Below are 576,716 nucleotides of genomic sequence, written 5' to 3'. Positions count from 1 at the left end.
ATTTTCACTGGCCAAATTGAATTAATTCCTCTGTTTTCAGAGGGACACAGTTGTCCCTCTAAGGGGCTTCTCTTCTCGAAGGGATAAAAATGCACAAACACAGCAACTAAAAGAATGACATTCAATTCATCTGAGATTTGTTTTGCTTTTCTGTTTTATTGTAAGCCTATCTACTAATGTGCTGACCGTGTTCTAGGCATTGAGAGGGATTAAAAGCTGTCACTGTGCTCATGGATCTTGTTGAGGGAGAAATGACTCTCATCTAAAAACTACTCAAGGCAGTGTCCATAAGTCCCCAATTAAATTGAATCAGCCACTAATATGATGACAGAGATCAACAAGGCTGTGTATGGTTAACAGCAGGTATGCTGGTGTGGCAGAGAAGTGGAATTTAGTAAAGGTAGATGAGGGTGGCTATTATGGGCTGAATTATGTGCCCCCCAATTCATATGTTGAAGTTCTAACCCTTATACCTCAGAATGTGGCTGTATTTGTATATAGGGTCTTTAAAGAAGTAATTAAGTTTAAATGAGGTCATTAGGATGGGCCCTAATCCAATATGACTGGTATCCTTCTAAGAGGAGATTAGGACACAGACACACACAGAGGAGAGATCACGTGAAGACACAGGGAGAAGATGGTAATCTGCAAGCCCTGAGGAGAGGTCTCCAAATAAACCAACTCTGCTGACACCTTGATCTCGGACTTCTAGCATCCAGAATTGCAAGAAAATAAGTTTCTACTGTGTGAGCCACCCAGTCTGTGGTACTCTGTTATGGGAGCCCGTGTAGACTAATACAGTGGTCTTGAAGGATGAATGAGATTTATTTAGGTCGAGAAAAGAGGGAAAGTGGGTGCTACACTTCTGTCTCTCCTGTTATTCAATATTTGCATTTTATTTTCCTTGTTCATGTCCTTGTCCTACTATTAGGTGTAGAAGTTAGAAGATAGTGGGGAGAAGGGAGATGGGAAAGGAATTCGGGAAGGGAGAAGTGAAAGCAGAGAAAAGAGACTCTTTGGTACCAGACTTGTGTTTTACTAGAGACCATCAGGTATGGAAAAGCAACAAAAAGCAGCAACTATAAAAGCAGTGAGCAGTTTTAAAACTAAGGGATGGCGTTAAGAATAAGGAACTGTAGAGTGTTTAACAAGGTTATCAAAAGTCTGAAATTTATCTGCACTCAATAAGGAGGTCTTTATTGCTCACTTGTGGCATCTTGATAAGTTCAACCTCTATATTCTAATGATAAATTCCAATATTATCATTACAGTTATGACTTCTTTGATATTTATAACACCCCAGGGTTGCCTTCTTGCCACATTATTTTTGCACTGTTGAGATACATTTTTTTTACAATGGATATAAATGATGTAAATGTAATATGGAAGCATTTATATCAATAGTAAAGACATGGCTGGGCTACTTAGTCAAATAGGACTTGTCACTCAAGCAATTCTCATTACCCATTAAATATTTCCCGGTGATTGAAGGGTTTTCAGTTGGTTGAGAAACATAATAGAGACAAATGCCAGTTTGTGAAGATAAAATGCTGCCTCAAATCTAAGCTGTTAATGTAGGAAGACCCTGAAACTTACCTAATATATTCTACCACCTGGACACAATTTGTTTTCAGTGATGATGTAAAGAAATTTGTGTTTAAATGGCCATGTGCACATCGTTGTTTCTTAAGGAAAGAGCTTATGTTTGGCCTAAGCTCCTGTGAGTACTTTAGTCTCAGTAGTAAATTTAGAGAAATGTTTCTTTCTTTACAATTTTGCAAGTTGTGTTGGGGGGTGGGCAGGAAATAGAATTACTGAGGAAGGGTTTTATACTCTGATCTAAACTATGAGGCAAATATTTGGTATGGTGAACATTTCTCCCTTCAGAACTCTCTTTTCGTTCTCCTAAGGATCAAAAGGCCTGGGCGCTTTCAGAGGTCCCTTTCTGGCCAAGGCCTGTGGGCTTCCCATAAGAAGTTCTTGCCGTGGGCGATTGCAGCCTCTGGGGGTCACGCGAGGCCCTGCCCCAACCTGCTAACTCTGCCTTGCATGCCCACTGTTGTCCTCCCTTTGGTCCAGATTCATGCTCTCCACTCATGGAGAGCTTTGGTCTGGATACTTTGACCTTCTTCAGTTTCTGGGCTGAAGCGCCACTTCAATCAGCTTCCTATAATCAGGGACAGTATTCTTTACTCTCGTGCCCAGCTGCAGTTCCAGAAATTCCTGGCTGAGCCGCTGCTTTCCCAGGAGAAAGAGGTGATCATATAAAGCATTTGAGTGCTTTTCTTTGTGTCTCTGTTAATAGTAAAACCCTCAGTAAACATTTGCTGCATGAAAGAAAAAAAAAAAAAGATAAGAAGGAAGGAAGAGAAAGGAAGGTAGAAAGGAAGAAAGACGGAAGGAATAAATGTTGCCTTTTTGCACAATTGCCACACTTGGGAATGTGGTCTGCAGCAGTAGGAAAAAGCCGGCTAAGCTTCTGTAGCAATTCTGTTCTTAATATTCTCTTTGCCCACTAGCCTCAACCGTTACCTCCTAACCCACCCACTTCTGTAGGGAGTACTTTTCTCCATAGAAGGATTGTTCCTGTCATCATATCACCAGATACAAGGGATTTTCCAAGGGTAGAAAGAAACATTTCAGAGAACACAGCAAGAAGTCAAATTTAGGAAGAGAAGGAAGGTCTAAAAAGTACACGGCCTGCCTTACTTATCTTAGTGGTATTATTATTGCCAGATCCTGTGTTAATCCTAATGATTTCATTTCAGTTATCAAAGGGCCCTATATGCCACAGAATATCTGAGTAATTTTCCCCAACTCTTCTCTTAGATTCATCATATCTGATATGAGAGGAAGGAAAAAGAAAAATAATACCCCCATTATGTGGCAGATACTGAGCTAGGTACCTGTGGAAAACACATTTTGGAATGTCTACACAGTCCACAAGGATCCCCTCAGTACACTGCTCACCACGGGGTCAGCCCCTTCAGCCCTGTTTATGCTGAGTCTACACTCCACGGTCCCAGCCACCGTCCACTCATGCCACAGGGAACTCTTGTCATAAGGTAAAGGATCAGATTCCCTTGTGAGACTTTAGAATTGGAATTATGGATTCCCACTACCTCTGTGTTGGTGTCTTGGAAAGGGATACATAAACTCAAAAGCTCTGGGTCTGTCAGTTCTGTTGGCTTAGTGGAGAGAAAGCCAATCCTCACAAAAGGAGAAAAAAAATCAAATATACGAAGAGAAGCTACAGTGGTTCCTGATGATTTTTTATGTCTCGCCTACAGCCTCATTATAAGGCTTAGCTGAATTCTTGACTTTAAGAACGAGGGGATATCAGTATAACCTTATAATTAATTTTCTCTCTGTCTCAATCTCTCTCACTTTTTTCCTTAAACCAGCTCAGGTTGGTTTCTGTTGCCTGGAATGAAAGGAATCCTAACTAATAAAGCGATGCACATGCTTTACCTTATTTAACATGATTTTCACAACAGATCTGTGAGGTATTTTCTTTCTCTATTTTACTGATGAGGGAACAGGAATTAATAACTAAGTTGCCTAGGCTTTATGCCTCATAAATTTCAGGGATGACATTCAAACCCAAAGTTTGTGGACTCCAAAACCTGAACTTTTTCCACTGGGCCCTTATTCCTTTGGAGGTGCTCTGGCGGCTGGGAAGATCTTCCGCCATGACCTCAGAAAGACACTAAAGTTTTGTAAACCTTGAGGTAACAAAGATTCCAAGGATCACAGTTGCCCCCTGGCTCCTGAGTCCCTGGCAGGACACCAGTTTCTGCCTGTTCTGCCTGCCCCTCCGTGGCAGGAACACAGACTGTGCATTCTTCTAGGGCTGGAGGAGAAGCTCCTAGGCTCCACGGGGAGCAGGATACCCCACTCCTGACCCCACAAAAGAAAAAAAATCAAGTCTGCAAGGTTGTCTGTCCTTTGGATATGTCTTCTGACCTCTGATAGCCAGCAGGGTGCTACAGCACCAGGCGTGTGCCCTGCAAGGCGTCTCCCCTTGTATAAAGCTCAGAACACTCCTTCCACTGGAAAATGTGGCCAGGATGCGTCAGTCTATTCTTTCCCAGGAACATAGGGTCCTTTTTCCTTCCACTGAAAGCTGTTTTCTGATTCATTTGGTGATTAATTGTTTGGAATTCATCATTCAGATCCTGTTGGGGAGGTGAGGATGCTGCCCATCTGGGCCCTGGGGCCTGTGTCTGGCCAGGGAAGTGCTCTGGGGCTCCTGTCTTGACTAGGGCCTTTGATACCTTGCTGTTGGCTTAAGAACCTGTTAAAGACATGGACATAGTTCCCTGGTCTTCCTAATGACTTGAGTGGTCATTAAATGACTATTTTGTGCTCAGAGTGGAAATAGAAATTATGATTCTCTTTCCATGGACCATAAGCCCATGTATCAGGGCCAAGTTCTTGGTGTTGGAATTCTCTCCTTTCTGAGGCAGATCGAGTGTAGCTCCATGGAGTTGGTAATTGATTTTTTTTTTCCCTCTGTGATGATTCACATGGCCATTTGATGATTGCTGGAACCACAGTAGCCTGGCTGAGGTTTACAAAAGGGGAATAATAATTAAAATTTGGAGATCACTCTCCACTCCCATCTTCATTTTCAATTCCCTCTATCTGACAAAAGTTTGTTGGCAAAGTGGTGGCCAGTTCAAGAATTTGGATTAGTTGTTAATGTTCCACTGATAGTTTTCTTAAGTACTTACAGAGAAAGGTAAGGCAGACTAAGATTAATGTTAGGTTAATCTCACTTTAGTACCTGGCAGAGAGTAGTCTCTGAATAAATGTTAGAAGGATGAATTACATAATAGATTATAAAACATTGAATAAAAAAAGAATCTATGGCACATCGTGATGCTCAATGAGAGACAGAGATAGGGGAAGTGATAGAGAGAAGGAGAAAGAGGAAGAGAAAATTCTTATCTATAGAAGAATAACTGTTAATAAAAAAGAAGGGATTGGATTAGAAAAAATCACTATTTTGCAATCCCAGTGTAATATTTGGTCCAGGCAAGGATCATCAACAAATGCTAAAGGCACTGGGTGAAGGGTTGTTAGGAAAGAAGTTATTCACAAATCTCAAAATATCAACTACCAGATCACTTATTAATTACCAAGGGGAAAGCATATCTTTGTAACAGAAATATAGCAAATAACATTTTAACCATGCTGTTTCTCAAAACATCACCAATAATGGGACAAAGTGACATTATGTCTCTCCTGACATGATGTAGTCTGAAATATGCAACCATATCACCTGTTAATTTTTTTTCAAAAATATTTCAACTGAAGCTAATTATGAGGAAACTATCACACAAATTTAAAATGTTAGACTTTCTACAAAATAAGCGACCTGGACTTTTCCAGAAAGGTTGATCTCATGAGAAGGGAACAAATTAGGGAGCTAGTTCTAGATTAAAGAAGCCAAGGAGACATAACCAAATCTAATGTGTGAACCCTGAATGGATCCTAGAGTTTAAAAAAAATTGTAAAGAACATTTTGGGGTCGATTAGGGAAATTTAAATACAGAGTATACTTTCATGATATTAATCAATGTTAAACTGCTTATGTGTAATAATGGTTCTGAGGTTGTGTAGAAGAATGCTCTTGTCTTATAAGATACATCTTTTTTCTTTTTTTTAATAAATTTTTCTTTTTATTTATTTATTTTTGGCTGCATTGGGTCTCTGTTGCTGCGCGTGGGCTTTCTCTAGTTGTGGCGAGTGGGGGCTACTCTTCGTTGCGGTGCGCAGGCTTCTCATTGCAGGGGCTTCTCTTGTTGCGGAGCACGGGCTCTAGGCACGTGGGCTTCAGTAGTTGCAGCACACGGGCTCAGTAGTTGTGGCTCGTGGGCTCTAGAACACAGGCTCAGTAGTTGTGGCCCATGGGCTTAGTTGCTTCGCGGCATGTGGGATCTTCCCCGACCAGAGATTGAACCTGTGTCCTCTGCATTGGCAGGCGAATTCTTAACCACTGCACCACCAGGGAAGTCAAAGATACATCTTAAAGTATTTAGGGATAAAGTGTCATGATGTCTGCAATTTATTTTCAAATGGTTCAGCAGTAAAATTATACATATGGTACGTATAGTGTGTGTGTGTGTGTGAGAGAGAGAAAGAGACAGAGAGAGAGAAAGTAATTGGAGCAAAATGTTAACAGTTGTTGAATCTAAGTGAAGAGTATATATTGATTGTACTATTCTTTCAACTTTTCTGTGGGTTTGAAAATTTTCAAATAAATTACAGGGGAAAAAGGAGTAAAGAACAGACTGACTTTCGCCTTATGAAGGAGTTAGAAAACCCAGGTAGTTCTTTTCCTGAAATAGGTGAGAGAAATTGGAAAGTTAGGCAGAATAAATAGGAAATAGAATCATATTGGTTGAAGGATCTTTGAAGTCTAATGTTCAGACTGATTCTGAGAAATAATTTGCAAGAAAAAAATTTTCTGGCTAAATAAATTGGGGAAATAAGGCATTACTCTATCTCTCTCTTTGGAGAATCACAATGAATATTATTAGGACACTAAAGTTCTGAGTAAGGAAATGTGTTTAATATTGTTTAATGTCACAATTCCAAAACTTATTTGACCACAGAACCTCTTTTTAAAAACGTAACCCCCACTAATTTCCTTAGAAACAATGTTTCCCAGAATAGACCTAGAGAAATCCTGATCCAGATCAACACCCTAATTTAACAAGGAAAGAAACAGAGACTCGGAATAGTTGATTTTCTCAAGGTCACAGTGGAAGAGCTGGACCAAGAACTCAGGTTAGGAGAAAGGTGATACAAAGACACAAATGCTTGGTGGCATTCACAGAGAAGGGAAAAATGTTTCTTATAAAAATCTTGCTGACAGAAATAGTTAACGTCATTTCAACCAATGAAAACCCCATATTTTATCCCATTTATAGAAATTCTACATATAGGATCTGTTTTGCAAACATGACACCTTTGTTTATAACCGTGGAGACACATGTTGTTTGCTCCTAATATCTTACCAGACGTGAGAAAAAGAATGATACAAATATAAGTTTCATTCTAGTATATGGACTAAATATTACAGGGAATTGTGATAGAATCGCCCTGTCTTAAGTTACACTGTTTAACAGTAGTGATGGGCTAAGCGGGGAAAAACTCCATGTTTTATCGCTTTACAAGCCAACCACGTTAAGAACATACATCTGCTTTAAGACTACACCATTTCTTTTCTAGTGCCCAAGCAGATTTGCTCTGGGCTCAAGCAGTTATCAAACCCGGCTCTGTCTCTGATAGCTGCAGTTTGCATTCGGATCATGAGCGCAGCCCTGCTGCAGGACGGCAGGCCCAGTCAACAGATGTCAGCTCCCCTTGGAAAGGCGCTACTCTGTCTCACAACCAGCAAAGAGAACTGAAGGAGTTCCCTTCCCTTTATGGCTTTTATGTCTCTAGTTAATAGGGGATGATGCTTAGAGCAGGCAATTCTTGAGCAATAAATCCAGACAGCAAATAAAGCAAGGGGAGAGGGAAGAAAATTACAGTGTAAGAAGTTTTCCTTTGTTTACTATGTTTAATTGGGATTCCACACGTGAATGAAGAAGAGAAGAGGTTCTCTCCCAGGGTGACTGGGAAGGAGAAGAAGGTGGGTTTCCTCTGCCTGTGTGCTTTTTAATGTGCAAATTAGTCAGAGCCTTTCTCAGCCTGGGAGAGTTTGTAGCTCTGAGTACAGGGCCAGTGTCTCAGTGGGTGCTCAGTAAATATTAACTGAAGAGGAGGATGGCTTTGAGGAGTGGGCTTAATTGTATTCTCTCAGGCGCAGCCCTCTAGATGCACACAAATGACCCCTTCAGTTAATGAGAAAGGTCTCTGTTCTCTCATTCATCTTCCACCTCATCTGCAGACTCCCTCCCAACCCACCCTGCCATCTGTACTCAGAGACTGATGAGAACAAAAAGGGAAGCGTGGAAACAACAGCTGCTGCAGCCTCACTGCGTGTGTGGTCTCCTCCACACGACTCACCACTGTACCCTCCTTGAGCTGGCAGCAAGTGGAAGGGGCTGAAGGAATCAGCTGGAGAACTGGGTGGGGACTGCAAAAGGGAGCATGGTGTAGAGGATTGCGTTACCATTCCCAGAAACTTACACTCCTTCTAACAGGATCACACAACTTGCAGTGCCTCCTATGGGGGAGTAGACAGTTTCCGCACCTTTGATGTCAGGCTTGGGCGTGTGAGTACTTTGGCTAATGGTATGTGGGTAACCTTGACTATGCCTCATCCAAGTGAAAGCTCTAAAAGCCTGCTATGAACTGAATGTTTGTTCTTCTCCCCCCAAATTCATATGTTGAAGCCCTAACCCCCAACGCAATGGTTTTAGGAAGTGATTAGGTCATGAGGGTGGAGGCTTCATGAATGGGATTAGTGCCCTTAGAAGAAGAGACATGAGAGAGATGATCTCTTTCTCTCAGCCATGTGAGGATACAATGAGAAGACAGGTGTCTATAAGCCAGGAAGCAGACCCTCACCAGACTCTGAATCTGCTGGTACCTTGATCTTGAACTTCCCCACCTCCAGAACTGGGAGAAATAAATGTTTGTGGTTTAAGCCATTCACTCTATGGTATTTTTGTAATAGCAGCCTTAATTGACATAGACAGACTCATTGTATATTTCCATCAGCTCTCTTGCTATTTTCTCTTTGTCATAGAGTGGCATGTCCAAAAATGGACTACTTTTCAGCCTGGATCTAGAATGAAGAAAACACAAAGACAGTTTTGATGCACATGTCTTCTTCATTACAGATCCCAGAAAAAGCCTTTGCAGTTTTAACTAAAATTTGGGGTGGGGGGTGGATTGTTTGTATAGCAGCAGAGCTGACTGATTCATGCTATTTGAGTGGAATAGAAAGACGAAGTTAGTGACTTGAATATTCCATCAGTACTGGTCTTTACGTGTCAGGCTGCCAATCTGTGATGAATAATAAAAGCTCCTTCAGCCCTTGTACCTGCTCTATTGACACTGCCGCCACAGCCTCCTTGAACTAAATAAAGTTGTATGATATTGCATTCCAACTGCCAACAGATCAAGCAAGGGGCTTCTGTATTAGAGTGTGCTTCTCCAAGGTTAGAGAAACCTTAGCTTTCTCCAGAGACCTGCGTGAAAGGCGTTGTATCTTTCACTTTTCTGAACCGCAATCCAGATTAGCCTCAGTACCCTCCTCCAACACTAGGGGTACCAACAACCTTCCAGGAGAAGCAAAGGGGCCTATGGTAGAGTAGCGTGATGACATGGATAACTTTGACTCATTTGTGCTTTGCCTTAGTATATATGTTCTTTCCCCAAAGCATTTGCCTAGTGTAAATTATAACTAAATACTGACTTAGGCTAAGGTCCTAAACAGAGAACAGCTACCTAAAAATAAAACGTTTATGAATTTGAATTCAATTATAGCTTTGTGTTAATTTTATTAGGGATCATTATTTGTTGGTTTACGTTAGCACTATGCCTTTATAAAGATGGTTGGATGAAAATATTGAATCATACAGCCTCTTTCAGGAACTCTTTGACTATAAAATTCTCATGCTCTTGCTAAATTTAATCAGATTACATATTACCAATAGGTTTTGATAGCTATCATAAAATAAGGAGTTCAAACCAACAGATGATTGTAACTGACAACAGAAATGTAACTGGGAACTTTAAAAATATGCTAATGCTTATCCCTGTATAGAAATATTAGTCTAAGTTCTTTCTGTGACATATGTGTATGTGTTTATAATCTATTTTTGTAATAGGGTAAAAAAAAAAATCAGCTCCAAAAATATCACTCTCCCCTTTGACATTTATCATGATAGCAATAATGTCAGGGAACATTAGTATACTGAAGAAGTACAGATATAATGCCTAAAGCATACCTCTGGGTTTTACTTTAAAAGCATTTGATACATATCCTGAACACTGGCCTAATTTTAATGATGTTTTAGATCAAATTCCTACATACTGGATGGTGACTATATGTTGAGGTCTTGAATCTGGTCCTATTCATCTTTGCAGACTCAGGAACTAGCATAAAGCCACTAAATAAGAGGGCCTTAAAACATAATTTGGATAGACAGACAGATGCATGGATGGGTGGGTGGGTGGATGGAAGAATGAGTAGAAGAATAGATAGATGGGTCACCATTCCTCCCCCCCCCAAAAAAAGTAATAGTTTCTATGTTGATATTAATTTAATCAATTTCAGAAAGAAGGCCATGTATTCTTTTAATATAGTAAGGTAAATCCAAATTAATATAAATTAAATTGTGATAATCGTTATCATAGTAATAAATGCTTACCTGAAGGCATCTTTTGCTTTTAAGTGCTCCTCTTTGTTACTCCTGGAGGCTCAATGGTGATGGGTAATTTTCTTCATGCCCTCAGAGGTTCTCCTTGAGAACCCTTCCACAGTGACCCCACAACAAGAAAGGACTTCATCATGTAAGGGCATGTGTTTTGGAGCTCTTCAGTTACTCTAATGTAGCCACAGCGTGTAGACAAAAGTTTCTAACTTATTCCTGCAATCCCTCTTATAAGGAAGAACAAGGAACTTCAGATTGGAATATGATTTTCCTGGTGAGATTTGATGAGATCTAATTGTCTTAATGAGAGGTTGGTTTTCATAGCCCCTAGACCGTTTAGGTTTTATTCATAACTATTTGTCTCATCCTTGTTAAAAACTTCTAACTTCTTGCTCTGTGTATCCATTCTCCTCCCGAGTTCTTTGATCATCTTTACAATCATTACTCTGAACTCTTTCTCAGGTAGATTACCTATCTCCACTTCACTTAGTTCTTCTTCTGGGGTTTTATCTTTTTCCTTCATCTGGAACAGATTCCCCTGCTGCCTCATTTTGTCTAAGTTGCTATTTGTATTTTTATGTATGTGGTGGGTTAGTTATGTTTCTTGACCTTGGAGAAATGGCCTTCTTTAGGACATGTCCTATGTGTCCCAGCAGTGCACTCCCCTCTCATCACCCAAGCTATATGCTCTAGCGGTTCCCCCTAAGAGGGCTGCGTGTGTCCTTCTGTTGTGGCAGGCTGACTATGTGGGCAGTCTAATAGGCTTGGTTGGCCCCTAGTCTGGTTGGTTGCCAGGCCCTGCCTTGTACAGATGCTGCTGGCTGCTGTTCAGTGGGGCCTGGTCATGAGGCAGCTGGTTGCAGAACCCTAGGGGGCCGCGGGGCTAGTGCTGGCTCACTGATGGGCAGAGTTAGAGTCCTGAAGACTCTGGGGCTCTTGCCCAACCACCGGCAGGTGAAGCCAGATACTGGGGTTAGTGCCAGACTACTGGCAGGCAGATCTGGTTCCTGGAGTCTGGCTGCAGGCCCAGGGAACCCAGAGCTCGTTTCAGATCACTGTTTGTGCAGGGATGGAGGGCTCCTTACACAGTTGGGTATGGGGTCCAAGGTGTCCTGAAGGTTACATTGGCCTGCTAGTGGGCAGGGCCAGGGCCCAGCTGGTCCCAGGGTAGGGTCAGGCCTGCTGTTGGCCGACTTGGAATGCAGGCTGTGGGATCATAGTTTTCTTGTGTTTGGTGTCTGCTCCCTGGTGGGTGAGGCTGGTCTAGAGGCTTGTGCAGGCTTCCTGGTGGGAAGAGCTGGTGCCTACCCACTGGTGGGTGGAGCTGGGTCTTGGCCCTCTGATGGGCAGGGCCATGTCTAGGAGCATTTTTAGAGATGGCTGTGGGCTCAGGAAGTCTTTATGAAACCTGTCTGATGATGGGTGGGGCTGTGTCCCTGCCCAGTTAGTTATTTGTCCTGAGGCATCCTAACACTGGCTCCAACAGGCTGTTGGGTGGGGCTAGGTCTTGGAGCTAGTGAGCCAAGATGGCAGCCACCAGCAGATGTTCACATGGTTGAAAGTTCCCATATATATCTGCCACCAGTGTCTATGTCCCCAGGGTGAGCCACAGCCACCCTCTCCCATCCCCTCCCCACCTCTCCAGCAGACTCTCCAAGACCCGCAGGTAAGTCTGACCCAGGCTCTTATCAAATTACTGCTTTTGCCCTGGGTCCCAGTGCGCATGAGATTTTTGTGTCCACCCTTTAAGAGTGAAGTCTATTTCCTCCAGTCCTGTGGGGCTCCTGCAGTTAATCCCTGCTGGCCTTCGAAGACAAATGCTCTGTGGGCTCATCTTCCTGGTGCCAGATCCCTGGGCTCAGAACTCTCACTCCTGTGGGAGAACCTCTGCAATATAATCATTCTCCAGTTTGTGGGTTGCCCACCCAGGGGGTGTGGGATTTGATTATATCACGAGTCCACCCCTCCTACCTGTCTCGTTGGGGTTCCTTCTTTATGTCTTTAGTTGTAGAAGATCTTTTTGTGTATGATCCAGTCTTTTTCATCAATGGTTGTTTTGTAGATAGTTGTGATCTTGGTGTGCTCGTGAGAGGAGGTGAGCTCTGGGTCTTTCTACTCTGCCATCTTGGCCACTCTCTCATCCTTGAAAGTAAGAACCTATCAAAGAAAATTATCACTTCCCTCCTTTGCAAATTCTATATTGGCCTTGTACTTCTCTCTACGTGTTGCCCTAGTTCTGTAGCATCTGACCCCAGTCACCACTCTACCCTTCTTGAGCTTGAATCCTCCCTTAGCTTCCATGACCTTCCCCCCTTCTTGTTCACCACCTGTTTCCAAATCATTGCTTCTCAGCGTCCTGTTCATCATTCTGCATCCTGTTCATCATTCATTCTTTTTTTTTTTTTTTTTAAAGCAAACTTTTTTTTTTTGGCCACACCATGCGTACTGTGGGATCTTAGTTCCCTGACCAGGGATCGAACCCGGGCCCCAGCAGTGAAAGCACGGAGTCCCAACCACTGGACCACCAGGAAATTCCCCCATCATTCATTCTATTTTTTTTTAGATTTATTTTATTTATTTATTTATTTTTGGCTGCATTGGGTCTTCGTCGCTACTCACGGGCTTCCTCTAGTTGCGGCGAGCAGGGACCACTCTTCGTTGTGGTGCACGGGCTTCTCATTGTGATGGCTTCTCTTGTTGTGGAGCATGGGCTCTAGAAGTGCAGGCTCAGTAGTTATGGCTCATGGGCTTAGTTGCTCCGTGGCATGTGGAATCTTCCCAGACCAGGGATCAAACCCATGTCCCCTGTATTGGCAGGTGGATTCTTAACCACTGTGCCACCAGGGAAGCCCCCCATCATTCATTCTTAAATGTTGGCTTTCCTTAAGGTTTGTCCTCAGTGCTCCTCATCAGGGCTCTCACCCACTCCCATGGTTTTAATTCTCACCTCTATACTGATAACTCCCAACTCTATGTATCTAGTCTTGATCTCTCCTCAGCTCCAGACCTATAGATTCAAGTGACTACCAGATATCTACACAAGGATATACATTCACCTTAAACTCCTGCTCTACATCCTGTATCCTGGTTGGTGGACACTCTCTGTCTGTCCCCCATGCCTGGAATTTGAAATTCATTATCCCAGAGCTTAACAAACAGTAAACTAAAACATTAAACATATCAGTGCTTATATTATGGCAACTATTATGCTAGATTTGGGGGATACAGAAATGAAAAAGACATGCCTTACCATGAGGAACTTGCATTGTAAGGGGAGAGGAAGACAAGCAAATGAAAAACAGCAAACAGAGGCAAAGTGAGTGTAACATTTAAGAAGTAAAACACTGTGAATGTAAGGAGGAGGGAGACAGTGATAATGAGTGAAGACTTCAAGCAGAGGCAGCAGCAAGCTGGGCCTTGAAAAATGAGTAGAAATTTCCTCACTAAAAATGGGATAGTGGGAAGGGTGGTATTCCAGAAACAGGGAAAGTATGAGCAAAAACACGGGGTGTAATTGCACAGCTTATTTCATTCATTTATTCACCTAGTTGGAGTTCATAAATTGTTCTAAGCTCAGAGAAGAGGGAGTAATATGGTGTACTAATAGCATTGTATGAGGGAGGGGGGTAGGGGAGGTTGGGGGGAGGGGGAAGTGAAGGAGTAGGGTAGAAGAAGAAACTAGAAAAGTAAAGTTGGGGCCAGCCCATGAAAGCAGATGTTTCATTTATTCAAATGAAATGTACTTTGTACTTCCTGTGAAAAGGGTAAACTGCTAAATTTTAGGGCTGACATTCACCTATATAGTTACAAAATAATACAAGTTGACATTAAGTTGAAAAAGTACAGTCATGTGACTTCCTGCCATACACCAGAGAAATTCATAGCAATAAAATTAAGTATTTCGTGAGCCAATATATTTTAGATCCTTTTCCAAGCCTCATTGCTTCCCTGGGCAGCTTTGGACAAAAATGGAAAAAAAAAAAAAAAAAAAAGAAGAAGAGAGAGGAAGAGGATAAGGGGAAAAGAGAGCTGGGGGGGGGCGGGGAGTGGAAGAGGAGGGAGAGGAGAAAGAGAAGAAGAAGGGGAAGAAGAAAAAGAGGACCAACAACTCTATTGTTCATGTAGAATGTTCTCATAGTGAGACAATCTTAACAGGAGAGAGAATGCAGATTGATCACACTGGTTTTAATGAGCTTCCATACCTGCAGGCTTCACCAGAAAAGTAAAATCTGGGATCTCCAATCAGAGGTGGATTTTTCTTTTTTTTTTAAGAGATGGATACTTTTACTCTGCTAGCCTTAAAGGGACATGAAACATGGTCACCATTCTCCAAGATAGGATGTACCTGAGACTGTATAGAAAATGTCTCTGTATGGAATTCATCTCTTCTTCATTCCTTGGAGAAGGAAACCAAGAGAATTTTCTGTAAAGAACAGCACCAACAACAGCTTATAAAGAGACAGTGTGGAAATTTGAAAATGTTTTTAGAGCTAGATTATGCATAGTATTGAATCAAAAGCTATGTTTTACAAAGAGAGATAATATGTATTGTCTGAAAGGATCAGAGTTCAAGAAAGGGACAGGCTAATGTAGATTGCAGTTGGCTGCCATGATGGACGTGAAAACCAAGGTGATAGAGGGAGAGTTCTGTGTTGGGTTAAGGTCATTCGAAGAGGACATCTAAAGAGGAAAATTAGTCAGAGGTTGGGCTTCCATGGGTTGCTGCCCAAAAGAATGTGCATAACGTTTGTATGAAATGCCTGCTGGTGAGCAAAGCAAAGTTATTTCTCCTTTTTGTGACAAGTGGTTGTGTGACACATAGGAGAGTACACCTTTTATTCATAGTATGAGGATTGGTTTATCTGAAGAAACTGTTAATGTGTTTGAATTGAAAAAGAAATTGCCCTTATAGACTTTAAATGAAGAAACCTGCACCTCAAAGGGTTTATGGAGATTTAGAAGTAAGGCTTGAGAATCGAGAAAGAAACAGTGACATTAATGTGGTGTATTTAAAAGAGACGAAATCCAAAGGAATTTGCCAGATCCAAGAGGAACTCTTCTGTGTTCTATCCAAGCTGAACATTCCATTTTTACAAGGGCTCCTTTGTTGTCATGTTTATACACAGACTAATAAATGCTTGACCTTTTTTAGTGATGAAGGAATGGTCTGTGCCTCAGGAGCATATTATTTCAAGAAGCACAAATGAAGAGAAAGTCCAAACCCCTCTGGGACAGATGGACTAAATATTTTGATATTGGGACCACATGGGGAAGGGCAGGGATTGGGAAACAGAAATGGAGGCCTGATAAGGGAATCTGGAAACAGCATTGGTCTTCTCAGATGTTTCCAGGGACTCCAGGCACGTACAGAACTGGACACCAACCTCACGTGAGGAGGGGATCAAAGTGAGCTAGACATTTATCTTGTTGTGTAGTAAAAATGGACAATAAATGAGAAAAATATTTGTGGTCTGGCAAAAGTGTTGATTTCTCCACTTTTGGGTTCTGTAGAAAAATCACTAGTATTCATCAAGCATTTACTGCCTAGCTAGAACTAAGTGCTTTATATGAATTAACTTATTTAATCATCACATTGACCTTATGATACAGGCACTATTATTTCCATCCCCACCTTTTTTCTTATGTAGACATAGAGGTACAGAGAGGGTAAGTAACCTCTGAGAGTCACAGAGTGTTAGAGTGACTTTGAACCTATTTAGATGATGCCCAGATCCCCTGCCCTTATCCCGCCTCCCCGTGACTTTAGCAATCATTAGATTCTCATCTCCCTCCCTCCTCTGATGCTGCTTTATTTCCCACTCCCTATTCTAAACAAGAACTGCTGCTAAGTTAAGGGTGAACTTCAGCGCATCCACGGTGCCTATGTAGTTGCCCTTAAAGTACCCCACGTATTTGTGTGTCTTTGAAACAATAAATCCACGGAAATCATTACAGTGGTGTGGGGCATGCTTAGAATGTGGTATTTCATTATTACTTACTCAGTGTTGTTTCTAATATCATACTGTTAGAATCGTTTTGAGAACAAAGAATACTAATCAATGGTGATGGTGACAGAAAGTTTACTTTAAAAATTAAAAATAACTTAACTTTTGATTCAAAAACTCTTTACTTTGGAGGGTCAGAGACCGGTGATGAAATGTGGGACTCCAATCACAGAGCTGAAACTACAGGTATCTAAAACGCAGCGGAAAGAAGCAAGAAAGATGTGAAAGCCCTAAATAATGTGAAGCGATTGGTCTCGCTGTTGGGCATAATGAACTCCTACCTGCACTTGGTACCACACGATGCAGAGTTTATGGCACCGCTGGGACCGTTCGTAAAGAGCGACGTCTGGTAACAGTTCTGCTCAAGGACAGCAATTTGTTCAGGGGGTGCCTGCCACACCCTTGAGTCAGGACAAGCCTGGCCTCCTCACCAATTCCCCCTCCCAGGAATCTAGGTGCTCAAGCCTTGACTTTACTTCCTCCATTCTCTCCTTACCCAACTCCTGTTTTCAGGAGAAGCAATCAGATAAACTCATTCCTTTTGAAAAGTTTAATGTGTGACTCTTCCAAGGGGAGTTGGTTTTAACAGAAAATCAAGCCTCAGAACAAGAGGTGCAACAAGGTCTCAAATTTAACTCACTCTACTCAGGAGTGTGAAAAACAAAAGGTAGCTTTTTTGGTTTCCAGAAATGATCTAATCTTACTTCTCTAGCCTTCCCCACACTGTGTGCTGTGGGAAAAAAAGCTTAAAATTGCCATTTAATGCCATTTTAGTCTCTTCCAGTTTCAGATAGTCTTATCTTGAATAATTATTCAATCACTACAACTTGCCACCTACATTAGTTTTCTGTTACTCCTGAAAAAATTAACGCAAATTAAGTGGCTTAAAACAACACAAATTTATTATCTTACCGCTCAGAAGTGTGAAATGGGTCTCATTAAGCTAAAATCAAGGTGTCGGCAGGGCTGGTTCCTTTCTGGAGGCTCTAGGGGAGAATCCATTCCCTTGCACCTTCCATATTCCTTGGAGTGTGACCCTTTTCTTCCATCTTCAAAGGCAGCAACAGCAGGTGGTGTTCTTGTATCTCTTCCCTCTGCCCTGACTCTTCTGTCTCTTTCTTCCACCTTTCAGGACTCTTGTATTACATGAGCCCACGCAGATAATCCAGGATAATCTCCCTACATTAGGGTCAATTGATTAGCAGCCTTAATTCCATCTGCATTCTTAATTCCCCTTCACCATATAAAGTAAATTTTCGCAGGTTCCACGGATTAGAAAAAGGACTTATTTGGGGGGGGGGGGGGCGGGATTATCCTGTCTACCACACCACCCTTTCCGACTTGTTTCCCTCTCTCTTGCTGTTCCTTCCTAAAATGGCACCTGCACGTGCACCCATGGGGATAGGGGATAGAGGGCCTCAGACCCAAGGGTTGTCTCTCCTCTGGATCCTTGCTGGTTTCTATTACAAAGTGCTGGACTAGGCTTGTTTCTGGCTGAGCTGGACCTCACTGATTATATCCGTGACTTGTGAATTTGTGTTTGTTACAATTATCTCATGCTGTGTAACAAACCACCTCAAAATTTAGTGACTTAAATCAACAATGTTTTAATCATCAAAACAATAATTTATCACGATTCTGTGGCTTGACTGGGCTCAGCTGGGCAATTTTTCTGTTCCACACAGGGCATCTGTCACTCGTAGCTGTATTCAGCTGAGAGCCTGTCGGGGACTGGAACATCCTAGATGGCCTTTTATCCTCCATGGTCTTCTACCTCGTGTCCTCTCATCATTCAGGAGTGTAGCCTGAGTTTCTTTAAAGCGCAGCACTGGCTTCCAAGAGAACAAAAGCACAAAAGCTTCCAGGCTAGGGCCTCATACTGACACAGCATCACTTCAGCTGCAATCAGTTGGTCAAGACAGTGCAGGGTCAGCCAGATTCAAGAGGAAGGAAAACAGACTCCATGTCTTTGTAGATACAGGTGAGAGAAGAAATGATAGCAGCTAAATTTGCAGGCCAAGTGCCACATAATCAGTTCTTCTAGCTTGATCAGGGCCTGAGGCACTGGCTCAGTGAATCCTGAGTCAGTCAGCACTTTCATCATTCTAGAGGGCTCTAAATTTATGACCGATCTGGGTGGTGTGCCCTGCAGCCCTTTGCCCCAGGGTCACTGAACTTCCAGCCCCATTCTCTACATCCTGTAGCCTCAGGGCTGGTGGGAACTCCTGGGCACTTTTGGTGCCACAGGCTGCTGATGAGAACTGAAGCTTGGGATACTAACTTAGCCCTCTCCAACAAACTGTACTGGGCCACTATTATTACCCTGCTGAGGCTTCTTGGCCACAGTGGAGCACCTTGCCTGGTGGTATCCTCTGGGAGCTGGAGTTGGAGATACAATGCGCCTGCTAATGGATTATACAATTAATGCATTTTCTGATCTGAGGAGACAGGCACAAACTCTCTCTACTTTTGGATTTGTCTTGAAATCTACCTCATTGCTCCTTCCTCTAGGATTTTACCACAGAAGGTCAAATCAGAGCACAGATGGCTAACTGCTTGATTCTCATCATCTCTAGGACAAAAGGATTTTTCCCCTTCCCCATGCTATTTGGTAGTGGCTTTTCTAAGTTCATAACTCCTTTACAAAAGGTAGCTTTTGCCTGGTCCTCTACTTAAGCTGCTGGGAATGATAATGGGTGAAAAGGGAGATTACAAATAAAGTGGATGAATATTTTCAAAAAACACCATCCCCATTAAGAAATTAATCTCTTATTAGGACATTTATAGCATCAGCCATTCAGGCTGGTAGATTCGAGGTTCTGCCCTGGAGTTTCCCTGCACTGTGATTGCAGTAGCCTGTTCTCTTTGGGAGGTGGCTACTGCTAGTTAAGAGCTTCCAGAAAGCCAGGGCATAAGCAGAAGTTCAGAGCACCCATTCATGCCCTACTACCGTGTTACCCATTCTCCCCTGCTACCAGACACACACAGGCTCGTACGTACACTCTGAGAGTCCGCATTGCCTGGGCCTTCCAGAGACCAGTCACTCATCCTACTCAGTCCACGGGGCTTCCCTCCCCTTTAGACAGCGAGGGCCCCAGTGCTATTGATGCTGCCCAATAAGCTGGCATCAAGCACCAGTTGTCACGAGATGGAAGTGGAGATACAACTGTAATTTGTACAGGCAATGCATTTCCCAAGGACTCTATCCCCTCTGCCTTTGTTGGAATGGTTGGAAAATGCGTGCTTGTGGACCTGTAATATATAGCTGGGAAATTCACTGACAGTTATACCCAATGCCCTGTGTATATGTGCTATATGTATTTCTCATAAGAATTCTGCCTAATTTTGTCATCAGACAAAATTATATACTGCTGTGGAATATCATTGCCATAGTACTTTCATCATTCTAGGGGGCTCTAAGCTTATGACATTAAATATTGAAAAAAAGGAAGAATGAGACATCTCCACAGAGCTTAGCCATGGAAAAAGCATTGATACTATAAAGTTCCTGGAATGTTAGAAAGGACCCTACATGCCTTACACAAAAGCTACCCAGCCTCACTTCCAAATTAGGTGGTTTTGATTTAGAAGACTCAGGAATTGTACCTTGTGACTCTTCAGTTCTCCTGAGGCCTAGAGATGTGTTGAGGATACCCAGATTTAGGATGTACGCAGTCCTTCATAACCAGGTGGGTAAGAGGACCAGAAGCTAGCAATAATTGGATCCAAGCTGAACATAGGATGGAAACCTACGAGATGAGAGTCAGAACTTAATGTGAGAGTTCAGAGAATTTTGCCCACCAGCTGAGATCTGCTTTGAATTATACTTTGCTAGGAAGAGGAACAGGGTACCCTGGTAAAAGCACTGGGCCAGGAGTCAGGACAGCTGGGTTCCAAGCCACTGTGTACACATGTGAGCTTGGGTGACTCAGTCTCTCTGAGCCTCATTTTCTTTGTCTATAAAATGAAAAACATTGGACTGCTGGTGTTTCGTGGTGTAAGGTTTTTCATGGTGTAAGGTTCTCCTCTTACAATATTCCCATAATAACTGTGTACTAGTGAGAAGAAATAGAAGGCATGAAGTTATACTAAATCCGGTTCCCACTAGTAGGTTGCTGTTGAGATCTCTGATATACCAAATGACAAATAGTCACAGAGTCCATTAAGATCCAAGTACCTGCTTTCTTGCTGAAAAAAGCTGGACTAGAGAATAGGGCTGCAACTGAAATCAAGCCTTCTACTCCTTTGCCTCAAGTCTAAACGTTGGGACTTATGGAAGGAGCATATTGGATGTATAGAGCACACACCCAGGCAGTTGAATGGAGGGTGGCTGTCTTCCTTCTCACTCTGTGGTCCTTGAGACCACGTGGAATACCATGTGGATGCTGGAGCAGAGGGCCAGCTTGTTTTGTAGGCAGGCAGCTCTGAAGAGAAAGCCCACACAGAGAAACTGAGTAACACTCTGAGATGGCCCAAGCTTCCAGTTTACATACCATCTTCCCCTAAAGACAAAAGAAAGATTGGGAAGGGTGGGGAGACCAGTTATAGGAGGTTACCAGGAAAAGCACAGTAAACAAGGGTAAGGTTTGCTATGCAGATTTAAGGCAGTGCTGTCTCCATTGACAAGAGTTTCTTCTGATTTAGAGTTACCCTCTTCTTTCTGGTCCAGAGAGGGAGATGCTTACCAATAGAGACTTCCTTTATAAATGTAAATGTCCTTATAAAAGGGTAACTTCTGCTCTGTCTCAGAGCTTCTCCTGTGTCTGCAGTTTCTCAAAAATAATCGCTCAAAATAATCTTATGCTAGAACTAGAACTAGAACTCAAGTCTTACACCAAAGTCTGAGCTTTTTAAAAATACTGCATTTTTAAACATTTTTAAACTGCATTTTAAAAAACATTGCATTTAGAAACACTTGTATCCAAGGCAAAAACCAGTACAGCTGGTTTTGGAGAGTATTAGACCACATTAGATAATTGAGAAGTTTGAGAACATAATAAAAGCACTAAGAGCATATTATAAAGCCTATGGCTTATGTCAAAGACCCTTGGATTGGATGGACTTCCCTGGTGGTGCAGTGGTTAAGAATCCGCCTGCCAACGCAGGGGACACGGGTTCGAGCCCTGGTCTGGGAAAATCCCACATGCCGCGGAGCAACTAAGCCCGTGCGCCACAACTACTGAGCCAGCACGCCACAACTACTGAGCCAGCACTCCACAACTACTGAAGCCCGCATGCCCTAGAGCCCGCATGCTGCCACGACTGAAGCCTGCACGCCTAGAGCCTGTGCTCCGCAACAAGAGAAGCCACCGTGATGAGAAGCCCGTGCACTGTAACAAAGAGTAGCCCCTGCTCGCCACAACTAGAGAAAGCCTGCCTTCAGCAAGGAAGACCCAACGCAGCCAAAAAAAACAAAAAACAAACAAACAAAATAAACCTAACACACCACTGGATTAAAATGACAATTAATTGCTTCCTTCAGTTAATACCGCCCCCCCCAAAAAAAGACCCTTGGATTGGAGAACAAAATGATGGGTGCCTTTAGCCTGGGATGTGGCAATTTGGCTCCAAAATTAGACCTTCTGGATGATGTAATAGACAAGGTGGGACAAAGGACTGTGGAACCACTAATTGTTTTCCACATGGAAACTGGTATGTTGGTCCTCAGTGAATGTTTTTTGTTTTTAATTTTTATTTATTTATTTATTTATTTATTTATTTATTTATTTTTGGCTGTGTTGGGTCTTCGTTTCTGTGCGAGGGCTTTCTCTAGTTGCGGCAAGCGGGGGCCACTCTTCATCGCGGTGCACGGGCCTCTCACTATTGTGGCCTCTCTTGTTGCGGAGCACAGGCTCCAGACGCGCAGGCTCAGTAATTGTGGCTCACGGGCCCAGTTGCTCTGCGGCATGTGGGATCTTCCCAGACCAGGGCTCGAACCCGTGTCCCCTGCATTGGCAGGCAGATTCTCAACCACTGCGCCACCAGGGAAGCCCTCAGTGAATGTTTTTTAATCATGAGAACTGTGATGACAATAATTATGCCATATCCAGGAAACAACAGTAAAGATGGAGAAGGACTGGGAGTCTAAAATGTAGGCCTGCTAAAGAGAGACTCTTCATGGAGGCTGATCTAAAGCCTGAAATTGTGAACAAAGACCGAGGGTCACTCTAGTACCTGCTGAGTGGAGAGGCAAGGTGGTTAATGGTAGTATCTATCCCCAGAGAAATGTGAATTAAAAACAATGGAGGCCACAGAATACTGACAAATACTTTTTTAAAAAAGAAATCATGAAAAAACACATCAACATGTATTTCCTCATTTTAACAAAGTGCTGTTCTACTCTCCACTTGCTGGACAATGCTTCCTTTCTGTCTCTGGAAATAATTGTTGTGTTACAGTCTTAGAATTCCTTATAATGCCAAATGAATATGTCTAAATTAATACCTCACCAATCTGTATTGTCAGAAAATGGGACGTCACAAAGAAGTGAGTTTTTCATTGAACTGAAGCTTAGATCCTTTAAGCAGCAAACTTTTTAAAAAATTTAGCTATTTTTATGGAAATGGTAATAACATAGATTCCATTCTTCTTGGCCTCATTAAACCCGGTATATTGAACATCATTTAACGTTTTCTTGATGGCTCTGAGTCCTTGCTATGAACATCAACTATACTACAACTATACTACTGGACAGTGGTACAAGATGTCCTCAGGGGTTGGTGAAATATACGGGGTCCCACTGCAGTCTTTCCTGGGCCCAGAGATGAGGCTTGTCTTTCCTGCCTATGACCACTATGGTGGCTTCCACTCTTAGAAATCAAATCACCAATCTTTTAAAAACTGCCACCATATTTTTATAGAATTCTCTATCAGCAGGCTATGATATAAAGGCTTAGAAATGACCTGGGCTTCTGCCATAAATAAATTACATAGACTTGATGGCAGGGAGTTTCCTTGATGTTTGGACATCTTTTACATTGGTGCTTACCTAAATTCACAGCCGTATTTTGGATGCTTTTGATTTTTGCCGTCTTATCACCAGATAGAACATTATTGGTATTTGTAAGTTTTATTTTCCTTTGTTTTCGAAGATGACATTACTCAACACTCTGGTCTCATACTGTTAGTGCAGAGAATAGGTACAAAAGGAAAATATCTCAGGAATTCCCCAGTGGTCCAGTGGTTAGGACTTTGTACTTTCAGTGCTGAGGGCCCAAGTTCAATCCCTAGTCAGGGAACTAAGATCCCACAAGCCACGTGGTGCGGCAAAAAAAAAAGGAAAATATCTCATTGTATCAGGTAGCTTTTGCTGTGTAACAAGCCATCCCAAAGTGTAGTGGTTTGCAACAACAAACATTTCTTATCTCTCTCCATTCTGTGGCTCACTGGACAATTTTCCTAGTCTGGGCAGATTCAACTAGGGCTGGAACAACTGGGACCTTTCTCCATGTCATCTCTCATCCTCCAGCAGACAAGCTAGGCTTGTTTACATGGTGGACAAGAGAAAGTGAACCCCATTATGCAAGCACTTTTTAAGCTTCTACTTGTGTCATGTTTGCTAATGACCCAGAGGCCAAAGCAAGTCACATGGCCAAATCCAGATTTCAGGGAGAAATAGATTATATCTTGAAGGGAGAGGCTACAAAGTCATAGTGCAAAGCATCATACATACAAGGATATATTTTGTGCTCATTTTGCAATCTACCACATTCACAGTACTTATGCTATGACTCAGCATGTACACCTTATGGAAACTTCAGCTCTGCTACCTCTTTGATATACTAAGCTAGTGCTCTTCTTCCTATTACCATCAGATCTCCTGGAAGAGTAACTTTTCTTATCCCCTCCACTTCCTTCTCCTGGATTCAATTCTTAATTCTTGAAAGCTGGTTTCTGCAGCAAGTAAGTAGGTTAACTAGCTACTGCCCAATCATCAATGACATCTTCTCAGACTCTATCTTCCTTGACTGTTCTGTAGTTTTTAACACAGTTAACCTCCTTTTTTGGAATTCATTTCTTATAGCTTCTGTTATAAGCAAATATTCATTTTCTTCCTAGTTCATTGACTGCTTTTTCTATTTTCTTTTCAGAGCTCTGTTTCTCCTGCCATGATTAAATGTGTGGTTCTGTCTTCATCCACCTTCTCTTTCTTACATCCTCTCAGTAAACTCACTCACGTTCACAGCTTCGTTACAAACCTCTAGGTACTTGATTTCACCAGTTTATACAGCCAGTTCCTAAATTTTTCTTAAATTTGTCTCCATTTTTCAAATAGCCCACTGACTAGTTCCACCCAGATGTTTGACCTATAGTTCCTCTGAAATCTGTTTTGGCTGCAAACTAAGGAGATAGTGCTGGGAGCTGTACAATGCCTTAATAGCCTGTGAGTCACTGGATTCTAGATTTTCCTTCAGATAAGAGGGACTGGGAGTGGTGGAAGGGGGCAGTGCGGGGTTAACCGACATTTGCTGAATGCCTACTGTACGCAGGGTGCTGTGGTCTCTCCTAATTGACCAAGGTGAGCATCATCTAGGGTTGCTTTCAAACAGGAAAAAAGAGGCAGACATGGAATCCACACAGGTAGCATTGAGGACAGCCACTGATACCTGGGTAAAGGTTGCAATGAGGCCAAAGGAAATGAGGCTCTAGAGATCTCTGTTAGTCATAATAAATAAGAGGCATCTGACAGCCTCAAACAGCTTCCAAAGAGTTTCTGCTAAAGGTATCTTAAGGTTTATCAGAGAAAACCATAATTCAAAAAGAGTCATGTACCACAATGTTCATTGCAGCTCTATTTACAATAGCCAGGACGTGGAAGCAACCTAAGTGTCCATCAACAGATGAATGGATAAAGAAGATGTGGCACAATGGAATATTACTCAGCCATAAAAAGGAATGAAACTGAGTTATTTGTGGTGAGGTGGATGGACCTAGTGTCTGTCATACAGAGTGAAGTAAGTCAGAAAGAGAAAAACAAATACTGTATGCTAACACATATATATGGAATCTAAAAAGAAAAAAAAAAAGAGGTTCTGAAGAACCTAGGGGCAGGACAGGAATAAAGACACAGATGTAGAGAATGGACTTGAGGACATGGGGAGGGGGAAGGGTAAGCCGGGATGAAGTGAGAGAGTGGCATGGATATATATATACACTATCTAATGTGAAATAGATAGCTAGTGGGAAGCAGCTGCATAGCACCGGGAGATCAGTTCGGTGCTTTGTGTCCACCTAGAGGGGTGGGATTGGGAGGGTGGGAGGGAGATGCAAGAGGGAGGGGATATGGGGATATATGTATACGTATAACTGATTCACTTTGTGATACAGCAGAAACTAATACACCATTGTAAAGCTATTATACTCCAATAAAAATGTTTTTAAAAAAAAGTTAAAAAAAGGTATCTTAGGGTTTGCAAAAAAGAAACATTGTTCTCTTAAGAAAGATCTGGTTTCTGGGGAAATGGATTATAAAATGAAATTGCGGGCCTTTTTTCCCCCTGATAAAAGGGCTTAGAGACTTCTGGGGCCCAAATTAAGCTCCTGGTAAAGTTTCTTCTGTTCTGAGTAGATTTCATTCAATGAAAGTGAAATTTCTGATGGTCATAAGATGGACATACTTCCAGGTATTTCCTGTGCCGGATTCCTTGATGGAGCTCTCATAGATAGGTCAGTTACAGAAGTATATATGTTTGCAGCCATTCTACTATGTATGCTGGCATCACTCTTCTGAGGGAATGCTAAGTATAATTAATCAAGTCATCGGGCTTGATGTAGAACAGATTCTGAAGATGATATGAGAGGACACTGATGGCCCAATAATAGGTTCTGAACCTATGTTTTCCAGGATAATTTTTTAAAATGTAGTTGTGTCTTTCCTTAAAAATGTAAAATAAAATTACCTTTGTTCTGTTTTATTTTCATATCAATAGTGCACATAGAATTTCCCAGTGCCAAAAAAGAACACGGTGCGATAGAATGCACGCAGGCTGGTAGAATGAATGAAACACTATTCTCCAAGAAGAAGCAACCTACTAGGGTTGCCATATGGCTTGAATTATATTAGTGTATCCCTCTTTAAAAAAAAAAAAATGGATTGGGTAAGAATTTGTGAGTGTTACTGAATTTTTCTTTTTTTTTTTTTTTGCTCCTTTTTGGTTTGTTTATGTTGCTGTAAATATTCTTGCAGAGCAATTGCAACTCTTCTCATTGACCATATTCTCTGAGGGCTCATTCTAGGAAACTGCTATTTAAGTATTGTATATTGGGTATGAATTATCCTGTATTGTTCGTGTCTCTTAGTGCATTGTCTTTCTTATTGTCAATGGCTGTAAGTACCATGGTTTGTGAATTTGGCTAACAGTGTTTGAAGCAGATGAGATTTTAGCTCACTCCTTGATAGCTGCATTGGCTCAGTCTAAGCTTAAGTCTTATTTTCATTAAAGGAGCAGACATGCTGAGGAAGAAGGTGCTATTTTTACATGGGGACTTTTTCTACTGAAACCACATGATAACACTCTGCTGTTAAAATGATCTCAAGCCTGCTGAGTTAGCTGAAGAAACAATATGCTTGTTGCCAAAATCAAGGCAGTACTATTCTGAGCCTCCTCTAAGGTCCTCTAGCTCTCCTTGGTGGTCATGAAGAGGACACTAGGAGAGGAGCTGGTGGAATATGCAAATTACAGGTGAAGTGGAGGTAACTTACGGTTACCTACAAGAGATTATTCAAATTCTTGGTTATTGCCACCAATCATTGAGATATGAAAAGTTTGGTTACTCAGATATTTGCATATCACTATTTGTCGAGCACTGCTTTTATTCTAGATACACACACACACACACACACACATATGTGTATTTTAAGCAAAACTAGCACAAAACAATACTAAGACTAACTTTAGAACATTAGAAACAGAAGAAGTTTAGGCAGAGGCCCTCCAAATCCAGTCAAAAAATAATGCCTTTATTCTTATTATAGATAACTATGACTCAATATCTATTATATGACAGGTACTGTATAAGCATTTTACAAACATTATTTCATTTAGTCCTCACAATATTCTTACAAAGCAGCTGCATTTTCAGAAGACAATGCTTCCCTTTCTTTTCTTCCTTCCTTTTCCGATAATAACTGTCACATTACAAGTTATACTCAGTCGGAAAGTGACTGAACTGGGATTCAGGCGTCAGTATAAATATCTAGCTCTGAAGTCTGTGCTCTTTCACCAGGCCATGCTGCATGTCTGAGGATGGCATGTAGAGTTAATAAGGAAACTGGCCCTCTATCAACAGTATTTTTATTCTTCACTTTTCCTCCCCCATTTTCAAAAAAATATTAATGAGAATAAGTTATAGCACATCAAAACGGAAAAATAAAAATCTCCCTTCCTGTTAGTCTTCAATTGCTAAATGTAAATGGCTTCCCTTGTCTTCAATTACTGGAAGATTCTCTCTTCAGCCACACCAGAATTTGAATCAACTACTTGGTCACAGACAGGTTTTATCCTTGACAGAGAAAATCTTTGGGGAAGCTCCTGAATAGATAAAGATGCTATCATATAGGAATTCACATCACTTCTTCCCTTCTGTCTGCACAGCAGAATTTCTTTTGTGGCCAACATATTGCCCATAACTTTGTGCAGATTTGGGGTTTTGGATAATGAGAGCACTGTAGCTGCTTAACTGAGAAAGCCAGAGTTTATAGCCACACAGAAGTAAATAGCTCTGGAATATGACAGAGGAAGGGAAGGTGAGACCGAAGTTAGCAGCCTTGGACTTGGGAAGAAAGTGGGGGAGTTTGCAGAAAGAGGATATAAAGATTTGGGGAGTAGCTTCCACATATAAGAAATGAAGAGAGAATTATAGAGAGAAATATTTAAGACATTTACTGAATTGTATTAATAAAATCCCAACTCCAGAGCCATTTTCCTAAAAATATCTACAAAAAGATATTAACTGATGTTCAATTATTTTTGGAGACTGGACTAAAGTTTCCTTGCTAAGACTGGACCACAAGGTAGATGGACTTTATATGGACTTTATATACTCTCATAGAACCATGAGATGTTGAACATGTTTGTGAAGATACCAGTAAAAAAAAAAAAAAAGTTATGGATTTAATATGAAAGCCTGGAGTCAGATGTAAGGAATTCTGGCCTTTTAGGAAAGAGGGAACCCACTGGCATTTTGCAGGCTCTATGACTATGCAGAAAAGATTGAATTGACCTACTAGATGCGTATACATGTCCCCTCAAAGACTCCTTGTGACAGTGAGAAGTAGGGAAGAATGAAAGAAGGTGGGTGAAAGCCTTCTGCTTTCTAGAAGGAACTTCTCTCTGGGACTTCTTTTTTAGCAAAAGAAGGGACCTTTACAATTGTTATTAACATTGGCCCAGGACATACACCTGGGATAAAAACATGATAACATGATAACATTAACAAAACAGTATTTCTCTGACCCCATTCCTCAAACACTTTAGAAAACCCATCCCCTCTCAAATTCCTCCATAGATTAGCCAAGTGTCTTTAAAGTGTTGTCTTCTAGAGGTCTTAATGAATCCTTTTTCGCCTCCATCATTTTACTCCTCTCTAGCTCTGGCACCCTGTGGTGGTTTTTACTGCAAAAGTCATCGATGTGTCAAAGATTTTTATGAAAATTGATCTTCTTCGCACACTTATGTTTAACAAGCATTTTAACAAATGTCCCAGTCTATCTTCGTTCATAGTTAATCAAAGAACAGTTTTGATTTATTTTAATTTCACATGAAGCAACAGGCATACAAGTAGTTAGGGAAAGTCTTAAACATAGAGTTAAGTTTAAGAGATTTATAAAAATCTCATTTGGCAATAAATTCCAAAAAATTGCAATAACTTTGAGGTCTTAGTTTCTTTAGGATCATTTCTAATGGTTTTAAAATGTCTCCACAGTCACATATTTCCCACTAAAATATCTTCTCCAGAAAAATTCATCATAGATTTCATTTACATTTGGTAAAAATTTCTAAAGTTTTTCTTCTTAGCAAATATCATAGAAAATGGTTAAATGATAGTAAATGTCCAGTCCTTGGTGAAAATGACAGAAAATTCAAGGAAAATTCAAACATTTCCCTTTTGATATTTGAGATTTCTTTTGATATCTTCTGGCAATATCAGAGCAGCACCTTTGGATATCTTGATAGCTTATATCTAACAGTTTGAACTTTCATCTGTTGGTTATAATCTAATAATATTTTATGTTAAAAATATTTAATAACTGAGTAAATTTTAACAAAACCACAACTTCACAAAAGTTACTTATTTAGGTAACTACTAAATTATATCACTGATGTAATATTTTATTTTCTTGATTTATTAGTTCAAAAACAATTAACAATTTAAAAAGAATACATTTCTATATTTAAAATAGCAAAGTAAAAATATTTCATGTATGAACTAAAATCTGCATTTAACAAAATTATTGCACAAATAAAAGCAAGTGGTCACACAGAATGGCAGAATTGAAGTAACAAGTTCTGTTTCTTCATCTTTAAAGTTGTTGGACTATCATCATTTATTACACATCAAAATTTTAAATACAGGCATATGAAGTACCACAGAACTTACTATCAAAGCAAACGTGTGGAGCTGAGTCCACGTGTCGAAGGCTAAGTGGGTAATTGGGAGATCTCTGAATTCATTCCTATACGGACTACAATGTTTATTAAAGAAAATGTAACAAAAATGTGCTAATCTGAAGCTTACTTACATATTAACAGTAACTGCAGCAATTGTTTAGAATTTAGGCCAAAAATTTTTTTTTCAGAGAGGGCAATTTCATCACGGATATTGTTTAGAATTGCTGAGAATAATGCTAATAAAAAGCAGATCAACTCTTAGTTGGTTTTATTATAGTTTTTAAATTCTCTAGGCAAGGCTTGCCCTGACTGCCCGCCCAGGGAGGCCTGCTCCATGGCTCTGCCCTTGATAAGCACGCCTGAAGGATTTCTGCAAGGAGGAAACCGCAACGAGCAAAGTGCCGATAATTTTGAAATTAGCAACTATAATAAATATTTAAGTGTACATACAACTTTTTATTTAAAGTTTGGGGCTGAGATAGTAATTTAATGATTTAAAAAATCAAAAGAATATTGTTTTCTGATTTTAGGTTATAAGCTAAGTTTTTGTGAGAAGAGTCATTTAAATAGGTATTATAAACACCCTGTGTAGGATTGCAGCAAATGCTCCCTTTGATTTCCGTAAGCATCATTCTCAGTGTAAACTGAAGGAGTGGGTCTAGAATTATCTTTCAGTTTCAGGCCCTTTCAAGTCTAACAATCTGTGATATCTATTTTGTTTTTTTGTGAATGAAAGAACAAGCTATCACCCCACCCCTTCACCTCCTACAGTTCTCCTCCTTACTCCAGACCTCAGGGGTTTGCTTGGAGAGGAGATTAAACTCGCACATCTTTCTGCATTTCTATAATCTCCACACCAGAAAGACATAAGACCTGAGCTAAATAGTAAGGAAAAAAAGCCATAAATACTAAAGCTTTTTCCGGGTCTTTGTGAGCCTAAGGGTGTCCATGGAGAGGTCAATTGCTCTGGAATGGATCCCGTTTCTTATGCAGTGGTAGGTCTCAGGGTACAGTTTGAGGAAAAACAAAGGGAACTGACATTGCTCTGCATTAAAATATCAATGAAAGCTATCTTCTTCATGGGAAGAAGCAGTTCTGAAATTATGTTGCAGATGAAAAAATAGATCTTGACTCTATTGTTTCTGAAAATTAGTTTTTGTCCTTGGAAAATGTAGTGCATGCATGTGTGTGTGTGTGTGTGTGATGCAACAGACACCCAGTAGACTACTGGAGGGGATGTGAAAGTGTATTTTCACCTCACACGTCATACTGGAGGGAAAACTTGAGGTGGTTCAAATTTGGAGTGAGTGCCAAAGCCCTTCTTCAACTCTCCTGCTGAAGGCGCTTCCATACTGCTCTTGACACAGTAACTCACACTTTAGAAAATATACTGCTGGAGATTGCTAGCTCCTCCTGATTGTCTGGAGGTCAGGAGAAGAGAGGTGAATCCTAGGGTAAGACCGGATCCTAGAGGTGTAACTGTCTTCTTTCTCCTCCTCCTCCTTATTTTTCAATTAATGTACACAAAAAAAGATGGAATGGATTAATGAAGCTCCATGTTCCCATCACCTGTTCACAACCTTTGCTAATCTTACCTCATCCTCCCACCTCACAGATACAACCTTAAAGCAAATCCCAGGCACATATGATTTCAATCTCAACTTAATGATTCCCCTTTTTTTTACATGACCGTAATACTCTTATCTTACCTTAAAAAAATTCATAATTCCTCAAACCATCAAATATCTATTCAGTGTTCACAATGTTCACATTTTCAATTGTCCCATGACTGTTTTTTTTAATTTTTAATGTGTTTGTTTGAATCAGTTTATATAATGTGAATAGTTGATCTTTCTTATCTTATTTTCTAGGCTACCCTCTCATCTTTTCTTCCCTGTTGGGGTGGAGTTTTCTTAAAGGAAGGTAGAGGTTTGCATTGAGGAAGTATACATAAAAATAATGATGTCTAATAATTATGGATGTAGTAAGAATAATTACTTGACAACAACATGTATTTGTATCCATGCTATATGAAGTACTTAATACATATTAACTCATTTAATCCTCACAACAGCTCAGTGGGTTAGGAACTACCATTTACCAATTTTGCAGTTGAGGAACTGGGGCAGAGAGGTTCAGTAACTTGCCATAGGACACATACCTTGTAAGTAGTGGAGTCAGGATTTGAATCCAGCTTTTAATCACATGCTGCTTATTTTTCTTAAAATTAGCAATTATCGTCCTAGAGGGGCATTTAAATGATTTTGAATTTTTACAATGATAAATAACATACTTTACATAATATTTGTCCATAATTCTGATTCTTTCTCTTTTTTTTTGAGTTTCATTTTATTTTTTTTATACAGCCGGTTCTTATTAGTTATCTATTTTATACACATCAGTGTATACATGTCAATCCCAATCGCCCAATTCATCGCACCACCACCACCACCACCACCCCCCTCCCGCCGCTGTCCCCCCTTGGTGTCCATATGTTTGTTCTCTACATCTGTGTCTCAATTTCTGCCCTGCAAACCGGTTCATCTGTGCCATTTTTCTAGGTTCCACATAAATGCATTAATATACGATATTCGTTTTTCTCTTTCTGACTTCACTCTGTATGACAGTCTCTAGATCCATCCATGTCTCTACAAATGACCTAATTTCATTCCTTTTTATGGCTGAGTAATATTCCACTGTATATATGTACCACATCTTCTTTATCCATTCGTCTGTCGATGGGCATTTAGGTTGCTTCCATGACCTGGCTATTGTAAATAGTACTGCAGTGAACATTGGGGTGCATGTGTCTTTTTGAATAACGGTTTTCTCTGGGTATATGCTCAGTAGTGGGATTGCTGGGTCATATGGTAATTCTATTTTTAGTTTTTTAAGGAACATCCATACTGTTCTCTGTAGTGGCTGTATCAATTTACAGTCCCATCAACAGTGCAAGAGGGTCCCCTTTCTCCACACCCTCTCCAGCATTTGTTGTTTGTAGATTTTCTGTTGATGACCATTCTAACTGGTATGAGGTGATACCTCATTGTAGTTTTGATTTGCATTTCTCTAATAATTAGTGATGTTGAGCAGCTTTTCATGTGCCTCTTGGCCATCTGTATGTCTTCATTGGAGAAATGTCTATTTAGTCTTCTGCCCATTTGTTGATTGGGTTGTTTGTTTTTTTAATATTGAGCTGCATGAGCTGTTTGTATATTTTGGAGATTAATCCAAATATATTTTGTCCCTTGATTCGTTTGCAAATATTTTCTCCCATTCTGAAGGTTGTCTTTTCATCTTGTTTCTAGTTTCCTTTGCTGTGCAAAAGCTTTTAAGTTTCATTAGATCGCATTTGTTAATTTTTGTTTTTATTTCCATAACTCTAGGAGGTGGTCAAAAAAGATCTTGCTGTGATTTATGTCAAGGAGTGTTCTTCCTATGTTTTCCTCTAAGAGTTTTATAGTGTCCAGTCTTACATTTAAGTCTTTGATCCATTTTGAGTTTATTTTTGTGTATGGTGTTAGGGAGTGTTCTAATTTCATTCTTTTACATGTAGCTGTCCAGTTTTCCCAGCACCACTTATTGAACTAGCTGTATTTTCTCCATTGTATATCCTTCCCTCCTTTATCATAGATTAGTTGACCATGGGTGCATGGGTTTACCTCTGGCCTTTCTATCCTGTTCCATTGATCTATATTTCTGTTTTTGTGCCAGTACCGTATTTTCTTGATTACTGTAGCTTTGTAGTATAGTCTAAAGTCAGGGAGTCTGATTCCTCCAGCTCCGTTTTTTCCCCTCAATATTGCTTTGGCTATCCGGGGTCTTTTGTGTCTCCATACAAATTTTAAGATTTTTTTGTTCTAGTTCTGTAAAAAATGCCATTGGTACTTTGATAGGGATTGCATTGAATCTGTAGACTGCTATGGGTAGTAGAGTAATTTTCACAATGTTGATTCTTCCAATCCAAGAACATGGTATATCTCTCCATTTGTTTGTAACGTCTTTAATTTCTTTCATAAGTGTCTTATAGTTTTCTGCATACAGGTCTTTTGTCTCCTTAGGTAGGTTTATTCCTAGGTATTTTATTCTTTTTGTTGCAGTGGTAAATGGGAGTGCTTCCTTAATTTCTCTTTCAGATTTTTCATCATTAGTGTATAGGAATGCAAGAGACTTCGCTGCATTAATTTTGTATCCTGCTACTTTACCAAGTTCATTGATTAGCTCTAGTGGTTTTCTGGTAGCATCTGTAGGATTCTGTATGTATAGTATCATGTCATCTGAAAACAGTGACAGTTTTACCTCTTCTCCAATTTGTATTCCTTTTATTTCTTTTTCTTCTCTGTATTCCTTTTATTTCTTTTTCTTCTCTTCTCAACATAGTTTCTCCAAAACTATGTTGAATAATAGTGGTGAGAGTGGATATCCTTTTCTTGTTCCTGGTCTTAGAGGAAATGCTTTCAGTTTTTCACCATTGAGAACGATGTTGGCTCTGGGTGTATCGTATATGGCCTTTATTATGTTGAGATGCGTTCCCTCTATGCCCACTTTCTGGAGAGTTTTTATCATAAATGGGTGTTGAATTTTGTCAAAAGCTTTTTCTGCATCTATTGAGATGATCATATGGTTTTTATTCTTCCATTTGTTAATATGGTTTATCACATTGATTGATGTGCGTATATTGAAGAATCCTTGTATCCCTGGGATAAGTCCCACTTGATCATTGTGTGTGATCCTTTTAATGTGTTGTTGGATTCTGTTTGCTAGTATTTTGTTGAGGATTTTTGCATCTATATTCATCAGTGTTACTAGTCTGTAATTTTCTTTTTTTGTACTATCTTCGTCTGGTTTTAGTATCAGGGTGATGGTGGCCTCATAGAATGAGTTTGGGAGTGTTCCTTTCTCTGTAATGTTTTTGGAAGAGTTTGAGAAGGATAGGTGTTAGCTCTTCTCTAAATGTTTGATAGAATTCGCCTGTGAAGCCATCTTGTCCTGGGCTTTTGTTTTTTGGAAGATTTTAAGTCACAGTTTCAATTTCATTACTTGTGATTTTCTGTTCATATTTTCTATTTCTTCCTGGTTCAGTCTTAGAAGATTATACCTTTGTAAGAATTTGTCCATTTCTTCCAGGTTGTCCATTTTGTTGGCATGATTTTCTTATAGTAGTCTCTTATAATGCTTTCTATTTCTGTGGTGTCTGTTGTAACTTCTCCTTTTTCATTTCTAATTTTATTGATTTGAGTCCTCTCCCTCTTTTTCTTGATGAGTCTGGCTAACGGTTTATCAATTTTGTTTATCTTCTCAAAGAACCAGCTTTTAGGACTTGAGGATATGGGGAGGGGGAGGGGTGAGATGTGACAGGGTGAGAGAGTGTCATGGACATATATACACTACCAAATGTAAAATAGATAGCTAGTGGGAAGCAGCTGCATAGCACAGGGAGATCAGCTCGGTGCTTTGTGACCACCTAGAGGGGTGGGATAAGGAGGGTGGGAGGGAGGGAGATGCAAGAGGGAAGAGATATGGGAACATATGTATATGTATAACTGATTCACTTTGTTATAAAGCAGAAGCTAACACACCATTGTAAAGCAATTATACTTCAATAAAGATGTTTAAAAAAAAAAAAAAAAAAAAAGAACCAGCTTTTAGTTTTATTGATCTTTGCTATTGTTTTCTTTGTTTCTATTTCATTTATTTCTGCTCTGATCTTTATGATTTCTTTCCTTCTGCTAAGGAAAGAAATTTGTTTGTAGTTCCTTTAGGTGTAAAGTTAGATTGTTTATTTGAGATTTTTCTTGTTTCTTGAGGTTAGCTTGTATAGCTATAAACTTCCCTCTTAGAACTGCTTTTGCAGCATCCCATAGGTTTTGGGTCATCGTGTTTTCATTGTCATTTGTCTCTAGGTATTTTTTGATTTCCTCTTTGATTTCTTCAGTGATCTCTTGGTTATTCAGTAATGTATTGTTTAGCCTCCATGTGTTTGTGTTTCTTACATTTTCCCCCCTGTAATTGATTTCTAATCTCATAGCATTGTGGTGAGAAAAGATGCTTGATATGCTTTCAATTTTCTTAAATTTACCGAGGCTTGATTTCTGACCCAAGATGTGATCTATCCTGGAGAATGTTCCATGTACACTTGAGAAGAAAGTGTAATCTGCTGTTTCTGGATGGAATGTCCTATAAATATCAATTAAATCTATGTGGTCTATTGTGTCATTTAAAGCTTGTGTTTCCTTATTAATTTTCTGTCTGGATGATCTGTCTATTGGTGTAAGTGAGGTGTTAAAGTCCCCCACTATTATTGTGTTACTGTAGATTTCCTCTTTTACAGATGTTAGCATTTGCCTTATGTATTGAGGTGCTCCTATGCTGGGTGCATATATATTTATAATTGTTATGTCTTCTTCTTGGATTGATCCCTTGATCATTATGTAGTGTCCTTCCTTGTGTCTTGTAACATTCTTTATTTTAAAGTCTATTTTATCTGATATGGGTATTGCTACTCCAGCTTTCTTTTGATTTCCATTTGCATGGAATATCTTTTTCCATCCCCTCACTTTCAGTCTGTATGTGTCCCTAGGTCTGAAGTGGGTCTCTTGTAGACAGCATGTATGTGGGTCTTGTTTTTGTATCCATTCAGCGAGCCTGTGTCTTTTGGTTGGAGCATTTAATCCATTCACGTTTAAGGTAATTATCGGTATGTATGTTCTTATTACTATTTTCTTAATTGTTTTGGGTTTGTTTTTGTAGTTCCTTTTCTTCTCCTGTGTTTCCCACTTGGAGACGTTCCTGTAGCATTTGTTGTAGAGATGGTTTGGTGGTGCTGAATTCTCTTAGTTTTTGCTTGTCTGTAAATCTTTTGATTTCTCCATCGAATCTTAATGAGGTCCTTGCTGGGTAGAGTAATCTTGGTTGTAGGTTCTTCCCTTTCATCACTTTAAATATATCGTGCCACTCCCTTCTGGCTTGTAGAGTTCCTGCTGAGAAATCAGCTGTTAACCTTCTGGGAGTTCCCTTGTATGTTATTTGTTTTTTTTCCCTTGTTGCTTTTAATACTTTTTCTTTGTATTTAATTTTTGTCAATTTGATTACTCTGTGTCTCAGCATGTTTCTCCTTGGGTTTATCCTGCCTGGGACTCTCTGCGCTTCCTTGACTTGGGTGCTATTTCCTTTCCCATGTTAGGGAAGTTTTTGACTATAATCTCTTCAAATATTTTCTCGGGTCCTTACTCCCTTCTTCTGGAACCCCTATAATGCGAATGTTGGTGCATTTGATGTTGTCCCAGAGGTCTCTTAAGCTGTCTTCATTTCTTTTCATTCTTTTTTCTTTATTCTGTTCTGCATCAGTGAATTCCACCATTCTGTCTCCCAGGTCACTTATCTATTCTTCTCCCTCAGTTATTCTGCTATTGATTCCTTCTAGTGTGTTTTTCATTTCAGTTATTGTATTGTTCATCTCTGTTTGTTTGTTCTTTAATTCTTCTAGGTGTTTGTTTTTTAATTCTTCCAGGTCTTTGTTAAACATTTCCTGCATCTTCTCGATCTTTGCCTCTATTCTTTTTCCGAGATCCTGGATCATCTTCACTATCATTATTCTGAATTCTTTTTCTGGAAGGTTGCCTATCTCCACTTCATTTAATTGTTTTTTTCTGGGGTTTTATCTTGTTCCTTCATCTGGTACATAGCCCTCTGCCTTTTCATTTTGTCTATCTTTCTGTGAATGTGGTTTTCGTTCCTCAGGCTGCAGGATTGTAGTTCTTCTTGCTTCTGCTGTCTGCCCTCTGGTGGATGAGGCTATCTAAGAGGCTTGTCCACATGCTGCTTCTTAACAGCTAATGATTATTTAGCACTTACTAGTGTCAGGCACTTTTCTAAGTGCTTTACTTGATTTAATGCATTTCAACCTCACAACATCCCTGTGAGGGCAGTATGATCATGGTCCCCATTTCATAGATGGCTAAGTCAAGACACAGAGAGTTTAGACATAAGAAGTGTCTAAGGAAAAGCAGCTCCCAGATGGACAACTCAGGGGCAGACTCAGGAGACTACTCACCCTTGCTCCAAAATCCTAAAGGAGGAGGCCCTTGAAGGGGGGTGGTGGAGGCTGATATGTGTGTTACGTCCTTTGTTGCCCTCTCAGTTCACCTTTGTAAATACTTGGTCTCTTCCTCCTGCAGACACTACACCATTCACACACTTAAGGGAAACTTTAAAAACCATGCCATCACTCTTAATAATATTCTCTTCTTAAGTCTATTCTAAACATGAGTTCAAGACATTTGGAAATGACTTTACACTCTTTAGCCCTGGAGGCCAGTTACTGCCCAGCTACGAGACGCTTCAAAGAATAACACTGCTTCCACAGAGCCCACCTCAAAAGCCCATCACTGTTCCATACACTGTACTTTCTTCCATCCTTTCTCTCCACTTTTCTTTTGCATTTTCGGTACTTGTAAAGACTTCTGTGGGCATGCAGTGGCTGCTCTTAAGTACTTAGAAGTTCTGCAAATTCAGGTATAGTCCAAGCAAACCTCAGACATTGAATTACATTATAGGCAGAATAGCTGAGAGAGAGAGAGAGAGCCCTACCCACTATAGAGACAGAGATTTGTTTCACTTCTGGGAATGTGTCTCCTTTAACAGATGCTGGAAAAAAAATCTGGGGCCTCCTAGGGAAAAAACATTATTAATGGCTGCTGGAAAGAATTAATACATATTTAATTGAGGTTGGAGTTGTTAAAAGATTTTTTTTTTTATTTAAAATCAAGATTCTCATACAAATATGAAGTGAGCAATGGCAAAGATTTTATTGAAATTTTTCATTTATGAGGAAACCAGTAAGATGTTACAACCAGTTTAAAGAAAAAAATCTGAAGAACAAACACTTATATACAGGCAATGGGGAATGAGAAAATGAAACTGCTAATAGATGTGAAAACTTTATAGGCCAATAAACGGTAGTTGTTGGAATCTTCTTTTCTGCAAGGGAAAATAAAATGTATCTCTATAAGACAAAATTCATTTGCATCTCTGTGGATAAGAATCACTTGTATTACTATCAGCTTTCTACAATTTACAGAGTTGTAAAGTAGCCTAGTCAAAGGCAGTAAAAGGAACAGATCCCTATAAAATCAGATAAGCTCCGAAGGTCTTCTATATAATGCACTGGAAGGACATCCAGTAATCTTTTGCCCATTTCAAAGTCTTTCACAAATTTTCCTAACAGATCCATAAATAAAAACTTATTTATCAAGTAGAGCAACCAGGCAAGGTGATTTTTTGAATAGACTCCTTAAAACAGAAATGATATTCATAGAGGATCTCTGTTAGATTGTTACCACTCTCCTGCTCTATCTCCCTTTTCTGCTAAGTTGTCTCTTTCTTTCTTTCTTTCTTTTTTTTGTAATAAATTTATTTGTTTATTTTGGGCTGCACTGGGTCTTCATTGCTGCATGCAGGCTTTCTCTAGTTGCGGCGAGCAGCGGCTGCTCTTTGTTGCGGTGCATAGACTTCTCATTGCAGTGGCTTCTCTTGTTGCAGAGCATGGGCTCTAGGCATGTGGGCTTTAGTAGTTGTGGCTCGCGGGCTCTAGAGCACAGGCTCACTAGTTGTGATGCACAGGCTTAGTTGCTCTGTGGTATGTGGGATCTTCCCGGACCAGGGCTCAAACCCATGTCCCCTGCATTGGCAAGCGGATTCTTAACCACTGCACCACCAGGGAAACCCCTGTCTCTTTCTTTTAAGCTGACATAGTGGAAGATTTGGTACTGCAGTAAGGTAGAAAACTTTAACACTGTATCCAAAAAGTTTGACTTAAGAAAAGTGAGTAACTTTCACATCCTTGTTGGCAGGTGGTTTACTCCTAACACTTTCAAACCGTCTATGGAAAGCTGATTACGTACCCACCTGTTGCCTGCAATGTAGTCTCAAAATCAGGTAAACTAAGGGCAGTTTCTCAGCATACTTTATGTTCATTAAATTGCTCTGACATTTGCTATACCCAACTTTAAGATAAAAATATTGGCCAGTGGACAGTTTACTGGTCTAGAAAGCTCACTCTCTCTTCCTTCCTGTTTTAATGGCAGAGGCCATAATTGGGATGTAAAATGTAACCCCTAAAGTAAGTTTCACATGTTAACGCTTCCCAGGCTTCAGGATCTAGATATGCTTGGCACATTGTTCTGTCCTGCTGGCTCAGCCCTTCAGTTGTGCCAGTCATTACCTGTCCTCTCCCACTCATCTGGATCTTCTTTTCATATCTGGAGCCAGAAATTTTCAGGATCACACTGTTAGAGCCTCCAGGAATTTCCCTTGGCTCAGGGGCAAGAGATCATGACCACCAGCAGCCAAATATCAAAGGCCAAGTAGGGATAATTATCCAAACAAAAGTGAGCATAAGATATTGAAACTTCAAATAGCAGCATAGGAACAGCCTACTGGAAATAATTCTCAAGTGAGAGTTCAATGACATACTATCCCTCTCACAAAATTGGAAAATACTAAAACATAGTAAAATATCCAGTGGCAATGAAGGTATGGTCAGTGGGTGTGTATCTTGGTAAAGACAATTGGGAAATTGAATGGCTCCATGACCAAGAGCCTTAGAACTTCGTTACCTCTTGATCCACCAAGTCCTCTTCTGGGGATAATTCAAAATATAGTGAAAAGTTTATGCACAAAAAGGTGTATTTCAGTATTATTTATAATAATAAAAAGTGAAAAGCAACCTAAATTTAACAATAAAGATTGATAATAGTTTTTTTGTGTATATTTTGAACTAAGATGAAGGTATTTAAATAATGAAGAGCTTAAAACACAGGAAAATGTGTGATAATGGAATTTTTAAAACAGTTTTTACTGTGGAAAAATATCAAACAGACAAAAAAGTAGAGAAACTAGCATGATGAACCCACACGTACCCATCACACTGCTTAACGATTATCAATACAAAGCAAATTCATTTCATCTACCCTATTCACTTTCCTGCCCATATTGTTTGAAACCAATCTGAGACATCAATCATTTCATATGAAAATGTTTCAGCATGTAGCTCTAAGAGAATAGAATTCATTAAAAAAGCACACTTGCCATCTAAAAATAATATACCCATCAGAAAATAGAGCATTAAAAAATCCAACATTCCAAGCAAATAACCACGATTATTATTTGTTCCTGTTCTTGTCCCACTGGGTCTTAGGTTAGCAATCTGAGTTCATGAAGTTATCAGCTTCAGGACCAAAAAACAAGTCCTGGAAATCCTCAGAACCTTGGTACAGTCTGAAAGTTGTCTAAGGGCTGTCAGCTCAGAAGTCTGTATTCTGAATCCATTCCTTGAAGTATCAATAGTTAGGAGTACCCAGTACAGTCCTTTCCTTGAGGCTCTAAGACTTTTTTGTTAAAGATCCAATCCAATATCTGGCTTGTAACTTATAGCAGAGCCTTCAGGCAAGCATGAAAGAAAAGCAGAAGTGACCTCTAAGACTGAATGGCTGTGGTTAATTTATTACAGTTACCAGCAGTATCAGAATGGAGGAGAACAAAGTTGTCTAATATGTGCATGTTTCATAAGGGTTTGATCAATGTTTCCCCTGAGGATAAGAACATATTGTGGACAGCAAGGGCAGTGCCAGATCTTAATGACCTCCCTGTGAATTGTACTATCTCTGAAATATTTATATTAATAACATTTTACCTCTATAAACTTAACTTGGGGAAGGCTGAGCACCCCTTCTGATTGGGCAACTCTTCCAGTGGTACTCTTACAGTAGTACTGAACTTATTAAAAAAATCGTGCTACCCAACAAACCTAATTACTTCTAACATTCTGTTTTCATAAGGTAAGAGAACAAATCTTTGTGATTTTCCAGAGGTTCTTTGGGAATCTCCAAGATAGTTTTCTGAGAATTTTATTTTTTTCTGAATTTAGAGTCTGATTTTGGGAAGGCAAAAGCAACAGATTTAATAGAGGAGACTTGGTCCATGATTAAAATAGGATCATGGACGTTTGAGAAAGAAAGATTACTTACCTAATCATTAAAGCAACAATATAATATTTAAAATAGACATAGAAGTAGGTAAAACAATTTTAAGCAATGTTGGCTCTTTCATATGTGAAGAGACTTTGTTCTTTGTTCTTAAAAACAATAATCACAGACATGATAAAATCAACACAAAGTACAGAAAATTATTCTGGTGCAATATAAATCTCTGCTATCTGAATGAATTATACAAAAGGTAAATAATAACTGATTATTACCCCTTGTTAGGAGCTCTAGTATAAATTTAACATTTTAATAGTGAGAAAGCCAAATTCTATTTTTGCATTAATTCAATATTTGGCAATAAAGAATTCCAAGTTCTTTTTCAAAAAATTATCTTTTGAATAAACCCATCAAAACAGAGAGAACTTTGCCAAAATTTGAACATATTTCATTGCTTCTTTTTAGAAAAACCACAACAAATATGGTTTACTTTCAGTAAACATTTTACTGTTTTCTGTCTCCGTTCAGGTGTTGTCTTTCCCTATCCTGTTTCATGTTCTGGAACAGATATTTTCCTTTAGAATAAATCTACTTGCTTTTCCTTTGAAAAACCAAACAAATTCCTTTACAAACATTATTGTTCTTGTCTTCATTATTGTTTATACCATTGTCGCTATTGTTCTTAGTACGGTCTTACTACCTATATTAACTATAACTTTTAAACAAACTAACCTCCATTTCACAGAGAAAACTGGGCGATGGGTAATTGATAATTGAGTGTTATATACAAGCACAAATGAACATATTCATTAACATGATCCAAAGTATGCTACTCCGTAACATGGTAATAATAAACAAAGATATATATATTTATTTATTTAAACTGTGTTTAGTAATCAGTGTTTTAGCAGTCTTAGAGATTATCTAGGTATCCAGAGATTATTCATTAATTGATTTAATATTTTAAGGTTAAGAATCTTAAAAATTATATTTTATCTAACATACTATAGATCATAATGATTGGTGATATCAAAAAGATTGTCAAAATTACAATTCAATTTGGTTAGACACATAATTTTACATTTTTCATAATTCTTAACATTATTAAATAGTAATACTAACTTATTTCTTCAATAAACCAGTAGAGGGAGATTGGGATTGACACATATACACTATTGTACTATGTATAACATAGACAACTGAGGGGAACATACTGTATAACACAGGGAACTCTAATTAAAGCACTGTGGTGTCCTAAATGGGAGGGAAATCTGAAAGGGAGGGGATATATGTATATGCAAGGCTGATTCATTTTGCTGTGCCGTAGAAGCTAACACAACATTGTAAAGCAACTATACTCCAATAAAAATTAATTAAAAAAATAAAATAAATCAGTAGAGGAAGTTGAGGACACTCAGAAAACAAACTTAGATCTTCTAAAAAATAAAATGTACAAATATATTATATTTACTACTAATATCAGAGGAAAAAGATATAGATTTTTTTCTTGAACCAAAATTATAAGCTAGTGTGATTTATCTAAAGAGTCACCTTAATTGTGTGAATTTAGATTATTATACATTTTATATTATGCATATATATTTAGATTATCATATAAAATGCTTCTCAGCACTTTATGAAATACTTTTTTTGCTAAAAGGCTAGAACATTTAGAGTATACTAATACTTCAATTATTTTCTAGGAATTCTGGAGATACTAGATTTATGTAAACATACTATAAGTATAAATAATTGCCTTACTCTATAAGTCAATCAGAACAGAGTTCCTTTAATTTAAAAGACCTTGGAGACCTTCAAGATGGCAGAGGAGTAAGACGTGGAAATCACCATCCTCCCCACAAATACATCAGAAATACATCTACATGTGGAACAACTCCTACAGAACACCTACTGAATGCTGGCAGAAGACCTCAGACTTCCCAAAAGGCAAGAAACCCCCCACATACCAGGGTAGGGCAAAAGAAAAAATAAAAAACAGAGACAAAAGAATAGTGACAGGACCTACACGTCTGGGAGGGAGCTACGAAGGAGGAAAAGTTTCCACACACTAGGAAGCCCCTTCACTGGCAGAGATCGGGGGTGGCGGGGGTGGGGGGGGAGCTTCAGAGCCATGGAGGAGAGCGCAGCAATAGAGGTGCAGAGGGCAAAGCCAAGAGATTCCCGCACAGAGGATCGGTGCCGGCCAGCACTCACCAGCCCGAGAGGCTTGTCTGCTCACCCGCCAGGACTGGGTGGGGGCTGGGAGCCAAGGCTCGGGCTTTGGAGGTCAGATCCCAGGGAGAGGACTGGGGTTGGCTGCATGAACACAGCCTGAAGGGGGCTAGTGCGCCACGGCTAGCCAGGAGGGAGTCTGGGAAAAAGTCTGGAACTCCCTAAGAGGCAAGAGACCATTGTTTTGGGGTGTGCAAGGAGAGGGGATTCAGAGCACTGCCTAAATGAGCTCCAGAGACGGGCGTGGGCCGTGGCTGTCAGCGTGGACACCAGAGACGGGCATGAAATGCTAAGGCTGCTGCTGCAGCCACCAAGAAGCCTGTGTGCAAGCACAGGTCACTATCCACACCTCCCCTCATGGGAGCCTGTGCACCCGCCACTGCCAGGGTCCCGTGATCCAGGGACAACTACCCCAGGAGAACACACGGCACGCCTCAGGCTGGTGCAACCGTCACGCTGGCCTCTGCCGCTGCAGGCTCACGCCGCATTCCATACCCCTCCCTCCCCGCTGCCTGAGTGAGCCAGAGCCCCCTAATCAGCTGCTACTTTAACCAACTCCTGTCTGAGAGAAGAACAGATGCCCTCAGGTGACCTACACGAAGAGGCAGGGCCAAATCCAAAGCTGAACCCCAGGAGCTGTGCAAACAAAGAAGAGAAAGGGAAATTTCACCCAGCAGCCTCAGGAGCAGTGGATTAAATCTCCACAATGAATTTGATGTACCCTGCATCTTTGGAATACCTGAATAGACAATGAATTATCCCAAAATTGAGGTGGTGGACTTTGGGAGTAACTGTAGTCTTGGGGTTTGCTTTCTGCATCTGATTTATTTCTAGATTTATGTTTATTTTAGTTTAGTATTTAGCATTTATTATGATTGGTAGATTAGTTTATTGATTTGGTTGCTCTCTTCCTCCTTTTTTTTTTATATATACATATATATATTTTTTTCCTTTTTCTCTTTCTGTGAGTGTGTAGGTGTGTGCTTCTTTGTGTCATATTGTCTGTATAGCTTTCCTTTTACCGTTTGTCTTAGGGTTCTGTCAGTACATTTTTTTTTAGTATAGTTCTTAGCATTTGTTATGGATTTGTTTTTTGGTTTGGTTGCTCTCTTCTTTCTTTCTTTTTTTATTACTTTTTTTTTTATTTTTAATAATTTTTTATTTTAATAACTTTATTTTATTTTATTTTATTTTTCTTTCTTTCTGTCTTATTTTCTCCCTTTTCTTCAGAGCCGTGTGGCTGACAGGGTCTTGGTGCTCCGGCCGGGTGTCAGGCCTGTGCTCTGAGGTGGGAGACCCGAGTTCAGGACATTGGTCCGCCAGAGACCTCCCGGCTCCATGTAATATAAAATGGTGACAGCTCTCCCAGAGACCTCCATCTCAACACTAAGACCCAGCTCCACTCAACGACCAGCAAGCTACAGTGCTGGACACTCTATGCCAAAAAAATTAGCAAGACAGGAACACAATCCCAACCATTAGCAGAGAGGCTGCCTAAAATCATAATAAGGTCACAGACACCCCAAAACACTCTACCAGATGCGGTCCTGCCCACCAGAAAGACAAGATCCAGCCTCATCCACCAGAACACAGGCACCAGTCCCCTCCACCAGGAAGCCTACACAACCCACTGAACCAATCTTACCCACTGGGGGCAGACACCAAAAACAACAGGAACTACGAACCTGCAGCCTGCAAAAAGGAGACCCCAAACACAGTAAGATAAGCAAAATGAGAAGACAGAGAAACACACAGCAGATGAAGGAGCAAGGTAAAAACACACCAGACAAAACAAATGAAGAGGAAATAGGCAGTCTACCTGAAAAAGAATTCAGAGTAATGATAGCAAATATTATCCAAAATCTTGGAAATAGAATGGAGAAAATACAAGAAACTTTTAACAAGGACCTAGAAGAACTAAAGAGCAAACAAACAATGATGAACAACACAATAAATGAAATTAAAAATTCTCTAGAAGGAATCAGTAGCGGAATAACTGAGGCAGAAGAACGGATAAGTGACTCGGAAGATAAAATAGTGGACATAACTACCACAGAGCAGAATAAAGAAAAAAGAATGAAAAGGATGGAGGACAGTCTCAGAGCCCTCTGGGATAACATTAAATGCACCAACATTCGAATTACAGGAGTCCAAGAAGAAGAAGAGAAAAATAAAGGGACTGAGAAAATATTTGAAGAGATTATAGTTGAAAACTTCCCAGTATGGGAAAGGAAATAGTCAATCAAGTCCAGGAAGTGCAGAGAGACCAATACAGGATAAATCCAAAGAGAAACATGCTAAGACACATATTAATCACACTATCAAAAATTAAATACAAAGAAAAAATATTAAAAGCAGCAAGGGAAAAACAACAAATAACATACAAGGGAATCCCCATAAGGTTAACAGCTGATCTTTCAGCAGAAACTCTGCAAGCCAGAAGGGAGTGGCAGGACATATTTAAAGTGATGAAAGGGAAAAACCTACAACCAAGATTACTGTACCCAGCAAGGATCTCATTCAGATTCGATGGAGAAATTAAAATCTTTACAGACAAGCAAAAGCTAATAGAATTCAGCACCACCAAACCAGCATTACAACAAATGCTAAAGGAACTTCTCTAGGCAGGAAACACAAGAGAAGAAAAAGACCTACAATAACAAACCCAAAACAATTAAGGAAATGGTAATAGGAACATACATATCGATAACTACCTTAAATGTAAATGGATTAAATCCTCCAACCAAAAGACAGACTGGCTGAATGGATACAAAAAAAGACCTGTATATATGCTGTCTACAAGAGACCCACTTCAGATGGAGGGACACATACAGACTGAAAGTGAGGGGATGGAAAAAGATATTCCATGCAAATGGAAATCAAAAGAAAGCTGGAGTAGTAATTCTCATATCAGACAAAATAGACTTTAAAATAAAGACTATTTCAAGAGACAAAGAAGGACACTACAGAACGATAAAGGGATCAATCCAAGAAGAAGATATAACAACTGTAAATATTTATGCACCCAACATAGGAGTACCTCAATACATAAGACAAAAGCTAACAGCCATAAAAGGGGAAATCGACAGTATCACAGTCATAGTAGGGGAATTTAACACCCCACTTTCACCAATGGACAGATCAACCAAAATGAAAATAAATAAGGAAACACAAGCTTTAAATGATACATGAAACAAGATGGACTTAATTGATATTTATAGGACATTCCATCCAAAAACAACAGAATACACTTTCTTCTCAAGTGCTCATGGAACATTCTCCAGGATATATCCTATCTTGGGTGACAAAACAAGCCTTGGTAAATTGAAGAAAATTGAAATCGTATCAAGTATTTTCCTGACCACAACGCTATGAGGCTACATATCAATTACAGGAAAAAATCTGTGAAAAATACAAACACATGGAGGCTAAACAATACACTACTAAATAACCAAGAGATCACTGAAGAAATCAAAGAGGAAATCAGAAAATACCTAGAAACAAATGACAATGAAAACACGACGACTCAAAACCTATGGGAGGCAGCAAAAGCAGTTCTAAGAGTGAAGTTTATAGCAATGCAATCCTACCTCAAGAAACAAGAAACACCTCAAATAAACAACCTAACTTTACACCTAAAGCAATTAGAGAAAGAAGAACAAAAAACCCCAAAGTTAGCAGAAGGAAAGAAATCATAAAGATCAGATCAGAAATAAATGAAAAAGAAATTAAGGAACAATAGCACAGATCAGTAAAACTAAAAGCTGGCTCTTTGAGAAGATAAACAAAATTGATAAACCATTACCCAGACTCATCAAGAAAAAAAGGGAGAAGACTCAAATCAATAGAATTAGAAATGAAAAAGGAGAAGTAACAACTGACACTGCAGAAATACAAAGGATCATGAGAGATTACTACAAGCAACTCTATGCCAATAAAATGGACAACCTGGAAGAAATGGACAAATTCTTAGAAAAGCACAACCTTCCAATACTGAACCAGGAAGAAATAGAAAATATAAACAGAACAATCACAAGCACTGAAATTGAGACTGTGATTAAAAATCTTCCAACAAACAAAAGCCCAGGACCAGAGGGCTTCACAGGTGAATTCTATCAAACATTTAGAGAAGAGCAAACACCTATCCTCAAACTCTTCCGAAATATAGAAGAGGGAGGAACACTCCCAAACTCATTCTATGAGGCCACCATCACGCTGATGCCAAAACTAGACAAAGATGTCACAAAGAAAGAAAACTACAGGCCAATATCACTGATGAACATAGAGGCAAGAATCCTCAACAAAATACTAGCAAAGAGAATTCAGCAGCACATTAAAAGGATCATACACCATGTTCAAGTGGGGTTTAGCCCAGGAATGCAAGGATTCTTCAATATACGCAAATCAATCAATGTGATAAACCATATTAACAAATTGAAGGAGAAAAACCATATAATCATCCCAATAGATGCAGAAAAATCTTTTGAAAAAATTCAACACCGATTTATGATAAAAACACTCCAGAAAGTAGGCATAGAGGGAATTTACCTCAACATAATAAAGGCCATATATGAGAAACCACCACCAACATCGTTCTCAATGGTGAAAAGCTGAAACCATTTGCACTAAGTTCAGGAACAAGACAAGGTTGTCCACTCTCACCACTGTTATTCAACATAGTTTTGGAAGTTTTAGCCACAGCAATCAGAGAAGAAAAAGAAATAAAAGGAATCCAAATTGGAAAAGAAGAAGTAAAGCTGTCACTGTTTGCAGATGACATGATACTATACATGGAGAATCCTAAACAGATTTCTAAATCCTAAAGAGAAATTAAGGAAACACTTCCATGTACCATTGCAACAAAAACAATAAAATACCTAGGAATAAACCTACCTAAGGAGACAAAAGACCTGTATGTGGAAAACTATAAGACACTGATGAAAGAAATTATAGATGATACAAACAGTTAGAGAGATATACCATGTTCTTGGATTGGAAGAATCAACACTGTGAAAATGACTCTACTACCCAAAGCAATCTACAAATTCAATGCAATCCCTATCAAAGTACCAATAGCATTTTTCACAGAACTAGAACAAAAAATTTCACAATTTGTATGGAAACACAAAAGACCTCAAATAGCCAAAGCGATCTTGAGAGAGAAAAACGGAGCTGGAGGAATCAGGCTCCCTGACTTCAGACTATACTATAAAGCTACAGTAATCAAGACAGTATGGTACTGGCACAAAAACAGAAATATAGATCAATGGAACAGGATAGAAAGCCCAGAGATAAACCCACGCACATATGGTCACCTTATTTTTGATAAAGGAGGCAAGAATATACAATGGAGAAAGGACAGCCTCTTCAATAAATGGTGCTGGGAAAACTGGACAGCTACATGCAAAAGAATGAAATTAGAGCACTCCCTAACACCATACACAAAAATAAACTCAAAATGGATTAAAGACCTAAATGTAAGCCAGATACTATAAAACTCTTAGAGGAAAACATAGGCAGAAAATGGAAATAAAAACAAAAATAAACAAATGGGACCTAATGAAACTTAAAAGCTTTTGCACAGCAAACAAACCATAAACAAGATGAAAAGACAACCCTCAGAATGGGAGAAAATATTTGCAAATGAAGCAACTGACAAAGGATTAATCTCCAAAATATATAAGCAGCTCATGCAGCTCAATATCAAAAACACAAAAAACCCAATCCAAAAATGGGCAGAAGACCTAAATTGACATTTCTCCAAAGAAGGTATACAGTTTGCCAACAAACACATGAAAGGATGCTCAACATCACTAATCATTAGAGAAATGCAAATCAAAACAGCAATGGGGTTTCACCTCACAGCAGTCAGAATGTCCATCATCAAAAAATCTACAAACAATAAATGCTGGAGAGGGTGTGGAGAAAAGGGAACCCTCTTGCACTGTTAGTGAGAATGTAAATTTATACAGCCACTCTGGAGAATAGTATGGAGGTTCCTTAAAAAACTAAAAATAGAACTACCATACAACCCAGCAATCCTGCTACTGGGCATATACCCTGAGAAAACCATAATTCAAAAAGAGTCATGTTCCACAATGTTCACTGCAGCTCTATTTACAATAGCCAGGACATAGAAGCAACCTATGTGTCCATCAGCAGATGAATAGATAAAGAAGATGTGGCACATATATACAATGGAATATTACTCAGCCATAAAAAGAAATGAAATTGAGTTATTTGTAGTGAGGTGGATGGACCTAGTATCTGTCATACAGAGTGAAGTAAGTCAGAAAGAGAAAAACAAATACCATATGCTAACACATATATATGGAATCTAAAAAAAAAAAAAAAAAATGGTTCTGAAGGACCTAGGGACGGTACAGGAATAAGACGCAGATGTAGAGAATGGACTTGAGGACATGGGGAGGGGGAGGGGTGTGCTGGGAGGAAGTGAGAGAGTGGCATGGACATATATGCATTACCAAATGTAAAATGGATGGCTGGTGGGAGGCGGCTGCATAGCACAGGGATATCGGCTTGGTGCTTTGTGACCACCTGGAGGGGTGGGATGGGGAGGGTGGAAGGGAGACGCAGGAGGGAGGGAATGTGGGGATGTGTGTATACATATAGCTGATTCAGTTTGTTATACAGCGGAAACTAACACAACATTGTGAAGCAATTATACTCCAATAAAGATGTTTAAAAAAAAATAAAGTAACAATGTTAAACCCATTTCATGCTGAATAAAAAGCATACACTTTTTGAAAAATAACTAGTTTGAAAAATAAAAAATAAAAGACCTTATAATCTAATTTATTAATACCATCCAGAATTAAGAAAATATTTCACACATACAATGAGAGAGAAAAACTTTTCTCAATTATAGAGAATTGGCTGGCTTCAACTCTATAACCTCAGCTATAGGTCAGGAGTAAACTCAGAAACAAAACTTCAGTGGTCTGGTTCTCGAAGGGCTGTTGTCCTTCCTAGTGGGCACAAAATAGTTTCTTAATTAATTTGAGGTCACAGTAGATAAATAGCCAAAGAAAAAGACTGACAAACTGGATTAGATGTCATCTCTCACCTGATAGAAAATAGATCCACATTATCCACCTGACAGAGATTATCAAATGGTCAGATGGTAAAACCAAATTTCCCATAATAATCAGCCATGTGCATATTAGAACTATATATATACACACAGGGTCAACTCTAAACTATGGAGTTGAGACCTGCCTAGCAGTCTTGGCTCCGGCTCTAGAAAAAGACATGGCGCAACCCGCAGGTTTTACAAGGATGCTCTCTAGATTATGCAGTTGAGACCTGTCTAGTGGTTAGAGACAAGACATGGACTTAACTATTGCCTGGGTCTAGTTCTGAAAAGACACACATAGGTTCATATACACCAGCTCTCCCCCAAAACAAGCCCTAATGTGTGCCTACTTCTGTGGTGTAGATTTTCCTATAATTTCTGTTTTTAATTGTGTTACCAACACAATGTCATAAATGCAGAATTGGGAAGGGATACATGTATTTGATTCTCACAAACCAGTATAATCTGCTCCAGGACACAACTGTGCTTGACCATAAGTTAATTAAAACAGACAGACTAGCAGACTTGGCTAAGAACAGAAACAAAAACAAAAACACAAAATCAGAAAAAAGAAAGAAAATCTTTAGAAATGTAGAGTTAGTCATTTGGCATTCACTCTGGGAAACAAGAAAAGATGTGCCTGGGTTTAATCACTTCTTGGGCCATGCAGTTTAATAGCACCAGCAGGTAAAGTTCACTTGAATATCTCAATAGATCTTCCAAAATGGCCCTGGTACTCAGCATTTCACAAGATAGCTTGTTCTATTTGTGAACAATTCTCATAGTTAGAAAACTTTTATTTATACTCAGCCAAAAGTCTATTTTCCTATAACTTTTTTTTTTAATTTATTTATTTATTTATTTATTTGGCTGTGTTGGGTCTTTGTTGCTGTGCACGGACTTTCTCTAGTTGCGGCGAGCGGGGGCTACTCTTTGTTGCGGTGCGCGGGCTTCTCATGGCGGTGGCTCTTGTTGCAGAGCATGGGCTCTAGGCGCGCAGGCTTCAGTAGTTGTGGCTCACGGGCTCTAGAGCGCAGGCTCAGTAGTTGTGGCTCACGGGCTTAGTTGCCCCGCGGCATGTGTGATCTTCGCGGGCCAGGGCTCGAACCCAGGTCCCCTGCATTGGCAGGCGGAGTCTTAACCACAGAGCCACCAGGGAAGCCCTATTTTCCTATAACTTTTAACCAGAGAGTTTAGTCATACTCTTGGGAAATGCACGGAATAAATCTAATTCTTCCTTTATTCAATAAAAGTTCAATATTGATTATAGTTATCTTAGGATTTTAGTGCTAGTCCAACTCACTCACTTTACAAATAAGGAAACTGAGACCTAGAAAGGTTAATGACTTTCCTCAATTCATAAAGCACTGAGCTTTGTCACATTTGATGCAATCAGAGATTAAACTTAAAAACCGTCACAACATATCCCTCTTAAGTCTTTGTTCCTTTGTTGTATTAATATTTCATCTATTGTGTTTTCCAGACTTCTCATCACATAAGCTGGCTTCTTCTTGTTCAGACAGTGTCATTCTAAAAGTGGGGTACCCAGAACCCAATCAAATGCCACAGGTGTCAGCTGATTAGTTCAGTGAACAGTGTGTTCTGAATTCTGGAGTTATTGATATTTCCTTCATCATTTGGACTGCCACTTCACTTTTTAACTTATGTACTTGTCAAATATAATTTTCAAAAGTTAAAAACTTGGCTTTCATAGAAATATAGAATAAACACAGGTCAAAAAATGTATTCAATTCATTCATAAAGGAAACATAAGATAATAAAACTGGTTTAAAAACTATTTGAGAAACTAAGAAATATATAGTCCACCAAGAAGTGCACACTGAAATAAGATTTTTTAAGTTAGAAAAAAGTCTATTTAATACCCTATCAGTCAATAAATCGTAACTTTTGAGATTATCTTTTCCACCAAAGACAAATCATTTGCATCTCTATCAGGTAAAAACCTACAAGGTAACATCTACCTTCATAGTTCCTGGGCTCTAACTGATAGTAAATAACAAAGCCAAACAAAGTCACTCTTAGAAAATTAAAAAGTCCTTAAGTGGGCCTGTTAAACAATGTCCCAGGATGACATGAAAAGGACGTATAGCCTTCTCTTTTGCTTTATCTTCAAGTATCATAGAATATTTCTTAACATATTTTTATATGAACTATTGTTTTGCCAGTCTCCCACAACTTGTTAAAGCATAACAAGACAGGAGTTTACATTTATTTATGTGAAGTTATTTCTGTCTATTATTCCAGTTTGTCTTCCTTCCCAATGCAGGATTCTTTTCTGTACTATCCATGACTAGTGATGGTCAATGCTGAGGAGCTCTGTGCATTGCAAGGTAGCTCAATTTATTGTTAGAAACTCTAGTTCTTAGTGAGGTCTTGTGTATACCGGCAGAAATATACTCCCCTGTAATTTTTACCCACTAGAGATTTGGATTAAGGGGTAGAAAAAACAGGCAGCTCCTGAGCATTAATTTAAAAAGGAGTGCTAAAATATCCCTAAGCTCAACTGTAAAATGGTGCTAGTTAACACATATCACTCCTCACATAACTGAGGTCATGTAAACTGGTTCTGCTAAATGGAACTAAACAGTGCTTTCAAGGGGAAATTTAAAAATGTATATTCCTCATCTACACTAAGCCATCTCTGTTGAGTATTTTTTAGAGGCAAATGCATGAGTAGCACAAGGCAGATAGATAAGGGCTAGTCCCCCAACTCCAGAACTTTCCCACTAGCGTCTAACAATTTGGTCATCTGAAATTCCAAAACCCAATATTGCCATAATATTTACTAGGAATGGGTGTTTATTTTATTATTACAAATTACAAACCCTTTATTAGGCCATAATTTTCCCACTGAGGTAATTATAAAATAACCTAAGATTATAATACAGTACGTATTTGGATAAAAGAAGGAAATGTGTGCAAACATGAAAATCAGATAAAGGAACTCAAATATATTTGGACAGGATATTTAATGTAAATCACCTCTATTCTTACTTAAGAGAGCATACGTGACTTAGGCTATCCAGTTGAGAGTGACATAAAACCTGGAAAAAAATTTCAAAAAGTTAAAAGTGTATTGTTATAGTACCACGTTAATAAATCTTTTGCTTTGAGCATAAAGAACTACACATTTTTATCGGCCGAAAAAAAGGTTTCTCCCACTTTTGCCAGATATATGTTTAACAAATATTAAAGGAATACAGGTTTGCATTGCTACCAAGTTATGAGCCCACATGTCTTATTCTAGCTCTGTTGACTGGTTCCAGTTCTAACATCGGGAGGCATGCAAAATAAGCTTAATCCAGCTTCCATATGACTGATCTTCAGATACCTGAGAACAGTTACCCCATTCTCCTGCAGTCTGTCTTCTTCAGATTAAATAAGTATGCCCCTCCTTAGAATGGCTTCAAGATTGGTTATTTTCATGATTACTTTCCTGCAGAGGCTTTCTAGTTTTCAGTGTGTCCAAATGTGACTCCCAATATCAAACACAACATAACAAATGTCTGATGCCACATTTATATCACGCAGTCATCTCACTCAACCTGCTTTGCCAACTCTGCGTTAAATAACAAGGGAAATTAAAGGAAAATAAACATCCCACATCCCTTTAATGGAGTGGCTTAGCCTTTTAAACTTCCTGGAGCAATTCAGAGTTCTCACTAAACTCAGGGGTACTCAGTCAGGGTCGGGTCAAGAGACAGAAACCACATCAATTATTTGAAGAGAGAAGATTTAATACAAAGAACTGTTAGCAAGGTAGTAAGTTGTTTACTAGGCAATTGAAAGGGTAAAGAGGAATTCTAAAGCATTACAAGTAGTAACTGTATGAAGCTGTTATTACCCTGTGTTAGCCTACCTCAGGGTAGATACTAAGACAGGATTGAACCTGCAAGGATTTTATTAGGGGAAATTCCTGTATAAAGAAAACCCAGAGGGAGCAGGGAAGGCTGAGATGCAGGTATATCCTGGGTGACAAAGAAAAGGCCATAAAATCTGAGGAAGTTCCTGCAAAGCCATAGGACAGTTATTGAGCCAAAGAGGCTGGTCAGAGGAGTCCTAAGTCTCCCAGGAATCTGCTCCAGTGTTCTGGCATCCTCAGTTAGTATGGTCAATTAAGTTTAGGTTTGCCAGATAAAATATAGGACATTCAGTTATATTTGAATTTCAGATAAACAATGAATAAAATTTTAGTGTAAGTATATCCCAAATATTGCATTGGACATACTTACATTAAAAAATTATTTGTTCAAATTTAACTGGCATCCATCCTATATTTTTATTTGTGAAATCTCTCAATCCTGATTATACTCCCTATAGCTGAAGGTCTGTGAGGGGCATTCTCATGGCTGCCACACACTGCTGGGGCTAGGAGAAGAAAGGTTGGAATTATTAAAACTTCAAAACTTGAAAGAAGATCTTGAGAAGGTGAAACTCAGACATCTAAGGAAAGGGTCCCCGCTATCCGGGTGGGGATAAAACTGGTTCTACAGCTGTTAGAAAACTACAAAGTGGATTCAACTGCTACTGTGGGAAGGAACTGCTGCTTTGGGGTTGAAGAAGTGTTGCTGGACAGGACCCCAAGCTGACTGGAAGCCAACCAGAAGCAAAGAGAAAACAGGAAGAAGCAAGTCCCATCTTCCTCCTCCAGGCTTGCAGTCTCCCTCCACACCCACCCGTCCCTTGCAGAGCCTCACGTGGAGCCACTGGCAAAGCAGAAATGCAGAGCAGAGTATCAAAGACTGGGTTTGGAATTTAAAGTAAAAATTTAGTAACTGGCACAAATGCAGATTACCAAAGATCACACCCAGTTAATGAAATGCTGGGAAATGATTGGCTATTGACCCTACATGATTTCAGCATGACTTCCGACTTTACAAATTTCATGGATTAATGGTGATGAGGTTTGGGACATGCTATTCCAAAGTATGGCACCTTGGCATATTGAATATTTTAAGCTGAAGGAATTTGAAAAACAGGGGTGTTGGAAGGATTCTCTGACCTTCTACTTGAAGGTCACGTCATAAGACCCTCATGTGAGAGGTGCCCTCTCCATACCCAGAGGAAAAGAGCATCCTTATCTCCAAAGACGGAGGGACACTGGGAGGAATCTGAGCAAACAGGCTTTGCTAAGTGTCCCTCAGTTTACCACCCATAGCTTATACCCTTTGTCCTATCACATTTTTCCATTACTTTCCACTCTTTATCAAACCTAGTATAAAAATGTTCAGGTTTAACCTGTTCTCGGGTCTTCATTTCCTTATGAAGGCTCCTGTGTCATGTAAGACTTATATTAAGTAAATTTGTATACTCTTTTCTTATTAATCTGTCTTTTGTTGCCAAGTCCCAGCCAAGAACCTAGAAGGGTAGAAGGAAAAAGATATTATTCCTCCCCTGTGTTGTCCAGCAGAAAGATGCTGGTCACCAATTCCCATCCACCATTTCAGGCAGATTACATTAATAGCCAACGTGACTAGAGATGGATTTGCCTTTGCTTTTGAAATTCTCTTCTTGAAAAAACAAATGAGTTAGGATCTCAAGTCCATAATGAAGATTGGCAGAGGGATACGAGAGGATCCACAGTCTTGTGTTATGTACAAAATAGCAACAAATCCAAAAGACTCCAGTAAACCTAATCACCAAGGAAAACAGGTTTACTATCCCCAGGTTGCCAGTGAACTCTAATCCCTTAGAAAATGGAAGACCTTATGAAGTATTATATAACAATAACGAAGAGGGTATGTCATACTTGTATATGCCCTATGGTTTATAAAACATTCTCCCAGACATTATCTTGTTTTGAGCCCTGTATATAACCACACATGGGGTTGGGGAGCTGATGACTGACCTCAATCCAGAATATAATGAATAATCTTTGAAAGTTTTTAAGTGAAAATGTGATATAGTCAGGTCTGTGCCTTAGAAGAGAATCTTGCCAGAGGGCAAAAGATGAGGATTTATCAGCAGTTCACTCAAGCGGTAATGAACCCCTAAAATAAGGTAGTACCTTGGAGCTATCACCAATCCAAAACTAAAGTATTTTCCTCCAAGACAAAAAAGGATTTTAAAGGAGATAAAAGATGTAAAATATTTAATGAGTAATAGGGGAGTCGTATCTAGTTTTTAGTTTTCTTAACTTTTTGACATTTCTGCTCCATTCACATCCACACATTCACATGCAAATAATGCATATCAACCTTTCAAATGTTAACAGATGGAAAGAAAAGTAGGAGCATTATGGGTGGGATTTATGTGATCCAAATGAATGAGAATAAAATGTAAATAGCTGGAAAAAAGAATTCTCTGATTGTACAATAATTGTTATTTTCATTTCAAGGGTTTCAAAAATAGAACAGTATCCTCTGCTAATCGCTTCCTTTATTAGTTATCTTTTATTGCATAACAAATTTCCCCAAAACTTAGTAGCTTAAAACAACAATAAACATTTATTATCTCTGGCAGTTTCTGTGGGTCAGGAATTCTGGAGCAGCTTAGCTGGGTGGTTCTGGCTTGGGGTCTCTCAGGAGGCTAGAGTCAAGATATTATTGTAGCTGAGGCTGCAGTTGTTTGAAGCCTTGTTGGGGCTAGAGGATGCCCTTTTAAGATGGCTCACAAATGTCACTTGGTTGTGGGGGGCGGTCTTCTCCTCATAAACTTCTCCAAGGGATGCTCCAGTGTTCTCATGACATGGCAGCTGGCTTCCCCCCAAGCAAGTGATCCAAGAGAGTGACAGCTAGGCAGAAGCAATCGTTTTTAATGTCCTAGCCTTGGACGCCACATAGCATCACTTCTGCCACATTCTATTCATCAGAAGCAGTTCACTAAGTCTTGCTCACATTCAAGGGGAGGGGAAGTTTCCACCTTTTGAAAGGAGGTGTGTTAAAGATTTTGTGAACATATTTTAAAAACACCACACTTCTTTAACTTAAAACAGGTTTTGGTATTTTGTGCTCCAAATAAAATTCCCAACTCATTGAACAGCTTCACAAAAGCAAGTGACCTGGGGATTGATGTCTCAGTTCTTCGGTCAGCAACAGCTTGTCAGTTTGCTCTGAGATGTCTAAGAGTTGTGTGGTGACAGATGAGAAAAGTGTAACTTTGTAATCCAAAGAGGGGGAAGAAAAGAACCCTAAAAGACCAAACCATTGTAGTTTCATCATTTGAATTATTTTCCTTGAAATTCTATTGAAAGGACAATTTTTGAAATTCAAGCTTCAATGTCAGAGGGATGAAATAGCCCTAAATTGTTCCTAGGAATATAAGCTGTAAGTGATGGAATTCCAACAATTTGATACTTATTAGGAGTCAGGAAGAATGTTCCTACCTGGAAAACCAAAATATCACTACAGCCAAACAAGAAACATTTCTGCATTTATTTATGTCTTAGTCTATTTGGGCCACTATAAAAAAAATAGCATAGATTGGCTGGCTTAAAAACAACAAACGTTTATTTCTCACAGTCTGGAGGCTGGGAAATCTAAGATCAAGGGGTTGTCGGATTCTGTGTCTGGTGAGAGCCTACATCCTAGACAGCTGTCTTTTTACTGTGACCTCACAAGGTGGGAGGGGTGAGAGATCTCTCTGGGGTCCCTTTTATAAGGGCACAAATCTCATTCATGTACGTACCACCCTCATGACCTAATCACCCTTCAAAGTCCCCACCTCCTAATACTGTCCCCTTGGAGGTTAGGATTTCAACATATGAATTTGGGGGGAAGTAAACATTCAGTCCATTGCAATTTAACTAACCGGAAAAGAAAAGAACCCTCAAGATTTTGAGAATGCTGTCTGGGAGAAGAATCAAAAATCAATACCCTAATGACTTTGGTTGCTTCTTATCTTCATTGATGTGGCAGTTAAACTTGGAGCCTTGACTTGCTTTGCTACTGCTACTCCTTTCCCTTTTGGAAGGTCTGCAACTGTAGCTATTAGACCTAGAAGATAAGTAACCCTTGTCTTCTGCCCCCTGGTTTGATTCTTGGCTTGTCAGAATTTCTTTGCACCTGAGCTGAAATCAGGAGTTAACTTCAGAAAACAAATCCCAGGAAGTAAGGCACATCCAGCTAAAAAGTAATACTTTGCCTAGAGCAGCAGTATTAACAAGGACCTTTTCAAACTGGTATCGCTTCCTTCCCTCAGGAGCAAGGGGAAACATAAAATCTAATGGCTATTCCTTTCTTAAGAGAAAGAAGAGAAATTGTGCCCTGTGATTATGGTGTTGGGAGAGGGGGGAATTAGAGTCTTTGAGATCATAAAAGGAAGAATAAAATGAATTTACAGAGACTGAAAGGCAATCAAGAAAACTGAATGTCTACTTGTAAATCATGGGACCGGATGGCAAAAGCACTATGGTGTTTGGTGTAAAATTGTAGGAGTGAGGCACGCAATTGGGAAACTGAATACTAAGAGTTTAAGAGCTAGTGAGTGTTAGGGGATCCCAGAGGCATCCTTTTCTACTTGGCCCCTACACCTGAGTTTGTTCTAGAAGATAAAGAGTATTGCTCTAAGTCCAATTAATCTTCTACCTCCCCAAACCAGACTGATTTATAACTTTACACCATGTGCTTGTGTTAGTGGTGTGATTCTCTCCTGTACTAATTAATGGCTCATAAAGGGCTTTGTATACAGCAAGCAAACAATAACTTCAAGGACCTAATCATGAATTTTTGCCAGTTTCCACTATGAGGAAATTAAGGTTTCATCTTGATTTAAACCAATGTCCTTCTGCTTGTCCCCAAGCCCTCAGGGATCTGCCTTCTCACTTGTAGGAAGTTCAGTTCTCTCCCTTTTTCATTGAATCCCTACCCCTACTACTGCATATCTATTGGATACTTCAAGAGAAACTTTAAAGTCTAGGCCTCTAAGCACAACTTTTAGAAAAGGTCCTTTTACCTGTAACTTCAGTTAAGAAAGCCTTTCCTTTGTCAGGTCCTTTCACACTAGAAGGGAAGTTTGACAACATTGTAAAAGAGTGAGAAATCCAGTGTGGAAAGAAGAGAACCTTTAAAAAAAAAAGAAAAGAAAAAAGAAATGTTAGCTTTTGGAATCACTGTTTCACTGTGCAGTGCAATAACCACAAAAATAGAGAGTCTTGCCTTACACACCTAGATTTATTGCTGAATTATGTATGACCTTGTGAAAGTCACTTAACTTTCTGTGTCTTAGTTTCCTTATCTCTCAAATGAGAAACCTGGACCAATTACTATAAAGTATAATTCTAAAGTGACATGATTGTGTATCAACATCCCTCAAAAATTACTGACCACGTGATATTTGCCACTATCCTTAGGGCCTAACACACTATGTCTATGCCTGGACATGACCGCTTCTAAAAGCAGTGTGAAAACCGTTCCAAAGGATACTTGAGAAGTAAGCAGACAATTGCCGGGCCAGCTGCATCATGGTTGGTTGCCTAGCTTCATAATGCATTTGGTTCTGCATCCGCGGGTTCCTCCTCTGCATAAGGAGGGCCAACTGTACTGCACCATTTTGTATAAGAGACTCATGCATTCTCGGATTTTGGTATCTGCGGGGGGCGGGGGAGGGGGGGTAGTCCTGGAACCAGTCCCCTGTGGTTATAACCACTCTTCCCCTCCTAGACCTATCACTTCTTTCCCTTTCTACTTCCCTCAATGTTTCTCCACCCCAGATTCCTAATACCCTTCCAGGGCTTGAAGTCACAGAGAGAATCACCAGTATCTTCAGAGCCATCCCAGGTAGTGTCACCTGTGGGCTCTGCCTATTATTAGATGCTGGGGGTAGCAAAATACCTTATATTTTAAAAGTAAGAATCATCTGGTGGGAGAGGTAGAGATTGTTTTTGGACTTAGTCCCTTTTGCTTCTCAAAATAAACATCTTTGTGCTCAGTTAAAAAGCTTTCCAAGATGTTCACAAGAGAAGGGGAAATTCTCGCCAAAAACTTAAGCCCAGCCAGACAGGGATACTGAAATTTTGCTGTCTGTGGGAGCACGTGGCCAGGCAAGACTGGCGTAAAAACAGTAATCTGTGCTTAAATGATGGCAGTGTAGACTTCTGGTGCTCGGAGGCTATGTTCAGGGGACCCAGGCAGAGTGTATGGGGTCCAGCAACTCCATCAGCGGTTCCCCTTGTTACGGTTCACAGCACACTCTTGTCTATTTACAGAACTTACAACTCGGCAAACCTTGGTCCTTATGGATGGAGGGGTAAAGGGAAACACTTCTCTCACTCTTCTCACAGTTTTAGTTCTGCTTCCAATTCTGAGCAGTTGCAAAATGCTTCAGAAGATTTAGGCCCAAGAGCCCCATCTGCAATTTTACAGTGTTGTGACCTTGGACAAGACGCTTTAACCATCTCTGAGCTGCAACTTTCTCATCCATAAAATGGTGATAATGCCTATTCTACTTTCTTTACAAGAATGTTGTGAAGATCAAATAAAATAACAAATGAAAACACTTTGTGCATGAAAAGGCGCTGTGTAAACACAAGCTATTTTTAATTATCAGGTGTCTCCTCTTCTCTGCGCTTTCCTTTACCTCATCTGTTTCTGTGTCCTTTAAGCGTCTTCATAGTCTTTTCTTAGTCCAAGATTCTCACTATGGTTAGTGCTCAGCTTCTTAAACATGGATGGCCTCATTACCAACCAGGCAAACCTGCATCTACAGGTCTATCTAGCTCCCCTTTCAGAGACAAATCTACAACATTTAGTAGAACCTCATTCATTTCAGCAGTCATGTGTGGAGCACTTAATCACTCAATATCCCACATTAGGGATAGCAAATTGAATGGGCAGGGCAGGTCCAGCCCCCAAGGAACACACCATCAGATCCACGCATCTCAGACCAGTCAAATAGATTAATCAGATCTATATAAGCTTCAGCTGAATCTTCTCTCTCTGGCCTCTACTCTTTTTTTTTTTTTTTTTAATACTTCTATATTGGAGTATAATTGCTTTGGTGAGGGAGGGGGAAGCTGGCCTCTACTCCTTGAAGTTCAGATATATCTGGACCATTTGGGCCAAAATTTGAACTCTGAAGTCCTTCAAACCTGTTCTTTTAGAGAAAGCAGGTAACTTTATTCAAGTCTCCTTGGAATTATTTTGCACATCCCTTTGTTGACTGACCCCCTATCTCCCTCTTTTATTCCTCATTCAATATCCAATTCAATGCTGAGGTTCTGCCCAGTGTGGGGTTCCATATTGGACAATGAGAACTGATTCCACTTGTATCCACATAGCTTAACTACTAGGACTGACAACTAAGACCACCTGTGGCAACATGACTTACTATTTGTTCTAGGAAATTCTTGCTCAGGAAGATAAACTTGTAGAGCAATAAATAATTTCACTGTTTGCATCGGGAAATTCCCCAAAACCAATTTTTTTGAACAATAATTACTCATTGGAGCAAACGACACTATTCTCAGGACAATAATTACCCGGGCAAATGGTTCTCTTACCAAATGACTTTATTTATCCAGACTTGCCTTAAGACCCTCTCTTAGCTGTGTCCATCAATCCCAAACTACCATTTCATAAACTTTTCTCAGTCTTAACTTGAGCCCCGCTTTAAAAGACACACACCCCATCCCTATACACTTCTGCCTCTGACCTCTCCCTCTGGGGTATTCCTAAGACTCTGTCCAACTGGTCCTTTCCCTCCTTGCAACAGGTTTAACAAACTTAGCCATGCTTGATCAACAGATCATTCTGGTGGCTTGTTGGGGAGTTTGCAGTTGACAACTTCATGCATCAATCAGCAAAGCAAGAGAAACAGAGGGAAAAAAAATTTTTTTTAATCTTACATCTGCCATTTCTTTAAAAAAAAGACTTCTATAGTCATCATCATGTGAAAACTCAGAATTTTGTTGGAGCTTCTTATTGTTATTATATGATTTGGAATAGTTTTTATTTTGAATTACCCTTGAGGTAGTACACCATGATTGTTTTATTGCTTGGAGCTTCTAGAGGGTTCCATTCAGTCTTGGATACCTCTAAAGATCTTTCTGTCACAAAACACTCTCTATTCTATCCATTGTATTTCCACTATATGTTGGAAAATGATTAGTTAGTTGTGTTCATACTAAAGTAATTGACTAATATTTGAGGAACTTAACTGAAAATCTTGAGAGGGGCTATATTAAAGCTAGTTCATCGTTCACACTAAGTAAAATGGCTTGTAATCTGGCTGTCTTAACCAGTTTGAGACCTGGAAGCTTATCAATAACGTCACACATGGAAATGAGCACTTGTGGCACTTGTTTAAATTCATGAAATAGCAGTCACATCGAGAGAGGAGCTTGGTGAGTCAGAAGCCAATCTTACAGTTCAGTTTGATGCCTGCCAAATGTAGCCTATTCTGAGTTTATAAACTGAGAAAGTTGAAACCAATATAGTAATCATAATAGTTATCATGATCCATGATGCCATGGATCCTGATATCATGATAATACAGTCTACATATTTTTGTAAAACATTTTAGGTTTCAAAAGGAAGTATTTAAATTCAGTAGCTGTCTTTTGTTGACTTCAAAAGGCTTATAATCCTCCTTATAACTATGCATCCCATGGTAAATTGAGTCTTATTTTTTCCCTTGTGGATACCTTTTATTTAGGATTATTTCAGAAAATCTAAATGTTGTAATATTTTAAATTAGAGTATTTTGCATGTAGAAATTTAACATAGCCTCATTTCCTAAGCAGGTGAGCTGAGAAAACTAACATTTATTGAGTACTTGTGTACCTAGCAGAGACCAAGATGCTTTCAAATACATTACATTGATTTTGACAAGACCTCTGTGAGGTAGGTAATAATCTCCCTATTTTAAAGCTGGTGAAGCAAAAGCTCAGTTTTTCAGTAGTTTATTAAAGATCTTGTGAGTAAGTGGTAGAGTCAGGTTGATTTCAAAGCCTAATCTTGTTTTAATATCTCATTGTGGTACCTTACCACAGTATCATAGACGTTAAGTTCTAACCATTTTGAGTTGTCTTTGTCTTCCAGTTCTATCATTAATAAGCACTAGTGACTGATATCATTTTCAAAGAATATATAAGGGTTTTTTAAAAGCAAGAACCAAAGCTCAAATAATACCTTTATATACTGACGTGCTAATCAAGATCCAGAATCTTACTTAAGTGAACAAATTGTTATCCTAAGATGAAACTGAACCAAACTCTATTCATGAATTTGCTAATTTGTCTTCTCTATTTGAAATCTCTCTGTTGCTGTTATATACATATCCATCTTAATGTATTTTTAAATATTTCATCTATGGACATATTATATGTGTTCTTTATCTTACCAAAAAGTTACTTTTCTAATCTTGAAATTCTATTACATTTTATAAAATGATCAAATGGCAAAACATTATTTTTCAAAAATCCACTTGATTAACAACAGTTCATATAATAGGAAACTGTAGCATCTTTATTTAAAAGAAGAAACATCTTCACTACTATATTCAGTACATCTGCTTTTTTTTAAACTAAAGAGTCAAGATACTTAAGAGATGAAGTTGCATTGGACTATTTCTCTTTTTTAAATGTTATTTAACAAGTTCTCTGAGTAATCAGAAGGGATTCTCTTCTACTGCTTATTTTCTTCTTATGCTTTTTTACTCTTGGTCTGTTTTCTATCCCATTTCATTTTTACGCCTTCTTAGTTTTAAGGACACATATCGCACCCTGAAAATGCTGCTTGCGCATCTCTATTCTGTTTATGACTAGGGTAATGTCAATGGCATTTTAATATTTCACAGCACCAGTCATGACCAGACCTTCCCCTCCTTATTTTTTCTTTTTCCTTTCTACCTCTTACTCTTTATTTCTCTTAAGCCTGAATAATAGAGCACCTATATGAAATTGAAAGAAAGCTGATTTTTAAAAAGGGATGGCCATAGCTTTGAGGAACAAACCAAATACATACTCTGACTGCTTCACAAGTAGCAAGCTGGCAGGAATCCTGGAATGTGAAGCCAGTGAGAGGAGTTTCTGACGGGCCTGACTACTTGAGAGAGGTTATAGGGAGTGTGGAAAACCTGACCTTTCTTGAAATGAGGAATACCTTTTGGGGATTCTGCACACAAAACAAATAAAGGCTCACCAATCACCTGTGAGCTTGCATTCTACGTTCAGAGTAAGGCAGCAATCTCTTGGTTATTCTTTGGTAGATTTCTTCTACTGTGGCAAAAAGCCTGAACTGATGACCTTTCAGATGTGTATTTAAAATGCTGTTTCTGAAAGAGTAAAATAATGTAACTGCTGTCTTCAACTCAGGCATATCATAAAAACAAAGAAATAACCCACTGGCTTCTTCGTTTACACACTAGCACTTCAGCCTTTCTTTTGTCTTTCACTTCCGTATTCTTACCCTCTAAACTTTAAAAGTCTCAATAGTAAAAGTGATAAGTGGCTTAAAGGAAAGTCAAGCTCTCAATGAAAGAAATATATGAATTATCAAAGCCCTGAATTACTACTGGTAATAGTACTTTGTGGAATTTTTAGAAAATTTTTACAGTACTATCAAAATTATCCATTCATTTGTCAACCAGTATTTATTGAAAACCTACTATGTGCCAGGAACTCTTGGATGATACAGCAATGTACAAGACAGGCAAGGCTCCTGATCTCGTGTAGCTCATATTCTAGAACAGTGGGGGATGGGAGGGAGGCAGACGATAAACAAGTAAATAATAAATGAACAGAATATTTTCAGATGATGTAGACAATAAAGCAAGGTGATGTAATAGAGAATGACTCTGGAGTGTGACTATTCTAGATTGGGTCACATAGGTTGCAGCGTCTCTGTAAAGAGAAAATAGGGCAGAATTTCTTAAGACTTTGTGGAGAACTTTAAAACCTATCTATTCTTCCTTACCTTCCAGGTAAGGTATTTTCCTTACCTCATAGAGGAGAAAACATAGATCCTGGAAATGTATCTACATTTATGGATGATAAAACTAAGATTAATAGAGGTTAAAGTCTTGTTGTCACAAACGGGTGGTGCACAGCTATCTCACATAGTGCCTGAGCAGGTATAGTCCTGCAGGCAATGGCTTGGCCATCACATCACACAGCTCCTTTGTGCTTATTAGCATACAGTGCCCTTTTCTCAGGGCAAATGTCCTTATGCAATGCACAACCTCCACAAATGTACATGACACTCCTGTTCATGAAGCTGGTATATCTGGGAACCAGAAGGTGACCCCCTTGTTTCTCTCACTGCGTAGAAGAACAAGTCATCTAGGAGTAGACAGGGTTTCCTTATGGAGCATGCAGGTGACTGATATCCCTTAGTTTTGTAAGTTAGGATGCATAAGTACTCATTTTCTGGGTGCAGGATATGACAAAAATTGGGGGGACCTGTCAAAGACAGGCAGGTCTTAACCCTTGGTGAGCAGAGCTTTTTGCTGAAAGGGATAAGGAAATCAGCCTTAAAGAATTTTCCTAGGGAAGGAACTGACCTTGCTTAACTAAAATTTTAAATCAAAGAAACCTATTAGTATGGACCAGAGTGTCCTAGCTAAGGCTCAGCATCAGACAGAAGCAATAGCATACCTGGTATAATGTTGGCTTGAGTGGTAAGAAAAGTGGAACCAGAGAGTACTGAAGTAGAAGAGAGAAAAGAAGTCAGTGGTATGGATCCATAAGGCGGCATATCTACATTATATCTGATAAGATTAGGTTCATGTGCAAGTAAGAGAGACTCCAAACACAGGCATACCTTGTTTTGTTGTGCTTTGCCTTATTTCGCTTCACAGATAATTGTGTTTTTGTTGTTGTTGTTTGTTTGCTTTTTGACAAATTGAAGTTTTGTGGCAACCCTGCATTGTGAGGTGATGGTTAGCATTTTTCAGCAATAAAGTATTTTTAAATTAAGGTATGTACGTTGTTTATTTTAGACATAATGCTATTGCACATTTAATAGACTACAGTATAAACAACATTTATGTGCACTGGCAAACCAAAAAATTCTTGTGACTTGCTTTATTGCTATACTCACTTCATGGCAGTGGTCTAGAACTGAACCTGCAATATCTCCGGGGTATGCTTGTAGTGGTTTAAACCAGATAGCTTATTTCTCTCATAAAAAAGGAAGTCTGAAGGTGGATAGTCCGGGACCCAGGCTGCTTCTAGCTTTTTGGTCTGCCATATTTAAAACTTTTATTCCCAAAGTAACAACATGGCTCAAGATTATATCCATATTCTCGGTAGCACTAAGGGGAAAGAGACAAAGAAGCTGCATGGCCTCCAGGAAGTTCTACTTGGCACTTCTACTTACATCGCATTGGCCAGAATGCAGTCATGTGATCAATGTGCAAGGGAGGCTGGGAAATGTAGTCTGTTAGCTGAGTGGCCACGTGCTCAGCTAAAATCAGTTCTGCTTTTAAAAAAGAAGTGGAGAATTGTTTTTGGAAGGCAGCCATTAGTCTCTGCCATGCCATTCAGACCAAGTCTCCTGTGTCAGATCTGGGGATAGGCGGTGTCAACATATGAGAATTGAAAGAGCTGGTCCTTAAGAGTTGTAATATTTGGGGGCTGAGTCTAGCACTTACTAGCCATGGGACCTTGAGCAACTGACTCTTTTAGCCCGAGATTCTTTACCTATTGGGAGAAAGAAGGCAATATCTAAGATACAGGGTTTCTTGATGATTAAGATGTAATACTGATAAAAAATAAAGCATCTAACAGTACCTGGCATGTGAGAGGCACTTAGTAAATATGATTTTCCTTTCTTTTATCTGCTGTTAATAGTTTCCCCATCTCTGCCTACTGCAGCTCCTTTTTTTATTTTGACTTTTTTTTTTTTAAAAGAGGGTCTTGAGATGAGCTTGTTTATCCCAAGCTCTCCCTGTCCCCTTCTCCACCAACCCTAAACTATGTGCTCAGGGAGAGCTGCTTATGCCTCAAAATTCCTACACCTATGGGGCTGGCTGAAAGGTCATTGCTGACATGACCCGGAAAAATGCCCCTTTTAGGGTGGGACAGCCAAAGGACTGGTAAATTGCAAGGCTGCCATGCAGTGATGGTCACAACCTTGATTGTACAAGTTGTGTCCAGCACAGAGCACTTGGCCCAGGGCTCTGGGAGGATCTGACATCTGACCTGATATCCTCTTGCCTCAGCTGGGAAAAGGAGGCTCTTTCCTAAAGGGTCTACTCTGAAGGAGCAATTCAGAGAGCCCTATTTTCTGAATCCCACCAAGGAATCGTCCTTGCAGTCATCGTCTCCTACCATTCCCCCACTCCCACTCCCCGTTAGAGCAGGTATAAACTTCAGCCATTCCCCTTGCTTCAGTGCCCTGGCCGCCTTCCCTACTGCATACACCATCAAAAAGCATAGGCTTCTATCTTCTTGTTTAATGTGGACCTTTCCCTGCTGCCTCCATTACCTATGAGTCATGAGTATGCATAGTAGTCACTTGGCTCCAACTTTTTTTCTTTGAAAAAGGAAAAGGCAAAAACTTTGTGGCTTAAAAGTAGAAGTGTCAAGATGGTGTTACAATTATAGCACCAAAGTCTGGAGAAATGCCTCAGACATGGAAAGCATTAAAATATAGAAAGCTGGTTTTCTAAAATAGTTTTATGGCACGGATTTAAATGGTTTGGATTTTTCCCATTTTCTTTTTAGGTTTATTTTAAAGTTTATTTTATTTTTTTCTCCTCCTTTGATTGTAATCAGTCATCGAAAAGACAACTAGGGGAGAACCCTTGGGAACAGTAGTTTTTAAATGATGATGAGATATCAAAGTGACTTTAGGAGGGGAAAAAAAAAAAAAAAAGAAATTACAAGTACACTGACCCAGAAAGTAGCTACATGCATGCCAGGAGGTATAAAACTCCAGAGCTTAGGTTCAAGGCCATTTCCCGTTGCTTACGGGCTTGAAAACAACAAAGAATAAAACTCCACAACCCCAAACAACAGCAATATAAAAAACTGTCACCCAAAGTCTTTCTTCCCAGAGGGAAAAGGTGAAGGATATTTCTTAGTTAATTGGGTAAGCAAAAGTGACTGTTCTTTGTAGGTATCTCCTGCCTTTGAAAGACTTGTGGGTTGATATATCTCTAAACCAGTCTCTTCATGAAGATATTTTGTCTTCAGCAAAAATGTGTAGGAAGTCATATATTATTTCTAGTTTTTAATGTTTTTAGAGCTAATTCTTTTGAGCTACCAGTGATGTTGGGTCTCCTGCTCTAGATGATGCTAATGTTAAGAGTCACATAACCCTGAGTCCTGCAACACTTGGAAGTCTACCTGGGTGGGCACTTTGTCAGTGTCTGTAGCTTCATGAAGAGCCTGTGATATTTTACTCTCTTGTTCGATCATCTTCTCGTTATATTAATGAATGCCACCCAACAATGAAAAAGTAACATTTTCTGAACTAGAGAAAGGAAAAATAAGGTAAGATTCTAATATTGCTAGCCATTTCTTTTGGCTACATATCAGCACCTGCAACATATGCCATAGCATTCCCCATTTCATATAAATACAGCCTCAGAAAGTGCTCTTTTTTGTCCCACACCTACGCTGCAAAAAGATAAAAGTCAAAATTTTAGTTTAAAGTTCATTTTTTTAAGTTTATGTAACCAACTTGTGAGAGTTAGTATCATAACCAGAGATAATTCAAGTAAAAAAGTCTAGTTACAGTATACTGGAAAAAAGAATAGCAGACAGATTAATGTAGAATGCAGCCTCAGTGACAAATGACTCTTTGAGCAGAAGTGTCAGGCAGTTCACAAAGCATAAAGCAAGCTGTAAAGAGCACCAGGCAGAGGGCAGTCTTAATATGCATGTTGTTGTTTGAAAGGCCTGCAGGGCATCAATCATTTCAGTTACAACACTGATACATAATATAGAAAACCTCTGTGATAACACCTAACAGAAAAGAAAACTGACATATGTGTATAAACAGAAAGATGTCAAAGACACCCAAAAATCTACTAGTTGGGTGGTATGGTATTAGGTCTAAAAGGAAAGATCATAGGCCACAGATATCATCTATTCATTCATTCATTTAGCAAAGATCTATTGAGTATCTAGTAAGTACCAGGCACTAGTATGTCCTGGGACCACAAAGATAAAGAAAATATGGTCCCCGCACTATAAATCTCAGTTTTTATTAAAACAAATGCCATCTACATATACTCAACAGATATGCATTCATATGTGCACCAAAAGATAGCATGAGAATTTCATAACAGCTCAATTTGTAATTCCCCAAACTGGAAATAACCCAAATGCCCATCCACAAGAGAATGGGTAAACTATGGGGTATTCATACAACGAAAAACTACTCAGTGATGATAATAACAGCACCTGCAACAATATGGATGAATTTACAAAGAATGTTGAGCAAAAGAAGGTAGATACAAAAAAAGCCATGCTGCATGATTCCATTTATATAAACTTTAAAGCAGACAAAAAATAAAATGTGGCAAAAGAGCACAGAATAGGTCTTACAGTAGGGTTAAAGCAGTTGAAACTGGTGGTGAACAAGGGGGGCTACTGGGTAATGTTTCATTTTCCGATCTGGGTGGTGGGTGCAGAGTTGCAATCACTTTGTGAAAATGTTTTGCTCCATACACTTACGTGCATATCCACACTTTTTTATTAAAACGTACAGTGAAAAATATATGTCAGATGTTTTAAGGGCTATATCTTAATATATGTCAATTGTTGGTAGGGTTTTGATTCTAGAATCTATTCTTGGCATCTCTATGACTTGCCTCAGTTTTCCCATGCTGGTCCTCTGTTCAAAAGAGAATGAGCATTTGGAGATATATTACTGGAGATGTCATTAAAGACCTTTAAAAAATTACTGCTTTTCTTCCAGTTTTGAAAAAAATTAACCACTTTTTGGTTCACTCATAGTTTAACAGCTACTCTAAAATGTTTAGAATTCTGCTGAAAATTTACCCTAAAAGCAATTTAGTGTACAAAAACTTGGCTAATATTTCTTTAAATCAAGTTCAGATCTTAAATAGTTATTTGATATCTTCCTTCTGAATATTAAAAACCTATGAAGAGGCCTTTGTCAGGATTTTAGATTCTGAACTAGATCTGTTTTGGGCATAAGAAAGCCACACCCTGCCAACTACTGGCTAGCAGCTTTTGCTTATATGGGCAGAGGCCCTAGATGAAACCAAAATTTGTCATTGAACAAGGTTAAATTCTCATATGGTGTTGGGGAGAGCACCATAATTCATATTTTCCCAGGGCTAGGACCTTGAGTTGACAAGTTTTGTTCACTTTAACTAGTAAAGCTCAAAATTTCCACAGTGCCTTTTCACCTAAGTCCATGAGTGTGTTCTCAGAATGGAATGTACTTTCCTGGGCATTCTGGAGGTATAAGAACTCCTTCCATTTCATCCAAGTGGCCCAGCTTGGGGACTCACACAGTGTTTAATTTATAAATGGTATTTCATAAACCACAGAATTCAAGAGCTAGAAAATGTTGTGTTACAGAAACAGCGAATAAGCAGGAAATAATCCTTCAAAAATAGTTGAATTATGACACAAAAACAATGCTGAAATAAGCCTAACCTAAACCTAACAGGCTGCACCTGTCCTTTAAGTGCTACTGCACTGTTTGCTTTAAAATAGGATGAAAAATTCTCAGCTGTAAATCCCAAGGAGCAGGTAGACTGACAACAACATCATATCCCCCTGCAAGTGCCCCAAAGATCCATTAAAAATATGGTTAATTATGGAAATTTTCAAACATACACAAAAGTAGACAGAAGAGCATAGTGAACCCCCATGTATTAATTACACAGTTTCAACAAAAATTAAGTTTATCAATCCTGTTTCATCTATCCCCTCCCGACAAACTTTTCTTCTTTCCCTCCTTTCTTTCTTTCCTTCTTTTTGTTGAAAAGTTTTAAATAAAGTCTCAGATATCATGTCATTTCCCTTGTAAATACTTTAATAAACATCTCTAACAAAACGTAAAAAAAAAAAATAACTACCATACCATTATCACACCTAACAAAATTATGAACAATTTCTTAATATCTAATGCTCAGGCCATCTTCAGATTTCCCCAGCTGTCTTAAAGATGTATTTTCCAGTTGGTTGGTTTGAATTAGGATCCCAAAATTGTCCACACAATGCGTTTGTTTGTTATGGTTCTTAAGTCTCTTTTATTCTACAAGGCCCTCCCCCCTTCCCATTTCCCTCACCTTTTTCTTCTTATGCATCAATTTTTTATAGAAGCTGGCTCATTTTTTCTGTAGGATGTCCCCCATTCTGTTTTTGGCTGTTTCCTTGTGGTTGTTTAACTTGTTCTTCTACCCCCTATAATTGGTAGTTAAGCCTAGAGGTTAACCTGATTAGATTCAGGTTCAATTTTTTTCCTTTTTCTCTTTGGCAAGATACCCATTTTAAATCCTAATCTGCTATACTTTATTTAATATACTCTTGGACTCTGTATAATTTCCTTCTACATCTTTTTTTTTTTATTTTTTTAATTTTGGGCTGTGTTGGGTCTTCGTTTCTGTGCGAGGGCTTTCTCTAGCTGCGGCGAGCGGGGCCACTCTTCATCGCAGTGCGCGGGCCTCTCACTATCACGGCCTCTCTTGTTGCGGAGCACAGGCTCCAGACGCGCAGGCTCAGTAGTTGTGGCTCACGGGACCAGTTGCTCCGCGGCATGTGGGATCTTCCCAGACCAGGGCTCGAACCCGTGTCCCCTCCTTTAGCAGGCAGACTCTCAACCACTGCGCCACCAGGGAAGCCCCTTTTTTTGTTTGTTTTTAACTCAGATTTTATATGGTACTTTATTCTGTTAGTGGTCACTCAGCCACCTATCGGCAGAGCTGAGGATAGAACCTAAATCTTTGCAGTCTTCATCCTGGGCCCTTTCCATCACAGAATGCCCCTGGAAAGAGAAGAGCTCCCTCTCCCCATTTCTCACATCTGCCATCATCTTTCGAAACTAGAACCCTGCAGCAGTCCTGGAAGAAGTACAGTGCCACTCTTTCCAGTCAGGGTCTCACAGAACCCACAGTAAAAACAATGCTTATGTTATTGTTTCGGCTGAAAATTTTCTTTACCATTCAGCAATTTCTTTTACAGTATTAAATAAAACTGAATGCTGGGCCAGAGGAAAGCAAATTTCTAGTAATTAACTACCATTCTTTTCTTTTTCCTCCTGTAAAATTTTCCAGATCAGCTTGTCTTTTCATTGTGACTGTCTTAATTATTGTAGCTCTCTCCCTAGTATTAAATTTTTTTTTTCAAAGCTGGCAAAATGTTGATAATTGCTGAAGTCACAAAATAAGTAATGGGGTTCACTATAACAATCTCTCTTTTAAAATAAAATAAGACTGAAAGGCTTCCCTGGTGGCGCAGTGGTTAAGAATCCACCTGCCAATGCAGGGGACATGAGTTCGATCCCTGGTCTGGGAAGATCCCACATGCCGCGGAGCAACTAAGCCTGTGCACCACAACTACTGAGCCTGCACTCTAGAGCCCGCAAACCACAACTACTGAGCCTGTGTGCCACAACTACTGAAGCCCACGTGCCTAGAGCCTGTGCTCTGCAACAAGAGAAGCCACCACAATGAGAAGCCCGCATGCAGCCACGAAGACCCAATGCAGCCAAAAGTAAATAAATTCAAAAAAAAAAAAAAAGGAGACTGAAAAATTATTATTTTTTTCTCTTCTCATCATGCCTAAACCAGGTGTCCAGTAGAGAGCAAAACATTAAGCCAGGTTATTTGTCATATTGACTCAAAGGTTTTGTAAGTTGTCTTTTGACTTGATCACTAAAACAAGCTTGGGATTTTTCTGGTATAGAAAGGCCACTGCATTTGGTGCTATTTATTTCAACTGAAGTCAGTTACTGTGATTTTAGCCTTGCCTCTGTGGAAGCCTATCTGTTATCAAAAGCTGCACTTTATGTTCAAAGACACCCAGTAATGGATATGAAGTCAGTGTTGTTCTAGATCAGGGGATTACTGCGTTGCTGCAGGGCCGAGGGAAGGAGATTACAAGACACCTGTCTGGGCCCTGCATGGTTCTCCTGAAGTGAAGCCATAAAACTCATCAGGTGCAGTTTTTCAAATGAAAAGGATGGCATTTTGCATGCAATTATGAACCTTTAAAGGCAAATAAATGAGCATTAGAGAAACGTTATAACTTCTTTACTGAAACTAAAGATCCTTAAGACCACTGTAAGAAACTCTCCAACACCAGAGGTTTGGAAGAGAAAAAAAGCGAGGAAATTTGTTTATATTTCAATAAACAACAGATATTTTAAGAATTAACTAAATTTTTCACAATATTTACAATTTCTGCAATATATGTTTTATTATTTCATTTGTTGCATTAAAAAAAAAACACTTTAAATGAAAGGGACTCTGCAGGAGAGGAATCAAGAGAAATGGAAATATTTATTGTGTCCTGTCCTGCCTCAAAGGAGGAACTATAAGAGGAAAGAAAAGTGGTTACAGCTGCAGAAAGAGGTCCTCTAGCCAAATCCCAAGGTGCTTTGGGAAGAGCAAAAGATATTAGCCTGGGATGAAAAAAGCAATGGAGAAGTGGGTAGGAAGCTTTAACCAGCCTGAGATCTAACTGTTTCCTCAATAGGTGATGGATTTAGGTGGTGGTCCTCAATTCTGGCTGCACATTAGAACCACCTGGGGACTTTTTTCCAACATACCCGTGCTATGCGGGTATAACTAGGTTGAGCTGGGGCCTGGCATTTTAAATGCTCCCAGGTGTTTCTTGTGTGCTATCAGGGTTTAGAACCACTGAGTTAAGGTCTTTCTCACTTAGTATGTTTATTTTTGCAAGTTCAGCATCTGAAGATGTTTCTTTCTAGTTTATCATGTGCAATTACTATATCCTGCTGTTACATGAGTAATGATCCCTTAGTTCTGTGGGTCACGGTCTAGCTAGGCTTCAAGTATAAGAAACTAAGAAAAAATATTAGCACACTCAAATGTTTAAAAGAAAAGATAAAGTGTACTTTTGAAAAATAGGTAAATACAATTAGAACTACTATACCCCATTTTAAGATAATATCTAAAATAAGCTTTAAAGAAATAAATACCCAGAACTAAACTAATCCCTAATTGTAACCAATTGATGTTTATCCTCAGCTTGGTTATTTATAATCAGGCTTTAAAATGTTTCCTCCACTCTCTGAATCCTTATCTTAGAGATAGACCACCTTATATTGAACACTAGTGTAGTCTTGAATGACTGCTTTCATCCAAAAGAAGTTTCTACTTTTTGCAGAGAAAACTAAAATACTTGTCCTTTTCCCCATACATTTTTATTTATTTATTTTAAAATTTATTTATTTATTTATTTAATTTTTGGCTGTGTTGGGTCTTTGTTGCTGCACACGGGCTTTCTAGTTGCGGCGAGCAGGGGCTACTCTTCTTCGCGGTGCACGACTTCTCATTGTTGTGGCTTCTTTTGTTGCGGAGCATGGGCTCTAGGCACGCAGGCTTCAGTAGTTGTGGCACACAGCTCAGTAGTTGTGGCTTGCGGGCTCTAGAGCACAGGCTCAGTAATTGTGGTGCACGGGCTTAGTTGCTCCGCGGCATGTGGGATCTTCCCGGACCAGGGATCGAACCCGTGTGCCCTGCACTGGCAGGCGGATTCTCAACCACTGCGCCACCAGGGAAGCCCTCCCATACCTTTTTAATTTCCTTTTTTATGTCTTCTGAGAGTTAAAAACGTACTGCATTTTTTCCACCTTAACAGCCATAACACAAATTTATTTCTGATATATCTGCCATATAAAAGATTGCATTTATTTGCTATGAAACATAACATTTTAAAACAACGTTTAGTAAAAGAAATGGTAGAGTTTAAAAATTACCATTTTGCAACCATTATAGAAATAATTGATTCAGTCCAGAATCGTTAACGGATGCTAAAACCATTGAATTCAACTTTGGCAGGACATTTACTTAGTCTCAAAAGTACTTCCCCACAAATTACAATAACAAAGGGAACAATGGTAACCTTGTAGTGAAGAAACATGGTGGACACTACCTTAACCAAGAGAATGCAGAAGAATGGACAAACTGATGTCACGTGTTGCCTAATGTGATGCACTGAGAAGGACACAACATCACTGTGTAGTATTCCTGCCAAAAATGTGTTGCCTGAAACTAATCATAAAAACGCATCAGACCAACTCCAATTGAGAGACATACTATAATTGGCCTATACTCTTCAAAATTGTTCATGTCATGAAAGGCTGAACTGTCCCAGATTAAAAGTGACTACAGAACACAATATTTGAACTAAAAGCATATCCTAGATTAGATTCTGGATAGAAAAGGGAATTATTCTTTTCTATAAATGACAATAAGGAGACAGCTGGAGAAATTCTTTTATGCATTCTATAGAACTGCATCAATGCTAAATTTTCTGAATATGATCATTGTACTGTAGCTATGAAATACAAAGTCATTGTTTTTATGAAATACATGCTAAAAATAGGGGTAGAGAATCATGATATCTGGAGTATACTCTCTAATCTTTAATAGCTCATCAAAAGTAATAAAATTATAATAATTATATTTTTTTTTTAAGGGGGAGGGGAGAAAGACAATGTGGCAAACTTAACAGTTGATGAACCCAGATGACGGATATACAGAAGCTCATTGAACCATATCTGTAAGTTTTTCATTTTTTTCAAAACGAAACATTTGGAAAGCCCATATAAACAGAATACTCTATAGCCTTGTAAAGAGTCAGACACAGGGCTTCCCTGGTGGCACAGTGGTTGGGAGTCCACCTGCCAATGCAGGGGACATGGGTTCGAAAGGTTCGAGCCCTGGTCTGGGGGGATCCCACATGCCGCGGAGCAGCTAAGCCCGTGTACCCCAACTGCTGAGCCTGCGCTCTAGAGCCGGCGAGCCACAACTACTGAGCCCGCGTGCCACAACTACTGAGGCCCACACACCTAGAGCCCGTGCTCTGCAATGAGAGAAGCCACCGCAATGAGGGGCCCGCGCACCATGATGAAGAGTGGCCCCTGCTCGCCACAGCTAGAGAGAGCCCGCATGCAGCAGCAAAGACCCAACGCAGCCAAAATTAAATAAATTAAATTAAAAAAAAAAAAGAGACAGACAGTTTTGCAAAGATCTCTAGTATATTTTCTTTTTTTCTTCACCTTTTCCTTTTACCCACTTTTGACTGCTGTAACGAATGCTTAATGGTTTGTGAAAAGACAGTAAAGCTCTAGGTAAGAGTCTTTCTTAAAGGAAATCATTTGAAAATTGACAAATCCTTTTATACTCCAATAACCATCTCCTAATTTATTGGTTTAATAAATTCAGGTTTTTTGGTAGTTAGGTTATTCTGTGTTTTTTATTGTAATAAAATATACATAAAATTTATCATTTTACCCATTTTTAAGAATATTCACATTGTTGTACAACCATCATCATTATCCATCTCCAGAACTTTTTCATCATCCCATACTGATACACCCATTAAACAATAACTGCTATTCACACATTTACATACCTTTATATACCTTATATACCTTTATATATTCTGGATATTAATCCCTTATCAGATAATGATTTGTAAATGTTTTTTCCCATTCTGTGGGCTTCCCTTTTATACTCTTTGATGCACAAAAGTTTTTAATTTTGATGAAGTCCAATTTGTCTATCTTTCCTTTTGTTACCTGTGTGTTTGGTGTTATATCCAAGAAATCATTTCTATTCTGCTTCTTAGAGTGGTGAATAGCATAGATTTTTTTCTTTGCATTTTAGAACGGGAATGATCATCATAGTGGTTTTAATTTCTGGAATGTGAAACCCATACATTTTTGCCTCGGCAGTGTGTAACTTCAAAATGAAGTTACAGTTCCTTTTTGTAACAAAATTATCACTGATCCGTTTGCTGAAATGTAGTCCTTTTAAGTCTTCCCACTGTTCTTTCTGGAAATTTCTCAGGGTGTTCCCTCATCTACTCTAGAACAGTTGCTCAGTTTTGTTTTGTTTGTTTCTGTTCAAGACACTTCCTTTTGCCTGTGTTGCTAGTGACCCTTGTGAGATGGCCATTCTTCTCAGCACAGTTGTCCTCCAAGTGTATCCGCCACTGAGCTCTCCAACTTGCCCTCTGATCCAGAGAAACGAGGAACTTTTGCTTTCCCCTTTCCTTGATCCAGGTACCTTGAGCTTCTTGGCACAGATGCCTGTTTTGACTTCCCTGCCCCCAGGTGGGCGTGGCATGTGGTCCTGCAGGTGGCAGAAAGGTAATGTGGTGGCCACGTGCTGAGTCTCAGGGTGGGAACCTGGAGTACCATTATGGGAAAAATTATTCAGACACCTACGAAAACAATAAGGAAGAGTTTAATCAGGACTGTTGCAATGGGTGTCAAGACTATGGCGAAAGGGGAGAAATATCAGGCTCGACTCTGAATACAGCAAGGACAGATTTATAGCCAAGTAGGAGGATGAGAGGGGTCGATGGATGGAAAATCACTAAAAGATAGGAAAATTACCATCAAAGTTAGGGGGATTTTGTTGAACTGACTTAACAGCCTTCTTACTGAAGGCAGGGCAATCAGGTGTTAAGGGTGGAGGTGGAGGAATCTGATCAGATATCAAGAGTGGGAGATTCTCTCTAAACTGACGTAGCAGGATTTTCCCTACAAATGAGCTATGCAGGCCCAGGAAGGACAGGGGCCAAGGCCAAGGCGTAGTCAGAAAGAGGGCTCAGAGGAGCCTATCTAAAGTTTGGTCAGAGAGAGTTTTTGTCAGTTCCTCTTCTCATTCAAGGAAAGAAGACACATTCTTTTGTCCCTTAGACAATATAAGTCTATTGCTTATCAGTCACTTTTTGTTCATTAAGGACTCATCTGTGGAGACTTGGTAGTAGGGCAGCCAGTTGAGAAGATCTCTAGATGTTGGGCTTGAAACCTCCTAAGATGGTGGAATGAGGACAGAAGTGGTAATGATGCATTTCCTGGTTTGTAGTTTGAATGTCTCTGATAGATGTCAGTGTCACAGTTGTGATTATTTCCTGAAGCAGAGCATGCAAGATGCAGGTTTTCCAGTGAAACTCCTGAGTGGCCCACACAGCAGCAGCTCCAGGCACAAAGGTTGCCCAATGTCCAACTTGAGCTTGCAGGGCTTCTTTAGGTACAAGACAACCTAGAATCCTGATAAGGATTAGGGCAGTCAGGTTCTAGTTCTTGGTGACTCTAAGGCAGGAGAGTGGGAGAAAAGTTGGAAACATTAATTTGGAGAGTTGTAGCCAGATATTTGAGGAAACTAGAAAATTTTGTAAGGACTGACAGAACGTGGTGCAATACAGCAGGACCCAATTTAACTTACAGATAGAGAGCAAAACCTCACACAGTGAATAGGATCAGAATCTGATAACCCACAAGAATCTGATAACCCACACGTGTATAGTTTTCCTACAGTTTATGAAGCATAACTATTTCCTATAATTTATGAAACATGAAATTTCTCTATAAAGTCACCCTCCTTTTTGATTCTTGTTTACAAAATAAATCTGGTCTCATTAGATTTGGCCTGGTTATTTACATAAGTTTAGCAACAATGTAATTGACCACATAGGCTTTTTTAAAGTCTATTTTGCTGGAACTTTTAATAAGGAATCTCAGAAGACTTTGAAAAAGCCTCTTGAAACTAGGAAGCCTAGCCAAAAACACACTGCCATATTTTACCTGCAATACCTATAGATTTGGGTGATTTCCTCTCTTCTCGAGGTCCCCAAAATATCCTAGGGTTCCTGGGCCTGCAGGAAGTGACCTTCTTTACTTACCTGTAAGACCAGGAATCCTGTAAATCAGATACCAGGCTGTTTTTTTCAAGAAGGCTTTGTAAGCGTTGGCTCCATAAAGCCAATCTTAGTTTTTTAAAACTATCTGGTCATCTGATTCTAGGCATATCATTCTTAAATATGACATTCTAGTCAAAGCTTGGTTATATAACCAATTTTTCCAATTATGTTCTGTTACAAAAAGGACAGATTCTTATTGAATTTATGCAAATAATTATTTTGCCATGGAAATACTCAATAAGAATCTCTTAATTCTGGAGGAATCAGGCAGGGAGAAAAATATAAGTGTTCAATTTCTGTTTATAAACATATAATTATTAAATTGTTGTGGGTTATGCATAGCTTAAGAGAAAAGGGAAGGGGGTACATTTTATCAGAGCATAGAACATTAAAGCAGAGTTCCAAAGAAAAAGCCATAATTATCCTTAATCAGATCATTCAATCCCATGTAATTAATTTTTCTTCTGCTTGATCTTGGGTTAGCAGTTTTATGAACCTGTCAGCTTCTCAACTAGAGTTCTGGAAATTGTTACTCACTTCAGTGGTATGGTCTCAAAGTTATTTAAGCAATGCCACCAAAAGCCTGTATCCCAGTGTACCCGTCATATTCTTTTTCATGAGTCTCTGAGTCCATATCTTTTTGTTGAAAATGAAGCACTCTGGCCCGAAGTTGATTGCAAACACTTTCAAGAAAGTGTCAGAGTAAAACAATAACTACTTGTGGATGACAAAAGACTTAAAATGACCATGGTTAAAGATCTGATGTGAGTTCATTTGACTGGGGGAATTTGGTTATTTCTGTGGCATACAAATTTAAAAATAATAACTGAAATTATGACATTATACTGGACATATCATGGACAGCAAGAGTACTGACAAATTTCTATAAACTTCACACAATTTCTAAAATATTTATATTAATGACATTTACCCATACAAATATAATCTAGGGAAGGTTAAGCATCCCTTCTTACTTGACAATGATTTTCATGCCATTCAACATACAAATAAATCTAATTTTTTTTTTTTTTTGGCCACGCAGTGCAGCATGCGGGATCTTCCCCGAACCTGCACCCCCTGCAGTGGAAGCACAGAATCTTAACCACTGGACCATCAGGGAAGACCCTAATTATTTTTTAAATATCTCTCTTTTTACAAGGTAAAAACCAAAACCTTTGAGGTTTTCCAGAAACTCTCTGGGAAATCTCAAAGTCAGTTCAATATCAAGATTTCATCTAGAATTTGATTTGGGGAAGGCAAAATTGTCAAAAATGTCAAAAGGTTTGAATACTTGATTAAATAAGATCATAAGTCACTGTGAAACAATACTGAGCTACCTATTTAACCAAAGTGACAAAAGAATTCAAAAGTAACTATAGGAAGTAACATGATTGTAAAAAACAACTTTACCTCTTTTAAAAAGTGAGAAGACTTGCCCCCTTAAATAACCAGGGATGTGATAAAGGTTAGCATAAAGCACAGGAAATTATTCTGATAAGATACAAAATCTTGTTTTCCTAAGCATATTAAGCAAAAGGTAAAGAAAAACATTTTACAATCTCTTAGTAAGAGCAGATCAATAATCCAAGAAAATCTTATCATTTTTAACAGAGAGAAAACCAAATTCTAGTTTTGTATCAGTATCCTTTTGATATCAAAGTTCATTAAAAAAGAAACTTATGAATAAAGACATCCAATCTGAGCCAGCTTTGACCATACGAGATAAGATTTCTTTTCCAAGATTCCTTTTCTTTTCTTCTTTTTTTTTTTTTTTTGCAGGCAGGAAAACCTTTTATTTTAAACCACAAATAGTCAGCAGGTGGCCACAACTATCTTTTTCTGCAACTTTCTACAGCATTTTATATTCATTCAGTTTTTGTCCTGTACTTTTCCTTTTCTCATATTGGAAAAACCAGTCATTTAATTTAGGACAAAATTACTCTTCTTCTCTTAACAAGACTACATCCTACATTTCTTGTGTTCTTTTCAGGTAAAGTTGTTTCTCTTCACCTTTATTATTTGTAATAGTTTTATTTACATATACTTATTATAATTCTTAGCCATTAGTAACCTTTTTTTAACAGAGAAAATTAGGAAGTAGACAATTATGATTGTCTGTCACATACCACCATTCTGTAGACTAGCAAATTTTATGCATATGCAATCTGTATTAGGGCTCTCCCAAGAAACAGAACCAATAGGATATATATGGACATGTATAAGAGATTTGTTATAGGAATTGGCTCACACAATTATGGAGGCCAAGAAGTCCCACAATCTGCTGTCTGCAAACTGGAGAACCCAGGAAAGGTACTGGTGAAATTCAGTCCAAGTCTGAAGGCCTGAGAATCGAGGGCCTGATGTTGTAAGTCCCAGTCTGCGCCCCAAAGTACAAGAACCAGGAGCTTTGATGTCCGAGAGCAGGAGAAGATGGATGTTTCAGCTCAAGTAAAGAGAGAGAATTCATTTTTCCTCCACCTTTTCGTTCTCCTCAGGCCCTTGTTGGACTGGAAGATGCCCACCAGCATTAGTTAGGGTCATCTTCTTTGCTCAGTCTACTGATTCAATGGCTAGTCTCTTCCAGAGACACCCTCACAGACACACCAGGATATAATGTTTTACCAGCTATCTGGATAACCCTTAGCCCAGTCAAGTTGACACATAAAATTAACCATCACTCCATCTCAAAATTTTTATAGGTATGTGCTTCCTCATAGTACAACTTTTTGAGGTGGCAAAAAGAATTGTTTATTAACAAATCCAAATACATTTAGCTTCTCTGTACCATATAAAATAAGAAGCCAAAAGTATGTAAACTTAAACTATGCTTAGTAATGAATGTTTCGGTAGTTTATCTGACTTAGAAATGATTTAGATATTTAACACACATCTGTTACTTAACTTAGCATAACTCAAAGGTTACAAGTTACCAAAAAGACTTTGGAAACTATTTTCAGGCAGACATATTATTAAACAAAGTTAATCATTATCTCAAGTTATTTCCCCGTTAACTATTTTTATAGCATATGCATGTTAGGCAAGTATCACAAAAGCAAAACCTGTAAAGGTTAAATACATGGATTTTTTGTTTTACTGCTGTGCTTGATATGTATGAAGTAATGGGTAATGGATATCAAAAAAATTTATTTATACTAGATCTTTACTTGTTCATTTGTTCTTATAATTTTTATAGTCTTAAACATCTAGTAGGTATAATATTACCTTATTTGACTAGTAAACCCAAGTAAAATAAAAAGTATACTTAATGCTGAAACTGTGAAGACATAGTCATTTTTATTGAACTAATGATACCAGACTAGTCAAAGATTTACTCAAGTCACATGAACTTCAAAAACATTTGGGTTAGTTTCTATATTTCTGAGAGTTTTAAGAATGTTTTGTTTATATAAGGTCTTATCTCTAAACCAATTTGAGAGCTACTTTATGAGATTTTGTAAGTTAATTTGGTAATACATCTGGAGGTAGAAAAATATCACATATACATGACATATATACATACATAAACATACACAAATATACAGACACCTGTGGAGACCAAATAACTTCCATTCTAAAATTTTAGCTATGAGTCTGATAAACACAATAATGTAAACTCACTGGTTTACATGAAATAGTTGCTCCACTTTATATTTTTATATGAATTGTGTTTCTGGCGAATGGGACAAGTTGAGATTACTTACTCGATAGAGAGCTAAAGGATTTTACCAGTATTTGTTGAGGAAACGTTAAGATTTTCTTTTGCCATGATGTGTAATAGGAGGTAACATGATTGTAAAAAAAAACTTAAGGAGGCTGTGGAATGAATTTTAGGTGAGAGACTGAGGGGATATTCAATCAGTTGTCTAAATGTTTCCAAAGCTCATCTGAGTGGATGAAATATCCGGTCTGTTTACAACGATAGGCTTTTTCTTTCCATTTCAGCCTCAGGTAGTTGCTTCCCAAGTTCCTGAGTCCCTTGAGAGCCCCCCATAGGGGCAAGGGGCTTAAAGTTCTAGTGACTGTAGGGAGATGAGGGCCTAGACGGGAAAGAGAAGGTCTAACAAGCGTGGACAGAGGGATGGAGGAGGCAGGTACTTTTTTTTTTTTTGGATTTTTTTTTTTTAACATCTTTATTGGAGTATAATTGCTTTACAATGGTGTGTCAGTTTCTGCTTTATAACAAAGTGAATCAGTTATACACATACATATGTTCCCATATCTCCTCCCTCTTGCATCTCCGTCCCTCCCACCCTCCCTATCCCACCCCTCTAGGTGGTCACAAAGCACCGAGCTGATCTCCCTGTGCTATGCAGCTGCTTCCCACTAGCTATCTATTTCACGTTAGGTAGTGTATATATGTCCATGCCACTCTCTCACTTTGTCACAGCTTACCCTTCCCCCTCCCCATATCCTCAAGTCCATTCTCTAGTAGGTCTGTGTCTTTATTCCCATCTTGCCCCTAGGTTCTTCATGACCTTTTTTTTTTTTTCTTAGATTCCATATATATGTGTTAGCATATGGTATTTGTTGTTCTCTTTCTGACTTACTTCACTCTGTATAACAGACTCTAACTCCATCCACCTCACTACAAATAACTCCATTTCATTTCTTTTTATGGCTGAGTAATATTCCATTGTATATATGTGCCACATCTTCTTTATCCATTCATCTGTTGATGGACACTTAGGTTGCTTCCATGTCCTGGCTATTGCAAATAGAGCTGCAATGAACATTTTGGTGCATGACTCTTTTTGAATTATGATTTTCTCAGGGTATATGCCCAGCAGTGGGATTGCTGGGTCGTATGGTAGTTCTATTTTTAGTTTTTTAAGGAACCTCCATACTGTTCTCCATAGTGGCTGTATCAATTTACATTCCCACCAACAGTGCAAGAGGGTTCCCTTTTCTCCACACCCTCTCCAGGATTTATTGTTTCTAGATTTTTTGATGATGGCCATCTGACCGGTGTGAGATGATATTTCATTGTAGTTTTGATTTGCATTTCTCTAATGATTAATGATGTTGAGCATTCTTTCATGTGTTTGTTGGCAATCTGTATATCTTCTTTGGAGAAATGTCTATTTAGGTCTTCTGCCCATTTTTGGAATGGGTTGTTTGTTTTTTTGATATTGAGCTGCATGAGCTGCTTGTAAATTTTGGAGATTAATCCTTTGTCACTTGCTTCATTTGCAAATATTTTCTCCCATTCTGAGGGTTGTCTTTTGGTCTTGTTTATGGTTTCCTTTGCTGTGCAAAAGCTTTTAAGTTTCATTAGGTCCCATTTGTTTATTTTTGTTTTTATTTCCATTTCTCTAGGAGGTGGGTCAAAAAGGATCTTGTTGTGATTTATGTCATAGAGTGTTCTGCCTGTGTTTTCCTCTAAGAGTTTTATAGTGTCTGGTCTTACATTTAGGTCTTTAATCCATTTTGAGTTTATTTTTGTGTATGGTGTTAGGGAGTGTTCTAATTTCATACTTTTACATGTAGCTGTCCAGTTTTCCCAGCACCACTTATTGAAGAGGCTGTCTTTTCTCCACTGTATATTCTTGGAGGAGGCAGGTACTTGAACGTGGTTGCATCAGAAGATTCAAGGAATGAAGAGAACAGTGAAGGTGGTAAAAGGAAGAGAAGTGATGGAAAGGCAGAGGTCTTAAGATGAGCCAGTTCACAGAGATCCTTAGTTCCAAATTATCCTTTGTAAAATCATGCCAACAAGAAAAGAAGTGGACTTTTAGTGCAGTAATGGTGGAGCGTGTAGTTAGCAAGAGTTTGAGAAGGGGGTTTCAGTCGACTGAGAAGTTCTTATGGGAGAAGTAGGAGCAAATAGAGAGAACAAAGAGGCTTCACCAGGAGCCAGCAAAGAAATTTCCAGCCCAGTGGTCTGATGATGAATCTGATCCTATCTAAGTTGTAGCCCCACGACTATTAAGGAAAAAGTTATTCCAACGCTTGTTAAAACAGTAAGGAAGACTTTATTCAGGACTATTTTGATAGGTATCAAGACTATGGCAATAGGGGAGAGAGACTGGGCTCAACTCTAAATGCAGCAAGGACGAGTGGAGATTTGTAGCCAAGGAGCAGTGGGGCAGGGGTAGGGGTCCGTGGGTAGAAAATTACTGAGAGGAGACATCAAGAGTAGGGGGATTCTTGCTGAATTGACTTAACAGGATTCTTGCTAAAGGCAGGCCAAGGTGATCAGTTAGCAAAGGTGGGGGATCCTCTCTAAAATGACTTAGCAGAATTCTTGCTACAATTGAACTGTGCAGCAAGGCTGGGGGCCATAGTTGAGGCCAAGTCCAGAAGAGGTTCAGAGGAGTCTAAAGTTTGGTCAAGGAGAGAGTCTTTGTTAGTCCCTGTGAGAATCTGCTGTTGCCAGTGAGTATCCCGGTGCCAGAGAGAGTGTGACATTAAATAGCAAATAAAAAACACTGTGATGGACTTCCCTGGTGGTGCAGTGGTTAAGAATTCGCCTGCCAATGCAGGGGACATGGGTTCAATCCCTGGTCTGGGAAGATCCCACATGCTGCGGAGCAACTAAGCCCGTGCGCCACAGCTACTGAGCCTGTATGCCACAACTACTGAAGCCCTTGAGCCCAGAGCCCATGCTCTGCAACAAGAGAAGCCACCGCAGTGAGAAGCCCATGCACCACAACAAAGAGTGGCCTCCACTTGCCACAACTAGAGAAAGCCCGCGTACAGTAATGAAGACCCAACGCAGCCAAAAAAAAATCACAGGACTAGTGTGGTCTGTTTGCCTAAAGAATTTAAAAAAAACAAAAACAAAAACAAAAAAACACTGTGAGAGGTAGAGAAAGAGACAATGGAAGAAAGGGAAAAGCTTTATATGTTAGTACCTTTAATGGCATTTTTTTCTTGCTTTTTGAACAAGGGGCTCCACATTTTCATTTTGCACTGGGTGCACAGATTGTGTAGCGAGCCCTGTATACAGCCCAGGTCACATGAATACGTTCTCATCCATTTCCTTGGGATTCTATTTCCTCAGGCACAAACATTATGTCTGCCACAATCTGCTTTCTTGATCTCCTTATGAACAAATGCTTGGACAAGGCCAACCACATATCTCCCAAGAAAGAACTGATTTTTAGGCATGAGGTGGTTGAAATTCAGATTATGGGGGAAAATACTTTCTATCTCTGAAGAGGCATTATCTATCTCTGATAATGAATTAATTTAAATGGTTAAGAAGAACGTTATCATCAGGTTTTACATGTGTGTAACTTACTGGTTCAGGGTTTCCCTTGAGGGGTGATGCTATGGTCTGAACGTGTTCCCCCCCAAATTCATATGTGAAAATCCTAACCCAGATGCGATGGTATTGGTAGGTGGGGTTTGGGGGAGGTGCTTAAATCATGAGAGTGGAGCCCTTATGAATGGGATTAGTGCCTTTATAAAAGAGGCTCCAGAGAGATCCTTAACCTCTTCCACCACTTGAGGACACCGCAAGAAGGCACCAGCTGCGAACAAGGACGTGACCAGGACATGACAAATTGCAGACTTCCAACTTCAAACACTTGAAGATCCAGCCCCCACCAGTTCCCTGGTAGCGAAAGCTTTTGCTGCTATAATTATTATACTAAGATTCTTTGATTTTATCTTCACCAGGCTTTATATATGCACCTTATGCCACACTTTTCTGCCTTCTGAACTTGCCATTCAACAGTTTTCTTCACTTTCTCACTTGTAGAACGGGACAAACTTGACAGGAAAGGTGAGAATGGGGTAATTATTATTGAAAATAAAATTATTTATTGATCTCTTCATTCTGTCTACATTTTAAATATTTATAAAAATACATTATATCTTAGTCTCTGATTAGTAAAACTGGGTAAAAAGTGGATTGAAATTCTAATGTTTTCATTCTGAAAAACTACTGCTTTATGAAAACTTCATCTGCACCAGAAGACAGCAGAGGGAATGATTATTCATACTGCAGTCTAATCTTCCCCTTTTCGGGATATTTTACAGAGAACTTCTCCTTGCCACCAATTCATATCCCAACCTTTCCTTTCTTTCTTCTCTACCAAACACTTTCCCATTTTTTCAGGTCTTATAATCTGTTAATATAAACATTTGAGATTTAGAGTTCTTATGTTCGAGAATGACATTTTGTCTGACATTTCATTTAGTTTTTAAGACTTCAAAGCCTTAATCTCAGAATGGCAAACAATTTCTTCTAGAGGGCTAACACCAGCAGGTGAGAGTGGCTCTCTGAGTGGCACATCTGAGTTTAGCAAAACAAAATCATGGTAGACTAGTGCTGTCTACCCTGAGTGTGAAATGGGGAGTGATGGCATGGGTGCCACATATTTTCTAACCTTCTTTAGCCCAAAGGGAGGGTAATATGACCTTTTTCAAACACCATGGTGGAAACATCCTGTGGTAGGAATCAATAAATGAAGACCATTTGGATTGAGAAGGCCTTTCAGTGCCTCTAAGATCTCACTGTGCCGACTCCTCAGCTTCTAACTATGTACCCTCATGGTTCTGCCTCCTTCTCGTTGGTCACCTTTTGATAATTCTCCTGTTATTATGTATAACCCATGACGGAATGGGTAATAGAACATGTTATATAAAATGTCATACAAATCTGTCAAATGTGACATTTTTTTAAAATTGGAGTATAGTTGCTTTACAATATTGTGTTAGTTTATACTGTACAGAAAAGTGCATCAGCTATACATATATATATATATATCTCCCCTCTTTTTTGGATTTCCTTCTCATTTAGGTAAATGTGACATTTTAATTGAGTCCATTTGATACATTTAATTAACCCAAATGCCTCTTCAGGGTTATGTATTTCTCTAGAATTTTGTAGGGGAGGAGAAAGCATAAACAGAGATCAAGACTGGAGGGTCGACTTAACACATGTGTTTGAATATCCTAGACTACTGATCCTTCTCAAGCTGGTGGTGGGTGACATGGTTAAAGTGGAAGGAAGCAGGGCAAGTCAGAAGACCACGATAACCGTAACTTTCATGAAGAAACTGATAGAGGATGGGCTTGACAGTTTGGGCAAATGAAGCTTGTATTTTGTCTTGCTATACCTATCTCTGACTACCGATAATGAGCTTCATTATATATAAAATGAAGTTACATATCAGTCTTCTCAAATGTCTTGGCTTATCCTTTAGTTGTTAGTTTAATCTGTCATGATAGTGATGTTTATCTGACATGAGTTTTCCTAAAATCTGGCATGAATTCTTTTGATTTGGAGACCACATGAGTGCTTACCAGTCTTTAGGTGGCACAGCTGCAATACAGAGACTGAGTTCTTCAGCAGATTTCTGCTGAGTTTAAAGATTTAAGAGGAATGGAGGAAGAAGAGGTCTAGTTTTGCTTAAAGAGACCCCAGGAATAAAAACCTAGGTTAGATTCTCTGTAAGCTGCTTTTGAATTAAAGTTCAGTTTCAAGAATTAAACTGGGTCAGATTAACTCTAGAGGACCTCAGGGTTTCTGGGATACCTCAGAATCCCAGAAAGCTACTCATCTTCAGAAGACTCAAACCAGGATAAGCCTGGAAGCTGACCAACCAAATACTATGGAGAATCCTGACTGTAGAAATAAACCCTAAAATAGCTTTTCACTCTCGAGGCGACCTCAGTCTCCTCCAGGACTAGCACAGGAGCCAAGAAGTTATTAGATATCCAATTTTGTGTTTTGAGCAACAGATGAGAGTGTATGTTAAGTTAATGGGCATAGGAAATCCTTTTGGTCATATTGTGATGGCGCTTCATTTTATATTCTTTGAGTAGGGAAGACTCCAGAAGGAAACTCCTCATAACAAATCACAATGGCTTCCATGATGACAGTGATTCTTGAGAAATGTCATGTTGCTTGACACACAGGCTTTTTTAACTGTGTATCAGAGTATTTGTGTAAAACAGTGCTGTGAGAATCCTTCCTGCAAAGATGTCTATAAACATTTTCACTTTCTTGTAAATAATTACTGTGGCAAAAAAAAAAAAAAAAAAAAAAGACCAACTAGAAAGTACAAGTTCAATGTCCTAAGTTCCTGTGCCCCATCCAAATTTGCTTTACAAAGTCTCTTTGGAAATACCAGGGATATGAATTTAATGGCCTGGGTGGGTTCTTGCATTGTAAGTTTACAAAGTAGTATGTTGAGAAAGCTTAGTGCTTGGAATCACCCAAGGTACTTTATACATTTATTTAGAGAAGAATAGTTTTGTTTTAATTATTTATGATAATGGCTCTCAGTATACTAGTAAATGTCCTTGGGTGCATATTTTGTAAAAGTAATGAAGTCTTTGTAATGTGAGCTTTCTCTGCAGCTCTAAGCTGCCCTGTCTTTGCTAAAGAACCAGGGCAAAAGAGTGGGTCTGTGTTTTTGTGTAAAAGTGTGTATAAATTACCAGGCTTGAGATTTAGCAAGGTGCTATTGAACTTGATCAAGGATTTCTAAGAACTATTCCCGGGTATCCTCACTACCCTCACCCCCATCACCCTCCCTCACAATCATAACATTAGCAACTTGACCAGAAAACATCACCATGAGGGGGATGAGCAGCCCGTCAGAATATTGCTGTTATTGTGTTTCAGTGTTTTTCTTGTTCTTCCTTTGTTGGTACTATCTTATGGTATTGCAATAAAACACATAGCAAGAAAGAATACAAATCTACTATATTTCCTTCTGGCCTAAGTTATATATGCTGTGGTTTATGGATAAGTCTTATTATGTCAAGGAACCTTCTTTCTTCTTTGGCTTCTTTCTTCTGCTCCTCTCACCCCAGCTTCTCTGCCTGGGATTAGCTTTTTTTTTTTCTTTACCTCTGGGGACTTCTACACACCAAAAGTGTGGGAGTGTCCACAGAGCAATCAACATGCATATGTCATCCATTTAGCTAACAATGTGAAGGGCTAAGACCACCAAAATTACAGGTTCTGTTTTATACTTTTTTAGTAGCCCCCATAGTGCCTAGTTAGGGGTTCAACAAACCTTGATGATGATAATGATCCATACTCACATTAGAGTCAATGCAGCAAACCCCTGGCATGCTTTGATTTAACATTTACAGCTTTGCTATATGCAGGTGACCTAAAAGGTGCTGGTGTATTGTTGTCTGCAATCAGAAATCCTATCTCATAGGCGTTTTGTGAGAGTTAGATGAGATGATGCCTTTAAAGTACTTTGCAGGAAAGAATCAGCCAACCTCGAAAGCTGGTGGGTGAGATTCACTTAGCTAGTGAACAAACCTAGATGTGTCTTAATTACTGAATATTGGAGATCTGGAGACGCAAGAAGTCTGTAGATATAGCCCTTAAAATTTTACTGTAAAAATATTGTTCCATTTAGCCTCACCATCAGTCCATAGGCTCCCAGACAGAGACTGATTATTAAGAAAGCTGTATGTAAGTGCCTCATACTCAAATGAGATTCCAAGCGAATCATCGTCATTCAGACAGGAAAACAGTTCTAGTAATATCAAAAGTATCCTACAAATTAGACATGGCTTCTGTGTGAGTCAAAGAGACTGATCAATTTTGCTTAAAGTTCTGTCTTCAGAAAAAGAGCCTCCTGGACATTGGATTTGTAATAAATGGGTCACCAGTGAATTAGAAGCAATGGCAGAAATCAGATAACCTGGCCATGGGCAAGGGGTTGGTTGACTCTTGAGAGGCAAATGTAGTACACGATCCATGAGGCAATAAAGCCAAACCAGACATGAGGGGAACACGGACTGATCAGGCAACCTGCTACACATGGATGGGCACAAAATAGGGAGCAATTTCTAAAACTAATGGCAAAGCCACCTGCCCATCAAGAATGGAATGCTAGCTCATGGATGCAGCAGACAGGACAATGCAAAATGCTTTAATTAACACCTCTGGGCTTCCCTGGTGGCCCAGTGGTTAAGAATCCCCTTGCCAATGCAGGGGTCACAGGTTCGAGCCCTGGTCTGGGATGATCCCACATGCCGTGGAGCAACTAAGCCCGTGTGCCACAAGTACTGAGCCTGCACTCTAGAACCCACGAGCCACAGCTACTGAGCCCACGTGCTACAAGTACTGAAGCCTGTGCGCCTAGAGCCTGTGCTCCGCAACAAGAGAAGCCACAGCAACAAAGAGTAGCCTCCACTCGCCGCAACTAGAGAAAGCCCTCACGCAGCAACGAAGACCCAACACAACCAAAACTAAATAAATTAAATAAATTAATTTAAAAAAAAAAACACCTCTATTCACAAAGTTTTCTCTCTCTCTTTTTTTTTTTTCTACAAAGTTTTCTCTTTAAATGAAAGGGGACTGTTGCAGTTATGTACTGCCATGTAACAAACTACTCCAAAATTATTGGCTTAAACCACACCATTTTATTTATTTGCTTACAACTTATGTTTAAATCCATTAGTTCGTGATGAGATTCCCCCCCTTCTTGCCCCAAAATACAGACTCCCAATCTTATTAATCACCTTTGGAAGAAGCTGGGAACCAATTAGCTAATTTAAAATCTGATTAATAGAGAGACAGAATTAAGAACTTATCTTGTCCTTCCCATATGATCTGCATTTCAGTATAACTAAATATTTGATAGAGGAAATGTTTTTTCTACAAAAATTTTCCAGCTAATAAACAAAGAAGCAAAAAAGAAAATATATCATCATTTGTAGCCCCTACTTAACTACTGATTGTGGGCAATGACCATCAGTGTCTGATAATGTCGTAAGAAGAGACAATCGGACATTACGTGTCTCCTGATACATGTGTGCAACACCATCCATGAAGCCATCTTGCCAACAAAACCACACACATAAACAAACAAAGCCCTGAATCTGCTCAAGACTTTAGATCTAACTAAAATTTCACAGGAAGCATAAAAGAGAGTGGAACATATTTTCTTAAAAAACATTATGAGGATGCAATCAGCAAAATCTAGACTGTGGGAAACTTAGTAGGTAAAACAAGTTTCTTCATTTAAAAAACAAATTACAAGATAAAGCAGAGAGAGAAGGAAGGGAAACAGAGAGACAGAGGGGGGAGAGAGACTTAAAATACTTATCAAAGAATTGCAATGTATGGACCTTATTTGGATACTGACCCAAACAAATAAATTGCAAAAAAAGAAAAAAAATTATAAGATAAGTGAAGACAATCAGGGAAGTGTGAACACTGACTGGATATTTGATAATATTAAGGGATTATTTTTAATGTTTTTAGGTGTGATAATAGTATTGTAATTTTATATATATTTATATATATATATATATATATATATATATATATATATATATATATATATATATTAGAAAGAGTCCTTATCTTTTAGAGATACATAGTAACATATGTGCAGGTAAATTGATGTACTGTCTAGGATTTCTTCAAAATAATCAGAGGTGGAACAAGATTGGCAATTTATACCTTATGAAGCTAAGCAATAGATACATTGGGAAATTTATACTATTCACTCTATTTGTATGTGTTTGAGAAATCCCACTGTATTTTTTTTAATTAATAGAAACCACTAAAAGAAATGAAACATCATAGCTTCCAAACCAGTATAGGGTGAGGGGAGGACACAGAGGACCAGGGGGAAAAAAAAAAACAGAAAATATTATCCATCTAATAGAGGTAGGAAAGAGGCAAGGAACAAAGCAGTTGCCCAAACAGTAGTCTCCCAGTAAATGAAGGCTCTTTACTAAGCCTTACACAGCCATGCTTAGACTCCACAAATCTTGCCTCTGTAGTGAAAGTACATTTTGAGCTAGGACACTGGGTTCTAATCCTGACCCTCCCTGCAGTAAGCTGTTAAGCTCTCCAGGCTAAATTGTGCATGAATGCTCAGGCTATAAGAACCCAGACATCATTTGGCCATTGGCAGCTTTGTGACGGCTGGGGCTAGAGATTCAGTTTGCGCCACAAAGAAAGCAAAGCCACTGAGTCGCCTGAGGAAGTAACCTGAGCCCTTAGCTCTAACCTGGTGAGCTAACTTTCAACCTACCCCCTGCTGCTGTGGCTATTCAGGCAGAGCCTAAAACTGTGTGACCTAACAGCCAACCCTTAAGACACTATTCCAAGAGCTCATCTCTTACAGACTTTTGAAATATGATTTGGCAAGTTTCTAGTAAGAGTGATTTTCAGCCTATTTGAAAGAAAATAAATGTCAAAAGAGGGGGAATTGGGGTTGGAGGCATGAATACCACAAAGACTGCTGCTGGTGAATACCACAAAGATAGTCTATATATCTTAGAGACTGTATTTTCAGAAGGCATGGGAATCTTGAAAAGGAAGAAAACCTTTCTTCACTCTCTCAAATGTTGTTGTGAATTTAAGCTCTTTTCTTCTTTCCAGGTTCATCCTTTCAGGTGCTTTCTATTTATTTCCCCACATGTTCTCTGATTTTTTTTTTTTTTCCTTTTGATTTCACTTTAGAGTAGAATGGCGCTTATTGCCATCTCCTAATCACTGCATTTATTCCCAGATTTCTCCCTGGATGTGTGGCTTTCTTATGGCATTTCTCATCTCCATTCCTGTTCCCATTACCTCTTTGTCAAAACTTGCTCTTAAAAAAAAAACCAAAAATTCTCCTTTTCTTTTTCCTCTGAATCTCTGTACCTTATTCTCTCTGAAACTCTATGGCTTATTCTGTTCTTGCTCTTGTCCCCTCTAGTGCATAAGGCATCCATGAAAGGATTAAGTAGCAAAAAGCTCTCAGCGTAAGGTCAGGATGTGTTGTGATGTGGAAGAGCTTCTGTAGTGACTGTGCTTTATTGGTTGAGGTTGTTGTCCTTTTTATCCTCCTGGGGCATTCACTAGGTATAATGTCTGGATCCTTTGTTCATTTTGCTCATAAACGCTCGTAGGGCTCTAAAAGTCAGATTGCCTTTTCCTTCCTAACTCGCTTCTCAATTTGAATATCACCTTAAGTGGTATCTGGTTGTGGATGAGAAGAAAGGATTCAGAGAAAGAAATAGAATGAGAAGAAAAATGACCTATGTTACCTACCAAAACTGACCTCGAACTTTGATAAAGTCATAGCTAACTTTTTCTGTAGGAAATTAGGTATACCAGCACAGGTACTGAATAATATATTTTGATGATGGTGGGGATCTAGAGCTGTTCTAAAAAGGGAAAGCTATATGAAAGAAAGTAAAGAAAAAGAAATTGTAAAAAAAAAAAGAAAAAAAAAAAAAAAGGAAGTAAAACAGTCCCAGATAGTAGACCCACAAATTACTTGTTTGGGCAGAACTAATAAACTTACTACGTCAACACTGTTCTAAGTACTTTATGTATATTTGCTTATACTCTTCTTCACAAACTTATGGGGTAGGTACCATTACTAGTCCAACTCTGCATATGAGGAAACTGAGGCACAGAGAGGTTAAATGTCTTATCTATGGTTATACAACTAGTAAGTGGTAGCTCTGGAATTTGACCCCAAGCAGCCTGGCTGCATTGTCCATATAATAAACTGCAGTTGCATTTTGATTTTTTTTAATAGAATTTGTACTTGCCTTCATTAATAAAGATTTAAATGAAGTTTATTTCTCCAATATTTCAGTAGAAAATGAGTCTCAAGATACGGGCAACTTAAAAATTTTGTGTGGATCTGATCAGATTCCAAATCTTTGTTCATATCCATGAGTCCAGTTAAGTTATAATAAGAGTGTTTAAAAATAAGGCACAAAATTTTCAACAGTAGCATTACGGGACATAAGACAATTGTTAAATGATAGTTTTCAGAGAAAAATATTTTATGTGAAAAATTCTAAGTAGAACCATAACAGAATATGTTAACATAACAGGAGAGAATCTGTTAAGGTTAAACTCTAAAAGATCAGAATGTATATACTGGATGAAAATAAGTGATTTTAAAAATCAATATGCAAAATTTAATTTAGGGGAATTTTAACACAGAAATATACAGCTGTGACACGGATGTGCTATTTATATATATATCATAGGTAAGTTGTCAAGATGATGTAAATCTACCAATGCTAGTGGTAGCAAGGATAAAACTCAGATATATAAACCAAATTAGGAATTATCTATCACTCAGAGAAAGAATTACCTGCAAAATATAAGATTTTGACTATGAGCTAGAAAAAGGCTTTTGAGTCTTACTGTTAGCTCTTGCCCCTGTGAGGCTACAGAAATCTGTCTCTCTTGTGTTGTTTACAGTGAATTATCTGTAACCTTTTAATGGTTGGCAATGAACTTGCTGGCATAGCTGAGTGATTATCAATTCTTTTTTTTTTTTAATTTATTTATTTTTGACTGCATTTGGGTCTTCGTTGCTGCACGTGGGCTTTCTCTAGTTGCAGCGAGCAGGGGCTACTCTCCTTGCGGTGTGCAGGCTTCTTACTGAGGTGGCTTCTCTTGTTGTGGAGCACTGGCTCTAGGTGCGTGGGCTCAGTTGTTGTGGCTCGCAGGCTCTAGAGCGCAGGCTCAGTAGTTGTGGCGCACAGGCTTAGTTGCTCCGCGACATGTGGGATCTTCCTGGACCAGGGCTCGAACCTGTGTCCCCGGCATTGGCAGGCGGATTCTTAACCACTGCGCCACCAGGGAAGTCCGATTATCAATTCTTATATTACACAGATCAATACTCCATCATTAAACTTAGGACATAAGTTTCAGCTGTCTGGGAGGAGGAAGAAACTGACCAAGTTGCTTTCCCAACATCCTGGTGGCAGGTGGCATAGGAGAGTAAACTGAGATTGTAGCTCATAGTTAAATATCATTTAGACTCGAAATTCAGAAGATCGCCAGGACACGGAGGGTGACTTAGACCCACCTCTTCTGTACCTGGTTCCTTGTTCTGCTCTATTCACATCGGTGGGTGTTCTGTGTGGCTTACAGGCCTTGATAACAGACTTGGATCTTCTACCGTGGTCTCTTCCTTTCTTTTCTTACTAATATAAGGTTGAATTAGTGGCACCGTGGGACAAAATTCTTTTGATGTATGTGTACAAGCGTGTATGTATGCATGCCTGCTATTCCTATTCCATATTATAAATATTCAGAAAATTTTCTTTTCTGACCCAACAACTTTTTAAGTTTAACTTTAAAAAATTTTAAATAGGTAATTTACATAATTCAATTTTAAATTATATAAAAGTGTATACAGTAAGAAATCTTTCTCACCTCTCTGTTCTCATTCCAACCAACCCATTCCCATTCCTGCAAACAACCAATGCTATTAGATTTTTTGTACCCTTCCAGAGATATTTTATGTATATACAAGAAAAATTGTATAGATACACTTTTTTCCTTTCCTTTTTCACACAAATGGCAGTCTATTTTATACACTTTTTAGCTTACTTTTTTCAGGCAACAATAAATCTTGATATCTTCTAACATTTTCTCTGGCCTGGCTATCTCTCCTTTCTTTTCCCACTCTCCCATTTGTCTCCCCTAATATGCATTTACTCTGCACTTTTGTATGCTAGAGACACATTGGTCCGTTCACTAATTAGTTGACTTCTTATTGTGCTAAATCTTGTACTTTTATGCACTTGATGTTGTCCATTTAAATGTAACCCCCCAAATGATATAATATGCACACTTATGTCCTTTTTTGGTACATAGCACCAAGAATAATTATGAGTTTAATGAATATCTTTTCCTGACTTCGACTTCTGATATTTTTGCCACCCACGTAGTGTTTTGAAACCAATTCTACTTTTACTGCTATTCAGTTAAATGCTAGCTTGTTAATAGACAGCATGGATTGGCCAGGTTTTGATAGAAGAGATATAGGACCATTCCTTCATTATGTCAGTATGACAGGAAAACAGATGTGAAATAATTATAAACCTGTCAATTCTTTCAAATTGTATCTATAAACTCAGTACAACCTTAATCAAACTATTAAAATTTTTAAAAGAACTTGATAACCATACCTAAAATTTATATGGACATGGCATATGAATAGCTAACTTAACTTTTAAAAACAAGAGTTTTTAAACAAGAGTTTTTTAACTTTTAAAAACAAGAGTTTAATTTAATATTAAATTAAACTAAAAAGCCTTAGTAATAAAAACAGAGTAGTACTGGCAAAAGAACAAATTAATGAATGGAACAGAATAGAATAGACAGAGATACACCAATGTGCATATGATAATTATTGCTAATTTTGAGTTACCATAAAACAGTGAAGAGAAGATAATTTAGTAGATGGTTTTGGGAAAATTTACTCATTATATAAGAAAAAAATATAACTGGATACCTGCCTAAAGCCACACCTGGATTAAAGACCTAAACATGAAAGTTGAAATTATAAAATTAATAAAAGAAAATATAGAAAACTATTTGTGACTTAGGGGGAGGAAAGAACTTGGTTTTCATTTTTTCATTCTGAAAAATTTCATATATGTCAAAAGTAGAGAGAATAGAACAAAGAGCTTCCATATAGCCATCACCCAGATTTTAAAAGTAGTAAGATTTTGTCATGTTTGCTTCTTCTATCCATTATTTCATTAATTTTTTTTTACTTTGTCAAAATATCTTAAAGCAAATCCAAGATTTCATATAATTTCATCCTACATAGTACACAGTATACTCTTAAAAATATGGACACATTTTCTATATGTATCCACAATGCCATCATTGCACCTGTAAAAGATAACTATATATATATATATATATATATATATATTTTTTTTTTTTTTTTTTTTTTTTTTTTTTGGCCATGCCGCGAGGCTTGTCCGATCTTAGTTCCCTGACCAGGGATTGAATCCAGGCCCCGACAGTGAAAGTGCCAAGTCCTAACCACTGGACCTCCAGGGAATTCTCAAGATAACAATAATTAAGTAAGGGCTTTTTAAACAATCAAAATTATTCACATTAAGTACATTAGAATAGTTTCCTGGGGTGGGGGAGGAAAGGAAAAATGGGAATGGAGTGTGGAGACAAAAGAGAATAAATAAGTAGAATAAGTGCAAAAACTTGCCTATACTACTGATGATAATATATCATGGGCTGAGGATTATAGCTAACTCTCTTCTATGCCCAGGCAGGGGCAGGGGTGGGAGGTAAAGAGCTGAGACAGTTTATATCCTTGGATGAGCCTAAAATAACAGGCACTTTCATCACAGGATTTGAGAAACTAGACACAAATATCTGAACAAATATCTCTCCCACTGCCTGAATCTCAATATTAGAGACTGACTATAAAAGGTTCTTTCTTAGACTGAAAAGGGGTCAATGAAGTTCTCAAAAACCAAACCAAGCCAAAACACCATATTGAGGGGGAATGTCAAAGGGTCACAGGAGCCAACTAAAGAGCTCCCAGTAGCCAAAGTTGGAACAATTCAAGTAACTAAATAATAAGGTACAGTACCTTGGATTATAACCCGACATATAAATATCCATGAGTTCATACTAATATAAATAAATTATTGAATAAATTAATAAAAGGGGAAGAAGAGAAAAATGTCTCGTGCTCTCGTGCAGAAGAATTCCCAATAATTTATGTACATGTTCCACCCACAATAAAGGGTGCATTCCTTAAGTGTGGGCTTCACATAATGACTTCCTTCCAAAGAGGGCAGTATGGGAAAGGGAGAAAGGAGAAAAGAGTAACTTCACAGTGGAGGAACCTGATAGATGCTATCTCAGCCAGGTAACCAAGGGCAACATCAAGAGTCATAAATCATGTTGATAGTATGTACTCTGGATATGATGTGATGAAAACATCACTATACCCCAATGAACTTCTTCCCAACACCCCATAACCCCAGGCTAATCATGAGAAAAACATCACACAAATTCCAGTAGAAGAGCATCCTGCAATATACCTGACCAGTACTCCCTGAAACTGTTAAGATCATCACAAAGAAAGTCTGAGAAACTCTTACGGCCAAGAGGTGGCTAAGGAGACATGACAAATAATATAATGTGGTATCCTGGAACCAAAGAAAGGCCATTAGGTAAAAACTAAGGATATCTAAATAAAATGGGCTTCAGATATTAATAATGTATTAATATCGGTTCATTAATTGTAACATGTACCATACTAACGTAAGATGTCAATAACTGGGGAAACTTGGGGGTTGGGTGGAGTGAGGATGGAATATAGAAACCCTCTGTCTCCATTCTTCTGTAAATCTAAAACTGTTCTTTAAAAAAGGGTCATGAAGTCAGTGGTTAATGGAATACATGGTAAAATTTTCCTTTTCTCCATTCCAGCTGGGAAAGATTTGTCTGTTTGTTTTATTTTTTTTGTTTGTTTGTTTTTTGCTAAACACAGAAGAGATCTTTGCTCAGAGACACAGGAAGTGTTTTTCTTCTCCCACTTCTGGGGTTATGAGTGAGCTCGCCAAAGTTGAAGGCAGATACCTTAGAGCCCTTGAGTAGATAATATAACTATATAATTAGTTGAAACTTGGAGAGATTCCCAAGACAGCTGAGAAATGGCCAGTAGTGTACACTGATGACCAGGAGCTTCTTAACGTTAGAACAAGGGACTCATTCCCTTGCAATCCTCGAAGTTCAACCACATGCAGTTAGAATGATAGTTTCAATCAATCTGAAGTAACATAAGTGATTCTAGTCGTAGGATCTCTGAGCAAAGTGTTCAGACAGGATTACCTGTTGAGGCTTTCATCTCCTACTCCTAGCATGGTGCCTGGCACTCAGTAGGTACTTAGCAAATGTTCATGAAATAAATGGTAATGTGCTCCTAGAGTTCAGTGCAGTATTACAATATTTTACATTCGATTCTAATAAAGTAAAGAGCTGTATAGCCTGGCTGGCAAAATGTTATAATTATCACCTGAAAAAACATTTATTAAATATCTTCTAATTCATGGAATTTATCTTTTATTAGTTCATCTACTATCAGTTTCAAATCTCTGAATAGCAGAACTGTGTCTTTTATTATGGGAAATGTTGGACCATATGTCACTTGAAGGGTATTTTTCCCTAAATATTTATTAATGTGCTAGCTTGAACTCAGAACTGGCCTATCAGGAATGGTTAATGTTTTCCTCATGAGGAATCTTGACGCAGTTGAACGTTATAATTTTTGTGTGTATTTTTATTAGCTCAGAACCTTGCCAGTTCACTCATGCTAATCTGCAATTCCTGTAATTATCACAAAAAAAAAAGTTAATGGGGCAAATTAACCCCATTTCTCAATGCAGGCTTAATAGGAAAAAGTTATTTTGAAAGCTCAGTGGCTTATAAGCGCTGCTTTACAAAACACACTGTAACACGCTTCTACTTCGAGATACAGCCTTAAGTAGTTAAACAAGTTCATGGTATTAAGTGGGTATATTTCCATCCTTTATTTTTCCCTATTGACTTCATTACTTAAGATATATCTGACTAGATGCTGGCAAAGGACCTTCTGGAAGCATGCAGCCATGGTGGAGGAGAGTGGACGTCATTGGAGATAAGTGTGATTGAACAATTAGCTCTCATGGAATATCGTTGAGAGTGTAATAATTGATTTTAATCAGGGATTATGCAGTGAATCTGTGGATTGAAAGTGACTAATAACTGCTTAATATAATCTAAGACTCAGAAAGATCCACGATAAAATAACTACAAAGAAGTAGAATCAAAACACATTCCTAGATGTTTTAATCATTGAAGTTGGAACAAAAGGGATAACCATGAAACCTTATTTCTAAAATAAATCCTTCCAGGAGTCAGTGAGTGGAGACCAAAGCAGACTTTAGAAGAACTAACTTCAAAAGAGATTCTCTATATTATAAGGGTGCAATTGTTAAACTAAAATGATCAAGACCTCCCGGAGATTCGAGGTCATGACTAAACCATCACCATCGACTCGGACATTTCTAGAGACCTAGCACACTCACTCTTCCACCCTCGGTTCCACTCACGGCCCAGGCTGGGCACTGAAGTTCCCCATCATTCGGTTGGACAGTGCTACAGGACAGGCCTCCAAACACAGAGCTTCCTGGGCACTGCAGTACACTGGAAAAGCTCTAGTGAGAGCGGGTAAGTGCAGCCTGAGTGTCTGGTGAGATCAAACCTGAAGAGAGAGTGAGATAAGGAGAGAGTTGAGTCATTAGTCAATTCTTTTAACTAACTCTCTGAAGTTGGCTGGCTTCACACTAGACCTGGTGATTAATGGTAGAGAGATAGCTCTTACAATTCAACTTCTGTAAGTAGAAAGAAATTTAAAGCTTCCCCTGAGCATTCGCTTCCTCTTTAACTGCTTCAAAACAAATCTCAGTGTCTCAGTTCTCATCTTGCACACAGCCCTTGATGGGGAAGAGGGAGCAGGCCGGCCGTCCCCTATTGGACGGTGACCCATGGTTCTCTGCCTTTTCACAGCGATCTCCCAAAGGGAGAAACAGAGTCAAGACATCAAGGGACAAAATGGCAACCCTGAGAGGTCATTCCACTGTCAGAAAGGACACACAAGCTATTATTCTGAAGAGGGGAAAACTACTTGCAGTTTTCCAAGTGGACAGTCTGGAGTTTGCTATAGCAGTGCTTTTTAGTTCAATTATCCCTTGCAGAAAAGTATGTATATAAAAGTTAAGAAGATTCAATACGGAGAATAATTTTTTTCTGGCTTTGAAAATTTTTCTAATACATAAGCACGATTCTTAGTTGCAGAGACTCAATTACTCAGTTATCAAAGATGATATGGATAAGGTGACCAGACCCACCATCTACCCGGCTGCACAGAAATCTAGGATTCATGCTGTTTCCTCTCTTCTCATACCCAATCTGTTAGTTTCATTAATTCTCCTTTCAAAATATTTTAATTCATCCAATTTTCTCCATTCTCATGACACCATTTTAGTTTAAATCACAGTCGTGTCTCACCTGAACTATTACAATAACCTCTTTAATAGAACTCACTCTTGCTTCTCTGTAATCTATCTCATGGCAGCCAGAGAGATCTTTTTTAAACATTTGTGAGATCATACCATTCATGAAGTCATGTCATCTTCAATGGCTTCCTTCCAGGGCTATAGATGATCTAGCCCTTCCCTACCTACCAACTTCATTTCCTATTACATTCTGCCCTAATACCACTGGCCTGTTTGGGGTTCCTTGACTAAGCCAACCTCTTATATGCCTCAGAGACTTTGCCTTCATTTCCTCTGGCTGTAATGCTGACGTCCTCATGACTGGTTCTTTCCTGTCTTCTAGGTCTTAGCATAAATGTAAATATTTTAGCATTTGTCATTTACAGTCTCTGTTGCCTATTCTTCTTCATGTAAAGACCATTCTTCACTCTTACAAAAGCAGACCACAAGCTGGATGTGGCCCAAGGGCTATGGTTGCCAAGCCCTGATCTAGATCAAAAGAGAAGTTTATCCATGACCCTAGTTACCTCTAATGTCTAACTTTTGTATACTTGTCTGAGTTCTAGGGTGTAGTAGATAAACTGGAGTAGTTATGTCAGCTGTTACCTCCTTGTCCATGACCCCTTCTTAGTGAACCTGTTCCACCCACAGTTCCTGGAGAGGAATAGCTTTATATGCTACCTGATTTCCTTTACACCTCCTACTTCCTACTCATGGCTGATTGTACTAGAGCTGAACTCTACCCTAATCAGATGATGATGTCTCTATGGAATTTGGAATTGGGCCACTAAAATTGAACTAATTAGATGCCAGTGGGCTCTTGACATAAAATAGTAGGGTAGATCCGTGACAAACCAAAGCCAAATGTAAGCTCATATTTTCAGGGAATAGAGATACCACAATAAAAAGGAGGTCAGACTACTAAAGACACTGAAGGAGATATACAGGTAGAAGCACAGACCTGAAGCCCCAGGGTCCTGAGAAGAAAGGAGTAGCCTTGGGTCCTGAACATCCAGTTCCATGTCCCATGTGGTCTAGGCGTGCTTTGCTTATGTCCTTGGATATCTGTGAAGTGGTCTGTTGTTATCTCTCCTTAACTGACCTAATTTAAGAGAGCTTCTATTCCTGACAATCAGGCTGGGTGTTTCAAGTTACTATCAAAGCTATCGATCAATACACACATATTTAACAGATGTCTGCTATGTTTAGGATATCTGATAGACATCATGAGAGCAAACACATATGTACAAGAAATTGTTATTGCCTTCAGGGAGGGTAAATCTAGTTGAGGGATAAGACAGAGATATTATGAAATAATAATTAACAGCGTAAGGCCGTGTGCAGTTAAACACCTCATGACAGGATTCTATCTATGTGTCTAAGACTTTTTAAAAATCAATTTTAATGGTATTTAAAGCAAAATGAAAATGGATGCTGAGGAAATAATACTGTTTCAAAAGAATTACACAGCAGTGCATACTGACAAATAAAATTGCTTTTTATCAAGAACTGTACTTTTGTCTAAGTATTTAAGGCGCATTTTAGCAGAATTTTGAAACTGCTAACCCTGAGTCAAATCTATCCAGATTAACTGAGAATAAACCACTCCTGTGCTCTTTCTGAAAGAGATAACGACTATCCCCAGACTATCTAAAAAGTGTTTGGTCTTAACAACAAAGGTTAGGTAAAGTCCTGGGTGTGTTCAAAGCGAACTCTTGGGTATTTTATCAATACAGGTATCAGGTTACCAATTGCTTTAAAAATGCGCTCCCTGATATTGTCTCTATGCTAACAAAATATTCACTCAGAAAAACAACCTCTAGAGACCTGTGTCTGATATGAGTGCATATAGGAATTATTTTTTCCTGAACCAAGATTTGTAGAAGTACCATCTTCTAGGGATGCTACCTACAAGATCTACTCAGTCTGCAGTGGAAATAAACTCTATAAAGGCAACAAGTTTATCAGGATTTTTTTTTTTAACATCTTTATTCGAGTATAATTGCTTTACAATGGTGTGTTAGTTTCTGCTTTATAACAAAGTGAATCAGCTATACATATACATATATCCCCATATCTCTTCCCTCTTGTGTCTCCCTCCCTCCCACCCTCCCTATCCCATCCCTCTAGGTGGTCACAAAGCACCGAGCTGATCTCCCTGTGCTATGCGGCTGCTTCCCACCAGCTATCTATTTTACAGTTGGTAGTATACATAAGTCCATGCCACTCTCTCACTTCATCCCAGCTTACCCTTCCCCCTCCCCGTGTCCACAAGTCCCTTCTCTAGTAGGTCTATCAGGATTTTTTTAAAGTAAGTTTTTATCAAAGCATTGTTTTAAAAGGAAATAAAGATGGGAAATGGGGAGTAATAAAATAAGTTTTCTGTCATATCAATGCATAGAAATTCAGCATAGGTACCATAATCTACTACTTAGACCCCAACGGTTTTTCTTCATCCATGGAGTATATACACTTGATACAAAACAGGGTATGAGTCAGTAATTGATTTGTGTTCGTGCGCCAGTGCTGATAGTACTATACCAGTTAACTAACCAGTGGTTGTCCAACTTGAGTGTGGATCAGAATCACTTGGGGGCTTGTTGAAACAGATTTCCTGGGCCCCACTCTCAGAGTTTCTGATTTAGTAGGTGGGCCTGAGAATCTGCATTTCTAACAAGTTCCTAGGTGATACTGATGCTGCTGGTCTGGGGGACCACACTGAGAACCAATGAACTGACAACATTCACGTAGGCTTTGGCCCTATCACTAGCCTGGACTTCCCTGCTGGACACACCTAGAGAGTCCACTAGGACTGTATGAAGAAACAGTCCGAGGTGGTTTCCATATGAATTCTATTGCCCAAAAGTCATACAGTGCTTTGGCGGATTCTGTCTGTAATTCTGATTAATTTTTTTTTTTTTTTAATTTAGTGGGAGATTTTTGAATGAAATTGATATGGGCTGAAGTCTTTTTTTTTTTTAAATTATTAGCACCTTTAATTATTATTTATTTATTTATTTTTTGGGGCTGTGTTGGGTCTTCGTTTCTGTGCGAGGGCTTCCTCTAGTTGCGGCAAGTGGGGACCACTCTTCATCGCGGTGCACGGGCCTCTCACTGTCGTGGCCTCTCTTGTTGCGGAGCACAGGCTCCAGACGCGCAGGCTCAGTAGTTGTGGCTCACGGGCCCAGTTGCTCCGCGGCATGTGGGATCTTCCCAGACCAGGGCTCGAACCCGTGTCCCCTGCATTAGCAGGCAGGTTCTCAACCACTGCGCCACCAGGGAAGCCCTCTGATTAATTTTTAATTCCCTCATTTTCATATAAGGCCCAATGCCAGCTGATAGTGGTGACTTAGGTAAAGAGGCACACGTAGCAGGCTCCAATGAGATTCACCAGCAAGGAACCACAGCAGAAAATCTTCTCACCAAAGAAGTTCACACTGATGGCTCCAGTGACAGTGCTGGGCCAGGCCAGTTTTGGTGTTTGGAAAGGACTGTCCAGAGAAATGGAGTACTGACACATGCTGCAACATGGATGAACCTTGAAAACATTATGCTAAGAGAAAGAGACCAGTCCTCAAAGACCACGAATTGTATCATTCTATTCACATGAAAGTCCAGAACAGGGAAGTCTACAGAGACAGAAAGTAGATTAGTAGTTTTAGGGCTGATGGGGAAAGGGACAAGTGTGGGTGTCGGGGAGGAGATTAGCTCAAGGGTACAAGGTGTCTTTTTGAGGTGACGCAAATGTTCTAAAATTGTGGTGATAGCTGTACACGTCTGCGCATATACTAAAATCCATTGAATTGTACACTTTAAATGGGTGAATTGTATGGTATGTGATTTATATCTCAATGAAGCTGTTAAGAAAAAAAAAAGGACTGTCCGTTGGCAGTTTGTCCATCCTCATACCATGCTCACCGTCCTCCTACTATCCAAAAAGCTTTCCTTGGTACTTGTGCATGCACAGACCGTCTCAAAAAAACGGCAAGACGCTAATATTAGTGGCCATTTCTAAAAGGAAAGAAGGGATTCCCAAAATATAATTAAGTCTTTGTTACCTATTATTTTTATCCAAAGTGGAAGAAATAAGGTTATGAAAAAGAACAAAAGAGGACTTGCCTGACGGTCCAGTGGTTAAGACACCACACTTCCATTGCAGGGGGCACGGGTTCGATCCCTGGTCAGAGAACTAAGATCCCACATGCCAGATGGCGCAGCCAAAAAAAAAAAGAAAAAAGAAAAAGCGCAAAATGTATAAGACTGACAGAACAGTTTTCTGGTTTCTTTGGAAGGTGGTTTGTAAAATTAAAATTAAGTGTTCCAAGTGTGAGAATTAGGAAGAAACCACTGAGGCCTCCACTCCAGGAAACACAGTTTGAAGGGGACTATGAGACTTGGGCTCCAGAAAGCATCTTTATACATCCCACAGTATAGAGATGGTATTAAGAAATGAAATAACATTTCCTCTCAAGGGCTATATGAAGAAGCTTGTGTGTGAAGGAAAATGCCCTGAATAGTCCAGGCCTTGGACACACACACACACACACACAAAGCAAATGGTTCAGAAAATGAAACTCATCCCAGAAGCAAATTACCTAGAGTTAATTCATTAATATGTTTGCAAAACATTTTCTGAGCACATATAATAGCCCCCAACACTGTAGTCAGACATTGCCCTGCGCTCAAATGATACAAAGAAAAGAGAGGCTGCCCCACTCCTCAAGGAGCTTATTGTCTAGGGGGAAACTCAATAAACCAGTGGTCCCAGTACTTTCTGGTAACCACTTTGATAAATGGTGCTTTGGAAGCACAAAGAGGGACAGGTAAATTACACTGTGGGCTTAGAGACAGCTTCCTGTAGAAAATGACCCTTGATCTGAGTTTTAAAGGAAAAGTAGAAGTTAGCTAGCTAGAGAATGAGGGGATAGGTTGTGACAGTGTGGACTTAAGAGCAGATTAGGAAGCTCAGCTTTGGAAGGCACTGTTGGCAGTGGCTTGGCTCCTTCATGGTCCCAGAACATGCAGAACAGGTCTACCGTAGTTCTAGCTTTCCCTGGGTAACCTTGACCCTTGGGGGTCTGGTGACATCACTTCATCCTTTTATTCCTCCACGCCCAGAACTTGCCATTGGTGGTGGCTTGCCGTTGTTGCACACTTCTGCTTGCCTCACCATCCTGATTGACTTAGCTCTTCCATCATCTGTGTAACCAATTCACTGTAATAAATGTCTTCTGCTCCAAAGACCAAAAAAAAAAAAAGGTGGGAAGGGATGGAAACAACAGACAGTATCATTTCTGATAGGAAACTGCAATTACCTGTGAATGGCTGGGGTGAACGGATGCGTGAGAGGAGAGGAACAAATGAAACAAGAGAAGTAGGGTGTTAGGTGCTAAACTGAAAGCAACAGGGAGCCATTGATGGATTAAGTAGGAGTCTGATTAGCATTTAGTAAGATCACCTTGGTAGCAATGCAGAGAATGGGTTTATTGGGGTTGGCCATGCTCAGCTTAGCAGTAGAAAAACTATTTAGGAAACCGTTTCAATAACCTAGTGAAAGATAATACTGGCACAGACTAGGCAGCAGTTCTCAAACATTTTGTTCTCAGGAGCCCTTTATACTCTTGAAAATTATTAAAGGCTCCAAGATAGCTGACTTAGTTCTCCACAGCACATGCAGACACAACAAGGTGATAGAAAAGAGATTACCTGCTGATGAATATTTCTGTTTAAGAGCCAGGATAACTTCTCAAAAATCTCTCAGCTGACTCTCTTCCAGTACTTAAACTAGTCACTGAAAAGAGGGGGCAGGGGAAGCATCATGCCTGGTTTAAACTAATCATGATTCTGTCTCTGGGGGCAGGGTTGGGGCTGGATCCAGCCTCCTCTGAAGCTTATAGAGGCACCTACTAGCAAGGAAGGCAGTGGAAAGGGTGCCATTAGGGCGGCAACTATTAGTGGCAGTCATAGGATTCACCAATGTAGAAGTTGTCAGTTAAAAGTCCCATGTCTAGTGATGATTAACCAGAGAGATAATGAAGTAAGATGAGCTGAGACCTGAGGACTGGACTCTAAGGAACACTGACACTTAAGGGACGAGCAAAGGAAAAGGAAGCTCTGAAAGAAACCCTGGGGCAGAAGGGACAGCGGTTAGAAGCGTGTGGCTCTAAGTCAGACTGCTGGAGTTGAGCGCTACGAACGCTATTAGCTGTCTGATCTTGAGAAAATCACTTAGATGTTCTAAACCTAAGTTTTCTCATCTATAAGATGATGGAAATAATTATGCTATTTCATTAGTGCTATTAAGAGGGAGGATTAAATACAGTAATTGTGTAGTTGGCACAGAACCTTAATAAATGAGGGCTATTGTCTTATTAGTGTTAGTATTAATGAGGATCTGCTTCAGAGATGGAAAGATAATCAGATGTAACAGAAGCCAGGAGAGAAGAGAATTTTAAAAATATCTCCAGTGGTAAATACTGAAAAGAAGTCGTTTAAGGTAAGGACTGTCAAGAGATACTTAGGGGTTGTCCTATTCACATTTTTAGCATCTACTATTGGCTTATATTAAACTAGCAGTCAACTAAATAAGATCTTTTTAGACAAACTCCAGCCAAACTAGGGCTCCTTTTTTCTGTACCTGTATAGCTGACCGCAAGATTTAGTTTATCCACTACATTGTATCTAACCCTTGGTTTTACTCCAGTGTTCAAGCCTGACAAGACTAATTTGAATCTTTGATCTATTTGCTTACATCAGATGGCATTTCTAATGTTAATGTCATCTGCATATTTGCTGTGTATATCTTGTATATTTTTATCTATTTTAACAGTTAAGTGGTAAGAATATTTAAAAGGGAAGTTACTTTTCTCTAAGCTTCATTCAGTTTCCTCATCAGTAAAATGAGTATAATTATATTTATTTCACATAGGGTTGCGATAAATAAGTAAATGCCTGAACGTGCCTAGTACTGTATATAGCACAAAGAAGATGTTCCTACGTTCTTCCTGGTTCCCTCCTCTCTTCTTCCCTGTATCACTTTTTCCTTTTTCTCTCCTTTCTTTTAAAATTTCTTTAAAACTTTGTTTTAACATACTGCCTTGCTTACAAAGAGAAACTATGTGTAGAATAGGACAGTGTTTTGAAATCCAATTGGCTAGAATAGATTAAACTGAATTTCATGCCTTGAATTGGTGACAGCTCCCTTAAGTAAATATAAAGGCATAAATATACTTCTGTCTCCTTTTCTCATGATCCCCTAATCCCTACTTACACACTCTACCTCCCATGACCTGCTCCCACATCCCCTCTAGCCCCTCCAAGCAGATCATAGTCACTTCACTGCTAATAGAAATATAGTCACTGAGTATCTACAACATGAATAGCCTCAGGTTAGGACTGAAGTTAAGATACTAGAAGCCGAAAACAATCTTTCTGCCTTTTAGGACCTAATGAACTCTGAGTATCTGGGTTTAATCCCCTTAGAGTCTCTCCATTCTCCTGTAAATCAACTACCTCATGGTAACACCTGGGGGAAAGAAAGAAAGAAGACCCCTTGTGGACTTTTGCTCTCTCTCCCAGGTAATATGTACATTTTATACATGTATTATTTCATGCTTCCAACAAATATTTCTGAAACTTCTATTATGTGCCAGGCATGATTATAAATACTAAGGATATGTGGAGAACAAGGCAGGCAATGTCCCTGTTCTCATGGGATTTACAGTCTAGAGGGGGGAGACAGACAATAAACACAAAGAAAAATGCTTGAACAGGACAGTATTGGACATAAATGTGATATAGAACATTTGAACAAGTGACGTGCTCCAGAGTGGCTCGTTTAGGTTGGGTGGGCAGGAAAAGTCCCTCTAAACAGGTGACATTTCAGCTGAGACCTGAATCACAAGAACCAGTTACACTAAGATCTAAAGAACATTCCAGACAGAAGAAACACTAGTACAAAGCCCCTGAGGTAGGGATAAAATCGCTGGGTTCACAGGGCTGAAAGGAGGCCAGTGTGGCTGGATTACAGCACCCGACGGGGAGAGTGGCATGAGATAAAGTGGGAGAGCCACAGGCCAGGTCACCGGGCAAGGCCTTGCAAACCTGGAGGTCTGTTAGAATGTCCTGGGGAGCTTTAAAAACTATGTGGACCCTCCTCCAGAGATTCTGATTCACTTGATCTGAAGTGGAGCCCAAGCAACAAAAGTTCCCAGGGGATTCCTCTGTGCAGCCAGGGTTGAGAATCAGTGATGTCTGTGCTTCACAAGCTGTGGTAGGGAGTTTGTATTTTCTCCTAAGTGGAATGGGAAGTCACTGAAGGGTATTAAGCGGAGGAGAGATGGGATTTGAGTAATTTATTTAAAAGATCCCTCTAGCTTCTATATGGAGAATGGATTTAGTGGATCAAGAGAGGAAGCAGGTGATTGTTGTCTTTTTGTGCACATATGCTTTCATTTCTCCTGGGTAAATACCTAGGAATGGAATTGCTGGAAATAACCCAAATGTCAATCAAAAGTTGAATGGATAAACAAACTGATATGTTCATACAAATAAAATACTACTCAGCAATAAAAACAACTACTGATACATGCAATAACATAGATGAATCTCAAAACCATTATGTTGAGCAAAATCAGGCAGACACAAAAGCATATATACTATACTAATCCTCTTATGAGGAATAACAATCAGAAATGGTTGCCTCTAGGGGGTAGAGACTGACTGGAAGGGGGTTAGTAGGGAATTTATTAGGGTAATGGAAATGTGCTACATCTTGATTACATGAGTATACACGTTTATCAAAACTCATTTGAACTGTACACTTAGAATCTGTACATTTCATCGTATGTGGATTTTACCTCAATTCAAAAAATGAAAAAGGACTACTACACACCTACTAGAATGATTTAAAAAAAATTCCAAGTGCTGGAGAGGATGCGGAACAACTGGAACTCTTAGATGTTCCTGGCGGGAGTGCAAGATGGAAAATAGTTTGGCAGTTTCTGATAAAATTAAACAGGCACTTACCATATGATTCAACAATCTCACATCTAATTATTTACCCAAGAGAAATAAAATATATCACACAAAGACCTGTATGTGAATGTGTATATAGAAAAGCAACAGGGGTTACAGTTAGGAGGATCTTTGCAGTGTCCTGGTGAAAGATGATGGCATAGTCTAGGCTAAGGAGATGGAGATGAAAAGATTGGAGATGGTGTGGATATAGGATATGGAGATGAAGAGAAGTCAACAAATTAAGGATATATTCTGGAGGTAGAAGCTGAGGGAACCCCATTGTTGATTGTGTGAGAAGAAGAGAGGAATCAAGAATGACTTTTGGGTTTTTCGTGTAAGCATCTGGATGGGTGATGCTGTCATTTACGGAGCTGTGGAAGACGGGGGTGAGTAGGCTAGGGGAGAGGAAAATCAAGAGCTCTTTTTTTACCATGTTAAGTCTGAGATGTTTATTAGACTTCTTGGGTATTTTAGCAGCAGATTTCCGGAAAAGATGCTTCCATCTTTTATTGTTAAAATATAACTTTCAATCTGGTCCAGTGGACGATGCTGTGATGATCGGTGGCAGTAGAATGTAGTTCCTTGAATTTGTGATAGAGTCAGGAACAGGCTTATGAGAAGCAGAATTAGATATACTTTAATGTTTCTGTATGATTGTGGACCCAACAGATAGAGAGAATAAAAAAAAATGTTGAGGAGGAGATGAAACAATAAATAGTTTAATCCAAGCAGTGGTGTAGTCACCTGACTGGAGGTTTCTAAGAACTAATCAGGCTTGAAAATTAGATAATGATATGATTTGGATTTAGGGATGTTAGTTATCTGCTGCTACATAACAAATTACCCCCAAATTTATATTAATAACAATATAAATGTTTATTATCTTACACAGTTTCTGTGGATCGGGAATTTGGGAACAGCTTAGTGAGTTTTGTTTTTTAGCAGGAAGGGCTTAATTTGTTGTTGTTTTAATATTTTTCAGGTTTAAAAAGTGTTTATAAAGCTTTTAATTTCCAGTAGGAAAATGTTATCTGAATGATTGTTCTAATAGCAAACCACTGTAAATTGTTTCAACTGCATTTGGGACAGAGGGAGAGAGATTATTTTCAAAGCACCATAGCTTTCTTCATGAGAAGGTCAGAGGTACACTGCTTTGTATTATTGCGACATCCATTAGGTGATCTTTCCTTCAGCATGGGCTTTATTTGTCAGAAGGGCCTTGGGCTTGACCTCCCAATTTGGCTGAAGATTTACTGATGAGATTCACAACCTTTGGGTTGCTCTGATATTTCAACGTATTTGCCAAGTTCTGGGGTACATCCTGGAAGGCCGTCATAACTTCTGGATCCTGCATGGCCGCAAGAACCTCTGGATCACTAATAATTTTATTGAGCCCAAGCATTCCTGCCATTCCAGGCATACCCCCTGCCATTCCAGGCATTCCTCCAGGAAAATTACCAGGTGTTGGCCCAGAAAAGCCACCGGAAAAATAGCCATATTGAGTTCCTGATTGTCTTCTGACTTATTCCTCCCTCTGGGCTCTCTTTTGTTCTTCCCGAGCCTTCTTAACCCTTTCTATTTTTTCTTTGATCTCTCTTCATGTTTTCACTCATACTTTCTCTGATGTTCAGCAATTTTCTGGGCCCTTGGTTGAACTTCTTTCAGCTTTGCACTAGCATCTTCATCGTAATCCAGTTTAAAGGCAAGGGCAAGATCATGGACTGCTTCTACACAATGGCCCAGAGGTATGTGCGCTTTCCCTGCCCACTTGTAAGACTGAGCTGAATCAGGATTTATTTCAATATCTCTGTCACAGTCTCAGATGACAGCATTTGGCTTCTGTAATTTGATGAAGACACTGGCTCTCTTGGCATATGGAATGGCCAAGCAAGGATTCAGCTTGATGGTATCTGTGAACGAGTCAATGGCTTTCTGTAGTTCACCATCATTCAGGGCCTCAGTGGCAGCCACACTTTTATCCTTTGCCTCATCCATCATCCCCTCAGTTATCTCACCATTTTCATCTCCCATTTCTTGAGGGGGCATCCGTGTCTGGTTTAATCGCACCTTCAATTTCTAGATCACTTTCCTCACTTGATGTTTCATCTGTCTTTATGTTTTCCTCTGCTTTCTCACTTTCTGGTTTTTCTTCCTTGGTATGTGCTGATTTAGTTTTATGAGTAGCAGGTGGTATTTTACCTCCAGTGACCTCCACCCACTCCCTCAGGAAGTGCATTTCTTCAGTGTTCAGGACACTGGCATCCTGCTTACACATTTTCATGAAGGTTCAAAGCTCGTTCACTTTGGGAAGGTCCATGGTCCGGCAAGGCCGAGGCTGAGGTCGGACTCCAGCCCAGGGCGCTAGCTGAGCGTGACTACGTAGAAGGGTGAAGCCGCTTAGTTTTGAGTCCAGGTCCCTCTTAAAGTCGCAGTCAATATGTTGGCCAGGGCTACAGTTTTTGAAGGCTTGACTGGGGCTAGAGAATCTGTTTCCCAGATGGGTGATTCATACACATGGCAAGTTAATGCTGGCTGTTGGTAGGAGGACTCAGTTCCTTACTACGTAGACGGCTCCCTGGGCTGCATGAGTAGCTGGCTTCCTCCACAACAAAAAATCCGAGAGTGTGCAAGGTAGAAGAAGCAATGTCTTTTATGTCCTAGCTTCAGAAGTCACTCTCCATCATTTCCACAACATCCTATTGATTACAGGTCAGCCTCATTCAGAGTAGAAGTGTCTACACAGGGAAGTGACTAACAGGCGGAGAGCATCTTTGGAGGCCATTTTGGAGGCTGGTGTCAACTCCCTTTTTAAGTTTTGTAGTTTATGATATATTAGTAGTATAAAGGGACTCATCTTCGTAGTGGTGTATGAGAAAAATTCCCCTAGATACTCGTGGCTCCAGACCTCATATGCAATTCAACCAGCTTTAGAAGATATCATCAAAAGAATTTCAGAAGATAAACTTTTTTTAAAGCAATCAGCATTTTTTAAAACATTGAGAAGGCTTACAATTAAATACAGTAGTGTTCTAAAAATCAAACACATGGTATTAGTATTTTTGTGTAAAGGAATCTGTATATTTAGTGTTTCAAGTTTTTATAATGTTGAGGAGAATATGACCTATTGGAATGACACATTGTATGTGTAATGCTTATTTAAAATGTGTAACTAAGTAATTGATTTACATTTGTGATTTTAAGTGGAAATCTTTCAAATGTAAATACACTATTAGACATTTAAAAAACTTAAAATTAACATATTTATAAGATTAATTTATTAGATATATGTGAATTACTTAAGCACTTGGAAAGTGTTTTTTGGTTTTGGTTTTGGTTTGGTTTTTGGTCAGACAACTGAAGAACTTAAAAAAAATAAATTGAATATATTAAATTTATAAATGTAGTTAAAATATTTAAAGTAGGTTAATTAACTGTGACCAAACATTCATCAAAAGTCCCCTTAGAGGGACTTCCCTGCTGGTCCAGTGGTTAAGACTCTGCGTTCTCAATGCAGGGGGCCCTGGTTCGATCCCTGGCCAGGGAACTAGATCCTGCATGCCACAACCAAAAGAGCCCGCATGCTGCAACTAAAGATCCCGCACGTCTCAGTGAAGATCCTGCATGCAGCAATTAAGACCCGGCGCAGCCAAGTCAAATACAAAAATAAATATATATTTTTTAAAAAGCCCCTTTAGAAGGGGTTGTTTAAATTTAGCTATATCTGTAAAATTTTATAAATTTATAAGCTTACAGGAAAATCTCCTTGGGTTTTGATTTTGTAAAGTCAAGCATTAATTTTTCAAAACCAAAGTAACTTTTGAATACTTTTCCTTGAATGCACAAAAGTTAACCTTAAGTAAATAGATCCACTTGGATGGCAGTGGGGGAAGGGGGAGAAGAGAGATTTTGGCTGATGGGCCAAGTCTTGCCTGACTAAGCTTGGGCCTGACTCTTGCTCCTGCCTGATGGCTGAGCTGGTCCACCAATATGAGCTCTTCCCTGCTAGGGCCAGGGCGGGAGGGGAGGAGGGCAGGGAGCCAGGCCTCCACCTGGATTGTCTGTTCCCCCCTCCCACCTCCTTGATCTTACTGTGCTCTGTGCATGTGAGAAGTGCTGCACTAGCCTTAATACCGATTCACAGCATGATTCTCGCTCTCTCCAAAGAAGCTGAGCACATGGTAAAATGGTCTTTATTAACTTCCTCTCTGATTGTCCAGGGGACTTCTAATGGACCTGCAGGACGAATTGTGGCTGTATTAAGCAGAGAGTACAATAAAAAACATCAGAGGGTCCTGGCTGTAAAAGCTGCAAATTCACCACATTGTAGTGATATGACTTATTGATATAAAACAAAAAAATAGCCAAACATTGATTAGTATGGGGTAGCACAGTCTCACATTTAGCTTTGGGTTGTAATATTGAAGTTTTTAATTTACTATAACTGAACTATGCCTGAACACCCTACCCAGCTGGGTTGTGGGCAGGAATGCTCTTAAATTTCCTATTACCTGTATTTTTGTGTCTTCCATGAAAGTTCAACTCCCAGTTCATGCTTTTTGCTGGGGATGGCATCTAGGTGCCTGAGGAGAGCCTCAGCAGTCCTGAGCGCCAGAACAGGGGCTGCTTTTTGTCACAGGATGCCCTGCTCTTCAAAATGGCACCTGTCTAGTGCCTGACCCTGCTGCCCTTCCCATGGGTTTTAGCGTAGTTTCCTATTGCTGCTGTAACAAGTTATCACAGACTTGGTGGCTTAAAACAACGCTTTATTCTCTCATAGTTCTGGAAGGTGTAAGTCCACTATCAAGGTATCATCACCTCCTGCTGAAGTTTCCAGGAAACACTTGCTTGACTGACTCTTCCTAGCTTCTGGTGGCTCCTGGCAATCCCTGGTATTCCCTGGATTGTAGCTGCATCATTCTCATTTCTACCTCCATCTTCACATGGCCATCTTCCCTCTGTATGTCCCTCTGTGTCTTCATGTGGCCTTCTCATTAGTATGAGAAGTCAGTCATTGGGTTTAGGGCCCACACTAATCCAGCAAGATCTCATCTAAACTAATGACATCTGCAAAGACCCCGTTTCCTAATAAGAAAGGTCACATTCTGAGGGTCCAGGTGGACATGAATTTGGGGAGATACTATTCAACACAATATACCATTCAACACACAAAGGTAGTGGGGCTGCAAGTTCAGGCCATGTTTAGAGCCAGGTGCTTGAGGACGTGGAGTGTTGTGATGAGGAGGACGCTGGGGTTTGCTCTCCATCCAAAGGGGAGGCATCAAGTGCTCTGTGCAGGGGAGTATCATGGTCAGAGTTGCATGAAGGATTGCTTTGGTCACAGTGTGTAAAATAAATTGGGGCAGGGAGGGCTAAGGAGGAAAGAAAACCAGTTTTACCATTGGATAATCAAGTGATAGGTAATACAGTCTTGAGTCAGGATAGATGGTATAGGAAGAAGAGGAAGGGACAAGTGGGAGACGTATCGTAAATTCAGAGTTAACCAGACTTGGCAACTAACATGTGGTGGGTGGAAGGAAGTGAGTGAAGAAAGGGAAGCGTGTAGGGGGCTGAACAATATGGGTGGTCCCTGAACATCGTTGACTGGTTGCCAAATGAGAGATAGTATTACCCAGAAGGCTGGGATTAAAGAGAAAAGCAAGGCTTGAGGATCCCACAGTGGTGGACCCCAGAGACATTATGAGTGGTTAGGGAGTTGGAAGTAGGCTCTTTCAGTTGGGATTACTTCCATGAAAGGTATTCTACGTTTGTATAAGAGGATTCCATGGCATAGTCCTTACCTGCTTTTGCTTTTGTTTTTTTTTTAAATTTTTTTTAAACAAACCCAATTTTTATTTTATTTATTTATTTATTTACTTTTGGCTGCATTGGGTCTTTGTTGCTGTGCATGGGCTTTCTCTAGTTGTGGCGAGCAGGGGCTACTCTTAGTTTTGGTGCGTGGGCTTCTCATTGTGGTGGCTTGTCTTGTTGTGGAGCACGGGCTCTAGGCACGTGGGCTTCAGTAGTTGTGGCTCTAGAGCGCAGGCTCAGTAGTTGTGGCGCACGGGCTTAGTTGCTCCGCGGCATGTGGGATCTTCCCAGACCAGGGCTTGAACCCATGTCCCCTGCATTGGCAGGCAGGTTCTTAACCACTGCACCACCAGGGAAGTCCTGCTTTTGTTTTTTTTAATACCCTTTACCTACATCAGGTTCTTTGTCTGGATAATATATCTTTAATTTTAATAGATATTGCCAGGTTACTTTCCTAAAAGGCTGTAACAATTCACTTTTTTACTGGCATTGTATGAGAGTTCCCTTTCCTCCTTATTCCCACGATTAGTAGGTATTTCACTCTTTAATTTTTGCTATTTGAAAATATGACTTCTTTAAATGGCTGCAAAACATTCCACCATATCAACATACCGTAAAATACTTAAACATTTCCCTATTTTTGGACATTAGATTGTTTCCCATTTTTTGCTGTAATAAAATTACAGCAAAATAAATAATATTTATTTTGCTGTAATATTTATTTATTTTATTACAGAAAATAATTAATAAAAATATTAATTTAATTTTTAAAAATAAAAATATTTATTTTTCTGTAATAAAATTAATAACCCAGAAATGGGCATTATGGACATAAATCTTTGTCCATACAATGATACTTACAATGAAACTTATAATTTGAAAGAGGATGACATAGGTATAATTTCCTCAGGCTCTTGCTTTGCTGTTTTTCTTCCTGTGTGCCTTTCTTTCTTTTCACTGATAATATTTTAGGTGGACTGAGAGAGTTAAAAGAAAGGGAAAGGGTTAAAACAAATAGATTTTTATTCCTTATTCACTACCAAAGTGATCTGGAATTGTATTAAGCTACTATTAATTCCCTAATTTTACTATATGCATAAATGAAGTTTCTCATTTTATGGAGGGAAGAACAAATGCATCCTAGTATCCTAGCACTGTCTGTAACCTACAAAAGCAGCTTAACTTTTTATTTTCTTAGACATCGAACTTCTGAAAAGCATCAAACTTTTGTTGCCATGATGATGAAAAAAAAGATGAGATTAAATCTTGATACCATGAATGGTATATATTATAATATATGACTGGAAAAATAAACAGCCGTTCTGTATTCTTCTCCCTTAAATTTTAGCTATTAGAGTCAGAATGCTTCAATTGCAGAATTCTCACTTGAGCAAGGTTTTGATATAACGTTATTCATATTCTTGGCCTTGGATGCCAGTTAAGTCTCTCAAGTCTAAAATTGCTTTGTTTGCTTTTTAAAGAAATCTGCCCACCTTACAGACCTACAAGTTAACTAACCAGCCTGCTTTCTTTCCCCCCCAGAGGACTTTGCTCTGTTGGTTTTCTGCCAGCTCTTCCTTTCAAACTGAAATAGTTCAGTTTCTCTGTTTCTAGAACATAGAATTCATTACTCCTGGATTTTTGCCAACGATGTCCCTCTCATGTTTTTAAAACTAAGATGAATGTTACAGAGTGACCTAGTGGGCTCGACCCATGATTAGAAGTCAGTCAGTGATATATTAGATGTCTCCATGGATGCTCTGTTCTGCGTAGTGGGGCTGCTAGGGGAATGGGCCTCTGGGAGGGCGGGGAGGGCGTCCAGGGCGAAGCCTCGGGACTGGAGGGGAGAAATATGTGTGAGAGATTAGGTAAGATTTGGCTGATGTGAGGCAAGACTCAGATTCTTCCCCTGCCCTCAGGGCCCTGGTGAGTCTCTACCATAGAAAGGGCATAGTCATTAATTCCTTCTGGCCATTTAGATGGAAAACAGAAAGCCAGGTGACAGAGAATATTTATAAAGGGCTCTAGGAAGAACCGCTCCTTTTTTTTTTTTTTTTTTTTAATCTTTCAGTTCTCCTTTTCTCTTCCTACCTCTGCAACCCTCCTTAGCCTCTTGTTTCTACTAGTACTGAAAAGGTGGGCCTTCCTGCAACAGAGCGGAAGTCTTAGGAATGTATACATCTGCACCACCTTAGGCCAGGTGAATTTTTCATTCATGTGGCTCTGCTGAATAACATAGGGAGATTTCTTTACCTTTTAGGTTACTTTCTAAGAATATGTTAGTGTTTAAATTCTTTTCCAGTTGGCTATGTATTTTAAAATTAAGCTTTTCATGTTGGGATAATTGTAGATTCACATACAGTTATAAGAAATAATGCTGGGACATCCTGTGTGCCCTTTATCCAGTATCCCACAATAGTAACATTTTGTAAAACTATAGTTCAATATTATTGTAGGATACATTCATGTATAATATCACTGGCATTGATACAATCAAGATATATAAAATTTCCATCACCAAGAATCCCTTATGTTGCCCTTTTACAGTCACATACACTTCCGTGCTTCCCTAACCCCCTCATTATCCCTTGGTAATCACTAATCTATTCTCCATTTCTATAATTTTGTCATTTCAAGAATGTTATGTAAATTGAATCATACAGTATATAACCTTTCAGTATCAGCTTTTTAAACTCAGCATAAATTCTTGGAGATTTGTGTATGTATCAATAGTTTTTTTTAACTGCTGAGTAATATTTCATGGTATGGATGTAGTGCAGTTTGTTTACTATTCACTCATTGAAAGACATCTGGGTTGTTTCCAGTTCTTGGCTACTATGAGTAAAGCCGCTATGAACATTTGTGTACAGGCTTTCATGTGAACATAAGTTTTCATTTCTCTAGGCTAAATGCCCAAGAGTGCAATTGCTGGGCCTTGTGGTAGTTGCATGTTTAGTCTTATAAGAAACTGCCAAACAGTTTTCAAGAGTGGCTGGACCATTTTACATTCCCACAAGCAATGTATGAGCAATCCAGTTTCTCCACATCCTTGCCAGCATTTGGTGTTGCCACTATTTTTTTTTTTTTTTTTAGCTATTCTGATAGTAGTGTAGTGATATCTCATTGTGGTTTAAATCTGCATTATTTTCCTGATGGCTAATGATATTGAACATTTTTTCATGTGCTTATTTGCCATCTGTATTTCCTCTTTGGGAAATGTGTTCATGGTTTTTGCCCATTTTCTAATTGAATTGTTTGATTTTTTTAAATTGTTGAGTTTTGAGTGTTCTCCATATAGTCTAGATATTAGTTCTTTGTTGAATATGTGGTTTGCAAATATTTTCTCCCAGTCTGTAGATTGATTTTTCATCCTCTTAACAGAGTATTTTGGAGAAAAAAAATTTTAATTTTGAGAGACCCAATCTACCAATTTTTCCTTTTATGGATTCTGCTGTTGGTGTCAAGTGTAAGAACTCTTTGTCTACCCCTAGATCCTGAAGATTTCTCCTATATATTTTTCTCTAGGCTTTATAATTTTACATTTTACATTTAAGTCCATGCCACATATTTTAAAGTAAGTTTTTAGTTCTCTGCTGTCTGAAATAAGCCTGAGCATGTGGAATCCTTTTTGCCCTCATTTTCTTTCTCAAGCATCTACTGAGTGCCAACAGACTCAAGTCACTGATACAATTCCTGACTGGGTACATGATCCTGACTTTGTAATGAGTTAGCTGAGTGATGTACTTAAAAGCATGAACTATGCAGGTAGACTGTTTGAGTTCAAATCCTGGTGCCACCTCTCAAAAGCTTTATGATCTTTGGCAAGTTACTTAATCCCTCTGAACATCAGTTTTTCACGTCATTCAGATCTGGGTAAAAATGATAATACCTACTTCTCAGGTTTGCTGCGAGAAAAAAATGAGATATTAGGTATAAAATGCTTAGTGCAGGTGCCTGGCACGTGCACAGAAAACATTCAATAATTGTTAGTTGCTCTCCTTCCTGCTCCCTGTGCAGATTCTCTAGGCACCTTCCCCAACTCAGTCTTCCCCACAGTCTCCATTTCTTTCTTTCTACCTCTCCTGGTCTTAATCATTATACTTCTTTTATGAAACCTGCTTAACCTATTTTAGCATTTAGTAGAATTTCCTGTCTCCAAATTATTGTGGTATTTATATATGTGGTCAGGTTACCTTTATTGTTTCATGTACATATTATGTATCTTTCCAAATATGTATCTCTTTGAGGGCATGTTGCTAGCCCTCCGTAGAGTCTAGCTCTATGCTGGGTAACTGTCAAACACTCAGCAAGTCCCCAATACAATGGTAGTGGTGAATCTAAATCACAACATGTTTGGGACTTCCCTGGTGGTCCAGTGGTTAAGACTCCGTGCTCCCAATTCAGGGGGCACGGGTTTGATCCCTGGTCTTGGGGACCAAGATCCCGCATGCCAGTGCAATGCGGCCAAAAAAATAAATAAATTGCAACGTGTTTCATTGAAAGCAATTTGGCAAAATTAATCCAAAGTCTTAAAATCTTTGACCTAGTAACTTACTTTTTCAAAATCTATCCTAAGAATGGTCAAATAGTTAAAAATTTATGCATAGGAATATTTCTTACAGCCTTATTTGTAAAAGTATGGCTTAGAGAAAAACATATATGTGTAACAATAAAGAATCAGGAATCATGCAAATTCCATTTATATGGTGGATTATTACACTGTCAATAAAATTCCATTTTCCTAATCATGGATTATAGAACTATAAGGATATAAGGATATTCACTAAAGCACTCTATATTAGTAAAAGCATAGAAATAACCTAAACCCCCAACTATAAGGATAAGTTAAATAAAATATTGTCAGAAAACAGAAATACAGTATGATCCCATTTGTCTAAAAAATGTATGTGTATTTAGATACACATAAATATACAAAAGACAGGAAAAATATACTCCAAAATTTTAGTGGTAATTGTCTTTGAGTAATAGCCTTTTGGTGATTTTAATTTTAATTTTGGCTTCTCTAAAATATAGTATTTAATACTTTTAGCATAAGAAAATAAGAATCAAAGTTATCTGTTTTTTAAATGGTGTTTTGGAGACTATTTAATCACACAAATATATTGATCATTCATCCATTGCATTAAAAACATTTATTAACTGCCTACCAACAGTTAGACCTAGTACTAGAAACATAACAGAGAAAACAATGGACAAAGTCCTTGAATCACAGTCTAGTGAGGGGTACAAAAAATTACAACAGTGAGGGAATATAGTGATAATACTGAGTGTCATAGAAGCCTAGAAAAAGGTGGGGTTAGGGAGGTAGGATAAGCCTATTTGGTAGAACTTGAGTGAATTAGAGCCAAAAGCAGGGGTGTAGATAGGGAAGAATGATCCAAGTTTAGGGTTACGCATTTTCAAAGGTTCTGAATGGAAACCGCTGAAGAAATGTGAAAAGCCATGGAGCAGGGGGAGGGTTTGGAAGGGGAACTAGCAAAAGTTAAGTAACTATGTTGATCACACATTCTATCCTTAAGAGTAAACACAGAAGAAAGGGCAATTAATGGTGTTAAGTGAGAATGCTAAGATCATATTTTTGCTTTAAAAGATCACACTGACTATTGAGTAGGGAATAAATTAGAGGGGGACAGGACTGGAGGCAGGGAGACAAGTTAGATGGTGGTTTAAGTCAGTGAGAAGTTGGTAGTGGCTGTAGGGATGGAGAGGTGAAGCCTGATGTAGATGTGACCTGGTGATAGATTGGATTGGTGGTGGTGGTGATGATGGTGGAGGAGATGTCAAAGGAAAAGCAAGAGTCAAGGATGATATTTTGACTCCTGGGTTTGCAAATTGTGGATGGTGGTACCACTAATTGAGATATGGAACAGATGCGGAAGCACCAGGTGGGAGGGAAAATGAGTTCACTTTGGCTACACCGAGTTTGGACTGCCTGTGGGAAGTCCAATGGGGTGTTCAGAAAGTTATTGGAGATACAAGTATAAATGTATGTTTTGGGGGGCAGTCATGAGAGTAGATGAGAACACCAAGACATACATGTAGAATGAGAAGAGAATAGGGCTTAGGACAGAACCCTAAGGAAAACCAACATTTAAGAGACTGAAAGTGAGAAAGCAAATTGACTCAAAGCTCGTCTGGGACAGAAATTTTTTGTGTGATGTAATTTACAACGCCTTCTGGGAAGCAATTAGCATTCCTGATAAAGTGCGTGAACAGTTTTCTGACAGACTTTAATAAGACTGAGAACTCCTTCTGGGAAGCTAGGGTTACCCATCCAGCTGATTGACTAGCCTAATAATCTTTAACCAGATGTTCTTTTTTTTTTGTATCCATTTCTAAACATGGCTGGTGAACCATTCCTTTTTTCTTATAAAATGTCTCAACCAAAATTACTCCTGCAGTTGAATTTTCTAAAAAGCTTCTCATTTACTCAAAAACAATTTGTCTGAGGCATTGCTGTAACAAAAGAGACAGAGGAGCCTGCAAGAGAATCAGAAGAGGCCAGAGAGAGAGGAGAGAAACCAGAAGGGTGTTGACGTTATGTGAAAGAAGACTTTCACCAGGTGAAAGTATTTCAAGAAACAGGGCATGAACAGACAACAGTGTTAAATGTGAGTGAAAGGTCAAGTAAAACAAGGATGAGAAATTGCCCCTGATTTTAGCAGTAAGAATGTCAATGGTGATCTTGGCAAGGGCAGTTTCTCTGGGGTGATTGGGGGGCATAAGTCAGATTTCAGTAGGTTTGAGTGAGTACAGACCATTCTTTCAAAAAGTGTGACTATAAAGGGGAAGGCAGGGGAAGGGAGATTTGAGGCTGTTTCATTTTAGAGGGAGGCAGAAGTATATGAAATATGTTTAGGAAGGAGTTAGTAGCCAGAGAAGTAGAAGGTACCTGAAAGAGAAGGGCTAATCTTGAGTCAGAGACCAGAAAAAGGTGAAGCCAGTCTCAGGAGACTGAGCCCAGGTGAAGGGAAGGTCACATGCCTCCCATTGTGATAGAAAAGGGGGAAGGTGAGCCTGCAGGGAAGGCAAGTTTGGTGGTAGAAGGTCAGAGGCATTCCTCTCCAGTGGCTTCTGTTACATCTGTGATGTAGAAGGCTAGGAGCTCTGCTGAAAATGCCTAGGTAAGTGGCAGGATGGCAGACTGAGGACAGGGAGAAAGTTCTGAGTAAGATCCCAGTAAGAATGGGAGATTGAGCTGTCTGGGGAAATAGTGAGTGATTTCAGGACATGGTGGAGGTGAGGATAATGAATACTTCGTGGAAACAACCAGCACAGGTCTGTGATTTTTTTCCTATGGTGCTTTGAAGTCCTGATTTAGGCATGAGGACAAGTAAACTGGACTGTTCTCAATGAAACCACTGAAACTTTGCAGCTCCCTCTGGCCATCCTTTGAATATGACTCCTTAGTTTGGAGCCTAGGCTCTGTTTTCTTCTTACTTTATAGACACTTCCAGTTGATCTCATCCACTCCCATGGCCTCAGTTAACCTCTCTATGCTGATGAATCCTTAACCAATATTTGCAACCCAGCCTTCCTCTAGAGTAGCAGAATCTCAACCCCATCTGCCTTGCGGGCATCTTCAGTTGGTTGTCTCCTCAAGCTGAACTCATCATATTTCCACTCTCGCATTTCCTTTCCTCAGCAATTTCCTTCCTTTCCTTTGCTCCGGGAGCCAGGGGTTTGTCGTTTTCACCACGCAAGCCTCTCAGCGCTTAGTGAATGTCTGGTGGAATTTCAAATGAAGAAGCCACGCAGTTCTCTAAGCCAGAGGCCTGGGAGTCATCTTTTAATCCCACTTCTTCACCTCTGACATCCAATCCATCACACACAAGTCGTGTCCACAACTAAATGTGCCTCATGGCAGGAAAAAGAAAAAAGTGAATTATCGAACAATTTTAAGAAAGAAGCTTAAGTGTTGGCTTTAACTCCTTTTCTTTGCTTCCTTAAAATTGGAACTAAACCAGTGTGTGTGGGGTGCCTCCCTCCCTGCTTTCTCTCCCCCTCTGCACCCTGCAGCCCTAGAGAAAGTGGGAGCGAGTTTTTCATTTGCTAATGATTTGGGCTCAGGTTATAATGGACCATTAAGGTGTTTTGTGGAAGAAAAGAGGAAAATGGAGCTTTCCGGTGAGGGATAAAAAGACTGTGGAGAGGCACCCCGGGACTCGAGGGAGGAAGGGCCTGGGATCTGACCCAGACTTTTCCGAGAAGGGGGGCCGAGAAGGACCCTGCGAGGGGCCCGAGTTCTCCTGACCGTGGCCGGCTCTTTGTCCGCCCCGGCTTTGCGTGCAGGGACAGGGCTTGGACAGCTCAACCCGTTCACTACCCAACAGGACCTTCCTTTGAATGCCTAGACGTTGCTCCCTCCCGGGACGTCACAGGGACCCCGTAAGCCCCAGAGACACCCCTTGGGCACCTAGATGGCTGGGGGAAGCTCTCACACCCCTGCCCCGAGCAGGCGCTGAACCGGGCGCGCTAGAGACCTCCGGAGGACCGGGACAGCCTTCAGCATGCCTCCGTCACAGGCTGCTTTGCCCACTTGTCTCCCCTCCGTGATCAGTGGCTGTCCTCCACGCCTCCGTCTCTCACCTGGCAACTGCAGAAAGCCTCCTGCCTCGTGTCTCACCTTCACCATCCGTTCCTCACACAGAAGCCAGAGGTTTTGTTTAAAAACAAAACTCCAAACAACACCACCCCACTAGACCCCCATCCTCACCCCAACCCCAACCTGGCTAACACCTGTAATCTTTCAGGTGTATGCTTCCCCCGCACCCTGTAGTTAATTGTCATCACCTGTTTATGTTTTTAACTACCCTACGGGCAGAGAATAGACCTATTTGCCTCTTTACTTGCAACCTTGTCTCCCGTGCTTCGAATGTGGTGGATGGAAGCAAGATCTACTCAGGTGGTTCTCAAACTTTAGCGTGAATCCGAATTACCTGGAAGGCTAGTTAAAACACACATTGCTGGATCCCCCTTTCCAGTTCAGTAGGTCTGGGGCGGGGATGGAAATAATGGATCTCTGACAGGTTCTCAGGACCAGTTGCTGCTGCTGGTTGGAGATCACATTTTGAGTTACCACCGCTCTGCATCTAGTTAGAGAAGACTGGAGGGGTCGATTGGAGCGACTTTTCAGAGAAGAAGAAAGGTGGGTGGGAAACAAGCTTTGGAAGTCTTGGAGGTAGTGGCTAAAATAGAGCTATTTGAATTTGATATTAAATTTGGCAAAACTTCCCAATAGTTGACAAGTTTGAGGGAGTAACTATGAGAATACATGGTTGAAGTGGCCAGTAAATGAAGTTATGATATGCAGGCTGGCAAAGACCTGGAAAAAAATTACTTTAAAAAGTAAAATACTGAAATGATAAAGATGAAAGAAGTGAAAAGGAAGATTGTAAAATGAAATATGTACCATTATTCCAATTTTATTAAAAATGCCTAGGAAAAAACCTGAAAAGATATGGCAATGTTTATAATAGTTATCCCGATGGGTGAGTTTTATCACCTTTCTTCGCCTTTCTAAATTTCGAAAATTCTCTCCATCATCTTGTTTTCCCTTCATGACTGAGAAAAGCTTCTCCTGTTTTGAACCTCCACAGTCTTGGGCATTTCCATCTGGCTGAATTAAATTATTTCCTCTTCTGTCCCTCTGTCAGACTTATTTCTCTTTGACATCTTAAATTGTGCCAGAAGTATGAAAATCAACAAAATTAATCAAATCAAAGACAAGCAAAAGAAAACAAAGAAAAGGAAGAAAGAACCTCAAGAAGAGAAATAATTTAGTAAGTCCTGACACCAGCAAGAAAGTATCTTGGTCATTGGCCTTCCAATCATTCTATATATTAGAAGGTTGTAACCACCTGCCTGCCAGGCTGTTCATGACTGGTGACCTCATCGACTGGTCAGTCAGGGAGCTCTATTCCTAATCTCTTACCCATCACCTCCTGTTTCTTCTCATGGGGTCAGGCATGTGCTGAGGATGGTTCCCAACTTTACTCTTCCTGTACACAGTTCTACCTACTTATCCCTCTTTGAATTAGATCCCCTCCCAGCCAAATAATATCACTCAAAAAAGTTATTCTTTTCTGCAATTTATTTATTAAAATTATTTTTAAAAAAAACTGCTTGACAACTTAAGCTCTCTTAATAACAAGGTTTATTTGGGGCATAAATTCAAAGTTCCAAACAGTTAAAGTACATTTAAACTTTTAGAACACAACCCGTTTTATCCATGAGAGCACTTGTGCAATAAAAATTGTGTATACATTATTTGTTGTAACATATACCAGTTGGCAATGGTATTTGCCAGGAAGAATTTCTTGCTCATTTCTTTAAAGGAATGAGATATATAGGACTTTGGCATATGTGTCTACTTCATTTCAAAGATGAACAATTCTGAATTTTGTGTCTAGGCCTTATAATTCTTTACGTACAGAGTAGAAACAAATGAAATAACTAAACATTTACAGGTTTAATCATGTATGGTTTCAAAATCAGGAATATGAATATATATTCAAATTTTTTCTATAAAAATCTATTATTATGGAAGAAAATAATTAAACTGTATGCCTACAGCAAAATGAAAGGGAAATATAAAATTTTAATTATCACCATGCACACTGATCCGACCAGGAAAGACTAGAATCTTGATATTTCAACTACACTGACTACTCTGTACCTATTTTCTTGAATGTCCTTTTATCTCTGATAATAAAGTGTGAATTAACAGGACCATTCTAGAGACCAGGAAATGGTGATCATGAGTGATTTGGTAAGTTAAGACAATAAGTGACAGAGTAGAACCAGAAACTCATTTTCCTAATTGCCAGCTTAGTACTTCTTATTCTAGACTGTATTAAATGTGCTGCCACAAGGCAAACCATGTCATTGCTGGTCCCATTTTAGAAATAGGTTGTATAAAAGTTTCCTTTGTGGTCAGGCAAAAGACACCTATTATTTAAAAAATGTCAATGGCTGATCATTAATGACGAAACGTTTTTACACGTTGTTTATTGATTCAAGTTGTCCTCCATTTCTACAAATAATCATTACCTTCTAAGTTTGGTAAGAACAATCAGAAATTACTGAGAAAAGGGATGTTGGATATCATCTTGTCTATCATCTCAGTGGGGAAACTAAGATCCAAAGAAATTTTCCGGCGTTATAGTGTGAGTTGATGGGAGTCTCCAGACTTTTAGTCCAGGGCTATTTATGGCACATGGCACTACCTCAGCAGATCAGTATTCTGAAACTGTGGCGTAACTGAGAGGATGTTCCTGGGACCATCAGTCTTGATCAACGTTATCAGTGTTGGGAGTTTGTGTGCCATTTTACCTCTTTATTTTTCTCATCCATTTATTCAATACACTTTCATTTTGTTGCCTGATGTTTCGGGAGTGGGGATAGTCAGAAAAAAACAAGTTAAAAGCTAAGTGGCGAACGTGATTTAATTTAATTTATTTTTGATTTTTATTTATTTTTTTTGCAGGGGAATGAGTGAAGTAAGGTTGGCTGGAATGTAGAAAAGTTGCAATTTTCAATGGAGAGAAGGCCAAGAAAGAGAGATGGGAGGGATGGCCTTCCTACTGCCAGGGCCTCTGCTGGGCACTTTTATGGAGTTATCTCATTCCCCTTAACACCCCTTTAGGTATAGGGCCTGTTAACCTCATTTTATAACTCATGAAGAAATTGAGGATCAGAGCAGTTTTGTAATTTACCCCACAGTCACACAGCTGATAACCTGTAGAGTCAGATTCAACGCAGGGTCTGTATGGCCGCGAAGCCTGTGTCCTTTTACTTTTGCAGTAGAGTATGTGAAAGGTGAACCAATGAAAATAACAGTAACTGCAGTGCAATATCAGTAACAGTAATAATGATAGCATAGTGCTTTACATATGTGCTCTCTTTGAACGGGATTAAGTGAGCACATGAACAGGACTGATAGGGTGTCTTCATTAGTGAAGCAGGCAAGGGAGAAAGAGGACATATACTTAAGATTTCCTTTGGTTTACTTTGCTTTCTGAAAAATAATTGGAAGGCTCAATTAGTTTTGTTTTGCCACGTTTATCAGATTATTATGTTCTTGATGTGGGTGGATGGGTTGGTGTGTGATTGTGTGAAATCAAACCTGATATATTCAGAAGAATTCTCCCAGTGGATAAATATGCCTTTGGGTTTGATATTGAATTTTGTAATTAGTGATCTCTGTTCCTGTTTACTGAATGGGATTTTTAATCTGTACCCAGGTCTTTTCCCTTCTGAAGCTGAATGTCATATATACTCTTATTTCTTTTGGGGACCCACAAAAGACGTATGTTAAACTCCAATGAAAAAGTAAGTTATACCCCTAAATTAATCTCTGGTAACTAATTTTATATTAGTCTGCAGCTCCAGTTTTAGAATTAAGCCCAATTCTCATATTTGGAAGGCCATGTCCAGTTCTGTAACACTGTGTAACATAAAGGTGGTGTCAATTTATAAATAATTACTGTCTTCTAATGAATTAGTGCTCATTTACAACTATCATTTCGATACAAACTTCGGTAAAGATGGGTTCCGGCTCCAAAACTGGATTTTCTGTATTTAAAAATGTCATTCTAATTCGCAACTCCCCAAAACTGTTACTACGAAAGAACTATGCCATTCAGCCTAAAAATAAAACCTCTCACCCAAACTACACTCCTTAATAGCCACATTTTAATCTACATAATTTTAAGCTAAGTTGAAAGAATCCATTTCTAGCGCAGTGATGTCAGACAAGAGTTGGAACTGGGACAGTGTGAAGGGGATAATTTAAAAGCCGCCCTCCCCCCCCCCCCCCCCGCTTGGAGACACCTCAAGAATTTCTAGGCTCACAAGGGAGACGAAGGAAGAGATTTTAAAAGCTCAAGAGTGCTGCTCTCGGCAAGCCCCTGCGGACACAGGCCGAGCCGGCTGCGGCGAGGGCCGCGAAGAGTTAACAAGGGACCGAGCCCCCCTCTCCTCGGGCTCTCCGCGCGCTCCCCCCGCCCTCCTGTCCCCACCCTCTCGTTTTGGCAAGGGATTAAAGTGCTCCCCCCTGTGGCAGCAGTGACCCAGAAATGAGTTTGATTCACACAGTCCTTCCTCCATAACCAGCCAAACGCCCGTCCGAGAGTGCCTCCCTGCGCGAGCGCCGGGTGTGTGCGCGCGGGCGAGAACAGGGGCCCGCCCGGCTCCCCGCCCGCCAGTCAGTCCGCCCGCCCGCCCGCCGCGGCCCGAACTCATGCGGCGCGGAGCGAGCGGCGAGGAGCCCAGCGCCGCGGCCGAAGCCCTCCGCAGCAGGTACGCGCGCGGGCCGCGGGGGGCGCGCGGGGAGGGCGCGCCGGGCGAGAGTCCGCGCGTGTCCGCGTGTGGGTCTGTGTGCGCGTCCCGATCCGGCGGCGGCGGCGGCGGCGGCGGCGGCGGCGGCGGCGGCGGCGGCGGCGGCGGCGGCGGCGGCGGCGGCGGCGGCGGCGGCGGCGGCGGCGGCGGCGGCGGCGGCGGCAGGACGAGCAGAGAGGCTCAGCCATATTTGATGGTTTTGTTGCTTTGCTCGGGAGTTCTCGGGAGTAATTTAATGCCGAAGGTCGCTGCCTAGTGGAAATAATATAGTACGTCATTAATATGGCGCCAAAAGATTGGGTTCTCGATATGTAGCGAGGAGGGAGGGCACGCAGCCGCCGAGTGCAGCGTTACTATCCCACCAGTAACTTGGGCATTGCCGGGGCGGGGGCCAGAGGAGGAGGAGGAGGAGGAGGAGGAGGAGAGGATGATTTTTGGATCCTGAGAATTGATCTATGTTGGATCAGTAAGTTTTATTATGATTATTTTTCAATTTTGGGGAACTGAAGACTTAGAGCTTTTTCTTCTTTTGGGTTTGTGAAGAACATGCGGTTTTCAGGCGAATCATCAATTAAAACGCGTTCAGGAGCAGAAGCCCAGTTTAGTTGGCTTTAGTTTATTAGAATTTTTAAAAAAGCCGAAGTGCATTAGGTTGCATGGAAAGTGGAAAGCATAGTAGCAACTTGGTAGACAGATGGCAATGGCAGAACACAGGTCCGTGTACATATATGAATCCAGAGTGTGTGTGACCGTGGTGGTGATGGTGGTGGTGCGGGGGGAAGGGACGACGACTGTATTTGTCCAAACATAGGTGTGTGTGTATAGGTACATCTATGTAGGGTGGCCGCAGCCTTAGCTCTTGTCACCGCGTCACCACATGTCCAAAATATTCATTGCATCAATTCAAGGGCAGTGAGGGAGGGGTGGGGGGGGTGGAGGGACAGTTTAGCAATTAGATTCTTCCAAATTGGGTTTCCAATGGTCAGACCTTTTACTTATAGCGAGACTGCCTGTGAAGTGTAAAACCCTTTATCGGTGAAATTAGGAAGGAGTTGCACTGGTAGAGCAAACTACCGATTAACCATGAACTTAAAACGGATTGCAACTTGCAACCTTTGGCACCATCTGCAAATTGTGGAGGTGGTATCGCTAGGTCTTCGCTGCCTGAAATGAACGTGCAGTGTGCACCCCGGGACTGCAAGTTGGAAAGCCCTTCAGTGCACGTGTCTTGTGCCTGCGAGTGTGTATTTGTGAGTTGGGGGCTGTTGTTCGATAGCTAGCAGGCTTTCCGGGTTGTTGGCGCTGGCTTGCAAATGCGGGAGAGGGATGGAATGTGGAATGTTGACCGGGGAACCGAATCCTGTCGGAACGGTCCCATTTGCTGGAGAAATTCGATCCCTTCCACCTCCTTCCCGCTCCCCCCGCCCGCCTGCGGGCTGGAGGCGGGGCCGAGGACGCGGCTGCTGCTCAAAGTGGTGGAGCGCGGCGGCGGGAGGCAGGTGCACGGCACCCGCCAGTGGGGGTGCCTCAACTTCCGCGGGCGTTTAAATACCAGCCTCTCTCCCCTCCCACCGGTAATAGGTGACCTGGCGGCCGAGGGCGGCGGGGGGAAAGGGACGGGGGATACCCGGGAGCGAGCCTCCGCGGCACGTGGGCAGGTGCTGGGTGGCCCTGGGGCCAACTTTTGTGGCCCGCCTTTGGCGTTGGAGGAGAGGTGGCTCCATGTGGAAATGGGGGCGGGCGGCGGCTGAGGCGCTGCTTTCTCGGCCGCGGCTGGAGCGTCACCTAACGGTCCCAGCAGAGCTGCCGGGCCCGGGGTGGGGGGCTTCGGGGGCGGGGACGCCCGGCCCACCGCGCCCGCGCCGCGGGAACCCCGCACAAAGCCCGAGGCGCGGGGGCGGCCACCGCGCTCCCGCCTGGGGAACTGCCCGAAGCCCGTCGCCGTCCCCGCGCTGATTCCGGCGGGCGGCCGCAGGCGTTTGTTTGTTGGTTCCGCGCCGCCTTCCTCGTCGGATGGCTTCCTGTGACAGAGGTGATACACAGTTTCCAGAACTGTCTGGGGGCGGGAGCGGGAGCCGAACCCTCTCCGAGCTGCTCGCGGTTGCCGCTGCTCCCGCTCCCATCTCACAACCGTTTCTCGCCGGCGCGCCCGCCCCAGCCCGAAGGTGCCGCCCGGGAGGGACTCGGGGAGGGGGACGGCGCGGCCGTTTCCAGCGGCTCAAGTGGCTTCTACACGCGAGGGAGCGTTTGATTTGCAACTGGGGCCGAGCGGATTGGTGCAGCTGGCGGCGGCGGGGCGGGAGGAGCGGCGGCGGCGGCGGCGGCGGGGGGTGGCCACTTTCAAATGGAGAGGGCGGCGGCGGGGACGCCGCTGCGGAGGGAGCGGGGCTTGGTTGCGCCACGAGAAGGTGTCATCACTGCACCGGGGCTAATTCCGGCGGAGGTGCCGGGAGTTACTTTCCCCTCCTCCCGCGCTGTTGTTTCTGTCGCCTTGGGAGGAGGAGGAGAGAGAGAGAGAGGGAGGGGGCAGCGTCGCCGCGCGAAGCCGCGGCCTTGCGCACACCCCGGCGGGCCGCGGGAGCCGCGCGGTGCGTTCTCCGGAGCGGGGCGGCGGCCCAGTTCTCCCCTCCCCGGGATCCCCCCTCCCCCTTCCTGGGGTCCTCAGTTTTCTCTCAGCCCACCCGCACCCTCCCCCCTCCCACACGGGTTCCGCATCCACGGGTCCTTCGCCCCGGGTGCTCCCTCCCCTGTCGTACACCCCCGCCCCGGCTTCCCCACCCTGGGCTCCCCCTCCCCGGCGCGCGGGGGCGGCCGTAGTCCCGGCACCCGGTGAATGCAGCGTGCAAACAAAAAAGCGGGCGATTTAAACGTGCCTTCGAAACCCGTTAGGAATGCGTCGTCACCCGGAGACCGTTTAAAAGCAGCTTGGGCTGGGTTTTCTAGTAACGAGGAGGGAGGCGCCCACCTCGCTTCGGCGGCGGCGAGGGTCTGCCGCCCTCTGTTTACCACAGCCTAGGGGGAATTTAAATTTTCTTTTTGTAAAGTGATAGCTGCAGTTGAATGACTTCAGACGGCTACATTTTTAGGAAATTGCGAGAGAATCTGAAGTTTCCATTAATGGGAATGCTTAGGGGCTTCTTTCCCAAAGGTTTTTATTAGGGAACTATTTTTCCTTTTTAGAAAACCCGCTGTGAAAGGCTAGCTCTCTAGTTACCTGTAGCTCGAGGCTAATATCTTTCGAAGTTAATGAACTAGTTTTAAGATCCAGAGAAATTATTTCCCTGAAAGCTGATTTAGGTAGTGATCCACCAATGGTTGGAGATTACTTTAGTAAGTGGTATTTGACCAAATCACAGCTAATCAAGATTTAATCGCTTTTAGGTGGAGGAAGGAAGCGTTCGGTGTAACTGGACCGTACTTCCACAGACAACACTCTTGATACAATAATGTGTGGTAGTAGAGTGGGCAACACACTGGAGAGCTAACAGGATGTTCTGTGTGTGACACTCTAGCAGATACCTGGAACTGAGAATTCTTAGTGTTCTTTTGTCCCAAAGGTTTCAGTCTCATCTAATGTCACTTTTAAATCAGATGACTTTCGGATTGTTTGGTTATTTTGCTTTCTTCCTTAAGTTTGTGTATTTTTTATGTGTATTTGATGACCTGGCATTTTCAGCTAAAGTGTTACACATCTCCTTTCCTCCTTACACCAGCCAGAGATAAAGGCAGTAGAACTTGAACTTGATTCCATCTTAAGGTCATAGGCTGCTTTCCAAGAAGAAAAGTTGAGTGGGTTGTCACAGAGATTTTTAACTTTTGACAAAGGTTAGATATATGTTCATTTAGAAAGAAAAAGATCAGCCCCCCGCCCAAGTTCCTCCTCCATCACTTGACCGATTTTCAGCCTATAAATTAGTATTTTAGTTTTATATTCGTTACGGAGGTTGAAAGAGTAGCTATAAAGGGAAAATAGTGAGAAATGATGAGTGTGCTGGAGAGACCAGGGAGAGAAACCTTTTTGGAATTTAAGAAAATGTTGTATTTTAGAAATGAACAATTGCTTAGCCCAGACACTTTGGGCAGACGGATTAACTAAAAACAGAAACAGAACTTGGAGGACTTGGTGAGAATACAAGCAGATCTCCATGTGTTTCACCTTCATAAATACTCATTTTTGACTTCAAGGAGCCCTTAGTGGCTTAAAGTATTATTACAGAAGTGGTGTTACGTGTACATTGTTGAAAATTAGAGAAGCAAATATAAAAACACATTCCTACCACCTAGAAGTCAGCATTGTATCGTTTTCCAGATAATTGTGTACACGTATGTATGTATGTTTTAATCAGAATGAGTCATACTGTCTATACAGTTGTGTAAGGAGTTTTTGCTTTTTGTTTTTTGTTTTTTTTTTTTCCCTGTTAGCTAGCTTGTCTCTTATTGGGAGATATTCAGATTTCCTCACTCGGCCCCAGAATATAACAGAGCAGCTTTGTCTAAAACACTGTCCAGTCAGAGATCATTTATTGCATCTGGTTATTTCCCGTAAGTAGGTTTTAGTCTGTGTAGTAACTTTTTGACAGAACCTCTGACATTGAGGAGGCATGCCTTTGGAATTAATCATGACTGGATTTGAAAGAGTTGGAATTAAAGTAGCATTTTATTGTGATTTGGAAGTCTTCAATTTGGAGATTATTTGTTTGAAAACTACTTTAAAGACATTTGCGTGATGTTTTTATCCACAGACTTGCTGGAAAAAGAATTATCAACTGTTTGTGTTCCAGTACTGAGGTGGTTAGAACAGCAAACATCAAGACATCAGGCACTGACCAAACGCTTTATCTTTAGGGTTTGTCAGGAGTGAGGAGGAGGCATATGAATGTCACAGTTTGGTTTGCTGCCTTACTTTCTGTTGGGGAAGCTCTTTCCTCGTTTAGTAATACGGGGCATCTGTTACACTATTAATGGTCAGTCAGAATTTGCATTATAAACCCAGTTTTCCCACATGGTTAATAACAGTAAGACTTATCCTCTGGAGGAAAATATGACATCTTAGCCAATATCTTGCTTTTTATTTGGATTGGCATTAAAAATTGTTCAAACAGTGGGAGTTACACCAGTTAAAGTTTTTCCTCCCCTCCTTGTCCAAGCCTGTGATAGCTAGAACTGTCACCATGTTTAACAATACCTTAAAAAAAAATTTTTTTTTTTCAAATAAAGGCTGGCTTTGTTTGGAATTTGTTAGTTTCTTAGGCGGTGTCAGAAGCCTGGTAGGAACCTTAACTGGGAAAGTTTTAGTTCCTGAGACAGTAAGTTGTTTCCTTGAACGTTTTAGTGTTCAGTCTATTTTGTCTCTTTTCAAGACCTGGCAGCACTTTATTTGGTTATGAATTAAAATTTGGACAATTAATATGTTTATTTTTGTAGTATATAATATTTCAAAAAGTTGAGACTTAATTGAAAGAGTTGCCATTTGCCTGGTGTACTTATACGAAAATATTGTTCTGTGATTGTGAGGGGTATATATTTTGATGTTTTCACAGTTGGTGGGCTCTGAGGGAATAAGTTAACTCTGCATTCCTAATAAATGGAAGAGTGGCCCTGGAGGGCCTTTTTACCTTTGAGTGGAAGTGGCATCTTGTCTTTAAGTTTAGCTAGGGTTAACTGTCATGGAACAGAGAAAATCTAGTCTAAGGATATTATTGATCCTGACTCTGGCCATGTTATTGTGGCCTGGCCTTATCTAGCCTAGACCTTGAATGATTATTAAGGATGTCTTCCTCACCTGAAAGCAACAAAAATAGATTGCCAGAAATGGAATGGAAAGCCTAGTCTCTGGGGAAGAGACTGGGTATTTCCATTTTTGAGTCTTTTATTTAACTCTAGAGCAGTGGTATATTATGTGCGCCTAACAAATGTTCAAGGAACAAGCTTTTGATGAATATTCTAAAACAAGTCAGATATTAACTTTTTGCTTTTGGTTCTTCAAGTAGAGTTAAGACATAATAAGGTGACTGAGGACAGTTGAAGTAAGTTCATTTTTAAAACTTCAGGTTCTTTTGGGCTTATTTGCTGAAGGAATTAATCCACAGTTTTCTCTTGGTTTGAAAGCTCTTCCAATTGGCAATAATATATACTTTTTAATATTGAGCATTTAATGTTTGCACAGGAGATTTTAATTTGAGAATTCGTGACAGCTGCTAAGACAGTTTCTAAGCAGTTAAGTGAAGGTTTCATGGTTGAGGGTCCAAACTGAAGAATAAAAGAGCATTTTTTTTTTTTCTTTTACTCCTTACTCCAGGGTAAGCAGCAAGAATTGGCAAGGTTAACAAGTTGCTGGAGTTTGAGCTACCTGGTTTGCATTTGTTTAGCACAAAGTACACTTAACATGATTTAAGGTTTTTCTTAATGACTCATGGTCATTTTTATGAGCATCAGTTATTTCAGTGTTGAAATAAAATGATGCACTTAAAGATGTGTAGGCTGAGTTCTGGTGGCTTGTAACTTTTTTAAGGTCAAGGACACTTGAGATCCAAAACCTGTGGAATCTCTCCCACAGAAAAAGCGAGTTGCACCGAAATTTGCATGTCATTTCAGGGTTTGGATGAATACCTTCAAGTGCGTCCTGGGATTTCAGTTTAGCATTTAAATTCTGGTGACTTCTTTTTATGATTTCTCTCTGATCCTTTTACATCGCTGTTAACCATGTATTGTGGTTAAAATGCCTGTCTAGAACAGTCATTTTTCTGCTTATTGGTCACTGGCTTGAAAATCAGATAAGCGTGTTAGAAGTTTTTATAACTTAGTGTACACTGGCCCCAAGTAGGAGCCTCAGGGGTTTTCCTTTGAGAAAAATTCATGGGTTTCTTGGCCTTTATTTAAGTTGTTTAGAGTACCACCACCCCCGCCCCTCCCTCTCACCCCCTTACTGCCAGTCTGTTGATTTATAGCAGGGATCAGTACACTTTTTTAGTAAAGGGCCAGATAGCAAATATTTTAGGCTCTGTGGGCCTGACGGTCTCTATTACAGCTGTTCAATTCTGCCATTGTTGCGAAAGCAATCAGTGGACAAGAGGTAAATGAATGAATGTGGCTGTCTCCCAATAAAACTTTATTTACAGACAGTGAAGTTTGAATTTGGTATAATTTTCTGGTGTTCTGAAATGTTCTTTTGATGCCCTCTCCCCAAACCATTTAAATATGTAAAAACCATTCTTAGCTCAGGGGCTGGACAAAAAACAGGCTATGGACCCCTGATTTATAGTGATGCAGCCTTACTATACTGTATGTACTTATAGTATATACCTGTAGTATAGTATAGTGATAACAGCATCACCTAGTCACCAGATTGTTTCTGCTGGGGCTGAATTCCCTTTCTGATAGGAATCTGAAATAGCAAGTTGAAATCATAAGTTTGTTTGATAAATATGGAGGGAGTTGGCTAGTCTGAGGGCTGTGGCTCTTAACTCTTTGATTCCTAGATCCCCTTTGAAGATAGGATGTGTAATACAGGACCCTGTGTACCTAGGAAAGCACAGCTAGGGAGTCACACCCTCCAAGGGGACCAGGCCAAGGAAGGGGTATACATTATAACCTGGGGATATACATTATAACCTGGGAATATATCCAGAGGGAGATAGATCCAGAGGAAGATAACCTCTCTCCAAGTAGGGTGTATGTGTCACCAATCAGAAGTTAATGCCAGCTGCTCAGAGGACTCATACCCCTGTGATAGTGTCCAGGGAACTACTAGCACACTCTCCTTCCAGCTCTACCTTTTGTATGCTCCGCTCCACCAGGCAAAATGGCATTTGCGACCATATTCACATCAGCTTCCAGGAAACCGTGTTTTCACGTTCCAAGTTAACAGACTGTTACTTACTGAGTACATTTTAGTTGTCGGCTCCCTGGTAACATATAGTCCATGGCCTTAATCTTTGAGATGACCTCTTTCTAAATCACAGGAGGTGTCCAGGAGCAGGAAGCCTGTGGTACAGGCACTTGGGAGGAGGGTGGATGGCACAGGAGGGCCACCCATCTTGGGAACTGGTCTTTGGTTCGGCCACTGGCTTTGCCCTAGACCTACCTACCTGTCTGTCTGTCTGTCCTTGCTCATGCTGCTTAACGTCGCCAGAATTTATTGTATGTACTTGTCTTTTTAAAGTCGGGAAAGGTAAATTATCTCTAAAATGTTCTCTAGTGCCGCAATTATGATTTTATGGGTTTCTTTGGGGAGGATTTCCTGTAGACACAATCCATGAAAAGGGTGAGACTCTTCAGCTTTAGCCTCAGAGAATACTTTCCAGACCTTGTTGCTTGGCTTTGAGACTGTCTTATGTTTCCATGATCATAATAACAGAACTTGTACAATTGTGATGAAATGTTTGTTTTCATATGTAATTCAGATGATGTGTAAATGCAGTTTTTGTCAAGTGTGCCATCTAGGTCTTCTAATGTACAACACTGGGAATCTGAATTTTTTTTTTAAACAGTACTTTAAAAATTTTTGGTGACTTAACATTGTTAGTGGTAACTGATAGTTTCTGACGACCGGCTATAATCAGGGAACAAAGTTCCTCAAAACAGCTGCATTTCAATCTGTGCACAGTGTAATTGTCATTAGCTGGTTGAGTCTGGTTTCTCCAGAAGCTGCTTTGTATATCCTGTATAAGAACATCTGGTTTGAGCATTTAAAAATCTTTTAAAATTACCCTGTATCACTTGGCATTTATTGGCTTATTCTTCCAAGGGTAGAATAAGGGGTTGTAGACTTCTTTCCATCCTATCCTTACCTTGGTTCATTCAGAACTATCTCCTGCTAGCTAAGTCACACTTAGTTTTTTCTGAAGTGTTATTCTTCAATGAAGTTTTAGAGTTTGATCTGAAGATGTGCTTGTGTATGTGTTATAAATTAGAATTTGGTTCAGAGATCCCAAGAATATATTCTGAAGAGATTGGTCTTCCCTTAGTTTTCCCTGGTAAATTGTCAAAAGAAAAGTGTGAAAAGAGGACCTATAGGGCAAATAGGCTTTGTTTTTCATATGAATTCTGACTAACAGCAATGTGTTAAGGAGGATTCTGAAGTCACGCCTGGGCTTGCGGGGTGGGGGGTGGGGGGGGCGGAGAATGACCTAATTTATTAACCATGCCTGCAATGGGTAGAGGAAATGGTGTGTTTGGTAACCATCTCTGGAATGTAGCTTTTTTTTTTTTTTTTTAACTTTTTTTTTCCGAAATAGTACTGCTCTTAAAGTGAATAGGAAGTTGAATATTTATTCTTTAAAGGTAGTTTAAACCCTAGTTTTCCTGTCTGCCTTAGTTTTTCTAATTGCATGTTTTTAGTGACCTGCTACTGGCACTGGATATTCTTATGTTTTGAAACCTTTACTTTTGAAGTAAATAATGAATGAGTGATGGTAGCATTTTACAGCATTATCCTGTTACCTTTTCTATTTTTTCCTCCTGTGCTATTTTATCAGGTATTTGGAAACAAGACAAGCCTTTGATACCCCATCTCAGGAAGGAGGTGGAATATATATAGTTTATTGATGGCTGCTCATTTTCGGCTGGTGCCTGCCAGGGGCCAAGAAGTTGTGTTCCCAGGGTCTTCTATAATGTGAGGAGCAGGGAGGAAAGGTTTTGGATTTTAAATCTTTACTCTTATAAATAGCGTAGTACAGGATCATGGTAAAAAATTAACAACATGTAAAAGGTCATAAAGGGAGGTAAAAGTTCCCAACCTATTCTATCTGGAACACTTCAGTCACATTTCTCAGAGATAAACACTATTAACCTTAATGTTCTTCCAGAAATTTTCCATGAGTATGCATGCATTTGGTGTATATATTCTCTTCTCTCCTCTTTTATATGTAAATGGGCTGATATTTCATTTTTTTCCCCCCCCTGCAGTTTGCTGGTGTTTCTTTCTTGATATGTCTTTGGTATCTTCCGTATCTGAGCATATAGACCTAACAGAAAGGAATTTTGGGTAGATGGAAATAGGGATAGAACCTCAGAATTGGAGGCCAAGGTGCTTGATCGCTTTTATTGTTTGGGGTGAATTCATTTACTCTCATGTAAAGGGAAGTTAACAAAGATACATTACAAATACAAGTGATTGGAATGTTTTGTCATAACTGCTCTTTAGGTGCTGACTCTAATTGAGTCATCAATTACGGAGACCTGGGAAGGGTTTAATAGATTGTTTTAGGGCTCATAGGCAGAGATTGGATTATTTATAAATTGCCAAATGGAAGCTGCCTGATTCATTCAGAACCACTCTTACTTATAAATTCCTTAAAATCTTGAAAAATTGTTTTACTAACTTTTAAAGTCTGAGTTTAAAAATAATTTATAAAGAATTTATGGTGAGCTATTGTGTTGTAGCACTTGGACTTTATTAGTAACATTCATAGGAGTAAATATTGCAGTTACGATTATCTGGTCAGTTCTTACAATCTTATCTTTTGGGAGAGGTGGTTGTTTATTGCTAATATAAACTCTTTTCAGCTGAATATTTTCAAGTATGATGTCTTTGCAAAGGCTCTATAATAGCTTGGGCAGCATGTCTTTCTTTTTTTCTTTTTTATAAATTTGTTTATTTTTTGGCTGCGTTGGGTCTTCGTTGCTGCGCGCGGGCTTTCTCTAGTTGCGGCGAGCGGGGGCTACTCTTCGTTGCGGTGCGCGGGCTTCTCATGGCGGTGGCTTCTCTTGTTGCGGAGCACGGGCTCTAGGCGCACAGGCTTCAGTAGTTGTGGCTCGAGAGCTCAGTAGTTGTGGCTCGTGGGCTCTAGAGCGTAGGCTCAGTAGTTGTGGCGCACGGGCTTAGTTGCTCTGCGGCATGTGGGATCTTCCCGGACCAGGGCTCGAACCCGTGTCCCCTGCATTGGCAGGCGGCTTCTTCACCACTGTGCCACCAGAGAAGCCCCTTTAAACACGTTTTGATGTACGACATTATAAAGGACACATTTTTAAAAGTTCCATTTTTCTGCGTTGAAATATTTAGACAAGGTTAAAACTTTAACATTTAATATCTAAGCAGTTTGTCAGTTAAATCAAATCTGTGACTATCTTTTTGACCAGATATAACCCTTTGGTTAAAGTGAGAAATCTGGGTTTGAGTTACAGTCACACTAGTATTTTTACGCTCTGAGCATATGAATTAGATAGTGTTGTCAATTTGAAAACTTACTATCTAGGCGATTAATGTTTGCTTTAAAAACTGAGGTAAGAAACCAGCTGGATTTCCTTCACATTCACTTAGGGATAGGAGATTACTGTGAAGTATAGGTCATTATTATATTTGGGTATTTTGTTACCTTGGGTACTGTATACTTCATAGAGGACAAAAAGAAAGAAGACATATTAAGGAAATGTAAATCATTTTTTATAGGGGAGGTAATAGTCTATGACCAATAACTTAGCAATAAAATTAAAAGTTGCATAGTATTTAGAAATAATATTTGAATTGTGTGAACTTAGCAAACAGAACTAGTTCATTATAAAATACCTTTTTCTTTATGTAAGACTACTTGGTGTCTGAAAATACATTCTTTAATGTACATTTTTATATTATACATTTTCTAAATACATTTTAAAATATAGTACATTTAAGTATTAGATCATTAACTTTGACAGAGAATGGAAGGGCACCTATAAATTTGAAAATAAAGTAGTGGAAGTTACTCCAGTTAAAGGTCATTTAGATATTAAAGTGAATCATTTTAAATTCATAAAGCTGAGTGAGCATAGGATACAGTTTATGTACAGGAACTCAGTCATTCATCCTATAGGTTATTTTAACACATAGCTAATCCACTACATTGCATTAGGTAATACATAGAGAAGTAGTATGTAGAGGTCTTTAACTAAACTTTAGTTGAATTGAAGTTCTAGAACTTCTCGAGAGTGAAATAAATAAGAATGAAAACAGAGTGGACAAAATTGATACTTTGAAGGAAAAAAACAGCCTTTCTGCATATAAACCATAAGATAATTAAAACCACTAGGGTGTAGTCCTTATTGTAGCTGTAGAGTTTATGGCCTGATAAATGGTCCCTGTTCCACCACAGAGAGTAATTCTAGTGACTGGACAGTTTGTTTTCCTCACATCTGTCTTCTTCCCAGGAGTAGCATTCAACAAACATCCTCGGATTCTTAATCATCTTATTCTTTTGTAAAAGCTCTTCTCTCTTTGTCCTCCAGGTCATTTCCCATTCTTTCTTAGCTGGAGTCCATGCCAGTCATGCCTCCCTGGCACCCCACCCAGGTCACTGAACTTGCTCCCTTACAAATTCCTGAACCACTTGGGGATGGGTTCCTTCAGCTAATGGCTGCTCTTAACTTAGTGCCTGCTGACTTTCCCCCCTAATTTCAGTCTGAGGAAACTTAAATTTGAAAGTTTTGAGGTACCTTGCCATCTCACATACATATCCCATGTCCCACTATAATCCATGAAACCTGTAACCTTTATAGTAGTTATCACACTGAGGCTACTTATCTAGTTATTTGCTTACTGTATCTCCCTGTGGGCCATTCCGTACCTTGTTCACCGTATTTTTGGCATCTAACTTGATACAATTTTAATTGAATTAATATATTAGCTAATCCACTGCATTTTAACCTGTGTGACAGAAGAGGCTGCAGGAGAGTGATCTGCATGTAGGATGTTACCTGTGCTTCCTGAGGAGATGGTGCCCTGAGCAGCTACCACTCGTGCCTGGTTGTCTTGGCATGTCCCTGCGTGCTGCCAAAGGATTGTTACTTGACTGATCCAGCCAGGATCTTTGGCCAGTGACTTCCTCTTACTTGGCCTTTCCAGGCAGTGTTCTGATTATAATCAGGCTTCCTAGGTAATCTTTCGCTTTTTGGGCAAAGTCCCAAATGCCCAATAATTAGTGTTTTGTCTGCCTAGCTGTTATGCTTCTCATGGCAAATGGACACTCCAGGCTCCTGTAAATTGCATCACTTTGAGCCAGTTTTGATGAAATCAGACAGGATGTCAGGACATGCCCTATTGAGGACTGGACCCAGAGTTCTGGGGGTATCTGTTGTAGCTGCCCTTTGAAGTCTTGTTTTGCTCAAGACCCCTCTCTGTGATGTCTTTATTTCACATTGAATTCGAGAGAATCTCTTTTCTGGAACTTACTATAACCTTTTAGAGACACACGTATATAAAACATTTAAGTGATAATGCAAGGCAGGAGTTGATTGGCTGTTAAAGAAAATAGTACATTAAAAAGTAGGGTGAAAAAGTTCTAAAAGAAGGAAAAATGTGAAATGAGTGGTATAGAATGTAAATGCTTTTAATTGGAATGGTTGACAGGGTACTTAGTGACTTTGAGCTGAGCCCTGGAGAAGAGGTGGGGTTGGGATGGATGGGTGGGGAGGAAAGGGCCAGAGGACCACCATCAGCAGAGACTGAGGATGGAAAGAAGAGGTGTTTTCAAGGATAGAAGCCAGGCAAACTGGTTACAGGGGCTTGTTAGGAGAGATGTTTGGGTAGAGCAGGGAGGGGCCCGGTGGTGGAAAACCTCTGAGTTTCTGGCTGGACCCATGTGCGGTGTGGAACGGAGGGAGAGATTGGCATAGGGAACAGCTTGATGAGGTCACCTCGTAGGATGGTTTAATTTGTTGTAACAATTGGAAGGGGTAAAAAATTGTGGGCATGGAGGACGGAAGGGTGGTGCCTAAAGTAATGTTCCGTACAGGTGACTGAAGACCTGGTGGGGCAGTAGGGGGACTGGAAAGGGTCATACGTTATGAAATGACAAGCCTTGGCAATTGAATAGAGAGGTAAGAAGGGATGTATATTAGTAAGTAAATGAGCAAATAGCAAGATTCTGAATGGGAAGGTGCTGCACAGAGGAATATGCTAGGTTATATGTATGTTAAGTGTTACAGTGTTTTGCCCGGAATGTGCTGCTGCTTTTTGTTACCTCCCCTTTGTTCTTCAGGACTCGGCTCAGAATCTTACCGACTCAGTCAAGCTGTGTTTCTGTAGAGTCTTGTGTTTACCACTGTCAAGCACTAACCATACTGAATTCCTGTTGACTTGTCTGTCTTCTCTACTAGACCAGGAACTCCGTAAGATCAGGGATAGTCATTTTGCTCCAGCACCTCCTGATATATTAGGTATTCAAATGTTTGTGGGATGTATCATATGCTATTATATTTTCTTGCTGCTTTCTCTGGAGTGTTGCAAGTAGCCCTTTTAATTGATTATTACTTATCCTACTACCATCTAGATAATAATCAGTGATTGCCCTAAATGATGCTAAGGGCCCTCTGCTTTCTCTCACTGGCTTTCATTGGACGGATGTTTGCAGCATGCAACCACTGTAGTGTCTGTCTTAAAGATAGTAACATGTGTGTACTTGGATTTCTTTTTTTTTTTTAGATTTTTTTTTTTTTAAACTTTGGGTTTTTTCTTTTTTTAAAATTTATTTATTTATTTATTTTTATTTTATGGCTGTGTTGGGTCTTCGTTTTTTCTGTGCGAGGGCTTTCTCTAGTTGCGGCAAGTGGGGGCCACTCTTCATCGCGGTGCGCGGGCCTCTCACTGTCGCGGCCTCTCTTTGTTGCGAAGCACAGGCTCCAGACGCGCAGGCTCAGTAATTGTGGTTCACGGGCCCAGTTGCTCAGCGGCATGGGGGATCTTCCCAGACCAGGGCTCGAACCCGTGTCCCCTGCATTGGCAGGCAGACCCTCAACCACTGCGCCACCAGGGAAGCCCGTACTTGGATTTCTTGATGGAGTAAGTAACCCCAGGTGAGATACATCAGGCTGATGTCAAGGATTAAGTACGTTAGAGCCGCAGAGGAGGCGATTCTGGCGTGCACTCACCCCGTTACTGTACCAGGTTCCCTGGAGAAGTACAGCACAGCATTCTCAACCTTCTTTACCCAAGATCTTTTAGGGCTGGTGAAAACGGAATTTATTAAAACAAAAGTACTATTTTTACTCTTCTTTTACTTGCATAATTTTGCATGAGAGTATTTATGTGTGTGTAGGGGCATCGTTCTATTTTGGTCAGTGCTTGCATTCTGCATGTAGTGACTGAAATGCGTGCTTTCTCTGGGAAACTGTGTATGGGAGCTAGCAGGAAAACATTTTGATTTTAAAAGATTCTCAGTTTTCCAAACTCTTCTCTTTAGGTAAATGTTAGTTGTCCAGATCCATGAAGCTGTGACCAGCGTTTGTGTGCTCGTATCTAGCTGGGGAGTGTTTGTGCGCTTCCTCAGCCTCTTCCTCTTCCTCGCGGTTCTTACACCCGCTCCTGAGGTGGGAACTGCATTCTTCTTGCCCTGATGCTTCGTGCTGTTACTTTTAAGGAATTCCTCTTTCAGTAGCACTTTCCTTTTCTTTTTTTCTTGTGTTAAAGCTCTCTTGTAACGTAGGCCCCAGGGAGCTGAGGCTGAAGCTGTTGCTGGGAACGAGTGGTCTTCGCCTTTCCGTCCCCTCCTTGTACGTCCTGACAGGTCCGGTCCGGTCCGGAGGGGGGAGCAGGGGTGCCTTCTAGGAGGCTGGAGGAGAGTTCAGCTGTCAGCAGTTGGTGTTTTGGCACACGGTGACAGGGCGGGGAAGATAATCGTTTCAAGAGGGGAGGGGGCCACAGGAGTGTGTTGTCTGCGGAAGTCTTTCCGGGGTGGGCCTGCCCCAGGCTGAGTTGTAGGTTGCTGGGTGTCAGAGTTATGGGTGAGCGGGGCTCTGCAGAAAAGCCGGGGAGGGGCAGTGAGGGTGGACTTTTAGACTGTGACCCCACCCATGACCCGGGTCAGGACTCACGTCCCGGCTTCCTCGTGGAAGTTCTTTTAATGGTTTTGGAAGAATCATTTGGTAAAAACACACCAACTTTACCTGGTGAGTGTCTCAGAAAGAAAATATAAACTAGAGATTAGGGGCCTGAATATTTGAAAGAATCATACAGATCTGTTTTGTAGGTGTGAGCAGACTGCAAAATGGTGTGCTTTCTGCTGCTTTTGACTTCAGTTTTACAGTTCCGCTTAGAGTGGACCTTTGGGCTTTTCATTTCCGACTTGTTGTAGAACAGTGTCTGTCTCCTTTGAGCACAGTGGCTCTCCACATTGTTTTCCCACACCGTTCCTGTGTGCCACACTCTTAGAAGCTCATCACATTGTAATGCTGTGATTCCCAATGAGGGAGAGGCTGGGATATACTTTTCTGAGGGGCTGGATGGGTAGGGAATGGATGACCAGCCATACTTTGACTTGGAAAGCCCTCCTCCCTCATTGGGAATCACTGATCTGGCACTAAGATCAGGGCCCTGAAGATGTCGAGGTGATCAGTAATTTTAGTTTGGAAAAGCGTTTTGGATTTGTTTAGAAAGCTGCCCTGTGTGAATATAACCTCGAGTTCATCTGTGTAAGTTCAGTGACTGGCCATTCAATCTCGGTGCACTGCCCTCTTTCCTAAATGCAGTCTTTCTCGATTCCGTGGTGCTGGAGGCCTGTTACCACCTGGCAGGAGTTGGCAAGGTGGGCTGGGTGTCTGCACAAACTGCTTTCTTAGTTTGGCTGAGTTAGGTTGGACAAGGCCTGTAAGGGGTTGGGGTGAAGGGTAGTGAAACTGGATTTGGGATTAGAAGTTCCCTACTCACAATGTGACCTTGGGTAAGTCACTGCTTAAACATTTTTTTGGCCTGAGTTTCCTAATGAGTAAAGGGGAGGGGTCTGGATCGGAATGAATCGCTGAGGGGTTGGAGATGACTAGAGGGTACATTTGCATTCCCAGTTGTCCCACTGGTTTTGTTCCTAGGACTCCAGGTATTCAGCTTTTAGGGTTCTTTTAGCAAAATTTGCCCGAGAAGCATAATCATGCCCAGCGCGGTGTAAATATTCACACGTCCCGGCACAGCCCCATCCCCACGCGCGCACACACACACACACACACACACACACATGCGTAAAATACGAATCTGTCTGTGGTGAGGAAGCGCTGTGCTCATTGCCATGGGTTTTTTCCTGCAGAGCTTGCTGCCAGTCAGCTAAAGAGACTCCTGGAGTAGTTGTAGTGATAATGTCACAGGAATGAGAGAGAAGGCCTGGCACCTTTGGGAGACCTGCTGATCTGTGATTTCTCCACCCCTCCCCCTCCTTTTTGAACCTGTTCTGTTAATAATTGCACCTAATTATGTATCTTTGGTCTTTTTACTGCTTGTAATTCAAATGCTACTTAAAGCCGATTGTTTGCTTTTGTGTGCTGTAAATCCTGGGCTGCCATCTGAAGCACAACTTGATGATTGTGTATTATCATCTTGGGTTAAGTGCTGTCTCATTGCCTTGCAGGCTGCCTGCTGTTTCCCGGGGAGATCATGAAACGAGGTCGCCTTCCCAGCAGCAGTGAGGATTCTGACGACAATGGCAGTAAGTCCTGCTTTGTTGTTCTTGGAACCTACCAGGGTTTGGGTCAGTGTAAAAACATGGTTCTTTAATGTAATGCTTTAAATAGCTGAGGCCCTTCGAATATCAGGGAGGTCCGCGAAGAGGCAAGGCCTGAGAAACACATCTGAGTGTGATACTGCGGGTCTGTAACCAGATCTTCCTGGGTAAGGTTGACTGCAGGCAGGCATTCCTCAGGCTTCCTGTTTGTTTTCCAGAGATGAATAATCCAGTTTCAAGAGTCACTAGTGTGTCTGTTTTTCCTAAACATCATTTACAGCACTTCACAGTTGCTCTTTATGAAAAGGGAACTTAATCGAAGCCAGTTAATTATTAACTAGTCCAACCCCGATACAAAGGGAGATTGAGGACTGCCTAGTGTGATGTGAAAATATTAAGTACACGAGTCAGCACTCTTCAGTTGACTTGAGGATGACTGTATTTAATAATACTACTGTATGCATCTCAGCTCTCTGGCATCCTCATATTTTCACAGTGCAGCTGAGAACCAGAAGTTAGTTGGCTTCCAGGCAGTCAAAATAAATGTCACACAGCGTCTGTGTATTGGGAAGCTAACAGATGATCCGGGGAAGAGCTTCCTTCAGATAACAAGGAAATTTTGTACCTAGCACGGTGCCTGAGCTCCGGCCCGTTATCTTGTGTTTTATATTACAGATCAAATTTGGGAAACCTTGAAAGAATGCTTGCTCTGCTGAGTGATGGGGAAAGTATTGGGCCTGCTTTCAAGGAACTCTGTCTTTGGCATATATAAAATTGAGCTCCGATGGAAAGTCATCAGGACAGTCGGAGATGCCTTTTTGATGCACTGTGGAAATGTATATATGTAGACACAAACTCAGGAGGGGAGGGCAAGGGAAACCTACAGAGGAGATAAAAGTTGGGCAGGTCCTGAAGGATGAAATCGTTTTAGGCAAACAGGGTTGTTTTTCCACGCTCCAGGTTTTCGGCAGATTAAAAGCGGCAAATTAGAAAGCAAAGCTTTGCTGTAGGTGGCCACGCTCACAGCCACCGGAAACATTAAAAACAGAAGAACTCAAACACAGCAGTTTGACTGGCGCGTTGGGTGCAGGCATGGAGCAGTGGGAAGGAGAACTGGTGGTGATGGGAGGGTGTTGGGTGCTGGCGGTACCTGCGAAGTAAGCTGAGACAGATGGTGAAGGGCTGGTGAAGGGCTGGGAGCTCTTGGGACAGATAGTGGGAGCTGATGTTTGGCATGAGGGAGGAGTGAGCTGGGTACGCACTCCAGAGAGAGGGGCGTTCCTTCTGTTTCAGGGAGCGGTATTAAGGGGCTGTACCCCGCCTGTAGGAGCCTTCGGGAACCTTGAACTTCTTAGTATTCACGGCCCTCACTACCTGTTTTCTCTATTTACTTAGGCTTTTTACTCCTTGAGGCAAAAACATGCTTAGGTATTTCTTTTCTGCCCCCTGTGGTGCCTATTAAAGTGTCCTCTGGAGTTATAAGCACTCAATAAACACTTGCTGTTAGCTCGTGTACACAATTTGTCCTGCAGCAATTAAAAAAAAAAACTTGCTTTTTAAGTTCAGAATTAATCAGAAGAAGGGTTCATGAATTATGTTCGTGTACTAATAGTGCCTGGTAAAAGGCTGAGGGTCCTGTTTTCCTTTGATTTGGGTTGAGGAGCAGGTCCGGGCTCACTTTGCTGACTCTCAGCATTGCCTCACATCCACTGTGGGAGAGCTGGGTTAGAAAAGGTTCTCCTGGAATGTTCTCTCAGACTCAGACACTTCGCCCTTCTGGACTAGAGGGTGTGCATTCTTGATGTCTCTGTGTGTCTAAATGTCCTCCTGTAATCCAGTGACATCGGATTAGGGCCATTTTAATTTAAACGCCAATTTAAAGGCTTTATGTCCAAATACAGTCACATTCTGAGGTATTGGGGGGTTAGGCTTCAACATATGAAATTTTGGGGGATGCAGTTTAGCCCATAACAGCCCTAGAAGACCAAATGCTTCATCTAAACCTATATTTCCACCCAGAACTCTAGGGGAAGAGAGTACCCAAAGTCCCCACCAAAAGCCTATCCATCAGGTCACCTTACTGGTAATGGGCCTTTTTCGTCCTCCAGCTAATATGCTTATGTCTGTGCTGGCCTCCTTGAAGAAGGCAGGGATGGAGGACTAAGGTCAATACTTATAGGGTACAACCTGGGTTTTGTTCTACCCTAGCCTACACGTGGAAATAGAGTGGTGGTGGTAGAGGATGACGATGATAGCTGCTAGTGGAAAGGAGGCAGGCTGGCCTTGTGTCGTATCGTTGATTCAGTGTAAAGCGAGTGGTGACACTTTATGGCTGTGCTGTCTGTCCAGGCCGAATGATTTGGTCATTATGGCGGATGATGGTCGTGGTAAACAGCTCTCATTAAGACCCCTAGAATGCCAAGCCGTGTGAACACATGTACATATCTGCACCATGGAACACACTTTCTCCCCTTTCTGAGGGCAGCTGCTCCCCAGCGTGGGCTTCTGCCACCAGCCTGCCTGTTTGCACTGGAGCCCATCCTCTTGTGTAGGCACATGGTGGGTGTGAGTAGGTGCCTTCTGCCCCTGCAGTCAGGTGCACAGAACTGAGCCTGCCCTTAGCTGAGTCTGAGTACTTGGCAGCCCTGCTTGTGAGATGGGCGGTCCGTGCAGTGGCCTCTCCCCAGCCTTTCCAGCCTGCGGTCCCGACGGAAGTTTGGCAGCAGCTCCCGGCCCAATGCAGAGCATGTCCAAGTGGAGAAGAGGCAGCTGCGGACGTCAGCTTGCGGCCCCAGCACCAGCCACAGTCACGGCTAGGCCCCGCTGGCCTCCTGGGCTGGAGCCCTTTGCTTTGATTTCTGGCCTGGCCCAGGGGAATACCGGTGTGGTATTTACAGTTGGGGGTGGACAGGCATTTTCTGTGCCAGTGCAAGCCCTCATCCAGCTGCGGTCATAGTTGTTGAAGCCTTTCTCCAGGTGCCCTGGACTGCCAGCCTTGGCAGTTGGATGCAGTAGCACTGGGGTGTTTGCAAGCTGTGTCTGTAATTGCTGGGCTCCTGTGGCTGGGTGGCTGGCTCAGCCGGTCTCTGAAGTTATGCATTGTGCCAGGGTGTGGCTCGGGGAAACAAGCACTTTATTTCCTGCTTCCCAGTCCATGGTCCTCTGTGTTAGGGGTTTTGGCAAATGTGGCAGTGGGTCCACCAGCTATTTTTGGTGTTTCCATCCAGCCTGCAGGGAGGAGGGAGGAGCTGGAGGTTGAATTGGTCATCATTGGCCAATAATTTTATCAATCACGCCTAGGTAATGAAGCCTCCATAAAAACCCAAAAGGACAGAGCTCGGAGAGCTTCCAGATGGCGAGCGCATGGTGACTGGGAGAGAATGGTGCGCTCTGAGAGGGCACGGAAGCTCTGTGCCCTTTCCCCGTGCCTTGTCCTGCGTACCTCTTCATTTGGCTGTTGACTCATGTCCTTCAATATCCTTTTAGAATAAATTGGTGATCTAGTAAGTCACATGCTTCTCTCAGTTCTGTGAGCCGCTCTAACAAGTAGTTGAACCCGAGGAGAGGGGCTCATGGGAACCTCTGCCAGTCAGAAGCACAGGTAATAACCTGGGCTTGGCAACTGGCATCTGAAGTGGAAGTTGGTCTCACGGGACTGAGTCTGGAATCTCATTCTATCTCCGAGTCAGAATTGAGTTGAATTCTTGGACCTGCTGCTGGCGTCTGACAGTTGCTCGTTGGTGTGGGGAAGATTCCACAAGCACGCGTTGGAGTTGGGTCTGGGAACCATTTTCACCTGCCTAATGCCCTAAATTTCAGGGCTGTGTTGACCTCCCTGTGGGAAGGCCTGGGGTGCGGCGAGGGGTCCGGGGCCAGGCACCTTGTGAGGGCCCTGCCTGGTCTCCCGGTTTCCACACCTGCGCTGACCCTGAAACACTTCCGTCTTCTCCAGTTACCCAGCCAGCCTCTGCTCCATCACTGGTGATAACGAAGGCACAGAGAGTAGCTGAGTAAAATTCAAACCTACTAATTCTGCACTTAGTAATGCAGGTCGATGCGTGGCAAACATGAAGTTTTGTGAGGACTTTTGTTTTTCTGGGCTCTCTCCAGCTTACAGATAAAAAATGAAGAAAGACCAGAATTTTTAGTGGATGAAACATACTTTCTGCTTTGGACCCTTTATGTTACATTTTTAAATAACTTGCTGTCATTTTTTTGGTTTGGCTGTGCTTGGTTTCCTTCATGGCAAGTCTTTGGAGGTTTCTTGGTGGTTTCTCTTTTGCATAAAAGTTAACTCTGCTTCCACTTCGCTTCCTGTTTGACTATACCTTTAATTTGCTCCTTTCCCCCCATCAGTTGCATCTTGTGACACCGCAGAGTTGTGTAGGAATTCTTGAAATGTGGAATTTTTGGCTCAAGTACTGCAGAATGTGGGCTGTACCCATGTCTCCTCCAGGCACACGGAGATGGCTTTACCCCTTTTCAAACCCGACTTGTGGCTTGTCCTTGACATTGATGGGCAGAGCATCATCTTGGGCTTGAGGAGTAACTAGCACAACATGATCTGGTTTGTGGACTTGGACTTAACAGAAGGGCTGGGTGACCATGAAACATTGTGTCAGTTGGTCAAAGGCCCAAGTATGTTGAGACATTCCTGGGCCAGTTCTCTTAATGTACCCATTAAGCTTTGTTTTTTGGAAGGTGAAAGTGAGTTGGACCGTAGAGCTAAGCCATGCTGGGATGGAAGGGCTGGGCTGCGGGAGACATGGGGTCAGACCCTGACAGAAACAGCAGTGGTGTGAGAGGCTTGTCTTCTATCATGCAGTTCAAGCAAATAGAACTACATTACATTTGTTTTCTTCTTTCAGATAGGACTTTCCATAGCACCGCTTTACGGGCACAGGGCTGGCCTCGCCTTGCTCTCTCCAGTCTGCTCTGTTGTGGTGACACCAGCTGGCCTGCAGGGCTCCACACTTGCTGGTCCTGAGCATCTTCCTTTGTTAAGCTGGTTTAACACTCCTAAAGACAGAGGAGTCGTGTTTAGCATCTAGAAGCGGGGTCTGAGACACAGGAGATTCGCCATTTGGTCAGTGGTGAGGTTCTTTTGTAGTTTGCATTTGTGGTGATGTGAGCAGCCACCCAGGCTGCCATTCATTCTCATTTCTGAACCTTTCATGCGCTGCACCACCTGGGAGGCTTAACACACACGAACTACCAAATGTCGGAGGTGTGTGCAATATGTATTAGATTCACTCTTGAGGTTTTTTCCTTATTTTAGATCTAGGGCAAGACAGCATGACTATTTTTAATATTTCAAAGGAGAGTGTTCGAGATAAATGCATAATAGCACCAGAAAGCAGGGTTCGTAATGCAGTGCACGCACAGGATCCACGCTCATGATGCTGCGACCTGTGAGCCTTTTATAACTTGTATTATTCCCCCCACATTTCTGTTTTAAGGGAAGTTGGGGATAGTAAAACAAAGCAAGGGTTTATTTTCTGTTAATTCTTCTCAGTGTTTCATGGAGATTAATTGTTGATACTCAAACAGTGTATATGTCAAGAATTTAAAAGTCACGTACACTTGTCACTAGAGCAGACTTAACTTTAGGTAGTAATATCTTGTGTGTGGGCAATAAAATAATTTTAGATATTATTGCCAAATTTTTAGAGTTCCTAACTTCTCCTGAAAGCAACAAGAAAATAAAACAAAATTTTACTTGCCATATTCTTAATTTAGCTTGTCATTAAATGTTAGCATTCTGAAAACAACAAAATGCAGCACCAACCCAGCATAATCTTAGCACGTGGTTTTTAGGAACTAACAGGTGGCCAGTGTTTTACTATCGTGTAAATCAGAATTTCCCAGTCCTTTTGGTGTTTGAAATACTCTAATTTCTGGTTTAAAATTTTTTTTTCTCCAACATACTTTCAAAAAAAATGTTCTGTGACATAACTTTTTAAAATTAAAATGGGTGCGAATTATTTTTGCTTGGATCATATTCTGGGAAGTATCCAGAGGGAACATGGATGAGGGAGGAGAACTGGCGTAGGAACGTCAAGGCATTTGCTTGGAGTCTCCTGTGGACTTGCCGTGGATGTCTCTGTAGATGGAGGTGTGTTCCAGTCAGGGAGCAGTGCCCCCGCCATGCTGTCTTGAAAGGCGTTAGTGCTTTGCTTTCCATGGCCGCATCTTCCTCGGGCTCAAAAGCACGTCTTCTAATAGGTGAAACGGGGGTGCGTTCTTGGTACCCGCCACCTTCAGCCCTGAGCTACGGTCCCGAACAACGGCGCTGTGTTTTTGTTCACTTAGAGACGTTTTTTAAAAAACTGAGGATCTGCTGTGTGCGCAGCGCTGACTTAGGCATACTGTATGTTGTAAATAGTTATTAGTTTTAAAGTGAGTTAGAAGGAGGAAATCACCATCAACACCTGTCTGCTGCTGGACATGGGAGGATCTAGCTTCTCACTGTTCAGCAGCAAAGTCTAGGTTTTACACAAACCACCTGTGTAGGGTAAAATGGAGCATTTTCTTTTCCTTTACTGTTAATGGATGGTAGAAAATCATCAATGATTTTCTGCACACATTTAAAGTGTACACTTTGATACATTTTGACACGTTTACACCCATGAAATCATAAAGCTCATGATAATCCTTCTCTCCCCACTTTCCCCAGTCCACCTCTGATCTACTTTCTGTCACTATAGATTAGTTTATGTTTTCCAGAGTTTTATGTAAATGGAATAATACAATACCTACTCTTTTTATCTTTTCACTCTACATAATTATTCCTGCATTCATCCGTGTTGTGTGTATCAACAGCTCGTTCTTTTTTATTGCTGGGTAGTATTCCGTGGTATGGATATGCCACTGTTTGTTTATTTATTCACTCTGTCAGTGGATGCTTGGGTGGTTCTATAAATAAGCTAAGAACATTCCTTATGTCAGTGATAATTTAAACTTAGCTTTTCCCCCAGTCTTTCCCTTTCTGCAAAGTGAGTTTAATAAGATTAATTTTTCTCTTCCTCTTTTTGCATTAGGCAAATTAAAAGGAAGAGGAACAGACTCTTTCTGGGTGGACCAGAATTTCTCTTGGGTAATACAATCAGATACCAAATTTGTAGCATTTTTGAATATCTGTTTTTAAAAGCAGGCAACATTTTTCAAGAATATAAAAGCAGGGCTTCCCTGGTGGCGCAGTGGTTGAGAATCTGCCTGCCAATGCAGGGGATGCGGGTTCGAGCCCTGGTCTGGGAAGATCCCACATGCCGCGGAGCAACTGGGCCCGTGAGCCACAACTACTGAGCCTGCGCGTCTGGAGCCTGTGCTCCGCAACAAGAGAGGCCGCGACAGTGAGAGGCCCGCGCACCGCGATGAAGAGTGGCCCCCCACTTGTCACAACTAGAGATAAGCCCTCGCACAGAAACGAAGACCCAACACAGCCAAAAATAAATAAAAAAAAAAAAAAAAAAAAAAAAAAACTAGGAAGGGGAGGTGGTGGTGGAAATTTAAAAAAAAAAAGGGCTTCCCTGGTGGCGCAGTGGTTGAGGGTCTGCCTGCCAATGCAGGGGACACGGGTTCGAGCCCTGGTCTGGGAGGATCCCACATGCCGCGGAGCAACTAGGCCCGTGCGCCACAACCGCTGAGCCTGCGCGTCTGGAGCCTGTGCTCCGCGGCAAGAGGGGCCGCGACGGTGAGGGGCCCGCGCACCGCGATGAAGAGTGGCCCCCGCTTGCCACAACTGGAGGGGGCCCTCGCGCAGAGACGAAGACCCAACACAGCCAAATAGATAAATAAATAAATTTATAAATTAAAAAAAAAAAAAAAAGCAGCCCTAGAAAAAGTTTCTAAATGATTGCCATTACTTGGATGTGTCCTATGCCAGCAAAGCTGCAAGTTTCCTGGCAACCTTGGAAACTACCCTGGAGGAATCCTGACAGATCCCCAAAACGAGGCAAAAGAGGGTCATAAAACTTAAGAATGCATGAATTTGTTGTTGCTGCTTTAACTCTGAAAGTGTTTGACGTCAGCGCTTGTGTCCCCCGACCCCATGTTAGTTACTGAAGTACAGCAATGGAATGGTTTAAAATTTCTGATCATTTATAACCCTTTACCTAGTGATTCACAGTAGAGGGGACATCCCTTTCTGCCCTGCATCTCTTCCCCTCCCTGCGCCCCTGGGCCGTCCCATCTAGAGCTGTCTCGTGCTCTTCCCCATCTCTTCTTTCCGCCTGTGGGCTGGCCGGAGGATGGCCTGCAGGACCGGAGGGTGGAAGAGAGGCCTGTCCAGAGACGTGAGCTGCCTAGCTGCCTTCCTCACCAGGTTCCTAATTTGGCTTCTGTCTTCCTTTTTCCAGTGATGACCAGATTCAGAACTTCCTACAAGTCAGGCTCACCCCAGTGTGCCCAGAATATTTCTTTCAGCGTGGGAGTGAACTTTATTCTTGTTCATTTAGGAGTCTAAAGAGATATACTTAGGATTGTTTTTTAAAGCAGAATTTTCTAAACTGTTACTGAACAGTGCAGTAGGGTCACCAGTAGGTAATCTAATTCTGCTGGCCCAGCAGCAGACAGTCAGTTGACCCAGTAAACAAGTCTCAGAACTGGCCATCAAGGGTGGTGCTCTTCCCTGTCAGAGGGAAGCCTGGCAATCCCCTTTAGTCTCTGTCATTGCAAATCTGATGATAGGCTTATGGGCAGAACCTACTTCTTAATGTCCCCAAGGTCTTAAGGATGCTTTGATTCTGTGTCCCTTGTCTCTGGAATCTGTAGAGATAAGGGTTTCCTGTTTGAGTGGCAAGTGATTTTACCGGTAGAATGGCAGTTCCCTCAGTTTTCAGCTTTTATTTGGGGCGGGGAGTTGTTAATTTCTGGGAAATGGTACAGTTTGTTCACCATGGAGGCAAGTTACTGGGAAGGTAGACAGGTCGTCAGGAGGGCTGTTTCAGATCTCTGGTGTCAGTACAGCACCCATAGACAGGAGGCGGTGGCAGAGGCGGAGAAGAGGAGCTGGGTTCTGAGCTATTGGGCAGTTGAACTGATATGACTCGGCCGTTGAGTGGATGTGTCCTGAGTGAAGAGAGTCTAGCATGACTCTTTGATTTCTGACTTCAGGTAGAGATGGTGGTGATACGCGTCAAAGTAGGAATAGGAGAGCAGGTTTCAGTAAAATGTCTAGCCCAGTTGCTGTTGTGCTGGGTTGACTGATCTCAGGAACGCCGTGGGCTTGACTGATGTCTGATCTGAAGGTGAACATGGACCCGGTGCTTGGGAGGGAGGTTAGTGTGGGAACACAGGTCTGACAGTCTCCTGGGCCCGTCAGGTAAGACTGTGGGCGTGGATGGGCGCTCCCCGGGGAGGGCACTGGAGCAAGGAAGTGAGAGAGCTCACGCGTGGAAGACAGGGACCCACAGAGTGGGGACACCAGGAGGGAGAATTGCCGCTGCGGCCGAGGGAGCACCTCAAGCAGGGTGGAGCCAGTGCTGCAGAGCGGCCTCAGGCGCGAGAGGAACTCAGACGTGGTGGCAGTTAAGAGACATAGGTGGCCTGGTAGGGCTTCCAGTTCCCATGGCTTGGCGGGGGAAAGGCCCCGCGACAGGGGATAAGAACATCTTGTCCTCAGAGCTCAGAAGAGAGCTGACAGGCATTCTCTGGGAAAGGGGAGTAGGCGATTTGAAAGGTGATTTGGCCGGAGCACCTAGTCTACGGCGGGTCTGAGTTTCCCTTTTTTAGGGATTGCTAAGTTCTGTTGTGGAGTCAGACCTTTTGGGGGATGGCTTTAGGATTTAGCACAATGATGTTAGTGTTTAAAAAGTTACTGAAAGTTAAAAAAGAAGTTTCTGAATTTATATTTACCAGTGCGAGGCTTTGAGCCTCTTAAGAAGTGCAGGCTTATGGATGAAGGCCCTACCTGCATGGTGTTCTTGAAAGGCCTCTCCCCTCCTGTGAGCTGTACCTGTGACACCGCAGCCCTGAACACACTGTGTACGGAGTGGTCTTGTTGGCCTGCTGTGGGCAGTGAGTGTTTAAATGAGTAATGGGAGTGGAGGAGCTCCAGGGGAGAGAGGAGAGCTCTGGCAGAGCATCGGGCCGTCTCCTGGGGTGGTGCGGAAGGGAGCCTTGCTGAGTTTGGTTAAAAAGAAGAACCCTGTGAACACTCAGTGATTTGTGTACTTTTAATTATTCCTATTCGGATATTTGTTTCTTTAGGCCTGTCAACTACTTGGTCACAGAATTCCAGATCCCAGCACAGGAGAAGTTCATGCTCCAGACATGAAGATCGAAAGCCTTCGGAGGTATTTCTTGAATGCTGGCGTGACTGTGCATGTCGTACGTGTGTGCATGAGTACATATGGTTGACACACACACCTGGTTGGTTGATATTGGTGTCAGTCTGTGCATTCTTGGGTAAGTTACTTAACCTCTCTGTGCCTCAGTTTCCAAATCTGTAAGATGGGGATAATGCAGGTGTTCACCTCATAGGATTTTTGTGAGAATTAAGTGGGTTAATACCCAGAGGTTAACATGTAGAAGGTAAATCCTGCTCAGTAAATGTTAGCTATTATTATTAATTCTTTTTATTTATTTTTTTCCTTCTCTGTTTCACCTTTGCTGGCTCCCAACAACTTTTCCTGTGGCCTGGAGATCAGCATGTTCAGCTGCTGCCGGTCACTGCCAGCCTCAAGTTAGTTTTAGTCATGAATTTGTGGCTTGTTTGGCAAAACCCAATGTAATTCTGGGATTTTGTTTACGGGATCATGCTTAAGGCTTTTCCCCCTTCTTTTGAAATTTGTTTCTCATCTTACATTTCCCTGCTCCCTCACATTTTGTTACTATCCACCTATCTGTCACCTGTCTGTCCAGAACTGTTTTGGGGTGAGTTACTTTGTGGCCTTTGTTGGTTAGGGGCCCCGCCTGCTCCTGAGATCTGCGCTCTGAAAGCCTTGGGCTGGGCTCTGAGGATCTGAGGGATTGAAGAACAGGCATTTTAGCTTGTCACGGTGTGTAGGTGAGCAGGTTATGGGGAAGAGAGTTTTCGGTCCAGCCCCTTGGTTTTGCACTGCCTCTTAGTGGGGTGACTTCAAAGACAGCTTCATCCTGTAGCGACTGAGCAGAGGCCGCCATCCGTGAGGAACTTCTTCGCCGGTAGCGGGGAGGCCGGGGCGCTGTGTTGAGGAGCGTAGGATTATTTAGTTGTGGAATAACTTCCTCCACGAGGAAGTAGTATATAATATACTTTAGAATTGTGGAAAACCATCCCAGGGGACACTTAAACATTAGATCAGATGTTCACGAGAAGGTGGCCGTTTTATCACCTTGATTTATTCCAGGCCTTTGTCCTTTTGAATCTGCGGTGCTGCCTTCCTTTCCTCTGGTATCGGGAGTGACTCTGCTGCTCTTTTTTATCTCTCTAATTCCCTCCACAGCCCCCTCAATACCTTTCTGATGTCCACACTGCACTCCTGTTAGTTCAGGGCAGGAATACAGGGCGCTCCAACAGGGAGCTGATGCCTGTGTGAGAGCACCAGTGCCCCTGGTGCAGCTAGAACCCCTCCCAGAGTCGGCACTGGGAAGTGTGGATGGCGCCGGTCTTGTCCCTGACCTGTGTTTTGTTCCAGGGTTTTTTTTTTTTTTTTTTTTTTAATTTCTGAGTTGAAATTACTTTATACTTGAAGTGCTAAGGTTGAGCCCTGCTGGGGACTCAGGAGCTCACGTCCATTTGAGGGCCTCTGTTTCTGTCCTTGACCATCCTCATCCAAGTCTCTGAGTGCAGGAACGTTGGGCTGCCTTTTCTCATCTTGTTGCTTCAGTTTGATTTTCCTTCTTCTTGGGCAAAATCCCTTACTTATTACTTATCAGACTTAGTTGGAATCTGGTTCTAACTGATGTGCTTCCTGAAGATGTAGATCTGTGACTTTGTTTGAAAGGACGTTTTAGGGGTCTGGAGGGCATGGCTGACAAAGTTAATGCTGCCTGGGGTGCGGGCATCTGCTGCAGGGCTCAGTGCTGCAGGGGGACCTGAGCTTGTGCTTTTGTGGGAGGTGCCCAGCCAGGGTCTTGCTTGTTACTGGGACTTTAGAGATGAGGGGCGGCAAACTGGGGGGAAAGTCGGGCCCAAAATGGCAGGCTGGAGACATGGCCCTCTTAGTCAGACACTGCCTCAGACTTCCTTACGGCGGTGAAGTTCATTAAAGTGATCACCAGCCTGAAAAGCCACCAGGAAAAACAAATACGGACCTATTAGCAGGCATATAATGTGAACTGAGCTTAGCAGCACAAGAAAGAACTCCCTGTCCCAAGAAGAGAGAGTTCAGCATTGTGACTTGTGTAAACAGAGAGTGTGGCTTACAGATGCAGGCACACTTGGTGCCAAATACAACTTAGGGCCGGTGCTAGTGCCAGGGTCAGAGCTTCCTCGTGTGGCCCTGAGACAGGAGTGGCCTGGGCTCCGGCCGCGTCCCGCCCCGTCAGGAGGAGCGGGCCCGCGGGGCCGCCTCTGTGGCGCTGCCCTCCTGGCCCGAGTTGAGGCACTGAGGGGCCCTCTTGGCCGAGGGGTACTTTTAAGTCTTGTGCGTCTGTTTGTGGCAGGGTGAAGAGAGGGTGGTAGCTTGCTTGCTTTCTTCTTTCTTCCTCTCTGTCTCCTCCCCTCCTTCCCTCCTCTCCTTTCCCCACAAATGCTGCTTTCCTAGTAGAAGTTATGCCAGGTGAAGGTGTGCAAACAAATGCATTCTTTACCAGCCCATTTTCTACCTTGCCTCCATTGGTGTGTCGTTGCTTCTCTCCCAGATGTTTCCATCCTGTACTCTGCCTGGCTCTAGCCAACCAGGACCCGCCCTCCCCGGACACCTTGCTGTAAGCCCCGGTACCTGGGTGGGCGGAGGCTGGGGAGAGGCAGTCTGAGTAGAGAAGAGGGATCCCTGGTGGCTCTGGGTTTCGGCTTGGAGTTGTTACATGGTTAGTGGAGTTGTATTTCTTAAACATTTACGAGAAAGTCACCCTTGAGTGAAACAGCTCCCTCCAGGGATTTTTTAGGCGCGTGTTTTCAGCAGCCCGCGTGGTGAATTGGGAGTTCTTAGAAGTTCTTCCGGGGACGGCAGCGAGGATCCTGCGTGGCAGCGGCTGGTGCAGACGCTGCCACCTCTCGGGGCTGGCGAGGGGCGGCGGGCGTGTGAGCTGCTGCCACCTCCGACCCTGAGCGAGGCCCAGGGCGTGGCAGGCCGACGGGTTTCCTGTAATAGGTCAGACTGGGTCTCTGTTGAAACAGTGACCTTGTTACGTGGCAGCTCCATGGTTACCCTGCAGCCGTCAGCGCTCTGAATAAGAATGCAAATATCCAATGGCAGTGACCCTTTCTTTCCCTTTCCAGGTGTTTAGGACAGACCTGATCACCGCCATGAAGTTGCATGACTCCTACCAGCTGAACCCGGATGAGTACTATGTGCTGGCAGATCCCTGGAGACAGGAGTGGGAGAAAGGGGTCCAGGTGCCGGTGAGCCCTGGGACCATCCCTCAGCCCGTGGCCAGGTAGACGTGCCCCAGGGGAGGGGTGCCGCCTCTCTGCCCTGGCAGCCGGCTGCCTGAGAGGAGCAGCAGTGTTTGGGTTAGCGGTGAGGCTTCTGGGGAGAGAGAAATGCAGCAGAAACACACCTCAGGTCCGAAGGTAGCGCTCTTAAGGGCCATGGGCCTCCGAACTTAACACTGCAGCCCCCTTGGGAAGGTGCCTCTTTCTTAGAGAGGAAGGTAAATGCCAAGGCTTCCTGGGAAGCGGCTGGCTGGGGGAGGGACATTTGGCTGTTGGCACAGCTGCTGGAGAGAGGTGTCTGTCTGTTGGGTCCTGCCGTGGCCCCTCCACCTCTGGGGAGGACGGGTGTGGGCAGCCCTGCGGGTTAGGGCCCTGCGGGCGGGGAGCTTCCGGAGGTGTGTGTTGATGAGTGCCCCTCGGGGGGGGGGGGTCCGGGCGCTCTGGGGCTGTCTCTGGATTTACTTCAAACCACGTTTCTCCTTAAGGGTCTTGAGGGTCGGCGCTTCGCTGACCGGCTTCAGCATGAAGCAGGGCCGGTTTGCTCGCTTCCTCACCGGCCGGCTGCACTGGCCTTGAGGCTCCTCGCAGGGAGAGGGGGCTGAGTGCCCTCTGTGCTCGGCTGGCAGCCCGCTTTGCCGCCGCTGCGTTGTCAGTCACCTGCCTGCTTTGCGAAATGACCTCTTTCACCATTGCCGAGCGTGGACTGAATTTACCCCTTGGCCCTCACCCACGTCCTGTCCCTCCGGCACCGGCGGTGGTCGAGTCTGGTTATTGTGTTTGGGATCTCTGTGACAAATGTGCCCATAAAGATGCAGGCTGAAATGACCGCTCCGATGCCTCCACAGGTCAGGCTGCAGGTGTGGAGTGGATGGAGTGTTTCACTGGGCTCTGTAGGAGAAACACGGTCTGGTTGCCTCAGGGCTGCATCTGGGGCACAGCACCGACCAGCTGTGCAGCACTGGCGATCCCAATCCAGGGGTTACGAGCCCAGCACAAGACGAGTAAACGCTAACCCAGCTCATGGAAGTGTCAGCTGAAACCCTGCCCTTAGTTGAGTCGGAGGAATAACTCCCTTAAACGTGCCTGTCTCCGTGTCCTGTAGATAAAGCCACCCTGGTAATCATAGGGCGATGGACACACCTTGACAGCCTCTTTGGACAGCTGGGTGTTAACGCGAGCTGCCGACACACTGAGACGTGCAGGTGGAGGGCCGTGTGGCCGTGTGGCGCTCCTGAGGCCCCTCACTCCCCGTCGGCAGTGATTCGCCCTCTTCCTGCGCGGACTTTCTTTTGCGGGGGACGGCACTTCTCCAGGCGTTCCTGGGGCGGGGGCGAGGGTGGAAGTGCGGAGCACAGGGCACTTGCGCTCCTGCCCTGGGTCCCCAGCTGTGCTGGGAGCATCCCGCCCGTGGCTGGGACTCTCTGGCTCTCAGACTGCTTAGTGATGGACAAGGCCTGAGTTCTAGAGCCAGAGGCGATGGTTTCTCCCCTTGGCTTCCCAGCCTTCTGCTGTGTGTGCCCTGCCCGTGTGGCTGCTCCTGCCTCCTCCGTGTCCCTGAGAACCCAGGGCTTGGTGGCCTCCAGCAGGGGCGGGCAGGCCTGGTTAGAGGACAGTGCTGTGATCTTTAACCCTTGACACTGCTGTCACAGCTGGTGGCTGGGCACGTCAGCGTCCTGGGAGGCCACGTGGGAGAGGCTGATTTTGAAGATTTGTGCAGCGTTTTCACTTGCATCTATTTCTATTTTAGGGGTTTTAACGACTCCTACTTTGTTTTATCAGCAGTGGCGTTAGGGTTTTAACTCTCTGAACCTGGCAGTGGCCTAGGGTTTGGGGGCTGGAGGTGGAAGCTCGCTTGGGGCCTTCTGGCAGACTTCCTTCCTTGTGGCAGGAAGGGTAACCCGGCTGCCTTGTCTTCTTGTTAACCAGGGTCGTGTCTGAAGAGAAGTCCCTCATGTTCATCAGACCCAAGAAATACATCGTCTCGTCGGGCTCCGAGCCTCCAGAGCTGGGCTACGTTGACCTCCGGACGCTGGCCGACAGCGTGTGTCGTTACGACCTCAACGACATGGACGCTGCGTGGCTGGAACTGACCAACGAGGAGTTGAAGGAGATGGGTGAGAGGCGGGGGCCCTGCCGCTCGCTTGCGGATGATGGGCAGCGAGCGCGCGAGGCCTGCGGCTGGGGGGAGAGGCTCCTCGCCGCTGGCCACGCCAGCTCCGTCTCGGCCTCGGTCCGGTCTCAGGATCACGGGCTCTTTGTTGGAGACGCGCATGTCCAGCTGCGGCAGCTGTGCTGAGAGGGACTCAGTCTGTGTGCGGCTCGTGGACAGAGCGGTGGGATTGAGGAGGGGTGTTTTCCACGGGCAGGAAAGCGGGGCTCCCAGTTCCTGCCCTGACCTACACCCCACAGCCCCGCCAGTTACCTCAAGGGAACTGAGGCCCAGAGAAATGCAGTGCTTCCCCAAGATCGCACAAGGGTCTGGTCCACAGTGTCCTGCCCCGGTGTTGTGTTTCTTCCCCCTCCGGCGGTGCTATTCGGATGCCGCCTTCTTCAGCTGTGGCCTGCAGTTTCTCACAGGAAACTCCACTCCAGCCAAGCTCACCGTTTTCCAAACACATCCCTCGTGTTTTCACTTCGGTGATTCCCCTTAAGTCCTTTTCCAAACCTGAGTGCTTTCTCCTCTCACCCGTTGATCTGTCCTGGCTTTCCTTTGGTGGAGCCCTACCTTAGCTGGGTGCCCTGCCCATTGCGATCTTTTCTGCAAGTCAACCATTCTTGTGCATGTACAGCTCAGAGTACCTCGTTTGCTTGCATCTCCTTGTGTCACGACCAGGATGACACTTGGATCTCGGCCCACACACCGCTTCTGATTGCTAAGGGTTGCCTGAAGTGTGGTGATGGCAAGTCAGTGAGGCCAAGTCTGGGCTTCCTGTGAGAGGCTGTGAGGGTTAATTAGCATTGTGCTGTAGGTCAAGATCGGGAAGTGGTGGCACAGGCTGTTTGTTTGCAGTCTAGCACACGGTAAATATTTACAGAGTGTTTCATGGTGGATGTCAAAGCCGTGCAGGACTGAGACTTTGTTTCGTGTGGATGCGTGAGCCTAGCACAGGGCCTGGCATGTAACAGAGGCTGCCGTGCGTGCCGCTCCCCAGCCTTTGAGTGGGACTGATGGTGTGGATGGAGCTGGGGAAGCTGTTACTCCGATATTTTGATAAAGAAGATTTCCTTCCTTGTGGTCCTTGGTTTTAGGTGTTAGTGGCCGGGATGTCGGCAGGCTAGGAGGTGGGAATCTGTTCAGAAGTTTTCAGTGCTCTCTTGGAACTGAATGCTATGTTTTAGCTTCAGAGACTATAAGATCCTACTTTGTAAAGACAACTGTAACGCACTGGACCGACTGGGTGTCCTGTGTTAACGCAGAGGGACAGACGGCCAGGGACCGGGGGCTTCAGTGGATGGTCTAGGTGGTGAGTGCTGGGCTGACTCATCAGAATGCAAGGCGGTGCCGGCTACTTTGGCAGGATAAGCGATGCAGTTGTAGAACATGTATTGCACGCATGCTTAAAGACGTTTGTCTTAGCTTTTATTGGTCTTTTTAATGGTAAAAATTAATTATAGGGCATAGGACTGTATTTTCAAAGCCAGTGGTGTTTTCAGAACTGGTAGGAGGAATTGAGATGAAGCCTCCTGGCCACGCGGAAACGATCTCGTCATGAAATAAGGTTTGAGATGATAGGGGGCTTTTTTGAATATGTGTTTAGGGCTTATCACAGTGTCAGCGCTAATGTGTTCTCCAAGTTTTCAAAAACTTGAAGTGTTAATTAAATTTATGATAATGCATATAAGTTGTTGTTGGCCCTAATGACACTTCTGTTGTTTCTTGCCAGTTACATGTGTTTGAATATTTTTTACAAGCTGTTTTTTTCTTTCTGCATGAGTATTTTCATTGTAGGAAGTTTGGAATACGTCCACAAATGGAAGAAAATAAAAGTCTTATCCCCACCACTAGCTATAACCATACCGTGATAACCGCTTGAAGTTTGTTTTTGGCCATTCTTGCATAAGAATGCATTTTCTTTGATTCACCAGGAGCTGTCTGTCTCCTTTGCTTGAGACGTCCCTTGTGTTTCCGTCTTTCATGTGTCTGACTAACTATGCGTCTCAACTTAGTAAATTCAGAGGGTGAGGAGGGATAAACAGGTAAAAAACATTTGAGTGTTCACAGTGAAATCTGTTCTTAGAGCACCATTTTAAGTAGCAAGAATGGAAATGTTTTTTGGAAAAAACACCCAAACCATAATAGGTGGTCATGGTTTTGAAGTCACTTACATGCTAGTTGTTATATATAATAGTGTAATGAAATGACCGTCTAACAATATATGTATTTAATATCCTGGAACCCCTTTGGGATTGATCTTTTTACAGCAAGCACTCCATCTTCAGTGCCTGACCGTAAGGAACAAACTGTTGGGTGGAAGTCTCTTTCTGCCTTTGAATTTAAAGACCCTTCCTTGGAAGGGTCTGAGGGCCATCCAATAGAAAATATTTGGGGGCACTCAGGATAGATTTGTTTATAATGTTATTTATTCACTGTGCATTTTTATTAGTATAAATAGTATTATATTTATTAGTATGGGTTTATTAAAATGGTTTTGTGGCATTTTCCCTCCAGGAATGCCTGAGTTAGACGAATACACCATGGAAAGGGTCCTGGAGGAATTTGAACAGCGATGCTACGATAATATGAATCATGCTATAGAGACTGAAGAAGGCCTGGGGATTGAATATGACGAAGACGTTGTCTGTGACGTCTGCCAGTCGCCTGACGGTGAGGACGGCAATGAGATGGTGTTCTGTGACAAATGCAACATCTGTGTGCACCAGGTATGTGGGCAGTGGGGCCCGGAAGGAAGCCCCCCTGGGGTGGTTCCTCCAGACAGGGTCCATGAGTTAAAGACGTGTGCCCATCTTTTTGTTCCTGATGGGTTCTTAGTGTTTGAAGGATTTCTTGTTACTTTTACAACCAGGAGAATAGGATCCTCTGTGGACCTCATTCTTTCTTCGCATAGTATCTTTATTCCTATCCACGGAAGTCAGGTTTACTTAGACTGTATGAGCCCCTCTGCCCTGCTCCAACACCTGGCTTTAGCTATTGAGAACACTGGCGGGCAGGGGGCGGGGGGACTCTTGAAAAGGCGGTTAGTTTGCTGTGTTAGTTGCCGTTGCACAAGCTGGATGGCTTAAAATAACCGAAGTTTATTGTCTTGCTATCTGGAAACTAGAAGTCTGAAATCAGGGTGTCGGCGGGGCCATGCTCCCTCTGAAACCCGAAGGAGAATCCTTCCTCGCCTCTCCTGGCTCCTGGTGGTTTGCTGGCAGTTGTTGGCGTTGCTTGGCTTGCAGCTGCACAACGCTGGTCTCTGGCTTTGCCGTCACTTTGTGCCCTCCCCATGCATCTGTGTCTTCACATGTCGCCATCTTGTAAGGACACCAGTCACGTTGGATGAAGGGCCCACCCTACTCCAGTGTGACCTCATCTTAACTGACTACATCTACTGTGACCCTATTTCCAAATAAGGTCACATTCTGAGGTACTGGGGTTAGGACTTACTTTAACATATACTTTTCGGACACTATTCAACACACAACATTTGCTTACATGTTAGTATATAAACTGAGCCCTTGAACAAGCGGAAAGGGTCCCCTTTTCTTGAAAGTTATTTCCTGTCCTCCGTGATGTCAATAGGATTTGGCGGTTGCTTCAGTAAGGTTGGGTACTGGGTAATTTAAAAAGCTTGGGGGAGAATCTTAGTCTTGACCCTTACCTCTTTCATTTATTTTTTAATGCAATAATGAAGTAATTGGTATTTCTGTGGGGACATGTGTTCACATACACTCTTTAGTTAATAGGCTCTCCAGAGGTACTTTCTTTGAATTCACCTGTTGATGCTGAGATTTAAAACAAACTTAAAGGCTTGTGTGGGACAGTGGCTTGGGTGACCTCTTGGGAAGAAGAATCAAGTTTGCTTTGTGAAGTTCCTGACTGTTGTTTTCTTTATAATGTGTCTGCTTCCTGGGTTTCCCTTCTGCCTGAGGACTTTACCAGTGGTGACCTTGTCCCATCCCATCCTGATGGGGAGACCACAAGTCTCTTGCTTATGAAGTCATGTTATAGCCCATCTTGTAGCTCTGGATTTTCAAATTATCTAGGCGCTTTCCTTGGGATAATGGAGAATTCTTATATAGAGATTTTGTTGTTTCAAGGTCATGAGCAGTGTGACTGCCATTGTTGCTTTTATGTTGTTGGTGCCATTTACTTGGATGACGTTTCAGTTTTTTTCCTGCCATTTTACTTCCCCCCCACCCCCCCCACGAGACAAATCTTGTTTGAAAAAAAGGGTTCTGCTTGAAAAGTGCTCAAACCCTCTGTTTATAAATGAGTTAACTCAAGTCAGGGTGGGCTGTTCAGTGTCCCACTGCGGGTTAGTGGCAGAGTTGGAACTGGAACTCGGGGAGCTCTGGACGACACCCCACACACACACCCCGCCCCTGCCCCCACGCCCCGTGCCTGGTCTCCTGTTCTTTCAGCCATACCACATTGCCTGTTAGCATTTCCTGTGGTTCCTTTTTCTTTTGAGATGTTCTTCATGACTTGTCTTTCAGGCATCCTTTATTTAATCTTCTATTTTACTTAGACTTGCTTTTCCAGTAAAAAAAAAAAAAAAAAAATTACCTCTTCAAATGAGACTTTGTCTAGAGTGCCTGATACAGACCTTTCTGATATTTGAAACCTTAATAGTGTCAGTTAGCTCTATTAAAAAAAAAAATTTTTTTTTTTCTTTTTTCAGTAAGTCTGTGTTGACAGTGGCTCATTCATGGCACCGACACAGCGCTCCTAAGCTCCAATCTTAGTGTCACTTAACTTCCCTGAACTATCATCGTGTGGTTTTCTTTTTGCGTCCCGGATATTCAGATTGCATAGTGGCTGTGTTTTTCCTGTCTGGAGAATTGGAACTATGTTACTCTGTCTCTCCACTTCCTGACTTGTAGTTCATTTAAGGATAAAGTTCTGAACAGTTTGGTGTTTTTAAAAGGCTCTGAATGTGCTCCTGGTACCATCATGGTTTTGTTTCTTCACTTCTTTAACGTTTGCCTTTTCTTTCTTTGAACCGTCTTAATGACTTTAAGTTGCCTTGATTCCTGCAGTTTTTGCTGTCTTGTGTAATTTACCATCTTATGCAAAGCAGGCTTTGTTTTAAGTATCTGCCAAAGAGACCAAATTCTCTTTGTCTAGAATGTCTCATTTTGCTGCGCCTGTTGTGCTCACTTGTGTGTGGGAGGCAGGCGGGGTGTCGGCACCTGGTTGGTAGAGCTTGCTTAGCCCAGGGAGCGAGGCTGCTCCTTAGTTGCTTCTCGTTTTCACTGGTGTCTCGTGTAATAGCTTTGGGAGGCTCTCAACTGCTTTGTGTTTTTTCCCTCACTTTATAGCCCACCTACATCAGTAAATCAGAGAGGGATGCCTTCCGCCATCTAGCCCTGGAGAGAGTTTTGAGGATTTACTGCCCAGTATTTAGAAACTTGGTATAGATGGGTATCTGTAGCAACACAGCAGATCTTTTACAAACCTTTCTGTCCTCAGGTAGTTTTCAGGACCACCCTCTGGTAGGTAAGTACGTTGTGCCTTGTACCCACCTCCTGACTGCTGCTGTGAGGCTGCCCGGCACTCTTCCTGAAAGGAGTGCCTCTATTTTGGGGGTGCTTCTGTTAAAATCTTTCTAAGCGGTTTTAAAATTCGTAGACACACAGGGTAAAAATAACTCTCTTTCTCTTTCTCTCTTTTCCTTGGGGATGTGCTGTGGCTTTACAGGCCTGTTACGGAATTCTCAAGGTCCCAGAGGGCAGTTGGCTGTGCCGGACGTGTGCCCTGGGGGTTCAGCCCAAGTGTTTGTTGTGTCCCAAGAAAGGCGGAGCGATGAAGCCTACCCGCAGTGGGACCAAGTGGGTCCACGTCAGCTGTGCGCTGTGGATCCCCGAGGTGGGTGCCCTTCTTGGTGGTTCACCTTGGGAGCCATTCATCACTGGGCCACATTGTAGCTGATGAGTAAAAAGACACCTTTGAATTGCTACCCTTTTTTCCACATTAAATTGAATCTCGAGCATGCTGTCATGTGGTCAGTGGTGTGTAAATTTGTGGAAATGTTAACTGGAGGCAGCAGTGAGTTGGACTCTGGGTGGAGGTGTTCAGACTTCCCTTCTGATGCCACTGCAGCTGACCCTCCGCTGCTGTCACGCTCCCAGAAGCGGACCCGCGGCGTGCACGCTGCGGCCTGGGTGTGGCTCTGTCCTTTCCCTGGGATGGGCCGTAAACTCCTGGGCCTGGTGAGCCATGCATACAGCACAGTCGTGGTTAAAGAACCACTGCTCTAGGTCACATTTTTGTGATTTTTTATTAAAATTCTTACTTAGCCTCAACCTTTTTAATTTCAGGTCTGGTCTAATTTATTTCAAGTCCCAGACCTTGACTAATTTAATTTGCTTGGCTCACTCTGAGACTATCATTTGTGATTCAGATTTCAGCATTTTTGGCGTATGATTTTGGTGCATTTTCCTCCTGAGGAAAAGTATCTGGGAGTGATTTGGATTGAGGCTTCACGACTTGGGTCTTGGTAGCATGGGATCTCACGGTTTGGTATTAACAGGGATGCAGTTCAGTGATCCAGGCTGAATACGGAGAGGGAGGGGACCTTATTTATCTTGGTAGTTTTCCGCTTTGTATGTAGTGGTAGTTTCTGACTGAAGAGAATGGTTTTCTTTAGTGAGAGAGATATTAAAAGTGGTCAATATTTACTTCTACTCCATCGTTCACAACTGATTGTGGTATGTTTAAGATGGATTTCCAGTCCTGACCACTTCGGAGTGGACCAGAGGTGTAGTAGATTACCTTGTCTTTGCTGTCACTCAGGTGAGCAGTGAACACTGGGGTGTCTGAGCGTTTTTACAAACAGGACGTCTGTGTCAGATGGCCCCCCGAGGAGGGTGTGGAGTTGGCCCAGAGCCGGCCCCCGTGCCGTCCTGATGCTTTAAAGTGGGGTTTTACCTGCGCTCGGAGGGTGAGTGCCCCTTGGCACCCTCTGCTAGGAGGGCCGTGGGGAAGGAACGGATCTCTGAGTTTCTGCTGTCTGTGCTCAGCCCCTGTCTGACGACCTCTGCCACCCTGTCTTGTCGTTTCTCGGGCCTCTAGGTGAGCATTGGCAGCCCCGAGAAGATGGAACCCATCACGAAGGTGTCTCACATCCCCAGTAGTCGGTGGGCGCTGGTGTGCAGCCTCTGCAACGAGAAGTTTGGGGCCTCCATACAGGTAATCAGCTTAGTCAGGATGGCATTATTACCCTTCCTCGTGTTCCAGGGAGCGGGACGGGGGAGGGCTCTGTGAACTAACCATCACAGGGCTTGGAGATGGGGCTAGAATCCAGGAAGCAGGACGAGCTTCTCACGGCCCTTCTGAGGTTGCTGAGGGGCGTCTCCAGCCCCGTATATACACCTTTATTGGTGGATAGTGTCCAGTGTGGCTGGAACCCCGGCTGTAACCATCACAGGGCAACGCAGAAGTCCGCCTGAGCTGCAAGGCAGTTCCAGTTTGTGTCTGGTTTCTCCCTCCCTGCCCCAGGCCTGGCATTGCAGCTCTTTCCACAGGCCGACAGCTCGGGGGGAGAACTGGAGTCTCGGCACTGGAGGCTCAGTCATCCTCTCGCCTGCCGAGCGGCAGCCCTGCCTCTGTGGCCGCCCCCGACGCCGCTGGTTTCAGAGGTGTGCGCGTGGGGTGTCTTGTCTTGGCGCCACTGTTGGAAATCAGCTTGGCACGCCAGCCCTTTTGCATTTGGTAAAACGGGGACTCCTTGGAGCACCGACCGGCTGGGTAGAGGGACACCCATGAGGTGCTGCACCAGGGGTTCTGCCCAGTGTGAATATCTGATTTTCTTACGGCACCGTGGGGCTGGGGGAGGGTGGGGCTGGGGGAGGAGCGTGTATGTAAGAAGTCGGCCTGCGTTTTCTGTGTCCACGTACAGGCAGGTGTAGACAGCCATGAGGCAGATGACAGAATCACGGAGAGACTGTCGATGGCGCGCTGTTTCTTGGTGTTATCTAAAGCGCTGCCTGAGCAGTTCCTCTCCGGGCCTCACGTTTTTGGCGTCTAGACAGTCGTGACCTCGGAGGCCTGAGGTGCTGTCCCACCACCGTCTCCAGACGCTGTCTGTGGCTGCCGTTGGCCCTTTGTGTCTGTGGGGGGCGCCAGCGCAGGGACACTGGCTTCTCCTCGGTCCCCACGTCACAGCCCCTGGGCAGAGGTGCCGCTTTGGGGTGGCTTCTCTCTTGATGCAGGACGCGCAACGGCAGCTCGGCACACGCACACAGATCCCACAGGCTTGGTCACACTGCCAGTCGTGGGTTTTAAAGAAATGACCTCATTTGGCAAACTCAATTTGTATTTTGGCTGATAAATATTCCTCTCTGTAAGGTATCCACTGACTGGTGTTTCTTTTTAAAAGTTTTCATTTTACACGCCAAGCTGTTGTGCTTTTCTTCGTTATCACTTCCACTGGTGTTCAAGAATCCAAAATGTAACAAAATATTCAGAGGGTGAGGCATGAGACAGCTGGTGGGATTTGGCTGTGGACCTTGAAAATAGTGCAGATTTTTGTATGTGAATGGAATCTGCTTAAAATTAAAACATGACAAAAGCCTCTGGCCTGAGAGTTGTGTTAGGAGGGAGTGGAGGAGAAGTTTTTTAAAAGCCACAAAATAAAAAAAGACACAGAGCTGGGTGTGTGTGTGTGTGTGTGTGTGTGTAGACGACCCATGTGAACACTTGCAGGGAACAAGCTGGGGCAAACCAAGGAAAATGGAAATCGTTTTCTTCCAAGTTACCCGATGTTCTTCTGAGGGTAGAAATTATGCCCTTTACTGAGTAGGTCCTTCACTGATGTTTCCAGGAGGCAGTCGATTGGGATCTCTGTGTCTCTTTTGAAGAGAGACGATAAAATGGCTTTTTTGTTGCCGTTGACCTCTTTTTCCCAGAACATGAATTTGAAGGAGGAGAGGCCAAGGAAGTGTTTGATGATTTTTCATATCTTCACAGAATAGACCGATTTTATTAAAGAATTCCTGTCTGAAATGTCTGCAGCTGGAAAGGCTCTGGCTTACGTTTCTGTAACATCTGTTTGCTGAGTCAACCTGAATAGGAAAACCCAGAGGAAGGCCATTTGGCGTCTTTACAAAGCCCCGTATAAATGTTCTGCTGTGGCGAGTTCCTCTTTTCAGGTCGGGGCGCCGAGTTAAAGTGTCGTTTAAGCCAAACACTGGTAGTGTCTCCGTCATCTGTTCCCACTTTACTTCCCACTTGGCTGCCTGCTAGGAGGGAGGAGCACTTTGTCTTGTACTGATAGTGACCAGGTGTGTGTGTGTGTGTGTGTGTGTGTGTGTGTGTGTTCTGCCACTAAAGCTGATTTCACACATTTCTTGGAATTGAGGTTATTATTATAGATAAAATTACAGATTTATGTTAGTTCATGTGCTTTAAGTGTTTTCATTGGGGAATAGATTTTCTGTGAAGGGAGCTAGATTTTCTGTACTTCTGGGTAAAAGCGACTTTTTAATAATGGAAGAAATCATGACTGGCAATGAGTCACCTCTTAATAATGAAATGATTAGGGGAAGAAGCCCCAGCCCACGCCTCTGCGATTTGTGGTGGTGCCGTGCAGGGGTCTTACTGAATGAGTTTAGTTAATGAAGCTTGTCAGCTGGCCTGGGGCCACTCGGTTTTGCTCCCCTCTGCAGCCCTGGCGTGCCCGGGATCCCTTGGCCTCACACAATACAGTGTTGCTTTTTAAGGGACTGGCTTCAGTCACCACAAGGAGCCTCCTTCCAGGAATTTGCCTAGCAAGATCAGATGGGGAGAAATCACTTTTCTCCTGCTAGGCCTCTGGCTTGCCGTCTGGATCAGAGGCACCACGGAGTTCCCTGGGGGGGCGGTGAGGGGGGGGAGGCGTTTGGTAAGGACGGGGCAGAGCTGGGTGAGGCCTGGCCTCTAGGTTGACCTCCCTTCGACCCACAGGCAGCAGGTCGCTCACCGTTGCGCTGCCAGGCGAAGCGCACACAGATCCCAGAGCTTGGCGCCCCCTGGCCTGGAAGCCCGTGCGTCTGGCAAAGCTTCCTCGGGTGCGGAGACCAGGCCCGTCCTTCGTGTCCTGGATTGTCCTGGCCTCCTCTTCCTTTCCAGTCTTTGGGAGTTTTTAATTCGCCCTCCTCAGTCTTGAGCAGCCCTCCCTGCTGGAGGGAGGGGTGTGCCATTCTTTTCCCACTGGTGCTGGGACTCGTCCTGGCTGTGGGCTAGAAAGGAGGGTCCACGTTCCTTTGAAAACTCTGGCGAGTGGTCATTCTTCCTGAGGAGGTTCTCACCACTCAGGCTTTTTATATAAACATTAAAAAAGCCCAGACCTGTAAGAAAAGACAAATGAATGCCTCAGAATATACTCTGCATGTTGAGCACGCGTTCTTTTGAGTGTAATCGGAGCGCCAGGGCCCGCTTTGCCTACACGTGCCATCTGTATGATTGTGTCTGCTTTAGGAGGCGATTTTGGGTGCAGTTGCTTTTCTAGGAGAGTTATGGTTCGGTTTATGAAAAAGAGTTCCCTTAAGTCCCAAGCTGTAGCTTATTTAAAACACGACTGGATCTGCCAGGGTTAATCCTCGTGAAGCTTCTCTGTCCCGGCACGCGCTCCAAGTGCAGCTCTTCCTGTGCGTGTGTCGGGAGGGGGTGCCTGGCACCCGGGGCTTCAGTCACTGTCACTCCCTAATCTCTTTCCTCTTGCTGTCTGCGTGTTCTTGCCAGTGCTCTGTGAAGAACTGCCGCACAGCCTTCCACGTGACCTGTGCTTTCGACCGGGGCCTGGAGATGAAGACCATCTTGGCTGAGAACGACGAAGTCAAGTTCAAGTCCTACTGCCCGAAGCACAGCTCACATGGCAAGCCCGAGGAGAGCCTCGGTGAGGGGGCCGCTCAGGAGAATGGGGCCCCTGAGTGCTCCCCCCGGGACCCGCTGGAGCCCTTTGGCAGCCTCGGGCAGAATCCAGAGGAGGCCCGCCGGGTGAGCGTCCGGAAGCAAAAGCTGCAGCAGCTGGAGGATGAGTTCTACACCTTCGTCGACCTGCTGGATGTTGCCAGGGCCCTGCGGCTGCCCGAGGAGCTGGTGGACTTCCTGTACCAGTACTGGAAGTTGAAGAGGAAGGGCAACTTCAACAAGCCCCTGATCACCCCAAAGAAAGACGAAGAGGACAATCTCGCGAAGCGGGAGCAGGATGTCTTGTTTAGGAGGCTGCAGCTGTTCACTCACCTGCGGCAGGACCTGGAGAGGGTAATGATTGACACTGACACCTTGTAGTGACTTAGAGAAGAAGATTGCAAAGAGGCGACCGCTTGCCCAGAGCAAGGAGTGGTAGCCAGTTCATTTACTCTCAGACCCTTGTACATACTTCAGCATGAGGTTGTGTTGGTCAAATCTATTTATGGGCTGGTAAACTTACTGTACACACACGGCCACAGAGTGGGGAGCTTCTCTGATTTAATTTCAAACACTTTCTCGTTAGTTCTTACTGTTCTTCTGGAAGATCAAATGGGGTGTGTCTTCCCCTCCCCCTCCCCCCTTCATTCTAGAGCTAGAGGGAACTGAGCCCCAGGAAAATGGCCAAGGGGTGGGCTCAGAATTGTTTACAAACTGAGTTAGAAAACCAGAGTGGATTTAATTGACGGTGAGGGGGTGGGGCGGGCGGAGGTAGGGCAGTCTCTTGCTGAACCTGGGGAAACACTTACTAGGTGCTGGTCATGGGCTCATTAAGGAGAGGGAAGCACTGCCTCTCTGACCCAGCTCTGCCTCCTGTCTAACTCGCTGGGGCCTTCCCGGTACAGTCACTGAGCAGAGCAGGCCGTGGGTGCTGTTGTGTGTGCATGAACTTCCGTACACATGCGTCTCTGTTCCCCAGGGTACTCCGGCAGTGAGGTGCTAAGTCATCACTCAGGCTGTGTATATGTCGTGTGTGCATGTGTGTCTGTGTCCGTATGTGTCTGTGTGCTGTGTCTGGAGTGGGCGTGGGACGGGACTCCTGGTGCGCAGGGGCCTCCGGTCTGACTGGGGAGCCCCCGGTCCCGCGCCACGAGCGCCCCCACCACTGGATTGGCCCACGTGCTGGCTCGTGGCTGCCTGGAGCCTCGGCGGGTGGCACTTTCCTTCAGCTGTTTGCTGGTTTGCGTCTCTCCCACTCTCCAGTGCCTCTGGAGTCCCAGTCTGGACCTCCCTTCGTGCTACAGGAATAATTCTAGGAGCGGGCTGTCTCTTCCCCAGGGCCCCCTGCTCCCTGCAGGTAGTTTCTGACTGAAGCTTGCTAGTCGGGGATGTGTCTTAGAGCGCTTTCTTGCGTCAGCTCCCCTGACTGCCCCGACTGCCGACCGTGATTAAATTCATTAGTGCACAGATGGAACTAAGGCTTCGGGCCCAAAGCAGCCGGTGCTGAAAGGCACCTAAGTGGCCTGAAACGGTTAACGCGTCTCCGCCAAGCGCCTTACTTATTAATGGGGGCGGTGATGCACCTGCCTGGGAGAGAATCTGACTCAGAGGTGATTTGCAGCGAGAGTGCAGGCAGAGAACAGGGACACATGGGAGAAGTACGGAACCAAAAGAGACCTGCACTGCCCTGGTAGAGAAGGCGTGGCAGTGCGAGTGTGTGTGAGTGTTCCTTAGAAGGGACCCTTTCCGTACCTGACAGTGCGGGCTGCTTGTGACGCCCCTTCCGGCACCAGGTTAAGATTCCGGATTCAGGCGGATTCAGGCGGAGGCCAGGCGGGAAGAGGGTGTGTGAAGCTCTTGTGCTCCCGTGCCCCCCCTGGTGGTGAGTGTAAAGAAGACCTCGCCTCTCAACCACATGTATGTGTGGCCTTTTTGTTAGAGATGAGAAAGGGGTTCAGAAGGGAGGAACTCGCATCCTGGTGAGAAGCCTTATCCCAACCTGACAACTGCTGTACTTGGGGTGCATGAGCTTTGGAGTCAGATAGTCCTCAGGAGGGAGGACGAAAAGTCTCATGTTTGGACTGTGTTTTGTCTCGCAATCACCACAAAATAAAAGTGTAGAAAATGCTTGTGGTGTACTAACTCTTTTCTGTACTTAAGTTACTCAGATTAACACGCACTTATGATTAAATTCTAAACATTTTTTTTTTTTTTGGAGTCATCACTGTTGCGTTTTAAGTAGAATGATGCCAATGATGTATGAGAAACAGGGAATAAATCAGGATTTTTGTGTGTGTGGTATTACTTATATTTACTGTATTAAAGAGTCTAAGAGATTTGAGGGCATTTAGCGTCAGTTTAAAATGGGCTTATTAAAATGAAAAATGTGTTTTCCAGAATTTTCCACGAGGCCTGCGATGGTGGAGGCTTTAAAAAGTGGAAATCTTGGCCGCCATGCCCCAGAATGCACAGTTATTTGTAACTATAAACAAGAGGTGTATTAGGCCAAAGACTCATCAGGGCAGGGGTGACAATAAGAATAAATCATAAGTCTGTTTTTCAAGTAAAAGTCCTGCCCAGTTCACACAACAGCATTTCGTAGCAGGTTAACATGTGAGACTGTGGTCAAGGCATGTGGTCACTTCAGAACTGACAAGTGAGCAGCCTTCGTTAGAGAGGCAGACAACTCTTGGAGTGATAACGGTAGCTGCTCTTTCCCGCAGATATACACCGTGGGGCATTTTGCACACCCGGGTTCCAGTTCTGGATCAGAAAGTTAGATGACAGGAATGGACTCAGCAGGGTTTGGGAACCTGAAGACACGATTGCCGATATATGGCGGGTGCCATGCCAAGTTCCCAGGGCTGCCACTTCACTCTGGTGGGATTCCTTTCCCCCAAACATTGTCTTCTAAAGGATGCAATAAACATGAGTTCAGCAAATGAGTACTTGCTCAGATAAAAAACATGCTACCTCTGCACTCCCGGCTGGGGCATCGAAAGGGGCCAGGTCCCGGGGGACCATTTTACTCAACATTTGGTGGAATGGTCACCTCTTGACAGTCTGACAGAGGCTACAGTTGTCCCTGAACAAGAGGCATGTTAAGCTTTAGTGTTGCAAGCAATGTTTGGGATTCAGGAAAACTTGAGATCATTATTGAGTTCCTGAGGGCAGTGGTTCTCAGCATGTGGTCCTCAACCAGCAGCAACATGACCTGCAGAGTTTTGGATCCCACCTCTGACTCCAGAAACGGTGGGGTTGGAGGCCAGCATTCTGTGTTTTAGGGCCCCTACGTGTTTGTTTGGGAACCACTGCTTTGGGGGAAAGCCTGACTCTTGGGTTTAACATGGTATGAGGGTGCAGCCGAGAGCTGGTTGTTTTGCGTACCACCTCGCTGGCAATTGGGAGAAGATGAAGCGGGGTGGGGGGGGGGAGGTTAGGTCTAGCCGTCCAGCAGTGTACAGGAAGGGCCAAGCAGGGTGTGTGTTGAGGACAGAGCCTCAGTTCAGCTCTACATACAGGGGCTGCTTATGGAAGTTGCCCTTTGGGGTGTTCTGTGCATGAGAGAGGTAAGGTTTGGGGCACTCACTATACTAACGTGGTCAGCCGGCCTGGTTTATTCAGGGGCTGATTTGCTCCAATTGAAAACCCCGACCTTTGCTTCTTGGGGTCACAGTTAGATGTCTCTTATCAGAAATCATGGGGAATGGAAGTGGGATTTTCCCACCTAACAGCCAGGGTGGAAATCTTTCCTGGGGGAAGTGGTTGAAGACACCAAAATTAAATTTGAGTAATATACAAAGTTCAGGTTCTCTGGCTCTGCTCTTTCCATTGACAATTTTAAGTAAAAAAGATGTTATCTCTGTTGTACATCTGACTTGAACAGGAGAGTAACCTTGTCCACTCCTACGGTGTCAGACAGTTTGTTTCCATTTCCTATTTCCACAAGTTGGATTCCCTGTCGTAATGTAAAAACCGTTCTGTATGTTTTCCAGTTGTTTTGAGCCTGTGATAAGGATCTAGTTTCGGCCCCTTCCTCTTTTTGACCTTCTACTCTTAATCTCCCCTGGGTGGGACAATATTATTTATCAAAGAGAGTCGCCTATTAGCTACCTCCATCCCCAAACTGGTCAGAATTCTTATAAAGGACAACTACTTCCTGGCCTGGGGGTGTGTGGCTGTCAGAGAAAGAATGTGCTTTAACCAGGGTGAATGACACTGAAATAAGATTTACTTTGAGACAGGAAGAGTGATTTTATTCTCAATTCTTTAAGATAATTTTTATTTTTATCAAGAAGTGTTAGGAAGATCCTAAACAAATAGTGAATCGGTTAGGATCAAGAGAAGCCTGACTTGGTGGTCCTGCTTTAGGCCAGGAAATTACACCACTTACAACGTGAACAATGCAAATGCGAAAGCCAGCTGACCTGTTCCTCTTAATGCCTCGTGTCCTCTTGGAAAGGAGGCTGCCTTGAACACAACTGGGGAAGAACAGCTGGAATTGTTAGGGTTCTTTAGGGGTGGTGTATCTGTACATAAGCCAAAATGCAGGGCTGTGTGTGTCGCTTGTTGCCACTCTCGCTGCCAAAAGGTTAGTGACCTTCGGGGAAGGTGGCAGGAGAAGGGATTGCCCAAGCGTTAGGAGAGTGCAGTCATGCCTTTGGTGTAGGAGCTGATGGGGATACGCAGTCACTGTTTTCAGTCTTGCCACTGAGCTTACTGGGGTGGTCTTGTCCACATCTTCCTGAAGAAAGGTTTAATTGTGTTATCTGGTATGTTGCATTTGACGTTTGTGTTGTCAGGCCCATGCAATCTAATCAGGTTTTACCAGTAGGTTTTAGGACTGAGAGATTTAAGGGGGTTTATTGATTAAGTCATTAAAATTTGATTCTGTATTGACTGATCACAGGTGGCTTTGAAAATGGGGAACAAATTTAAGTGTTGATTAGTTACTACTGGTTAATGAGCATATGCATGCAGTTCCCCAGTGGTTGCACATCAGATGCAAAGTGGGGCTCCTAGTGCTGGGGTCATCTCAGTTACTGACCAATGAATCGGGAAGAGGGCAGTATCAATTTTTCAAGTGGTGATACAGAAAGCTGGCCTTGAGAGGCTGACCTAGCAAGTCAATGGCAAAGCAAGAAGGATGTTCCCTAGGTGTTCACACGCTGTAGGAACACATTAGCGACCTGTAAGTTCCAAGGTAATTCAGAGAGTTCAGTGTCCAGTTAACAAAAGAAGTTTACTTGGATTCCTGGTGACTACTTGGCCTTCTAGCGAGAGCCCTGTGTAGGGACATTTTTTGTGAGGGGCTCCTCCCTCTGATGGCCCTTGACCCTAATGCTTATCTAGTTCCATCTTCAGAAGATGCTTGATAAAGTGCAGCAGAGGTGGCTTCTGAACTGCTCGGAAGCCTCTGACGATAGAATTCGTGGGAAGAAGATACTGAGGGGTGATAAGCAGAGTCCTTTGGCAAGAGCTGGCACGTTTGGACTTGGACACCGATGGGCGTCTGTCTGTCTCTTCGCCAGGAGGCGCCTACGGCCAGGTGTGGTGCAGGGGCAGGACCTCCTCTTACAGCCTCTTCTGTGCTGCTACCCACCTTGAGGGGTACACGCAGAATACTTGTTAGCACCCCAGAGGGAGGCTTAGAGATTAGATTAAATGTTTAAAGTACATTTGGATATCAAAAGTCACTCAAGGGCCTAGTAGGACAAATTTTTCTCAGGTAAAGAGAAAAAAACAAAACAAAACAAAACACCAAAGTCCTGTTATAATGTATTGCTTACTTAGAATCTTTATTCTCTACGTTCTAGGTTCGGAACCTCACTTACATGGTGACCCGCAGGGAAAAGATTAAACGATCTGTGTGCAAAGTCCAGGAACAGATATTCAATCTTTACACTAAGCTTTTGGAGCAAGAAAGAGTTTCAGGTATGCATTAAGCCCCGGTAGGTCAAACAATAGGGCAGGGGTTTGTAAGCCCTCTGTTAAGGGAAAAAAATGCTAGTTTCTTTAATTTTCTTTTATACTGTAGAAGAATCAAAGAAGCAAAGGCTTTCGTTGTTGAAGAAAATCTTTAGGCTTTCGAGGCACCATGGTCTAGAGGAGAGGGCTATGAATTGGGCCTCATGTATGGGTCAAATCCTATATTGTCTACTTAAAGGCTCAACACAAGCAAGTCTTAAGTTTTCTAAGTCTCCCCCGTTTCCTCACAGGGCCTCATGTATGGGTCAAATCCTATATTGTCTACTTAAAGGCTCAACACAAGCAAGTCTTAAGTTTTCTAAGTCTCCCCCGTTTCCTCACATGTAATGTGAGGATGAGATCTCCAGCTACCTCCTGGGAACTACTGTGAGACTCGAAAGAGTAACTTGCATATTGCAAAGCACTTGATAAATGTAAAGTATCATGGGGGTACCTAAAAAGATTTATAATTATCTAGCCTTTGGATCTACCTGTAACATATGGTAAATATATCTTAAGACTGTGTACTAAAGGCACATATCCATGTTAAGACAACATTCACAGTGGATTCTTTTGGTGTAGTTGGAATTTTGAATACTTTTGAGATTCAGCACAACGTATTTACTTAGTGCTGCCTATTTTGCATTGCTCTGGAAAAGAGAAAAAGAAAACTAAGACATGGACTTACCCCCTCCCGCTCCGGAGAACACTTCAGTGACTTTGAGATCAAGTGCATAGGAGGGCAAGTTGTTTAACCTCTCTGGGACCCTGTTGGTCTGTAAGAGGTTCGGTCCAGAATCCTGCCCTCTGAAGTGCTTTTCAGCACTAACATTCTGTGATCAGAAGCCCCAGAAAGCAGGCGTTATAAGGATTTCAGAGGAGGAGGAGGGAGTCTGTTGAGTGTGGATCAGGCAGGACCATGACCCACGAGCAGGCAGGTCTTAGGGGACCTCGTGTCTGCTGCCCTTTGAAGTTACAGCAGCAATGTCTGCACTGCTTGCCTTTTGTACAGAGTCAACCGGCTTACTCTTTCCTTCTGCTTTTGTGGCTTGTCGTCTCTGTAGATGAGGAAACACGGATACAACAAAGAAGTTGTTATAACCTATTATGTTGAAATGCAAATTTTGGGTTTACCTAAAACTAACTGGATATGTGCAACTAGAGGCAAACTGGTCAGCCGAACAAAGAGAAAAAAAGCTTGGGGAGTTTTAAATGATATTCTTGAAGTGTGTTACATTGTTTTGATAGCATTAACGTATTAATAATATTATCCTAGATAATTTCCTTCCCAAGAGTAAATATTTCCCAGATATATCAAGTGTATATCGTCAGCTAGACTTTAGAGTTTAGTTGTCAGACTTTTAAAATAAATTTTTCTGAGTTAGGGTATCACAAGTACAAGCAGCTTGACTCGGATTCTTTAAGGTGAACTTCTCTCTCTTCATTATTCCTACTTGAATGCAAATAAAATAGGGGACCTGTCTTCTCCCTTGCCCGTGTGTCCTTGTGTAAACAGCAGCCCCCCCCGCCCAAGGCTGTCTGGTGCTGATCACCCAGCCTCCAGCTGCAGAGGCCGAGCTGCTGTTGCCCAGGATCATTCGTGCAGGTTGTGTCTGTGGAGCTTTGCCAGTGGAGGGCTTTCTGTGACTCTTGTTAAAAGTCCTTATGTAATGAGTGATTACCTATGAAGATAAGCTGTAAAGAACGTTTTCATCTGATTTCACTTGAGTCGTTTTTCATGGTTATTGCAGGCAGTTTTTTTTTTTTTTTCCCTTGTATTTCATGGCTGAGGTTTTTTGGTAAGTGGTTGAGCTTCTTAACAAGGTTAGGAAGTGTTTTGTGTAACAGCTGTAATGCAGATCTACGTTCAGAAGTCCTACTGCTGTTTCAGAACAGGAAAAGGGGTCCTCCCCACCCTCTGAGGAATGACCCATACTAGGTATGATGGGTTGGAAGCAATGGTAATCTTCCTGTGAACTGCCCCAGGGAATGAAGTGGAAACCCCTTAGGATGCCTTTTTTCTTCTTCCAGTTTCAGACTTTCAGTTGTGTCATTCGTGCCTCACACTGATCTACCTTGTAAGAGAGATGATTCCGAGTGAGGCAGAGATGGCCCTGACTTACATGTGTCACTAGGGTCCGTGGTTTAAACTGTCCCGTGGTCCCGAGAATGGGCAGGGCCCTTCTGCTGGATGAGTGTACTCAGTGGAGACAATACTTATGGGAGTCAGAGGCTCTTCAGAGACATGGATCCCAAGTCAAGAGAGAAATCAGAGCTCGGAAAATGTCAGCCCCTCTTACCTTCCTATTTTCCCACAGTAGGTGACCGAATAAAAGAAATAGACGTGTGGCGTGAAGGTTGACCCCGAGTTTGATTATTGAGAAAGCAGGCATTTCTAAACCAGCAGATTGTAAAACGCCCTCCCCTACGGTCATGATAATTTTACGTTTAGAGTTGCTAGCTCTGTTCTGTTTACGTGCAGTGTCCGTTTCCGCTCGGCAGTTAAGCTCTCACACGGGCTCCTGCCTGCTACTCTGGGGTGGAACCTTGTTTTCCGGGTGGTTCATAACTCAGAAAACATGAAAACTGCTCTTTGTAGATGCTCTGGAGGCTCTTGCAGGAACGTGGTCCTTCTGATGAACTCTAGTATGTTATGAATTCACCCTGTATTTTTCAAACTGAGGGTTACAATTTATTACCGGGTCGTGAGATGAATTTAGCAGGTCATCACTAGCATTAACACAAGTGAAATAGAACGGAAACTGTCAGCGTGCCTATCAGGCAATGAAGGCTAATATGATTGCATGAAAAGTGAGCTTTTACTGGGTTACATTGTGAAACTTAGTTCTTACTGTGATTTGCCTCAGAAATGTTTGAAAAACACCAATTTAACTTATCCTTGTGTTGGATGGCAATTCAGTTTAATTCCACAAATGGGTTTTACATATGAGAGTAAACAGATGTACTCTGTGTCAAGAATGATTTCAAACACCTTCCTTTATTCATTTCACAATTGACGTGTATTTATCCTCGTCATAGCCATGCAGCCCTGTGAGGGTGTAGGTAATTTGGAGAAAGAACCTTAAAAGCCCCAGTCCCCGCCCCGTGGCTGTGGTGCCCCCCCCCCGCCCCCCATAGGCGTGGCAGGTGGCAGCTCTTGGCAGGCGCTGCTCTGAGACCGGGTGGAAGCAGTGCTTGCTTCACCGCAGACGGATTCTGCAGTGAATCCCATTTGAAAATCAGATCAGTTATTTTGTTTGAAGGAAAATGTATTCCTTGAAAAGACATTGTTTCATGAAAAAGTACATGAACTTAAGCGGTTTTAGAAAATAGAGCATATTGAGTATTCAGATTCTCACGGCAGGTAATACCTTTACTATAAAAACCAAACTTTTACAAACTGGGTGGCTGTATGTTTTACTGTTGGGTGGGAAGTCTGCATTAGTAGGCCCTGCCAAGGGTCTAGAATTTTATTATTCTGGATTTGCTTCTGCTGTAATTTTTTCTCTATTTGTGGTTTTATGTTCATAGGTGTGCCTTCTTCTTCCTGCTCCTCCTCCTCACTGGAAAACATGCTTTTGTTTAACAGTCCTTCTGTGGGCCCCGATGCTCCCAAGATAGAGGACTTGAAGTGGCATTCTGCATTCTTCAGGAAGCAAATGGGTACTTCCTTGGTTCACTCGATGAAAAAGCCCCATAAGCGAGATCCATTGCAGAATAGTGCTGGGAGTGAAGGCAAAACCCTGCTAAAGCAGCCAGACCTGTGCAGTAGAAGGGAGGGGATGGTGGTCCCAGAGAGCTTTTTGAGTTTTGAAAAGACCTTTGCAGAAGCACGTCTCATATCAGCACAACAGAAAAATGGTGTGGTGATGCCAGACCACGGGAACAGAAGAGACCACCGTTTTCATTGTGATCTTGGTAAGGGAGACTTGAAGGACAGACCTTTCAAACAGAGTCACAAGCCTCTCAGGTCCACAGACGTGTCCCAGAGGCATGTGGACAACACAAGAGCTGCCACCTCCCCTGGAGTGGGGCAGTCAGCACCCGGCATGAGGAAGGAGATGGTGCCCAAGTGCAACGGCTCCCTAATCAAAGTAAACTATAACCAGACTGCAGTCAAAGTGCCTACAACACCTGCTAGCCCAGTGAAAAACTGGGGAGGATTCCGGATTCCAAAGAAGGGGGAACGGCAGCAGCAGGGAGAGGCCCGCGAGGGGCCCTGCCGCCAGCACTCAGACTACCCCTATTTGGGCTTAGGCCGAGTTCCAGCCAAGGAGAGGGCAAAAAGCAAATTGCAATCTGACCATGAGAATGACGGGTACGTCCCTGATGTAGAAATGAGTGACTCAGAGAGTGAGGCATCGGAAAAGAAATGTATGCATGCCAGCAGCACTATCAACAGGAGGACAGACATCATCAGGAGAAGCATTTTGGCCTCTTGATGAAACAGAGGTGGCTCGGGAGCACCACGGGCTTGTCATCGAGCAGGCGAGAGTTCGGACACGGGGGACTAGCAGAAGCCCGCCACTCCTGCGCTACACAAACACATTTACTTGCAATTCAGATGGAATTTTTTTTTTCAGAGTCATTTATAAATCATTGTTGTGAGAAGTGTGTTATTTGCAACTTGCGGAGGAAACACAAGAGTTAGGTTGTAACCGTAAGACACTGCTAAGACTAGAGGCTGAGTGAAACACTAAAATAAGGATGGATGAGACAAGTTTCTAAAGAGGGCGAGGCTTTTAAATAAGCCTCATGAGTTTTTATTGCCCTCTGTATTCTTCCCAAAGCACAAACTCTTGGTTACCTGAATATACAGAATCAGATATGGTTCTTGAGAAACGCTCACGTACCATTTAATAGCCCATAAAACAACTTACTTTCTAGGACTGTGGTGGATCTTGAAATCGTATTTATACTTTGGCCCACAAGGCTGTTTTTGTTGCATTATAGTATACGGGCAGTAGCTCTGAAGCTTCAGTAACTCTAGGGAATTCATGTGTAAATATAGCAGATGAGGGAAGACAAAGTTTAAAAGTCATTACTGGAAGATGATCTGAAGGGACAGGGTAGAGCTGCTGGAGCTTGGACATTTAGGGTAAATGTAAGCAAGGTCCTGCTGCCGGAAGCCCTTGAATGTGTTGTGGACATAGGGCTGGTGGCGAGTGAAGCCATTACAAAGTTCCATCTATGAGAAAGGGCAGTTGAGGTCCCGTCTTTACCAGTCCTCTTGACCTTTCTCTTCCCTAACCACTGCCTTTTGGGGCCAGCTTGGGATTTCGCTGGCCATTGGCAAAAAACTGGCCATCATCTGGCTTCCAAGAATACAATGGCTATTCAAGTTCAAGTGATGAACTTCCAGACTCTGGTGACTCATATTTCCCAGAGCCGACCACTAGTGCACATGTTGGGGAATCCGGCCTTCCAACATGAACGGATTCCTTTAAAAAAAAAAAAAAAAAAAAAAAAAAAAAAAAAAAAAAAGCAAAATAGGTTATATTTAAAAAAAAATAGAAAGGCAATAAGTTGCGAGAACCTCTTACCATTGATTGACCAAGGTTATACAGGAAAGAGATTGAAGTGTAATAGGTTTTCTGGAGTCAGAGTTCTAAGCTCTAGTTCGTAACTTGGACTTTCTAATTGCAAACGGCAATAACTAGGAAGTTATCAGCAATAACAAAGCATTAAATTTCAGTACAATGTTCTGTTCTTGCACTCACTGCAGTGCATTATGTATTAAGACAGTGGGTAGTGTTAAGGTCCTGTTAATTTTTTTTGGAATTCAATGTAGTTGTGAATCAAACTTAAGGAAAGTTTAAGTAGCAATGAGATTTAGAATTATGGGCACTTGGAACAAGCCCAACTTCCCCTAAATTATCCTTTAGTTTGTTAATAAATATCAGTATTCAGATTCCTGATTCATTTATACATTTGTTTCCATGTGGCAGGGACATTCTGATACTTAATGAGTAATGCTTTGAGTTCTGTAGTTACCTTTAAAGTCTTCCAGATGATTGTCAACAAGGAAAAAGGCTTATTGAATTCCATCTTGCTATGCAAGTTTTATCAGATGATCAAATAGTAGATCTGATACATCCCCATTGTATGTATGACATTTTCAAACCAAGTCTTAACTTTTCGAATACATTTTAGTAGCTAATTCAGGGGAGGGGAAAGAATGACCCAGGTTTTTAGATTGACTATTTTTGAGCTATGGGGCTCATTTTTCAAAGACTGTTGTCCAGATAAACTGTTGCTACAGATACTAGAAGTTTCTTATGAATCCAAGTTGTACGTTAACTTGGCATAATTTAAAAATCTTTTTTTTTTTTTTCTGCATATGAGAAAAAACCTTTTGCTGGATACAGAAGAAGGTGGACTCGATTTACAGTTATCTTTTGACTACAGCAACAGCTCTGGGTGAGAGTAGACTATATAGAGGGATAATTTGTCAAGCCATAGAAAGAAAATCTAAATTCTAGTAAGCAAGTGTATGACCTCTCACCATTATAAGAGGTACCAGATTCATTTGCACTATTAGGAATGCTAGTTTTGTGCAAAAATAATGCCTTACCTGTTTTTTCCCCACATTTAGGTTGAAAAGCTTTCAAATGTTCCAAGTTATGCTGAACCAAAAACAAAACAAAACAAAACAAACAAACAAAAAAACCCACACAAGAACAAAACACCCAAAAACAAAAAGCCCACACTGTTAATTCCTGCTCTGAAATGCAAATGGTACAGAGCTCGGTTTCTCTGACAGTGTAATGGCAGCTCTGTGAGTGAGTGAGTTTCATGTCCTGCTGGGAACTCTGTACGAGGCAGCATGAGCTGCAGCCAGCACAACCTGCCCACTTGCCCTCTGAGTATGGAACCATTTGCTCTTCTCTCCTTCTCCTCCTCCTCCTTCTTTTTTTTTTTTTTTGTTTTTTAAAGCTTTATCTTTCCTTGTGCATCCTGACCAAGAAATATCTTTGATTATGATCAATGATGTATTATGTCAAAATGTAGGCTAGTTAAACTTTTGTAAAGTTGCCTGGAATGTCATTTGTTAGGTTATAAACACAAAATCTAAATTGAAGGGTTATATGTGTTGTGTACAGATCTTAATTATTTTGAAATGGACAAACTTGTCATTACATTTGTAACCTTGTACAGAGGATTTTTCACTATGTGCCTAGCTTGGTGTCCATTCAGCTAAAGTTGAAAAAAAAAAAAAGGTGCATGAAGAGTTAAAAATCAGAATTAAACAAAGTATATGTAGAGATGACTATTTTATATGACATGGCCCAATCCTGTATTTATTTCTACCCCCTTTTTGAAAGTATTTATAAAACTAGTTGAGGACAGCCGTATTTTTTTGTTGAACTATTTAGTAGAATTTGTGCCTTTTTGTCTGTATGTGAATAAATGCTGTACATTTTGCAATACATTTTAGAGTGTCTTGAAATCTGGTTTTGCTAAATATTTAGATGTATATGACTTAGCTGCATACGTGTGTGACGTCTCACATGACGGTACACGTCGACAGTCTCACAGCTTAGATCAGGAACGCGCACTGCAGGGAACGGGACAAGACTGTGGAAGAGCACAGGTTCACTAGGCTGCTTTCTGGCTCAGCTTTGATGGTGAGACACTGACATATGATAATGGTTTGATTTTAGTGTTCCCCACCTGGAGTTCTTTCCAGAATACAGTTTTAGATCTGAAAACAACCAGTTGAAGCAACTTACGCATTAGGGTTGGAGACACCTGGGTTTAAAGGCTGAAGTACAGTTCACCAGCCGTGTGACCTTTGCCAAGTCACCTAACCTTTATAAGCCTCAATTTTCCCTTCTGTGAAAAGACAGTGACATCCTACTATCTTCCTGGGGTTGCTGTGATATTTAAAGCAAGCTCATAGAGCATCTCATATAAAGCACGTAGTAGGCATTTGGTAAATGTTTGGCTATTATTTTTATGATTAGGAACAAGACACTGACTTCTTCAACATAATGTTGACTGATAAGCCTTCTGAGGCAAAAAAATGTTATTTCTGAATGACAGGGAGACTGTGTTTATAAGGCTCTTAAAAAATAGTTTTCAAAGGGCAGTTTCATTAAATGCATTCTTTTGATCACAGAATTCCGGAACATTAGGGCAAAGAAGAGGTATCTCTATTCTACAAAGAAGACATGTCCAAGATCATAGCATTAGGCATTGGCGGGACTGGGGAAGGCCCTAGTTCTAATTTCTAGTTTGGTGTTCTCCTTGCCTGAAAGAGGCTTTACTCAACCACTACATGCAGGCATTAGCATATAATGAAATGCACCTTTGTGTTGGGAACAGCAAAAGCCGGGAGGGTTACATATTCTCATGTAGATTACAATGTACAGGAGTCACAACAGGGTAGCGGTACAGTCCCTAATTTACAATTTTTGTAAATATTTGGCCAGTTTTTTTAAACATGAATTGTTCATACATTTGGCTAAAAGCTTGTTTATTTCTCCTTGTTCCTCCTTAGTGACTATTTACTTCCACGTAGCTTGCTCTGAGTAAGACCCCAGAGAGAAATAACTGTGATTCTTCCTACAAGGTCTAAAGTTGAATAACCAAGATAGTTCTCTAGGGAAATTAAGCCCCCAGGAGCCAGAGGTAGGGCCTATTGCTGGCAATTCTGCAACATGTGATGGGAAACGTGGCACCAGGGACTCGTGTATGTGTTTTTAGCCAGATCACTTAGAAAACGGTTTCTACCTTTGAAACATTCGCCATCTGCAGCAAACTTCGCAGTTAACTTCAAGGTTGAAATCTTCAATATGATTTCCCTTCAGTGCTCAGAACTGCATTAGATGATGTGCTCCAGTCTGGGGCAGAACAGACCTTTGACTGAAAAAGAGGGTAAAAGCAAATCTGTTATCTCCTTCCTTGACTTTGACCATTCCCTATGCTGCTAAGTTTGATGTTGCTGCAATCCAGCTTTTCCTGAGTGCTGGTGGACTGCTTGTTGGGCATTTCCTCTTTGATGTATGCAGGTACTTGAGATTTTGGAACTCATCCTTTTCTATATCCTGCCTTAAGGGAATGCCATCCAAGCCTGGAACCTGTTCTTATTTCTTCAACTCCTGTAGCCAAATGGTGATCTAGGTCTATGTATTATATGTAATGCCTCTTCAGCATCTTTTGCTTCTCTTAATCCCACTACCGCTTGCCATATAGTGTTCAAGCCTCATCATTTCTTGCCTGGATTACTGCAGCAGCCTCTTACCTGGTTTCCTTGATTCAAGTCTTGCTGAAATTAATCACTCCTCCCAGTTAGCTGCAGTCTTGCCAGCGCTATCTCCATAGTGATAACTTCCACAATAAAAAGTGACTTTGTTATTCCACATGCTCCTCAGAGAACCTCCAGGCTTCTGTAGATGATTACAAAAGGCTTATCAAATGGCAAAAGCACTGCTTGGTATTTTATGCGTATTAATTTGTTTAAACCTCACAGCATGTGAGGAAGGCACTATTATCTATCTGCAGATGAGGAAACGGAGGCACAGAAATTAAGTAATTTGCTCAAGGTCAGTAGGTGGTAGAGCTGGGCGTCAATCCTAGCCAGGCTGCAACTAAGCCCCCTGGGCTCTACCGCCTCTCAGAATATAAAAAGAGTTCACATAAAGTAGTTCATGTGTTTTTGAGTATACGGAGGAGTATACATGTGAACTTTTAGTTCAATGAATTTCTGTAAAGTAAAGCTAATTATCTTGGTTTAAAATATTATGTTAATGTACTGCTTGAATGACTATGAACATAACCTAATGGGTAATGAGCAATATTGTTGGCTTGTAGTCAGTTAGTCCCTGCCTTCTTCTAGGGAGAATGGAATTAGTTAATTTAGTGTCCTATACATTTATGTAACACACACATGCACACACGTATTTACAGATATAAAATATATGCCTATGATAAAAAAATAGCACTACTATCAAGAACTCAAAGAATAATTTTCTCTATATCCTGACACGTTACTTGGAAAGTTAAAGAGAATTATTTAAAATCACATTGTTTCTTGACGATGAATCTGCAGTTAGGACTAATGTCTTAAAACTTTGATGCTATGCAAAACCTTCAATCCAGTATTTTTGTGATATAAAGTATAATAAATCTGGTTAGCTTTTAAAAATAAGTCAAGCAAATTAAATAGCAAAGATAAAAGAAAAAAAATGTACACCATCATTCCTAATGTACCACTAAAGTATCCTGATATTCTCACTACTACTTGGCTTATATATGGCTGAGTTCTAAATAGTACATTTATAATTATGGGTTAATTATGGTTAGTTTACCTATTAATCTGGCTGATGGCTTAATTTCCGGATTCTCATCAGTGTGAGACCATTTCTTCATGAAGCAAATCTTTTTCTCTGGTGTTTCCCTCCTCCATGTAGCAGCCTCAAAGGTGCCTTCCTTCTTTTCTTGCTCATTTTGGCTCTGCTCCAGCTTTACAGTTTGAATCATTTGAGCTTCTCTTTTTCATATCAAATGCTTGTGGTCATATCTTTGCCTCAAAGAGTCTCAAATACTCAAAGTAAGTAAATACCTTTCAAATACCTTGCTTTAAAATACCATGCTTATTTCGACACAGGAAAATCATATAATATAGTATCAACCACTTTATAATTGCTAAACACAATTTAACATATTTATTGTTTTTTGGTAGATATTTGGTAAATTTTTTTTGGTGAAATTGTCACCACCTATTAAAGAAATCTGTCAGTATTTTTTTTGGATCTGTCTCCTAAAGCAAAGGAAATAAAACCAAAAATAAACAAATAGGACCTAATTAAACTTAAAAGCTTTTGCATAGCAAAGGAAACCATAAAAAAAATGAAAAGACAACCTATTGAATGGGAGAAAAATATTTGCAAATGATATGGCTGATAAGGGGTTAATATCCAAAATATATAAACAGTTCATATAACTCAACATCAAAAAAAAAAAAAACCTGATTAAAAAATGGGCAGAAGACCTGAATAGACATTTTTCCAAAGAGGAAATGCAGACGGCCAACAGGCACAGGAAAAGATGTTCAACACTGCTAATCATCAGGGAAGTGCAAATCAAAACCACAATGATGTATCACCTCACACCTGTCAGAATGGCCATCATCAAAAAGAACACAAATAACAAATGTTGGCAAGGATGTGGTTGGTGGGAATGTAAATTCCATACTGTGGAAAACAGTTTGGATGGTCCTTAAAAAACTAAAAATAGAGCTACCATATGATGCTGCAATTCCACTCCTGGGCATATAACTGGAAAAGATGAAAACTCTAATTCAAAAGGACACATGCACCCTCAATGTTCATAGCAGCATTATTTACAACAGGCAGGACATGGAAGCAACCTAAGTGTCCATCAACAGATGAATGGATAAAGGATATATATATATATAGATACACACACACACACACGTCTATGTATGTGTATATATACACACATATACATACAATGGAATACTATTCAGCCATGAAAAAGAAAGAAATTTTGCCATTTGCAACAACATGAATAGACTTGGAGGGTATTATGCCAAGTAAAATAAGTCAGACAGAGAAAGACAAATACTGTATGATATCAGTTATATATGGAATCTAAAAAATACAACACACTGGTGAATATAACAAAGAAGAAGACTTACCGATATAGAGAATAAACTAATGGTTACCAGTGGGGAGAGGGAAGGGAAGAGGGGCAATGTAGTGGTAGAAGATTAGGAGGTACAAACTATTACGTATAAAATAGGCTGGAAGGCTATATCGGACAACATGGGGAATATAGCCAATATTTTATAACTTATAACCTTTAAACATTGTGAATCACTATATGGTACACTTGTAACATAATGCTGCACATCAACTGTACTTCAATTGAAAAAAAAGAAAGCTTTATAAGGCAATCAAAAAAAAAAAGTAAAGAAATCTGGAAACCTTTAAAGGAGGTAACCCACTAATTTATATAACTTCCTTTGCTTAGATCTATATTTTTCACTAAAGTTACTTGACTTTTTAGGTTATGGCCAATTTCTTTTCAAGGTTTGAAAAAATACCCAAATCCCACTAGATATGAAGATGCTTTTCTTAGGAAGTTTTCTATGTAATGCGTATAATTTGATAACCAAAAGGGCTTTTTGGGTTAGAGTCAGGGTCAGAAAAGGCAAAGGAAGACTCGGTCACAGCTCCAACGTGTTATAATAAGGCTGATGAATGAAAAAGTGAACGCAGAATTTTTCAAAACCTATTTTGTGTCTGTATTTTCTATCAAGAACACGAATCCTTGAACTGAAAAGGAAAGAATGGACACTAGTAAGAGTTACCTGAAGTCTAGGATGAAGCACTTGTTTGAGAGTACCGAGCTGTTTACAGTGAGTTCGAGCCTTGGGATGCAGAGGAATTAAACCCCGGGGCACCCATAATTCCAGTTGGGCTTTGAACGCAGCCACTTTATCTGCCAACTTGAACACAGTTGCCGTTCTCCCTTGAAGTGACAGATTGAGTTTGTTGAGCAGGTTGAATATGTCACACAAGTAAGCAAGTTTTGTGACCCATTCTGTGCCACTGAAATGTGCTGCCAGTGGTGACTGTTTTTCTAAAAGAAATCTCTGGAGTGGCTCTTGTAACTCAGAAGCTCTGGCCAGTGATCTACTTTTAGAAAGCCATCTCACTTCTGTGTATAAGAGAAGACGTGTGAACACTGGGATTTTTGACATGTTTCAAACATTAGCAGAGATTTTGAAAGAGACTGAGCCAGGGCCTTCTTTCTCCCAGCTGGTGCATGATCACCTATCTCAGCTTTCAAGACTTTGAGCACTACTTCCCAACCACAAAAGACCCCAGAACTGGGATGGAATGGATCCACGACCCATTTATGAATAAGCCAGGTGAATCGACTTTGCCCGTGCTAGAAGAGGATCCACTGCTTGAGATCGCAAATGACGGTGGCCTTAAAAGTATGTTTGAGACAACTTCAAATCTCCGTATGTTCTGGATTAAAGTCATGGTGGAATATCCTGATGTTGCCACAAAAGCACTGAAAAGCCTGCTTCCATTTCCAACACCCTATCTCTGGGAAGCAGGGTCTTCTGCAGTGACAGCGACCAAAACGAGATCACGGAGCAGAGTGGACATAAGCGACACACTTCGGTGTCACTGTCTCCCATCCCCCCCAGATGGGACCATCTAGTGGCAGGAAAACAAGCTCAGGGCTCCCACTGCTTCTGCATTATGGTGAGTTGTATAATTATTTCATTATATATTACAATGTAATAATAATAGAAGCAAAGTGCACAATAAATGTAAAAAACAAAACAAAAACAAACAAAAAAACCCGGGGGGCACTCAGAGAACCTGTAGAGGCGACTGCTCAGTCACTGTCAGCAAATGGGAGAGGTGTCAAAAGCACGAATTCCGCAGACTCTTAAGGATACAGTGTTGGCAGAAGGAATCTGGTGTTGGAGAGACCTGGTTTGAATGCCTGCGGTGCTACTCTCCATCTATGTGACCCTGGGCCAGGTGTTTAACTTCTATGACACCTTATATGTTCGGAAAAGGAATGGCAACACCTACCTAGCAGGGTTGTTGGATTATACAAGATAATAAATGCAAAATGCTAGCACAATGCTTGTATAAGGTAGGTGCTCAATAAATAGACATTATTAATACAGATCAGCATGGTTATTGTAGATCCAGGGGAAGATTCTCCAATGGATCCAATGGATTCTTATGGTTATTTGCAGAAACATGACTGTAGCTACTCTCATTCTCCCTTATCCCTTAGAGCACAGTTCACATGAAAGGAAATCCTAGTCTCATATTTTGAATCTTCACAGATCTAAGTGCCAACAGATTTCCTCATACATCTATTATGATCTGATGGCTTTCTTATTCTTTGAAAAAAGGATAAAAATCGTGACCGAGAGTTTCCATGATGCCATACTAAAGGACTGAAAGGGTTTTAAATAAACGTAAAAGGAACAAGCAGTGATTATTAGGATGCTACATGGATTTACTAAGAAGAAACCCATCTAACTTGTCTTCTCAGACAGGATTACTAGATTAGGTCTGGGAAGTATGACAGTTGCAGCATAAATGAACTTTCCTAGGCAGAAGCCTAGGTCTTTCTTGATGTTTTTATGATAGTGTAGAAGCAGCAATATGGGCTAGATTAAAAACAGGTTGACTGACCATGCCTCATGGGTCCTGATTATAACCTGTCATGGGAGGTGGTGGTTGGTATGCTCGAAGAGACTGACTGTACTCAGATCTGTCTAGTTCTCATTTTTTCAGTGATTTTCATGAAAATATGGGTGGCATGTTTATCAAAGCTGTAGATGGAATTCACTGTAAATAAAAAATTGTCATGGATGCAAGAAATATAGCAATAAAACAAAATTAGACACAGTTCCTATGCTTATAGGTAACAAACTGGATGACAGAATTAGGAGGTAAAATCACCTCAGCACGCTGTAATAATATAATGAAAAGCGATAAATGACCAGTCCAGCTTCTGGGGCAAAGATCTGGCTTAGCAACAAAACCTTTAGAAAAAACTTACGATTTCAGTCAACAATATGCTCAATATCTGTCCAACAGTGTGATTCAACTTCCAAAAAAACTTACATGATTTTAAGCTGAATTAATGGAAGGCGTAGACTCCAGACCAGTAATTCTCATTTTTTTGTCATTCTAAATACTACTGAGAAATTATGTGAATATTTTCCTGAATCACTAACTCAGTAACTCTCAAAGCAGGCTTCCGTAAGAGAATATGTCACTCTTCTTGGGGTGAGGGAAAGGGGAAGGGTATGTACTGTGAAGCCACAGTTCCCTGGAGATTCTAATAAGCTGTCCCCCCCTCTCCCCACCTTGGGCAGGTATCACTTACCCTCTCCCCACCATTCCCAGTCATGATCCAGAACAAGGGAATTAATAGTTTATACCCTGAAAATAATGTTTGGCTCTGGGCATAAGACTGAGGCATCCCAAGCATACCTGGTGTAAATTAAGGTGCTCGTAAATAGCTATTGAAAGAGTGAAAGAAGATATATATGTTTTCAGAGACCAGTGACAGGCTGGCGCAAGGACTCAAAACCAAGCCCTCTGAGGAAATGGAGATGCTTACTAAGTACAGGGAGAGCATGATAATTATTTTTAAAAGGCTGAAGATCTGCCATGTGGAAGATGGTTTAGACTTACTCTGCTGTACAAGGCAGAACGAAGGGAGGAGACACATTTCAGTTCAGTATCAGCAAGGACTTCCTAGTGGTCAAGGCTGTTGCAAAGTGGATTGGGCCACCTCGAGGGAGAGGGAGCTGCCTACCCCGCCCCAGTGAACTTCAACAGCTGTGCACAGTAACACTGGTAATTTGTTACTAAAAATAAAGGCGTGAGCTATAAGAACATATACTTAAAAAGGAAGAAACTAGAGCAGGTTCAAAGTTATCTCTATAATGTTTTTCTCCTTTGCTTACATTCCAAAATACTTTTTGAGTGGAAGAAATAAGTGTAGGGTTAGAGCTAGTGCATTGGGAGTGTCTACGGGCATGTGGGGCACGTGTGAATTTTTGTGGTGAACCCTTGGGCTACAAAGCCACTTACTTAGTGTAGATTTTTTTCTTGGTGGTTGGGTGGGTGCCAGTGTTGTAAAAAATTACTTTAAAAATGCCTTTCCACCCTATGATTTTTGTTATCTATATACATATTTACTTAGTTCTTCCTTACGTAAATACTAAGAACATTAATATTGTCAAAAAAGCTACACATTTTTTAAGCTTTAACAGCTGGTAGTGAGGACTCCTCTTGGCGGTCCAGTTAAGATTGCGTGCTTCGGGGCTTCCCTGGTGGCGCAGTGGTTGAGAATCTGCCTGCCACTGCAGGAGACACGGGTTCAGAGCCCTGGTCCGGGAAGATCCCACATGCCGCGGAGCAACTAAGCCCGTGCGTCACAACTACTGAAGCCCGTGCACCTAGAGCCCGCGAGCCACAACTACTGAGCCCGTGCACCTAGAGCCCGTGCTCTGCAACAAGAGAAGCCACCGCAATGAGAAGCCCGCGCACCGCAACAAAGAGTAGCCACCGCTCGCCCCAACTAGAGAAAGCCCGCGCGCAGCAACAAAGACCCAATGCAGCCAAAAATAAATAAATACAATAAATAAATTAAAAAAAAAAAAAAGATTCCGTGCTTCCACTGCAGGGGGCACAGGTTCGATCCCTGGTTGGGGAATTAGGATCCTGAATGCTGTGCAGCACAGCCAAAAAAAATTAAGGAAAATAGAAAAGTTGGTAGAGGACAGATTTCATAGGCAACACTGGGGTGTTGCAGTGTCTGTCTCCTCTCTGTATACATATTTATATGTATACATACATTTTAAAGTAAGCTAAAAAAATTAGTCATTATTTTTGATTAAGAGGTTTACAAAAAAAAGCTTATTACAGATTTATTTTGGAAAAATTGATAAAACACATTATGGCTAAAGAACAGAATTTATAATAAAATGTTTAAAAGTGTATTTTCGCTCTTCCTTGGTTTGTCTGAGTTGGCTTGGCAGACTGTGCAGCTATGAAATATTCATATTTGCTGAATAAACGAATGACTGAATTGTTACTAATGTTCTCCCATAGTTCTCACACCAGAGGAGAAATTAGAAGATTGTTGGCTGTCCCAATTTGCATATTTGTATACAAAGTGAAGAAGAGGTAATCATATCTCTTTTCTTCCTCAGGGAGACACGATAAAGAAACACAAATAAATAAAATGAACTAGCTATGTTACCCCCAATTTCAGATTTAGATCATTTCTTTTCTCCCTTTCCTATTCATTTCCCCTGTCTCCTAAAATAAAGCTCACAGAGTAAATGATACTTACTGTCTGTGTAAATGAAGTTAAGACTGACCAATATGAGGAATGTCAAAAACGCTACTACATTTTTACATTAGAAATCATTAGCTAACAAACTTTTCTGGAAGAAAAATAACCATACACGTTCAGTTCTGTTGCTAATAGCTGAAGTCTCTTCAAATTGAACAGAGGTCAGAAGGGCCTATTATTGGCATTTTAGCAGCTTATCCTTTTCTTGGAGAATATCTAAGTATTCAAGAAAGATAGCCAACTGGAGGGGGGAGGTTATTAGTATTAAAATGTAAAGAGTAGGTACCTTTGGCCAAAGTTTGGAGAAAGTGCTTATGTTGAAAGATTTTACCTTAAAGAAATAAGTCTGGAAAGTTAGATTTTCTTTTTAAAACAGGATAATAATACTTATATTTCATTTGCCTACAATGTTAGTTTCTGAAGTGCTTTCTCTTATAGTCTCATTTTTTGGTCAGATATAATTCTAACATTTTCTCTAATTAAAAGCTTTAAAAAATAAACACTATATTCTATAAACATAAATATGAACATAACTCTTATTACATGGAAATCAGTCTGTGAATGACATGGGAAGGAATTTAGAGAATCAAATGAAAAATGCTTTAAGAAATGGAAATAAGCTAAGCACCTATCTGCCATTTAACTGTCATGTCTGTATTATTTGGTCTCATCGCTGTATTTGACACTAGCAACCATTTGCCCCCTCCTGCCTATAAGATCAGATTTCATCCGTCCTTTAGTTTTTGTCATCTTGGATTCTCTTGGTTACCAGCCTCTCACTGCTCCTATTCAGTCTCCTCCAGTGACTCTTCTTCCTGAGCTCATTCAACCAACGAAGACATTTTCTAAGGGCCTGTCCTTAAAGACCCTTTTTCAGTTTTTGAACAAACAACTCTTAATACCTTCCATGTCCCAGGAACTGTGTTGAGTGCTAAGAATACAACGATGAATGATAGTAAACATGAGTCCTACTCTCAAGGAGCTTGCAGTCTGCTGGGGAGGAGATGACATTAAAGAAAAAAATTTCAAAAACAGTTATTTACAAATTTTGGTAAGTGCTATACAAGAAAAAAATATAGCCTATATTAAGAGCAGTACGACAAGGGGACCTAACCCAGTCTGGAGGCTAGGGAAGGCTCTCGGAGGCAGTGGTGTCTGAGTAGTGATCTGAAGAATGTGCAAATGGCAAAGTATGTGCGGAGGCCCTATGTGGGGAGGGAGGATAACGTAATGATGGAAGATAAAGAAGGCCATCATCAGGGATACAGAATGAGAAACGGAGGGGAAGAGGTAGTCAGTACATCACACAAGGCCCGGAGGCAAGCCCCTACACTCCACGGCTTCAAATCTCAGCTCCATGCCAAAGACCTCATGACTATCCCAATTTGTTGGCACCAGTCCTAAACTTTTGACTGCTGGTTGGATATTTACACATGCATATTTTCAAGTCACCTCAAACTCAACTCATTATCTTTTATCTGGACTACTGCGACGGTCTCCTAACTTGTTGTCCAGACGCAAACCAATCTACCCTAATCACCAGGAAGCAGGGTACACCATGTTCAAACTAGGAGCCGAGAGTAGCTAACCACATGGGTCTATGAAAATCAATAGGACTGCAATAGGTCAATGCCCGTGCAGTCTCAGAACTGAAGGTTCCATTTGATTAATACTGCTTTGAGTAATAGCAGAAACAAAACAAAATAAAACCCCGAAAACCCCAAGCAAATGAAAACCTTCCCAAATTCTTAAATATCAATATTTGATAAATACTGAAAATCGTGTAAGGTAAAAATGAATCACTACAATTATACATTAAAATACGTGACAGGGACTTCCCTGGTGGCACAGTGGTTAAGAATCTGCCTGCCAATGCAGAGGACATGGGTTCGATCCCTGGTCTGGGAAGATCCCACGTGCCACGAGCAACTAAGCCCGTGCGCCACAACTACTGAGCCCACGCACCGCAACTACTGAAGCCCGTGCGCCTAGAGCCCGTGCTCTGCAACAAGAGAAGCCACTGCAACGAGAAGCCTGCGCACGGCAATGAAGAGTAGCCCCCGCTAGCTGCAACTAGAGAAAGCCCGCGTGCAGCAACGAAGACCCAATGCAACCAAATAAATAAAAAATAAATAAATTTATAATTAAAAAATAAATAAATAAAATAAAATACATGACAGCATCATTTTAGAAAGTGCATAATTTATTACATGTGAGTTAATAATAAAACGGATACTTGGGAACTTTAAAAATGAGTTACGAGTAACAGATGTAAAATTCTCAAATTCTGGAACCTGAAATATTAAAATTCTAGCAATTTCTTAAAACTCTTTCTCATGATTAGCATAGTTTGAAAACTGTTACGCTCTTCCAAGGGAAAAAGGAGGAATTAAAAAATAGACACGTTGATGAAGGCAATGAGCTCTTCCCAGCTGGCTTTATTCTCTACTCAATATAGGATTACCTTTTCTTTACTTACAGGAAGCTGTTCTGTTTTCCAATAACCCTCAAAACAGAATGGAAAATGCTTATGCAAAACGACACAAGCCTTAACCATTCTATGCAGGTTTTACCGTTTTAATAAACTTCTAGTCCAACAGCTTTCCCAAGTCTAAAGTTCTGTGAGTGAACTATGAATATTTTTAAATATTTTCCAGATTCATCATGGAGGCTGCTTTTCTTCTCTGTACTGTAATCGCACTGAGCTGCAATTGAAATAAACAACCAGTAAGTAGCTACTTTTTCTATGGAAAAATCTTACTAATACAAAGTATAATGCATCACAACTTACAACTATTGAAAATAATCTTATTGTAAGGGGTCTTGTTAGAGGTCGCTTTTTGTGTTCATTTCTCTTTTATTCTTGAGACTTTAAAATGCCTGTATTACCCTAGAGATATGCATGTCAAATATGGCATTCCATAGCTCAGTGATACACTGAGAATTCCAAAACATATTTTACAAACGAATGAAAAACATCTAGATAAAAGTTAATCAGGAAAGAGGCTAGAACACAAACTAAGTGTGAGCCAGCACAATGCAGGGCTGGTAATAAAAAGATGATGACAGATCATAGTAAGTCTAATAAGAAAATAATCTTTAAATATTAAATTGGAATTGATAATACAGACACATGGTAAAAGATATCTAACAGTACAAAAGAGTATACAGCATAAAGGAAGTCTTCCCATCTCTGTCCTTCATTCCACATCCCTCTTTCCAGGCAAAACCACTATTTCCAGCTTCTAAGTATATTTCTTGAAATATTCTAAGTGAGAATACATGCACATATTTCCTCACCTTTTTTTATTTAAAAAATGATAAAGTACTATACACACTTCGCATATTTTTTTCCTGATAAATGATCTACCCTAGAAATAGTTCCACATTAAATCTACTTTATTCCTCTTAACAGCTGCAAAATTTCCCGTGTATGGATACTCCATAGTTTAACTATTTTCCAATTGATGGGCATTTAGATGGTCTTTAATCTTTTAGAATTATAGGCAATGCTGCAATTAGTATTTTTACGTGCTTCCTTGCACAGACTTGCCCAGGTGCAAGTACACCACCTGCAGAATAAATTCTTAGAATTGCTGGGTCACAGGTTAGGTACATTTACAACTGTTGAGAGATACTGCCAAATCGGGTGCCAAAGAGGTTGTACCAATACACACTTATGTCAGTGATGTGTGCAAGTGCCAGCACAATGTATTATCAAACTTCATGATCTGACAGGTGAAAAATAATATGTGATTACAGTTTAAATCTGTATTTGCCTTTTGGGTGAGGATGAGTTGGGCATTTAAAAAAAATGTTTAAAAGCCATCTCTCTTTTATCCTTTATTCACTTTATTGTACTGTAGCACTTTTTTTTTTGTTGATTAGCCACGCTATGTGTGTTTAGGATACGAGCCTTTTGTCATATGTGTTGCAAATATTTTTCTCTGTTTGTCACTGACTTTACGACTTTTCTATGCAGAAATCTGAAATTTAAATAGTCACATTTATTAATTTCTTTTCATAGTTTCTAGGTTTTGTGTCCTGCAGAGAAGGGCTTCACCACACTGGTTTTTTAAAATCCCATACCGTCAAAAGAACACAGTGTGGCATTCAATAGTTTAGAATGATATACCTGGAACATCTAACCGTCGTCCAGAGATGGATGAAGAAGATATGGAAAAAGTTAATCAGAACAGCACATTTCGAGCGTGACTGAATGACTACACTGCAGGGCTTGTGCTGAACCAATGACATGATGCTGGGCTGCACTGGTAAGAATGACATGTGAGAGACAATAATAATCTTTTAATGCAGCGGTCTTTAACCTTTTTGGCACCAGGGACCGGTTTCGTGGAAGACAATTTTTCCACGGATGGGGGGAGTGGCGGGTGGTGGTTCAGGCGGTACTGCGAGCGATGGGGAGCGATGGGGAGCGATGGGGAGCGATGGGGAGAGGCAGACGAAGCTTCGCTCACCTCCTGCTGTGCAGCCCAGTTCCAGGGGTTGGGGATCCCTGTTTTAACGCCTTTACTTCATTAAATATCAAGCCCTTCCCAGGATATTATTTTTAACAGGAGTTTCCAGTTTTTGGAAGAAAATGGGAAAATTAGAAAGGATTCAGAGAAGGCAAAGGTAAAGATTAAAAAAGACTGAATATATGTCTTATAAAAAAGTTTATGACTTGGACACATTTAAAATAGAAAAAAATATTAACTCCAGGGAATAAATTCCTTTTTGTGTATGGGGAAAATGCTGAATGATTACTTTCCATCTTCAAATGAGAACAGAATGGAAGGAAAAAAACTTAGGGAAAAATCTGTGAAGTGGTTACTGACAAAACAATAAAAAGAAGGCTCACAAGGAGAATGGTGTAATCTCTGCCATTAGGGAGTTTAAATAACAGGAGAAACATCTTTGTTGGACTGCTTAGGTTTAATTCTGTCAGGAAGGAGACAACTAGAGGTCAACTGGATTATATCGTTAAGGTTCTCTAACTGTACGCTTGTGCAGGTAGTTGATTTTAAGTAGGCATTTTCTTTACCACAGTCCTTGAAAAAGGTAAACTTGAAGCTTTAAAGACTGTGATACAGAAATTTAATTTCTATATATAAGTATCTTATTTACCACTTAATGACTATGCTAAGTGCTTTGCATGTGCTAATTCCTTTGATCTTTCAATAACTCTATTGGGGAGGTGTTATTATCCTACGTTAAACATGAAGAAACTGAGGCTTAGAGAAGTTGAAATTGCCCAAAGTCACATGGCTACTTAATGGCACCAGGCTATCTGCCTGACTCCAAAACACCTCCTCTCAAGATACTGTCCCATACACCTTGGCTCCTGTTACCTTATAATCTAAATGAATAAATGAATTCTTGAATAATTAATTAATTCATCCAGTAATCCATAATTTCATAAGAAATTAAACTTACATGGTAAAACTATAATTACTTTCAAGAGGGAGGAAAATTGAAGGGCAAATTATGATTGGATTTTCTTTAAGTGCTATGCCATGTTCATACCAGAAGTAGATTTCAAAAAAAATTCTATAAACATCATGAACACAAACTGAATTCAGTATTTAGAGTTAGTTACTGCTGTAATAATATCTAAGAATAATGTTAATTTTGATTGAAACAGTACATTTATAACCAAATATTATATAATTATTAATATAGTAACTTGGTTTGTTTTTCTCTATCTATCTAAACCGTCTGTTTCAAGCCTATCTTTATAATCACTAAACCCTTTTCATTTTGATCCTAACAGGAGAGACTGCTGCTCCTACTTTAGAACAAATGGCCCATTTCATTTATGTGATACGTGTGCATTAGGAGTAATTGCCCCTTATTATTTCATTGATGTTCTGCATTTTTTACTCTATTTCCCATTGGACAACTTTTATATGGTATTTTAGATTTATATGGTCATATACAAATGTGCATTAAATGAAGTTAAACCTATAAGCTAGGTAATTTTTTTCCATTTAAAAACTGCAATAAAAACAGTGCAATTTGAAACACTACATTCAAAGCAACGTCATTTACTTCTGAATCTGTCAATGAATACCTGCCTAGTTTTAGACAGAACATAATTCTAGAGCAGTGCTGTCCAATAGAACTTACTGGGGTGACAGAGTTGTTCTATATTACGCTGTCCAGTATGACAGCCATGGCTACATGTGACTTTTGAGCATCTGAAATCTGACTAGTGTGACTGAAGATTTTAATTTTAATTTTATGTAATTTTAATTAATTTAAATTTAAACAGCTGCCTGTGGCTTATCGTATTGGACAGTGCAGTTCCAGATTTAGGTGTCAAATGGAGGAGGCTGATGTTTATTTCTGATTCTGAAGTTTACTTTTTCAACCTTAAACATTAAAGAGACTAATTTTAAGTAGTTTAATCAAATAAAAATAAAACTACTAGTTCTCTGGAAACTTCTGAGGAACTTTTCTTATCTCCACTCTACTCAGACTATTGTTATCCAGGGATAATGAGGAAGCTCCCTACCTGCTGGGAGGCTGAAGCAGCTCTCTGTTCCGCCTCACTTAGTCGTTTCTGAAGTCTGTTGGATTTTTCTTGATGCTCTAGAATCAACTTTTCATTCTATTAAGGGGAAATATAAGACAAACAAGTTAGAAATCCATACGTGGCAGGGAGATGTTTTATGGAATAATCAATGAAAAATCTGGACATCATTTTACCACTTACAAAATGCAAAGATAATATATCTCCAAATTTACATTTTTCAAGTCATGAACTTCAAGGTTCAAAGCTGGTTTTACATTATGACTAAACTGGTTCCCCTCCCCTGACCCTCCACCACATGCCACCAAAGAAAGTGAATTAAATCTAAAAGCAAAGTGAATCTGAAGTTAAGACCAAGGCTTTCAGTTTGTGATTTGTTAACCCTGAGATGCTATATCACTGCTTTGGAATCACCTGGAGAGTGTGAGAACACAGACCTGGGCCTCACAACCAGAGCATCAGTAGGGGTGGGATGGTCCTGAGAATCTACACTTCTATCAAGTTCTTGGGTGGTGTCGATGCTGTCTGCTAGCGCATTTAGAACCACTGTTCTAGACAAGCTTCCAGGGGAACTGTGACATAGTGTACGCATTATTAAGGTCAAGAAACAGAAAATATTCATTCTAGAAATCCTGATTTTTACAGAGTTAGACTTATCTTAAATGATTTATATGCTTACGGTATTATTTAAAAGGGGAAGAAATCATTCTACATGTTTCCCAATACATTTGTATACTACAGAAGGTATTAGGGTCAATAGCATTATTAAGGCATTGGTATGGGTTGCATTATGTCCCTAAAAAAAAAAGATGTTGAAGCCCCAACCCCCTAGTACTTATGAATGTGACCTTATTTGGAAATAGGGTCTTTGTTGATGATTAAGTTAAGATGAGGTCATTAGGGTGGGTCCATATCCAGTATGACTGGTGACTTCATAAAAAGCGGAAATTTGGACATAGAGACAGACATGCACAAAGGGAAGAACACATGAAGACACAGGGAGAACATTATCGACAAGACAAGCAATGCCCGAGGCCACCAGAAGCTAGGAAGGAGGCCTGGAAAAGATTCTCCCTCAGAAGGAACCAATTCTGCTGTCTTCTTGATTTTGGACCACTGGCCTCCAGAACTGCGAGACAATAAGTTTCTGTTGGTTAAGCCACCCCAGTCTGTATTACTTTGTTAGAGCAGCCTCAGGCAACTACATAGGCATCATGAATATAAATCTGTCACAACATGGTGTCATGCAGACAAGTTAAAAGAATCTATCAATTAAAAAATGTATTAGCCTTCTCCATACTTACTAGCCTAAAAAAAAGTTTTTGCACATGTAAAATTGTTATACAGTTCTTTGAACTAGATAGTTCCCATGTCATAACATACAAGTGATAAGAATGAACGTCATGCCTAGTAATACGAAATACTGAACGAACAGTATCCTGCTAAAATGTGCTTATTCTATTTTTTATTGTGCCCAAAAGCAAAATTAAATTGTATGAAGAGAACTATATTGGCTTTTCCAATTTACCAAGATGTTTAAATACGTAGTCTTAAATTTAAGAGACACATCAACACTAGAGAAAACCTGAGGAAAAACTGCCATCATCTATAATAATCATTTTCATAGTTATAATCAGACTATATATAACGTACATTTTACTATGCTGCTACCATAATGGTTAAGGCACAGTCCAGCTTAGATAATCATAATATATGCAACTGTTCTTTTTTAATTGATCATTTTAGTTGCTTTTGATCTTCCAAAATAATTAACATTACTGTGTTGAATATGTCCCTTTAAATTTTTTCAAATTTTAAATTATTTCCTTAGAACAGATTCCTGGCAGTGGGAGCAACATCAAAGAGTTTTTGAAAGGCTACTGTTTAATTGTTTTCTAAATGGCTCATGTCAATTTACAATGCTATAAAACTGAAGTGTAATGACTTCACTATGGTTCCTATAGAAGGCCACAGAGAGCTAGTGGACCATACAGCCTGTTAATGAAATTCCAACAAATACCTTCGAAGTTTGCTCATCAAACAAAGAACTAGAGTTCTAGAAAGTTCTAATAATAATCTGGAAATTGTTTAAATTTTTTTCTTCAAAGAAAAAAAATGATAAACTCTTGCTATATTTAGTTCTAAAGCATTAATCTAAAGGAATGTTTTAATATATTCCAGTAGGAAAAAGTATTTTCTACATGTCTTTTGTGATGGATTAAAACAAAATTGGAGGAGGATCTTCAAGATGATGGTGGAGTAAGACGTGGAGATCACCTTCCTCCCCACAAATACATCAAAAATACATCTACATGTGGAAAAACTCCTACAGAACATCTACTGAATGCTGGCAGAAGATCTTAGACTTCTGAAAAGGCAGGAAAGTCTCCACGTACCAGGCCGTGTGGCTGACAGGGTCTTGGTGCTCTGGCCGGGTATCAGGCCTGAGCTACTGAGGTGGGAGAGCCGAGTTCAGGATATTGGACCACCAGAGACCTCCCGGTCCCACGTAATATCAATCGGCAAGAGCTCTCTGAGAGATCTCTGTCTCAACGCTAAGATTGAGCTCCACTCAACAACCAGCAAACTCCAGTGCTGGACACGGCATGCCGAAAAACTAGTAAGACAGTACACAACCCCACCCATTAGCAGAGAGGCTGCCTAAAATCATAATAAGTTCACAGACACCCCAAAACACACCACTGGACGAGGCCCTGCCCACCAGAAAGACAATATCCAGCCCAACCCACCAGAACACAGGCACCAGTCCCCTCCACCAGGAAGCCTACACAACCCACTGAACCAACCTTAACCACTGGGGGCAGACACCAAAAATAACGGGAACTATGAACCTGCAGCCAGCAAAAAGGAGACCCCAAACAGTAACTTAAGCAAAATGAGAAGACAGAGGAATATGCAGCAGATGAAGGAGCAACATAAAAACCCACCAGATCAAACAAATGAAGAGGAAATACGCAGTCTACCTGAAAAAGAATTCAGAGTAATGATAGTGAAGATGATCTAAAATCTTGGAAATAGAATAGAGAAAATACAGGAAACATTTAACAAGGACCTAGAAGAACTAAAGAGCAAAAAACAATGATGAACAACACAATAAATGAAATTAAAAATTATCTAGAAGGAATCAATAGCAGAATAACTGAGGCAGAAGGATGGATAAGTGACCTGAAAGATAAAAGAGTGGAAGTAACTACTGCAGAGCAGAATAAAGAAAAAACAATGCAAAGAATTGAGGACAGACTCAGAGACCTCTGGGACATTAAATGAAACAACATTCGATTTATAGGGCTCCCAGAAGAAGAAGAGAAAATAAAAAAGGACTGAGAAAATATTTCAAGAGATTATAGTTAAAAACTTCCCTAATATGGGAAAGGAAATAGTCAATCAAGTCCAGGAAGTGCAAAGAGTCCCAAACAGGATAAATCCATGGAGAAACACAACAAGACACATATTAATCAAACTATCAAAAATTAAATACAAAGAAAATATATTAAAGAAGCAAAGGAAAAGCAACAAATAACATACAAGGGAATCCCTATAACCTTAACAGCTGATCGTTCAGCAGAAACTCTGCAAGCCAGAAGGGAGTGGCAGGACATATTTAAAGTGATGAAAGGGAAAAACCTACAACCAAGATTACTCTACCCAGCAAGGATCTCATTCAGATTCAATGGAGAAATTAAAACCTTTACAGACAAGAAAAAGCTAAGAGAATTCAGCACCGCTAAATAAGCTTTACAACAAATGCTAACGGAACTTCTCTAGGCAGGAAACACAAGAGAAGGAAAAGACCTACAATAACAAACCCAAAACAATTAAGAAAATGGTAATAGGAACATACATATCGAAAATTACCTTAAATGTAAATGGATTAAATGCTCCAATCAAAAGAAACAGACTGCCTGAATGGATACAAAAACAAGACCCGTATATATGCTGTCTACGAGAGACCCACTTCAGACCTAGGCACACATACAGACTGAAAGTGAGGGGATGGAGAAAGATATTCCATGCAAATGGAAATCAAAAGAAAGCTGGAGTAGCAATTCTCATATCAGACAAAACAACACTTTAAAATAAAGACAATTACAAGAGACAAAGAAGGACTCTACATAATGGTTAAGGGATCAATCCAAGAAGAAGATATAACAATTGTAAATGTTTATGCACCCAACATAGGAGCACCCCAATACATAAGGCAACTGCTAACAGCCATAAAAGGGGAACTCGACAGTAGCACAACAATGGTAGGGGACTTTAACACCTCACGTTCACCAATGGACAGATCAACCAAAATGAAAATAAATAAGGAAACACAAGCTTTAAATGACACATTAAACGAGATGGACTTAATTGATATTTATAGGACATTCCAACCAAAAACAACAGAACACACTTTCTTCTCAAGTGCTCATGGACCATTCTCCAGGATAGATCATATCTTGGGTCACAAATCAAGCCTTGGTAAATTTAAGAAAATTGAAATCGTATCAAGTATCTTTTCCAACCACAACGCTATGAGACTAAATATCAATTACAGGAAGAAAACTGCAAAAAATACAAACATATGGAGGCTAAACAATACGCTACTAAATAACCAAGAGATCACTGAAAAAATCAAAGAGGAAATCAAAAAATACCTAGAAACAAATGACAATGAAAACACGACAACCCAAAACCTATGGGATGCAGCAAAAGCAGTCCTAAGAGGGAAGTTTATAGCAATACAATCCTACCTCAAGAAACAAGAAAAAGCTCAAAAAAAAAAACACCTAACCTTACACCTAAAGCAATTAGAGAAAGAAGAACAAAAACCCCCCAAAGTTAGCAGAAGGAAGGAAATCATAAAGATCAGAATAGAAATAAATGAAAAAGAAATGAAGGAAACCATAGCAAAGATCAGTAAAACGAAAAGCTGGTTCTTTGAGACAATAAACAAAATTGATAAACCATTAGCCAGACTCATCAAGAAAAAAAGGGAGAAGACTCAAATCAATAGAATTAGAAATGAAAAAGGAGAAGTAACAACTGACACTGCAGAAATACAAAGGATCATGAGAGATTACCTTAAGCAACTATATGCCAATAAAATGGACAACCTGGAAGAAATGGACAAATTCTTAGAAAAACACAACCTTCCGAGACTGACCAGGAAGAAAGAGAAAATATAAACAGAACAATCACAAGCACTGAAATTGAAACTGTGATTAAAAATCTTCCAACAAACAAAAGCCCAGGATCAGATGGCTTCACAGGCGAATTCTGTCAAACATTTAGAGAAGAGCTAACACCTATCCTTTTCAAACACTTCCAAAATATAGCAGAGGGAGGAACACTCCCAAACTCATTCTACGAGGCCACCATCACCCTGATCCCAAAACCAGAGAAAGATGTTACAAGTAAAGAAATATACAGGCCAGTATCACTGATGAACACAGATACAAAAATCCTGAACAAAATACTAGCAAACAGAATCCAACAGCACATTAAAAGGATCATATACCATGATCAAGTGGGGTTTATCCCAGGAATGCAAGGATTCTTCAATATACGCAAATCAATCAATGTGATACACTACATTAACAAATAGAAGGATAAAAACCATATTATCATCTCAATAGATGCAGAAAAAGCTTTTGACAAAATTCAACATCCATTTATGATAAAAACTCTCCAGAAAGTAGGCATAGAGGGAACTTACGTCAACATAATAAAAGTAATATATAACAAACCCACAGCCAACATTGTTCTCAGTGGTGAAAAATGGAAAACGTTTCCACTAAGATCAGGAACAAGACAAGGTTGCTCACTCTCACCACTATTATTCAACATAGTTTTGGAAGTTTTAGCCACAGCAATCAGAGAAGAAAAAGCAATAAAAGGAATCCAAATTGGAGAAGAAGAAGTAAAACTGTCACTGTTTGCAGATGACATGAACCTATACATAGAGAATCCTAAAGATGCTACCAGAAAACTACTAGAGCTAATCAATGAATCTGGTAAAGTAGCAGGATACAAAATTAATGCACAGAAATCTCTTGCATTCCTATACACTAATGATGAAAAACCTGAAGGAGAAATAAGGAAATACTCCCATTTACTACTGCAACAAAAAAGAATAAAATACCTAGGAATAAACCTATCTAAGGAGACAAAACACCTGTATGCAGAAAACTATAAGACAATGATGAAAGAAATTAAAGATGATACAAACAGATGGAAAGATATACCATGTTCTTGGATTGGAAGAATCAACATTGTGAAAATGACTGTACTATCCAAAGCAATCTACAGATTGAATGCAATCCCTATCAAACTACCAATGGCATTTTTCACAGAATTAGAACAAAAAATTTCACAATTTTTATGGAAACACAAACGACCCCAAATAGCCAAAGCAATCTTGAGAAAGACAAACGGAGCTGGAGGAATCACGCTGACTTTAGATTATACTACAGACTATACTATAGACTATAGTAGACTATACTACAAAGCTAACTAATCAAGACAGTATGGTACTGGCACATAAACAGAAATATAGATCAATGGAACAGGATAGAAAGCCCAGAGATAAACCCATGCACAGATGGTCACCTGTCTTTGATAAAGGAGGCAAGAAAAGACAGCCTCTTCAGTAAGTGGTGCTGGGCAAACTGGACAGCTACATGTAAAAGAATGAAATTAGAACACTTCCTAACACCATACATAAAAATAAACTCAAAATGGATTAAAGACCTAAACATAAGCCCAGACACTGTAAAACTATTAGAGGAAAACATAGGCAGAACACTCTGTGACATAAATCACAGCAAGATCCTTTTTCACCCACCTCCTAGGGAAATGGAAATAAAAACAAACAAAAAAAATGGGACCTAATGAAACTTAAAAGCTTTTGCACAGCAAAGGAAGCCACAAACAAGATGAAAAGACAACCCTCAGAATGGGAGAAAATATGTGCAAATGAAGCAACTGACAAAGGATTAATCTCCAAAATACACAAGCAGCTCATGCAGCTCAATATCAAAAAAACAAACAACCCAGTCCAAAAATGGGCAGAAGACCTAAATAGACATTTTTCCAAAGAAGATACACAGATTGCCAACAAACACATGAAAGGATGCTCCACATCACTAATCATTAGAGAAATGCAAATCAAAACTACAATGAGGTATCACCTCAGACCAGTCAGCATGGCCATCATCAAAATATCTACAAACAATAAATGCTGGAGAGGGTGTGGAGAAAAGGGAACCCTCTTGCAGTGTTGGTGGGAATGTAAATTGATACAGCCACTATGGAGAACAGTAGGGAGGTTCCTTAAAAAACTAAAAATAGAACTATCATATGACCCAGCAATCCCACTACCGGGCATATACCCTGAGAAAACCATAATTCAAAAAGAGACATGTACCACAATGTTCATTGCAGCACTATTTACAATAGCCAGGACATGGAAGCAACCTAAGTGTCCATCGACAGATGAATGGATAAAGAAGATGTGGCACATATATACAATGGAATATTACTCAGCCATAAAAAGAAACCAAATTGAGTTATCTGTAGTGAGGTGGATGAATTTAGAGTCTGTCATACAGAGTGAGGTAAATCAGAAAGAGAAGAACAAATACCATATGCTAACACATATATATGGAATCTAAAAAAAAAATTGGTTCTGATGAACCTAGGGGAGGGACAGGAATAAAGATGCAGACGAAGAGAATGGAGTTGAGGACACGGGGAGGGGGAAGGGTAAGCTGGGACGAAATGAGAGAGTGGCACTGACATATATACACTACCAAATGTAAAATAGATAGCAAGTAGGAAGCAGCCGCACAGCACAGGGAGACCAGCTCAGTGCTTTGTGACCACCTAGAGGGGTGGGATAGGGAGGGTGGGAGGGAGACGCAAGAGGTAGGGGATATGGGGATATATGTATATGTATAGCTGATTCAGTCTGTTATATAGCAGAAACTAACACAAAAATGTAAAGCAATTATACTCCAATAAAGATGTTAAAAAAAAAATTAGATGAATTGGGTTAAAAAAAAAGTCTTAGACATGCACAGAAATAAAGGGGATCCTAACAATTCTGAAAAAGCACAAGGTATACTGGTAAAACTGAAATAAGAGCTCTATCTTTGTCATTTAAATATGATGAATCACTAATTTTCAAAGCTTTTATTCATATTATATTAAGTGTGCACTTTTAGGGTTATGTATGATTTCTACAAGAAATACTCACAGCCGTATGGTATTTCCAAGTAGAGAATTAATTTGGACTTGGCTCAGGTAAAATTCTATAACATGTGTATCAAGCTGCAGCAGAAAGCACTTCCCAGGAGGGTCATTAACTTACCTCAGCTACCTTTTCATTTGCCATTTCCAGCTGAGAAAGCAGCTCTTGGGTATGAAGTTTCTGTCGACTCAGCTCACTCCTATTAATCAAGAGAGAGGGAAGAAAAAAAAAAAAGAACGGAAGAAAAAGCCATTAATATAACTGTTCAAAAATCTAACAAAATAGAATCTTTATTAGTGAGATACATGTTCACGCTTTGAACAAAAATATCTTGCGTGCAAAATAAAAGTTGCTTCTTAATAGGCCATATCTGAAACGACTCATTTCTTTATAAAATACATATATATTCTGGACATTAGTTGTACAACAGTGTGAAAACACTTAGAACTATTGAACTGTTGACTTAAAATGAATGGAAAACTTCCAGGTGGGTGAACACGTGGAAATTTGGGCAGAGTTTTGGGCCTGGAGAGGGTAAAGATGCTCCGTGCCCCTCTCCCACACCTGGCCCTATGCATCTCATCCATTGGATGTTCATGTGTATCTTTTACCATAACCTGTAATAAACTGCTAAATGAAAAAGAAGACAGCAATAATAATAACAACAGAGAAACATTCTGCATGATAAAAAGCCATCTCTTGGCTGGCAAGGACCAAAGTATTCTACCCCTGGGAAGCCTGTTTTGCATTTGCAGCAAGAGGGCATCGAGGACCCCTCAAGAATAGACCACTCGAGCTTAGTTATGCCTGTGCAGAAAGACGACTTCTGCACCTTTTTCCTATCCCTGCGTGCCTCACACTCACCACACCTCAGACTGCTGTACTTTTTTATTCTTTATTCCCAAAATAGCTTGAGCCCCTTGTCTTCAGGGAGGTAAATCTGAGACTGGTTCTCCTGTCGCTTGGCTGCCTACTGAATAAGCCCTCTGTTTGCTGCAAACCTCGACAACTCAGCATTCTGGTTGCTACCTGTCAGGCAAAACCAAGCAGGCTTGGTAACACTAGGACATCAGGAGTTCACAAATGAATTCATCTAGAGAACTGACAAATCTGTCAAAAAGAGTTGGATCTTGAGAGAAGATTTGCTTACGTGGCAGCCATGTGGCTGACAGGGTCTTGGTGCTCTGGCCTAGTGTCAGGCCTGAGCTTCTGAGGTGGGAGAGCCAAGTTCAGGACACTGGACCACCAGAGACCTCCTGGCCCCATGTAATATCAATCGGCAAGAGCTCTCCGAGAGACCTCTGTCTCAACACTAAGACCCAGCTCCACCCAACGGCCAGCAAGCTCCAGTGCTGGACACCCCATGCCAATCAACTAGCAAGACAGGAACACAACCGCACCCATTGGCAGAGAGGCTGCCTAAAATCATAATAAGTTCACAGACACCCAAAACACACCACCAGACGCAGCCCTGCCCACCAGAAAGACAAGATCCAGCCCAACCCACCAGAACACAGGCACCAGTCCCCTCCACCAGGAAGCCTATACAAACCACTGAACCCACCTCACCCACTGGGGGCAGACACCAAAAACAACAAGAACTACGAACTTGCAGCCTGCGAAAAGAAGACCCCAAACACAATAAGTTAAGCAAAATGAGAAGACAGAGAAACACACAGCAGATGAAGGAGCAAGGTAAAAACCCACCAGACGAAACAAATGAAGAGGAAATAGGCAGTCTACCTGAAAAAGAATTCAGAGTAATGATAGTGAAGATGATCCAAAATCTTGGAAATAGAATGGAGAAAATATAAGAAACGTTTAACAAGGACCTATAAGAACTAAAGAGCAAACAAACAATGATGAACAACACAATAAATGAAATTACAAATTCTCTAGAAGGTTCAATAGCAGAATAACTGAGGCAGAAGAACGGATAAGTGACGGGGGAGACAAAATAGTGGAAATAACAACCGGAGGACAGAATAAAGAATAAAGAATGAAAAGAATTGAGGACAGTCCCAGAGACCTCTGGGAAAACATTAAGTGCAACAACGTTCGAATTATAGGAGTCCCAGAAGAAGAAGAGAAAAAGAAAGGGACTGAGAAAATAGTTGAAGAGATTATAGTTGAAAACTTCCCTAACATGGGAAAGGATATAGTCAATCAAGTCCGGTAAGTGCAGAGAGTCCCATACAGGATAAATCCAAGGAGAAACACAAGAAGACACACAACAATCAAACTATCAAAAATTAAATACAAAGAAAAAATACTAAAAGAAGCAAGGGAAAAGCAACAAAACACATACAAGGGAATCTCCGTAAGGTTAACAGCTGATCTTTCACCAGAAACTCTGCAAGCCAGAAGGGAGTGGCAGGACATATTTAAAGTGATGAAAGGGAAAAACCTACAACCAAGATTACTCTACCCAGCAAGGATCTCATTCAGATTTGACGGAGAAATTAAAACCTTTACAGACAAGCAAAAGTTAAGAGGGTTCAGCACCACCAAACCAGCTTTACAACAAATGCTAAAGGAACTTCTCTAGGCAGGAAAAACAAGACAAGGAAAAGACCTACAATAACAAACTCAAAACAATTAAGAAAATGGTAATGGGAACATACATATAGAGGACTACCTTAAATGTAAATGGATTAAATGCTCCAATCAAAAGAAACAGACTGCCTGAATGGATACAAAAACAAGATCCATATATATGCTGTCTACAAGAGACCCACTTCAGACCGAGGGACACATACAGACTGAAAGTGAGGGGATGGAAAAAGATATTCCACGCAAATGGAAATCAAAAGAAAGCTGGAGTAGCAATTCTCATATCAGACAAAACTAGACTTTAAAATAAAGACTATAACAAGAGACAAAGAAGGACCCTACATAATGATTATGGGATCAATCCAAGAAGAGGATACAACAATTGTAAATATTTACGCACCCAACATAGGAGCACCTCAATACATAAGGCAAATGCTAAGAGCCGTAAAAGGGGAAATCAACAGTAGCACAATAATAGTAGGGGACGTTAACACCCCACGTTCACCAATGGACAGATCAACCAAAATGAAAATAAATAAGGAAACACAAGCTTTAAATGACACATTAAACGAGATGGACTTAATTGATATTTATAGGACATTCCAACCAAAAACAACAGAACACACTTTCTTCTCAAGTGCTCATGGACCATTCTTCAGGGTAGATCATATCTTGGGTCACAAATCAAGCCTTGGTAAATTTAAGAAAATTGAAATCGTATCTAGTATCTTGTCCGACCACAACGCTATGAGACTAAATATCAATTACAGGAAAAAAACTGTAAAAAATACAAACATATGGAGGTTAAACAATATGCTACTAAATAACCAAGAGATCACTGAAGAAATCAAAGAGGAAATCAAAAAGTACTTAGAAACAAATGACAATGAAAACACGATGACCCAAAACCAATGGGATGCAGCGAATCAGTTCTAAGAGGGAAGTTTATAGCAATACAATCCTACCTCAAGAAACAAGAAAAAGCTCAAAAAAAAAAACACCTAACCTTACACCTAAAGCAATTAGAGAAAGAAGAACAAAAAAACCCCAAAGTTAGCAGAAGGAAGGAAATCATAAAGATCAGAATAGAAATAAATGAAAAAGAAATGAAGGAAACCATAGCAAAGATCAGTAAAACGAAAAGCTGGTTCTTTGAGACAATAAACAAAATTGATAAACCATTAGCCAGACTCATCAAGAAAAAAAGGGAGAAGACTCAAATCAATAGAATTAGAAATGAAAAAGGAGAAGTAACAACTGATACTGCAGAAATACAAAGGATCATGAGAGATTACCTTAAGCAACTATATGCCAATAAAATGGACAACCTGGAAGAAATGGACAAATTCTTAGAAAAACACAACCTTCCGAGACTGAACCAGGAAGAAAGAGAAAATATAAACAGAACAATCACAAGCACTGAAGTTGAAACTGTGATTAAAAATCTTCCAACAAACAAAAGCCCAGGACCAGATGGCTTCACAGGCGAATTCTGTCAAACATTTAGAGAAGAGCTAACACCTATCCTTCTCAAACTCTTCCAAAATATAGTAGAGGGAGGAACACTCCCAAACTCATTCTACGAGGCCACCATCACCCTGATACCAAAACCAGAGAAAAATGTCACCAAAAAAGCAAATTACAGGCCAATATCACTGATGAACACAGATACAAAAATCCTCAACAAAATACTAGCAAACAGAATCCAACAGCACATTAAAATGATCATACACCATGATCAAGTGGGGTTTATCCCAGGAATGCAAGGATTCTTCAATATACGCAAATCAGTCAATGTGATACACCATATTAACAAACTGAAGGATAAAAACCATATTAAAATCTCAATAGATGCAGAAAAAGCTTTTGACAAAATTCAACATCCATTTATGATAAAAACTCTCCAGAAAGTAGGCATAGAGGGAACTTATCTCAACATAATAAAGGTCATACATAACAAATCCACAGCCAACATCCTTCTCAATGGTGAAAAATGGAAACCATTTCCACTAAGATCAGGAACCAGACAAAGCTGCCTACTCTCACCACTATTATTCAACATAGTTTTGGAAGTTTTAGCCACAGCAATCAGAGAAGAAAAAGCAATAAAAGGAATCCAAATGGGAAAAGAAGAAGTAAAACTGTCTCGGCTGATGACATGATCCTATACATAGAGAATCCTAAAGATGCTACCAGAAAACTACTAGAGCTAATCAATGAATCTGGTAAAGTAGCAGGATACAAAATTAATGCACAGAAATCTCTTGCATTCCTATACACTAATGATGAAAAATCTGAAAGAGAAATTAAGGAAACACTCCCATTTACCATTGCAACATAAAGAATAAAATACCTAGGAATAAACCTACCTAAGGAGACAAAAGACCTGTATGCAGAAAACTATAAGACACTGATGAAAGAAATTAAAGATGATACAAACAGATGGAGAAATATATCATGTTCTTGGATTAGAAGAATCAACATTGTGAGAATGACTCTATTAACCAAAGCAATCTACAGATTGAATGCAATCCCTATCAAACTACCAATGGCATTTTTCACAGAACTAGAACAAAAAATTTCACAAATTTTATGGAAACACAAAAGGCCCCAAATAGCCAAAGCAATCTTGAGAAAGACAAACATAGCTGTAGGAATCAGGTTCCCTGACTTCTGACTATACTACAAAGCTATAGTAATCAAGACAGTATGGTACTGGCACAAAAGCAGAAATATAGATCAATGGAACAGGATAGAAAGCCCAGAGATAAACCCATGCACAGGTAAGGTCACCTTATCTTTGATAAAGACAGCAAGAAAAGACAGCCTCTTCAATAAGTGATGCTGGGAAAACTGGACAGCTACATGTAAAAGAATGAAATTAGAACACTTTCTAACACCATACATAAAAATAAACTCAAAATGGATTAAAGACCTAAATGCAAGGCCAGACACTATAAAACTCTTAGAGGAAAACATAGGCAGAATACTCTATGACATAAATCACAGCAAGATCCCTTTTGACCCACCTCCTAGAGAAATGGACATAAAAACAAAAATAAACAAATGGGACCTAATGAAGCTTAAAAGCTTTTGCACAGCAAAGGAAGCCATAAACAAGACGAAAAGACAACCCTCAGAATGGGAGAAAATATTTGCCAACGAAGCAACTGACAAAGGATTAGTCTCCAAAATACACAAGCAGCTCATGCAGCTCAATATCAAAAAAACAAACAACCCAGTCCAAAAATGGGCAGAAGACCTAAATAGACATTTCTCCAGAGAAGATATATAGATTGTCAACAAACACATGAAAGGATGCTCAAAATCACTAATCATTAGAGAAATGCAAATCAAAACTACAATGAGGTATCACCTCACACCAGTCAGAATGGCCATCATCAAAAATCTACAAACAATAAATGGTGGAGAGGGTGTGGAGAAAAGGGAACCCTCTTGCACTGTTGGTGGAAATGTAAATGGATACAGCCACTATGGAGAACAGTATGGAGGTTCCTTAAAAAACTAAAAATAGAACTACCATATGACCCAGCTATCCCACTAACTGGGCCTATACCCTGAGAAAACCATAATTCAAAAAGAGTCATGTACCACAATGTTCACTGCAGCTCTATTTACAATAGCCGGGACATGGAAGCAACCTAAGTGTCCATTGACAGATGAATGGATAAAGAAGATGTGGCACATATATACAATGGAATATTACTCAGCCATAAAAAGAAAACAAATTGAGTTATTTGTAGTGAGGTGGATGGACCTAGTGTCTGTCCTACAGAGTGAAGTAAGTCAGAAAAACAAATACCATATGCTAACACGTATATATGGAATCTAAAAAACAAAATGGTTGTGATGAACCTAGGGGAGGGACAGGAATAAAGACGTAGATAATGGACTTGAGGACATGGGGAGGGGGAAGGGTAAGCTGGGACAAAGTGAGAGAGTAGCATGGACATATATACACTACCAAATGTAAAATAGATAGCTAGTGGGAGGCAGCCGCATAGCACAGGGAGACCAGCTCGGTGCTTTGTGACCACCTAGAGGGGTGGGATAGGGAGGGTGGGAGGGAGACGCAAGAGGGAGGGGATATGTGGATATATGTATATGTATAGCTGATTCACTTTGTTATAAAGCAGAAACTAACATACCATTGTAAAGCAGTTATACTCCAATAAAGATGTCAAAAAAAATGATTAAGACTGTAAATTTTACATCACAATTTAAATAATGGTTAAAATTGTACATTTTATATTATGTATATTTTACCACAATATAAAAAGCAAAAAACTCACACACACATATTTTAAAAGTGCCAAAGTGTCCTTAATATCAGTATCTTGAGGTAGTATTTGGCATTAAAATGAAAGTATATTCATGTGAAACAGATACAGTGTTTGTTATTTTTAAGATTCATATATGGTGCTTCTTAGCGGGGCTCAACTTTTGGAAATTTAAGGTAATGTTAATCACTCAACATCATTTCAATGTAGTACATTCAGGATTAAAATTTAAATTTTGGTTGGTCGTATATTTGCCTTATTTTATGCATTCATATCCTTTATGCTTTATTAGCTGGAATAATCTTATGCACAGAAGACAGAAATGTCGTCTTTTTTGCTGTTGTTGTTCAACATATAAGCATTATATTGCTTTTGGCTAAAGATAATTTCAAGAGTCCCAGGTTAGAAGCAGATACAATGTAGTCTTTAAAATAACTTTAAAAAAGATCAATTTCTGAGTATTAAAATAGTTAATTCAGGATTGGTTTTTATCCTTTGACCTTAACTTCTGCTTCTAAAGTAAATCGATAGATTAACACTTCCAATTATGAGCCTTGAATTTTTTCCAAGTGAACCTAAAAACCTGGTAAGTCCCTCTCATGTCCTATATTTGAGTGGATAGTTGTTAAAATCAGCAAGCAGTTTGTTATAAATACATAGAAGAGAACAAAAAATAATGTCCACAAATCAATTCCAGAAATATCTACTGAACATTCTTTATGGCCAAGTGCAAGGCATGCGGTGGTAAACACATGGACGTTGCCACAACAGAACTTACAGACTAAGGGGAAATGACTTATTCCTACTCAGTGGCTTCATCTATACAGGTCACTGACTTTGAGGAGCTTGAGTATCTATCACTGATTGCGTGACAGACAAACGCAAACGTTCTACCTTAGCTTTATTTTGGTGGTAATAATAATGCGGGATAAATGACTGTGCTTCCTTCAAAGTATCTTCAAAGTATCTAGTTTAAATTACTGCTGCTCCTCAACATAACATAACAAAGAAAAGCAAAGTGACTAACGTGGCCAGTCTTCTAGGCCGAATGTAATTAAAGGTAAAAGTTATGCACATTAGTGCTGATGAGAAATAACCTTTGAGTACTATGGAGAGGAAGATGATACAATGATTGTATTTATAAAGTTAGCCAAAGCTCAGTTTATACAAAACCTTATCAGAAAACACCTACTGCATAAGTTGATGCCTAAGCTATTCATTTACCCATGACAATTTATCTGAATAATAGTAATCCTAACAATTACTATTAGATAGTAATAATTTCCCACAAAATTTAAGATCACAAAGATACAAATTATTAACTCTAAGTTACTTTTTATCTGTGTAAATATCTGTTCTGTCGTGTTTCAAGCGCTGTCACCCCCCATTGGACAGAGAGCAACACTGCTATTCATCAAGACAGTGAAGACGTTGGTGACGGTGGTAATAACAGCAAACAATCCCCCAGCGTTCCTCTGTGCCCAGCACTGCTCTAGATGCTTTATGGAAGCTACCTTATCTAGCTCTCATGATAACCCTGTGAGATCCCCAATTTTACATATGAGAAAATTAAAAGACAGAGGCATCTAAAAATAAAGTTAAGTAACTTGCCTAGACTCACACGGCTCGTCAATTGGAGAGTCAAGAATTGAAAAACCGGGCCCTTTGGTTCCAAAGCCTGTGCTCTTCACCACTCCCCTGTACTGTGCACCATGGCAGGCAACTGCTAAATGTTTGTTAGATGAATAAGTGAAAGAGCATGTACGTGTGAGTGTGTGTATTAGAAACTGTAAGGAATAGAAATATTTACACATGTACTTGGAATCCTGACAAGTTACATCTTTCTGATTTCTTCCCTAAAGGTTCAGTCCTATATTCAAATTTAACATGACTAACATCAAACTGTTTGCATCCCCTTGCAAACCTACTTTTCTCTCTCTCTCTTTTTTTTTTAAAGTCCTAAGATAAAACCTACTTCTCATCCTGCTACTCAGTTTTTATACTGACAACATCTCTGCCCTCACTGCTTAGGTTAAAAACCTTAAAGTCAACTCTGTTTCTCACTTTCTCTTGAATGCAACATCTAGTTTGCCCCTAAATAGATTCTTCCTTTGCAGTGTTTTTTGCATCTATTCTTCATTTCCTTTATGTGTGTATATGTATACATATATATTTTTTGGCTGCATTGCGCAGCTTGCGGGATCTTAGTTTCCTCACCAGGGATTGAACCCCAGCCCACGGCAGTGAAAGCACCAAGTCTTAACCACTGAATTCCCTATTCTTCAGGGAAGAACCCTAATCAGGGAATTCCCTATTCTTCATTACTACTCAGTGTTACCATCACAACTGAAGTTCTTATAACTTAATTTTTAGATTTGCTGCAGTAGCCAACTGCTCGGGCTTCTCGGCATCAAGTGAAAAACTGTATGTAAAGCATCCACCAGTGCACACAGAAGTGCTCAACTGATGGGGTAGTTTTCCCTAACTAACACATCACTAGCATATTTCTCTTTCTAAAGCACCACTTTAATAATTTGTTTCCTCAAGCAATAATTTCCAGTGGCTCTCTGCTACCGGACAAAACAGTCCAAATTCCTGAGACAGCATTCAAATGCCTCCAAAATTTTGTGTAATTTATCTTTCCCACCTTATCTCCAATAGGAGCCTTCTACTGCAGTTAGGCTCTCACTGTCTCACCAATAAATCATATATGTATCATCTTTAGGCTCATGTTTGTATCACTTTCTGTACCCTCTTTTGAAGATTTCACGTTAAAATCCTGCCCATTCTTTCAGATTCCACCCTTGTTCCTCTTCCTTCCATGCCTCCTTCCCAGTTCCTTTTAATCCAGACGGTTCTCTTCTCGCATCAAAGCGTTGATATTTATTTTATGTAGAAGACATTTAACAATTCTGTATTATAATTCTAATTAGTGGTTTATATATGTGTTTATATACATATACACTTATACACACACACACATACTCACAGGCCCCCAAGTATAATGGAAACTTTTAAAAAGGGGATTGTTTTTAGTTTCCACAGTATACACCACAGGGCTTTACACATAGGGATTTAATAAATATTTGCAGGTTTAGGAAACCTAGCAGTTAGAAATTTTTATTCCCTATTTGCTCAACAGTTACTGAGGAATCTACCACAAAACATACTTTAGATAAAAATTTTTAAACATTTATCTAGATTTATTTATAGTCTACTACTTTCTCCAAAGGATTTGAAGTGCCTAAGAAAAGGTAATTTTTCAGTTAAGCATTTCCTTCAATCTCACTCCTGAATGAAAGTTTAGAATGTATTAAAGGGTGGAGAGAAAAGTGATTTCACCAACTCTATCCCCCGAGGCTTTCCTAGACCCTGCCTGTCAGTACTTTGCAACTCCTTATTTCTCTGTCAGGATATTTCATTGCAGGGATAACGGAAAGACCCAGAAGGATGATCTGACTCTGCATTATCTATGAGAAAACGTCTCTTCATTAGAGAATATAATTGAGAGTTCCCTATTTCATTAGTAATTTAGGATAAACATAAAATAAGACTTTCCAGAAAGTTTCACAGTGGTATTACACTCAAACACTTGCCAAGTAAAGCTATACAATCTCTTCACTGGGTATCTTTAAAAACAGAAACATCCTTACCAATCGGGAATGATTTAAGTGTAGCCTGCCAGAAGGTACAGAGATAGATGACATTTCCAGTTTCTATATGACATTATGGCAGTTAAAGAGCACTTTATACTAATTACAGAATTTAAAAGGAACTGTACCCAAGTTCTCTATAATTTCTAACATATTACATAACGTATCATAAGGTTTAAGGTAAAATTATCTTCTACCAATTTCCATGTAACTATAGAAGAACAAGGAATTCCTTATACTATCACTGGGAATTGCTTAGCCCATCAGTGTCCTAAATATTTTTAGTTCACTTATATTAATTCATGTGTATGTGATAGAAAACCCTAGTCATGCCTACAAAATATAATTTAAAAATTAGTTGTAAAATCTAACTGATTTACTACCTTCTGTGTAAGTAAAATCTTATAAAATAATTTATAAACAAAATAATTAATGCTGTATCTATTAAAAAAATATTAGAATCAACATTGGGAAGTCATCCAGTTCTTCAGCTGGAGGTGGAAGTGGGTGAAGGGTGAGCACCTAAGGCAAGAGCCCTTCCTCTGTGGTCCACGGACAGGCTTCAGGTAGTACGTTCACACATACCCTGAACTATACACAAGATCTTGTGTGTTCATCTAGTCTGGGAAGAAGGTCTATAGATTTCCTCAGATTTTTAAGAGGTCTGAGGCCTAAGGAAGGATAAGGATTTTGTCTGAGCTTTTTGCCTGGAATTTACAAAGTTTTTAAAGAATTTTTTCTTTTAAAGTATGAGCACACTGATTGGAGTGTTTCAATGTTGAATGTCTTTCTTACACAAACCACATCCATAATGTTATCATCTATAATTATTTCCACTTTTGCTTTCATTAAGGTGGTACAAGAATTTAAAGGCACTTGGCAAGCAGTCCAAATACAGAATTATTCTAGATTTTTACAGTATTCCCTCTATTTTATAGTTGCTTATCCAGACTTAATTCAACAGCAAATTCTCCAAAGTATACAATTCAGTTTAAAAAGAAACAATAACTTTCTCTTTGCACTCACATATCACTGGTTTATTTAATTAAATTATGTATTTCTAAAACAGGTATAACTGGCATAACCTGGTTTGGGAACAATCACACTGATACTGTAAAGCAAGTGACAGAGTGTCTCAGTTGACTAGGTAAGGGCACAGAGAAAGTCTCGGGCCCTGGTCAGAATGCTTTGTACAGAAACTTCACTGGTTGACGTTGCCCACAATGAAGTGGACATCAGCCAAGAGGGTTTTCTACTGCACATGAACGTTAATACTGTACCTTATTATTACTTTGATATTGCAAAGTAGTTATTATTCTCATCTTATAGGTAAAGAAATTAAGACTCAGAAAAGTTATTTAATGTTCCTAAGGTCAGGCAATGATTGAATGGGCTTCATACCCAGTCTTGTAATCAAAATGTTCTCTCAACTAAATCACACTGCCTCTTACCTTAAGCCCAATCATTTACAAGAGATGTTAGTAAAGCATATCTGTGGCATTATATAATATCAAGATCTAAAAGGCAAGGTGAAGATTCTCTGAAAAAAATTTAATCATGAGTATGCAGCAAAATGGTCAGTAATTGCAAAGACTGTGACCTTGACACAGTCAAGGTGTGTGGCTTCAAAAGACCTGACTACTAAAAAAGGAAATTCATCCTAAGGTTTCAAATCTTATTCAGTTAACTAAAAATACCACAGGTTACAGGCCAGCTTTAGATATATTCAAGCACCCTTGGTCACAGGCCCAGGTTCGTTCTTTCCCTTTCTGCACATTCCCCCTAAGTGATCTCATTTAGGCCATGACTGTAGAGGAACACAAATGAGCACTTCAAATGCAACTTGTCCAAAATGGCAACTACTTCTTATCCATACCTTCCCAGGTTTCCTCCCTCCCAGTAAAGGGCATCATCACCATCTACCCAGATGCTCAAGTCAAAGCTTAGACGTCATCTTAGATTCCTTCCATTTTCTCATCCCCTATATTTGACTTACCGTGAGTTCTACCCTACACCTCCCTAATATATTTCATAACTACTCATTTCTCTCCATCTCCACCCACAACACTCTATTCTAAGCCACTATCATCTATCGCCTAGAATACTGTCATAATCTAATATCTGGTTTCCCTGACTCCATTTTTGCCCCTTCTCTAGTCTGTTTTCCACATAATAGCTAAAGTGGTCTTTTAAAGACCTAGGAATGTCTAAAATTCTCCAATGATTTCCTACTGTTGCACTTTGGACTTTAACTTAAAATAGACTTACTTAAATATCTTGCTTAAAGTAAGTACAAACAGCTTACTTAAAATAGCCTACAAGATTCTCATGGTCTGATTCTTGCCTAGTTCCTCAACCTGACAGCATTCTCTCTCCTCACTCACTATACTCCAATTACATGGGTCTACTCCCTAACACTGCACCTTCGTACTTGCTATTCTTTCATCTGCCTGGAATATTTTCCTGGCTTTTTCATAGAGTTGATTTCTTTCTATCATTTGGGCCTCAGTTTAAATCTCGCCTTTTCTGACTACTTTTTAAGAAACGGTCCAGCCCTTTCAGCTCCCACCCTGTCCGAGTTACTATCACATCATCGCATTTGTTTTCTTCATGCCATTTAAAATACATAGAATTATCTTGTTTATTTGTTAGCTTACCTTCTTATTATTTCTCTCCCCACCCTGGAATGAAAGCTCTAAAAGAGAAGCTACATTCACAGGGCTTAGAACAGTGCCTGGCACACATAAGGTGGTTTTTAGTCTAGATAAATTTTAGTTAATTCCACAGAATCACTTAACTAGTCCATTCAATAAGAACATTTCTAATATCCTATATCTCGCTTTTTCAAAGTTTTCGTCTACTTGCTCTCATATGACAACTAATTCGATAATTCAGTGATTACATTTTAAAGTAGCCGTCAAACTGTATAATAAATTCAGGAGACTACTACTACAAAAACCAACGTGCTACGGAGCTCTATTTATAGAAATCATTTATAGAACGCTTATTTTAAGTTACTTGAAGAATGAACTCAAAGTTTCAAAGTAATGTGTGAATTTTCTTTACAACATATAATTTTAATCTTAGGATAAGACTGAGGGAATTACAAAGTTCATTCGTTCAATATATACTGAAGTGAGTGCCTTTGCTAGGTGCTAGGGAGACAAGGAAGAACAAGATCCAGTCTCCGCCACAGTGAAACTTAGGAACTACCAGAAATACTGAAAAGCTACGAGGTTTAAAATACGGGTAGTAAATGCTATAAAAAATTCACAGTGCTATGGGAACACATATGGAGGATCAGGGGATTAGAGCTGTCTCTCCAGAGGAAGTAGGCTCGTAAGCCGATACATGAAAGATAAATAGAAGTTAGATGGACAAAGACAGGGTAACGAAGAGTGTTACAATCAAATCCATGTGTGAAGGCCAGGAAATAAGAAGGGATAATAAATTTAGGAAACTGAAAGAAAGCTCAGTATGAATGGAACGGAGTGTTACTAGGATATGGGAGTGGGGATGAGAGAGGAAGAAGCTGGAATCACAAAGAAATACAGCTTGGATTTTATATGTATAAGGTAATACAAGGAAATACAAGGATCTTACATGTCTTGATAGGAAGTTGAGACTTCACCATCAGTACACTGGGGAGGCACTGAAGTATTTTAAGGAGAGAAGTGACATGATTGATCTGAACATCAGAAAATCTTGCTGATTACAGCAGGAAAAATAGTAAGTAAATATGACTGTAGTAAATTAGGGGGTTTTAGCAGTAATCTAGGTGAGCAATGTTGATAGCCTAACTATTGGAGGGAAATGGACAGATTCAAGAGTTATTTAGAAGGTAGCATTAGTAATACTTGATGTTTAGGGGTGTGAGGAAAAGGAGGAGTTCAGGATGACATCTAGAGTTTTGCTTGAGCAAGTGGGTAGATATTAACACATGGAAATGGAAAATACAGGATGAAACAAAGACTTGGGCTAGGTGTGAAATAATGAGTTCAGTTTTGAAGATATTGAGTGTGAGGTACCTATGGAAATGTTCAGTAGACAGCTGGAAAAACATTATTTCAAAAAGGTCAGCATTAGAAGCTGTTTTATAACAATAATTAGCCTTTTTCTGCTTGTCTCTGTCATAGAAATAGATATCCTAACTCATGCTGAAAGAGAAAATTTCTACTCTAAACATACTTCAATTCTCAATATCACTGGTATATATATAACTGAAAAGGTACGGTTATGAAGTTAAGAGCAAAGTTTTCCCGACAATGCACTAGTCTCTTTGAAAATGCCACAAATACTTTAAAATAAGAGAAGTTATGGTTCCTTAAGGCATGGGATAAGAGTTTGAAATTTGGGCCAATATCTCAGGCATTATAATTAATTACTGTAATTGCTTAGATCATTTTGTTATTATTGAGGCACAATTTAAGTTAAGGATGGGCCATGTATATTTTGGTTGATACACTGTAAGGGAAAATTTCCTCAACGCATGAAATCCTTTAGTGATGACTAAAGATTAAATCACATAAGGCTCTATTCTATATTATACGAGACAATTAAAAACAAAAGGTGTACTATTCATTTCAGGGAAATGATGGATCTGCCAGCTGCAGCAAATGCTTTCTTTGAAACTCTCTTATGACAAATTAACATAGCATGTGCCAGATGTGTTTTTTTTCTGTTGAATTATACTATAATATGCTTCAGTTACTTTTGGTAATTATGCATTTTGTGATCTGCCAGTACCTGCAGCTGCCTCTCATTCTGTTAATTTAATAAAAAAAAAAAAACTAAAAAAAAAATTTTAGAAAAGCAGTTATGGCAGCCAAACATTACAGATATACAGCCAAGAATAATGTTTTAGAGACTGAAGAAAATTCCTTAGGCTTGAATGCTGTATAATTCATATATATATATATGAATTGTCCTGTCACTGGACAAGAGAAGAAAATATTACACATTGTATATTCATTCATTCATTTATTCAATACAATTTTATTGAACAGCTATATGCCAGGCAAGATGTTAGCTCATGGTTTTGTAGAAGAGATGGATGTAAATGATAGTTATGCTACAGTTCAGTAAACGTCATAAAGGAGAATGAGCAGAATGGTATGGGAGTATAGGAAAAGGAAAGATGCATTCTGTCAGAGGTATAAAGAATGCTTTATAGAAAAAAAGATATTTGAGTTGGGTACCTGGAAGGAAGAAAATTTTTTCAGGTGGGGAGTTGGGAAAGAACATCCCTAGAAAGAAATAGCATGTACCAATTACCCCTAGAATCATCCTTGATTCCCTTCTTTTCCTTCATACTCTACATCCAATCCATCAGCACCTTCTATTACCTCTAAAAATAAAAAGACTCCCAACTAATCCACCTTTCTCTTTCTTCTTAGTTTAAGCCACCACTATCTCTTATTAACACTCTCGTGATAGCCTTCTAAGTCCCTCCTCAGCTTTTTACTCACTTCCATTTTCCACACAGGAGACAGAGTGATCTTTAAAAAAAAAAAATCAGATCAGGTGACTTCTTTCAAAACTGTCCACTGGCCTTCATTCACACTTAAAACTCTTTAGCCTGGCTAATGAAACCCTACAAGATCAGGTCCCTGTCTGCAGCAGAGAGTGTTCACCAAACATGCCACATGCTCCATTTACATTTCCCAGGCTCCTATGCAGTTAGATTGGGTCCATATGCCTAGTTTGGCCAATGAAAGTAAAAGGAAGTGATGTGCGTCACTTCAGAGCTGAGTTAGTTAAAACCCAGTGTTCTTCCATTCCTCTCTTTCCCTGCTCCAGTGATCTTAGAAGACCATGTGTTCAAGATGATGTAACCTCTACCAGCAGAGCCTTCCTGCCAAACCACCTTAGACATGTAATATGAGCAAGAAATAAACCTTTGTTGTGTTAAGCCCCTGAGATTGTTTGCTGTGGTGGCTGGCATTACTTTATGTAATACATTGCCTAAATCTTACACTACTGCCTTCATTTAGCATACTATTTCTTTTACTTCAACCATCAAGTGTATTCCTGCCCTGGGGTCACTGCACTAGCTGTTCTCTCTGCTTGAACAGCTCTTTCCCCTGACATTTAAATGATAGGATCCTTTTCGTCATTAGATCTTAAGGTTCATTTCCTCACAGGATCTTTCTCATCTACCAGTCTCAGGTGTCCACCCATCCATTATCACATTGGCTTATTTTAATTTTCTGCATAATACTTATTATCTGATTTTATATGTATATATTTATTTGGTCAATAATTTCCACTTTCCCATCAATACTCTAATATCTTAAAAAGAAAGGCGGGGGGAACTTGGGCTTTGCTGTTACCCTTAGTACTTAAAGAACAGTGCCACCACTCAGTAAATATGTGATGAGTGAATGGAGTGAAGACTAGGAGTGGTAAAAGGGCTGGCCCTTACCAATGTTTGGCTTACTGGGGCGGCTGTTCAGTGTGGCTGGGACATGCCCTTCATGAAGTAGGGACAGGCAGATTGCTGATAATAGGGGGAGGAAAGATCGTAAAAAACCTATAGGCAACAGTAAAACAGAAATTTTTAAGTAGGCAGGGCCAGGACTGTATTTGCTTTTTAGGAAAATAATTCTGAGACAGTGTGAAAGATGGAACAAAGGGGGAAAAAAAATGATGGCGGAAACCAGGGTGATCCAGGCTACTTTGACAGCCATGGTTAAAGATATGAAAAGGCCTGACCGATGGCAGGGACAAGTATGTTATTGCACGTTTACACACATGCAAGCATTTCTGCAGGACAGATTCTGATACCAGGTATTGCAAATGGATATGCATAGTTTAAATTTTTTTAGCTACTGTTACATTACCTTATACAAAGGATTTGCTAGTTTACATTTCCACCAATACTGTATACCCCATTCCTGTTTCCTCATATATTTGCAGATGCTGCATGTTAACCATCTTTTACATTTTTGCTAAATTGCTCGGCAAAATTGTTTAAATTTGCATTTCTTTAGTGTATGGTGTGGCTGAATTTGGTTTAATATGTTTTTTTTTTTCCTTTTTTTAAAAAAAATTTATTTATGGCTGTGTTGGGTCTTCGTTTCTGTGCGAGGGCTTTCTCCATTTGTGGCAAGCGGGGGCCACTCTTCATCGCGGTGCGCAGGCCTCTCACTATCGCGGCCTCTCCTGTTGCGGAGCACAGGCTCCAGACGCGCAGGCTCAGTAATTGTGGCTCGCGGGCCTAGTTGCTCCGCAGCATGTGGGATCTTCCCAGACCAGGGCTCGAACCCGTGTCCCCTGCATTGGCAGGCAGATTCTCAACCACTGCGCCACCAGGGAAGCCCGGTTTAATGTGTTTAAAGGAGCTTTGTATGTCTGCTTTTGTGAGCTACCTGTTCACATACTTTGTCCACCTATTAGGCTGTTACTCTTTTCCTTAATTATGGAACTCCATGGATTCTGCATATTAATCTTTTGTTTTATCTTTTGTCATTTGTCTTTTTTTTTTTTTAATTAATTAATTAATTAATTTATTTTTGGCTGTGTTGGGTCTTCGTTTCTGTGAGAGGGCTTTTTCTAGTTGCGGCCAGCGGGGGCCACTCTTCATCGCGGTGCGCGGGCCTCTCACCGTCGCGGCCTCTCTTGTTGTGGAGCACGGGCTCCAGACGCGCAGGCTCAGTAGTTGTGGCTCACGGGCCTAGTTGCTCTGTGGCATGTGGGATCTTCCCAGACCAGGGCTCGAACCCGTGTTCCCTGCATTGGCAGGCAGATTCTCAACCGCTGTGCCACCAGGGAAGCCCCTGTCTTTTATCTTTGTTTAGCATCTGTCTTCATACAGAATTTTAATTTTTATGGTGAAATAAATTAATCAATCTTTGCATTCTGGATTTGTGTTTTGATTAGAAAGACTTTTCCATTCTAGGATAATAAAATTAATCTTATTTCTTTTAATACTTTTTTTAAATTTAGCTTTTTAATCCATCTGTAATTTACTTTGTATAGTGAATAAAGAGTATACTAAATGAGTTAAAATTTTTCCAACATCAACTTTTCACCATTGATTTGAAATGCCATATTATAATGAACAAAATTTCCAATTTTACATGGTTTGTTTTTCCGTGTTCTGTTCAAATTATCTATTCCTGTGCCAATACCACCATACAGCTTTCTATATTTTGATATCTGGTAGGGCAAATCTCATCTCATTTTTTTCCCATAAGAAGTTTTAAAATTTAATCTATAAAAATAACAATAGTTTCTCATTCAAGTAAGATTAGTACAGCTATATTACATTTATAGATGTTACATGTTAATATGTAAGCTTTAAAATGCTTTCCTCTTGGAAGCTCAAAATTTTCTGTGTTGTATACATTTCAAGATAAAAGAGTAACTAAGAGGAAATAATTAGAGATGAATTAATACAATTTTACAAATTAAAACAAACTTCAAACTGAAAGAAGATACCACAGAGGAGCTCAAATTTTTAAAAAGCTTCTTACATTAAGCTTTTTGATACTAAGATAAAATACTTCCTTCTGTAGGAAAATTATTTTATTTAATTATTTTGTGTTACATTTAACTATGGCTATACTTGCTTATGGGTAGATCTTAAGAAATCACAGGTACCTGGTAATCATATTTAATTGTCAGTTGTCGGAAGGAGCAGAGGTTTCCAAAGCCAGCAAAACTAGTCCAGAGAGGACTCTAGCATCCTAAGTGTTTTGTGGCTATCCTGGTATTTAGTATTTGATTTAGTCTCTAATATACTCCTAACTGTAGTAAATAGGTGGACACACAGTAAACAAGATAACAGCCAATTTATAAGAATTTAATTGCTATGAAGTAGAGATGACAGAGAAAAACAGCCAAGTGTTTTCAAGATTTGGTGAGACAGACTAGCACTAAGTTTTTAAAGGGCAGATTTTCAGGAAGAAAATTTTGATGCTTAATATGGTGTAATAATAATACGTTGGGAAGCAGGATGCTGGGACCTACCATGAAAAAGCTCATTTTTGATAGCTATTAAACACTTTTTACATGAATGGTAGAATGCATAAATTCATGGTACATACAGAGAAATCCTTACTGGGAGAGTCAAATGCATAAAATTAGCCATTTGCATTTTTAATGTATTGTTCTGTGTTTATTTTGCAATTTATTATTAATAAAAGACCTAACTGGGTTGAAGACTTGGGACTGCATCATTGAATCATTCTAAAAACAAAACCATTTCTATGGAGAGCAAATGAATCCTTCCCCAGAGACAGAGAAGTACCATCTAGCAGTTAGCTGGTGTACTATTGGTACAACACAGCATACATCAAACTGCTAATGCCCAATAAGGATGCTGCCGTAAATATGTCTAGCGTAGATCATCATATTCATATTTTTTTCATTGGAATAAGTATAAATTTTAATTTTCTACTTCAAAAAATATAAATTTATTGTGGCTGCCATGTAATTCTGTATTACGACCAATAGGAGAGATGTGTCAGTGAAAATACTTTAGTAGCTACTTTTTTATTGCAAAAAGAATTTTGACTTGATTTCATATAGAGTCCTCAGTGTTACTTATGTCTCCAAAGAGGAAGGAGATACAATTCATATATATAAATCTTGTATAAAATCTAGTGTTTTCTAGAACTAGTAATGCTTTTGTACAATTAAAAATGAAATAAGCATGTATGCTTCTCATACACAGGTCTCATGCACTATATCATGGTTTACTTTGAATACAACAATCTCTTAGTATTTATAAAGGTTATTCCCTAAGCCCAGTGTTTGCTGTTTGCTTCCTAAATATTTTACACGCCAGGCATAAAGTTAAAGTTAATACCTTAAATTCGTTACCATATAAATAAAGTCTGTAGTAACACATGGGGTTTACAGGGTTGGGCCTTTGGGGGATTCAAATTCAGGTTTGACTGACTCCTGAGATAGTGCTCTTTATCTGTAATACCGTGCTGCCTCCTTATGTACTAAAAATATATTGTTTCTCAACATTATTAAATATATAATCCTTTCATGAAAGGAAATAATCTTAATGCAAAATCTTGTGAAAATATTTTCTACTTTGAAAGACAACATTTTAGTTTTGACATGTCAGAGCATGCTAACACAATTTTAGTGACGTAGTAGAGACATACCAAAAGTTTTCTTAGTATATTGGAATGTATCTCCATTTTCAATCCCGTGGCTTAAACAACCAACGTAACGCATATTAAGCAAAGGTTAACTATACCCTATGCAAACCAGACTTTTCCTATGCAAAATCCTAAATATATACAATTAAACCTTTTATATATTTTAGAAAATATTTTCTCACATTTTAATAATTTTATAAAAATTATATAACCAAGAAATATTTAACATAATTATTTAAGCATAATTATTTATGCTTAATTATTTATTAATTAAGCAATTATTTAAGCATAATTATTCCTTTTAAAAGGATGTCTAAAGAATATAACTAAATCTAAACATTCAAAGCATGTAAAAAATGACCTACTTATTTTTGATAACCATTTTAAGTCATCTTCCTCAATCTACCAAAAATGTCACAGGACATGGGCTCTTTTAAATTTAATAAAAACGGTGGCAGGGGCTTCCCTGGTGGCGCAGTGGTTGAGAGTCTGCCTGCCAATGCAGGGGACACGGGTTCGAGCCCTGGTCCGGGAAGATCCCACATGCTGCGGAGCAACTAGGCCCGTGAGCCACAACTACTGCGCCTGCGCGTCTGGAGCCTGTGCTCCGCAACAAGAGAGGCCGCGACAGTGAGAGGCCCGCGCGCCGCGATGAAGAGTGGCCCCCGCTTGCCACAACTAGAGAAAGCCCTCGCACAGAAACGAAGACCCAACACAGCCAAAAATAAATTAAAAAATAAAATTAAAAAAAAAAAAAAAAAAAGAAGCAGGGTTGTCAGGTTAGCTGTCATCTCAGCTGATAAAAAAAACAAAAACAAAAAAAAAAAAACGGTGGAACAAAGATCATACCACATTGCCACAAAAGGAGAGGTGATAGCTGGAAAAATCTAGTTCTTTTTTCTTGTCTTTAATAAGAGTATTCAACGAAGGATTCTTTCCCTATATAGTTACTGTGAATTTATTAAAAATTGTGTTATGCTGAACTAGAACAGCAGAAGGAAAAGCAGTAACAACACTGTTCATTTAAACTTGAAAGGAAAAGATCATGATAGAATTGAAAAGGATGTCGAAAACATCTCAAGGAGAGTCAAGAACTAGCAATTTGGGGACAGTAGGCAATAAAAAACAAACCAAAAAAAATCTGAGTATAGAACATGTCTAATTCTAATAATAATATATATATTTGCATGATGCTTTACAGTTTACCAGATGCTTTGATATTTACACCATTTCATAAATAACCCTAGCAAACTAAGGTAGTTTTTATTTTTATAGATGATGAAATTGAGAATTGAGAAAATTGATTTATAGATAATCACACATTTGTGGTGCAGACCTTGGACTTGAACCTATTGTGTTAGCTTTTTATATACCCAACTGACTCCTACACTAAGATCTTAAATCAGTCACTCATGTTTAGGAGAAAATTTTTAGGTCTTTAAAACTGATACTTCAGTAGTTCCTTGTTTAAGGCCATTGGTAAATACATGATTCTAAGCTTATATTTTTCAATATTTAAAAGTCAAATTAAGAGTTATGCATAAAAGATGGAGACTATTTTGGGAAGGCATACACAATCCTCTAGGATTCTGTATAAACTGGAAATAAAATGAACATAATGCCTTCAGTTACGTGCTAAATGGATGATTTGAAAAGTTCATATTAATTCTGAAACTACTTAATAAGCTTTGATAACAGTGTAAGTTTGTAGTAATGACATACAAATTGAGTTTGGTATAAATTCAAATTCACAGAAGTGGTAAAAGAAATAATTAGTTCACTAAAAGTAGAGATAAAATTGTTAAAAATGAAGCAGCAGAGTAAACCTGTTAGTATACATCTTTATAGTCTGACCCCCCAACTAGAACATAGTGTCTCTGATGGCATGGTGACGTTTGCTCACTTTCATGCTGATGTTAAAAGGCTATTTGTAAGAATACTGCATAATATTAGAAAAACAATATCCTACTGATGTTTGCTATCAAGTAATGGTATTATTCTCTTGATTTTGGAGGAAATATTCTATTTCCATTTTTTCCTGTTATCTAAGAGGTAAAAGAAAATCACTAAATTACTGGAAATTTGGTAGTTTTAACTTGTTTAGGATTTGGAAGGCTGTTTACCAACACTTGGTTTTTTAAGGCTGGACAGAAAAGGGGGTAAGCTTTGAAACTGAAAAAACTAGTTAGATCTACTGGATTCAAGCGTACTCCTGGAGTTAAGATATAAACTGTGTGACTAGTCTGGGAAGACCTTGTTACCTAGTGTGATCTGCTGAGCATATCCGACCCGGGGCACCAGCACTGTGGAAAGTCTATATAAATCTACACACTAAGATTTAATTTAAGTAGGAATGTTCCTTACAAGGTTGGTTGTTTTGTTTTAAATTGGTTATTCCGTGGATTCTTTCTATTTATTGCTCTCTTAGGGCAGATAACCACTTCATGTTGCTATGTTAGGCATTCTACTTTTACGGAAAATTGTTTTCAGTTGCGAATCCGACGAGGAGGTAATATAGCAAAGCGGAGATGGAATCTATGAGATAAATGAAGAGTCTGGCCTCATACTGGAGCAGGGACAGTTTATCTATTGTTACAGTAGGGTATGTGGGGAAAGATGCATATAGGAATACAAGTGCAATGATGGGAACTGTGGAAGTTCTCTTCTGATAGCTTCTCTTTTCTCAGTGAAGTAGGAACTGAAGTTATCACATGAAAGTGGCGGTAGGGGAGGAGATGTAAAAGGTTTGAGGAAAGACGAGGGAATGAAACAGTCACCAAGGAGTATACAGACTGATTGCCTGGCAGGATAAGGGCCCATTTGAAGTTATGAATTTAGAGTGGGAGCAGCAGGGTGGCTGTGTTTTACTCTGGCCACCTTGAGCTGAATGGGTGAAAGTACAGAGAGGGCAAGGAGCTGGATTTAACCAGGGCTTGTTTTGGAAGAAAAGAAAGAGGGTCAGGGGAGTTGAGAACGGTTATCCCTGCTGGCCCTTTCTAAAACTGCACTCCGTCTAAAAATATATACACTGCCCATTCTCTTTTCCACTCTGTTTTTCTCTTTTGCACTTAATTATATCTATTGCATTATATACTTAATTTCTCCTGTTGACTGTCTGCCTCCCATATTAGAATAAAAGCTCCATAAGGACGGGGGTTTTTGTGCTGTGCTCACTGCTATTGTCTTTTAAAAGGTACGATTCCTTGCTGGATAACAGCAAAGCAGTTATTACAGCATTTCACTCCCCCACTTCCCACCACTGCCCTGTGGTTTAACAAAGAGAAGCGAGTGGCTGTTTTATCACCTAGCAGCTATTTTTAAAGGACTAGGTGCTTCGGATATAATTTTGATCTTTAAAACTGGTAATATTAATTTCTTATTATAATAAGTGGTCCTTAAGGTGATGCGGACTTCTCTAAAATTTTCTGAAGTAGAAGAGAGTAATAAAAAGTGGAAAGTGACAAGAAATGAGATTAGAACACATGTAAAGGCTAGGTCAGAAAATCCCTGTGGCCAACTTCTTCCTAACTGGGGGTTGGAAGGGTGGGAGAGTGGAATGAATTAACAAGATTTATAATCTAAAAGGTATCTCTGACATAGTATGGAAAATAGATTAGAGGGAAGACAAGCTCGAGGTTCCAGAAACCAATCAGAAAGCTGTTGCAGTGATCCAGGTAGGAGATGAGAATGGCCTGAACTAAGGTAGGAGTAGTGAGTAAAGGCAAACGGATTTGAAAACCATTAAGAAGGCAGGATCAGCCTCAAGGACTGACTGGAGGTATAGGAAAGGAGGTACGGAGAGAGGAACCAAGGCAGATGGCTCTTCTAAGTCATTCTGTGGACCATATCCAAACTGTTTTCTAGATCCCAACTATTGGAAACTATAGGGCTACTTCCATAGTATCTGAATTTTAGCTAAAAACACCACCAAAAACCCCATGAAAAACAAATAACTTCCAATGTTCAAAAGAATTACATTATGATGGCGTGATGACAGGCAGCAGGACTGATGAGAGTTTGTGGCACAGGACTCATTCTAGCAAACTCCTGTAGACCAGTCATATATAGGGCTACCTACTCTGCTTACTCATAAAGCCGACATTGCATCCCAGAATTCAGGCTGAAGGGATTCTTCTTTGGTCTTGTACTGTCGGCTAGCAAAAACTCCCTTAAAAAATCATATTTCAATAATTCTCAAATGAATCGCCTATAAACATTTAAAGAATACTTATCAAATGCCCAACACTATGCTATGGATTTTATGTTTACATAAATATTTATACTCATATACACATGTACATTCAAAAAAATACTATGTGCCAATAACTGCTGGTGGTGCCTGTGGACATACACGCACAGTTCACAGAGGTCTGTAATATATGACCAATGTGTACTTATTTAGATTTTAGAACAGAAGTTCAAACATGAGTTCAAGCGTGATTGGATAAATAATCCTTGCCACATTGTTTTGTGTAACATTTTCTCCTCTGGAAGTATGATCTTGATTATGAACAGTACTAATTCTTAAAAGTTAGTTCACTCAATCCTAATGCCTACATCCTGAACTATGTATTCCTTTATCATCTACGTCTTCCCAGTAATTCTTAGAATGAATAACATTTTTAAAAGTTTACAAGATGGGAAAAAAGTTTCACTGTAAGGCAGTGGTATAATTATGGGAATTCAAGTTTCTTGGAGATGTAGTCTCTTGAATAGTGGGGGCACATTATCCTTCACCGTGTTTCACAAAGTTCAAATGCATTTCAAAAATTAAAATTCTGCAGAAAGGATCAAAATTGGAAGGAGAGTTTGGCCTAGAAAAGAAACAATAATTGCAAAAATTCACTAGGTTTCATTCAACAAGTATGTTCAGCAGAAAGGATCAAAATTGGAAGGAGAGTTTGGCCTAGAAAAGAAACAATAATTGAAAAAATTCACTAGGTTTCATTCAACAAGTATGTTCTGAGTACCTATTAAGGTTGGACATTCTTTTAGAGTCTAAGGATACAGTGGAGAGCACAGGAGACAAGTTACTTTATGGAGCTGATATTCTCCTGGAGAAGAAAGAAAATTAAAAAATGTAAAGAAATATAAAATGTGATTATTGTTAGTGATGAGTGCTATGAAGAGAAACAGAAGTGGGTAATGTGATAGAGTAACTTCTTAAGGGCAGGGTCTTGTCTTATTCATCTTTGTGTTTCTAGCAACTAGCAGAATGCTTAGAAAAGAGTGGTCAGTCACTGAAATGTTTGTTACATAAATTAAAGGGAGTTTTTAGGTATCTGCTTTGTTTCCAGAAGTACTTACATAAATCTGCAAACTTAAGTATTAGGTGCTTTAAACTGCATGGTGTAATTTTGAACTTAATAACAGAATGAAAGGACAGAGAGCCAAGATGCTAGTAATCTTGCTGACACTTTTAAAGGTATACTAAAACCCTGAATCAGAGCCAATTTGGATATTTTCAGATAAGTTTACTAATATAATAAAGTATATAAAATATTAATGTGCTTCTATTCTTGCAGAGTTAACATACATCACTTAAATAATCTACATGTAATTTTTAATACAAAGATATTAAACCAAACTGATTTATTCATTACTTTTTTTTTCTGAGAACTGTGGAAAAATCAAATGTAGTAGGATCCAAAGTGGTGACACTGCCTTTCTCTTAAACTTGATGCAAAATATCTGCCAAGTGACAGAAACTTTCTCTGAGTAGATTTACAGTTTCTAAACACCAAAGCATACTGACTGAAGAGGAAACTATTATGCTAGAAAATGAGATGTTACATCTTTACAGGACATCCTCAGCGTGGGCAGGCCCTCACTAAGCAAGATGCATAGTTACAAATTATGCTCCATTTTTCAAGACTTTTTAAGATTTCAGCCAATAATGACACACACTTTTTCATCTCTCATTTCAACACTGTGATACAAGTAAATCAAATTTAGGCACTTCTGCCCCATTAAAATAATTGTCCTTCACATACTAAGTGAAATAAGTCAGACAGAGAAAGACAAATATCAGATGATATTGCTTATATATGGAATCTTTAAAAAATGATACAAATGAGCTTATATACAAAACAGAAACAGACTCACAGACTTAGAGAACGAACTTATGGTTATGGGGGGCATGGGGGGAAGGTGGGGGGAAGGGATAGATTGGGAGTTTGGGATCGACATGTACACACTGCTATATTTAAAACAGATAACCAACAAGGACGTACTGTATAGCACAGGGAGCGCTGGTCGATACCCTGTAATAACCTAAATGGGAAAAGAATTTGAAAAAGCATACATACATGTATATGTATAACTGAGTCACTTTGCTGTACACCTGAAACTAACACAACATTGTAAATCAACTATGCTCCAATATCAAATAAAAACTATAAAAAGAAAACAAACAAACAAAAAAAGAATAATTGTCCTTATATCCCAGGCTTAGGACTCTACATTATTAGTTGCTTCGAAACATAAAATAGTTGTTTTTAAATGTTTTCTTGACTTAGTTCTCTAGCCCAGCTAGAGGCCCATTAGTTTCCCTTCATGAGCAGCCGATTAAATTCACACCACGACTACTTCCCTTATTGGGCTCTCACACTCTGGGCCACTGTACACCTGCCATAACCACCCCAGGGACAGATATCAGAGGACCAGGGACAGCCCCTATGCTTCCGAGCCCACTGCAATCATTCAAATTAGCCAGTCCTAAACCTACTTACCTTGCCTCACTCCTTCTAGCAGAAATCACAGTAAAGGCTCTTGCCCACTGTCCCCCCCATCCCTGACTCCTTCTGCCCTGTGACTGACCCTGGTGCTTCCCCCGTGTGGCCCTGTGTGGTGTGCTGTGTTCACCCCAGAGAACTGTGAGTATAAGAAGTTGTAAAACTCTTTCCGGTGTCTGTCTCTTGATCTGCGTCTGGCCTCCCTATATATCTCACTCAAGGTAATATGGTTAAAACACAGAGATATACAACATATTTCTTTTAGTTAAGAAATAATATTAAGAACAACTGCTAATGTTTATTAATTACAAGTAATATGTTGTGTAAGTACAACATTGGTTCTAATGATCCTGATACTAATTTCCTGTAAAAGTCCTGATTGATTTATTTTGTCCATTTCAGCTTCTAGGATCTGTAACTGACCACAGACACGTGTAAATTCTGTGTAAGACAAAAGTTATCTAAAGCCTAGTTTTCACCAAGATATGTCCATTACTATGCCAAATGAGGTGGGATATTTTTAAAGGGTATATGTGTGGATCCAGTAAAGGCACACTAGGTTATTCAGATTAATCAACCCATTAAAAACTCTACAACACTTGAAAAGCATCAACGAGATGAAAATATAGCACAGCAAAAAGTCCCAAGATAATTTTTGAATGAAAGTTTGTAATGAGAAAAATAAGTAGAATATTGGGTCACCAATGCTTCTTATGCCCTGGAAGGCATTTACAATACCCCACATTTAGGATCTGGTTCTAGTATCACTCAGAGAAAGGGGTGCTTTACAGAGATCCTCTCCAACATTGATCTGGGACCTGAAGAGGTATCCCCTCGGGATAAAGGTGAACCATATCTGAATCCATGGCCCTCCCCTTAGTCATAGGACTACAAAGAAGCTATTTTGGGCATGAGCAAAGCAGGAAAAGAAAAGGAAAAAGAAACATTCCTGAGAAGTTGTGGCCAGACTAGCCATCTTACAGATTTACCTCAAAGAACCAATACCTAGAGTAGGACAGAAATCCTCCCCTTGGTTGAGGTGCTCAGAACTGGCAGAGCTCCTGGGAACCCAGAAGAAGCAAAGGCAAAGCCTCTCTGTGAAAGTCTCATTACAAAAATTTTCCAGGGCGGTTACTAACAAGCAGATAGAGAAACCAGACAACATGCACAGAAACCAGCAGAAACAGGCCTGTCTGATGACAGATGTTGGAATTGTCAGATGCAGACTTTCAAATAATGTTTACCACTTTAAAAGAAAAGCATGACAAACTTGAGAATATCAGCAAAGGACATGAGGCTTTACAAATGTAAAATAGTGGACTTGAAAAAGAGCTCAATAGAATTCCTGGACATAAAAAAATACCTTAAGATAAAAACCCAGTGGGCATATACAGCAAGCAGATTGAACATAAAAAAAGAGAACTTATGGAATATAAGATAGATTTGAAGAAACTGAATATACCACAGTGAAAGAAAAAGATGGAAATAAAGAAGGTAAGAATGTAATATAAAAGTTTAATACACCTTACAACAGGGTCCCTGAAGGATGAGAGAGAGAGAATTGAGCAAAGGCAGTTATTTGTTTTGTTTTAAAATCAACCTTATTGAGGTATAATTATGGAAAATAAAATGCAGCCACCCTGAGTGTAGAGCTTGGTGAGGTTTGACAAATGCATATACCCACGTAACTACAATCACGGTTAAGATATAGAATACGTCCATCACCCCAACATGTTCCCTCATGACCCTTTGTAGTCACCTCCCTCAAGCCCAACCCAAGCCCTAGACAGCCACCAAGCTGTTTTGTCATCATAGATTAGAATCGTCTTTTCTAGAATTTCATATAAATGATATCATACAGTATGTACTCTTCTTTGTCTGGCTTTTGTTTCATCTCATTTTTGAGATTCATCCATGTTTGCTGTATGTGTCAGTAGTTTGTTTCTTTTTATTGCTGAGTGTTTATCCACGCACCTGTGGGTGGACATTTGGGTTGTTTCCCATTTTTGGGTATTATAAATAAAGCAACTACAAATATTTGTGCATGAGTTTTGTGTGTGAATATATATTTTCATTTCTCTTGGGTAAACACCTATGAGTAAAATTGCACAGTCATATGGTAAGTACTCATTTCACTTTGTAGTAAGCTACTAAACTGTTGTTATTGAGTTGTAAGACTTTTTAAAAAAAATAATCTGAATACAAGTCCTTTGTCGGATATACTAATTGCAAATCTTTTCGCATAGTCTTGTTTCCATTTTCTTAATGGTGGCTTTTGAATAGTAGAAGTTTTTAATTTGATGTAGTCCAATTTATCAATTTTTTCTTTTACGATTTGTTCTTGTGTCCTACGTAAGAAATCTTTGCTTACTGTAGATTTTCTTCACATTTTTTCTAGAAGTTTTTGTTTCCCTTTTATGTTTAGACCATGATTCATTTCAAATTATTTTTACGTATGGTGTGATGGCCCATAATTTCCCTACCCCCTGGTATTCAGACCCCTACACTCAAGGGGACTATACCCAACAACTCACTTCTAGTTAATGGAAAAAGGTTAGAGTGATGGGCTGTCACTGTTAAGATCAGGTTAAAAAAAGGCCAGGACCTTTGTTTGTCCCCTACCTCCTTCTCTCTGTACACCTCTCTCTCTCTCTCTCTCTGTCTCTCTCTCAGCCCTCACTCTGAGGGAGGTAAGGTGTCATGTTCTGAGTTGATCTATGAAGACGCCCACAAGGCAAGGAACTGATGTGTCCTGCCAACAGCAGTGAAGATCTGAGGCCTGCCAGCTATAGAGTGAGCTTGGCAGTGAATCCTCTCCTGGTGGAGCCTTGAGATAACTACAGCTTCGGCCAACACCCTGACTGCAGCTCCATGAGAGACCCTGAGCCAGGCATTCTGATTCAGACATGCCTGGATTCCTGACCCACAGAAACTGAGATAATAAATGTCTGTTGCTCTCAGCCACTAAGTTTTAGAGTAAGGAGTTAGGCAAGAGTAGATAACTGATATAAAGGGTTTTCATCAAATTTGGAAAAATTTTGGCATTTTTAAAAAAAATTTATTTATTTTTTAAATTTATTTTTGTCTGCGTTGGGTCTTCGTTGCTGCGCCTGGGCTTTCTCTAGTTGCAGCGAGCAGGGGCTACTCTTCCTTGTGGTGCGCAGGCTTCTTATTTCGGTGGCTTCTCTTATTGTGGAGCATGGGCTCTAGGTGCCGGGGCTTCAGTAGTTGTGGCATGCAGGCTCAGTAGTTGTGGCTCGTGGGCTCTAGAGCACAGGCTCAGTAGTTGTGGCGCACAGGCTTTGTTGGTCCACGGCATGTGGGATCTTCCCTGACCAGGGCTCGAACCCCTGTCCCCTGCATTGGCAGGCAGATTCTTAACCATTGCACCATCAGGGAAGCCCTATTTCTTAAAATATCTCTACTCCTACCCCACCCCCACCCATCTTTATACTGCTGGCTATTGTCTTTCAAGTCACTGAGGTTCTATGCTCATTATTTTTTTCTTTTTTTCTCTCTATGCATCCATTTTTGGATAGGTTTTTTTTTTTTTTTTCCTGTTTTTAAGTTCTCTGATCTTTTCTTCTGCAGTGTATAATTTGCTGTTAATCCCATCCAGTAAATTTTAAAATTTCTGATATAATTTTCATCCCCAAGTTTCCATTTGGTTCCTTTTTGTAAATTCCATTTCTCTCCTTGTCATTTGTATGTGTTACTTTAAATCACTGAACATATTTATAATTGCTGATTTAAATTTCTTGTTTATTGATTGCATCACCTCTGTCACTTCTGGGTGGGTTTCTACGCACTGATTTTTCTTGGTTATGAAAACTATTTTTGCATATCTAGTATTAAAAGTGTTGGACTTGTCTGGCAGGCAGTTAGATTACTTGAGGACAGCTTGATTATTTTGAGGCTTGGTTTTAAGTCTTGCCAAGGTGAATTTAGAATACTTTTAATTCTGGACTGGTTTAGTTCTAAGGTCAAGTGATTCTGGAATCTTTACTGCATGCCCTGTGTATTCAACAAGAATTGTCCACACTACTTGGGTGTAACCATAATATATTTCCTAGCCCTGTGTGAGCTCTTGATGTTTTCCAGCTTACAGCTCACCAGTCATTGTTTGCCTGGCCTCTTGGAGGAATTTCACTCTAATACATCATGACTTGGATTTTAGAAACACATTCAAGAGGACCACTATGCAGATTTCTAGATCTCTTTCTTTGTGTAACTCCATCTTTTCTGGTTCTCTGCCCTGCAAATTTCAGTTTCAGGCATCAAACTCTGATCTCTGTTCTCCTCAACTGAGAGGGATCACTGGGTATTGGCTGGAATCTCCCTTCTGTGGACTGTGGTCCTTAAAGTGCCTTTAGGCAGAAATCCAAGGTGAGTCTAGATTTCATCTTGTTTTTCTTGTCTCTCATGGATCAGAAAAGCAATTGTTTCAAATATTTTGTCCAGTTTTCTAGTTGTTTCTGGTGGGAAGTTAAATCTGGCACCAGTTTCTCCATTACAGCAGGAGGTAGAGATTGCCACAGGCCATATCTGAAGAGTTGACACCTGGCAATTTTCTAGAACCAAAGCCAAGCCACACTTTCAGAAGGCACAAAATACAACAAATAAAATGAAACCTATACCTATACACATCACAATGAAATTATAGAAAAACAAAGAGAACATTTTAATAGCAGCCACAGAAAAAGAGATTACTTTCAAAGGACTGTGGACAGATAACTTCTCAACAGAAGCAATAGAGGTCAGAGGTTAACAGATGGTTGTTTTGAATTTTCTGGAAGAAAACAAGAGTCAACTTAGAATTCTACACCCAGCAAAAATATCATTCAAATATTACATAAAATAAATATATTTCACAGATACACAGAAGCTGATATTTTATCAGCAGCATATCTTCACTAAAGGAACTTCCAAAAGATCTAATTTAGACACAAGGAAAGTAGTCTCAGCTGGAATGTTTGAGATAGAAGAAGAAATTCAGAATAAAGAAAGTGGTAAATATATGGGCTAATATAAATGAACTGTAATTACATAAAACAATTAGTAAGGTGAAACCGAAACATTACAAAGCAGACTTTAAAATCTGGCAACAATAATATATAAGTTGGGCAAGGGAAATAAGTGGTGTTAACATGTTCCAAAATTCTTATATTATCTGGAAGGAGGATACAGGTTTTGATTAACTTTAGACTTTCCTATAGTAAGTATATATGTTATAATTTCTAGGGTAACTACCAAAAGAATACATAGTATATAATTTCCTTAGGGGGAGAAGTGGAATGATGAAAAAAATACTAAGTCAAGAAAGAAGACAAGATAGGAAAGAGAAAGAAAGCAATGACAGAATACAAAGTACTACAATAAAACAATGAAAACAAATCTCAACGTACTTTAGATTACACTGGATATAAATGAACTAAATGGTCTAAAACAGAACAATATATTGTTTCTAAAAGACATATCTGTGGGAAACAGAAGTAATTAACAATAAGATAACTAAAATGTCCCCATATATTTAGGAATTTTAAAATGTACTTATAAATAACATACGAATTGAAAGAAGAAAAGATAAAAATTTAAAAATATTTTGAATTAAATAATTGTGAAAATACCACACATATCAAAACTTGTATGCTAAAGCTACATCAGTATCTAGTGGACAATTTATAACATTTAAGAATGCAAAAAAAAAAAAAAAAAGAAGAATGCATGCATTGGGAAAAAAAATGAAAACCTGTGAGACATGCTTCTATTTCAAGAAGTTAGAAAAGGAACAGCAACATGAAAGTCGTATTTTGTCTGATATAAGTATAGCTACCCCTGCTCTCTTTCAGTTTCCACTTTGGACCTGTGTCCTTAAAGCTGAACTGAATCTCTTGTAGGCAGTATATAGATGGGTCTTGTTTTTAATTCATCTAGCCACTCTATTTTTGAAAGAACTCAATCCATTTACATTTAGAGTAATTACTGATATGTAAAGATTTACTGATGCCTTCTTCTTATTATTAACTATTTCCTGGCTGTTTTACAGTTCCCTTGCTCCTTTTTTCCTCTCTTGCTGTCTCCTTTGTGAACTGGTGATTTTCCATGATGATGTGCTCTGATTCCCCTCTTTTTCTTTTGCAAATCTACTATAGGTTTTCGCTTTGTGGTTACCATGAGGCTTACACAAAATATCTTGTGGATGAAACAGTCTGTTTTATGCTGAGAGCAACTTTGCTTGCATACAAAAACTCTACCTTTTTACTCCCCTGCCTTTTAAGTTTTTAATGTCACAATTTACCTCTTTTTATATTGTGTATTCATTAACAAGTTATGGTAGTTATAGTAGTTATAGTTATGGTAGTTAATACTCTTGCCCTTAACCTTTATACTATAATTGTTAACACACCATCATATTAGAGTATTAGAGTTTTCTGAATTTTATTATTTATCTTGATCAGTGTGTTGTATATTTTCATATGTTTTCATGTTACTTATTAATGTTTTTTCATTTCAGCTTGAAGAACTCCTTTCAGCATTTCTTGTAAGGCAGGTCTAGTGATCATGAACTTCCTCAGCTTCTGTTTATCTGGGAAAATCTTTATTTTGTCTTCATTTCTGAAGGATAACTTTGCTAGATAGAGTGCTCCTGGTTGGCAATATTTTTTCTTTCAGCACTTTGAATATACCATCCTACTCTCTCCTGGCCTGTAAAGATCCTGCTGATAGACTAATACGGGTTTCTGTGTAGGTTACAATCTTTTTTTCTCTGCTGCTTTTAGGATTCTCTCTCTTTGATTTTTGATAGTTTCATTATAATGTGAAGATCATTTTGGATTGTAATAATGGGGTAATCCATTAGCTTCATGAACCTGAACAGCTACATCTCTCCCCAGTTTTGGCAAGTTCTCAGCCATTATTTCTTTAAATAAGCTTTCTGGCCCCTTTCCCCTCTTTCCTTCTGAAACTCCAATGATCTGGATATTGTTTCTTTTGATGTTGTCTGATAAATCACATTGGCTTTCTTTACTCTTTGTCATTCTTTTTCTTTGTTCTCCTCTAACTGGATTATCTGTCTTAGACTTGTATGTCTCCTCAATGTTCCTATCCTCTAACTAACTGATTCTTTCTTCTGTTTGATCTATTCTGCTGTTAATGATCTCTACTGAATTTTACATTTTATTCATTGAATTTTTTAGCTCCAAAATTTCTGCTTGGTTCTTTTTTATGATTTCTATCTCTTTCTTAAATTTCTCATTCTGTCCCTGTATTGTTTTCCTGATTTCACTGAATTATCTTTCTATGTTTTCTTGTAGTTCATTGAATTTCCTTAAAACAGCTGGTCTGAATTCTTTATTGGGTACATTGCAGATCTCCATGTCTTTGGGTTTGGTTACTGGAGGACAATTGTGATCTTTTGGTGATGTCACATTTCCTTGATTTTTCATGTTCATTGTAGTTTTGTGTTACTAATTTTGGATTTGAAGTAGCAGTCATCTCTTCCAATCTATACTGTCTTCAGGTGAGAGATACCTTTTGTTAGTCCTGATATAGATTTTGGGGCTTTCTCTGACCTCGCATGGATACGCCTACTTTATGCTCCTTGCTCCCTCTCATGGCAGAATTCCAGAATTCATAAGCTCGTATGTCTCCTCTCAATTCCTCTCCTCTCAATTCCACTCCAATGTGTCAAAATTCATATATATATATATATATTCTCTAACAGAATGTTGTAATTTCTCCTCTGAATACCTGGACTTCTATAAAGGCTCTCTTGTCCATGGGTGACTGCCCAAATCAGTTATCTCCAGATGCTCCCAGATTGTGGCTGAAAGGGGCTAGAGCCAGTTGATAGGCTTCTGCCAGTTCCACTGCCCATACTGAGGTCTGTGTCTCTATTACCCAATGCATGGTTGGGCAAGACTCCTCCCGGGTCCCTTCGTGTATGTATAGTCCTGGATCCCACAACTCCCACAGAGGCACTTTTATTTGTGGATGGATGACAAAGTTTTGTTGTTTAAGGGAGAGGAACAAAAATGAAGGATGTCTTATGCTACTATAATGTTGACATCACTCCTCCAAGAGGATTCTAACTAGGAAATAGTATGGGTATTTCTTGACTTGGGAGGTGGTTACATTGGTGTTTGCAATATACCTTTTAAAAAACTGTCCATGTTTTATGCATTTATACTATATTACAAAAATTTTAAAAGAATAAAGAGGGTATGCCCATGGACCCTAATCTAAAAGAGGTAAGAAAATAATTTTTAAAAAACAGTTAATAAAAAATAGTTTCAGGGGCTTCCCTGGTGGCGCAGTGGTTGAGAATCCGCCTGCCAATGCAGGGGACACGGGTTCGAGCCCCGGTCTGGGAAGATCCCACATGCCGCGGAGCAACTAGGCCCGTGAGCCACAATTACTGAGCCTGCGCGTCTGGAGCCTGTGCTCCGCAACAAGAGAGGCCGCGATAGTGAGAGGCCCGCGCACCGCGATGAAGATGAAGAGTGGCCCCCGCTTGCCGCAACTAGAGAAAGCCCTCACACAGAAACGAAGACCAACATAGCCTTAAATAAATAAATAAATAAATAAATAAATAAAAAATAGTTTCAGACTCCAAGAACTTCAGTAATTCTAAATTACTGAACACATTAGTATGGACTGGAGAAATACAGGAAACTTGAGGAAAATAATGGTGCTTGAGCTGGAATGGCAATATCCGCAAATTGAGCAAAACAATGCATATTTGCTCTTGTGATGGTTATAAAATATGTCCCCAAATTCTTTGAGATTCTTCTTTTCGAAAAGTGGAGCCTAATTCTTCTCACCTTGAATATGGGCTGGACATAGACTTGCTTCTAATGAACAAGATAAAGTGGAAGTGACATGTGACTTCAGATACTACATCATAAAAGGCATTATGATTTCTTCCTTTTTCTCTCTTTTGGATTGTTTGCCAAGGGGGAAGACAGCTTGCATGTCATTAGGATACTTTTGCTTCTCTGTGAAGAGGCTACGTGGCACTGAGGTGTGGCCACAACCCACTAGGAACTTAGGTCTCCTGCCAACAGCCATGTGAATGGGCTTGGAAGTGGATTGTCCAGCTCCCATCAAATCTTCATATGACATCTTAATTGTAACTTCATGAGAGAACGTGAACCAGAATCACCCAGATGAGCTACTCCCAAATTCCCTGACTCATGAAATTATGAAAGAATAAATGTTGTTTTTAAGCAACTAAATTTTAGGGGAATTTGTTGCATAGCAATAGATAACTAATGCAATTCTAGAGTCATGGCATTGGGAGTGGAAAAATAGGAGACATTTCAAAAGAAGAATCAACAGTACTTGGATACTGAAAGAAGATGAAGACAAAGAATGAGTCGCAGATGGCTAAAAGGTTTTATATCCAGGAGATTAGGGAAATAGTACCACCAATAACAGAGAAAAGACCATTAGAAGTAGAAATCTATTTGGAAGATGTAATACTGTAAACTGGGTTTCGGAATGTGGAAATTAAGATAATAACAAGACAAATAGTAAATATCCTATAGATAGTTACAAAATTAGGACAAACATTAGGTAAGGTGTAGGGCTGGATGGGGTACAGTGGAGAATACAACAAAGAGGTGATAATTAATAGTATAAGAATAGATATCTTTTTAAAGAAAAGAATTTGAGATCAGAAGGTCTATGTTATTTCAAGTTTACGTGTGAGTACCTAAAAATAGAGAAAAAAGTAAAAAAAATTATTGAAGCAGCCAGATAAAATAAGGTTGATAATAAAACATAGGGAAGAAGAGCAAAAGAGAAAGAAAAACTACTTTCACTTCAAAGACTGGCATAGGCATATGAAACTATTAAACAAGAGGAGAGAGAGAGAAAGGGGGGGAGCTAATCAGTTTGTTTCTTTATTTTGGGGACAGAAATCATAATGTTTTTCCCAAATGAGCCACATTTAAAGCTTTAGGAGATTAGTAATTCATTAATGAAACTGATAATGGAAGTCCTGAACAGAGAAGATAAAATCAAAATAATATCTATGGGAATAGTAATGCCATAATATAATTAAACAAGAATTCCCTTTTGTGATATTTCTTTCTTAGATTTCAGCATTCAATTATCTTTTAGTGTCAAGACCTGTTTGCACCTTAAAACCCCCCCATCAAGTGTAAACATATTTCATTTATGTAAACATTTATTACAGAACTTATAAACCAGGAATCACTAAAGATGTCATTTACTATTAATTTTTGATTACTAATATTTTTATGTTCCAGTAAATATGTTCCTCCAAAATTACCGTTCACTGCTGAGCTTTGGATCTTTTCTTCTGCAGTGTATTTCCCACCTTCAATTCTCAAGCCAGATCAACGTTTATTCCTAAAATCTATTACATCTCTCAATATTTGAAAACTGGGTTTGAGTAATCAAAGAAGCCTTTTATTATCTTGACTTAGCTCATTAGGAAGAGTTCTACCAAAAGATGAATGACTTTACCAATCTAGCATCACCTTGTTAATATTATCAGTAGGTACTAAAGGCCTTGAGTGATTATATCAAATAACCACAGTTACCACAGTTTCATATTTTGAGATTTACTCACATATTTTCACTAATAAAGTATTTTATTCAACTTTTTTTTTTTTACAATTATAGCTGATTTGGTTGGTTTCATGTCACTGGTATGTTCTTTTATATTCCTCTAAGTTGATTTAAGTCTACTCTTCTTTCTCATCTGTGCTCTCTAGTTTGATCTTTTTTTTTTTTAAATAAATTTATTTATTTTTGGCTGTGTTGGGTCTTCATTGCTGTGCACAGGCTTTCTCTAGTTATGACGAGCGGGGGCTACTCTTCGTTGCGGTGCATGGGCTTCTCACTGCGGTGGCTTCTCTTGTTGCAGGGCACAGGTTCTAGGCACACGGGCTTCAGTAGTTGTGGCTCACAGGCTCTAGAGCGCAGGCTCAGTAGTTGTGGCGCACGGGCTTAGTTGCTCCGCGGCATGTGGGATCTTCCCAGACCAGGGCTCGAACCCATATTCCCTGCATTGGCAGGCGGATTCTTAACCACTGTGCCACCAGGGAAGTCCCCAGTTTGATCTTCTGTGCGTGTCACATGTAGGAACACTTATATTCTGTGCCCATGCCAGATCTCTGCCTCAGTTTATGTTTTGGAGGAAAATAATTCATGAGATTCATTGATTTGTCTATAATTGAAAATATATAGACAAAATATAGCTACACAAATTTTCCCTCATTGAACACTTATATTAGAGGTTATTTTAAAAGCATGAAACATCTTAGAACATTTAAAATAATTTTAGTTATATGAATTCAATTTATAGGGCATATGTTATAAAAATGAAGGTGCTTATTAGTCAAATATATTTAATCCTACATGTTAAAATATATATGTACAGAATCTAAGATGTATATAACTTAAAATCTAGAATATCTATAATTTTTGAAGACATTCTTTGATTTCTCTGAACTAATAATACCCTCCAAAATATGGATAATCTCACAACTCACAGGCTCTTATGTAGTAATGAGATAACTCATGAGAATCACGTGAAAATGCCTTGATAATAAAAAACATATATATAGGAGTCAAGATGGTGGAGGAGTAGGAGGATGTGGAGTTCATCTCTCCCCACAAATGCATCAAGAATACATCTACAAAATGGAACAATTCTCACAGAGCACCTGCTGTTACACTAGCAGAGGACCTCGGACACCTAAAAGGACAAGAAAGATCCCCGTGTAACCGGGTAGGACGAAAGAAAGAAAAAGGGAAAAAAGGAAGAGGAGAGGAAGTGGGATGGGACCTGCACCCCTGGTGGGGAGCTGAAGGAGAGGAGAGGTTCCCGCATCTGGGGAAGCCCCCTCACTGGTGGGAAGATCAGCTGGGACCGAAGCGGAGCTTCAGGGGCTCGGAGGAGAGTGCAACAACCGGTCTATGCAGGCAGGACAGAGTGAGACCTACACAGATGGTCCTTACCACGGCCTTGTGCACCCCATGCTGAGACATGTGTCTGCCGGTGTGCACAGGGGCTGGGTGTTGGAACATGGGGTTTGGAGAGCAAACCTGGGGAGGGGACTGCTGTCGGCTGTGAGGATACAGCCAGAAGGGACGGGGATGAGGAGCTCTGCAAATGGGAATGCTCATGGAGGAAACCCGGACCACCAGAGAAATGAAGCATCATCGTTGAGTGACATGCAAAGGGTGGGGCCACCATTGCAGCCTCTCTCCTCATGAGCCAGCCCCTTCCTCCCAGGCACTAGGGAGGGTTCCCGCTGGAGTGGGCTCGCATGTCCCTGGCCGCCACCTCCTCCGGCCCCTCCCTGGCTGGGCAGCCTGCTCACCCTGATGCCACCACAGGCCCCTCCTGCCTAATGGGCTTGCATGTCTCAATCACCACCCTGGCACCATCCCGCCTGTGAGGCCCGCATGCCCTGATTGCCGCCTCAGCCCCCTCCTGCCTGGGAGGGCTCGTGTGCTCCAGCAGACTTGGGAGCACAGCTGGTGGGTGGCCCCCATACAGAAGTGGGGCTGAAACCACAGCTGAACCTCAGGGGCCGTGTGATTAAGGAAGAAGAGCTGAAATCTCTTGTGGCTGCACGAACCGCAGATTTACACCTCTGCTGACAGCTTCGTGAATTCAGTGCCTGCGGAACATCCAAATGGACAACAAATGCTCCTGCAGCTGAGATGGGTCTGGCTTCAGCAGCTGTGGGATTTGTGGGCATGTACATGTGAGGGCTGGGCCAGGCCAGAGTCTGAGCTGCCTCCACAGCTCCCGCAATGGGCCCAGATACATGACTACTGCAGTCCTGGGACCTGACTTCAGTGGACCTGTGCTGGTGGCCTGGTGAAAGCAAAGCCTGAGAGTCACCAGGGCCAATTACTAGCATACAAGCAGATGCCCCAGGGAATATTAATTGGCGTGAGCTCTCCTGGAGGTCCTCATTTCAGCACCAAGACCCGGCCCCACCCAATAGCCTGCAGGCTTCAGTGCTAGAACTCCTTAGGCCAAACAGCCAGCAAGACAGGAACACAGCCCCATCCATCAACAGACAGGCTGCCAAAAGTCGTACTAGGCTCAGAGCCACCCCAAAATATACCCCTTGACAGAGCCCTGCCCACCAGAAAGTCAAGACCCACTGCCACCCACCAGAGGGCAGGCACCAGTCCCTCTCACCAGGAAGCCTGCATAAGCCCCTGGACCAACCTCACCCACCAGGGGACAGACACCAGGAGCAAGAGGAACTACAATCCTGCAGCCTGTAGAAAGGAGACAACAAACACAGTAAATTGGACAAAATGAGATGACAGAGAAATGTGCTGCAGATGAAGGACCAAGATAAGAACCTAAAAGAACAACTAAATGAAGAGGAGATAGGCAATCTATCTGAAAAAAAATTCATAGCAATGATAGTAAAGATGATCCAAAATCTCAGAAAAAGAATGGAGGCTCAGACCAAGAAGATAAAAGAAATGTTTGACAAAGAGATAGAAGATTTGAAGAACAAACAGACAGAGATGAACAACACAATAACTGAAATGAAAAACACACTAGAAGAAATCAATAACAGAATAACTGAGGCAGAAGAACGAATAAGTGAGCTGGAAGACAGAGTGGTGGAAATCACTGCCACAGTAGAACAGAATAAAGAAAAAAGAATGAAAAGAAATGAGGATTGTCTCAGAGACCTCTGGGACAACATTAAATGCTTCAACATTTGCATTATAGGACTCCCAGAAGAAGAGGAAGAGAAAGGCCTGAGAAAATATTTGAAGAGATATTTCTCTAACATGGGAAAGGAAATAGTCACTCAAGTCCAGGAAGTGTAGAGAGTCCCATACAGGATAAATCCAAGGAGGAACACACTGAGACACATAATGATCAAACTGACAAAAATTAAATACAAAGAAAAAATATTAAAAGCAACAGGGGAAAAAGCAACAAATAACCTACAAGGGAATCCCCATAAGGTTATATACTGATTTTTCAGCAGAAACTCTGTATGCCAGAGGGAGTGGCATGATATATTTAAAGTAATGAAAGGGAAAAACCTACAACCAAGAATACTCTACCCAGCAAGGCTCATTCAGATTTGATGGAGAAATCAAAAGCTTTACAGACAAGCAAAAACTAAGAGAATTCAGCACCACCAAAACAAGCTTTGAAACAAATGCTAAAGGAACTTCTCTAGGTGGGGGCAGTGGGAGAGGCTACAACTAGAAACAAGAAAATCACATATGGGAAAGTTCACTGGTAAAGGTAAACATACAGTAAAAGTAAGAAATCATCCACACACAAATATGATATCAAAACCCACAACCATGAGGAGACTACAAATGCAGGAAATGGGAATTGCATTTGAAATTAAGAGACCAGCAACTTAAAACAACCTTGTATATATATAGATTGCTATATCAAAACCTCATGGGAAATGCAAACCAAAAAACTGCAATAGATACACACACAAAATAGAAAAAGCAACCCACACACAACACTAAAGATGGTCATCAAACCACAAGAGGAAAGAACAAAAGAGGAAGGGAAGTAAAAAGATCTACAAAAACAAACCAGAAGGGCTTCTCTGGTGGCGCAGGGGTTGAGAATCTGCCTGTCAATGCAGGGGACACGGGTTCGAGCCCTGGTCTGGGAGGATCCCACATGCCACGGACCAGCTAGGCCCATGAGCCACAATTGCTGAGCCTGCATGTCTGGAGCCTGTGCTCCGCAACGAGAGGCCGCGATAGTGAGAGGCCCGCGCACCGCGATGAGGAGTGGCCCCCGCTCGCCGCAACTAGAGAAAGCCCTCGCACAGAAACGAAGACTCAACACAGCCATAAATAAATAAATAAATAAATAAATAAATAAATAAAATAAAATAAAAAAATGGTTTCTAAAAAAAAAACAAACCAGAAACAATTAAGAAAATGGAATTAGGAACATACATATTGATAATTACCTTAAATGTAAATGGATTAAATGCTCCAACCAAAAGATACAGACTGGCTGAATGGATACAAAAACAAGACCTGTATATACGCTGTCTACAAGAGACCCATTTCAGACCTAGGGACACATATAGACCGTAAGTGAGCAGATGAGAAAAGATATTCCATGCAAATGGAAAACAAAAGAAAGCCAGAGTAGCAATACTCATAGCAGACAAAAGAAACTTTAAAATAAAGACTGTTACAAGAGACAAGGAAGGACACTACATAATCATCAAGGGATCAATCCAAAAAGAAGACATAACAATTATAAATATATATGCAACCAACATAGGAGCACCTCAATATATAAGGCAAATGCTAACAGCCATAAAAGGGGAAACTGACAGTAAAACACAGTGATAGTGGCGTTCCTTAACACGCCACTTACAACCAATGGACAGATCATCCAGAAAGAAAAGCAATAAGGAAACAGGAGTCTTAAATGAAACATTAGACCAGATAGACTTATTGATATTTATAGAACATCCCATCTGCAGCCAAAGACACTTTCTTCTCAAGTGCACATGGAACATTCTCCAGGATAGATCACACCTTGGGCCACAAATCAAGCCTCGGTAAATTTAAGAAATCGTATCAAGCATCTTTTCCAACCACAATGCTATGAGATTATAAATCGATTACAGGAAAAAAAAAACTGTAAAAAGCACAAACACATGGAGGCTAAATAATATGTTACTAAACAACAAATGGATCACTGAAGAAATCAAAGAGGAAATCAAAAAATAGCTAGAGGCAAATGACAATGGAAACACAATGATCCAAAACCTATAGGATGGAGCAAACGCAGTTCTAAGAGGCAAGTTTATAGCAATACAATCTTACCTCAGGAAACAAGAAAAATATCACATAAACATCCTAACCTTACACCTAAAGCAACTAGACAAAGAAGACAAACAAAACCCAAAGTTAGTAGAAGGAAAGAAATCACAAAGATCAGAGTAGAAATAAATGAAAGAGAGATGAAGAAAGCAACAGAAAAGATCAATGAAACTAAAAGCTGGTTCTTTGAGAAGACAAACAAAATTGATAAACCTTTAGCCAGACTCATAAAGAAAAAAAAGGAGAGGACTCAAATAAGTAGACTTAGAAATGAAAAAGGAGAAGTTACAACAGACACCACAGAAATACAAAGGATCATAAGAGACTACTACAAGCAACTATCATGCCAATAAAATGGACAACACAGAAGAAATGGATAAATTCTTAGTAAGGTACTATCTTCCAAAACTGAACCAAGAAGAAATGGAAAATATGAACGGACCAATCACAAGTACTGAAATTGAAACTGTGATTAAAAAACTTCAAACAAACAAAAGCCCAGGACCAGATGGCTTCACAAGTGAATTCTATCAAACATTTAGAGAAGGGTTAACACCTATCCTTCTGAAACTCTTCCAAAACTTTGCAGAGGAAGGAACACTCCCAAGCTCCTTCTACGAGGCCACCATCACCCTGATACCAAAACCAGACAGAGATATCACAAAAAAAGAAAACTACAGGCCAATATCACTGATAAACATAGATGCAAAAATCCTCAACAAAATACTAGCAAACCGGATTCAACAGCACATTAAAAGGACCATACACCATGATCAAGTGGGATTTAGCCCAGGGATGCAAGGATTTTTCAATATATGCAAATCAATCAATGTGATACACCACATTAAGAAACTGAAGAATAAAAACCATATGATCATAAAAATTAAAACCTCCCCAAAACCCCCATATAATCATCTCAATAAATGCAGAAAAAGCTTTTGACAAAATTCAACACCCATTTATGATAAAAACTCTCCAGAAAGTAGGCATAGAGGGAACCTACCTCACCATAATAAAGGCCATATATGACAAACCCACAGCAAATATCATTCTCAATGGTGAAAAACTGAAAGCATTTCCTCTAAGATCAGGAACAAGACAAGGATGTCCACTCTCACCACTTTTATTCAACATAGTTTTGGAAGCCCTAGCCACAGCAATCAGAGAAGAAAAAGAAATAAAAGGAATCCAAATTGGAAAAAAATAAGTAAAGCTGTCACTGTTTGCAGATGACATGATACTATACATAGAAAATCCTAAAGATGCTACCAGAAAACTATTAACGCTCATCAGTGAATTTGGTAAAGTTGCAGGATACAAAATTAATGCACAGAAATCTCTTGCATTCCTATACACTAGCAATGAAATATCAGAAAGAGAAATTAAGGAAACAATCCCATTTATCATTGCATCAAAAAGAATAAAATACCTAGGAATAAACCTATCTAAGGAGGTAAAAGACCTGTACTCAGAAAACTATAAGACACTTATGAAAGAAATCAAAGGTGACCCAAACAGATGGAGAGATATACCATGTTTCTTGGATTGGAAGAATCAATACTGTCAAAATAACCATACTACCCAAAATATCTACAGATTCAATGCAATCCCTATCAAATTACCAATAGATTTTTTCACTGAATTAGAACATAAAATTTTGCAATTTGTATGGAAACACAAAAGACCCTGAATAGCCAAATCAATCTTGAGAAAGAAAAACGGAGCTGGAGGAATCAGGCTCCCTGACTTCAAGCTATACTACAAAGCTACAGTAATCAAAACAGTATGGTACTGGCACAGAGACAGAAATATAGATCAATGGAACAGGATAGAAAGCCCAGAGATAAATCCATGCACCTATGGTCGCCTAATCTATGACAAAGGAGGCAAGAATATACAATGGAGAAAAGACAGTCTCTTCAATAAGTGGTGCCGGGAAAACTGGACAGTTACATGTAAAAGAATGAAATTAGAATGCTCCCTAACACCACACACAAAAATAAACTCAAAATGGGTTAAAGACCTAAATGTAAGATGAGACACTATAAAACTCTTAGAGGAAAACAGGAAGAACATTCTTTGACATAAATCACAGCAAGATATTTTTTGACCTACCTCCTAGAGTGATGAAAATAAACAAATGGGACCTAATGAAACTTAAAAGCTTTTGCACAGCAAAGAAAACCATAAACAAGATGAAAAGACAGCCCTCAGAATGGAAGAAAATATTTGCAAATGAAGCAACTGACAAGGGATTAATCTCCAAAATATACAAACAGCTCAGGCAGCTCAATATCAAAAAAACAAGCAACCCAGTCAAAAAATGGGCAGAAGACCTAAACAGACATTTCTCCAAAGAAGACATACACATGGTGAAGAGGCACATGAAAAGATGCTCAGCATCACTAATTATTAGAGAAATGCAGATCAAAACTACAATGAGCTATCACCTCACACTGGTCAGAATGGCCATCATCAAAAAATCTACAAACAATAAATGCTGGAGAGGGTGCGGAGAAAAGGCTACATTGTTAGTGGGAATGTAACTTGGTACTATGCAGAACAGTATGGAGGTTCCTTAAAAAACTAAAAACAGAGCAACCATATGATTCAGCAATGCCACTCCTATATATCTGGAGATATATCTGGAGAAAACCATAATTCAAAAATACACATGCACCCCAATGTTCACTGCAGCACTATTTATAATAGCCAGGACATGGAAGCAACCTAAATGTCCACTGACAGAGGAATGGATAAAAAAGAGGTGGTACATATATACAATGGAATATTACTCAGCCATAAAAAGGAAGAAAATAATGCCATCTGCAGTGGCATGGATGGATTTAGAGATTGTCATACTGAGTGAAGTAAGTCAGACAGAGAAAGACAAATATCATATGAAATTGCTTATATGTGGAATCTAAAAAAATGGTACAAATGAACTTATTTACAAAAAAGAAAGTGTCACAGTTGTAGAAAACAAACTTATGGTTACCAGGGGGGAAAGAGGAGAGGGGAGGGATAAATTGGGAGATTGGTATTGACATATACACACTACTATATATAAAATAGATAACTAATTAAGAACCTACTGTATAGCACAGGTAACTCTACTCAATACTCCGTAATGACTTATATGGGAAAAACATCTAAAAAAGAGTGGATATATGTATATGTATAACTGATATACTTTACTTTATATCAGAAACTAATACAACATTGTAAATCAACTATACTCCAATAAAAAATAAAAAGAAATACATGTATAACTGGGGTAAAATTACTTTTCAAAAAAGTCGTATTCCTGAAGTCATAAATTGTAAAGGGTATTAATAATCTTTCTAGCCCAGACTACAAGCAGCAGACAGGGTAGTATCAAGACTATTTTGATAGACTCAAGGTAGTTAAATTCAACATTCTATGTGTTTCCTTTTGGCAAGGCATTTTGCTTGATACTTCAGGGAATACAAACAACAATAAAACACATTCACTATCGATAATGTACTGGGAGTGATCAGTTGGTGTGCACAAATTACATATACAATATAGCAAAATCCAAGCATCCAAGAAAAATATTTTATGGGTTTAGAGTAGGATAGAGTTTATAATGTTTATAAATATTTTTCAGTAAAACATATGAATAGGCACAATTAAGGAAATGTTTCTGCGTATCTATATACATGTGTATATGTGTGTGTGCACACGTAGATACACCTGTATCATAAATAGCTTCCTATCATTTCATGTCAGGTTTCGCTACAGAAGTGTACGCATATAACTTAGAAAAAGACTGTTTTCAGAGTTCTTTTGAATTTGGAATTGCAGATAATGAATTGTGGACTTGTATAAACTTTTTAAAGTCCAGAGTTTCCTCATGTATGACAAGGGAGTGTGACAGTTAATTTTATGTGTCAACTTGGCTGGGCCATGGTGTCCAGATGTTTGCTTAAACATTATTCTGGATGTTTCTATGACAGTGTTTTTGGATGAGATTTACATTTAAGTCACTGGACTTTAAGTAAAGCAGAATGCCCTTCATAATGTGGGTGGGCCTCATATAATCAGTTGATGGCCTGAATAGAACAAAAAGCTGACTTCCCCCAAGCAAGAGGGAACTCTGCAGTGGACAACCTTTGGATTGAACAGTAACACTGGCTTTTCATGTCTCCAGCACGAATGCCTGTGAACTTGAAATGCAACTCCTTAAATCTCTAGCCTGCCAGTTTTCTCCATCAAGAGTTTGGACTCACCAAGCCTCTATAATCAGTTGAGCCAATTCCTTAAAATAAACCCTTTTATAGACACACACACACACACACACACACACACACACACACAATTGGTTCTGTTTCTCTGAGAAACCCTAATACAGGGGGTATAATAGCATTTATTTCATAAAGTTTTTGAGATGATTAAAGGAGTACGTAAAGTGGCAAACAGTGTGTATTCAAGAAATTACAGCTATCATAAATATACTCTTTAGATTGATGCTAAGTCTACACTATTTTATATGGTTTTGTTTTTCCGTATGTAAGCATTGTGAACTGCCCAACATCAAGAATTACATTATGACAAACACATGGTGGTGGCTTTCGACTGCATCAACTTAGTTAAGCTGGAATTACGTTTTCCAGGATTCCTTTCCCTGCCTGGTCCTCGGCTGGTGTTGACCATAAGAGAAATTTGTGCAGTAGGCTGTGAAGCTGGTGGGCACCTGGCACTGTGGCAACTCATGCACAGTTGCTGATATGTTAGGTCACTATGTTGGTGTGGGGCACCACCAGAACCCACAGCAATTCCATCTTCTGCCTCTTGGCAGATGTCCTCTTTTGGCCTCTTGGGTCATATACAGATCCATGGTGAAGGGCAACAGCTTCTCCTGCAGATCATCCATGAAAGTGGTTGGAGGTAGATGTGGTGAAAGACAGGTGAAAATAGGGTCCTTGTTTGTCCTTGTGAGTGCCCTCATCTACATCCAGGTTTCCTTCACAACCGCTGATTTAGCTGACACACAGTGACTTCAGGCTTAGCATCAGATGCAGACACAACGACATTGCATTGATTTCTCTACCAGTGCCACTGTGTAAGGCCTAATTTCCAAAATAAATCCCATATTCTATATCACCCAGAGTAGCTCTGTTCCCCTGAATAAAACCTGATACATAGAGGAACTGGTACCAGAAGAAGTTCCAGAGGAATATAACCTTATGAATGGGTACTCTAACTGGTTGTGAGTTAGCTAGAATTGGTTCTATGCTTTGATTAAATTTAAAGGCCAGTGGTAAAGGGGACACTGGTAATCCATGGTATGCAAAGGTAAAAGAGTTACTTAAATTATTACCTATATAATCAAGTGCCTGTACAACATGTGGTTTTGAGTGACCAAATAATTAATGACATAGAATAGTTTAGTGAATGAAGAGTATAATGCAGCTTTTAGGTACAATGGAGAACTTTGAAAATAAAAATAAAGAGGTCAGAGTTTTCAATTCTGAGCTCAAAGTCTAGATTAAGGGCCTGAAATCTACCATGACTACCCTAAAAGAAACCCTTACCTCCACTGGCTGCAAGGCTGAGTTTTCTGATAATCAAATCCAAAGTCTAATTCCATGGATGGCTGAACTACACCACAGCCTGAATTCCCAACTTTGCAGGGTCTTTTCATCCCTACAAATTGAAATGGGGACATGTGAACAGACAGACTCCAATGAAGCTGGAGCCTTGAACCCTTAAATTCTGCAATGCCTCCTTTGCCAGTAGAAGCAGTCCTTCTACTCTGTTTGGGAAGGTAAGTCTCCTTTGCCTGAAAGGAGGCCTCACCTGAGAGGGTTGCCTTGCAAGGAGTAGGTGACTCCCTTCACGATTTACCTTACCATCATCCATTGCTTCTGTATCTATAGCCAGACTGAAGTCTAATAAGCTCTAGGAAATGAGGTACAAAACAAGACCTGTGAGGAGGCAGAATGCACTAAAATAATTATGATTTTGCCAATTTTACACATAGAGGGTATGTGTGAGAATAGATCCTAAGGGTGTTAGATTACAGCAGAAAGAATAAAACATTGGATTAAGCCACATTTACCCATATGGGCTCACAAAGCAGATATTCTAGATCCAATGAATTAGCTTGAGTATTTTGGTTTGCTTGGTCGGTTGAACAAAATCTGGATTCAAAGGTGACCTATACTGAACACTGAAATGTAAGAAGCTCCTTGTTATAGAGTAGAGCAGGGTTTCTCAACCTTGGCGCTACTGACACCATTGGCTGGAAAATTCTTTGCTGTGCAGCGCTGTCCTGAGCACTGCACGATGTTTAACAGCATCCCTGGCCCCTGTACACTAGATGCCAATAGCATCCCTGAATGTGTCTGGATATTTTCAAGACAAATGTTCTGGGGAGGGGAGGAGGACAAAAATCATCCCCACTTGAGAATCACTGGTGTCGAGGACGTTATCAAAGGTTAGGGAGATTGGAAGGCTAGGGTAGGTTTTTTAAATGTTAAAACCAATTCATCCATCCTTCAACTATGTCCCTCAGGAGGATCCAGAGGACATTCCCTTCACCAAGATGATGAGAAATATAGTCACAAGGGTTGTCCCAGTATCCCTGAAGAGCTCTGTAGTGGTTATTCTCTGTTGGACCGAAATGATAATGGGAATTGCTACCATGGAACTGGGCTTCCTGAAGTTAAAGAAAATGATACAATTCTCAACAGCAAGGGTGATGTACTGACATTAAATCTCCAAAGAAAATGCAATCGTCATTACTGGAATGGCAGTAGAGTTGAAGTAGTAATCAGTAGAGTCTGATTTACAGAGATCTTTGGGGCTTGATAATTTTATCACTGTCACCCTAGAACTGAAATAGATGGGCAGTCTACTAAAGTCTTATTTGATTTGCAGAAATAGAAAAGCTCTAGGTCTTGTGAATAGCAGTCTTGAATCTTTGTAAGACAGTGTCATGACCCTTTAACCAATTCTCAAACTTGAATCAGTTCACAGACTCAGAGCTATTGAATGAAGGAAGGAGCTGCAGGTTCCTTTGAAGGAATCTTTTATACATCCATATATACTTCCTCCTGGCCTTCCCCTAAGAAGGACCTGTGAAGAGCAGGCAGGGTAACCATGCAATGGGGAAGGGGAAATTCAGACACTTTCAGGATTACTGGACACTTGCTGAAATGACAAATTCCTGGAGACCCCAAATACCACTGTGGTCCACCAACCAGAGAGGTTAATGTAGGTCAGGTCATCAAAGGAGTTTTGGCTTGAGTTGTCTCACAGTGGGCCCAGGGTGTCCATAATCCTACCCTGTGGTTATCTCCCTGGTTCTGAGATGCATAACTGGAAGAGACATATTGAGCAACTAACTGGCAAAATCTCTACATTGGTTCCCTAACCAGTGAAGTAAGGGCTATTATGATAGGAAAGTCCAAGTAGCATTTGATGAAGTATAGTGAGTACAGGAAGAGCAGAATAAATGCTGGATTTTTTGTTTTATCTTCTTTTCAGAAAGAGTTGTTTCTATAACATCTTCCAAAGGTAACCAAAGAATTTTTTCTTTATGTAATATCATTCTGAAGTCACAGACTTTTAATATACTTGGTATGTTGCAATTTACTGCAGATATTCTTTTTGATGCTCAAACTGTCACCACATGGGTCAGTGGGAGCTTCCTCAAGTTGGCTCCTGGGTCCTTTTAATCTTGATACCTTCCTAGCCTTTTGCTACCACAGGGTGTTTTCCAGGCTCATCTTGTACTTTCCTATCCCAGATCTGTAATCAGTCATTCATCTAAGGAGTCCTGGTTTCTTTTAGGATACCTCATTGCATCTGAATACTGGTCACTGTATCTAGGTCTTTTTAGTGGACAAAGCTAGGAAATATATATTTTAAAGAGTAAAACACATCATAAGTTCATATACTAATATTTCCAATTTCAATTTAGAATTATAAGTTTTATTTAATTTCTTTGAGTTTTTTCTCCTTATGATGAAAATCTTGGTTCTTAAAGACATTTATATAATTACTCATTTGCTTTATTCTATAATTATAAGTTTCACAGTAGTAATACCAATGTTATTGCTAACAAAGACTACTAAAAACATTTTATAATTTTTTTGCATTTCCTTTTATCCTTAGGATTAATCTCACTAGGGTATACAGTCTAATTACTGTGTTAAATGTCATGTGAAATAACTCACCTGCATAGTTACGCCATCAACTTCCTACAGAATTGTTGATTTATTAAATTTTACTTTCAATTTTTAGGTATTGTTTTTAAAATTTGATTTAATTAAAAATAATTATATAGGGACTTCCCTGGTGGCGTAGTGGTTAAGAATCTGCCTGCCAATGCAGGGGACATGAGTTCGAGCCCTGGTCCGGGAAGATCCCACATACCGCGGAGCAACTAAGCCTGTGCACCACAACTACTGAGCCTGCGCTCTAGAGCCCACGAGCCACAACTACTGAGCCCATGTGCCATAAGTACTGAAGCCAACGCGCGCTAGAGCCCGCGTGCTGCAACTACTGAAGGCTGCACACCTAGCGCCTGTGCTCCGCAACAAGAGAAGCCACGGCAATGAGAAGCCCATGCACCCCAACAAAGAGTAGCCCCAACTTGCCACAACTAGAGAAAGCCCGCACACAGCAACGAAGACCCAATGCAGCCAAAAACAAATAAAAAACAAAAAACATTATATAAACATTTATATAGTTTCAAAGTCAAGCCTACAAATCTATAAAACAAGGTTCATTTAAAGAAGTCTAGTCTTCATCCTTAAAAAAGCAGAATGTGCGTGTGTGTGTGCATCTGTCTGAACGTAGTGTATATATAGCACGTTTGTATATATATGTACACACACACACTCAAATGCCCTCCCTGCCAATGGTAGAATACTATACACACTATATACTACTTTTTTTTTTCACTTAATATGTTTTGGATACTCCTCCATGTGCTAGTATTTTGACTGGGATTACACTGACTCTACATATAGTCAGGGTGGGGAGTGTTAACAAATTTATAATACTGAATATTCTGATCAATTAACATGATCTCTACTTATTTAGGTCTTCTTTAATTAGTTTTATTTTTCATTATTTATTTTATTTTATTTTTTAAAATTAAAAAAAGTTTTTTTAAAATTACTTTTAATATCCTAGTTTTCATATAGAAGTCTTATACCTCATTTGTTAAATTTATTCCTGGGCATTTGATATATTTTGATGCATTGTAAATTTTACTATTTTTAATGTTTTATTTTGAAATGTCTGTTGCTGGTATGTATGTAGAAACACAATTGGTTTTTGTATGTTCACCTAATACTCTGTCTATGAATTATTTTGGATTTTCTACATATACAGTTATGCTGTCTGTGAAGAATGACTGTTTACTTTCTTCCTTTCCAGTTTATATACCTTTTATTTATTTTTCTTGCCATAGTGCACTAGATTAGGACTTCTGGTACAAATACTAACAGAAGTGGCAACAGTGGTCTTCTTTGTCATCTTCCCAATCTTCAAAGGAAAGTTATTAACACTTTATTTTATTTTATTTTGCTGTTAGGAATAATGTTTACAATAGATGCCTTTATAAAATTAAGGAAATTCTATTCCTAGTTTGCTAAGAGATATATTCAAAAATCATAAATGGATAGATATTAAATTTTCTCAAATACTTTTTCTGTATCTATTGAGAAGACGTTATGATTTTTCTCTTTTAATTAGTTAATTAATAAGTTAATGTGGTAAATTACATCAATTTATTTTCTAATACTTTAATAGTTTTGCATTCCTGGGATAAAGTCAAACTGGTAATAATTTTTTTGTTAGTTATTTAATGCTCTTAGTAGATGCTTTTTATAATTCATGTAACTTTTTTAGTCGTGGTAGAGGGCAGGTCCAAATTTCCTACTTCACCATTAAATGGAAGCAAAATTTTTTCTTTTCTCTTAAATTCATTCTAAATACATTTTCATTCCAGCATTCCACCAAAACTGTTTTTACCATAATTAACAAGACCACCACAGAGTGCCAAACTGAAAGGTTCATTAGAAACTTCATTCTTAAAGGGCACACACAAAATCTTATGTGCACCAGGACCCAGGGCAAAAGCAGGAGCTTTTGATAGGAGCCTGGGCCAGACTTACCTGTTCGTCTTGGAGGGTCTCCTGGAGAGGTAGGGATGGCTGTGACTCATCCTGGGGACATAGACACTGGTGGCAGCCATATGTAGAAGCTATATACTGTGTGGACACTGATGCTTGTGGCTGCCATCTCGAGATCCTCCCTCTAGCTCATTAGTGCCAAGACCTGCTACCACCAAACAGCCTGTAGGCACCAGTGTTGGGACGCCTCAGGCCCAACAACTAACTGGGTGGAGACACAGCCCATCCATCAGCAGACAGGCTGCCTAAAGACTTCCTGAGGCCACAGTTGCACCTAGACATGGCTCTGCCCACCAAAGGACCAAGACCCAGCTCCACCCACCACTGAGCAGGCACTGGCCCTGCCCTCCAGGAAGCCTGCACAAGCCTCTAAACCAGACTCACCCAGAGGGGGTAGACACCAGGTGCAAGAAAACCGTGATCCTGCAGCCTTCACACCCAGCCCATGCACAGCAGGCCAAGGCAAGCTTCGGAACACCACAATCCCCCATAACTAACTATGTCAGGAACCAGCCCCTGCTCACCAGCAATCTGACACCAGCTCTGGGATCCTTGGGCCCTGCAGCCAGACTCCAGGACCTGGCTCTGCCTGCCACTGGTACAGCATTAACCCCAGGACCCGGCATCACCAACCAGTGGGCAAGCAACAGCCTGGAGTCTTCTAAACACTGACTCTGCCCACCAGCGAGCCAGCACTAGCCCAGAGCCTGCTAGGGTTCTGCAGCGAGCTGCTTTGTGACCAGGTCTCACTAACCAGTAGCTAGCAGCATCTGCACAAGGTAGGGCCTGGCAACCAACCAGGCTAGGGGACAACAAGCCTACCAGACTGCCCACATGGTCAGCCTGCCACAACAGAAGGACACACGCAGACCTCTTAGGGGGAACCCATAGACTGTAGAGCTTGGGCGACAAGAGGGGAGTATGCTGCTGGGACGCATAGGACGTTTCCTACAAAAGGCCACTTCTCCAAGGTTGAGAAGCGTAACTAACCTACCACATACATAAAAATACGAATAATATGAATAGCAACTTAGGCAAAATGAGGCAGCAGAGGAATATGTTCCAGACAAAGGAAGAGATAAAATCCTGGAAGAAGAAATAAGTAAAGTGGAGATAGGCAATTTACCCGAGAAAGAGTTCAAAGTAATGATCATAAAGATGATCAAAGAACTTGGGAGAAAAATGGATGCACAGAGCAAGAAGTTAGTAGTTTGTAACAAAGAGTTAGAAAATATGAGGAACAAACAACCAGAGATGAAGACTACAACAACTGAAATGAAAAATACACTAGAAAGAATCAACAGGAGACTACATGATGAAGAGCAACGGATCAGTGAGCTAGAAGACAGCGTAGTGGAAATCACTGCCACTGAACAGAAAAAGAAAAAAGAATGAAAAGAAATGAGGACAGTTTAAGAGACCTCTGGGACAACATCAAGCACACTAATATTAGCATTTCAGGGGTCCCAAGAAGAAGAATAGCGAGAGAAAAGGCCTGAGAAAATATTAGAAGTCATAATAGCTGAAAATTTCCCTAACCTGGGAAAGGAAACAGTCCCCCAAGTCCAGGAAGTGCAGAGAGTCCCAAAAAGGAACATACCAAGAACACTGTAATTAAAATGACAAGAATTAAAGATAAAGAGAGAATATTAAAAGCAGCAAGGGAAAAGAAACAAACAACATACAAGGGAATGCCCATAAGGTTATCAGCTGATTTTCCAGCAGAAACTCTGCAGGTGAGTAGGGCGTGGCACTATATATTTAAAGTGATGAAAGGAAAAAAACCTACAACCAAGAATACCCAACAAGGCTCGCCTTCAGATTTGACAGAGAAATCAAAAGCTTTACAGACAAACAAAAGATAAACTTCAGCACCACCAAACCAGCTTTCCAACAAATGTTAAAGGAACTTCTCTAGGAGAAAAAGAAAAGGCCACAACTAGAAACAAGAAAATTACTGAATGGAAAACTCACCAGTAAAGGCAAACATACAGTAAAGGTAGGAAATCATCCACACACAAAGCTAGTAGGAAGGTTCAAAGACAAAAGTAGTAAAATTATCTATATCCACAATAAGTAGTTAAGAGATACTCGAAAAAGTTAGATGTAAAATATGACATCAAAAATAGTAATCATGAAGGGAAGAAAGTACAAATACAGGGTTTTAAAATGCATTTGAAATTAAGAGATTGGCAATGTAAAACAATTAAAACTGCTTTATATATAAAGCAGTACCTATACTGCTTTACAAAAACCTCATGGTAACCGCAAAACAAAAATCTGTAACAGATATATACACAAAAAAGAAAAAGGAATCCAAACATAACACTAAAGATAGTAATAAAGTCACAAGAGAAGAGAACAAAAGAAGAAAGGGAAAGAAAAGGCCTACAAAAACAAGCCCCAAACAATGAACAAAATGGCAATAAGAACATACATATCAGTAATTACCTTAAATGTGAATGGACTAAATGTTCCAACCAAAAGACACACAGTGGCTGACTGGATACAAAAAAAGACCCGTATATATGCTGCCTACAAGAGACTCACTTCAGATCTAGAGACACGCACAAACTGAAAGTGAGGGGATGGAAAAAGGTATTCCATGCAAATGGAAATCAAAAGAAACCCAGAGTAGCAATACTTATATCAGATAAAATAGGCTTTAAAATAAAGACTGTTGGAAGAGACAAAGAAGGACAATACATAATGATCAAGGATAAAATCAAGAAAAAGATATAACAACTGTAAATATATATGTACCCAACATAGGAGCACCTAAATACATAAGGCAAATATTAATGGACATAAAAGGAGAAATTGACAGTAATACAATAATAGTGGGGGACTTTGATACACCACTTACATCAATGGACAGACCATTCAGACATAAAATCAATAAGGAAATCCTTGCCTTAAAAGACACATCAGACCAAATGAACTTAATTGATATATATAGAGAGAGTATTCCACCTGAAAGCAGCAAAATACATTCTTTTCAAATGCAAATGGAACATTCTCCAGGACAGATCACATGCTAGACCAGAAAACAAGCCTTGATAAATTTAAGAAAATTGAAATCATATCAAGCATCTTTTCTGACCACAAAGCTATGAGACTAGAAATCAACTACAAGGAAAAAACTGTAAAAAGCACAAACATGTGCAGGCTAAACAATATGCTACTAAACAAGCAATGGATCATTGAAGAAATCAGAGAGGAAATAAAAAAGAGACAAATGAAAATGAAAACACAACAATCCAAAACTTATGGGACACAGCAAAACAAGGTCTAAGAGGGAAGTTTATAGTGATACAGGCTTACCTGACATTTTTCCAAAGAGGAAATGCAGATGGCCAACAGGCACATGAAAAGATGTTCAACATCACTAATCATCAGGGAAATGCAGATAAAAACTACAATGAAATATCACCTCATACATGTCAGAATGGCTACTATCAAAAACAACACAAATAACAAATGGTGGCAAGGATGTAGAGAAAAGGGAACCCTCATACATTGCTGGTGGGAATGTAAATTGGTGCACCCACTGTGGAAAACAGTATGGAGGTTTCTCAAAAGCTAAAAATAGAGCTACCATGGGACCTGGCAATTACACCCTTGGGTATATATACGAAAAAAACCCCAAACCACTAATTCGAAAAGATACATGCACTCCAACGTTCATAGCAGCATTATTTACAATTGCCAAGACATGGAAGCAACCTAAGTGTCTATCAATAGATGAATGGATAAAAAAAGATGTGGAGTATATACACAATGGAATACTACTCAGCCATAAAAAAGAAACTAGTGAATACAACAAAAAAGAAGCAGGCTCACAGATATAGAAAACAAACTAGTGGTAACCAGCGGGGAGAGGGAAGGGGGGGAGGGTCAGTATAGGGGTAGTGGATTAAGAGTTGCAAACTATTAGGTATAAAATAAGCAAAAGGATATATTGTACAACACAGGGAAAATAGCCAATATTTTATAATAACTATTATATAAATTAAATAAAACCTTTAAATATTGTGAATCACTATATTGTACACCTGTATCATATAATATTGTACAGCAAATATTCTTCAATTAAAAAAATAATAAAATGCAAAAAAACCCCACAAACCTTAATGGTTAGGACTATATTGTCTTCACACAAGCTGCCTAAATTTGAAACCAGGATCTGTCACTTCGTTAGCTATGTGACCTTGAACAAGTTCCTTAACCTCCCTCAGCCTCAGTTTATCTGTAAAATGTAAACATCACCTATTTTTATCACTTACTCTTTTTGAATTTTTTTTTTTTTAACCATTCTGTCTTGATTCTTGTTTGTCTCGATATTTTTTCTCAGTCTCAGTGGAATTTTCATCTCTCCAAACTAATTTTCAGAACTTAGTCCTCGGATAGCTTAATTTCCGTATCCAGACTTCGTTTCTATACCTTCTCATTCCATGACTTTAAAAATCATGTGCATGTTAATGATTTCCAAATATACAGCTCCTGTTGCAATATTTTTCCTGAACTCCAAACTTATGTATCCAACTAACAAGTCGATATTCTGACTTAAATGTTAACACGGCCCAAAGCAAACTTTTTAAAAAAATGATTTTCAGTCCTTCAAAACTTAATCCAAGTTACCATCATTTTTTACTTGGATTATTACAGTACTGGTTTGCCTTCTCTCTTCTTCTACCCTTGACCCTCTCCAGTCTATTCGTCACACAGCAGTCAAAATGATCTGTTGAACATTTAAGCCTGATTATATCATTTTGCTAAAAGCCCTTCATAGCTTCCCATTTCATTCGTCATAAATGTTCAAGTTCTTTCTGCATGGGTCAGCAAATTCTTAAAGGGCCAGAGAACAAATATTTTAGGCTTTGCAGGCCAAATAGATTTTGTTGCAACTACAGGACATTACTATGCTATATCTATATGCAAATAGTATTAAGATTCTAAACTGCTATGTCCAACAAAAATCATTGTATTTTCTGAAGTATGCATAAAATTTATAAAACAAACAGTATTAGTTTGGTTTATAATGCTTAATATTTTTCATAGTAGTTTAATAAATATTTGCTGAAAAAAATATATAAGTACAAGGCCCAGATTTATACATTTTTACAAAAAAGATTATGGCAAGAACATTAAACTAAAAGTTAAATAATTTCTTCTGTAAAATGTATCAAACAATTAATAGTGGACTTACTTTAGACTACTGATTCTAATTTCCGCACTCTCAGTGAGTTTCTTCATTTCTTCTTTCCACCTACAGGCTGCCTTCTGCTGAGTTGCTAAGAGATGCCTCAGTTCAACTGTGGAATTTCGATTACTGTCTTCCATCTCTCTTAACTGAACTTCAAACCCATGTTCCTTTATTGAAAATTCATGCTCCATCGTACTGATCTAAGGAATAAAATGAACACAGTATTTTTTCTTTTCTGTTTTTCTAGGAGATATAATGATCAATGATATATACAAAAGGAATCATTTTTTGTGTTTGCAGCATAGAAATATTTGGATGAGAAACCTATATAAAAATTAAGTTTATAATTTGTCTCCATCACAGATGAAGACTTATCCTATTTTATAACATAAATTTAATGAAACCAGAATTATGATGGACTACAAATTTTTCACCACTTTCCCCAACACCTTAAATGCCAGTAGGAAAAAAGTATACTATCTGAAATAAAGCTGCTCTCATCATCTACTTTTACTTTTGTTGCCAGAATCCATAGAAAATATTCATGCTCTCAGTAACTGAGAGTTGGGTTTAAACGGAAGCCATTTACGTTTTTAAAACACAAGAAGTGTTCATTGGTTTATTATAAAGGATACAACTCCCGCACAGTCAAATAGAAGAGACACACCGAGCAAGGTATGGATGTAGGGGGAGTGCAGAGCTTCCACGCCCTCTCCAAGTATGCCATCCTCCCAGCACTCTGATGTGTTCATGAGAAGCTCATTTTAGAAGTTCCTCAAGTCACTTTTGACTTACATACTAAAGTTCAGATTGTCTTTCAAAGGGCAGGAATTCCTCTACCACTTCAGTTACAGTATAAATGTACAATGTATTTTGTTTTTCAGGAAAAGACTACAGTGATTTTCAGAAACTCATATGGAAATGTCTTCAGTTATTTCTAGGTTATTTATGTCATTATAGTAAAAATACCTTAATGCAGAATGAACATACAAATAAATGCTCTTTGGATACCCTAAAAGCTTTCTCAGCTGGGTTCAGGGAGAGAATTAACCCTAATGTCCTAAAGTACCCAGTGTAGGTAGTGAACTGTCTGCTTTTGTATGCAGCTAGAATGAAACTACCTATTACCATACTTGAGGCAACTGAGGAAATAGTTAAATAGTTACAAGAACAATTTCTTTAGTGCACTCTCAGGCCATCTTTATCTTGCTACACTAAAGAAATATCATAAAGAATACCTATCTTGTGATATTCTAATGTGCTTTAAAAATGGTCACAGCTGGAATGACTTCTAGTGATTGATTAAATATGGCTGCTTTTAAACTCAAAAAAGAATGAATAAGGAACTCGATTTTACCAATTCAAAAACACCAAAGAAAACTCAACAACAGCTAAACCCACGGCTCATGGGGGAAAACTGCAAACATCCTGTCCTCACTACCCTTGCTAAATGCAACATCTTCCTAAAACTCTTAAATTTGTTTCCTCAAATGGTACACAAGTAGAAATTTGACTTTATAAACACTGGCACTGGAAAAAACAACTTTGGATTTATTAATTGTGTATTATATTACTGCTGTGCAAGCCTCCTGAGGCTCCGTGACTCCTGCTCGATTTAAACAATTTTTGAATTACTGAATTCTACAAATTTAGAATTGAATATCCTTCCCTGCCTCAATCTCCACTTTCTCTGGAGAAGCCATGGTTCTGATATCTTAAGTGGAAGTATTTAATTCTGTCTCTGTCTCTCTCACACATGTATTAAAAACTGATCTATGCATCTATATAGCTTTAGCACTCTTCCTGCCTACTTAACTCCCCATTTCCACTTGGAAAATCTATTTGCAGTTTGACAAGCCTTTTTCTAAGGTCCTTCATGATAACCTGTCTCTAATTCTACAAGCTTGTATTATGCTACTATTCCCTTCTCTTCCTTTGTTTCTGCCACAATGCTTTCTCATTCTTGGGTCTTTTCACATGTTGTTCCCTTTTGCTGGAATAATCTTTCCCCCCCTGCTTATCTTAGCTATCTCTAGTCAACTTTTAGAATTCAGCTCAATTATTGATCCTACAGGGAAATTCTCTTACCATCTATCTAGAAAAAGCTCTCATAGTGCCCTACGCTTTTCCTAACCCTTTATTAGTTTGCAAAGATACATTTAAAGTTTTCCCACCTCCATGCAAATAAGTTTTTAAGGATGGGGACCATGTCTTTTTTGTTTACTATTACATTTTCAGCACCTGAATCATAGTAAGGATGTCAAAACATATCTGTACACTGAATAAATGATAGCTTTCTGGTATCAAAATTTAGTCTTCAAACAAACCCCAGATCCTTCAGCTGATGCAATTCCGACTGTTAAACTGGACAGGTCTACGCTGATGTTGGAAGGATAAGGACCAAAACAACCATGTCTTCTATAACAACAAAAGTCCTACTAATGATTCAATTCAGAATGGTGGGTTGGAAAAAAGGATTTATGGTCTCCTTCCCTTCTTCTTTTGTGTCCTTCCTCTGCAGAAAACTACTCAAAAGTAGGCAAGATTGCTAAAGACTATCCATTTCCTAATTTTATATTTTTATGAGGGGTATTCAGACCACAGAGATATGGAGATCCTTTTCAGACAGAAGGGAGGAGGAGTTAGGAAAAGAGAAAGCTGGGGCGGAAAGGACAGCAGTGGATTTAAGATCAAATGAAAACTTCATATAATAAGTTGTTAAGGTTCTCAGCCAACTGACCTCTCAACATCCAACTGTCTTGATCTTTTTGGCTCCTTTCAGTTTATCTATGAAAGATCACACTCTTTTTCAAGGGGGAGAAAAGCCGCAAAGTGTAGCACTAGATTCCTATGTTGTCAAAGAAGGAATCGGCTACAAAGGAGCAATTTATCTGACAGCCCTCCTCCATAAAGTAGAATTACAGCTATCTAGTTAGTTCAGAACTTTTGTCCCTTATTTACCAATGATTCTTCTCTTAAGCTAGATGCAGACTTGGCACAAAGGGAGCATTTTTGGTAGATAAGCTTTCTGTCATCTTTTTGTTTTCCAAGAAACATCAGTTACTATCCTGAATGCTTAAAGATAGAACAGGTGCAGTATCAAGTGGGGAAATTCATCATTAATAGTTTTTAGTTATTAATCCATATGAAATTTAAAATACAAGATGAAGATTTAACATTTTTTCACCGAAGTACATTGACTTTTTTTTAATTATGTAAATGTTTCAGTGTGGAAACTTTCAAGCATACACAAAATAGAAAGACTATTACAATGAATCTCTATACGCTGATCACCCAGCTTCCATAATCATCAAACTCATAGCCACTCTTCCTCTATCTATAATCCTACCCACTTTTCCTCTGCCAAGATTTATTTCTCTCTCTCTTACAATGAAGTACATGAATCTTAAGGATACAACCAACTTTTACATGTATACTGACATACCAGAGTCACCACCCAGATTTAGGTACCGCAGGAGGCTCTCTTACATGCCCTTCTAATCAATATTCACCCACCTAAAATGTAACTATTATTCTGATCCCATCCTTATAGGTAATTATGCCCATTCTTCACTTTCATATAATGAAATTAATAGACTATAAGCTTTTTTATGTCTGGTTTCTTTGTCCAAATTTATGTCTGTGAGACTCACCCACCATTGCTTATAGACATAGTTCATTTTTTTCTTCTATTTCCATACATGAACATACCACAATTTATTTATATCATCTCATGTTGATGGACATTTAAGTTATTTTCAGTGTTTTGATATGATTAAAACTTCTATGGATATTCTTACACACATGTTTTGATGAACACAAGCACTCATACCTGTTGGGTATGTAGCCAGTATTATTATTATTTGGCATAGTATGCATGTATGTCCAGCTTTAAAAGATACTGCCAAATGGTGGTTGTACCAATTTACAGTCCCCAAAATAACATGAAAGTACCAGTTGTTTTACAACTTTGTCAACACTTGATATTGTCAGTTTTAAAATTTTAGCCATTCTGGTAGCTATGCAGTAGTACCTCATTATAGGTTTAATTATTCCCTGACATATAATGAAGTTGAACATTTTTTCATATATTCTCTTTTATAAAGTGTCTATTTAATTCTTTTGCCCATTTTTGGAAATGGGGTGTCTGTTTTCTCCTGATTGTTAAATGTTTTTTCCTTATTAATTATTTCCTTATTAATTGGTGAAAGTTTTTATATTCTAGAAATGAATCCTTTTTTTTTTTGGTTGTATGTATTATAAATTCTTTCTTCCACTTTTCACTCTCTCAATGGTGTCTCTTTTGATGACTTAAAAATCTTAATTTTAATGAAATCCAATTCATCCATCTTTTCATTATAATCAGTTCTCTTTGTGCTATTTAAGAAATTCTTTCTAAGGTCATGAAGATTTTCTCCTTAAGTTCCATCATTTAATATTTCACATTTAGGTCTATAAGGCAGCTCAAATTAATTTAAATGTATGGTGTGATATAGGGGTCAAGGTTTATTTTTAAAATATGGACCCAGTTGATCTATTATTATTGTAGCATGATTTATTGTAAAGATCTAGCATTATTTGTCATAAAGATAATTCTTTCCCTATTGAACTTCCGTGGTGATGAGGTGATTATGAAAAGTGGGTTTGTTCCTGGACTTTATTTTGTTCCATTGATGAGGTCGATTATTCTTATATAGATTACACACTATCTTAATTACTATACCTTTCTATCAAGTCTTGATGTCTGGTAGTGTGACTTTGCCCCTTTGTTTTTCAAAGATTTCCCATAGTCTAAAGCACAAAGCACAAGCTTCTTTGCATGATATGTAAGGGTCTCTTTTTCAGAGTTCAAGCTTTTCTAAATAACCACAGTGTCTGATACTTGCAAATGGAGGCATCCAATAAATATACACTGATATGAATTAGGTTGGAATGTGAGTTCTTATGAGAGCTCATAATAACAAGAAAAAAGTGAAACACTAATGTTACCACCCCATATCCTTACTATGAAACTGGAAAATACAGAGCTTTATCATAAAGAGTTAATGACACTTTTTACAAAAGTCACATGGAATGGGGAAAGGCAAGCAACATGTTGATGGTGATACCTGCGCTTGAAACTCCCTCAAACAGGTTATCATGTTCCTATTGCCAAACCATGTAAGCATTAGAGCAAAGAAGGGGAGAAGGAGAGAGAAAATAAAAGGGAATTTTCTTCCAGAGGAGATTTTTTTCCCTTGCTTTCTTCCTGTCATGGAATTTTTAGACTACCTATGAGGGGTTCTCAGAGCATACTGATGTACCATCCGCTATACAGCTAGTTTTAAGAGTTCTATTTTCGAGACGCTATTATGGAGGGAAAAGAGAGGACGGCAGTCCGTAAAGTTATCTAATCTATAGTTTTGCTAGCACTGCTTAAATTGCTTTGGCAGGAATATCAGTGCATTTCATGGTTGGAAAAGAATTTTTTTGTGTGTGAATAGTGAAAGCAATCATTTTCAAGTATGCTTGCCAAGTTCTACAATAAAGAAAAGACTGGCTAACACTCTGCATTATGATTTAGTGCTATCTGATGAGAAGGCAAAAAAAAAAAAAAAAAAAAAGACCTTAAAAATGTTTTACTAGGTCTCTGTGAATATTCTCTATATTTTGATTTTCACAAGTATACATTTAATTCTAACTAGTTTTGAAAATACCTTTAATTTGGCTTTTTTCTGAGCCTCGAGAGCAATCTTTCTTAAATCCTCAGTCTGTTTCTGTAACTGCTCATTTTCCTGCTGAAGTTTCAGCCTTTGTTCACTGACAAATCCACAGTTCTCTCTCTCAGACTCCAATACATTTTGAAGTTTCTGAATCATTTCTTGGCAACGTGATATCTCTTCCGAGGAACTGAATAAAAAAACAAAACAAAAGGAACCTTTAAACTTAATGATCTGTAATAGAAGTCAAGAAGTCTGTCTATATTTTATACTGTAGACCTGTTTTCTTTGTTCTGAGCCATTTCTCCTCACTATAAACTTAAGCTATGTGGTTTCACAATGTTACGTTACACCAGGCAAATACGTTCAATTTAAGCAATCTTAACTAAGAATAGATAAGCTGAACTGTTATCACTCACCTAGAAAGTCAATGTGACACCTCTTTCAAATTTTTACTAACACTGAGAATCACTGTGTAAAGAGGACTTCAAGGGGACAAACTAAAGCTAATGGTGAGGAAGGTGGAGTAAGTATTAGTCAAAACTCCTTTCATTATCAATCAACTCTGTAGGAAGACATTAGCTGACTACAATAAATTATGAACTATAATAAGACCCAATTCATATTTTCCTGTTACATGTCTTAGAAATGGTTTTTATAAACTTCTAGTTGTATAAACCTCTTGTTTTATCACAGGTTAAATTTCTTGAACTTTCTCAACAATGGATTATTGAGTGACACAACCTCCAGACATGTATCTTGTTTCAATATACTGCTAATTTTTATTCCTATCTTTTAAAATTTCCATCTTTTCAATCCCAGATAATCAAATACTGTGAACATTCCCTGGTCAATAGGTGTCACAGAGAATATATAAGGTCCTTTACCCCCATAATACTTGTAGCCCCTTCTTTTGTATCTCAACCTTGGCTGATTTCTAATGAAATGATGGATCTAGGCAATGATCCTCAAAAAATGCTCAAGTCAGAAAGACGCTGAGATCAAAAACAACGACACATTATGTGCTTCCAAACAGGAGTCCAAAATATTACCATTTATGAAGCATTCTTACAAAAAAAGTGAAAGCTGAATCAGATCAAGCCTCTTGATTTAGTTATTAGTTTTCAGGAACTGCATGGGGCAGGAAATAAGGTAAATGACACCACATATATGCATGTAGGTAGAGGAAACTCTACAATACTAACAACCCAGTTTTTCAACAAATTATTTATAAGAAAAAAATAGAGAAAGGAGGAGATTCTTAGAGAAAAAAAAAAAATATATATATATATATATCCATCCCCATATGTACACATACACACACACACACCACCTTTCCTTTATCCATTCTTCTGTCAACAGACACTTAGGTTGTTTCCATATCTTGGTTATTGTCAATAATACTGACTGCAATGAACATGGGAGTGTGGATATCTCTTTGAAACAATGATTTTGTTGCCTTTGGATCTATACCCAGAAATAGGATTGTTGGATCATATGGTAGTTCTATTTTTTAATTTTTTGAGGCACCTCCATACTGTTTTCCATAGTGGCTGTACTAATTTACATTCTCACCAACAGCGTAGAAGCGTTCTCCCTTCTCCACATTCTTGCCAACACTTGTTATCTTTTGTCTTTTTGACAACAGCCATCCTAACAGGTGTGAGGTAATACCTCACTGTGGGTTTGATTTGCATTTCCCTGATAATAAGTGATGATGAGTACCTTTTGATATATCTATTGGCTGTCTATGTCTTCTTCTGGGAAAAATCTGTTCAGGTCCTTTGCCCAATTTATGTGCTTTTTTCTTTTTTTTTTTTTTTCTATTGAGTTGTTAAGTTTCTTACATATTTTGGAAATTAACTCCATATCAGATGTATTATTGGCAAACATTTTTTCCTATGTCATAGGTTGTCTCTTCACTCTGTTGACTGTTTTCTTTGCTATGCAGAAAGTTCTTAGTTTGATGTAATTCCACTGGTCTATTTTTGCTTTTGTTACCTGTACTTGTGGGGTCATATTCAAAAACACCGCTGCCAAGACCAACGTCAAGAAGCTTTTTCCCTATGTTTTCTTCTGGTAATTTTATAGTTTCAGAACATACATTTAAGTCTTTAACCCATTATGACCTTACTTTTGTACACGGTGTGACATAAGGGTCCAATTTTTCTTCTACATGTGGATATCCAGTTTTCCCAGCACCATTTATTGAACAGACTATCCTTTCTCCATGTGTGTTCTTGGCACCCCGTCAAAGGTCCAGTGACTACAAATGTGTGTATTTATTTCTGCACTCTCTACTCTGTGCCATAATCTATACATCTGTTTTATGCCAGTATTGTACTGTTTTGATTACTAAAGCTTTGTAATATATTTTGAAATCAGGAAGTGTGATGCATCCAGTTTTTTGTTCTTGCTCCAGACTGCTTTGGCTATTCAGAGTCTTTTGAGGTTCATTATGAATTTTAGGACTTTTTTCTATTTCTGTGAAAACACCATTGGAAATTTGATAGGGATTTTATTGACTCTATAGATGGCTTTGTGTAGTATGGACATTTCAACATTATTGTTTCGTTCAGTTTATAAACACATCTTTATATTTATTTGTGACTTTGTCAACTTACTTCCTCAATGTTTTTTAGTTTTCAGTGTACAGGTTTTTCACTTCCTTGGTTATAAATTCATTCTAAGCATTTTATTCTTTTTGGTGGTATTGTAAATGGAATTGTTAATTTCTTTTTCATAAAGTTTGTTGTTAGTAAATTCATGTATTTGTTCTAATGGCTTTGTGGTTGAGTCTCCAGTTTTCAATATATGGGATCATGTCATCTGTAAACAAAGACAATTTTACTTCTCTTCCAATTTAGATACATTTTATATTTTCTTCTTGTCTAATTTCTCTAAGACATACAGTACTATGTTGAATAGAAGCGGCAAGAGTGGGCACTCCTGTCTTTTTCACGATCTTTAAAAAAAAACTTTCAGCTTTTCACCACAGGGTATGACATGAGTTGTGGGCTTGTTATATATGGCCTTTACTATGTTGAGGAACACTTCTTCTACATCTAATTTGTTGAGAGTTTTTATTACGAATTATATTTTGTGAAATGCTTTTTCTGTATCTATTGAAATGATCATACGAATTTTATCCCTCATTCTTTAATGTGGTGTTGCATCACATTTATTGATCTGTGTATGTCAAAAGCATCCTTGCATCCTAGGTTTTAATCCCACTATGATCCTTTTAATACACTCTTGAGGTTTTTTTTTTTTAGGATTTTTGCATTTATGTTCATCAGGGATATTAGCCTGTAATTTTATTTTCTTATAGTATCTTTGTCTTGCTTTGGTATCAGAGTAATGTTGGCCTCGTAAAATGAGTTTGGAAATGTTCTCTCTTTTTCAATTTTATGAAAGAGTTTAAGAAGGATTGGCATTAAATCTTCTTTAAATGTTTGGTAGAATTCATCAGTGAAGCCATCTGGTTCTGAATGTTTCAAAAATCCAAGGAGGTTTTTGATTACTGATTCACTCTCCTTAAGAGTAACTGGTCTGTTCAGATTTTCTATTTCTCATATGGTTGTATGTTTCTAGTAATTTATCCATTTCTTCATGGTTGTCCAACTTGTTGGCATATCATTGTTCATAGTAGTCTCCTACGGTCCTTTATATTTGTGTGGTATCAGTGGTAATGTGTCCTCTTTTATTTCTGATTTTTATTTATTGAGTTTTCTCTCTTTTTTTCTTAGTCTAGTTACAGGGTTGTCAATTTTGTTTATCTTTTTAAAACACTGAGTCTTAGTTTGGTTGATCTTTTCTATTTTTTAAAAAAATTCTCTATTTCTGCTCTAATCTTTGTCATTTCCTTCCTTCTCCTAACTTTGGGCTTAGTTTTTTCTTCTTTTTCTAGTTCCTTAAAGTGTAAAGTTGGGTTGTTTATTTGAGATCTTTTTTTTCTTAATGTAGGGCATTTATCACTGTAAACTTTCCGTTAAGAACTGGTTTTGCTGCATCTCATAAGTTTGGTATATTTTGTTTCTATTTTTGTTTGTCTCAAGATATTTATTGATTTCCTGTTTGATTTCTTCTTTGACCCACTGGTCGCTCAGGAGTGTGATATTTAATTTCCACCTATTTGTTAATTTTTCAATTTTTCTCCTGTTACTGCATTTCAGTTTCATACCATTGTGGTTGGAAAAGATACTTGATATAATTTCAATCTTCTTAAATTTGCTAAGACTTACATTGTGGCCTATCATATGATCTATTCTGGAGAATGTTCTGTGCATGCTTGAGAAGAATGTGTACTGTGTTGCTGTTGTATAGAACGTTGTTAGGTCTATTTGTTCTTTAGCATTGCTCAAATGTGCTGTTTTCTTATTGATTTTCTGTCTGGATGATCTACCTATTGCTGAAAGTGAGGTATTGAAGTTCCTTAGTATCATTGTTTGCCCTCTATTTCTCCCTTCAGTTGTTAATTTTTGCTTTATTATACTTAGGTGCTCTGATGTTGAGTGCATATAGTGTTATGATTGTTATTTTCTCTTGACAAATTAACCCTTTTATCATTATAAAATGATCATCTTCGGTCTTGTGATAGTTTTTTACTTAAAGTCTACTTTGTCTGATATAAGACACCCTGCTATCTTTTGGGTACCCATTTGCATGGACTATCTTTTGCAGTCCTGTAACTTTTAGTCTATGTGTTTCCTCATATTTAAAATCAGTCCCTGGTAGGCAGTGTATAGCTGGAACTTGATTTTTAATCCATTGAGCCTCTCTATGTATTTTGATTGGAGAATTTAACCCACTTACATTAAAAGTCATTATTAATAGGTAAGGACATAACTATTGCCATTTTGTTAATTGTTTTCTGTTTTGTAGTTCCTTGGTTCCTTTATTACCATTTTGTTGTCTTCTTGTTGATTTTTGCACTATGCTTTCATTCCCTTATCGTTTGTGTACCTATTACACATTTTTTCTTTGTGATTGGCATGAGGCTTACATGAAACATCTTAGAGTTAGTCTATTTTAACCTGGTAACAACTTAACTTCAATCACATAAAAATCTCTACAATTTTACTTCTCTGCTCTCTCACATTTTATGTTACTGATGTATAATTTACATCTTTTTATATTGTATATCCATTAACACATTATTGTACCTACCGTTATTCAAAAATTTTTTTATTTTTAACTTCTATACTAGAGTTAAAAGTGATTATGTACCACCATTACAGTGTTAGGAGTATTCTGAATTTGACTATATACTTACCTTTACGACTAAAGGTTTATACTTTCATGTTTTTATGTTGCTAATCAGTGTCCTTTCATTTCAACTTGAAAAACTCCCTTTATTATTTCTTGTACAATAAGTCTAGTGTGATGAACTTCCTTTTGATCTCTTTTTTTCTGGGAAAGTTTTTATCTCTACTTTGTTTCTGATGGAGAGCTTTGCTGAGTATAGTATTCTTGGTTCCCAGTTTTTTCTTTCAGCACTTTGAATATATTATGCCACTCTCTCTTGGCCTGCAAGATTTCTTCTGAGAAATCCATTGATAGTTTTATGCAGGGGTTGAAGGAGTCCCTTGTATGTGATGAGTCCCTTTTCTCTTCCTGTTTTCAAATTCTCTTTTTTTCTTTGACTTTTGACATGTTGATTATAATGTATCAAATGAAACTCTTGATGTTCATTCTATTTGTTGTTCTTTGGTCATCATGGATCTGGATGTTCATTACTCTCCCCAGATTTGGGAAGTTTTCTGTTATTATTTCTTTAAATAAACTTTCTACCCCTTTCTCATTCTTTGCTCCTTCCAGGATTTTCATAATGTGGATATTGATTCGCTTCAAGATGTCCCATAAATCATGTAGGTTTTCTTCCCTCTTTTTTCATTCTTTTTTCTTTTCTTCTCATTGCATGATTTCAAATGACCAATCTTCGAGTTTGCTGATTTTTCTTCTGCATGACCAAGTCTGCTGATAAAGCTCTCTATTGAATTTTTCAGTTCAATCGCTGTATTCTTCAGCTCCAGGATTTCTGATTGGTTCTTTTATGGTTTCAATTTCTTTGTTAAACTTCTCATTTTGTTCATGTATTGTTCTCCTGATTTCATGTAGTTGACCATCTGTGTTCATTAAGTTTCCTTAAGACAATTATTTTTAATTTTTTGTCAACAAATGGATCTCCATTTGTTTTGGGTTGATTACTAGAGTCTTATTAGTTTTCTTTGGTGGTGTCATGTTTGCTTGATTCTTTGTTGCTATCTGTGCATTTGAAGGAGCAGACTCCTCTTCCAGTCTTTAGACTGGTTTTGGCAGCTAAAGACCTTCTCCTGTCTTGTCTCAGAACTGATGGGACTGCCTCTGGGATCACAGCTAAGTGGGACTGAAACCATGTCATGTGGCTGTTGCCAGGTCCATGGTTGGCAGACCTGTAACCAGGGGTGCAGTCAGGTGTTGTGTCTGTTAGGATTCTAAGGTGCTCCTGCCATGTTCACTGGGCTGGCCTACGGGCAGGCAGAACTGCTTCTGGACTGTGGTAGGGTGGGACTAGAGCTGGGTCACAGACTGCTTCACGGATCATAGTCAGGTCTGAGGCCTGTAATGGGGGCATCTACAGGAGTGGCTTCTGCTGGGTCCCATGGGTGAATCCCTGGCCATGTAAGACTGCCTCAAACTGTGGTAGAACAGGGCTGGATCCATGTCTTGTGGCTTTTGTTGGGTGTGCAGTCTGGTCCATCACTGGCAGACTTGTTACCAGGGGCACAGTCAGGTGTGGCTTCCATTGGGTCCATTAGTGCTCCCATGAGGTTACTGAGCTGGTTCCTGGGTGGGCAGCATTATGTTTGGGCTGCAGGAGAGTGGAACTGGAGCTGGGTAATGGGAACGCTTTGGGGGCCACAGTCAGGTCTGAGGTTGGCAGGCCTATTACTGAGAGTACCTATAAGGGTTCCTTGGGAAGGGGCTAGGTGCGGGACCGGGCAAGGAGGGCTGGAGCCAAATCCACAGGAAGATGGGGCTGCTTTGGGTTCATAGATGGGACCATAGTCGGAGGGCCTGCCACTGGTGTGCAGGCCTGCCTCCTCATTTTTGGGCTCCACTAAGGCTTTACAACCTTCTACCTGGATTCCAGTGTTCCCACAAAGGCATTTTTGTCTATGGATGCCTGCCAAATATTTGTTTCTGTGGAGAGACATGGGCTGGGGACCTCCTATTCTGCCATACTGCTGATATCATTCCTCTTTATTTTTAAAATACCTATTAAACATATTCTGTAACAGAGATCGAAACTTCATGCAACTTAAGTAAGTTTTACTATAATAAGTAATACTCTGGGGGGAAAAGGTAGAGAAATATTCAGAATGGACAGGCCAGATTATAAATTTATCACTTTAATAGACAATGTAATAAATACAAATGGATTATGACTGAATATTCAATACCTCTAAACTGAATATAAAAGCAATAAATATAAGCAAGCTGCTGTAATAGCTGCATAGTTAGCATGAAAAAAGTGATCTTATGAACATCCTATTTAACTGCCAGAAACAAGAAACTTAAAATAAAATGGTACAGTACTGTATCTTTTCTTCCTGAAGAAATTAGTTTTCAAAACATAATCTTGAAAAAAAATTCTATCTGGTGCTAAAAAGTCTTTTTTCAACATAAGATATAATTATGAGTCCTATAAAAAATAAAAAATCTGTCAAAAATTGTATGAATTCTGAAAATCCAAAAGAATAACTTACTTTATTTCAAGTTGTTTGATTTTATTTTCTGCTGTCTTAAGTCTTAGCTGAAGATCATCTTTTGAACGCTCTGCAACCAGGCATCTTTGGTGCATTTCTTCTAGTTTTCTGTAATCATTTTCATTTATTCTGCCTTCAAGGTAAATCTGCAGAAGAGGCTTATATGTATACTACTCTGCACAAGGAAATTATCTTAAGAAATTATACAGTTTAGAAACTGAAATAAATGATGAGAAATAAAAACTCATGATCATGTGTTCATCTGTCCCATTATAACATTAAAATATATCAATAATTAATTTTGGTTGTTTCACGTTTACAAAATAAAATGCTGAAAACTGACATATAAAGTAATTGCTTATTTTTTGAAATTATTCAGGCTCATTGTACTATTCAAATAGTTTTAATAAATGTTAGAAAGAAATATAAAATAGCTGAAATTTAAAAAATACTCTAAATGTTACCACTTGGAGACAACTGCTTTGATTCTTTGATGAACACTTTTAAGACAATTCTGTATTGCAATATTCAAAAGTACAGACACATACTGTGGTGCAGTGAGTAGAAGTATCTGAAGGTGAGTCCAGAATCTCACTCTAGGTTAACCAGACAATGATCTAGCTGAAATGGGGGTTTCCCCTTCCTTAGCAGAAGTGGTTGTATTCAAGCTCTGCTTCCTGTGAGACTGGGCTTCCACCTATGACAGAGAGGCTGTAGCATCCCATGAACTGCAAGGTCTCCAGGTGCTAGGCAGTTCACATTTTCAGACACACCCTACACACAGGTACCCTCCAATCCAGAATGCTTGGCCAAGTAACCTGTATCTTCTCCCACTGACAAGACTGCTTTGTCACTCCTGCTCTACAAAAAGACAGAGTATCAAAATGTCAATGTCCTGCTACTAAAATACAGACCTATACTGCAGGACCAGCAATATTTTGACTATAGCATACTTGTCTGTGGAACAGTGGGAGAAGAGAAAGCTGTGACTTTTCTTTACCTGTTGCCTTTAGTCTTGTAGGTTTTACATTTCCCCAATAAAGCCTATTCCTTAACCTATGCCATGTTATATTAAAAAAATTCGTCCCAAACCCTGATGGCAGGTCCAATCTAAATGGGACCTATTCCTATTCCATAACAGAGGGAAACTCAGAAGGGATCAACCTTGTAGGAGTGGTGACCATGAATGGCCTACCCTGAACATAATATGTATATTTCTTTTTTTCTTCCCCCACAAATGGGATTATATACTATATTCTCCTTTGTAAATTACTCTTTTATTATCTGATGTTGTCATAATCTTTTTATGTCAATAATACAGATATAACACATGTTTTTTATAACACATAGCTCTTCTTTGAAAATCAAACTCTGACTCTACCATTTACTATTTTTTTAACATTGGGTAAATTACTGAACCTCTCTATGAAAGTTCCTAATGCAGCACCTAAAACACAATTTGATTTGCTGAATCAAATTTAGCTCTTTTTCTCCCCAAGGTATTTTAAAAGAGTGGGATATTTACTGCTAAATAAAAAAAGTTATCTAAGTAAGAAACAAATTTCAAACTATATAGACTTCTTGCAATATTCTTTCTCAAATGTCACTGGGGTAAATATTCTTTCCTAACTATGATTAAAAATCTGTATTTTTAAAAAGGTAAAAATCATAGCAATTTATAATTTTTTTGGTTATATATACTTTTTATATTTATAGATGGCCTACACCCAATAAGAGTTGGCAGAAAATTTAAAAAGAGAAGACAAAATAAAATTTAATATTGGGATGAGGTCTAAGCAAGGAATACAGTTACTTTGTAAAATTTATACCTTTAAGTAAAAAGTTCAAATAATGTGGCCACTCTTGTTAAGAAATGCATACAGGCAATACCAGTACTTAAACGCAGATTCTGAAAATATTCCAAGCAAATAAAAGCACTCACCAGGAGAATACTTATAATATAGGGGTTGCTAGTAGATAGTATGATGAAAGCAGACAGTAATGTTGAATACTTGCAGTTGGGTTTTAGGTAGTTATTTTTTCCTTTTTCTCTTTACCTTTTCTAGTTCTTCTTCCACTGCTTTTTTCTCCCTAATGGCTCGTTCAATTTGGCCTTGTTTTTCAGCACACTCCTATAAATTCAAATCATGTTGTAAATAAATATATTTGTAAAACCTTAAGAAAAATGGGGAAAAATAGAAAAGGAAAATGATATGTTCATAATTAAGAATACCACACTTACCCCTATTTGTACAGCAGGACCATACTGATTATTAGGAAAAAAAAAAAAAAAACGAAAAACTCAAATTGTCAAAGAACTACCTATCTCAGGATTTCAGAGATCACCTCTGGCATAGAATGCCAAGGAGTTCTAAGTAAACATACTAGATGGAAAATAGAGGTTGAGGGATTCTGGGGAAAAAAAAATAAATGAGACCCCTTTCTCATATTACAGTTTTCCTTTTCATATACTCTTACCACATATTTTAAAAGGTAACATAGAACTAGACAGTGACACAACACCATAGGATAACCTATGGCCTAAAAGATGCATGGGTATATAAATTCTAGAACAGTTAATTTTCTTTTGCAAAACTTATAAGCAGCCAGTGGACATAGTAAAAATATTTTATTAACATGAACATAAAACATTTCTGACTCGAAAGGTTTTAATCAGTAAAATCAAACAAGCATATCAATACTCAATAAAATTTAAAATTTTGCAAAAGAGACTGAAACTAAGAACAATCATTATAACGACTGGCTCTTCACAGCTATTTGTTTTTCTCTATTTAGTTTTGAGAATGGGTGTGGTTATTTTCTACTATTATGCTCTGGATGAACCTGCTTTGCTGACAGTACACTGCTAATATTCAAATATCTTTATCATAAATTTATTTTACAGAAATATTATATAACAACATGTTTTTAAAGTTCATAAGAAGCTTCTAAATTATGACCCCAAATTAATGAACTCTGATTATAATGAAGATCTTTATACCTATGTTGTAAATAAGATTATTAATCTAAATTTATCTTTTATTAAGATAGAACTGTTAGTGTATAAGATATGTAACTTTATTTTTTTTTAACATCTTTATTGGAGTGTAATTGCTTTACAGTGGTGTGTTAGTTTCTGCTGTATAACAAAGTGAATCAGCTATACATATACATATATCCCCATATCTCCTCCCTCTTGCGTTTCCCTCCCACCCTCCCTATCCCACCCCTCTAGGTGGACATAGAGCACCAAGCTGATCTCCCTGTGCTATGCAGCTGCTTCCCACTAGCTACCTATTTTACAACTGGTAGTGTATATATGTTCATGCAACTCTCTCACTTCGTCCCAACTTACCCTTCCCGCTCCCCATGTCCTCAAGTCAACTCTCTACGGCTGCATCTTTATTCCTGTCCTGACCCGAGGTTCTTCAGAACCATGATTCTTTTATTTTTTAGGTTCCATATATATGTGTTAGCATATGGTATTAATTTTTCTCTTTCTGACTTACTTCACTCTGTATGACAATCTCTAGGTTCATTCACCTCACTACAAATAACTCAATTTTGTTTCTTTTTATGGCTGAGTAATATTCCATTGTATATATGTGCCACATCTTCATTATCCACTCATCTGTCAATGGACACTTAGGTTGCTTCCATGTCCTGGCTATTGTAAATAGTGCTGCAATGAACATTGTGGTACATGACTCTTTTTGAATTATGGTTTCCTCAGGGTATGTGCCCAGTAGTGAGATTGCTGGGTCATATGGTAATTCTATTTTTAGTTTTTTAAGGAAACGCCATACTGTTCTCCATAGTGGCTGTATCAATTTACATTCCCACCAACAGTGCAAGAGGGTTTCCTTTTCTCCACACCCTCTACAGCGTTTATTGCTTCTAGATTTTTTGATGATGGCCATTCTGACTGGTCTGAGGTGATACCTCATTGTAGTTTTGATTTGCATTTCTCTAATGACGAGTGATGTTGAGCATTCTTTTATGTACTTGTTGGCAAGCTGTACATCTTCTTTGGAGAAATGTCTATTTAGGTCTTCTGCCCATTTTTGGATTGGGTTGTTTGTTTTTTGATATTGAGGTGCATGACCTGCTTGTATATTTTGAAGATTAATCATTCATCAGCTGCTTCGTTTGCAAATATTTTCTCCCATTCTCAGGGTTGTCTTTTTGTCTTGTTTATGGTTTCCTTTGCTGTGCAAAAGTTTTTAAGTTTCATTAGGTCCCATTTGTTTATTTTTGTTTTTATTACCATTCCTCTAGGAGGTGGGTCAAAAATGATCTTGCTGTGATCTATGTCATAGAGTGTTCTGCCTATATTTTCTGCTAAGAGTTTTACAGTGTCTGTCCTAACATTTAGGTCTTTAATCCATTTTGAGTTTATTTTGTGTATGGTGTTAGGGAGTGTTGTAGTTTCATTCTTTTACATGTAGCTGTCCAGTTTTCCCAGCACCACTTACTGAAGAGGCTGTTGTTTCTCCACTGTAGATTATCTTTATCAAAGATAAGGTGACCATATGTACGTGGGTTTATCTCTGGGCATTCTATCCTGTTCCATTGATCCATACTTCTGTTTTTGTGCCAGTACCATACTGCCTTCATTACTGTAGCTTTGTACTATAGTCTGAAGTCAGGGAGCCTAAGTCCTCCAGCTCTGTTTTCCTTTCTCAAGATTACTTTGGATATTCGGGGTCTTTTGTGTTTCCATACAAGTTGTGAAATTTTTTGTTCTAGTTCTGTGAAAAATGCCAGTGGTAGTTTGATAGGGATTGCATTCAATCTGTAGATTGCTTGTGGTAGTAGAGTCATTTTCACAATGTTGATTCTTCCAGTCCAAGAACATGGTATATCTCTCCATCTGTTTTTATCATCTTTAATTTTTTTCATCAGTGTCTTATAGTTTTCTGCATACAGGTCTTTTGTCTCCTTAGGTAGGTTTATTCCTAGGCATTTTATTCTTTTTGTTGCAATGGTAAATGGGAGTGTTTCCTTAATTTCTCTTTCAGATTTTTCATCATTAGTGTATAGGAATGCAAGAGATTTCTGTGCGCTAATTTTGTATCCTGCTACTTTACCAAATTCATTGATTAGCTCTAGTAGTTTTCTGGTAACATCTTTAGCATTCTCTATGTATAGTATCATGTCATCTGCAAACAGTGACATTTTTCATTCTTCTTTTCCAGTTAGGATTCCTTTTATTTCTTTTTCTTCTCTGATGGCTGTGGCTAAAACTTCCAAAACTATGTTGAATAATAGTGGTGAGAGTGGGCAACCCTGTCTTGTTCCTGATGTTAGTGGAAATGCTTTCAGCTTTTCACTATTGAGAACAATGTTGGCTGTTGGTTTGTCATATATGGCCTTTATTATGTTGAGGTAAGTTCCCTCTATGCTTACTTTCTGGAGCGTTTTTAACATAAATGGATGTTGAATTCTGTCGAAAGCTTTTTCTGTATCTATTGAGATGATGATAAGGTTTTTCTCCTTCAATTTGTTAATATGGTGTAACACATTGATTGATTTGTGTATATTGAAGAATCCTTGCATTCCTGGGATAAAGCCCACTTGATCATGGTGTATGATCCTTTTAATGTGCTGTTGGATTCTGTGTGCTAGTATTTTGTTTAGGATTTTTGCATCTATGTTCATCAGTGATATTGGCCTGCAGTTTTCCTTCTGTGTGACAACTTTGTCTGGTTTTGGTATCAGGGTGATGGTGGCCTCGTAGAATGAGTTTGGGAATGTTCCTCCCTCTGCGATATTTTGGAAGAGTTTGAGAAGGATAGGTGTTAGCTCTTCTCTAAATGTTTGATAGAATTCGCCTGTGAAGCCATCTGGTCCTGGGCTTTTGTGTGTTGGAAGATTTTTAATCACAGTCTTAATTTCAGTGCTTGTGTTTGGTCTGTTTATGTTTTCTCTTTCTTCCTGGTTCAGTCTCGGAAGGCTGTGTTTTTCTAAGCCTTTGTCCATTTCCTCCAGGTTGTCCATTTTACTGGCATACAGTTGCTTGTAGTAATCTCTCATGATCCTTTGTATTTCTAGTGTCAGTTGTTACTTCTCCTTTTTCATTTCTAATTCTATTCATTTGAGTCTTCTCCCTTTTTTTCTTGAGTATGGCTAATGGTTTATTAATTTTTTTTATCTTCTCAAAGAACCAGATTTTAGTTATATTGATCTTTGCTATCGTTTCCTTCATTTCCTTTTCATTTATTTCTTATCTGATCTTTATGATTTCTTTCCTTCTGCTAACTTTGGGGGTTTTTTGTTCTTCTTTCTCTAAATGTTTTAGGTGTAAGGTTAGGTTGTTTATTTGAGATGTTTCTTGTTTGTTGAGGTAGGATTGTATCACTATAAACTTCCCTCTTAGAACTGCTTTTGTGCTTTTGTTGCATCCCATAGGTTTTGGGTCATCATGTTTTCATTGTCATTTGTTTCTAGGTATTTTTTGATTTCCTCTTTGATTTCGTCAGTGATCTCGTGGTTATTTAGTAGTGTATTGTTTAGCCTCCATGTGTTTGTATTTTTTACAGATTTTTTTCCTGTAATTGATATCTAGTTTCATAGCATTGTGGTCTGAAGATATACTTGATATGATTACACTTTTCTTAAATTTAGCAAGGCTTGATTTGTGACCCAAGATATGATCTATCCTGGAGAATGTTCCATGAGCACCTGAGAAGAAAGTGTATTTTGTTGTTTTTGGATGGAATGTCCTGTAAGTATCAATTAAGTCCATCTTGTTTAATGTATCATTTAAAGCTTGTGTTTCATTATTTTCATTTTGGATTATCTATCTATTGGTGAAAGTGGGGTGTTAAAGTACCCTTCTATTATTGTGTTACTGTCAATTTCCCCTTTTATGGCTGTTAGCATTTGCCTTATGTATTGAGGTGCTCCTATGATTGGGTGCATAGATATTTACAATTGTTATTTCTTCTTCTTGGATTGATCCCTTGATCATTATGTAGCATCCATCTTTGTCTCTTGTAATAGTCTTTATTTTAAAGACTATTTTGTCTGATATGAGAATTGCTACTCCAGCTTTCTTTTGATTTCCATTTACATGGAATAACTTTTTCCATCCCCTCACTTTCAGTCTGTATGTGTCCCTAGGTCTGAAGTGGGTCTCTTGTAGACAGCATATATATGGGTCTTGTTTTAGTATCCATTCAGGCAGTCTGTGTCTTTTGATTGGAGCATTTAATCCATTTACATTTAAGGTAGTCCTCGACATGTATGTTCCCATTACCATTTTCTTAACTGTTTTGAGTTTGTTATTGTAGGTCTTTTCCTTGTCTTGTTTTTCCTGCCTAGACAAGTTCCTTTAGCATTTGTTGTAAAGCTGGTTTGGTGGTGCTGAACTCTCTTAACTTTTGCTTGTCTGTATAGGTTTTAATTTCTCCGTCAAATCTGAATGAGGTCCTTGCTGGGTAGAGTAATCTTGGTTGTAGGTTTTTCCCTTTCATCACTTTAAATATGTCCTGCCACTCCCTTCTGGCTTGCAGAGTTTCAGTTGAAAGATCAGCTGTTAACCTTATGGAGATTCCCTTGTATGTTATTTGTTGATTTTCCCTTGCTTCTTTTAGTATTTTTTCTTTGTATTTAACTTTTGATAGTTTGAGTAATATGTGTCTTGGTGCGTTTCTCCTTGGATTTATCCTGTATGGGACTCTGTGTTTCCTGGACTTGATTGACTATTTCCTTTACCATATTAGGGAAGCTTTCAACTATAATCTCTTCAAATATTTTCTTAGTCCCTTTCTTTGTCTCTTCTTCTTCTGGGACCCCTATAAGTCGAATGTTCGTGCATTTACTGTTGTTCCAGAGGTCTGTGATACTGTCCTCAATTCTTTTCATTATTTTTTCTTTATTTTGTTCTGTGGTAGTTATTTCCACTCTTTTATCTTTCAAGTCACTTATCCGTTCTTCTGCTTCAGTTTTTCTATTGATTCCTTCTAGAGAATTTTCAATTTCATTTATTGTGTTGTTCATTACTGTTTGTTTGCTCTTTAGTTCTTCTAGGTCCTTGTTAAATGTTTCTTGTATTTTCTCCATTCTATTTCGAGGACTTTGGATCATCTTTACTATCATTACTCTGAATTCTTTTTCAGGTAGACTGCCTATTTCCTCTTCAGTTGTTTGCTGTGGTGGGTTTTTACATTGCTCCTTCATCTGCTGTGAATTTCTCTGTCTTCTCATTTTGCTTAACTTACTACATTTGGGGTCTCCTTTTCACAGGCTGCAGGTTCGTAGTTCCCGTTGTTTTTGGTGTCTGCTCCCAGTGGGTAAGGTTGGTTCAGTGGCTTGTGTAGGCTTTCTGGTAGAGGGGACTGGTGCCTGTGTTCTGGTGGATGAGGCTGGATGTTGTCTTTCTGGTGGGCAGGACCGTGTCTGTTGGTGTGTTTTGGGGTTTCTGTGAACTTATGATTTTAGGCAGCCTCCCTGCTAATGCGTGGGGTTGTGTTCCTCTCTTGCTAGTTTTTTGGCACAGGGTGTCTAGCACTGTAGCTTGCTGGTCGTTGAGTGGAGCTGGGTATTAGCGTTGAGATGGAGATATGTGGGAGAGCTTTCCCCATTTGATATTATGTGGGGCCGGGAGGTCTCTGGTGGACCAATGTCCTGAAGTCAGCTCTCCCACTTCAGAGGCTCAGGCCTGACACCCAGCCGGAGCACCAAGGCCCTGTCAGCTACACAGTTCAGAAGAAGAGGGAGAAAAAAGAGAACGAAAGTCAGAAAAAAATTAAATAAAGTTATTAAAATAAAACATAAGGAAAATATTTTTTAAAAAAGAAAAAGAAAGAAAGAAGAGAGCAACCAATCCAAAAAACAAATCCCCCAATGATAACAAGCGCTAAAAACTGTACTAAAAAAAAAAAAAAAACGGACAGACAGAACTCTAGGCCAAATGGTAAAAGCAAAGCTGTACAGAGAAAATCACCCAAAGAAGCATGCACCTACACATTCACAGAAAGAAAAAAAGAAAATATACAGACACACATATATATATATTAAAAGGAAGAGAGCAACCAAGTCAATAAACAAATCTAGCAATGATAATGAGCTCTAAATGCTAAACTAAGATAAACATAAAACCAGAGACAAATTAGATGCAGAAAGCAAACCCCAAGTCTACAGTTGCTCCCAAAGTTCACCGCCTCAATTTTGGGATGATTCATTGTCTATTCAGGTATTCCACAGATGCAGGTACATCAAGTTGATTGTGGAGATTTAATCCGTTGCTCCTGAGGCTGCTGGGAGAAAGTTCCCTTTCTCTTCTTTGTTTGCACAGCTCCTGGGGTTCAGGTTTGGGTCTGGCCCTGCCTCTGCATGTAGGTCGCCCTCTGGCATCTGTTTTTCGCCCAGACAGGATGGGGTTAAAGTAGCAGCTGATTAGGGGGCTCTGGCTCACTCAGGCCAGGGGGAGGGAGGGATACGGAATGTGGGGTGAGCCTGTGGTGGTAGAGGCTGGTGTGACGTTGCAACAGCCTGAGGCGTGCCATTTGTTCTCCCAGGGAGGTTGCCCCTGGATCACGGGACCCTGGTGGTGGCGGGCTGCACAGGCTCCTGGGAGGGGAGGTGTGGATAGTGACCTGTGTTTGCACACAGGATTCTTCATGGCTGCAGTAGCAGCCTTAGCGTCTCATGCCTGTCTCTGTTGTCTGCACTGATAGCCGCGGCTCGCACCCATCTCTGGAGCTCATTTAGGCGGTGCTCTGAAGCCCCTCTCCCTGCGCACCTTGAAACAATGGTCTCTTGCCTCTTAGGCAGGTCCAGACTTTTTCCCCGACCCCCTCCTGGCTAGCTGGATGCACCCTCCTGGACGCACTAGCCCCCTTCAAGCTGTGTTCATGCAGCCAACCCCAGTCCTCTCCCTGGGATCTGACCTCTGAAGCCCGAGCCTCAGCTCCCAGCCCCCACCCGCCCCGGCAGGTGAGCAGACAATCCTGTCGGGTTGGTGAGTGCTGGTCGCCACCGATCCTCTGTGTGGGAATCTCTCCGCTTTGTCCTCTGCATCCCTGTTGCTGTGCTGTCCTCCATGGCTCCGAAGCTTCCCTCCTGCCTACTCTCCGTCTCCGCCACTGAGAGGGCTTCCTAGTGTGTGGAAACTTTTCCTCCTTCACAGCTCCCTCCCAGAGGTGCAGGTACCCTTCCTATTCTTTTGTCTCTGTTTTTTCTTCTTTTTTTGCCCTACCCAGGTACGTTGGGAGTTTCTTGCTTTTTGGGAAGTCTGAGGTCTTCTGCCAGGGTTCAGTAGGTGTTCTGTAGGAATTGCTCCACATGTAGATGTATTTTTGATGTATTTGTGGGGAGGAGGGTGATCTCCACGTCTTACTCCTCCACCATCTTGAAGGTGCCCCCAAGAAATTTAACTTTAATGTTCCATATATGTTCATACAATAAGTTGCTAATCTATGAAAAGGTAATTTTGTGGTGTGAAATTTGGGATTTCTCCTATGTTCATAACTCACCTCATGTAACTTTTTAATAGACTATTTTTTAAGAGCAGTTTAGGTTCACAGCAAGATTGAGGGGAAGTTACAGACTTCTCCTATACTTCCTGTCCCCATACATTGCCTTCCCCGTTATCAACATCTCACAATGGAGTGGTACATTTGTTAAAACTTATGTACCTACATCACACAATATTATCACCTAGAGGCGATAGTTTACATTAGAGTTCACTCTTGGTGTTGTACATTTTATGGGTTTGGACAAATTTATAATGACATATATCCACCATTATAGTATCATATAAAGTAGTTTCACTGTCCTAAAAATTTTCTATGCTTTGCCTATACTTATTCATCTCTCTGTCTCTCCTCCTTAAGCCCTTGTAACCATTGATCTTTTTACTGTCTCCATAGTTTGCCTTTTCCAGAATGTCATATATCTGGAATCATAGATTATGTAACCTTTTCAGACTGGCTTCTTTAATTTAGTGATATGCATTTAAGTTTCTTCCATGTCTTTTCATGGTGACGTAGCTCATTTCTTTTAAGTGCTGAATAATATTCTATTGTTTGGATGTACCAGTTTATTTACCTATCACCAACTGAAGGACATCTTGGTTGCTTCCAAGTTTTGGCAATTATGACAAAGTCTGCTATAATATAAACATCCATGTGCAGGTTTTTTTGTGAACATAAGTTTTCAACTCCTTTGGCTAAATACAGAGGAATGCAATTGTTGGATCCTATAGTAAGAGTATATTTACTTCTGTAAGACAACAGCAAACTCCCTTCAAAAGTGGCTGTACCATTTTGCATTCCTACCAGCAATGAATGAGAGTTCCTCTTGCTCTTTGTCAGCATATGGTGGTGTCAGTGTTCTGGATTTTGGCCATTGTAATAGGTATATCTGGCACTTATTTGGTGTAACGAGTGGTATCTCATTGTTGTTTTAATTTGCATTTTTACAAAGGATTTGGAGTATCTTTTCATTTACTTATTTGTCATCTGTAAATCTTCTTTGGCGAGGCATCTGTTAAGGTCTTTGGCTCAAATTTTTTTTTTTTTTAATTCTTTTTTTTTTTTAATTTATTTATTTTTGGCTGTGTTGGGTCTTTGTTTCTGTGTGAGGGCTTTCTCCAGTTGCGGCAAGCGGGGGCCACTCTTCATCGCGGTGGCTCAATTTTTTAAATCAAGTTGTTTGTTTTCCTACTGTTGAGTTTTAAGGATTCTTTGTATATTTTGGGTAATAGTCCTTTATTAGATATGGTGGGTTTTTTTGGTAAATATTTTCTCCCAATCTATGATTTCAATTTTCATTTTCTTGATAGTGTCTTTCACAGAGCAGAAAATTTAATTTTAATGAAGTCTAACTTACCAGTTGTTTCTTTCATGGATCATACCTTTGGTGTTGTAACTAAAAGCTCATTGCCAAACCCAAGATTATCTAGATTTTTCTCCTATGTTATCTTCTAGGAGTTTTATAGTTTTGCATTTTACATTTAGGTCTGTGACCCATTTTGAATTAATTTTTATGTAAGGTCTGTATCCAGATTCATTCATGTGAATGCCTAATTGTTCTAGCACCATTTGTTAAAAAAAGGCTATCTTTGCTCCATTGTATTACCTCTGCTCCTTTGTCAAAGATCAGCTAACTGTATTCATGTGGGTCTATTTCTGGGTTCTGGGTTCTGTTCCATTGATCTATTTGTCTGTTGTTTCACTGATATCACCCTGTCTTGGTTACTGTAGGTTTCACGTAAGTCTTGAAGTGCGGTATAGTGTCAGTCCTCTGACTTCGTTCTTCTTCTTCAATGTTGTATTGACTATTCTAGGTCTTTTGCCTCTCCATTCAAACTTTAGAGTCAGTTTGCCAATATCCACAAAATAACCTGGTGGGATTTCAATTGGAATTGCACTAAATCTATAGATCAAGTTGGGAAGAAATGACATCTTGACAATATTGAGTCTTTTTATCCATGAACATGGGCTATCCTCATTTATTTAGTTCTTCTTTGCTGTCTTTCATCAGAGTTTTGTAGTTTTCCTCATATATATTTGGTTAGATTTACACCTAACTATCTAATTTTGGGGGTGCTAATGCAAATGACAATGTGTAAATGACACGGTGTTGTTAATTTCAAATTCCACTTGTTTATTGCTGGTATATAGGAAAGCAATTGACTTTTGTATATTAACCTTGTATCCTACAACCTTGTTATAATCACTTCTTTGTTCCAAGGTTTTTTAGTTTTTATTCTTTATTCTTTTGGATTTTTTACATAGACAATCATGTTATCTGAAAACAAATTCTTCTTTCCCAACCTGCATACCTTTTATTTCCTTTTTTGGGGGGGGTCAAACTGCATTAGCTAGTACTTCCAGTATGATCTTGAAAAGCAGTGGTGAGAGGGGACACCCTTGCCTTGTTCCTGATCTTAGTGGGAAAGCTTTCAGTTTCACAGCTGTCGGTTTTTTATAGATATTCTTTACAAAATTGAGGAAGTTTCCCTTTGTTCCTAGTTTACTGAGAGTTTTTTTTATCATGAATGGGTGCTGGATTTTGTCAAATGCTTTTTCTGCATCTATGATATGATTCCCAAATGATTTTTAATGTAGATATTAATAATAAGGTTAGATCACACTTCTGGGTCTGGTGAGTAGCATATAAAGAAAGATATGTTATAAATGTGTTATGCATCTCTCTTTATCTAATCCACCATTTAACTGCCAAATGACAACGGTTGAATATTTACTTAACCTGAGATAACAAAGTTAAAATGAGACAGAAAAGTAGAAACCTTTAAGGAGAAATATAAGAATTCTATCAGAAATGCACTAAATACTAAAGCAAACATTTAAAATTACTATTAAAAGCTTTTCAGATATTAATTACCACCAATATTCCTACCTTTTGGACAAGAAATGACCAAATGATACTAGAAATTTTTTCAAGAACTCATGGAGTGCTTCCAAAATCATACCCCCATAGTGTACCATAAAGAAAGTCTCAACAAATATTAAGAATCAATATCATATAGACCATGATCTGTGGTCTCTATTTAACCAGATTAGAAATTAGTAATAAAAAGGAGTCTAAATACCCATGTATTTGGGAATTTGAAATTAGACTTCTAAAAAATTCATGGATCAAAAAAAAGATCATAATGAGTGTTTCACTTTACATGTATAAATTTGGGCATTTATAACCAATCCTCTCCCTCATTTGCTATAGATTAGCAAAAAACCTCTGCTACTTGGCAGAAGTAAAACCTTGAGTATTTGAAGAGAAACATATGCTGCATGTGTTGCTCTCCAAAGTGAGATATGTGGCTTGAGACAGACTCCCTCTGGCCTTTTCTTAAACCTATCCAAAAAATCTACACATTAACCTAAAATACAAGACTTTATCCTTCCTGCAAGCATAACTTAGCTTTGGGTTAGCTAAAGTATGCTTAACTTCCCTCCCTGACTTCATGTTTAGTGCATAGGTGGTAAAATTGGTAATGAAGAATAGAAATCAATAGTCGACATTAGGTTATTATGCCTCAAACTGTAGTCTGAGTTTCCTGAGAAAATCTGCTTTTTGAAGTAGCTGAACATGTCTTTCTTCAAATATACCTCTAAATGCTTAATATTTCAAACACTTCAATTAGTACAGGTTTTTTCACCAAACCAACATGACATCAGATAATATTTAATATCTTTAGAAAAATCCACTTAGCTATGATTTATAAATGTTTTACTATAAATCCTAAGAAGCACGTTCTGTAATAATCTGAAATTATGTCTTCTTTTTACTCTAAAGTGAGTTTACATAGCTCTGGTTGTTACACAGCTAAGAGTTATTTTTAAAATCCCTGCAGGTCTTACCTAGTACACATTCCTAAATAGAAAGAAATAATGTTCTTGTCCCTCCAGAGTTTATAATTTATTAAATAATCCTAGACTGGGGTAAAACCCCTCTTCTTCAAAGTTGTAAATCTTTTGATAGTTAAATCAGTCCATGTAAGAGAACAAGCAAAATAGCAAGGTGACAGAAGAGGAAGTAAAACTGAAAAACAACAAACAATTAGACATGACTAACGGGCCACACTGCATCCCATTAATTTTACTTAATGTTCTTATAGTGTTAGAACAAATGACATTAAACAACCAAAAAGTAATACTGTTTCTTGTTCTAAAACTCTCAGGACCCACATACAACAACTAAGGTCTCATCATGTACACTGGTTTGTAGAATGTGGAAAAGATGTGATCATTCTTTCAGAGGTGTTTAAATATCAACCAGTCAATAAGGATTTATTGAAAACATACTGTGCAAAATAGTGTATTAGGCAATGGGGAAAATAAAGGAAAGCATAAGACTCTTCTACCTTGAAGTGCTTACAATCTACCTGGAAAGATAAGATTTTCATGAAGAAAGACAGACGGGGAGGGAGGGACTGAGACGGAAGACGAGGAGACAGAGAAAGAGAGGCGTAATACAATGTATAATATTTATTACAAGACATAATTCATTGCTAAATTTTGTAAGAAAGATTAAAAGTGATATGGAGATTCAGGAAAGATGAGAGTTTGTAAAGTTGAAAATATCTTCCCAATCTCTGGAAATTCTTGTACTTTTATGCCCCTGTGAGCAAGGTTATTAAATTCCATTTCATCAGATCTTCAAGTTAAATTTACATATTTAATTCCACTTCTAGTCACACAAGCACTCTCTTCTCTCCCTTCTTTGCCTACTCATCCTTGAGTACTCATTTCTTTTGGAAAGACTGTCTTTCTTTTCCCACCATCATGTATACTTTTTCTTTCTTCCTGGTCTCTCAGATGAACTCAGCATATGGTATCAGCTACAGATGGATGCTTCAACAGCACCCTGTGCATTCTTTGTCCCAGAAAGGTAATCATAGTAAAACATGATAAATGCCATCCATCTTTCCTACTAGACCATAAGTTCCAAGACTGCAGATAACACGCTTATCTTTGCTTTTTATTCTTTTCCTAGCATCTATTACAGTTCCTGGCTTAATAAGTATCTTCTGAATAAATGAATGCACAATAATATGTATCCTGTAAAGAAGATGTGGCACATATATACAACGGAATACTACTCAGCCATAAAAAGGAACGAAATTGAGTTATTTGTAGTGAGATGGATGGACCTAGAGACTGTCATACAGAGTGAAGTAAGTCAGAAAGAGAAAAACAAATACCGTATGCTAACACATATATATGGAATCTAAAACAAAAAAATGGTTCTGAAGAACCTAGGGGCGGGACAGAAATAAAGAGGCAGACATAGAGAATGGACTTGAGGACATGGGGAGGGGAAAGGGTAAGCTGGGACGAAGTGAGAGAGTGGAATGAACTTATATATACTACCACATGTAAAATAGATAGCTAGTGGGAAGCAGCCACATAGCACAGGGAGATCAGCTCGGTGCTTTGTGACCACCTAGAGGGGTGGGATAGGGAGGGTGGGAGGGAGATGCAAGAGGGATGGGGTTATGGGGATATATGTATATGTATAGCTGATTCACTTTGTTACAGCAGAAACTAACACAACATTGTAAAGCAGTTAAACTCTAATAAAGATGTTAAAAAAAAAAAGTGTATCCTGGCCTTTAAAGTAAACAATATTCAGAAGAAGATAGCAGTATAGTCTTCTAACATACCATTTGAAGGGCTGAAAGTTCTTCTGTTAGTCGAGAAATCTGTACATTATATTGTTTTCTTGTGTTTGCAACCTGTAAATTAAGATATCTATGAATTATTTAGGTCTACAGTAAAAATAATTAACATCCAATAAAAACATTTAGAATAATAATTTTGATAAAAAATAAAATTATAACTTTTAGGGCATAAAGGATAAGCAAACGATGTATTAAAGAGTCAAGAATTTATCATAACAGTGAAAGTAAGTGAACAGGATGATGTCTCCTAAAGTGTTTGTCAAATTTTTGGTCTTTATAATGGGTTCTCTTTCAATTAAAATTTACCATATTAGAAATGAAAAGAGAAAATTTCAAAATATTTACTTATTAATCCCTTTATAAAAAATAACTAAAGTCATTGCAGGTTAACATAAAAAATACACTTTTGTGAAAATATGTGTATTCCCCAAAAATTAAAAAAATTTTAGAAGAGTGGTATTAGTTTACATTTTTGCAAATTTCCTTAATGTCTATGGCTTAATAGAAGATAGCTAGACTCTCATATCTATTTCCATGTTCAAGCTGTTGTGTTGTTGCATACCATCAACTTCTGGAAGACAACCCTGCAGAGTCATGAGAGAATGACTGTGAAAAAAGCAAACTGCTTTACTATAATTATGAAAGTAGGTATGATTTTGCAGACCACCTGAACAATACTTTGAGATCTGCTACCACAGAACAAGTCAGGAGAAAAACTGAATTATACACTAAAAATGTAATTAATAACTTTTACGGCACTTTTGTTTTATAAACAGAAGAATATTTTTATAGTACACATCATATTTCAGTGCCACATTACTTTATAAGAAAAACCCTTATTTTAATTAGCAGTTAAATATCTTCAGAAATAGTAGAATTTATGTGTACAGAGTATTTTCAAGAATTAGTCACATCTCCTCAGGATGGCTCCTAAGACAATATTTTTTTCTAATATCTACTCATGTTTTTAATAAATTTATTTATTTATTTTTGGCTGCGTTGGGTCTTCGTTGCTGTGCACGGGCTTTCTCTAGTTGTGGTGAGCGGGGGCTACTCTTCGTTGCAGTGTGTGGGCTTCTTATTGAGGTGGCTTCTCTTGTTGCAGAGCACAGGCTCTAGGCATGCGGGCTTCAGCAGTTGTGGCTCGCGGGCTCTAGAGCACAGGCTCAGTAGTTGTGGCACACGGACTTAGTTGCTCCGTGGCATGTGGGATCTTCCCGGACCAGGGCTCGAACCCGTGTCCCCGGCATTGGCAGGCGGATTCTTAACCACTGCGCCACCAGCGAAGTCCCTACTCATGTTTTTAAAAAGACCGTGAAGAATATTGATCCTGATGATATATCACCAGTACACATTTATGACCCCAAGGTATTTGGAAATTTTCTAGCATCTTATAAAATGGATTATTTCTCAAACATGATGTAAACCTTCTTTAGAACATTTACAACACTGCTATATACTTTAGTTAATTAAACTAGAGTTATTTTTTGGAAGGCCTGCCAAGCATATTATATGTGGGTCCATTTCCGTTCCATTTTAGGTTATAATTTGATGTAGCTTTTCCTATGAAAAACTATATTAAAGATCAATCCACCCTATGTACAGGTCAGTGACCAATCATAGTTAGCATTTATTGAGATTTAATGTGTTATGAACTGTTCAGAGTGCTTTACGTGTTATTATCTCATTAATTCTCACAACAACATGATGAAGTAGTTATTATCCCCATTATAGACAAGGAATATTCAGGCTGAAACTAAGTCATGAAGGTTCCTAGAATAAAATAATTTTTTCTTATAAGACCAATCATGTCTGTCTGTCTCTCACATAGTTTTTTTAAAGTGTTCTTTTTAGTATCTAGAAATGATGCAGGTAACATGAGGGTTTATGATCATAATAGTATATATATTTTGAAATCACTTATGTTAATAATTTCATAGATAGTCTTTATGAATATGTAGGAAAGCATATTAATGTAAATACTACAGTAAAAATGAAAACAGGAATTTCTGGTTTTGCTAATTCATCTGACAAAATATCAAATTAAAAATTACAACCAAGGCTTTTTGAAGAAGTGGCTGGCTGATTCTAGGTCTGAGGCAAGGAAAGTACAAGATGAGAAATATCATTTATCCAGGAAAACTAGAGAGACAAATTGAGAATAAAAATGAAGACTGATGGCAATGAATCATGAAATAAAAAAATAAAAACGAATCCATCATAACAAACAAAGGGGGCAGGACTCTAGCCCTTACCAAAAAATAACAGCTAATAAATGTATAGAAAGATTGACAGAATTAGAATTTCTAATTACCCCATATATTTATTTATTTTAGACAAGGATTATCAATGGATGATAAAACCACTGGATGAAAGATTTTGGTGGAAAAGGATAGCTGCATGGTCTTCAAGTATCTTCCCCAATTATTTATAAAGTATACAATGGAAAGATCTGGTCTGAACACCTTAATCATGTGGTCAAGCTTAGCATCACCAATGTACAACTGACATTACAGCTTCCTGATGTGATGAAGTGGGATGTAGGTATACATATCACTCTGCCAGAAATGACCTGAATCTAATCAAAACGAAACAGTCACATGAATCCAAATGTGGAATATTCTGAAGGATTCTACAAAGGATTCTTTGTCATATACAAAGGAAGGCAGGGGACTGGGTTAAATTGAGGGAGACTACAGAGACGTGGTAGTCAAATACAATGATGCATAAACATGGATTGTATCCTGAATTTTAAAGACCAAACAGCTATAAACAATATTTTGGGAAATTCGAGTGTGGATTGAAGTAATGTTGATTTTTTTTAAGACATGGTAATTGTGGTGTGGTTGTGTAGCAAAATGTCCTTTTTCTGGGGAAACAGATGACAAGATGAAGTCTCATGAGGCCTGCAGCCTATGTCTGAATGTTTGGCAAAAGGGAAGAGTGTGTATGTAACATAAAGAGAGATGGAATGGGTGTAGCAAGACACTAAGAGTTTTCTGGGTGAGAGGTAAATAAGTGTTCATTATACAGCTCTTTCCTTTTTATGGGTTTGAAAATTTCTAAAAATAAAAAAAATACAAAATTCACGATAAACAATTTCTCATAGTGATTGAGAGTAGAGCTCATCTGCAACCCAATTCTCCTACTTCCTAGAGGTGGAACCCTAAACAAGTTAGTTAACTACTCTGCTTTTCAGTTTTTTCATCTTTAAAATGGGTTTTTGTGGTTTCTTCCTCCTAAACTCACTTTACACTTTTTAACTTTACCACACCACTTATGAATGAATTCATATCCATACCAGAGGAAAAGGCAAATAAATGTATGTCTTCCCTCTCTCTTTATATGAAAGCAAACTTATATTTCCAAGACAGTTTTAACTTTCATAAGGCTTGCAATTCAAGCTAAGAAACAACTCATTGCTTTAACACAAAAAAATAAGATTTAGTCTTGATAATGGAATTGCAAACAACAACACAATTCACAAATCATATAGGTATCTTCATGATGCGATTGAAACAACGCTGGGCTCAGTATAGCAAGGAGAAGGTGTGAGTCTAAGTTCTGGCTTTAATTAGTGTACAATTTTGAGTGAGCCAATAACCTCTCATGGGTTTCAGCTTCATTACAAATAAAATAAGAGGTTAAAGCAGATTTCTCTGGTACTCCAGTCCGAAGATACTCTAAGATACTGCAAATAACAGTAGGTTTTCTTCTCTTGCTTCTTATATGTTCTAAGTTTCTTTTTGACCCTTCTTCTTCACATCATACTTCAGGTGTGTTAATCTTCACTATATTCCTAGCCTAAATCTCTCTCCTTCCCACTTGCCCTACCCCCTACCTCTACCTCACCCTGGCGCTAATGTTAGGGGCTACTATCATGAGATGATTTTTATTTGAAATTTAGCACAATTGATACAATCAGCTGACAATTAATTAGCTAGGTCCACAAGGCAAAAACTCAGGTAGTATCTACTCTTAAGCTGTGAAATTCTGTAAAATTTTGAATTTTAAATATAATTAAAACCCCCTTACTTCCTTCCTGGTTCTTATGGCAGCATCTTGCACAAGCCGAGAAACTGTTTCTTTCATTTTCTCTATATCTTCTTCTTTTTGCTTCTCCTCAAGCAGAGCCTTCAGAAAATAATAATTTGATGTTATTATAGGTCACATCGTTATTAATAGAGATTATATAATAAATGGGTAAAAACCTATCCACTAATCACTTTCTTGAAAGCACACCTCTTATGTGAAACTTCTGAGACATCTCCACTTTGAGATCTTGCCTAAGTTATGAATGATATTTATTTTCCTTAACGTCCTCACCTGACCTTGTCCTAACTAAAAATTTATTCTTTTCCTTTGATATTTGTTTCAGCCAGTACCATCACTCTTCTAATCTCTATGGCTGGGAATTTAGGATTATTTTTTAATTTTCTTTCTCCTTTATTCCCTATGTAAAATAAATAATCAAATCTAAATATTATATTCTTGGAAAAATCTCTTAGATTTCCCTTTCTTTCCATTATTTGGTTTTATTCAAATTATGTCCCTTGTCACCTCATACCTCCATCACTGTAGACACCACCTGCTTCCTCTCCATGAAATTTCTAACCAACCAATCATTCTCATCTCACCTAAAAAATACTCTTATAAGCCTAGTTCTGTTGTCAGTCACATCCCATTTCTTTGCTTCCCTGTGGAGCAGAACTCCTCTAAAGTCTGCACTTGTTCATTTCCAAAACTTTGTTATGTTCACTCTAATCAGGCTTTCACTGTCCATGATCTCTATACTGCTGACCCATGAGAGTCAATTTTGCGTAATTATTTTATTGATCTGTCAAGCAGCACTTGAGATAATGGATTACTTTCTTTTCCTTGTTTTACCTTCTTTACTTGGCTTTTAGCACACCCTAGTATTGGTTTTCCTCTTAACTCACTGATTATTCCTTTTGAGTCTGCAATGCCGTTTCTTCCTCTTCTCCTGAACCTCTTTATTATTGAACTACCCAAGTCTTAGTCCTTGGTCCTTTTCTCTATCCACATCCACCCCTTGGTGGTCTAATCCAATCTCGCGGTTTTAAATACCATTTATGTGCTGACAAGTCCCAAGTTTACATCTCTAGTTCAAGTATCTTCCTGAGCCTGGAACTCCTCCAATTTTAGGTTTGAATGAATCTTTTTTCTTTTTTTAATAAATATCATTACAGAGTAAGTGGCTCTGTGTTCTGATCCCACTATCTTGCAAAGATACCATACACATTACTATCTCTGTTTTTGTTGTTTAATAAATTTCCTCCTACTTAAATAGGTAAGCTAGGGAGAAGTAATAGCTGTTTTGATATAACAATCTTGTCATGGAGAATGGGACAATGGGGAAAAGGGAAGTTTGATAAGAAACTATGGTAAGGTTGTGCTTCATACCTGTTTGTATGATTGGTTAAGAGAACTTCTTGACTTCCTGGAACAAGAAACTGAAGGTGGGAACCCTCTGGCAATTAAGCAATAAGTCTAGAGGGAACTTAATACTGTAGCCATAAACAGGCAATTTACGATTCAAGTCCGATTTGTGGACTTGAGACTTGGATGAGAAGACTTAAGGGACAGGAATGAGTATTATTACTACTACCTTCTCTGTCCATTGTGCTCCACACAAAATATTCATCTTTACGACCTGATGTTAAAGAATGCTCATAGGCTTCAGAGGAGAGAGAGAAACAATTCTGCCCTGCTCTTAATTTTTCTAGTTAACTTAGGCGTTTAGAGGAACTCCCAAGCATATTATGTATTTTGTGCCTTTCATCCATTCTAAAAGATCACAGAAGGGAATAGTATCTGAAAGGTATAAAAAGCACCTTAGCATTCCCACAGCTTAGATTTGGATAATTATTTCTTTTTTATTTCTTAGTAGCTTCTTAACATGCAACCTATAGCTTGTTTTGTTTTTAATAGTTCTCTTGGAAAACCATCTATCATGTAAAAAAGAAAACATAAATAAAACAAAGTATTTCCTTTGTAATCCCCATACGTCCCAGTGGAGTACTATGCATATATTAGGAATTCAATAAATATTGATTAAATGAAATAATAATTTAATGATTGCTTCGTAAGGGAGCCAGCAACATTAAAAACAAACCTATTGGGGCTTCCCAGGTGGCGCAGTGGTTAGGAATCCACCTGCCAATGCAGGGGACACAGGTTCGTGCCCCGGTACGGGAAGATCCCACATGCCGCGGAGCGGCTAGGCCCGCAAGCCACAACTACTGAGCCTGTGCGTCTGGAGCCTGTGCTCCGCAATGGGAGAGGCTGCGACAGTGAGAGGCCTGCGCACCGCGATTAAGAGTGGCCCCCGCTCGCCACAACTGGAGAAAGCCCTTGCACAGAAACTAAGACCCAACACAGCCAAAAATAAATAAATAAATTAATTAATTAATTAAAAAAAAAAAAACAAAAACCTATTTTGTGACTTCTAAACTAAATACCATTAAATGAAAGTGGTAAAAGACAAAAGATGTGATACGTGGTAGCATAGTAATCACAATTATTAGAGGGTTAAAAAAAAAAGAGCAGTGACATGAAGGCTCCAGTTAATAAATCTTTATAGTTAATTTAATTCCTGTCAATTAAGCTTCTGCTCTATTAGAGTAATTGTGTAAGTAATGAAGGCGAAATAAAGATTAATAAGATTCATCTGATTCAAGTGACTAAAATATAGAGTATACATACTGCAGTAAGTACTTTAACAGATTTTTTTTAAAAAGTATAAGACTACAGGGGATGAAGATTAGTTACACAAGGATTGGTGACATAAAAAACGTCTAATGAAAGTTTTAGGAGAGGGTTGACATTTTATCATATTTTATGATGTTAAGTCTTAACATCAAGAATGTATCAATAGTATGTCTATTAATGGTGAGCAATTTCATTTTTATGCGTTAATTCTGTAGTTACTGATTCCCTTACTATCAGGTCATGTGGGGGAATGTTCAGTATTTCATTATTTTATTTATTATCTATTTATTATTATTTATAAACATGGTTACTAGTTTTCTTACCTGATTTTTTTGAAGGTTAGCTTCTTCTAGGAGTTGCATGCTATTTCTGGCTCTTACAATAGCTTCGTATTTCTTATTTTCTAATTCATAGCACTTTGCTTGTAAGTCTCTGGTCTGTTTTTCCAAATGTATTTTTTCTGCTCTTAATTGGGTAGCTTCTTGGATTGTCACACATAACCTAAAAATTAATAGTAACGTTGAGAAAGTTAAACATTTTTAAAAAGGAGGGAGATAGGAGATTTACAGAGCATCTATTACAGGACAGGCATTATTCCAGTTACTTTCACATGTATCTTCTCATTTGATTCACACAAAAGTTCTGTAAAGTAGGTTTCATTATTTCCATTTAAAAGAATAACAAACAGACCCAGAGAGCTTAAACATTTAATTAAGGTCATATGAATACTGAGCAGTGGGGCTTAGACTGAGCCTAGATGTTCTGATTCTGATTATGTTACATTTTCTACACTTTCCTACTTATGTTAACTCATACTGTCTTATACAGTTACATGACAGTGTTATAAAGCAAATCCTTAAAGAATAAGTTGTTCTTTCTACTTATATGGTCTTTTTGTCTTTTAGTTTTTTGCTTGGCTCCCCTTTACTACTCTCTACCCAGGTAACCCATGTTAACTTACTAATGTATATCTTTGAATATTTTTCTCCATGTTCACAAAATCGTATGTATGATTTTTATATACATACACATATACACATAAATATACATACACAGTATACACACATCAATCCACAGGTTTTTAAACACAATTTTTCGTGTTATAAAAATTAAGGTCATAGTATATACTCTTTTCTGCACTTGCTTTTTTTATTCAATAACACCTTGTAAAAATCCCCTCAAGCAATACATCCAGAAGCTCTTTCCTAGTCTGACGGATGCAACTTCTCCTCACTGTTAATTTGTATCTCCCTAATTACTGGAGAGTTTAGGCATATTGTAAAAGTTTGTTAGCCACGTGAATTGTCTTTCAATTTCCTCCTCATATCCTTTGCCTACTTTTTCCTGATGGCTTATTAACTTTGCTTGTTCCTTTATAAGAACTTTTTGAATATTAAGATATTTAACCCTCAGTCTGTTCTGTACGCTGCAAATGTTTTTTCCCAAATCTACTTTTTTCTTGTGGCCTATTGACTCTATTTAGGAAACCTTTATTACACTAAAAATGCTCACTTGAATACAGCTAAATTTGACTATTTTTTTCAACATCTGGGATTTCAGTTTTTATAAAGATGATCTCGTTTATCCATAGATGGCTAATGTAAGCTCCTAGATTTTCTCAAAAAAATGTTATGCCTTTAATATTTTTGCCTGTAAATCTTTAATCAATCTGGAATTTACTTCTGAATGTGCTATAAGACAGGGTCCAATTTAACTTTCTTCCAGATTGATAGCCAGTTGTATGAGTACCATTAGTAACTGATGAACTGAAATAACCCCTTATACCTAAAATGTGCAAATATCATGATTTACTTACAGATTGTCATGATTCACTGATCTATTTGTCTAGTCTAGGCCCAAGTCATATTAACTTGATTATAGTGGCTTTATAACATGTTGTGATATGTTCTGGTAAGACAGTTCTTCCCTTGCATTACATATGTTTCTCTGTTTTTTTTCAGGCATTTCTTTTCTAAGTGGTGGCATGAGAAGCCATAATGAACATAACTGTATTTTCATTGTCACCCTTGCATTTTCCAGCTTTTGCATCACACATTTAGCTGTCCTATTATTTGCCATATTTAGGTTTATTAATGTTGTACCTCTTTCAAAATGGTGATTTTTTTTTTCATTACATAAGGTCCCTCTTTATTCTATTTATGGCTTTTACCATTAAACCCTACCTTATGTAATATTAATATTGTCATTCCTGCTTTCCTTTTGTTTACAGTTGTTAATATTCTCCACTAACACCTTTATTTTAAATTGAAAATAAATCTTCTTCATCTTTCCTTTCTTGATACCTTTGTTCTAGTTCATTTACTCTTTTAGGTATTTTCTAAAATAACACATTATTAGGCTTTAATCAAAATCTGCAGGTCTCTGCTTTTTAATGGAATACAGTCCTCTCATACTTTAATGATTTACATATATGACATTCTTCATTCCATCTTACTTTGGTTAAAGCACTGTGGTAGAAGATGAAGCAATCTCTACCTCTCCCACAGAGGTATAGGACATCTGGCACTTTACTGGCACCAGTTCACCCATTCACTTCACCATGGCCTCTTGGGGGCCAGGCAGAGGAGGTGACTCATGAAGGGTTTATGCCATCTTCATCTCCCAAGAGTCCATGTGTCTCAACAGGGCAAGCTTTGTTTAGGACTCTGTGAATTCCAATCTTCAGTCAAGGCACTCTGACACTCACCTCCAGGCTTCACACCCACACATGTCAGAAAAAGCCTTGCAACTAAAGGATTCACATGTATTTAACAGTCCATCAGCCACAGCAACCATGTGGCTCTGAAAAGTCACACTGGTGTTAGGGGTGGAGTTACAGGAAAGTAGATTCAGATCATCAGCTTCATAATTTAAAGGTTTCCATAATTTTATAACATAAAAGACGTATTACTCCTGTTATTATTCTCATAAAGCACTTCTATATCCTCTACAGCCAAATCTTATATGAATCCTTTCTTTCAACTTACTAAAATTGGGCCATGTTCCCGCTCTATAATGATAGTAACAACAATGATAATAGCAAACACTTGTAAGAACATTCTTTGTGCTAGGTACATTACATATGTTAAAGAAAACATAATCCTCAATATCTTCAATGATGCTATGAAATAGGTTATAGCATTAGCCTATGAGGTAGGATATGAGATTATATCATATAAATTATGAGGTAGGTTAAATCATTATATTTATTTTATAGATAGAGAAACTGAAGAACAAAAAGGGTAAGCAATGTGCCCAAGGTTATTGATCTAGTTACTTGTGAAGATGGAGTTTGGGTCCAGAGTCAGTGTTCCTAACAAATATGCTATACTACCAAATAGAAACTTCCACCTAAGGATGTCCACTCTCGCCACTATTATTCAACGCAGTTTTGGAAGTCCTAGCCACAGCAATCAGAGAAGAAAAAGAAATAAAAGGAATCCAAATTGGGAAAGAAGAATTAAAAATGTCACTGTTTGCAGATGACATGATACTATAGATAGAAAATCCTAAAGATGCCACCAGAAAACTACTAGAGCTAATAGATGAATTTGGTAAAGTTGCAGGATACAAAATTAATGCACAGAAATCTCTTGCATTCCTATACACTAATGAAGAAAAATCTGAAAGAGAAATTAAGGAAACACTCCCATTTACCACTGCAACAATAACAAAAAAATACCTAGGAATAAACCTACCTAAGGAGGTAAAAGACATGTACTCAGAAAACTATAAGACACTGATGAAAGAAATCAAAGATGACACAAACAGATGGAGAGATATACTATGTCCTTGGATGGGAAGAATCAACGTCGTGAAAATGACTATACTACCCAAAGCAATCTACAGATTCAATGCAATCCCTATCAAATTACCAACAGCATTTTTCACCGAACTAGAACAAAAAATTTCACAATTTGTATGGAAACACAAAAGACCCCGAATAGCCAAAGCAATCTTGAGAAAGAAAAACGGAGCTGGAGGAATCAGGCTCCCTGACTTCAGGCTATACTGAAGCCTGAAGCTACACAAAGCTATACAAAGCTACAGTAATCAAAACAGTATGGCACTGGCACAAAAACAGAAATATAGATCAATGGAAGAGGATAGAAAGCCCAGAGATAAACCCACACACCTATGGTCATCTAATCTATGACAAAGGAGGCAAGGATATACAATGGAGAAAAGACAGTCTCTTCAATAAGTGGCACTGGGAAACTGGACAGTTACATGTAAAAGAATAAAACTAGAACACTACCTAACACCACACACAAAAATAAACTCAAAATGGATTAAAGACCTAAATGTAAGACCAGACACTATAAAACTCTCACAGGAAAACAGGGAAGAACATTCTTTGACATAAATCACAGCAAGATCTTTTTTCACCTACCTCCTAGAGTAATGAAAATAAAAACAAAAATAAACAAATGGGACCTAATGAAACTTAAAAGCTTTTGCACAGCAAAGAAAACCATAAATGAGATGAAAAGACAACCCTCAGAATGGCAGACAATATTTGCAAATGAAGCAGCTGACAAAGGATTAATCTCCAAAACATACAAACAGCTCATGCAGTTCAATATCAAAAAAACAAACAACCCAATCAACAAATGGGCAGAAGACCTAAATAGACATTTCTCCAAAGAAGACATACAGGTGGCCAAGAGGCACATGAAAAAATGCTCAACATCACTAATTATTAGAGAAATGCAGATCAAAACTACAATGAGGTATCACCTCACACCGGTCAGAATGGCCATCATCAAAAAATCTACATACAATACAGGCTGGAGAGGGAGTGGAGAAAAGGGAAGGAACCCTCTTGCACTGTTGGTGGGAATGTAAATTAATACAACCACTGTGGGAAACCGTATGGAGGTTCCTTAAAAAACCAAAAATAGAACTACCATATGACCCAGCAATCCCACTACTGGGCATATACCCTGAGAAAACCATAATTCAAAAAGGCACATGCACCCCAATGTTCATTGCAACACTATTTACAATAGCCAGGTCATGGAAACAACCTAAATGTCCATCGATGGATGAATGGGTAAAGAAGATGTGGTACATATATACAATGGAATATTACTCAGTCATAAAAAGGAACAAAACTGGGTCATTTGGAGATATGTGGATGGACCTAGAGTCTGTCATACAGAGTGAATTAAGTCAGAAAGAGAAAACACAAATATCGTATATTAACTCATACATGTGGAATCTAGAAAAATGGTACAGATGAACCTATTTGCAGGGCAGGAATAGAGACGCAGATGTAGAGAATGGACGTGTGGACATGGTGGGGGGAGGTGGGGGATGGATGAACTGGGAGATTGGGATTGACATATATACACTACTATGTGTAAAACAGATAGCTAGTGGGAACCTGCTGTATGGTGCAGGGAGCTCAGCTTGGTGCTCTGTGGTGACCTAGATGGGTGGAATTGGGGGTGGGGTGGGAGGGAGGTCCAAGAGAGAGGGAATATATGTATACATATAGCTGATTCATACAGCAGAAACTAACACAACATTGTAAAGCAACTATACCCCAATGAGAAAAAAAAAAAGAAACTTCCACCTAAATTACACCGATTCAGATCTATGTATCTATCTATAACTATATAGCAAGGCACTGTTATTTCAAGTTAAGTTGGTGGTGAGAAAACATACCAAAACCCAGGGTACTGAAGGAAAGTTTGCATATTGAACATTATCACCCTCCAGACTCTTTCTTCAGGATTTGGAATACACTCAGGCTTGTGCACTTCCATTCCCAGCCCACGTCAAAAGACTGATGGATCCTACTCTGGAGAAATTGGCTCAAGAAAGAGCACCCTCAGATTCTGATATCTGGGGACTGCCCAAGGAAAAAGTCAGCTCACTGCCTACATATAATATGGTAAGTCTGCCAGACTATAAGCCCACCTATACATATCTACCTACCTATCTACTTTTTGGTGTCTTACTTTTTTAAAAAATTGAGATATAATTGACATACAACATTACAGTCAACCCCCATATCTGTGGTTTCCACATTACAGGATTCAACCAACCAGACTGAAAATATTTTTTAAAAATTTCCGAAAAGTAAAACTTAAATTTGCTGTGCACCGGCAAGTATTTACATAGCATTTATATTGTATTAGTAAGTAATCTAGACATGATTTAAAGTATACAGGAGGATGTGCATAGGTTATATACAAACACTGTATAATTTTATATAAGGGACTTGAACATCCACGGATTTTGGTATCCACAGGGGTCCTGGATCCAAAACCCAGTGCATACTGAGGGACGGTTGTGTATTAGTTTCAGGCGTAAACATAATAATTCAGTATTTGCATATATTTTGAAATAATCACCACAATAAGTCAAGTTGATATCATCACATATACAATTACAATTTTTTTTCTTGTGATGAGAACTTTTAAGATCTATTCTCTTAGCAACTTTCAAATATACAATACAGTATTATTAACTATAGTCACCATGCTGTATATTACATCCCCATGATTCATTTCTTTTATAACTGGAAGTATGCACCTTTTGACCACCTTCATCTATTTCACCCACCCCTCCCCACTCCCTGCCTCTGGCAACCATCAATCTGTTCTCTGTATCCGTGAATTTGATTTTTAAAAACATGGAATGTTTCATGGATTTGAGTGTGGGTCATGCTAATTTTCTTTGTATATTCCAGTTTTTAGTATATGTGCTGGTGAAGCAGGCACTTTGGTGTCTTATTTTTAAATATCAATGGATAGAAAGGATCACCAAGCCTTTGGAAGGAAGACAGACAGGCACAAAGAAAAAAGGAACGTTAGAGAAAGCAGAGACAATGCAGATGGCAGAATAAAACCTTAAAAATATTTTCATATATTTTACTAAGAGATGATATAACATTTATACTAAGATACTATAGAAAAAGAAACATTCAGAGGATAAGAAATGGCTCTTTAAAAAATTTATGATAGCTAAAATAAAATATTCAGCAAATGGTTAGTTAGAAGAAAATTTAAAGGAACCCCCAAGAAAGGAGAAAATAAATGAAGAAATGGAAAATGGGAGAGAAAAAACAGGAAAATTAGGGAATCAATCTATTAGATCCAATATCCAGCTAATATTATGCTAAAAGAAAAAATGAAAAAACAGAGAAAAAAAATTATTCAACAAAAAATCACGAAAGTATTGCCAGAAGTGAAGAACATGAATTTCTATATTGAAATGTCCCCAGTAAAATGAATGAAGACTAATTCTTACTAAATGTGCACATCTGCAATTGTAGAATATTAACTGTGGAGGTCGTGGGTAGATGATCCCGCAAGTCTCTGGGACGGGGTCCGCGGGGGTGGGGGAACAGGTCAAACACACAAAGCAGGAATTTCGAATGACAAAGGAAATTTTTTTTTCTGCAGCTGGAAGCTAGATAATATGAGGAAAATGTCAACATTTTAAGGAAAAATGATTTAAAACCTAGGATTTCCAACCTAGGATTCATTACTCACCCAAACTATCACCTTTAAAGGTAGAATAAACATATTTCTAAACAATGTCTTAAAAAAATGTACCTTCTATGTGTACTCAGGAAGCTGAGGGAGAATGGTATCCATTAAAATGGGAGCGGGGAGGTGCAGACAACAAATCACAACAAGGAAAGAACAATGGTTCGAATTCTTAGTCTTATTGGCATATTCTTACTTTGAAAGAAACACCAAATTAAAAAATATGAAGAGGTGGTTTAAAGCAATTCTGTTCATTTCACTCTGACCTTATTCAACAGAGCATATACAAATCAGCAGTCTTTCCCAGAGAACTGGCATTCCCTGGAGATAATTCCCAGTACCCGTGAATCATCTAAAAAGCAGGGAGGCAGACACCTTTTTTTGGAAGATGGGAGAAAATGATTTATGCTTCTTAGGTGTTTGTGGCATTTGAAAGGATCACAAATGATAATTTTATAAATAAATAATAAATATAATTTTAATAACTCAAATAGTAAGTATTTACTGAGACCAAAGTGTCTGATTTTATGGAACAAAGATGACCATTAAAAACATAGCTTTTCCATAGCTGGTAGTTTCATTAAACAGGATATATTCACACCTAAAACACTGGCTGAACATTGCTTATAGACACATATCAACTACACTAATAATTCTGCTTTCTCTTATATAAAAATACAAGAGTTTTTTTAACTTTAAAATATAACTTTTTTAAATCATAATAGAAACAACATTAATTTAATAGCTCCAAAAGACAGCCAATGTAAAAATTTTCTTTTCAGAGGCAGCTAGCTGAATACTGAACTTTAAAAAATATCCTTAGATTTTCTTACGTATGCAATAATCTCTTTTTCGGAAGCTTTCAGTTAGGTTATATTATAACTTTATACTAAAAGCAGAAAAAAAACAACAAAAATCTCAGAGCCTTCAGTACTAAAAAGACAACTTAAAGCACTGATGAACAACTTGATTCCTTATGAAATACTATCAGAATCAAAGGAACTGAAATTTACATATTCAGATTTCACTATTTCAAGTCTCTAGCATTTATTTTCATAGCACATAATGCTACTAAAATAACAAATGAAAAATCTACAACCACAGACTTTTCTCTAAGGTTAACAAAAAAGTTCAAGAAAGCAGTCAAATAATCATTCAACTGTTGAAAAGTTTAGAAAAATGCAAAACAAAACCCAAAAAACCCTAGCACTTAAAAATGACAACATCTTTCATCAGAATCTCAAGTTAGCAGTTAAAATCAATTAGTTCTGAACCCACTGTGAGCAAAGAAATTAGTTTTATTAGCATTTTGGAGAACAAGAAACAGAAGCTCAAAGACACTAATCTTTTTCTGAACAAACAGTATTAGCCATGGATCTGTGACTAGAACTGAGATCTCAATTTTTGATGTCCTCAGATCAGTAGACTATTTCTGAGTGTAACAGATTCCAATCATACAGAGTAGATTTTTCAGCTATAAACCATGTGATTTTATGTGCTGTAGTCACTGTATCTTTAATAGATTACAAATGACAATTTTCAAGTTCCTTAAGGGAATATCCAACAAGGACTAGAAAACAACAACAAAAGATTCTAGAATGAACATCTGCATTAAGACAGCAATTAAAGACAAAGCTACAGAATATATTTAAAAAGTAGCCCAGACCTTCCAAGGTAACTGAAAATTTTTGTTCCATAAGACTCCAGGAAAAACATCTATAATGATTTCTCAAGTATTTCTCAGTAAGAAATGATTTTTCTATATAATTTTTACCCAACTTCGCTATTTTTTTTTCTGCTTTATAATGAATAGAACATTTCTGATTTTGGGATTAACTAAACTTGACTATTACTGTTTTGGAGAAAAGGCAAAGACAAAAATGATCTTTGAATATATGTTCAAAACACATGTTCAATCTTTTGAATATGATTTTTTTAATAAACAATGTCCAGCAAACCAGATTTTAAACCTATGATTATAGTTTGTTTAGCACTTATAAAATATATATTCTAGATGATATCATAAATCATAAACAAACTCTAATGTGGAATAACTTTTGAAGCTTATAGATAAAGCTAGATGTATTTAGCAATTTACCTTGTTTCTGATTGTTTTATACTAGATTGTAATTGCTGTAAGCGCCTATCTGATGCTTCCTCTCTTCCTTGGGCAGATAACATATCCTCCTCCTAGAAAATAAAGAAACTGGATACTTACTTTCAGTTTTTAAAAATTCAATACATCATTAAACAGCATAAAGAAAACAGTTCACTCTGTAAAGTTATTATATTGCTAGAATTTCATATGTAAGTTTAAAGCAATATTACTTTGGAAACAAACCATGCATATACTAAAAAAGGGGGAGGAGAACCTCACTATCAATTCTATATTAGTAAAACAATAATCAAAACAGTCACTGCATATGGATTTCTATCAATATTCCAACTATTTCTATAGCGCAAGTCTAAAAAAACAACACAGGGATTTGTTTTGCAGATAATCTGTCCTCAGAATATGTTCTCTTAGCTAGGTTATGCTGCATTCCATTATAATCATAGGATATTTCTACTTTAAATAGTGACGCTTTAAAATAAATTAATAGGTTTTATTTGTATCATCTCAAAAAAAGATTTCCTGTTCATCCTATCCTACCTTTTGTCGTGTTCTTCTATTGGCTTTTAGCTGTATCTCTTTGAATTATTTTTTAGTGGTTGCTCTAGAGATTGTAATTTGCATCTCTAACTTATCCCAATTTATTTAGTTAATATTAATTCAGAGAAAACACTGGAACCTTGCTACAGTGTATTTATTACCATGAAACATCCTAGGTTTTAGTGCCTTTGTTGTCATATAGTGTATGTGCATACTTTATAAATCCAGTCAAGTCTTTTAAGGTATTGACAAGAGAAAAGAAAACATAAATTATGTACATGTATTATTTCACATTTACAACTCCTGTTGCTCTTAATTTCTTCCTATATCTGAGTTGTCACCTGGTGTCATTTCCTTTCAGCCTAAAGAATTTCCTTCAGCAGTTTTTGAAGGACAGCTCCACTAAGCGACAAAATTTCCCAGTTTTTCTTTACCTGAAAATGCCTTTATTTTGCCCTCATTTTTGAAGCACAGTTCCACTGGACATAGATTTATTTATTTATTTATTTATTTATTTATTTATTTATTTATGGCTGCGTTGGGTCTTCGTTGCTGCGTGCAGGCTTTCTCTAGTTGCAGTGAGCAGGGGCTACTCTTTGTTGCAGTGCACAGGCTTCTCATTGCGGTGGCTTCTCTTGTTGTGGAGCACAGGCTCTAGGCACGTGGGCTTCAGTAGTTGCGGAGCATGGGCTCAGTGGTTGTGGCTCTCAGGCCCTAGAGCACGCAGGCTTCAGCAGTGGTGGCGTGTGGGCTCAGTAGTTGCAGCGTGCGGGCTCCAGGGCGAGTGGGCTCAGTAGCTGTGGCTCGCGGGCTCTAGAGCTCAGGCTCAGTAGTTGTGGCACATGGGCTGAGTTGCTCTGCAGCATGTGGGATCTTCCCAGACCAGAGATTGAACCCGCGTCCCCTCCACTGGCAGGCGGGTTCTTGACCACTGCGCCACCAGGGAAGTCCCTGGACATAGAATTCTTAATGAGCATTTTTTTCCGTCAGCACTTCAAATATATTACTTCAGTGTTTTCTGCTTCCACAATTTTTTGATGAGAGGTCAGCCATTATTCTTATCTCTGTTCCCTGTTCATATCATTTTTCTGTTGCTGCTTTCAAGTTTTCTCTTTATAATTGGCTGTCAGTGTTGTCATGATGTGTTTAAAGTGATTTTCTTTGTGTTTATCATACTAAGGGTTCACTGAGTTTCTTGGATCTGCTAATGTTTTCCACCAAATTTTGGAAGTTTTCAGCCATTATTTCTTTAAACATCTTTTCTGCCCCCTACTTCTGCAATTCCAATTACACTTCGATTGGCTTGCTTCATATTGTCCCACAGATCTCTGAGGTCCTGTTCATTTTTCTTTCATCTTTTAAACTCTATTCTTTGAACAGGAAAATTTCTATTGATCTGTTTTAAAGTTCATTGATTATTTCTTCAGCTCATTCCGATTAATTTTTGAGCCCATCTAATGAAATTTTTATTTGGGTTGCTGTACTTTTAAACTCTAGAATTTCTATTTTTAAAATTATTTTCTAGTTCTCAATTAAACATTCTCTATCCATTCCTTCACTAAAATCTTATTTTACTCTAATTTAAAAATAGATTTTCTTTAATTCCGTGAACATGTTTATAATAGCTTATTTGAAGCCTTTGCCCGCTAAATCCAACAGCTAAATCCAAACTCAATGAAAATGAGTTTCTATCAACTTCTTCTTCCTCCCCATCCCCCACCAGTCATACTTCGGTGTCTAGTAAGTTTTGATTGAAAACTGGATAATAAAGATAATGAATCACCGTTTCTCTGGATTCTGTTTTGTTTTTTCGAAGATTATTAGTTTTTTTTGTTCAGTTAGGCAATTCTCTTACCTAGACTCAAACTCTCAAGTGTGTCCCCCACAGTGTGCAGCAGCTGGCATCTGTGATGCGTTCTTATTTCTTTCCACTGTTGCTCTTCTAACTAGGCTCCCAGGGAACTCACTGTGCCTGCATAATTTGAGGATCCGTCAAGATTTGGGCAGAGGTAGGGCTCCTCCTCTTTGTGGCTTTGTTGCTCTTACAGATTCCCCTGTAATTTCCAGCTGCTCTGCCAGCTTTGGGTTCTGTCCACTAATACTTCAAACATTGATGCTTCAGCTTTTGGCTGCTCAAGTTGCACACATCTCGGGAATGCACTCAATTATAAAAAACAGCAAAACCTAAACATCTAGTTCCATATAGCTCTATCTTTCAAGAGTAGATGTCTCTCAGGTCTCTGCCTACTTTTTCACTGGGTTTCCTGGGGACCCTCTCCAGCTCCCATATGCATAGTTTGGTTGTCAGCCATGGATTTGGTCAGAGTTTACATTCAGAATTTGGGTCTCAATTTTTTGTGTGTGTGGTTCTCTTGCTGCCAATATTTCTTCTTTAAATTTTCAACTGTTTTTCTAGTCCTAAACTTTGATCTTGGGCACTACTGTAAGAGCATATAAAGCTTTTGTTTTCTGAAGCCATAGCTGTGGGGATTAGGGAGAACTTTCAGGTCAGAAAGTTAAAAACTCATAATTCTTATCTCTTTCAGTGACTGTTTTTGGGTGCTCTGCAGTGTTTCAAAAACATTTTATCCAATTTTTATAACTATTATTATTACCTATGAGAAGGTTTGCATAAGCCTTTCATAAGTCTACCACTATTGGAAATCTATAACCAACTTTTACAGACTAGGAAATAAGTCTTAGAAAAGTCACACAGCTAGTAAGTACCAGAGTTAGAATTTTAATAATTAGATCCATCTAAATCTAAAGCCTGACCTTTCCTTGACACCTTCTTGAAACTTCCCCATTACACGTAAAAATAACCAGTCTTTTATGCCAATAAATAACACAAAATGTAGTATTAAACAAAACGTAGTATTAAATACTCCTTTTCCATCTACATATAACCAACTAACTAAAACTTGATCTTACATTAACATGCATTTCAGTAATGATGTGTTTAGGGATGATTATGATATTGTGATGTTTATTGACTTAGGGTACAGTGAATAGAAATAAAGTTATTTCCAATGTTACAATTTAGCTTCCTAATTTCATATTTCATATTTTGAGGACAATAAAATGATTAATTCATTTTCCAGCAATCTTCTTTAACACCTAATCCAAAACAGATCAACAATAAAATACATAGAAAACAAAGCTACAGGCATCTGCATCCAGCTGTCTTAGAAAAAGGAAGATACCTTCTTTTGCATCTGTCCTTGAAGATCTTCAGTCACTTTAGTTAACTCTTCCACTTTTGCTGCTGCAACTCTCAGATCTAACTTGGCTTGCCTAAAATACAAAGTAAATTAACAAACACTGTTTTCATAGACCATAAAAATTTTTTAAATTAGAAATCTATATTTGGCAAAATCAGTACCAACCACGATACACCTAAAAATGAATGTAAGGGATAAATACTGAAAGATTCCTTTATGTCGAAGAGTGTGAAGATGAAAAAATATAGCTGAAGGGATGAGTACAAAGTGGGAATCATTAATACTTTACTTGGATAAATTACACTTTATACTCAAATAATTCAGTAGATTTCATGAAGAACTTTATCATCTTGATAAATTACCTAACAAGAATGTCAGTGCATTAAGTAGAATATAGTTATGTCTATAATTTCCTGAACAGAGTTAGCGAAATATCGCTGATTGGCCTTTCTATGAAAATGAACCTAGGTTTCAACACCTTGATCATTCCTTAAATACCAGAAGTATGTATTATATAATCACTTAACATAATGAACTGAAACATTTGTCTCAAGATGGTCTAATATTTACTTTCTTCTGAGACATGAAGCTACAAAGGACAAGTTTTTGAATGTTCTATTAGTACCAAATAAGTTTCAATATCTTCTTGACTCGCCACAGAAAAAGATTTTAGAATAAAAAAGTAAGACTTTCTGAATCAGAAAAAAAGATTTTTAATATTATACCAATTAAACACTATGTGTAAATACAGAACATGTGGATTATGGAAAAAAACATACAGTTTTAGGAAGGAAGGTACTTTAGTGTAGGAACTGCCCATACTTGTTTCCTAATTATATTTTATGTATGTATTATAAATATAAATCATATTAGTGCTGTTGAACCTAAAGAAATTATTTGATGCAAAACTCACAGCAAATGTTACTTCATTACTTTTGACTCTAACAATATTTATAATTACATAATTGGTTAGCATAAAAACAGGAAATAAAAATCTAATAGCTAAAATGTATCAGGTAGTTATTAGGTTCCAGGAACTGTCCTAAATGCTTTGTAAACATCGTTTCACTTAACACAATACCTGTAAATAAGTAATTTTATTATATCAAACTGAAGTCAAGAGAGTGAGGGTGACAGGTTTGCCAACTTGCCCAAGGATTCACAAACAAGAATGAAATTGGTATTTAAACCGAGTCCTCTGTGATATACTGTCCACCAGAAAAAGTGATACCAATAATATTTCATAAGATTAAGCACTTAAGAATATGCTTTGCTTTAAATGAATCCAATTTATAAAAATCTGAGTTTATTAGGCATAAATTTTTTCTACTTGCAAAATGATTCACCAAATGACAAAACAAAAACAACTCCAAAACCACCTTACACTAATGCATGTAAAATCTAAGCTTAGAGACAATTTCAGGAGTGCATCTACTATATGAATCAATCAACAAATCTACCAGCTATAAAATTCCATATATTCTAAAAAGAAAAACTTAAGGAGTAAGATTTTATATAGTAATGCTAAAACTGAGCAACTTCTGAATAAGCATAGCACCCACTGTGACTTGGCTTTCTTGCCTTCAGAAAGGGAATAATAATGCTTATTCTACTTATGTCATGGGGTTGCTGAAAACCTCAAAATAGATAATGTACATTAAAGTGCACTGTTAAGTGTAAACAAATGTAAGATCAGAGCATGATTAAAGAAAAAAATTGTTAGAGCCACAGTGGGAATGAGGTGCAATATGGGAGATTCCTAGGGTCAGGAACCCAGTTCTGTCACTAACCAGTGATGTGGCTTAATGCAATTCACTTGACCACAAGACTGTCTCAGTGGTCTCACCTCCAACAACAGGGAGGTGGATAAGATAATCTGCCCAAACAAAAACTCTATAGTAGATGGTTTCCTGATTTCTATCTAATCTGCTTAACGATTCTACTTCTAAATTGTCCCTCAGTTGTGTAATCCGTTTCCACTTCCATGGCCCAACCATTGGCCTCATCATTATTTCCCAGGACTATTCCAATAGATTCCAAACTGATCTCTTTACTGCTGGTATTCTCTTTAATTCAAGCTCTATAATGCATACTATCTGCAAAAAAAAAAAAAAAAAAAAGTTATCTGATGATAAAAAATTCTTTTTTTTAAAAAAATTTATTTATTTTTTGGCTGCGTTGGGTCTTCGCTGCTGCACGTGGGCTTTCTCTAGTTGCAGCGAATGGGGGCTACTCTTCGTTGCAGTGCGGTGGCTTCTCTTGTTGCGGAGCATGGGCTCTGGGCGCGTGGGCTCCGTAGTTGTGGCTCGCGGGCTCTAGAGCGCAGGCTCAGTAGTTGTGGCGCACGGGCTTAGTTGCTCCACAGCATGTGGGATCTTCTTGGACCAGGGCTCAAACCCGTGTCCCCTGCATTGGCAGGCGGATTCTTAACCACTGTGCCACCAGGGAAGCCCATTGATGATAAAAATTCTTGTTTATTAATGATTTCTGGATTCCCCACTTCTTTGGGAATATAATCAACACTCCTCAGCATGGCATATAAAGTTAGTCATCATCTGGCTTCAAAGAGTCTCATCTCTTGCTAATTCCCCTCATGTAATTTATATTCCTGGTATAACAGACTACCAACTCTCTGTTTCTTAAACACAGCCTTGCCTATTTTTTTCACATGTTTGACTTGACTAGCCTTCTTCTGCTTTTTCTGATAAATTCCTCAACAATCTTCAAGACTAACCTCAAAAATCTCCTCATTTCAAGTCTTCTCTAACTTCTCTTAGGCAAAAGACCTTATAATACCAGCCCCCATAATTCATAATACTTCATACATTTTTAACAGATACTCCCCTCATGGAACTGTGAGTTTATGAAAAAAAATATGGAATGTAAGATCATTAAAGGCTAGGATCACATTTTATTAATTTTTAAATCCTCAGCGATAGCACAGTACCTGGCATATAGTAGACAAGTAAATACATCATAAGTGAATGAAAGAAAGCACAAGAGGAAAAGAGAAAGACAGAAGAGTCACGGGTGTAACTATGTCTTCATACTTTACTTAGATCTTATGTATCCAATTTTTTATTCATGTGTGGAAATCCTAAAATAATAATTTTGTGAACAATTCTTCAAAATATATCTTATTTGAAACAGAATCTTTCATTTGAAACAGAATCTCTCTCCTACATAAGTAAAAGAAGAAAGAAATTCAGGCACTGGTCTTAAGACTTGTTTTTATAAGTTATTAAAAAGAAAAATATTCTGAAAGCACTTAAGTTATTATATTATATTCCCTAAAACACACAAAGAACTATGTTTTGGGGGAAAATAAGCAGTAGTTTTATATATACTTATTTATGCCTACATTGTTCCACAAGATAGAAAAGAAATAAATAGTTCCTTATATCTACTTCTGGCATGACATACTGAAACGTATTCTAGAATAAAAGCTGTATCCTCCTACACCTGGCTCTACCACCACAGAAGGCCATGTGAACTGAGCCAATCACTTAACTTCTCTAAGGCTCAGAATTGCAGCCATAAACTAGAGATAAAAACAATTTTCCTGTACAGCTCACAGAATTATCATAAAGTTCAAATAAGCTAATGCATATTAAATTACTTTATAAACTTTATTGTAGTTTACACAAATGTAAGCTATCATCATAATCTTGCCTCTTTTTAGATTTTGAGTTGTCAGGAATGGTGTGGTATTGCATAAATTTACAGCTGGATTGAGAAAGCTTGGGGGATGCCTGAATGTCTGGCCTTGACTCTGGGCCAAAAAATGAAAAGTGAGATTTATGGTGTGCTGCTTAGACTCTGAATCTCCTCTGGTAATGCTCACACAGGATCTGCTGACTGATGGCTTTCACCTGGTGTAACTGGTTAGACAGCCAGGCTGGACTATGTGACCAGAGGGGCAAAAAACCTTCACTAAGCTTTCCTGAAGCCAAGATTCATTGTACACATCTTGGTGGTTCAACCTGGAGACAAAGAATGTCTTTGTATGCAGAAAGACCATAGAGTACTTGTGTCTGGATGTCACCTGGGCCTCCTATGCTTCCCTATGCTCTTTTTCTTACTGCACAACATCCTTTGCCTTTAAATAGAAGCCTTATGGGGGTATGCTCTGTGGAGTCTTGTGAGTCATTTCAAATATTCAAACCTGTGAAATCTTTAAAGTTGTCCAAAAAAGTAACTCTAATTTTATTTTATGAAGGAACTTTAATAACTATATATTTAAACTATTTTACATGGAAATGTTTTAGATATATGTGTGCTTATGTATATACTGTTATAAAAGTCAAAACCAGTTTTCATTAAAAAAATTTCATAGATAGCCTCATCCACCAGAGGGCAGACAGCAGAAGCAAGAAGAACTACAATTCTGCAGCCTGTGGAAGGAAAACCACATTCACCAAAAGACAGACAAAATGAAAAGGCAGAGGACTATGTACCAGATGAAGGAACAAGATAAAACCCCGGGAAAACAACTAAATGGAGTGGAGATAGACAACCTTCCAGAAAAAGAATTCAGATTAATGACAGTGAAGATGATCCAGGACCTCGGAAAAAGAATGGAGGCAAAGATCGAGAAGATGCAAGAAATATTTAACAAAGACCTATTAGAATTAAAGAACAAGCACTTAGAAGAACTAAAGGACAAACAAACAGAGATGAACAATACAATAACTGAAATGAAACGTATACTAGAAGGAATCAATAGCAGAATAACTGAGGCAGAAGAATGGAAAAGTGACCTGGAAGACAGATTGGTGGAATTCACTACCACAGAACAGAAAAAAGAAAAAAGAATGAAAAGAAATGAAGACAGCCTAAGAGACCTCTGGGACAACATTAAATGCAACAACATTCGCATTATAGGGGTCCCAGAAGGAGAAGAGAGAGAGAAAGGACCCGAGAAAATATGTGAAGAGATTATAGTCAAAAACTTCCCTAACGTGGGAAAGGAAACAGTCACCCAAGTCCAGGAAGGACAGAGAGTCCCAGGCAATATAAACCCAAACAGAAACACACCAAGACACATAGTAATCAAATTGACAAAAATTAAAGACAAAGAAAAATTATTGAAAGCAATAATGGAAAAATGACAAATAACATACAAGGGAACTCCCATAAGGTTAACAGCTGATTTCTCAGCAGAAACTCTACAAGCCAGAAGGGAGTTGCACGATATATTTAAAGTGATGAAAGGGAAGAACCTACTACCAAGATTACACTACCCGGCAAGGATCTCATTCAGGTTCGATGGAGAAATCAAAAGCTTTACAGACAATCAAAAGCTAAGAGAATTCAGCACCACCAAACCAGCTCTACAACAAACGCTAAAGGAACTTCTCTAAGTGGGAAACACAAGAGAAGAAAAGGCCCTACAAAAACAAACCCATAACAGTTAAGAAAATGGTAATAGGAACATACATATTAATAATTACCTTAAACATGAATGGATTAAATGCTCCAACCAAAAGACACAGGCTTGCAGAATGGATACGAAAACAAGACCCATATATATGCTGTCTACAAGAGACCCACTTCAGACCAAGAGACACATACAGACTGAAAGTGGGGGGACGGAAAAAAATATTCCATGCTAATGGAAATCAAAAGAAAGCTGGAGTAGCTATACTCATATCAGATAAAATAGACTTTAAAATAAAGAATGTTACAAGAGACAAGGAAGGACACAACATAATGATCAGAGGATCAATCCAAGATGAAGATATAACAATTATAAATATATATGCACCCAACACAGGAGCACCTCAATATATAAGGCCACTTCTAACAGCTATAAAAAAGGAAACAGACAGTAACACAATAATAGTGGGGAACTTTAACACCTCACTTACACCAGTGGACAGATCATCCAGACAGAAAATTAATAAGGAAACACAAACTTTAAATGACATAATAGAGCAGATATATTTAATTGACATCTATAGGACATTCCATCCAAAAACAGATTACACTTTCTTCTCAAGTGCACACGGAACATTCTCCAGGATAGATTACATCTTGGGTCACAAATCAAGCCTCGGTAAATTTAAGAAAACTGAAATCATATCAAGCATCTATTGCGACCACAACGCTATGAGATTAGAAATCAATTAACAGGGAAAAAACGTAAAAAACAAAACACATGGAGGATAAACAATACGTTACTGAATAATCAAGAGATCACTGAACAAATCAAACAGGAAATCAAAAAATACCTAGAGACAAATGACAAAGAAAACACGACCATCCAAAACCTATGGGATGCAGCAAAAGCAGTTCTAAAAGGGAAGTTTATAGCAATACAATCCTACTTCAAGAAACAAGAAAAATCTCAAATAAACAACTTAACCTTACACCTAAAGGAACCAGAGAAAGAAGAACAAACAAACCCAAAGTTAGTAGAAGGAAAGAAATCGTTAAGATCAGAGCAGAAATAAATGAAATAGAAACAAAGAAAACAAGAGCGAAGATCAATAAAGTTAAAAACTGTTTTTTTGAGAAGATAAACAAAATGGATAAACCTTTAGATAGACTCATCAAGAAAAAGAGAGAGGACTCAAATCAATAAAATTAGACATGAAAAGGAGAAATTACAATGGACACCGCAGAAAACAGAGCATCATAAGAGACTACTACAAGCAACTCTATGCCAATAAAATGGACAATCTGGAAGAAATGGACAAATTCTTAGAAAGGTATAATCTTCCAAGACTGAACCAGGAGGAAATAGAAAATATGAACAGACTAATCACTAGTAATGAAATTGAAACTGTGATTAAAAATCTTCCAACAAACAAAAGCCCAGGACCAGATGGCTTCACAGGTGAATTCTATCAAATATTTAGAGAAGAGCTAACACCTATCCTCCTCAAACTCTTCCAAAAAATTGTAGAGGAAGGAACACTCCCAAACTGATTCTATGAGGCCACCATCACCCTGATACCAAAACCAGACAGAGATACTACAAATAAATTATAGACCAATATCACTGATGAATATAGATGCAAAAATCCTCAACAAAATACTAGCAAACAGAATCCAACAACACATTAAAAGGATCATACACCATGATCAAGTGGGATTTACCCCAGGGATGCAAGGATTCTTCAATATATACAAATCAATCAATGTGATACACCATATTAACAAATTGAAGGATAAAAACCATATGATCATCTCAATAGATGCAGAAAAAGCTTTTGACAAAATTCAACACCCATTTATGATAAAAACTCTCCAGAAAGTGGGCATAGAGGGAACCTACCTCACCATAATAAAGGCCATATACGAGAAACCCACGGCAAGCATCATTCTCAATGGTGAAAAACTGAAAGCGTTTCCTCTAAGATCAGGAACAAGACAAGGATGTCCACTCTCACCGCTATTATTCAACATAGTTTTGGAAATCCTAGCCATGGCAATCAGAAAAGAAAAAGAAATAAAAGGAATATAAATTGGAAAAGAAGAAATAAAACTGTCACTCTTTGCAGATGACATGACACTATACAGACAGAATCCTAAAGATGGCACCAGGAAACTACTAGAGCTAATCAATGAATTTTGTAAAGTTGCAGGATACAAAATTAATGCACAGAAATCTCTGGCATTCCTATACACTAACAATGAAAGGTCAGCAAGAGAAATTAAGGAAACAATCCCATTCACCATTGCAACAAAAAGAAAAAAATACCCAGGAATAAACCTACCTAAGGAGGTAAAAGACCTGTACTCAGAAAACTGTAAGACACTGATGAAAGAACTCAAAGATGACACAAACAGATGGAGAGATATACCATGTTCTTAATTTGGAAGAAGCAACATTGTGAAAATGACTATACTACCCAAGGCAATCTACAGATTCAACGCAATCACTATCAAATTACAAGTAGCAGTTTTTACAGAACTAAAACAAAAAATCTTAAAATTTGTATGGAGACACAAAAGACCCCGAATAGCCAAAGCAGTCTTGAGGGAAAAAAACGGAGCTAGAGGAATCAGACTCCCTGACTTCAGACTATACTACAAGGCTACAGTAATCAAGACAATATGGTACTGGCACAAAAACAGAAATATAGATCAATGGAACAGGACAGAAAGCCCAGAGATAAACCCACGCACCTATGGTCAACTAATCTATGACAAAGGAGGCAAGGATATACAATGGAGAAAAGATACTCTTTTCAATAGTGGTGCTAGGAAAACTGGACAGCTTCATGTAAAAGAATGAAACTAGAACACTCCCTAACATCATACACAAAAATAAACTCAAAATGGATTAAAGACCTAAATGTAAGACCGGACACTATGAAACTCTTAGAGGAAAACATAGGAAGAACACTCTTTGACATAAATCACAGCAAGCTCTTTTTTGATCCACCTCCTAGAGTAATGGAAATAAAAAGAAAAGTAAACAAATGGGACCTAATGAAACTTAAAAGTTTTTGCACAGCAAAGGAAACTACAAACAAGATGAAAAGACAACCCTCAGTATGGGAGAAAACATTTGCAAACGAATCAACAGACAAAGCATTAATCTCCAAAACATACAAACAGCTCATGCAGCTCAGTATTAAAAAAACAAACAACTCGATCAAAAAATGGGCTGAAGGGCTTCCCTGGTGGCACAGTGGTTGAGAATCTGCCTGCTAATGCAGGTGACATGGGTTCGAGCCCTGGTCTGGGAAGATCCCACATGCCATGGAGCAACTAGGCCCCTGAGCCACAACTACTGAGCCTGCGCGTCTGGAGCCTGTGCTCCGCAACAAGAGAGGCCGCGATAGTGAAGAGGCCCGCGCACAGCGATGAAGAGTGGCCCCCGCTCACCGCAACTAGAGAAAGCCCTCGCACAGAAACGAAGACCCAACACAGCCAAATAAATAAATAAATAAATAAAAGAAAAAAAAACAAAACTGCTCTTCGTGGTTTAAAAAAAAAAAAAAAGGGCAGAAGACCTAAACACGACATTTCTCCAAAGAAGACATACAGATTGCCAAGAGGCACGTGAAAAGCTGCTCAACATCACTAATTATTAGAGAAATGCAAATCAAAACTACATTGAGGTATCACCTCACACCAGTTAGAATGGGCATCATCAGAAAATCTACAAACAACAAATGCTGGAGAGGGTGTGGAGAAAAGGGAACCCTCTTGCACTGTTGGTAGGAATGTAAATTGATACAGCCACTAGAGAGAACAGTATGGAGGTTCCTTAAAAAACTAAAAACAGAATTACCATATGACCCAGCAATCCCACTACTGGGCATATACCCAGAGAAAACCATAATTCAAAAAGACACACGCACCCCAATGTTCATTGCAGCACTATTTACAATAGCCAGGGCATGGAAGCAACCTAAATGCCCATCGACAGATGAATGGATAAAGAAGATGTGGTACATATATACAATGGAATATTACTCAGTCATAAAAAGGAACAAAACTGGGTCATTTGTGGAGACGTGGATGGATCTAGAGACTATCATACAGAGTGAAGTAAGTCAGAAAGAGAAAAACAAATATCATCTATTAACGTATATATGTGGAATCTAGAAAAATGGTACAGATGAACCGGTTTGCAAGGCAGAAATGGAGACACAGATGTAGAGCAAAATGTATTGGACACCAAGGGGGGAAAGTGGCAGGGGAGGGGTGGTGGTGCTGGGATGAATTGGGAGATTGGGATTGACATATATACACTAATATGTATAAAGTAGATGGCTAATAAGAACCTGCTGTTTAAAAAATAAATAAAATTAAATTTTAAAAAATTGATAAATAATAAATAAGAATACTTATATTCCTACAAAGGAATATTTTTAAAAACACATTATTTCATTTCTAGGTATGCTTCCATGTCAAAGAATTTAAAATTTCTGAGATTTTTCTTTAATGTAATTTTCATCACTTATAATATTAAAGAGATTTGATCTTTAAAAAGCAAAGATTTGCTCTGTTAAGCAAAGTATAACCAGATATAACATAAAACAGAGGATATAATTAAATGTAGTTTATATAAGTATATATTTAAATTATAGCATTAACTTGTACAGAAATTAAAGTGCTTTAATTATTAATACCATTTTTTTTGATTTGAGTCCATTTTAAGATAAATTTTTGTCTGTTTTTGCAGGTTCATATCAACAGAACTCTAGAAATGTGTACAATATTTCTTTCATACAATGAAAAGTGATAACATTTTGAGAGAAATAAAACTAGTTTTTATGGATTTGATATACATTCTAAATTTTAGAATTTATAATAAAAGAAAAATGCATACATTAGCTACTTTAGTAAGTTCTTCTGTAAGTATCCAGTAAAATAAAGCCAATCATTTATGCTTAAAAAGTTTAGAAAATCTCCAAACAATTTCAGACAAAGTTCTGAATTTTTAAGATCACTTCTGCTTTTAGGAAACTGATAGTAAGTAGGAAAACTGGAAAAAAGTTTATTTTAATTTTTTCTCCTTTCAATTTTTAGTAGCAGTCTAATTAAAACTATTCCAAGGACAGAAGCCTACAAAGAAACCCTAAAAGCAATAGATACTAATAATCCATGTACTGAGTTATCAAAACTTTAAAACAGAGGCTACTCAGTCGTGAAACAGTTCATTTGTGTATAAGTTTTACATAATTCAAAATTATATACAATTCAAAGTAGTTCAAAATTCTAAGTTCTATGTTGGAATATAATTTTTCATCATACTAGCAGTAGTTCTCTATACTTTCTTTGTATGAAAGCAAGCTTTGCCTCCATCTGAGTCTTACTCATTCAGAATGTCTGGGAATGGTACCTGCTCATCTCTGTTTTTCAGAATCTCTATAGATGATTCTGGCATACAGCTACTGCCTTAGATTTGACAGAATAACTGCTCAATCAATATGTTTATCTTTAAAAAAAGATTTTAAATCATTATTCCAAATACAATTTTAGAGTTATATAACTTTGGGTACCATTGACAAAGTGGAGAACATATTAATTCATTTTCTATTATTAAATAGGCTTACACAGTGGAGATGCTCAAAAAATGTTTACTATGTGCCTGTGATGTCTGGAACACCGAAGGTGTTCTTTAAGGTAATACAAAACACACAAAGAAAGGTGAGATACAGTAATCTTTAGGAGGGTCACAAAGCATACTTTAAGCACCACAAAAGATTAAAATAAAGTATCAGTATTACGATTCAGAGTAGGTAGTACATTTGCATTTAGTTCAATATTAAAGTGGGAAGTATTTACATTAAGAATTGGCAGAGGAACAGTAAATCTCACAAGCAGAGACAACGAAAAAGCTTCAGGAAGGAACAAAGTAAGTTCAAGCATAAAGGTAGGAAAGTGTAGGGCTTGTTTAGGGAAGAAGGGAACTAAGACTGAAAAGGCAATGGGGGGCTACAATATCAGTGACCTTAATTGACAAGTGAGGTGATCTGTATTAATTTAAGGGCAATGGAGAGCTGCTCAAATAATGGAATCAGAGCTGCACTTCAGGAATTTAAATGAGTAAGAGGCAGGGAATGTCTAATTAGAGTGATGGTAACAATAAGCAAGCGGTTCCACTGAGAGAGATGGCATAGATTTCACAGAGACAGAATCTAAGAGACTCCATCCATCCATTCTTTGAACAAATATTTATTGAACACTTACAATATGCCAGGCACTATGAATGTAATCTGGACATGTTGAGCTTTACATGGTCGTGGTTCACTCAGCTTTTGTTTGTTTGTTTTTAACTGTATTTCCGGAGCCCCACACTTATTTTATTGAGCACCTAACTACACTAAGCACTGTTGTCAGCACTGGTGATGCAGTGGCAAACAAGGGAGACAAAGCCCCTGACCTCATAAAGTTTACATTGTTTTAGAGGGAGGCAGACAGTAAATATGTAAACAAATAAATGAGATGATTTCAGAAAGTGACAATGCAATGAAGCAAATGATATATAACAATGGGAGAGAGACCTGGGTCATCAGTGACAACCTGTCTAAAGAAGGACCATTTGAGCTAAGGTTTAAAGGACAATGGGATCGATTTAAAAAAAATCTAAGGTGAAAGAGTTATAGCAGAGGGAATTAATGATAAATGAAAAGAGTATGAGAAAGGTACTTAAATAAATGACAATTCGCTGGGATGTATCAGAGAGAGAAAGTGTACAGGGTAGTTAGAGAGGAAGGCAGAGAGGTCAGATCATATATGTGCCTTTAGGCATAGTGAGAATTTTGGAATTTGTTCCAGTTGCAATGAAATCCACTGAGTGTGGTAAGCAGGTGAGTGATGTGATTTGTTTGATGCTTTCAGGAGACTTCTTGGGCTGGTGTGTGGAGAATAAATAACAGTGGGATAAGAGTGAAAGCAGGGAGACCAGAGAGGAGGCAAATGCAAGCAAGAGAGAGTGATGGCTTGGGGTAGCAATGATAGTGGTGATGACTGGATGTGTGATAATATGGATACAGAGCCCACACGACTTGGATGTGGGGGTAAAGCAAAGGCGAGGAATCAAGCAAAATCCCTAGGTTGGGTGAGGGTGTTGGTTACTAACTAAGAGGGGGAAAATTTCCACTCCTTACTTCAATCACAGCAATTCCACTTTTACCAGTATACTGGGGTTCTATGTATAAGATTTTTTTAAACTGAAAATAGTTTGAAAACCACTGCCCTAGCGATTCAAGTATAGAGCTCAACAAAGTGATCAAGGTCAGAGGTACCTATGTGGGAAACACTGAAAGTTTAAGTTGGGTAGGGTAAAGGTCATCATCTAAGGAGAGGGGGAAAGGTGTGTAACATGGATAGAAATTTAAGAAATTTCTACTTTTAGTAGGGTAGGATAAGGAAATGGGAAAAGCAAAGGAAAGGAAATGGTGACAAGGGTCAGAGAAGAAATTGGGACACAAATACAAAAGACCTAGTACAAAAATGTTCAAGAAGGACAAAAAAGCATCAATCAAAAAGAATCAATAACCAAGGAGAATGAAGGATTTTGTTTTAAGGCAAAAAAGGTACCAGTCATCTTGAGGAGAAGAACAGACATATGGGACCAAATCCAAATTGAAAGAAATTCTGAAGAGTGACTATAGCAAATACAGGCTCTTCTCCCAAGCAATTTCAAAGAATGAGAAGAAGAAAATATAGTAATCTGAGGAATCATCAGGGGAGGTATATATACCTGAGGTCTTGGAAGAAACACACAAGAGACTAAGATTTTTAAAAAGAATGAATATAACTGATGGAACAACATACCAGAAGAAACAGTTTAGGGTTGTACAGTTGGCAAAGACATGGGGATATAACAATAGAAAGGAGGGAAAAAGAAAGGAATACTTCCATCTGGTTCCTAGAAATTATAGCAGCAACAACAAAGGTAAGGCTCATTTCCAGAGCAAGGGAGGGAAATATCTGCTGTCTACTTATTACATTAATACTAACTCGTAAATCTATTAGCAACTGATTTGTAAATATCATACAAGCCTACCTACACAGGTTGGATACTAAAGTAGAATACAGAAGAGCAAAGACAATAAGAATTATAGTACACTGCAACACTCAAGGAAGCTCATTTTATTTCTATTGCAGAGATTAAGAAATTGTGAGATTGAGATTGACATATACACACTACTATATATAAAATAACTAATAAGAACCTACTGTATAGCACAGGATACTCTACTCAATACTCTGTAATGGCCTATATGGGAAAAGAATCTAAAAAAAGTGGATACATGTATATGTATAACTGATTCACTTTGCTGTACACCTGAAACTAACACAACATTGTAAATCAAATATACTCCAATAAAAATTTTTTAAAAAATAAAAAAAAGCTAAAATTCATTCAGTTAAGCAACCTGCCCAAGTCAATAGAAAATTAAAAATAAGAATACTAATCTAGAGCTGTCTGACTTCAAAACCTATGCTCTTTATACTTCACACCACACAGAAGCGCACTTTTAGGTTAGGTGTGCAAACGTGGAGTGTTTGCAAAATAAAATTATAATTATCAATAAAATACATATTTTGAAATAAACTAGTAATCACCTATTAGAGGCAAAAGTTCCAAACAATGAAGTTATGAATTTGTTTCTGCTCTTGACCAGTAGGTTCTAGAAGTAAAGTCTCATATTCTTCTTTACACCCCTGAAAGATTAAGTGGGAAAGATACAAACAGTTTTGAATAAGGGGTGACCAACTAACCCCTTAAATAACATTAAAGTAAAACAGTGTGAAGAGATAGGAAACTGACAGCAAAAACCTATTTTTTATCTTAAAACGTGTTTTCTATGCTCAGAAAACTAGCTGCCAACACATAAGGAGCTGTCTGGCAATTCTTATGACTAAGCACATCTGCTCAGGGCCATTTCTCACATGGGACAGTTTCCAAGAGACACTATGAATCAAAACTAGTGATCCATGAATTCCAGATTTCCATAGCATTTTTATAATAAAAGACGCAATATTATTCAAATTGGAACATGAAACATCTGAGAAAAATCTGTTATCTCAGCTAAAATAAAACTATTACCTCGCAAAGGTACATATACAGTAGTTCCCATATGTTCCAAGACTCTCAGGGGATGCCTGAAACTGTAGATTGTACTGAGCCTTATGTATACCATGTTTTTTCTTATACGTACGCATCTATGGTAAAGTTAAAATTGGGCACAAGAAGAGATTACTGACAATAACTAATAAAACAATTATAACAATATACTGTAATAAAAGTTATGTGAATGTGGTCTTTCTCTCTCTCTCTCTCTCACTGTACAAATTTAATGCCTTTTTCATCTTAACTAACACTTATCATGTACTGTGGCTGTAACTTTTGCAGTTTGAGGTGCAACAGCAAAATCAGCATGAATTTCTTTCTACTTCTTCACAATTTTACGGATAGAAGATTCGTTTTTACCATTGATCTTAGCAACCTCAGCAGAAGATTTTTTTCTTTCTTTAGTAAATAGAGAGATTTCACCTCTTCATTAAAGGAAGCACTTTAAGCCTTCTCTTTGGCAAATCTGAATTGCCGGCATCACTACTTGTGTGCTTTGGGGCCATTATTAAGTAAAATAAGGGTTACTTGAACACAAACACGGCAGTACCCTGAGTGTCAATCTGATAGCCGAGACCCCACAAGTGATGGGATACGGCGGGATACAGTGGACAAAATGATGACTCACGACTGGGCAAGATAAAGCAGGATGGCGCGAGACTTCATCACACAGGACTACTAACTGGACACATATTACTGCATGGCTGAAGAATATAAAATATAATTTTCTAAATAATGACAGCTGTGCCCCAAAAGATCAATGGTAAAATACACAAATAGAAAACCCACGTAAATTAGTTCAGCTTTGCCCCTCTGGTGAAGTGCAATTTAATTAATTAACTGACTTAATGACTCAAAAAGGTTTTTTTGAGCATTTGCCATGTATCTAGCACTGTCTTAGATGATGGCAAGGTAAAAACGGCTAAATTATGATCCACGCCTTTAAGGAGCTTAAAAACTAGCAAACAGAGATTGATTTGCAAAGAATTAAGTACATTAAAGTGTTAAAAATACTGTGACAGATACATGTGCAGTCTACAGCTGAGGCACAAAGGAAGGCATGTTTGGTTCTACCTGGGGAGGAAGAAACAAAGATTCAGAAAATGATTTCTAGAAGACAGCACACTTCTGAACCTTGAAAGTTGAGAAGATATTTATCAGGAAAGGGCATTTTAGGCAGCCTGAACAACGTGAGCAAAGGTAGGGATTTACGAAATAGCATGGCTTGTTTGGGAAACTAACAATAGTTCAGGAAATTGAGATGCAGGGTGACAAGATATAGAGTTAAGTAGCCAGGGGTCAGGTCGTAGAAGACTTCATGTCATGCTAGAAAATTTGGATTATATCCCATAGGCATTTTGTAGCCACTGAAGGAGATTGACATGTTCAGATTCTATTTTTGAAAGATCACTTTGATGATAGTACAAAAAAGGAAGATGGAGAAGAGGTAAGCCAAACTGAAGGTTACTGCAGTAGCTCAGATGAGACGACGGACTGGGCAAAGGCAATAACAATATAATGATGCAGAGGTGAAGGATCTGAGAGACATTTAGAAGGTAGAGTTGGGACAGAAAAGAATTTAGGATACCTCCTAGTTTTCTGAAGCAGAAACTGGATGATGCCATTTATAAACACAAAGGGAAGATTCAGGAGATATAATAACAAGCTTAGTTTAGTGCTTCTGACGTATCTGGGTGGAGATAACCAGGAGAACCTCAAGCTACAAAAATTTAAGGGGCTCTTACCTTTAGAGATTATTGAAGCCACAAAAGTGTACATGAGATGAAACAGGTCAAATTTCAACAATTTTGAGGCTGTCATATCATACATAAACTTATTAAAGACTATTTCTAAACTCAGAGCACATACGTCTATAAGTTCTCAATAAATACAAAATAAATAGATTGATAAGTTATAGATTGTTTATATGACAACAGTTATCTATGTCTGCTAATGAGATCATTCCTTAGTGGCTAAAATTTTTTTCTAATAAATATTCTGATAATGCCACTCTGATGAGAAGATAATATGAACCCCTGTGCAAATGCTTTAGAGTCAATCTTTACAATACATTCTTTTACAAAGGTAATATTGGTTATTCCTGAAAGATATACACAAATGAAATCTTTTCCTTCAAAGATTTTACAAGGCAGATATGAAATCTGAGCACATATGGCTTGAAAAATATTTCCATAACTCAGCTAGATACACATTATAAACAAATATATATGACAAAAAATCACCTGAAGAAAAATAGCACACAATCTCAGTTAAAATGAATAAATGCTCAGTATATCCACAAGAAAAGAAGAGTAAAAATCTGGCGGAATGAACCAGAGACGTCTTCCTGGAGAAGGCAAGTTTTAACCAGATTTATAAAATTATAAATTTTCTACAAAACAGAATAATGATCAAAGGCAACAAGGAAGGGACCAAAAGTTCTTCCATGAGAAACAGCAAAATGACTATTGTACATAACTAGAGGGTTGGGAAGGACCAGGTGAATGAAGGTTCTTTCAAACTAGGCTGACAAGTTTTCTCTGCTATGATAGGGTATCAGCAGAAACTCTCAAAAAGGAAAACGATAAAAGCTTTAATTATAAATTCACATGATTCTCATTTTTTTTTTTTGCACCATAACATCAGACAGCAAATGAAACTAATATGTTTTCAGTTTAAGTACAAACTTAAACAAAGCTAGTGTTTAAAGAGTTTCTAATGTAGTTATTCTTGGCATGGATATATAGGGCATCTCAAAACCTAAATTCTGGTAATATCAATATGCCCATCATTCAGAATCTGTCAAACTTGAAAGCAACATCCTTTTCTCTAAAAGAAGCATCTGCTTATCCTTATGTTCTTTCAAATCTGTGGCAGGAAAAGCAAGCATAGTTTTATGTATACAACTCTGAACTGCTTAGTGTTAAGCTATGGAATATTGTCAGTAAATATTATGGCCAAGTTGCTCATGGACAATTAAACACTTAAGACATTTTAGGCTTTAGAAAACCCAAACTAGCTTTGTTAATCTCCAATTTATAATCTTTAGGCCCAAATGTCCAAAAGCCAAATGACACAGTTGTCAAAAAACAATGTATCCACTCATCATTCTTTCTTTAACAATCAACTCTCATTCTTGACTTCCTTACTGCTGTGAATACTGTCAGAAAGTCAGGTTTAGAAACTCACTAGATGAGCAATTACAAGATGCAAGTTCTAATTTGGCTCCTCTTTGAATTTGTGGTGCAACCCTGGACAAGACAATTTCTGAGACTTTGGTTCAGTTTGGTTTTCTTCCATAAATTTAGGAACTTGAACTAAATGATTAAGATAACTTTAGCCATAAAATTTCACGATTTTTCCCGTCCTTTAGCCCAATATCACCATTTTCTCTCTATATAGCCTTTTATTTGCATTTTTATTTTCTATTTTCATTATCATCATATCATAGCGGTCTTTATGAACCAGTTTCCTTACTCATTTTCCTTCCAAAATCTCCACACCCAGACTTATCCCACATATACCATAAATCTCATATTCTCTTTTTTCTTCTACTCTTTTTTGAATCTTGAGTGCAGAGTTGAGTTAATCACAGTATTCTTTCCATAACCCCATTATCTACCCATGACTTTTAGCTGTGAAAGACCTGCTCTTATTTGTTTATTTTCGTTGTTTTCCTCTTCATTCCCAATCGCTCTCTCATTCCCCTTCATTTTGTAGGTTCACATTAAAATATGATATATCCATGGATATATACATATACTGGTAAAACATACATTGTTATTTGCATGTATGTGTTTTTGTACTATAGATCCATATCTCTTTTTACTTTCTTAATATACACCTTGTTTTCCAGATCTACCTATGTTGCTGTTACTACATCTTTACATGTAAATACATGTTTCTAAATGATGCACAGTATTCCATGGGATGCAATTACCACATTTTACTATCCATTTCCTTAGTGGCAGACACCTAGGCCACCTATAATTCCCTACTTCTACAAATAGTCTACTTGTAGACAATCACTAGACATAACCACTAACTTGAAAATTAGGGCATACTATTTCTGGAAATGTTTTTATTTAATTCTTTAATAGCATATGCGCGTGCACACACACACTATATATATACGAATATGTGTATATATATATGTACCGACACATACTTTAAAATTATTTTACTATATATGGCAATATGAATATATAACTAAATATATATGTATATTGTATAACTAAAACATACATATACATAATCAATACACATTACTGATTAAAACATTTGAAATGTATATGAATTGCATAATACTGCAGTCTTCTTTGGTACCTTGTTATTATTACACTCCACATTATATTTTTGACATTGATAACTGGGTCTGATGTAGTATCTCATTATTTAACTTGCATTTTCCTGACTGCTATGACTTCTGAAATGTTTGTTCATATCCTTTGCCCAATAGTCTATGGATTTTTATTTTTATTGATGCTTAGGTAATGTATCCTCAACACTAACACGCTGCCAGTTACATGCATTGCAAATGTCTTCTCACAGACTGTGGGTTGCCTTTTCATTTGACTTATATTAATTTTTGTAACAGAAGTTTTACATTTTAACATACTCAAATATATCAATCTTTTCCTTTTTGGCTTGCATTTAAATTTTGATTAAGAAGTACTTCCCTAGCAAAATTTATTAAAGGGAGATTTTCAGATATTTTAAAATATGCAAAGCTTTTCATTTTTACATTTACTTATTTAATCCATAAAACCATGTAAATGTCTAAATGCGAAAAGCAAAACTTCACACTTTTTTTTTTCCATAGATAGCAACAATTCCTAACATAATTGTTTCCCTACTGATTTATAACGCCACCTCTGTCATGTACTATACATATATTCTTCCTTCTGTTCTATGTTGCCAAACTCAAGTTCTTGTAAATAACACTGTATTTTATTCTTCTATAGAATTGTTTTCATAAATGACACTTTACCATTTCATGATGTTAGGATTAGATTATCAAGTTTCTCTCTCACACACATACACACACACACTATAGGGGTTTTAATATGAACTCTATTCTGATTTTAAAGATGTGGGAAGACTTATTCTCATTAGAGAATTTAATGCTCCCAACCAACTAAATTTTCCATTTAGTTCATCTGTATATCTTGTATTTCCTTGCTGAGACTTTCCATTTCCTTGTTGGGAATGTTTTTCATTTGTTTCAAGCTTGTTCGTAATTTCTCATTAATGCATTTTATGATGGCTGTTTAAAATTTTTGTCACATAATTTTAACATCTCTGTCATCTAAGTGTTGGGTCTACTGATTGTCTTTTTCATTTGAATTGAGATTTTCCTGATTCTTGGCATGATGAGTGACTTTGATAGAAACCTATCAAATAGGTTTTAGATTATTTTAGTTTATTTCCTCTGATACCTTTCCTTTGGGGGGATAAGGGGCTGTCTTTTACTGCGAGGTAGAGGTAGAAGTCCAAACTCCATACTAGGCCTTTCTAGGATGGGTACAGGTGGGTCCATAGTTTTTTTTCCTTTGGTACCTGGCTAGAGTAGAGAGGTGATTGTTCAAAGTTTTTTGTCATGCTTGGCTTCTCCTTTCCTGGTCCTTTGGCTAGAGGGAGAAAGTCTTTGTTGGCACTTTTCTTTTTTGGTCTGTGCCTTGCTGGTATTGTCAGATTGCTGGCTTCTTCTGTTCCAACTCTGGGATGTATGGGGCAAAAAAGCAAAAACAAAACTCAAATCAAAAAGTCAAGGGAACCGACCACAGGGTCATTCCTTGGATCCTGAGGCACCTAGCCAATCTGCTTTCTTCTCTCCACCTTTCGGTCTTCCTATGTTTGTTTTGTATTTATGCCCTGGGGTTTTAGTTGTTCTTAGCAGGAGGAACAGGCGAAAGCATTGATCCATCCTCTCACCATTGATTTTTAATAATAATGTTTACTATAACTCAACACCTAGTTAAATCTTTTTTTTCTCTTTAGTTCCTAAGGTTATTATTTCTAACATTTTTCAGAACACATACACTCATAAACTACTTTGGGTATTTAACTGATATCCAGCTGGAACGAGTCTCCCTGCTTCCATGTTCTGCCTCCCTACAAGTCTATTTTCAATATGGCAGTCAGAGTGATCAATCCCATTAAAATATAAATCAGATCATGTCAATTTTCCGTTAAAAACTATTTCTATTTCATCCATAGTAAAAAATCAAAGTCCTCACAATGGCCTACAAGGTCCCATATCACCTTGTTTCCCACCATCTGTAACATTTCTGACCTTATCTACTACTACCCTCTTCCTAGTTTACTGTGTTCCAGATATACTAGAGTGAGAAACTGTAAAAGTGGTCCAAAATTATTCTCTCTCTTATTCACATCTTTGCAGCATGATGTTGAAAATCTTCCCATCAAAAGGGGTATCTTTTTCCCTACCCTTTGAATTTGGGTTGACCATGTGACTTGCTTTGCCATGAGAAATTACCAAGTATTGGGTTGGCCAAAAGGTTCGTTCAGTTTTTTCCATAAGATGGCTCTAGTAACACTTAGTTGTCTTTAACTTCATTTGAAACAATTTTATTAGATTGTATGTGACAGCTGTCATATCAGTGTGCATTTAAAAAAAGACATCAAAATTGGTGAATTTTTGTGTAGCCGTTTTAATATTGAAGATGGAAGGAAAAAAGCAACATTTTTGGCATATTATGCTTTATTATTTCATAAAAGGTAAAAATGGAACACAAAAAAGATTTGTGCAGTGAATGGAGAAGGTGCTGTGACTGATTGAACATGTCAAATGTGGTTTGTGAAGTTTCGTGCTGGAGATTTCTTGCTGGACGATCCTCCACGGTCAGGTAGACCAGTTGAAGTTGATAGCGATCAAATCGAGACATTAAGTGAGAACGATCAATGTTATACCACGCGGGAGATAGCCAACATACTCAAAATATCCAAATCAAGCGTTGAAAATCATTTGCACCAGCTTGGTTATGTTCACCGCTTTGATGTTTGGGTTCCACATAAGTGAAAAAAACCTTGACCGTATTTCCATATGTGATTCTCTACTTAAAAGTAATGAAAACGTTCCGTTTTTAAAACAAATTGTGACGGGTGATGAAAAGTGGATACTGTACAATAATGTGGAATGGAAGAGATCATGGGGCAAGTGAAATGAACCACCATCAACCACACCAAAGGCCGGTCTTCATCCAAAGAAGGTGATGTTGTGTATATGGTAGGACTGGAAGGGAGTCCTTTATTATGAGCTCCTTCTGGAAAACCAAACGATTAATTCCAATAAGTACTGCTCCCAGTTAGACCAACTGAAAGTAGCACTTGATGAAAAGCGTCCAGAATTAGTCAACAGAAAATGTATAATCTTCCATCAGGATAATGCAAGACCGCATGTTTCTTTGATGACCAGGCAAAAAACGGTTACAGCTTGGCTGGGAAATTCTGATTCATCCGCCATATTCGCCAGACATTGCATCTTCAGATTTCCATTTATTTCAGTCTTTACAAAATTCTCTTCATGGAATGAATTTCAATTCCCTGGAGGACTGTAAAAGACATCTGGAATAGTTCTTTGCTCAAAAAGATAAAAAGTTTTGGGAAGATGGAATTATGAAGCTGCCTGAAAAATGGCAGAAGGTAGTGGAACAAAAGGGTGAATACGTTGTTCAATAAAGTTCTTGGTGAAAATGAAAAATGTGTCTTTTATTTTTATTTAAAAACCAAAGGCACTTTTTGGTCAACCCAATATGATCCAAGAGAGACTTGGAAAGTATTTGTACGTTGGGATTTGCTCTCTTGCTATTCTGGGGAACAGCCAAGTGAAGAGGTAAGATTTGCCTTGTTGACCTGGTGAAGAGACTGCCTGTTGCCAGACAGGTTTATCATCTGCTGCCAACTACCAGACCATCCTGCTAGCAGACCGACCAGCTGGCTAGAGACAAATAGACAAGTTCAGTAGATATCAGCCCTGCAGGCCCAGACCAGAAAACCTGTTCTCTTCTCTCCCAAATCGTAATCTAAATAAGTTATTGCTTTGAGTCACCAAGTTTTGCAATGGTTTGTTACTCAGCAATATATAAGAGGCATCTAGCTTCCTCGCTGTTCCCCAAGCACATTTCCACCTCTGCAATGGCAAGTTCTTTACTCTAGACACTTTCCCTGTATTGCATGGATTATTTGTTCACATCCTTCAAGTCTTTGTTCAACTCTCAACCTCTTAGGGAGGCTTACTTTGAATACTCTATTAAAAATAAACTGCAACTTCACCACTGCCCCTAGCACTCCAGATCTCTCATCCTGATCTTTTGTTTTGTTTTGTTCTTCTGTAGCACTTATTGCCTCCTAACCTACTGAGATATTGTTTATTGTCTGCTTGCTCCTGCTAGATGTAAGTTCCAAAAGGACAGAAGTCTTCAACTGTATTATACATTGATATACCCCAGGTGTAGAGCCTGGCACATAGTAGATGCTTGCTAGATATTTATTAAATAAATGGATTCAATGTTTCAGAGATGTCTGTTAGATCAAGTTGTTAATCACATAAATCACATCTTCTATCTCTATCAGTCACTTAAAGAGTTAAAATCCTTACTATGATTATGGACTTGTTCTGCCATGCCTTATATTTCTGTCAGTTTATGATTTAGTCTAGTGTTTTTATCATAAAACAATTTTAAAAGGAAGTTTAAAAAAATGTATAACAAAACATTCAACCAAGTTGGTCTTTCTTTTAAATGTCTTAATTAGATAAGATTCACTTAAATTTCTTTAGTAGTACTAAAATTTTATTTAATAATAACAATAAACAATAATAACATCCAAGACTAACTTACGGCTAACTATTATGTATTTACTGTTCTAAAACTGCTCTAACTGTAATGTTCAATGAAAAAGTAGCCTATAAAAAGGCTACTAAATATCCTACTAAAGATGAAAAAGGAATAACAGTGGAAAGTGAATAAGAATTTAACTAATAAATATAACACATCCATATAATAGTATACTATATAATGTTATGGTTGATAATATTGATATGATATTCATATAATCTATAAGAAAAAACAATTAGGCTATTAGACAGTGTGTATATCATCCCCCCCTTTTTTAACTAAAATACTTTTAAATACACAAACCTAAGTTATACATTTAAAAAGTTAATAATAGTTAACTCTAAATAATGGAATTATGAGATTTTTATTTTCCACTTAAAAAGAGTTGTATAATAAAGAATTTGTCTGGTCTTTGTCTAAGTTTCTAGGATGGAGCATATAAACCCTTGGAATTTCCCAAGTAATAGCAGTATCTTTGTTATTCATGGTAGGCACTTGGGACTACCCCTGAGTTTATGTTAATGAAATGACTCACGGTAGGCCCCATGTAATTAGAGGGTTGGAGCTTTGAGCCAACCTGATATAGGCCCAACCTCCTGACTCTCAGGGAGGGAAGGAGGTCTGGAGATTAAGTTCAATCAAGTGATCAATGATTCATTTGATCAGTCATAACACTTAAAATTCAGCTTATTCATATAGGGTTTTGCTCTATGATGCAGTCATTATAAATACCATTTAATTATAATATAAATTTATTTACATTGAATATAAATCAAATGCACATAATGAAACCCCAATAAAAACTCAGGACACTGAGGCTTAGGTGAGATTCCTGGTTAGTGAACACACTGCTGTGCCAGGATGTTGACACACCCTGATTCCATGGGCAGAGGACACAGAAGCTCTGCTTTTGGGACCTTCCTAGATCTCACCCAGTTAAGTCTCTTCTTTTGGCTGGTTCTGATTTATGTCCTTTATAATAAAATTTTAATCACAAGTATGGTGCTTTCCTGAGTTCTCTGAGCCATTTTCAAGAACTATTGATCCTGGGGGGTTAGTGAGAACACCCACATTTGTATTCAATTGGTCAGAGGTGTGAGTGGCCTGGGGACCCCTGAACTTGTGGCTGGCATCTGAGTGAGTGTAGTCACATTGGGGATTGTGCTCTTAACCTGTGGAGTCTGTAATAACTTACTATCAGAATTGTACTGCAATTTGATATATTTTCATACTATCTAAAGTATTTTTATAATGAACTTCCATTACTTTTATAATTTAAAAAGCTACTTCTATTTTGAAAAAAAGAGGAAGAAGATCTTGCAATTAAATAAATCATTAGTATTTTAAATTGCAAAATCAATAACTTTGAAAGAAATATGAAGAACTAAATAAGAGCCAACAAGTAAAAATGTCTAGGGGAAAAGAAGGTAAATTTATTAAATTAAATTTAAAAGTTCATTAGGTAATAAGATAAAAATATAAAAAGTGGTATATAAAATTTTGTAAAATAAAAAAATTGTGTGAAATAAGTTTTCCTTTAAAACAAAACCAATATAATGCATTTGCAGGGCAAAATACATGATGGTAGGAAAAATAAATAGCAAGGTTCATTTAAAAAACAGTAACTTACAATTTTTGTAAAATATAAATTTACATTACAATTTAAAGATATTTCTACATGACAGAATCACAGCAAAAAACCTTATATGACTAAGCTTCTGAATTTTGAGTATTATGACTAAGGGGAATGAAACGTGAAAAAATGTTTTTTTTGTCGTTTAGAGTTTTTCCTGTGAAGTCTATTGACGCAATGATTTTTAAACCACTGGACCATAATATAGACATACAGTATTAAGTTGCCTGGTTTTTAAAAACCCCTTATTGGCTGCCTTCTCCTCCCCTTCCTTATCTCACTTCCCCACTCCTCTCCTGGTATCCTGGTATTACCTCTACTGGTATTACCTCTAAATAAACTATGTGCTTTCAAACTCTTAGGGTCTGCTTATGGGAAAATCCAAAGAAAGATATATGTAGAAAAAATTTTTAAGAGGACTGATTTTCTTTGTTTCTTTCTTTCTTTTTTTTTTTTTTTGAGCTCTAAAATCCATATAAACATTTATTCTGCCCCTGCCTGGGGGTGGGGAAGAGGGGATCCGGGAATTGGGGATCTGCGGGCCATTACAGACAGCCCCCGGAGGAGGGCGGGGCTCTGGTGGGAAGACAGTGTCCAGAGGCCGATGGGCCCTGGGGTGTCCAGAAGGCAAGGCCCTGGGGGCTGATGGAGGGGCTGGCTTGGTTCCCAGAAGTCCCAGGAAGAGGACTGATTTTCTTCCATAAGCACTGGTTTTGCCATCATGGAACAGCCCTTCACATATATGTATTAGAGTTGTCGCCTGACTAATAGTCTTGATTTCAGTTTCTTCTTGTCCCAAAATATCATGCACACAAGAAGCTACTGACAGAAGCTTAAAAGGGAGGAAGAAAAAAAAAAACTCACGGGAAAAATTATGACACCAGCGCTTCCCCTGAAGAAAAGTAATTATTAATAAAATAACAAAAATCATTTTTGAAAATACCTAAGTTGTTTTCGGAGTTGCTCGATTTCCACATTTTGTTCAGTTACTGTTTTCAAAAAGTGTTGATTAGTCTGCCAAAAGAAAAAAAATAGAAACATTCAGTATCAGAACATTTAAAACTGTATCTTTAAAGACTAACTACAAGGTATATGAGTAGAAAAAAATGAAATGAAGTCATGATAATGATTAGATTTTTTTAATGATAAAAGATAACCCTGGCCATCTTTCCCTGCCTTCACTACTTCAGGGGACACCTGCTTCCCTTCAAACTACCTGCATTTGCATTTCTGTGTCTTCTGGCTTTTTCTGGCCTTCTGAGCCTCCTTTGCTCACCAAACTATGCAGAAGGCTATATAGGTGGCATAGAATTCATGCCCCCAGCCTGTTCTGCAAGAGCCCCAAAACAATGACCGAATGGAATTGGTGGGTAAAAATCCCCAACTCCCATGCCCTGTGGTGGAATAACTGAGGCTGTTTCTTTACCGGCTTCAACAGTTCAGCAGTGGGATTAAGTTTCAGTTACCCACAGTGTTAATTTGCTTGATTGTTAAAAACCCTTTATTGGCTGCCTTCTCTTCCCTTCCTAGTCTTGTTTCTCCACTCCCCTACTGGTTTTTCATGGTATTATCTCCCAAATAAATGACATGCTCTGGAACCCTTTCCTCAGGGTCTGCTAATGCTAAAGTAAGTTATGAAGCAGTCTTCCAACTGTAGAATAAAATTTTCTACAGGAACTGATTATCTTCCATAAGTGCTGGTTTTACCCCCAACTTCATTGACTTCATATTTTTAATACACTTTTCTATTTCCCTCTACTTGGGATGTCCTCATTCAGCCAGCATTCATCCCTGCATAACCTGTGTGGTCACTCTAAGGCAAAGCTGATTGCTTCCTTTTTGCATTTTGATAAAACTTTACATATACTTTTACAATGCACATTGCACTGTACTTAAGTACTATGTTTAAAGTCTACTTATATTCCTGGCTACAACATGAGCCTGTTTTTGAAGACCAGCTGCACCCAGAACTCCCAGCATCTAGCACATGATTCAGTACATTCTAAGCACTTATACCTTTGAGGAATGAATGAGTGAATGAATGAATGCCTTAACTGAGACATGAAAGAGAGTCTGAGGACTGCATCTTCATCTTTATCTCGGGAAGTAAACTACTCCAGAACAGAATTTAGTATTCAATTCACAGACCACAATTTAAGAGACCAATTATGGCATGCAGAGAAAGACAGATAGAATAATGAAAGGTAGGTAAATTACACCACACCAGAAAAGTTAAAACAAAACAAAACAAAAAACTGTAACACTGGGCATGAGTTACAACAGACATATGATTATATGCAAATAACTGAAGGATTGACTTCAAAAAGAATTGAGCTTGTTCTATGTTACTCCCAAAGATAAAACCATGTGTCAGTGGGAGGAAGCCTGGTAAGAGAGATTTCAGCTTTCTAATAATCAGAGTTCAAAGGAACAGGCTCTTTGGGGAAATGACAAGATCTCTTACAGGAGATATTCAAAGCAGAGGCTAGAGGATCATCTAAACTGTAAAGCATTTAATAGAAGGATGCCTGTATCACTTGAGGGAAAGGATGATCTTTAATATCATTTCAAATCCTCCTGTAAAGCTGTCTCAATGACTTCAGGCCAAATTGATTCCCTTTTATAATGTTTGTAATGTACCATTCATGTTTTACTATATATAGTCTTGGAACTGGCATAATTAATGCTTGTGTTTTTTATTACTTGGGAGCACCTTGAAGGTAGATTCTGTAGAGTAATTAGCAGAAGTATAAATTAGAATCGTGAATTTTAAGAAGCTGGTGTTGGGAACAAACACACATAACTTGCTAGCAAGCCTAGTAAGAGTTCAACAACTGCATCTGAATATGGCTTTATGATGCTCTGTATTTATGATCACAAAATAATTATATACTATATCAATACTATAGAATCTGGTGATTCATAAAGGTCCAGAGAATCCCTTTCAATCATTTATCTTAGTGCCTTATTCACCGATTATTTCATATGTCATTTCTGTTTTTCCAACTAGACAGGGGCTTTGTGGATAGATGCACATTTCTTTTGCAACTAGAGAAACTATAGCAGTAGAAGGAACTTAGTATGCAATTAACAAATATTTTTGAGTTATTTTATAGAGATGAGTAAATCTCAAGAAAAACATGATTTCAGTAAAGAGAATTTCTAGGAAATGTAAACTCTTATTGCATCTACAGTAAAAATAAATAAATATAAACTTGTATTTTTAGGTACCATTCAGGTCAGGGCATTTTACCTTCAGCATGTCACTAAAGTACATTGGTTATAAACGATTTTATTTACTTGTTATATACTCATCGATTTATTGTACATCTATAGGAACCTATTCATTTCATGAGTTTATTCATGTAATCAGAAAACTTTTTAATGGAAATTATTTGATTTTGACTCAAACTTGCTCCTATGACCATGCTCGGAATGCTCTTTGAGACTTACAAAATCTTTACTATCACTTAAACCTCCTTTACACTTAGTACAGTCATGTTTAATATCTTAACGATTGATACATTAAGAAAAACTCAAGTCTTAAAAATTCCTCTTAGCCAATTTCCTCTATTTTAACAACCAGGGTAGTCTTTTCTTTGCTCTTTATAACACAATGCTTAATCCAACTTGTCACTTTCTTATCACTTTTATTGTATCCATAGCTTATTATTCTTAGTTTTGGCCTAAAACTATGAATGCCTTAGAAATTTTTAAAGTATGTCCTGTAAATATTCAAATATGTTTTTCTATGACTTTCATCAGAATGATTTGGGGTTGTATATAATAAAATATGGGCCCTGTGGTACAAAATACCAAAGGATTATGTAATCTGCACAATTCTAGGAAATACTGAGAAAAAGAATAAACAATTGTTATGGTAGGTTACACTATTAATGTCATGTAGAAACAGCATCTCTTAATTCTGGAACTCAGTCATCATTTTATTTTGGAGTACTTTAATACTATTTTAAAACTCTAAGAAGTATATTATCAAAAATCACAAGTGATTAGAAATTCCAAATGTTAACATAAGTAAAATAGGGAGAAATTTATTTAATAATTTTTTACATGGTTAAAGGAGAAAGTTTTTTTAAGTACAATAAAATTGGATAAACTTACTTTTGATGGCACAACTCCGCTCTTAAGCAAAGACATTTTTATTAAGTACTACCCTGCTAATTCTGAATTAGCAGGGAAACTAAGCAAAACGAAGAAAGGAAAGAGAGGAATTACCTGGGATGTCATAATCCTATTACTCAACAATGAGGTGAAATAAAATTCCAAGAAGGAAAAGAAGAGAATAAGAAAATAAAAGTGAGAGGTGGGGAGAAAGGTAAAGAGCAGAACTAGGAAGGCTAATTGTATTTCTTTTGGGAAAAAATTAGAGGGAAATTTAGGTGTAGCAATTTAGGTGAGTGGTGGTCAATCAACTAACAAATGATTCTTAGTGTTTTAGTGTTTTTAAGGATTTGGGTTACCATTTGTCTAAAAGTTCCACCATTCTTAGTGTATACCTAACTATGTTCTAGATGAAATACTAAGAACAAAGCATGAGTCCTACTCTTGAGGAGCTCACAGTCGAGATTACTCTCAGGAAATCTTACCAAGGACTCTAAGAGTATTTTCAGATTAGGATATATTTCAGATAGATGTTAGCTTTAAATCTCTGGAAACTAGTGTGAACCCTCATGTCATGCTGCTGAATGTGAAAGAAAAAGACAGATAAAAAGAAAAGGGTACTGCTTACCTATTTTAATTTCAAGCATTTTTTTCTTGTTGATTTGCCTTAGCAAAAATAAACATTATTACTTACAGTGACAATTTCTAGTTTATATAACAAGTGCATTAAATGGATATTTTCACTTACCATTTCTGTGTTCTCATTAGTAACATGAAGTTGCTTGGTCAGTTGTTGAAAATTGGTCAGCTGATCCTGTAGTAGGAAGAGGGAATACATAAATAGCATTTTGTTTGCAACCCATATTTAAAATTAAACTAAAATCAAGGCTAAAATCATTATGCCTAAATCTAGATGACATCAGTTTTATTTCTTCTCACAAGTACTGTGTGAATTAACAGTTGAAGAAATAAAAAGCTAAAAATTTTTTAACGATTACAAAATTAAATAAGGTGGCAATGTGGAAACTAATGTAGCTATTTATGTTTTATGTGAAATCATTATTTCTAGAAATCAATCCATTAGTAGATAGATATGCTAGAGAGACCTCACCCAATATTGAAAAACCATATTCAAACCTATTCAAAACCTACAGTACAAACCACAGCACAGGAGTTATTGTGCCTTTCCTCCTTCTTTAAAATTCTCATGGCTTGAATGCCCCACAAGTTTTAAGTTTTTTGATTATCTGTTATAATCGGATTAAACATCATATGCCAGAGGACAGAATTCAAGATTGATGGATAACTAGGGAAATAAGGACAGAGTATTACTTGTTAAGTCGTATACAAAAACAAACAAACAAACAAACAAAAAAAAACCCTAACTGCAGGGACTTCCCTGGTGGTCCAGGGGTTAAGAATCCGCCTTCCAATGCAGGGGACATGGGTTCAATCCCTGGTCGGGGAACTAAGACCCCACTTGCTGAGAGGTGCAGTCAAAGAAAAAAAAGGAAAGAAAAAAACCCTAATTGCAAAGCTATAGCATAAGAATGATCTTATTCAAGTGGAAATAAACCCCCTAAACCCAATGGCTTAGTTGATTGACCTAATGAAGAAACAGCCTTAAAAGAACAAACTTATATTAGAAATGGTTTCCAGATCTCAGAGGTAAGTGTTACGGCACAGACTACACGTGGATTATTTTCAAACCAGGGCATGTGCAGAAAAATCATTCTGTAAACTGCAAAGCATCATTAAGTATTATCATGACTTCTTTAGGTAGAAATTCCCAGTTATAGTGATAATAATAGGAACAGTCATAAACTGGAATTTGAAAAGTCTATAAATGAGAGTTGAAGAGAGGCATGATAACCAGTATATTTAAACAGCTGCCTTCTCAAAAATCCACAGGAAAGGAATCAGAATTGGAATTACTCCAGAGATTTCAATATACCTAGCAGAAAAAGAATCAACGGAAAGATAAGGGAGGTAGATTTTCCAATGGAATGGATGGTCTTGTGAGATAGTTAAGTTCTTGTCAACAGAGGTATAAAGCAAAAGCTATATGTCCATTTTAAAAGAATATAAAATGATTCTTGCTTTGGATAGAAAGAAGTCCTTAATAACCATTAAGAGCCTTCCTATTGTAAAATCCTATTCTGCTTAATTTATGTTAGACAAACTTCATATTTTAGTAAAAGGTCACATTTAAGGTTGTTAACATTTTCATTTCACAAGTGTTGTCATCACATTTGAGCAGGCTTCTTCACTGTCCATGGTCTAATGATCAGTCTTTGTCTTTTTTAACCAGGTAAAAAAATCAAGAATATAAACGTTTTGGAGATCCATTTACACATAATAATCTTAGAGCTGTGTATTAGCACTAAATACAGCTTTCGTTGCTAATCACATTATAAAACCCTATGTACACTAGGCACTGTTTTGATTATCTTATGTGTTCAAAAGATTTCTAACCACTGAAGATCAATTTACTGCCAACATAAATAACGCAGTAGAGACTTAGGCATTCTTCTCCAAAACTGAGTTTCTCCAGAATGCAACTTCTTACTGATATACAAGAAAACCATGAAATCCAAGATTACCTTTTGTTTTTGACTTTCAACTACATGCATCTGGGCCTCAGTCATATGTTCCTGGTAAAGTTTCTGTAGTCTCTCCAGCTCCTGAGAAACAGTCTGCCAGAGTTCTACAGCCTGAGTTTTTTCCTATAAAAGAAAAACATTTCAGAACTCATTAAATTATTAGCAGGCTACTGCATAGTACAAATGAATCATATTCTTTTACAGAATGAGTTCTTGTAATATAAAGTCACAAAATAAAAATAGAACTTGTCTAAGATCGTATAGTTGTAATATTTTTGATGATATAAAGTTGTAAATAAAATTATTTAGAGGGACTTCCCTGGTGGCACAGTGGTTAAGAATCTGCCTGCCAATGCAGGTGACGCGGGTTTGAGACCTGGTCCGGGAAGATCCCACATGCCGCGGAGTAACTAAGTTCGTGCGCCACAACTACTGAGCCTGCGCTCTAGAGCCCACGAGCCAAAACTACTGAAGCCCGCGCACCTGGAGGCCGTGCTCCGCAATGGGAGAGGCCACCGCAATGAGAAGCCCACGCACCACAACGAGGAGTAGCCCCCGCTCGCTGCAACTAGAGAAAGCCCGTGTGCAGCAATGAAGACCCAATGCAGACAAAAATAAATAAATAAATAAATTTATGTAAAAAATTATTTAGAGAATAAACCTAAAGATGAAAATTCCTTACTTTGAAATTTTCTTTTTATTCAGATTTAATAGCTAAAATTAAAACCTTTCAATCACTTTCTTGTTCCAGAAAGTGTAAGCCATAGAAATCACTGATGAAAACTGTCCCTGGTAAAGTACAAGAGGTTTTTTTCTGACTGCAAAAGTAATAAATGTTTATCATAGAAAATTAGGAAAGTACGGAAAAATAGAGAAGAAAATAAAATTACCTAATATTTTTTAGCACCTGATAATAAATACTGCTAACATCTGGATATAAACATCTTTATGAATGTTGGATGTACTCTTGTTTATAAATGTGATTTGGGGGGGGGAGAATTTTGCATTTTTTTTTCTTTAAAAAAACTGGGAATCACATAGTGTGCTGTTTGTATTGTCTATTTTTCACCTGGAATTTTATAATGAGAATTTTTTTCAGGTCATTAACTATTCTTTCAATATAGTAATTCTCAAAAGTGATATTGGAGACCCTTGAAGACAAAATTTTGTTCATAATAATATGAAGACATTATTTGCCTTTTTCACTATCATCCTCTCATGAGTGTACAGTACAGTTTTCCAAAGTTTATATGATGTACTGTGTGATGTTGTCATTGCTCTGATGGCTACCAAAATGCACTCTTATGCTCCCATTTGTTTCTAAAAATGTCTTAGTTTTAATTAGTAATATGATAAATACCCCCCCCAAAAAAAACTCTTTGGAGTCCTCAATAATTCTTAAGCACACTGAAGAGGGGTCCTGAAACCAAAAAGGTTGAGAAACTTTAAGCTAGCATATAAAAAGCATTATTCTCTCTTTTTTTCTTTTTTGCATGTACTTTTTAAAAATTGAAGTATAGCTACCTCAGCAAGCTGTTGACAGAATCAAGAAGAAACCTTCATCTCTTTGTCCCTAAAGCCCAAGCTTCTAAATCCCAGGTCAGAGCTAATTCTCTCAGTTTTAGTAAGTAGGTAAGAAGATGTAGTGAAAAGATATGCATTTTTGGAACATAATGAGTATACATTTCAAATAAATATACATTTATAAGCTTTAAGGAAACTATTTCTGAGGCATAACATGCATTCAGAAACACACAAATCATCAATTTGTACAGTGAGTGCACCCATGTAACCAGCACCCAGTTCAAGAAAGAGAACATTATTACCAGCAGCTAGAAGCCAGTTGCCCCTTTCTTACAGATACTACAATCCTCCCAAAATAACCTTTATCCTGACTTTCAAAAGTATTGATTAGTTTTGCCCAAAACGTATGTAGTTTAAAAATATGTAGACAAAAGCAGAATCTGGAGCCAGAATTTGGGTTGGATTTCTAATTCTGGCTGAATGACCCTGCACAATTCATTTTATTTCCTTAAGACTACTTTCTTTTCAATAGAATAGTCCAAAAAATGCCTCATAACTCAAAAGACTGCAGTTTCCCAAACGTGCCTGATGGTAAGAAGAAAGCCCAGATTCTCCTAAGCCAGTGGTTCTCAAAGGACTAGCATCAATACCTTAGAACCTGTTAGAAATGTAAATTATTGAGCCATATCCTAGACTTCTTGAATCAAAAACTTGGGGGAGGGGGTGACAATCTTTATTCCAGTAAGCCCTCGGGTGATTACGATACACACTCAAATTTGAGAACCACTGTACTAATGTATCACGCATCATTTGGAAAAAACACAATTTAAGTGATTCCACATTTTTAGGTTCTTAAAGTATTTCCAATTTTTCACTATCAAAACATTACTATAATGAATATATTTATTCATATATTTTTATATACTGTTTCTTAGGACAGATTCCTAGCATCTATGTGATGTCACCATCTAATTAATTGGTTAAAGGATATGAACATTTCTAGGGCTCTTACTGCCAAACTGCCCTCCAGAAAGATTTTTAAAAATCACACTATTATAGGAGAACAAAATACTCCAAACTAAAAATATTTAGTTAGGTACTTGATATTGTACTAGTGCTACTGGCTCCCAAAGCAACTATACTTGAGATACACAGAACCTTTTGCACCTAATTTTAATTCTGCTTTATCATGCTGTTTAGTAATAATAATGATAAAGATGATAAAAATAATAGGTAGATTTATGAACTCACACATGTGCTAGGCATGACCCTATGTGCTTAATGGGGATTCAAAATTTTAATTACCATAAGAACTCCATAAAATAAGAATTATTATAATCTCCATTTATAAATGAAGAAGGTGAAGCACAAAGAAGTTTCCCAAGATCACAGAGCTAGAAAGTAGAATGGGGACCAAACTCAAGAAGTCTGACCACACTTTTCTTCCAAAAGCTTGTGTGTTTCACAAAAGTAGGAGCCAACATTCTCCACTGTATATGATAAATACTAAGCACAGTGCCTCATATATAATAGACACCGAATAAATATTTGTGGAATGGATGAAGATATTTGAATCTTCTGTTAAATTCTCTAGACTTATTACTTTACTAAAGCATAATATAATAAAGAATTCTCCCTCTTTCTCTCAATTTTCTACTATAAATTGTATTTTATTGAGTTTTAAATTTATTCAGTTTGGATTCACCTAGTCTTCACGCACGACACAAAGGGCTTTCAATCTAGTGATGGATACCAAAACAATTGTATGTGTTTTACTAGAACTTAATAATAAATTTAATAAACATGTATGTATAAGTAATATGCAGAATTAACATTTGACATTATTTTATGGATTTATTAACATTTTCTATTATTCATACTTTATAAAATTGCCTAAACTCTCAGTTAAAATTCCGTACTTATATACAAAATACATTGCAGATATTGTGGCAAAATTTGTTTTTAACAAATCTCCTTTTTCATTTTTGACTGGTCAAACTTGTACCTCACCAAAGCATCTGTGAAGTAATGATCCAAAATGTAGCAAAAAGGTATCAGAAAAATAATATGTACGAAGTAAGATGGAGATGGAGAAAGGCAAAGGCAGGAGAAGATAGGAGGAGAAAGAGGTGAGAAACGAGAGAACAAGTGTGGTTTAAAAAAAAAAAGAACAAAATTTAGCAATACAAATTATAGCAACAACAACAACAAAAAGAAATTATAGCAACAAAAGTACTACAGGGAGATGCTTTTTAGACATAAGATTTGTAGTTTCAAAAAAAAGAAAAGAAAACAAAAACCGAATCCTATCTAGTTTTGCACTCTTTTTTCTTTTTATAAATTAAAAAATTTTTTGGATTTATTGAGGTATGACTGACAAATAATCATTGTCTATGTTGAAGGTGTACTTTTACATATGGTCTGTCACAATATTTTTCAAGAGTAATAAGAAATACATATTCTGCCACAGCTTTCAAAAGACATACTTAATACCTTGTTAGAAAGCATTTATAAGTTTACATTAATTTTCATTTATTTATATGTCAACATTAATAAATCCTTTCTGAAATACTAGTCTAGAACAGAGTAAAGAACATGCTTTTCTCATTATTTTTGCCTCTATTATTTTTCAAATTCCTTCCCTTTACACATTAAAAAGAATTCAGTGCTACATAATGCTCCTTATCAAGGTAGACACAACCTATCTGATTAACTTAAAATATCACTTTCAAAAGCAAAGAATTCCAAAACCAAATTTCCAAGGAATAAAAAAATATGACTTTTCACAGATATCTATAAAATCAAAATTGTAATAAAGAATTTCTAATCCCCATTTATAAAATGAAGAAACTGAGGCACACAGGAAGGTAGAAGAATGGAATTAAAATCCATAAAAGATATGAGATACCTAGGATGCAAAATTGTAAATTAAAATAAAATTCCCTTACATATAACCAAAAAAAATTGTGGTGCTGAAAACAGGATATATACAATATAGCTTCCCAAATATTTCAATTACCATGAAGGAGGAAAAAAGGAGAAAAAGTATAATTCTAAAAGAAGCATAACTTTAGAAAAATATAATTCTATAATCTTTGAAAATTGAAGAAAACAGTATCAAAAGAAAACACAGGAAAATGAAAAATGTAAATTTAGGCAAGTGGATAATTGATTCTTTTCTTTAAAATTTTCTTTGGCATTAAAATATTTTATAACACTTAAAAAATCACGCCAAAAGAATTATGATTCAGTTAAAATATATACATGGCAACTACATTTATAACATACAGGGAGGGCACATATGACAAGCTTTGTTACCTGTTAACTATTTTGCAAACTGTAGAAAATCATTATGCTAACAATTTCAATATTCTGTTATTATCATTCATAAATAATGATTGACTATAGATTTTTTAGAAACTCTCTGTTTATTTAGGATATAATTCAATACACATATCACTCACTTGATTGGCCAGTTGTAGTTGTTCTTGAAGATTCCTGACTGTTTCATCATCTGTATATATCTCATTTCCCATCTCTGTGCCAAAGGGAATGGACTCCAATTGCTTTTCAACAGCATCTTTTAATTCACTGTGCAACCTTTGAAACAAACAGTTAACACAACAATAATCTAATTTTGGTAATAGTAATTACTGTTTCAGGTCAACTAAATAAACATTTGGGTCAAAAAAATCACTATTTACACAAAAATCATTTTTAAGTCAACCTCTAAATTTAGAAGTGTTTTAAAACCATTAAATAATGTGCTATAAGAAAAAATACATCACGATTGTGAATGAATTAAATTTGTCATAATTAATTCAAACATACATAATTCAGTTTGTCCTAGGAAGATTTTAATTTTTTAAAGAGGTAAAATTCTGAAATTATACCTTATTAATTGACAAGTCATTCAGAAAAAAATTTTAAATATGATAATTTCATCTAGTTACTTAAATGGAAAGGGAATTTTAAATCTTGTAGAATTATTGTTAATTTCTTCATTGTGTTTCACAAAACTCACCTGATTTCTCACTAGTTCCAGTTTATAAAGCATAGAATAAAATTCTTGATGGTTATGAAATCAAGACTAGAGGCTTTACTTGCCAGCACTTTCTTACATAAGCTTGATCATAACTCTGAAAGCCTTAAATTCAACTTTAACCTTACATTAAAGTAATCACAAGTATTTCATGCTTTGAAATTACACCAAAAAAAAAAAAAAAGCATAGAAAGGTTCAACTTAAAAGACTGATTAGGTGTTTATGTCAAAATGATGTACTCCTAGAAGGAAAAATGTTTTTTAATATCAGAAAAACTTAGAAACACTGAATTTATATAATTATAACCAGAAAACATTATTTATAATAAACACATCTCAAAGTAAAAATTTCCCAAAGGAATTGCATCCATCTCTCTAAAATAATTTAAACAGAATTATCTATTGAAACTAGAAAAATGCAATCTTAAATTTTAAAACCTATTTATTGAAAACAAAGTTCATCAAATAAGTCACAAGACAATAACCTCAGGTACCAGTGGGGCAAGGGGAGGGGGGAAAGGCAGTATAGGGATACTGGATTAAGAAGTACAAATTATTAGATATAAAATAAGCTAAGAAGATATGTTGTACAACACAGGGAATATAGCCAATATTTTATCATAACTATAAATGGAGTATAACCTTTAAATATTGTGAATCACTATATTGTACATCTGTAATTTATATAATACTGTACAGCAACTATACTTCAATTAAAAAAAAAAAACTAAACAAAAAAAAAAACCCTTAATAGTTACAGGCATATTGCCTATACCCAAACTGCCTGAATTTGAAACCAGTATCTCATTTCGTTAGCTATGTGACTTTGGACAAGTTCCTTAACCTCCTTTGGCCTCAGTTTCCCAATCTGTAAAATGTAAATGTCACCTATTAATATTGCTTATTCGCTTCAGGAATTTTTTTTTTTTTTTAACCATTCTGTACAGTGTTTCTCTCTTTCTCAGTCTCAGTGGAATTTTCATCTCTCCAAACTTTAACTTTTGGAATTTAGTTCTTGGACGGCTTTCATCAATGTCATAGTTTTTGGAACACAGGTCTTGTGCCTCTTTAGGTAGGTTTATTCCTAGCTATTCTATTCTCTTTGATGTGAAGGTAAATTGGGGTTGTTTCCTTAATTTATCTTTCTGATACTTCATTGTTAGTGTATAGAAATGCAACAGATTTCTGTATGTTAACTTTGTATCCTGAAACTTTACTGAATTCATTAATGAGCTCTAGTAGTTTTCTGGTGGGCATCTTTAGGATTTTCTATGTATAGTAGACATTTTACCTCTTCCCTTCTGATTTGGATACCTTTGATTTCTTTTTCTTGTCTGATAGCTGTGGCTAGGTCTTCCAATACTATGTTGAATAAAAGTGGTGAGAGTGGGCATCCTTGTCTTGTACCTAGATTGTACATCTCTAGGTATTTATCTGTTTCTTCTTGGTTCTCCATTTTATTGGTGTATAATTGTTCACAGTAATCTCTTATGATCTTTCATATTTCTGTATTGTCAGTACAGAAATATGAATCTGTAACTTCTCTTTCATTTCTGATTTTATTTGGGTCCTTTCTTTTTCTTAATGACTCTGGCTAAAGGTTTATCAATTTTGTTTATCTTTTCAAGGAACCAGAGCTTAATTTCACTGATTTTCTCTATTTTTTTAAAGTCTCTATTACATTTATTTCTGCTCTGATCCTTTTCTTCTACTAACTTTGGGTTTTATTAGTTCTTTTTCTAGTTCCTGTAGGTGTAAGGTTAGATTGCTTATTTGAGATTTTTCTTACTTCCTTAGGTAGGCCTATATTGCTAGAAACTTCCCTCTAAGAACAGCTTTTCCTGCTTCCCAAAGCTTTTCCACCATTCTAGTTCTATTTTAATTTGACTCCAGGTATTTTTTGACTTCCTGTTTGATTTCTTCAGTGACCCACTGGTTGTTTAGTAGCATATTGCTTAGCCGCCACTGTTTTTTTTTTTTTGGTAGTTTTTTCATTGTAGTTGATTTCTAGTCTCATAGCATTGTGATTGTAAAAGATGTTTAATATAATTTCAATATTCTTAAATTTACCAAGACTTACTTTGTGGCCTAGTATGTGCTCTATCCTGGAAAATGTTCTATATGTAGTTGAATGTTTATTCTGTTGCTTTTGGGATGGAATGTTTTATACATACATATATATACATAGATGTACATATAAATAAAGTCCATCTGATGTAAGCCTAGTGTTTCCTTATTGATTTTCTGTCTGGATGCATGATCTTCCATTGATGTAAGTTGGGTGTTAAAGTCCCATATTATTATTGTGTAACACAATTTCTCCCTTTATGTCTACTTATATTTGATTTACATATTTAGGTGCTCCTAAGTTGGGACATAAATATTTACAATTATTATATATTGTTGGATTGATCCCATTATCATTATGTAATGTCCTTCGCTGCCTCTTGTAACAGTCTTTGTTTTAAACTCTATTTTGTCTGATATAAGAATTGCTACCCCAGCTTTCTTTTTGTTTCCATTTGCATGGAAAACTTCCTTCCATACTCTCACTTTCCATCTCTGTGTCTTTATATCTAAAGTGAGTCTCTTCTTGGAAGCATATAGTTCTTCTTTCTGTATCCATTCAGTCACTCTAAGTCTTTTGATTGGAGCATTTAGTCCAATACATTTAAAATAATTATTGATATGTATGTACTTACTGTCATTTTGTTCATTGTTTTCTGGTTGTTTTTGTGGTTCACTCTTCTTCCTTTCTATTTTTTGCTCTGTATCCTTGTGACCTGATGGATGACTATCTTTATTGCTATAGTTTATAGTTTGGTGTTTAGATTCCTTTTTCTTTTTTGCATATCTATTACAGATTTTTGGTTTGTGGTTACAATGAGGTTCATATATAACTATATTTATAAAGATATATATATATAAAATAAATAATATATATTTTAAATTCATTCATATATGATTATTTTAAGTTGATGATCCCTTAAGATCAAACCATTCTGACAACCCTGCATTTTTAAAATCCCCTGCCATGTTTAATGTTTTTGATACATTTTGTATCTTTTTGTGGGGTGTATCCCTTAAATACTTGTTGTGGAAATAGATGCTTTTACTACCTTTGCCTTTTAACCTTCCTACTAGCTTTATAAGTGGATGATCTATTTTACTGTATGTTTGTCTTTACCAATCAGATTTTTCTTTGCACAGTTTTCCTATTTCTAGTTGTAGTCCTTTCCACTTAGAAAAGTCCCTTTAATATCTCTTGTAAAGCTGGTTTAGTGGTGCTGAACTCTGTAGCTTTTGCTTGTCTGTAAAACTCTTTATCTCTCCTTCAAATTTGAATGATAGCCTTGCTGAGTAGAGTATTCTTGGTTGCTATGTTCATCAATTTGAATCAATTGTGCCAATCCCTTCTGCTCACAAAGTTGCTGCTGAAAAGTCAACTGATAGCCTTATGGGAGTTCCCCTGTATGCTACTAGTTGCTTTTCCCTTGCTTCTTTTAAGATTCTCTCTTTATCTTTAATTTTTGCCATTTTAATTACAATGTGTCTTGGTGTGGACTTCTTTGGATTCATTTTGTTTGGGACTCTCTGTGCTGCCTGGACCTGCATGTCTACTTCCTTTCCCTGGTCAGAGAAAGTTTTCAGCTATTATTTCTCCAAATAACTCCTCTGCCCTTTTCTCTCTATTTCTTCCTTCTGGGACTCCTATATTTTGAATGTTATTATGCTTGATGTTGTCCCAGAGGTCTCTTAAACTGTCCTCTTTTTAAAAAACTTTTTTCTTTTTTTGTTCAGTTCGGGTGATTTCTTCTACTTTGTCATCCAGTTCACTGATCTGTTCCTCTGTATCATATACTCTACTGTTAATTCCTTCTAGTGTATTTTTTATTTCAGTTATTATCTTCTTCAGCTCTGTTTACTTCTTTATATTTTTTAACTATTTGTTAGAAACTTCTAACTTCTCACTGTGTTCATTCATTCTTCTCCTGAGTTCACTGAGCACCTTTTTTTTTGTCATAGAAAATTGTTTATTTCACTTATAGTCTCACATTTATCAGCACAGAGTTACACAGTTTTCTCTAAACATTTTCAAGTGTCTGTATTTCTCATTTTGTGATTATTTTACAAATTCAAATATATGTATTTAGTTTATAATAAAGATAACATCAGATCAGTGGAGAAAGGAAAGATGATTAGAAAATAAAACTCTGACAGCTATTTATGAGAAAGCAAATATCTTGAATATAAGGTGAATATGTACTTACATATTCTTTTTTTTTTTTTTTTTACAAGACAGGCTTTATCAATTGTGATTTATCTGTATTAAATGTAATCGTATCAAGTTTTAGCTTCTGCCAGAGTGAATTTTCTTTTTCAAACATCTTTATTGGAGTTTAATTGCTTTACAATGGTGTGTTAGTTTCTGCTGTATAACAAAGTGAATCAGCTATACATATACATATATCCCCATATCTCCTCCCTCTTGCGTCTCCCTCCCACCCTCCCTATCCCACCCCTCTAGGTGGACACAAAGCACCAAGCTACAATGAGCATCTTTATTATCATTCTTTTGAACTCTTTATCAGGTAGATTGCTTATCTCCACTTGGCTTAGTTCTTCTGGGGTTTTGTCTTCATTTGGAACATATTCCTTCCCTCCTCGTTCTGCCTAATTTTCCATGTTTATTTCTAAGTATTAAGTAGGTCAGTTATGTTTCCAGATGTTGGAGAAGTGGTCTTAAGTAAGAGACATCCTATGGGGCCCAGCAGCACTTGACCCCATATGTGGGCTGTGTGGGCCCTTCTGTGTGATGAGGCTGACTACTCTTGGCACACTGGTAGACAAGGCTCATCCCTAGGCTGGTTGGCTGCTATGCCCTGCCTTGCATGGTGGCTGCTGGCTTGCTGGTGGGCAGGCCAGATTTCGGCATTGTTGGGTGCACAGGCTGGGAGGTCCTTGGGTAGATGCTGGCCCACTAGTGGGCAGTACTGGGTTCTGGTACAGCTGGTCACATGACCTGGCAGGGGGGTGGGTCTCAGCCCAGTGGTATACAGATCTAGTTCCCTGGGTGCTGGCTGTGGGACTCAGGGGGTCCAGTGCTGGTGTCAGCCTACTGGTGGGTAGGGCCACATCCTAATGAAGCTGGCTCTGGGGCTCTGGAGATTCTGGGGCTGGTCCTGGCTAGCTGATGGGTAGGGCTGGGTCCTGGTGTGGCTGGCGGCAAGGCCAGGGGTGTTCCAAGGCTGGTTCTGACCTGATGGCGGGTAGAGTTGAGCCCCAGGGTACCTGGGTGTGGGTGTTGGGGAGGCCTGGGCTTGGTTCCGGTCCACTGGTGGGTGGTGGGTCCCTGCAAGGCTGGTTGCTCACCCGGGAGGTCCTGGAACTGGAGCTTATCTGCTGTTGGGCAGGCAGGTCCCCAGCACTAGTAGGCTAGAGGGAGGACTCCAAAATGGCACTTGCCAGCACCAGTGTCCTCATGGTAGAATGAACTCCCCAAAATGGCTGTCGCCAATGTCATCAGGAAGAGTCCCAGTTGCCCCGCCTCTCCAGGAGACTCTACGAGATCAGCAAGTGGGTCTTAACAGGCTCCTTCAAATTACTGTCTCAGTTCTGGGACTAAGAGCATGTGAGGTTTTGTGTGTACGCTTTAACAGTGGAGTTTCTGCTTCCTACAGTCCTCTGGCTCTCCCATATGCAAGTCCTGCTGGCTTTCAAAGCCACAAGTTTTGAGGGCCTGTCTTTCTAGTGCAGGACCCTCAGCTTGGGAGCCTGATGTGGGGCTTGGACCCCTTGCTCCTTAGGGAGAACTTCTGTGATTGTGATTACCCTCCCATTTGTGGGTCACCTACCTGAAAGTGCGGGTCTTGACTACATTATGTCTCTGGCCCCTCCTACCCATCTTGTTTTGGTTCTTTCCTTGTATCTTAAGCTGTGAAAAATCTTTTCTGCTAGTCTTCAAGTTATTCTCATTGATAGCTGCTCTGTAAATAGTTGTAATTTTGGTGTGCCTAGAGGACGAGGTGAGTTCAGGGTCTTCGTACTCCATCACCTTCGACTCACCTTGCAAGGTCATTTTTATAGTCCTGCACTGTCATGCAAAGCAAGGACCACCTATATGCATCAGTAGTTTATTTTTGTTTTAGTATCTGAAGTATTTGGGGTAGGGGTGTTTAATCTTGCAATTTGCAATCCTGCTGTCTCTTGCCTGATGCACCCTAATTCTCCAAATGTTTTATAATTTTGGGTTTAGTTTGCTGTTCTTTTCTTAACCTGTTCAGCAAATTCTTAGAGACCACTGATTTTCAGACTTCTTTTCTAATATATGCACTTAAGAGTATGGATTTCCCTCTAAGAATGGCCTTAACTGCAACCCACAGTTTCCATGCTGTATTCTCACTATCTATCAGTTGAAAATATTCTCCAGCCTTCATGGTTAATTCTTTGACCTATGAGTAATATTTAAAAGCATATTGCTTAATTAGAAACAGCTGGGAATTTTCTGATTCCTTTTTTCTTTTTTCTTTTTTTTTAAAAAAACTGATTTCTAATAAAATTTTCACTGTTATTAAGGAACAGAATCTGAGTACTTAAAAAATCTGAGAGTTGCTTTCTTTTTTTCCTTTAAATATTTATTTATTTATTTATTTATTTTGGCTGCGCCAGGTCTTAGTTACGGCACACTGGATCTTCGTTGTGGAAGACTGCAGCATGCAGACTTCTTGGTTGCAGCACGCAGACTTCTTAGTTGCAGCATGCGAACTCTTAGTTGCGGCACGCATGTGGGATCTAGTTCCCCGACCAGGGATTGAACCAGGGCCCCCTGCATTGGGAGCGCAGAGTCTTACCCACTGGACCACCAGGGAAGTCCCGAGAGTTACTTTCTGAATTTGTCAATTCTGGAAATGTTTTATGTGTACTTAAAAAGAATATGTATTTTGAAGGTATTAGGAATTTGTCTGTTAAGTAGGTTTGTTAATTGCATGGTTCAAATATTATTTTTTGAGTTTTTCTTTCAATTACTGAGGAGCAATACGTTTATATTTCCTGCTATCTAGTGGATTTGTCTGTTTTGCCATTCAATGCTATCACTGAATTTTTCTAATCTAGAAAAACAGAAAACTTGAAATTTTCTATTCTGAGGCTTTGTTACTGGGTACTTGCAAATTTTTTTAAAATAAATAAATTTATTTATTTATTTGTTTGTTTATTTTTGGCTGCGTTGGGTCTTCATTGCTGTGTGCAGGCTTTCTCTAGTTGCGGCAAGCAGGGGCTACTCTTTGTTGTGGTGCACAGGCTTCTCATTGTGGTGGCTTCTCCTGTTGCGGAGCATGGGCTCTAGGCGTGCGGGTTTCAGTAGTTGTGGCGTGCAGGCTCAGCAGTTGTGGCGCACAGGCTTAGTTGCTCCGCGGCATGTGGGATCTTCCCAGACCAGGGCTTGAACCCACGTCCCCCTGCATTGGCAAGTGGATTCTTAACCACTGTGCCACCAGGCAAGTCTCTGGGTGCTTGCAAATTTAAAACTGTTATATCTTTTATCATTATGAAATATTCCTATTTATAATATTCTCTTCTTGCATTAAAGTCTACTATGTCTGATATTACCAGCTTTCTTTTGCTTAGCACTGCATGGTTTATCTATTTTCCATCCTCTTATTTGCAATCATTCAATATTCTTATATTTTAAAAATCTGATAAGAAATACATACTATAACTGGTTTCTTTTTTAATCTCCTCTGATAAATCACTGTCTTTCAATTGCAGCATTTAGTACATTGAAGTTTAATGTAATTACTAACGTATTTGAGTTTATATCTACTATCTTAGTATTTGCTTTCTATTTGCCCTGTCCATTATGATTTTTCTCTCCTTTCGTGCTTTCTTTTGGGTTTTTATTATTACTTCATTTTTCTACTCTATTATCTTGGTTGGCAGTTACATGGTTGGCAGTTACATTATCTTGGTTGGCGGTTGGCTTTACTTTTAAAGATTAAAACATGCATCATTGAGTTATCAAACTCTAAAATAAATTAGCATTATATTTCTTTTGGGTAATGCTAAAACCTGAGAATATTTTAATTCCAAATGCCCTTTCCCTAAATTTATGATATTGTTGCCTTATATTTAATTCTCTACAGATATTTTAGAGACATTATTATTGTTTTAGAATAGCTGATGTTCATTAGACTTTCTCCCATGGGCACCATTTCCTGTAATTCTAAGCTTTCCTCTGGGATTATTTTCTTTTTGTAGAATATCTTTTTAGGATTTTCTTTAATTTTGCTAATGATAATGCTCTCAATTTCTTTTCATCTGACCTTTCTTCTGATGGATATTTCACTGGGTAAAGAATTCTACATTGACAGTTTTTCTTTCAGCACTTTAAAAATATTCCACTGTCTCCTGATTTCCAGTATTTCTGTTGAGAAGTCAGTTAATATCTCACTGCGGCTAGATAATAAGAAGATAAGCTCTTTCTGCTGTTAAGTTTTTTCTTTTTCTTTGGTTTTCTTTGATTTTATAATAATGTACCTAGGTACAGTACTTTTGTATTATCCTGCTTACGATGCATGGTGTGTTCTTAATCTGTGGATTGATGTCTCTCTGTCCTCTCTTTCTGGGACTCAAGCTATATGACTTTTAGCTGTTTTCACTATTTCCCATATGTCTATTAGTTTTTATTTATTTATTTATTTTGTTCTGCATTTTCTATCCCCTTCTCTCTCTGACCTTCATTCTGAATATTTTCTTCTGACTTGGGTTGCATTCCATTAATTCTCTCTTCAGTTATGTCTCATTTCCATTATTACTGCAATTTTCAGTTCTAGAATTTCTATTTGGTTCTTTAAGAGTTTTTAGTTCTCTTATAGAAATTCTCAAAATTGTGTCTTATTTCATTGAACATAGTGCATAGTTATTTTAAAGACCAAACCGTGGATCTGTTTCTATTGTATACTATTTTTGTATGATTTTTTTAAAATTAATTTATTTATTTTATTTATGGCTGTGTTGGGTCTTCGTTTCTGTGCGAGGGCTTTCTCTCTAGTTGCGGCAAGTGGGGGCCACTCTTCATCGCGGTGCACGGGCCTCTCATTATCGCAGCCTCTCTTGTTGCGGAGCGCAGGCTCAGTAATTGTGGCTCACGGGCCTAGTTGCTCCGCGGCATGTGGGATCTTCCCAGACCAGGGCTCGAACCCGTGTCCCCTGCATTGGCAGGCAGATTCTCAACCACTGCGCCACCAGGGAAGCCCCTGTATGATTTTTTAACCATGCTGTCTTCAATCTTCCCATTACCAGTTCTTTTTACGCCAGATATGAGCCAGATATCACAAGTAAAAAAGTACAGAGATATTCTGAGGCCTAGCAATGATGTTATCTTCCTCTAAAAGTCTTCCTTTTCTTTTTTCAGGTGGGGAGGGGTATTATCAATCCCTGATCATGTCATTTATAACATCATGTTGTATCAAACATCAGAGTCATGTTTTAGGTCTTTTCAGGACTAGTCTATTTTGGGGGAGTCACTCTTACTTCAAAGCCTGGATGTTCCTGAGCCACCTACCCTCAAGTCTGATGGGCCCTGAATTTCAATTTTTATTTCTCTAGCTCCATGAATTTGTTTCGAGCTCTGCTCAGTTTTCAACCTCTCTTCATCTCTTCTGACATCGGGAGATATATTTAAGGGAAAGTAACCCCAAATGCAGGCTCATATCCCTGGATTTCTTTCTTTTCTTGGTCTTTACCCTACAATTCTACACTGACTCCAATTCACTTTAAACAAATTTGATTTTTGTCAAATTTTTGTAAAGATTTTCTAGTTTTTGTCCAGATTCTCTAGTTTTCTCAGGAGGAGTCTGTTGCCATCACTGTAAACAAAACTATCTAACTTATTTTCAGTTAATTAAAAATGTTCTGAGTACTAGTTTGGCCGCATCTCACTAGTTTGATATGCTATTTATTTTATGCAGTTTTTAATTTTAGCTTTCCTCTTTATTTCAGTAGTTGAAAATGTAGTTAAAAGAAATTCTTTACACTCACTTCTTGTTATTTCTAATTTATTGTAGGTGTGATTTATGTTTAATTTGTATGTATGTATGTGGTGGGGAGGGTCTGCAGCCCATGTCTATGTAAATGTTTCATGGGTCTTGAAAAACACAGTATATTCCTGTTGGTTCATATATGAGTAGTATAAACAGAAAAATATACACACATATACTCAAACTTGTTCTTTACTCTTTATATATTTTACATTCCTGTTTATTTTTGCCCTTGTTTTCTTTGAAATATAATTTAGCTGCAATAATATATTTATAAATACTAAGTAAATACATGTTATCTAATTCTCCAAAGATCTTAGCAGTATAATTGAGAAAATAAAGCCATTTAAGTACTGCAAAGTTTTAAGGAATTAGTCTTTTTCAAAGCATTATTTTTTATGTATGGTTAACAAATCTTGAAAATTAGATATCAATAATTTTAGTAAGTTCAACAAACATTTGAAGAGATATTATGTACAGGATAGTAAGATAGTTCTGGTCCTAGCAGTATTTATTCAAATATATAATCAAGTCAAAACGTAAGAACTGTAAGAAAACAAAGAGGAGAAAGCTCCATCATATTTGGTTGGCTTCATAGTAAGAGGAGAAATGAAGAGAAATCATACAAAGCTTTGTAGAAGTAAATAGTGTTACCCTTATTAATAACATTAGTAGCACCACATTTCTCTGCATAGGTGCTTTATCTGCAGTCACCATCAACTAGCTGATCTCTATTTTCTAGTGCAAATGCTAAAAAAAAGTCAATCTTATTGGTTTAGTTAATTGCAGAACTGTTTTGCTGATAGAAATGATATACAGACCACAATTAGGAAGCTGGACAATCAGGAAGCGGCTACACCAACTGCTGGTTCTAGGATCACACCCCTTTAGCTGAGATCCTGGGGTCAGGAAGTTACTGCCAGAGCTATTGCCTGCAGGAACACCCTGACTTAGCTCTGACAGAAGCAGCTGCCAGAATTATTGGCTCTAGAGCCACTCTACACTTGTTAGATTCTCATCCACAAAAATAGATTCTCATACACAGCTTCTCCTCCTACTTATCTCCTAATTTAGGTCTCTTACATGTGTTTATCATTAGCAGAACCTAATTCCTACCCTGAACTAGTTTTTAGTTTTCCAGCCTTTGTAGTACAAGAAGGTATACAAAAAGGAGGTTGGAACAGATGTTAAGCCAATCTACTATACCTGCCATAAACTATTATTATAATTGTACAATTTAATTAAATGTGACCCAAAGTGAAAAAAATAAAAATACAAAAGAGCTGGGGTTTTTTTTCTATGAAACCTAAACTGAATATGAAAGGCTCAGTAAAGATGAGTTGTTAAATAGCTGCTGTTGAATTAGAGGTAGGTAAAATAATTATAAAATGTCAGAAAATTTATAAAATCACAGAGGATCAAAAGGAGATCAAAAGGATCTCTAAGTTCTCACTCTTCTTCAAAGAAACTGAAACTGGAAATTATAAAGAATGAATTATCTTTATGGTTTATGTATAAAAGACAACAAAGAACTACAATTAGTAGGCTTACTCAAAGTAACCATGTTAGGCATTATATAAAAAAGATTAAATAAGTGCACATTTACATTAAGTCAAAGTCAAAAAATTTTAAAGTATTCTATGTATGTCTTATGATTCTCCACTTTATTGCCTCTTTCAATCTGCAGACCATCTATTAATCTAGAAAGAAAGAGGGTTTGTACTATATTTTATGCTAGGTACAATGTACTAAATCAAAAAAGTAACAGTGTTTCTGACCTCTTCCTGTTGACTATTCATTGGATAAAATATTCCTGATAAAAAGTCTTTAAGAAAATAAATATTATCCTAAAATATAATATGATGCTTTACATTAAATTACTATATATCTATGCCTTTTAAGTTGTTACTTATGGTTTTTTTATTATTTTTCTATCTTACCACTTGCAGTATTACTTCAAAAGATATTTAACAAGCACTTAACTATAATCATAAAAATATATAAACAATAAAACTGAAATCTAGTCCAAATCTCTCATTTCATAGATTAAGAAACTGAGAGCCAAACGTATGGACACTAAGGGGTGAAAGCGGGGTTGGGGGGGATGAATTGGGAGATTGGGATTGACATATATACACTAATATGTATAAAATAGATAACTAATAAAAAAAGACTTATGTAAGTAATAGAAGACATGAAACAGATTTGAATTCTTGTTTTAATGATTTAATGTACATATACATAAGCAAGTGTTTGCAATCCAAAGTAAACATAATAAATGCCCTAACCAAGGTATAAAAATACTATAATGGAATGTGCAAAGATTTTTCAGAAAAGATCATATTTAAATTGGTTCCTAAGAATGTGTATAAGTTTAATGTATAGAGATGTGGGTGGTTTTCTCAGGCTGTTGGAAAATGTGAGCAGACAGAATGCTAAGAAAGTATGAGTGTTTGGAGAAATAAAGAATAATTTGCATGGAGGAAAAAAAAAAAGAAACTGAGTTCCACCTCCTACACTGTTGGTGGGAACGTAAGTTGGTACAGCCACTATGGAAAACAGTATGGAGGTTCCTCAGAAAACTAAAAATAGAATGAACCATATGATCCAGCAATCCCACTCCTGAGAATATACCCGGACAAAACTATAATTCAAAAAGATACATGCACCCCTATGTTCATAGCAGCACTATTCACAATAGCCAAAACACGGAAACAACCTAAATGTCCATCAACAGATGAATGAATAAAGAAGATGTAGTACATATATACAATGGAATACTACTCAGCCATAAAAAAGAATGAAATAATGCCATTTGCAGCAACGTGGATGCAACCAGAGATTATGATACTAAGTGAAGTAAGTCAGAAAGAGAAAGACAAATACCATATGACATCACTTATATGTGGAATCTAAAATACGGCACAAATGAACCTATCTACAAAACAGAAACAGACTCATAGATGTAGAGAACAGACTTGTGGTTGCCAAGGCGGAGGGGGGAAAGAGACTGGGAGTTTGGGGTTGGCAGATGCAAACTATTACACAGAGTGGATAAACAACAAGGTTCTAATGTATAGCACAGGGAACTATATTCAATATCCTGTGATATACCATAATGGAAAATAATATACGAAAAAGGAATGTATATATGTGTATAACTGAGTCACTTTGCTGTACAGCAGAGATCGGCACAACATTGTAAATCAACTATACTTCAGTAAAAAAAAAAAAAAACTGAGTTCCAGATAGATTAAAGTATTAATACCAGGAAAATCACCCAGCCAGTAACTGCAGTCCTGAAATTATAACTAATTATCATTAATAGGCAATAGAATTTTGGCCAAGATGACTTTCTAAAAGTTTTGATCTCTAAGGTGACAAAGACAAATCAAATACAATTCTAACCAGTCTTTCTTTGAATTGAATTTGTCATTGATAGTAAGATGCACCATTCTTTTACATACTATTAAAAATAAAAATTGCTGCTTATTAATCTTGACATGCCATTCACTATGGCTATACCCCAATTTTGTAGATCTTAAAATAGGGGAACAGGGAATAGTGTTAGGGAATCTTACAGTCGGGTAAGAGAGAAGATAGAGTAAGACAAATACATACAATTAGAAAACATTCTAGACAACTGCCTGGTACAACCTCTCTACATGCCTTCCCTCACCTGACAGACATTTTTCATCCTTAAGTCCAAGCTTCCTCAGTGAACGTATCCACATCCCTGCCATGGTGTAGTGTTTCTTTTGGGGATTCATACAGAACAGTCTGATAACTAGAATTGTTCCTTCTCTTCTTCTGCTCCTACAGTGAATCATATATATTCTTTCCAGAAAAATTTGGAATTTTCAAGTTCTAAAGTGCAACCGAATTCAATCCTTCAACAGTGCACCCTCCTCCTCTGCTTAAAACCCTTGAAGAGCCCCCTACGCCACCTGTAAGACAAGTTTAAATTCCTTAGCAGAGCATATAAGATCTTATATGATCTGCTCCCTGCCCACCATCCCAGTCTTATGCCTAATTCCCCTATACAAATACGCTGAGATATAACCATAGTAAATGATCTGTATTTTAATAAACATACGATTTTTCATTTGATGAACTCCTACTCATTCTTAAAGACTCTGTTCAAATTTCATCCTCTCACTTAAGCCTTCTCTGATGTCTCCAGCCAGAGTGATATCTTCAACAATTACAATCTAATGTATATATTGGACATGTTATAGTTAACACCGTCTGCCATGCACAGACTTAAGTAATCCTTGACGATAACCCATGCTCTGGGGAATAGCGCAGGCTATTTTTTACGGAGAGAAGTCAATGATTAGACTAAAGTTTTGCATATTTCTCAAGGGCAGCCCTATCATACGCTGACTGGCATGAAGCGTTCTGAAAATAGAAGTGTTGGTCATTAGTAACCAACAAGAATGGGTACCTTCAGGATTTGACCTAAAGAACAGAGAGTATCAACTTTTTGGTTGGAAGAATAGGAGCAGCTGCTATATGGAAAGGGGTGCCATTACTGAGGGGGAAAATTAAGGCTGTATGAGACAACTGATAAGAGGAGCATATCCTCAGAGATGGTCCTAATTGTTTCCCAGTTCTAGCTGTATTCCATGTTCCTCCTTATCATACATTCCCATGTACTCAGAATGACCTGTTTCTATTTCTTGAAGCAAAAAGAGCCAAATATGAATATATGTATGTGTTTATGTTCCTAATATTTGCAATCATCCACTCAAAAAATATTTTTTGAGCATTTAATATGTATCAAGCACTGTTCAAAGGTGTTAGGTATACAGTGGTAAACAGAATAGACAAGGGCCCTGCTCCATGAAGGATACATTCTAGTAGATAAGACAAATAATAACCAAGCAAATAAATAATTTCAGGTAGTAATAGGTACCACAAATAAAATTGGATAATAGAAAACAGAAAGTTGGGGAGGGAGGAACAGTGCTAGATAATGTGGTCAGGGAATGCCTGCCTGATTGAAGAGAAGGAGACAGTCCTGTGTAGGTCTGGAGAATAACATTCCAGGCAGAAGAAATAAGTAAAAGGTCTTCTGGTGGAAACTGGTTTGCCAGTTTTAAGAAAGCCAAAGTAAGACGGCCAGTGTGACTGGAGACTAGACATCAAAGGAGGGTGTGGTAAGAGGCATATATATACGTAAATATACAAACACAGACTTATTATAAACAGAGACATGTACAGAAATCAGGATACCTCTGAATTTATATAAGGTTATTAAAAAGAGAAATATTAAACTTTATAATGAAAGCTTAGGATTTGGGTGAACTTTTGGGGATGGTCTTCCTCACAGTATAATGGTGTAAATTAGCATCAGAACAGCAGGGTTTACCATGTAATTCCAGAGATATCTTTTCACTCTCTCATTGGAAAATAGATCAAATATATTCATCTTTTGCTATTATATAAATAAAGTTTTGGGGTAGGGAATACCATTTTTGGACAAGTACTGAAAAATAATGGCTTTATTACTATTTTTATAAATATACACATGAACTTCTTCTTCCCAAATTTCAAATAGACTATATTGTCTTCATAGGCTATTATCAACATACACTAATGATATAATAATTAGGGATGGTGAAATCAAATCTAAAATTACAACTCTGATCTATATTATTGTTTATTATTCAATTATCATTGGTCAATAAGAACAAATCAATGAAAATAGTGCTAAAAACAATTCTATTTTATAATGCTATTGAAATCTTCTAAATAATAAATATTTAGTTTTAATCTTAAAAAGATAAATATATTAGACTATCATAAAACAAAAACTTACAAACTTAGTAAAATAAATAATATGCTAAATATAATTGTTTTAATTTATTAAATACTAACTTTATACTCCTGTTGAAGTTTGCTGTTTCTGTGCTCTAAAGCTACATATATGCCTAAATAAAAAAGTAAAGACAGTTATAAATTTCAAAAAAGCTTTTTGGTGACAGTTGAACCAAAGACTAGTTAACAGATTGCGCAGCAAAAGATAGCTACATGTATCAGAGAAGAGTAAACTTTTTCTGTAAAGGACCAGATACCAAATATTCTAGGTTTTGTGGGCCATTCAGTCTCTGTCTCAACTATTCAACTCCATCATTGTAGAGCAAAAGCAGCCATAGACAATATACAAATGAACAAGTCTGGCCGTGATCTAATAAACTTTCATTTACCAAAAGAGGTGGCAGGCCAGATTTGGCCCTCAAGCTGTAGTTTGTGAATCCCTGACAGATGCCGTTAAGTCTCTGTACTAGTTACTATACTTTGACTACAAGCAACAGTGATTTTTGTCTGTTTTATTCACTAATGTATTCCAAAAACTTGAATAGTGCTTGGTACTTAGTAAGTACTCAATAAATATTTGTGAATGATTGAATGAATGTTTTATTACCTCACCAAATATTAAATCTGAAGGCAAGTGGCTCTAGATTTGTTTCAGCAGTTCAATAATGTAATTTAAGGACCAAAGGCTTCCCCATCTTTCCCTTCTTCTAATCTCACTGTGTTTCTGATACATACTCTCATGGTTACAAAATGGCTATAGCAGCTTCAACATATATCACTTTCTAAAATGACAAGGAACAGGAAGGAGGTTAAGTTTTCTTCTTGCCAGTCTCTCTTTTTATCAGGGAGAAAAAGCTTTCCCAGAGGCTCTACAACAGACTCTCCCTTATACTTCACTGGGTACAAGTGAGTCACATGTTCATACTTAGACCAATTCCTGGCAAAAAAAAATGTGCACTGGTTTATAATCAAAGATTTATCACCTGAGATTGTGGAAGAAGCTCATCTCCACTGAGCACAATGCAACTGGAACAAAATCAGGGTTATATGAATTATGAAAGAAGGGAAAATAGCTCTTATGGAGGCAACAAATAATGTCTTTCATACCCTCAATAATAAAATAAAAATAATAACAATAAAAGGTAGTATTTTCTTAGTGCCAGGAAGTGCTCTATATATATTCACTCATTTAATTATCTTATCCAATTTTCATCCTCTGGCAAGTTATGAGGAGGAAATATGATATTAAAGAAAAAATGAGACAAAAACAAAATAAAAAACACTATATTCTCAACATGAACTGAGTTTAAAGGAATAAACTAAAAATGGGAAGGATGATAAAATGAGTATCTTTTCACCTCTTCCTAAGTCTCATTTTATAAAATGACTTCATTATTTTCTATTTGTCATCAATTCCCAGAAAATACTCACCTATACACAAATGTATTAAAATGTTTCCAAAACCCAATAATGTGGAATTGCATACTATTGAATAATCCATGCCACTGCTAGCTTCCATTATTCAGACTTGACCATATTTAAGATATTTTCCTTAAAAATGATAAGCTCTTCTTGATTTTGCAGTCTTTAACAGCAATACTTAATTAAAAGCAGGATGTTGCCCTAAGGGCATAGAGTTCACTTTAAAACCTGATAAATTTTCGAGTTACTAAAAGTGCCTTTTAATAAGCTCAGAATCCATTTTTCCCATGTCCCTATTATACTAAGAATAAATACATTCACGAGCCATGACTGCACTACTATTAAACAGGTAAAGGCAGATTTTTAAAAGACTGGTTTCAAAAGACCTGGACATAAAAGGAAGAGTATGGAGTCAAATATAGGAAACAACTAAATCATTAGCTCAATCATATAACACCGTATTATCTCCAATACATTAAAATACAAACTTAACTTACATACACTGGTGATTCAAAAATCTTAGCAATAGTCTTTAATAGGAAGATCATAGCCTTTTTAATAATTATTTTGAGAAAGAACAGTAAATCATAAAAAGTTAAAGTTAGAAAAACTTTCCCATGGGAAAAAACACAAATAAATGAGAAAAACTGAAAATCCAATTAAGAGATTTACATAGAAGAATGCAAACAAAGGAATGCCAAACTTAAAAAGAGCTTATGCTTTAAATGAATTTAAAACCAAAAACAATGTATTTCTTCATTTTTTGGTTTTGTTTTGTAAGGCAACAACAAAAGATATATCAGGTCTCAGTCCAGTTGCATGACCTTTAAAAGTTAAACTTGGGATAGAATAAAACTCTGAACATTTTTAGAAGAAAATGTAAGAGAAGATCTTTATGACCACAGGCTGAGAGAGGATTTGTTAGACACAAAGACCAACAACCATAAGAAAGAAGACTGATATATTCAACTACCTCAAAATTAAAAAAAAAAAAAAAAAAGAAAAGAAATTTCTGTTGATCAAACATATCACAACCTGGGAACAGATATCTGAAACATACCTATTGTCTAGCACATTGAATGAGCCATTGGCACTCATTATTCATTCCCATCCCTTTCCATATCCCAGCATCTTTCATAATGGCTGAAAGTCTAAAACTATGTTTCCTGGATGTCCTTGCAGCTGGTGTGGTGGATGGGATTAAAGTTTCACCAGTGACAGGCACTTGAAGGGGATATAGAAGGCAGAAGTGAGCTGAGAACATTCTTCTATAGGTACGACAGATGGCAAGCAAAACTGATAGACGTGAGTGTCTCCTGAAGTGAGTATCCCACGCCCCACTTTCCAGTGTCAAGTTTTCAGCTCCATGGAAATGATGCTGTAGTGGTAGCTACAGAGATGGTGGCAGCAGCATAAATTCCTGGCCTCAGAATCTCAGCCTCTAAGGTATGACTCTAAAACCAATTATCTTACCTACATAGTACTTAACTGTAAGTGACTAAATCCCTTCTTGTTTGAAGTGTTTATGATGGTTACTGTTTACACTGATCAGCACACTAACAAATATTCAGAATACAGATTATATAAAGTACTTTGACAATTTACTAAGGAAAAGATAAAGAGAAAATGGGAAAAAGAAATGAACAAGCGTTTCATGAGAAAACCACATGGGTAAATAAATACATGAAAAATGGTTAACCATATTGGTATTCAGGAAAATGTAAGTTAAAACCACAATGAAATACCATTTAGGACTCAAAATAACAAAAATTAAGAAACCTGGTAAGAGCAAGTGCTGATAAAATATACGAATCAATAAGAACTCATAAATATCACTGGTGGGAACGTAAATTGGTATAGCCAGTTTGGAAATTAGGTTGGCAATATATTGCAAAATTGAATATTCACATAGCCTATGACCCATCCCTGAAACTCTTCTGCTTATGCATGATATTGAGTGGAAAAAAAGTAAGTCTCAGAAGACTAAATAATACTATTTTGGGAAGTTTTTAAAAATGCAAAACTAAATAATATATCATTAGGAATACAAATACCTACAAAAATTTTAAAAAGCAAGGGAACGATAAACAAAAATTCAAGACAGTATTAACTGCTGGCAGAGGGATGGAGGGGCATGGGATAGGGAAGGAAAACATGGATAAGTGCACCAGTACTGATAACATTTTAGCTCTTAACTGGATGGTGGGTTGATAGGTTTCCGTTTTATCAGTATGTTTCCTAATATAATATATATTCTGTACTATACTATTCATGATTACTAATATTTATAAAGTGCTTATTATGTACCCTATTTTAAGCAATTACTTTATCCCTTACAGTCAGCTCTAAGAAATAGGTTCTGTTATTATCTCCCACTTATAGATGAGGAAACCCTAAAGCACAAAGAGGTTAACTTGTCCAAGGTTATATAGCTAATAAGCAATGGAGCCAGGAGTCAAAAAGGAAATCAGGCCCCAGCGTCCACACTCATAACCAGTATACTCCATGAATAAGATACCAAATAACAATAATAAAAGTTACCTAAGACAACAATAAGATAATCAGTAGTTAATTGATCTACCTTTCATTTTCCTTGATGACATTTTCAAGTTGTAGTTTCATCTCACCCATCTGTTTCTGAAAGAAAAAAATATGGTTGCAGAAAAACATTTTCCAGACAATTAGATTTATATTAAGTAGTTCATTCATATGCAAGCAATCAGATTCTATGACACTAGTCTACAGATAAGAAATAATTATTCTTCACTTCTAACAAGCAATATTAAATATAGATATTTTAATGATACACAGAACGTAATAGAACATTTTGAATAGAATATAAGTAAAAATATTTTATATAACATATTAAGAAATATTTTAAAACGTAATTCCTATATTTAGAGTTTACAGGAAAAGAGATGTAAGATATTCCTTAATATGTCACTATAAGAAATATCCGATGGTCCCTAGACCTTGAATATATATCATAATTCATCTTAGTTTAGGTGAAGCCCATGTAAGTGCTAGAATTTCAAAAAGTAAAATGTTAATGGCGAAAAAAGCAAATAAATATCATCTTTAGCAATAATTCATTCAGTCTCTGATTGACCACCTTTTTGAGTTGTATAAACTCTCTGCACTATACAAGGCTGCTACAGTAAACCAATGTGGTCACTAACACATACATTAGTAGGAAAGATGGTAAAAAAAAAATCACTAACTAAAATACCAATACAAATAAAATATATACTGTAAAGGGAATGAAATGAAGGTATTTTTAATTTTCTCTGAGGGGTTAAAGGGATTGTAAGATTTCAACAGGAAAGAAAGGGCATTTCAAGTAGGGTGAAATATGAGTAAAAGCAAAGAAGCAAAAAATATTAGATGACACAGGCATAGTCGCCAGTTCTCAGTAAGAGTAAACGAGCAAGTGGAGATCAGGAAGGAGGCCATGTAAACTCATACTTAAAACAAAACTGCAGTCAATTCATGATCTGTCCATTACTCTTGATTGGGTACCCCAGGCTAAAGGAGAAGAGCCAATCCTGGAGTGAACCTGGCAAGGGAAGGGTGGAACAGGCAATCCTCTAAGCCTTTCTCTCTCCCTTTCAACTAGAGAAGCTCAAGGAAGCTTCCTCTAGGAAAACAGTAACAGCCAATTATAACTACAAAGCCGGCTTGAAAGGTGAACCTTTCCCAGGTCCCTGCTGTGCCTGAATCACAATTAAATCAAAATGAATGAATTCACTACCAGATAACTGAGAACTGACCACACATGGAGTCATGCAATGAGAGGTAAAACTGGAAAGGCAGGTGGCAGGTCTTGCTTGAATGCCATGCAGACTAAGAGGTTTGGATTTTATTGTAGCAATTATCCCCATTTTGTAATTATTTCTAAAAAAATCGATCTTTAAAAATTGCAAAAATGTCAGCGTATCTTGAAAAATATTATTCAAGTAATTAGGTAGGATATATGCATTAACTAGGATTCAGGGTGGATCATTACAGTAACACTAAAGATTCTTTACTGTAAAATATTTCAAAACATTTAATCGTTGAAAGAAAATTCAGCAGTACCTTTCTTATCATCAAATTTTCCCCTATTATTTACATTTTCTGGAAGAAACTTTCATATAGAGAATTATTGTGAATATTTTCCTGCTTTCAAGATATACTATTTTTTGACTGGTCAATAAGATAAATCATAAGAACTATTGCTACTTAATAATATGTATGTGAGGAAGTGTTCTTAGAAATAGCTGTCAACATTTTTTTTCTCTCTAAAAGTAGCAACTATTCTTGCCCCTTAGGCTTTCTGCTACAGCTTCCTCTCTCTTGAAATTAATCCAGTAATCACTCTTAGATGGAGAATGCCAAATGGAAAAATGAAGTTAAACACCTTAGTAAACTAGCTGATTAAAGACACATATGAATCAGGTAAATTATAAAAAATTAAAATTTAAAACAGTTTAATTTCAAGATAACTAGATATTCCATTTTATAACAATCAAACCACATGTCATTATAGCAATTTTGAGAGAGTGAATTCAGCAGAAACTTTAGGCTCACTAGTCCTAAAAATAAAAGCAAAATACCATTTGTGCAAAAGAGAGCTTTCTGTTGTTCTTTATCAATTAAAAAATTTAAACAAACAGCTCATACAGCTCAACAGCAAAAACACAACCACCCAATCAAAAAATGGGGGGAAGATCTAAATAGACATTTCTCCAAAGAAGACATACAGATGGCCAACAGGCAAATGAAATGATGCTCAACATCATTAATTATTAGAGAAATGCAAATCAAAACCACAGTGAAGTATCACCTCAGACTGGTCAGAATGGCCATCATCAAAAAGGCTACAAACAATACATACTGGAGAGGGTATGGAGAAAAGGGAACCTTCCTACACTGTTGGTGGGAATGTAAATTGGAAAACAGTATGGAGGTTCCTTAAAAAACTAAAAGCAGAGTTACCATATGATCCAGCAATCCCACTCCTGGGTATATATCCGGACAAGACAAAAACTCTAATTCAAAAAGATACATGCACCCCAATGTTCATAGCTGCACTATTTACAATAGCCAAGACTTGGAAGCAACCTAAGTGTCTATCAACACATGAATGGGTAAAAAAGATGTGGTGTACATATACACAATGGAATATTATTCAGCCATAAAGAATGAAATAATGCATTTGCAGCAACATGGATGATCCTAGAGATTATCGTACTAAGTAAAGTCAGACAGAGAAAAACAAATGACATATGATATCACTTATATGTAGAATCTAAAAAAAAAAAAAAATGATACAAATGAACTTACTTAAAACAGAAACAGACTTACAGAAGTAGAAAACAAACTTATGGTTACCAAAGGGGAAAAGAGGGAGCAGGGATAAATTAAGAGTTTGGGATTAACAGATACACACTACTATATATAAAACAGATAAACAACAAGGAGCTACTGTATAGCACAGGGAACTAGATTCAATATCTTGTACTAACCTATAATGGAAAAGAATCTGAAAAAGAATACATATATATACACACACACATATAAATGTGTATAACTGAATCACTTTGCTGTACACCAGAAAATAACACGTAAATTGATTACAGGTAAACATTTTCTTCCTTATCAATGTTTTTGTAAAGAAAGGGAGTCTATTTTTTCTTTTTTTTATAAGAAAATATTACCAAAAGGTTGATAGCTATGATTTCATACCTGATAATATTTCAGCTGTCGATTTAGCTCTTCCAGATGCTTATCATACTCAGTAATAAGAGGAACTAAAAAGCTAAAGAAAATTTCAAAGTTAAAAAGATGCATATTCTTTTTAATCTAGTTTAATAAATATGTAACATGAAATAAGTTAAACATCAAAATTTTTATGTTAATTTTCTCCATAGCAATCAATACTTTGCCTTTTTCCTAAACCAGAGGTTCTCAACCTTAGCTCAATTAATATTTTAGGCTGAATAATTTTTTGTTGTTGGGGGCTGATCTGTGCACTGTAGGATGTTTAGTAGCATTCCTGGCCTCTACCCATTAGATGCCACTAGCACCCTTACCCTCCACAATTGTGACAAGCAAAAATGTTTCCAGACATTGTCAAATATCTGGGGAGGGAAGGGAAGCAAAATCACCCAGTTGAGAACCACTATTATAGACAATAATACTGGCTTTTTTCTCCTTGTCAATTCAATGACAGATCATTTAAACCTAATTATAGCAGAATATAAAATAAACATTCCTAATACTAAAAAATTAACAATAATTAAACATAATTAAGAAAATAATATTTTTCTGGTAACTCAACCTTACCTTTGGTCAACTACTGAGTTTTCTACTGTGTCACCTGCAACTCCTTTGAAGACAGATTTCTATAACAGAAAATATTGCATCTTAAAATTTTGTTTTCTCACATCTTTCTAGTCAAAACTGACAGTAGTTTAAAATTAAATACAAGTAAACATTTTATAACCTTAAATCTGTTACTGCAATTACAAAAGTGGGAAAGAGAAAAAATAGTTATCTTAATTGATGCCGAAAATGTATTCAGTAAATTTTAACACCCATACATAATAAAACTCTTGGCAAAATAGAAATAGGAAGAAATTTCTCAATTGATAAAGAACATCTACCAAAAACCTACATCAATTACTATTCTTCATAGTGGAACATCAGAAGCACTGCACGAAATTCAGTAATAATACAAGGCTGCTCACTATCACTGCTAAAATTCAGCATTGTACTTAAGGTTCCAATCAGTGGAATCTGCTGCAGGGACAGGGGGTTGGAGACCTAAAGGATGAAAAGGAACATACAGTACTATTCTCATTTACAGACAATTTGACCGTTTACCTAGAAATCTCTCTCTATAATCTACCAATTATTAGGACTAAGAACAGAGTACACCAAGTCACCAGATGGAAGATCAAACATAAAAAAAACAGCTGCTTTCCCAAATACCAGCAATAATCAGAAAATGTGATAGGAAAAAATATGGTATTCACTACTATAAGAAAAGGTAGTACTTGAGAATAAAACAAAAAAAATGTTGCAATAACTTTAATAAAATATTAACTTTACTGAAAGACATAAAGGATCTAAATAAACAGGGATCTATACCATATTCACATGTGGAACAGTCAGTATTATAAGTGTATTAATTTCTTAAAATTCACTGCAGGTACAATGCAATTCCAAAAAAGAAATCCAATAGAATAATTTATGAAACTTGATCATAAACAGATCGTAAAGTTCCTATGTTTGAGTAAATGTGCAAGAATAGCCAAGATAATCTGGCCAACAAAAAAAAGAGGGAAGAACTTGCTCTACTACGTGTCAAAACACTATAATGCTAGAGTAATTAAAACAATATGGTTCAGATCAAGCCTCTTAGATAGCCTCATCCACCAGAGGGCAGACAGCAGAAGCAAGAAGAACTACAATCCTGCAGCCTGTGAAACAAAAACCACATTCACAGAAAGATAGACAAGATGAAAAGGCAGAGGGCTATATACCAGATGAAGGAACAAGATAAAATCCCAGAAAAACAACTAAATGAAGTGAAGATAGGCAACCTTCCAGAAAAAGAATTCAGAATAATGATAGTGAAGATGATCCAGGACCTCGGAAAAACAATGGAGGCAAAGATCGAGAAGATGCAAGAAATGTTTAACAAAGACCTAGAAGAATTAAAGAACAAACAAACAGAGATGAACAATACAATAACTGAAATGAAAACTACACTAGAAGGAATCAATAGCAGAATAACTGAGGCAGAAGAATGGATAAGTGACCTGGAAGACAGAATAGTGGAATTCACTGCTGCGGAACAGACTAAAGAAAAAAGAATGAAAAGAAATGAAGCCAGCCTAAGAGACCTCTGGGACAACATTAAACGCAACAACATTCGCATTATAGGGGTCCCAGAAGGAGAAGAGAGAGAGAAAGAACCCGAGAAAATATTTGAAGAGATTATAGTCGAAAACTTCCCTAATATGGGAAAGGAAATAGCCACCCAAGTCCAGGAAGCGCAGAGAGTCCCATACAGGATAAACCCAAGGAGAAACACGCCGAGACACATAGTAATCAAATTGGCAAAAATTAAATACAAAGAAAAAGTATTGAAAGCAGCAAGGGAAAAATGACAAATAACATACGAGGGAACTCCCATAAGGTTAAGAGCTGATTTCTCAGCAGAAACTCTACAAGCCAGAAGGGAGTGGCATGATATACTTAAAGTGATGAAAGGGAAGAACCTACAACCAAGATTACTCTACCTGGCAAGGATCTCATTCAGAATCGATGGAGAAATCAAAAGCTTTACAGACAAGCAAAAGCGAAGAGAATTCAGCACCACCAAACCAGCTCTACAACAAATGCTAAAGGAACTTCTCTAAGTGGGAAACACAAGAGAAGAAAAGGACCTAAAAAAACAAACTCAAAACAATTAAGAAAATGGCCATAGGAACATACATATCGATACTTACCTTAAACGTGAATGGATTAAATGCTCCAAACAAAAGACACAGGCTTGCTGAATGGATACAAAAATAAGACCCATATACATGCTGTTTACAAGAGACCCACTTCAGACCTATGGACACATACAGACTGAAAGTGAGGGGATGGAAAAAGATATTCCATGCAAATGGAAATCAAAAGAAAGCTGGAGTAGCTATACTCATATCAGATAAAATAGACTTTAAAATAAAGAATGTTACAAGAGACAAGGAAGTACACTACATAATGATCAAGGGATCAATCCAAGAAGAAGATATAACAATTATAAATATATATGCACCCAACATAGGAGCACCTCAATACATAAGGCAACTGCTAACAGCTATACAAGAGGAAATCGACAGTGACACTATAACAGTGGGGGACTTTAACACCTCACTTACAACAATGGACAGATCATCCAAAATGAAACTAAATAAGGAAACAGAAGCTTTAAATGACACAATAGACCAGATAGATTTAATTGATATTTATAGGACATTCCATCCAAAAACAGCAGATTACACTTTCTTCTCAAGTGTGCACGGAACATTCCCCAGGATAGATCACATCTTGGGTCACAAATGAAGCCTCAGTAAAGTTAAGAAAACTGAAATCATATCAAGCATCTTTTCGGACCACAACTCTATGAGATTAGAAATGAATTACAGGGAAAAAAATGTAAAAAACACAAAAACATGGAGGCTAAACAGTACATTACTAAATAACCAAGAGATCACTGAAGAAATCGAAGAGGAAATCAAAAAATACCTAGAGACAAATGACAATGAAAACACGATGATCCAAAACCTCTGGGATGCAGCAAAAGCAGTTCTAAGAGGGAAGTTTATAGCTATACAAGCCTACCTCAAGAAACAAGAAAAATCTAAAGTAAACAATCTAACATTACACCTAAAGCAACTAGAGAAAGAAGAACAAACAAAACCGAAAGTTAGCAGAAGGAAAGAAATCATAAAGATCAGAGCAGAAATAAATGAAATAGAAACAAAGAAAACAATAGCAAAGATCAATAAAACTAAAAGCTGGTTCTTTGAGAAGATAAACAAAATTGATAAACCATTAGCCAGACTCATCAAGAAAAAGAGGGAGAGGACTCAAATCAATAAAATTAGAAATGAAAAAGGAGAAGTTACAACAGACACCGCAGAAATACAAAGCATCCTAACATACTACTGCAAGCAACTCTATGCCAAAAAAATGGACAACCTGGAAGAAATGGACAAATTCTTAGAAAGGTATAACCTTCCAAGACTGAACCAGGAAGAAACAGAAAATATGAACAGACCAATCACAAGCAATGAAATTGAAACTGTGATTTAAAATCTTCCAACGAACAAAAGTCCAGGACCGGATGGCTTCACAGGTGAATTCTATCAAACATTTAGAGAAGAGCTAACACCCATCCTTTTCAAACTCTTCCAAAAAATTGCAGAGGAAGGAACACTCCCAAACTCATTCTATGAGGCCACCATCACGCTGATACCAAAACCAGACTAAGATACTACAAAAAAAGAAAATTACAGACCAATATCACTGATGAATATAGATGCAAAAATCCTCAACAAAATACTAGCAAACAGAATCCAACAACACATTAAAAGGATCATACACCACGATCAAGTGGGATTTATCCCAGGGATGCAAGGATTCTTCAATATACACAAAGCAATCAATGTGATACTCCATATTAACAAATTGAAGACTAAAACCCATATGATCATGTCAATAGATGCAGAAAAAGCTTTTGACAAAATTCAACACCCATTTATGATAAAAACTCTCCAGAAACTGGGCATAGAGGGAACCTACCTCACCATAATAAAGGCCATATATGACAAACCCACAGCAAGCATCATTCTCAATGGTGAAAAACTGAAAGCATCTCCTCTAAGATCAGGAACAAGACAAGGATGTCCACTCTCACCGCTATTATTCAACATAGTTTTGGAAGTCCTAGCCATGGCAATCAGAAAAGAGAAAGAAATAAAAGGAATACAAATTGGAAAAGAAGAAGTAAAACTGTCACTCAGTGCAGATGACATGACACTATACAGACAGAATCCTAAAGATGGTACCAGAAAACTACTAGAGCTAATCAATGAATTTCGTAAAGTTGCAGGATACAAAATTAATGCACAGAAATCTCTGGCATTCCTATACACTAACAATGAAAGATCAGCAAGAGAAATTAAGGAAACAATCCCATTCACCATTGCAACAAAAAGAATAAAATATCTAGGAATAAACCTACCTAAGGAGGTAAAAGACCTGTACTCAGAAAACTGTAAGACACTGATGAAAGAAATCAAAGATGACACAAACAGATGGAGAGATATACCATGTTCTTAATTTGGAAGAAGCAACATTGTGAAAATGACTATACAACCCAAGGCAATCTACAGATTCAACGTAATCGCTATCAAATTACAAGTAGCAGTTTTTACAGAACTAAAACAAAAAATCTTAAAATTTGTATGGAGACACAAAAGACCCTGAATAGCCAAAGCAGTCTTGAGGGAAAAAAACGGAGCTGGAAGAATCAGACTCCCTGACTTCAGACTATACTACAAAGCTACAGTAATCAAGACAATATGGTACTAGCACAAAAACAGAAATATAGATCAATGGAACAGGACAGAAAGCTCAGAGATACACCCACGCACCCATGGTCAACTAATCTATGGCAAAGGAGGCAAGGATATACAATGGAGAAAAGACACTCTTTTCAATAGTGGTGCTAGGAAAACTGGACAGCTACATGTAAAAGAATGAAACTAGAACACCCTCTAACATCATACACAAAAATAAACTCAAAATGGATTAAAGACCTAAATGTAAGACCAGACACTATGAAACTCTTAGAGGAAAACATAGGAAGAACACTCTTTGACATAAATCACAGCAAGCTCTTTTTTGATCCACCTCCTAGAGTAATGGAAATAAAAAGAAAAATAAACAAATGGGACCTAATGAAACTTAAAAGCTTTTGCACAGCAAAGGAAACTACAAACAAGACGAAAAGACAACCCTCAGTATGGGAGAAAATATTTGCAAACAAATCAACAGACAAAGCATTAATCTCCAAAACATACAAACAGCTCATGCAGCTCGGTATTAAAAAAACAAACAACTAAATCAAAAAATGGGCAGAAGACCTAAATAGACATTTCTCCAAAGAAGACATACAAATTGCCAAGAGGCACGTGAAAACCTGCTCAACATCACTAATTATTAGAGAAATGCAAATCAAAACTACAATGAGGTATCACCTCACACCAGTTAGAATGGGCATCATCAGAAAATCTACAAACAGCAAATGCTGGAGAGGGTGTGGAGAAAAGGGAACCCTCTTGCACTGTTGGTCGGAATGTAAATTGATACAGCCACTAGAGAGAACACTATGGAGGTTCCTTAAAAAACTAAAAATAGAATTACCATATGACCCAGCAATCCCACTACTGGGCATATACCCAGAGAAAACTATAATTCAAAAAGACACATGCACCCCAATGTTCATTGTAGCACTATTTACAATAGCCAGGGCATGGAAGCAACCTAAATGCCCATCGACAGACGAATGGATAAAGAAGATGTGGTACACATATACAATGGAATATTACTCAGCCATAAAAAGGAACAAAATTGGGTCATTTGTGGAGACGTGGATGGATCTAGAGACTGTCATAGAGTGAAGTAAGTCAGAAAGAGAAAAACAAATATCGTATATTAACGCATGTATGTGGAACCTAGAAAAATGGTACAGATGAGCCGGTTTGCAGGGCAGAAGTTGAGACACAGATGTAGAGAACAAACGTATGGACACCAAGGGGGGAAAACCGTGGTGCGGTGGGGATGATGGTGGTGTGCTGAATTGAGTGATTGGGATTGACATGTATACACTGATGTGTATAAAATTGATGACTAATAAGAACCTGCAGTAGAGACAAACAAACAAACAAAAACAACTAATACTAAACTTTCTTTGGGTTATTTGTATGGAAATATGTTAATATAAATGTTTCAGACATTACACGAAATTTCTAAAAATCTTATATGTTCTGGTATAATGTTATAAGTCATAATTCTAGTTAATACTTTAAAATGTATCTCAGAGATTAAAAAAAAAAATGACACATCTGAAAAAAGAGTCTGTGTTTCTTATCTGCTAATAACAACAAAGTACTAAAAATAAACAAAAAACAAAAAACAAAAAACAATATGGTTCAGACATAGTAACAAACAGAACAGTACAGAAAATTCAGAAATAGATTCAAGTATTTATGGGTATGCAGCATATAAAAGAAGTGGAATTATAACTATAATAAATGGACAAAGTACTGCTTTTCAACTAACAGTGTTGGGTAAAAAAATAAAATTAGATCCCAGCACACACTAAATGGAAAGTAAATTACAGATAGATTAAAGATCCAAATGTTTTAAAAATTTACCAACTATTGAAAGAAAATGTATTATTGACCTTTAGATACAGAAAGCTTTCTTAAGCTCTAAAAATGCAGAGACTATTGTCTGCTTTGTTCACCAATATTCCAAGCAGTGCCTGGCATACTCTCACTCAAAATACATTTTCTAGCTGAAAGACACAAGTAGTAAAATCTATAAACAGAAGAAATAACATATTTTACAATATCCGAATTTAAAACTTCTATACAACTAATGACACCATAAGCAAGGTTAAGAGGACAGTATAATTTTAACATGACCAAAAAACACAGTAACTATTATAAAGTATGGAGAAACATTCAAAACACAAGGAGATGTATAAGAACTTTCAGTGGAGCTTTTACTGTAATTAAAAAAAAAATAGGATAAATGAAAAATAATACAATAGGATCTCATAAGTAGGTCAAGGGATTAGCAAGACATATGTATCAACATGGATATATCACCAAAAAAGGGGTTACCGTCTAGGAGTAGAAGGAAGGGAATGAGACAGAGGGAAGGACAGACAGATTCAAAGGGATTTTTTAAAAAATGAAGTATAGTTGACTTACTGTGTAAGTACTGTGCACAGTACTGTGTTAGGTGTATAGCAAAGTGATTCAGTTATTTTATATATATATATATTTCAGATTACTTTTCATTATAGGTTATTACAAGATATTGAATATAGTTCCCAGCACTATACAGTACATTCTTGTTCCCTATGTATTTTACATATAGTAGTTTGTACCTGTTAATCCCAAATTCTTAGTTCTTCCCTCCCCCTCCTTATCTCCCCTTTGGTAACAATAAGTTTGTTTTCTCTGTTTGAGAGTTCGTTTCTGTCTGTATATAGATTCATTTGTATTACTTTTTAGATTCCACATATAAGTGATATCATATGATACATGTCTGACTTACTTCACTAAAGTATGATATTCTATAGGTCCATCCATGTTGCTGCAAATAGCAATATTTCGTTCTTTTTTATGAGTGAGTTAATATTCCACTGTATATTTATACTACATATTCTTAGACCAATCATCTGTTAATGGGCACTTGGGTTGTTTCCATGTCTTGGCTATCGTAAATAGTGCTGCTATGAACATCGGGGTGCATGTATCTTTTTGAAATAGAGTTTTCACCTTTTCTGGATATATACCAAGGAATGGGATTGCTGGAGCAGATGGTAACTCTATTTTTAGATTTTTAAGGAAACTCCATACTGCTTTCCATAGTGACTACACCAATTTACATTCCCACCAATAGTGTAGGAGGGTTCCCTTTTCTCCACACCCTCTCCAGCATTTATTATTTGTACAGTTTTTGATGATACCCATTCTGACCAGTGTGAGGTGACATCTCTTTGTGGTTTTGAGTTGCATCGTTCTGATAATAAGTGATGGTGAGCACTTTTTCATGAGCCTGTTGGCCACATGTAGGTCTTCTTAGGAGAAATGTCTGTTTAAGTCTTGTCCCCAGTTTTTGATTGGGTTATTTGTTTTTTTGTTATTGAGTTGTATGAGCTGCTTGTATATTATGGAAATTAAGCCCTTGTCAGTCGCATCATTTGCCAGTATTTTCTCCCAGTTGGTAGGTTGTCTTTTCATTTTGTTTATGGTTTCCTTTGCTGTGCAAAAGCTTGTAAGTTTTATTAGGTCCCATTCATTTATCTTAGCTTTTATTTCTTTTACATTGGCAGAATGATCTAAGAAAATATTGCTATCAGTTATGTCTGAGAATGCTCTGCCTATGTTCTCTTCTATGATTTTTATGGTGTCATGTCTTAAATTTAGGTCTTTAAACCATTTTTGTATATGGTATGAGGCAGTGTACCAATTTCAGTGACTTACATGTAGCTGTCCAGCTTTCTCAACACCATTTGCTAAAGAGACTGTCCTTTCTCCATTGTACATTCCTGCCTCCTTTGTCAGAGGTTAACTGACCATAGGTGTGTGAGTTAAATTCTGGGCTCTCTATTCTAAAGATCCATTGATCTAAATATCTTTTTGTGCAAATACCACAATGTTTTGATTACTATAACTGTAATATAGTCTGAAGTCTGGAAGGGTTATGCCTCCAGCTTTGTTCTTTTTCCTCAGGATTGCTTTGGCAATTCTGGGTCTTTTGTGGTTCCATATATATTTTACGATTATTTGTTCTAGTTTGGTGGAAAATGTCATGGATATTTTGATAGGGATCACATTACATCTGTAGATTGCTTTGGGTAGTATGGCCATTTTAACAATATTAATTCTTCCAATCCAAGAGCATAAGATATCTTTCCCTTTCTTTGAATTATCTTCAATTTCCTTTATCAATGTTATATAGTTTTCAGCTCCTTGGTTAAGTTTACTCCTAGGTATCAATACTTTTTTCTTTTTGATGTGATTTTAAATGGGATTGTTTTTTCACTTTCTCTCTCTGATATTTTATTGTTAGTGTAAAGAAAAGCAACAGATTTCCATATATTAATCTTGTAGCCTGCTACTTTGCTGAATTCATTTATTAGTACTAAATAGGTTTTATGTGGAGACTTTAGGGTACTCAATATAGAGTATCATATCATCTGCAAATAGTGACGTTTTAACCTCTGCCCTTCCAATTTGGATAAAATTTACTTATTTTTCTTGTCTGATTGCTGTGGCTAGGATTTGCAATACTATGTAGAATAACAGTGGTGAGAATGGGCATCTTGTCTTAAATATGAATTTATTGGGAAGGCTTTCAGCTTTTCACCACTGAATATTATGTTGGCTGTGGGTTTGTCATAAACAACTTTTATTATGTTGAGATATGTTCCCTCTAAATCCACTTTGGTGAGTTTTTATCATGAATGGATATTGAATTTTGTCAAATTTTTCTGCATCTATTGAAATTATCATGTGGTTTTTGCCTTTGCTTTCATTAATGTGGTGTATAATATTGATTGATTTGTGTATTGAACCATCCTTGTGACCCTGGAATGAATCCAACTTCATCATGGAATGCTCCTTTTTATGTATTGTTGGATCCAGTTTGCTAATATTTTGTTGACAATTTTTGCATTTATATTTGTCAAAGATATTCACCTGTAATTCTCTTTTCTGCAGTGTCTGTCTGGTTTTGTTACTAGGGTGATGGTGGCTTCATAGAATGACTTTGAGACTGTTCTCTCCTCTTCAATTTTTTGGAATAGTTTGAAAAGGATACATTTAAGTTCTTCTTTGTATGTTAGGGAGAATTCCCCAGTGAAGCCATCCAGTCCTGGACTTTTGTTTGCAGAGATTTTTTGTTGTTGTTTTGTTTTGGTTTTTTTAATATTACACTCAGATATTTCACTTCTAGTGATCAGTCTGTTCAAATTCTGTTTCTTCCTGACTCAGTTTTGGCAATCTGTATATTTCTAGAAACTTTGTCCATTTCTTCTAGACTGTCAACTTTGTTGGCATATAATTGTTTATAGTATTCTCTTACGATTTTTTTGTACTTCTGTGGTAAAGTATTGTTATTTCTCCTGTTTCACTTCTTATTTTGTTTATTTGGGTCCTCTCTCTTTTCTTCTTGGTGAGCCTGGCTAGAGATATGTCAATTTTGTTTATATTTACAAAAAACCAGCTCTTGGTTTTACTGACCTTTTCTATTGTTTCTGATCTCTATTTTATTTATTTCCTTTCAGATCTTTATTGTTTTCTTCTTTCTGCTGACTTTGGGTTTTATTTGTTCTTCTTTTTCTGACTCTTTCAGGTGGTGGGTCAGGTTGTTTGAGATTTTTATTTTTTCTTGAGGAAAGCCTTTATCGTTATGAACTACCCACTTAGACTGCTTCTGAGGCATCCCATAGATTTTGTAAGGTTGCCTTTTCACTGTCATTTGTCTCAAGGTATTTTCTGATTTCTTCTTTGATTTCACTGTTGGCCAATTGGTTTTATAGTAGCATGTTGTTTACTCTTCATGTGTTGTTCTTTTCTTGTTTTTCTTTCTGTGGTTATTTCTAGTTTCATACTGCTGTGCTCAGAAAAAAAAGCTTGAACCTTCCCAGACTTCAGATAATTATACAAAGCTACAGTAATCAAAACAGCATGATAATGGCATAAAACAGACATATGGATCAATGGAACAGAAGAGACAGCCCAGAAATAAACCCACACACCTATGATCAATTAATCTTCGACAAAGGAGGCAAAAATATACAATGGAGAAAAGACAGTCTCTTCAGTGAATGGTGTTGGGAAAGCTGGACAGTCACATGTTAATGAAGTTAAATACCTCACACCATACACAAAAATGAATTCAAAATGGCTTAAAGAGTTTAATATAAGACACAGCACAATAAAACTCCTAGAAGAGAACATAGGCAAAATATTCTCTGACATGAATCATAGCAACATTTTCTTAGGTCAGGCTACCAAGACAACAGAAATAAAAGCAAATACAAACAAATGGGACCTAATCAAACTTACAAGCTTTTGCACAACAAAAGAAATCACCGACAAAATAAAGACAATCTACGGACTGGAAGAAAATATTTGCAATGATTCAACTGACAAGGGTGTGCGTGTGTTAATCTCAAATCCCTAAATTATCCCTCCCCATCCCTGCCCCCTTTGGTAACCTTAAGTTTATTTTCTATGTATGTGAGTCTGTTTCTGTTTTGTAAATAACTTCCTTTATATCATTTTTTAAGATTCCATATATAAGTGATATCTTATATCTGTCTTTGTCTGACCTACTTCACTAAAGTATGATATCTCTAGGTCCATCCATGTTGCTGCAAATGGCATTATTTCATTCTTTTTATGGCTGAGTATTATCACATTTTATGTATATGTGTGTGTGTGTGTGTATACATATACCACATTTTCTTTATCCATTTCTCTGTCAACGGACATTCAGGTTGCTTCCATGGCTATTGTAAATGCTGTGGCTATGAACATTGGGGTGCATGTATCCTTTTGTTTTTGTTTTTGTTTTCTTTTTTAAAAAATATTTATTTATTTTGGCTGTGCTGGATCTTAGTTGCGGCACATGGGATCTTCGTTGCAGCATGCGGGATCCTTAGTTGCGGCACGCGGGTTTCTTAGTTGCAGCATGCAGTTTTCTTAGTTGCGGTGTGCGGGCTTCTTAGTTGAGGCATGTGGACTCTTAATTGCAGCAAGCCTGTAGGATCTAGTTCCCCGACCAGGGATTGAACCTGGGCCCCCTGCATTGGGAGCGTGGAGTCTTACTTGCTGGACCACCAGGGAAGTTCCTGCGTGTATCCTTTTGAATTAGAGTTTTCTGTGGATATATGCCCAGGAGTGGGAATGCTGGATCATATGGTAACTCTATTTTTAGTTTTTTAAGGAACCTCCATACTGTTTTCCACAGTGAATGCACCACTTTACATTCCCACCAAAAGTTTAGGTGGGTTCCCTTTTCTCCACACCCTCTCCAGCATTTGTTATTTGTAGACTATTTAATGATGACCATTCTGACTGGTGTGAGGTGATACCTCAGTGTAGTGTGGATTTCCATTTCTGTGATAACTAGCGATGTTGAGCATCTTTTCATGTGTGTATTGGCCATCTGTATGTCTTCCTTGGATTCTGCCCATTTTTTGATTGCATTGTATGTCTTTTTTTGATATTGATGTGTATAAGCTCTTCGTATATTTTGAAATTAATCCCTTGTCAGCGTAGCATTTGCAAATATTTCCCCCCAATCCATAGCTTGTCTTTTCATTTTGTGTATGGTTTCCTTTGGTGTGCAAAAATTTTAAGTTTAATTAGGTCCCTTTTTTTTTTTTTAAGGAGTCTCATTTTATTTGTTGAGAGAATATTCTTTTTCTTTTTAAATATTTACTTATTTATTTATTTGGCTGCACCAGGCCTTAGTTCTGGCATGCGGGATCTTTGTTGCCATATGCAGGATCTTTAGTTGTGGCATGCAGGATCTTTAGTTGCGGCATACAGGATCTTTTAGTTGCAGCGTGTGGGCTCTTAGTTGCATCATGCAGGATCCAATTACCTGACCAGGGATTGAACCCAGGCCCCCTGCATTGGGAGTGCAGAGTCTTAACCACTGGATCACCAGGAAATCCCCATTTGTTTATTTTTGTTTTTATTTTCATTACTCTAGGAGGTGGATCAAACAAGATCTTGCTGTGATTTATGTCAGAGAGTGTCCTGCCTATGTTTTCCTCTAAGAGTTTTATAGTGTCTGGCCTTACATTTAGGTCTTTAATCCATTTTGAGTTTATTTTTGTGTATGGTGTTACAGAATATTCTATATTTCATATATTTCATTCTTTTACACGTAGCTGTCCAGTTTTCCCAGCACCACTTATTGAATAGACTGTCTTTTCTTTATTGTATATTCTTGCCACCTTTGTCATAGATTAACTGACTATAAGTGCGTGGGTTTATTTCTGGGTTCTCTATTCTGTTCCATTGATCTTTGGGTGCTTTTGTGCCAGTACCATACTGTTTTTGTTTACTGTAGCTTTTTAGTATAGTCTGAAGTCAGGGAGTGTGATTCCTCCAGCTCCATTCTTCTCAATATTGTTTAGGCTATTTGGGGTCTTTCGTGTTTCCACTCTAATTTTTAAATTTTTGTTCCAGTTCTGTGAAAAATGCCACTGGTATTTTGATGGGGATTGCACTGAATCTGTAGATTGCCTTGAATAGTATGGTCATTTAACAATATTGATTCTTCCCATACAAAAACAGGTCTTTTGCCTCCTTAAGTAGGTTTATTCCTGGATATTTTATTCTTTTTCATATCATGGAAAATGGGATTGTTTCCTTAATTTCTCTTCCTGATATTTCATTGTTAGTGTATAGAAATGCAACAGATTTCTGTATATTAATTTTGCTTATTTTTATGTTAATTTTGTATCCTATGACTTTACCAACTTCATTGATGAGCTCTAATTTTCTGGTGGCATCTTTAGGATTTTCTTATCACCATATCAACTACAAACAGTGACAGTTTTACTTCTTCCTTTCTAATTTGGATTCCTTTTACTTCTTGTCTTCTCTGATTGCTGTGGCTAGACTAGGACTTCTAATAGTATTTTGAATAAAAGTGGTGAGAGTGCGCATCCTTTTTCCTGACTGTAGATGAAATGCTTTCAGCTTTTTAACACTGAGCATGATGTTAGCTGTGGGTTTGTCATATGGCCTTTATTATGTTGAGGTGTGCTCCTTCTATGCCCATTTTCTGAAGTTGTTTTTTTTTTTTATCATAAATGAATGTTGAATTTCATCAACAGTTTTTCTGCATCTGTTGATGTGATCATATGGTTTTTGTTCTTCAAATTGTTAATGTGGTGCATATCACTGATTGATTTGAGGATATCAAAAAATCCTTGTATCCCTGGGATAAATCCTAGTTGATCATGGAGTATGATCCTTTTAATGTATTGTTGGAGTCAGTTTGTTAGTATTTTGTTGAGGAATTTTGCATCAATGTTCTTCAGTGATATTGGCCTGTAATTTTCATTTTTCGTGATATCTTTGTCTGGTTTTGGTATCAGGGTGATGGTGGCCTCATAGAATGAGTTCGAAGTGTTCCTTTCTCTGCAATTCTTTGGAATAGTTTCAAAAGGATAGGTGTTAACTATTCTCTAAATGTTTGGTAGAATTCAACTTCAAAGCCATCTGGTCCTGGACTTCTATTGGTTGGTAGTTTTTAAATTACTGATTCAATTTCTGTACTGGTAATTTGTTCATATTTTCTATTTTTTCCTGGTTCAGTCTTAGACTGTACCTTTTCTAAGAATTTGTCCATTTCTTCTAGGTTGTCCATTTTATTGGCATATAGTTGCTCATGGTAGTCTCTTATGATCCTTTGTATTTTTATAGTGTCAGTTGTACCTTCTTCTTTTTCATTTCTGATTTTATTAATTTGCACTGTCTCCCTTTTTTTCCCTGATGAGTTTGGCTAAAGGTTTATCAATTTTATTTATCTTTTTCAAAGAACCAGCTTTTAGTTTCATTGATCTTTCCTATTTTTTTTTTCAGTCTCTATTTCATTTATTTTTTTGTGATCTTTATGATCTCTTTCCCTCTACTAACTTTGGGTTTTGTTTGTTCTTCTTTCTCTAGTTCCTTTAGTTGTAAGGTTAGGTTGTTTGAGATTTTTCTTCTTTCTTGAGGTAAGCTTACATCACTAAAAACTTCCCTCCTAGAACTACTTTTGCTATGTCTAATAGGTTTTGGATCAGCATGTTTTCATTTTCATTTGTCTCTAGGTATTTTTTAATTTCCTCTGATTTCTTTAGTGATAAACTGGTTGTTCAGTAGAATATTGTTTAGTCTTCATGTATTTGTGGACTTTTGCAGTTTTTTTTCTTGTAGTTGATTTCTAGTCTCATAGCGTTGTGGTCAGAAAAGATGCTTGATATGATTTCAATTTTCTTAAATGTACCTCGGCTCGTTTTGTGGCCAAATATGTGATTTATCCTGGAGAATGTTCCAGTTGCAGTTGAAAAGAATGTGTATTCTGCTGGTTTCAGATGGAATGGTCTATTTATATATCAATTAAATCCATTTGATCTAATGTGTTATTTTAAGGCCTGTGTTTCTTATTGATTACATCCATGGATATAAGTTGGATGTTAAAATCCCCTACCATTATTGTGTTATTGTTGATAGTTCCTTTAATATCTGTTAATATTTGATATATTGAAGTGCTCCTATGTTGGGTGCATATATATTTACAATTGTTATATCTTCTTGAATTGATCCCTTGATCATCATGTAGTCTCCTCCTTTGGGTCTTGTAACAGTCTTCATTTTAAAGACTTTTATTTTTTCTGATAAATATTGCTACTCCAGTTTTCTTGTAATTTCCATTTGCATGGAATACTTTTTTCATCCCCTCACTTTGTTTGTGTGTGTGTCTAAATTTGAAGTGACTCTCCTGTAGGCAGCATATATATGTGTCTTGTTTTTGTATTCATTCAGCCAGTCTGTGTCTTTTGGTTGGAACCTATAATCTGTTTACATTTAAGGTAATTATAAATAGGTATGTTCTTATTGCCATGATTTGTTAATCATTTTGGATTGGTTTTGGGGGTCTTTTCTCCCCCACTTTCTTCTTTTGTTCTCTTCTCTTGTGATTTGATGACTATCTTTCGTGTTATGTTTGGATTCCTTTTTCTTTTTTTGTGTGTATATCTATTACAGATTTTTGCTTTGCAGTTATCATGACATTTTTGTACAGCAGTCTATATATGCATATGACTGTTTTAAGTTGCTGATCTCTTCATTTCAAATGCATTTTAAATACCCTACATTTGTAATCTCCTCCCCTCACAATTACTATTTTTCATATAATATTTTACATCTAATTATTTTGTGTATCCCTTAACTACTTATTGTGAATATAGATGATTTTACTACTTTTGTATTTTAACCTTCCTAGTAGCTTGGTGTGTGGGTGATTTCCTACCTTTAGTGTATGCTTGCCTTTACTGGTGAGCTTTCTCATTCTGTAATTTTCTTGTTTCTAGCTGTGGCCTTTTCTTTTTCACCTAGAGAAGTTCCTTGAACATTTGCTACAAAGCTGGTTTGGTGATGCTGAACTTCCTTTAGCTTTTGCTTGTCTGTAAAGCTTTTGATTTCTCCAACAAATCTGAATGAGAGCCTTGCTGGGTATTCTTGGTTGTAGGTTTTTCCCTTTCATCACTTTAAATATACTGTGCCACTTTCTTTGGGTCTGCAGAGTTTCTGCTGAAAACTCAGCTGATAACCTTATGGGAGTTTCCTTGTATGTTATTTGTTGCTTTTCCCTTGCTGCTTTTAGTATTCTCTATCTTTAATTTTTGTCATTCTAACTACAATGTGTCTGGGTGTGTTCCTCTTTGGGTTAACCCTATATAGGACTCTCTGTACTTCCTGGACTTGGGTGACTATTCTTTTTCCCATGTTACAAAAGTTTTCAGCTATTATGTCTTCTAACATGTTCTCAGACCCTTTCTCTTCTCCTTTTGGGTCCCCTATAATGTGAATACTAGTGCCCTTGGTATTGTCCCAGAGGTCTTTCAAACTGTCCTCATTTCTTTTCATTCTTTTTTCCTTCTTTTGTTCAGCAGCAGTGATTTCCACTACTCTATTTTCTAGCTCACTGATCCATGCTTTTGAATCATTTAGTCTACTATTGCTTCTTGTAGTGTATTTTTCACTTCAGTTATTGTATTCTTCACCTCTGTTTAGTTGTTCTTTATATTTTCCATCTCTTTATTACAAACTTCTGACTTCTTGCTCTGTGCATCCATTTTCCTCCTGAGTTCTTTAACCATCTTTATGGTCATTCCTCTCAACTCTTTCTCAGGTAGAATGCCTATCTTATTTCTTCCTTTGGGGTTTCATCTTGTTCCTTTGTCTGGAACATATTCCTCTGCTGCTTCATTTTGTCTAAGTTGATATTTGTATATTTATTATGTGGTGGATTAGTTATGTTTCTCGATCTTGGAGAAGTGGCCCTCTGCAGGAGGCATCCTATGCGTCCCTGCTGGGTACTCCCATCTTGTCACCTAAGTTATGTGCTCTAGGGGTTCCCCCTAACAGGGCTGCATGGATCCTTCTCTTGTGGTGGGCTCTGTGGGCAGTCTAGTAGGCTTGGTTGGCCCCTAGTCTGGTTGCTGGCTAGGCCTTGCCTTATGTGGATGCTGTTGGTTGCTCTTTAGTGGGGCCTGGTCACGAGGTGGCTGGCTGTGGAATCCTAGGGGGCCCCAGGACTAGTGCTGGCTCACTGGTGGGTGGAGTCAAGGTCCCAAAGACTCTGGAGTTGTTGCCCATCCACTGTTGCCAGATCCTGGGATTAGCGCTAGACTACTGGTGGGCAGAGCTTGTCCTGGAGTCTGGCTGCAGGGCCCAGAGATCACAGAGATCATTTTAGAATGTTGGGTGGGTGGGGCCAACTCCTGACACAGCTGGCTACGGGCTCCAGGGTGTCCTGAAGGTGGCTTTGGGCTGCTGGTGGGCTGGGCCAGGGCCTAACTGGTCCCAGGGTAAATTGTTTTCTTGCTTCTGTTGTCTGCCCCCTGGTGGGTAAGGCTGGTCGAGAGGACTGTGCAGGCTTGCAGGCAGGAGGAGTTGGTGCCTGGTCACTTGTGAGTGGAGCTGGGTGTTGGCCCTCTTGTGGGCAGGGCTTCCAGGGGCATGTCTAGAGGAGCCTGTGGGCTCATGATGTCATGAGGCAACCTGTCTGCTGATGGGTTGGGCTGTGTCCTTGCTCAGTTAGTTGTTTGGCCTGAGGCGTCCCAGCACTGTAGCCTGTAGGCTGTTGGGTGGTGCCAGGTCTTGGCACTAATGACCTTAAGGGACGATCCCAAGATGTCAGCTGCCATAGAAGCAGCGTTCAGGTGGCTGAATGTTCCCCAAAATGTCTGACACCAGTGTCTATATCCCCAGAGTAAGCTGCATCTGCCCCCACCTCTCGATGAGACTATCCAAGACCAGCAGATAGGTTTGTCCCAAGCTCCTATCAAATTACTTCTTCTGTCCTGGGTTCCAGTGCATGTGAGGCTTTGTGTGCACCCTTTAAAAGTGTAATCTCTATTTCCCCCAGTCCTTTGGGGCTCCTGCACTTAAGCCCTGCTGCCCTTCAAAACCAAGTGCTCTGGGGGCCTATCTTCCTAGTGCTGGACCCCTGGGCTGGAGAGCCCAATGTGGGGCTCAGAACCCTCACTCCTGTGGGAAAACCTCTGCAATACAATTATTCCCCAGTGGGTCACCAAGTTAGGGGGTATGGGATTTGATTATATCAGGAGTCCACCTCTTCTAGCCATCTTATTGTGATTTCTTCTTTTTGTCTCCATCTGTAGAAGATGTTTTGTGGTAGGCTCCAGTCTTTTTCATCAATGATTTTTCTGCTTGTGATTTCAGTGTGCTCATGAGAGGAGGTGAGACCAGGGTCTCTCTACTCTGTCATCTTTAACCTTGGAGTGACTTATATGTAAGCTCCTCTTTTGGTCTCTGCATTTTCCTTCTCCTACTTTGTTTCTCTGGGTTGTTGTGAATGTCCATTGGTAAAGCCACTGTGTGGAAGGATCCTGGGACCAGAGCCCTCTACTCCAATGACTACATTATCCTCATCACATGAAGAGATGCTTCTTCTTTTTCAGGAGTATCTTAGAGCCTCAAACCTTCTTTCTACTCCACTCACTCTTCCCCTCAAAAGAAGAGGCTGTCTTATCAAACTGTGCAATGGGGAGAAGAGTCACTGCCCACACCTACTGTATGTTTTTGATTTGTGGTTACCTTGGATTTCAAGTATGCTGACCTATAACTATACCTACTTGCATTAAACTGATAGTCATGCAAGTGCAAACACACTGTAAATGATCTACATTTTTATATTTCCCTCCCCCACATTTTGATTTTGATGTCCTATTTTACATCTTGATGCTTATCCTTTTGCTGTTAATCACTTTTGCTTATAATCACTATTACAATTTTTTGTTTTTTAAACCTACATTGCTTATTTAAGTGATCTTCAATCATTTTATATATTTGCCTTTCCTATTGTGATTTTCCCTTTCCTATAGATTCTTGCTTTTTTTTTTCTATTTAGAGTAGGGTAGATTTAATATTGCTGTATGTTTTTAGTTTTTACTTGTCTGAGAAATTTTTTCTCTCTCCTATTCTAAATGATAATCTTGCTGGATAGAGTATTCTAGGTTGCAAATTTTTTTCTTTCAGGAATCTGAATATATCATGCCACTCTCTTCTGGTGTGCAAAGCTTCTACAGAGAAATCAGCTGATAGTCCTATGGGGATTCCCGTGTAACTGACTGTTTTTCTCTTGCTGCCTTTAGAATCCTCTCCTTATCTTTAACTTCTGCTATTTTAATTATGACATGTCTTGGTGTGGGTCTGTTTTGGTTCATCTTGTTTGGGACCCTCTGTGCTTCCTGTACCTGGATATCTGTTTCTTTCTTTAGGCTGGGGAAGTTTTCAGTCATTATTTCTTCAAATACATTTTTGATACCTTTTCTCTCTCTTCTTCTGGAATTTCTACTATGCATAGGTTGGCACACTTTATATTATCCCAGAGATCTCATATGATGCTCTCATTTGTTTTCATTTGTCTTTCTGACTGCTGTTCTGACTGGATGAGTTCCATTATTCTATCTTTCAGATGAATTATTTGTTCTGTGTCATTCAATATGCTATTCATTGCTTCTAGATCGGTTTTCACATTAGCAAGTGAATTGTCTAATTTTGATTGGTTCCTCTTTATAGTTTCTAGTTCCTTGTTACAGTGATCTGCATTTCTATCAATCTTTCTTAATTCCTTTAGCACTTTTACTACCTCCTTTTTGAACTTGGGGTCTGGTAGACTGGAGAATTCTGTTTCATTATTTGTTCTTTCAGGGGATTTCTCTTGTTCTTTTAGGTGGAAGTAGCTCCTCTGCTTTTTCATTTTACTTAACTTTCTCTGTCTCTATGAATTTAGGGGAAACAGTTATCTACTGTGGTCTTGAAGGGGTGTTTTTATGTGGGAATGTCCCTATGTAGATTGAGTGAGCCCAATCTTTTTGGTGCGAGGGCCAGTTTTGATATGGATGCCAGCCACATCTTTCCTTAGAGTGTGCTGGCTGTTATCCCCTTGATAGAGGGTGTGATTGGTGTTGTGGTGTCCAGAGCCTGTGCAGGATGAAGGGCAGGGCCTCCTCTTTGCTGTCACCGCCCTGTCAGGGGCAGGGTCTGTTCCCTAGTTGTTAAAGTAGAAACCCTGAGGGTTGTGTTAGATCAGGCTCTGTTGTCCTTGAGTGTGTGGTCACAGCAAACATATATGTTGCCCATGCAGTCATCTGCAGTTCTGCCCAGAAGCAGCCCAAGGTCATGTCTTTTTCTCCGTGTATTCACCCGAGACTTAGTGGTAGGCTGTGGTGTGGAATAGGCTGGGGCTGGGACACAGTGGCTTGCAGGAATCAAGGATGTAGCCCAGTTGATCAGTCATTTACTTTATGATTACTGTTTTTTTAATCCTGTTGAAGACATCTTGCCTATTATAAGTTGATGGACTTTTCTCGCAAATTTTCTTCTGAAACCCTTATTATTTTAATACTTTATACATTTAGACATACAATCAATCCAGAAGTTACATCTGAGAATAGTATGGGTAGGGATCAAGATTTTTTTTTTCTCCTACATAAAAATCTGGCATAGGTAGGGCTACTTCTGAACTCTATTCTGTTCAGTTGGTTTACTTGTCCATCCTTGGCCAACATCACACTGTCTTAAAAATGAGAGCTTCACAATAAATCTTGACTTCTGCTACTATCTGTTATCCAGCTTGTTATTCTTCTTTAAGATTGTCTTAGCTCTTCTTTGCCTTTTGCATAAAAATTTTGGAAACAACTTGTCAAATTTGAAGAAAAAAATACCCTGGTATTTTGATCGTGATTTTGTTGAACTCAATTAAGCTATGTAATCCATGAACACAGTATATCCTCACATTTATTATCTTAAGCTTTTCATTAGAATTATTTCTAAGTATTTAATGTATTTTCATGCTACTGTAAATAGTCTCACTCTTTAAATTTCATTTTCAATTGAATTGTTGCTATTTATAGAAATAAAATTAAATCTGTAATTTTGTCTTGTATCCAAACACACTACTAAATTCATTTATTAACTCTGACAGATTGAAGATTTTTGAATTTTCAATATACATCGTATTGTTTTCTACAAATAATGATAGTATTATTTCTTCCTTTCCAGTTTTTGAATCTTTATTCATCTGGCTTTGAAGAAAAGTGATTTTACCAGGCATCCATGCTTTATTCCCATTTTCAGGGGGAAAGCTTTCAACATTTCACCATCAAGTACAATGCACACCTAGTGTTTTGTAGCTCGTCTATCAAATTAAGGAAGTTTCTTTCTGTTCCTAGTTTCCTGAGACTTTTTATTGTGGTAGGGAGTTAAATTTTACTAATTATTTTCTGATTTCTTGAGATAATCATATAATTTTTCTTCTTTTTCTTCTGTCAATATGGTGATTTATGTTGATTTATTTTCAAATGTTAAACTATCTTTGTTTAATTAATATATTTTATTTGCTAATAGTTAAGTTAAGTATTTTGAAAGTAAGTTCATAAGTAAGATTGCCTATAGTTATCTTTTTTCAAAACTCTGTTCCAAGTTTGTTATCAAGATTATGCTGGGCTCAAAAGCAGTTGAGAAGGAATTGCCCATTTTATACTCTCTGGAACAGAGATGTAAGATTGGTTTTATTTCTTCCTTTTCATGACTGGAAAAGTTCACTATGAAGTCCTCTAGACCTAAGGTTTTCTTTAGTTGGATTTTTTAAAAATTTCTTTAATGCTGTGTTTAACCCATATATTCAAATTAGTATCATTTCAACATTTCAATAAAAATTACTGAGGTATTTTATTTGTTTGTCACACTAAGTGTTTTGAAATCCAGTGCAAGTTTTACACTTAATAGCACATCTCAAGCGTTCAACAGCATGACCACTGGAATTCTAGAAAATGTGTTGTTTTTACCCTTTCACATTTAGATCCTTGTCTACCTGAAATTGATTTTTGAGTGTAGTGTGAGGTAGGAATCTAGTTTCATTTTTTCCATATGAGTATCCAGTTGACCCAGAACCAATTTATTGAAAAGACAGTCCTACCCCCCTGTTCTGCTATGATCCTTTTGTCTTAAATCAAGTGTCCACATATGTGTGAATCTGTTTCTGGACTCTATTCCATGTCATCTGTTTATTCATCTACACAATCTTAATTACTGTCATTTTTGTAATAAGTCCTGATATCTGGTAGGGAAATTGTTCCTAACAGTTTTTAAGACAGTCTTAGCTATTCCTGGTCCTTTGCCATTCCATATAAATTACCTGTTAAGTTCCTCAAAAATATCTGTCAGCATTTTGACTGAGATTGCATTGAATCTATACATCAGTTTGAGAAGAGCACTTTCTAAAAAAATAAATTATCTGTTCATCTGATGCTATCATCTAGGTAGGATCTGGACAGGTCTTTGCCTTCTAGACTCTGCTACTTTCCACATTCTGGGGTATAAGCAACTGACTGAGAGGCTCAACCTTCAGAGCTTTGATGAGAACACAATGGAGCCCCCCTCCCCCATTCTTGCAGGAGAATGTCCCTGGCAAGGCAGAACAAGGGCAGAAAGTCCCTGGCAAGGTTCTAAAATCATAGGATGCAGGAAAAGATGGAGTCTTAGAGGAACCAGACCAAAAACCCTTGAGTCCTCATCTGTCTACAATATGGGCCTTGGGCCCTTGTGTGTGAGTTCTCAGGAGTTACCCATTCTTGCACTCACTCTAACCCAGGGTAGATCAATAGACTTATCCTCCTAGAGATCAGATTAGATGCTTTCCACTCCTCACTCTCCTCTACCTTCTCTGTCACTGGTCTTGCTGTTTGCTTTGTGGTAACAGATGAAGTTTCATAAAGAAGCCAATTACAAATGTAGAGAATTATGCAGGCTGGCTGATCAGGCAGGAGAGGAAAGGAACAAACAGACTCTCTAGAAAAAGGAACTTGTTAAAGGTGTCTCTGGCATCTGAAGAAGACTGATGAGGATGAAGAAAAAATAAAGACAGTAGTAAGATAATCAGAAGGCAAAATACAGATAGTAGTAAGATAACCAGGATCTGGTCATAGCTGAAAATACCATCATAGAAAAGAGGTCCTGTAAATAAACAAGCTTACCGTTCAATCTAAATGTTGTTTGGACATCATCTTGAATTCCCTATGTTCACCAGGTCACACTTCTGGGAATCTACCATCCTGGCAATTCTGAACTGCACCAGATCTATCCTACTCGTAGATAAATCATCTCTCAAAGATGATATCTGTGAATCTCCAGATCTGATTGGGGGTGGCTGGAATTTTGATTAGGACCAGAGTACAAGGGACTAGAAAGAAGCTAGGAGGAGGAGTAGGGGCAAAGATAAAGGAGTAACAAGAAAGGGGAGCAAGATGAACAGGGCAGCAAGTGGACGGTCTGGAAGGAATAGGGGAAGATCTGGGAACAAAAATCCTTAAGGTAGGGTGGCAGAAAGGGATGACACTCGTCAGAAGAGGGAAACAGATACAACATAAAGCTGAAAGAGGTGGACAGTGCTGAGAAGTAGACTGAGGGCTAAAAGATTGAGGAGACAGGGGAGGATGGTGGGTTGGATAACATGAGCAAGAAGGAACAGAAATAGGAAGTGGAGGCAGGGAATGGAACGGAGAAATTAGAGGTAGCTTTCCCGTCATTTTTTCAAATGGCATTTCTCTACTCATCTTGTGAAAACGAGTAACTGGCATAAGCTGAGAGCTACTCCAACAACTATACCTCACACACTATTGCTCACATCACTCCATGTCGGAATGCTCATTGTTAGACGTAGTAAAACAGATCAGGGACTTCCTTGGTGGTCCAGTGGTTAAGAATCTGCCTTCCAAAGCAGGGGATGCAGGTTCAATACCGGGTCAGGGAACTAAGATCCCATATGCAGCGAGGCAACTAAGCCCACGTGCTCTAGAGCCCCACGCCACAACAAGACAGAAGCCCGTGTGCTGCAATGAAAGATCCCGCGTGCCACAACTAAGACCCAATGCAACCAAATAAATAAATAGATACTAAAAAAAAAAAAAGATCAGATTTGTGGTTACCAGAGGTGGTGTCTAAGGGGAGGGAGAAATGGATGAAGGTGGTCAAAAGGTACAGCTTATAAGATCCAGCTAATTAAGGTTAACACTGATGTCAGGCCCTGCCTATACAATAAGTCTAGTTACCATCTGTCAACTTACAAAGATATTACATTATTGTCAACTATATTCCCCACGCTGTACATTTCATCCTGTGACTCATTTATTTTGTAACTGGAAGTTTGTAACTTAATTTCCCAAACCTATTTCAAACATACCCCACCGTGCCTCCCTTCTGGCAGCCACCTGTTTGTTCCCTGTATCTATGACTCTGTTTCTGTTTTGTTATTTTTGTTTATCTGTTTTGTCTTTTAAGATTCCACATATAAGGGAAATCATACAGTATTTGTCCTTCTCTGTCTGACTTATTTCACTTAGAATAATACCTTCTAGGTCCATCCATATCATCATAAATGGAGAGATTTCAATCTTTTTATGGCTGAGTAATATTCCATTGTACATATGTACCACATCTTCTTTATCCATTCATCTATTGATGGGCACTTAGGTTGCTTCCATATCTTGGCTATTATAAATAATATGCTGCAATAACAAAGGGATGCATATATCTTTTAGAATTAATGTTTTTGCTTTCTTTGGAAATACCCAGATGTGGAATTGCTGGATTGCATGGTAATTATATTTTCCATTTTTAGAGGAACCTCCATACATTTTCTGTAGTGGATGCACGAATTTGTATTCCCACCAACAGTGTACAAGGGTTCCCTTTTTTCCACATCCTAGCCAACAACTGTTATTTCTAGTATTTTTGATAAAAGCCACTCTGACAGGTATGAGGTGATATCTCATGGTTTTGATTTGCATTTTCCTGGTGATTAGGGATGTTGAGTATCTCTTCATGTATCTGTTGGCCATCTATATGTCTCCTTTGAAAAACGTCTATTCAGCTTCTCTACCCATTTTTAATCAGGTTGTTTTTCTGACGTTGAATTGTACGAGTTCTTCATATATTAACCCCTTATCAGATATATAATTTGCAAATATCTTCTCCCACTCAGGAGGCAGCTTTTTCATTTTGTGGATGGTTTCCTTCGTTGTGCAAAAGCTTTTTAGTTTAACGTAGTATCATTTTTCCTTTTGTCTCCCTTGCCTAAGGAGACAGATCCAAAAACATACTGCTAAGAATGATGTCAAAGACAGTACTGACTGTTTTATTCTAGAAATTTTATGGTTTCAGGTCTTACATTTAAGTCATTAATCCATTTTGAACTTTTGTGCATGGTGAGAAGTCATCCAGTCTGATTCTTTTGCATGTAGCTGCCCAGTAATCTTGCCTTCTTTGTCATTCACTATATAAGGTGGGTTAGTTTTTGGACTTTTTATTGTGTTACATTGATCTATGTGTCTGCTTTGTGCCAGTACCATACTGTTTTGATGACTGTAGCTTTGTAATATAGTTTGAAATCAGGGCATGTGATACCTCCAGCTCTGTTCTTTCTCAAGATTGTTTTGGCTATTTGGGGTCTTTTGTGTTTCCATACAAATTTTAGAGTTATTTGTTCTAGTTCTGTGAAAAATGCCATTGCTATTTTGATAGGGATTGCACTGAATCTGTGGATTGCATTGAATAGTATGGTCATTTTACCAATATTAATTCTTCCAATCCATGAACACAGGATATCTTCCCATCTGTTTGTGCTGTCTTCAATTTATTTCATCACTGTCTTATAGTTTTCTATAAGGTCTTTTACCTCCTTAGATTTATTCCTAGGTGTTACGAATTTTTATATACAGTATCATCTCATCTGTAAACAGTGTAAGTTTTACTTCTTCCTTTCCAGTTTGGATTCTTTTTCTTGTCTGATTGCTGTGGCTAGAATTTCCAATACTATGCTGAATAAAAGTGGTGAGCCTGAGCATCCTTGTCTTGCTACTGATCTTAGAGGAAATGCTTTCAGTTTTTCACACTGAGTACAATATTGGCTGTAGGGTTTTCATATATGGCCTTTACCATGTAGAGGTATGTTCCCTCTATACACACTTTGTTGAGAGTTAACATGAACGAATGTTAAATTACTTCAAAAGATTTTTCTGCATTATTGAGATAATCATACGATTTCTAATCTTCAATTCGTTAATATGGTGTATTTTACTGACTGATTTGCTGATATTGCACCATCCTAGAATCCCTGTGATAAATCTCACTTGTTCATGGTGTATGACCCTTTGAATGTATTGTTGAATTTGGCCTGCTAATATTTTGTTGAGAATTTTTGCATCTATGATGTTGGCCTATAATTTTCTTTTATTGTGATGTCCTTGGTTTTAAAATGAGAAAGATGATGGTCTCAAAAAATGAGTTTAGAAGTGTTCCCTCTTCCACTTTTTGGAATAATTTGAGAACAGTAGGTGTTAAACTGTTCTTATACTGGACTTCCGTTTGCTGAAAGTTATTTTTATTATTATTAATGATTCAATTTCATTACTGTGATACAGTCTGTTCATATTTTCTATTTCTTCCTGATTCAGTCTAGGGAGACTGTACATTTCTAGCTATTTATCAGTTTCTTCTAGGTTGTCCATTTTGGTGTATAACTGTTCATAGTAATCTCTTATGATCCTTTGTGTTTCTGTGGCATCGGCTGTAACTTCTCTTTCATTTCTGATTTTATTTATTTGGATCCTCTCTTTTTTTTTCTTGACTTTTCTGGCTAAAGATTTATCAATTTTGTTTATCTTTTCAAAGAGCCAGCTCTTAATTTCTTTGATTTTTTTTTCTATCTTTTTTTGTCATCTCTATGTCATGTATTTCTGCTCTGATCTTTATTCTTTCTTTCCTTTTACTAATTTGGGCTTTTGTTTGTTCTTTTTTTTCTAGTTTCTTTAGATGGTAGTTTAGGTTGTTTGAGATTTTCTGTTTCCTGATATAGGTTTGTATCACATTAAACCTCCCTCTCAGAACTGCTTTTGCTGCACTGCACAGATTTTGGATCGTGGTGCTTCCGATTTCATTTTGTCTCCAGGTATTTTTTGATTTCCTCTTCGATTTCTTCAGTGACTCATTGGTTGTTTAGTAGCACATTGTTCAGCCTCCATGAGTTTGTATTTATGCAGTTTTTTTTTACTATTTGATTTCTAATCTCATAATTTTGTGGTTGGAAAACATGCTTGATATGTGAAATGGTTTTTAATATTAAATTTAGTGTTTTAACAGATGAAAGACTATTCAGATTTCTACTGCTTCTTGTGTCAGTTTTATTAAGTTTTGCTTTTCAAGATATTTTATCTATTTCACCTAAATTGTCAAAGATATTAGTGTAAGGTTGTTTATAATATCCTCTTATAATCATTTTTAATGTATGTAACATCTGCAGCAATGTCAAATTTTTCATCTGATCCTTATAATTTGCTTTTTCTCTGTTCTTTTTCTTTAATCTACCCTGGTAGAGATTTACAGATATTAGTGATTATTAAATCAACCAATTTATTACCCTTGTTTTTCCCATACTTATATTTATTTTTTTATTTCAATGATTTCTACCTCACTTCTTTCCTCTTTCTTTCTCTGGATTTAATTTCCTCAGCTTTCTCTACCTTTTTCTATCTTTTCTCTTTTTCAAATACATGTCGTAGGTCTATAAACTTCTCTCTAAGCACTGCTTTAGCTACATCCTACAAGTTCAAAGAAATATTAAATTTTTTATGTTGATACAATTACTGATTGTTGCTTCATATGTCATAAAAAATAATGAAGTTTCCTTTGAGGAGATTGGCCAAGATGGTGGGGTAGAAAGACTCTGACCTCACCTCCTCTCATGAGCACACCAAAATCACAACTATCTGCAGAACAACCATTAATGGAAAAAATCAGAACCTACCAGAAAAGGACTTCCATAAATAAAGACATAAAGAAGGAATGACCACAAAACAGGTAGGAGGGAAGTGGACTCACGATATAATCAAGTCCCATACCCCAGGTGGGCAACTCACAAACTGGAGAATAATTATATTGCAGAGGTACTCCCACAGGGGTAAGAGTTCTGAGGCTCACGTTGGGCTCCTCAGCCCAGAGATTCCTGAACCAGGAAAAGGAACCCCCAGAGCATCTGGCTTTGAAGGACAGGGAGACAATTTCAGGGGCCCCACAGGACTGAGGGAAATAGAAACTTCACTCTTAAAGGGTGCACACAAAGTCTCACACGCACCAGGAGCAAGGGCAAAAGGAGTAAGCTGATAGAAGCCAGGGCCAGACAACCTTGGTAGTCTTAGGGAGACTCCTGGAGAGGTGTGGGTGGCTGTGGCTCACCCTGGAGACATAGAAACTGGCAGCAGACATAAGTGGGAGCTATCTACTGCATGGATGCTGCAGTTGGTGGCCACCATCTTGGGATCCTCCCTCAAGCTCATCAGTGCCAAGACCTGACCCCACCCAACAGCCTGCAGGCACCAGTGCTGGGACACCTCAGGCCAAACAACTAATTGGGCAAGGACACAGCCCACCCATCAGCAGACGGGCTGCCTAAAGAATTCCTGAGTGCACAACCACCTCTAGACATGCCTCTAGATATACCACTGCCCACCAGAGGCCCAAGACCCAACTCCACCCACCAGTGGGCAGGCACCAACTCTGCACTCCAGGAAGCATACGCTAGCCTCACATACCAGAGATGAGACAACAGATGCAAGAAAACCATAGTCCTGCAGCATGCATATCTAGCCTGCCCACATCAAAGCAGACCCTACCCTAGGACCAGCCCTGCCCACTAGCAGGCCAATGCAAGCTTCGGTACACCCCAGAGCCCATACCCACTGTGTCAGTATCTGGCCCCCCAAACAGCACTCTGACAGCAGCTCTTGGATCCCTTGGCCCCTCCTGCACCCAGCTATTCCTGCCACTAATCTGGCACTAACCCCAGGACTTGGTTTCAACCACCAGTTGAAGGCTCCAGTAACAGGCTGGAATCTTCTGGACCCTGACACTGCCCACCAGTGAGCCAACACTAACCCCAGGGCTCCCTATGGCTCTGCAGCCAGCCACCTTGTGACCATGCCCCGCTAACCAGCAGCATCCACACAAGGCAGCACCTGGCAACTAACCATGCTAGGGGCCAACCACGCCTACCAGACCACCCACATAGTGAGCCCAACACAAAAGAAGGACACACGCAGCCCTAGAATATATAGCTTGGGTGATGAGAGGGGTTGCACTCCTGGTACACATTGCACGTCTCCTACAGAAGGCCACTCTCCAAGGTCAAGAAATGTAACTAACCTACTATATACATAAAAATAGCAACTTAGGCAAAATGAGGCAGCAAAATAAGATGTCCCAGATAAAGAACAAGATAGAATCCCAGAAGAAGAAATAACTGAAGTGGAGATAAGCATCTACCTGAGGAAAGGTTGGAGTAATGATCGTAAAGATGATCAAAGTACTTGGGAGAAGAATGGATGCAAAAAGCAAAAAGTTAGAAGTTTATAAGAAAGGGTTAGAAAATATAAAGAACAATCACACAGAGATGAGGAATACAATAATGGAAACAAAAAACACACTAGAAGGAATCAACAGTAGACTAAATAATTCAAAAGAATGGACCCGTGAGCTGGAAGAAAGAGTACTGGAAATCATTACCACTGAACAGAAAAAAAATGAAAAGAAATAAGGACAGTTTAAGAGACCTCTGGGACAATATCAAGCACACTAATATTTGCACTATAGGGGTCAGAAGGAGCAGAGAGAGATAAAAGTCCTGAGAACATTATTTTAACAAATAATAGGTGACAACTTCTCTAACCGGGGAAAGAAAATAGTCACCTAAGTCCAGGAAGTGCAGTGAGTCCCATATAGGATGAACCCAAAGAGGAACACACCAAAACACTTTGCAATTAAAATAACAAAAGTTAAATATAAAGAAAGAATATTAAAAGCAGCAAGGGAAAAATCAACAAATGACATAAAACAGAATGCCCATAAGGATGTCAATGATTTTTCAGCAGAAACTCTGCAGGCCAAAAGGGAGTGTCATGATATTTAAAGTGAGGAAAGGGAAAAACCTACAACCAAGAATACTATACCCAGCAAGGCTCTGGATCAGATTTGCTGGAGGGATCAAAACCTTTACAGATAAGCAAAAGCTAAAAGAGTTCAACAGCCCCAAACCAGCTTTACAGCAAATGTTAAAGGACCTTCTCAGGTGAAAAAGGAAAGGCCACAACTAGAAACAAGAAAATTACTTAATGGAAAAGCTCACCAGTAAAGGCAAACATATAGTAACAGTAGGAAATCATCCACACACAAACCTAGTAGGGAGGTTAAAAGACAAAAGTAATCAAATCATCTGTATCCACAATAAGCAGTTAAGGGATACACAAAATAATTAGATGTAAAATATGATATCAAAACAGTAATTGTGAGGGGAGACGAGGACAAATGCAGGGTTTTAAAAATGCATTTGAAATTAGAAGATTAGCAACTTTAAACAACCATGTATAAATATGGACTGCTAAACAAAAACCTCATGGTAACCAAAAAACCAAAAATCTATAATAGATACACACACAAAAAAGAAAAAGGAATTCAAACATAACACTAAAGATAATCATTAGATCACAAGAGAAGAGAACAAAAGAAGAAGGGCGGGGGGAAAGACCTGGAAAAACATATAGAAAACAATTACCAAAATGGCAGTAAGAATATACATATCAATAACTATGTTAAGTGTAAATGGACTAAATGCTCCAACCAAAAGATACAGTGTGGCTGAATGGATACAAAAACAAGGCCCTTAAATTATGCTGCCTACAAGAGACTTACTTAAGACCTAGAGACACACACAGACTGAAAGTGAAGGGATCAAAAAGGTACTTCATGCAAATGAAAATCAAAAGAAAGCCAGAGTAGCAATACTTATATCAGACAAAAAAACTTTAAAATAAAGACTGTTACAAGAGACAAAGAAGGACACTATATAATGATCAAGATACCAATCCAAGAAGATATAACAATTGTACATATGTACGTACTCAACATAGAAGCACCTAAACATATAAGGCAAATATTAATGGACATAAAAGGAGAAATCAGGGCTTCCCTGGTGGCGCAGTGGTTGAGAATCTGCCTGCCAATGCAGGGGACACGGGTTCGAGCCCTGGTCTGGGAAGATCCCACATGCCACGGAGCAGCTAGGCCCGTGAGCCACAACTACTGAGCCTGCGTGTCTGGAGCCTGTGCTCCACAACAAGAGAGGCCGCGATAGTGAGAGGCCCACGCACTGCAATGAAGAGTGGCCCCCGCTTGCCACAACTGGAGAAAGCCCTCGCACAGAAACAAAGACCCAACACAGCCAAGAATGAATGAATAAATAAATAAATAAATGTACTATTTAAAAAAAAAGGAGAAATCAACAGTAATACTAATAATAGTAGGGGACTTTAACAGCCCACTTACATCAATGGATAGATCATCCAGACAGAAAATCAATAAGGAAACACAGGCCTTAAATTACACATTAGACCAGATGGACTTAATTGATATATATAAAGCATTCCACCTGAAAGCAGCAGAATACACATTATTTTCAAGTGCCTATGGAACATTCTCCAGAATAGATCACATACTAGGCCACAAAACAAGCCTAGGTAAATTTAAGAAAATTGAAGTCATATCAAGCATCTTTTCCAACCCCAGTGCTATGAGACTAGAAATCAATTACAGGAAAAAAACCTGCAAAAGACACAGACACATGGAGGCTAAACAACATACTACTAAACAACCAATTTATGACTAAAGAAGTCAGAAGAAATAAAAAAATACACAGAAACAAGTGAAAATGAAAAGAGAACCATCCAAAATCTATGGGATGCAGCAAAAGCAGTTCTAAGAGGAAAGTGTATAGTGATAGGAGATTACCTCAGGAAACAAGAGAAATCTCAAATAAACAACCTAACCTTATACCTAAAGCAACTAGAGAATGAAGAACAAACAAACCCAAAGTTAGTAGAAGAAATCATAAAGATCACAGAAATAAATGAAACAGAGACTAAGAAAACAATAGGAAAGATCAATGAAACTTAAAGATGGTTCTTTGAAAAGATAAACAAAATTGAAAAACCTTTAGCTAGGCTCATCAAGAAAAAAAGGGAGAGAGCACAAATCAATAAAATCAGAAAGGAAAGAGAAGTTAAAACCAATGCCACAGATATACAAAGTACTGTAAGAGACTACTACAAACAACTATATGCCAATAAAATGGACAACCTAGAAGAAATGCAGAAATTTTTAGAAAGGTACACTCTCCCAAGACTGAGCCAGGAAGAAATAGAAAATATGATCTGACCAATTACTAGTAATAATATTGAATCTATACTTTTAAAACTCCCAACAAAAGATCAGAACCAGATGGCTTAGTAGTTGAATTCAACCAAACATTTAGAGAAGAGTTAACACCTATCCTTCTCAAACTATTCGAAAAAACTGTAGAGGAAGGAACACTTCAGAACTCATTTTATGAGGCCAGCCTCACCATGATACCAAAACCAAACAAAGATATCAAAAAACCCCAAAATTACAGGCCAATGTCACTAATGAACATAGATTCAAAAATCCTCAAAGAATACTAGCAAACTGAATCCAACAATACAGTAAAAGGATCATGCATCATGATCAAGTGGGATTTATCTCAGGGATGCAAGGATTTTTCGATATCTGCAAGTCAATCAATGAGATACACTCTGTTAACAAATTGAAAAATAAAAACCATATGATCATCTCAATAAGTGCAGAAAAATCTTTTGACAAAATTCAACACTCATTTATGATAAAAACTCTCCAGAAAGCAGGTGTAGAGGGAACATACCTCAACATAAAAAAAGCCATATATGATAAACCCACAGCTAACATCATACTCAAGAGTGAAAAACTAAAAGCATTTCCTCTAAGATCAGCAACAAGACAAGGATGCCCACTCTCACAGATTTATTCAACACAGTTTTGGAAGTCCTAGCCACAGCAATCAGAGAAGAAAAAGTATCTAAATTGGAAGGAAAGAGGTAAAACTGCCTACTATACATAGAAAATCCTAAGGACACCACCAGAAAACTACTAGAGCTCATCAACGAATTCAGTAAAGTTGCAGGATACAAGATTAATATACAGAAATCTGTTGCATTTCTATACACTAACAATGAAATATCGGACTGAGAAATTAAGGAAACAATCCCATTTACCATATCACAAAGAATAAAACACCTAGGAATAAACCCACCTAAGGAGGCAAAAGACTTGTATTCCATAAAGTGTAAGACACTGATGAAAGAAACTGAAGATGACACAAAGAGATGGATAAATATACTGTGTTCTTGGACTAGAAGAATCAATATTTTTAAAATGACCATACTACTCAAGGCAATCTACAGATTCAATGCAATCCTCATCAAAATACCAATGGCATTTTTCATAGACCTAAATTTTAAAATATGAAAGGAAACAAAAAAGACCCCAAATAGCCAAAACAATCTTGAGACAGAAGGAAGGTGGAGGAATTATGCTTCCTGACTTCAGACTATACTACAAAGTTACAGTAATGAAAGCAGTATGGTACTGGCACAAAAGCAAACACATAAATCAATGGAACAGGATAGAAAGCCCAGAAATAAACCCATACACTTACAGCAGAGACAGCAAGACTATACAATGGAGAAAAGAGAGTCTTGTCAATAAGTGGTGCCGGGAAAACTGGACAGGTACATGTGAAAGAATGAAATTAGAACATTCTCCAACACCATATACAAAAATAAACACAAAATTGATTAAAGACCTAAATGTAACACTGGAAGTCTAAAACTCCTAGCGGAAAACATAGGCAGAACACTCTTTGACATAAATTCCAGCAATATTTTTTTGGATCCTTCTCCTCAGGCAAAGGAAATAAAACCCCAAATAAACAAATAGGACCTAACTAAACTTAAAAGCTTTTGCACAGCAAAGGAAACCACTGACAAAATGAAAAGACAACCTACTTAATGGGAGAAAATATTTCCAAACGATATGACTGATAAGGGATTAATATCCAACATATAAACAGTTCATACAACTCAACATCGAAAAAACAAATAACTTGATTAAAAAGTGGGCAGAAGTAGTGAACAGACATTTTTACAAAGAGGAAAGGTAGATGGTCGACAGGCCCATGAAAAGATGCTCAACATCACTAATCATCAGGGAAATGCAAATCAAAACCACACTGAAATATCACCTCACACCTGTCAGAATGGTTATCATCAAAAAGGACACAACAGATGTTAGCAAGATGTGGAAAAAAGGGGAACCCTAGTACACTGTTGGTGGGAATGTAAATTGTTGCACCCACTATGGAAAACAGTATGAAGGTTTCTCAAAAACTAAAAACACAACTACCATATGACCCAGCAATTCCATTCCTGGGTACATATCTATAATAAACAAAAACACTAATTTGAAAACATACATGCACCTCAATGTTCATATCATGCATTATTTACAACTGCCAAGATATGGAAGCAACCTAAATATCCATCAATAGAAGAATTGCTAAAGAAGATGTGGCATAAAATAATATGTGTACATATATACACACATATATATTTATACAATGGAATACTACTCAGCCATGAGTAGTATTCCATTGTATTTCCATGAAAAGAAGGAAATTTTGCCATTTGCAGCAATATGAATGGACTTGGAGGCATTATGCTAAGTGAAGTAAGTCAGACAGAGAAAGACAAATACTGTATGATCTCACTTGTACTTGGAATCAGATATACAACAAGCTAGTGAATATAACCTAAAAGAAGCAGACTCACAGATATAAAGAACAAACTAGTGGTTACCAGTGGGGAGAGAGGATGGGGAAGAGGTAATATAGGGGTAGGAGAGTAAGAGGTACAAATTATTAGGTATAAAATAAGCAACACGGGTATACTGTACAACACTGAGAATATAGCCAATATTTATAATAACTATAAATGGAATCAACCTTTAAAAATTGTGAATCACTAAGAATTGTACACCTATAACTTGTATATCAATTATACTTCAATGTTAAAAAAAATAATAGAGAAACGTCATATAGCTTTACCCAGTTTTCCCCCAATGGTAACATCTTGCAAAACTCTAGACAATACAGTACAATATCACTTCCATAATAATATTAAGTTAAAACACAGAATAGTTCTATAACCCAAAGATCCTTAATGTTGCACTTTTATGGCAACACTCATCCACCGCCCACCCCTCCCTATCCCTGAACTCTGACAACCACTAATCTGTTCTCCATCTATATAATTTTGTCATTTCAAGAACGTTACATAGGGACTTCCCTGGTGGCGCAGTGGTTAGGAGTCCGCCTGCCAATGCAGGGGACACGGGTTCGAGCCCTGGTCCAAGAAGATCCCACATGCCACGGAGCAACTGGGCTCATGTGCCACAACTGCTGAGCCTGCACTCTGCAGCCCACAAGCCACAGCTGCTGAGCCTGTGTGCCGCAACTGCTGAGGCCCGCGCACCTAGAGCCTGTGCTCTGCAATAAGCGAGGCCACCACAATGAGAGGCCTGCGCACTGCAACAAGGAGTGGCCCCCGCTCGCTGCAACTGGAGAAAGCCCGTGCGCAGCAACGGAGACCCAAAGCAGCCAAAAATGAAAAAAAAAACCCAAAAATGTTATATAAATGGAACCAATAAAGTATGTAACCTTCTGTGATTGGTCTTTTTTTCCACTCAGCATAATTTCCTGGACATTTTTTATGTGTATTAATAATTAATTTCTTTTTAGTGCTGAGTTATATTACATGGTAAGTATGTACCATAGTTTGTTTAACCATTCACCCGATAAAGGACATCTGGGTTGTTTCCCATTTTGGGCTATTATGAACAAAGCTGCTACAAATATTTGTGTATAGGTTTTTGTGTAAACATAAGTTTATTTAGGTTGTCATGGTTCATTTTGGTTTCTCTATGATGAACGCACAGGAGTACAAATGCTGGACTGTATGTTTACTTTTTTAAAAGAAACTGCCAAATTTTTTTCAGAGTATCATTTTACATTTCACCAGCAATGTCTGATTGATCCAATTTTTCTGCATACTTTCCAGTATTTGACTTTTCACTATGGCTATGTTTGATTTTAACCATTCTGGAAGGTATGTTGTGAAATCTCATTATGGTTTTAATTTTTTTAATTAACCTAGTAATTAACTGTAGTAGGCTGAATAATGGATACCTAAAAATATTTATGTCACATTCTCTGAAGCTGTAAATCCTAATGACATATGGCAAAAGTAACTTTGCGGAAGTGATTAAGAATCACAGGAGGAGGAGATTATACAGCTGAACTCCATATAATTACAAGGGTCCTTATGAACATGGAAGAATTAGAATCAGAAGAAAGGTGAAGACTGAAGCCAAAATACCTATGCTGCTGGTTTTGAGATGAAGGAAAGGGCCACAAGCCAAGGAATGCAAGGAATGCAGCTCTAGAATGGGGAGGAGGAGAGAGTGAAGGACCCATTCTCCCCTATACCCTGCAGAAAGTGGGGAGTGCTGCTGACACTCTCATTTGGGCCCAGTGAGACCCATTTCAAACTTCTGACTTCCAGAAGTATAAGATCACACTTTGTGTTGTTTTAAGTCACTGAGTTTGTGGTAACTTGTTAGAACAGCAATAGGAAAGTAAAACTTTAATAATGATAAATATCTTTTCATGTGCCTATTTGACATCTGTATTGTGTCTTAAACAAAAGGACTGTTTATATCTTTTGCCCAATTTCTAACTGTATAGTTGTTTTCTTTTTTTTCTTCTTTTTTTTTTCTTAACTTTTGAGCTTTGACAGTTCTATATAATTTCTACAGAGTAGTAATTTGTTGGATATATGGTTTACAATTGTTTTCAGCCAGTCTGTAATATGTCTTTCATCCTCTTGGGCACAGCAAAAGTTCTTAATATTGACAAAGTTGAATTTTTCCATTTTTCCTTTTATGGACCATGTTTGTGGTATCAAAAATTGTTTGACTAGCTCTAGATTCCAAAAAATATCTCCAATTGTTTTCCCCCCAAATTTTTCAGTTTTACACCTTAAGTTTAAGTCTATGAGCTATTTTGAGTTAATTTTTGTATAAAGTGTGAAGTTTTGATTGAAAAGTAAATTTAAAAAGGCAAACAGGCAAGAATCTGAGCCTTATCTTTGTTTTATATATAGTGTCCACAGCTTTTAACTGTACTTAGTAGGAGGTATAGGAATAAGTAGGTCTACTCCATCTTCCTGGAAATGAAAGTTCATCCTACAAGTTTTGCTATGTCAAATTTTGATTAAGCTCAAATATTTTCAAGTTTCATTTATAATTTTCCCTTTGATCAAGAAGTCATTAGATGGGCTTCCCTGGTGGCGCAGTGGTTGAGAATCCGCCTGCCAATGCAGGGTACACGGGTTTGTGCCCCGGTCCGGGAGGATCCCACATGCCACGGAGCAACTAGGCCCGTGAGCCACAACTACTGAGCCTGCGCGTCTGGAGCCTGTGCTCCGCAACGGGAGAGGCCGCGACAGTGAGAGGCCCGCGCACCACGATGAAGAGTGGCCCCCGCTCGCCGCAACTGCAGAAAGCCCTCGCACAGAAACGAAGACCCAACACAGCCAAAAATAAATAAATAAATAAATTTATTTATTTTTAAAAAAAAGTTAAAAAAAAAAAAAGAAGTGATTAGAAGTATATTGCTTAATTTCAAAGGAATAGAGGATTTTCTAGTTTATCTTTTTGTTGTTGCTTTATACCTTATATCCACTGTGGTCAGAAAACAAAATATGAATGATATGAATCCTCTGAAATTTGTTGAGGCTATTTATGAGTCAGCTTACTGTCAATTTTGGTAACTGTTCCATGTGCACTGGAAAAGAGTATGTATTCTATTTTTGTTGAGTCCAATGTTCTTTATATGTCATTTGGATCCAGTTTTTCAAGTATGTTGTTTGTATTTCTTATATTGTTACCAATTTTTTGTTTGTTTATTCTCTCTATTGAGAGGTGTGTTAAATTCTCCCTTGAAATTCTATATTTGCTTCTTTAAATCAAAAAAATTTTTTACTTTTATATATTTTGAAGCTAAGCAATTGGGTATATATGGATTTATTTTTTTTAAATATGTATGTATGTATGTATGTATTTAGGCTGCACCAGGTCTTAGTTGCAGCACATGGGATCCTCGTTGCGGCATGCCGACTCTTAGTTGCGGCATGCCGACTCTTAGTTGCGGCATGCAGACTCTTAGTTGTGGCATGCGGATGTCTTAGTTGCGGCATGCGGATGCTTAGTTGCGGCATGCGGATGCTTAGTTGCGGCATGCGGATGCTTAGTTGCGGCATGCGAACTCTTTAGTTACGGCATGCATGGGGGATCTAGTTCCCCAACCAGGTATTGAACCCGGGCCCCCTGCATTGGGAGCATGAAGTCTTACCCATTGGACCACCAGGGAAGTCCCAGTATATATGGATTTAGAATTGTTATAACTTATTGGTGATTTAACTCCTTCAGCAGATGTCCCTCCTCTTTATCTCAAGCAACATTTCTTACCTAATGCCTACTCTGTCTGATGTTACTAGAGCTATGTCTGCTTTCTATTAGTTAATATTTTCATGGTATAACTTTTTCTATCCTTTTCATTTAAATCTTTCTGTTGTTGACATAGTTGGATTTGTGTGTGTGCTTATGTTTTACATAGTTGGAGTATTTAGTTCATTCATATTTAATATAATTACTTTTTATAATATAGTTGAATTAGAATAAGAGTTAGCAAAGTTTTCTGTAAAGGGCCAGACAGTAAACTTATTAGGTTTTGTGAATAACAAGGTGTTTGTCACAGCTATTCAACCCTGCCCTTGTAGCACAAAAGAGGCCATAGACAATACGTAAACAAATGAGTGTGGCTGTGTTCCAATAAATTTCTGTTTACTAAAACAGATGGCAGGTGAGATTTAGTCAGTGGGATATAGTTTGCTAAGCCCTGAATTAGAAGATGGCTTGAGAGGGTCTCTTAGGAGGAAAAAAAAAAAAAAAAGGCTTCAAACCATCAATATCTTGCAGAGACTATGGAGTTTAGATTCACAGGATACCAAAGTATACCAAGTGTGAATTCTAACCTTAAAACTAACAATTATATGACAATTTGTTTTCCAGTTGTAGTGATTATACTGTCACTTATTAAATTAAATCCAAACTGATCAACTTAGACTACATTTCCAGCTGTAATGATTAGACTATCACTTCACACCAATCACACTAACAAAAACAAAATGAGTGACAATGCCACCTGTTGGATGTTTCAAAATGAGCACTCTCATACACCATGAAATGGAATGAAAACCAGTACAATCACCTTGAAGAGCCCTCTTGCAATTTCTAGTAAACCTGAAGATGAGAAAACTCCAATTTTAAGTATTAACCTAAAAAAACTCTCACATGTGTATACGGAGACATGTTCAAGAATGTGTTTAAGCATTACAGCAAGATGAAAAAATTGTACAAAACTTAAATGTCCTTCAACAGGGGAATGGATAAATAAACTGTGGTACAGTTATACGATGGAATGCAGTAGACAGCAGTTACAGTGCATGAACTGGTGATATATGCATCAAATATTTTAAAATAATGTTGAACGAAAAAAGCAAGTTTTGCTGAAGGATACATATAGTGTATCACTTATATTTAATTTTAAAACCTGCCAAATGATACAACAAAATGATTTCATATATGAGCATATTTAGTAAAATTATTAGTGCATGTATAGTACTGAAAACACTTCTGTTCACATGGATCCAGAAGAACTATGAAATGGATTATACTAAAAGAAAGGTGGCCTTCCAGAGAGAACTTGATGAGTTAAGGAATAAATGCATCCAACAGTCTATGTAACTTCAAGGAGTGATTTATTCAATCCAAGACCACTGAAAAATTTACTGTAATTTTTAAAGAATTAATTGAGAGACAAGTGATATTTTAACTTTCAATTGTTCAATAGTTTAAAAGCTTCTTGGGATAACTAAATACAGTCAGCCCTTAAACAACTTGGCGGGTAGAGGTGCTGATCAGCAGCCGAAAATCCACATAACTGCTATCTCTGCCTCAAAAACAAAGGAACTGATAAATGACTCACTCAAGGGTAGGAAGCTGAAACAATCTGGATAGAATCAGGACTCAAACCTTAGTTCTTTTGATTCCACATATTGTAATATCTAATCTAACACAAACCTTTGCCCATACTTACCTAATTTAAAGATTTGCAAAATGAAAATACAGGTACTATATTTTTTGGAAAAAGTCTGCAGCTAAGAGGACCCTCACAGTTCAAAGGTCAACTGTAGTTTAAACTTTTAAAATATTATTTCTCAAATTTCTTAGAAATTTTTATAAAATCAAAGTCAACTACCAGTGTTATGACTGATAGTTGAAGATGGCTGACATTTTGCAAAATAATAATTCAAGCCCTTATTATCCTCCCACCCATCAATTATGTTTCCTAGTTGTTATTCTTATCACATGTTTCTTCTCTCCACTTTAATCTACCTTATAGACAGCACCATGCCTGTACTATTATTTATCAAGAGTCTAACACAATGACTTATTTACAATAGATGCACAATAAATTAGTGATAAACAAATAAATGAATTTCTTCCAGATTATTCAGAAAACCATTCTTCTAAAAACTATTTAGTAATCTTCTAGTGCTCATTAAATTAAATCCAAACTATTAAACTTAACCATTCAATGTCCTCTACAATGTGGAAACAACCTACCCATCCTAATGTTATTTTCAATTACTTCTTCACATATGTGAAAGAATTACACAAACTGAAGTATGTTTTAGTCGCTAAATACAACTCTCATTTTCTCACCTCCTTTGGCTTCTCATCATGCCAATGGGTCCATCTGCAACGCTCTTCACCACCCCGTCTTTTGGCCCCCATTGAAGTTCTTTTGAAATCCTACCTATTTATCAGTGCCCAGCAAATATGCCTCACATCATTCAGGAAACTTTCCCAGATCTCTCCAACTATATATGATCTCCTTTTTTCTCTTAATACCCATATTTGGTTTTAAAGTTCTTAAGATTCAAATAAGATGCCTTTTACCTAATTATTTAATATTTCTCATCCCATATTTTCATTAGTCTCTAAGTTCCTTTGAAATCGTTATTTTATTTTACAGACCTTTACATCGCTAAAGCCCCTGGCACAGTGCCTTACATAAAGATGGTGCTCAATATATATTGGTTAAAGTGAATTCTGTGAAGACACTGCTCCATAACTATTTTCTAATGATAGTTGCTAAGGAAATACAGATGTAAGAATAGATGACCCAATAATCTAAAGTAATTATAAAAGCTATACGATTCTAAAAATAAATGTAATAAATCAAAACATAAGAAAAATATTTGAAAATAAAAATACAGATTCAGCAATCCCTTCTCACTTGCTAGCAAAACTTCTGGAATAAGAGACTGCATTACTTAGTAACTAGAGACCTAGTGGAAAAAATCAGGTTGGGAAAATAAGATTGAAATTGACTATAAAGCATTTATAAGACTTTTTATATTCTCTAAAACAAAATTTAAACAAACTATACTAAAGAAAAGAAACATTTATAGAATTTTATGAATCTTGAAAAATGGATACTGTACAATTAATTTCTATCTATTTTGATCTCAAAATGACTTCCTGAGATGACAGTGATGATATATCACAGAAAGAATGTCAATAATATTTGATTGTAGTCAGGTAAACAAATTTTCTGGACACTTTTCTTCCTCTAATTAACAAGACTACATACTCTCTAAGTACTGTAATTACAGTTCTGAATGTTTAATTTTGTGCCCCTGACTTTAATCATTATCACTGGCTATCAAATAAGTAAATGGCATCCTTTCCTCTATCCTTTGGAAGAAAATAAAGTATAGGTCGATTAGCATTTTGTGAAGGTGTTCTCATACATTTTAGAGGGTTGCAGCAAACCCCTACACCTTTCATTCATATCATGAGGAGACTGATTTTCATCATTTATCAATAAAGGTTGATGTACAACCTAAGAAATTGATAGACTTACACTCAGACTCTTTAAAGTACTGAATTATTGATTTTCTATCTTCATCATGGGATGATGCAAAATCAACTCTTCAAGGTTTTACCTGAGTAATTCATCACATGGAGAGTTTAGAACTGCACTGTCCAACACAATAGCCATAAGCCACATTAGTCTACTCAAATTTAAATTTCATTTTTCAAGTGAAAATTAGATAAAAGACCTGTCAGTTGTGCTAGCCTAATTTCAAGTGCGTAAAAGCCCCATGTGATACTGGCTACTGTACTGAACAGTACAGAATTATATATTTCCATGATCACAGGAAGTTCTACTGAACAGCACTGGTCTAGAAAGCTAATAATTTGACTTAAATAGTAAAAGCGGTTTGTTATATTTTATCTATCAAGTGTTATATTTTTAAACTCATGATCAAGAGTAGCCTTACTATTCCTTCAATGTAAATTTCCAATAACTATTATTTGATTACAATTGGACCAGCTCTTATATACTATACAAGACATGTCAAATTTCTTCCTGCCTCAGAGCCTCTTTTTGGTCCATTCTTTGACTTGTTCTTCACTTTCGGTGCCAACTTTAATGTTAACTGCCTTAGAGAAGTCTTCTCTGACCCTTCTACCAAAAACGGGTCTCAGCCACCACCACACAACATGCATTTTAATCTCTATCTCAGCACCCTGTTTATTTTGTTCATAGGTTATCACAGTTTTCATTCATTCATTCATTCATATTCTTCCATTGAAGGAGGATCCTTTGTCTATCTTATTCATAGCTCTGTCCCCAGAGCTTACCTAGCACAGTCATGCACTCAAAATTTACTGAATTAACACATTAATGTTTGCTGAATCAGTGAATAAATGTGCACAATGACTGTCTTTCCCCTCCACAACCAACTCATAACTCCAGCACCACACTTTTATATTTACTTCTTCCTTCCTCTTCTTTCTAGTTTATGTTATTTCCTTTCTTTCCCAGCAGACTCTCTCAATTTTTTTTTAACTTTAATTTTGAGTTCAAGGGGTAACAAGTAGAAAAAGAAGTCCCAAGACACTTTTAGGAGAGCTTTCAGAGAAAATAAACTTATTTTTAACATTCCACCCTGTTCCTCCAGCAAGTACAAAGAGAACAAAAACACTAATCCTACCCTTCAGTACACACATACTAGTGCGGCACAGGTTACAAAGAGGATTTAATTAGCTTGCATGTGAGAAAAGGCAGGGATTTAAGGGGGGAAAAAAGTAGGACGAAAGAAATGGGAAAAAAAGGGATATTTCCCACTCACCTTCTTGAATAAAATATTTTTCTTATCTTTGAATATTTGTCATCCAGTGCCTACTACTACACTCTTAGAAAGCAATGTGACTTGAAATACTTTTTATTTATATAGAAAACACAACATAATCAAAGAAAGACAACTAAATTTCACAACAACCTGAAGGGATCATTCAAGAAACTAGTTATTTAAAGGTATCTTTAGTACATATATACAATGGAATATTACTTAGCCATAAAAAAGAATGAAATAAACCCAATCAAAACATGGGCAGATGATCTAAATAGACATTTCTCCGAAGAAGACATACAGATGGCCAAAAAGCACATGAAAAGATGCTCAACATCACTAATTATTAGAGAAATGCAAATTAAAGCTACACTGAGGCATCACCTCACACCAGTCAGAATGGCCATCATCAAAAAATCTACAAACAATAAATGCTGGAGAGGGTGTGAAGAAAAGGGAACCCTCTTACACTGTTGGTGGGAATGTAAATTGGTACAGCACTATAGAGAACAGTATAGAGGTTCCTTAGAAAACTAAAAATAGAGCTACTATATGATCCAGCAATCCCACTCCTGGCATATATCTGGAGAAAACCATAATTTGAAAAGATGCATGTACCCCAATGTTCACTGCAGCACTGTTTACAATAGCCAGGACGTGGAACCAACCTAAATGTCCATCAACAGAGGAATGGATAAAGAAGATATGGTAAACGTATACAATGGAATATTACTCAGCCATATAAAAGAACGAAATAATGCCATTTTCAGCAACATGGATGGACCTAGAGATTCTCATACTGGCTGATGTAAGTCAGACAGAGAAAGACAAATATATGATATCGCTTATATGCGGAATCTAAAATATGGCACAAATGAACTTATTTACAAAACAGAAATAGAGTCACAGATGTAGAAAACAAATTTATGGTTACCAGGGAGGAAAAGGGAGGCAGGGATAAATTGGAAGATTGGGATTGACATATACACACTACTACATATAAAACAGATAACTAATAAGGACCTAGTGTATAGCACAGGAAAATCTATTCAATACTCTGTAATGACCTACATGGGAATACAATCTAAAAAAGAGTGGATATATGTATATGTATAGCTGATTCACTTTGCTGTACACCTGAAACTAACACAACATTGTAAATCATCTATACTCCAATAAAAATTTTTTTTAAAAAGGCAAACAACCCAATTTTTTAAATGGGCAAAATATTTAAACAGGAACGTCAGAAAAGAGAACATCCAAATGGCCAATAAGCATATGAAAATATTCTCAACATCACTATTCAACAGGGAAATGCAAAATAATGCCATTATACCAAGTGTTAAAAAAGAAATAACAAGCCCCAAATGGGGTCACTCACCCCCCATCACAGCAAACCAAGCCATTTTCAACCCCTCCCAGAGATGTGACCTTTAAAACAGTCCAACTGAAATTTCCTGAGAAAGACCCCTGCAGTTCCAGTCTTGGTAGAAGACCTGGCCTGAAACAATCCTTTCTTTTCATTTACTAATACCTTCTCGCTCCCTCCCTTCCTTCTACCTATAAAAACCTTCCATTTTGTACAACCCCTCCCTAGGGCTGCTGATTCTTAAATTTTTGAATAAAGCCATTAGTTCTTCAAAAAATAAAAAAGAATGAAATAATGCCATTTGCAGCAACATGAATGGACCTAGAGATTATCATACTAAGTGAAGTAAGTCAGACAGAGAAAGACAAATACCATATGATGTCACTTATATGTGGAATCTAAAAAGATGATACAAATGAACTTACTTACAAAAAAGAAACAGACGCACAGACATAGAAAACAAACTTACGGTTACAAAAGGGGAAAGGCTGGGGCGGGGGGAGATAAATTAGGAGGTTGGGATTAACAGATACACACTACTACATATAAAATAGATAATCAGCAAGGACCTACTGTATAACACAGGGAACTCTACTCAATATTCTGTAATGACCTATATGGGAAGAGAATCTGAAAAAGAATGGATATGTGTGTGTGTGTGTGTGTGTGTGTGTGTGTGTGTGTGTATATATATACACACAAAAGAATGGATATATGTGTGTATATATATGTATATATATGAATCACTTTGCTGTACATCTGAAACTAACACAATGTTGTAAATTGACTATACTCCAATATAAAATAAAAATTAAAATAAATAAAATGAAGTATCTTCAAAAAGTTACATATAATTATAAGAAGAGAAAAGGTTTTTTTTAAAGATGAATGAATTATGAACCAAATATATTAAATATATGGCTATTCAACACATTGGAAGACTCCAACTTTCTGTTTAAATCCACAGAATTTATGTATCATTAGTTATTATAAAGGTATCCTGTATTTTCCTAATAATGCTATACAAAAAATCTTAAGGCAATCCACAGAACTTACTTTGATCCAAAAGAAGTCTAAATGATCATTATGTAGTAATAGTACTAAAGAATTTTAACTATCATTTATAATACAGTTTCTATAGAAAATTATGTTTGAAGTACCAACTTAAAATGTAAGAAATAAATATCAAACTCTTGCAGGTTTGTTTTTTTGATACTGGAAAAAGGTTTCATAAGATATGTCCACTTAACACAAGAGCTAGCAATTTTATGGTACCTAGTGTGAGAAAGAAGGGACAGTTCATTGGGACTTTATTTTGAAAAAGAGAACTAAAAGGCATGAACTATTTGTATTTCCCAAGCTGATCATGACTTTTTACATCTCCACTTTCACTGTATTTGGCACACAGAGCTCAAATAATGTTGGAAGATATGTAGGTAGGAGGGAAGAAGAGGAAAGATATAGCTGTTTAATTAATCCTACAAATATTTATTGAGTTTCTAACAAGAATTGTTCTAGGAACTTGGGAAACACAGCTGAACAAAAAGAGCAAACAAATTTATGAAGAATTTCTGTTGCTAGTAGCAACGACTAAAGTTACAGTGACAAGAGATCTGAGCCAGTGTTCCTGGGTCCCATTTACTCTCTGATAATGAACAGTTTAACCCCTACTTCTATGTCTTCCTTTACTACAAAATAAACAGAAAACAAAAACAAAACAAAACAACAACAAAGAAAGAAATTCCTCCTGAGCATTTTATCAGAAACCAGAATAATGCTTCTGGGGTGAAAAATCCCCAAGGATGCACTACATATGACCAAGGATGTGGACATTTCTGCGAGAAAGAAGATTAAACTCTCTTTCATGCTCTCACATCACCTCCCACTCACTAGTGCAAACTACCCAGTGAAAGGCAAGACCCATGAGGACTAGAGTCTTGAGAGAGCAACATGTTCTGAAGAAATGGTAGACTGCAAAGGAATCAGGCAGTAACAATATACTAACGCTAAAAATAAGAAATAGAAATCCAGATTTGACTTATGACTACAAGAGTAGTACATGTAAGAGAAGAATGTGTACCTTCAAATAAGTAAAGGAGCTATATAATTTCACTGAAGAGTACACTACTAAATAAGGGAAAACTTTTCCCTACTTGGTATGTTACCATCAGGCTTTAATTAATTATAATCACAGTACACAATGCAGGGACAATTAAAGGGCTATCGAGAGTCATTATTTTATCTGGTAAAACCATCTTTCATAATCAAGTCAGCCACAGATTCCAGAAGATATGATGCAATTCTATGCCCAGAGGTCTTCTCAGGCTTTAAAATCAATCTTTTGTTTGAATCCTCCCTCTTCAGGCATATTCTATATGACATTAAGCAGAAGCAAAAGAACCTAAGAATCTAAGCAAAATTTAGAGGCTATTGGATTATGAAAGATTTTCTATCACCTAGTATCTTAAAAACAACTTCCTTTTAATATCTTAAAAGCAATTTCAGTTTTAATTACAAGATTTATTTATGTCAAAAGCAAACCACTTCTTTATTGATTCAGTGGAGAACTACCACTAATCTAGGAGATATTTTTCTTTTAATATCCTATAACTCAGAGTCCACCAGTAAGTATACCTTATTGGTCAAAAAAAAAAATTTTTTAACACAATATTTAAATAAAAAAATACACCAAGAAAAAAATATTAAAACAATACCATATATTATTTACTGTTTTGAGTTAGTTTATGCTCTGTCATAATTTACAAGAATTCAGAGTTAAAGTTTACAGTTGGATGTATCTTGAGAAACCTATTTAGAATGTTTCAAAAGTCTAATGAATTCTCATTTTAGAACTCAGACATTTTAACACTATACATAATATGTAATCTCCAACTCTGGGAGGAAAAGCACAATTTCTATGGTCAAAGAATTTACAGTCATTAAATAAAAACAAGTTTTCCTCCTTACAAGAATCAAAGTTGTAAGCAAACTTTTAAAGTGCTACGGGCCACTTCACATGGAATAATCCTAGGTAGCATTTATTCTACATTCGTATTCAGGTAGAGATGTTTACAACCAAATTTGTACTTGATTTGTTAGGCCTCAATTTAATTTACATACCTGTACCGATGAATATTTGAAAAAATTTTCCATTTGATACCGTCTGAGAACTTCATTTAGCTTTTGATCTGAAACAAAGAGAAGAACCAATTTGTAGTTAATTGGGTAATGTTCAACTTTTAAAAAGTAGAAATAAAGTAGATATTATTTGATACATCCAATGCAAAACTGCTAGTCGCCACTGTTGTTCAAAATAAAATGAATCATCAATCTCAACATACCATTTTAGAATTTAAAACTAGGCCATTCTATACACCTAAGCCAAATAACTACTACCAATGGGAAAAAGAACAGCTACAAAGAACTAATTTTTCTGATCCTATAAATTTTAATTCTCAGTCTCCCCTGGTTTGCTCTTCAGGTTACTAGAAGTCAAAAAAATATTCTCCACGTTTATTTTTTTATTCCTGCTACTAGAAGTGAAAAGAGTTGGAAAGATAAGGCTAAACCATTCCTGTTTAGAAGTTAAAATCTGCTGGAATTCTCTTCCAGGACAAACCTCCACACAGAGGAGAAACTGCAGGACAAAGTATCCAAATTAAGCAGGAATGGGCAAGAGACAATGGAAAAGAAGGTCCAGAAAAGCTCAGAACTCTCAGCAAGTACAAGGTAATACTTTTATTTGAAGCAAGAAAAGCAACATACAATAGAACATAGCACCCAACAAATATACAAAACTCATTCTTTCAAGATCACATGGAACATTTAAAACTGATAATTTGCTGACCAAAGGGTAAGTCTCTTTTAAGTTTTTGAATATTCAAGTGGGATTTATCTCAGAGATGCAAGGATTTTTCAACATTCACAAATCAATCAATGTGATACACCACATTAACAAACTGAAGAATAAAAGCCATATGATCATCTCAATAGATGCAGAAAAATCTTTCGACAAAATTCAACAACGATTTATGATAAAAACTCTCCAGAAACCAGCCACAGAGGGAACATACCTCAACACAATAAAGGTCATATATGATAAACCCACAGCTAACTTCATCCTGAAAGTATTTCCTCTAAGATCAGGAACAAGACAAGGATGCCCACTTTCACCACTTTTATTCAACATAGTTTTGGAGGTCCTAGCCATGGCAATCAGAGAAGAAAAAGAAATAAAAGGAATACAAATTGGAAAAGAAGAAGTAAAACTGTCACTGTTTGCAGATGACATGATACTATACATAGAGAATCCTAAAGATGCCACCAGAAAACTACTAGAGCTAATCAATGAATTTGGTAAAGTTGCAGGATACAAAATTAATATACAGAAATCTGTTGCATTTCTATACATTAAAAACAAAGTATCAGAAAAAGAAATTAAGCAAACAATCCCATTTATCACTGTACCAAAAAGAATAAAATACCCAGGAATAAACCTACCTAAGGGGCCAAAAAACCTGTATTCTAAAAACTATAAGACACTGATGAAAGAAATTGAAGACACAAACATACGGAAAGATATACTGTGTTCTTGGATCGGAATAATCAATATTGTTAAAATGTCCATACTACTCAAGGCAATCTACAGATTCAATGCAATCCCTGTCAAAATACCAATGGCACTTTTCATAGACCTACAACAAATAATCTTAAAATTTGTATGGAAACACAAATAGCCAAAACAATCTTGAGAAAGAAGAACAGAGGTGGAGGAATCACGCTCCCTGACGTCAGACTATACTACAAAGTTACAGTAACCAAAACAGTATTGTACTGGCACAAAAGCATAGATCAATGGAACAGGATAGAGAGCCCAGAAATAAACTCATACACTTATGGTCAATTAATCTATGACAAAGGAGGCAAGACTATGCAATGGATAAAAGACAGTTTCTTCAATAAGTGATACTGGGAAAACTGGACAGCTACATGTAAAACAAGGAAATTAGAACATCTCTAACACCATATACAAAAATAAACTCAAAATGGTTTAAAGACCTAAATGTAAGAGTGAAAGCCATAAAACTCCTAGAGGAAAACAAAGGCAGAACATTCTTTGACATAAATTACAGCAATATTTTTTTGGATCCTTCTCCTCAGGCAAAGGAAATAAAACCAAAAATAAACAAATAGGAGCTAACCAAACTTAAAAGCTTTGCACAGCAAAGGAAACCATCAACAAAATGAAAAGACAACCTATTTAATGAAATATTTGCAAATGATATGCCTGATAAGGGAATAATATCCAACATATATAAATAGCTCATACAACTCAACATCAAAAATACAAATAACCTGATTAAAAAGTGGGCATAAGTAGTGAACAGACATTTTTCCAAAGAGGAAATGTAGACGGCCAATAGGCACATGAAAAGATGCTCAACATCACTAATTATCAGGAAAATGCAAATCAAAACCACATTGAGATATCACCTCACACCTGTCAGAATGGTTATCATCAAAAAGAACACAAATAACAAATGTTGGCCAGGATGTGGAGAAAAAGGAACACTTGTACACTGTTGGTGGGAATGTAAATTGGTGCAGTCACTGTTAAAAACAGTATGAACGTTTCCCAAAAAACTAAAAATTGAACTACTATATGACCCAGCAATTCCACTCCTGGGTATATATCCTATAAAAACAAAAACACTAATTCGAAAAGATACATGCACTCCAATGTTCATAGCATGCATTATTTTTGAAAAATTTTTATTGGGGTATAATTGATTTACAATGTTGTGTTAGTTTCAGGTGTACATATAGCATGCATTATTAACAATTGCCAAAATATGGAAGCAACCTAAGTGTCCATCAACAGAGGAATGGATAAAGGAGAAAGAATACAACTCAGCCATAAAAAGAAGGAAATTTCGCCACTTGCAGCAACATGGATGGACTTGGAGGGCATTATGCTAAGTGAAATAAATCAGACACCGAAAGACAAATACTGCATGATATCACTTATATGTGGAATCTAAAAAAATACAACAAACTAGTGAATATAACCTAAAAGAAGCAGACTCACAGTTATAGAGAACAAACTAGTGGTTACCAGTGGGGAGAGTGAAGAGGGGAGGGCAATATTGGGGTAGGGGAGTAAGAGGTACAATTATTAGGTATAAGCTACAAGGGTATATTGCACAACATGGGAAATACAGCCAATACTTTATAATAACTATAAATAGAGTATAACCTTTAAAAATTGTGAAGCACTAAAAATTGTACACCTGTAACTTATATAACACTGCACAGCAACTATACGTCAATAAAAAAAAAAGAAAAACTAAAAATTAAAATAAATAAATAAAAGTCTCAACAACTTTCAAAAGACTGAAGCTGAAGAGGAGAATATACCACTCTAAAATATGCCTCTTTGTCATAAGGATTATTTTAGGCTGGTAATTTTTAAGAAACAGCAGAACAGAAAAAGCTCTGAAAACTGAGTAGAAGTTACCATTTTGTAAAAGACATTTACATTTATAAGGGAAAACTCCATTTGTAAGCATGTCTCCCTCTCTATACCAGAAAGAGAAAGATGACTCTAAATCTCTAGAAACTCTTTATGAATAGAGAAGGTAATGACTTAAACCTGCTTAAAAACTTTACTCCTGTTTACTGTGCTTTTCCTGGTAATTTCTCATCTCTTCTTTTGTCTTTATCTGAAGATGTTATTTAAGATTGTAGCTTGGGACATCTGAAGGAGTTTTTCTCAGTTTTCCTGGGTCTCTAATGTATACAGAAGGTAAATATGTTATTAAACTTGTTTGTTTTTCCCCTATTAGTCTGTCTTTTACTATAGGAGGTCATAGGCAACAACCTAGAAGGGTAGAGGAAAATTATTTTTGCTCCCCTGCAAAGCCAAAGAGGGCCTATTACCTGATAATAGCACAGTTAGGCTAGAATGAAGAACCAAAAACTACAGGAAAAATCTCCATAATGTAAGAAATTACTTTTCAATAACCTATTGGTCTCAGGATGAATTACAAAACAAACTTAAAAGTATTTTGAACTCGATGATAGTGAAAATGCTGTACCTCGAAACTTCTTAAAGAGGAAAAAGCCCCTGCACAGCAAAGAAAACTATCAATAAAATGAAAAGGCAACCTACTGAATGGGAGAAAATAATTGCAAATCATATATCTGAAAAGGGGAACAGATCTAAAATAAAGAACTCACACAACTCAATAGCGAAAAAACAAACAACTTGATTAAAAAATGGGCGGAAGACCTGAATAGACATTTTTCCAAAGAAGACATACAGATGGCCAATAGACACATGAAAAGATACTCAACATCATTAATCATCAGGAAAACACAAATCAGAACCACAACAAGATATCACCTCATTCCCGTTAGAATGGCTATCATCAAAAAGACAAGAAATAACAAGTGTTGGTGAGGATGTGGAGATGGGTACTGTTGGTGAGGATGTGGAGATGGGTACTGGTGCAACCACTATGAAAAACAGTATGTAGGTTTTGGTTCCTCAAAAAACTAAAAACAGAATTCACATGACCCACCAATTCCCCTTCTGAGTATTTATCTAAAGAAAATTAAAACACTAATTTGAAAAGATACGCACCCCCATGTTCATTGCAGCATTATTTATAATAGCCAAGATATGGAAACAACCTAAACATCCATTTTGGATGAGTAGATAAAGAAATTGTGGTATATATACAATGGAATATTACTCAGCCATAAACAAAGAATGAAATCTTGCCATTTGTGACAATATGGGTGGACCTCGAGAACATGATGCTAAGTGAAATAAGTAACAGAGAAAGACAAATATCATACGAAAAGAGAGAAACCAAGGTCACTGATACAGGGAACAGATTGGTGGTTTCAAGAAGTGGAGGATGGGGGCAGGGAGAGGCAGGGAAAAATGGATGAACTGGTTTTTTTTTTTTTTTAATAAATTGAATAAATCTTTTAAAAAGAAAAAAGATATGAAACATTCTTGAAAGCAATGAAAGAAAAATAAATCAATTGAGATATATTCCTTGTTCATCATCAAAAGCCACAATATTATTAAGATGTCAATTCTTCTTAAATTGATTTAAAGATCCAGTACAATTCCAATAAAAGCCATTTTGTAGATATGGACAAACTTGTTTTAAACATTGCATTGAGTAGTCTAGACAACACTGATGAAGAAGAAGTTGATGAACTCACACTTCCCAATTTCAAGATTTACTAGAAAGCTAAAATAATCAAGAGAGCATGGTATTTGAAACAAACAGACACAAAGATAAACAGAACAGACAGAGTCCACTAGTACACCTATGCAAATTCAGACAACTTGACCTTGGTCAAAGGAATAAAGGCACATTAATACAGAAAGTACAGACTTTTAGTCTTTAGTCACTGTCAACAAACGATGAGGGTACAAATCGATGACCATAAGAAAATAAAGACACAAACTTTGCAACTTAGACATAAATTCATTCAAAATCATTCATTGTCTTAAATACAGAGTACAGAACTATAAAAATTATAGTGGAAAACTTGGGAGAAAATCCACATGAGTTCTAGTTTTGATAATTAGTTTTCATAAACAACACAAAAAGCACAATCCGTGAAAGAAAAAATATTGATAATGTGGACTTTATTAAATTTAAACTATTTACTCTATGAAGGACAATGTTCAAAGAATGGAAAGACAAGCCCCTGACTACAAGAATATATTTTCAAAACACATAACTGAAGAAAGATTTGCATGCAAAATACTCAAAGAACTAGAATAAATCCACAATAAGAAAAACATACCAAATTAAAACAAATATGGCAATATGAGTACACACCTTACAGAATAATATATACAGATGGGAAATAAGCATGTATAAGTTGATCAACAATGGGAAATCATTGGAAAACGATAAGCATTGTGCATTGGGGAAAAGCAAATTAAAATAACAATGAAATATAGGGACATATGTATACATATGGCTGATTCACTTTGGTGTGCAACAGAAACTAACACAGTGTTGTGAAGCAATTATACTCCAATAAAGATCTATTTAAAAAAATAACAGGGCTTCCATGGTGGCGCAGTGGTTGAGAATCTGCCTGCCAATGCAGGGGACACAGGTTCGAGCCCTGGTCTGGGAAGATCCCACATGCTGCGGAGCAACTAGGCCCGTGAGCCACAACTACTGAGCCTGCGCATCTGGAGCCTGTGCTCCGCAACAAGAGAGGCCACGATAATGAGAGGCCCGCGCACCGCGATGAAGAGTGGTCCCCGCTTGACGCAACTAGAGAAAGCCCTCGCACAGAAACGAAGACCCAACAAGGCCATAAATAAATAAATAAATAAATAAATAAATAATAAATAAATAACAATGAGATGCCCTACCCATAAAACTAACATAAAAAATAAAATAAAATAAAATATAGGTGGAAATGCAACAAGAATAGCTAATATTTTGCGAAAGAAAAATCAGGGCGGGGGGACTTGTTCTACCAGATATCAAGATTTATTATAAAACTATAGGCATTTAGACTGTGTGATAGTCATATAAGGATAAACAAAATTGACCAATGGAAGAGGATCCAGGATCCAGAAGTATACCCATGTATATATGAGCATTTGAATTGTGATCAAAGGGGCACTCCAGAGCAGTGAGGGGAGAAGGACAATCTTTTTGTAAGTGGTTCTAGGTCAGCTGGATACGCTCATGGAAAAGAACAAAAGGTCACCCATAAAAATCAATTTTATGTGAAATGAAGATCTAACTGTGAATGCCAAAACAATAAATTCTAAAAGAGAACAAAAAGAACGTCTTTATAGCCTTAGGATAGGGAAAGATTTTTTTAATCAAAACACAAATAGCACTAATCATAAAAGAAAAAATGACAAACTGGACTACATTAAAATTAAGAACTTCTGTTCATCAAAAAGAGACTGTTAAGTGAGTAAAAATGCAAGCCACAAACATGGAGAAGGTATTTCCAACACCTATAACTGACAAAGGGCTTATTTCTAGAATATACAAAGAACTTCTATCAGTTAAAAGGCAGGCAATCCTATAAACAAAGTGGTAAAAAGACTTAATTAGTATTTTACAAAAAGGTTACCCAGGTGCCCAACAAACATAGAAAAGTTGTCAACCTCATTAGACATCAGGAAAATACAAATTAAAATTACAATAAAATAAAGAGCTAAGACTAAAAGACAAATGCTGGTGACAACGTGGAATAAAGAAAACTCCCATACACTGCTGGTGGGAGTGTAAATTAGAATTTTAAACACACATATAATTCCTAGGAATATACCCAACAAAAATGTGTGCACTTGAGCTCCAAGGGCCATGACAAAAAATGTTGGTAACAGCATTATTCTCAATGGCCCCCAAACTGGAAACAACTGCAAGTATCTATCAAAAGAAGAATAGATAAAAGTGATAAATTTATAAACTAGAATATTCTATAGCAATGAAAATGAACATACTACATCTACATGCAAGAGTATGAATAAATCTCAAAAACATAATATTAAATAAAAGAAGCCAAACACAGAAGGACGCATGGTTTATGATTCCATTTATATAAATTTCAAACACAGGCAAAACAATTTTTACAGTGTAAAATTAAAGATATTAGTTATCTTTGATTATCTTTCGGGTGGAGGACATGGGTATGATCACAAGAGGGCTTCTGGGGTGCTAGCAATGGTCTATTTTTTGACCTGGGTTATGATTATATGAGTTTTGAGCTTTGTAATAATTCTCTTAGCTTTATATTTGTTTTCTCTATTTTCTGCATGTTACACATTAGCAAATATACATATATATGCACATATATATTAACTATATATACAAATAAATTAAAAAATATAAAATTACACACACAAAATGTATACATTCTACACTGTTAACTTCAGATAACAGTTTCTTCCTTGAAAGCATACATAATTTGGTGGAGAAATATGACATATATGTGATTCTGATAAAGGAATAAGTAATTATAAAGTATTAATAATTTAAATCATTTTTAACTTTGAGTTTAAAAGGAATTATCCCTTTTTTTATTGTTACCCTCAGAACTTTTAAGAGAGTTACCTGACACATAGCACTAAAGTTAGGATCTAGTTTCTGCTTATTACTCGTCTCTCACAGTCTCAAAAGGAGGTTGGAGATAAGGCCAGGGATATAATAATTCCAATACAAACTACTTCTTTTTTTTTCCTGATAGGGTTTTAAATAAGAAAAAACACTAAATCTGATGTCTCAGTAAATAAAATAGGTTAAGAAGTCAATTGTGTATTAATGAGAGAAAACAATCTTCATAGACTGACTTTAATCTGGAGGAAATTTTACTATAACTTAAATCTACCATTTCCTTCATTGAACAAGCACTTATCTCATTGTTTAATTTGCATTTTCTGGATTACTGATGAGATTGACATTTTCATATTTTTAGTAGCTCTTCAGGTTTCATTTTTTGTAAATGACCTATCATATTCTTTACCATTTTTCTATTAGTGTGAATGTATTTTTATTTGTGAAAACTTTTTAAATTGTGAATGGTAATTGACTCTTCATTATATTTATTATAAATATATTCTCCTTTCCTGTGGCTGGGCTAGTCATTATATTGATGATGTTTCTTGTGATATCCAAGTTTTTATTTCTAATGTTGTCTATTCATATATATTTTCCTTTCAGTCAAAAATGTTTGTCTCTTTAAGAAATCTTCTATGATCCTGAGATCAAAAAGACACCCTCTTAAATTTTTTTCTGAAAGTTTAAAGAGAATTTATTCCTTCAATCAATCTGGAGATAATTTTTCTATATGGTGTGAGAAAGATATCTTTATTATTTTTTCTTTCCCATTTGGATACCCAATTATCGTAGCACCATTTGTTCAACAGCCTATCCTTTCCTACTGATTTGTGTTACCTGTTCTTTCAGATAACAAATGTCAGGAGATGTATGTGTTTGTTTCTGTGCTAACTGATCTATGTATTTATCTATCTGCCAATATAATATTGATTTAATAATTGGATATTTATAATCAGTCTTAATAGCTGGTAAAATAAAATTTCCCACCTTGATGCTCTTTAAAACTCTTTTGGCTACTCCTAGCTCATCAACATAGATTTTAGAACCATGTTGTCAAATCTAGGTTTGGGATTGCATTGAATCTACCCATTAATTTGTGGGGAAATTGACATGTTTACTATATTGAGTGCTCTAATCCATAAATTTGATATGTTGCTACATTAATCTAGGTCTTTTCTTATGTACTGAATAATTTTCTAATGCTAACTACTCTTCCATTGGTGGAATGAACCCAGTATGAAGATGATTGCATGTATATTATATATCTACACACACACACACACACATGAACTTATATTCATTGATGGATTCAATTTATTAATATTTTATTTAGGATATTAGTTTCTGTGTGCATAAGTAAAACAGGTCTATAATTTTTCTTTCATGCAACTGTCTTTGCTGGGTAGTAAAGAAGACAGACACTGGGTTCAAACTAGACTGCCTGGGTTCAAATCCCAGTTTCAGGTAACCTTGAAACTGTGGTGGCACTTATCCAGGAGGTTTTTATCTATGGTTATTGAACAGCTGGGTATGAGAACTGTAAAATCAAACTCAGGATAAGGTGTTACCAGGCATGTGCTAGAAAAGCAGGGGCATAATCACATTAAGATTACTTACAAGAGAACAGATGAACCAACGGGAAACTGTTACAGCCTATGTAAGAAGGTAGTAAAAACAAGCTGGGAAGGCGTTAAGGAAATGGAAGAAAATGAAGGGTTCAAAGAATAGAGGTCTCAATGAGGTCAAAGAACAGTTATAGTGGGAGTAAGATATTTGTGTTTAAGATTTCAAAAGTAGGGCAAATTGAATAGGACTTCTGCTTATGCTCAAAATAAAGTAAAATGGTCCACTTTCCCACCTGACACACCAAAAAAAACAAACAAATGAAACAGTGGTTTGCCAGGCAAACACACATCAGACACTGATAATGACAGACACAAAACAAATGAAGTGAACCCTGTGATTGTCCCAGCTTACTGACTTGAGCAACATTTCTGGCCACAGAACAAGGAGGGAAAATGCAGGCAGAGATCAGCAAATCCTTTGAGCTAAGGAGATGAAGCTTAGAATCAGTGGAAACCAAGTAAACTAGAGTTGGCCGGACAAACAATAGGAGAGAAAGCTGTACAGAGAAAGAACTCCACATATATAAGATCTGTGAAGGCTCTGTCTCGCATAAACAAAAGAGTACTAACTCTTTATTAAAGAAATTGAATTTACAGTTTAAAATCTTCCTACAAAGAAAGCTCTAGATCCAGTTGGCTTCACTGGTAAATTCTACCAAACATTTAAGGAAGAAATAATACCAATTCTACACAAACATCTTCCAGAAAACTGAAGAGGACAAAATATTTTCCAAGTAATTCTGAGGCCAGCATTACTTGATACCAAAAACAAAGATATTAGAAAAAATTTTTTTTAAAGGCTTCATGGGACTTCCCTGGTGGTCCAGTGGGTAAGACTCTGCCCTCCCAAGGCAGGGGGCCCAGGTTCGATCCCTGGTTGGGGAACTAAGAGCCCACATGCCGCAGCGCGGCCAAAAAAATTTTTTTAAAAAAAAGGTGTTATGTACACAGATGTTAAGATTTTAAATAAACTTTTTAGATAATCAAATTCAACAATATATAAAAAAGATAATACATTAGGACCAAGAAGACTTTATCACAAAAAGGCAGGTTTAACATTGAAAAGTAATCTATGTAAATCACCCTATTAAAAAACTAAAAATGGAAAAAACATCTGATCATCTCAATAAATGCAGAAAAAGCATTTGGAAAAATAATCCAACACTCATTCTGATAAAAACTCTCAGAAAACTGGGAATAGAAATGAACATCCTCAACCTACTAAGAACATCTATGAAAAAACTACAGCTAGTATCATATTTAATTTTGAAAAACAGATGCTTTCTCCCTAAAATCAGCAACAACACAAGGATGTCCACTCCAACCACTTCTGTTCAACAATGTACTCAAGGTTCTAGCCAGTGCAATAAAGCAAGAAAATGAAATGAAAAGCATCCAAAGTGGAAAGGAAGAAGTAAAACCGTATTCATTTACAGATGAAAAGATTGTCAATGTAGAAAATCTGATGGACTCTATATGAAACCTACTAGAATAAGTGAGCTTTGAAAGATGGTAGGGTAAAATACACATACACACACACACACGCACAAAAAGTATTTCTATATACTAGCAATGATAATTCAGAAATTGAAAGTAAAAGAATAATACCATTTACAACAGTATCAAAAACAGCAATACATAGGGATAAATCTGACAAAATATGTGCAAAACCTATATGCTAAAAATTATAAAATATTACTAAGAAAAAATTAAAGAAGAGCTATATCGAGAGATATATTTTTTCATTTGTCAGAGGACTCAATATCATTAAATGAATTCTACACAAATTGATCAAGAAAGTCCATACAACGCCTATCAAAATCCCAGCACCTTTTTTTGTAGAAATTGACAAGCTGATTCTCAAATGTATATGGAAGTGCAAAGGACCTATGATAGTCAAAACAACTGTGAAAAAGAACAAATCTGAAAGGCCAACACTATCTGACTTACTATAAAATTGTAATAATCAAGAGCGTAGGATACTGGTTTCCAGATAATCAACAGAACAGAACAGAAATGGATCTACACAAATATGTACAACTGATTTTTAACAAAGACGCAAAGGTAATTTAATGGAGAAAGGATAGTCTTTTTAATTGGGCATCCATATAGAAAAAAAGTGAACCTTGACCCTTACCTTACACCTTGTACAAAATTTAACTCAAAATGTTTCATAGATTTGAATGTAAAACCTAAAACTACAAAACTTCTAGAAGACCACATGGAAGATAATCTTTGCAGCCCTGAGTAAGGCAAAGATTTCTTAGATATGACACATCCATAAAAGAACAAATTGATGAAGTGAACTTCATCAAAATTAAAAACTTCTGCTCTGTGAAAGACACTCTTAAGAGAATAAAAAGAATCCATCCCTACTGGTTATAACACCCACTACAAGAATGAATTCTTCACTCCTTAGTTTGATATACAAGTCCCTCTTTTTTTTTTTTTTTTTTAGCAGAGGAAACACAATTACTTTTTTTTTTTAATAACATCTTTACTGGAGTACAACTGCTTAACAATGGTGTGTTAGTTTCTGCTTTATAACAAAATGAATCAGCTATACATATACATATGTTCCCATATCTCTTCCCTCTTGCATCTCCCTCCCTCCCACCCTCCCTATCCCACCCCTCTAGGTGGTCACAAAGCACAGAGCTGATCTCCCTGTGCTATGCGGCTGCTTCCCACTAGCTATCTATTTTACTTTTGGTAGTGTATATATGTCCATGCCACTCTCTCACTTTGTCACAGCCTACCCTTCCCCCTCCCCATATCCTCAAGTCCATTCTCTAGTAGGTCTGTGTCTTTATTCCCGTCTTGCCCCTAGGTTCTTCATGACTTTTTTTTTTTTTTTAGATTCCATATACATGTGTTAGCATACTGTATTTGTTTTTCTCTTTCTGACTTACTTCACTCTGTATGACAGACTCTAGGTCCATCCACCTCACTACAAGTAACTCAATTTCCTTTCTTTTTATGGCAGAGTAATATTCCATTGTATATATGTGCCACATCTTCTTTATCCATTCATCTGTTGATGGACACTTAGGTTGCTTCCATGTCCCGGCTATTGTAAATAGAGCTGCAATGAACATTTTGGTACATGACTCTTTTTGAATTATGGTTTTCTCAGGGTATATGCCCAGTAGTGGGTTTGCTGGGTCATATGGTAGTTCGATTTTTAGTCTTTTAAGGAATCTCCATACTGTTCTCCATAGTGGCTGTATCAATTTACATTCCCACCAACAGTGCAAGAGGGTTCCCTTTTCTCCACACCCTCTCCAGCATTTATTGTTTGTAGATTTTTTGATGATGGCCATTCTGACCAGTGTGACATGATATCTCATTGTAGTTTTGATTTGCATTTCTCTGATGATTAATGATGTTGAGCATTCTTTCATGTGTTTGTTGGCAATCTCTATATCTTCTTTGGAGAAATGTCTGTTTAGGTCTTCTGCCCATTTTTGGATTGGGTTGTTTGTGTTTTTGATATTGAGCTGCATGAGCTGCTTGTAAATTTTGGAGATTAATCCTTTGTCAGTTGCTTCATTTGCAAATATTTTCTTCCATTCTGAGGGTTGTCTTTTTGTCTTGTTTATGGTTTTCTTGGCTGTGCAAAAGCTTTTAAGTTTCATTAGGTCTCATTTGTTTATTTTTGTTTTTATTTCCATTTCTCTAGGAGGTGGGCCAAAAAGGATCTTGTTGTGATTTGTCATAGAGTGTTCTGCCTAAGTTTTCCTCTAAGAGTTTGATAGTATCTGGCCTTACATTTAGGTCTTTAATCCATTTTGAGTTTATTTTTGTGTATGGTGTTAGGGAGTGTTCTAATTTCATACTTTTACATGCACCTGTCCAGTTTTCCCAGCACCACTTACAGAAATACAAAGGATCATGAGCGATTACTACAAGCAACGATATGCCAATAAAATGGACAACCTGGAAGAAATGGACAGATTCTTAGAAATGCACAACCTTCTGAGACTGAACCAGGAGGAAAGAGAAAATATAAACAGACCAATCACAAGCACTGAAATTGAAACTGTGATTTAAAATCTTCCAACAAACAAAAGCCCAGGACCAGATGGCTTCACAGGCGAATTCTATCAAACATTCAGAGAAGAGCTAACACCTATCCTTCTCAAACTCTTCCAAAATATAGCAGAGGGAGGAACACTTCCAAACTCATTCTATGAGGCCACCATCACCCTGATACCAAAACCAGACAAAGATGTCACAAAGAAAGAAAACTAGAGGCCAATATCACTGATGAACATAGATGCAAAAATCCTCAACAAAATACTAGCAAACAGAATCCAACAGCACATTAAAAGGATCATACACTATGATCAAGTGGGCTTTATCCCAGGAATGCAAGGATTCTTCAATATACGCAAATCAGTCAATGTGATACACCATATTAACAAATTGAAGGAGAAAAACCATATGATCATCTCAATAGATGCAGAGAAAGCTTTCGACAAAATTCAACACCAATTTATGATTAAAACCCTCCAGAAAGTAGGCACAGAGGGAATTTTCCTCAACATAATAAAGGCCATATATGACAAACCCACAGCCAACATCGTCCTCAATGGTGAAAAACTGAAACCATTTCCACTAAGATCAGGAACAAGACAAGGGTGCCCACTCTCACCACTATTATTCAACATAGTTTTGGAAGTGTTAGCCACAGCAATCAGAGAAGAAAAAGAAATAAAAGGAATCCAAATCGGAAAAGAAGTAGTAAAGCTGTCACTGTTTGCAGATGACATGATACTATACACTATACATAGAGAATCCTAAAGATGCTACCAGAAAACTACTAGAGCTAATCAATGAATTTGGGAAAGTAGCAGGATACAAAATTAATGCACAGAAATTTCTAGCATTCGTATACACTAATGATGAAAAATCTGAAAGTGAAATTAAGAAAACACTCCCATGTACCATTGCAACAAAAAGAATAAAATATGGAGGAATAAACCTACCTAAGGAGACAAAAGACCTGTATGTAGAAAATTATAAGACACTGATGAAAGAAATTAAAGATGATACAAATAGATGGAGAGATATACCATGTTCTTGGATTGGAAGAATCAACATTGTGAAAATGACTATACTACCCAAAGCAATCTACAGATTCAATGCAATCCCTATGAAATTATCACTGGCATTTTTCACAGAACTAGAACAAAAAGTTTCACAATTTGTATGGAAACACAAAAGACCCCGAATAGCCAAAGCAATCTTGAGAAAGAAAAATGGAGCTGGAGGAATCAGGCTCCCTGACTTCAGACTATACTACAAAGCTACAGTAATCAAGACAGTATGGTACTGGCACAAAAACAGAAATATAGATCAATGGAACAGGATAGAAAGCCCAGAGATAAACCCACGCACATATGGTCACCTTATCTTTGATAAAGGAGGCAAGAATATACAAGTCCCTCTTGGAACAGGTCCCTAAGGACTATCAGGTCTCCCTTCTCAGATGGAGGTAGAAGAATGGTGTACTGCAAATATGCTAGGGCAAATGAAAGGAGGCCCAAAATCAACAGAAGGCAATGAAGAGAAGGTCAGAGGTAAGTGGGAGAAGGGCAAGCTTTCTACATTTACCTGAACTGGTGTTCAGCTGGTCAACTAATGGGGTCACCCACCAGCTATACCTGGCATGTGAGGTCCAGTTAAAGGAAAAAAGGGGAGGTTCATAGACGTCTAACACTCATTCTCATCTCTTCATGCAAACCCTACCATTCCATGCTCTAATTTCCTGAATAAGCAGTTATTTCAAGCCACCGAGCCTTTGCTTCTTCTGCTCCCTCTGTCTGAGGATTCCCTTCTTCCATGCCCTTGTCTTCTGGTGAACTCATTTTTCAAGAAATAATTTACTATGCTTCTATCGTTCTCTCTGGTATTTGGACTTCAGTTTTATTTAAGAATTGTGGCTGGTGAATTCCTCTAAAACTCATAGTTTATGAGTGCCTCAGGAACTCTCCCCACCCCAACCAAACTACTCAACACCAATTCTTGTCCCACACCACTCAGATGGTGGCCAGCTAGTCCTCCTTATGGGATAAGGGATATTCCCACTTCTAAACCTAAGAAATAATGCTAATGTTGTAGTATCATTATAATGTCATTAATGATTTTAGATAATATAAACTGTGCACTTAAAATGTGCTAGACACCATGCTAAGTGCTTTATTTGCATCATCTCATTTAATCCTCACAACAACCCCATGAGGGTTATTGTGCTATTATACCCATTTTACAAATGAAAAAATTGAGGTATAGAGAAGCTAAGTAACTTGCCCAAGGTCAAAAACCTAGAAAGAGAGCTAAAACATGAGCCCAGACAGACTGAATCCAGAGGCTGAGTTCTCAACCACTGGTCTATGATGCTTCCAAAATGGAATGTACCACTTTTTTCCTACTTTCTCCATTGCTCAAGCAAGCCAAAAACCTGAGTTGCCCTGTACCTCTTTCTTCCAAATCCCTTCATCTCCAATCTCACTGAACCTATCTTAGTTCACTTCTTACCTGGCTAATGACAACAATTGTCTAACTGCACTCTGCTATAATGCATGTTCCTCATAACAGCCAACTGGGCTTTTCAAATAAATCACAATCTGATCGGGTTACTCTCAACTGAATTCTTTTCAGTGATTCCTATAACCTGTGCAATGGTCCAAACTCCTGAACACACAGCAGACAAGGTCCTTCACTATCTAGCCAAATTCTTTCCTTTCAGCTCCATTTGCCATTTCCCTATATACATCATATTCCATTCAAACCAACCTTCTTAAAAGTTTCTAACAAAGCATATTCCTAATCCCTTCAATGTTGTAAATATTGTTCTACTCGACTACACAGTTCTTTATCTAGTAAATTTATATTAGTGCTTCAAGTTTCAGCCCAAATGGCACCTTCCTTGACCACAGTAAATTATAACCGCGTAATAGTTAATATTTAGCACTATGTCAGATACTATTCTAAATCCTATACATATTTTAACGGTCATTTAATCATTTGAACAACCCTGTGAGGAAACTGAGGAAAAAGAGTTGGCAGTTGCTGCCACTTCAGTGTATTTATGGAATTTATATACTTCTCTCCTCAAATTAAATTCTTGAGGGTAGAACAGTCCTCCTCATCTTTGTAGTAGCTATGCTGGTATAGCGCCTGGCACATAATAGAAACAGGAGTTGCTCAATGAACATCTTTTGAACAAATCGCCACAGCTGTGTCTCTAGGTTCTAACTGCAGACTTGGAAACTCTTCCTGGCCATTAGCCCTCTAATTTCTCCAGAGCATGCGAGGAGCATAACAAACACGCATGTAGCAGAGTCCCACATAAGCTTAAGGAACCTATCAGTATTTACTAAACGGTTCTGCTGAAATGTATACATATCCTCATATATACCATCAAGCTTTTTCTGCAGCTATCTTCTTTTAAGTTTTTACAAATTTCCATGCACCCAACAGGCATTCAGAAAATACTAGCCAACGATGACGGCATTAAACATTACATATAAGAATTCTCGATAAAGAAATGTGGAGCTTACTCTGATCTCGCAGAAAGTCGGTTTCTGTGGCCATTCAGATACAATTTGTTTGACGCTTTCAGCACCTTTACTTTTCTTAAAAAGACACAAAGCTCGCTGTGCGGGAAAACAAATCTAAAGCAACGCTTCGGAGGTTGTCTGCCACTTGAGCGGTGTAATCAGCATCCTACTCACGTGGCGTCAACAGCCCCGCCGCACCTCCTTCTCCCGAGTCCCAGCCGAGTCCCTCGCTCAAGCGAGACACAAGATTTCAGGTTTGCTGGGGACCCGCCAAGTGAATTCTGTTCCACGTTCACCCGAATCCCAGCCAGGTGGGACCAGGGATGTACAGGCGTCCCGCGGGTCACTCGGGGTCGTGTTGGGCCACTCAGGAGAGCGCCGAGAGAGCTGGCGGGCAGCCGGGTGGCGGCGTCCTTGGCGGAGCGGGGAGCGACTGCAGGACTGCCGAGAAGCCCGGGGCCAGCAGCGGAAGTCCACTCGGCCCGCCCTGCGACTTTGAAACCGGTGCCCCAGACCGCTCCTTGGAGACGGTGACGCCGCCTGCGTCATCACGCAGGCGTCGGCGTTTACGTCATCGCGCTTCCTGGAGTTCTCTCACGCTATTGGTTGTCTGTCAAGCGATGGGCGGAGCTGTGGAAACCTGGATGACAGCCGGCTGAGCCACCTGTGTGGCGGCGGACGAGCTGGTGGGCTTGTGTCCTAGGATGGCTGGGCCCAGCGGTTTTTTTTGTTTTTTGTTTATTGTTTGTTTTTTTCTTTTATTCCTTTTTAAAAAAGAAAACCCCCAAAATGTAAACATAGGTAGGGCATTAACTACATATTTTAAATGCCCCCGTATCTTTGTTACCTAACACTTCCGGACTGGGAGAACTCGCTGGCCAAAGCGGATGGTTGGAAAGCACGTAGGTTTCTGCGTCTGCGGTCTGAACCCAGACAGGCGTCTTCAGAGTCGGCCTCCAAAGCTGGAGGATTCTGGGTATGAATTTGGTAATCCCCAGAAACTAAGTACGTGGGTCTTTGGAGAAAGGACACAGCTGTTGTTTAAATAGTTAACCGCGTGGCAATAAGACATGTAGTTAGAAGTACTCCAAAGATCCTGCAAATTCAGCAGTTATTTCTTTAGAGATAAGTTTGATTCCTCAAAAAAAGAAAGAAAGACAAATTCACATTTTTTGCAAGAAATAATGAGGTAAAACTTTACATTTGTATACCGATTACAATCCCCATCTTTATAAAATGATTATGTCTGGATTTAAAGCTCATAATTATTTTTAAAAGTTAACATTAGAGGAAATTTCAATCCCAGCAATCAAAACGTTAACTTGAAGCCAGCCACCAGTTTTAGTGCTTTTTAATCAAATATGTGTTTTTATGGGTTGAGGTAAAGTTTCTAAATAGACATGTCATAGAAGTAGTCGATTTAGCTTTCTTTTTAACAGTTTAAGAAGTTTTTGTTGTCTTGTACTCATACTGTTATATAAACAAAGTAATATTAGCAGAATGTATTAAGAAATTTTTTAAATGCGTCCAGCTGTATCCAGTTAGGTACTCGAACTCCTGTTACGGGTTTTCTCCATACTCACTATTAAGAGAATGAGATGGTCCTTCCCCTAAAGACTGGTTGTTACATATGGAGGCACATCTAATAACTATAAAAACTTTAATTTAGCTTTGAGTTAGTGAAGATTGAACTTGATCTGGTTTTTAGTGGCCATGAAGTTAACACAAAAACTTGTTGGAAGGAAAAATTGAAAGTGGAAACTCCAACTATTTTTCGAAGTCAGTGTGTGGATTTTTCTTCAGGAATGTCTCTCTGACTCCCCAACGACTTGTTTGTATCTTCCCCTACATTTGAACCTTGCATACTGTCATAGGGTGATTTAACTTGGCACCAAACAAGTAGTCATAAACTTAACTCTACATTTACATTAGAAGTTGATAAGATATTAGTATGGGTGAAAGCAAACAGTACTTTCCGGATGTAAATGATGAGGTGGTCTTCACATTGCAAAAATTAAATATCCGAAATTGGAGTTTTTATCTCTGTACTTGAATTATTTGGCTAGATGGTCAAGGTCAATACAAACTATATAGTTTTTGAGTTTTGAGGTGTGGTGGTTTGTTTGTTTGTTGGTGGCTTTTTTTTTTTTTTGGTTACAAGATTTTTACTGGTTGAATTTTAATGAAGTACTTTCAAAATAATTTTCATCTGTAAGAAACAAAGTTGCTATGATTTCACTTATCTTTATCTGCTCTAGTGTTCTTCCTTCTTAAAGCTTCCCTTCTGTTCTCTACCCACTTACCCCAAGGTAGGTGCTTCCTTTGTACTTACTTCGTGTTTCTTCCTGCAGTGTCTATCATATTGTTTTGTAGTTTGACTCCAGGCTCCATCATAGTACCTGGAACACAATGAGCACTCAATAAGTATCTGATGAAGGAATTAATTTAAAGAATGTGTGTGCATAGGAAGTATCTATTACTGTAATTGAGTACAAGGAATGAGAAGGAGAAAAGTACTTAGTATGTGTTTAACCATTATCTAGTCACTAATTCATGTTTTTTATATTGATATATTTCTGCAATAAGGAAAGCCCTTAAAATTAATAGATTTCACTAATATTATTTATGCAGTAAATTGACATTTAGTACCAAGTACTGTGGGGAAAGCATCACGAAGAATACAAAGTTGGAAGTTTAAGCTAGGATCAGAACTTCTTTTCAACATTGGCTGATATTATTAAATGCCATAAAAAGTGATTTTTAAAAAACTCTCAATAATTATGTTTCTTTGACCAACCAAGAGAAGGATGGCCTAGAAATTCAATCTCTCTTTTTAAGCTTGTCTTTTTTATTATTATAATTATTGTAGTAAAAAACACATAACATGAAATCTACTGTTAATTTTTAAAGTGTCAAGCACAGTGTTGTTAACTCTATGCACATTGCTGTACAGCAGATCTCTAGAACGGTTTCATCTTGCATGACTGAAACTCTGTACCTATGGAACAACAACTCCCCATTTCCCTCTCCCACCGAAAGTGATTTTTATAAAACAAAAATAATCATTCTGTTAAAACAAACACAAAAGTTGTTTTTCCCCCAAGAAAGTTTTTTAAAGTATGTTATAAGCAGAATATATTTAGGCTGAACCATGTGAAATTGTTGATTTTTTCCAAAATTTCATATGGCTTAGCTTAATATTTTAACTGAAAATATCTGAATAATGGCAACACCCCAGTGTAATATCTGCTCTTGCAGACTGGGAGAAAATTACAGTGACTTTACTTAAACGTGTAGAATATGCATGCTCTTCTCAGAGTAGCTGTGACGCTCAGGTGTAGTGACTCCTTGCTGAATTAAACCCACAGATCCTATTAAAGTTTTGGTAACTCTCAGCAACTAGGATACAGAGCAATTCTATTTGGAAGCATTGTAATTCTGTAAATTATTACCTTTTTGTGATAAGTTTAAAACTTTATACATGATTTAGTTATTAATTTATTATCCTATAAAGAAACAATAATTTCACATTGCCTTGGGTGAAAGAGACACTAAGAAAATAGGCTAAGTGGTGCTGGGAAAACTGGACAGCTACATGTAAAAGAATGAAGACACTGCCTAACACCATACACAAAAATAAACTCCAAATGGATTAAAGACCTAAATGTAAGACCAGACACTATAAAACTCTTAGAGGAAAACATAGGAGAAACACTCTTTGACATAAACCATAGCAAGATCTTTTTTGACCCACCTCCTAGAGTAATGGAAATAAAAACAAAAATAAACAAATGGGACTTAATTAAACTTAAAAGCTTTTGCACAGCAAAGGAAACCATAAATAAGACAAAAAACCAACCCTCAGAATGGGAGAAAATATTTGCAAATGGAACAACAGACAAAGGATTAATCTCCAAAATATATAAACAGCTCATGGAGCTCAATATCAAAAAAACAAACAATCCAATTAAGAAATGGGCAGAAGACCTAAATGGACATTTCACCAAGGAAGACATACAGATGGGCAAGAGGCACATGAAAAGATGCCCAACATCACTAACTATTAGAGAAATGCAAAACAAAAGTACAATGAGGTCTCATCTCATGCCGGTCAGAATGGCCATTATCAAAAAATCTAGAAATAATAAATGCTGAAAAGGGTGTGGCGAAAAGGGAACCCTCCTGCACTGTTGGTGGGAATGTAAATTGACACAACCACTATGGAAAACAGTATGGAGGTTCCTTAAAAAAGTAAAAATAGAACTACCATATGACCCAGCAATCCCACTACTGGGCATATACCCTGAGAAAACCATAATTCAAGAAGAGACATGTACCACAATGTTCATTGCAGCACTATTTACAAAAGACAGGACATGGAACCAACCGAAATGTCCATCGACAGCTGAATGGATAAAGAAGATGTGGCACATATATACAATGGAATATTACTCAGCCATAAAAAGAAACAAAATTGAGTTATTGGTAGTGAGGTGGGTGGACCTAGAGTCTGTCATACAGAGTGAAGTAAGTCAGAAAGAGAAAAACAAATACCATATGCTAACACATATATATGGAATCTTAAAAAAAAAAATGGTACTGATGAACCTAGTTGCAGGGCAGGAATAAAGATGTAAACATAGAGAATGGACTTGAGGACACGGGGTGGGAGGGGGAAGCTGGGGCAAAGTGAGAGTAGCATTGACATATATACACTACTGAATGTAAAATAGTTAGCTAGTGGGAAGCAGCAGCATAGCACAGGGAGGTCAGCTCCGTGCTTTGCGATGACCTAGAGGGATGGGATAGGGAGGATGGTAGGGAGGCTCAAGAGGGAGGGGACATGGGGACATATGTATGCATATGGCTGATTCACTTTGGTGTACAACAGAAACTAACACAGTATTGTGAAGCAATTATACTCCAATAAAGATCTATTAAAAAAAGAAAATAGGCTGATAGATGCCGAAACTGCTAGGATAGTTAAGACTGAAGCAACCAGAACCATATCTCTAGAGCACTTAACCATATTCCATGATCTCAAGGGTCAGACTATCCTGTCTGAGAGTCTAGTTTTCTATAAGAAAACCACCTCAGAAACAGGTAATTTTAATGATTTGAACAGGAAAGTGTTTTCTTTAGGCAAACCTATATACTTTAATAATAATCATCTTTTTTTAGTACTTACTATGCCCTAGGCACTGTTCTAAATACTTTATATGTATATTAACTCATTTAATCCTCACAAAACCTTGTAAGGTAGTTGCTATTTTTAAATCCCTTTTACCATAACTTGCTGATGATACAGTTGGAAAGTGCCTGAATTTCGATTTTGAACCCAGGCAGTCTGGTCCCAATGTTAGAATCATTGACCACTATATTTATACCTCCCAGTAGTATAATATAATTTACAGCTAGGATAATATTATTTACAGCTAGTGTAATATAATTTACAATTTTTGCTTATATAGCCAGTTAGCCTTTAGTTACATTAAGTGAATTATTGCCGGACGTGTTCTATTGTAATCTTATGATTTACAGTTGATTTTTAAATTGTGCAACAATTTTAAATATTGCTGAGTTGCCCTTCCTTCTTCCTCTAGGAAACCGCTCAGACTTCTGTGGAACGATTAAAAGTCTTCAGACTTTTAAGTCTTCAGACTTTAAAGTCTTCAGACTTTAAGGACCAGCGGTGGTCCTTCAACAGGTGTCTGTGCTTCAGTCCGCCAAGTCCCTCCCCCAGAGCGTGCGGGCAGCGGGGCGGAGCCGCAGGTCCTTTGACCTCGGCCGCAGGGAGCGAGCAAGTGTCGGCCCGAGAAGAGACTCCTGGTCTGTGTTCCCTCCTTGTCAATGCTTTCTCCACTCTGTCGTTCCTCCCACCTTCTCCTAGTCTTGTTGGCTTTTTCTCTTGCAACTTATTTTTCAGCGGCTTCTCCTGGCGGCACAGTTTCGTCCCACTTTCGGGCTGACTTCCTCCTTTCTCCGTTTCTCTCGGAAATGGACGCGGGAGACGGGGAGTGGGGGCGGGGAAGATGCAAACTGAAAAAAAAATCATTTTTGTAGAAAACTGAAAAAAAAAGTTCGTGAATAGAAGATTTGGAAATTTTCCTCACAAAACGTTCAGTTGAGAAAACACATTTTCCATAACTTCCTTCTTTTAACCTTTGTGGAATTTTTTTTTTTTCCCTCTCTAGGCTTTTAATGCTCCGGGGTTCCGTCTCCCTTCTCTTCCTTCATTTCCTTTTAAAGGTCTTCCCATAGTACAAGTAAAGCATGAAAATAATTATCTTCGACTTTTTTTGATGAAAGAATAATTTGAAGAATAGAAGTTAAAATGTGGAAAAATACAGATTAATAATAAACATTCTTTTTAAGAAAGTTTACACAGCCAACATAAAAATTGTATAATAGAATGGTGTTCACCTTGAATGAATGTATTCTTTTAATAATATTCCTAATATTCATTCTGACTTTTTAGAAATGTTCAGCATATATAACGTAAGGGAGAAAAGAGGTCGTCACTATACTGTTTGAGAGATCCAGCTTAAAATTAGACTTTAAAACATATTTTTAATAATTTATTTTTGAATAAATGCATGTCTATCATAGTATAAAATTCAAATAGGTTAAAAAAAAAACTGGTACAGTTGAAAGTAAATCTTGCTTCCTCAGCTTTCTCAGGCAGATAATCCCCTCCAAAGAAGCAACCACTGCTACACTGGTTTCTTTTATATGCTTCCTGAGATAGTATATGCATTCACAAGCATTTATGCAAATAGTCTTCCTTTTTATTAAGTAAATGTATACTTTTTGCACCTTGCTTTTTTCACCTAATATATTTTAGTTGTATATATAGAGCTGCCTCACTCTTTTTAACTGCTGTGTGGTATTTCCTTGTAAGATATAGCATAATTTATTTACTAGTTCTCTACTGATAGGTATTTAAGTTGCTTACAATATTTTGTTATTCTAAACAATATTACAGTACATATCTTTATAACATGTCATTTCGAATATGTACAGGTGTAATAACTACTAGAACTAGAATTGTTGAGTCACAGGTCATTTGCATTTTTTATTTTGATAGATATTGAGGGATTGCTCTTGACAGAATCTGTGCCATTTATGCCCCAACAGCAATATATTGATTGTTTCTCAGCGTCCTCATTATCACAGCATTTTATCAAACTTTCTGATTCTTGACAATCTAAGGGAAAAATAGAAATTTATTGTTTAATTTGCATTTCTATCATTATTAATGAGACTGAACATTTTGTATTTTCTTTCTGTGAGCTGGCTATTCATATCTTTACCCATTTTTCTGTTGGGATGGTCTTTTCATTATTGATTTCTAGGAGCCCTTTAAACATTAAAGAATTTAGTTATTTGTCTGAACTATGAGTTGCAGGTATTTTTTCCCAAACTGTCTTTGATTTTGTAATGGGGTTTTTTTGGTGGAGGAAGGCAGATTTTTGCTTTTTTAAAAAAATGTTTATATAGCCAAATGTATCAGTGTTTTTTTGTTTTTTTTTTTTAATGTCTTCTGGGTTTGGGATTATATCTTAAAAGGCTTTTTCTGCTCTAAGATCATCTTTTAAAAACAACCTCCCGATTTTTACTTTCTTGATTTTATTTGGTTTGATTTTTATGTTTATATCTTTGATTCATTTAAAGCTTAGTTTGGTGTGGGGATCCAACTTTATTAAATTGGAGTGGAAAATGAACCAACTGCTAATAGATCTGGTCGGTTAGGACATGAGTCCTGGTTGATTAGCTACGTGAGAATCATCCCCAACTCCCCATAGACTTTCTTACACTTTATTTCTCCAGCACCTGCTATGGTGCCCGAAACAAAGTGAGTAGCTAATAAACCTTTGATAAACTAATTTGAAAGGAAATTTCTAGATATGATGTCTTATCTTAGTTATTTGCCATTGTTCTAGTATACAGTGTTGAAAGAGATAGTGATACCACTAACAGTTGATTTCTCCTGCATAAAATCTTAGAATCATGAAATTTTAGATCCAGAGACTAGAACAGTTATTCACTCCACAAATAAATAATAAGTTCCTGTTACTTACAGGCATTCTAGCTAGGGATGGGGAGAAAATAAAACAAGTACAATATGTCATGTAGTGTAAGTGCTGTGAATCAAAACTGCAGTGTATGGGCAATAGAGAGTGACAGAGAATGGAATGCTGCATGGATGCCCACTAGCCCAGGTTGTGAAAGACATTAATAAACAAATTGTCTCTACTTCATATGAGCACGTGTGCAAACAATGAAAATTGAAAGGTAGTGGGGGTTAAGCCTCCACAATCCTAAGTGTCCCCAGGGAGCTGAAAATCAATTGTCTCTGTCTGGGTCCATGTTATCTTTAGATTAGATTGTAAACTAGTGAGCAGGCCTATAATTTTTAGGTTGATTTTGTTATATTATGCATGCTTAGATTGATGTGAGTGTTCTTTAAACAAATTAATGAATTTGTTGTTCTGATAAGAAACTAAGGTCATTTTATGCAAAAAGCCAAAATTATATTCTACCCTTGGGCATGTCAGCCATGGCACTCTTCCCTACTAGTGGAAGTCTAGCTGATATTTCTTGCAGTAATTTCCAGACAATATTCAAAGAAATCTTAGGAGAAAAGGCAGAAAGAACCAGTAGAAAGACTTAGGTTTTCAGTACCTTATACTGCCAACAAGAGTAGCTCTGCTTTTATCATTTATCTCTTCTTATCTTCCAGTTAAAATTACATTTTGAAGTAATTTGAAGCCATACTCTGACCATGACCCACCATGTGTGCATGGAAGTGACAGGCCATTTTTAGGAGCACATCACTGCATATGGTTTAATTCCATTTAGACATAGAGATGATGGCCTAAAAGAACTGGGAGTTGAAAATTCCGTGGTGGAAACCCACTGATTAGGATAGGGATCCCTTTAATGTGTACAGCATTTTTTTGTGGATACGCTGGTTGCATGGAGAATTAGTGAATCAACCAAAACTTCCTAGTCGCTGAGCTATATTTTCCCAGGATTGTCAAGAATTGTCAAGCCCTAAGTTAGGAGCATAGCATATTGGTGCCAGAATCAGATTTAATCAGCATTTCTAACATCTTGATTTATTCTTATTCCTTCCTATATGCTGCAAGAGGGTACTTACGTACCAAAATTTGTAGTAGAGGGTGATATATTTATTTTGAAGAATGTGCCTTGATATTTCAACTAAAGAAAATAAATTTATTATTGAGGTATTTTATTCCAGGCAAATCAGGACTCAATTCCACATAAGTCAGAATCAGTTTATACAGTCTTACCACTCACTGAGCTCATTTCAGTGATGAAGAATATAAATTGCTGAACATATCCTCTTCTGAAATGCTGTTAGTTGCAAATGGGTTGCAATACCAGCACTATTTTTTAATTTTAGAAGTTATTAAAATTCCTTAGCATATAGTGAAAACTGAGAAAAGCTACATACTTTACAAAAAGGTTTTTGGAGATCTTGGATTCTGTATGTGACACAGAACTTACGTATTTGGATCTCCCAGTGCTGGGCACATAGTAGGTATTCAATACATATTTGTTGAAATAAATTTATTCAAGTATATTTTTATGAAGCCATCACATTGTATACCTTAAATATATATAATTTTTGTCAATTATACCTCAATAAACCTGAAAAACAATGTTAAGAAATAAATTTATTCAAAATATAAAACTTTATTACTTGCAATAAAAATAACATGAAGCAAGGAAATGCATTCAGTGACTTCAGATAAGCGAAATTAGTCTGGAAATACCATCATTTACAATCAAGGTTATCTTTTGGACAAGACGTAAGGACCTAGTATAATTTAGGGGAATCCATCATTCCCAAAATAAGGTTTTCATCTGTTTGCAGATTCCTGAAATGTCTTCATCTGGGAAAGCATGGCTGACATTGGTTCAGTTTCTTGATTTATTAGCTATTTGACCTTGGACAAGTCTGTTTCTTTGTTTGTAATGAGGATAAAAATAGTTCCTCTACAAGTTTTTGTGAAATTAAATGAGATAATGTTTATAAAATGTTTGATCCATAGTATTCAACAAAACATAATTTTATTAATATAATACTATGTCCTTCCGTTTAATCCTTAGAGTAACAATTTAAAATGCAAATACTGCTTGCATCAGATGTACTTAGTCTATTTCAAAGTTTAAATGATAACAGATTTTGTTCCTATATTTCAATTGGAGAAAAGGGATTAACCGAGCAAATGGTCATTTAACACTTGAAATATCAAAAATTGAAAAGGCTAAGAAAAACCATACCCTGAGACTAGGGAAGGCAGTACTAAACTCTGCCTGCCTTCAAATGGTTGAAGCCCCCTCCACTCCCACCCCAAAAAGAAAAGAGTTTTAGCCAAAAGAACAGGTGTTAACAGCAAAGCTTGCACTCATTTATAGAGATTTTGAAAAATCAAATTGAATTTTACTATAAAGATCTTGATTCCCAGGGGATCCAGTAATTCATCTGCACATTTTACAATAAGACAAAGGATGGCATATAAACTCATAGTGCTTCGAGTTGTTAAATACATGAACAGTTTGCAGTGGATTTAATTACAGTTCTTAAAAACTATTTTGATACACTCTTTAGTAGGTAACTCGAGGTGGATCTAGACTTAAAGTCTTAAAGCTTTTAGGATCCAACTACCTATTTTATAATAGAACTCCATGTTCATGATTTACCATAACACAAACGGCCTTTTGACTCTCAGAACCTTGTTCTTGTCACTCTGCTGCCTTCCTGCCTTTGAAATTTGGCTTTGAAATTTTCATTTCATTTCTTTCTAAAGGAAACTTTTGTAAATTGTTAAAGAGGTTTTTTTTAAAAAATATTTTGTCCCATTAGAGTCTTCAAATGGATTTTAAAATTGAACACACTTGGGATGGTTTTCCAGTGAAGCATGAGCCAGTGTTTGTCAGGCTGAATCCAGGTGATAGAGGAGTGATGATGGAAGTTAGCGCTCCATTTTTCAATGATCCTCCAGCCCCACTAGGAGAACCAGGAAAGCCTTTCAATGAACTGTGGGATTATGAAGGTAAGTGGAAGTACTGTATTTTATTGCAGACATAAATCTTTTTATAATAACCTCTCATAGAACTATTATTTTATCTTGCTGTAAGGAAGTGAGTGCTTCTGAGCAACTGACATGTGCAGTTTCTGATATTTCCTACCAATCTCACACTCTTGACTTTTTCACGTTACCTATGTGACTTCGACTGTATAACTAGAACAGTGAAAAATGGCAGTTACAAATCCAGATTTTTTAATTGCTGCTATATTTCCTTCCTTCTGTTACCTATTCTAAGAAGAGTTCAGCACTTGTTTTGTTTTTAAGTATCTTCAAATTGCCACTTTCACCTTATAAACCTTCTTTATGGAAGCTTTGGGGTGTTTCACTTAATTATGAAAACACCATTAACTTAAACATGAAATGTAGTTTTTATTTTATACTGGCCAGTAATCTTACACGTTAAGTGAGGGCTAAAAGACCGGCCATGAAATTCCAGTTTCAGGTTGCTGTATGATCACCTTCTAATGAATCCTAATTAAGCTACCAAACTTATCTTTCTTAAATAATCTTTATGATGCCATTTCCTAGATTACAAATCATTACTGTCCCTAAGATAAGGTTCAAACCCTTCCCATAAGCTTCCAGGGTACTCCTGAATCAAGCTATCAAATTAAACCAAAAGTTCTTGACTTCCAAAAGGCTGATAGTCTCATTCGTGCATATTCTCACTCATGTACCTTTTCTCATTCTAGTCCCCCTGCCTCTAATGCACATCGTTCAAGGTCCAATTCAGGTTTCATTTCTTCAAAGAAACCTTTGATGACTCTTCTAGTCCATACTAACATCTACTTTCTCTATACCATCTGTATAGTGTGCATTTTGTCAGTGTTAATCTATCATATGTTAAACACATGTTGTCTTTTATTGTTACAGAACTTGTATATACCAGCTTCCTGTTGGTGTACACACTAATGTGAGTTATCTACTGGAGGTACTATAGACACCAAACTCAACAAGTCCTAAACTCAACTCATCCACTTCTCTCATAAGCTTGCTTCTTTCACTAATTGCCCAATCTCAATCAGTAGCACTATAATACATCGAATCACCAAATGTAGAAATGTGAGATCTTTCCAAGGTATCCTTCTCTCTCACTCTCCATATTTGGATTTATTTGTTAAGTCCTGTCAGTTTCACCTCCTAAATGTTTCTCTCATTTATTATCTCTTCTTCATCCTACCATCCTTGCCATAGGTAAAAGACTTTAAAAGGAACAATAAGACTCTGAGTTGTTGATGGGGCTATATCTATATCTTAGATATTTTATTTTTATAAAAATAACACATGGAAAACTAGAAACAACCTAAATGTCTATCAATAAAGAATTATGTGAATAAATCATGACATTCTATAGAAGAATACTATGCAGTAATTAAAAAGAATTAAGTATCTATATGCTGTACAGTTGTGTGTGTGTGTGTGTGTGTGTGTGTGTGTGAAAAAAGCAAGTTGTAATCAGAAAATGATTCCATATATATTTTTTTAATCTATGCAGGTAAAATAGATTATGGAAGGACAGAAGAAGTCTGATAGGTTTTAGAGCAAAGTGGGAAGAAAAGGACTTTGACTTTTTACTTACATATATGTTTATGTTCTTTTAATAATTTAAAAGAAACATGTGTCACTTTTATAATTATACAGTTTTTAAAATAAACATGCTCAGAAAATTTCAGGAAATTATAAAGAAAAATCACTCACCTGTATTCCACCTGTCAGAGATAACCAACCATAACATTCTTGTGCATGTTTTGCAGGCATCTAGGCACAGGCATACGTGCATATTTTTGTTTCATGTGCATTTGGTTATTGCTCTGCAGCCTACTTACCAAATACCATGGATATCTTCCTATATCAAAAAATATTTAACTGTATATTTTATTTTAATGACTGCATTATATTCTATTACATGGAATACACAGATTCCATAATTTAACAGGTCTCCTATATAATAGGATATTTATTTATATAACAGGAGATAACAATTTAGACCATTTCTTTTTGAGTAATATTGTACTTTGATGAATAGCATCTTACTTCTTTTTCAGTTGTGTGATTATTTCCTTAGGATAAATTCCTAGAAGAAGATAACTAGCTCAGAGTCTGTGTGATATGTTCGTTTCTTTACAACCTCACCAGGACTAGGCTTCATTAATATTTTTATTTTATGGCACTCTGATATGGGGGAAAAAATGATGATTTATTTTCTATGTATTTTTTTCTTCCAGGCAATGTCTATTTATTTTATTTTCCCCTTTTCCTAGTGGTGATATAGCTTTAATTAAAAATAATGCATTAATTCACTTTATATTCTAAAGGTATAAACAAATTATTTATTGTTAAAGCAAAATTAAGTTTCTCAATATGTCATATCTCTGTTTTCAAAAGTTGTGGAAGCATTTTTCTTGAACGACATAACTGAACAGTATTTAGAAGTTGAACTTTGTCCGTACGTATAAAATATTTCTTCTAACTCACTACTACGTATTTTGAACACATTATTTTCTAATTATAAATCATATGGATATAGTAAAAGCTCACTAATTCTAGTTAACTAGTCAGAATGCTAATTTGAATTAATCTGAATTATATATAATTCCTTATTTTCAAGTAAATGTATAATGTAGAATATATAAGGTTTTGAAAATATTATGTTGATACTATTTTCAATTCACTAATGTAGTTGGTTTTCTAATAAATTTGAAGGAATTTTTGCAAAATGAAAAATTATTATAAAACTCTTTCATTTACTCTGTAAATTTGCATTATTATATATTAGCTATTTAGAAATAAAGGGAGGCATAGTCATTATTTACTCTGTAAATTTGCATTATTATATATTAGCTATTTAGAAATAAAGGGAGGCATATAGGTATAACGAATTGAACTACTTTATGAAAATGTTTCTTTTAGGGGATTCTTTTAATAACTAGATTAAACTTTAATTTTATATATTACATAATTATGTATTCATGTATTCCTTCCTTTATTCATCATTCATTTACTGAGTGTATACTGTGTCACTTTATGTTCAGTGCCAAGGATAAAAACTAAATCACACATGGCTTTTCCTAGACTTATGAAAAATATTAACCTTGGACTCTCTTTGTACAAATTTAACCGGTCCTTGGGAACTCTCTACCTGGTTGGCAGTTTTTTTCCTGTAGATGTCAAAAAGTAAATTTATACCTACCTGTTATCTAAATTATAAGAAATGTTAAGTTAATATTTAGTAATGAAATATTTCTTTATATTTCCATTACTCATTTAAAATGACATTTAAATACTTTTCAGCATCTGTTATCTAGTAGCCTTTGTCCTTTTGTAGACTGAGCTGAGCAGAGTCCCAAACAATTGATTTCAGTGAGATTTTAGATATCATCTTCTTTTCCCTTATTTTGATTTCTTGCTAATGCTAGTGTGGAAAATATAGCTATTCACAATTATATTTTTCAGAAGAGTAATTATATATCTTTGTTACCCTTCAACTAACATGCCAAAATCTTTTATTGAAAAATATGATTAATTCTCATAAACTGTAATGTGAGGTAAGAAAATTTCACCATACACGTAAGGAAGCTAAGGCAAATAGGTTTATAACTTGTCTAGAAGATAGTCAAGAACTTGGATCTGCTAGATTTCTAAAGTTACATCCTTAGTTTAAATTTTTAGATGATAATACCAGTTTATTTTTATAAAGTGATGACTTAGCATAAGATACATCAGATAAATACATCAGATAATTAGATTATCTTTTGTTAGGAAATTATTCAATAACCATAATGTATAAAATTAATAAATTCTAAAAGTTTGTTTTTAGATACATTAGGATAGTTAATAATGAAGAATCATGGTTTTGCTTCAGGCAATCAACTCCTGTGACAGTTAACCTCTAGGAAAGCAACTTGAATATGTTTGTTTGAATTTTTAAGAACTTTTATTGTTCTTAGGATATTCTTAAGGTTGCATAATAACAGTAAAAAGAAGCAGAGAAATTTTAAATGGAAAAGAATACTTGTTTTCTGTTAGACTAGTTTCTTGAAGGAAATCCTTCCTGAAAAGCTCCCAACAGACCATCTGTGTCAAAATGTTTAGATATAGTCTTTTCCAGAGACCGTAAATTTGCTTCATGTAACTATTTGAAATCCTTTGATTCTTACTGACATGGATAATCCCAATTATGCTCTCTTATTAGAATTTTCTTTTGGGAGTATGTCGTGCTTCTCCTTGAAGATGTGACATCAGTGTCAGAACTAATGGTTGAAAACAGGAAAACACAGCAGGCAGATAGGTCGAGGACAGTTGTATGAGAAAATAGTTACAAATTAAAGTCTTCAACCTGTTAAGTAGTTTTAGACAATCTATATTTTTATCTTCCATCTTCCTAATGAGCTTCAAGACAGTTTTCTTATAGAAATAACCTTTAATATGTTTGTTGGCTTTTGACCTGGAAATTGGTGCCAGCTTCCCTTAGGATACTTTCATTTTTGAAACGAGTTTTATTATGAACTCCAGATACCCCACCCCTTTTGCATACTTTGTACCATCTAACCAATTGAAGTATTTCATATAGTTTCCTATTTAAAGAATATAAAAAGGAGTCTGAACATGTGTAGCTTTATGCATTTGATGGCAATTGCCTGGAAAGTGTTAAACTCAAAGAAGCCATTTTTAAGTAACTGAACATGCTGGCTGTCCCTGTAATTATCCAATATTCATATTGCATCTTTTAATTATTTGGAAATTTAGTTACAAGCATACACATGGCAGATATGAAGGATAGTGAAGAAAATAATGTTTGTTTCAAACACTCATGAAGAATTTTAATTTTGACAGCCATGGACAGCATTTGGTGCTTTTACTCTCTGGAAAAAGAAATGTGTGGAAAGTAAGTAAATAAAAATATGAGACAAAATCCTTAAGTGTATAAGATATATATATATATATTTTTTAATGTTAATATATACATATTTAAATGTTAATATATTATAAATATGAATTTACCTTATGTGTTTCACATGTTGTTTCTGTAGCAAGAACTTGATCTATCATTCAAAGCGTCCAGAGGAGAGACAAAATGGGAAGGTAGAGCTTATCTTCCTTGGAGTTATTTTCCACCAAATGTGACAAAATTCAATTCATTTGCAATTCATGGATCAAAAGATAAAAGAAGCTATGACGCTCTTTACCCTGTACTTCCACATGAGCTGCAGCAAGGACAAAAACCTGATTTGTAAGTAGAAAATAAATGAAAATATGTCCCAACTATAAGAGTTTTTAAAAATTAATTCTTGGTAGAGTAGTAGTAACATTTTTTGGTCAAAGAAGACACGTGTAAAAGCACCAAGTAGAGTCCTATGTTTCCTGATGGTCTTCAGTGAGTATTTGGCAGACTGACTTTGGACAAACATAGTCTGTCTCACTGCTGTCAGTAGAGCACTTAGATTTCCATGGCAGTGTGAGAAAAGTCTTGCTTAGTGAGTATTACTACAACTGGCATAGAAGTGTGGTTGTAAGTTTATTTATGATCCGTTTCAGAGCTAAATGGCCAGAGGCATCTGTGTTTCCTGGTGTGAGCAAAGGGTTAATAAATCCTTTCCCCTGCTGCTTGAGAATCTGACATTAAGTCAACTCTCTAGTTCTCTTCTCCCGGTAACCTCATAAGGATAAAAATGTCAGCTATATTTCTAGGCAGCATAGATGGAGACAGCACAGCTTTGGGATTTCCCTTTAACAGGAGTGTTCTCTGTGGGGACCCTGGAAGCCATACCTAGGGAGTTATTGCAAGAAATACTGTCTCCTGTTGGACAGCGGGCATACAAGCCAGGAGATCTCCTATGCTTTCCCATTTTGAGTCTGATCTCTTTGCACCTGAAGCTGTCACTTAAGGAGCATGTAACCCTGGCCAGCCTTATGAATGTTTCATGGACCGCTGCAAACACTACCATCTCAGGGAGGAAAGCCAGCCACTGTCCTGGGGCAAGCTGAGATTCCCGCGCTATAGAGTGTACTCAAGTGGCCAACATAGTCTGTGAATCTGCATATTTAGAAAAGCCTAACAGAGACATCCTAGTGGGCTTTGCACTCTGGTACACATATTTCGCTGCCTTTTCACACTTGGAAAGCGCTGCATTGTTCTCCTTCTCCCTTGCCCTTCCTGTCTTGCTCTTACTCCGCTGTACTTGACTTTTTATCTCTTCTAGCTTATTCCTTTTTTCTGCTAGATGCATTTTTCCCTTTTCCCCTTGCTTTTCTAGGAAAAGCCTCTTTCTCCCTTTCTTTCTCTTATCCTTCGCTGTTGTTTTCTTAACTGCTTAATCTGGATTGACTAAAACTGGCTCAGCCTGGTCAGATGGGCAGAGTAGGACAGGAATCTAGATGTAACTCACCCAGGGCTCTCATATCAAGATGGCATGTTTCTCTGGCTCTTCACAAGCTAATGTATTCCTGTATTCAGGCTTCCTATGTATAGGTTATCGGAGGCTTACTCTAGGTAAAAGTATGATTATGCCATTGGCTAGGGCAGAGTGATTTCCTACAGAGCTGAGTTCCATTGCAGCACGTTAGCTAACCTTTCTCTCCTCATTAAACCACAATAGAAAGCTTCCTAATGGTTAAATGGTTTTCCTAGAAAGAAAAGAACTAGAATTTACCCTCTTTTACATAAACCTGCCTTGCTTTGGCAAAGGAGTCTGTTCTTTAATCTGTTGAGCTGAAACTTTAAAAAAAACAGTTATTTACATAACTGATATAAATCATCAAAGTTTGAATATGAAAACATCTGTAAGAGTATAATATGATTTGTTTAAGGCTAGATGGAATGAGTCAGGTTTTCAGGGTTGGTTTTTATTTCTCCCTTCAGCTGAGATGGAGCTATCTGCAGAACTGAAAGGAGAGTGCTTTGAGATATGGGTGAATATTTTCAGAGTTGAATGATTGCTAGAGTGAGAAAATTGTACATGTAGAATACATCTTACCTTTGATATTCTTAAAATGGAATGTCCTATAACAGATATAACAAAATAAATAGCCCTTCAGGACAGCTTTTTCACAAATGCATAATTCATTTCAATTCCAACCATCTTTTTCTTTGCATTTAGCCATCGTCTGGAATACTTCAAGCCTTTCAATTTTAACACACTGCTTGGAGAAGAGTGGAAACAACCAGAGTCAGACCTGTGGCTAATAGAGAAACCTGATGTGTAGGAGTATAGTAGATGACCATATCAATCATTTCTTCTCTATACCTTTTAAGGTAAACTAATAATAAGTATAATCTCTTTCAAGATACCATGAACACATTTCAACAATAAATATTTCATAGAAGTCAGTGAAAGTATATAGTATCTCTGTGGCAAATTGTGTATGAATTAACAAGAAAGTAGAAAGTTCATGTATGATTTTATCTATAAAGTGAAAATGTTTCTTGGAGTCACTTAGTCCAGGAGCCATCATGCCAAGGGGTTCTACCATCTGCCTTGCAGCACCATCACCCCAAATATCCCAGACTCTGTCAACCAAAATCAATATTTCTCTTCCCACTCCGCTGAACCTCAGCCAGCTTACAACTGAACATCTTATTTGCAAATTTTTGAACTCCATAGTAATGTATAATAATTCTTTACTCAGACTCCTCTGTCCATTTTTGAAATGAATAGAAAACAATGACATATTTCAGTTGAACAGGACATGCACATCTGTTACGGCATTATTAAAATACATGTGCTATTTAATTAGCTGTATTTCCTGTCTTATGACTACTTTTCTTCTGTAGCAGAAAATGGAATGAAGTAGTCTTGAATTCGGGCAACAGATTCTGCTTTCATTTACAAATAAATGACATTTTCTTAATGCTGTTAAACAAGATGTCAAAATGTCTTCATTTTATTTTATAAACATCAAACACTCCTGGTCCATAATTTTCAAATTTTGTGTTATAATTCATAGCTTGAAGCCATCTAGTAGATTATCTATGAACTTCTCCACCAAATCTGGTCCTTTACCACCATTCTTAACTCAGAGATTAGCAGTCTTGCAGAAGAAGAACCTTTATTACTCATACAGATACCTAGTTGCCTACCCAGCGATATACTTTTTCCTCTTCTTCTTTGCTAACTCTTTTATATAACTTGAATTTTTAGGGGATTTTCTCAAAAACTACATTTACTCATATTCGTTTGCAGGTAGAAATGACACTGTAAAACAGTTTAGGTCAACGAGATTTAAGTATACAGTGTTAGATGGGCCTTCAAGAAAAGATGCCTCATAGATGAAGGACTCTGCTGCCATGTACCTTTTGTCCTTTGCCTTCCCTCTTCCTTTTTCCTGAATTATAGAATTGATACCCAAGGTAACATGCTTGCTCCATTGTGTTAATGAGGAGACAACCCAAGAATAGCTCAGTAGCAAGACAAAGGAGCCTGGGTTCCAAACAGCACAATAGAGTAACATGTCATATCTGGACTGCTACCTACAGATTTATTTATAAAGAGAAAATATAAACTGCCTAATTTGTTTCCACAAATCGATCTATAGATTCAATGCAATCCCATTTTTAAAAACCCAGAAGGCTTTTTTTTTGGTAGAAATTGACATGTTGATTCAAATTTTATATGGAAATGCAAAGGACCTGAAATAGCCAAAACAATTTTGAGAAAGTACAAAGTTGGAGGACTTATACTACCTGACTTTAAGACTTATTGAGCTTCAATAATGAAGAAAATATGACCTTGCATAGATTTAGACAAATATATCAATGGAATAGAATAGAGAAACCAGAAAAAGAACTACATATAGTCAATTGATTTTTGACAAAGAGAAAGGGTAGTCTTTTCAACAAATTGTGTTGGAATAACTGGAAAAACATGAAAAGAAATTAACTTACCTAACAACCTACAGGAAAATTAACCTAAATGTGACTGGTGAAATGAAAAAAGTTCTAGAAAAACTCTTCACATTCAAGGGTAGACAAAGATTTTTTTCAAATAGGACATAAAAAGCACTAACTAAAAGAGAAAAAAAATGAGAAATAGAACTTCATCAAAATTTAAAATTTCTGTTTGTCAAACGCTTCCATTCAAGAAAGCAAAGAGGCAGTCCAGCAATTCCACCCCTGGGTATCTATATCTGAAAAAAAATGAAAACACTAATTCAAAAATGTACACGCACCCCAGTGTTCATAGCAGCATTATTTACAGTTGCCAAAATATGGAAGCAGCCTAAGTGTCCATCAACAAATGAATGGATAAAGAAGATGTGGTACATATATACAGTTGAATACTGCTCAGCCTTAAAAAAGAAGGAAATTTTGCCATTTGCAATGACATGAATGGACTTGGAGGGCATTATGCTTAGTGAAATAAGTCAGAGAAAGACAAATACTGTATGATATCACTTATATGTGGAATCTAAAAAATAAAACAAACTAGTGAATACACTCTAAGTCCCCTACATACGAACGAGTTCTGTTCCGAGAGTGTGTTCATAAGTCCAATTTGTTCATAAATCCAACAAAGTTAGCTTAGGTACCCAACTAACACAATTGGCTATATAGTACTGTACTGTAATAGGTTTATAATACTTTTCACACAAATAATACATAACAAACAAAAAGAAAACATTTTTAATCTTACAGTACAGTACCTTGAAAAGTACAGTAGTACAGTACAACAGCTGGCATACAGGGGCTGGCATCGAGTGAACAGGCAAGAAGAGTTATTGACTGGAGGAGGGAGAGGAGGTGGGAGGTGGTAGAGCTGAAGTATCGTCAGCAATAGGAGACGGAGGGCAAGCTGCAGTTTCACTCACGCCTGACGTTGATGGCACAGGTTCTGGTTCCTTGCTGGATTCAATTCTATCTACCCTCTTGAAAAAATGATCCAGTGTTGTCTGGGTCGTAGCTCTTTTTTTCTCACCATAGATGACACGGTAGCACTGGACTGCATTCTGAATGGCTGCTGCAACCTTCATGTACCGTTCTACATTTGGTTCCTGTGCCTCAAAAAATAACAGTGCCTCCTCAAATAAAGAAAATCCCCTTGCCATGTCCTGCATCATGAACCTCTTCGGTTCTTCAGTTACTTCTTCCTCTGTCTGTCTTCGTCCTTTCTCTGGGCACGTTTGCATCTTTGAAAGTTTGCAACTTGAAGATTCGTATGTAGGTGACTTACTGTGTAACAAAAAATGAACAGACTCACAGATACAGAGAACAAACTAGTGGTTACCAGTGGGGAGAGGAAAGGGGGAGGATCAAGTTAGGGGTAGGAGATTAAGAGGTACAAACTACTATGTATTAAATAAATAAGTTAAAAGGATATATTCAACACAGGGAATATAGCCAATATTTTACAACAATAAATGGAATATAACCTTAAAAATTGTGAATTACTATGTTGTACACCTGAAACTTATGTAATATTGTATATCAACTATACCTCAATTTAAAAAAAAGAATTAGAAAAAAAAGATAGTGAAGAGGCAAGCCACAGATTGGGATAAAATATTTAAAATAGATATATTTGATAAAGGACTCTTCCCAGAATACATAAAGGACACCTACAAATCAGTAATAAAAGGACAAGCCAATTAAAGAGCAAAAGACTTGAACAGACACTTCACAGAGGAAAATATATAAAAGGGCAATAAGTAGAAAGTATAGAAAGGTTCTCAACTTCCCTTATCACCAAGGAAATGCAAATTAAAACCACAACAAGATACCGCTAAATAACCAAAATTAAAAATTCACATGATGGCTAAAATTGGAAATGACTGACAATACCAAGCGTTAATGAGAATGTGGAGTACCTGCATCACAGGTTCAGATGTAAATGATAACTTTATAATATGGGGGCAAAGTAGAGCACAAATATCCTAGATACAATCAAGACCATATAAAAGATTGAATTTGGATGTTGCACTTTGTGAGCTATCTGAAACCTACTATGTATCTTCTTTTTATCTGTTTAGACGTTTTGAAAACATCTCTTGACTTTCTTTTCTCTAGATAAGAAATATTTTCCTTCTTCCAATACCAAGCAAGCAAAAACACATTATGTAAACATTTTCTTTTGAAAGGAACATGCAGTTCAGGGAAAATTTATCCATTAGTAAGAGACAAACAATGCACCCTATAGAAACTTAGTATTTGAGAGTGGGTGTTTGTAATAACTGTTTCAAATTTGTTTTTCCACTTTAGGACCATGAAAGAATATCATTTCTTTGTTTAAGATATGCATAAATGCATTTCCTTGCTGTGTTGTGAATTGTTCACTAGTTATCAGGCAGATCCTCTCTTCTCGCCACGTAAATAGATTACACGGTGCATGTATTTATTCAGGTGCTTTCTCGTGTGTTTTCTCAGCTCCAGTAGACTGTTAAGTCACAGTCCAGAGGGAAATATACTTTTTATTTTTAGCCCCCAAATACTGCTTTTTCAACCTTAAAAAAATTTTTGCCACAGAAAAAATAAGTTTTTCTCTTCCTTTTTTTCCTTCTTTTTAAAATGTTAGGCTTTGAGGGCAGAAGATAGTGACTATATTGATAACTAATTAATCTGATATTTAAAAAGAGAGGATGCAAGTGGTGGAGCAATTACAGTAAGCCCTCAACACTTGTGCTCATGCCTCAAAGCCCAAGACTCATCTCCTCGTGCCCTTTTAAGTTTCCATAGGAGTTTAACATTGCTGTAGTTCGGCACTTACCCCCACTGTGCATTAGGAAGCTCTCCTGACCCACCTCCCATCCTCTCAGCCTAACATTTTACTCCAGCAGCCAGTTGGACTCAGGGAACTGACAGCATCCTGTCTCATGGCTTGTCTGCTGCCTCAGCTTGTGCTGGCTAAAAGTATATTTAGCTAGTCTCGCACATAAACTACCTTGGATGTGAGAGGGAGCTAGCACCTCATGGGACAACGCTTTTTTTTTTTTTTTTTTTAATTTTTATTGGCATATAGTTGCTTTACAATGTTGTGTTAGTTTCTACTGTCCAGCAAAGTGAATCAGCTGTATGTATCCATATGTCCCCTCTTTTTTGGATTTCCTTCCCTTTTAGGTCACCACAGAGCATTGAATAGCGTTCCCTGTGCTCTACAGTAGGTTCTCATTAGTTATCTATTTTATACATGGTATCAATAGTGTATATATGTCAATCCCAATCTCCCAATTCATCCCACCCCACCCTCCCATTCCCCCTTGGTATCCATACGTTTGTTCTCTACATCTGTGTCTCTATTTCTGCTTTGTAAGTAAGATCGTCCAAACCAATTTTTTCAGATTCCACATATATGCGTTAATATACAATATTTGTTTTTCCAAGAAGGATGGGAGTAGGTGGATAAATACTCCTCTCTTTCATCCCTCGGGTTGACAATTCGGAGGTCAATTCCACACAGCTCCGTAGAAGACACCTAAAAGGATCACTCTCCAGTTGCTCACAGCAGTGACCAAATCAAAACACAACTTATATTGCCTTTCCCTCATTTCCCGTTTTACTCTTCCTAGTTCTTTACTGCTGTCTGGAATTACTTTACCAACATCAACCTATATGCAAGCCCTTGTCCCACGTCCGCTTTACGGGGAACCCAGCCTAAGTCAGTTGTTACCTGAAGTGGCCCTCAGAAGTAGCCCGTCAGGATGGGAATCAGGAACGGTATCACTCATGGGGCATTCAGTGATACGGACCCCATTGGTGGCGGTGATGACCCTGGTGTAACATCAGTTACTAAGACTTTCACCAGTGGTAGACTGGCTTGAGGACCAGGTGTAGGTCAAACATCAGTGTGAGAGATAGCACTTGGCATGGAAGCAGTGGAAACAATAGGGACTGTGGAGTTAACTGCTTTTTTTTTTTTTTAAACAATTCGGACATTGAAATAATTTCATTTGCTATTTCTCCACTAATAAAAAGTAACAATTTGGAGGGGATTCTGAGAAGATGGTGGAGTGGGAAGCACCAGGAATGTGTCTACCCACCTAGACAACAATTGCACCAGCAGAAGTGTCTGATATAATTGCTTTGGAACTCTGGAGTCTGTTGAAGGTGGAGTTGACTGCTTTCTGATAAGGGCTTTGGAAGCCTTGAAAAATGAAAACAGCCAACTACAAACTGAAGGCACTTTGTGAGCATCAGAAAAATGCACATCAACATTTGAATTAGCCAAATTTCCAGCAGCTGGAAGGCAGAAAGTGTGGAAAGTCGAGTTCAGGATTTAGTGGTAAAGGTAGCTATACTGCAAAGGAGACTGAATGCTCGGCTTTGACTCCTGTGTTGAAATTAGGGGCCTCATAAGGAAAGAGTGGGACCCTGAGACCTGGAATGAGGACATTTGTACGGATGAACCTGTTCTGGCATATCTTGAACCCCAGATTTCCCTTCACCCTCCGGGCTGGCAGAAGCAGCTCCTTTACGTTCGTCAGAGGCAATCATCCTCAGCTTGCCTAGACATTCCCCCCAAGACCTCACCTGAGGCAGATCCTCAGACATAGTACTTGCCAAAACATGCCATTTCCTCACTAGACTGAAAATGAGGGTCAGATTGCAGCACAGCTCAAGGGGCAACGGCAGTAATAAGTACATGCCATGGGAAGAAGTACTGTGTTCACCGAAAGGTTATAGGACCTGGAACCAGGGAAGCACATGTTGGAGTGGATCTAGTTATTCTGCTAGAGAAGACAGAATATATGGCTGGAAAGGGGAAAAATTTATTGGCACGGGATGTTAAACTTGGGGCGTAACATCTTGACAAGGCTGGTTCGGGGAAAATACAAGATAAGTCTAGAGCATCTTCTAGTGCCAGAAAGTAAAGAAGCACTAAAAAGGAAAATAAATAACTAAATCAGTGGGCACTACCCATTTTCTGATCACTTCTTGTCCTAATTTTTCTCTATAAGAAAAAAATTTATAAAATTGACTATTATAACCGTTTATTATCACCAACAATTATTTTTCATGTAAGGAATAGTGAAAAGATTATCACTAGAGCTAGGATGACACACGTATGAAGAATATAAGAAACTAGAAGTTATAAATCTATGAAAAGTGAGGAGTCTCTGTACAAATTTTACCTTATAATTTCATGATAAATAGTACTTAAAATATTATTTTCCATACAGTGTGATCCATAGTTAAATATTATGCCTGATGTTTATAAATCTAATATGTAATTTAAAGGAGAAATAGTAGAAAATATTGTCAAATGATATACACTTGACCATTTGTATGAAAATTACAGTAATATGTAATAATAACATAATTGGCTATTGAGAGAGCTTTAGTGTTTTTCTGTTAATTTTTTACTTTATACTAAAAAGCTCACAGAGAATGCATAGTTTAGTAAAAACTTATTTACTTCTGACAGCCTATCACCTGAAATATCCATTAAGTAATATATCTGATTCAATAGTACACTGAAAACCCATGTTTCTAATAATGCCCTAAGGCACTGTAGTGCCTGGAGTACATCTTTTGAAGAGATAGCTTTGCAGACATAGAAAACCAAACTATAAATGGAAGCAGTCGAAGCAGTAAAAAATGTGCTAAATACAAATGTATGTTTTTGAATGAACGTTGAAAAAATAGTCTGAAGAAAAAAGATAATACCACAAGTAGTAAGCTTTGGTATATACCGTAGAAACACCAAGTGTCCTGTATTCCTGCAATAGTCCTGGCTTTTCTCCTAACTGCCTGATTTTGTGCAAGTCTTTTCATTAAAATTTCTAATACTTACTATTTTTCAGGAACCATATATTTAATTTTGACAGCAACCTCAAAGAGTCATATATCTTGAGGTCCAAGAGGGAGGGGATATATGTATATGTATAGCTGATTCACTTCGTTGTACAGCAGAAACTAGCACAACATTGTAAAACAACTATACCCCAGTAAAAATAATAATAATAAAGTTAAGGAAACTGAGAGCTTCAGAGATTAAACATATTCCCCAAGATCATACAGCTAAGGAGCAGTTGATTTGAACCCAGGAAGTTTGGTTCTGGAGACCGGGCACTTGTCAACTTTACTACAGCCTCTGTGAGTCTTAACTACTCATCTGTAATATAAAGCTACAGAACTAAGTTCTTTTCCTCCCTGATTCTATAAATAAAATTAACATAGAAGAAAAAAGAGGTTGATAAGCCCTTCACTTTTTTGTGGTACACTTGCAGAGAAGATGGGTATTCAAGTTACTCCTTTTTAATAATCCACTTATTAAGAGAAACACATTTTTCCCCCCAGGCTCCTCTAAGGTACAATTTATGGCAGCAGTGCAATGTCACACCTGCAAATTGTCATTGCAGCAGGTATACTTTGGTAGTAGACTAGTGGCTAATCTGAATGCAGATCTCTTAGGATTTATCCTGAGTAGGGAATGAGTCACAGTGTAGTAGAATATCAGAGAGGAAGAAAACCCAGGCTGCCTCTATACTAAATGCTTTTACTAACCTGAATTTCGTCAAAGATCAAAAGACAAGCTTCAGAAGATATGAAACTTTTGGCAACCAAACCACACGCTTGAGTAACATGCAATAACTATATAGCCTTTTGTCTTTTTAAATAATTTGCTTATTTATTTATTTTTGGCTGCGTTGGGTCTTCGTTGCTTGTGCGGGCTTTCTCTAGTTGTGGCGAGTGGGGGCTACTCTTCGTTGTGGTGTGCAGGCTTCTCATTGCAGTGGCTTCTCTTGTTGAGGAGCACGGGTTCTAAGCGCACAGGCTCTAGGCGCGCGGGCTTCAGTAGCCGTGGCTCGCGTGCTCCAGAGCGCAGACTCGGTAGTTGTGGCGCACGGGCTTAGTTGCTCCGTGGCATGTGGGATCTTCCTGGACCAGAGCTCGAACCTGTGTGCCCTGCATTGGCAGGCGGATTCTTAACCACTGCACCACCAGGGAAGCCCTATAATACCCTTTTATCTCCATGTATCAGAAACTGAAGAAATTTAGCAGTAATTTATTCTAAATGATCTTATAGTCTACTTGTGCAGAAAACCTAAAAGTTGTGAGTATCTGCTTTCCTGTCCTTAGTATTTTGCTGTTTGCAACAGTGACGATGCATCTGTTTTCCTTTCTGAGAAAATGATCATCTGTCAAAAATAATGCAGTAAATTAATTTATATCAGTGACTTTTCAAATTGCAGGTTGCAAACCCTTAGGGAGTAGACTATGGAATCTATATAGTGGATTGTAACCCATAAGTAATTAAATAGAGTTGAAAATAGAAGAATGAATCATATTTATTAAGTACATATATTGTTTCAAGAGTTTTGTCCTTATTTTGGATCTAGTCACAAAAGTTCAAAATCTATCAATTTAGAGTGTTTACAGAACATAGGCTTTAAACACTCTGGTTGTTCACAATATTTTCCTCTGGGTAACTAGTTAATATCTAAAAGATTCTCAGCGATTAGTGACTGAAGAAGATTTGGAGGGGAATCTCAAACTCAAATGTGTCTCTGATGCAGCTTAAAAACTAAGGAAAGAGGTATGGCCTTCTACTTTATTCCTCAATTTTATTTATAAGTTTAAAAAGATAGATACATAGATACATAGATAGGTACATAGAGAGATAGATAGGTAGGACTTACAGAGTTATAGAGCCTCAAATTTTAAATATATTCATTGGAGGTGGTCCCTTTCCACAATATGTAGCTCTTTTTCTAATCTATAAATTAAGATGCTTTGGGTTGTAAGTACAAGTAAGCTCAACTCAAGCTACCTTAAACAGTAAAAGGAGATATGGCATACTTCTGGTAGTTTTATGTAGAGGTTGACAGTCTCACAGTGTCATCGGGTTTCTAGCTCTATTTATATATGGTTTTCTTGCTCTGCCATCTTTTAGGTCATCTTCATTCAAAGACATCTGTCCTTTTTATATATGAAATGACTGTGGGTATTACAGGTATCACAGTTACAAACCACAAAATCCAACACGAGAAAATACTCAATGATTTACGGCGCTATTCTAGATATTTTCCTCATTTTATGAAAATAACAGAGTTTTTTGCAGTCTGGATTTTGATAATTGTATTCCCATGCTCCCATCTGTCACCTGTATTGTCTGTGAATTACATCTAGAAGCTTGGTTACATCCAGGTTCAATTATTGGTAAGAATATTTCATAGATGGTATTATAGTATTCTTCTGTCAGGAGAAGCATAATGCCTGGTTGTCTCCATTTCGTGATGTTAGAAGCCATTGATGAACATTGCCGAAATCCATGAGTGATAACCCAGTTTTGCTTTTACTTCCGTATTTTATAGCTTTTGAATTATCTCAATTCAACTATTTGGATACCAAGAAGAACGGTTTTTACAAGATAAATGCTTGATTCTTTTCTTTGATTTAGCTGTTTTCTGAATACTTGGTCCTCTAGCAGTCTCCAAAGATGACCAATGAGATTTTTTTAAAGTATCTTTCTGAACTCATGGATTAAAAATACTTTATGTGTATTAATTCACTGCAGCTTCCTCATTGATGTTCGATGTGTTCCATCTTTGGCCAGTGGAGTCTCTTTAAGTTGGTTTCTAAGTCTTTTGACATGACCTTTGTCGTCATTAATAGCTTTTTTGCTTTCTGGTATGACAAGATGTTCCAGGTTCATCTTGGACATTGCTTGCTATAGACATAGAGCTAGCCATTTCTCCAGTAAGTCTTGGTTTCTCTTAGTGGCAAATGATATTTAGAGACCACTATTTGGACACTAGGAGTGCTCATTGCTAGTGGGTTGGGTATATTTTTCTAGTCCTTTTAAAAAATACATCATGGTTTCATATGGATACTTGCTACTTGATCTCATACATTCTATATCTATTTCCCTTCTAACACAACCCAAAGTGGTTTTCAGTGATTTCAACATAATTTCTTATTTGTTTTTTCCCATAAAATGTACAACAGACTCTGAATAAATTAACAATACAACAACAATATGATTACTAGAAAGAGTTTAAAGGGTATTTTTGTTTTTGCTGTTCTTTTTAACCTTAGAGTATATCCCAGCAAGGATATACAGCCAAATTCCCATGTTTAAAGCCACTTTAAAGTGGTTTCTATGTATTATGCCACCAAACTCAATACAATTAGGTTCATTGGTTTCATTCTCCTTTCATTTTGGGGGAATTTTTTTTTTTTTTTAATACTTCTGAGGTTTCAACTTCAAATCTATGAATCAAGATATACTCAGAGAAGTCTGGCCTCTATTCTTGTTCCCTCTAACCCATCACCTCTCCCCCCTTATAGATAACCATTAAAAAATTTATAGTTCACACTTCCATTTTTAATATAAGCAAATATGTATAAATGGTCATATCCTCTCATCTTAGGTATAAATGTTAGCATACTAGAGCTAACAGAAAGGATTCACTGTCAAATAGACTTATAATTAAGGGGTCTTACCCAGATTTACTAATAAATACAGGGTTCTTATTCCAGGTTTACTAATGATTTCAAGGATATAAAATCAAAAGGCTCAGGCAAATCAAAGAGAAATTTAGTCCATCCTGTGTGGCTATCTTGGTATTTCCTTTCTGCATTGGATACCTTCTCTGGCCAGTAATAGATGAGGTCTTTAAATGAGATTTGTGTCTGACCTCACATAGCAAAAGAGGGGTTGTTTAAATTACGAAGCATCTCCATTTTGTATTTAGATTGGCAAAGGGCCTATGTGACATTTTCCCCAGAGCCATGCCTTATAAATCCATAGATTCAAGGGATAATCTTGCTAAGAGAATTCCACAGATAAGGGCACTCCTACTAGCAGATTTCTTTAGCCTAAAGATATTTAGACTATGTTTACAAAAATATTAGACTGGGACACCTGTGGGGTTTTCTTCCCCAGAGAATGTTCCCTTGGTAGTCAGAGAGAAACACATCAAGGGCCAGCAGCTTAAAAAGAGCAAGAATTTCCTCTACAGAATACCTTAACAATGACCATACTGCTTCATAGGTCTTTTAAATTTCTTTTACCAACTCAGTTACTCTTTTTCTTCCTTTATCCACAGTTATTTGAACCTTTTTACAGTGTGTTGATGGAAGCATTTGAGTATAAGTTACTGAGGCCAAATTCACTGCCTTCTCTGGCCAGTTAGTTTCCATAGGTGTTGTATCTATGGGGAGATTTAATTCAGCTTCCTCAAAATACTTTCTCATCCTGGGGAATCGTTGTTTGCATAAATCTTGCTTTTTATTTAATTGTATAAATAAACTTACAAATTCTTTGTTACACCACACAGCTGTAGAAGAGAAATTAATATTTGACACACCATGTATTAGTTAATATTATAGGATCATTCTATTCCTTCTCAACAGAAATGACTTCTCCTATACCACATTCCCCATTATAGGGGTGGTGACTAGAGTCCATTGTTCAATAAATTCTGGATCCCATTTGGTTTGTTTCAGATGTTATGGTACAGGTTTTTACAGGTGTCATTATGTAACATTCACCTCTGCTAGGGAAGACACAGGTTGCTTCTGTATCCAAACCTCCATACCTGCTGGTTTTAAGTACCCAGGTAGCTAACTCAGGAGTCTGATTAAGGCATCTGCCTTACAATTCCAGTCTCTTTTCAGAGCTGGAAACCGATTTTTTGGGGTGAACATCCACATGACCCACATTCTTCTTAATTTCCACAGAGATTTCCTTAATTGAGTGCCACATAAGGATATTCTCTATTGTCTAATGATCTAGGACCCATTTGCAGTTGACTACAGCCCAGAGTCTGCAAATATCCAAATGTTCCTCTGAGATCAGGAGCCCAGTTCTTCTCCCACTGCTAAACTAGCAGCTCTCAACTCTGCCAAATTTGCAGCCTTGCCTGTTTCTTCTCCCCTCAAGGTTTTTTCTATCAGCAAGGCACATAGCTGCCAATTTCCAAACAGTAACACGGCCTCAAAGCAGGAACTCCCTTTAGTGAACCAGGAAGCTGCTTGTCTTGGCTGGGGTAAGAATCACAGGGCTTGGACCACTGAGCAATGTAGGGAAGGGAGATCCTTGGAGGGCTCTCTCATTGGCTCTGTGAGCAACATGCTCTCGTATTCAGTGCGCTCCCCCCAAACTTCCCACCTAGTGCACTCTTCCACGTAGCATTGCCTCTTAGTCAACTTTGCTGTGCTGCCTTTTCTCTATTCAATATCTCTCTGGCATCGTCCAAGGCAGGATTGATATCTAGCCTCAGAATTATTTGATGCTCTTCTGTGGTGGGGGGCAGTTTGACCAATACCCAGTAACAAGCTAGCAACTCTCTTTCAAATGGGCTTTAATGAACAGCTGCCTCTTAGTTTTCAAGTCCAAATCCAAGAGGTCTTGCTGAGTAGCCCTATTTGATTTCTCCCAAAGGCTTCACACCTACATATATTCTAGGAGGTGAATATTCTTATATAATCTGAGCGGCTGGATCATGAGGTCTTAGTTGGGCTCCCTGTGCCACCATCCTCTGCAAATCTTTTTTTTATTCTCAGAACCCCACTTAAAATAAGATTTATTTTTGATAACTTTGTGATAGGGGCTAGCAATATTCTTATAGGAGCAATGTGATTTTGCCAAAACTCAAATCCTAGCTGTGAGATTCTTGCTTGTTAGAGACAGTAACTTATTTCTCACAGTTTAAGGAATGTCTCTTGTTGCTCCTGGAATTTCTTAGATTGGGCTGGACTTGAATTTTAGCTGGATTTATCATCCATCCTCTATCTGTCATAAAGGTGATTGTGGTTTTTAACTCCTCTTGACCTTTCTCCTCTGAGAAGTCAATTAGCATAATGGCATCTATGTAGTGCATTAACTTGCTCTTAATGGTTGTTTAGTACAAATCCCGACTCACTAGATTATGGCAATATGCCAGGAAATTTAATGTGCAATACAATAAATTTACACTGATTTCCAGTCCATGAAAATGCAAACCGTGTCTGGCTAGATTTTGAACCTGGGATTGATAAAATGGCATTGCGTTAGATGTTAAGTTAGATGCATACTGGTATAATAGACTGCCTTGGTCTGTTGCACTTCCTGTTTAGTTTTGAAGATTAAGTGTAACTGAAGCAATCAGAGGAACCACCTTGTTTGATCCTTGACAATCTATTACTTTCCTTCAGGAAACTTCTGCCTTATATAGTAGCTGGGACTGATAAAAGGGGGTTAATGGGAATCAAAACTCCACCTTAACCTTTTCCTTAATTAGAACAGTGATCTATTATTGCCCTCCTGGAATTCTGTATTGCTTAGAGTTAATGCCTGGGGAGGATTCAGGCAATTCCAAAGGTTCTCATTTAGCATGGCTAATTAAAACTGGGTGAGAGGTGGATTTAGGCAATATCCCCTGTGAAAAGAACAAAGGCAACAGGTCCCATGTTTTCAGCTACAGGACTTAATACTAAAGGGGGCTATATTTTAGTCAATAGACATCGCCATTTTATATTCAGATTATTACATTGATTATGTGACATTTTCCAAGGACCCATACACCACAAATCCAAATCTAGCATTTTCTTTTTATCATAAGCAATCGTAAACCAACCAAATACATCCTGCTAAAAGTATTCCATTGACAAGGAAATGCGAACAAATATCATTATTTTACCAGATTTGTCGCGATCTGGTTTACAAGATTTGATTAGGTCACTTTTTTTACCTAGGACATTCCCATATAAAAGAAGAAAATAGATTGCTATTCTCCTGTTTAACTATTTACTTCCTGCAGACTTTTGTATTTTTGCCAGTATATCTTTGGAATATGATCCTAGGAATAGTATTTTCTGAGTCTAAGGGCAAACACATATACATTTTTGCTAGAAAGTACAAAATTATGTGCCATAGGGAAATTTGTATTTCTACCATTAAAGTATGACAGTTCCTGTTATCCCACAGCTTCTCCAACAGAGTATGTTATCACGCTTCCAAGATTTTGCTATTCTGATAGGTGAGAAATGGTATCTCAGATAATTTGCTCTTAACGTTACTATGATCTTTTTGGACATCATCTCACTTGTTTATCAGAATTTGACAATGTTGATCGTTCCCTCCTAGACGTCCCTCCCTTGGCTCGGGGATATCACTTTCTCAGTTCTCCTTCTGATTCTTCTTGGCTTGGTCCTTCTCTTTTCAAACTTTAAAAATGGAATTTGCCAAGATTCAATCTTTAGACCTCTTCTTTCTATATATTTACTCCCTTGGTCACCTCAGTCAATATAGTGGTTTAAAATACAGTGTACGTGCTCATGATTCCCAAGTGTATGTCTTCATCCTCCTAGTGTGTGCATGAACATATGCACACCTCTTCATATTGCCCCTAAGCTGTCTAATGAGCATCTCATATTTGCATGTCCAAAGCTGAACTCTTTTTAGCTACCATACCTGATATTTCCCAAGTTATCTTATCTTAAATGGCAAGTCTTTCTGTAGTTCAGGACGGAAATTTCTTTGTCATTTGACCCAAATCCAATTCATTGACAAATCTCATCATCTCCACTTTTGAAATATATCTATCCAGAATCTCACCACATCTTAACACCTTCATTACTACCACTCTTACCCAAACCAGTGTCATCTTCCCTGGATTATTGAGACCCTGAATATTGCAGTAGTCTTTGAACTGGTCTCCCTGCTTCTCCCTTTGCCCTGCTCCCCTGCACCCCAACCCCCATGCCTATTCTCTAAACAGAAGCCAGAATCTACTTTTTAAAAGCAACATTTTTCAGGTAAGATTCACATAAAATAAAATGTACTCATTTTAAATGTACAATTTGATTACTTTAAAATATCCCCTGTGCCTATCTGTGGTCAATCCCCGCTCCCACACTCAAACCCAAGCAACAACTGATCTATTTTCTGTCCCTACAGTTTTTCCTTTTCTAGAAATTTCATATAATTATATACTATGATTTCAGTCTTTTGTGTCTGGGGTCTGTCACTGACATGATGTTTTTGAAATTTATTCATATTGTTGCATGTATAGGTAGTTTGTTCCTTTTTATTGCTCAGAAGTATTCCATTGTATGGATATACTACAGTTTATTGATTCACCTGTTGATGGACATTTGGGTTGCTTCCAGTTTCTGGCTATTTTACATACAGGTGCTATGAACATTTGTATACATGTATTTTTGCAAACATAAGTTATTAATTCTCTTTGGTAAATATCTAAGAGCAAAATTACTGGATCATATGGTAACAGTATGTTTACCTTCTAAGAAAATGATAAATTGTTTGCAAAGTGGCTTTACCATTTTATAGAACTAACAGAGAGTTCTAATTGTTCCACATTTTCACCAACCTTGATATTGTCAGTCTTTTAAATTTTAGACCTCAAATATGGGTGTGCTGATTTCTCAGTGTGGTTTTAATTTGTATTTCTTGGCTGACCAGTGATTATGAGTATCTTTTCATGTGCTTATTGGCCATTCAAATATTTTCTTTCATGAAGTGTCTGTTCAAATATTTTGCCTATTTTTGTTTGTCTTTTTATAATTGAGCTGTTTTAAAAATATATTCTGGATACAAATCCTTAGACAAATATATGTATTGCAAATATTTTCTCCTAGTCTATGACTTGGCTTTCTTTTCCATTTTCTTAAATGTATCTTTCAAAGAGTAGATGTTCTATAACTTCTACTCACTGAATTCACAGTCTACAACTAGAGTATATTACTTTACTCTTCTAGCCACAGTATATTATTTTTGCTGCTGTTAGTCAGTTATTTTTTTTTTTTAAATAGAGACAAGTACTTTTTTAAATCTCCCCCCGTATTTCTAGCACTTTTCATTCTTTTGAAATCTAAGGTTTTTTGTTTTTTGTTTTTCAATCTGGCATTGTTTTCTTCTGCCTCAAGAACTTCCTTTAATATATACTAGAGTATAGGTATGCTGGGAGGAATTCTCTCATAATTTTCTTGTCTGAAAAGTCTTTAATTTTTGAAAGACAGTTTCATTGGGCATGGAATTCTAGGTTGACTTTTCCTTTCAGTGTGCTAGAGGTATAATTTCATTGCCTTCTTGTTTGCATAGTTTCTGATGGAATATGCTATATTCTTGTTTTGTTTTGTTTTTCCTTTGTTTATAATGTGTCTTTATTTGGTCACTTACTTTTGTGATTTTCTTTTTATCACTGAGTTTTGGCAACTTGCTTATAATGTGCCATGGTATGGATTTCTTGGTATTTATCTTAATTGGAGTTTTGTTGAGCTTCTTGGGTCTCTGAATTTGTAGTTTTAATAAAACTTGGGAAGTTTTTAGCCATTAATTTTTAAAAATACTTTTTTTCTGTTCTATTCTCTCCTCAATTAAGCCTGCTTGAGTTAGTTACATGGGTCATTGAGATTCTATTCATTTCTTTTCCAGTCTTTTCCTCTCTATGCTTTATTTTAGAGCGTTACTATTGCTATGTCTTCACATTCACTGAGCCTTCCTTTGCAGTGTCTAAGCTGCTGTCAATTCCACCAGGTTAAATTTTCATTCCAGATATTCTAATAGTTACCTATTGGTGCATATAAAATTACTCCCCACATTAGCATCTTAAAACAACATTTTTTATCTCATAATTCCTGTGGGTTAGGAGTTTGAGAATGGTTTAACTGGGTGGTTCTGACTAAAGGTCTCTCATGAGATTGTAGACAGGCTGTTAAATGGGCTGCAGTCTCATCAGAAGGCTTGACTAGGGGATGATCTGCCTCCAATCTCACTCAACTTGCTGCCCACACTCAGTTCCATACCACATGGGCCTCTCCACAGGGCTGCCTCATGACACGGCTGCTGACTTCCCCCAGAGCAAGCAATCCAGGAGAGTAAGAGAGAAGTGTGCACACCTGAGATAGAAGCTGCAGTCCTTTAATAACCTACTATCAGAAGTAACATTTCGTTACTCTAACAGATTGATCCTTTTGAAACTTTTAAAATCTCTCCCTGTGCTGAGTTCTGGAAATTGCTTCCAGGCCAACAGCTGGTTGTTGTCTGACATCTGTTAATGGTGGCTTCATATAATCTATCCAGTTTTTCTACTTGTTTATGACAGGACCCATAGCAAGCCCCGCATGCAAGTCCCATAGCAATTACCCCTTCATGGGTAGAAGCAGAACTTCAGAGACTGTTGTGTAATGTGAGGTCATGCCACACCTGCTTAGCAGTACCAGTGGCTTGCCATCTCAGTTATTGGTCTCAATCATTTATCTTTCAGACCTCATGTATAACTGGTCTTCCTCTCATTCTGCATTTCAGCTTCATCAACTCCCCAAATATAATTAGCACCATCTTGCTGCAAGGTCTTTGTTCTTGCTGTTAACACTGTCTAGAACACACATTCTCCAGATATATGTGGGACTAATTTCCTCATCTGAATTTAAGTCTCTGCTTAAATGTTACTTAGACTTACACATAGGCTTTCTCTGATTATGTCATATAAAATAGCAAGTTCCTTCTTATTCATCCTTTATTTTACTTACTCTGATGTATTTTTATTAATATCACTTATCACCACCTAGCATATTAAATATTTTTTATTATATGTCTCTTCACCTTACTCAAATATAAGCTCCAGGTGAGATATTCCCTAGAACCGTGCCTGACACAGTAGAAACTTGATACATATTTGTTGAATACTTGAATATGCAGCAGATAGAAAATTTGTTTTTATAATATGGGTAAAGAAATGTTACATTTCTTTATGTAAAACGGATCATCTATTCCAAGACCACACCTACCTGACTGACAGGATACTCACTATCAATCATGTTTCAGGGGTCTTCTCACCTTTCCTAGGATGTTTTAAGAGTTCTAGGAGTCTTACTTAGTGTAAAATATTTATGGAAGTATTCTCTGTTCTTTCATCTACGTTGGGTATTAGTATTTTGATAGTACAAAACCACAGTGTTCCCTTGAACTCATGACTCAGCTGCTTCCTATTCAAGCTTGGACACAGAAGTCTTTTATTTTCTTTGTGGTCAGCCTCCTCACATTTCTGTCCCACCCAGTCAAAGGCTCTATCACATCCCAAGGGCTCTGCATAGGAGTGGCATGGGTTTCCACCTCCATACAAAATCCTCTAATTCCCTAAACCTCTGTCTATAGTTTTCATTCAGAAAACTCTCTAAACCTTCCCTCTTTCCACAGGTTGGCCACTTAAATGGTTCTGAGCCTAGTCTTATCTACTTGTACACACACACACACACAAATACAATTGGACATGTTGATTGAATTCTAGGTTCCTGGGAACTTCTGCTTTAGGCCCTACAGTGCAAGAGTGAAGAAATTCAGAGCTATACCACATAGCCTGGCTATATTCTGGTGAGTGGGAAAGGAAATTACCGCACCTTTTTTTTGTTTTCTCTCACAGAGTGGACAGATCTAAATTAGTGTCTTTATAGAGTAATCGGTCCAAACATGAGTGAATTAATGAATGAAAACCTTTTTTGTAGAACATACACACATCCTATCCAGCTTTCAATGTTCTGTTGCTAGTAAGCTCTCTTTCCAAAAATTTTATAAAAATTTTTTTTCTGCATGTCTTTTGTATTACACTTTATCATTTTTGCATTTTTTCTTATCCAATTATGTCCCAACTAAACTGTGAGCTTCTTGGGGATGTGATTTGTGCCTAATTTGCCTTTTCTCCACTACAGTATAAGCTAAATGTTTTGTTTCAGGAAGCCCTAGAAATAATTTTGAATAAATGAAAATAATTTAATTAATGAAGATCTGTTCCCAGTTTTAGTGCAGGAGATATAACAAATGTCATATTAAGACTAAAGTCAGATTGTAAGTCAAGAGTTGCTGAAAATGCTTCCTCTAAACTTATGCAAATAATGAAAAGATAAACAGAATTTCCCTCCATTAATAGCACTCTCATACTTTTTTTTTTTTTTTTTGGCTGCGTTGTGTCCTCATGCTGCACGTGGGCTTTCTCCAGCCACGGCAAGCGGGGTCTACTCTTCCCTGCGGCGTGTGGGCCTCTCATTGCGGTGGCCTCTCCCATTGTGGAGCATGGGCTCCAGGCGTGTGGGCCTCAGTAGTCGTGGCTCACGGGCTCTAGAGTGCAGGATCAGTAGTTGTGGCGCACAGTCTTAGTTGCTCTGCGGCATGTGGTGCGGGATCCTCCTGGACCAGGGCTCGAACCCATGTTCCCTGCATTGGCAGATGGATTCTTAACCACTGAGCCACCAGGGAAGCCCTCTCATACTATTTTAAAAGAACAAACAACCTTAAAAGAAGTAAGCATTGTTTGTGTTGACTGTAAGTAGCCCTCTCAGACTTAGGCTCTGTGATATTGGTCTTGTCACCTTGTTCTGACCATGTATTTGCCACACTGATCTGTCACAATTATCAATAAATGAACACAACCAAGGCCAGTAAACATTATTAATCATAAGCTTTCTAGTAAATAATGAAACTTAATGCCTTAACCTTGATAAGATATATTAAGTTATAAATAATGTTGAAAATGTATTATTGTTTTAAGTTTTTAAAAGTGAAGGCCATCCTGATTCTAACTCTTACTGCAGCATGCTGTGGAGGCCCTGCATGCTTGCTGCTTTTTACCAAACAGGTATTTGACTTATTTTTTTATCATTTTCCAATCCTGCAGGGATGTGACTATTTGTTAGAGAGGGTCATAGTTCTTCCTGTCCTATGAAAACTTTGCTTGAGTAGTTTTTTTCTTTTCTACCATGTGTTTATAATAAAATTGATGCTGTAAAATTTCTAATAGATATTACAGAAAAATGGAATATATTGGTTATACTTGTAAATATTTCTAATTATTAGCATTTCAGATAAAGTTTTATTGTGAGTGGATTACATTTAAGTGGCTGTCAATTTGGGATAAACTTTTTCAGGAGCACCTGTAGAAAATTCTAAAAGAATTTTATTTCAAAAGATGAGAAGGAAAGCTGGATGCCAGAGGTCCTTTTGCTAGTGAATAGTAAGCAGAACAGTTTAGAACTGTTGAAGAGTGTTCAGCATCAAACCTGTGTACATGAGACATACAGATTGGTATGGGTAAATCAGAGAGGTTTGATGTTCTGTAAAAAAAATTCTACATTAAAGTCCAGTAGTTTGAGTCAAAACTGGAGCACATCTATTACTCCTGATTTTATTTAAAACCATGTGTAGACTCAGAAAGAAAAAGCAAGTATGTGACATGCAAAGAAAGAACTTTCACCTAAAAGTCTAAAATATTTTAAAATTATCTTGTATTTTTGTTGTAATCTTGGGAGGCCTTCAGAAATATTTTGCCTGTTAAAGGTGATGAACTAATAATTACAGGTTGGCTTCAGAAGAGTAAACAAGAGTGAGTGGGCATCATAACTCAGATGCATTTGTGTGCAAATTAATTCCGTCTTTCTTTCTTCCTCCTTAATTACAAAGATTAAAGTTTCAAATCTTGAATAGGCATTTAGTTTGAATGTATTCTATCCAGATAGGAAAATATGTCTGTGTTCTCTAAATATGTTTTTTACAAAAAATTTTACCATATTATAGCCTCATTCCAAGTCAGATTCCCATGGGACATAAAAATTAATTGGGTGCTTTGGAATGACTTTTCTTTTTCATTCTTTGGGCTCATGGCTTCATGTAAACATATGCTGCAAGACTTCTAGAAATTCATGAGAGTTTCTGTTCTTCAAGGATTAAAAGTTTTTAAGTGATAATTTTATCTTTCTACTTTCTTTTAACAGATGTTTTCTTTTTATTATTCATCTGCCTCTTTTTGCTTCAAATTTTTTATTTTAAAATTTCCTTGCATTAATCTTGAGCTTTTCAGCTAAGATTGTCTAAGAAACTCCAAAAAGCAAGACACAAATGTTGACATAATTGTAATTGTAATTGTTTATTGGCTACCCAAAGACTTGGAGGGAGCCTTGAAAATTGTTTACAAAAATCACCATGCTGAGGGTGGGGTCGAGATGGGTCCTAAGCATAGGCCCCCCCCCACTGCCCAAACCCTGCCCTTGCTTAGGCCACGCCCTCCACAACCAAGGCCTTTTCCACCTTTTTTTTTCTCCTCCTCCTCTTTTTTACTATTGTGGTTCTGTTTTACCTTCCAGTTGTTGTTTCATCTATATTTTTATTTTTATATTCTTTCTAACATATCTGTTAGTTTCCTAGTCTAATTTTATTCTTTACTTTGTTATTTTCTCCTTTTTTTTTTTCTCCTCTTTTTTACTATAGTGGTTCTGTTTTACCTTCTGGTTGTTGTTTCATCTACATTTTTATATTCTTTCTAACATATCTGTTAGTTTCCTAGTCTAATATTATTTTTTACTTTGTTATTATTCTCTTTTCTTTGGCGCCCCTCATGGCTTGTGGGATCTTTGGCCGGGGGTCGGGCCCAAGCTTCTGCGGTGGAGCTCCGAGTCCGAACCATTGGACTAACAGAGGACGTCAGACCCCGGGAATATTCATCTGTGTGAGGTCTCCCCAAGGTCGTCATCTTGGCACCAAGACCCAGCTCTACCCAACAGCCTACAAACTCCAGTGTTGGAAGCCTCAGACCAAACAACCAGTGAGACAGGAACATAATCCCACTCATCAAAAAGAAAAAAAAATTAGATGACAAAAAAATATGTCACAGATGAAGGAGTAAGGTAAAAACCTATAAGACCAAATAAATGAAGAGGGAATAGGCTATCTACCTGAAAAAGAATTCAGAGTAATGATAGTAAAGACGATGCAGAATCTCAGAAACAGAATGGAGGCACAGATTGAAAAAACATAAGAAATGTTTAACAAAGATCTAGAAGAACTAAAGAACAGACAAACAGAGATGAACAACACAATAACTGAAATGAAAAATACACTAGAAGGAATCAATAACAGAATAACAGGCAGAAGAACAAATAAGTGGGCTGGAAGACAAAATGGTGGAAATAACAGCTGAGGAGCAGAATAAGGAAAAAAGAATGAAAAGAATTGAAGACAATCTCAGAGACCTCTGGGACGACACTAAATGCACCAACATTCAAATTATAGAGGCCCAGAAGAAGAAGAGAAAAAGAAAGGGTCTGAGGAAATATTTGAAGAGATTATAGTGGAAAAATTCCCTAACATGGGAAAGGAAATAGTCACCCAAGTCCAGGAAGCACAGAGAGTCCCATACAGGATAAACCCTAGGAGAAACACACCAAGACACATAATAATCAAACTAACAAAAATTAAATTCAAAGAAAAAATATTAAAAGCAGCAAGGGAAAACAAAAAATAACATAAAAAGGAATCCCCATAAGGTTATCAGCTGATTTTTCAGCAGAAACTCTGCAAGCCAGAAGGGAGTGGCAGGATGAAAGTGATGAAAGAGAAAAACCTACAACCAAGATTACTCTACCCAGCAAGGATCTCATTCAGATTTGACAAAGAAATCCAAAGCTTTACAGACAAGCAAAAGCTAAGAGAATTCAGCACCACCAAACCAACTTTACAACAAATGTTAAAGCAACTTCTCTAGGCAGGAAACACAAGAGAAGAAAAAGACCCACAAAAGCAAACCCAAAACAATTAAGAAAATAGTAATAGGAACATACATATCGATAATAACCTTACATGTAAATGGATTAAATGCCCCAACCAAACAACACAGACTGGCTGAATGGATACAAAAATGATGCGTATGCATGCTGTCTACAAGAGACCCACTTCAGACCTAGGGACACATACAGACTGAAAGTGAAGGGATGGAAAAAGATATTCCATGCAAATGGAAATCAAAAGAAGCTAGAGTAGCAATACTCATATCAGATAAAACAGACTTTAAAATAAAGAATGTTACAAGAGACAAGGAAGGACACTACATAATGATCAAGGGATCAATCCAAGAAGAAGATATAATAATTATAAATGTTTATGCACCCAACATAGGAGCTCCTCAGTACATAAGGCAAGTCCTAACAACCGTGAAAGGAGAAATCAACAGTAACACAATAATAGTAGGGGATGTTAACACCCTGCTTACACCAATGGACAGATCATTCAAACAGAAAATAAATAAACACAAGCTTTAAATGACACAATAGATCAGATAGATTTAACTGATATTTTTAGAACATTCCACCCAAAAGTGGCAGAATACACTTTCTTCTCAAGTGCTCATGGAACATTCTCCAAGATAGATCACATTTTGGGTCACAAATCAAGCCTTGGAAAATTTAAGAAAATTGAAATCCTGTGAAGCATCTTTTCTGAGCACAATACTATGAGATTGGAAATCAATTACAGGAAAAAGACTGTAAAAAACACAAATGCATGGAGGCTAAACAGTGCGCTACTAAATAACCAAGAGATCACTGAAAAAATTAAAGAAGAAATTTTAAAAAACATAGAAACAAATGACAATGAAAACGTGACAATCCAAAACCTATGCGATGCAGCAAAAGCAATTCTAAGAGGGAAGTTTATAGCAATTCAACCTCACCTCAAGAAACAAGAAAAATCCCAAACAATCTAACCTTACACCTAAAGCAACTAGAGAAAGAAGAACAAAGAAAACCCAAAGTCAGTAGAAGGAAAGAAATCATAAAGATCAGAGCAGAAATAAATGAAATAGAAACAAAGAAAACAATGGCAAAGATCAATAAAACTAAAAGCTGGTTCTTTGAGAAGATAAACAAAATTGATAAACCCTTAGCCAGACTCATCAAGAAAAAAAGGAAGAGGATTCTAATCAGTAAAATTAGAAATGAAAAAGGAGAAGTCACAACAGACACCACAAAAATTCAAAGGATTATAAGAGACTACTACAAACAACTATATGCCAATAAAATGGACAACCACAAAGAAATGGACAAATTCTTGGAAAGGTACAATTTTCCAATACTAAACCAGGAAGAATTAGAAAATATGAACAGACCTACCACAAGTAATGAAATGAAACTGTGATTAAAAATCTTCCAACAAACAAAAGTCCAGGACCAGATGGCTTCACAGGTGAATTCTATCAAACATTTAGAGAAGAGCTAACACCCATCCTTCTCAAACTCTTCCAAAAAATTGCAGAGGGAGGAACACTCGCAAATTCATTCTACGAAGCCACCATCACCCTGACACCAAAACCAGAAAAAGATATCACAAAAAAGAAAATTATAGTCCAATATCACTGATGAATATAGACGCAAAAATCCTGAACAAAATACTAGCAAACAGAATCCAACAAAATATTAAAAGGATCATACACCATGATCAAGTGGTATTTATCCCAGGGATGCAAGGAATCTTCAATATACTCAAATTAATCAATGTGATACACCATATTAACAAATCAAGGAATAAAATCCTAATGATCATCTCAATAGATGCAGAAAAAGCTTTTGACAAAATTCAACACCCATTTATGATAACAACTCTCCAGAAAATGGGCATAGAGGGAACCTACTTCAACACAGTAAAGGCCATATATGACAAATCCACAGCAAACATCATACTCAATGGTGAAAATCTGAAAGCATTTCCACTAAGATCGGGAAAAAGACAAGGATGTCCACTCTCACCACTATTATTCAACATAGTTTTGGAAGTCCTAGCCACGGCAATTCAGAGAAGAAAAAGAAATAAAAGGAATAAAAATTGGAAAAGAAGAAATAAAAATGTCACTGTTTGCAGATGACATGATACTATACGTAGAAAATTCTAAAGATGCTACCAGAAAACTACTAGAACTCATCAGTGAATTTGGTAAGGTTGCAGGACACAAAATTAATGCACGGAAATCTCTTGCATCCCTATACACTAACAATGAAAAATCATAAAGAGAAATTAAGCAAACAATCCCATTTACCATCGCAACAAAAAGAATAAAGTACCGAGGAATAAACCTACCTAAGGAGGTGAAAGACTTGTACTCAGAAAACTATAAAACACTGATGAAAGAAATCAAAGATGACATAAACAGATGGAGAAATATACCATGTTCTTGGATTGGAAGAATCAATATTGTGAAAATGACTATACTACCTAAAGCAATCTACAGATTCAGTGCAATCCCTATCAAACTACCAATGGCATTCTTCACAGAATGAGAATAAAAAATTTTACAATTCGTATGAAAACACAAAAGACCCCAAATAGCCAAAGCAATCTTGAGAAAGAAAAAAGGAGCTGGAGGCATCAGGCTCCTCAACTTCAAACTATACTACAAAGCTACAGTAATCAAGACAGTATGGTACTGGCACAGAAGCAGAAATATAGATCAATGGTACAGGATAGAAAGCCCAGAGATAAACCCACGGACATATGGTTACCTAATTTACGAGAAAGGAGGCAAGAACATACAGTGGAGAAAAGACAGCCTCTTCAATAAGTGGTGCTGGGAAAACTGGACAGCTACATGTAAAAGAATGAAATCAGAACACTCCCTAACACCACACACAAAAATAAACTCCAAATGAATTAAAGACCTAAATGTAAGGCCAGACACTATAAAACTTTTAGAGGAAAACATAGGAAAAACACTCTTTGACATAAACCACAGCAAGATCTTTTTTGACCCACTTCCTAGAATAATGAAAATAAAAACAAAAATAAACAAATGGGATCTAATGAAACTTCAAAGCTTTTGCACAGCAAAGGAAATCATAAACAAGATGAAAAGACAACACTCAGAATGGGAGAAAATATTTGCAAATAAAACAATGGACAAAGGATTAATCTCCAAAATATACAAACAGCTCATGCAGCTCAATATCAAAAAAACAAACAATCCAATTAAAAAATGGGCAGAAGACCTGTAGACATTTCACCAAAGAAGACATAAAGATGGCCCAGAGGCACATGAAAAGATGCTCAACATCACTAATTATTAGAGAAATGCAAATCAAAACTACAATGAGACATCACCTCACACCAGTTAGAATGGGCATCATCAGAAAATCTACAAACAACAAATTCTGGAGAGGGTGTGGAGAAAAGGAAACCCTCTTTCACTGTTGGTGGGAATGTAAATTGATACAGCCACTATGGAGAACAGTATGGAGGTTTCTTAAAAAACTAAAAATAGAACTACCATGTGACCCAGCAATCCCACTACTGGGCATATACCCTGAGAAAACCATAATTCAGAAAGACACATGGACCGCAATGTTCATTGCAGCTCTATTTACAATAGCCAGGTCATGGAAGCAACCTAAATGTCCATCAACAGATGAATGGGTAAAGAAGATGTGGCACATACATACAATGGAATATTACTCAGCCATAAAAAGAAACGAAATTGAGTTATTTGTAGTGAGGTGGGTGGACCTAGAGTCTGTCATACAGAGTGAAGTAAGTCAGAAAGAGAAAAACAAATGCTGTATGCTAACACACATATATGGAATCTAAAAAAAAAAAAGTGCTGATGAACCTAGCAGCAAGTCAGTAATAAAGACGTAGACATAGAGAATGGACTTGAGGACACGGGGAGGGGAAGGGTAAGCTGGGACGAACTGAGAGAGTGGCGTGGACATATATACCTTACCAAATGTAAAATAGATAGCTAGTGGGAAGCAGCCGCATAGCACAGGGAGATCAGCTCAGTGCTTTGTGACCACCTAGAGGGGTGGGATAGGGAGGGTGGGAGGGAGACGCAAGAGGGAGGAGCTATGGGGATATATGTATGCATATGGCTGATTCACTTTGTTGTACAACAGAAACTAACACAGTATTGTAAAGCAATTATAATCCGATAAAGATCTATTAAAAAAAATCACCATGCCTGTTTACAAAGGTAAGCTATGATAAGGAAATATTTGCACCAAAGGGAGCACTGTTTATTTTACAAGCACATATAAGTAAATATTAGATACCTTAATATATGCAGGGTAATGTACAAAAATTCTTAGTATATATTAAGTACCCTGTAACTTAATAATATTTCATATCTATTGAGCATCTACCATTTTCCAAGCAATTTATAATCATTTTCTCACTTAGTTCCTCATAAAAACCTTATCAGTTGGGTATCATCATCATGCCTATTTTATGACTGAGGAAACTGAGGCTCAAAGAAGTTATATAATTTGATCAAGGTCAAAGAACTGATAAACATAATGAATAGAATATTAATGCCAATAACTGTGTATATACAGTTTGCCTGAAGTTCACTTCTCCGGAACTGAACTTGTTCACTGTGAAAGAAAATTTTAAATACCAACACTCTAGTTTTAGCAAAACTATATTATAATACGGTAAGAGAGTTCCACACATTTCAATTGCTTATAATGTGAGGACTCATGATTATGAAGTAAATGACAAGTGCCAGACTAGTTTCCACTACAGATGCCAGCAGTCCTGCTGGGCCACCGGATTCCATCCCTATCCTGGCTCTTGCTGACACCATGTGGCAACAATCATTTGTGTTAATTTAATTATTGGGGGTGAGGCTTCGAGTCTTGTGGCTTTTGGGACATCTAAACAGTGTCAATGGCTCCAGTGATCTCCCAGTTAATTGGCACCCTTTCCTTAGCAAAATCCAGGAAGACTGGCCACAAGAATACTGGGGAAATGGAAACCACCTTCTGCCCTGTTATTTTCCCAGATGGCTTTGCACTATGATCCCATCTTCTTTGCTTCACCCTCTCCTCTGTGTCATCGCTCTATTTCCCCTCCTTCTCTCCCATATGTGACAGAACATAAAACTTTAGTCTACTTTCATTTGAGCAAGGAGGGCGGCTAGGGAGAGGAGGAAAACCAACAGCCAATCCTTCTACACTCAAATTTGCTTTCGGGGTTGAGGGTGTTAAGGCAGGGTTTTTCAGTTCTTGAAAATTAGGAAACAAAAAGTCTTCTTTTAATACAAAATATTGAATTTCAAATAATTATGGTACTAATACTTTTATTTCTTTTATGTAATCTTAATATATTTTCCACTTAATATATTGATAACCCTTAATTTATATTACCATTATGCATTGTTAACTGGCTCAGTTGAATAGGTGAAGGGGAAAAACTTGTCTTGGAGAACATTTTATCCATTTCTGCATAACCCACATTTGACTTCTAAAACATTAATTACATTTGCAGTGAGGCAAACAGAGTTTTAGAAGGGCAGTCAAACCTCATGTATTAGGTATTAGCTGGTGGCCTTTGAGAGTGCAGAGCATGCACAATTATGCTGTGCAGTTGCATGTAACTTTTCATTAATGCCTTTGAAGCAGCTTGAACAATGCAGACCAGCTGATTGTATCTCCTTTAAACTTTACCTCTTTTCCTCCTCCAATTTGACCCCATGCCTTAGGTCATAATGTATTTCACTGCCTACTATTATTATTGCAAAAGTATTTTAACTGGTAATTCCAATGGGATAGGTCACTTTCAGTGGCTCTCAGTTTTACCTCTTGAAACTTACAATAGCACAGTAGCCCTGTGCCAATAGCTGAGGAAATAATGGAATTCTGAATAGTTATCCAACAATTTGGTCCAGAAATAAAACTATGTATCCAAAAACAAATCCATTACAATTTAATGCAGGGTGATATATACCTTTATATACATATCAGAAGTCTTTGTTAAAACATGCAAATACACTTATGAATTTAAGTAACTCTACCGTTACCTGAGCTGAACCCTGCCAATTTGCTAGAATTATTTTTTTTTAATAACTATCATATACTCATAACCTAAACCTTGGATGTTGGACTCTCACCATCAAGTAATTCCTGAAACAGCATTTAGAACCATCTGATCACAATGTTTTTCTATGACATTGTTTCTTACTGCTTTTTGCCACTAGATGGAAGAAGCAGGTTAACAAAATGATATTTTTGGTGCCTTATTCAACTCTATCCAGAAACAACCACAAGACTGTGTTTAAAATAATGACAGTCTCAGCATTCTTTTATTTATTTTTACTGCAGTATTTCTTTTCATGTGAATACTGGATCTAAGAACTGTATTTTTTTTGTATTTTTTATAGAGATTAATTTTCTTTTTATTATTTTAAAGGACTGAAATTTTCAAAAGTAAGAAAGAAAACAACTGCCAGCTGGAAGAGGAGAGGTGAGAATTATATAAAGATATTGGTAACAGGTATGTTGCAAAGCAATTCTCCACATGGATTATTGTCCAATAAATAACAAACCTCATTCATTTAATTATTCTTTTGTGCCACAAATGCTTATGGAGCAATTGGCACATTGAAGACACTAGACTAGGTGCTGAGAAACACAAATGATGAATTAAGCGCAGGAACTGCTCATAAAATTTTTACATTCTGCAAGAGAGCTGAGCAAGAGGTAAGTTGTATTCATTTATGCATCATTTCAAATAAGGTAGAAATGGATAAATACTAGAAATACGGGTGCAATATTTTGGACATACAGGGAAGGTGGGTTTCGAGTGTCACTTTCATCTGAGGAGAGCAGGAATCACTTCATGAAGAAACTGGAATTAAGAGGGGCAGTTGATGTGGGAGGGGCAGAGAATGGCTTTCCTGTGATAGAGACAGAATGAGCAAAGGCACAGAGCAGGAAATAGCAGTTTAAAAACATGTATAATGATGAAAGGACAGTGCATTTTAACAAACAATTTAAATGTTTATATAGATAGGACACTGTAAAATGTAGTTTTTGAGCAAAGGATAGATACAGGAAGTAACCTCAGAAGCTAAAGCACCATGTAGAGAAGAGTGGGCATTCTGGACAGTGAAGCTTCAGCTTGGAAACAGAAGATCACTCAAGATGAAATAACCTGGAAATGGGAACACTAGCATCCATCAGACGCTGGTGTTTTATCAAAAGTAGGTTTACTGTACATGTGGGTTTGTAAATTGGTGGGAAGACTCCATAAGAGAATGATAATTCTGACTTAGGAGGGCAGCTTCCTGCAGCTTCTCTTCTCCTTCACCACTCTCCGCATGTTAGGAAGGAGACCAAGGTGGTAAACAGTGTCATTTGACTCCAAAAAAACAGTATTTAATCTTTAGAATAACACATAGTACCACCTACCTTCATACCTAGTGTTCAACTGATGTGAATGATCAAAGAATTCTATTCCAGCTGCTGAAGGCAATGAGCTTGAAGCTTGATATTAGGAGTAGCTATAAAATTATCCAGTTTTTAAATCCAACCACAGAATTTGTTTTTATGGCCTCCTATGGAACTGTAGCTACAGGTTAACTAAAGGTTATGAAGTAATATTTCCTTTTTATGGTTCTGAATTCACTGCCTTGTAATTTCAGAGATTACCGTGTTCTACAGTGGGACAAGCTTTATGGTGTTATAATTTCATATAGCTCAATGAAGATCATGTAACTTTTTCTTTTCCAAATTTGGATTCTATATTATTCCTATACTATTATTTGTATCTAGCTCATCACTATATTAATTGCTAGAATGTAGATAGGATACCTTATATAATTTTAAGCCTTTTATTTCCTGTTTTGTTCTATGTCTTGCTTATAAGTAAGGTATAATTAAAACTTAAAATTAAATATTGTCTTATATCTTAATGGGAGTAAAAATGCTATGCATTAAGTCGTATATAAATTTGATAAGTATGTGAAAGTACATAGGATTACTAGATTACCTGATATATACATACATATATGCTTTTATATATTTATATTTTAGATGAATAAATTCAGATTATAAACAGCCTCACCATTTTATTCTATAAAGCAACTTTGTGGTAATAGCTAAATATATGCATATTTTCCCAAATTCAAAATAGTAACCTATAATTTTAATACACATATAAAATATTAGCTATGTTTACACCTTATTAAATAAAGCTAATAATTCTATTTTGTTGATACTTCATATACTTTATAAAACATAAACTGATTCCCCTATAAGGATCAGTTTGATTTTATCACTTTTTTTCCCATCTACAATTAAATCTTAAAAAAAGAATCATGACTCAGTAGTAGTATATTAGGTCTGAAAAAATATAACTTCAAAGATACTTATCAGAAGGATAAAAAATGGCTATAGAAGCCTACATAAATTACTGGCTTTCTTTTAGGGCTGTGTCTACATAGGCAAGGTAGAGAATAGAAGTACTTACTTGAAAAGAGCTGGGCAAAAATTTTAAGCCCTGTAATTGAAGAAATGATACAGTAAGGAGTTTGTAGCCTGGTTAGCCGGACTGTGTATTTACATTGATTCCATTGACTTGACATAATTGTGTTAACTCTCTGTAACTTTTTACCCTTATAGATATGGGTAGAAAACCTAGAAATAAAATTCTCTAATTTGATACAACCTAGACCTACCTTTAATGCAGCTTGGTTTCCTTTTTTTTTTTTTTTTTTAACATCTTTATTGGAGTATAATTGCTTTACAATGGTGTGTTAGTTTCTGCTTTATAACAAAGTGAATCAGCTATACATATACATATATCCCCATATCTCCTCCCTCTTGCATCTCCCTCCCACCCTCCCTATCCCACCCCTCTAGGTGGTCACAGAGCACCAAGCTGATCTCCCTGTGCTATGCAGCTGCTTCCCACTAGCTATCTGTTTCACATTTGGTGGTATATATAAGTCCATGCCACTCTCTCAGTTCGTCCCACCTTACCCTTCCCCCTCCTTGTGTACTCAAGTCCATTCTCTACATCTGCGTCTTTATTCCTGTCCTCCCCCTAGGTTCTTCACAACCTTTTTTTTTTTTTTAGGTTCCATATATATGTGTTAGCATATGGTATTTATTTTTCTCATTCTGACTTACTTCACCCTGTATGACAGTCTCTAGGTCCATCCAACTCACTACAACTAACTCAATTTGGTTTATTTTTATGGCTGAGTAATATTCCATTGTATATATGTGCCACATCTTCTTTATCCATTCATCTGTCGATGGACACTTACGTTGCTTCCATGTCCCGGCTATTGTAAATACAGCTGCAATGAACATTGTGGTACATGACTCTTTTTGAAATATGGTTTTCTCAGGGTATATGCCCAGTAGTGGGATTGCTGGGTCGTATGGTAGTTCTATTTTTAGTTTTTTGAGGAACCTCCATACTGTTCTCCACAGTGGCTGTATCAATTTACATTCCCACCAACAGTGCAAGAGGGTTCCCTTTTCTCCACACCATCTCCAGCATTTATTGTTTGTAGGTTTTTTGATGATGGCCATTCTGACTAGTGTGAGGTGATACCTCATTGTAGTTTTGATTTGCATTTCTCTAATGATTAGTGATGTTGAGCATCCTTTCATGTGTTTGTTGGCAATCTGTATATCTTCATTGGAGAAATGTCTATTTAGGTCTTCTGCCCATTTTTGGATTGGGTTGTTTGTTTTTTTTGATGTTGAGCTGCATGAGCTGCTTGTAAATTTTGGAGATTAATCCTTTGTCAGTTGCTTCATTTGCAAATATTTTCTCCCATTCTGAGTGTTGTCTTTTCATCTTGTTTATGGTTTCCTTTGCTGTGCAAAAGCTTTTAAGTTTCATTAGGTCCCCTTTGTTTATTTTTGTTTTTATTTCCAGTTCTCTAGGAGGTGGGTCAAAATGGATCTTGCTGTGATTTGTCATGGAGTGTTCTGCCTGTGTTTTCCTCTAAGAGTTTTATAGTGTCTGTCCTTACATTTAGGTCTTTAATCCATTTTGAGTTTAGTTTTGTGTGTGGTGTTAGGGAGTGTTCTAATTTCATTCTTTTACATGTAGCTGTTGAGTTTTCCCAGAACCACTTTTTTTTTTTTAATTAATTAATTTATTTTTGGCTGTGTTGGGTCTTCGTTTCTGTGTGAGGGCTTTCTCCAGTTGGGGTGAGCGGGGGTCACTCTTCATCGCGGTGCGCGGGCCTCTCACTGTCGCGGCCTCTCCCATTGCGGAGCACGGGCTCCAGATGCGCAGGCTCAGTAGCTGTGGCTCACGGGCTTAGTTGCTCCGCAGCATGTGGGATCTTCCTGGACCAGGGCTCGAGCCCGTGTTCCCTGCATTGGCAGGCAGACTCTCAACCACTGCGCCACCAGGGAAGCCCCTCCCAGCACCACTTATTGAAGAGGCTGTCTTTTCTCCATAGTATGTTCTTGCCTCCTTTGTCATAAATTAGGTAACCATATGTGTGTGGGTTTATCTCTGGGCTTTCTATCCTATAACATTGATCTATATTTCTGCTTTTGTGCCAGTACCATACTGTCTTGATTACTGTAGCTTTGTAGTATAGTCTGAAGTCAGGGAGCCTGAGTCCTCCAGCTCCGTTTTTCTTTCTCAAGATTGCTTTGGCTATTCAGGGTCTTTTGTGTTTCCATACAAATTGTGAAACTTTTTGTTGTAGTTCTATGAAAAATGCCATTGGTATTTTGATAGGGATTGCATTGAATCTGTAGATTGCTTTGGGTAGTATAGTCATTTTCACAAAATTGATTCTTCCAATCAAAGAACATGGTGTATCTCTCCATCTGTTTGTATCATCTTTCATTTCTTTCATCAGCGTCTTATAGTTTTCTGCATACAGGTCTTTTGTCTCCTTAGGTAAGTATATTCCTAGGTATTTTATTCTTTTTGTTGCAATGGTAAATGGGAGTGTTTCCTTAATTTCTCTTTCAGATTTTTCATCATTAGTGTATAGGAATACAAGAGATTTCTGTCCATTAATTTTGTATCCTGCTACTTTACCAAATTCATTGATTAGCTCTAGTAGTTTTCTGGTAGCATCTTTAGGATTCTCTGTGTATAGTATCATGTTATCTGCAAACAGTGACAGCTTTACTTCTTCTATTCCAATAAGGATTCCTTTTATTTCTTTTTCTTCTCTGATTGCTGTGGCTAAAATTTCCAGAACTATGTTGAATAATAGTGATGATAGTGGACAATTTTGTCTTGTTCCTGATCTTAGAGGAAATGGTTTCAGTTTTTCACCATTGAGCACGATGTTGGCTGTGAGTTTGTCATATATGGCCTTCATTATGTTGAGGTAAGTTCCCTCTATCCCTCCTTTCTGGAGGGTTTTTATCATAAATCAGTGTTGAATTTTTTCAAAAGCTTTTTCTGAATCTATTGAGATGATCATATGGTTTTTTTCCTTCAATTTGTTAATATGGTGTATCACATTGATTGATTTGCATATATTGAAGAATCCTTGCATTCTTCAGATAAACCCCACTTAATCATGGTGTATGATCATTTTAATGTGCTGTTGGATTCTGTTTGCTAGTATTTTGTTGAGGATTTTTGCATCTATGTTCATCAGTGATATTGGCCTGTAGTTTTCTTTCTTTGTGACATCTTTGTCTGGTTTTGGTTTCAGGGAGATGGTGGCCTCATAGAATGAGTTTGGAGTGTTCCTCCCTCTGCTATATTTTGGAAGAGTTTGAGAAGGATAGGTGTTAGCTGTTCTCTAAATGTTTGATAGATTCGCCTGTGAAGCCATCTGGTCCTGGGCTTTTGTTTGTTGGAAGATTTTTAATCACAGTCTTAATTTCAGGGCTTGTGTTTGGTCTCTTTATATTTTCTCTTTCTTCCTGGTTCAGTTTCGGAAGGTTGTGCTTTTCTAAGAATTTGTCCATTTCTTCCAGGTTGTCCATTTTATTGGCATATAGCTGCTTGTAGTCATCTCTCATGATCTTTTTTATTTCTGCAGTGTCAGTTGTTACTTCTCCTTTTTCATTTCTCATTCTATTGATTTGAGTCTTCTCCCTTTTTTTCTTGATGAGTCTGGCTAATGGTTTATCAATTTTGTTTATCTTCTCAAAGAACCAGCTTTTAGTCTTATTCATCTTTGCTATTGTTTCCTTCATTTCTTTTTCATTTATTTCTGATCTGATCTTTATGATTTCTTTCCTTCTGCTAACTTTGGAGTTTTTTTGTTCTTCTTTCTCTAATTGCTTTAGGTGTAAGGTTAGGTTGTTTATTTGAGATGTTTCTTTTTTCTTGAGGTAGGATTGTATTGCTATAAACTTCACTCTTAGAACTGCTTTTGCTGCATCCATAGGTTTTGGGTCATCGTGTTTTCATTGTCATTTGTTTCTAGGTATTTTTTGATTTCCTCTTTGATTTCTTCAGTGATCTCTTGGTTATTAAGTAGTGTAGTTTTTAGCCTCCATGTATTTGTATTTTTTACAGATTTTTTCCTGTAATTGATATCCAGTCTCATAGCGTTGTGGTCAGAAAAGATACTTGATATGATTTCAATTTCCTTAAATTTACCAAGGCTTGATTTGTGACCCAAGTTATGATCTATCTTGGAGAATGTTCCATGAGCACTTGAGAAGAAAGTGTATTCTGTTGTTTTTGGGTGGAATGTCCTATAAATATCAATTAAGTCCATCTTGTTTAATGTATCATTTAAAGCTTATGTTTCCTTATTTATTTTCATTTTGGATGATCTGTCCATTGGTGAAAGTGGAGTGTTAAAGTCCCCTACTCTGATTGTGTTACTGTTGATTTCCCCTTTTATGGCTGTTAGCATTTGCCTTATGTATTGAGGTGCTCCTATGTTGGGTGCATAAATATTTACAATTGTTATATCTTCTTGGATTGATCCCTTGATCATTATGTAGTGTCCTTCTTTGTCTCTTGTAATAGTCTTTATTTTAAAGTCTATTTTGTCTGATATGAGAATTGCTACTCTAGCTTTCTTTTGATTTCCATTTGCATGGAATACCTTTTTCCATCCCCTCACTTTCAGTCTGTATGTGTCTCTAGGTCTGAAGTGGGTCTCTTGTAGACAGCACATGTATGGGTTTTGTTTTTGTATCCATTCAGCCAGTCTGTATCTTTTGGTTGGAGCATTTAATCCATTTACATTTAAGATAATTATCAATATGTATGTTCCTATTACCATTTTCTTAATTGTTTGGGGTTTGTTATTGTAGGTCTTTTCCTTCTCTTGTGTTTCCTGCCTAGAGAAGTTCCTTTAGCATTTGTTGTAAAGCTGGTTTGGTGGTGCTGAATGCTCTTAGCTTTTGCTTTTCTGTAAAGGTTTTAATTTCTCTGTCAAATCTGAATGAGATTCTTGCTGGGTAGAGTAATCTTGGTTGTAGGTTTTTCCCTTTCATCACTTTAAATATGTCCTGCCACTCCTCTCTGTCTTGCAGAGTTTCTTCTGAAAGATCAGCTGTTAACCTTATGGGCATTCCCTTGTATATTATTTTTTGTTTTCCCCTTGCTGCTTTTAATATTTTTTCTTTGCATTTAATTTTTGATAGTTTTATTAATATGTGTCTTGGCGTGCTTCTCTTTGCATTTATCCTGTATGGGACTCTCTTTATTTCCAGGACTTGATTGACTATTTCCTTTCCTAATTTAGGGAAGTTTTCAACTATAATCTCTTCAAATATTTTCTCAGTCCATTTCTTTTTCTCTTCTTCTTCTGAGACCCCTATAGTGGTTTCCTATTATCACTTGAAAATCATTGGTGATTTTCCTATAGGGACTTTTAAAAAAGAAATCTAACAATAAAAGTTTATATAGCTCAATAAAACATGCCTGTTAAGAGTGTTATTTGCTCTTTATTGACTTTAGAAGTTTATTTCTTCCAGTTTAGAAAAAATGTAGTTTTGCCTTTTAGGAGTTATAGCGTTTTTGGCCAAATAACGTCTCTCTGTTACTACAGGTGATATAATATTCCTTTGTGGAAATCTGATTAAAACAAAACAAAACAAAAGTCATCAGTCCAAATTCTGTTCTTTGTAGTTCTGGCATCAAATGGGAATTTCATAAATTTAACAGAAAGAAGACTTTAAACAGTTGAGAATTTGGTAAACATCAAGCTATTTTAGGCAAGGGGCTACATCATAATTACATCAGCAGTTGAGCATAAAGGTACCTAAAACTGTTGTGTATGGTGTTGTGGAGTTTTTGTATTGTTTTGTTTTGTTTTTGCATTTAAGCTTTTCTTTATATACAAAGTGGGTTTAATGAAATAGATAGCTCTCTTCAAAAGTTTTGGACCAGAGAACATTTGAATACTAGCGTAGAAAATTTCTGCTTCTTGTCCACACATATTAATTTCATTTTGTTCCATAAATTTTCTTATTGTTATTTGATATTTCTAAACTATATACCAAAACAACTAAAATTTCCTACAAAATTATGATTATTTAGACATTTTAAATTTTTACTGAAGGTGATATTTTTACTGAAATTTCCAAGTTGCCAGAAGAATGCCTTTGACCATTTTGGGATATTAGAAAGAACATAATCTATTTATAAGAAAAGGAAAAAAACCTTCAACATAATACATTTAAAAAATTGTTCTAACTCTTTTTCTAAGCAAAAGTAGCTCAGTGCTAGACATAATTTGAGAATATTTAGGAGCAAAAGAACAATCATACCACTGAATATATGGATAAATTTCTTTTGCTCTTATGATGAGATAGTTTTCTAAATGGCTGTTTAAACCTATAGCATTCAATGCTTACACTAATTTATTACTGGCTCAAAATTTTGCTTTCTTTCCTTCCATCAGAATCACTTTGGTTAATTTTCTTTACATAATGAGAAATGAGTAATTGAGAATGCATGAGTGTACCTAACACTAGGAGATTCAAGAAGTATTATGTTGTAGAGAGGGAATAAAGAGTCCTATTGTTACTGAATTGAGTTCAATTCTATTCTTTAAGATCCTTTTCTCTCACAGACGTTTCACAGAATCATTTGAAATAAAGACTATAACTGAAAACAAAGAGTTACCAGTTTAGTTAGGGGAAATTGGAATAGAAAATTAAATTTTGAATAAGACTCCAGATTTCTTAGAGTATTTTTGTTCTTCTAGACATCCTTCAGAGTAATTCTTTTAAAACATAAACCTTGTCAGTAAATTCTCTGCTTAGAACCGGACATTGTTTTCCTGTAGCTTCAGCATAAACTCTAATGTTAGCCCCCAGGATCTTCACCCTCTTCCAGCATCATTTCTCTCAGTGTATCCCCCCATCACCCACCATGCTCCTTATGCTCCTTTTAACAAGCAGTTTTCTCCATTCATAATCACACTTGTGTCCTTTCCTGTTCTGTTCCAGCACATCTTTCAGTTGTAACTTCTGTGAAGTCTTTGCTGACACGGTCTACTCTTCCAATCCCCACAGTCAGAACTAGAGGCTTCCTGCTCAGGGCTCCCATACTTCTGTTACAGCACTTACACAGTTTTCTCACGTGCTGTTCACAGTTCTCTTTTCCACCAGATTGTGAATTACCTAAGGGCAAGGGAAGTGTCTTGTTTTTGGAGTTCTAACATCTAGCACAGAAAAGGCAGATGGTGGTTACACAAGAAATGTTTGTTTTATTAATTGATTAACACTTAATAAGCATTTAATGTCTACCCAGGTAAGAACAACATTCTAATATTACATTTTGGGGGGATACATAGAAGTCAGAAGCTAGCATGGGCTGTGAATAATAAATGCTGACTAACTGACATCATTATTTCCTGTTCTCAAAAAACTTGAAGTAGGTAAAATAAATACTCAGAATAAACTATCCAAGATAGTTATATTCAACATATGTATTTTCCTTTCATGTACAGCTCAAGTCCCAGGAGGCATTTTCTGACTACTCCAACCTATATTTATCTCCGTGTTTCTATTACTTTTCTGTGTTATCCAGCCAGGTTCTAAATCTATGCTTCGTTGAACTGTTCATTGGTTTTTAGATGTGCATTTTGTCTTTCTTTCTGATTATAAAGATTATATGTTCTTTTAGGGCAGGGGTTACATATTCTACTTTGAATTTTCTCTGCAGAACCTAGTGAGAAGCTGCACACATAATACAATCTCAAAAATTATTTATGGAATGTGTAGGGGTTCGGAATGAGCCTCCTCAGAATGTGTCACTTTTGTATGAAGACTGTTTTGAGCTGGGGGCAGTTGAATCCCTGCAGGTTCAAGAGAAACTACTGCCTTTCTCTTAACTAGAGAAAGGCAGAAGAATTTGAATTAGGAATTTTTCTCAGAAAAGATTTATTACCAGAGATAAATTTTATCTAAGTGGCCCCATCTATATGGCAGGGCAAACATCTAATTATCAAACTTCTGCTTTTCTTCTTACTGTCCTGTGAATAACCCTCCTATCCTTGGAAGCCCTGGTCCCCTATCCCATTCCTTAGCTCAGGATGGCATCTATACGTCATTTTACCTTTTGGTCTTTGAACCTTTCATGTATGTGGGGTTCCCGTATGTACAAAATTAAGTTTCATTTTCTCCTTTTAATCTGTCTCATGTCAATTTAATTCTTAGACCAGCCGGAAGAACCTAGAAGAGTATAGGAAAGTTTTCTGCTTTCCCAACAAATGAATAAAAGCAAATTCACATCATTAAACATTGTAAATACTACATAAATAAAAGTACCTGTGTATTAAGTCACAAAAAGCCATTCCTCAAAATATTTTTTGTACAAATTTTGCTGTACGTGGATACAGCACAAAAATGTCTTACTACAATTAATATAATTCCTTAAAATGTAATGGGGTATTGATTGCCTCGAGGATATTAGTAAAAAATGTTATTTCAGTTTAATTTGATCAAGACCAAGGAAGCAAGAAAGACATTGCTTTACCTATACCATGGGATTTGCTTTTCTGTCTTATTTTGACAGTTGGAATATAGAATTACCACAACATGGCACAGTTTACCAGTGCTGCACAGCCCTGTGACTCTCAAGTTTGATTCTGGGGTCCAAGGCTTACTGATGAAAGTGAATGATCCTTTCTTTGATGATCCCAGCACTACCAGGCGAAGCAGGACTGCCTTTTGATGGAGTATGAAGGTGAGAAATTTTCTGTTTTGAGTGCCGAAGCTGAGAGAAATAGAGAGCACATGTTGTGATATATGGCAGTGCTCTCTTACAATATCTGTTAATCCTCTCAGAGTTTCCAGATACCTCATGCTACTCATCCCACGTATCTGAAAATGCAGTGACATGGAAAGATGAGGTCAAAAACTGTGTGACCTGGAACTGAGATTTTTGGAATGAACAGTCTATATCTGGTAGGTATTTAAGAAAATTATCTATGAAACAGTATTAACAATTCATGTGAAAATGTTAGTTCAAGTAATAAATATAGATAATTGATTTGTTTCAGGTATTTAATGGCATTTGTAAAGCATGCATCCTTAAATTTAAATTGACAGTGTTCTCTAAGTTCTAGTAACTATAAAACTGTACCTTTAAAATATTTTTTGGTAGTCTTGTGATTCTTATTTCTAAAAATGTAGCTATATATTTTGAGAAAGATTTTTCATCCAGATATTTTATGTTTCAGTAATTTATAGATTTCATCGAATAAGTTAGGGAAAATAAGGTAACCTTTTCATGGAATCATAGTGTATTGGAACTCTGCCTGTGAGGAGTCTAGAAGTCTGGCTACCTTAAACATACCTGTGTCTACATCTGAGGCCTCTTGACTCCAAATCCAGAACCTTCCAAGATATGCTATTGTCCTGTTTAAAAAATTCATTTCTTCAACTACTAGAATTTAATGAGTAGAAATTCTTTCTCCAGAATCTCTCTTGAAACCATATTTACCACTTTGTTGTGGACATGAAAACCTGAACATACCCTTTCTTTATCCCAGACTTCTCACACCTGAATCTGAACTTGTCTTTATACACAATCACTTTTATTTATGACTTTCCAGTTTCTGTTATTCTCCAAGTTACCAGCTTTGAGATCCTGATGTCATCATTGACCTCTTCATTTTTTTGCCCCCACAAACAGTTATCAAATCCTGCTGATTGTTCTTTGGGGGTATCCCTTGAATATGTCCCTTCATTTCCATCCTCAGCATGACTTCTTGAGGACTGTCTAGACTGTTACAGTATGGTTTCCGACGGGTTTCTGCTCCCAGCATCTCCCTGATCCTGCTTATCCCACACACAATGACCTGGCTGGTGGTCCTAAAACACCACTTTGATTATGTCACTACATTTTTTCAAGAAGATTAATAGCTCCGTTTTGCTTGCAAGGTTAAGCCCAAAATTGTTAGACTGCTGTTCAAGGCCTTTGATTGGCTGCTCTTCAAACTGTGTTCAATTACTGTTCTTCCAGAAACCTCTGCCTCAACCAAGCAGGTCTGCTCGTTCTAACTTAAATGATTTGAACCTTTGAACACATAGAATTTCCCTTTCTTTCTGCCTACCCAAATCCTCCCTTTTCAACCTGACTAAAATGTCATCTCCTCTGTGAAGACTTCTAAGATAATCCAGTTCTTGGTGATTACTCTATCTTTTGAACTCCTATAATATATCTATGCTGTACCATTCATGAAAAAATTTATTATATACTGCTTCATGACATTTGCATAACCCCAAATTGAATTTTCTCTATTATTTTTGACTGCTGTTTCAATTCTTAGGTAATGTCTGTTTTCCTCATTATCTTTAAAACTCCTAAAAGGCAAGAACATGTCTTTTCTGTTCCCTGAGTGGATTTACCGTAAAGCTAATGAAACTTATGCTTCAGGGCCCCTTACTTGCATGGTTCCCTTCTAATGTCCCGTGTCTACTTTTGTTTTGATAATTTTGTATTTTTTTCAGACAGGGTCCTCCCACATTGTTAAACTTCTGGCCCCGTAAACCTTGGGTCCAACTCTGAATGGGAATGATAGCTAACAATTAATATTCATTTTGTGCTTATGTTGAGGCACTGTTTTTGCTGTAATATTTCTGTTTAGCTACAGATAGAAAGAACCCCCCTCCTCTGTGCCACTCAAACCCCAATATAATAAATTATATTAATTGCCCAATTTGTAATGACAAAGAATACAGAAATCTGGCAGAAGCAAGCACACACAGAGCAGGAGAAGATACAGGATCTCTCTGAGCAGCTTCCTTTGGCCCCCAAAGTCTTGGTAATGGCACAGTCCCAGCAGGGCTCAGTCATGAAGGCTCTGAGAAGGTGAATGATTTATTATGCCATGGCCTTTTATGGTTGGGATTTATGTTATCACTCAAGAAAATCTTATACTAGCAATAATGTGTCCTTAATCAGAAATATTTGGAGACATTCTGAATTCTCTTCTCAAGTCTCATGTGGCATCAGAAGGTCATGTCGGATGTGGACGTAGAAGAATGGAGACATACCAGTGCACAGGATGCCCTGAGCAGAATCTCTGTCCCCCGCTTGACCACATTCTGGCAAACACTTTATAAGTACTGTTCCATTTAATCGTCCCTGCAATCCTGTGAGATAGGTATTGTTACTATCACCATTTTACAAATGAGGAAGCAGAGGCTCAGAGAAGGTCATTATCTTGCCTGTGATCACTCAGTGCATAAGTAATGGAGCTGGTACTCAAAAGGCCAGCTTGTCTGATTTTAGAACTGGAATTTTTTAAATTCCTTACTAGATTGATTACAGTAGATGAATTTGTTTGTATTATCTTTTAAAAAAATTCTTTTTGAAATTCTCTTTATTTATTTAATCCCTCAAGTCTGTTCGTTGACATTAATTTTGAAAAATATGCTGAGGGGGAAAAAAAAGGTTCCAGTGAAAAATGTTTGGAAAACACTGCAAACTCTATTTGTCCCTTGGAGAGTCACTATGAATATTAGCATATTAGTAATTCCCAAATCCTTCAGAAAAGAAATCTGTTTCATATTATTAACCCAACATACATAAACATATTTTCCACTTTTCGGTAATACTAATAACAACAATGGCAACTAGAATTTATTAGGTACTTACTACATGCCAGACACTATTCTAAAAACTTCATATATTAGTCCTATGATGTAGATACCATTTTTACCTGCATTTGACAGATTAGGAAACTGAAGCATAAAGCGTTTGAGAAAGTTGTCCAAGGTTACATAAGTGGCTTAGGCACAATTTGAAGTCAACTACTATTCTAAGCTGCCTCCCGCATTTAATACCTACTATCTGTAGAAATTCTGTGGAATTAATGTTTCAATGAAATCGCTTCGGAAAACAATTGAAACATTACTTTGTATGGACAACATATAAATTAACTTTTAATATTCACAAGGTCCCGAGAATGTTACATCGAGTTTTCTGAAATAGTTTGCAGTAATGTTGAATATAAAACTTTAATTTTATAAGGTACTAGATTATCATTCTTCAGAATATGACTCTTTACAAATGTTTCCTTTCTTGACTCTTCGTGGATTAAATTTCTCAATATGATGATTGTTTTTTATTTGCAGTTGTTGAATCGTTTTTGTTCGAACAGCAAGACTAAACAGCACCTGGAGGTGGAACTCTGCCTGTAAGTTCTCTCTTTTTTTTTTTAATAAATTTATTTTATTTGTTTATTTTTGGCTGTGTTGGATCTCCATTGCTTGGCACAGGCTTTCTCTCATTGTGGCGAGTAGGGGCTACTCTTCATTGAGGTGCGCAGGCTTCTCATTGCAGTGGCTTCTCTTGTTGCGGAGCACAGGCTCTAGGCATGCGGGCTTCAGTAGTTGTGGCACGTGGGCTCAGTTGTTGTGGCTCGCAGGCTCTAGAGCACAGGCTCAGTAGTTGTGGCACACGGGCTTAGTTGCTCCACGGCATGTGGGATCTCCCCGGACCAGGGCTCGAACCCATGTCCCCTGCATTGGCAGGCAGATTCTTAACCACTGTGCCACCAGGGAAGCCCTGTAAGTTCTCTTTTAATATACACAAGCTGCTCACTGCTTTAGGCTAACTTTCCAAATAGTTTTAAAAATCATTAAATTCATAAAGCAATTATACTCCAATAAAGATGTTAAAAAAAATCATTAAACTCTCATTCTATTTGGTTTGAAAAATATGCATGAGTCCCACCCATATTTATTATTGTAGACCTCATACGAAGTTAGAAGCGTTAAAGTAGGTAGACAGTGCATTTCCACTGAAATACAGAATCACACAGGTGATTGAGAATATGATATTTCCTTAAGGCTGACCCACTTCCTGATTTAAATTCATCATGATTGGTGTTTTTTCATGAAACTAGTCTCACAGGTCTCAAAATCATAGAGAGCTTCTAGTGTAGTTCTGATACCCAATGTTTTTTTAGGATACTTATGATTCTAGTTCAACTCCACTAAGTAAGTTCTTTACACACATACACACACACACACACACACACACACACCCCTTACATTTTATAGACTTTGTCTTTGAGTTAACAAGCAAACAAAGTTTAGAAGGTAACTTCCTAATGTGATGAGTTCTGAGTTCCAAAGCATTTGTTTTAAACTTTAAACTTTTAAAATTTAAAGCCATCTATTTAACTCCATCCAGGGCATCACCCATTTCTACACAAAGTCCAGACAAGGGTGTATGGATTCTTCTGGCCCTTACTGTGCTGGGCAAACAATATTGATATCTGTAAAGATGCTCAGTCAAGGATTATGGTTTAGAGACAAACTGCATGGCTATAGCTTTAAAGAAAGAAAGAATTCTTTAGACAGTCATTTTGGATTGTTAAATACAATTTTATCACACTTAAAAAGCACTTACCACATTCAGTCTATTTGAATCCCTTCACATTTTGCCTGGTGAAAATGCTATATTGGACTTTCCTCTGTGACAGCCAGTCATCTAAGTATGTACTTCACCTCCTCAAATTAACCTCACCCACAGATTTCTCTCTCTTTCTTTTGGTAAAAGTTGTTCCTTAAAGTGCTTATTCATTTCTGTCCTCTTATCACAAAGCTTGTTTTATGATTTTCTTAGATGCAACAAATTAGCAAATTCAGTTAGGTGTAGCTGAGTCACTGAACCTATACTTTTTTTAAAAAAATCACATATTTTGTGTACGTTTCTCCTTTGATGATAAAAGGAAATCATATACATTGTGAAACACTTAGGAAATAATAAAAGGCACGTACACAAATAAAAATCAACTGTAATATTACTACCCAGATGAAGTCACTATTCACCTTTGAGTGTATAACCAGGCATCTAAATAGCTGAATATGACCAGCAGGTTGGTCTTTTTTGTTTGCTTGTTTGTTTTGGTTTTGTTTTTCCGTTTCTTTACTTACAGTGTGTTTTTACAATTTTGAATTTAACTGCTTACACTCAGAGTGCTTCTCATAGTTTCAGTGCATGCCTGGTCTGCATATTTGAGCATGAGATCTCTAGAATCACAGGGCAAACATTGTTTTTGAACATATTATCATATTGTCATAGAAAACACGCAGAAGCAATCAGCATTAGGTTCTTTCTGTCTCAAGTCCCAAGCTCCCAGTCAGATACTTTGCTTTCCATTGCATTCCTTTCCCTTAGAGGAAAAAGGGTAAGTGGCAGAGGGAAACCACCATGCTATTCTTGGCTTTGGCATTACTAACATTGCTAAAATACTTCATCAATTTGGATGTGTACACCTGAACTTTTGTGCATCTATCGGGCAGTTCTGATCCTCATGTTTTTTCTTTGAAGCAAAGTGTGAGATGATAAAATAAGCCAGTCAATGAGGCGTTTTCAAGCACGGTATTGTTTTTGCCAAGTCATGCTGGTGAAACCTGAGATCTGCTAATTGAGCATCAGTTGTTTTAGATAACAACAGAAGCAGCAATAATGACCAACAATGCTTACATTAGTTTACACAATGCTTACATTGTGTCAAATGCTCTTCTAAGCACTTTTCACATGTTAAATCCTTTAGCCATACCATAATAACATTTTACAGGTGAGGAAACATATCTGTTGAATAACTTAACCAAGGTTTCACAGCTAGTAAGTAACAGAGTCTAAATTTGAATTCAAGAAGTCTGGTTTTTAAAGTCCGTGCTCTTTAGTCCCTGTGCTGCTTCTGTTGATAATAACTATATTAACTTGAGTTGCTAAGATAATTTCTTCAAAATGAATCAGTTATTTTCTTCACTCTTATTAATTGTGTGGACATTCACATCTCGAGGAGAATAGTTTCAATGAGTAAAACCCAAATATTTTGTAGTTTTAATCATGTAAATGCATAAAACATTAAAAATAGAAAACAAAAGTTGAAAACAAGTCGAAAATCTTGAGTATTTATAAGACTTTAAATATTTTGATTTATAAATTTATACTGTGCCTCTAGATATTCTGTGACTAAGTAAATTGAAAGTCTCCTGTATTCATCAGAATTCTTTTATTTATAAGTGAAAGAAATACAACTCAAGGAAATTTGAGCAGAAAGAAAGAATTGTTGGCTCAGATACTTCAGAAGATCAGAGGTGAACTAGCTGCCCTACTTCAGTTTGCCTCAATCCAAAGATTAGAGGTGATGACAACAAGTATTTCTCTCTTGCTCTTTTCTCTTCTTACACCTCCATGTCCTACCCCTCCCCCCCATTCACCTCTAAATCCTTTCCACATCTATGTGTATCTGTGTTGTTCTTTCCTCCTATAGAGAGGGGCTTCCTTTATGAGGTGGTGGTGAGGGAGGTGACTCAGGCAATTGGAAATTTACAACAGTCCTAACTTAGCCACCTTAAAGGAAGCAGATTTCTTCTTCCTGCTTCAGTATGTAAGGAGGCTGTGACACTGTCATTGCCAGCCCTGCCAGAACCACATAGTTTGAAGGGTGAGGAGCAGTTCTTCAAAGGCAATGAGGGTTCTGAGAAAAAGGGAGAAGGAAAATCTGGCAGTGAGAAGTGTTTGGTGTTCATTTTATTTTCACATCTCCAGCACAGTCATTATATAGTTCTTAAATGTAAATCCTATGGGTTATTAAAATTCTTCACGTTTTCTTTCTTTTGTTCCACCTGGGACCCTACCTTTTGGCACATTTTCTGGAGGACTGAATGGAAAAACAAATGTGCATAAGCTATTTTGCCATATATCAGGAACTACTAAAGTATGTTGTTGGGAGATAAGATTGAAATCATTAGCATTTTAATTTCTTCTGTTAAAAGAATTTGTCTTGTGTAGTCCTGAGAGTAATAAGAATATCAAGAATTTATCATTTTGGGTTTTCAAGTTCTTATGTGTTAAGGCTTCTCTGAATGTCTTAATGGTATGCTTCATTAACTCAACCACATTTATTGCCACTTTGAAGATTTTATTATTTATATTATATAAAGGTAGGCATTTTACTGTAAGTAGTTATTGCCTATATTGTCTTTCTAAGGCAGGATCTTGGAAGGAACTAGATTATCTTGATATGTTAGAAGTCCTGCTTCGCTTAATCTTAATAGAGCATTCGTCCATGTGGTTTATAATTCTTGAAATGAATGCCTGTAATAAAGAAAATTAAATTACTTTAATGGAAAAATATGTCGTGATTACTGATTTATTTATTTAAAATACTTTTTTTAGTACTTACTATGTTCCAGGCATTGTTTTAGGCACTGGAGATACAGTAATGAAAAAAAAATTGGCAAAAAGTCCTTTCCTCATGGAACATTTATTCAGTGAATTATAGTACATAGGTTATAATATGAATGGTTGTATTATTGACATCATTTTATAGATACTATGTGATTGACTTATAAATAACATTTATTGAGGACTTAACGGTATGCCAGGCTCTGCTAAGCATATTGTACATATTACCTTATTGTCTTCACCTGAGAAGGAAGTATTATTATTTTGTTCATTTTACAGGTGAGGTATAAAAAACTGAGGTACACTAAGTATCAGAGCAGGGATTCAAACACAGACTCATCTGACCTGGAAGCCTGCAATCTTAACCACCATGCTGCATTGCTTCCAGTGCCCAGGGCATTGGCAGCAACACAGTGGGGCTAATAAACGATCATTGCATAGAAGTATTTCTGAGCCATACTTATAATAATGGCATTGTGTTAGGCACTAGAGACAGTAGAAGGATGAGCGTGACAAAGTCCTTTACCTTATTTGCTTTAATTAAACTTATTAATAACTTGGAGGGAACTGTTAACTAAGATGTCTGTGAAGTGACAGAATCTGTAAAGTGCAGATATAAATATAAGTATGGCGAATGTCAACAGATGTCATGTTATAAATTAAGATAGTAAATTACTCCATGATTATAACATGAATCAATCAAATCGTCTAAAACTACTATAAATGATGAATAAGAGGAATCTTCAATTCCAATAAATTAATCTCACAACCATGGGACATAATTTTTTTCTATACTCTGAATCTAGAGCTTGCCCTCTAGATTTTCAAATATATTTGTTTGAAAGATTTTGTGGTTATTTCTTTGTTTTTTAAAAAGGGTAAGGATACGTGAAATTTGGTATTGTATAAAAATGATAATTAAAGAAAATTTTTTCTAGGTACTCAATGCATTTCCCAGTAATCTATTCCTTGGTTCTAAAAGTTGCCTTTTCCTTACCCCTTCCTTTCCTTTGCCTCATTCTGTCTGGCTCTTTTTTCCTGCCTCCTACTTTCTCTCCCTTGTCCCAACTTTTCTTTTCCTATCTGGCTTAGAATTGTAGAATACTAAGGCTGGAAGAACCATTAAGGTCCATATATTCCAAAGTTTTATTCAGTTTAGAAATTGCTCCTTCCGTCTTGTTGTTGGAGCAAAAGTTGTTTTCCAACCTTTGATGGAAAAGAAGATATAGTGTTGGAAGGGCAGTAACCTCTAAAGAATATCATTGTTAGAAAGTAATTTTCCATATTTAATTGAAACTCACTTCTATATACTTCCTAGATGCTGTTCCCAGTTTTGCCTTTTAGATGAACAAAAACAAGTTTATTTCTCATCTATGTGATAAGTTGGGCAAAAACCTAATCACAGGGCCACATCCAGCTGCAAGGGAGGCTAGGAAATGTCACCTCTAGCCAGGCAGTCACAGGCCAGCTAAACGCAATACTACCTATTATTAAAAGGTAGCAAGAGAGACTAGATACTGATGGACAATTATAGCAATAATACTGCATGTATAAAACAGGAAAACAAGTGAAACATAAACATCATGTTCTGTGTTCTGTGATGGTCATTCAGGTACAGCCACAAGAAGAGACCAAGGGGAAGCTCAGAAAAACAAAGTTTATTATACTTATAGGTCCTGGAAACAGAAGGCATGGCATAACATGAAGAGCAACATGAGAAAACACTAGCATGGGTCAGGAGCCAGAAGGGGCAGAGGTGAGGGGGGCGTGTAGGCTTGGATTTTCTGAGAGAAAGGCAACGCAGGGCATTGTAAATAGGTCAGGTTTGGCTTGTTTGAAAAATTTTGGCAGGCTGTAAGCTCTAAGGTGGTCCTTAGTTACCTGCTACCTGGCCCTGGGATGATTAAGGCAGAGGAATACTGCCTCCTGGGTGGTATGACCAGATAAAGGAGGTATGGCTCTGGATTGATTAGTTTACATATCAAAAGCATGCTGGGAACACAATGAGGTATTACCCCATACCTTTTAGAATGGCTGTTATCAAAAAGACTAGAAACAATGAGTGTTGACAAAGATGTGGAGAAAAGGGAAGCCTTGCATACTGTTGGTGGGAATGTAAATTGGTAGAGCTACTATGGAAAACAATATGGAGGTTCCTCAAAAAATTAAAAATAGAACTACTATATGACCCAGCAATTCCACTTCTGGGTATTTATCTGAAGATAATGAAAACACTAATTTGAAAAAAATATATGCACATGCATATATGCGTATATCCCCATATTCATTGTAGTATTATTTATAGAGCCAAGACATGGAAACAATCTAAGTGTCCATTGATGGATGAAAGAAGATGTGATATATATGTACAATGGAATATTATTTAGCCATGAAAAAGAATGAAATCTTGCCACTTGTGACAAGATGGATGGACCTCAAGGACATTATACTAAGTGAAATAAGTCAGGCAGAGTAAGACAAGTACCTAGTGATCTCTTTTATATGTGGAATCTAAAATTATCTATCTATCTATATTGATAGAAAGATGGAGAGGGAGATAGATAATCTAAGCTTATAGATACAGAAAACAGATTGGTGCTCCAGAGGTGGGGGGGGGGCGTAGATGGAAAAGGGAGAAATGGATGAACTGGGGTTTTCTTGCTGTTTTTTTTTTTAGTTTAAATAAATTGAATTTTTTTAAAATTAAAAAAAGAAAAAAATTAAATTAAGATACACTTTTGTAATTGTTTCTAAAAAGTGTGAATTCATATGCCTTAGATGTTTCTTAGAGTATCAATGAAGTGATGGAAAAATGTAGAAAGCATATACAATTTTTTTTCAAAAAATATATTCTTTATTATTTTTACCAGTCACTATAAATGATATTTAAAAAATACAAATAGTACACATTACTATAAGAACTTAAACATGTAGGTCAAATAGTGCTAAATTGAGTGTCATTATTTGGTCCATTATTACAAGTGAACAAGTATGGTAAATAATAAAATTTAAAGAAATTAAGTATTAAAATTCTTCAATTTAACTTGCTAATGTTACAACTTTGAACACTACTAATTTAATTTTAATTTCTAATTTTAAAGACATCATTATTGGGAACCTGAATTATTAAGAAATACTTCTAAGATGTTCATTCCTTAACATTTTTGATGAGGGAGTTTAGTTTTTGACCTTGTAAATATGACATTTGCCGAGTATGTACTTAATTCAGACTTTGGTTGAAATACACACATCTCTTGTGTGAAAGGCAGTAAATCAACTGAGGCTGGATTGATGCTGATACTTTACCAACTCTGTTTTGTGAGCAGAATATTTTAGTATACTGTGAACAGTGTGTTAAACATTATTAACATGAGTCTAAATAACTGGTCCTGAAATTAATGTTCTTTTATCTGACAACTTCTCCTATTAATAGAAATAGAGCTGAGAGGAGTTTAAGTCAAGATGGCAGAGTAGAAGGACGTCCACTCACTTCCTCTTGCGAGAGCACCAGAATCACAACTAACTGCTGAACAATCATTGACAGGAAGACTGGAACTCACCAGAAAAGATACCCCACATCCAAAGAAAAAGGAGAAGCCGCAATGAGACAGGAGTGGGGGCGCAATCACAATAAAATCAAATCCCATAACTGCTGGGTGGGTGACTCACAAACTGGAGAACAGTTATACCACAGAAGTCCACCCACTGGAGTGAAGGTTCTGAGCCCCATGTCAGGCTTCCTAACCTGGGGGTCCGGCAATGGGAGGAGGAATTGCCAGAGAATCAGACTTTGAAGGGTAGCAGGGTTTGATAGCAGGACTTCGACAGGTCTTTGGGAAACAGAGACTCTTGAAGGGCACACAAAGTAGTGTGCACATTGGGACCCAGGGGAAGGAACAGTGACCCCAGGGGAGACTGAACCAGACCTACCTGCTAGTGTTGGAGGGTCTCCTGCAGAGGCGGGAGGAGGCTGTGGCTCACCGTGGGGACAATGACACTGGCAGCAGAAGTTCTGGGAAGCACTACTTGGTGTGAGCCCTCCCAGAGTCCACCATTAACCCCACCAAAGGGCCTGTAGGCTCCAGTGTTGGATCACCTCATGCCAAACAACCAACAGAGAGGGAACTCAGCCCCATGCATCAGCAGACAAGCGGATTAAAGTTTAACTGAGCTCTGTCCACCAGAGCAACATCCAGCTCTACCTACCACCACTCCCTCCCATCAGGAAGCTTGCACAACCCTCTTAGATAGCCTCATCCACCAGAGGGCAGACAGCAGAAGCAAGAAGAACTACAATCCTACAGCCTGTGGAATGAAAACTACATTCAGAGAAAGATAGACAAAATGAAAAGACAGAGGGCTATGTACCAGATGAAGGAACAAGATAAAACCCCAGAAAAACAACTAAATGAAGTGGAGATAGGCAACCTTGCAGAAAAAGAATTCAGAATAATGATAGTGAAGATGATCCAGAACCTTGGAAAAAAATGGAGGCAAAGATCTAGAAGATGCAAGAAATGTTTAACAAAGACCTAGAAAAATTAAAGAACAAACAAACAGAGATGAACAATACAATAACTGAAATGAAAAATACACTAGAAGGAATCAGTACCAGAATAACTGAGGCAGAAGAATGGATAAGTGACCTGGAAGACAGAATGGTGGAATTTATGCCACGGAACAGAATAAAGAAAAAAGAATGAAAAGAAATGACAGCCTAAGAGACCTCTGGGACAACATTAAATGCACCAACATTTGCATTATATGGGTCCCAGAAGGAGAAGAGAGAGAGAAAGGACCCAAAAAAATATTTGAAGAGCTTATAGTCGAAAACTTCCCCGACATGGGAAAGGAAAGAGCCACCCAAGTCCAGGAAGTGCAGAGTCCCAGGCAGGAAAATCACAAGGAGAAACAATCCGAGGCACATAGTAATCAAACTGACAAAAATTAAAGACAAAAAAAATTATTAAAAGTAACAAGGGGGGCTTCCCTGGTTGCGCAGTGGTTGAGAGTCTGCCTGCCAATGCAGGGGACACGGGTTCGAGCCCTGGTCTGGGAAGATCCCACATGCCACGGAGCAACTAAGCCTGTGAGCCACAACTGCTGAGCCTGCGCGTCTGGAGCCTGTGCTGCACAACAAGAGAGGCCACGACAGTGAGAGGCCCACGCACCGTGATGAAGAGTGGCCCCCGCTCGCCGCAACTGGAGAAAGCCCTCGCACAGAAATGAAGACCCAACACAGCCAAAAATAAATAAATAAATAAATAAGTAAACTTAAAAAAAAAAAAAAAAATAACAAGGGAAAAACGACAAATAACATACAAGGGAACTCCCATAAGGTTAGCAGCTGATTTCTCAGCAGAAACTCTACAAGCCAGAAGGGAGTGGCACGATATATTTAAAGTGCTGAAAGGGAAGAACCTACAACCAAGATTACTCTAACTAACAAGGATCTCATTTAGATTTGACGGAGAAATCAAAAGCTTTACAGACAAGCAAAAGCGAAGAGAATTCAGCACCACCAAACCAGCTCTACAACAAATGCTAAAGGAACTTCTCTAAATGGGACACACAAGAGAAGAAAAGGACCTACAAAAACAAACCCAAAACAATTAAGAAAATGGTAATAGGAACATACATATTGATAATTACCTTAAATGTGAATGGGTTAAATGCTCCAACCAAAAGATACAGGCTCACTGAATGGATACAAAACAAGACCCATATATATATGCTGTGTACAAGAGACCCACTTCAGACCTAGGGACACATACAGGCTGAAAGTGAAGGGATGGAAAAAGATATTCCATGCAAATGGAAATCAAAAGAAAGCTGGAGTAGCAATTCTCATATCAGACAAAATAGACTTTAAAATAAAGAATGTTACAAGAGACAAGGAAGGACACTACATAATGATCAAGGGATCAATCCAAGAAGAAGATATAACAATTATAAATATATATGCACCCAACATAGGAGCACCTCAATACATAAAGCAAATGCTAACAGCTATAAAAGAGGAAATCGACAGTAACACAATAATAGTGGGGGAATTTAACACCTCACTTACACCAATGGACAGATCATCCAGACAGAAAATTAATAAGGAAACACAAGCTTTAAGTGACACAATAGACCAGATAGATGTAATTGATATTTGTAGGACATTCCATACGAAAACAGCAGATTACACTTTCTTCTCAAGTGCACACAGAACATTCTTCAGGATAGATCACATCTTGGGTCACAAATCAATCCTCAGTAAATTTAAGAAAATTGAAATCATATCAAGCATCTTTTCCGACCACAACGCTGTGAGATTAGAAATAAATTACAGGGAAAAAAACTTTAAAAACACAAACACATGGAGGCTAAACAATATGCTACTAAATAACCAAGAGATCACTGAAGAAATGAAAGAGGAAATCAAAAAATACCTAGAGAGAAATGACAACGAAAACAAGATGATCCAAAAGCTATGGGATGCAACAAAAGCAGTTCTAAGAGGGAAGTTAATAGCAATACAATGCTACATCAAGAAACAAGAAAAATCTAAAATAAACAATCTAACCTTACACCTAAAGGAACTACAAAAAGAACAAACAAAACCCAAAGTTAGTAGAAGGAAAGATATCATAAAGATCAGAGCAGAAATAAATGAAATAGAAACAAAGAAAACAATAGCAAAGATCAATAAAACTAAAAGCTGGTTCTTTGAGAAGATAAACAAAATGGATAAACCTTTAGCCAGACTCATCAAGAAAAAGAGAGAGGACTCAATTCAATAAAATTAGAAATGCAAAAGGAGAAATTACAATGGACACCACAGAAATACAAAGCATCGTAAGACTACTACAAGCAACTCTATGCCAATAAAATGGACAACCTGGAAGAAATGGACGAATTCTTAGAAAGGTATCACCTTCCAAGACTGAACCAGGAAAAAAGATAAAGTATGAACAGACCAATCACAAGTAATGAAATTGAAACTGTGATTAAAAATCTTCCCAAAAACAAAAGTCCAGGACCAGATGGCTTCACCAGTGAATTCTATCAAACATATAGAGAAGAGCTAACACCAATCTTTCTCAAACTCTTCCAGAAAGTTGCAGAGGAAGGAACACTCCCAAACTCACTCCACAAGGGCACCATCACCATGATACCAAAACCAGAGAAAGATACTTCAAAAAAAGAAAATTATAGACCAATATCACTGATGAATATAGATGCAAAAATCCTCAACAAAATACTAGCAAACAGAATCCAACAACACATTAAAAGGATCATACACCATGATCAAGTGGGATTTATCCCAGGGATGCAAGGATTCTTCAGTATACACAAAGCAATCAATGTGATACACCGTGTTAACAAATGGAAGAATAAAAACCATATGATCATCTCAATAGATGCAGAAAAAGCTTTTGACAAAATTCAACAACGATTTATGATAAAAACTCTCAGGAAAGTGGGCATAGAGGGAACCTAACTCAACATAATAAAGGCCATATATGACAAACCCACAGCAAACATCATTCTCAATGGTGAAAAACTGCAAGCACTTCCTCTAAGATCAGGAACAAGACACGGATGTCCACTCTCACCACTGTTGTTCAACATCGTTTTGGAAGTCCTAGCCACAGCAATCAGAGAAGAAAAAGAAATACAAATTTGAAAAGAAGAAGTAAAACTGTCACTCTTTGCAGATGACGTGATACTATACACAGAGAATCCTAAAGATGCCACCAGAAAACTACTAGAGCTAATCAATGAATTTGGTAAAGTTACAGGATACAAACTTAATGCACAGAAATCTCTTGCATTCCTATACACTAACAATGAATGATCAGAAAGAGAAATTAAAGAAACAGTACCATTCACCATTGCAACAAAAAGAATAAAATACCTAGGAATAAACCTACCTAAGGAGGTAAAAGACCTATACTCAGAAAACTATAAGACACTGATGAAAGAGATAAAAGATGACACAAACAGATGGAGAAATATACCATGTTCTTGTATTGGAAGAATCAATATTGTGAAAATGACTCTACTACACAAAGCAATCTATAGATTCAATGCAATCCCTATCAAATTACTAATGGCATTTTTTATGGAATTAGAACAAGAAATCCTAAAATTTGTATGGAGACAAAAAAAACCCCGAATAGCCAAAGCAATCTTGAGGGAAAAAATCAGAGCTGGAGGACTCAGACTCGCTGACTTCAGACTATACTACAAAGCTACAGTAATCAAGACAATATGGTACTGGCACAAAAAAAGAAATATAGATCAGTGGAACAGGATAGAAAGCCCAGAGATAAACCCACACAACTATGGTCAACTAATCTATGACAAAGGAGGCAAGGATATGCAGTGGAGAATAGACAGTCTCTTCAGTGAGCGGTGCAGGGATAACTGGACAGCTACATGTAAAAGAATGAAATTAGAACACTCCCTAACACCATACACAAAATTAAACTCAAAATAGATTAAAGACCTAAATATAAGACTGGATACTCTAAAACTCTTTGAGGAAAATATAGGAAGAACACTCTTTTACATAAATCACAGCAAGATCTTTTTTGACCCACCTCCTAGAGTAATGGAAATAAAAATAAAGAAATGGGACCTAATGAAACTTGAAAGCTTTTGCACAGCAAAGGAAACTATAAATGAGACGAAAAGACAACCCTCAGAATGGGAGAAAATACTTGCAAACGAAGCAACTGACAAAGGATTAATCTCCAAAATATATAAACATGCAGCTCAATATTAAAAAACAAACAACCCAATGAAGAAATGGGCAGAAGACCTAAGTAGACCTTTCTCCAAAGAAGACATACAGTAGGCCAAGAGGCACATGAAAAGGTGCTCAACATCACTATTAGAGAAATGCAAATCTAAACTACAATGAGGTATCACCTCACACCAATTAGAATGGGCATCATCACAACATCTACAAACAACAAATGCTGGAGAGGGTGTGGAGAAAAGGGAACCCTCTTGCACTGTTGGTGGGAATGTAAATTGATACAGCCATTATGGAGAACAGTATGGAGGCTACTTAAAAAACTAAAAATAGAACTACCATATGACCCAGCAATCCCACTCTTGAGCATGTACCCAGAGAAAACCATAATTCAAAAAGACACATGCACCCCCAATGTTCATTGCAGCACTATTTACAATAGCCAGGTCAAGGAAACAACCTAAATGACCATCAACAGACAAATGGATAAAGATGTGGTACATATATATACAATGGAATATTACTCAGCCATAAAAAGGAATGAAATTGAGTCATTTGTTGAGACATCGATGGACCTAGAGACTGTCATACAGAGTGAAGTAAGTCAGAAAGAGAAAAACAAATATCGTATATTAACGCATATATGTGGAATCTAGAAAAATGGTACAGATGAACCGGTTTGCAAGGCAGAAATAGAGACACAGATGTAGAGAACAAACGTATGGATACCAACAGGGGAAAGCAGGGGTGGTGGGGTGGTGCTGGTGGGATGAATTAGGAGATTGGGATTGACATATATACACTAATATGTATAAAACTGATAACTAATAAGAACCTGCTGTATAAAAAAATAAAATTAAATTAAAAAAATAGAAATAGAGCTGAAAATTTAGATGAAATTTAGATTTATGGACAATGTTTAGCACACCTTTAATTGTGGGTTTTTTAAAAGTTGAAGAAATTTATATAACCTACACAAATGGAGAAAGACAAACCTCTTCCTTTAAACTGTGTAAATGTAAGTGTTCTTGGTCCCACTGTCACTCATTCTTCGCTTCAGTCTGTTAAGTAGCCTGCAGCTTTTCTGAGAATGAGCTACTGGAAAATCACAAAGAAGATTATATAAAAGTTAAAATTGGATGACATTTTAATTTGAAAATGCCCAAACTATCAGCCTAATTTCAACTGTATCATTATGATTCTCTTTTTGTTCACTTAGGCACGGACAGCACCTGGTACTACTGCTCTCCAACAGGGATTCATTTACAGTGAGTACCACAAATCTTTACTCAATCAAATCAACCTTTGTTTTACAGTGACCATATTTTAAAATGCAGGTTGACATGATTTTGGACATTTGAATATTTATATACTTGTTTAACCTTTATTTTCTTCTCAAAGTTCAAGGAAAAGGAAGCAAATAAAAGGGTTCAAGGGCTTGAGTAGGGCTGAAGTGCATGAGGCTAATATATATACATTTGATGTATCACCAGTGTGGCTGGTTTATGGGCAGATTATTAATATTGCTTGTTGTTTTATGTGTGCCTTTGCACATGTATTTAATAATGATAACTACAATTCTGGGATTAAAGTTTCTCCTCAGTTCTCTAAAAAGGAGCAGCGGAGAATACCGTGTATTTAGTTGGAAAATCTTAAAAAAAAAACCAAGGACACTTTCAACAATGAGGAAGGAGAAATTTTTTTTTAAAGTGAAAAAACTTCAAAATAACTGAAAAGTACAGAAAATAATGACACCCACCACTGAGATTTAACATTCCCCACCTAGATTTAACAGATATTAAAAAATAAATCCTTATAGACACAGCCAATAACTATCTCTTATCCCTTATGCTTCCTTCTCTTGTCTCCTCTTCCCACCTTTTCCAGTTTTTTCAACTTTCAGTATTCTAAAGTTGGTGTGTATCATTTCCATAGTGTTTTCTTGCCTTTTTAAACATGTGTGTATCCATAAAAACGGTTTTTAAAATATTTTAAAAGTTTACAAAATTGTATATTCTTCTTAATAAATTAGGAAGAGCCATTAATTAAGATGTTTTTGTAAATAGAATCAAAGGCAGATATATATATAGATATAGATATATGGCAAAAGTCAAATATTTTCCAAATTCATGTATTTTTCAATTGTTCACACATTTTATTCTAATATGTAAAATTGACATGTTCCTCAATTGGTGGGCAATCAGGTTGTTTCCCTAGATTTTTTTTTTAATAAATTTATTTATGTATTTATCTTTGGCTGCGTTGGGTCTTCATTGCTGCGTGTGGGCTTTCTCTGGTTGTGGCGAGTGGTGGGCTCTACTCTTCACTGTGGTGCGCGGGCTTCTCATTGCAGTGGCTTCTCTTGTGGCGGAGCACAGGCTCTAGGCATGTGGGCGTCAGTAGCTGCAGCATGTAAGGGCTCAGTAGTTGTGGTGCATGGGATTAGCTGCTCCGCGGCATGTGGGATCTTCCCCGACCAGGGATTGAACCCGTGTCCCCTGCATTGGCAGGCGGATTCTTAACCACTGTGCCACCAGGGAAGACCTTCAGTAGATTTTTAAACCATGTGCATTTTACAAATAATTTTTTTAATGATAAAATTGCTTTTAAAAAGAAATCTAGGCCTATGCTCTAGAGCCCGCGAGCCACAACTACTGAAGCCCGTGCACCTAAAGCCCGTGCTCCGCAACAAGAGAATCCACGGCAATGAGAAGCCCGTGCACCGCAATGAAGAGTAGCCCCCTCTCGCTGCACCTAGAGAAATCCCGCGCACAGCAACGAAGACCCAATGCAGCCAAAAGTAAAATAAATAAAATACATAAATTAAAAAAAAAACTACTGAAAGGCTTATAGGACTGAATACAATATACCTTTGGCCCATTATTCCTCACTCCGGTCTTGTTCCATGGGCAACTGCTTTCAACAGTTTTAGCTGCCTTTTCTAGTTTTCATATTTAAAATACTTGGTGTGTGTTTTGGTAATTCTTTTTAATCATTAAGAAAAGACACAGTAGAAGATGTATCTCTTTTTTCTAATAGAAATACATTCAGACACAAACTTTTTGTTGTCAAAGATATCTCAAAGAGTGTGTGCTAAGAAGGTCAAGATTAAAGGTTTGATGTATATGTTGGCCAGTTATTCTCTGTGTGGTCCATGACTGTAGATTACAACCCTAACTTTTGTCATGACAGCTTTTCACATGTGTATTCTTTTGGTTTGAAACTTCTCAGAAAATAGGGAAGCAAGGAAAAAACCAGAAGTCTGTTATAAATTGCTGACAGTGGTAGAAATATAGGACTTAGGAGCTGAAATAATGACCTGTCTATAAAAAGTGTAACACGCTATTGAGGAGTTCTCTTCCAGCTCTAGAAACAAAATTCTTAGCAAAGGACCATACCCACTGTACAGACAGTGGCCTTATCACTGGAGTTTGCAAAGAATTGGTCACTCTATTAGGATGTCTTGTTTTACTTTGTTTTGTTATTTAAATTTTGGAGCAAGGGGAAATAAAAAGTGGTTCAAGATCTCTTGGCTATTTTATTTAAGATAAAGTCATGGAAGACTTTTTGAATTGGAGGACATTTGCATTATTGATCTTACATTGTAAAATATTTCCAAGACTGTTATTTAAAAGTGGTAGTGAGTAGAAAAATTTATAAAGACTAAGGGTTAGCAATTAAAAAAAGTAAAAGGTAGGAAAGAAGATAATTTTTTTTTAATGGTAAGAGAATAATTTGTTATCGGTCATTTGTTTCCCTCAGAACCATGCCCAGATATAGCCCTATGTTTTTCTAAAATATTATTTTATTGTGGTAAGAACAAAAAACATGAGATCTACCCTCTTAAATTTTTAAGTGTATAATATGTTATTGTTGACTGTAGGTACAGTGTTGTACTGCAGACCCCCTAGAGCTTATTCATTTTGCTAAACTAAAACTTTATGCTTATTGATTAGTAATTCGCCATTTCACATTCCTCCCGCCCCTGGATTTTACTCTTTGATTCTATGAAGTTGACTGTTTTAGATACTTCATGTAAATGGAGTCATACTACGTTTGTCTTTCTGTGACTGGCTTATTATTTCACTTAGCATAATGTCCTCAAAATTCATCCATGTTGTAACATATTGCAGAATTTCCTTCTTTTTAAAAGTCTGAATAGTATTTCACTGTATGTATATACTACATTTTCTTTATTCATTCATGGCGGGGAATAATCTTAAGAAAAATAGCAAGACATACTAAAGATTGACTTATCTGTTGAATTTTCTTAGATCAGCACTGTCCAATAGAAATTTCTGTGATGTTGGAAAATGTGCTGCGTACGCTCTGCCCCAAATGGTAGCCACTAGCCACACGAAATGTGGCTATTGCAACTGAGAAACTAAATTTTAACTTTATTTAATTTTAATTAATTCAAATTTAAGTTTAAATTGCCAGGTGTGGCTAATGGCTACAGTATTGAACAGTGAAGTTCTAGAGAAAGTATCACATAGACAGAGGTATGACATCTTCTCTTTTCTTTTCTTTTTATTGTTTTGTTAAGTGGCAGAGTGACATTCAAACACACTCTGGCTCTAGAACTCTTTTTTTTAAATTAATTTGTTTATTTTTGGCTGCCTTAGGTCTTCCTTGCTGTGCGTGGGCTTTCCCTAGTTGCAGTGAGCAGGGGCTACTCTTCGTTGCAGTGCACGGGCTTCTTATCGCGGTGGCTTCTCTTGTTGTGGAGCAGGGCTCTAGGCGCATGGGCTTCAGTAGTTGTGGCACGAGAGCTCAGTAGTTGTGGCTCGCGGGCTCTAGAGTGCAGGCTCAGTAGTTGTGGCACACGGGCTTAGTTGCTCCGTGGCATGTGGGATCTTCCCAGACCAGGGACGGAATCCATGTCCCCTGCATTGGCAGGCGGATTCTTAACCACTGAGCCACCAGGGAAGTCCCCTCTTTTATTTTAAATGTAATTGTGCTTTTTGATCTTTAATGTGTTTGAGAAGACATGAATATAGCTAGCATTCCAATTGTGAAAGTAGAAAGGAGAGAAAAGTTATAAAAGGAATGTTTTAAAAAACCGATCTATGCATTCATTGTTTGAGAACTACTTAATATAAAACATGCTGCTGGTTTAGTACCATTAAATTACATATATATGTGCATATAAAATATGATAAAAATAAAAATTTAACATATTCACACTAAGCTACATAATATAAAGCTACCTAATATATATACTGCTAATTTAATACCATTAAATTGTGTGTTTATATACTTATGTTATAGATATATGATATATATTATATCTGACAAAAAAGAATATATGTACTAAAATCAACTCTAGAAGATGTGGGTATCATAATATTAACGAAAATTAAGGGTAATTTGAAATTTTGGTGGTCTTATGCACATTTATGCTATCTACCAATAAAGAAGAATTCAGAGTAATTAAGATAGAGGAAAAAACAAGGGAGAGTGACGGAGGGAAATACCCATTAAAACAACTTGGGTCTCTTGCAAGACAGGATACTTCTTGATAAAGTGTGAAGAGAGGATAGAAGAAGGAACAAAACAATTCTTGAAATCTGTCCTTTTAAGTATTTTGAGTTAGGATGAACCAGAATTGATAGAGGCCTGCTTTCACTAATGAGAATTTAATTGTTTTGTGCAATGTTCCAATAATGAAAATACGTTAATTGACAATTGATATTCTTATAAAATAAGACTAAAAGGATTGAGATAGAATTTTCTACAAGGTAAATGATGAACATTGGAGTCAAATGGACATGGGTACAAACTCCGAGCCAGCTCTGTTGCTTTGTTGCTGTGTGATTTTGGATGAGTGACCTAACCTTTCTGACACTCAGTTTCCTTTATCTGTGAATTGGAGAGAATAAAAACAATCACTTCAAAGGTTTTTAGAGATGATGAAATGAGACAATGAATGTCAAGCAGTATATTAAAAGTTTAATACATAGAATAAGCCTTCAAATTGTAGTTAATATTAACTATTGATGAAAATGTTAAAAGAAATATAAATTAGAAGAAACAGAGCATTGCAAATTCCATGTGGTGCATTTCAAGTATGGTGATGAAAATATAACTTAGCAAATACTTTTGAAAAAGAGATACTATCCAAATACAGATGAATGGAGGTATGGAAAATTCCTGAGGGAAAAGTGTGAAATTTATGAATTTGAAGTAAGGAGGTTATTAGAGAAGATGTGAAAATTTTATTATAATTTAAAATCTCAGGAGGAAGGTTATGGAAATGGAGAAAATGGTGCTTTAGAAAAAGAAGATTTATGGAGTGGGAAGGAAGCCTGAGTTGATAGGAAGTAGAAATGGAGAAAGTGCTTGGTTGTAGAATGCACACATGCTTTTAGGCTTTCTGGTAACAAGGCAAGGAAAATAATCCATCATATCACTGAGGTCCTACATACAAAAGGGATAAACTCCATAAAAGACCTATCTGAAGGCTTTTTTCATACACTATAATATTCCAGTGATGAAAGAAGAAATTTTTAAGAAGTGGCAGGAAATCAGAAATCGATAAGACACATGTATGCTTTATATCTACTATATAAAGCGCTTTCTCCTAATTCATCTCCATAGTGTTCTCTTAAATCTTTTCTTGTTTGATTTCTAATAGGAAAACTCTACACTTGCAGCTCCTTTTTCTTACGTGTGTTTATTTCTCAGAATCTTATATTTTGGTTTTTGTGTGTTGAAGTTATCTTGGTCAACAGATTTAATGGAATTTTCTCATTCTTCCTGATTTCTATGCAGCATGTGACATTGATGATCATTTCTTTCTTCTTGAGATTCTTTTCAGACTCCTCCTAGTTCTCTGATTAGTCCTTTCTGATCTCATTATTTTCTTTTTTTCTGGCCTTCCAAATATGTCTTCTCTTTGTTTCTGCTGTTAGGTCTCTTGTTTTTACATCCCCACTGTGACCATCTGATCCTCTTCCATGCCTTCAACCTTAATTTCTGTTCAGATTTCTCAAACATCTATATAACTGGGCCTAAGTTTTCTCCAGAGCGTTAGTCCTACATTCCTAGTAATGTTTACTGCGTATCTGCATCTGGGTATCCTGACAGCAACTCAGACTTAACATTACTGAAACTAACTTATCAATTTCCAGGTCTTGGTTGTGCACCTCTATCTAAAGTTGCACCATTATTTTCTAAATCAGGCAGACAAGAAACTTCTGCCATCTTTGATTGTTCCATCTCTCTTGCCTGTTATATACAACCAGTTGCCATGCCTTGTAACTTTGTGGAGTTTTGCTATGCAGCGGTCTGTGAGTAGTGTGAATGACCACTGAATGGAATTACTATATATTGAACCAAATGTAACAAATAGTGATTAGAAGGTCCGTTAGAACCCTAGGCATTCCCTGATAGTAGGTCAGTCATGTGAGGGAATGAGTGTTGGAAATAAAGCCTGGCTGGACCATTAAAGTAGGAAGTTATGGAAGATGGAGAGAGCAAAGGGCCATGGGCCCAGGAAACTAGGCATTCACATAATCTCCAACCCCTTGACAAATGCGGTGCTTGAGCCATGCCTCTCACAACAGGTTCCTCTGCAAAGCTTTGTTAGAGTTCTGTGAATAGCAATGTCTGTGTAAACATCTCTGAATATCCTAACAGACTCTCAGCACTATCTGGATATGAATAGGACAAGAGAAAAACATTTAGTTAAAAATTACAGATATGATTTCTTTAATTTTCTTTTTTTTCCCACTATAGAACGTTTGAAAGGAAGTGATTTGAAGAGCAAGCTGGGCCTTTGTGATTGGCCCAAATAAAGTATAGTGTAGTGTTGTATTTTGTCACCTTCCTACTTTTAATAAATAGAGGCTACATTTTGTCAGCTGTTTTCCTAAACCACACTTCCTGGAATCTCAGGGTTACATTTTGGTCATTTGTTTTTTTTTTTGAACTCCCTTCCCTTCTCCAATGGGTTGATAACAATATAGCAATGCCCATTTATGCAGTATCTTTTTTTTTTTAAGTAAAGCAAATGGATCTTTGCATCTTGCCTTACTGACAAGTTTGCAAATTACCAATCTTTGCTCTTTTTTCTCCCTCCCAATTTTTCATGGTGGTAATTAAGGACTGTAAATTTCACTTTATCATTTGTGTTAGGAATAGTAGCATAAATCATAGTAATAGCACCGTTCATTTTAGTAATGCCAGCCTGCCTGCAAATCACTTGTAAATTTGTTCCATGGATGTACCTCTATCAAATTAATCAAAAAACCACCTGCATACATTTCCTGAGCTTATTTCGAAGGCTTAGTAACAGTGAGGAAGAAAGACCATTGCTGACCTTTCCATTTTTATTTATTTGTGAGCTCTGAATGGCTCGTGCATACGTTTTCATTTTGAACCCTGGCTAACATCTAACTGAGCTTTTTATGTAATGCTTTTTTTTTTTAAACACAGATTGGGATTTGTGCCCCAAATAATATACCTGCCAGATCGTCCTACTGTGGTTCATACGTAGTAATAATAATGTTTGATTGGACATAAAATTGTACTCCACTTAAGAATTTGTGAGAAGTAATACTTTTCTGCTGAAAAAGGATTTTTCAAGTGAGCATAATTGTTTTCAACGTTGGGAAGTTAGGCAACAGTCACTTACGCTTGTACCCTGTACCCAGGAAGGTGATACCAACGTGTTATTCTGAATATGGAGGAAAAAAGAGAATCTTTCCTTATGTGTTTTCCTTATGTTCCTGCTTATGCTTTCTGGACAATAGCTAAGACAACTCCAGTTCAGGTGAGGCTGGCTCCAGTGCACTGTTTATATAACATGTTGAGTTCTATCCTGGATATAGTGTCTTCTTTGGGGGAGCTTCCTGATGTACAATATTCATGTCCAGCTTACTTCTTACTTATTGATCCTGCCCTAAGAGGAGAAAGGGAATTTAAATTTAGTAATGGCTTACTGTTAGTCTTACCCTGAATCAAACATTCTTAGAGGAAGAAACACAGGTTATTTATTTTAATTTTACATTTGGAATTACGAAGATGAGACAAAATCCAGTTCTAGAGCTCAGATAATAAAAATATAATAATAAACATGATATATAACTTTATATTTTTATGTATACTTTCCTTCGCTTTCTGTTTCTGATATATAAACTTGGTTTTGAGAAGTTATTACCTGTATGTGGACTCAGTATTTCAGTGAGTTTTCATTGTAGAGTCTTTAAGGTTAGCATAAGAAATCAGACATAAGTATAGGGGTCTTAACTTTCATAAACAGCTTGCTTTTGCATCTAATTAAAAAGATAATGACAAGTTTCCTTTAAATTCTTAGTAGTTATAGTATTTAGTTTTAGTCTCGGTATATTTTCCACTCTAGTCTCTACTGTTTAATAGTCTATATTGAAGACTTCACACTTGCGAAGTTGGAATAGTCTTTTAAGCAAATCCACTCACTATTTTTTCTCTTCTCCCTGGATGAACGTGTAATTGGCAATAATTTACTTCAAAGAATCTGTTTTATTAAAAAAAGAAGAGACAAAAGCAGCAGATGGCCTTGAATCTTGCTATTCTCTAAAGAAATTAAAGAAATAAAGAAATAAATATTTTATTTCTATGTAGCAAAATCAGAAAGCCCAGAGTGAGTTTGATATATTTTGAAATACTGTTAAATAATTCTTTCAGTAACCATTTTATAATTTAGTTCTAGGTATATATGCAATAATTCTCGTGGAGAAAAAGCTTTGGAAAGCAATGGATTAAAATATCAGGAAATTAAGTAGAGGTTTTAAAGAGTGACAGTTCTGATTATTATGGACTCTTTCATGTGTGTGGAAGAAGCTAGTCTTGAAAACATCTGAAAGCATACCCACAAAATAAATATTTGTTATCTGTAGATCTATACATTAAAAATATATTTGTAAATGTGTTTATAAATATGTATATGATTAAAGCATTTTTTCATTGTTGAGTGTTGCAGTAATCCACTTTACCTAGTATGAGAGGGAATAAATTAAAATTAATTTAGCCACAGGGAATCTTTTTAGCCTGTTGGATTTACTCTACTTATGAGACTGTAAAATATTTTAGTGTTACTTCTTAAAGATAAAAGCAATAAAATTAAATCTTGAAAGCCATCACATTTCATTTAACAATAAACCAGTGATTAACTGGTAAGTTCTCAAAGATGGTGGAATAATGATCTTTCCTTCTACTCCTTTCACCTCTATTCTCTTCTAAAATAAATCATTTCCAGACTGTCAACCAGCATGAGAAATTTCTAGCTAAAGACCTTTCTCTCTTGAAGACGCTGAAAAGAGGGGCTTAGAGTGGAAAGTGCCATAACTACAATAGTAAGCGCATTCTACCAAGAATAAATAAAAATTGCAAAGCCTGACAGTGAAGAGTACAGAGAGGAATTCAAGTGACTAAACCTCAAATAAAGGATTATCCTTGTTTGTGAGGAATCTATTCCAGTAAGAAATCGATCTAGGAACCTCTGCATACAAAAGCAGCTGGGCAGTTTTTTGAGCTATGGGGAAACTGCCACTGAGACCAGTAATCCTAACTGGGCAGTGACCTGCCAACAGGTCTTCAGGCCCCAGCAATAGACATCTGCCTTTGCCTTTTTCTGTACAGTTATTAGGCCCTGAGTCTGTTTATTAGAGAGCAGCTGTTCTAAATCAATGACACTCACACTGTCATTAAAATAAATCTGGTACTATATTTTTTACAGCTCTATTAACTTTACCATTTAACTTTCTACTTTGTAAAAGGGGAAAAATGAAAACTGAGAACTGTGAGTATATTGTTTGTTAAGCAGATGCCAACTGGATTAAAATCCCATCAACAGTTGTAGTGGTAACTGAGACAAAGTGACAGATTTAACACTGCTGTCTATTTATGTGTCAAATAGAGTTAAATGTTTTGCTGAATTCTTAAAATGGTTTGGCTCTGTAGTATCTAGCATAATCAACACTGAAAATTGGAACAAATTTTGTCTGAATATGTGGAAAAAGGTATGTGCACTTGAGGATCAAGAAAATTGCTACTGAAAGTGGTACGTTAAAAAATGGGTTTGATTAATGAAAACGAAGTTAGTTATTTGAATATACTTGTTAGGCAGAAATGAATTCATTCATTCATTCATTCATTCATTCATTTACCAGACTTTCACTCAGTACCTTTTATGGGCCTGACTCTGTGTTAGGGGCAGAGGATACAAAGTCAAATAACATGTAGTCTCTGCTCTCTTGGAGCTTTTGCTCCAGTGACATGTATCCACTTTTTCAAAATGTTTTGTTAATTTAGTTAATATTGATTGGATTTCTTAAAAACAAGTTTTCTCCAAATTTTTTTTGGTATATGTTTTCTTTATATCTACTTTAAATATCTCTGCTTCTGTTTTGGAATAAAAAAATAAAAAGCAGAACAAAACAAAACAACAAACAACACCAAGCCATGCTACTACACTGGGAGTCTACAAAATAAGAAAACCCCCTTAGCTCCGAAAGGAAGAAAAAAATTTTTTCTTCTATGTTAAAGACTATACCTTTTCTTTGAGGATGGTTCTTTAGGTTAGAAGTTCATTGATACACGAGTGCCACCTGCAAAATCTGCTACAATGTTAATAAACTAATACATTTCATATTTTTAGCTGTAGGTATACAATTTTATGGGGCATTATTATACAGGTTTAAATAAGAAGAATTTGGTCTTTATGTGAGAGCCATTACAATCCATCCCAAATAGTAAATATTACTGTTTGAAGAAAGAAAATAGGCTATTAAACTGCGTTGAAGTCATCAATGTCAACTTTCAACTTTTCTGACTCAGGTTTACCTGTATTTAATATTATGAGTTCTACTCTGATTGAACACCCTTGGCATTATGTATGGGGCTTGATAAATATGGGGATTCACTGGCTGATTCATTTATTCAACAAATATTTCGTGAGCATTTACCACATACAGGGTGTTGTTCATGTGGCTGGGGTTATATGTGTGAACAAGACCGTCAGAGCTCCTTCCTTCAAGGACCTCACATTCCAGGGGAAGTCTTGACTAGCAAAGAGTTCAGGTGGGGAAAATCCTAATGATTCTGTCCCACAGAATGAACCATCTATCTTCAGGGAATGAAACACTGCAGTGTGGGACTTAATAGCTCATACATTATTCTTTTAACTGATACTTAGTGTGCACCTACTGTGTGCAAGGCACTGTTCTAGGCATTGGATCTTCTCTTAATATTCAGATTTAGGAGATCTTGAATGGCTCCTAGGAATTTGTATTTTTCTAAGTACCTTACAATCACACAATTTTTTTTAAATGACCACTTTAATCAATTCCTTTCAAATATAAATGATCTTAGCTAGGTTTATAATAAGAACTATGTGACAGAAAATTCACAGTGGGAAGCAACAGCTAGTACACTATGATGATGCCTTCTATTATGTGTTGCTAATTGATAGAAGACTATTGTAATCTTTTTTTTTTTTTGGCCACGCTACGCGGCTTGTGAGATCTTAGTTCCCTGACCAGGGATCAAACCCTGGCAGTTGAAGCACAGAGTCCTAACCACTGGACCACCAGGAAATTCTCTGTTGTAATCTTAATCAGGCAAAGTTGATGGCCAAGATGGTGTTTCAGGAAGAATGTTGAAGAGCTTCACTTATTTTCTTGCTGGAATGAAAATCTATCCTAGTTACAAAGAAACTGTGCAGGAATGCCCCAGTTAGAGCCAAAGCTTTTCTCAAACAAGCGTCTCTGGTTCTACTCAAATGCTTAAACAAGCCCTTCTTTGACATTGTAGAAATAGTCACCATAAACCTTGAAGAGATTGGCCTGCAATATTTTTGAGGACCAGATTTTAATGTGGCTCCTGAATCAGGTTTAAATTTTTCCAATTAAAGGAAATAATAAACCATGAGCAATTCAGCAGGAAAAACAAGTAGGGTTTGAGAAGGTAGGTGGCAGGCTGATGATGCTGCAGTTGGGGAATCAAGGGAGCTCTCCTTTGTGGTAACACATAAATGGCACATTGGTTCCCTCTTGCAGCTACTATATGGAATCTTTTGCTTCACCACTTAGAGCAAAATTTAAAGAATTTAGCAGCAGAATATCCGAATGTTGGGAGGTAGAGGAAGGGAAGGGGTGGGGGTGGGCGAAGAGCACAGAAATAGCTACCTCAATCTATGACAAGCGCGTTTACAATTTTTCTTAGGATCTTACCTGTTGCCTAATATAACAGGAAGGTCACTTGACAGAGTCACTTTGAGAAGCAAGAAAGATGATACTGTGAATAATTAAGGGTGTTAAATCAACCACGGTTATACAGTTCCCTGTGAATATACTCATTTATTCATATATTACTTGGCCTAATGCTCATAAGTCATTCCACAAATGTTAAGTGTGCTAGACAATGGGAACATGTTGGTGTACAAGGTGGGCATCCTCTTTGACCTCTTAGAATTGTATTCTTCTCAAGCAGAAGGGAATAGCAGATGGTAAATAAAAAGGTTATTCAGCTGGATAATGATTTACTGCTATAGTCTGTGTTCTAAACATAAATCAGTTTTTCTGCAGTGCTTTCAGCAAATCAAAAACGGCATCCTGTTCTTCTCTTGGTAAATGGTAAAGGGATTTAAGATGATTGCCTTAGGTGTCTGCTGTTACTCAAGAGTCTCTTTTATGAATGTAGCTAGAATATCAGCTCTGTGAGGGCGAGGACTTTGTTTTGTTGACCCAATATGCCCAGTTCCTTGAAAAGTGTCTGTCACATGGCAGGCATTTAATAAATACTCATTGAATGACAGTCCAGAGCTTGATAAAGTCAGGAATTGATTTAAGTTTCTTGATATAGAAGCAAGTGGAATGAGGAGAAGATAATGGTGCTCTATTTAGATCCTGACATTTGTTGAAGCTCAGTGGGCTCAGATCTTTATAAAAATATCTTTTTTAGAAAATGGCTTTTGGAAAAGTAGCATCCTTATGATACACTTATCATGTTAAAATGAATCAAGAAATTATAGTCCTAATGGAGAACTCTTAGGAATTTCTGTTTTGAAAGTAGGTCAAGCAAGTTACTCAAGTTCGTCCTGGCAGCAGAATAGTATATTGTAGTCCATTAATTTGACAGTGGACCCTTTATTTTTATAGTGCTCTTAAAAAAAAAAAATTCTAAAGGGAGACAACTATTGGCAGCTCTATGGAGTGGAGCTAGTTCCAGAGCATCCCTGGATAAAATTCCTCACATACTTTCTTCTCTAGATGCAGAATAGACTGTCAAGGGAAATGACCATGATCAGCGGAATATGTTTATCAGACACCATAGATTTTGGCTAATGGGTCTCTTCATAGGAGCTGTCAGTTGTCCTGTGGACAACATTGTTGCAGCAGTTCTCCGAACAGTTTTTTAAAATTGAGTTGTCTCAGTCTCTGAGGGAGTGGAGTTGGAAGAGCAGAGAAGGTAATTTGGCTCTTGACCAGCACTGTTTTTCCAAATGGGTAATTTTTAGAATGGGATTGTCAGTGATTCTGGCCAACTTCAGTTAATATTAGATTCTTCATCAGGGTTGACAGGATCTGTCTGGGAATGGGGAAAGAAGTCTACGGGGAGATGATCTAAGTAAAAAAGGAATCCAGTGTTCTCTATCTGGGACATGAATTGTTTCCAAAACCTATCCCTTTTATGCCTTATATTAATAAGCATTAATGAGATGAACCATTTAAAAAGGTAAAAATTGATGTCAGCAAAAAATTTCTAAAAACTTACAAAACTGATAAAATAGTTGTTGATGAATGAGTGAATGTGACCAATATAATAAATATGATCAGCTTCTGAAATGGTGACAAAGAATGAAATAATTAACTCGAGCAGGTAGGGGCATATGAAGTCCATTAGAAATTGTCTCTGTGATTCAGGTCAGGTTCCTTGGGCTAAGGTGGCTGCTTAACAGGTCTCCATAGTCTGGGTTTGCCTGCCAGGGATCAGCATAGATATTAACAACTACAATAAAGTTAGGGCTAATGAGCAAACAAAGCAGTTTCACTTGCTTTTCCTTAGAGCTCCAAGCATGAAGAACCAATGTTTAGGTCAGCAGTATCATTATGCCCTTATAAAAATTAGCTGTTTGTACAAATTGAATCTGACATTTTATATGTTTTATAGAAGACCATAAATACTTTCAACTTTTTATAAATAATAAAACTGTGAATGGGGTGAATACTCAATGGCATTACTAATAGGTCTTCAACTTAGGAACCATGACTGACAAGCTTGCCTTACAAAGCAATTATATCATTTTTGTCTAATTTAAACTTTGGTTCTATTTGTTTAATGCATTAAATCTGCCAATTGAAAATTATTGCTGTTTTGATTATTTCCTCCTAACTATGAAAGTAAGAGCCAAGTTCACAATTTAAAGTCAACACTACCTGGAACCGGTGGAGTGGGATTATATTTCTTCCTTGGGAATATTTTCCACCTGCTATTGATAAAATGAATTCATATGCAATTCATGGATCAGGGATTAGAAGAATTTATGAAGCCTTCTATTCAATGCCACATGAAGAGATAGAGGATGGACAAGGCCTAACTTGTAAGTATGCAAATAATTTGATTATATATTGACTTTCAGGTTTTACCTACAGTGAGTTGTGAGAGGGAGATAAGAGCTTTAACAACAACTCCTTACGTTTTTTTATATCCCAGAAAGATTTTCATTGCATTTCCGGCAATTAGAATAAGTAGCTCTATTCACAAATAGTGAGATTTTTACCAAATTTATTTTAAAACATTTTCTGGTTTATACTTTAAGAGCTAATTGGAACTGAAAATGCCAAGGAACAATTGTAAATTATTTAAGCTTTCTAAAATGTAGAATTAAATCTACCAAGTAACCTTTCTTGTGTATTTCTCAGCCCTCCATAACTCCAATCCAAAATCCAAACATGGTTCTTTTTGCAAATATTCCCTATGTATTATATTTTATAAATATTTGAGATTTTTGTTTTGATACCTGCTCATTTCAGATGCTACACATTTTGGGGGGAAGATAATTTAAGCATTCATCATTTTTTTCACAGTGCCTAAAATTAAAATAACTACACATAACCTTGTTAATCAACTACACTCAAACTACACATAACATTGTTAATCAACTATACTCCAATATAAAATTAAAAAGTTAAAAAAAATAAAAACTACACATACATGTAAAATTATAAATATCTAAGTATGTGTAACATATATACATATATAGTTTTTTGTATTCTTTATGTATAGCACAGGTGAATTATTTTCAACATTTTTGTTTGACCTACTTCTTATACTTTAACAACTCTGTCATTTGCATCAACTCCTACATAATTGGAAATGAATCTACATAGCAGTCAACTTGAATCAGCTTCCTTCAGGCTGTACTAGGCACTGTACAGGACTGTATGATTTCTGTTTGCTTTTATGAATGATAGTAGTAACATTGCCGCTGGTAGTAAAAGCTTGTATACTTTGATAATACATAGGTAAAGCTCATTTTACAGGAGTGTTGTATGACTGAAAGTACTTAATTAGTATACAGTATTTCTGTGTGAGTTGAGTGAGCGTGTTTCGTAGTAATCGGGGACTCACAGAAACTACCAATAAGACATGAGAGGATACCTTTATTATTGCATGGCGAACCTTGGATTCATACCATCTTCACATGTCTTAAAATGTGAATTCAACAAACTGCTCATATAAACTTTTTTCAGTGAGATTTGAATTAAGAAAAATATATTATATATGTATATATAATCATTAATTAGCATAGAAATAATGGTTTCTCACTCCTCAGTTACTATTGTGGCAAGTTCTGTACTTGTATACATAAGAAAAATTATACATGTACGTAGAAAAAGATGTAATATATTATTATAAATATTTTAAAATAAAATAATGGATATATTAATGAGCAATGTCTAAAGTAATTAAAGCATGTATATGTGTTTCTTTTAAATTTTATTTAATGAATAAATAAAACCATGGCTGTGTATTGAATACTTAAAATTTGAATTTTTTTCTATGTGACCTGAAGCCATCGCCTTGAGTATTTTAAACCTTTCAACTTGAAGTGGATTATGGGAAACAACTGGGAGAAGCCGGACTCAGAGCTGTGGAAGGAGTTTTGCTGTGATCCTTTACCTTCTGACAACACAGGTTATAGCTCATAACGAAAAGCACTTAACACATAGAACTCCATGTACCACCACCTTTTGGCCTCAGTTGGACAGCTGAAGTAAAATCATTGTCTGCTACCACTGTAAACGTTCCAACAACACGCCAGCAATAAATCATCTAATTGAACATGACTTTTCTGCTGTATCTTTTACTAATAATGTTTTTTTAAAAAATAAATGATAAGAGAAAATAATTGGTAGGGTGCTTCTTTCCCATCAAGTCATCCTTCCTGGCATGTTTTCTTTTCCCTGAAATAGATCTTTGGAAAGTCAAGAAAGAGCATAAGATGTTTCTGTTAAAATTCCAGTGATACATTGTATAGTGCTGAGACCTGAAGTAGAAAAATGAACAGCTGCAAATTTTGCCCTAAGGACATTTCAGTGCTTTGAAAACATGGAGGTGAATATTATAGCTTCTACTCAGTGTTACACTTTAATATATTATTTAATTTCTAAATATGACAATTTTCTCGTAGGGGTGGCGTTGCAGGTCATCTGTCAGAATAAATGTTAACTTAACCTAAAATACTCTGAGCAATATTGGTTGAGTGAACTAGAGTAAGTCCATTAATCATTACATTATTAAATTATTGGGCACTTGGATTCAGGAATGTTTTGTATGTTAAAGGTATATCTAGTATTCTTTGTCCAGCTACCAACACTTTCACTGACTCTCTGAGGAACCAATTTATTTATATACCAATAGTTATATTTATTTGTATATATATTTATGTTTATATATATTAATATATTTATTTATTTATATTTATTTATATACATTTATTTATTTATATTTATCTATATACCAAATAGTTGATTTTGAGACCTTCAGCTTAAAGATAGACTGTTTTTTTCCATATCAGCCTTTGAATTTGGGTGGCATGGAAAAGAAGAGGAGGGTAATAGCACCAATCAGTTGCCAAGCATAAATGCTGGCCAAAGATTCTTGTGTTGCCCTGGAGTGAAGTGGAATCTGATCCTGAGAAATTTGCCTGTCCTCTTGTTTGCCTCTCTGAAAACAGTTTAGATTACTTATAAATTAAATCCTTGTTTAGTTAAAACTTGTTCTAAATAACACTCTGTAGTTCTAATCTTGTGGCAACGTCACATTCAGTTCTGGGGATTGCAAAAGTGAATATTCTTAACAAAACAAACAAATGATGACAATAGCAAATAAACAAAAACTCAAGAGAATTTAATGAATAGCAACTTCACTTGGAAACTTATATGAAGTACTCAAGTCCTGAAAGAATGAATGAAAAAACAAATTCCATTATTTCTGAGCTCTTATTATGGTAAGCCAGTTCTGTTATAAATCTCAAAATTCCCAACACTTCATATTTCAGTTTGAAAACATACTATAGTTTAAATATATAGTGCAGTGAAATTCAAGTGTGAAACCTCCCCCTCCAGACCACCAGCCTTCCTAGCTGGAGTGAAAATAGCATATTCTCAGTTCCTGATTCATCAAAGTCCGGTTTTCAGGTGTTTTGATGATTAAATCTGGTGAGAGGCCATCAATTTTATACAAAGGTTTCTCTGTAGGGCTGCCTTGTCATACACTTCTGTAAATGGGAGTTTGGGAACTTTAAATCAAAGAGTGTGAAGTTTTCTTTGTGAGGGTTATTAACTGAGGGACTCTGGATTAATTTAGCAGCCAGGTCTGTTCTTTCAGCCATAAGCCATGCTGTCAGAGAAACTTAATTACACTTTAAGTGGGATGCAAATGAGTTGTGACACTACATCATTTCACATGAAAGGTTCATTACTTACATTAACTTGCACAATGCTTGCTCCTAAACCTAGACTCATTACAATATTCCTGGGATTTTTTTTTTTAAACATAGCTAAATACAAGTAGGGTTTTAACTTTTAATAGCCTGTTTCTTTCTTAATATTTAATACTACAAATGTTCACTTTATTAAATGATTATGAATTGAGCTACTAGATACATGAATGTATTAAGGCTGGCAGGAAAAAATTGTTCTACCACTTGTCTGCTCACCTGCACATTCTCAGGACCAGGTTATTCTTTAAAGTAACTTTATATCAGTAACTTCTTCAGCATTGATATCCATGACTTGAAACAGGAAATTTAACAAGCTTTAAAATCAGCAGTCTGAGAAATTTTATCCTTAGAGCTTAACAGATTCTTTTCTGAGGATCAGTTGGGTGATTTGGGGTGAGGAAATATATAAATGTAAACATAAAAACAAGTTTCATAATGATAATTGAAAGCTTAAGTGATAGGGATAAATCAGTCATGACTTATGTGACAAGGTGTTAGGACAAGTACAAACAATACATTTGATCCTATTCTGAAGAAATAGTCAAGTGGTCCTGAATTCTAAGGGGAGAGAGAGTTCATTTTAGATTCATCCCTCTATTCTCTGATGTGGTAATAGAGTTTTAGGGAAAATTAGTTGTTTCTTCTTAACATAATCAGTCACATAATCAATCAAGAGTGCTTGACAGTTGTTCTCAAGGATAGGTAGTAGGGAAAACAACAATAGCAAACTTTTGTCACCTGTTATGCGCTTGGCAAAGTCCTAAGCACTTTACTTGTATTAGCTCATTTAATACACACAAAAACCCTATGAGGCAGGTACTGTGTCCCCATTTTAGAAATGACAAAACTGAGAAAGTTAAGCAAGTTGCCCAGAGTCGCACAAGTATGAGAGCCAGGATTCAAACCTACTCAATTTTTAAAGCCCATGCTTTTTAACCACTATGGCATACTACCCAAGTTGTACAAGGGATTTTTATATTTATTAAATATAATAGAAAAAAATGTAAATAAATGAATGATGGGATCCAAGGAAATCATAGTGGAGAACAGATCTTTATTCTGTTAATTGAGGAACATGATTTTTTTTTAAATTGAAGTACAGTTGATTTACAGTGTTGTGGAGGAACATGATATTTTAGTGCTATCATACTATGTCTGTTTATTCAAGTAAATTCCTAGGGGATAGAGTCAAAAGATTCATTATAATTTAATATACCAACCACTAGATGCTGTTTCATTTTAAGGCACGTGTCTGTCTTTTTCCCAATGAGTAGTTCATGGTATTTACTACAAATAGACTTTGATATCAAACTGGAACAGATTTGGAAAAGTGAAATATATTCTTCATTTGTAAAATTATAGAATAAGTTAAAATCATGTAATGCATTGAGCTGTTTTGCTATATTTTAATATACTGAAATTGTAGTTTATTAACTAGTACTTTGGTATTTGAAAGAATTATACAATTTTTAAATCCAGATTTACCTCCTCATATCATAACATGACCATTCCATCTTTTAAATGTTAGGAAATCTGCTCCTAAATTGAGGATAATATGTATGCAATGAAATTTATATTCCCTGTTGTGCCAATCATCAGTTTATTGCCTCTCAGCTTCAAATCCATCCTGCATTGCCTGCTCTGCAATGCAGAAGCTGGATCCTATAATCATTTCTTACTTTCAACAGGCACAGTGTTAAGCTAAGACAATAGAGGGCAGTGGAGAGACATTGGAGGAGGACAGAGTTTCTCTTCCTGTTTCTAGTATTTTCTGTTTGTCTTTTATTTGCTTCTTCTGCATGGCTTCCAGCAATGCATGAAAGGAAGAAGCATCCAGGTGCACCCCACCCTAGCTATACTCCTAAAGCACCCAATTTCTTGGGGAGCTGGCATTCCTGGCACTCATCAGGTGACCATCTCATTGCCAATTTGAACACTATGCCCCCTGACCGAAATGTTCATGAAAATGCATCTGAAGTTGGAGAAGAATATTAGCATTTTAGAGGTAGAAGAAACTTTAGGAGTCATCTAGTCTAAACCTTCCTTTTTGTAGGAATCCAGAGAGGTTTATTCCATGTGTTGTCACACCTTTTATGTAGCATGTAGCACTTTTAAATCTTCCCTTTCAGGGTTTATATTTAAGTAATGATACTATTTATAATTATTTAAAACATTCAATTTGAATTGCAAAGGAGCTTTTAGTTATCTTGAATTTTAATGGGTATTTATTGACTTTCTACAAATTCTCCAAGCATTTCATGGACTGTAAGAATAAAAAAGAGACACTAATTTTCTAAGCTAAAACAAAATATAAAACCGCAATGAAGCAGTAAACCAAGATAGAATATGATAAAACCAGAAGAGTTATGCAGAAAGAGACTGGAGATCATATTTGGGGAATAAAGAGTGCTTTCATGAAGATGACAGACATATTAAGAGGCCTTGAAGGATGGGTAGGGTTTGAGAGTTAGACTTGAGGAGTGGGGAATAAGAGTATATGGATGGTATAAAGCATAAACAGAGGTTCAGAGGCAGAAAAATCTTTCACATTGGGATGTAAAATGCCCTCCAGCTTGTTTTACGGTGGGCATACGCTAGTTATGGGAGAATAGTGGGAAAAGTTGGCAAAATTACTGATTTTTGAATTCTTGTAGATCATGACACATGGTATTTCAATAAAAACCAAGAAAATGTAAGATGAAATGAGTTGAATAAATGAGTTAATCATAATTATATTCATATAAATTCAAATACATTAATAAATTACATGAATTAAATAATAGACCTTTGAAAGAAACCAAATTCTTCATCTTTGGCCTCTGAAAAGAACTTTAAAAAGAGCTAAACCATTTTGGATATGACATTAATATAAAGATTTCTCACTGAATCATATATGAAAAATTTGGTTTCATTTTTAGCAGTCCTAAAATTATCTTCTCCATCGTTGAATTGAATGTTAAACATTATATCCAGTAAAAACAATTTAAATGGCTTGGTGTTTTTGGTTGGTAGGGATTAGATAACCTAAACAGCTTTCAGTTATTAAAAACCTCGAAATAGTACACAGAACATAACTGTTCATTTAAATGCCCACAGGTGAATTTGAAAAATCCCAAAGGAGATAAATGATGAGGAAACAAAGCCCCAGCTGATGTGGCAGCTGCCTTGAGAGGTGGGAATGGGGGTGAGGGTTGGTTCCATCTCTCAGTTATCAAGAATTGGAATTTAATGGCCCTGTAAGAACAGAAAACGGCACTGTGGATACACGAATCAGGGAGTTGAAAATGAAATAGAGAGAAGGTAGTGCCGGTTCCGACGTGCAGATCTTCGTTCCTGGTGTTCAGTTGTCGCGGTTGGTGGGCAGTAAGTGAGCCAAGATGCTGCGGAGTCTGCTGGCTCTTTGTCAGACTGCCCAGAGGACCATGAGTACTGCTTCACGCAGGCAGTTTGAAAATAAAGTTCCAGAGAAACAAAATCTCTTTCAGAAGGATAATGAAATTCCAGTGCATCTAAAGTGTGGGATAGCTGATACCCTCCTGTATAGAGCCATCATGATTCTTACAGTTGGTGGAACAGCGTATGCCATATATCAGCTGGCTGTGGCTTCATTTCCCAAGAAGCAGGATTGATTTCAGTTTATCCTCCCAGCAATCAGTTGGTTCAACTCCATTCATCTCTCTGTGGACCAGTATCTGATAACTGACTGAGTTCTTTTCTGGGGATCAATATTTATTGACCTGTACTACCTGCCACCAGTAAAGCAGTCTTTACCATGAAAAAAAAAAAGAAAATGAAATGGAAAATAAAATGAAAAACTATGGAACAGTTGCAACACCAGTGAATAAGTCAAGGGTGAACTGGAAAAATATCTACTCACTGGCACAGAGAGTCAACTAAGCAACTTACCTGTTTCGGCCTGAGCTGGGAGTTGGGGTAGCAGAATTCTCCTCTGAGAGTTTATGAATGTGGGCCCACCTTCACATTCATTATGAGAATGCATAAACAAATTTTGTCACACTAATTCATTAAAATAGAACAATTAAAATTATGAGTTATAGCCAAATAATCAGTGTAGATAATCTCGAAAGTATAATATATGTATAGCATAAGTACAGTATGCTACTATTTTATAAAGAATAGACACATGCAAGATGACACATTGTATACAAATACAGAGTTTATAGGTAAAATTATAAGAACATGGTTAGAAATAATGGCTTTCAGATAATGGCTATTTTGAGAGAGAAAAGGAGATGAATGGAATTTTTTCTGAAATTGAGTGTGTTAAAAAATGCTTAAAGCAGGGAATTTAGGTGATACAAACAAACTTTATTAACACTTGATGAAGCAGACCATCTCTATTCAGAAAACTGCAAAATGGGGTGGAAGGCAGGAAGCTGTTATAGGATAAAGAATAAAGGACAAGGAAGAGAAAAATAGAAAATATCTAATTGGCTGGAGCCACATAGTCAACCTTGTTTGGGGTGAGAAGGGAAAAGGAAATAACTATAGAGCCCAGAGTTGGCTTCATGTTTGGGGATTGGCTGACTGGCTATACTGCATTTCTGGTCAAGTGGAACATTTACAGGGACAAGAAAGTTCACCTAAGTTTCAATTTGCTCACTTGGTACCCAAGGCAGGAGCAGCTCCATATTGGGCCTAGAAAGTTATTATAATAGGTGGTAGATGTTTATTATATCCTTACTTTTTAATATAGCTGAAATATTTCATTATATTAAAACAACTAATGACAGCATCTTTTTAATTTTTTTTTAACTTTTAAATTTTTTTTATACTTTTTTTAAATTGAAGTACAGTTGATTTACAATGTTGTGCTAATTTCTGCTGTACAGCAAAGTGACTCAGTTATACACATATATACATTCTTTTTTTATATTCTTTTCCATTATGGTTTATCCCAGGAGATTGGATATAGTTCCCTGTGCTGTAGAGTGGGACTTTGTTTTTTATCCATTCTAAATGTAATGGTTTGCATATATTAACCCCAAACTCCCAGCATCTTAATTAATATAATTTTAATACCAAATAAAATATTATCACGCTGCCCTCACACAACAAATTTTCCTAATATCCTTTATGGATGTGATTTTTAAAACTATGTAAATCACAAGATTAATAGTAAATGTAAACAGAAGAAATTATAAAAGTATAGATAAAATGTTTGAATATTCTAAACAGATAATATTGTAGATTAATATCCCATGGAAATGATATTTTGAAAATAAAACCACTTTTGGAGTTAGAAGGCTTTTTAGAGTTAATGTCTCTTCTTTTTTTCACTTTATTTTTTGCCAGATGATAAAGCCCTAGATGCACAAAGATTAAGTAATTTACTGAAACCACTCATTAAAGTAGTCAGAATCCAATTCTTTTGTTCCCTAATCTAAGTAGGCCTCAATACTTTAGACTTCCTTCTTGCTAGATTATATGTTTTAAAATAAAAAGAAACCTGAAACTATACTGATCGTTATCTTTAATAACACATTCTTCCTTTATATTTTCCCCTCATTGCATGCATACACAGTTCTAAGTTTTAGTATGTAACAAAATCCCAAAGGGCAAGCAATAACGGAAAATGCACTAGAGTGGCAGTCTTTATCTTTCAGAACTTTCATTTTGTACATCTACAGAACATAGGTAACAGTGGCTCATTAACCAGGAAATCTGGGCAATTTGTCAAAAAGATATCAGTGTTACAAAGCATCCTTTGACTCTAGTACTCCCCACCAACTCCCTACCTGAAAACCAAATAATTATCTGCCACTCTAAGCAATGACCTGGAGTACGGGTCTTTCTCTCCATTGGAGAAGAACATTAGGAGGAAAGGTTCTTAAATGATTTGTTCTTATTTCAGAACCTCAGGAAAACTGCTTGTCTGTTGGTTTTCTGAACAACTACCATAAGACTGACAATCTCACCTCCCTTGAGGGCAAGGAAAACGCACACCAGAATTTCAGGCTTGAAAAATGGCACATAACATAATCATCAGAGTCCCACTATCAGCCTTTAATTTGCTCCCTGCATCCTTAAATGTTTCAGAATCCTATTTTAAAGTAATTTTCTCTTTTAGCAAGAGTATCTGGCTCCTCATACAATGATTTTTCCTAAAAGATTTTAGCAAGCAGATTTTGGGGAAAATGTTAGGAATTTTCTAAGCCTTTGTTTACTTTTAGACAAGGCTACTAAAAAAATCTGCCTAAATAAAAGCTGTTTGGGCATGCAATGAGGCAAACCTCCATGTGGTATAGCACTAACAAAGTGAGTATCTTCAGAACTGAGAATGTTGGTGGTGGTGGGTTTTTTATTGTTTTTTTTTTTTTATGATCACTCAAATGTTTATAGCCCTGTATGTGCACTAAGATGAAAAATCAGTGCAACTGGAAAAAAAAAAAACAGTGGTTTAAAACAGTTTGGAAGAAAAGAAAGTATCCCAATAAATCACTTGTCATTCTGGATAATAGAATACTGCATCATCTTCTATCAGCTAGGATAAAGGTTAAAACACTGTGCTTGCTCTCTAAGCTGTGTGATCTCACTGGCATATTCAATACTGGGTTCCATCATTATTACCTTTTTGGTAATGGAAACACTTTTCTTTCCTGTAATTGTTTATAATTCCTGAAGACACTTAAGGAATGTCATCTGCTTTAATAAGTAATAAATTCTCTGCTGCAAGTGTTGAGAGATAGCAATAATAGGAAGAGAGAAGAAAACTTCTTTTCCCAGCAAGCATAAAATGCTGACAGAATGCTTCACAAATTATTTAAAGCATTTTGCATTAAAAAAAAGGAGTTTCAAAAAGAAAGGTTGTCTTGCTCTGAAAAATGATAGGTTTAAAATGCAAGGGTATAGCATTGAAAACTTAATTGGAAAACCTTGAGCTATTCCATCTAGACCATGATCCACAGCAATCTATCACTCAGTCCCACCATTAGTCCTTCTGAAGTTCATCTCCTGACTGATCACCTGTTAATCTCTTTTGCATCACTCCCATCCTCTCTGAAAATTTTTGAGATCTTATTTAAGTAAACATTGTGCATGCACATCATTTATGAAGTTGAAATATGCTGCCAGGTTTACTACAAAAATATCAGTCTCCAGCTATGCCTCCCACTAATCCCTCCACCCCAGAGGAAACTCTCTCACCCCTTAGCTGATTATTTAACCCCTTTTATATTTATAGTATATTTGGTTAGATATTTGGTGAACACATGATTATAACCAAGTAAAGGCTGTTCAAAGAGCCAAGTTAATTAATAAACTATGTTTAAGTTAATTTTCCTATACAATTTATGGGCTTCCTGGAAAAAAGTTGTCTTATTTATTGTTTTTGTTTTTCTCTGTACCTTTCATTAATTAAACTTCAGATTATCTGCAGTTGTCTAAATCTCCTCTCTATATGGTCAGATGTACCAGGCATTCTATCAAATTAATCTTTTTGGAGTTCTCTATCCCAGAGCTTGCTCCAATCTGGGCTATTCTCCCTCCTATCTGAGGTACAGCTGACATTCTGGGATTTATTTACCCTCATGCTGGGAATCCCTTCATTTTCTCTCCTTGGTTTGATCTATTTTTTCTGTCCCAGGCCTTCCTCATTGTTGGTTTGCTCTCTCATTTTGTAGAATACATCCACGAATAGCTTTCACAGAAAGCATATTTGTGACTTTACATGTCTGAAGATGTTTTTATTCTACCCTGAAATATAAATTAAACCTTTCAAATTTTATCAAGGTAAAGTTATCTATAGCAAGTTGCATAAATCTTAAATGTATAGTTTGATGACTATATATATATATACACACACACATACACACCTGTACACACCATCTAAATGAAGATATAGAACATTTTTATCAATCAAAAGGTTTCTTAGTCCCCGATCTAGTCAATACTCACTCTTTAGGAGTTACCATTATTTTGACTACTATGACTTGAATTAATTTTTCCCTTTTGATTGCTGTAGATTTACAGTAAGTCTTGATATCTGGAAGTATAAGTCCTCCAGCTTAATTCTTCTTCAAGGTTGTCTTGGCTATTCAGGGTCCTCTGCATCTTCGTATAAATTTTAAAATCAGCTTGCCAATATTCACCAAAAAACAAAACAAAACAAACCTTTATTGGATTGAGAAAGTTCTTTTGTATTGCTAGTTTGCTGAGAGTCTTTATCATGAATAGATGTTGAATTTTATCAATTGCTTTCTCTTAGTCTATTAGTATATTTATATTATTTTTTCCTTTAGTCTATGGATGTGGTCATTTATACTGATTGTGATTACATTCAAATGTTCAACTAACCTTGCATTGTGGGAATAAACTCTACTTGGTGTTAATATCTTATCCTGTTAATATATTACTGGATTTAATTTGCTAATATTTCATTTAGGGTTATTTAATTTGAGAAATATTGGCCTTTAACTTTTCATTTCTTGTAGTATCTTTGTCAGGTATGGATATCAGGGTTATACTAACTTGACACTTGACTAGTGGTTTAGCTCGTTATGGAATACTAGGTTGGAAATAATTTCTTTCCATTGTCTTCTAATGTTTAATGTACTCTTGAGTAGAAGTACATAATTACGGTTTTCACTGTAGCCTATAGGATCTTCATATATTTCTGATATTTTAAAATTTACTACACTGTGCTTTATTGTGTATTCATTACTGTGCTGGGAAGTAAGGCGTATTTTTAACCTCCAAACTAAGATCTTCTGGTTGTGGGAAGTTGTCATGAATTATTTTATCAATAGTGTAGTAGGCTGAATAATGCTCTCTCTGGTCCCCCTCACCCCACCCCCACCCTCACTCCCCCGAGATGTCCATGTTCTAATCTCTGGAACATGTAAATCTTATGGCAAAAAGAATTTTGCAGATGTGGTCAAGTTAATTATCTTGAGATAGGAAAATTATCCTGGATTATCTGGGTAAGCCTGATGCAATCATAATGGTCCTTATAAGAGGTATGCAGAAGGAGTCAGAGTTAGAGAGAAGGCCATGTGATGACAAAAATGAGGTTAGAGTAATATGCTTTGAGGATGGAGGAAAGGAACTATGTGGCAAGGAATATGAGTGGTTTCTACAAGCAGGAAAAGGCAAGGAAAGGAATTCTTCCCTGGAGCCTTCAGAAGGAACCAGCCTTACCAACAACTTAATATTAACCCAGTGAGACTGAGTTTAGTCTTCTGATCTACAGTACAGTACTGAAAGCAAATACATTTATGTAGTTTTAAGCCACCAGGTTTGTGGTAGTTTTGTTATAGCAGCCATAGGAAACTAATACAAATGGTCGTCTCCTCTCTCTTTTCTCTGTACTCCGTTTGTGGAACTCCTATCTTACTATAACTTTTTGACCTCACTGGCAAATTTCTTATCTTTATTTCATCTTTTTATCTTTTGGCCCAAATTTCTAGAATATTCTCTAAATTTCTCTTCAGACTTATCTTTTGAACTTTTCATTTCCACTGTCAAAGTTCTAATTTTCTAGGAATCTACCCCTCTTTTTGTTCTCAGAATGTCCTTTTTGTTTTTTTTTTTTAATGGTATCCTGTTCTTTTTCATGGTTGCAGTATTTTATTTTCTTTTTTAAAATTAATTAATTAATTAATTAATTAATTAATTAATTAATTTGGCTGTGTTGGGTCTTAATTGCAGTACGTGGGATCTTTGTTCCGGCATGCAGGATCTTTCGTTGTGGCCCATAGGCACTTTGTTGTGCAGTGTGGGCTTCTCTAGTTATGGCGTACGGGCTCTAGAGTGTGCAGGCTCAGTAGTTGTGGCACTTGGGCTTAGCTGCCCCGCAGCATGTGGGATCTTAGTTCCCTGACCAGGGATCGAACCCGCATCCCCTGCATTGGTGGAAGGTGGATTCTTAACCACTGGACCACCAGGGAAGTCCCTATTTTCTACCTAAGAGTATTAATTTCCTTTGAAGTTTTATTTTTCCTGCAAAATCAGTCTCCTCCAACTTTTATTTAACTACTTCATTTTTTATATTTCATAGTAGAAACTCTCTTTTGTTTTTGGTAATATTTGTTGTCTGCTAATACTTAAGAGTTGACAACTAAAAGATGAGATGGAAGCACTGAACATGTGGCAAAAGATTTACTACAACTTTTTGAAGTATATAGTGCTCCCAGTTCTCAGTGATCCTTTTAGAATGAATTTTTAGACTAAGCTTTACTTCCAGTAGGAGGTTCTCAATCAGTAGTTGGATCTTCTACATTTCCCTGAAACTAAATGTTTTCAAAATTGACCTCTACACCCTTATTTACCTTCCCTACACACAAGCTTGCTGCTCTTTTTTTGTGTTTCTTCTTTTACTGGAATCACTAACAATCTAAGATTTAAAACTAGGCATTATCCTTAACTCTTTTCTCTTATCTCCTACATCCATTTAGTTACCAAGTCATATCAAATTTACTTTCTAAATATCTTTCACTATACTTCACTCATCCCCCACATATTGTCAATCCTCCTGTCTATTTCAGACTTTCAACGTTTATTATTATATAGACTATCACAGTAACCTAACTTGATACCTTCCTCTGCTCTCTATAAGCCTCGGATCTATTGATGTAAATTAAACATTCAACAAGCATTTCCTTAGTACCTAAATCTTTGCCAGGTATGGTTTGACCTGAAGATACCACTGAGAAAAATACGTGGTTACTCTGTGTTAGTGGAAAAATTAGTTGACTGGGAAATAATGCCTTAATGGAAAATTATAAAACAGCGTGCTATTGTTATGACAGGAGAAATATAGGGGACTAGAGAGCCATATAGGAGGGCAGTCTAACTTACACTTGGGGGCAATTGGAAAGACTTCCTAGAAGGTCATGTATATAGAGACCACAAAATTAGGGAATATGTTCCGTAAATCAGACACAGCCCCTGCCAGGCTCTGGATTGGTGGGCACATTTGGTGGACTGTAAGAAGTTCAATATGGCTTAAGTGGAGGGTGAGAAGAAATTGGGTTGAAGCTGGAGAAGTAATCAAGAGCCAGATCACTCAGAACCTTCTAAACCAATTTTAGGAGATTGGGAATTTCTTCTAAGAAAAGCAGGAGACAAACAGAAAACTTTGGGATTTACTTTGCATTTTAGACGAATTTATGTTTCTGTGGGGAATGGATTGAAATTGATCAAGACTGAAGAAGGAGACCAGTTGTAATAATCCAGTCAGGAGATGGTAATGGCCTGAAATAGGGTTAGGGAAGTGGAGAGTGGGAAAAGTAGTTAGCCTTGCAGGACCTTAGGAAGTAGGTTTGGGAGGATAAAAGAGTGGGAGGAGGACTTCCCTGGCGGTGCAGTGGTTAAGAACCCGCCTGCCAATGCAGGGGACACAGGTTCAAGCCCTGGTCCTGGAAGATACCACATGCCGTGGAGCAACTAAGCCCGTGTGCCACAACTACTGAGCCCGAGTGCCACAACTACTGAAGCCCACGTGCCTAGAGCCCCTGCTCCGCAACAAGAGAAGCCACCACAATGAGAAGCCTGCGCACCATAAGGAAGAGTAGCCCCCGCTCGCTGCAGCTAGAGAAACCCTGCAAGCAGCAACGAAGACCCAACGCAGCCAAAAATAAATAAATAAATTTATTAAAAATAAAAAGAATGGGAGGAATTAAGAAACATAGAAATGGCAGGTTTGAAGGAATGGTTCATCAATGAGTTAAATTTTGATCATGTTGAGTTTGAAGTGTCTGCGGGACATCTAGGTGAAATTACGCAGAAATCCGATCATGTATTCTCAGGCATAAACACACTCCATAGTTCCCTACTGTGTTCAACATAAGACCAAATCCCTTTGCATGGTACACAGGGTCCTTTCCATTCTCACCCCGACACGTCTGTCTGGCTTCATCCCTTAATAACAACTCTTAACTTCTTCAGCTACTTATTCACACCCTTTCGTGTCTCCTTGCCTTTAAACATACTGTTGCACATTTGACCCACACCACATAAGTACTTTTGTGAAGCTGAGCTTCGTCATTTTCTGCAACACAAATTCCTCACACCAAGTATTTGAGTACTGTATCCTTAGCTGAAGATTGCGGGGGCTACGGGATAGATTGTATTGCACGGTACACAGGCTTCTGCCCTCTCATTGCTCACTCCCTCTTCTCTCACCTACTAGATCTATGCTATCGGGTGCTCTAGCCACTGATCACCTGAGGTGGCTCTAGAGCATTTGAAATGTAGCTAGTTTTAGATCAGATGTGCTGTAAGTGTAGAATACAAGCCAGATTTTGACGACTTTGAAAAAAGAACGTAAAAGTTATTGGTAATAATTTTTTAATTATTAAAGTGACAATGTTTTGGATATATTGAGTTAAATAAAATATATTATTAAAATTAATTTCCCCTTTTTCTTGTTTTATTTTTTTTTAAATGTGACCATCAGAATCTTTAAAATTATATATGTGGCTCACATTATATTTCTACTGGACTGTGCTGTCCTAGACCTCTCTCCTAGGTTGTCAAAATCTTCTTCCTCTATTATGCAAAGCAATTGAACTCTTGAGGTTCTGTTTAAACTTGCCTACACAATCCCATCAAGGACTTTTATTTCATTGGCACTGCTTAGGAAGATGTTGTTATTATTTATAGCAAAAACAAAAAATTCAAAACCCCAAACATTCAAATGTCTACTTTGGTACTCACTACATTGTAGTGTGATTATTTAAATTCTTTCTTTTTCCCCCACTAGGTTGTAAACAAAGAGCATGTCTTATTCATCTTTCCCTCCCCAATGCTGTTGGGAGCACATATTAGGTACTAAGAAATGTTTGTTAAATGACAGGATTGGGTTCTTTATTATCTGAAAAGAAAATATTAGCTGAATTTAATAAGTACATTCATGGAAATCGGTTTGTGTAAATTAAGAATAGTGATAAACACATCTTGATGCAATTATATCTCTCCATTTTCCCTCGACCTTACAGATTGATCCAGTAGTGATCACTTTAAGCTGTTCATTGCATCTTTGTCACAAAGTCTGTTCTAATATCATTCTCCTCTAGACATGTAAGTAGAAGTAGAGAAGGAATTTAAATCAATAAAGCTAACAAATAAATAACAAGCTGGAGAAGTGGTACGCGTCACTTAAGAACATGTGAGGTGAAGGGCATATTGACAGTTTCTGGTAACTAAGTAGATTGAGTATTGATAGCAGAAGTCATTATGAAATGAACACTTACTTGAAATTGTGTTTACATAAGGTTGTCATAGCAAGTAGGTATTATATATATACCACTACAGCATTGTCCTTGAACCTGTTAGGCTAGGGTTTTAGAGCTTACTGTAATTACTGACTGCAACTATAATGCCTTTAATGCATATTTTAAAGTTTGAAATGCACTTGCTGACTTCACACAACAGTAGTCCCGTAATGACAAAAACTTTGCCTGTACTTCAGAAGAAAATTTCAAGAGAGACCAAGCATAAAGTGGTATGGTGAAAAATGATAATACAAATTGAGCCAGATTTCCCCAGTGGTTTAGGTACACCTTGACTTTAAATTTAAAACTTTTGGAAGTTGCATTCACTTTTTAAGGGCACACATTCAGTAATCCCAAAAGGTATCTCATGATTTCTGTCTGTGGGAGACTCTAGGTTCTAAGAGAACACATATGAATAAGAAGAGTGAGACAAATATTTGTTTATATCTTTGACAATTAATGTATTAATGTTATCCTGAAACCCTCTGGTGTGTATATCTTTCTTCCAGAATAAGGGGTACATGCTTAGCACGCAGTAGCCGTACAGCAGGTAAATGGATGATATGATGTGCCTGGGAATCACTGTAGTCCACGGCACAGAAAGCTGCAGGAGTACCAGACATGCGTTACCTGTAATGGCTACATTTTCTCTTCCTGAAACTTGGTCTCCAAGAGGAACAGACCCATCTTAAGTTATGACACCACCCCCCTCCCAAACCCGCATCAGTGTTCGGGTAGTATTTTGCACACTTAAAAAAAAATTGAGGTAACATTGGTTTATATTATATAAGTTTAATGTGTACAACATTATTAATCTATTTCCGCATACACTACAACGTGCTCAACTCCAAAAATCTAGTTTCCATCTGTCACCATACATGGACCCCCTTTACCCATTTTGTCTTCCCTCCACCACCCTTCCCCTTTGGAAACCACCAGTCTGTTACCCGTAGGTAAGTGTTTGTTTTTGTTTTGTTTTGTTTGCTTATTTATCTATTTTTTAATATTCTGCATATGAGTGAAATCATATGGTATTTGTTTTCTCTGTCTGATTTATTTCACTTAGCATAATACCCTCAAGGTCCATCCATGTTGTTGAAAATGGCCAGGTTTCATCATTTTTTAATGGCTGAGTACTATTCCATTGCATATATATACCACATCTTCTTTATTCCTTCATTCATCAATGGGCATTTAGGTTATTTCCACATCTTGGCTACTGTAAATAATGCTGCAATGGACATAGGGGTGCATATATCTTTTCAAATTAGTGTTTTGGTATTCTTCAGATAAATACCTGGAAGTGGAATAGCTGGATCATATGATTAACTTATTCTTAATTCTTTGAGGAATCTCCACATTGTCTTCCAGAGTGGATGCACCAATTTACGTTCCTACCAACAGCGTTATGGGGGTTCCCTTATCGCCACATCCTCTCCAACACTTGTTATTTCTTGTCTTTTGGTAACAGCCATTCTAAAGGGAATGAGGTAATATCTCATTGTGGTTTTGATTTGCACTTCTCTGATAATTAGTGAGGTTGAGCATCTTTTCATGTGTCTGTTGAATGTCTTCTTTGGAAAAACATCTATTCAGATACTCTGCCCACTTGTTAATTGTTCTGTTGTTGTTGAGTTGTACATGTTCTTTATATGTTTCAGATATTAACCCCTTATCAGATGTATGATTTGCAAATATCTTCTCCCATTTGGTAGGTTGTCTTTTCATTTTGTTGTTGGTTTCCTATGGTATGCAAAAGCTTTTTAGCTTTATGTAGTCTCATTTGTTTATTTTTGCTTTTGTTTCCTTTGCTGAGGAGACATATCCAAAAAGATGTTGTTAAGACTGACATCAAAGAGCATACTACCTATGTTTTCTTCCAGGAGTTTTACAATTTCAGGTCTTACATTCAAGTCTTTAATCCATTTTGAGTTAATTTTTGTGTATGGTGTTAAGATAGTGGTCTAGTTTCATTTATTTTTTTTTGCATGTGGCTGTCCAGTTTTCCCAATACCATTTATTGAAGACACTTTCCTTTCTCCATTGTACATTCTTGCTCCTTTGTCATAAGTTAGTTGTCCATGTACGTGTGGGTTTATTACTAGGCTCTCAATTCTATTCCATTGATCTGTGGTCTTTCTGCCAGTACCATGCTTTTTTGATTACTATAACTTTGTAGTGTAATTTGAAATCAGGGACTGTGATACTTTCAGCTTTGTTCTTTTTTCTCAGGATTGCTTTAGCTATTTGGGGTCTTTTGTGGTTCCATACAAATTTCAAGGCATTTTTAGTGAAAAATGTCATTGGGATTTTTATAGGGATTGCATTGAATCTGTAGATTTCTTTAAGTAATGTGGACATTTTAATAATGTTAATTCTTCCAATCCATGAGCATGAAATATCCTTCTATTTTTTGTGTCTTCTTTAATTTATTTCAACAATGTCTTATGGTTTTCAGTGTATAGGTCTTTCACCCCCTTGGTTAAATTTATTCCTAGGTATTTTATTCTTTTTGTTGTGATTGTAAATGGGGTAGTTTTCTTAATTTCTCTTTCTGTTAGTTTGTTGTTAGTGTACAGACATACAAAAGATTTCTGTATATTGATTTTGTACCCTGCAACTTTACTGTATTTGTTTATTATTTATAATAGTTTTCTGGTGAAGTTTTTAGTGTTTTCTATACATAATATCATGACATCTGCAAACAGTGACAGTTTTACTCCTTCCTCTTCAATTTGAATACCTTTTATTTCTTTCTATTGTCTAGTTGCTCTCCCTAGAACTTCCAATACTATGTTGAATAAAAGTAGCAAGAGTGGGCGTTCTTGCCTCGTTCCTTATCTTAGAGAAAAGGCTTTCAGCTTTTCATTGCTGAGTATGATGCTAACTGAGGGTTTGTAACATATGGCCTTTATTATATTAAGGTACATTCCCTCTATACCCATTTTATTGAGAGTTTTTAAAATCATAGATCAATGTTGAATCTTGTCAAGTTTCTGCATCTATTGAGATGACCATGTGATTTTTTTATCCTTTATTTTGTTAATGTGGTGTATCACATTGATTGATTTGTGGGTATTGAACCATTCTTACATCCCTGAGATAAATCCCACTTGATCATAGTGTATGATCCTTTTAGTATATTGTTGAATTTGGTTTGCTAATATTTTGTTGAGGATTTTGCATCTAATTTGTTCACAGATATTCATCTATAATTTTCTTTCCTTGTGTTGTCCTTGACTGGTTTTGGTATCAGGGTAATGTTGGCCTTGTAAAATGAGTAAGAAATCATTCCCTCCTCTTCAATTTTTTGGAAGAGTTTGAAAAGGATAGGTATGAAATCTTTGAATATTTGGTAGAATTCCCCTGTGACGTCATCTGGTTGTTTTGTTTTTTGGGATGATTACTGTTTCAATGTTCTTACCAATGATCAGTCTATTCAAATTTTCTGTTTTTTCATGTTTTAGTCTTGGAAGGTTGTATGATTCTAAGAATGTATCTGTTTCTTCTAGGTTGTCAAATTGTTGGCATATAGCTGTTCACAGCACTCTCTTACAATCCTTTGTATTTCTGTGGTATCCATTGTAACTTCTCTTTCATTACTGATTTTATTTATTTGAACCTTCTCTTTTTTTTGTAAGTGAGTTTATCTAAAGGTTTGTCAATTTTGTTTATCTTTTCAAAGATTAGTTTTCATTCATCTTTTCTATTGTCTTTTTGGTCTCTATTTTATGTATTTCTGCTCTGATTTTTGTTATTTCCTTCCTTCTACTGGCTTTGGGCTTTATTTGTTCTTTTTCTAGTTCCTTTAGGTGTAGTTTAGATTATTTTACATTCTTGGTTCCTGAGGTAGGTCTGTACTGCTGTAAACTTCCCCATTAGTACTGCTTTTACTGCATCACATAGATTTTGGTATGTTGTATATTCATTTACATTTGTCTTCAAATACTTTTTGATTTCTCCTTTGACTTCTTCATTGACTCAGTAGTTTTTCAGTAGCATGTTTAGTCTTCACATATTTGTGATTTTTCAAGCTTTCTTCTTATAGTTGATTTCTACTTTCATACCATTGTGGTCAGAAAAAATGCTTGATATGATTTCAATTTTCTTAAATTTACTGAAACTTGTTTTGTGTCCCAACTTATGGTCTACCCTTGAGAATGTTCCATGTGCACTTGAGAAAAATGTGTATTATGCTGCATTTGGATGGAATGTTCTGCAGATATATATTAAGTCCATTCATTTAAAGCTGATATTTCCTTGTTGAATTTCTGTCTCAATGATCTATCCATTGATGTATGTGGGGTGTTGGAGTCCACTACTCTTATTGTGTTGCTGTCAGTTTCTCTCTTAGGTCTGTTAATAGTTGCCTTGTATATCTTGGTGCTCCTACATTCGGTGCATACATTTAATAAAGGTTATGTCTTCTTGATGGATTGCCCCCTTTATCATTATGTAATGTCCATCTTTGTCTCTTGTTACCTATTTTGACTTGAAGTTTATTTTGTCTGATATGAGTATGTCTACACCAACTTTCTTTTGGCTGCCATTTGCTTGGAATATTATCTTCCACCCCTTCACTTTGAGCCTATGTCTGTCTTTAGAGCTGAGCTGAGTCTCCTGGAGGCAGCTTATAGTTGTATCTTGTCTTTTAATCCATCCAGCCACTTTGTGTCTTTTGATTGGTGAATTCAATCCTTTTACATTTAGGGTGATTACTGATATATGAGGACTTAGTTATGACATTTTATCTTTTGTTTTCTGGTTGATCTATATCTCCATTGTTTCTTTTCCCCTGTGTTTCTGTCTGCCATTTTGGTTTGATGATTTTTCTGATGTTTTTCTTAGCTTCCTCTTTATTTATGATTTGTTTCCCTTCTTTAGATTTTTGTTTTGTGGTTGCCATGAGATTTGTATAAAACATTTCATGGATAAAATAGTTCTTTTTCTGCTGATAGCATCTTATCTTCATTTGCCTACATAGGTTCCATCCTTTTCCTCTTCTCCTTTTACGTTTTGTTGCCACAAATTATCTCTTTTTATGTTGTGAGTTTGTTACCAAATTGAAGTAGCCATAGTTATTTTTAATGTCTTTTTCCCTTTAAACTTTATGCTATAATTGAGTTTAACAACCTCTTCTGATATAGAGTTACAATTTTCTAATTCTGTCTGTCTGTTTATCACCTTACTCAAAGTTTTGTGTACGTTTGCCTTTTTGTTTCAGGTAGAGAAGCTCCTTTCAACATTTCTTATTAGGCAGGTCTGCTAGTGATGAACTCCCTCAGCTTTTGTTTGTCTGAGAAAGCCTTTATTTCCCCTTAATATTTGAAGGAAAACTTTGCTGGATAGTGTATTCTTGGCTGGCAGTTTTTAATTTTTCCATTTTCTGAGAATGTCATTCCTCTCCCTCCTGGTCTGTAGAATTTCTGCTGAGAAATCTGCTGATAGCCTAATGGGGGGTTCCTTTGTAAGTTACTGTTTTTTCCTCCTGGCTGCCTTTAAAATTCTTTATCATTGACATTTGACAGTTTCAATATAATGTGTCTTGGAGAAGGTCATTTTGCACTGAGATAATTAGGTGTTCTATTAGCTTTGTGGACTTGTTCCTTCCCCAGGTTTGGGATGTTCTCAGCTATTGTTTCTTATTTAAAAGCTCTCTGCTGCCTTCAGCCCCTTTTCTGTTTCTGGGACACCCATTATCCTTATGTTTCCTATTCTAATGGAGTCAGATTGTTCTCATGAGTTTCTTCATTTTTAAAAAAATCTTGTGTCTCTCTTTTCTTCTACCTGAATCACTTCTAGATTTATATCTTCAAGCTTGCAAATTCTCTCTTCCATATGGTCTGCTCTATTTTCAGTGCTTGCTATTGGGTTCTTCATCTCATTTATTGAGTTCTTCAGTTCCAGAATTTCTGTTTAGTCTTTTTAGAGTTTCAATCTCTTTGGCAAAGTATTCCTTCTGTTTATTAATTCCTGAGCTCATTGAACTGCTTTTTTTTGAGTTTTCTTGTAGCTCACTGAGTTTCTTCATGACAACTATTTTGAATTCTCTATCAGATCATGGTCTTCTGTGACTTTAAGTTAAGTTTCTGGAGAATTGTCATTTTCTTTTTGTGATCGATGTTGCTATGATTTTTCATGGTGCTTGATGAGTTGTTCTTCTCCCGACACATTTGAAGTAGTGAACACCTTTTTTATTAAGGTTAAGCTTTTGTTTACTTTGATTCTAACAATTCAGCAGATGGGTAATTTTATTTTTCAGTAGGTGGCACTATAGTACAAGTTTTGGTTTTCTCTTACCCGAGCTGCCTCTGGCTATGAGAATCTGCACTTTCCACCCTCTACGACCTCAGCCAGAGGTATTCCCAGTGCACTCCTCTTTGCTGCTTATGCCTGCAGGTTGCTGGTGTCTTGCTGTGGCTGGTGTTGCCACTGTCACTGGTGCTGCTGCCGGGGGCACCAGGATGGTGGTGCCCCCACTGCTTCAGAGGTCACCTGGCTGTTGGCACCACCACAGCGGAGGAGTGGTGGGGGGTAGCCAGGGTCTTGACTGCTTCCACTGCATCTGGGGTTGTTTGGTTTGCAGGCACCACCACTGTGGGTGCGGGGCTGGAGCCACAGGCACTACCATGGCTGAAGGGACTGCCCAGTTCCCTATGGCTGTGGGTACCGTTGCCACTGGGAGGTCAGAGTCATGTGCACTACCTTTGCTGCTGCTACTACTGGGTACCCTGGGGCTGTGAGTTTAGCCACTTTGGAGAGGAGACTAGGATTGTGAGCACTGCCTCTACTGTTCCCCTGGTTCTACCTCCTCTGTGTGTTCCAATCCACTCAATCTCAAGTATACAGATGTGTGGATGTCTCTGGCATTCTGGCATGTTGAGCAGAGAAACCTTTGTTGAGTTATGGATGTTTTACTAGTTACAGATTGAAGGGGAGAGACAAATGGAGTGTCTCATGCCACCGTGATGATGACATAACCAGTACTTTGCACATTTGAAGCATGCTAAATAAATGAATACATAAAAAATTTTTTAACTAACGATTTACAGTATCTCTGTTTCCACAAGAGCTCTAACAACAAATGCTTTGAGTTTCGTCAAAACAAGTACATTTACCAGAAACAGAAGTGAAGATGTGAATATAGTCTCTTTTTCACTGGTCCCAAAGCATCAAAAAGCCAATCAAGTAATGGTTCTTCCCAGTAGTTTAGAGGAGTCTTAGTATAAGCTGATATGCGTAGAGAATTTATTGCAATGTTACATTTTAATGTACTATTAAACTAAAGTTGAGAAAGCAAAGTTTGACATAATAAAATTTTCTCAAATGAAAACCAACAACCCTCTCACTCAGTTTTTAACAAGTATTCTCTGAAGAGACGAACTGTACCACAGCACAATGGCTTCTTTGTTAATTTAGAGAATTAGTAAGATCACTATCCTTACTTGTCATTCATTCCTGGAGATTAAAAATCTAAACAAGTTCAAACTAAAACCAGTCTATGTAAGGGAAAAACTATTGATGACACGGGAAAAATATTCTAGTCATATACATACCTATCCATTTAATCTGCTGGTTCTCCACTTTTTGTTTTCTTCTTTATCTAAATAAATAGAACTAAGCAAATAACTTATTGCCTGGCAACTGGTAACCTTTCATACTTCTCTGCTAGTTTGGCCACGCATTTCTGTGTTTCCTTTTGACTAGACAGTCTATAATAACAGTAATATGGTAATTAATATCCAAGTTTCAAATTGTGGTATAGTTTTTTTAAAATCCTGTACTGCATGGAGAGAGAGAGAAGAAAAAATAGTCAATAGGCAGTTTAAATGATAAGTGGACTTTGTATAACAATGGCCATGAGAAAAATATCTCAAAAATATGGAAATTTGCCAGTGCAGCAAAACTGACTATCATTTATCATACAAAGAGAAAGCAGAGTAGGAGGGAATAGTGATTTCATTCTAATCCTTCTCTAACTCAAAAGCCATTTTCCATTAAGAAAAGTTTTTAGGTATTCATAATATTCATTCTCCCTGAAATTAACAAACTCTTTAATCCTTAAATTTAAAAATTTTCTGCGTTCTAGTTGATCACTTTTGGGGTTGTGATCCAGCAAAAACCCAGAGTAAACATTTCTTTTAAGGTATTTTTCTGCAGGCATACCACAGTGGGAAACAGAGCAAGTTGGTGGACTAAGCATAACCCCGGAGGAGCCAGAAGCTTTACTGGTTTTCTGGAGCAATTCACATAATCCTCTCCACTGCTTGAAACCATGCTTACCTATAGTGCCTCACTCTCAGTTACACTGAATGGCTATCATTCAAGATTATTTCTCCTTCACAGATCCTAACCGAATCTTTTATATTTAAATATTCAGACATTTTGTACAATCCTCATGTTTTCGGTATTGCTGTAGCACAATGTTGCACACTGATTAATATTTATAAAAGTCTCAAGACTTAGGATTAGAAATAGAAAATCAGATGAAGAAACTGTAACTTCTCAAGGTGGGTGATAAGGATAAGTAGAATTATGATTTCAGTCCCTGTGGGTAAAAAGTGGAGATCAGAAGATCAAATCTCCATGAAGTTCAAAGCAACTGCACAGGGAGCATGTGAACTGAAAAGCAGTTAAGATGATGGTGTGAAAAGAATCACGTTTTCAGAAACACAGAAATTTAAATGGCTAAAGCCATGCCGATGGACTTTGTGGAGAAGATGGAAATTGTGGGGAGTAACAGGTTTTGGCTAAGAATTAATGTAATGATCTTGAAGGATAAGCTGCATATAGCTGAAATGTCTCCAAGTCAAGTAAAAGACACCAGCAATTTCATTTTGATGGCAACTCAGATTATTCTCACATAGGATGGGTGCAGTTTTCTATTGGTTTTCCTGTTTATTTTTTGGCCTCTGGCTTTTTTTTCAGTTCTCTTTTATGGCTTTGAATAGAAAAGTCAAAAGACCTGATCCAACTTCAAAGAAAAAAAGAACAGTGATGAGCTCTGCAAAGAACTTTAATCCCTTATCCAAATGAAGTCCTACCAAACTCAAAGAACCTGACTTCCAAAATAGAATACATTCAAAGATAGGTCTCTAAAGAGAAACACAATCTTTGTGTCAGTTGTTTTATGATCATTGAACCTAGTGGAATTAAGGCAGGTACCAGGAGGTGAAGGAACCTAGATGATTGTCCGATATTGGTATGCTGAGATTACTAACATTTGAGACAAAGGAGACACTGATCTGCCACATAATCCTGGAGGGAAGCCGAGAGAGCTAGGTCAGAGTTAGAAATGTATTCAGGAGGTCAGTTACCTGGGCTGAAATAAACTCGTCAGACAGGATAGCCTCCTCTATTTCTAGTGGGCATTACTGCTACATAATACAGTATCCTCCTGTCCCTCTCCCCCAACCCGGTGCTCACTATCTCTTCATCCTGTTTTATTATTTCCTCCTAGCACTAATCTCCATTCAGTACCCTCTACATTTACTTGCTTATCTATTTACTGACTTTCTCTGCATACTAAGATGTAAGTTCAATGAAGGGCAAGGACTTTGTCTTATCATTGCTGTGTCTCCTGCACGTGGTGGGTAAATGTTTGTTGAATAAACAAATCAATTATATTTAGCTTAGTGAGATGTTTAGAATGTGGCTCAAATGTGTGTTTTGAAAAATAAGTATGAATATCTTAATAGCTATTCTGCATAAACAGCTATACGAATACATAGATGGAGGTTAAGTGATGCCTAAACAAGTATGAAACTTTAAGGTTATTTTAGTAGAGAATATCAAAGTGAAATTGCAAATAAGGAGGGACATGGGATGTCACACATTTTAAACTATATTAGGCACAGAAAATAACAAATGCTATTTCTAAACAAATAACTACAATTATAAATTGTATTGCAAGGTGTTTTACTTTTGTACAGAGCCCATGTATTATGGAGACTAAGACTAAGGAAGTACACCTGAGAAATGATATTCATTTATCTGCGTTGACTCTATTTTTAGCAAAAAGAATCACTGTGATGATTTGGTTACCTCATTCAGCTTGCTTTGGGTACAGAAGTGAACATTTCAGAAATCTGTTTGAAAAGAAAGAAGTATATTGATTTTCATTCTCTTTATCATAATGAATCAGGGCCAAGGTTATAATAAGAGTGCAAATTGGAACATGAATAGCAATTTTTAAAATAGAAGTTATTCTCTAGAAAGCTAATTGTGAGTTCTGTCAAATTTAATAAAAGCAGTTCTGCTTGATCAAACTATTTTGAGGTGTAGTTCAGAAGATGATTATACTATATAATTAAACTTGCCAATTAAAATGTTGATAACATTAAAACACTATAGCTTTTCCATGAGATGGAAAAATAAAATATGAAGCAATATCTTTGGAAATTTTCCCAGTAACAAATTGTAAATAGGTGGGAGGCAAGGTACAGCCCTAAGGAAATATTTTATTCTATTTTATAGACAAGTGAATGAAACACTGAAGTGTTAAACTGCAAATCATTACTGAAGTGATAAGAACAATTCAACTGCTTTGATTTTCTACGCAACTTTAGAAATATTTCAAAAGATTAATTTAATCCCTCCATTATGTCTGATCCCCCACCCCCAGCTACGTGGGTAGTTGGGGTGGGTTAGTTACCAAGAGACATGGAAACAGGATGACACCAGAGAGAGCAATACATTCCTGAGAGGATTCCCAGGGTTATGCTAGACACATTATATCAACTGACAGGAGAGGCAAATGTGTGGGAAAAAGTGAGAGACAAAGCAAGAGGTCAGGAGTTGGAGAAATACTGTATCGATTGAGGAAGAAGTGGTGCAAAGGAAGGGTGAGGTGACGGAGTCTAGGAGGTTGATTACTAATAGGGCTAAAGTTCTTGCAGCTTTTTTTAAAAGATGCTGGTCTCATGGTGCATGGATAGGTGGTAAATTAAATATGGGTACAAATTCTGGATATTGGATTTTGAAATGCTGTGATTGGATGAGACTTTTTTGGGGTCTTGAGAGAGGGTGAGTAATTTTGCATGTGTAGGGAATGTAAGTAATTGTGACCAGACGGTAGACTGTAGAACAAATTCTTTGCAGCTCCTCTCTTCCAGAAGTGGAGTGCATTTCACCATCCCTTGAACCTGGGTTGGTTGGTTTTGTGTCTTTTTTTTTTTTTTTAATTTTATTTATTTATTTATTTCCTTATGGCTGTGTTGGGTCTTAGTTTCTGTGCGAGGGCTTTCTCCAGTTGCAGCAAGCGGGGGCCACTCTTCATCGCGGTGCGCGGGCCTCTCACTCTCGCGGCCTCTCTTTGTTGCGGAGCACAGGTTCCAGACGCGCAGCCTCAGTAATTGTGGCTCATGGGCCTAGTTGCTCCGCGGCATGTGGGATCCTCCCAGACCAGGGCTCGAACCCGTGTCCCCTGCATTGGCAGGCAGATTCTCAACCACTGCGCCACCAGGGAAACCCTGTCTTTTTTTGACTGGCATATGTGGCAGAAGTTATGCTCTGTGAGTTTCAAAGCTTAAGACTCAAGAGGCCTTGCAGCTTTTATCTTCAACCATGGAATGCTGCCTGGAGTCTGCCATGTAAGGAAACCTGTCTAATTTATTAGAAGATGAGAGGCCATGTGAAGGAGGACCATGGCATCCCAGTTGACAGCTGATACCCACGACCAGACATCTGAATATGGCTATCTTGGATCTTTCATGCCTGCTGATCCTGCAGCTAAATACAGCTGAATGAATGAGCCCAGGCAAGACCAGCAGAAAATCTGCCTAGCCAGCCCATAGATTCCTAGAAATAACAAATCATTGCTGTTTTAGTCATAGTTAACTTAAACAAATGGGTCACATTGAATTTGTTTATTCTTTTATTTATTTGTTCACCCATCCTTCTATTCATCCCACATTTCTACAATGTCTACAATGTACAAGATGCTGGAAACACAAAAGATCCAAGAGGAGGACCTTCAAGATTGTGGAGGAATAAGACATGGAGATCACATTCCTCCCCACAAATACATCAAAAATACATCTACATGTGGAACAACTCATACAGAACACCTACTGAACGCTGGCAGAAGACCTTAGACTTCCCAAAAGGCAAGAAACTCCCCACATACCTGGGTAGAGCAAAAGAAAAAAGAAAAAACAGAGACAAAAGAACAGGAATAGTACCTGCACCTCTGGGAGGGAGCTGTGAAGGAGGAAAAGTTTCCACACACTAGGAAGCCCCTTCACTGGCAGAGACAGGGGGTGGGCGGGCAGGAAGCTTCGGAGCCACAGAGGAGAGCACAGCAACAGGGGTGCAGAGGGCAAAATGGAGAGATTCCCACACAGAGGATAGGTGCTGACCAGCACTCACCAGCCTGAGAGGCTTGTCTGCTCACCCGCCAGGGTGAGTGGGAGGCTGGGAGCTGAGGCTCGGGCTTTGAGGTCAGATCCCAGGGAGAGGATTGGGGTTGGCTGCGTGAACACAGCCTGAAGGGGGCTAGTGCACCACAGCTAGCCGGGAGGGAGTCCGGGAAAAAGTCTGGACCTGCCTAAGAGGCAAGAGGCAATTGTTCCGGGGTGCGTGAGGAGAGGGGATTCAGAGCACCACCTAAACGAGCTCCGGAGACGGGCACGAGCTGCGGCTATCAGCGTGGACACCAGAGACGGGCATGAAACACTAAGGCTGCTGCTGCAGCCACTAAGAAGCCTGTGTGCAAGCACAAGTCACTCTCCACACCCCCCTGGGAGCCTGTGCAGCCTGCCACTGCCAGGGTCCCATGATCCAGGGACAACTTCCCCAGGAGAACACATGGCACGCCTCAGGCTGTTGCAACGTCATGCCAGCCTCTGCCGCTGCAGGCTCGCCCGGCACTCTGTACACCTCCCTTCCCCCCGGCCTGAGTGAGCCAGAGCTCCCGAATCAGCTGCTCCTTTAACCCCGTCCTGACTGGGTGGGGAACAGACGCCTTCAGGTGACCTACACTCAGAGGCGGGGCCAAATCCAAAGCTGAACCCCAGGAGCTGTGCGAACAAAGAAGAGAAAGGGAAATTTCTCCCAGCAGCCTCAGGAGCAGTGGATTAAATCTCCACAATCAACTTGATGTACCTGCATCTGTGAAACACCTGAATAGACAATGAATCATCCCAAAATTGAGGCTGTGGACTTTGGAGCAACTGTAGACTTGGGGTTTGCTTTCTGCATATAATTTGTTTCTGGTTTTATGTTTATCTTAGTTTAGTATTTAGAGTTTATTATCATTGGTAGATTTGTTTATTGATTTGGTTGCCCTCTTCCTTTATTTTTTTTATATGTATATATTTTTTCCTTTTTCTCTTTTTGTGAGTGTGTATGTGTATGCTTCTTTGTGTGATTTTGTCTGTATAGCTTTGCTTTTACCATTTGTCCTAGGGTTCTATCGGTTTCTTTTTTTAGTATAGTTTTTAGCACTTCTTATCATTGGTAGATTTGTTTGTTGGTTTGGTTGCTCTCTCCTTTCTTTGTTTCTTTTTTTCTTCTTCCTTTTATTCCTTTTTTGTTTTTTTATTTTTAATAATTTTAAAAAAATTTTATTTTAATAACTTAATTTAATTAATTAATTAATTTTTATTTATTTATTTATTTTTTCTCCCTTTTCTTCTGAGCCGTGTGGTTGACAGGGTCTTGGTGCTCCAGCCAGGTGTCAGGCCTGAGCCTCTTAAGTGGGAGAGCCAAGTTCAGGATATTGGACAACCAGAGATCTGTCAGCCCCACATAATAGCAAACAGTGAAAGCGCTCCCAGAGATCTCCTTCTCAATGCTAAAACGCAGCTCCACTCAATGACCAGCCAGCTACAGTGCTGGACATCCCGTACCAAACAACTAGCAAGACAGGAACACAACCCCACCCCTTATCAGAGAGACTACCTAAAATCATAATAAATTCACAGACACCCCAAAACATACCACCAGACACGGTCCTGCCCACCAGAAGGACCAGATCCAGCCTCATCCACCAGAACACAGGCACCAGTCTCCTCCACCAGGAAGCCTACACCACCCACTGAACCAAACTTAGCCACTGCAGGCAGACGCCAAAAACAATGGGAACTACGAACCTGCAGCCTGCGAAAAGGAGACCACAAACACATTAAGTTAAGCAAAATGAGAAGACAGAGAAATACACAGCAGATGAAGGAGCAAGGTTAAAACCCACCAGACCAAACAAATGAAGAGGAAATAGGCAGTCTACCTGAAAAAGAATTCAGAATAATGATAGTAAAGATTATCCAAAATCTTCAAAATAGAATGGAGAAAAAACAAGAAACGTTTAACAAGGACCTAGAAGAACTAAAGAGCAAACAGACAATGAGGAACAACACAATAAATGAAAAAAAATTCTCTAGAAGCAATCAATAGCACAATAACTGAGGCAGAAGAATGGACAACTGATCTGGAAGATAAATAGTGGAAATAACTACCACAGAGCAGAATAAAGAAAAAAGAATGGAAAGAATTGAGGACAGTCTCAGAGACCTCTGGGACAACATTAAAAACATCAACATTCGAATTACAGGGGTCCCAGAAGAAGAAGAGAAAAAGAAAAGGACTGAGAAAATATTTGAGGAGATTATATTTGAAAACTTCCCTAACATGGGCAAGGAAATAGTCAAGTCCAGGAAGTGCAGAGAGTCCCATACAGGATAAATCCAAGGAGAAACACACCAAGACACATATTCATCAAACTATCAAAAATTAAATACAAAGAAAATATATTAAACCACCTAGGGAAAAGCAACAAATAATACACAAGGGAATCCCCATAAGGTTAACAACAGATTTCTCAGCAGAAACTCTGCAAGCCAGAAGGGAGTGGCAGGACATATTTAAACTGATGAAAGCGAAAACCCTACAACCAAGATTACTCTACCCAGCAAAGATCTCATTCAGATTCAATGGAGAAATTAAAACGTTTACAGCCAAGCAAAAGCTAAGAGAATTCAGCACCAGCAAACCAGCTTTACAACAAATGCTAAAGGAACTTCTCTAGGCAGGAAACACAAGAAAAGGAAAAGACCTACAATAACAAACCCAAAACAATTAAGAAAATGGTAATAGGAACATACATATCGATAATTACCTTAAATGTAAATGGATTAAATGCTCCAACCAAAGATACAGACTGGCTGAATGGATACAAAAACAAGACCCATATATATGCTGTCTACAAGAGACCCACTTCAGACCTAGGGACACATACAGACTGAAAGTGAGGGGATGGAAAAAGATATTCCATGCAAATGGAAATCAAAAGAAAGCTGGAGTAGCAATTCTCATATCAGACAAAATAGACTTTAAAATTAAGACTATCATAAGAGACAAAGAAGGACACTACATAATGATCAAGGGATCAATCCAAGAAGATATAACAATTTTAAATATTTATGCACCCAACATATGAACACCTCAATACATAAGGCCAATGCTAATAGCCATAAAAGGGGAATTCGACAGTAGCACAATAATAGTGGGGGACTTTAATACCCCACTTTCAACAATGGACAGATCATGCAAAATGAAAATAAATAAGGAAACATAGGCATTATATGATACATTAAACAAGATGGACTTAATTGATATTTAAAGGACATTCCATCCAAAAACAACAGAATGCACTTTCTTCTCAAGTGCTCATGAAACATTCTCCAGGATAGATCATATCTTGGGTGACACATTAAGCCTTGGTAAATTTAAGAAAATTGAAATTGTATCAAGTATCTTTTCCGACCACAATGCTATGAGACTAGATATCAATTACAGGAAAAAATCTGTAAAGTTTACAAACACATGGAGGCTAAAAAACACACTACTTAATAACCAAGAGATCACTGAAGAAATCAAAGAGGAAATCAAAAATTACCTAGAAACAAATGACAATTAAAATATGACGACCCAAACCTATGGGATGCAGCAAAAGCAGTTCTAAGAGGGAAGTTTATAGCAATACAATCCTACCTCAAGAAACAAGAAACATCTCAAATAAACAACCTAACTTTACACCTAAAGCAGTTAGAGAAAGAAGAAAAAAACCCCAAAGTTAGCAGAAGGAAAGAAATCATAAAAATCAGATCAGAAATAAATGAAGAAGAAATGAAGGAAATGATAGCAAAGATCAATAAAACTAAAAGCTGGTTCTTTGAGAAGATAAACAAAGTTGACAAAACATTAGCCAGATTCATCAAGAAAAAAAGGGAGAAGACTCAAATCAATAGAAATAGAAATGAAAAAGGAGAAGTAACAACTGACATTGTAGAAATACAAAGGATCATGAGAGATTACTATAAGCAACTATATGCCAATAAAATGGACAACCTGGAAGAAATGGACAAATTCTTAGAAAAGCACAACCTTCTGAGACTGAACCAGGAAGAAAGAGGAAACATAAACAGACCAATCACAAGCACTTAAATTGAAACTGTGATTAAAAATCTTCCAACAAACAAAAGCCCAGGACCAGATGGCTTCACAGGCGAATCTATCAAACATTTAGAGAACAGCTAACACCTATCCATCTCAAACTCTTCCAAAATATAGCAGAGGGAGGAGCACTCCCAAACTCATTCTATGAGGCCACCATCACCCTGCTACCAAAACCAGACAAAGATGTCACAAAAAAAGAAAACTACAGGCCAGTATCACTGATGAACACAGATGCAAAACTCCTCAACAAAATACCAGCAAACAGAATCCAATAGCACATTAAAAGGATCATACACCATGATCAAGTGGGGTTTATCCCAGGAATGCAAGGATTCTTCAATATAAGCAAATCAGTCAATGTGATAAACCATGTTAACAAATTGAAGGATAAAAACCATATGATCATCTCAATAGATGCAGGAAAAGCTTTCAACAAAATTCATCACCATTTATGATAAAAACACTCCAGAAAGTAGGCATAGAGGAAACTTACCTCAACATAATAAAGGCCATATGTGAGAAACCCACAGCCAACATCGTTCTCAATGGTGAAAAACTGAACCATTTCCACTAACATCAGGAACAAGACAAGGTTGCCCACTTTCACCACTATTATTCAACATAGTTTTGGAAGTTATAGCCACAGCGATCAGAGAAGAAATAGAAATAAAAGGAATCCAATTTGGAAAAGAAGAATTAAAACTGTCACTGTTTGCAGATGACATGATACTATACATAGAGAATTCTAAAGATGTTACCAGAAAGCTACTAGAGCTAATCAATGAACTTGGTAAAGTAGCAGGATACAAAAGTAATGCACAGAAATCTCTTGCATTCCTATACACTAATGATGAAAAATCTGAAAGAGAAATTAAGGAAACACTCCCATTTACCATTGCAACAAAAAGAATAAAATACCTAGGAATAAATCTACCTAAGGAGACAAAAGACCTGTATGCAGAAAACTATAAGACAGTGATGAAAGAAATTAAAGATGATACAAACCGACGGAGAGATGTACCATGTTCTTGGATTGGAAGAATCAACATTGTGAAAATGACTATACTACCCAAAGCAATCTACAGATGCAGTGCAATCCCTATCAAACTACCAATGGCATTTTTCACAGAACTACAACAAAAAGTTTCACAATTTGTATGGAAACACAAAAGACCCCGAATAGCCAAAGCAATCTTGAGAAAGAAAAACGGAGCTGGAGGACTCAGGCTCTCTGACTTCAGACTGTGCTACAAAGCTACAGTCATCAAGACAGTATGGTACTGGCACAAAAACAGAAATATAGATCAATGGAACAGGATAGAAAGCCCAGAGAGAAATCCACGCACATATGGTCATCTTATCTTTGATAAAGGAGGCAAGAATATACAATGGAGAAAATACAGTCTCTTCAATAAGTGGTGCTGGGAAAACTGGACAGCTACATGTAAAAGAATGAAATTAGAACACTCCCTAACACCATACACAAAAATAAACTCAAAATGGATTAAAGACCTAAATTTAAGGCCAGACACTATAAAACACTTTGAAGAAAATATAGACAGAACACTCTATGACATAAATCACAGCAAAATCCTTTTTGACCCACCTCCTAGAGAAATGGAAATAAAAACAAAAATAAACAAATGGGACCTAATGAAACTTAAAAGCTTTTGCACAACAAAGGAAACCATAAGCAAGACGAAAAGACAACCCTCAGAATGGGAGAAAATATTTGTTAATGAAGCAACTGACAAAGGATTAATCTCCAAAATATACAAGCAGCTCATGCAGCTCAGTATAAAAAAAACAAACAACCCAATCCAAAAATGGGCAGAAGACCTAAATAGACATTTCTCCAAAGGAGGTACACAGATTGCCAACAAACACATGAAAGGATGCTCAACATCACTAATCATTAGAGAAATGCAAATGAAAACTACAATGAGGTATCACCTCACACCAGTCAGAATGGCCATCATCAAAAAATCTACAAACAATAAATGCTGGAGAGGATGTGGAGAAAAGGGAACCCTCTTGCACTGTTGGTGGGAATGTAAATTGATACAGCCACTATGGAGAATAGTATGGAGGGTCCTTAAAAAACTAAAAATAGAACTACCACATGACACAGCAATCCCACTACTGGGCATATACCATAAGAAAACCATAATTCAAAAAGAGTCATGTACCCCAGTGTTCATTGCGGCTCTATTTACAATAGCCAGGACATGGAAGCAACCTAAGTGTCCATTGACAGATGAATGGATTAAGAAGATGTGGCACATATATAAAATGGAATGTTAGCCATTAAAACAAACAAAATTGATTTATTTGTAGTGAGGTGGATGGACCTAGAGACTGTCACACAGAATGAAGTAAGTCAGAAAGAGAAAAACAAATACCATATGCTAACACATATATATGGATCTAAAAAAAAAAAAAAAGGTTCAGAAGAACCTAGGGGCAGGACAGGAATAAAGACGCAAACATAGAGAATGGACTTGAAGACACTGGGAGGGGGAAGGGTAAGCTGGGACGAAGTGAGAGAGTGGCATGGACATATATACACTACCAAACGTAAAATAGATAGCTAGTGGGAAGCAGCCACATAGCTCAGGGAGATCAGCTCTGTGCTTTGTGACCACCTAGAGGGGTGGGATAGGGAGGACAAGAGGGAGGAGATATGGGGATATATGTACACATATAGCTGATTCACTTTGTCATACAGCAGAAACTAACACACCATTGTAAAGCAATTATACTCCAATAAAGATGTTTAAAAATAAATTAATTAATTAAAAATAAAAGCCCCAAATGTCCAAAAAAAAAAAAAGATCCAGATAGACATATTACCTCTGTTCATCTCTGCTTATGTTGCACTTTTCAAGGCAATTAGAACTCTACAGATAGTTAATGAGGACTACATCAGAAAATTAGTTGTAAAGAACTGAGACTAAGTCTTAATGGTGAGAGGATTGAAAAGTTACAGTTACAATTACAGTTATCTGCTCCCCAGAGACTTAAGTTCCTCTTTGGAGAACACTGATTCCAAAACTCAAAAAAAACCAAAATCCACCAAAATCCAAAAAACCCAAAACCAAAAACTCTGTAATAGATCTTTTAGTTGTAGGAAGAAAATATAGATCAATTGTATGGAAAAAGGCTATGAAATAACTTGAATGCAGATATTCTAAACTAAAGAGATAAGTGTTCTGTTAAAATTCATATAAATTGTGTATATATTTATTAGTAAGTTTCTGAAGATCCTTTGGGTTTTGAGGGGTAGAGGGATAAAGATAGAATTGTTTCTTTCTTTACATATAGTAGTCCCGTCTTATCTGCAAGGTATACGTTTCAAGATCCTCAGTTGATGCCTGAAGCCATGGATGGTACAGAACCCTATGTATGCTATTTTTTTTTTCTTATACGTATATACCTATGATAAAGTTTAATTGTTAAATTAGGCGCAGTAAGAAATTAACAACAACTAATAATAAAATAGAACAATTGTAACAGTGTATTTTAATAAAAGTTATGTGAATGTGGTCTCTCTCTCTCTCAAAATCTTGCAGTGTATAAATTTAAAGCCTTCTCCATCTTAACTAAGCACGAATCATACACTGTGGCTGTAACTTTTGCAGTTTGAGGGGCAACAGCAAAACTAGCATGTATTTCTTTTTCCTTCCTCACAATTTCACAGGTAGACTTGTTCTCACTGTAGATCTTAGCAAACTCAGCATGCGATTTTTTTTTTCTTTTCTTATTGAGAACTTTCATCTTTTCACTTACAATTAAGCACTTTATGGCTTCTCTTTGGCATATCTGAATTGCCAGCATTACTACTCTTGCGCTCTTGGGCCATTATTAAGGAAAATAAGTGTTACTTGAACACAGACACTGCTATATCATACCCAACAATTGATAACCAAGATGGCTACTAAGTGACTAATGGGCAGGATATGCTGGACAAAGAGATGATTCACATCCTGGGTGGAATGGCATGAGATTTCATCACGCTAGTCAGAATGGAGTGCAGTTTAAAACTTACGAATTGTTTATTTCTTGAATTTTCCATTTAATATTTTTGGACCGCAGTTGACCTTGGGTAACTGAAACCGTGGAAAGCAAAACTGCACCTAAAGCGGGACTAATGTATAGATTTAAAAAGCTCCACTGCTTGATCCTGGAAAGACATGTGCATGCTCTTCTTTAAGCAAGTACCGACAGGAGAATAAGTAGAATTTCTGAAGGCTGCAAGGAGATCACACAGGCCTGGTCTCCCTGGGTCTGGAGGGAGCGCTGTTAAAAGAAGTTGGATTGGCTGGGCTCCTTGTGACCAACTGGAAACAGATCTCTGGGGTCTCACAGAAGTTACTGGGCACAGGTGAACATTCAGACTTGGAGGAATACGCTGTGTATTTAGGGAATTGCTCAACTGGCAATCATGGACTAAATCCTTTTCCCAGGTAGAGTTACTGGTATTTCCCCTAGAGAAAGTGGGCTTTTACTCTTGAAAAAGTCTGGTTCTGGGAAAGCAAATAGAAGTTTAGAAGGCAGCCATGAAGGCATGAAGCTGAAGTAGAGGAGAATTCTCTTCCTGTTGAGTGGATCTGAGCAGAGTAGATATACTTGAAGACTCTCCCCCTGTGGGACTGGGCTGGTTGCTGTGGAAGTACCCCATAGCAATACAGAGGAAGCAGTCATTTTTACCCTTCTGCTATCACCTAAATTTTAATAAATCTTTTTAAAAGCTGCAGCTTTGTTTTAGTTGAACCATGAGAATTAAGTGTGATGTCTGTGCTTATGATCTTTGCCATTTCCTGTCTCTAAGAACTTGGGTAAACCATTTTTCTTCCACGAGCCTCAGTTTACTTGTTTTCAAAATAAGGATAATTCATGACTCGGTGTTTTCTGGATCAAATGGAAAAATTTGTTCCAAAAATACTCTGAAACTCTAAAGAACCATGAAAATATAAGGAATTATAATGATCTTTACATTAGATGCAGTTCTTATAAATCTTCCTGATTCTGACCCAGCCTTTTTTGAAATCACATCTTATGCAATAGAGGTTGCACTTATATTGAAAATAAATTCCATGAGTCAGTACTTAGACTCAGATGTTCCATAACAAAACTAGTCTTAGTACAACTTTAAAGTTTAAATAGCTCAGAAAACAGGGGAGAGAATTGTAAAATGGTGGCAGAGCTCTTGTTCTTCTCTACAATAAAAGTTCCTTGAGGAAAAAGGAGAGAATTCTTACATAGAGTAATGCAGGCAAGGAAATACTTTCTGACTAAGGTTTTCGCTATAAGAATCTATTCTTAAGAGCAGAAAAACCCAAAGAAATCAAATTTTTCTTAAAAAGAATGGCCAAACTCTCAGATTAATTGAGTAGCACTCAATTAATGCGTGTGCTGGCACTCTGAGCAGGACCCTGGGAAGTCTGAGTTCTGTCAGATTTTTGAACCTAATTTATTGGGGGAACCAATCAAGTAAATATGTCTTTTCCCCTTGTCTTAGTCTTTTGGGGCTGCTATAACAAAGAAACACAGACTGGGTAGTTTATAAACAATAGAAATTTATTTCTCACAGTTTAGAGGCTGGAAGTCCGGATTAGGGTGCTGGCATGGTTGGATTCTGGTGAAGGCCCTCTTCTGGGTTGTAAACTGCTGACTTCTTGCTGTGTCCTCACTGGGTGAAAGGGCGAGCTAGCTCTTTGGGACCTCTTTCACAAAGGCACTAATCCCAATCATGAGGGCTCTGCCCTCCAGACCTGATCATCTCTAAAGGCCCCCACCTCTTAGCACCATCATTTTGGGGGTTAAGACTCCAACATATGAATTTTGAGGGGACATAAACATTCAGACCATAGCATCCCT

At 37.9% G+C, this 576,716-nt stretch overlaps 3 protein-coding genes, 1 long non-coding RNA gene, 1 other non-coding gene and 2 pseudogenes across 8 annotated transcripts; 5 read left to right on the top strand and 2 right to left on the bottom strand.

The window, feature by feature from the left end:
• Window positions 1-113,042: 113,042 nt before the first annotated feature.
• LOC133092461 (hsc70-interacting protein-like) lies at window positions 113,043-114,158 on the bottom strand (annotated as a pseudogene).
• Window positions 114,159-130,852: 16,694 nt separating this feature from the next.
• On the top strand, window positions 130,853-186,616 carry JADE1 (jade family PHD finger 1). Of its 4 annotated transcripts, none has more exons than XM_061191977.1 (11): window positions 130,853-130,972; window positions 148,315-148,392; window positions 158,617-158,702; window positions 161,774-161,931; window positions 163,856-164,043; window positions 166,599-166,810; window positions 169,794-169,961; window positions 171,168-171,284; window positions 174,816-175,337; window positions 180,800-180,917; window positions 184,482-186,616. In XM_061191977.1, the coding sequence occupies exons 2-11, from the start codon at window positions 148,341-148,343 to the stop codon at window positions 185,390-185,392; spliced, it is 2,532 nt and encodes an 843-aa protein (XP_061047960.1). In that variant the 5' UTR covers window positions 130,853-130,972; window positions 148,315-148,340; the 3' UTR covers window positions 185,393-186,616. The 4 variants fall into 4 exon arrangements, with proteins under 4 accessions (XP_061047960.1, XP_061047963.1, XP_061047961.1 ...); XM_061191980.1 differs by lacking the exon at window positions 130,853-130,972 and adding an exon at window positions 131,200-131,280; XM_061191978.1 differs by lacking the exon at window positions 130,853-130,972 and adding an exon at window positions 132,497-132,585.
• Window positions 186,617-200,184: 13,568 nt separating this feature from the next.
• Window positions 200,185-447,736, bottom strand: SCLT1 (sodium channel and clathrin linker 1). The gene is made up of 21 exons (XM_061191093.1): window positions 447,238-447,736; window positions 430,036-430,103; window positions 381,881-381,939; window positions 381,281-381,353; window positions 378,135-378,190; window positions 357,694-357,829; window positions 352,706-352,828; window positions 350,851-350,916; window positions 346,924-346,994; window positions 320,921-321,011; window positions 317,163-317,254; window positions 307,883-308,060; window positions 304,863-304,961; window positions 300,810-300,881; window positions 286,729-286,803; window positions 284,672-284,817; window positions 276,918-277,110; window positions 271,225-271,421; window positions 212,753-212,831; window positions 204,358-204,453; window positions 200,185-200,545 (listed from the first exon to the last, which is right to left on the bottom strand). Exons 1-21 carry the CDS (start codon window positions 447,269-447,271, stop codon window positions 200,483-200,485), a joined length of 2,067 nt encoding a protein of 688 aa, XP_061047076.1. The 5' UTR covers window positions 447,272-447,736; the 3' UTR covers window positions 200,185-200,482.
• On the top strand, window positions 440,482-440,554 carry TRNAG-CCC (transfer RNA glycine (anticodon CCC)). The gene has a single exon. It is a non-coding gene; the product is annotated as a tRNA-Gly (tRNA).
• Window positions 447,737-453,023: 5,287 nt separating the features above from the next.
• C5H4orf33 (chromosome 5 C4orf33 homolog) lies at window positions 453,024-466,208 on the top strand. Its single transcript, XM_061191092.1, has 6 exons — window positions 453,024-453,066; window positions 458,135-458,324; window positions 460,746-460,806; window positions 463,194-463,245; window positions 463,391-463,590; window positions 465,458-466,208. The coding sequence occupies exons 2-6, from the start codon at window positions 458,144-458,146 to the stop codon at window positions 465,561-465,563; spliced, it is 600 nt and encodes a 199-aa protein (XP_061047075.1). The 5' UTR covers window positions 453,024-453,066; window positions 458,135-458,143; the 3' UTR covers window positions 465,564-466,208.
• Window positions 466,209-505,760: 39,552 nt separating this feature from the next.
• Window positions 505,761-537,587, top strand: LOC133091914 (uncharacterized). Its single transcript, XR_009701001.1, has 5 exons — window positions 505,761-505,930; window positions 506,032-506,151; window positions 509,329-509,390; window positions 523,375-523,423; window positions 537,540-537,587. It is a non-coding gene; the product is annotated as an uncharacterized LOC133091914 (long non-coding RNA).
• A 5,880-nt stretch (window positions 537,588-543,467) lies between these two features.
• Window positions 543,468-544,775, top strand: LOC133091738 (cytochrome c oxidase subunit 7A2, mitochondrial-like; annotated as a pseudogene).
• The last annotated feature ends 31,941 nt before the right edge of the window (window positions 544,776-576,716 follow it).

This window comes from Eubalaena glacialis, chromosome 5 (genome assembly GCF_028564815.1).
Source record: "Eubalaena glacialis isolate mEubGla1 chromosome 5, mEubGla1.1.hap2.+ XY, whole genome shotgun sequence".
Taxonomy (NCBI): domain Eukaryota; kingdom Metazoa; phylum Chordata; class Mammalia; order Artiodactyla; family Balaenidae; genus Eubalaena; species Eubalaena glacialis.
The sequence above is the reverse complement of the archived record's forward strand: the minus strand, read 5'-3'. Positions and strand labels throughout refer to the sequence as shown.

Bases quoted from the DNA above. Each gene is read 5' to 3' on its own strand.
- SCLT1 (XM_061191093.1), bottom strand. From the start codon at position 447,271: ATGGCCACAGAAACCGACTTTCTGCGAGATCAGA. The intron at 381,940-430,035 runs GTATGTAAATTA...TTTCTGTTATAG, and splicing joins TCAAATATTCATCGGTACAG to AAATCTGTCTTCAAAGGAGT. The intron at 378,191-381,280 runs GTATGAAATCAT...TTTTTCTTTCAG, and splicing joins GACAGCTGAAATATTATCAG to AAACAGATGGGTGAGATGAA.
- JADE1 (XM_061191977.1), top strand. From the start codon at position 148,341: ATGAAACGAGGTCGCCTTCCCAGCAGCAGTGAGGATTCTGACGACAAT. The intron at 161,932-163,855 runs GTAGACGTGCCC...CTTGTTAACCAG, and splicing joins ATCCCTCAGCCCGTGGCCAG to GGTCGTGTCTGAAGAGAAGT. The intron at 164,044-166,598 runs GTGAGAGGCGGG...TTTTCCCTCCAG, and splicing joins CGAGGAGTTGAAGGAGATGG to GAATGCCTGAGTTAGACGAA.
- C5H4orf33 (XM_061191092.1), top strand. From the start codon at position 458,144: ATGGATTTTAAAATTGAACACACTTGGGATGGTTTTCCAGTGAAGCAT. The intron at 460,807-463,193 runs GTACGTATAAAA...TAATTTTGACAG, and splicing joins TTAGAAGTTGAACTTTGTCC to CCATGGACAGCATTTGGTGC. The intron at 463,591-465,457 runs GTAAGTAGAAAA...CTTTGCATTTAG, and splicing joins CAAGGACAAAAACCTGATTT to CCATCGTCTGGAATACTTCA.